At 46.1% G+C, this 487,587-nt stretch overlaps 1 protein-coding gene across 3 annotated transcripts; it reads right to left on the bottom strand.

The window, feature by feature from the left end:
• Nucleotides 1-1,715: 1,715 nt before the first annotated feature.
• On the bottom strand, nucleotides 1,716-389,644 carry KMO (kynurenine 3-monooxygenase). 3 transcript variants are annotated; one of them, XM_069607647.1, is made up of 15 exons: nucleotides 389,489-389,643; nucleotides 341,160-341,229; nucleotides 336,221-336,318; nucleotides 282,916-283,005; nucleotides 221,475-221,523; nucleotides 161,326-161,413; nucleotides 158,431-158,596; nucleotides 143,520-143,591; nucleotides 94,326-94,447; nucleotides 72,822-72,969; nucleotides 58,369-58,426; nucleotides 33,239-33,321; nucleotides 23,206-23,307; nucleotides 20,402-20,461; nucleotides 1,716-3,142 (listed from the first exon to the last, which is right to left on the bottom strand). In XM_069607647.1, the coding sequence occupies exons 1-15, from the start codon at nucleotides 389,540-389,542 to the stop codon at nucleotides 2,972-2,974; spliced, it is 1,431 nt and encodes a 476-aa protein (XP_069463748.1). In that variant the 5' UTR covers nucleotides 389,543-389,643; the 3' UTR covers nucleotides 1,716-2,971. The 3 variants fall into 3 exon arrangements, with proteins under 3 accessions (XP_069463748.1, XP_069463749.1, XP_069463750.1); XM_069607648.1 differs by lacking the exon at nucleotides 20,402-20,461 and having other exon boundaries at nucleotides 389,489-389,644; XM_069607649.1 differs by lacking the exons at nucleotides 336,221-336,318; nucleotides 341,160-341,229; nucleotides 389,489-389,643 and adding an exon at nucleotides 326,050-326,214.
• Nucleotides 389,645-487,587: the final 97,943 nt, after the last annotated feature.

Below are 487,587 nucleotides of genomic sequence, written 5' to 3'. Positions count from 1 at the left end.
AGATCTAAAGTCTGCATTTTATTTCTGTCCCTTGTTTTATTATTTGTTTTCGCCCCTTTTTAGTGATTGGTGATTTGCATAGTATCGGCTCTGGGATCGCCATCAAGGTTGTAGCCCAGGCCAGTGGATCCACCCTCACAATTTCCTGCTCCAACTCAGAGTCCCTTTGTTGTGGAGCCATTACAGGCTCCTTGCCAGCCCTTTCCCAAGGTGCACTTAAGGTAGGGTTAGCATCCATTTTCGGGCCATGAGGGGGAGCATCACCCATCAATGGCTTCCTACCCAGGCATTTGTTCATGTTAACCAATTGAATCAATATAGTACGTAAACATTTGGTATGTTCCCGTAATTCTCCACATAGGGCTTCCTGTGCCGACAAGCTAACTACTGACTTGTTCCCCTCATCCAGGTCCCCCAAAGGGGTCTGTGCAGACGTCAGGGAGGAATCCAACCCTTCTCCCTGTGTAGGTGGGTACTCGGACAGTGCCAGCAGTGACATTTCTCCTGCAGCAAAGATCAGTGGGGTGTCCAGGACGGACAAGTCTGCTGAATTGGTTGAGGCCACCATTTGGTCAAAAGAGGCCTTCCCCACCACTACCTCTGGTAGAGCTGGAAAATCTGAGGAGTCCAACAGCCCCGGCGAGCTTTCCAAGTCCCCCACTGTATTATCTTCCACCCCCAGTCCATCCTCCCGCCCCCCCCCCTGCCCATCATCGCGGCCAAAAGCCTCAGCCGTATTTGCCGAGGAGGGGGGAGAGGGCGGGAGGGGAAGCGCAAGGGCTTGAGACATGCTGTCTCTTCTAGTGGAGATTACCAATGGTGCCGCCAGCATATCTTTTTTCTGAGACGCCAGTTACAATCCAAAACAAGAATGAAATAAGATGTATGAATGTCACGCTATAGTATGTTCTGAGGCTCAAAGGTTCACTACAGTCCATAATCCGGAGGTGAAGCAATAGTGTGTCGCTATTATATACCTTTCCAGTCCCAGTCCAAATATCTCTGTGGTGAGATCTGCTAAGGGGAAGGGAGCCAACACAGCTAACAGCACTCAGTGGCACTACGGGTGCGCACACACAGATGTGCGTGGCCCGTGCCTTTTCTGCTGGTTCCACTTTAAGGGGGCGGGGGCCAGTTACAATCTTTCCAGTCCCAGTTCAAATATCTCCATGACGACACCCGCTAAGAGGAAGGGCGCCAGCACAGCCAACAGCACTCAGCGATCAATTATACCTACAAACCTATGGAGAACAGACTGTTGGAAAAAATGATTCACAAAAATATATGTATTCAAAATCAGCAGAATGTAAGGATGCACAACATTTCTTGGCAGATAATTTTTTTGCTTACGCATCTTGTGCTACTGCTGCCCGCCGAATTAGTTTGGCAGCAATAAGGGCATCACTACCTGTAACACACATCTCTATCTTGGACTCAGACAGTGACAATAAACCTTGGTGACATGATGTAGCGTCTGGATTGTATCAGGTACATTAAGGTTAATAGCCTTGCAACTGGCAGATTACAGGTTGTGATGTAGGCAAAACTCTCCCTGTAAATCTATTCAGACCAGATTTAATAATTTGGAAGTAGTGGAGTGGAATCAGAATCCCATCGAATGTTAGGACATTGAGGGCAGGACCATTTTAGTGGTTGGAAACCATGTGCCCTTGATAACAATTTAAAAACAAACAACAAAGTAACATAAATCTTGCTGCAAAATATACTTTATTATCTTCTTTTATATAATCAACAACATGTGACAAACACCCAAACACAAAACATGGAACTAATCAGATAATAACAAAGAAATGTGCATGAAACATTGAATTAGGAGGCATGAATGTGCATGCTACCGCAGCCTCAGACTATACTCATGTGAGGGCAAGGCGGGCATGGTTTTTAGGTGGCCAATGCAAGGATGTCATGTGCTCTGGCAAATTGACGTTTTGGCGTACCCTCCATTGGAACAGGGCCAGGGCTCAAGTCGAGGGTACACGCGGGGGGGACAGAGTCCCCCCACTTTTTTCAGAGAGCATCTTGATAAGCTAATTTCTGGTGATGTCACATTCAATTGGTGTGTTATTGAGTCCCCCCACATTTATCTTTAGGACGTGACCCCTGAATAGGGCATGATTGGCTGTTAGCCCATTTAGGTGCACCCAATTGGCAGAGCTCCAGGCATCAGATTTAGCTTGGTATCACTTGGTATCATCTTTTCCCTTAAATGCAGTCAAATTTTAAACTGGCTACCCCAAAATGAATCACTAGCTTAGAGCAGCAGTCTGCAACCTTTGGCTCAAAAGATATGTTTGACTATGGGCCTCATTACACGGAAGGTGGTAAACCATGGTGCTATTAGCACCATGGTTGCCGCTGGTACCATACCGGTACCACCATGGAGAAAAGAGGAATTACCACCCCATTCCAAGGTTGGCGGGACGGTAATTCCCCCTTTCTCCATGGCCCTTCCCCATTCCCATTTTTGCCCCATAGGGCATAATGGGAATGGGGAAGGCAGTAATTACGGTAGCGCAAATTGCAGTACCTTAATTAGCACCAAGGTCCCTTTGCGGGTCCCAACTTTAACGGCTGGTCTACACCAGGCGTTAAGGTCGGGTCCCGCAAAGGGACCTCGTAGTAAGGCGGTAATGGTTAACGGTCACCGTTACCGTTACCAGTGATTGTTAACCCTTACCGCCTTCCTTGAAATGAGGCCCTATGACTCCCATGATCTCTCACCATTGACTATGCTGTTTGGCAGTTGTAGTCCAAAACATCTGGCGAGCCAAAGTTTGCAGACCCCGACTTACAGTAAGTTTTTCCCATAACTTAGTTTGCATGTTGACTTTGGAAAAATATTCTGGCAACAGGGTATACAAGGCCAACATGTTTTCAGATGTGCTTGAAGAGTCACGGCAGTAAGTATACTCCCTCCGCTTGCATCTACTAAAACGTTTCAACCCGTCTCTCAGCTGTGGTTTTTTAGCAATGAAGAGCTGCCCATATTCTTCAGATGGCTCGTCCAGGTCCACAGATTTTCCAAGAGCATGTTGGGCCGGTACGGTGCATATCTCACGAGCAGGTATGTGCTACCAAATAGCGTGGTTGTTGCCAAGACCAGAAGTCCCCTGTTGATAACCTGAGGGTAAAAATTAAGAGCGTTACTATTCTTTTTTACACTTTCCATATTGATTTGTTCTCATCAATTTTAGATGATAGCAAATCAAGAATCAAACATCTATTTTCCTAGATGGTAAAAGCAAAAAATCAATTGGAGGAATGGACTACTTAAATACATGGGTAATGTTCTTGTAGCTCAATGATAACAATAATAATAAAAGATATTTGAGCAGGACTACAGCCCTTGGATTTGTTAAATGAACCTCCAAATAAGTGAGGGCTCGTGCACGTAATAGCTTGTTTTGGTTATTGCTGGAAGCACTATAAATGCTTTAACAATTGCTGCAGAGTACCCTGAGGGAGTGGCCTGGGGACCTGTGAGATATTCTGTCTCTGCATTCAAGGCCTAGGTAACAAGACTACTCTCTTCGCACGACTTGTAAGAACTTCAGCATGAGTACTCTTGTGATCGGGAATTACTCTGCATGACAAACTGGTGGCATTGAATAAAGCCCAAACTATTGTTGTATGAGTTGAAGGAGATAGGATGCGAGAAGGGACACACACAGCCTGTGGGCGTTTTGGCTTTTTACCCACCCATTGACTACCTATCACCATGCTGATCTGTATGCCCATTTCTAGCCACTCCTGGCATGTGCTTGCCCACATCACACCCTCCTGGGATCTCTTTGAGAAACATCTATCATGCATTAACAACAGAGAATTAGCTTTTTAAAACTGCCATTGATATCTCTAAGCAGCCATGTGAATGGTAAAGGCATAACTGCAGCTATTAATCAGAGCAGAGAGTAGTAAAACAAAGTCTTAAACCAGTGTGCCTTCAGCCACTTGAGTTTTAAGCAATATGTGTGGCCTCACATCTGTTCCTTACTTTTAATTCCTTTTAAAGACGAGCAATAGCAAGGACAACAGTTTTGGGGCATTTGCAGTGCCTGGCAAATGCCTATCCCATGTCTACACAAAGGCCAACACGGTTCGCTTTGCCAATTCCTGCTCTGTTTTGCAACATTATGGAGGGATGAAAAGCAGCACCATCATACGAGCTACAATAACAATGACAAGAATACATGAATGAAACTTTTAATAAATAATAAGTTACTTTTAATCACTAATATAGGAAAACCTTGAATGGTATAATTCAATGTTTTTCACTTAAGATCTCAAATGTATTTGAAGAGTGTAACTCCCACAGTGAGCAAGTGGTATTGTATATGTCATAACTAGAACTGGCACCGGCACGAATTTCCCTTTAATCCTCAAAAGAGGATCACATCATTTGGATGCCCACAGTGGATCCTCAGAAAAGAGCCCAGCCCATCATGAGGCCATGTGGTCAGATTCTAATCAGTCTTCACACATGGTGGATAAAGGTGTCTTGCATCTTTGGTACCCTCAGCTCCCCTCCCATGTCACCTTAACTATTAAATGAGGTCTTCTTACCTCCCAATAGAAAGTTCTGAAAAGATCACTTTGCATAACTTATGCCCTCTCATCACTGTCTTCGCTAAATGAGTACATAGGATAGACAAAGCAGAGACAGACTAATAATTAGAAGATCACATTTGTGTCCCGTGCAACACCTTTATCAGAAGACATGAGGAACAAACATCCCATAATCTTTGATTCCAACACTGCTGAACCCATCACCATATCCTCTGAGCCAGGAATCTGCATCTTATAGTGCCTCAAAAAGGTTAGGGAGGCATGCCCTACTGATATCACTAATGCTGACCCCCATAACCTCTTTCCAGGTATCCACAACTCCCTTTGTCGTTATGCCCATGGCTATCGGAAGAAGGATAATACTCACCTTCTCATAAGCTTTAGTGATAAACAATCTGATCTAGCGGCTGAGAGTAAAGATAGTAGGCTTTCACCCCTTTTTGTTACTCCCAAAGGAAACAAAGAAGTTGTCAAAGAACCAAAAGGATTCTGTGCAGGCCAAATATAGAGCGTGTGACATTTCAAATGATGGCATTGAAGTAGTGGTGAAATATTATCTGCTCCAGGTTTAGCAGTGCAATGACCAGGGCCTTGGTGAAGATCCTGGGTGCAATTATCAGGCCAAAGAAGAACACTGCATATTGAAAAGGCGCTCCCCACCTCACAAACTGGAGAGATTTCTGGTGATGAGATAATACTGGCACATGATATGTGTCCTGAAGATAGAGAACTGCGAGAAACAGACCATGATGCAGTAGCAAGAGAATTTTCTTGAATATCTCAAAGGAGGTGTAGAATCCAGTAATTTATGGATTTCTCTTTCAGGACCAGGCAAAATCCTCCCAATCCATTCAGCACCAAGAAAACTCGAGATTAGAACCCCTGTCCCCTTTCTCTGGTGGTCATCGGAACAACTGATTTCTTCTGAAGTCTATCCTGAATCATTGCCCACAGAGCGAACTGTTTCTCGATGTCCTTCAGAACATGAGTCTGAATCATAACCGTCTAAGGAGGAGGCTCGAGAAGTCTGTGTTGGAGAGTGGATGAGGAGTGGTTTACTTTGGTGGCAGTATGTTTACCATTGCTGTTACTAGCAGGAGGAGCCTGCCATGAGCACAACAGAATCAGTGCTTAAAATTGCCTTCACTGTGCGTGGTACGGAGAGCAAACGAGGAGTGGTTAACTGTGGTGGCAGTCTGTTACCATTGCTGTTATTAGGAGGAGCTTGCCGTGAGCACAACAGAATCAGTACATAAAATTGCCTTCACTGCACGGAATGTGGGCGGAGAGTGGACGAGGAGTGGTATACTGTCGTGGCATTCTGTTTACCATTGCTGTTACTAGCAGGAGGAGCCTGCTGTGAGCACAAAATAATCAGTGCTTAAAATGGACTTCACCGCTTGTAGCGCGATGCAGAGAGTGGACGAGGAGTGGTTCACTGTGGTGGCAGTCTGTTTACCATTGCTGTTACTAGCAGGAGGAGCCTGCCAAGAGCACAAGTGCTTAAAATTGCCTTCACCGCACAGAGCGGTGCGTGGAGAGCAGACAAGGAGTGGTTTACTGTGGTTGGCCGAGGTGACAAGTGTCTTATTTTCCTTCACAAACGTTCGAAGAAGAGTCAAAACATTGTATTGTTTTTTGGCTTGTGTGAGACAGTCCTACGCAAGCAATGAAACCTAATTTGCGTAGTACCAGTTCACGTATGGGAAAACGAGACTGCAGCCCCCAGCAGGAGATATTAACACATGACCCGGTTTCGGAAGAGGTAAAAACAACCCCCAATGATTCCCTCCAGCTCAATAGATCAGTGAAAACTCCATACGTGGATGCAGTTGTTCTTTCAGAGCCCAACTTCAGAGCGGGTGAGAAGTCAACAAACTCCTGATTAGCGGAGGAAGAACTGGGACTGTCTCCCAGTATCGACAATAATCACTCATTGCTGAATCTATGTATGGATTTCAAAATAAATTCGCTGGGCAAAAGAAGAAATAAAATAGTCATCAACTCTTCTAAATGTCACTGTGGACTAATTTGTCCAACACTCCGAATTTACTAAAAATCCCGTCATATTCTAGCTCGAATGGAGCACTTTTCAGTCAAGTGGCAAAGGAGGATAGGGAGAGCAAAACCTCTTTGTCTGGCTTTTCTATGCCACGGAGTACCTTTAAAGAGGCAAACCCTCTTCCTCGACCCACACTTAATCCGGTTCTTTCATCATTGGAGGCACTTTTTTTTGCTCTGCTCCAACATGGCTGCAAAGCAGTTGGAGCTTAAGCACACTATGACAAAAGTTGTTGATGTGATAATGCCCAAACACGAAAATCAACACAGCTTGAGAGTAAGATCAGTAACAGAGTCTGTATTACCTTTTCAAAATACTGACCCAGCCCCTGGGATACAGCCGGCCTCTGTATCTATTTCCATAAACACTGACCCAGCCATTGGATCACCCAATTTACTTCCGGTCTTTGATCTTGTTAGACAGCCCATGCAACCGACTCTAGAGATGGCTACCCCTATGACTAACAATTGGTAGGCAAAAAAACGGCCTCAAACAGAAAAGGTTTGCTAAAAAGAAGTGCGGTTTGAGCGTAAAGAAATCCTTTTTGCAACATACTAACCTGAAGATGGCCTCCAACATTCCGACTGTGGCGGCTTCCAATATTCGATCAGAAGTGTTATACAGAAGCAGTGCTAATTCACAAAGTAACCTGGCCAACATCCACCAGAGTGTGGCAAAGGCTTAACACGAGAACTCTTGCCGCCCAAAAGGATGTTCTTCACATAGAAGACCAATCATGTGGTCCTTTGGATAGATGGCTCCAACCAGGTAGCCTGTTAAAAAAAAGATCCTTGTACATGATCCATTATAGCACCAAGTTTGAAAACTGAATATACGAGGATCAGTTCTAAACAAGAAGATGGCACAAGTAGAGAAGTGAATCTGCACGGTCCTCTTGATAAATGGTTGCAAATTAACAGTCCGGCTAAAACAACTACACTGGACCTACAACCATTTCGGTCGAATGGGCTTGCCAAATGTGCCACCCTCTCGGGTGCCACACTCTCGGGGGGCTTGTTGGCAACATCAGAAGCTAATGCTCCGGAATGAGTCTTGGAACTCTTGTGGTTTCAACTCGTTCTTGAGTAATCCGGTTGGCCTATCGTTACTCTTGGCAAGTGATGTTTTCCTCCTACAAGAAACTTGGTTATTGGATAGTTTTGTTGTTGATGGGTATGTTTTGTGTATGCCTGCCACGAGGGGCGTGACGGGCAGACCGCAGGAAGGTTTAGCTATCGGTGCAAAATCAGTGATTACATTAACCCCCTTTCTTACAGGTATCTTCTTATATTCAATCGACCAGTCCATATATACCGGGATGTTAGAACCTAAGATTACTCATTATAAATATATACGATCCTCGTGGGATGGAGATTACATATACAGTAAAATAAAATTGATAGCATCCTGTATTACTGGTTTGAACCCTGGTGGGCAAGTGATTGTGGCCGGGGACTTAAATTAAAGCATTGACTGTGAAACTCATCAAGGGGAACAGATTTCTCACACGTCACACATGGCCAGAGGAAGTAAAAAACAAAACGCATAGAGCAAGTGGTTGGGGTAATTACTTGGAAGCACATGACTTAACTTGTTTAAATACCAAGGGGAAGGTGGTGCTACCCTCATCCCGACCTGGTCAAACAGAAAAACCTCATCCTGTATAGATTATGTGTATGTAAGTGAATGCTTTTGGCACCATTGCAGTGCTATCACCCAGGTCTCAAATGCACCTAGTGAGCATAGTATCATGAGTTGGACTCATAACCTCAACATTGCTAAACTTCAAAAAACAATTGTATGTAGAGGAATTGGTGCCAATCATCAAGGTAGTAGACTGCAATGGCCCCACGTTAATGTGGACAAATTGGAGTCTCACATATTACTGGGTTATGAATGGATGGTAAACCTATTGACCTATTATGGTTGGGACATGAACAGTGTCATGACACTCTTGTTGGCCTCAGAGAAATTATGCAGTAGAACGATCTCTAGGAATCACCCTACAAGAGGCCCATTTGACGTAGTCATATTTGACAGGAAAAAACTGCTAATTAGAGACTGAGGTGCTGTAAAGAGAAATTTAAACCTGTCAAAGAGAGAACCGAGAGTTGCCCTGACACTGCTCATTACCAACTATACAAACTGGATTCGCCAGCACAAGAACTCCATTCAGAGTGCAGCTTGTTTAACTATGTTTAAATTACTGCACTCTAACGCCAGTGGTAAATTCTGGGCACACTATCGCCCAGGCATGGTGGACCAGGAAATGGTCACATTAAACCCCATTACGGAAAAGGTATGGCTTAGCTACATTAAGTTACTGTTTTATGATGACAACCTGCAGTCAGAGCCGCTGATCAAGCTGGCTGATGGACAATTGAAACTGACTTTCGACACCTTAGACATAAATATAATAATTAAGCGTATGCAGACTTCCACAGCGCTGGGATCCAATGGCGTCCCCAATAATGTTTATAAAACAAACCCAGATTATTTGGGCCCAGGTTCTGGAATGCGACTTCAGAGAAATAATACGCACTTGTACTCTCCCTAAAAGTTGGACAAAATCGGTCCTGGTTCCCATCCACAGAAAAGGAGACCAATCAAAACCCTTGAATATTTTAGACTTTTGGCAATGTTGGACTCCTGTAGAAAGATATTTGCCTCCCTATTATTGAGTAAGGTACAATTTTGAGCAGAAACAAACCATCTGCTAAATAAACACCAAACAGTATTAAGCACCTGCGTATTGCAATATTTTGCTATCGAGAAGACTTCCTCAAAGAGAAGCTTATATTCGTGCTATGTGGATTTCTCCAGAGCATTTGACACTATCTCTAGGCTGGGCCGGTGCTCTGGAAAAAACTCAGAAACTGGGGTCTCGACCGCGCTCTGCTATAGTTTACTATGGCATTATATCATGACACTAGCGTGTCAATGCGGCTAACTCAAGAGGGAGATACCTCTGCTGAATTAAGCAGGGTTGTAGATTAGCACCACTTTTATACAACCTTTATGTCTCTGAGCTAGACAAAGCCCTGAGAGCAACCCGCAATTTTCCTCCAAGAATTGGGACTATGCCTGCACCCTGGTTGATGTACGCGCATGACACAGTCCTTATGGACTGTACACAAATTGGGCTTAAACGCCTGATTGATACCCTCTGCAGCTACGCCACTTGTCATAAATGCAGACAAGACTAAAATAATGATCCTAAGGAAGAGCAATAGAAAGAAAGTGATTTTTCCATGGAAATTGGGTGATATAAGATTGGAACTGGTGGTGAAATATGTATCTTTGGGCTTTCTGATGTACACAACCCCTACTCAAATATATTAAAGGGATCATATTGGGGGGAAAGTCCTGAGAAAATGGGGTGCTATCCAAAGATACATAGCAATATACAGAGGGAATTACATTGAAGGGTCACTCACTGTTTATAATACCAGCTTAATACCGGGCCTACTGTATGGGCTGGAACTGCTTGCAGAACATCACATAGGCTGGTTGGAAAGACTAGAAGGCAAAATACTTAGAACAATACTTGGTGTCCCCAAATGTGTTCCAGTGGAGGCACTTCATCTGGATCTAGGAGTCCAGTCATTAAGAGCCAGTTGGTGTGTTAAACGTTGCAGCTTATATATAACTTTGAGCATGGCCTTAAATACAAACTCTACATTGGCTGGTTTATTTGTGGGAAGATTTCGGTCATCCGATCTTAATCCTTTTTTAGGAGCTCTTAAAAAACGGTACATGAACATTTTAACAACATAAACCTGGAGGTTGAAATGAGTGGAGATGCTTCCACGGGTAAAATTGGTCCTGCGGTATATAATAAATTAAAAGTAAAAACACAAGTTTGGGACAGAGCCAATTGGATAGCCCAACTTGGTACAAAAAAAAAAGAGATACTCTTTATAAAGCAGACAAGGTTTCTTAAATAAGAAACCTTGTACGTATATCACAAAGTCTTGTAATAAAGAGCTACGTAGATGTGTGAGCTATCTCTGCTTCAATATATTGGCCACATACGAACATACAGGGTCCCGGAGAGGAGTGTCCAGTGGTATGAGAGTGTGTAGATTCTGTAAGACACAGATGGAATCTGCCAGACATATCTTAACACAGTGCACCATACTCTCTGAGGAGTATCATAAGGGATATAATCTATTGGTACAAGACATCCAGAATATACAAGGTGACCAATTTTGGAGTTCGCTCATGGGAGCCAGTTCTTTGGTAATTTCCAATGCTTCTCTGTGTGTCTGAAAAAAAGCATAAATTAGGATAGATAATCGTCTCAAGGATTTAACTATATTTAAATGTCCATTTTAAAGATGAATTGTTATGGAAATCGGCAACTGTATGTGTATATCAAGAAATTGATGTATCACTATAATTGTTACATCATTTTGTTTTTTCGTATGCTGATTGTAACCTTTAAAGATTAATGGATTGATTAATCATTGTATTTTATGATATTTTATAATAGATTTGTATGTGTGTCTAAGGTTTTCTTATTAACCAAATGCACAATAAAACAATTAAAATGAAAAGAAAAGTCTATTGCTTTGCCAAATTGCATGCTTCTCATTGCTCAGGGATCCGGTATCGGTGCCCTGCAGGACTCATGCAGTACCCTTCTGGGATGGCCAACTGCCTACTGGAATTATTACTGCTTTATTGTTGCCTCTGATGTGGACGGTAGAAGTTTATTTCTCAATTCTGACAATTCTGAGCTCTAGGAACAAATCTTGGCCTTTCAACAAGTAATTGCAGTCTCGCCGGATCTTTCCTTTCCTGCGTCTTGTCCTGCAGGCTCTAAGAGTAAGTACAGTTCTCATGGATCTATCTAACCAAGTTGCCAAGTTCAAGTCAAAACAATAAATTCCACCAGAAGAGCATATGGAACAAGTTACTTACCTGTAACTATTGTTCTCCAGCATGGGTCTGGCATGGATTCACATGCTCATGAATATTCCCCGTCGTCAGGCTGGGAATCCTCGGTAAAGAAAAATCAGTATCAGTTTCGTTTCTGATCTGTCTTTCGTAGTAGTAACCAATCACTGATCTCTGCGTCATACTGACCACAGCCAATGACTGCCCTCTCCCTAAGCCCCGCCTCTGGCAGCCATCTTCAGATTTGGTAGCACGTGAAGTGGCAGTATGACCAAGTGAAGAGCTGCAGAGGGGTAGGCGGGAGGGTTCGCATGTGAATCCATGCCAGACCCATGCTGGAGAACAACAGTTACAGGTAAGTAACTTGTTCCTTCTCCAGCATGGGGTCTGGCATGGATTCACATGCTCATGAATAAAAGAATACATAGCAGTACACACATGCACAACCACGGGAGGTGGCAAAGGCTCAACATTAATCATTATATCCAAAACTCAACATTAAGCAATTCTTACCTCCTCACCAGGCTCACCTTAGGCGAACAGGTTGCGCAGCACTGCTTGGCCGACCCTGGACTCCTCCCTGGAATCCCGATCGACGCAGTAGAATTTCTTGAAGGTGTGCGTCGACCTCCACATAGCAGCCCTGCAGATGTCCAGCAAGGGCACACCAGATAGGAACGCCGTGGTAGCTGCGATCGCTCTGGTGGAATGGGCTCTCGGACGGCCAGGCAGCGGTCGGTTTGCCAACCGATGACAGTACATGATACAGCCGGAGAGCCATCTGGAAATGGAGGCCTTCGAGAGAGCCATCCCCTGATTGACAGGTCCAAAGTTCACAAAGAGTTGTGACGTCTTTCGAAAACACTTCGTGCGGTCCACATAGAACTTCAGCGCTCTAGCTACATCCAGCGAGTGCAAAGTCCTTTCAGCTGGCGACGAAGGCGACGGGAAGAAAACAGGCAACACCAAGGGTTCGTTGAGGTGGAAGTCCGACGGCACCTTGGGCATGAAGGAGGGGTGCGTCCTGAGCACTACCCTCGTGTCGTGAAAAGTCAAGTACGGGGGCTTGCAGGAAAGGGCCTGGATCTCTCCCACCGGTCATGCGGAGGTGTTGGCCACAAGAAACGCTGTTTTCCACGACAAGAACTTCAACGGAGCCGAGTGCAGAGGCTCGAACGGAGGTCCCATGAGCTTGGGCAGCACCACGTTGAGCTCCCACGCCAGAGCCTTCACCGGCGGGAACGATCTGAACAGTCCCTTCATGAATTCTTTCACCAGACGATGAGACCACAAAGACATCCGCCCCGTGGTTCTGGTGTATCGGGAGATCGCAGCAAGATGAATCTTGAAGGACGCGTGCGCCAGACCAGCCCTGGCCAGCGTCAGTAGGTACGGCAGTACCTGGGGAGCCCTAATCCGTAGAGGGTTCATCTTCTGTGTAGAGAACCTCTTCCATTTGTGTCCATAGCATTTAAGAGTTGAGGACGCCCTGGCCTTTGCAAGAACCTCTCTGCAGTCGGCCAGTAAGTCGTAGCCTCCAAACTCTAATGCTGCAGGAGCCAGGCCTGCAAGTTCAGCGACTTCGGGTCGTGATGGAGGATGGCGCCTCCTTCCCTGGAGAGAAGATCCGCGTCCACCGGCAGCTTGATTGACGGGGACGCTGACAAGTCCAGAAGGTCCGGGAACCATATCTGCCTCGGCCACGCAGGTGCGACGAGGATCATCCTGCACCGTGACCTCTTGAGCTGGTGGATGAGCCGGGTCAGCAGCGGCAATGGAGGGAACGCGTATAGAAACAGGCCCTCCCAGGGGAACGAGAAAGCATTGCCCATGCTCCTCGGCTGGGGAAACCTGCTGGCGAACCTCCGGCACATGGAGTTCGTCGCTGTCGCGAACAAATCGATCTGGGGTGTGCCCCACCGTCGGAAGAGGCGGTCCACTAGATCCTGTCGTAGTTCCCACTCGTGGCACGAGCGCAGCTCTCTGCTGAGCGAGTCGGCGATGGTGTTTTTTATTCCTGCCAGGTGAAACGGCACCAGAAACATCCCTTGGGCGACGGCCCAATGCCACAGATCCTGCGCCTCCTTGGATAGGGCTGGGGATCTCGTACCGCCCTGCTTCCTGATGTTGAACATGGTGGTGGTGTTGTCGGTGAAGATCCTCACCACCTTGCCCTTGAGGGACGGAAGAAAGGACCTGAGGGCCCAAAACGCTGCACGGAGCTCCAGGACGTTGATATGGAGGGACTTCTCCGTCGGAAGCCAAAGGCCTCTCGCGTGCAGATTTTCGGTGGGCGCTCCCCACCCTTCCAGGGAGGCATCCGTGGTCACTGTCTCCTGGTGGCCGGGGGTCTGGAAGTTCATGCCCGCCGTCAGATGCGCGCGGGTGCCCCACCACCGGATCGCTCGTCGGAAACTCTCATCGAGTTCGATCCTCTCCTCGAAGCTGCCCGTCGTCTGGGTCCAGCGTGCGTCCAGGAACTCCTGCAACGGGCGCATCCGGAGCCTGCACAGGCGGATGAGATAAATGCAAGAAGACATCATTCCGAGGAGGGACTTGATGGACCTCACCCTGGCCGCGTCCGCAACCAGCATCCGCTGCACCTTGCCCAAGATGGCCTTCGTCCTTTCCTCCGACGGAGAGGCCAGAAGTGACACTGTGTCGAGCTTCGCTCCCAGAAACAGCGCGTCTTGCCCGGGCACCAGGTGGGACTTGGCGTAGTTTATGGAGAATCCCAGGTCCATGAGTAGTTGGACGGTCCTTGCCGTGTGCTCCACGGCGAGCTCCTTCGTCTTCGCCCGGATGAGCCAGTCGTCCAGGTAGGGGTAGACGTGAATCCCCTCTAGGCGCGGCCGTGCCGCCACAGCTGCGAGGCGCTTGGTGAACACCCTGGGTGCCGACCTCAATCCGAAGGGAAGGGCTCTGAACTGGTAGTGACGCCCTTGGACCACGAATCTGAGAAACTTTCGGTGTCCCTTTAGGATGGGGATATGGAAGTAGGCATCCTCCAAATCCAACGACGACAGGAAATCGCCCTCCTCCAGTTGACCTAGGACGTGTTGGAGGGTGACCATCCTGAACTTCTGTGCCTTGATGAATTTGTTCAGTCGTCGTAGGTCCAGGATGGGACGCCATCCTCCCGTCTTCTTCTTCACGAGGAAGTATCTTGAGTAAACTCCGGAGCCCCGAAGCCTCTTTGGGACGAGCTCGATGGCGCCCTTCCTGAGCATCGCCCTTACCTCCAAGAGAAGTTGAGGGACGTGATGTTCCTTCCTGGCACAGGGGGGACGCGCGGGCACCTCTTTAGAAACTCGAGCACGTGACCCTGAGCCAGGGCGTCCAGCACCCAACGGTCGGTGGAGATGGACTCCCACACGCTGACGAGGCTCGCCAGCCGGCCTCCCACCGGGGTGCTTCGGTGGGGGCCCGACCCCACGGCCGGTTCAGTCCTGCTTCGACGAGGCTTTGCCGCCTTGTCCTCCTTGGCGATGACGGCGGGGTCCGCCCGACTTGCCTCGTCCCCTGTAGGCTTCCTGTGAGGATGAACGGGCCGCTTGACGATAGGTGGAAAATCCGCCGCTGGAACCTTTGGAGGCACCCTGTTTGCCTCCACCGCTCCGAAAGGGCGGCCGTCGTTGTTGGAGAACACCAAGAGCCCGGGCCGTCTCGGTGTCCGCCTTGATGGCCTGGAGGGAATCATCCACTGTTTTCCCAAACAGGTTGTTCCCGTCGAAGGGCATGTCCAAGACTCTGGTCTGCACGTCCTGACGGAAGTCAGTAGCCTTGAGCCATCCACGCCGCCTAAGGCACACGCCGTTGCCCAACTGGCGTAATCCAGTGTCCGCGATGTCCGTAGCTATCGTAATGGCGTGGTCCGACGCCACTTCTCCTTCCTGCAAGATCTCTAGGGCCTCTGCCCTCTTGTCGTCTGGTAGGAAGTCCAGCAGGGGGGCGAGTTTGTACCACAACTCCCTGTCGTAGCGGGCTACGATAGCCAAGGCGTTGGCAGCCTTAATCGTCGTCGCTGCCGATGAAATGACTCTGCGTCCCATCGTGTCCAATTTCTTTCCCTCGCCGTCCGGCGGGGAGGTTGATGTAGAGGCCGCGCCCCCCCCGCTTTCTTCCTGGCCACCGCGGAGACGACCGGAGTCCGGGGTCAGCTGTGCCCGAAGGCACAAGGGGGCCGCGTCCGGGACCCGGTACTTCTTCTCGTACCGACCCCTTCTAGCCGGCGTTGTGGATGGGTTCTTGAGGAGGGCGAGACCCTCATCCCAGATATCGTCCAGTAGAGGTACAGCGAGGACCGTCTTCCTCTTGGTCTCGCGCCGTTGATAAAGGAAACCTTCCTTCTTCTTCTCTTCCGGGCAGAGCTGGAAAAGCTCGGATGCCCTGGCGATCATGGCGTGAAACGATCCAATCTCGTCGGGCGGGGAAGCCTGGGTGGGAGGTGACGACGGGAGATCCTCGTCGTAAACCTCGTCGTCAGTACCCATCGCGGCCGTGTCAGTCCCCGTATCATCCCCACGTGTCGTGGACGGGGAGGAGGGCTGAGCAGGGCGCGAAGGTTGAAAAGGAGGTGGAGGATGAATCCTCCTTCTCTTAAGAGGAGGACTCCCAGAAGGGCCTGGCTCCGGGTCCCCCGTCGGGAGCGGTTCCTCCGTTGGTGGTAACGGCAGTCTCGTCCTTATCTCCGAGCATAAGGACTGTATAGCCAACAAAATGGCCGCCGAATTGTCTTGCGGCACTGGTTGAGGGGGTTCCGACAGGCGATCAGGGGCCCCATTGGCACCCTCGACTTTATCGTCGTCTCCCACGTCGGGGTCCCTCCCGACAGGGTGGCCTTCTTCCGCGCCAGCGCCGTGGCCTAAGACTTCGATCAGCTCCTCCTCAGAGGTTGAGGCCTAATCCACGACGACCTCCTGCCCCCCCTTTTTCTTCTCCGTCGGAGGTTTCACGGGGGTCCTGTCGATGGGCATGAAAGAGGACTCCCTCCGCGGTGGCAGGGAGATTCTGGGCCCCGAGGTCGCCACCACTGGTGTAGCCTCCACAGGCTGAGCCAGGGCCGCCGCGACAGTCCCGATAGAGGCCTTGGCCGGATGGATCAAGGCTTTCACCACCTTAGGTGCGCTCACCGCCTTCTCCTGGGGGGGAGGGTCACCACCTCGCTCCCCCTCCGATGGGGCCTTCGAGCACGACCAGGGTCTCTCCAGGAGCTTTGCCGGGTGCTCGGCCTTCCTCTTACCCGAGCCAGAGCGTTGGCTCGTGGTTGATGGCGAAGGGGAGGATGCGCCCTGCCTGGCGCCCGTAGTGCCCGACCGTTCGGCGCTCCCGGTGCCAGCGGACTCGCGGTACTTGGCCTTATGTTGGACCCCCGTCGCCGGGGCGCCCTCAAAGGTCTTAAAAGACCGCTCAGAATTCTTCTTCTTCTTCTCGCCTGACGGGCTCTTTCCTTCCAGCCAGTTGGCGAGACGCTGATGGTGGTCCTTCATGGTCCGCTCCGACATATTGCCGCAAAACGCACAGTCCTTCTCCACGTGCGTCTTGTCTTCATGCAGGCAGTAAAGGCAAAGGGAGTGTTTGTCCTCCTTGAAGACATTCTGAAGCTGGCATCCAGGGCAGACCCTGAGCAGGTTTCCGGGCGTCGAGCTTCCCTTCTCCTGGGCCATGTCCGAGATGGGCCTGAGAAACTTCTGGAGTCCTCCAAAAGCGTGGCTCGACGAAATCTTCACCCTTGAGGGGCGTAGAAGAATCCGACACGGGTCCCCGTTGATCAGATAAAGAAACGGTGGAGCTTGAGGCTCTTTTGACCGAAAAAGAGAAAATTTTCCTAAGAAAAAGCGCGAAAAAAGCACTAACGCTCGAGAGCAAAAGCACAAGGATCCCAACACTTGAACGTGCGGTAAAAATCTGAAGATGGCTGCCAGAGGCGGGGCTTAGGGAGAGGGCAGTCATTGGCTGTGGTCAGTATGACGCAGAGATCAGTGATTGGTTACTACTACGAAAGACAGATCAGAAACGAAACTGATACTGATTTTTCTTTACCGAGGATTCCCAGCCTGACGACGGGGAATATTCATGAGCATGTGAATCCATGCCAGACCCCATGCTGGAGAAGTACAACTATATTCTTTCCGCCTTCCATTCTTTAACATAGATGTTACAGTGAGCTGCCATATTGGAACAACCTGCCAATGCTACTGCTGAAATTAAAAACCATATTAATGGCTGTAGCTGATAAAAATGAGCTTCTGATTTAATATGAATGGGTTCTCTGTGGCAATCCATTGGACTGGCTGACCTTCTTCCTCACTGACCGCCCTCCCAGGTTATCCGGGGCTCCTTCTCCTCTACCACCTCTATTTCCACCTCTGGCATTCCCCAGGCCTCCAACCTTTCCTCCTGGCTCTTTAACTTATATCTCGCCCCGCTTGCTCACCTTATTTCCGCTTTCTCCCTTCACTTCCAGTGTTATGCAGATGACACCCAACTCTTCTTCAAACTCCTGTCTGATCCTCTCCCTAACTTCCTCTACCATTTCTGACTGCCTATCTGCTATCCAATCCAGGTGTGCCTCTAATGATCTCTGCCTCAATGCCAGCAAGACTGAGGTCCTACCTATTGGGACTCCTGCTCCCTCTTTCTTCCCCTCACTGTGGTCACCCTCTATGGGCTCTCCCCCTTCTCCCTGATCTGAAGCCACAAACCTTGGAGTCATCTTTGACTCCTCTCTCTCTTTCCTCCCTCAAATACTGGACCTTACCAAGAAGGCCCATTTTTAACTCCACCTCCTGGGAGATATTCTTCCTGTCCTTACTTTTCCCCAGAAGCTCAATGTCTCTAGAGCTCTGGTAATCTTTAGGCGGACTATTGCAACAGCCTCTTCCTTAATCTGCTCTCTTCATCTATGCCCCTTCCAACTTATCCAGAATAGGGCTGCAAGACTTATCCTTGGCCTCAAGCCCACGGACCGTATCTCTCCAGCCCTAAAATCTCCCGACTGGCTCTCGGGTTGCTGCAAGGATCAAATTCCCTCAGTTGCTCAGATTGGTGGTCTTGAGCCCTTATGTGTCCTTCTGGGTCCTGACCTTCTATCCAATCACCACAGCCTCCCCCCTCCCCTCAGCACTTGCCTTTGGGCACGAATTAGCCTGTGTTACCCAACAGGCCAGTATTTACTCATTGGCAGATGACCACCCACCAAGTGATCTCTACCAGGCACTTACCGTTGCTTGCAACTGACTCTCCAGCACTCCCGCCTCTGTGGAACCTCCAGTACTTACCCTGTTCCCTTCTCTCGCTCTATCTGCACTTGCATGATCTGAATGCTCACAAGACTATGTAGGAATGCTTCTGTCTTTGTTCAATAGTGCTATTTGCCTTTTCCCCTGTTCCCTCCCTTTTGCCCTGTGGGCGCTTTGAAACACAATTTCTTGATATATAAGTGCCTTACAAATGCACAATAAATAAATACCTGGGGAAATTTCTGTTCCCATGACTGATACTTACAAGGCACTATTAAATATTATGCCATGCAAAACTACACTCTACAGGAAACCTAATCCTATGCAGCAGTGCACTTCCTGCCATCCCATGGAGCTGCAAGACCCTTTCCCTGTGGCGCAGTTCGATTGCTTGGGTAACATCACATAACACAAGAGGTTCAAACCAAAATGCCATATGAGTCCAGGCCAATTACCTTAAAGCACATCTATCATAAAAATGGGAATCCGCCCTTCAAGAGTCAATAAGCATTGAGGGCTGGTCGTACATATTACGGCAAACCCAAAATGTTGCAGTCAACACACGATACAAACTAATACATTTCAACTTTATACATCAAACGTACTATACCCCCGTCAAGAAGCACCGACATCACCCAGAGGCGTCGGCTTGCTGTGAACGCTGTACAGCGAGGCGGGCTGATTTTTTCCACCTAGCCTGGACCTGCCCAGGAGTCCAACGATTCTGGGCCTCGGTGTTACGAATGATCGCTGACATAATAGGTGAACAGGTAGCCCCACTACCACTGGCACCCCTGCTGGGTCTCACCAAATACCTGCAACCTGCATCCCGTAAGCTGACAGGCCTCCTGCTGGTACTAGCATGTAGACGAATAGCCATGGCTTCGAGCTGCGGACCCCTGCCCAGATTCGAAGACTGGAAAAAGGACATAATGTACTGCCAAGATGTGGAGAGCGAGTTTATAAGAACTCTTCCATTACATGCACGTCCTCCTGACATTTGGGGGCCATACATCACATATCTGTTAAATGGTACAGTTTCGTCTGACACTGAAGTCACTTGAACTTGATGGGGGTAACTGAGGCAGAAAGTCGCTAGATACTCGGAACGCAAGGCTTTTTGGGCATTGATCAAGGAACACTCTAATGTCTGGAGACGTGGACGATGGGGCGGGGAAGTGAAGCAATGTAGTTGAACCTGTAAACGGGAAATGTTAAACTTTTTTCTGCTCTTTTCCACCTTTTCCTCACCCTCTCTTCAACTGGTCTTATCCCTTTCCTACCTCGGACTGCTGTTTTGTTGGTGCACCAGGTAGGAGCACCTGTTACTCGTTGTGTTGAAAACTTCAAAAATAAAGTTTTAAAAAAAAAAAAGCACATCTATCATACTGAAAGGTTTGACATCAATTTAACTGTCCCCACCCATATAATACATGATGCTGACCCCGACAGGCTCGAACAAGGTGTTCTCCCCTGACTATGGAGAAGGTCTTTTTGATTTATTTGTTTGTCTTTTGCCTGTCTTCTGTCACAATTAAGAAAGTGTCTACAATGTGATCAGTTTAAACAAACACTGATTAGAGTTGCAAAGATTGATTGTGTGACTAACCTTGTCCTGCCATTTCCATCGTTGTATCACTTCATGGTACCTGATCCTAGTGAAGGTTACCTAGAGGCAAAAAGTAAAAAGAAAGCATTTTGGAGGTTATGCCCTTGTTAATTACAATTGTCTTACTCGGATCGAGCTATCCTTTGCAAAGTGGACATACGTCAGTGTAATCGCACTACACCCGTCCTAATGCGTAACATTCACAATAGATTGAGAGTTTCTGATAATCGTTAAGCTAGTGTTGGATTATCCTCCAGGGAGCTCTGGAGATTTCCTGGTGGGCCTCTGCCCCATGGGCCTCCTTCGTGTAGGTACCCTGGGTTTCTGCTACTCTTGCCCTCCCTCCCAATCACCCCCACACCCTTCCTTCCTCTCTTCTTATTCCACACATTGCTATGAAGCAATAAAGCTTCTAGTGTAATGTTCCTCATTTGTAACAAATGTTTTGTGTCAATTATTGTTGTAATGTTTAACTACTTGTTGATCCCTGTATAGGAACAAATATGTTTTAAAAGTCACTGGGCCTCATTACAAGTTTGCCGGTCCGGGAACTACGGTGCCAGTCTGGGAACTACGGTACCGGTAAGCCTGCCGGTACCAAAGTTCCCAGACAGGCAATCTACGAGTTGTGCTTGTGTGGGTGCCTTTCGGCCCGCCAGGTCAGAAAGGCATATCGGATGCATCGGCACCATTCTGAATCCGGGCTCCCCAGCCCAATTAGGCTCAATGGCTCATTGGGAATGGGGAGCAATTTTTACCGGCACCCACAAATGAGTAATTACCTGGTCCGGCTGGGTCATAATGACCGAGTAATTGCCCATTTGCGAGTGCCGGTAAAAGAAGTATACCGGCGGCAGCCGTACCTGCATACCCATTTTCCCAGTTTTTTTTTGGGCAGAGACCCGGCTGAGCCCTTGCTTATGTTACTTCACTCTGAATGTTGGAACTTATAGGCGCATACTTTGAAATAACAATGGAAAACTACAAACCCTCACTGCAAGTAAAGCTGCCTAAAGCCACAATGCTGCCATCGTCCTTTCTCAGCGCATCTCAACTGTTATGTGTGGTGTACAAATAAATACGTTAAAGATTGGGGCTCATTACATTTCCCCCAGTCTGGGGAAACTACTGGTGCTGGTATTTGGGGAAATCCCCTTATGGAGTACTATGGGACTCCATGGAACGGGGAGTTACAGGCATTCCCGCCACCCGTAATATCCCGCTAATACTGGGTTAGCAGGCGGATGGGAATGCAAATTAGCGGCAGTATACCACCAAACTCGGAATGCCAGGCAAAGGCCGCTATTACGAGTTTGGAGGTAATTTCAGAGAAACAACTGCCAAACTTGATTATTGTTACTACCACTTGCTACTGGGCCAAATCAGCCTGATTACAAGTGGCAAAATGGCACTGTTAATCCCCATTTCCTGTCCATAGGAAACCAAAGGGCATTTGGAGGGATTACAGCGAGAGCCAATCCATTTGTGGTAATTCTTCTATTTTTTGGACGAAAACTGAGGTGATAACTACAACCAAATGCTTGAGATAATTCAATTTACCCTCAAATCTCATAATTTAGTGTTGCAAAAAAAAGGCAATGAATTCATCACCACCCATAAAGTGGCATTAGTGGATTAATGCCACCTTCTTACCATACAACCTTGCTGGCTCATAATAATGACCAAACAGGTGTAAAGTCTTCTTGATGTGATAATTAAACTCAATAAAGACTCACTAATATGTCCACAATATATGGAATGCTCTCATGTATTTAATGTATTGTTTGTCTTGAGTTATGCTTTACAAAATTCAAACCTATACATGCAGTTGTGTTTATAGAGATGATGTATGTTTAATCCAAATATGTATCATAGTCGCCGTGAGTTCCTAAACTCAGAAAGTGTATTCAACTGTGCAAATCACTAGAAAGTGCTAGCTGCCTCCAGTTAGAAGGGAGAATGCCCTTAGGTGAATAGCTGTGTTTATTTAGTAGGAAGCCTTTCTCCTTCACAGAGGGATTCCCCGAGATATAATGCAATGAGGAAGAAGTGATTAAGGATCCAGAGCTCTGAATTTAGGATCCAGGTTTGTGAATATAAATGCTCCATATCCTGATGAGAAAATAAAGGAATAGTTAGAGAGCACATTGTTCTGCTGAGTTCTCATGTTCTGTATTACTTCAACAGGCAGCGACACGTATCAGACAATTTTTTATTCCGACATGCTTCAGGGTTTTACACAACCCAAGAAGCCTGCATTTTGGTAGTAGGTTGCTACGCATTACACAAAGAGCTGGTTTAAAAAATCACGCTAATTTTACTAAAGGGATCCATTTTGGCAAATTATTAATATTACATTCAGAGGGCAACGAAATGTTGAAAGTAACATTATACTGGTGGAAGACACAGTCACAGTCGATACTTTAGTCTCTGTTGCAGATATAATAGGGGCGCAATGAGGGAATTTTTGGTTGACCGCAGGACGCGATTTATCAATGCTATATGTCTTAAGGGAGAGAGTGAATATTATTTCCACCAGCATTTGTGAAGGCATCAAGGGTCCAGTCCTTGTGGTGCCGCTCACAATGTAGCAGTACCGCCTTCTGACTCTGATGGGACTAATGTATCAGCCACACTACGTTTGGAACCTTCACCAAATCACCAGTATCCTTTTTTACAAAGTGTTTCAAGTGTCTCAATTCCGCACGTTTACCTAGAACTGATTCTGCGATAGTCGTCCACACAACAAATATAAAAAGTTACCAACAAATAAATAAATAAAAACATTTCAAAGTTGATCTCACCATTGTGTATAATGGAATAACTGAAGATGGGCAGAGGGCATGTAGAAAGGCGTCGACATATTTTCGGAAGAGGAACCACTTAGAATTGACATGGGCACGCATCTAAAATAAAAATAGCAATACGTCGCTTAGAGTTAATCTTTGATACCAAAGGATGGAAAGCATCATGTAATAATTGGTTGCACCAGTGCCAATATCCATTTACATCATGTCTGTGGTAAGCAATTTTTAAAGAACATACAGTGCAACCCTTGACATATACGCTCATGACTTATCACACCGAGGACCTCTCAGATTTCATTCACTCAAAGATATGCTGAATAAAAAACACTGTCACCGTATGGTGGCCTGACTAACAGGTACACGTTAGCCTAAAGTAGAAATTATAGAGATTTTTGCAAAATGTATATGTCATTTGTACATGTAGGTAGTATGAAAGTTGCGCATGTAGTATTAAAGCACCCCAGAGGAATCCAAGTTGGAAACACAATTGTGCTTAGATGCACCAAGAAGACTTATGGTCTGGTCTGAGCAAAGATCTGCTTACCCCAAAACGCTGGCATTGGCTTGAAGCCCCTAAGAATAAAAGGAAAACCTGGAAGGTTCTCAGGCATGTTTATACACTAAATATGCTCGCTCTTGCCACGGTTAAATTTCGAATTATGCAGAGAGCGGATGGATATTCAGTATCACTAAGAGTTTGAGAGTAGAATCCAACACTGAACCAAATAGATTCAACCAATACTCTCTCTGTTCGGTTGTATAATGCAATATTTGGCCTTCCTGTGGGATGCTTAAATGTAATGTATTTTTACAGAGCACGCATTTGCCAGAAGGCTTCATCATGCTAGAAAGTTTGAAAAGAAGGAAGAATAAAATACAGGGAAAGTAATAGTAAAGCATGAAATGCAACACCGTGGTGAGAAAGCCTGAGTGAAGACTAAATAGGGCCTGCTAAGAATCAGGTCCTTAATCAAGTGAGACCACAAATGAGCTTCTGAACGCAGTCAAGTGTGAGGGCTTGGCGGAGACCTGGGGGCTCCTGCAGAGGTAAAGTCCAGACACAGAACGGCACGATGAGGCCCACTATGATTCTGGCTGGAACAGGATGCAGAGTCACACTTGTCGGGTAATTGCAGTCCCTCCCACAGGATCCCGCAGCAGCCATATCACATGGCAGCTAGGAATGGCCCGACACAGCCACCTTCCATCATGGTACTTAATGTGTGGTAACTAACGCAGCGCTGGCTCTACAACGGAATGCCGGTGATGGTAGGAGCAAACCTACTGGCAACTCCTGGGATGGCAAATTTACCTCAGAGATAACAGCTGGCAAATGGACCCAAAGTAACCAGAGCCTAATGAAAGAGGAGGGTGTCGGCCATAATGTAATACGAGCAGGTGTACGTTCCTCCACTTTCCTTGCAGTACTGCATCTGCTTGCCCTGTGAATCAACTCCAGCTCGTAGAGGCTCCAATTCCAGTTTATGCTTTCCTGGCTCATTTCAACAGGGACTTCCTATCCTGTAGCAGCCAGTGAGCCAACGCTGCTGAAGAGTGAATGCCTCTGTCCTTTCTACCTCTTCACAGTGCTATGGAGGTAGCAGGTCCTTTTCCATATGGTGGCAGACATCTTTATTTTCTCAATTTTTCATCAGGAGATTGGCTGGGCTAGTAGCGCGCATCTCCTGATGTAAAATTGTGAAAGCCAATCGCACCCCGGACGAACCTTGTGATGTGAATGGCTTTCATGCCCTGCTAGTCAGGCAGACATGGCCTTTAACGGCCCACATCCCGAGCTGGCTGATGGGTCGTTAAAGGCCATGTCCGCCCGACTGGCAGGGCTTAAAGGCGCATTATGTGGAGGTGTTATGCCGAATACTGTTCAAAGGTCATGTAAGCCTGGGATGGAAAGTTACACAAAAGAAATCAGAATGAGGCAGGCACGTGGTATGCCGACACCACGAAAGAGGCTGGAAAATGGTAAAGAGAATATATGGAGATCGTAAGGAGCTCATGGTGGCAACAGTAAAGACATGCACAAGTGATCACAGTTCAAGGGTGTTTATTAAACTGTATGCATGTTGGAAAAACACCTAATCTAAACTTAAATCTAAGATGGGAGCAAGCGTCAACCATCGAAAGAAAATAAGGCAGTCCTTGTGGCGGCTTGTCAAAATAAATGGCCTATCCTAAGAAAGCCTATTGGCAAATCCTTACAACTAATTATAGAAAGAGTGTGGGATAGGGTTTTCAAAAGAAAGAAGTGTTCACAAAATAATTTGTCAGGATGTGATTGCCAGGGGTCTTCCTTCCCCATGTTTTGAGCCCGGGACAAGGTGAGCTCCTCAGCACAGCACACGCTTGAGCTTTCCCCAGCATGAGCCGACAGTTCGGTATCAGCTAGCGGGTTCTTCGAGGTTCAAGTCTCTTTCATTAAAAGTCTCTTGCCTTTGAGGGCCTGATGTACTTAACAAACAAAAACTTCTGTTCCACATGTACATTGGGTGATGGCTTCACCCATGGATCCCTCTCTTCCGGGCATAGACCCCTCAAACAGTTCTTATCGACATCAAAATCTTCAGTGGCTGAGTCTCCTGCTTCCGACTGCCTGATCATTTAAAAAAAAAAAGCGAAACAACAAACAAAAGTTACTTTCAGGTTGCATTTGAAGCCCGGATTCATCACCCCTCGGCTTCCCTCGTCTGGTAGTAGATCCTTCCTAAATCTCATCTTCCGCGGGGTTCACAATGGCTTATTCACACATTCTGGGTTGATGGTTTAACCCCTGGGTCCCCCTTTTTCCGGGCCTGTACCCCTTTTGAATATTTGTCTCGATTCTCAGCCTCCCTCTTCCGGGTTCACTATGGCTTTGCACAAAGACAGTTCACCTTTTGACTTTCAGCAGTCTTAATGTCTTTTCAAACAGTTCTCGTGGACACCCCTCTGCCGGGTTTACCTTTGTCAACACACTGTTTCATGGGACTTTAGATTTCGCCCCTCTTTATCAGCATCACTCCTCCAGGATCACTGTTGCCACTTTTCACTTTGGCGGGATTCACTCCCCTTTACGTTCTCAAAGGGTTTCTCTTTTGATGCAGGATTCACTTCCCTTGCTTCCTCTACAGTTTGCCGGTAAAAGACTTTTGATTGTACTGGGATTTTGCTAGGCCTCCTGTAGGACCACTTTGACCTTTCTTGGTGGCTCTCCTACGGCTTTCTGGTATCAGTAGTTTTTCAACATGGGAGCAACCAGAGTTTCTCGAGTCCCTACAGTCCCCCACCAGCACTTAACACCTGATGTCTGCACTTACCCTTGCACTTGCCACCAGCTGGCATACGTCTATTATTGTTTTTATTTATTCTATTTATCCCATGTACTGCACTGTCCCCACCCTCCTCCCATCCCGCACTTTTCCCCTGCACTTGCGCAATCCAAATGACACTTGGCCTAGTAGGATCGTTGCCTCTGTCTTCTCTCTGTCCCCCCACACCCCTTGCCGTGTCATGCCTTGAAACACTTGAGTATAAGCACATTATAAATGCCTTATCATATTATCCTTATCAGCTTCTCCACATGAATGTAGATGAGACAACGTAGCACATGTTGCTCCATGTTGATGCTTTTTGTATTCTGGCACTCCATAGCCTTTTCTATGCCATGGCTTCCACAGGGGTTTTATTGTTCTCAGCTGTCAGTTATTGGCTCCAGGTGTTGCTGGTTTATTTTTTCGTTATAACTTCGTTATCCTTTAGAGCTATGCCATACAAAGTCATATACAAAATGTGGGGGTGTTGACATGGCTTGAATTTCGGAGTGGCCATTTTGGATTTCTTCTCGTCATGCACACTTCATTTTTCAATACAACATAATCACTTTATAGCCTAATATTAAGCATGGTGCGATTTTGCCTCAGGAGGTAGTCTTTACTACGACCCTTTGGCTGGAATTCATATTTGGGGTGTAATTGGCGATTTTGATGATGTTTTGCAATTAATAATTGGTAAATACTGCACCCAAAATGTCCGAAAAGTATTTTCTTCGTGCATTTGCCTCTGAATACTGCAAATTTCAGGTTTTCGGTGAGAGTCACACGTAAACAGACAAATGTGGGCACTATTTCAATTTTGTTTTTCTAAAATACTACTGAAAGTTGACTTATTTAGCTTCATGTGAAGATTGCATAATCTTAGTTTTTGTTGTATTCGTTTTAAAATTATCCTCATACGCTGACCACTAATGTTATCTTTGGACAATTTCCCAGCCAAAAGTTATTTCGACCGGTCATAGGTTTTGAAAGCATTTTTCAAAAGTGCCGGCATCCTGAGAGAATCCTGCCACAACTAAGAAGCGAATCTAAGATTCAAACCAATAGTTGCATTGTATGGAAACAAGTAGTGGACCTATATGTTCCCTGCTTCTGGCCTGCACCCACTCCCTACAAACCCCATCACCGCGCCCCCTCCCACAAACAATACAATCCCCCAAAACACATGTGCCTCCTGGTTAAGGGAATGTTCAATGTAGTGCACTGAAAGTGCAAGTTTCAACTTCTTCCCACACTTTTATTTGAAAACAAAACCATTACAGAACGGTTTCTTTTCAAAATAAAAGTATAGGAACAGTAAATCTTAATTTAAAAAAGTACAGGAGCACCTCTCCCAACCGCTCCCGCTCACTTCGACCACTGATTCAAACCATTGAGGAAGTATTGATAGCAGCACTAAGAGGACTACCTCAAAATCCCTACAATTCCCAGGACAACAAAAGCATCATTTTTTGCTAAACTGGGATCCACACGAAAGTAGCACTAAGAAGCAACTTTAGGTCATGCTGAACACACTTAATATTGGAAGGATAATACCCTAACCCTAACTATATAGAAACTGAGACTTGCACCCATTGACTAGTAGTTGCCCAGACTAGGTTATATGTATATGTATGAAAATTGTATGCATATTAAGTAAGATACATGAAAACCTTGCAAATGTACTAAAATATATGGAAACCTATAATTTTGAACTTTGTTGAATGCATGTACTATGTGTTCAAATTAACAGGAATATGCTCATTGACTTACACACATAATACGATTACACACACTTTCAAACTATAACTGTGCCCTGAGAAAAATAGGGAAAGGGCGAAACAGTAGCACATGCCTCCAATGGCACCATCTTAACAATCGTATTTGTTTTTGGTAGAAAACCAATAAAGCTTTTTTTAATGAATTTCACGAGTAGGATTTTGTGTTTTAACAAAAAGGGTCAGGCGCAAGGAACCCAACATTCCCAAACCTTCCTTGTATACACTGACTGACTAGTGGATAACGGTCATGGTTGGGGTATGCAGCCGGACTAAACCATATACTGAGAGTTCCCCTGCTAAATATCCATGGGTAGGTACACTGGATATTACCCACTCCAACATAAACCATTTTTTTTCTTAGTCAGTCCACAATTGTGTGATCAGCCACCAACCTTTTAAACAGTTAGATCAGTAGGTAGAAAGTTTGTATAGCGCATTAGCTCACCTCCAAAGACACATCAAGGCGCTAGCCAAATCTCTGAACCATCCACCATAGGAGTTCCCCATTACCTAGGGAACAGCCAGGTCTTAAGATTTTGTATGAAAGTCCAGTGATCTACCAAGTGTAGAAGGGAGCGAATCCCAAAGCTTTGAGGCCTGGACAGCATATGTACATCCATCTCATTTCAATCTTTTACATTTCGGAATGGTGAAAAGCTGAGACCTGAGATTTCTCCTAGGAACATAGTGAGGAAAACAGTTCATAGTGAACACAGGGCCTGCTAATAGGCCTCATGAGCAACACACAAAGCTTTAAATTCAGCCGTTTTGGCTTCTGGCAGCCAATGAGAGTGGAGAAAATGGCCACAACGCTTAAATATTACCCTTTAATGCATTAAATATTACCCTTTAATGCTGCATTTTGAATATGTTGGAGTTCAGACACAGGTATATTTGGGGACCCCAAACAAATGGCATTACAATAGTCAAGGAACTGGATATAAAAGCATTCATTACCTGAATTTTGTCTGAAAATAAGAAATAAGTCAGAAAACTTGTAAAGGTTTTCAGTTGAAAAAAACAGCTAATGGTCACCTTACTGATTTGTCTATTTTGGGTCCATTCAGGATCTTGCCAACTACAAGAATACCCACTAAATCCGATGGCTTCGACAGGAGCCAAACATTGGTGGCCAGAATTCCCCTTCCCCTGCAGACTCCTGGACCAATTTGTTGACCTTGTTTGGTTTCCAAATAAGTATTTCCGTTTTTTGTTCATTTAGTTCGAGGTGGTAAGTCATCATCCAGATTTGTACTTGTTCTATGCAACCCTTTAACCGATCAATTGGATTTTCATTGGTGATCTCTAAGCGCAAGGTAAGCTGTGTATCGTCAGCATACATGTAACTAGTCGTGTTGAAACTGTGCACTAGATCTGGCAATGGGATCATATATAGGCTAAATAAGAGCGGGCTGACGGATGAACCCTGAGGCACCCCACAAGTAATAGTATTTTCAGCACTAATAGCTGAATACAAGTGGGGATGATGCACTGTTTGCTTTCGGTTGGTCAAAAAAGATTAGATCCATTCCTTTAGCTTCCCCTGCAACCCAAGCCCAGAGATATGGTTCAAAATGATGTCATGGTCAACTGTATTGAACACGGCCGATAGTTATAGAAGGGTGACCACGCCCGTTCCTCCAGCGACAATCCAATAATTACCTGGTTATTCCCCCTCCACCCAAAAGAAGAGATTCATGATCATGTCCCCTATAGTTAATTAATCTTTTGTAAAGTCCTTAATACCAGGTCCAGTCTTTAAGCATGAGACTGAGATTTGAACCTGTGTTGCTCTGCGTTGGCAGATTCCTGGCAAGCATTTTTCATGATGCCAATTGTTACTTTTGTAGTGACACCACTATTAGCACTTATATCCTTGCTACTGGTCTTACTGGCACTATTGGTACTTCTAGTTAACTGAACAGTGAAGGCCAAAAGGTTTTACATAGTATCAAAAATAGGAGAACCCTTGGGTTACTATGCTGGGACACAATCACCTTACTCGGATTCACCTTATCATGTAGTACAAATATGTGTGTCTCCCCCAATGGCTCCTTTGCAAATTAAGGCTCTCTCTTTATTCTCAAGAAAAACAAACAAGCTGACTACTCATTGGGTGCAAAAATATAAATTTGATCCAAAATTCTTCAATTCATCTATACATGTATTTAATCTGGTTCTCTATTCAAAAGAACTCCTTGCATCGCCTCCATTCAATTATAACACACACCATTCAATCCAGTCTGAATCACAGTCTAATCAATAGCCTCAACAGGTTGGCAGTGTACAGTTCTCAATACTTTTCCACGTACAACACACTATCTACGTGAGCATTGAGGTATTTAAATTCACATATGTAAAGTACAGAAAACACAAATCTAAATGTCATGCTCCTCTTCTTCCATATTTATTGTAGTGCATTCCTCAGGAGCATATTTAATATGAGTGAATGGTTGATCCTTTCAATTCCCTTTAATGGGAAAGATATTCCATAGCGATAAGCCTAATCTGCAAGTAGCAGAATAGAAAGAAAAACTGTTGTGGTGGGATTGCGAAAAAATATACCTTTGTCATAATTATTTTGTAATACCATCATTGTGGATTGATGAAAAGCAATGTTTACCATATTAATATATTACTTTGATCTTCCCTCTTCTGTTGTAGGAAGTTCAGAAATCGTCATTTCTATTTGTTATTCTTCATGCAGGCGAATCCTAGATAATATATGTATATATGTATATATATGCCCTAAAAAAGCGGAAAGAAAAGTCAAATGCGCATTTCATGCACATTCGGCTTGCACCAAGAAATCAGATCCCATAATGCCGAACATGGGGAGCAGGGGTTGTGGGGGTCTCCCGCACTTTCCATGTTTGGCATTATGAGCTTTGGGGGATGCATGGGTGTCCCCCACTCCTATGCCATTGGAATCTGGGGACAATAAAGAAACAATAAAAACAATTAAAAACCTGAAAAATTGACCCTGCGGCCGCAGGGATACAGGAATGTCGGCGGCACACTTCTGTGTGTGCCACCGAAAAGATACGTGGGGGGAGGGGTAAGGTATGCAGGATGTCGGCGAACATGATCGATGTGAACACTGCGCAGGGGGAGTTTGCGATTCAATATTTTCGGATTCGCAATTTCCTGCATCGCGGTAATCACATAGATCTGTAGAAATACACATCTCTCTGGTGGCTCTAACACAAACTTCAAATGCACTCCCGCAATAAACTTCCCACAGAGTTGTAGCTTACCAGCAAGGACTGTGCCGCCATGGGCCTCTATGTGGTATCCCTGTTACGTGCCATCACACTTTGTCTTTCTCAAAAAAATTCAAAACATTAATGGTTTCCCCTACTAGTGTATTATGAATTAGTGTAATGTACACACCATATCCTACTCCATAAAGCCCGGGTGTGTGTGTTCTTACACAAAACAGTGAACAGAATCTGTCAGATTTTTGCTGGCTGGAATGTGCATCCAAGGGCTGCCCTATGGCAGGGTGGACCCCATCATCAGAACCGCCGCATATATTCATTCTGCATCATCCAGTGCGGGCACATTATGCGTTACATTGAGTTCTGCCATTCATGCGTTGCACACCTCTCTACGAGGGAGAGGTTGGAATCTGATGCTCTCTCATTTCCGCGAGGCTAGTCCTGGGTACCATGTTGACATGGTGAAAGACGAGTGACATTTTGCCATGTGTACTGGCCATCCATTATACCTACCCTGTGTTTAAAGTTAAACTCTCCATTGAATGTTTTTGGACTAATAGGACAACCCTCTGTCTTTGTGTATGGTTTTACATACCAAATGGTTAGTCACGGTCCCACACATATATGCAACAGATTTATTGTTGAGTTCTAATTTTGTGTCATTCAACTTCTTCATTCAGTCCCTTTCTCCAGCTGTCAGTGAGATAAATCAGCTCTTGTTCCAGTTTAATAAAACTTCTCGTCAATATCTTTGTTCGAAGCCCCCTTGTTTGTTGTACAAATGTCCATTTAAAATCCTCAAAATGATGTTTGTCCACAAAATGTTTCACTAGAGTTGCATTCTCTACTTTTTATGCAATTCCTCTGTTAAAATATTCTCGTTTAGATCTTTAAGGTTTTTCCTAAGTTTCCACAGGGGCAAGTTATTTGATATGTGACATTATCTGAGTTGCAGTTAGTCAACCTTTTTTGGAACAAGGGTCTGTCCAAACCAATATCTATTGCCTTACTTCTCTGTGTGAATTTGTAAATCCTGCATGTGCCACAGGGATAGTGTCCAGTGATAGGTGTTAATGCCCAACTCTCTCTATGAGGCTCTTGGGTGTGTCTATTTCCACACCCATCTTGTTTTTATTACACATTTTCTGATGGATATGCACTTTTTGAAAGCGAAAATGGGTCTGTTCACTTGTCCACCTGTTATGTGGAATAATTTACAATGTTTGTGATGTTTTTAATTTTTAAACTTAAGTTTGAAACGGTGGTGAAACAAACCATCCTATTTTCTTTGTCCTTATCTCCTTTTTTCACAAGTAGGGCCTCTCTATGGTTACTGTAGGCTCTTTTGGCTGATGTTTTTTCAATTTCTTGGGGTAATCCCTGTTTGCTAGTTTCTGGCTAAACAAACTGGGCTTCTCCCTCATAGAACTCCTTTGTGATACTGTTCCGCTTCAGACGGAGGACTGTACAAAGTTGGTACAATAAATGAAATTGTTACATTCAAATGTAGCACAGACCAAAGAAACCGAAGGAAAAGAAAACAAAAGAACACAAATTTAGGAAGAAAATAGATATGATGGCCATTTAAATCAGTAAATCTTAAAAATACAAAAATCAATGCTGAGGCAGTTGCCACAGAATCACCTTTAATCTATACACAGTACAGCCTCATTGGACATCACTATGCGCCCATTTGTATATAGTTGGATGCACGTTTCCTTACTTCTTTATAATTGTACATGGCCAAGTCTGAGATTGCGTGGGCATCCGGCACCCGGATTCTCGAAAATTCAGGCAAGCAGATCTCTGGGAAAAAAAGTATTTCATTACAAAAATTTGATTTTGATATAATTGTTTGAAAAGCAATATTAACTTCCATGTGAATTTATTTTTAAAAAATCGATCGAAATATGCCTTGATAATGCAAGCGATTAAAAAATGGTGTGCACTAGTACTTTATCATAAGGCAGGCAATTCACAATGCTTGCAGCATCTGGGCAGGTTGCATTGTAGCAGGTCGTCAGCAGAATGATACTTTTATTAATATATTCAATTTCAATCAAAATCCATAACATGCATTTTGCAGTGTGGTAAACTTTCCAGAATCAATGTGTTACATAAACATGGGTTCAGTCAAGAGAATCGATAAAGACAACATTGTTACTGACAAGTGGTAAAAAGTGACTGATCATTGATAGGTTTGGTATTATTTGCACAAATGATACAGGCCTTGAGCAGGCAATCCATAGATTAACTGCATTTCTTTGATTCATCTTACTTTTGTGGTAAGAGAAATTATCTTCAGGGGGTTCCATGCCAGTAGATAAGGAATTGAAAGTTATTTTTCATAGGTTCTTTGGGCCTCATCACGACTTTGGCTGTAACCCTTAAATCCGGCGTTAGCGCTAATACCACCAGATTTAAGGGTCCGCCAAATCAGGGCTTTGGTGGATTTCGCCCCAGCTCTGAGCTGGGGGGAAATACGCTGAAAATTCGCGCTCATACCGCCAGCGGGAAATCCGCCGGCGGTATTAGCGCGAAATGTACCCATTGAGCCCAATGGGGAATAGGGCATTCCCGAATGGGCTCAATGGGGAATGGGGAATACCATTACCCCCGAACTCGTGATCCGGCGCTATTATCGCCCGGGGGTTCGGCGGTAGGGCAGATAGCGCCGGCGCTAATAGCGCCAGCGTTACCGCCCAAGTCGTGGTGAGGCCCTACTGATGGACCATTTAATAGCACCCAAAGAGTATTCATATCCCGGTGTCCGCAAGGCCTCATCGATCAGTATACAGTCCTTACACCACCTTTCCTGGGCCGTCTCTTAAAGGGACCGCCCATGAATCACGGCCTAGCTGGCCGCACTGGAACAGATGGAAAAGGCAAGGCCTGCTGCAGCCTAGAAGAGGGAGGACGGGGGAGCTGTTAAATGTACAGAGGTTCGGGGGAGATGGGATGATTAGGAGAGGGGTGTTTGCTTTGGGCAGGTTGGGTGGGGACTTTGGGCGTGATAGCCAGGACATACCGAGGGGTGGGGCAGGAAAACGGCACAAGGGGTGGTTCAAGGGATAAAACCCCTCGATGCAATGAAAATCCCACCCTTTGGAGGCAGTTCTGGAACAACCAAAAAAGGGCTGTATTTTGGAAGAGTAGCCTTTGTTGGGCGGGTTTATGGCATAGAACCTATTGCTCTTGCCCGTGTTAGCAACAGACAATTGGAGAGCACCAATAACACATCTGTGTCATAGTGTCCCATTGGAATCACCCCTCTTCATTATTGTTTTGGATACAGCTGTCTGATATGAAATGTTATTTATAACACGCTTAATACCCAGAGGATTCTAAGCGCTGACTCGGGGATCGAACCTGTGTTGCTCCATGTTGTCTTGCTTCCAAGGCGAGCCCCTGAGCTTTCCTCCCGAGGGAAGCTATCCTCCCAAGGAGATACCATTTGGCAAAAGAAAAGACGCAGCACTAGCTTTAGCTCTCGGAGGACAATGGTACGCAGTAAAAATAACTAAAAATGAAGAGATAAAAATAACTTACTGTCAATAACTATAGCAAAATTGAAGAACGGAAAAATATACAAACTTTCATAGAATTTGCTTCCCCTTTCTGTTCTTTTCATTGCAGAATTACTTATTTTTACTTTATCATTTGTATCGCTATTTTTACTTTATCATTTGTATCGTTTCATTTACTGTCCATTTACAGTCCAGGTTGTTATTCCAGGGACATAACATTGACCACGATAGAAAGGCAGTTACTCTACTTACTTATTTTATTTATTAATGCATCTGTTACATGCCCAGAACCTGAGGTATGATGGCGTCGTTACAGTCATCTTTATCATTGAATTGGAATATTCACTTACATAATTATAGATTGACACTGTTACAGAATAGACATTATGGCATAGACGGACTATTAACATACGTAAGAAAAGACAAAACAGACATCATAGGTATTTACAAAATCCGGCTCAGGCATCCAATAGGTGCACGTCTATTCTATACCAAGGGAAATAGACTAGACCTAAGGAGGCTGACCGCCAGTGACTTTTATATACATTTGCTAATAATGTTTAAACAACCAGGTTTTTAAGGCTTTTTTAAATACGAGGAAGGATTCCTCATTTTTGATGTTTAGTGGAAGGGAGTTCTTGGGGGGGGGGCAATACTTGGAAGCTACTACCTCCTGCTCTGGTACTACTGAAGCGAGGAACCACAAGGGCTGAGTTATCCTTGGATCTAAGCATTCTGCTAGATGTTTTTTTTCTTGATGGTGTTATTCAGATAGATGGGGGCTTTTTTAGCAAGGCATTTATGGGTGATTCATAAGGTTTTAAATATGATTCTGGTCTTAATGGGTAACCAGTGGGTCTCCCTTCTGATGTTGGAGATGTGGTCAGATTTTTTTATTCCTATTACAGCCTGTAGTGCTTTGTTCTGCATTAATTGTAATTTGCTTACGTTAGTTTTGGACGTCCCTAGTAATAGGGCATTACAATAGTCCAACTTCAATAGTATCAGAGCCCTAGCCAGGGTAATACAGTTGGTAGGTGTGAGGAACCAGCGGCTTAAGGCGATTAATTTAGATGTGTAGGATGTGGACAACGACAGTGCCGATATATGTTTGGCCATGTTGAGATTTGCATCTAGGTAAACTCATGTTTTTACTTGTTTGAGTACCGGAATTGGCGTGCCATCAATGTTAGTTGAAGAATAATCAGGGTGGAGGTTACCTATTTTGGTCAGGGAGCCCACGATGAGGATCTCTGTCTTCTCATCGTTAAGGCACAGGCTATTCAAGGCCATCCAATTTTGAATAATAGCACAGATTTTGTTGATGGTCAATGTGTCCTGGTCATAGCTCCCTGAGATTGGTATGAGGATCTGGGTGTCATCTGCGAAGTTGTGTAGATGACACCCATGTTGTCTAGTGCTGAGAATAGAAGCTTTGTTTATGCGTTATATAGCATTGGTGAGAGGCATGATCCTTGAATGGCGACTGATATAGGATCAGCAGTGTTTTTGCCTATGGAGACTCTGGACGTGCGATAGGCTAAAAAGGATTTCACCCAGAGGGTAGCATTTTTAGAGAAACTAAAATCGTTCGCTAGGGTGGTGCATAATTTGTCATGATCTACAAGGTCAAATGCTGCAGATATGTCCAATAGTAATAGTATAGTTTCCCAGAGTCTCTGATGGTGTCCATCTGGCTTTCAAGTCTATGAGTGCCATTTCCGTGCTATGGTTAGGTTTGAATCCAGATTGTCTAGCTCCCAGGGCCGGTTTTGTTCAAAATTGGTTTGGATTTGTGAGTATGCTATTTTGTCAATGATCTTAAGCAAGAAAGGTACTGTGGTTATTGGTTGGTAGTTCATAGGCACAGTTGGGTCCAGGGTAGGATTTTTTAGAAGTGGGGGGACCTAAGCTTCTTTGGTACTGGCTGGGACTATATTTGTATTGAAGGAGGCGTTGAAAAAATGAGTATTAATACATGATTTAACTAGATGGGAAGGGAAGTCATCCCCTTTGCAGTTAGAAGCTTTTAATTTGGTAATGGTATTAGTCACTAGTTCTTGGGTCACTGGGGTGAAGTGGAATAGTAGGGTGTCGTTTTCATTGGATTTCGTGGGAGTGTTATTTGGGATATTTTTATCAGCTAGCGTTTTTCTTTTAGTGACTATTTTCTTTTGCAGCAGCTCCAATTTGGAAGCTTGTGCATCTTGAATGGTGGTGGACCATTCTTTACTGGAATTGACTGGGGTGGTGGCTGGGATGGGGTTTTCCAACTCTCTGAGGATGAAGAACAGCTCTTATGAGTCTGAGGAGGCATTTGCTTTATGGGAAATAATCACTGCTTTATAAGTTTTGTTTGAAACATTGAACGCATTAGCAGAGTCTGGGGTGTGAGATTATGTATGGATATGTGCAAGCGATCGTTTGGATCTCCTTAGCGATATTAGTTCATCGTTAAACCAGAAGCATGTTTTTTTATCAGCACGTCGCATTTTGGTTGTTAGTGGTGCTAAAAAATCAATAGTGGAGGTGAGACTCTTGTGGTAGGTATCTGCCAAGAGGCATTGGTTATCACTAGCAACCAGGTTGGATAGTAAGACTTTGCTGAGAATGGGGTTTAAGTTCTCCGTTGTGAGCTTGCAAATGTTTTTAGTTTCAAAAGTTTCCAAAGTCTTGGTTTTAGGGGGGCATGTTTCATTACACATAAGGGTGAAGTTTACACTATGTTGGTCTGTCCAATCAAGGGGTGTGATTGACTCAATAGCTAGTGTAACATTGAGTGAGAGTATCCAGTCCAATGTTCTTCCCTTAATATGGGTAGGGGCATTCACAAGTTGTGCGAAGTTCATATCTTTAAGGGCAGTGTCAAGGGCTTTGGCTTTGTGGTCTTGACTGTCATTAAAGCCTAAATTGAAATCACCAATACATTTAGTATTAGGTTTCATAAATGGTGCTAATAGCAGCGCTATGTCTATGTCTGGCTGGGTATTGATATTGGGCAGTCTATAGATCACCACGGGATTGATGGTTGATTAATGGTTGATTTTGAATTTGGCTAAGAGGATTTCATAACCTTCTAGGTCTTCAATGGGACATGCTCTTAATTGTAGGTTGGTTTTAGCTATAATGGCTATGCCACCTCCATGGGTATTGGTTCTATCGGCCCTAAGGATAGTATAGACTGGTGGGATAGCGAGAGCTAGCTCAGGTCCAGATGTTTGGTGGAGCCAGGTTTCTGTGACCATTAGAAAGTCCAATTGTTGATCAACAATGAGATTGTGTATCTCAATTGCGTGGGCTCCTATTGATCGGGCATTAATGAGGGTACCTTTGAAATTGGCTGGTGGCTCGAGTTTGGGTACAGTGGGGGTGGTCAGGATCTGTGCAACTAGAAGACTGCCAGGCGGTTTGGTGGTCACTACTGCAGGTGTCTTGTTATCCTTTTTGCATAGATTGGGGATAGGCTTGGCCTGTATGGATGTAGCTATGACTGACTTGTGGTGGAGAGAGCTTACTTTAGTACATGATCTTAGACGATTAAGTCTACAATAGCCCTGAGTAGGGGTGGACTTGGTCTTAGACGATGGAGTCTAGAGCTACCCTGAATGGGATAGGAACGTGAATCGTCAGTGATCTTTGGTATGTAGTTGGAAGCGGTCCCATATAGGGGGGTGGTGGGCTCTGAGTTAATCAAACGTGTGGTGGCACTAGGGGTGTTGGTGTAGTCCTGGATGGCCAGGAATGGTGAGGTAGAGGGTAGGAATGGGGTAGAGCAGGGGATGGGATGATGTCGGTAGCAACCTAGTCTGGTGAGGCCATTTGTGTGGCTAATAAAGGGGCTCCCTGCACGAGGTAGACAATTCGGTACAACACAGAAAGGGAATATAATAACGAGAAGCCAACCTAACATGGTTGAAATCTCTAATGAGAATGTGACAGTAATAGTATAGCAACAAATATAACAACAGGAGTAACTCATAAACGTGACTTAGTTCATTTTAGGGAGTTCAGCAACGGACTGTTTATTGGTGGTCAGAGAGAAGGTGGTTGAGGTTCGGGCATTCGTGTCAGCGAACTATGGATGCCGACGGGCACTTCCAATGGGGATATAACTCAGTGACACGATTGGAGGAGGTGAAAGGGAAGCTGCAGGCTGCAGCCCGGCTGCTAACAGGATGTTAACGGGGCCTTTCTGCTGGACTTTCTCCTGGCCTTTCTCTGCAGACAGCTTCCGTCTGCTGGTGATGCGGATTGGCCCAAACAAAAACGTTCACGTGGAAGGACAACTCCATTTCAATATCTCAGTTGAGCTTGAGAGAGAGCAGGATTGAAGACCTTATCTCAACGGTTGGATTAGATATCAAAATATCCATCATGGCTCCCTTCTCCCTCACGCTGCATCTCTCCTCAGGAATTAAAATCTGGACGAGGCGGAGGAAAAGACATATCTGAAGGAATACAGTGTGGGGAGTTGGAGTGGCAGAACCTAATGCATGTCTCTTATGATAGCCATTGAGACTGGTTAACTTTGTTGTTGAGCAGGTGATATACCAGCACTAAAAGCGGCTTCTGTATGGTGTGTGACCATGATGTTCGTAGTGTCCAGGTCGGTATATATGCATTCCAGCAAGAACAGTCAATGTTCAGCATGCCAGGGAAGCGCTTCTCTATCAGTTTCCTGGTAACCGCTAACGATGTTACCAAGTAAGCTCTAATATTTTTACTGATAACTGCTTCCATTCCTAGCGACTGGTAAATTGCATACTGCTTCTTTTGTACACGCCTCTGGCAGCTAGTGAAGTGCTATATCACAATAGCAATTATCTGAAATGTTTTAACACGCATCATTTAGAAATCTCAGCTGTTCTGTCCTGCAATCTTCCCGTTAATATATCCAATACCTCTCTTCGTGAACTTGATAGGAAAAAAAAGATAGTCAGCACTGCATCTAAATCTAAGCTGTTCCCTAATTAATGTTCAATCGGCAGTGTATAATGCCCCGCTAAGCTATTAAATTATTCACAGGGATAGAACGGGGATAAAAGCCGGCGGCCTTGCCACTCGGTTTAAAGATTATGTAAAAATCCTCTCTTCCAAGTCCCGTCTCTTTACAGCCAATGAGACGCTGTGCTCTAGTTATTTATTTACTTATGTACAGGAAGGAACACTGCTATTTAGATCACAAAAGAACGTACAATAGATAAGAAGGGAGCGGATAATTTCGAACAGAGAGGCTGTGTTAACTTTGTTTTAACAGATCATCCCCTAAACAGTAACAATCTGTTCACCAAACAAATGAGTGACATATTGTTTAATTTAGCCACTTCAGTTAATAAATGTAAGAATATAGGGTTAATTTACATGCTGATAGTCCTGCAGACATCCATTCTGGTCCTATCATGTGGCAGCCAGATTGTGACAAATTAACTCTTGCCCTGCAGGAGTGCAAGGATGAGTAGAGGCTAAAGCACCAACTCAGCCCTCACACTTCTACAAACCAGGAGCCAACACAATCATAAAGGTAAAGGCACAGTTAAGAGATACACTTCCTTTGCCTTTTGTGGTAATGTGGGCCGTGGGAAAGCTATACTCTCAAGTGGGGGTATGAATGTGGTTCAGTAGCAACACAAACAGCAAAGTATAACAGTTCAAAAGAAAGGGCAGTCCAATCAAGGTTCTATAGAAAAATACACTTTAATCAAACACAGGATGTACAGTATTAACTAACTGGAAACAATTACAAAAACCAACCCCTGTAGAAAGAACACAGAATATGCAAAGCTAGCAGATGCAGCACTGCGTAATTAGAGAGAGGGGAAGAAAAGACAATTAAAAGACTGCAATGTTTAAAGGATATTTCTATTATTTTCAACTATTTTCTTTTATTTAACCAGTAACAAAAACATCAATTACAAAGCTTATAATCAATAACTAACAGCCAGGTTGAAAGGCAGAGGGGGACAACACAAATGCATCCATATAATTCATTAAAAGCATTCCGAATGTCTTCATATTCTTCCAACATGTCTTTCTTGTTGTAAGAAACGTTTTCCTTAGCAGAAAGCATCAGTCAACTATTAATCCAATCTTCATAGAAAGGCCTAGCCATATTCTTCCACAATCGAAATATTTGCTTTTTTGCCACAACGAGTGCTCTATAAACCCACCTTTATTTCGGAGTATTTAGCTCTGGGGTTCTCAAGATCAATCCTAACAAAAAAGACATTGGGGATCTTGGAACAAAGAACTCCAAAACCATATCTATCCTTTGTAACACTGCATCCCAATAAGTCGGAACCTTCTGACAATGCCAGAGCATAGGAATAGTTGTACCACTGACAGGTTTACACGACCAACACAAATCCATTGGTAACAATTTACAATGCCACATTTTCCATGAAGACCAGTACAAAGAATGATTTATCTTCTGTTGCGTATATCTTAAATCCAAGTCAATCTTCCACCTAGAAGGCCCCACACATATACAAGACCAAGCTTCATAAGAAATATTATGGCCTAAAATCAATTCCCACATAGCGTTTCCCTTAGAAAACATATCATTTGAATCAGCCACTTTAATAAAATGAGGTATATGAATGATACAGACCAATATGTAGATCTGGATAATCTATACAAGTCTGGAACATCATAAAGGCGCATACCCAAAGTCATCAACAAATTCCTAAACATTTCTACAAGTTACCTTCAATGACGGATAACTTTAGCTTTCAGCTTGTATTTAAACTTAAGAAACCCAAAGTCTCTCAATTTCGTTCCGTCCAGGACTTTACCCAAGGACCATATTCCAACCTTTCCCAGAAAGTGTGCGATAGTTCATGGTTAAGGCTGGGTTTATCCAGACCCATAAGTCTTTCGATAAGAGGTCTTTTGTAACATGAGAAATTGGTGGCAGTGTTTTTACTTTTTTCTTAAACAATACTTAAGCAATATTACCTGATAATGTTTAAGTTGTGAAACAACGTCTTCGCCGTTTCACAACTTAAAAAACAATTTTTTTTTAAAAAATGGTTGCCATGGATCAGGGAGAAGGGAACCCCACGTAGTCCCTTCTCTCTTTACATGGTGGCCTGTCGCGTGTCAGGGAAGCACCAGGAACACTACTGGCACAGCGCAGGCGAGGGAGAAGGAAGTGAAAGGTAAGTGGGGCAGGGGGAGGGGAGAAGGGACAAAATACATTGGAGGGATTGTGGTTGTCGGAAGCGGCCATTTTCTCTTTTGTTGCCGTTTTCCTATGGTGCGGCTTGACGCCACAAGACGCCTTACTCTAATCAAACTGAGGCAAGCTGGGGGTCGCCACATGCTGCTGAGAGCAGTGTGTTCAGTGTACAGAAAATAGCGGGCAGCGAGTGATTTGGGGAGAGTTTCTGCTGCTGCTGTGTGCCTTCACCCATGCCTTGCTCCATCTTGTGCCCATGGAGGACAGAGGACAGAGAGCAGCAGGCTGAGTTGAGCTGGCTGTGGTATGCCAGGCTGGGCTGTGGGTCCACTTGTGCTTGGAGTAGGTGAGTCTTCCTTCTCCCGAGGAAAAGTAGAGCTGTTGAGTCTGGAGAGTCAGAATCACGGTGACTCAAAACTTTCTCAACCTACTAAAACCTAATAAAATGAGTCAAGTAGCATAATTACAAACAGGAAATGCATTACAATATTAAAAAACATTGTAGAGTTACATAAAACCCACTAAAATGCCACATGCATGGTATATTACATAAAAAACACATATGCTTTCAAAATTCAATACATCCACACTTGGACAACCGGACAAATATATAAAACTTTGCTATTCCGAGTTGGATAGCCCTTGATGAATGTCCCAGTAACTGTCTGTGTAGGGACTGAAACATGTTGGGCTGATTATGTAACCACATAAATTGGACCATTATATATTTGTCTGATTGTCCAAGTTTGGATGTATTGAATTTTGAAAGTGTATGTTTTTTATGTACTGTACCATGCATGTGGCTTTTGTAGTGGGTTTTATGTAATTCTTTACTTTATTCACTTGTTTTGTGCTCCACAGGACCCAGAGCCTTAAGTGTGCAACATAAAAAACAAAACACAATGAATAAACAAGACATAGATGATCGATACTGAACCTCGATAATAAAACAACAGGTGATAGACCAGGGGGGAGTAGAGACAAGCGTCGTTATTTGAACAACAATGTTTTAATCTTCTTTCGAAAAACATCATGTGACAATGTTTTTGAATTTTGTAATACAATTCCTGTTTGGAATTATACCACTAGACTCATTTTGTTAGGTTTTGGTAGGTTGTGAGTTGTAATTACTGAGGGATAGTTCTTTATGTGTTTCTTTCCCTATTAATACGATTTGAGTTTGGAGAGTCTGCCGTAAATTCTCTCCTGCTATCAGGCATTGTTCCCCCTCTTTTTGTACCCCGTTGTCAATCATACTTGATCGGAGTATGACCATAGTATGAGCAGCTGGTTGTAGTCTGCTGCTGGGAGCTGTGCAGGGCTTTTCCCTCTGAATCACCCACTGAGCTACCTAGTCGATGCAAAATCAGGGGGTAGCAACCCTGAGGTAGCCCACGCCAGGAAAAAACCTATTGAGATGAGTGCCTTGTTACATGCAACGGTCCCTCCCATGTCCAAGTGTGCATATTCTCCAACTACTACATACGAAGGGACGGACATGAAGATGGAGAGCACTTACAGGAAGTTGGCCTGCCTCTGGATCCGGCACCAGTTCCTTTTATGATCAACACTTTAGTGACTACATCTACCGCGTCGCACTTGGAGGAAAGTGGAAAAACGGGTGGTCTTTGTCTCCTACACAAATTACAACCGAGGAATTCAACAACTCTAAAACTGATTTGTTACAGGAGATGGCCGGCCAGGGGGGCAAACCAATGTCTTCAGATCTGGAAGGGGCAGTGGGGGGGGGGTTTGTAAATGACCTGGATGTGGTCCTTGAATGGAAACAAATGTTGCCTTCTTGGATGCAAAAGTGGTGTTGCAAGCCACTTTTTTTGCGCAAGATGACACAATAAAGGCTATGGGTCAAACATCAAATATGAACAGGGGACAAAACATTGCCCCTTTGGCAGTTTTCGATACTGCTACTGGTCACAAAGCCCCCGAACGTCCTGTTTGCAGATCGGGGGGAGATCACCTAACTCTGACAAATGATGTAGATGATTGAACTAAGGCTCTAATCAGTCCGGGCATGGTGGCAGTCATGATCAACAATGGGAAGTGCAAAGAGGGAGAAAGTAGAAAGGGAGGAAAGGTAGGCAATTAAAAAAGACTAAAAATGAATTACCAGCGAAGTATAGAAATAGTAATTCATTAAAGAACTTCATAAATTAAATGTCACTAGCTGAGAAGCCAGTAGATTTAACTCAGGAAAATATGGACAATGGAGAAGAGGCTATGGAGACACGTGGGAAACAAAAACATTGTGGCCCGAGTGACTCACAGATTCCAAAAAGGGGTGCAAATGAGTTACTGCGATCAGGATAAAAAAAACCCTGCAAGCAAATATCACATCCTTTGTGAAACTCCAACCTTCCAAGGATAAAAACAAAGGCATCAAAATTACTTGGAGAACAACTCCCGAATCTGGAAACGGAAACATCAGGCAAAACGGGAGTTGCTATGAGCAGGGAAGAAACACCAAGTCTCATCAAAAGTGCACTGTGGAGCTGGTACGATCGAGCCTATAAATACTCAAACGTTGCTGCACAATTCGATCTTAGATACACTTCCTATACTTCTACTAGAGGCTACTCGTCTTCTTGGCCCTTTGATCACCCGTCTAGGATGGGTTTACATCCCAATTACCTATGGCGATATTATCTTAAATAGGGGTAAATTACTGGAGATATTTTCGAACATTCTTGCATTGAGATTGTTACACTTGGACGACACAGATCCGGTGGTCTATCGTGAAGAGGTGGTGGATAGATTGGACAGTAATCTCCATTCTAATTTAGTAGCTCGTTTAATCTGGGACCAGAGATATTGGTTAAGAAATTTGGATTATGATCTTTATGCATTAAACAATTCGACAGAGATTGAAGCATTTATGCAAGTCCTGAGGACAAGGACTCGGGTAGGAGAGGCAAGCGCTGTAAACAAACTTCTGTCAGAGGCAACCAGTGTATCGACGGCCCAACTATCCTCCCAAATTCAGGACTGGTCATGGTTGGAGGCAGCAATAGAAAAGTTTAAAAAATCAAGTGTACCGAAAAAGTGTCTTTGAACCAACAGCAAAGTGGTCTATTGTGTCAAGGAATGTTTGTGGTCTCAAGAACTTATTAATAGCAGCACACCGATACACTATTTTCCAGGACAAAAACATTCTTAGGCAGCAAGAAACCATGGCCATCACACGTGTGGACATTGATGGCTTTGTGAATTTTTCTAAAGAACTAGAGGACGCCCGAGTGTGAGTCTAGTTATATCTATAGACATGGCCTTTAGAGGACAGTGTTCCGAAATACACACGCCCTCAGATAATGTGGTGGCAGTATGTTTAGACGGGGCTCCAAAGGGGAGGTTGTTTTTGTTCATGAACGTTTACTGGAATTCGTTGTCCAACACAAAAGTAGATACTTTCAAAGTAGTGGAAGGTGTTATAGCTGACTGGTTGGAGGACTGTCTCCATCACAACATTGTAGCAGGGGGTGAATTTAACTCTGATTGTACCACAGCTCCCTACAGGAGACTTTTCTGGCTGCAGCAAGTTTTGGGGGGACACAGACCGCCACTATGGGTCATAGGTGGCATTTGCTTCTGTCAGACTGGGGCTTGAACATTTATCTTCCAGAAGTCCCACTGGAGGAGGGTTCTACTTACAATTGCCATTGTGGTGAAACACGGTCGTGGATAGACTATATCTAGGTTTCCAGAGAACTGGAAGGCTACTGTTCGCCCCTAGTTTTGACAGACTTGGGTATTAGCGGCCACTTAAGCTTGTATCATACTTGTAACCTTCGGTGGAAGCCCCTACGGTTGCTTTTCTAGACGTGAGTACAGCGGGGCCAACTATAAAATGGAACATCTAAAGCTGCTCTGCTTTTGTGAAGGCCCTTCTGGCTGCAACTGGTGGTGAGGAATTCTTGAAGAGGGCAGACACAATTGAGAAATTCAGTAAACTGATAAGAGGATATCTCAGGGTGGTGTCAGGTAGAACTAGGTTCTTTCCCGGGGGGTAAAATGTTGCATGTGCCGGATGTGGGGATTGCTATGGCTAAAGGGAAAAGAAGAAAACAGCTAAGAGATCTCAGAAATGGCTGCCTTATGAAAGATTTATATGTGGAAAGGAAAAAACAAATTCAGTATACTTATAAACAATATCTTAGGGCCACCAAGGTGAATCGTTTAAATAGGGATAATTGGCTTATGGTGGAGATACTAAAATCCCGAAACATGGCTCTATAACTATAAACTCTAAGACAGGTATTGATGTGCCGTAGGTGGTATCATGTATTCCTGAATAAACCTGGGTCAACCATTTCTTGCTGAAATACTCAGCTCCGGCTGAGTCTAGGAGATGGAATGCGGATAGGGTGGGGGACGAGATTCCCATTCACTACCCACGGAACAAGCAGGACATCATTTGGGCTATTAATAGATCTAAGGCCTCACATGTCCCAAGCCCTGGTGGCCTTGGCCCAGTTGTGTACAAAGCAGATCCTCAATTGTGGGCTGGTGTTTTGAGTCCCCTATTTGAGGCCATTTGGGGTTCTTTCACGATACCGGCCTCTTGGCAAAAAGAACTTATCAACCCTATTTTTAAAAAAGGTGATGTTGGAGACCCTAATAATTATTGACCCCTAGCTCTAATCAATGCCTCAGGTAAGATTTCTTGAACACTTTTATTGAGAGAACTGAACAGAGTCCTCTCAAGGCGTGGGGTACTCTCACGTTACCAGGTAGGTTTTCGAGCGGGGATGGGTACTTCTTTGAATGCAACAATCTTGGCCCACGTAAGGGCATATATAAAAAGGGGCCATGCAGGGAGGCTTATATAGTTTCTGTGGACACATGCTCTGCATTCAACAGGGTTTTGGAAGTGGCAAGTACCCTCCCACCTGATAAGATTGCTTCAGTGTCTACATAAAAATATATCTCTTAGAGTAAGGCTAACCAAGGAAGGGACCTATTTGAGGTCAGTAAAGTCCTATGTCGGAGTGAAAGAGGGGTTTCTGATGGCCCGCTCCTTTTTAACGCATATATTGCCGACAGTGACGAGCTGTGGGAGAATGAAACTACGGTTTTGGTCAGGACAGGCCACTGGCTTTTGCCATTGACGTGATCTTGTTTGACCAAACACCGATAGGTTTACTGCACAAGCTTGACTTGTTTTGTACCTAAACAGTCAAAAACAACCTTTTGGTGAATGGGGCAAAATCGAGGGTAGTGATCTTCTTAAATAAGCCTAGGCCCAAAACCATGTGCCGTGTGGTGGGCAAGCAACAACTAGAGAGGGTCTTCCTGACCCGCTACTTGGGGTACAGCCTAACCAGCTCCTCGTCCGTGACACAAATGGGTCTCTATTTGAACCGGAAAGCAAAGCCACTGACATCCTAATAAACCATCTCCGTGATACCCTACTCATCACGGACAGGGCACTGGCGTGGCTTATCTCTTTCCTCTCTAACAGACCGTCCCATGTTCAAATCTGTCCCATGTTCAAATGGGTCCTTTTCTCTCCTCCACCTCACTCTCTACCTGTGGTATCTCTCAGGGTTCTATCCTATCGACATGGCTCTTCAACATCTACCTGGACCCTCTGGTCCACCTGATCTCCAAGTACTCTCCTCACTTCCAGTGTTACGCAGATGACACACAGCTCTCTTTCTGGCTACCTTCCCCTACCACCTCCTCCTCCTCTTACTGCCTTATACCCGACTGCCTGACTGTGATTCAGGCCTGGTACTCTGCCAATGATCTCTGCCTTAACGCCAGCAAGCCAGTGATCTTTCCCATTGGGACGCCTGCTCATAGCTCCCCCCTCACTCTCTGGCCATACTCATGGGGTCCCCTCCCCTCACCCACTTGTGAGGCAAAAAATCTTGTGATCATCTTTGAATCCTCTCTCTCCTTCTCTCCCCACCTCACAAACCTTGCCAACTAGTCAAATTATCAGCTCCATCTCCTCAGGGGCTTTCTACTTTCCCCACCTTCCCCCAGAAGCTCAATGTCTCCAGAGCCCTTGTTCTCTCTAGGCTTGACTGCTACAACAAACTCTTCCTCAACCTTCCTCTTTCCTCCCTTCGCCCCCTTCAACTAATCTAGAATAGAACTGCAAGACTTATCCTTGGCCTCAGGGACAGCATCTCTCCAGCCTTAAAACCTCTCCACTGGCTCCCGATGACTGCAAGGATCAAATTAAATACCCTTTGCATCATCTACAAGGCTGTCTGCGGCCTGGGACCTCTCTACATCCAGCTTTCACTCCAGATATCCCACCCAGCCAAAATCCTTCTGTCTTCTGGTTCCAACTCTCTGCAGATCAAACGTTTCTCCAGGCAGACAGTGGGAGGTAGAACCCTCTCCTGGCGCCTCCTTCTCAAACAGCCTTCCCCCCACCCCTCAGACTTCAGCCCAATCTTCTTAAGTTCCGGAAACTTCTCAAGACCTTCCTTTTCTCCTCTTCCTTCCCTCTCCCCCTCCCATGCTACACTCTCCACCTGCCACTGCGACTGGGGCATGGTACCTTTAGAGTCATACACCCCTACCAGTCCCTCCCAGCATCCTTTGCCAGCACTTGCCCTCGGACTCCCTTTCTCGGACTATCCCAACCCTGTCCTCCTGTCCACTGCACTTTTCCTCCCCTTCCCACTCTTTCGCCAAGCACTTGCCGCCTTGGCCTGAACAGCACTTGCCCACCCCCACCCATGGGGTTCCCACCATGCTTGTACTTCTCCCTCTACCCCCCACCCCACTTTGCACTTATCACCTTGTCATGCACTTGCACGGTAGGATTGTCACAAGGCCAATATAACTGTTTCTTTGTACTTGTTGTTTTCTTATGATATTCCATGCTCCCCCCACTTCTTGTCTTCTGGCATCTGGAAACACGTTTATAGGGGCCATACAAATGTCCAATAAATAAATAAAAGAATCTATTCCAGTCTTTGGAATGTTTCTCTTGTGGTGTTAATTGACTTCTATTTGGCAAAGGTTAAGCCTATACTTTTGTATGGTCTGGACTTAGCACTGTCAAATATGAGACAAACCCATGATGTTTTACAAGGTGTAATATGGAAAAAGGCCTACAGATTGTCCTTGACTGTTCCAAACTCAATATTAATACACAAACTGGGGCTGACCTCACTAAGTTCCAGATATTTGTGGAAACAATTAAGTCTTTATGCCAAAAGGGTCCAACCTCCCCTGCAATCCTTGTATGAAAATCTGGGAACAATATGTCAGCAGGAATTGGTGCACTCATTGCTTTCTTGCAAAAACAACATGTCTAGACTCCTACAGGAAATTACTTCCTCGGAGCAGGAATTGGCTAATAGGCCGAGCAAGACTAAGTACAGATCGTTTGCTTATGATTGGGGTCAAACTGTTGACAAGTTGGGTTCCTTTACATCTCACAAGGAATATGCTAACTTTACAAGGAAACGAGGCGACTTACCAAGATATTTGATCTTATTTCCTTCGGTGGGGGTAAGACATACATACCTGCCGTCCAAGTTGAATATACTTCATACATTAGATTGGAAGAGTAATGGAGGGGGATCTAATAGCTGCCGTTTCTTAAAAATGGGTTTCCTCCAAAGAAACACTGAAACACCTCATTCTTTTTTGCACCAGTTTGAAGGATCTCGGGTGGATGTGTTTTGGGTTAGCATTATATGGGGGAAAATGTCTCCCTTATCCTGGCAGTTTGTAACTGAAAGTCATTTTAGAAAATTTGTAATATGTTTCTAGGGAAATTAATTGTATAAGAATGACAAAACAGAATTTGATATGTATATTAGTATGATCATTTTTATTTGTAGTTGTAAAGTTTGGGAAAGGCTTGTAATATTTGTGTGATTTTTGCAATGCCATAACAAAATAAAAAATAAAAAGTAGACAAGGGGTTTGGGGGATCAGGACATGGGAGCATGGAGATCACTTACCTTACACCCGGCGGGGGAAGATAGCGGCCTCTTGCTCTGAGGAGGCTTGGAGCCGGGGCTTTACTGTGTGGTAAAGCCCCCATTTTGAGCCTCCTCATTTGCTAGGAGGACTAAGCCACGCCCCGCCGGGCACTAATACTTGATAATTATTTTCAATATATACAGCTAAGGCCAAAGGGACCGGCAAAATACCTATTTTTTTCTATATTTACCCAGTTTGGAATCTCATGCGAGTCAGCATTTAACCTCACATGAAGTGAGCAAAGAGAATATGCTTGATGATATTCTTTTATCCTAGTATACCCAAAGCCTCCTTTGTCAACAGGACTTTGCAACACATCCATGGGAATCTTAGCTTTTTCCCTTCACCCTACTGAAAACCATTAAACACCTTATACATTTCTGAAAATACTCAGAAAGCGGAACAGGCAACATACTAAAAAGATGTAACAGTTTTGGCAAAAGTCATTTTTATCACACCTATTTTTCGCAAAATAGTTGATTTAAGTCTCTCCCACAAGCTTCACAAACATCGGATTTTCAGTCAATTCAGAGTGAACATTATATGTGTCTTATTAATATCTCTACTTATCCGGATTCCCACATCCATCAATATTTTAAAAGACGTTTAAGCATTAGAAACCAGAATTAGTAAATTATCTGCGTAAAGTAGAACTTTAGAGGTAATACCACCACAATATATTCCTTCAACCTATGTATTATTACGAACAAAAATGGCCAGAGGTTCAATAAACAATTCAAATAATAGTAAAGATAATGGGCAACCCTATCAGGTTCCCCCTTAATAGGAAAAGCAATGGATATGAAACCATTTACCAACTCCCGAACTTCTGACTTTTTGTATAATGCATCAAAAAGACATCGAAAATTAGGGCCACAACCAATTTTATACAATTCTTCTTAAGTAAGGCCAACTGACCCTGTCAAAAGCTTTCACTGAATCTATGTTCATGGCAACATATGCCACCAACGAAGATTTATGTAGGCTTAACACATCAACCAACTCTCTCAAATTGTCTGACCCGTAAAACCCTGAGATAAAACCTGTCTGATCCTTATGTATCACCTTAGGAAGGACAGCCCCAAATCTTCTGGCATACATTTCAGCTAACAACTTCACATCAGCATTCAGCAAAGAAATCGGCCTATAGTTTGCACATTCCGTTTCACTTTTCCTGGATTACTGTAATGGAAATATATACCTTTTTCAAAACTGGAGCAACTGTCTGACTAAACTTTCTGTATAATTCTGTCTCGGGAGGATAGCTCAAGGGCAGTGCTTGCTTTGGAAACAAGATGACACAGAGCAACATAGGTTCGATCCCTGTGTCCGTGCTTAGAAACCTCTGGGTATTAAGCGTGTTATAAATAACCTATCATATCATATAGGCAAACTATCCGTCCAGGGCTTTTCTCACTTTTTATGAGGGCCAGGGCTTCTAATATTTCTTCCAACGACACTTTCCTCACTAAATGCTCTAAAGTTTCTGTGACATCCTCCCTCATTGTGGGCACCTCTAATTATTCTAATAACTATGCAATCTCTCTAGCTTCTACAATTCTCTCTGGCGTATATAGTTGTTTATAGAAGGATCGAAACACTTCACACATTTCCTTATTTTTCCCCTGTACAATATTTCCTTTATTTAATATTGGCAACTTGCCTCTTATCATCCATACCCTTTAGATGATTTGCCAACAGTGAACCTGCTCTTTTGCCTTACTCCAGAAAATCCTGTCTTGTATAAAAACAGACTACTATTTTCTTTATGGGATAACTTACAATCTAAGGAATGTCTGACCAGCGTCATTTTCTCCTTATTCCCACTATCAGGATGAGCATTGTATATTTATTCTGCAATCCTAATGTCAGTTTCCAATTTTTTAAGTTCTTTGTCTGTCTTCCCATGTAAGAAGCATAATTAATTATCCCATAAAACTAATATATCTATAGCTGTCTGTCTGTTAATTAACAGATAATGACGTATCTCCTCATTAATATGTTCAACAAAAGCCACATCAGACAATAATGATGCATTCCATCTCTGACTTTTGCGACCATCCCCTCCAGTTGGTTTGTCAAGGTTAAGTTTTATAGCCGTATGCTCTGAGATTACAATACTATCAACATCAGATGAAAATTAGTTTGGAAAACACTTCTAGAGATGAGAAATACATCAATACGAGACTAAGTGCCATGAGGCAGAGAAAAAAGCTAAACTGCTTCTGGGCAGGATACAAGTCTCCATGCATCCACCAAATCCCAGGTATACTTATACTCCAACATTGCCTTTCTGGCATTCTCTTCTGAGTAAGATCTACCCCTTGCCAAGGTGTCTAAATCACTGTCCAAAGTTGCATTAAATCTCCTCCTAGTACGAATCCATTAGCCATTTTACCTGAGATTGTAGTACTCAATTTCTCAAAGAAAGTGTCCTGCGCTATGTTGGGGGCATAAGCATTTATCAATGTCAAGGGTCTATAACACAAGCAACTACAAAGTGACCTTCACTATCCTACTTTACACTAGTAATAGAAAATCTCAGATTCCTGTGAAACAAGATACACACCCCTTTAGGACTACCTTCATACCAGCTTGAGACTTCTTTATTATACGTTTTGTTTATTATGTACTCATTATCTCCATCTTTTAGATGAGTCTATTGTAAAAAGACTACATCAGACTTCCCTTTACTATTAAAAGTTCATACGTTTTTCATTCTCACTGGATTAGTCGTGCCATTTACATTACAACATAAAAATGTTGTGTTTAGCCATCCCAGTGTCTAAAGAAGACCGTCACAAAAAAAAAAAAATTTAGACCCTTGTGTAAATATAGCATCATTCTTAAATACTGACATTTTCTTATTTGGTATAAACATGCAGGGATATGTTGATAGCAGATATCTAATTTCCTAGAGCACAACTGAACTGGAAAAGGAAAGAGACAAAGCAAAATAAAAAGAAAGGGAAAATAATTACTTGCACACATAGTAAAGTCCTAACCAGGACTAACTCAAATTAAAAACTAATTGAAATAAAGCAATGTGGTCAATAATTAAGGATAGATCATCAATAACCACCACTACGTATAACTGATTTATAACCGATAAGCATACCAGCAACAAGCAACCTCCAACTATCAAACATATCACTGAACTCCCACTCTAAATTAACATCCTCAAATCTCTCTCCAACAATTTCAAAATAAAGAAATTCAGGAGTGATAGGGATAGTACAAACCTTAAGGTTGCAAAAGGGATTAAAAGGACCTATACAGTCTCGAAGGCCCTAAAATGGAGCAGGGGCAGATATCAGCCAATAAGACCTTTGGAGGTGACTTGGCGGTTCGACAGCATGAAGACAGGCTTCTTGATGCAGTTTGATAGCTAGATTAGGATCGAGGATGCGGCAGGCACAATGATCCAGCAGTGAGCAGGTGTCGAGTCGGGTCGAATAGGAAGTAGCTTTGGTTCCAAACATTACTCTAGTGGTTCTGATCGGTAGGTCAGCAGTACAGACCTGGCGGTCACCAGGTTCGGTGCAATGGTCGCAGTTCGACTGCGTTGAGCTGGTACCAGGATATGCAGGAGAGCGGGTTCGATTCTGAAGCTCAACTGTTCGAGTGACACCAGATTCGATCGACTTACAGTGGTGCCAGAAATAATAATAATAATAATAATAATAATTAGGCTTTTATATAGCGCTACAAACCCTCAGGTATCTGAGCGCTGCTTATTATTACCCACGGTGTGTGGTGCTCATTTATCGACCTCGGAAGGATGAAAGGCTGAGTTTGGCCCCGCCGGGATTCGAACCTGCGTTAACAGGCTCTGCACGGGTGTCAAAGCGGGCGCTCTACTCGCTGTGCCACTTGAAGCAGGTGGCCGTTCAAAATCGATGCGAGCCATGCAAAGGCACCAGTACTTCTTGCTTAGAGCCAAGGCAATGATGCGTTTCAGCTGGCACGGTGCAGCACGAAACATTTTGTAAATGGGTGAACTGCAGTTCAAAGAATGATGAATCCCAAAGGCCGCTACGGAGGCCGGTTCGAACAGTGTTGAACATGCTGTAATCATGGCATGAAGCAGTTGTACGACAAAAACTCATCCTTGCTGTTCCAGGTGCTGTGAAGCCAAATCTAGGGATTCAGGGACAGGATGTGTCCATGCTCCCAAACCCGGGCAGGGGCTGGCACACACGTGCAGGTGTCTTTCTGCATAGTGGAGCCCTGGGTACCACTGTGGCAAGATGAGAGGCAGGTCTTGTTCCAGCAGCAGGTCACACCCAATGCTTCCTGGGTATGGTTAGGGGTCAGAGCTCGCCCCTGCCTTGGAACACCTGTGTTCCCTGGAAGACTCTAGAAAGGACTGCTCTCCCAGCATGGTCTTACAAAATCTTTAAGCATTTATGTCGAAAAGAGGATTCAAAGAAGTGGTGTGAGACCCTGTCTTTTAAAGTTAAAAATCCACAGGTGATTGGAGTAAAGCTTGCCTCCTGTAGGGGTCCAATTCCTGTACTTGAAGGAAGTGGACTTTGCCCTTCTGACATCACACCCAAAGTGATTTGTGCTAGAGGATGTGGAGGGGACAGAAAGGAGAGGGAGAGGTAAAGAGAAACAAGATGGTGCAACCCTCCCTCAACTGTACAGAGCTCTACTTGTCCACACTAACCCTACTCCCTTGCCTTCTCAATAGGATCAAAGGCCCTTAGAAATGCAGCACCGTGGTGTGAGGCCAAGCCTTTTGTGAATGTGTGTTCCCTTTGATTAGGAACGGCCCTCGCTGGGAAAGGTTGCTACCTGCCATTAGAAACAAACAAACAGTGGCAATGCCCCCAGGCTACATTCCTGCCAGTAGGTCTTTCTAGGGAGAATGCACATTACCTTCCACAGCTGAGTTTTCTCACGTGAGATGACAGGTGTGATATCAAATTGGATGATGTGGGATGTGGCTACAATGCCTGCCAGTAGATCAGAGCCCCTACCAGCAGATTTGGAGTTGGCCAGTCCGGAAACGTGCCGGTATATGTTGTTACCGGCACCTTATTTCTGGACTGGCCAACTTGTAATGAGGGTCTCTTGGTTAAGTGGCAGTCAGGATTTACACTGGCCTGTTACTGAAATGGCACTGTTAGACATGTGGGAGAAGTTACTATGGAATCTGGACAGTCGCTCTGACTCACTCATTATGCTGGATTAATTGGCTGCCTTTGACACAGTTGACATTGTAGCAGTAAGCAAAGATTGTGTTCTGTTGCGTGGCTGTCTGAAAAGTCTTGACATGGTTTCGATCATTTCCAATTAACGAGTTTAACTGCATATGCCATGGTCTTTTTTCAGTGTTTTTTTTTTCGATGTTCTTTTGCACAATTTATTTTCTCGAAATGTGTGTTTTTGTGGGGCACCCCGCATCCCACGCCTCGCCTATTAATTTTACACTATTCCCGACCCCCACCTTTTATACACCCTTACCCACAACTGCCTATATTTTTCGATTTGTTTTTTCGGGAGAGAACATTTGGCAAAAACCCATCGAAAAAAACACTGTCGTTGAACATCGTACCATGGGAGTCAGCTGCTGGGCAGAGAGAGAGTGGATTCTGCTACATTATTGGATAGACACAGATATTTGAAATTGATTACTGGTCTGTGTGTGCTGAGGTCCACTCTCAAAAAATCTACCTGCAGTGCCTACTTTAGCCATACCCACCAGCCTAGTCTTGAAAGCTGTTTGGTCAATGGCCTAGATTCGGAAGACCCTAGACTTTTCATTGTGCCCAGATACGCGCATCTCCCGCTTACTGCCTGCCAAGCCACGCTTGACAAGATGGCCAGGTTATCTTGTAATTGTGATGGGGTGACTATAGAATTTCAGGGGCACCTGTTACCATTTCGACTTTTCACTAAAGTGTAGATCCTCTTTTTTAGACAGCCCCTTTTACAGTAGCTTGAAATGTTAGAGGGGTACGCATAATAATATTTTTGCTGATAACATATACATATTTATTTTTCTTATATCTGCCAAGGTTAGCATGAAACTGTGACGTGCGTTTCCGTGAGCCCCCACTTCAGGTGGGTGACAGATGACATAGAAGGATGGCGGTGCCCCTGGTTCTGGGTCCACTGCAGTCATTCTCATGTTTTTACTGGATACAATGGTAGAGTGTATAGACTGTCATATACTCTACCCTCTACTCACTCCTGCTGTTCAAATGATTCATGTTTGTATCAACCTAGCAACGTACTTTGCTCCTCTTCGTAGGATTATTGTAGTCCAGATTGCAAAGTGGCAGATTTCAGTGGTTTGATAATGGTTGTTTGTTGTGCCACTCTGATTTTGTACTACATACTAGTTTTACAGGCACGCCCAAACCAAATACTGTTTTGATTGAGACAGTTTAGCAGCTGTGTGATTAAATCAACATGAATAACTAAGAGCTGCTCCACCGCATCCTATCACCAAGAGAAGAATACTCAGAATACCAATGGCCTCATTTTGATTGAAGAGTTAAATGACACAGACAACTCTGTCAAACCAGCCTTCTACGTGTTATCCTCAACTGAAGCATTTTAGTTCTGCGTTGGGCAGGACACGGGCTGGTAAATGCTTTTCTTGGCTCTATGCCGGGAATCTCTGCATGCATCCCCCTTCATCAATTTTTCGATGTAGGTGGAGAGTTAGAGAACCCTGCAGACACAGCCGTGCTCTTTTGCAAGTGCAAAGGGAATACAGAATAAGTAGGGATCTGCAATAATGACATCCGCCATGTTTCTTCAAGGCGGTTACCAGTACCGACTTGCTCAAATTCACAGCATCAGCTGGTCAATGTCCAAATTCTGTACTGCAGAAGAGCTAGTGGTTGGGCTACCTTACCAGCATGACCTGGGCATCCTTTAGTGGATGAATGTCAAGTCAGTCCCATCTTTAACATTGGGACTTTAATTATTATTGGAATACCTTGAAACAGCAGGGCCATTATCTTTTTCAGCCAATAAAGAGCCAGGCTGTGACAGATTCAATGCCAGCATCATCATGGTACCATTAGAGGACGATTTGCCATTTGTTCAAGTAGCTCCTCTCCTAATCGCCGCAAAGATAGCGTATCACAGGTTTCACTGTATTTGATACCCTCTGTTCTTGGAAATAAACAGATAAACAGGTCTTCTCTTTCCAGGGGCAGATAAAGAGAGCACGGAGTTAGCATCACAAGGGGGTGTGCGGAGCAGCCCTCGTGTAGAGGGGGAGGAATTGACGCATGTATTCACTCCCAGCCTGCCCCAGTGCCCTACTGGAACAAGAGGTCTAATATGGGAAGGCGGGGGATATAAAAGAAACACCTTCATACATTTTGACTCTGTGAATCGGAGGATTGCTCTCATTTCCAAGTACTGCAATAAAATGGCACTCGGTTTTTCAACCTCTGAATTTTCAAATCTGTGAGTGCACAGTGTAGACAGATGCTTGAGGCAAGCACTTGTCACTATGGGCTGTCGTATCTTCAAGGTTTGGTTGGGGAATACATTCGACACAGCCCCCTCCCAAGTACCTCCGGCCATGTTAGCGGAAAGGAATCCAAGCCCTGCTCTGAGCTCCGTTCTGAGAAAATAAGACACTTACAGGCTGCACCAAAGAAACATTGATGTTTATCAACAAAACAAAACAAAACAGAAACGTGATTGTGGTGTAATTTAACATAAGACATTTCGAAATCAAATGTTCAAAATCCTTCAAAGTTGAGCACAGTGAAGCATCTGTGCATTTTTTGTGACAATACTGGCACTTCATCAGGCATGTAAGATTTAAGAGCAGGTTGGTCCAAGCAGAGGGTAGTTATAGACAAAGTAAGTTGTGTGGAAAGAAGAACCCTTATATTAGGTGCTGTGGGTAGAAGCACTTTATAGTACATCCCTGGAGCAGGGCTAGAGTGGAGCAAGTGTGCCACAGTGACGTCACCCATAGTGCAGCATTCCTCTTGGGTTCACTGTGACCAGATTAGGCATGACTCAGTAACATTGTTTAGACAGGACGCTTGATGTCATTTACATTGCCAGCCACAGTTGCATAACTGTAGATACCAGCAACTGTGGTCACATAATTGTAAGTTATTACTTTTCATTTTCAGACCTGCGGATAACATTGGATAAACATTCAAAGAGGGAGATAAGTGTCCTTACTGAAATCGTTCTGGTATTGATCCATTAACTCCGAAAATAGTAGACAGTCTTCAAATCCCTAGAAATACAATGGAGAGTAAAGTCAAAATAAAAGTGGGATGAACATAGAATGTTTTATGAAACAATGCTACACTTTGTAAAGCACTGTACTAAAGCAGTTTGCCTAATACTCTGTTGATGTCACCTTTTAACCATTTATAAACCCTTCAGAAATCCTATGTAAGAACCTGCTATGCAGTATGAAATGTGGATAAATAGGTGGCAGTGGTTACAGAAATGACAGAATCGATGAAGAGAATAACAGTTTGCACATTACAATTAGTAATATGAGTAAATTAAATTTGTGATGTCATCTTTGATGTCCTGGGTGTTAGTCTTAGAAGTGCATGCTGGTGGCGCGAGTTATGGTTGTTTAGCTTACCATAACTGTGGAATTTCAGGAGTTTTTTGATTTTACTTGTAACCATAACGTCCCTTTAACAAAGTTTTTTCACTGAATATACATATATATATATATATATATATATATATATATATATATATATATATATATATATATATATATATATATATAGCACTCCCCAGAGCAGCAGAGCGAGGGATAATTCCTCAATCTGCAATGAATAGTTCGCCACGGATTCCACAACAAAAATAGTTTATTGAATATTTTGTGGACAGAGAAAAACAAGCAATGACTCGTTTCGTGGTTAACAAACCGCTTGATCACATACAAAAGAAATAGGACTTTAGTACAGTTTTACATCTCTATGGTCTCAATGAAATAGATCGGTCTCTCTTAGGTTGGTGCACCTAATTATCGCTGTAATGTGTCAGACATCTTAGAATGTCTCTGCACATCTAGTTAACACAGCAATCCTCAATCAACAGTCTGAGAAGACAATTCTGTTTCATTATTAATACAATGCTAAGTGCAATTGAAAATTAATCAAATTTGCGCGAGCAATATGTTAATCACAAGATAAAGTGCAAAGTGCATAACTAATTCTTTAGCAACTGAATTGTCAATATATAATGCTCAACATGCCGATAATCTGGGGCATATGAAATATAAAATGCAGTGCTGATGAACAGATTGCTTGTCAGTGAACAGAAACCGTAATTGGCTCATGTGGAAGCTAGTATGTAAACATATATTATATAACAATAAAGTGCCTAGTGCAATTCAGTGCAGACATCTGTTTTACAATTAAAGTGCATAGTGTAAAATTGGGTTGTGCAATATCGCCATTAAATAAAGTGCATAGTGCATATGTAACATATTCTAGTCACAAAATGAAGACCTCTTGCTACAGTACAATTGCTTTAAAAATATAGTACAAAATTACAATTCAGTGTAGACAATATTTATCTCAGCAGCTTTCGTTATTCCCAATAGAAAATACTGATCATTTCTTAATTAAGATTAGCCACCCTATATCCAGCAAAATACCAAAAATATACTCATGGCTAATAAGACCCCTTACAAGTGAACCGTAAACTGCTGTTATTCTGTCTTGTAGGGATAGGTACAAATTCAATCCAATGCACAACCCCACAAAGAAAGTGCTATAGTGCAAAAATGTATCCTACTAGGTTAGCGGGATCATAAAGTGCTAAGTGCATCAGTGCACAATGATCAATACCACATGTATAATATATCATCTGGCACAAAGCCTTTCCTGTGCAAACTGACTAAACCTTTAAAACCTATGCTATGCATATTAATTATCCTTCCTCAGAGACCTCCTGTTCATATCAGAGTCAGTCCTCTACTTTCCTTCCAATATCCCAACCATTCCAATCCTAAATGCATACACCTTATACTGAGGAAAGAGGGAAGGACTCCTAAAGTCTGCACAAAGATAATAACAGATGGTATATCGGGTCACAGAACATAGAGACACAAGGCACTTAATAACATAATGTCATTGCTTGAATAACTGGAGACAGATAAAAAAATTCCTCGAAAAGCTATAATAGCAATATGGTATACTCAAAGTGTGGCTCTAAAATTCTAGAGATCCGGGAGACAAACCAATACATGAATTAAATACCAATGGATTCATCTCTCTGTGCCTTCAGTCTATGTTCCTGTCCCGAATACCACCATAATATCATAACATCATAATACCATCACAACATTGAAAATACTCAAAGGAGTATCCAAATACACAAGTTTCCCCTCATGACAAGAACAAACCCAAAACCATAATATATAAAAAGCATGATATATAAAAACCTATGTGGAAAGTACATTTACTGAGTACAGAAATTCAATGAATACAAATAGGAGGTTCTTGGACAGTGTGGATGCCAAAAAACATAAACCCATCCAGTTTACTTCCATTTTTAAAAAAACAAATGCAAGGCCATTGGGTATGTGGGATCTATATGTTGAATGGCACGTATATGTTGGAGAATCCTACATTTAAGTTTGCCAATAGTACTGCCCACATAGCATGTTTTACATGGACAAGAAAGAACATATACTACATACTCAGTGTTGCAAGTTATCTGAGACTTGATCTTAATATCTTTCGCTAAAATAGGATGGCGATAGCTCGATAAGTTGGTGGCATATTGACAGGCTTTGCATTTCATACATCTATGAAACCCAGAGGTACATTTACTGAGCCATGCATCCGCTGTAGTGTTGACCTTTGGACTCATATAACGACAACAAGCTGTCTTTAAGGGACACCGATTTCCGAAAAGTAATATTACTTTTCTCGCCAACAGTGCACCCCAAGTGTTCATCAAGTTTTAACACATGCCAATGTCTGTCCATGATTTGATGAATGTTAGTCGACTCCTCTCCATAGGTGAGAATCAAGCATATTGCTTTGTCATCATCGCCCATGTTTTGAGTTGAGTTTGATACCAATAGTGAGTCTCGATCTCGCTCACGTGTTTTGATGAATGCCCTTTCAAGCACCTTCTTGGGATATCCGCGGATGTGAAATCTTTGCACCATCATAGCGCATTCTCTATCGAAGGTTTCAATTATGGTGCAATTCCTCCGAACTCGTATGATCTCACCATAAAGTATACTCCATTTTAATGATGATGAATGGTTGCTGTCAGCGTGTAAAGGTGTATTGGAACTTGTAGGTTTTCTGTACAGTTCTGAAATGAGTACGCCTTGATCTACTTTGACAAGAATTTCCAGAAAGACAATTGATGTCTGGCTATGACTCTCTGTAAACTTTAAATTGAGCATGTTGACATTAAGAATTTTCACAAAAGTCAGCCATTCATCAGCAGTTCCTTACCACATGATAGTTTAGGTAAGTCGGACTGCCATAGGAAACATGATCAAATAAATTGTTAATAACTTTTGGCTCATGCAACGGATTTGGTTGAAATTCTGAAGACAACAAGGTACGATGGGCCCCCCAGACTAGTTAAAAAATAAAAATGTTATGAAGAAAACAAAACAAAAACACAGATTCGGCCTACTCCCCATTAATTTTCCCATGAATAAAAAAGGTACATCTTTGCCAAACTACACAGCCCAAACTGCTGAACGGATTTTGACTCGCAATACTTTTGTGGTTTGAGGTTATTCCGTCCAGTAGTTTACTAAATATGTGATGGACATGGGGGAGCACCTTCTCCAAAATACATAGTTATATCTTGGCAAGAAACCGGATGTTTATAAATGAAACAGCCGCCATCTTTTTTTTCTCAATGCGAGAGATAGTCGCTGTTATAGCCAAGGGTATCAGAAAAATTAAATGCATTTTTGCATTTGGTACTAATTTAGGCAATGGCCAAACGCCATGGTTGGTGATCAGGTATTAATTTAAAAAATATATATGGAGTATGGCCAGAGGCCGTGCCCACAGGCGATGCAGGTCTAGTGGTCTGGTAGTGTTTTATAATGGACAGTGGGCGTAGCTGAAGGCCAGGCTAGTGGTCTTGTAGTGTTCTAAAATGGACAGTGGGCATGCACCAAGGCCAAAGGCCATGGCTACTGGTCTGGTAATGACTTAAAAATACAGTAGGCATGGCCGGAGGCCATTCCCACTGGCCATGGCCAAAAGCCATGACTAGTAGTTTGGTAGTGATTTAAAAATGCAGTGGGCATGCCCAAAGGCCATGTCTGGTAGTGTTCTAAAATGGACGGTGGGCTTGGCTGTGTCCGAAAGCCATGGCTAGTAGCCTGGTAGTGTTCTAAAATGAACAGTTGGCATGATCGAAGGGCTTGCCCACTGGCCATGGCCAAAACACATGGCTAGTGGCCTGGTAGTGTTCTAAAATGGAGTGGGTGCGGCCGAAGGCCATGGCCAGTTGTCTGGTAGTGTATCAAATGGACAATGGGAAGGCCGGACCCACTGGCGATGGCCAAAGACCATGCCTATGGATCAAGTAGTGATTTAAAATGTACAGTGGCTATGACCAAAGGCCATGGCTAGTGGTCTGGTAGTGTTCTAAAGTGGACAGTAGTAAACAAAAAAAGAGTGGTGTCTCATGGTGTCTCATAAAGGCAAAGTAAATATAACAAATAACAAAACAGTCACAGTAGTGTATCAAATCGAGCTGGTGGCACACAATTCAGAGAACACTCAAATAGTTCACAATGAGTTTATGTAATACATAAGGATAAATGGTTGGTAGGGAAAACCCCCTAAATCACAAAATAGTTTGAATGTAATGAGGAACAATACATAAGATAAGAAGATTATGGAACTCAAGGGAACTTCAAAAATAACACCTCGAAACCTATAAACAATACACAAAAGCACACAAGAAGTCGAAATTGCAAAGATACTTCAAACCTAGTGGTCCCATATTGCATATAACAATGAACGTGTAGAACCATACACTACAATTATGGTCTAATGTCATACCATTAGTAGTGGCCAGTGGTCTCGGACGAAGGCCATAGCTGGTGGTCTGGTAGTGATTTAAAAAATAAAGTGAACATGGCCAAAGACCATGGCTAGTGGTCTGTTAGTGTTCTAAAATGGACAATGAGCAGTGTGCTTACATTTCTCCTCTCCCACCTCTATCTCCACTTATGGCGTTCCCCAGGGCTCTAATCTTTCATCCTGGCTCTTTAACTTTTATCTCGCCCGCTTGCTCACCTTATCTCCACTTTCTCTCTGCACTTGCAGTGTTATGCAGATAACACCCAACTCTTCTTCAAACTTCCCTCTGAACCTCTTCTTACTTCCTCTTCCATTCCTGACTGCCGATCTGCTATCCAATCCTGGTGTGCCTCTAATGATCTCTGTCTCAATGCCAGCATGACTGCTATCCTTCCTATTGTGACTCCTGCTCCCTCTTTCCTCAATTCACTCTGCCCACCATCTATGGGCTTTCCCCCCTCTCCTTCATCTCGAGCCAGAAACCTTGGCATCATCTACGACTCCTCTCTCTCTTTCCTTCCTCACATCCTGGACCTTGCCAAGAAGGCCCATTCCCAACTCCACCTCCTCACAGGTATCCTCCCTTTCCTCACTTTTCCCCAGAAGCTTAATTTCTCTAGAGCTCTGGAACGCTCTAGGCTGGACTACTGCAACAGCCTCTTCTTTAATCTACCCTTGTCCTCTCTCCGCCCCCTCCAGCTAATCCAGAATAGGGTTGTGAGGCTTATCCTTGGTCTCAAGCCCAGGCACCATATCCCTCCAGCCCTAAAATCTCTCCTTTGGGTCCCAGTAGTTGCAACGATCAAATTCAAATCATACATAAGGCTGTCTGGGTCCGGGGACCACGGTATCTACAACTTGCTCTCACCAGATTCTAACCCCCGAGATCTCTCCAATCTTCCGGCTCCAACTCTTTGCATGTCAAGTGTTTCACTAAGCAGCAGGCGGGCAGCCAAATCCTGTCCTCAGCTGGCTCCCTCATCTTGAACCACCTTCCCCTTCCTCTCCGTCTTGAGCCAGATCTCCTCAGATTCTGCAAGCTCCTCAAGACTTTCCTCTTCACCTCCTCCTTCCGCCTTTGCCTCCCGTGCTAAACCCCACAGTCGTTCAGATTGGTGGCCTGGGCCCTTATGTGTCCTTCTGGGTCCTGGCCTTCCGTCCAATCTCCTTCAGCCTCCGCCCTCTCCATGCACTTGCCTTTGGGCTCCCACTGGCCTGTGCTGTACCACAGGCCTGCACTTAGTGCATTGGCAGGTGACACTCTTTACCAGGTAGTCGCTGCAAGGCACTTACCTGTTACCTTATAACAGACTCTCTAGCACTTACCCCCCATTCTCTAGTCCCTTCTCTCTCTGCACTTGTACCTTTCAAATGTTCACAAGGCCTAGTAGGACCGCCTCTGTCTTTTTTCATCATTGTTATTTTATTTCCCTTGTTCCCTCCCCTTTGCCCTGTGGGCACTTTGAAACACAATTTCATGATATATAGGCCTTAAAAATGCACAATAAATAAAAACAAATAAATAAAATAGTGTTCTAAAATGGACAGTGGGCACAGCTGAAGGCCATGGCAAGTGGTCTGGTAGTGATTTAAAAAATACAGTGGGCACGGCCAAATGCTGTGCCCTCTGGCCATGACTAGTGGTCTGGTCGTGTTCTGAAATGGACAGAGAGCACGGGCGAGACCATGGCTAGTGGTCTGGTATGGTACTAAAATATACAATGGGCACGGCCGAAGGCCGAATCCACTGGCCATGGCTGAGGACCCTGGCCAGTGGCACAGAAAAATCTATGGAATAACAAAACCATTCAAATTCAAATTAAGAAACTTTACTTGCAGGTATGTTATGGAGAGCAATACATTGTAAAAAAAATAACTTTGACATTCAAGGAAAAAAATTTAGTTGAAGGGATGTTAAGTTGAGAACTTAATGCAAAAGAAACTGAAATTCATCTAAAGCCACCATAACTTTGTGACCCCTGTAGCGCAGCCTTTGACCACAATGATCACAAAAGGCATGCAAATGCCATCAGGCCAGAGGTGGGGGGAGGCAAGAAGATGCCAAGTGAAATTTGGGAGTCGGTGGGGGTCTAGGGACTGAGTTTGCAACACAAAGCCTTTCTGTAACCTCAGCTATCGGACAGATTAGCTGTGAAACGCCAACATTTCATAGCAAACCTGCGGCACAGAAAACGTGAGTGTTGTGGGGGGAATCGGAGAGGGCCGAGGAGGCCTTCAGGGGAGTGGGGGGTGCTGGAATAGATGAGGGGGGCACTTGGTGGGGGCCAGGGAAGCATTTTTTATTTTCACAGTTTTTCCCAATAACTGCAGGCGCAAGAACTACAAAATAATAACCGAGGGCCATGGCCAGTGGTGTGGAAAACATCTTTAGAATAAAATAAACTTTGAAATTCAAGGAGAAAACTTTAGTTGCAGGGACGTTAAGGTGAGAACGTAATGCGCCAAAACCCCTGAAATTCAGCTAAAGCCACCTTAACTTCACACCCCCTGTTGTGCAGCCTACGACCATAATGATGACATCCTTGATGACATCAATGTTGACATCACTGATGACACCATTGGTGACACCACTGTTTACATCATGTATTACACCACTGGTTACATCTGTGATGGCATCAGACATAATATTTATGAACTAGCTACAATATTACAATTTACATTAGGCACGGACGAAGGCTGAGACCACTGCCTTTGGCCGAAGGCCATGGTTAGCGGCCGGTGAGTGTTGTAAAAATATGCAGTGTGCACGGCCAAAGGTTGTGGCTATTTGCCATGGCCAAAGGCTGTGGCTGGCTGAAGGCCATGGCTAGGGGTCCGTTACGGTTTGAAAATATACAGTAAGCATGGCAGAAGTCCGTGGACACTAGCCATGGCTGAAAGCCATGGCTACTGCCCCTTAATGTGAATATACAGGAGGTGATGGCCAAAGGGCGTGGTCACTGGCCATGGATGAAGGCCATGGCGAGTGGCCCCTTAAGGTGGTAAAATACACAGTGGGCATGGCCGAAGGCCTTGGCTAGTGGGCAGTTACTGTTGTAAAATAAACAGTGGGCACAGCCAAAAGCTTGCCCACTGGCCATGGCAGAAGGCCATTGCTAATGGCCCCTTAATGTGTTTAACTATACAGTGGGCATGGCCAAAAGCCACGGGCACTTGCCATAGCTGGTTAGTGCTTTAATCTAATCAGGGATTCCTTCAGTGATGTCATAAATGATGTAATTAGTGATGTCACCAGTGATGCTATCAATGATGTCATCTGTGATAAAAAAATAAAGAAGATAGAGGCAATTCTGAGAGGTTAGGAAAAGAGCACTGAAAGGGGGACTACTTCCAATAGTTTAAAACCAATTTAATCATAACACATTTAAACATTAATCATTATGCATACCGTTTTTTAAGATCACATAAAACACCAAAGTCTAGATAAGTGACTTATTGGTTAGATAACGTATTAGTTAAACATTTTGCCAAACACTGCCACCTCTGTGGCCAGGGTATTGTGTCAACCAAGGATTGTATACTTTTGTTAGTTCCTAGTTTTTCTCAATCCAAGAAAATACATGATTTTTGCATAAACCATTTTGATTCATTGCATCAATTTTTTCTCACTGTATTAACATTATACAGTATAATTTTATCAATATGTTTCAGTTCTTGCGGGTTAAAATTCAAAACATTCATCAGGTGTACAACCCTGTTTTATTTGTGCAGGCGTTTAGACTACGCTACAGTCCCAAGGGCGGATTTCTTAGTTTCCTTCCCCTGTACTGGTGTATGTAGAGGGCAAAGCCAATCTTAATTGATGGAGGTAGGTGCAGAATGCGTCCTTCCTAGTCCCTCTATCGGGTGGAAGGCTCTGCCCCGACGTAGTTGAGGTGAAGCGGAGAGAAGTCCTGCCTGAGGTGTCAGGAGCTGTGCTGGATTGGTGGTGCCATATAGCATGAGGTATCTCTGCCGTGTCCATGCAGAACGGCACTGTAATCATGTGTTTACAATTAGTGTGGCCGGCTGTTTGTGAATTCCCCTTCGTAACTCATGTAGAGTCGTCAGGGCAGCACTCGTTCTCGAGTAGCAGCGCGGCCGTGACAGCCTCAATCTGTCCGCGGCACTCAATGTTAGCATCTGTGATGTCATCATTGTGGTCATAGGCTGCACAACATAGGACATGAATTTAAGGTGGCTTTAGCTGAATTTCAGGGGTTTTGTTGTATTAAGTTCTCACCTTAACATCCCTGCAACTAAAGTTTTAGGACATTGTGTACTCCTGGCCGTCACATTCCAATAAAATATGACAGCGCAGACTGTGCCTTTAGGCTGTGTCCACCCAGAGTACACAGGTCTATGTGTTTGTCATGGTGTGAGCATAGGAACATGTGTCTGGATTAGTCCAACACATTTTTCTTAGGTTGGTCTACCCTCATTCCTTTTTATTAAACATTTTAAAAACCTCAGGCGAGCGCACACCCACCATGCAGATGGTTGAATTTCTCACAGGAACAGCAGGGAATTTTACAGAAGCGCAGCAAAGATGAATGAAGAGCAGGAGGAGTTGCTGGTCGAGGAGGAAATGGAAAGCCATGAGGAGGTGGAACGGCAGGAGAGGGGTGGGACGTTTAGGTACAGGAGAGGGTGAAGCTGCAGGTGGGATTGGAAAGTGGAAGGAGCCGGCAGAACTGAAGTTGGAGGTACAGAAAAAGGGGAGACAATATGAAAAGTCAGGAGTGAGACAGGAGAGCAGTGAGAAGTTCCTAGCTGGTACACAGACAGTTCCAGACACAGAGAGAGAGAGAGAGAGAACACTTCTGTTGTCTGAAAGAAGTGGGAGGAGAATAAATCATGTGCCGAACACTGAGGACACATAGCCATCTCGAGGGCCAGAGTCAAGTGTGAGGGTCAGAAATGTCAGGTGGACAACTTGGTAAAGGGATGTCACAGGGTACCATTTTATTAATTCACTTAAAAAGGTTTGATAAACACTGCACCATCCCTAGCCTAACAAGGATTTCCCTGCCTATCAAAATAAACTAAAGGAAACCCTCTAACAAAAGGAATCTGTCCCTCACACTTACACATACATCAAACTCACAAAGGAAATATATTGCAATTCAAATGTAACAGAAATAACAGTTAAGTTCAACACAGACCCAATACCTGTATATCCTTGTAACCTGGGTCGGTTCCACTTCACCAAATTCAAAGCAGGATTTGTCACTCAACAGTTAAAATAAACAAGTTCCTTTTGTATCTGAGTTTGAATCATAAACGTTCTTACTCTAAAAGTTCTCCACTTGGACTTTCACCAATAGTTTAATTAGACAAGTCTCTTGTTTTCCACATATAGCAAAAGTTCAACACAACTTCTTCTTGAAAAATTAAACACGTCAACAATGTATTCTTTATCAACATCAAGTTTGTCAGAATGATTCCACAACAGTTCACTTTAGTGACTTTGTTAATAAAACACTTCTCCAATTTCTTCTGTATCAACAACAAAGTTTGTTGGGATGATTCCACAGGAGTTCATAAAACACTTTAGTAAGTTTGTCACTTCTTCTTCTTGACAAAAACCTTCTACTACAATATAGTACTTCAATGACTTCTTCTTGATCCACTAACCTGCTACTGCAATGACTTCTTCTTGATCCACTAACCTGCCAGGACTACTACTCAAAAGGTCCCTATCCTGGTATACTTGCCTGCAAGAACAAAAAGCTCCTAAGACTAGTACAAGTACTCTGTGGTGAGGTCAACTTCAAATCATTAGGAAAGTCTCCAACTTTCTACCACATTGGCAATCACAACTTCTTTTAGGAAAACAGGTTACACATTGGTGCGGTTTGTTCCACTGCGGTTTGTCTTGGGAGGATAGCTCAGCTGTAATGTGCTCGCCTTGGAAGCAAGACGACACTGAGCAGCACAGGTTCGATCCCCGTGTCCGCGCTTAGAAACCTCTGGGTATTAAGTGCGCTATAAATAACCTATCATATCATATCATTCTTAGTTTTGCCAAAGGCAATGCAGGTTTGGTTCCTCTCCTCCTGAATACCCTATTTCAGGAGGGCTCTTTTCCTGCCACTTCTGTTTTCCTACTTTCACATCAATAAACTACTGACAAGGTTTCTTTCTCACACTTGCTTTTGTTTGGCTTAGCAAGATGACAAGCATTGCCTAAGCCATGCCGCAATGCCGCTTTCCGCAGCACGAACTCTGGAAGTCAGGTTTTCCACCTTGGAGACCCTCTCAGGACGACCCCCACTTGCCAATTAGTGGCCGCTCCAGCTGCTCCCTTCTGCTTCCATGACAACTGCAACCCTGGGGTCTGCAACTCCACCCTGCTGTTCTAATGGCCTGCACCTTCTGGGGCCTTATTCAAAAGTATTGCTCAGGTGGGGGGCATTAGAGCCACAAGAATGCCCATGCAATGTACCCATCCGTTCTACCCGATTGCTGGAGAGGATGCAAGGATAGAGGTGACTGGTCCTATATCTGGTGGGATTGCCCAGTTCTACGACCATTTTGGATTGGGGTGAAGTCACAGATGAAAGGGATATTCCAAGGGGCAGATAACAAAGATGTAAAGGTATGGCTATGCGGTCTATGTGACCCAGAGCTCAAAATGTACACCAAGAGGCAAATGGGAGGCTATATGACCCTCCCTATAGCAGCATGGCTGGTGGTAGCACGAAAATGGAAACAAAGACAGCCACCGACAGACCTTGAGTGGCTCAGAGGGTGTGAAACTTTGCGTCATTTAATTGGGCAACATATATGATCCAAGGAGTACGGGCAATGTTTAAGCGAGACTGGGGAAGTGTGCTAACATATCTTCAAAGTGTCGACATGTTGCAATGGGGCCCACACAGACTGAGAATTCTGGATATACTGTGAGGTGGAAAAGAATGTATAAGAGCTATTGCATTGCTGGAGGGGTCTCTTGGGCGGGGAGGGGAGAAAGGAGTGCTAGTAGGGATGAAAGGTTTGTCATGTTTACAGTTATGAAAATCAATAAAAATTAAATTAAATTTTAAAAAAAAGAACCACAAGACTGCCTCCTTCAGTTTAGTGCCTCTGATGCCCTTTTCCTCCTCCCACTACTTAGGGCATTGTGGGATTTTTTTTGATTGGTTATTTATAACGTGCTTAATACCGAAGAGGTTTCTAAGCGCGGACCCGGGATTCGAACCTGTGCTGCTCTGCGTCGTCTTGCTTCCAAGACGAGCACGTTGCCACTTAGCAATACAACCCTCGACTTGAAGTCCCCAATGTTTCTATTGCCACTTCTTACACATTTATAAACTTCAGCTTTGGTGGGTTTATATGGCTTAGCAGCTACATTCTTAGATACAGGTTTTAGCTGATGTAATGATTGATTCAGATTTAAGGAAGAACTATATTAACCAGAAGTCATCGTGTTAATGTCCTGATTCCCAGATATTATATATCCTTTACCTGGTTATTGCAAGAATTTTCCCTACTCTCAACAGGAGTATCTAGAACAAGGGAAGTTTGACTCTGACAACAAGCTATTAAATATTCTGGTATCACAGAAATCTCCCTTCCTGAAGATGAGAAATGCTGCGTCTCTCCTAACGGAATCCTCTTGCTCCCTGAGGGGGGATTTCTCCCTCAGGTGATCCACCTGGCTAATACCACCCCCAGGGTAAAGACCAAAAAGCGTCTGCCTTTCCCCTGGCCACCTGAGAGGAGATTTTAGGGAGGGACTTTGTGAGGATTCCGTAGGATTCATCACACAAGGTTTGGTGACAGGCCCGTAAGCATAAGTGTGTAGCGACTCAGTGAGGAGGAGAGCAAAAGGCGCGTGAGAGGTCTACATGCTCAGGACCCTAGGAAGGGAACCACATCCCTACAGAGCACCTAACACCCTGCAGACATGCCCCACATCTGGGATCCTTGTGGGACTGATTCAGTAGAATATCTTGCTGCAAATGCAAATCAAATACTTGAGGCATCTTTGCAACACTCTCACTCCAATAACCACCTGAAGAATGTCACTTGCCCATCACAACACAAATCCATGAAGCGTCTTGGTACAAGAGACTCAGTGACACCAGGGAGAGACCCAGAGAGATTTTTGGAGAACCATTTTGGTTCAAGTAAAGGTTTGCCCTTTTTTGATTTGCCCAGTACTGCACATCATCCAGAATAAACTGTGGAATGGTTTCATAAACTGCACCATTTGTGGAGTTCACTTGGCTTTAGGACAGATCTAGACCAAAAAGCAACAGAGTGCATAGCACAGAGGGCATACACGTTAAGCTTAAGAGGACGGTATGCAATGAGAAATCTAACATTTGCAATATACTAAAGCAGAATTTCAGTTCTCAATTACCATGCAAATTATGATTCTCTATATTAGGTGCATGAACTTGCCATTGCCCCTCCATTGTGACCGACAATGGAATTCATAAAAAATTTTCAACTCCTTATGTGTCCACAAGCCATTGAAATGTAACAAGCTGCCCAGGGCAGAAGACAACCATTCTGTAAGTTGGAGGACTGCGTACACTGGGTTTTCAAAAAGCAATTGCTGCATTTGGATTTTCCAATGGGGCAATCAACTACCTACACCTGCAAAGTTACTTTTGCTGTGCAGTATTGGACAGCAGTAAAAATGCAAGCTGTGCTCTTAATGCAATGTTGGTATGGAAGACTTCTGTCCATTGCAGGCCGCCATCTGTACCTTTGCTGTTGCTATGTACGGTGAGGCACACTCTCAAAAGCCAAAGCTTAAATAGTATTGAGGCAGTCCATGTGCACCTAATTTCCCATAGCCCCTTATTATATCAGACTCACTGTGAAAGTCCTGGACCTAGTTTTAGTGCAACACTGCAAAAACAGTCTCCCAATAAGACACCGCCAGTTAACACACCAACCCTTTCGGCCTCATCACGAGTTTGGCGGTAACCCTTAAATGCGTTGGTAACGCTATTACCGCCACATTTAAGGGTCCACCAAATCACGGGTTTGGCAGGATTTACCCCAAGCTCACAGTTGCGGGTAAATCCGCTGCGATTTTGCTGATTTTCAGCACTAATAACGCACGTTAATATAGCCGACAGTAGCAGCACTGAAAATTCCCCATTGGGCCCAATCGGGAATGGAGAATTCCCGAATGGGCCCAATAGGGAATTACCGGTCTGCCAAACCTGTGATCCGGTGCGAATGGCACTGGGGGGTTTGGGGGTAATACTAATAGCCCCTGCAGTATCCCGGGGGTATTAGCGCCGGGATAACTCCCAACTCGTGGTGAGGCCCAAATCTTTTAGTTCTTATGTTATCACTTAAAATATTTGCAATGCATTATTAGGTCACCTCAAAAGTAATATGGATTGCCTCATTGCATTGACAAGCATTTAGTAAGGTTTATCTTCTTGTAACTTATCTTCAAACTGTATTTGTCAAATATGGACCAGTGTGGGCACAAGAACAGAAGAAGCAGCTCAATATCACTTCTCAGGTATATCTTGCAGAATATCCAGCTTTAACTTTCACAGCTATGGTTTCACATTTCTATATTTCATAATAAAAGTGACTCACAGCATTCATGCCTTGACCATAGAAGGGCACCATGGCGTGTGCTGCGTCTCCCATTATAACGCACTTGGGTCCGAAGTAAAACGGCGAACATTTGACTGAAATCAGGGCCTGAGGTGGCAGCAGGAAGTAATCACGCTTGAGGGCGTGCCTAGAAGAAAATTTTTAAAAAAACTGTTTATTTGGTTGAATTTAAACATGTGATTAGCATAGCTGATTATGTTTAAAGTAACAGACCTCGGCTCACTATATCGCATGGCAAAAGTGAAGTTATCGTGTGGTGATAATGTGACTTCAAATGGAGCAGTGCTCTAAAGTCCCAGGTATTGTGGGCCGGCTGTGGGCACACGGCCGGACTCACAGATGCTGGGGGGCACAGAACACTTTTGGGTTTGCCGGGGTCACTCAGACTTACAGTGGTTACAGGGCAGAACTCTGCCAGGCCATAGAGATACGGCCTGGGTGCCGGGGCACCATGGATGCCTGTAGCATCCTAGATGGAGGGTGCCTGGGCTGGAACCAGGGCACCATGATGATCTATGGGGCCCAGACCAGCAGGGACCTACAGGACTGTGATCACACGGTGTGGGCCTGCAGGCCAGGGCTGCAGGAATGTGATGACACGGTGTATGCCAACAGGCCCAAAGTGAGAGTCAGAGACAACAGATCCATTCTTGCAGTCGTTCTGAAACACATTCATGCAGTTGCTCCTTTTAATCGTAAAAGGGCAATAAACTTGGGAGGGACACACCATCTTAAAAGGGCAACACACTTGGGAGGGTCACACATAACACTCCTCCTTTTTCATAACGAACAAAGACACATTACTAAAACATATATGATGCCCCCGACCCCCATTACAGAGCGACAATACTTATACCACTTGGGAATTGTAGGGTAGACAAATAGTAGGATAGACCAATGATATACACATAGGGACTCAGGTAGTTGCAGACATATGCCACTTATCAAACACGCTACACATATTCAGAGGGTGACAGTTGTGGTTGGTGAACTGCTGGTGGTATGTTGGCATTTCTGCCACATTTTACAAGACCTTTATTAACGGTATTACCCAAATTGACCTTTTTACAATTGACCTTTTGCAAAATTGACCTAATTATAGTGGTTCTATTTGACTTTCTGCACAATTGACCTTTATATTATTTTAGTTATTTTACATATGTATTGGGTTGGTTTTGGATTATAAATATTATAAGGGGATTGGGTGGGGGATGCAGGGGGTTTTGGATTGGGTGGGGGATTCCAGGGGTTAGGGGGGGATCCCCCGCATATATGTCCTAATTGAGCTTCTAAATTAGGTCAATTCTCCCAAGGTCAATTGTGAAAAGGTCAATTAGTATACAACCTTATTAACCTGGGGTAAGTGGAACTTCAACCACTGAATGATGCCCTTGTTAACTGCAGGCACCATTTAGAGCATGCCTACAAACTACGGGATCACAGCTTCTCCCCCATTACCTGGGACCACTTTAAGAATATAATTTACATGCAGGCTCACAGCATCTAAACACATGTTTACTGAGTCTTCTCCGAACACTTGCAGGACTGCAGGAGACCAGTTCACTTTGCATCAGTGTCCGTTAAGGATAGTCACTACCATAGGTCAAGGTCCATTGATGGCACAATTCAAAGGCCAGAAAAGTCGTACGTGGGAACACCATGGGCAACATCAGCGTAGTCCCTTGATGTTGGGACAGGCAGCGAGACGCGTGTAGCAGGGCATCTGGGCTGTGCCACGTTCAGGCTCAGTCAGTCCCTTGATTTTGGGACAGGCAGCAAGACGCGGGTAGCAGGGCGCCTAGGCTGTGCCACATTCAGGCTCAGTCAGTCCTGTGATGTTGGGGCAGGCAGTGAGACGTGGGTAGTAGGGCATCTAGGCTGCACCACGTTCAGGTTCTGCCAGGCAGGAATTCCTCTGGGTGTTGACAGGGCAGGGGGTGGAAGCATGTTACTCAGCCTCCTTTCTCGGCAGAAGAATTAGACAGGTGATGCCCCAGTTCAGGGGCTGGCAGCAACCCGCACCCAGGGTGCATTGGCCTTGTCCATGGATGTTAGGGCAGGCAGGGCGACACTAGTGGCAGGATGCTGGGACCACTTGTTTCTCACCTCCCCACGTTTTCTTCTATGGTTGTTTCCACTTTCACGGCTGTTGGGCCGGGGTCTGCTAATGGTCGGTCATATGCCTTTGCCTGCACATGCTTCCACATTGATCACTTCACCATTGGCACCGCCTTTTCGGCCCAGGGTCTTTTGATGATCATGTGCATTCTATCACGCACACTCCACCGTGGAGCACTTCATAAGTCACCACCTCTTGGCCCGGGATTTTACTGGGGCTTTCACTCACAGCTCCAACACCGGAGCATTGTCCCAACTTCGCTCCGACATGGAGCTGCTGCTTTCTTCCCACTGCCAGCTGCCTAGGATCATGAAAGGGGCCATGCTCCTTCATTGCGCAGACATGCAGCGCATTCTCTGTTCACAGCTGAGTGACCCATGTGGACTTGGTCTGCAACATGCAGGCTTGCAGGGTGGGGGCCGGGCACTCACCTCCTGCTCCGACACAGAGTGTATTTGAAATTCACGGCTGATGGACCCAGGGATCTACAGGGGGCCCATACATTTTATTTTCATAGTGCCAAAGCGCATTGCTTCATTCTTTTCGCTTACCGCCAGCTGGGCCCGATATTCTTCTGGGGCTTCTTGCCATCTTTGCTCCGGCAAGGAGCACTGCATTTTCTTTCTCTTCGGATGTCTGCTATTAGAATCCCTCATTTCTTTCCCGCAGCTCTGATGTCAGGAGCACATAGCATTGATCTTGCTGTCACCCCAGGGACATACAGGCAGCGCCAGCATGGAGCGCTTTGCTTTTTTTCTTTTTCCTTTTTTCTTTTCTCCAACACAGAGCACCTTTATGTTCACGACAGCTGGCCCAGGGATAATCTCTCCCCAAAGTTCCTGAGCTCCGACACAGGAGCATTATTCATCTTCCACCACAGGGAGGTCCGGGGATGCTTCGGGGCCTCGGCAACCACCACCATATCGTGGCAGAGGCCCATTGGCTCTCCGCACCGCGCTCTCCTTCTTCAAGCACAATTCCTCTCTCTGGCGGTAGATTTCTTTATTCATTGTGGCACTCTCCCTCCATACCATGGCAGAGGCCACTTGGAGTCATCACTCTTCTTGGGGCACACATCTTCTCCCCGGCGGCGGATGCCGTAGGCCTGTGAGCGCCTCAGGCTGACCCTCACCATGGCCACACAAGCACGCTCTTAAGAGAGGGCCGCGGGCGGCCAGGGAGGGATCCGCCAGCAGGGAGCTGGGCCTCCCCTCTTCTTTCGGGAAAAATCCTGACAGCGGCCGAGCCCGCCTTTCCACTCCTTCCTTCTTCCTCTTTTTCATGAAAATGAGGGACAGCAGGGATGGGGCACAATGCGGAGGTTCCACGACCTCGTCTCCATTATTGTTTCGCCGGCTGTGGGCACACGGCCGGCCTCACAGGTGCTGGGGGGCCAAGCACCCGTTGGGTTTGCCGTGGTCACCCAGACTTACAGTAGTTACAGGGCGGAACCCTGTCAGGCATAGGGATACGACGGCCTGGGTGACAGGGGCACCATGGATGCCGGTAGCATCCTAGATGGAGGGTGCCTGGGCTGGACCCAGGGTGACAGGCTGATCTAGGGGGCCCAGACCAGCAGGGACCTGCAGGACTGTGATCACACAGTGTGGGCCTGCAGAACCATTATCACACAGTGTAGGCCTGCAGGCTAGGGCTGCAGGACTGTGATCACACAGTGCAGGCCAGGGCTGCAGGACCGTGATCACACAGTGTAGGCCTGCAGGCTAGGGCTGCAGGACTGTGATCACACAGTGCAGGCCAGGGCTGCAGGACCGTGATCACACAGTGTAGGCTTGCAGGCCCAAAGTGAGAGACGGAGACAACAGATCCATTCTTGCAGTTTGCAGCCGTTCTGATACACGTGCCTGCAGTTGCTCCTTTTATTAGTTCGGGCTGTGACACAGTCACGGCCCATCATAAAAGGGGAATACACACCGTCTTAAAAGGGCAACACACTTGGGAGGGTCACACATAACATCTGTGAACCTCTTCAGAGTGACAGGAAGTTGTTGCTAACGCCAAAGAATCTCTACGAGAGTGGATTGAATGAGACAGGATCTCCAATAGGGGAGTCCACAGCTCCTGGATTTACCTACCCAGGGCCTGATTCACAGAAACGTTTTATAGTGACGCAACCCCATAGGAAAATACTCTGTGGCCCTACGGGTGTTAAGGGAATTTGTCTGCCTCTTCAGCACTGTCCTTAATTGAAATGTCTTTAGAAAATCTGAGTCACCACCACTTGTGATTTCTTTTGAAACGTTTTGGTGCCATCTCCTCCCAGCAGGAGTGCAGTACTTTAAATAGGTCAGTACCATTATTTATCTGCAGGGCATATGTGTCCATTAACTCCTTCTGTTTCTGGTCATTAGTGGTTAGACCCTCACAAGGCAGCGATCTGAGGTCCTGCTGCAATACTCTGCTGCCATACTTTATAAAACCATGAAGAAGCTCTACTGTTTACTGTGTCAGCTATGAAAGCCCACCTACCCATAACGCTGCCTGTTTTATATTTCTGTCGAGGAGACAGGGTCCCATTGATGCCTGGATTCTTATGGGCCTCTAGTACGATTTCTCTTTCTGAAAATATTCTTTCTTTTTAATTTTTTTATTTTTATTGTATATGGTTTACAAAAGAAACCTTTACAAAAAACATACATTATAACTAAATTTCATTTGTACAGACATTTTAAAACAATACATTAGAAAACAGAGATCCCATTTCCAAGATTAAGACTCATAGCACAGAAAAACACATTTTAAAAGATTCAGTGCAATTAAAATTCAGCAAAGTAGTTTAAAATTAAAAGAGCATCTTCAAATTACTTATAGGCAGATTTTAGCAAAGATATCACAAAAGAATGAGATTTTATATATACCTACAGAGAGAAATAGCATAAGATAAAATTCATCATGCAAATTGATCAGAGAAGAGGGGCATACAAATCTAGAGCTTTAATAAAACCCGCCACAGCAAGCCCATCCTTAGTATTAGTTATGGCAAGACACTGTGACCAAATAAAATGTACTGCCCCACAATTGGCCTAACGTGTTAAATCTAGTTAAGTATTTGTCCCTTAAACCTTTTAGAGCAGCACATTCTAGAAAGAGATGACGAGAAGACTAAATTACCACCGAAGTGTTGCAAAAACGGCATGTAGGGTCCAAATCAGTAAACTCCTTCCTCCTATGTAGAACTTCCCTAGTGGGAAGGAGATTCCATCTAAGTTTGAGTAGTGCACGGTAATAGCGATTTGGGAATTAAGTCAAGATAAAAGACAGTGAGCCTCTCTTCTTATGATCAAATTGCAAGTCACTAAGAGAAGAATAAGTATGCAGTTTTTCCAGCATATTACTGCAATCATGACTAAATAGACACTCCTTAACCTTATTGGGATTCGTTAACAAAGTATCCCTATCAGTAGTAAGATCAGATAAGGTCTTATCACAGAGATCACTGAATTTAGTAAGATATAAGTTTCGATCCATAGGTCCCTGTGAGAAGATCGTTTGTCCCACATCAACATAGAGGGTATCAGATTTGGGGGAGAGCAAGGCTGAGAAAAGTGTAGGAACTCTCCAGAGAATCCTAGCTCGCAGTGAAACTAACCCAAGTTCGTATCTTATGGCCACTATTGGAACACAGTTCGGCAGTTTCAAAAATGTTCTCCAATAGATACCCTCAAGAGAGTCCCAAAATGTCAGGAGTGCCAAGTAATGGAGTTCCATTCCATATAGTAGCTTTGGGGTGACCTTTCCCTTGAAAAAATCTACAACAGGTTTAAGGGAAAACATGCAATATTTATTGTCTAACCTTATGGATTGGGAAATGAGCGGGAGCAGTTTGTGTCTAAAACATCATCTTAATTCAATCGCCGATGGTTGGGCCAGAATAAGAAATCCCAAATAGAAAATTTTGTGTGTTCTGATGATATTTTCACCACCTATTTTCCACACCTTGCTATTCCCTTTTCTTCCCCTAGAGAAGACCATTGTACGGGTTTTGCTCGGGTTGATCTTCAACCCATTAAGAATGGAATATTCTTCAAATTTGCAGATGAGCTTCTGCACACCGACTTTAGTATGATCGAAAAGAAGAAAGTCATCGGCATATGCCAACCATGAGAGCCTGTGATCCCCCAATTTTGCCCTCACCATGCCTGTGTTTCCCAAAAATTCACCTACATCTGCCATATAAAGGATAAAAAGGCAGGGAGCTAAAGAGCAACCCCAATACGGGTCCTTATCCTTCTAGATAATGTTCCTGCCAGATCGATCCTAATATGGACCCCCGAGTTCTCGTACATTGCCATGATGAGAGAGAGAAGACTAGCCGGGATCCCCAATTTAGATAACTTTTCCCAAAGTCTTGACCTGATTACCAAATCGAAGGCATTTGACAAGTCGATTGAGGCAACATAGAGAGAGCCATCATATTTACCCCAAACAGTGCTTTGTAGGGCAGTTAAAATGATGCTGTTAAGATTAGTTGAGTGGCCAGCCCTAAAACCTGTTTGTTGCTTTGGGAGAATATGATTTTCCTTAATCCAAACGTTAAGGTGGGAAAGAAGCATAGATGCAAAGAGCTTGCAGTCCGCATCAATAAGAGAGATTGGTCTATAATTTTTGACCAAAGTTCGTAAACCTCTCTTATAAATAGGAACATTATGTGCGGTCTGCCAGGTAGTTGGTACGTTGCCAGAATTAAGAACATCTTGAAATAACAGGAGAAGGAGCTTGGCCCAAAGTTCTGGTTCAACTTTTAATGTGTTATTAGTTAAGCCATTAGGCCCAGGGGCCCTTGATTTCTTAATTTTAGAAATGAGACCAAATATTGTCTCATAATCAATTACAGGCTTCCAGGAATCATTTCATGCATTCTTACCCTCTCCCCCTGTATCAAACAAATCAATGTAGTGCTCTACCCATTGAACCTCTGGGATAGCATTCAGCTGATCAGCCTCCGGCACATCATCTTGACTAGATAGAATAACCCAAAATGCCCTCAAATCTCTTTTCATTAAAACTTCAAGCATGTGCTCCGCATCATTTTGTAGCATAATAGATTGTCTTGATTTGCAGTAATTTTTATATTTTTGGTGGATAGCTTTAATTTTTATTTTTTTATTATCCTACTCAGTGTCTAGAGCTTGTGCCTCTCTAATAAGTTTCCGAGTGTGAGCCTTTTCTTTAGCTAGTTCTAAATCAAACCTATGTGGATGGGATTTTTTAGAGATACCCTTCCTAAGTAGACCAGAGATACTGCCATGGAGAGCATTAAGAAAGCTGTCAAAATGGACAGTATTAAAAACTGCTAATTTCCGAGAAAAGGAGGTATGATTAAAAGAAGAGATCAATTTGCAGTTAAGTAGATTGATGTTTGTAGGTGGCCAACGTACCCCTGTCCCTTGTCCCACGGTTTTAAGGTGGCATGGCCCCCCAGCGGGCAGAAACCTAATGGGAAAAGGGCAGAGAAATGAAACCAGCAATATTCCATGGTCACTCCATGGTTTAAAGAAAACCTCAACTTCAGATGAAAGAGAAGACAGAGAGTGATCTACATAGACATAGTCAATAGTGGATGTTGACACATTTCTACGCCATGTAGGAGAAGGTGCGGAAGTAGCATCATAATAACCATTAACACATATTAGACCAACCGAAACCAAAGCAAGGTTCCAAAGTCTACCCCATGCAAATTTCTGACCATGGCGGATGTCATCCTCCATAGCCAAACCCAAATCGTCATTATTGGTTTCAGAAGAAATAGAGCAATCAGAGTTAAAATCACCAGCCAAAATCACTTTCCCCTTAGGATGTAGAGATCTCCAGGAGAGTAGGATATCCGTTAGCCTTTCCAGAAACGGCTCAAGTGCAGCAATGCCTTTGTGCCAATATACATTAATCAGAAGGAGATTAACCATTTGATCAAGAGAAATAGCCTCCAATGCCAAGATACCAAAGGGCATATCTGGGAGAACCTTATTCCTAAAACCAAAAGAGGTTCTAATTCCTATAAGGAGGCCCCCAGAGGCCCTCCCTCGCAGGCTAGATTTAGCATTTTGAGAGTAGATATCAAAACCGTCTAAGACGGGAATTGAGAGCATCCAGGTTTCCTGTAGAAAAAAGCAGTGTGACGCCCTGATCATACTTACAGTATCCGAGTTTGTAAAGAGATGAGAATTTCCCCTGGAGTTCCAGGAGAGAAAGGCGAAACTATTTGCAGGGAGAACCTTAGTAGGCACTTCAGAGTAATTAGAAGAGTACTCATGTCCACAGACCTGAGGTAACTTGGGCCCAGTTTCTTGCATTTCCATTGAATCTGGGCGTGAATTTCCTCCGTTGGTACTGTGGAGCTCTTTCCGGATGGTAAACCATGGTAAGGTTTCCCCTATATTCTTCACACCCTCCAATATTGCCAGGGAACTGATTAGATTCTAATCGGTTTACTTCAAAACCAAGCTGCTTTATACATTCCCTTTGCCCCATTATCAATTCTGATACCACTCTTGATTTGAGAGAAATATTACTCACATCTACCCGACCCTGAATAGGAAAGAGAACACTTTCCATATCATAACTAGAGATAAGAGAAAGCGAGGGTAGTTGATGGAGAATTTTTAAAATATTACCACGATTGAGACAAATTGGCATATCTTGACCCCAGAGGCTAGTAATCTGCAAAGTATCAAGAAGATCTTTAGCCTCCGCTAAATGAGGTAGTGAATCAGTAATTTATTTGGTAAACTGACTTAAAGAGTCAGCCTCCAGATCAGTGCCCCTTGCGCCCCTAAGTATAGTCCTATTTTGGATTGCCTTTGGTCCCACAGGATATCTTTCAGACAATGTGGAAGAATTCCTGTTTTGGGCAGATTCAGGCCCAGAAGGAGCACCTTCATGGGTAGTAAAAGGGCCAGTATTTGACATAGTTGGATGAACTAAATTAAGGGAATTAGGGGCATAGAGACCCCCCACTGGTCTAAATCCCATACCGCACTCCCCCATTAAAAGATCGAAATTGGAATACTGACCAACAGGAGGGGAAGAAGGGTGGGGAACCATAGAAGAAGAAGAAATAATGGGAGCCCTGTCCTGCGATGGACTTTTGTTAAGATTCGACACCACTTCATTAGCAGATTTAGGACCAAGAAACTCCTGGGATAGATGTTTTACCATATCGATATTAACCAAATTAGCCGAAATCGGAGTGGGAGTAATCTCTGGATGAAAAAGATCTACCCCAGATGTAGAGTTACATGGTATAATTAAGGATTCTGCGGCCGAAGAGGATTCCGGCGGCTTAATACCAGTATCGATATTCGGTTCAGTTGAAGCGTTGGTATTAATCGGCTCTGGTGGAGTTGGAGCTATTTCCGGAAGGCAAGAGACAGAAGTGTCCTGAACCCCTACAATATTGCCCGCTGCTAAAAAAGGGACTGTATTATTGATCATAGTACTGTCTACCGGAACATCAGCTGGACCGGTTACAGCTGAAATAATAGGTTGTGAAATAAGTACACCCGGAATGGCCACCGTATTAGAAATAGGGATCACAGAGACCGCTAATTCCCCAGGATTCTCACTCCCCTTAGAAACATCGGAATGAGTTACAGAGGCCAAAGCATTTGCCGAGAATACATTTTTTTTAAATTGATTAGTAAAAGAAGTAATTTTTTTCATATTCTTTTGATTTTTAGTTTTCTTTATTTGCTGATTAAGTTTTTCTTTCCCTATACAAGCAAAACCTTTTTGGTGTGTCATTTCTTTAGTAAGGTCGATAAGATCAGATAACTTCTCTGAATTAAAATCGGATTTAGAATCCACAGACGATAGCTGCAGAGGATAGCCCCTGAGGAATAGAATTGGGAAGATAACCAGTAGACCCCTCTTGGACTTTCTCCCCTGATGATTCAATGATGACGTTTGTATTAGGAATAGGGAGTTTTGCCTCCATAGCAAAGACCTCTTGAGAACCCTCAGAGGTCATAAAAGGAGTCATGGATGGATGATCACAATTAACCTTATCCGAGCAACAAGGCACAATGATACCTAAGCCCATATCTAATGCTTCCCCTTGTAGAGTAGGTATTTCCACACTAGAGACTTTTTTGCCAAATGGGCTTCCACATGCAGTTGTTTAGAGAAAATAGGATCAGAGCACTGTGTTGCCATTATGTGATTGTCTTCCTTAATAACTTTAACTAGCTTTTCAAATCTATCTAGTCCCTCTAACCTAAATTAAATTAATAGTAGCTCCATAAAACAGCGTAGACCAGAGGGAGCACTCAGTCTCAGGGTAGGGAACGCCCGACAGCTTGAGGAGCTGCCAGAGTCCGACTCTCCACCCCTTACCCTGAAGACTGGTAATAATAGGGCAGAGGAAGTGACGGCTTAAAACCCCCGTCTAGATTACTCACAGGGTCACTGCACATGCACAGGTCACAGCCAAACAGCACAACAGCGGCTCCAGCCCTTACTGCCTCCAGGGCTTAACGCTGCAAGGGTGGTTATGCCTCGCTTAAATGCTGTGGAGATAGTCAAGTGATAAGTAACGTGGTCGCGACTGTGCCCGCCTCCTCCAGGAAACGTTACGAAGATGCAGCAAGAGCCCACACGGCTCGCAGTGCTGCTGAAATAGCTGCCGGCAAATCAGACGTTCCTCAAGCAGAGCAGTCCTTCAATAATAAGCAGAGCACCACGCACGGGCGGTTATGCCTCGCTTAAATGCCGTGGAGATAGTCACATGATAAGTCACGTGGTCGCGACTGTGCCCGCCTCCTCCAGGAAGCGTTACGAAGATGCAGCAAGAGCCCACAAAGCTTGCAGTGCTGCTGAAATAGCTGCCGGCAAAACAGACGTTCCTCAAGCAAAGCAGTCCTTCAATAATAAGCAGAGCAGCACGCACGGGCGGTTATGACTCGCTTAAATGCCGTGGAGATAGTCACGTGATAAGTCACGTGGTCGCGACTATGCCCGCCTCCTCCAGGAAGCATTACAAAGATGCAGCAAGAGCCCACACGGCTCGCAGTGCTGCTGAAATAGCTGGCGGCAAATCAGACGTTCCTCAAGCAAAGCAGTCCTTCAATAATAAGCAGAGCACCCCACACGGGCGGTTATGCCTTGCTTAAATGCCGTGGAGATAGTCATGTGATAAGTCACGTGGTCGCGACTGTGCCCGCCTCCTCCAGGAAGCGTTACGAAGATGCAGCAAGAGCTCACACGGCTCGCAGTGCTGCTGAAATAGCTGCCGGCAAATCAGACGTTCCTCAAGCAAAGCAGTCCTTCAATAATAAGCAAAGCACCCCGCACGGGCGGTTATGCCTCGCTTAAATGCCGTGGAGAAAATCACGTGATAAGTCACGTGGTCATGACTGTGCCCGTCTTCTCCAGGAAGCGTTACGAAGATGCAGCAAGAGCCCACACGGCTCGCAGTGCTGCTGAAATAGCTGCCGGCAAATCAGACGTTCCTCAAGCAAAGCAGTCCTTCAATAATTCTTTCTGCATTTCTTGATGCCGGGCACAAAGGGCTTCCTTGCGAGTATGGTGCTAGCGGTCACAAATGCCAGCTACAAAATTACTGACATTTCTTCCCCTTACCCCAAACTCCAAGGTTGGGGGTGAATTAGAGGCAATCGGAGCTATTTATTTTATTTATTTATTTTTTGTATTTATAAAGCGCACTACAGCCCAAGGGCATCGAGGCATTATGAGGCAAACGTAAGCAGGCTTGATTCAGGGTTACAAGAATGCGGCCCAACAGAAATTACTTAGTACAGTATGCTTAGTTACAATTTCGTGGAAACATTCAGGGAAAAATAAAGCAGCAGCTGGATTGTCAAACAAAGAGCCTAGTTTAGACAGCTTTCCTGAAGGCTGCATGGGAGTCAATCAACCTTAGCTGAGGGGGAAGGGAGTTCCGAGAATGTGACAGCCATATTTGGGAAGCTAGTACCACCCGCACGCACTCGGCGGGTAATTGGTACAGTAGCATAAACATTGAGGAATTCCCTCCAGCGTATTTGGCATCAGATTTACTGCTGGAGGTTATTCCCTGAGAACCCAGTGGAATACAATGAGTCTCCATAATAGAGAATAATATGACCTCTGCCCAAACCAAATTTGGGAGATTTACTGCTAAATCATACAGCGATAACGGCAAACTAATTTAGGATATACCACATTTAAAGCCACACAACTCAGAATGAGGCCCGAAGTATGTTCAAGTTCAAGGATGCTTTAAGTTACTTTCCTGTAACTATTGTTCTCCAGCATGGGTCTGGCATGGATTCACATGCTCAATTCCCTGTCGTCAGGCTTGGAATCCTCGGTTCACTTTCACTTTCAAACTGTATTTCTCCTCTAAACCAATCGCTGTCCTCTGGGTCATACTGCCCCCATCAAATGACAGTCCTCTCCCTAAGCTCCACCCCTAATGGCCATTTTCAGATTTTTACTGCATGCTTCAGTGTTGGGAGTCCTCAAGTTGCTCTCCGAGCTATTTTCGTGCTGCTTTGAATTTTTGTCCTATAATAGATTAATTTTTTGACCAATTTTTGCTATTGTCTTCGACAAGGGACAGAGACCGGCAGCGGGGATACACTATCGGCAAAGAACTTCAACAGCGTTGGATTGTCATCAAAGTTTCGAGAAGGCAGGGCCTACTTTGTGCTTTTGAGCCATGACTGAGAAGAAGGAAAGTTGAAGCTTCTTCAAAGTCTGTGCGAAGTGTGGATTAAGCAGGGTTTTCAAGGAAGATCGGCTTAATAAATGATTATATTGCCTCCATCCGGACCATGATCAAGTCTGCTGTGGTTTCTCGAAGAAAATCAAAAAAGACTGCTACAGAAGCCTGCCAGGGTGGCTCAAGACGAGAAAGGGGACCGACTCCGACTCGGGGCAGGGTCAAGCCTCATCTAGGATCAGCCAGTCCGAGGAGCGAACATCCTGCGGGAGGGGGTTGAGATCCTCTAAGGATGCAGGTCCCGAGTCGGGCAAAAGGCAATCGCCATCACCTTCGGCTTCCACAGTGAGCCTACCAACAAAAGGGGCCTCTTCTTGCCAGCTTATATAGCAAAGAAACTGGCATATGATCTCACTCCATTTCTCACCACATTTGTTAATAACTACAGGAAGGGATCATTCCAGAGAGTTTGAAACTCTCAATTGTCTCACCCCTACTGAAAAAGCCTTCATTAGATGTTGAAGTGTTGCAAAATTATCGTCCTATTGCAGGCTTACCATGGCCAGCTAAGATCCTCGAAAAGGTTGTAACCAACCAGCTCCAGAAATTTGTCGAACATGAATTATTGTTGGACAAATTTCAGTCTGGTTTTCGTCCAAAATATTCAACTGAGACTGCCCTGCTAGTAGTACAGGATGAATTGCTAAAGGCTGCGGACCAAGGGGAGTTTACCCTCCTGGTTATGTTAGACTTGTCCGCAGCCTTTGATACAGTAAATCATCAAATCCTCCTGGAACGACTACAGGGGGTAGGAAGAGTATCTTATTTAGCATTTAAATGGTTTAGGTCCTTTCTGACCAACCGTCAACAGCGGGTGAGAATGGGGGAGTTCCTATCAGACCTTATTTGCTTGAACTGTGGGGTTCCACAGGGATCCTCCCTGTCCCCACTGTTGTTCAATTTGTATATTCGGCCATTACTTGAAATTCTGAGATGCTATGGGCTGACTGTTCATTCATATGCCGATGACACCCAGATCTTCATACGAATCGGCAAATTTCAGGAGGCGTTTAACAAACTAGGGCTTTGCCTGGAAGAAATAGGCAAGCTGGATGTCCAAGAATTATTTGCAACGTAATGCTGCTAAAACTGAATTCATTCTATTTGGACCTAAAAACCAGTTGTCAGCAGCCAAGAAGCTGCCTATTACATTACTCTTGGGCAAGAGTCTTAAATTTGTATCCAAAGTAAAAAATCTGGGTTGTATGTGGCAAGAAGACCTGGGCTGTGAAGCTCAGGTGGGAGCCAAGACTAAAGCAGTACATTTTGTCCTCCGAATGCTACGTCAAGCACTCCCCTATATACCAACCAAAGATCATGCATCTGTGGTAGGAGCTTTAACTAGTGCCCACTTAGACTATTGCAACAGTCAATTGTTGGGTATTCCTACCAAACAGCTTCAGAGGGCACAAAATGCGGCCAACAGACTAATATTTAGGTTGAGGAAAACTGATCATGTTTCACCTTTTCGCAGGAAGCTGCATTGCAGTCGATGATCGTATCAAATTCAAGACAGCTTGTATTGTCTATAAATGCGTTAATGGTATTGCTCCGCTGTATTTAGAAGAGCTAATACAGCCATATCAACCTATGAGACAACTGCGATCTTGTGACAGACATCTCCTTACTATCCCTCACTCGATTTTTACAACCAGAGGTGACAGAAGATTCTCAGTCTTTGGTCCGAGGTTGTGGAATTTTCTGCCGCTATCATTAAGAAACATGAGCTCACTGCTTCAATTTCACCAGGCACTGAAGACTTTCCTTTTTAGGTAGATGGTCCTATTTCATCTGGGATCTTTCTCTATTTTTTTATCTACCTTTAGTTGTGTCATCTGCGCCGATATACGGTTCATTTTGTTTGGTGTGCTTTATAAATGTAAAAAATCAAATCGAATAAAATCTTCAAAGAGAAGGTCCCTAGCCCTGTCCAACCTCTGTGTGTCTGCGGATAAACCGACAACGGACAAGTCCGGAGAAGCTATCTAAGACCTTGCAGCATGCCAGGTCAACTGAGTCAACGAGAGCATTGTCGACGAAAGCAGCAACGTGCACATCATTGATGAAGTCGCCAACATCCACTTCTGTGTAGGTACCCTGATTTTATTTCTCCTTTTCTCCCTCTTTCCAATCCACAATGACCCCCTTCCTTCCATCTCTCCTCCTCCTCCCCACACTCATTGAAAGTAAAAGATGTATTCCATGGCTTCCAGTATGCTAATCCTAACTCTTAACAAACTTACATGCTAGTTTTGTGTTATATTTAACTACACTTCAATCTTTATAAAGCGACACATGTCCTTTAAAATTCAACATTTGTACCAATGTTTTCCACATTTTCTTTGAAGAATACCCCAAACCTATACTTAAAGGAGTTGGTCTTGCTTGATACGTTTGGTCGCACATTCTAATATGGGACCAGTTTGCTAAACTTTTCGTGGGCCACCATTGGTTCCCAGTCCACCCCTGGTTGTAACTATCTTACACATGAATACAAATAATTAAACAGGTCTTGCAAATTTGTAAAAATCGCACTAGTCCTGCAGGGCGCATTCCTTCGTTTACATCCTCGATTTAAGAAAAATGCACGTGCCCCATGGTGTCAGGGGACAAAATATTTACCAGTCTTAGGGCCTCATCACAAGTTGGGCTGTATTCCCGGCTGTAATACCGCTGACTGTGATAGCCGTTACCACTGCATTTAAGGGCTACAGCCCAACTCGTGATGAGGCCCTGTAAAACGCAGCATGTCACCATAAGCTCACTTCATATTTGGTGCAAGCCATTTGCACCCCGGCTGAACCCTGGGGTGCAAATGGCTTTCATGCCTGACCAGGAGAGCGGACATGGCCGGTAACGGCCTACAGCCCAAGCTGAGGCCCTCGCTTAGCTCGAGCCTGGCTTAGTTTGGGCTGGCCATGTCCACCTTCCTGAGCAGGCATGGAAGCCACATTCAAAGACATCTTCAGGTGGTTCTCACATTACACAGTGGCCATAAACGCTACATGCCAGTCTATGCCAGGAAAGGAGTACATCTAGTGGGTCCAATAAAAAGAAGTATCCAAAGCCTCTGGTAATTCATGGTGATTTCCATCACAAATCACTGTTGACTTTACATACGGAAAAGGGCCACATCGAAAAATGTGACTTTGTTATTCTACAGTCAAGCATCATGTCTATGTTTTATTCCACAAAATGCGGTGAAGTGAGCTGTCCTGCAGGAGGCGTTTCAATAAGAAGTTGGCAATCCTGGCACCAGCACATGAGCAGGAAAGGGAGTCTTGCATGTTCCATCCTAGTTAGGGTAAAGATGGTTTCAGAAGGGTTCGAAATGTTCTCAATCTTACTAGAGTCAAATCCTATATGCAAAAACCTTACTTCATATCCACCTGCTGCAGATTATAACTTTGTTTGGCATAGTAGGGGGGAACTTTCTGGCTTCTTTGGGTCTGCGGAATTAGCATCTACATGTCCTTGTGAGTACGACCTCTTCATTGTCTGTTGTGGTTGTGGGCTGCACCACAGACATGGTAGCGGGCATATGCAAATGAGAGGAAGACCTCATGTCTCAAACCAGCTCAAGGAGCAGGTGTGTGGATAGTGGGAAATTGCAAGACTGGATGCTGGAGCAGAGGCAGCTGACAGAGTCTTTGTAGTCTGTGTCAGATACAGGGCCCTTGCTTGAGGAGAAGGTGGCCTAATTCATGATCAGCTGAGTAAGAGACGGAAGACGGGTTGGCTCCCACAATAAACAGGTTCCTCGTGCCGATCCCTGTATCCATCAAGCCAGCCTTTGAGGCTTAAATCCACCCAGAAAGAACAAACCAGGAGATCCACCCGAGGGAAGGGCCTGAGCAGCGAAGAGATCCTGCCAGCTGAAGCCTGGAGGGGGAGTCACAAGACTTCTGGCAAGACAGGAGCAGCTTTTGTATGGAGCAGACAGGCGAGGGTAAGCTCAGGAAATCCAGAAATCCAGAGTGGAGATGATGGAAGTGTAGAAAAAGCACCTGGCAAAGAACCCAGAGAGCAAGAGAACTTGTTCAGTGGACAAGCACACACATCAGGAAGAAACACATAGCGGGAAGTTCCAAGGAGTGGCACACCTTGGAGAACCAGGGGTTGACAGATACCATGATAAAGAGAAATCAGAAGGTAACCAGGAGAGAGTAGTGCGTAATGCTGGGAGGAAGACTCCAACTCCAGTGACCCCTCTGACCACAATAAGCTCAACTGCCCTGGCTAGGAGTGGGAGAGTTCAGAGGGTGAGAGAAAGAGCAATATGCTGCAGGATCAACCTTCGAGGAAACAATAGACTGTGCTAGAGATATAGGGTGTTCTGTGAGTGCAGGAAAGCAGGGCACTTCTTCCTGCAATACAGAAGCAAATTCACATGCATCAGCCAAGGCAATGTGAGGAACAGTGATAAACTGAACCCTGATATAGCGGAGCCCATGTTGGAGACTACAAAAGTAATCTTCAACAAAGAGGCCAATCCCTAGGTGTCAGGAGAGGAAGAAGGAGTCAATCATGTTGCCCTGAATATTGGTGGAGGAAAAGAGCCCCTTGAAACGGAGCTGGAGCGTGAAACGCTGCACTCTGGGATGCGGAGGCAAATTCTTGAAGCAGCAGAACATTGATAGAGGCATGTGAAGTTACAGAGTCCAGTGAGAAAGAGATTAGAATGCCACATGCTGGAAGACAGAACAATGCCTATGCACACAGAAACCCAAGACAGAAATGTGCATTACATATACTCCAGTAGAGACACAGTACTGAAAAAGAAAGAAAGAAACAGACAAACCTCAAAAAGGAGGTAAAGGAAGTGTCCCAAAGTGGGAATAAGAGGGGTTAATATTGGTTTATATTCTTGTTTCTAAGGGAAATTAACCCTTGACAAAAATGAATCTTGATGAATGCTGTGTAGTAATATGGTGTGTTAGCTGAACCCGAATAATACATTGCACAATATCCTTATTAATATCATGGGCATCATTATGAGTTTGGTGGCAGATGAAAAAACAGACAGTAACAGAATTAGCTGCATTATTTTAGTCCTACGAATTATAGGTTGCAAACCCAACTCAAAGTGATATCTGCAGCCTAGGGACAGATATTTTACATGCAAAATAACATTGGAGCATTGGTGTTTCAAAGGGACATTGAATGCAGTGCATGGATATTAATGGCCATGGCCTGGTCTGAGCCAATGCTTTGCCTAGAATGCAGTCAAAAGTCTCTGATATTGACTGATAACACTTGTATTGCTAAAAAAAACTATGTTATCCCCTCAATTCCCCTTCCTTAACGAATGGCCCTCTACTTTGCCTCAAGCCCTAACATGGGAGGTGGGCAATATTTTATGATAATGATCCCTTGCTTGGTCTGAGGCTTAAGTGGTATTGGTTGTACAGGTGCAACCCCTATCTGTGGGTAGAATAGCATGTGAGATCTGTAACCTGTTATCAAAGAAGCGAGTTACAAAAGCATGGGACGGAAGAATGTGTTTCTGAAGTGCTTGTAGTAACGAAGATATCTGAACAAAACTCTATCATTGTTATGTCTTTCGACCTTGATCATGTGCCTCATTTTTTTCTTACACCTGTCTGCTTTAGAGTTTGGTGGCAGATTTTGAATGAACACAGCACACATTGGTCACATTTGGATTTCCTCCAAATCTTCCTATGCATTTGCACCCCGGTCTGGAGAGCGTTGACAAAGTATTACTCCTGCGGTGGAATAAAATGACGGACATATTGAGGTAAGTCTTTTCTGTTGTGATTATATTACCCTGACCGCAGTCTCATCCTCCAATGCTACAATTTACATGAGGTGTAGGATAAAAATGTATATTGGCATACTACTAGCCAGGCATAAAAGGCACTTGCACCCTGGCACAAATGCCAGCTCTCAACATGCACACAACATACCATTTCTTCCGCGTATAATTTGCAATGACTAGTTACAGCTGCACATTTTATGGCCTGCTGGGGTCTTGCGCGTACATTAGTATATACCTACAGCTGGCACCAATGCTCCAGAGAGTGAGGCAGATGGACGAGGGGTGTCCAGAAGCAATGCAAGAAGCACCCTCGATTTTCCTTCTCTGGATTTTTTAACCACTTTTTCTGCGATCAAAAGGAAACACACTGTGCCCGAGTTAGCCACCTCAGAGTGTGTGAGTTGATGGCTAGCGCCCTGTAAGGAGGTTTTTATTTGGAGATCGGGTGACCGTTCTGTGGATTTGGGTGTCTAGCACAACCATATGAACAAGATGGGGAGAACTTTAGTTGGGGCGTGTTTAGCACAGGAGGGTGGCTAAGAGATTGTAGATGTTTTTCAGGTGAAGCGAGAGAAATGAGGCTTGAGGGGGTGAAGGCTGAGACTTAGGCTAATCATTACAACACTAAAAACCTGTGAAGATGGATTGTTGAAAGCCCTTGTCCTGAACCCTTTGTTTGGTAACATTTGACACTCTCTGCTCAGCTTCACAAACAAGCATGTCATCCTCCAGTGATGTCAGAATAAGTGTGGCATTGCGGATTGCAGCCTTCATGTATATTGGACAATTGTATCCACAACGTTTTCTCCTTTCAACAACTAAGGATCCACCCTTCCAATATCGAGCGACAAACCCAACCAAATACTTTATGCATAGGAACCTACTAACAGGAAATATTCAACTAATCCTCCTGCGAATCCACTTTAGCCATAGTGGGGAAACACGTGTTGAGGCTGTTATAAAGAGGTTGTCATAAACAGAAGATTATTCTGACACAAGAAGTCTTTGTATACATAACTCGATCCCAAAATAGGGACACCTGAGCTTAAAAGGATTCCAAACTATTGAAAACCATCTGAGGCTGTTATAAAGAGGTTGTTACAAACAGAAGATTTTATCGGTCACAAAAGTCTTTGGGCCTTCATCACGAGTTGGGCGGTAACGCCGGCGCTATTAGCACCGGCGTTACTAGCCCTACCACCAAACCCCCCGGCGCTAATAGTGCCGGATCACGGGTTTGGCGGAACGGGTATTGCCCATTCCCCACTGAGCCCATTCGGGAATTCCCCATTCCTCATTGGGCTCAATGGGGAATGTTCACGCTCTTACTGCCGGCGGTATGAGCGTGAAATTTTGGCGGATTTCCCCCCAGCTTAGAGCTGGGGGGAAATCTGCCAAACCCGTGATTTGGCGGTCCCTTAAATGCGGCGGTAATAGCGCTACCGCTGCATTTAAGGGTTACCGCCAAACTCGTGATGAGGCCATTTGTATACAAAGACTGTATCCCATAATAGGGACACCTGAGTTTAAAAGGATTCCAAACTATTGAAAACCACCTCGGGGAGATAAAGATTACTCCAACACAATTTTGAGAAAACATCAAATTTGTATCCAATTATTCTTTAGAACACAGAAGGTGTTTTTCCTGAAAACAAAACAAGATAAAGAATCTTTCTAGCACAATTTTGAGAAAACATCAAATGGCTTTATGAAACCAAAGCAGTCTTTGACTATCGAATCAACTTTTTGATTTTTCAAGACCAGTTTAGATTAAATCATCTTTTGAACACTCTTCAAGTTTGTATGAGCGTCATTTAAAATATCTGTAGTTGATTCAATTTGCATGACCCCTAAATCTAACACATAATTGTGGCATTGTCCCTGCTGTCAGCGTAGTTCCCTGTTTTATTTCCCTCAGTGCCAAGGCTTTGCTTCTATTTGGCACTCTTGCTCAGAGGAGAATTGACGAGTATTTTGGTGCTGGACTGTCCTTGTGGGAGGGACGAGACTGATATGCAAATGGATATTTCTTCTCTGGTACGGCACAGTGTGTGCTAAAACGTAATAGTAGACCCTCCTGCCTAGGTACCTTCCCCTACATAGAACAGCCTATTTTTGGTTAGGCATTTTATCCCCCAGTGACGTCAGAATACATGTGGTACTGGTACATCTGTGACACTGCCTCTGCTGATTCCTTACCAATTTCTTTATTTCCCTGAGTGTCAACACTTTGGGCCTCGTTACGACCCTGGCGTTAACCATGGCGCTATTAGCCATGTTTATTTGTAAACATGGCTATTAGCGCCATGGTTAACGCCGGTAACTTACCGAATCTGCCATGGTGAATTGGGGAATTACCACCCCATTCCAAGGTTGGCGGGGCAGTAATTCCCCATTTACCATTGGCCCTTCCCCATTCCCATTTTTGCCCCATAGGGCTCAATGGGAATGGGGAAGGTGGTAATTACGGTACCGCAAATTGCGGTACCGTAATTACCTTCAAGGTCCTTTGCGTGTCCCTACCTTAACGGCTGGTACAGACCAGCCGTTAAGTACGGGAGCCGCAAAGGGACCTCGTAATAAGCCTTTAAGGGGTAAACCGAGCCGCAACCTTTAAAGGCGTCGTTAACCCCTTAACGCCTGGGTCGTAATGAGGACCCTTGTCTCTAAGGGTTTTTTTCTATTTATTTTGCTTCTTACACCTAGTGCACAATACAATGGAAATTGCATTCACAGGGCCACGAAGACGCAAATATAAGCAGCCATTGTCCTCTGCAGGCAATGCACACAGACCTAAAAATGAGAGCGATTGTTTTCGTTAAAATATAAGAAAACACAACTTACTCGCCAATTAGTGGAATCGAGTCTGGGAAGTACGTTTTGAAGAAATCCATCACATCTTCGCCTGTGGTGAGCTGTTCGAAGATTTCGAATGGCATGAAGAGAGTGCATGTGAACGATTTATCCTGTAGGATTAAAAACAACTTGAATTTCACTGTATATGAACAAGAGGAGCTCAGTTTATTCCCAGAAAATGAATGCTGATATGGCATTGGGACAGTTTGATTTTCAGCTGAGAGAAGTCACAATCCATCACACGTATGATCAGACAATTGACAACAGTCTGCAAAACTCGCTCAGGTGTGTTTGATCTATTAATGCTGTACCAGCTCATTAAGGTCATTGATCTCCTCTCAGCTAGTCAGAAAGTTCAGAGTTCAGCCAATAACTAAAGGTATTGACTGCATTCCGAATACTACACCTTATGTTCAAATACAACTTTATTCGGCTTTAAAACCATAAAAGCAAAATTACAACACATTCCGATAAAAAATATAGCAATACCAGGAATCCATAATCAGCGATCACATGCATCACACAACAATTCCTTTAAAAAAAATCAATCTAAAAAGCATCATCATTATATATTAAAATCCATTAAAATTACCATTACAACTTTCACCTGCTTATGTTACACTTTTAGCTCTTACCATCCAGGCTCTCTGAAGAAACTTTGACATAAAATAAACTGAATTCACATCCTAAGTATTTTTAGAAAATGATACAGCTGCTGTGGTTTATCTAATTTCCCTCTTCCAGAAAAGTGGCAGCAAATAACATTTCCTCAGGGAAGCATATTCTGGGGAAAATAACAATAAATAGCTTATTTTTTATGATTTAGTTTATTTGTAAACTTTTTCATTTGTTCTTAAATACTTTGATAGAATCTTAAGTGAAGTGTGCCTCAGGGGGTTCTCTTGCTGAGTTCCAAGATAGTGCTGAGAAATAAAGTGATTTTGTATGTGTATTTATTGTTTTGCCCGCTGAGTAGGGTTGCCCATCTTTCTTCAGTGTCCATTTGCTGTGCTGAAAGTTCAAAGAAGGCACCAAATTGTTTGCGTTGGCTTGAAAGTGTCAGGCATTCCATCACAAGGTGAAATAGGGTTTCAGGAGTTGTTTTGACCTTGCAGAAGCGGCAATAGTTGTTTGTAATGGAGATCTGTCTGGTTGTAGTGAGATGTGAGTTGGTGGGTAGGCCGTTCAGGCGTATTCTTAGAAATGTTATTCTGATGGTTGGATCTGGGAACACTTGGAGATATGGTGGTAGCTCATGGATTCTTCGGGTATCTACGGTGCACTGGTGGTTCTGTTGATAGGTGTTTTTGGTTTGGATCGTTTTTATCCAGTCATTTCGTTGAAGTTTGATTTTTGCATGTTGTGGGCGGAGAGTTAGTAGTTCTTCCGATATAGCCTTGTTTGCAATTTTCTTCATTAAGGTTTGTTTCCATTCTTGTAGTAACGTGTTGTTGAAGGTATTTGTGTGTGCTCTCAGAATTTGTATGGCCGGGGTTTTCTGGTCAGACAGGATTTTCCAAAATATATCTAGTCTCTTCCAGAGTACGATGGATGCAATTGATTGGGTTGCCATTTCGTGTCTTATTCTTGGCATTGGGTATGACAGCGGGAGATGGAGGATTTTGCAGCAGAAGATTGCTTCATATTTCATCCAGTTTACTGTGCCTGCATTCATCATTGCTTCAGTGCCATAAGTAATAATGGGAATGTATTTTTGTCTGTAGTAGGCAATGATTGGTCTGAAGAAGAATTTCCCATATTTCCGATGAAGAAGGCATCCTTGTCGTGCCAGGGTTTGTGATGTTTGTTCTATTTTGTCCAGCCATTGTTCTTCCGATTTCACTGATTTATTGGTATGCCGAGATATTTGAAGATTGTCATGGTTTCCAGTTAATTTCCATCGATGTTGAAGGTGGGTTGTTTTACTTTTTTGGATGGTGGTTTGGTTAATGTCATTGTCTTGGTTTTTGCGATGTTGATCGCTAGTTCATTTGTGTTCATGTATCTGCTTAATGCTGTCAGGGCTGCTTGTAATCCAGAGGTTGTTTTATTGAGGAGGATGATGTCGTCAGCATATGCCATAGCGGGAACTGGTATTGAGTTTATTTTAGGAGGATTGGTTCGGTTGCTGGTTAGATGTTCCTCGATGTCAGCTGTAAAGAGGTTGTATAGGGTTACCGCAAGGGTGCATCCTTGTTTTAATCCGTTTACCGTAGTGATGGCGTTGGTAGTGGTACCTTGTTTGGATAGTCTCACCTTGATTGATGTTTCCGAGTATAATAATTTTATTGGCTCCCGGATGTTTGATGGGCACTTCCATGCTTTGAGTTTGGACCAAGGTTTTTCTCTTGATATGGCATCAAAGGTGTAACGCTCACCTGATTCTCGCAGAGGCGCCGGTCTTGACTGGGCGACTACCGTATCTTCAAAGGTGATGTGTAGCACCCGGTTGGCTCTTTGGGCTGGACCTCTGTGCACTGTATGCCTGACGTGTAGAGTAAGATGTCTTAGGTAAGTGAATGCCGAGCTCTCCATCTGCCTCAGGGCAGGGTGCTGTAACCAGTTTCTTCACTGGATAGGTAGCGCAGGCCTCTTGACTTCAGAGGACTGCTGTCCGTCGTTTACTGCACGAACGGTAAGTTTCGAGTCATTCAAATGTCTTTAAAGTCTTTAGTAATGATGTCTCTTGTTTTGCAGGGTTCCGGCGATGGCGGATGACGGGCTGAAGTGAGTTGAAGATGGAGCCCGTGTGATGAATAGAAGCGCCTGGAAGCACGTAAGTAAGCGCTTGTTGCCTGCTTCACTATGCGCTCTAACTGTCTTTTTATTTTGCAGGTACGAGTTCGGAGCGGCTGAAGGGTGCCGGAATACCCACTGGATTAGATGTGGAAAGGAGTAATGGCACGTGAGTATTAAAGTTCCCCAATGTCTTTAAACGCACCTTGTTTTGTCTTTCAGATGCGGGATGCAGCGCCGAAGACCTCCGGAGCGCACGAAGAGTAGGTAAGCCTTTGCCTTTCAGATGCCGGAATGCTAACCTGTTCTTTCTTGTCTTTATAGGTGTTGCTGAAGACTGGATTCAGGATGGTAAGCCTTTGCCTTTCAGATGCCGGAATGCTAACCTGTTCTTTCTTGTCTTTATAGGTGTTGCTGAAGACTGGATTCAGGATGGTAAGCCTTTTTCCTTAGGCCCAGGACCGGATGCAGAAGACACGATGAGCGTTCTGCTGCAGAGGTTGCAGAATAACGCAAAGCAAGATTCATCCACCGGGTGTGGTTTAAATAGCCTCCTGTAGTGCTTAGGTGTCTCCTTCCACAGCCACGCTCAAGTAAGAAAAGAGTTCCTGGTAAGAAAAGAGTTCCTGCCTTCCAGAAGAGTTCCAGTGTTCTGAATCTAGGGAGTGGCTCCAGCCCCACCCAACAGGAAAAGTAGTTCCAAACAGAAGAGGATCAGAGGCTCAACTGGCAGGCAAGTAAGCAGCATGGTCTGCTGAAGGTAAGTCCACCCAAGCATTATGAGCCCGGCGCTTCCAGCGCTGGGACTGGGCATATTTATGAGCCTGGTGCCACTGGCGCCAGGACTGGGTCCAAAAGGTCCCAATTGGGACTGGTTGGCACTCGGAACCTGGGTTATGGATCTGCTTCCAAGGGAGTTGGGAAAACCCTGACCTTTTGGAAGCAGAGATCATGACAGTACCCCCCCTCAAGGCCCCTCCCAAACCGGGCTTCTCCGGGGGTTTTGGCTTGTCAGGAAATGTTCGGTGAAATCTTTTGATTAGGCGAGGAGCGTGGACATATTCAGCAGGTTCCCAGGATCTCTCTTGGGGGCCGTAGCCTTTCCAGTCAATTAGGTAGAATAGTTTAGATTTGGAGATCTTGGAGTCCAGAATGCTTTTGACTTCAAACTCGAGTTCTCCATCCACTAGGATAGGTTTTGGAGATTTGGTTAGTCGGGTTTGAGGTTGCACGGGTTTTAATAGAGAGACGTGGAAGACCGGATGTATCTTCATGTGCGGGGGCAAGTCCAACTTGACCGCTACTGGGTTTACTATGGTAGTGATGGAATAGGGACCAAGGTATCTTGGGTTGAATGTGCGTGGCCCTTTTAGAGATAGATATTTGGTGGATAACCAGACTTGATCCCCTACTTGATAGTGAGGGGCTTCCTTCCGATGTTGATCTGCTCCTTTCTTGTATTGTTCTTTAGCCCTTTGAAGGTGAGAAACAGCTTCCTTAAAGGCTTGGGTGATTGTAGAATGCAGGTAGTCTACTGCTGGTGTTTCAAGATCTTGGAGGGGATCCAACTCCGAGGTTCGAGGGTGACTGTCGTACAAAAGAAAAAACGGGGTTTTCCCAGTTCCCGAATGGACAGAGTTATTGTAGGCATACTCGGCTATCCAAAGGATATCTTTCCAAGTTTTTTCAGTTTGTTGCAGCATGCAGCGTAAATACTGTTCCAGAGTTTGATTGGTCCTCTCGGTTTGTCCGTCGGTCTGAGGGTGGTGACTGGTCGATAGTCTCACATCAATTTGAGCTGACCGACAGCAACTTCGCCAAAAATGAGAAATAAATTGACTACCTCGATCCGAAATCAGAACCGAAGGAAAACCGTGCAGTCGGACGATGTTTTCGAGAAATTCTCGGGCCAGAGTTGCTGCTGTTGGCAAGCCTTTGAGCGGAATGAAATGCGCCATCTTGGAGAATAAGTCCACGATTACTAGAATCGTATTGTATCCGGAGCATGGAGGTAGATCGGTGATGAAGTCCATAGAAAGCGTATGCCAAGGGCGAGGTGGGATGTCAATAGGGCGTAAGAGGCCTGCTGGTCTTTCCTTTTGACTCTTGTTTTGGGCGCATACTCCACAGGACATTATAAAGTCTCTGATATCTTTTTTCCAAGACGGCCACCAGAAGTAGCGCTTGATCTTTTCTGAGGTCTTGGCTATACCGGGATGACCTTCCATTAAAGAGTCGTGATAACAAGAGATTACTTTTTTCTGTAAATCTGTGCTGGGTAGGTATAATCGTTCTTGGAAATACAATAAGTTGTCCTTTACTGCAAAGTCCTTTCCCTGCAGATGCCAATTCTGTATGTCTGCTGGAGTTACAAGTTGCCTGGCTTTATCCTTAACTTCCTCTATGGATTCTGTGGCGATTACACCCAGAATTCTTTGTTCGGGAATGATTGGTACAGGTTTAGGGTTGACCAAGTGTTCTTCCACTCCCATCCGAGAAAGGGCATCGGCTTTACCGTTCTTTGTACCAGGTCGATAGGTAATTATGAAGTCAAACTCGGCAAAGAATAATGCCCAACGGAGTTGTCTAGAGGATTGGGCTTTTGCGGTCTTCAAATATTGCAGGTTTCGGTGATCCGTAATCACAGTAACGGTGTGTCGGGCCCCCAGCAGATAATGCCGCCAAGCCTTAAAGGCAGACTTGATAGCCAGAAGTTCCTTGTCAGTAATCGTGTAATTGATTTCAGGAGGCGAGAATTTGCGGGACCAAAATGCCACGGGATGCAACTGATTGGTTACCGGGTCCTTTTGTGATAGAACTGCCCCCATGGCAAGGCTTGAAGCATCAGTTTCCACGATGTAGGGGAGTTCGGGGCGAGGGTGTTTTAAGATTGGTGCAGAGATAAATTTAGTCTTCAAATCCTGGAAAGCTTGTTCCGCCTCGGTAGACCATTCAAAACGTTTGTTTTTCTTTAACAAGGCAGTGATGGGCTGGACTATTCGAGAGAATTCGGGGATAAACCTGCGGTAAAAATTAGCGAAGCCTAACATGCTTTGCACACCTTTTACGGAGGATGGGGATGGCCATTTGAGAACTGCATCGACCTTCTTTGAATCCATACGCACTCCGCCAGGTGATAATATGAATCCCAAGAATTCAACTTCAGTCACGTTGAAAACACATTTTTCCAACTTAGCGAAAAGTTTGTGTTGACGCAATCTTTCGAGGACCATTTTCACATGTTTCCGATGTTCAGATTCCGATGAAGAATAAACGAGGATGTCGTCAATGTAAACAACAACACATACATCTATGAGCTCTCTGAGGACATCGTTCATAAAATATTGAAAGGCGGCCGGGGCATTGCAAAGTCCGAAGGGCATGACCTGATATTCAAATAGCCCATACTTGGTGCGGAAGGCCGTCTTCCATTCATCGCCCTCTTTTACTCGTACCAAGTGGTAAGCTCCTCTAAGATCCAGCTTTGTATATATGCATGCTTTTCTGACTTGGTCCAGGAGTTCAGGGATCAAAGGTAACGGATATCTATTCTTAACGGTGATCTGGTTCAGGGAGCGATAATCGATACAAGTTCTAAGGTCTCCTTCCTTTTTTGGAACGAAGAACAAAGCTGAAGAAGCAGGGGACTTGGAAGGACGAATAAACCCATTTGCCAGGTATTGATCCAGGTATTGTCGAAGGTGAAGGTTCTCAGGCTCGGTGAGGGCATAAATTCTACTACAAGGAGGAGTAGATCCAGGTATCAGGTCTATCTGGCAGTCATAAGACCTATGAGGAGGTAGAGAGTTAGCCTGATCCTTCCGGAAAACATCTTGGTATTCTAGGTATTCGGGAGGTAACTGGGGAGTCTCTGAAGAAATTGCTGCCAGTGCAACACCAGGTGGAGGGTGACAAGTAGAGACACATTCTGGAAACTGGACCGTTCTTGCTCGCCAATCGATCAGAGGATTGTGTTTCTCTAACCAAGGTATTCCTAGAATAATCTGAAACTGAGGGGCCTTGATCACATCGAACACGATCTTCTCATGGTGTCCATCTTGACTTACTAGCGTCACCTCTTGAGTGGTATGCGTTACTGGCCCGGAGGCTATCTCCGTACCATCCACCGTAGTAATGACGTCCTTTACAGCCTTGGGACAAAGAGGTAGATTTATCCTCAAAACCATTTCATGATCCACATAATTGCCGATGGCACCGCTGTCGACGTAAGCTTCAATTGCATGTAATCGATCCGGATTATCAGGGCTAATGAGGACCATAGGTATCACGAAATGCGAGGTCACGGAACTGGTTTTCACGCTCGGCAAGAGGACCTCTATTCTTGTCGGGCGAGGTCGTTTCCCTGCTCAGAGTTTGTAACTTTGGTAACTGCAGCTCCTACTGCCTTCTTGGCAGGTTTCACCGGACAGTCTCGAAGAAAGTGCCCTGAGTTTCCGCAATATAGGCATAATTGCAACTGTTTCCTCCTTTCCCACTCCCTTTGTGTTAGAGGACCTTTCAGACCCCCTATTTGCATGGGTTCCCCGGAGTCTACTCCTTTGGAAGGAGTTGGCGGTTTGGAAAATACTCGAGCACCAAACTTGGAACGATCGGCCTTCCTGTTCTGCAGCCTGTGATCTATTTGAACGACCAAGTCTATATAATCCGAACAGTCTTGTGGGGGATTCACTACTTGGGCTAAAACGTCTTTGAGCTCTCCACGTAGACCTCTATAAAACAGCGTAATCCTTTTGTCCTCAGGCCATTGAGTTTCCACTATTAGTCTATTGAAAGATGCAATATAAGCCAAAAGGTCTTGATTACCCTGTCGCAACGAAAGAAGCTCATTGTCCAAGGCCTGCCCCTGTGAATGTCTTGTGAACAGTTTTTTCATACTAAGCTGAAAGGCTTGAAAATCATGGAGAACCGGATCATCTTGATTAACTAGAGGGATCGACCAGTCTGCCGCATTGCCACTAAGGTACGAAAGTACAAAAGCTACTTTTGCTTGATCAGTTGGAAAGGCTGCTGGCCGGCATAAGAAGTGCAACCGGCACTGATTGATAAATACTGCAAACCTCTTTGGGTCACCAGAAAATCGTTCGGGCGGAGCCAGAGGTACATTCCCAGGTAGGTTGATCTGCACTGGATTCATAGAGGATGTTGAAGGAAGATTTGCCCCTGATGCGGGTAACGGGGTCTGTCCGGCTTGTGACTGTAGCACTTGTCTAGCAAGATTGTCTGTTCTCTCCTTGGAAATAATTAGTTCCCTTCTTAGAGCATTCGTTTCCTGACGAGCTGCATGCACTTCTGCCCTTAGTTCCCCAAGTAACCGGGCTAGGGGGTCAGTATCCGAGGTTTCCATAGCGCCTGGGCGAGAGTTTTGCGGTAGGCTTTGCGTTCTGTAACGCTCACCTGATTCTCGCAGAGGAGCCGGTCTTGACTGGGCGACTACCGTATCTTCAAAGGTGATGTGTAGCACCCGGTTGGCTCTTTGGGCTGGACCTCTGTGCACTGTATGCCTGACGTGTAGAGTAAGATGTCTTAGGTAAGTGAATGCCGAGCTCTCCATCTGCCTCAGGGCAGGGTGCTGTAACCAGTTTCTTCACTGGATAGGTAGCGCAGGCCTCTTGACTTCAGAGGACTGCTGTCCGTCGTTTACTGCACGAACGGTAAGTTTCGAGTCATTCAAATGTCTTTAAAGTCTTTAGTAATGATGTCTCTTGTTTTGCAGGGTTCCGGCGATGGCGGATGACGGGCTGAAGTGAGTTGAAGATGGAGCCCGTGTGATGAATAGAAGCGCCTGGAAGCACGTAAGTAAGCGCTTGTTGCCTGCTTCACTATGCGCTCTAACTGTCTTTTTATTTTGCAGGTACGAGTTCGGAGCGGCTGAAGGGTGCCGGAATACCCACTGGATTAGATGTGGAAAGGAGTAATGGCACGTGAGTATTAAAGTTCCCCAATGTCTTTAAACGCACCTTGTTTTGTCTTTCAGATGCGGGATGCAGCGCCGAAGACCTCCGGAGCGCACGAAGAGTAGGTAAGCCTTTGCCTTTCAGATGCCGGAATGCTAACCTGTTCTTTCTTGTCTTTATAGGTGTTGCTGAAGGCTGGATTCAGGATGGTAAGCCTTTGCCTTTCAGATGCCGGAATGCTAACCTGTTCTTTCTTGTCTTTATAGATGTTGCTGAAGACTGGATTCAGGATGGTAAGCCTTTTTCCTTAGGCCCAGGACCGGATGCAGAAGACACGATGAGCGTTCTGCTGCAGAGGTTGCAGAATAACGCAAAGCAAGATTCATCCACCGGGTGTGGTTTAAATAGCCTCCTGTAGTGCTTAGGTGTCTCCTTCCACAGCCACGCCCAAGTAAGAAAAGAGTTCCTGGTAAGAAAAGAGTTCCTGCCTTCCAGAAGAGTTCCAGTGTTCTGAATCTAGGGAGTGGCTCCAGCCCCACCCAACAGGAAAAGTAGTTCCAAACAGAAGAGGATCAGAGGCTCAACTGGCAGGCAAGTAAGCAGCATGGTCTGCTGAAGGTAAGTCCACCCAAGCATTATGAGCCCGGCGCTTCCAGCGCTGGGACTGGGCATATTTATGAGCCTGGTGCCACTGGCGCCAGGACTGGGTCCAAAAGGTCCCAATTGGGACTGGTTGGCACTCGGAACCTGGGTTATGGATCTGCTTCCAAGGGAGTTGGGAAAACCCTGACCTTTTGGAAGCAGAGATCATGACAAAAGGCCATCTTGAGGTCTATGAAGGCGGCATGTACAGCGGTGTGGTTTTTGATGGCTTTGTGCTTTATTAGGTGGAGTAGTATCAAATTGATGTTTGTTCCCACATTGGGGGTGAAGCAGGTTTGTCTAGCCGAGAACCTGCCATTGTCTGTTGCCCAGGTGGTTATTTGCTTTAGTAGTGTTGCCGCAAAACGTTTTCCAAGGGGGTCAAGTAGTGCGATTGGGCGAAAAAATTCGGTGGATCGTCACAAGAGCCTTGCTTATAGATGGGGACGATTGTAGCAGTCCTCCAAGAATGTGGAATTTGGTTGAGTGTGTCTATCAGGGCTACGATCTGGCACATGAAATTCGCACAGGCCGGCGGATCTTGTTTGATGACAGCGTTGGAAGTGCCGTCGGGACCAGGTGCTCTTGAGGTGTTTAGATTTTTGATCATGCGGATAAATTTGTCGTATTCTACCTTTACTTGCCAGTTTGATTTTTTCGGGGTCGTTTTGTAGGGGTGTTGAGTTGGTTGGGCACCATAGATGTTGGAGAAGTGTGAGATCCATTTTTCTTTTGAGACGTTAGCTGTAAATTTATTTTTTTTTGCGAATTGTCGTTAAGCAGGTTCCAGAGTTCTCTCGTGTTGTGTAACTTGTACGTTTTCATTATGTTTTCTGCGTCAACTTGTTGGGAGGCTTTTTTATTGGGATTTTCTCCAGTTGGAGTATGCTTGTTTCAGGTTTTTTATCCGTGCTATGTTTTCTGCGGATTTTGTTTTCTTCAGGTGACGTATAGATTTTGAAAGACACGTTTTCTTGTCAGCTGTTTCTTAGTTGTATGTATGTTGATGAGTTTTCTGTGGTTGATTCTTGGCTGTTTGTTGGAAAGGTATTAGTATCCATTCGTATTTCAATTTATCAGCATCTTTCAGGGTGGAAGATTGGAGAATATTTGGTAGATGTGCCATTGCTGGTTGTGGGATGTGTAGTCTGGTTGAGGAGCCATCCAGTTCTAGTAGGCATGGTGGTTAGGTTTTTATCTGTTCCAGTCGTCCGCGATGCAGTTTGTGTGATAGAAATATATAATCGATGATTGAAGTTGAAGTTCCTCTGGACCATGTTGGCATATAATTTGTAGAGTTATTCATTGCATGATCGAGGAGGATGAGGTTGCGAGTGGTAATTTCTTTCATCCATCTTCTGGCTTGTGGTGATAGTTGTGTTTGGCTTTGGAGGGTGCCATCCTGCGAGTATAGGTTGATGTTGAAGTCTCCACATATTATTGTTTCAACTGATTGGTGATTCGCGGAAATTCTGTCAATTGATATGAAGACTCCGTCAATGAAAGATTCAGTTGTTATTGCTGTGGGATTCCAGTATAAATTCAGTATTGCAATTGTTAGTTTGTGTTATTTTTTTATTGGATGTTGCTCTGTGCTTGTTATTGTTGTAATTTGGTTCCAAGAGTTGATGTTTTCAGTACTCGATACTGTCCATTGTGGGTTAGTCTTGATCAGGGTGAGGAGGCCCGACTCTGGTCTACCTTGCTTTTTGACTATTGCAGGATTGAGAAAAGTTAGGAAACTGTCACAGGCTGGCGGTTCGCTGAGCCAGGTTTCTTGCAGGCATATGATTTGGTAGTTTTCGAGTTCCTGTGAGGGGTTGTTGAAAAGATGCGAGTTTCCTCTGGTATTCCACGAGCAGAGTGACCACGTGGTTTCTGGATTTGTTAATTGTTATGATCTAGAGGGTGTTGAGTTTCCTGGAGATACGGTTTCTGTGTATGAATTTTCCAAGTCGTCGTTTCTTTTGAAAGGTCATTCTGATCTGCTGGATTGTTTTGAATGTCGCAGTTGGCTCTGGTTCCTGACTGATCTTGGTTGGTGTCTGTTGTCGTTGTCTGTTTGTGTTCTAGGTTGGTGTTGCGAGTGGGAATCTTTAACTTTGCTTTGGCTTGGGTTGTGTACGTTGGTTGTTCTTGTTTCTGTGGTGGCCCAGCATGTGAATCTGAGCTTTTTGAGTTGGGAGCGCCTAGATAGTATCAACTCTAGGTCGGTGGGATCACGTAGCTCCACGTTGATTTTGTCTAGATGTAGATCATCTTTGAATGTTATCAAGTTGATGTCTCTTGTAGTTATTTTGTCCAGCTGTGGTATTGCCCGGAAAAGCCGTAGAATGTTTGTTCTGTTGAGGATTAGTGGCTCAGGTCTGGTGATTTCATTTTCAATGCTGATTGCATAAATTTGTTTTTGTTGTAGGGGGTTTATGAATGAGAGGAGTGTACAACTGTCCTTAGTGCGGTTGTGTGATCGTGATCTGAATGAATCAGCTGAAATTTGCTCATACGATGCTGCCATTGTTAGGTCGCTTTTGATATTTTCCAAGAATACGTCTGAGATTTCTTCAGAATTGTCTACTGTCGCTGTTTGGGGTTCAGAGGAGTATTCATCTATTATTATGAAGCTTGAGGCAGTTGTGGGTTGTACAGGTGGTGGTGTATCTTCCAATGTTTGGTCCCCATGGGTGGTTAGATTGAGAAAATCTTCGTCGATCTGTGTGTTGTCCTGAGATGTTTGTAGTGCCGGAATCTGTGGCTGGGTTGCGGTTCTGTGTTTTTCTTGACTTGGATTGATGGGCGAAGTAGATAGGGTTTGTGTCTTTCCTTTCGGGGTGTGTTAGGTAGGTCAGTGGCTTTCACTGTTCGTAGGAACGCTCTTGATCCTGTTTGCTTTATTTTTGCTGTTTTTCGATTGTATTGGTTTATGGTCAGGCATTTTCTTCCCTTTTGAGAAGATCTGGTAAGGATCTGTGGGGTTCTTGCTCAGCGGGATTGGTTGTTGAATTATCGGCTGTAGGGGGGGACGTTTCCAGTTGTTTCTTTTTGGGGGCATTGATCGGTAGTCAGAGCTGCAGGATTCGATTGTTGCAGTAGATGCAGGATCAGAGGGGTTGGTGTCGGTTGGTCGATTAGTTGGTTTGAGTGAGGAGCTGTTTGTTGTTGGTGATGTGCTTTCAACAAGGATAGTACCTCAGATGTTAGCTTGGCTTTTTCTTGTTGATTGCCTCTTGCTGTTTCAGATAGTCTTTGTTGCCAGCGGTTTGATTGTTCTGCTTCTATGTTGAGACGGGTTTCAATGGTGGAGATGAAATTTTCGGTGTAAGTTTGTTTAACGTGTATCATGGCTAGGAGAGTTGCTTGGTCTCTGATATTGTCTTTCATGGTTTCATGCAGTTTGAGAAAGGGAATCATTGATTGGGATAGTACTGTGATGAGCATGTTTTGCAAATCGAGCATGGTAGTGGGAATCCTTGGGTTGTTGTGTTCATCAGGATCAGAATCTTTCGGTGTTGTGTTAATATTTTTGTTCTGTGAAACTTTACAATGGGGTGGAGGTTGTTGGTTTTTGGTCATTGGATTCGGAGTGTAGGAGGAGTCTTCTGAGTCGTAGTTGAAATGATTTGGTGGTAGTTGTTTATCAGCAGTAATATTTCAAGTTCTGTTTTAACGTGCAGTTGTGAGGGCAGTTGGTGGGTTGCTTGCATCATGCACGGTTTTGAGGTTAAATGCAAATGTGGATTGCTGGGTAAGGTGCCAAATATTTCTCTCCTTTTATCTATGTTTGTCATGATGGATTTGATTTCGGTGATGTCCATTGATAGTCTTGCTGCCTTGGTTGCATCTTTGTTAAGAGTGCTTTCTAGTGGTTGTGCAAGTTTAAGGGAGTTGTGTGTTTGTAGCCAGGATAGTTTAGCTAGTCTTGCCTTTTCTTTCTTTGTTGGTAAGGTTTCTGGGCTTGGTAGCTCGTGAACGTTTTTATTGGATCTAGGTTCGTTTGGTTGGTGTCTTGAGGCACTAGGGCATGGGGGTTCTTTTCCCAGTGCCTGGTTAATGAGATACTTTGCTGTGGGGGTGGAGCCTTCATGACTTTCCTCAATGAGTGTGGGGGCTGCTGGGTTTTCTGGTTCTACAGTGGTTTGTAGACTGGTCTTTGGGGTTTGTGCATTGGCACAGGGCTGATTAATGGTATCACTTGGCTGGTCGATAATGATCTCCAACGTTTTTCTATTTTTTGGTAGAATTTGGGTTGTTCGTGGTTGTAGGTCATCTTGGTTGGCAGTTGTGGAGATTGGTGGGTTTTATGGTTCCGCAGTGGTTTGTAAGCTTGTCTTTGGGGTTTGTGCATTGGCACGGGCATGATTGATGATGTCACTCGGATGTTCAATAGTAGTCTCTGCCGTTTTTCCATTTTTTGGCAGATTTTGAGTTATTCGTGGTTGGAGGTCATCTTGATGGGTCTGGTTGCAGGAGATGTGAATTTGTGCTTGTGTGTTAATTAGCTTGATGTTTTTTTTCTTCAGGTTGTGGGTAGTCTGTCACAAAGGAGGTTGTTTGTTCAGGCTCTGTTTGAAGGGTTTCTTGAGATATCGTGTTGGTGTTGAGTCTGCTGTGCTGTTGGCATCTTGGCGAATTGGGTGGGCCGGATCAAGCTTCTGTGGTGGGTGTTTTGCAGCCTCTTTTGGGTTAGTTGCTCTGAGAAGTGATTGTTCCATGGTTAGTTGTGAGGAGTCTAACTCAGAGGTAGCAGCAATACTTAGTTTGGTTCGTAGTCTTGTTTTCGGACCTCCAAGGGTTGGCTGTTTGGTGGTGTGGTCTGTAGACATTCTTTCTGGATTGTTATAAAGGTTAGTTGCTTTGCTCTCAGTTTGGGCTGTCGTAGTGCAGAGTTTTACTGATGTTCTAACAATCCTTCTGGTTGCCTCTGATGTTTTGTAGGGGCGAGGTCCCAGAGGGGTAGTGCGTGCGAGGTGAGCCAAGGCACTTTTCTCCTGGGTGTTTTGTTGAGTTGTGCACTGTAGGGGAGTGTTTCTCGTTGGTCCGGACGTAGCGGGTTTAGGAGTGGGTGTTAAATGCTCTCTGGGTTCACTTTGCATTGGCAGGGTTATGTTTGCTGTTTAGGATTCACTTTGATCCAAAGGGACGGTCTTTCGGTTTTGTGCCGGTCCTTTCGGTGTGTTTTTGTCTGTTGGGTCACTGGTCTTCTTTTTCACCCCGAGGGTGTAGGGCTGTGTCTGTTGGACTATTCTCGGCTGTGTCCAGGGGGGCAGCCCTTTCAGTCGCCTGCCAGTTCTTTCAAGACGTGTTGGGTGGTTTGGTGTAATGTCCAGAGAAGTGCCGGGGGTGTGGGTAGGATCCAAGGATCAGGCCCTTTCGGTCATCTGGCCGGAGGTGCAGTGTTCACAGAGTTGAGTTAGTAGTGTCAGGATCCAAGGGACGAGCCCTTTTGGTCTCCTGGCAGTTCTTTCAGGTCTCTTGTCCTTTCGGTCTCCTGGCCATAAATAGAGTGTCGATACAGGTGAGTTCTTGGTGTGAGGATCCAAGGGACAAGCCCTTTCGGTCTCCTCGGAGTTCTTTCAGTATGAGGTTTGTGGTCAGGATTAGACAGGAGGTTTCTGGTAGAATCTAAGGGACGAGCCCTTTTGGTCTCCTGCCCAGCAGTTCAGGTTGTCTCGAGTAAGTTGATGTTGACAGGATCAGTTCTGGCGGTTTTAAAACAGGTTGATGCTAAGAGCACACGGTTTGCCAGAGAGGGGGTATTCCCAGTCTTGTTAGAGTGCTATATTGCTGTGTCTGGTATAGCAGGCAGCAAGGTTTAACGGGACAGGGCCCCTCGGTGTCCCTGTGGATTGCCCCTCTGGTGCACAGTCCGTAACCCCTGTGTTGTTGCGGGGACGGGGCCACATTGCGGTGGAAGCTATCCGTAACAGAGAGAGAGTCCCTGTGCCAGTGGTGGTCCGCAAGGATGTGCTGGTGCGACGGAGAGGCCGGACAGCAGCAGCAGTGGGCCGGCTGTGGACACCTCGAGCCCGGACGCACTGGTTGTGCCTGCTCAACTGTTGAATCAGCAGTTGTGCAGGGCGGTGAGTTCTACGTTTTTGATGTTTCTGATGTTGAGGGTCACAGCTTCCAGCTTCGACAATGATTTTTTGGAGGCAGGGGGAGGGTGGGCGGGTTGAAGCAAACTGGTGGGGGGGCGATGTTGGGTAGCAACGAAGGTCAGAAGCGAGCAAGTGCTGGTGAGGGGGCACTAAGCCCTACGTTGGGGGTGCTCTGGGGAAGTAGATGCTCAGGCACGCAGTGTCGGTAAAGTCTTCCAGGGGGCCGGCGGCGGCAGCGCAGAGCCTGCAGAGCCCAAAGACCAAAGATTCTGCAGCCGACTCCGCGGCCCGCTCCGCTGTGTTCTGGGTGTTTTGATCAAAATGCTGGTAGCAATAAAAAGAGGACTCAGCCAGTCCACAATGAATGGAGTCTGCAGCGAGGGCAAAAGAGAACCTTCTCTGTCGCAGACCAAAAGACTCTGCAGCCGACTCGGCTTATTGTTTCCTCTTGGTTACAGCAGACTTGACATTGAGTATCCGCTCCACCTGACCACTTTGCTGTATAAGTAGCTGTAGTGTCCTTGCAAGGACACAGTTAACAGAGCCTGAGAGCTCTGCCGGCTGAGCCAATCAGTATGAGCGAGGCTCGCTCATGTGAGGTGAGGAGCCTGGGAAGGAATTCAGTTTGCAGCAGAGATTGAATAAATATAGTTCAACCTGCCGCCAGCTCCTGGTCTTATTACAGGCTGGGGCCTGTTGAATGAGAATGTGAGCGGCCTTTCCCTACTGCATGCTGGTTTTCCTTAAGGGATAAATTACAAGAACCCCCTGGCAATCCTACAATGGAGATGAGGATGGGATTTCTCTGCTAAAATTAAAAGAAGACAGGAACATTTGTTGCAACATGCCCTGCAGATGAGGTGGTGACTTGGCGCTGAAGTTCTGCTAACTGCCGGGATGTCAGAAAATGCAGAATCAGGTAGTGCCGCAGATTTTCGCCAGCCTGGACCATTCGATATGGGTGATCAACAAGCGTTGGCGCCTCGATGGGAAAGATGGATTCAGAGATTTGAAAATTACCTCCATGCCCACGATGAGACTGCGCCTGACAAATTTGCAAGGCACCTGCTGGTGAACCTGGTAGGAGATGAGGTGGAGGACCTCATTCTCACTTTCCCACCTGAAGCTGTTGGAACGTACAATGGTCTCAAAAAAGGGGCGAGCAACTACTTTGACCCCCAGCAAAATATTGACCATGAGAGGCACACCTTCAACGTAGCTTGCCAGATGACGGCCGAGTCCATGGATGCCTTGGCCACCCGCCTTCGAAAACTAGTGGTGCATTGTGAATTTCACAAGTTCACAAATGACAAGGCCATCAGAATGAGGATTATAGGAGGATGCCTGTCCTCATCATTCAGGAAGAAGTTACTACGGGAAGCGCTTCCGCTGGAAACAATATTACAGATGGCTCAGACGGAGTCACAAGCAGACACGCAAGCTTCGCAAATCGACAATGGTAAGACTTCGGACCAAGAACAGGCCTACCAGATAGCTTCAACGGCGCCGGCTCGAGCAAAGTCTAACAGCAACACTGCGCCCAGAGGATCTCTCTCACCCGGAAGATTCTACAGGTGTGGCCTCCAATTTCCTCACGAGGAAGGTGTGAAATGTCCTGCCTTTCGGACCAGTTTGTGCCAAGTGTGGTCAGCAGAACCACCTATCCATTGTCTGCAACTTCCCACCAGAACGTTCCCAGGGTTAGGGCTCCACGACATATTGGTCGGAGTCCAGTGCATGCAGCGGCACAGGGAGAAGAGGTGCAGTCGCAAGGAGGGACCTCGTGAGGCACGGGAATATGTATATGTGATGAACTGAGTGACCTCAACTTCAGAAAGTGATATCACCTTACTGGTGGGTGATCACCAGGCAAACTTCCTCATTGACACTGGCTCAACCCTCAACATAATGAGCATATCGGAATATCGAAAAATGGGGTCTCCAACCCAGCTAAGGTCATCGGATCTTAGAGTCTTCCAACGGGCAGCGAGAGGTTCTGTACAGAACCATGGGAATATTCACTACAAAGGAAAATGTGCGGAAGCCGAATTTCATGTCTTACAAGGGGAAGTACCCAGAAGTAATCTACTAGGGTGCCCTACTGCCCTTCAGATGGAAATTACAGCTGTGTCATACACCAGGCAACACGGGCTATCAGTCACACAAGATTTCCTGGAGCTGTTCGAAGGCATTGGTTGCCTCAACAGAGACCCTGTGACACTTATTTTATTTATTTTATTTTTTACATTTATAAAGCACACAAAGCAGCCCTTGGGCATAATGGTGTTGTTCAGGCAGGACTTGCTTGGTTACAGGCAGAATGTGAATACAGGAAGGAACAAAAAAGACAAAAAGACAGGAAGCCCGCATGTCTGTGGTTCTCGGTTACAGTGAACCCATATTCCAGACAGTTGGCAGTTAAAAAGGTGAGATATACAAAGGGGGGAGGGTGAGAATTGGCTTGTGGCTGGGTGGGCTCAATTGAAGAGCATAGTTTTAAGGGCTTTCATGAAGGATAGGTGAGAGAATCCGGTCTTGAGGCTGTTTGGGAGGGCATTCCATTGTTTGGGAGCAGGTAGGGGAAGCTGGTGCTGCCTGCTTTGATCCTTTTGATGGTGAGGATGTTCAGTTGATTGGAATAGTGAGATCGCTTGGGTCTGGAAGAGGTGGTTCTTACAATCACATCGACAAGTCCATAACGCCCTTCATTGAGGAAGAGATACAGTGGTTGCTAAATGAAGAAATAATTGAACCGGCTGATGGTCAAACCTCCTGGGTGTCTCCCATAGTGGCTGTACCTGAAGTAGGATCATCTGACAAAATACGCTTCTGCGTGGACATGAGACAGGCAAACAAGGCCATTGGGTGCTAAAAGCATCCAGGAATGCACCTAGATGACATAATTAGCCTACTGAACGTGGCCAGAGTGTTCTCTAAACTCTATTTGAACAAAGGCTACCACCAGATCATGATAGACCAACAGTCTCGCTACATCACTACATTCGCTATGCCGGTCGAACTTTTCAGATACATGAGACCCAGTTTCAGCATCTACTCAGCAGCGGAAATATTTCAGGAGAGGGTATAAAGAGTGATTAAACATATTGGTAACCGTTTCAAATACAGTGATGATGTCCTGGTATTTTGGAGCCACCCTCACTCAACACGACCAGGTACTTAACCAAGTATGCATGGGCTAAGAGAAGCTGGCCTGACACTGAACAAGGACAAATGGGTGTTTCCTAAATCTCGCCACAAATTCTATGAACACATTTTCTCACATGAAGGCATGTGCCCGGATCCAGGGAAAGTGACGGCCATATCTCAGATCTCAGCCCCCAGGATGTCAGCAAGGTGAGGTCTTTTCTGGTCATGGCCAGCTCCTGCCACCAATATCTTCAAGACTTTTGCAACCATAAGTGCCCCGCTCAGGGAGCTTATCAAGCAGGGCAGGGCATTCCGATGGTCTAGGAAATGTGAGGGGTTCTTCATGCAAATAAAGAGAACATTGCTTCGGCGGAACGCATGGCCTACTTCAATCCAAACCTATGCACAGAAGTGGCTGTCGATGCCAGTCCAGTTGGCCTGGGGGCGATCCTAGCACAAACTAGTCTGGGGTGAGAATCGCCCAGAATGGTGATTGCATATGCCAGTAAGAGCCTGTTGGAGGTGGAAACACAATATTGACAACCAGAAAAGGAGGGCCTGGCCGTCGAGTGGGCTTGTGAGCATTTTCAGATGTTTATCCTCGGCAAGTCCGTCACAATTGTGACGGATCATAAAGCCCTGATGACCATCTATGACAGCTCCAAATGCAAGAAGCCACCATGAATTGAGAGGTGGGGCCTGTGACTGCAGGATTTTGACTTCACAACTGTCCACAAACCGGGGAAGGAGTACAACACGGCAGACTTCATGTCACGTCATCCCCTCAGAGAGGTGTTAACCACCAAATCGATAGCCGAAGAGTATGTAAATTTCCTCACCCACCATGGGTCACCAAGGGCCATCACACCAGAAGTGATCCGGGAACACATGGAACAGGCCACTATGATGTTGCAAATACAAAGTCTCATTAGGTCTGAAAGGTGGAGAAATGCTGACTTCCCAACCAGTGAAATGGGCAGTGACAGTACTGCAAGCCTCAAACATAGATGAGAAGAACTATCAGTAGCAGGACATGAAGGCCTATGCTGACAGCAGGGGGTGAGCCAAGAGCTCCATCCTACAAGTGGGAGACAAGGTGATCGGTTGCAGAAGGCAGGAGAGGAAACCAGATTCGAGATATGATCCAGAATATCTAACAGTATCCTGTGTCAAGGGAACAATGGTGACTGCAAGATCTCCTAATAAGGTGATCACTTCAAATGTCTACCAATTTAAACGGCATAAAGAAGAGGACCAAGAACAAGGTGAAAGAGACACCTTAGTGACATCAGGAAGGGAGCTAGTGAGAGAAGCAGGGGCGTTGCTAGGGGGGCTAAGGGGGCTATAGCCCCTGATCTTTTGGTTGTAGCCCCGGATAGAATTTTAGGAGCTACAGCCAAAAGGCTAGCTAGCCCCCAGTCCCAACAATTCCGACATCAGCTTAGCCCCGGGTCTTTTCCAGACCTAGCAACTCCCCTGGAGAGAAGAGATGGAGGAAGAGCCAGAAGAACTTTGAGTGAGACCAGCCAGGTGCATTCGGAGGCTGGTGCATCTAATTGAAGAAATATAAACACAGAATTGTAATTGACTGATTTGTTTTGTTCAGCAGGGGGATATGTAGTGTTCTGGCAAGGACACAGTTAACAGTGCCAGGAAGCTCTGCCGCCATTGAGTATCCACGTGGCTCGGGCATGCGAGGTGAGGAACCTGGGTAGGAATTCACTTTGCAGCAGAGATTGAATAAAGATTGTTCAACCTGCCGCGGGCTCCTGATCTTATTGTAGGCCTGGGCCGTTGAATGAGAGTGTGAGCTGCCTTTCTTTACTGCATGCTGGTTTCCATCAAGGGAGGGATACATTAAAAGAACCCCCTGGCAATCCTACAGTAGCCACCTTGCGAGTGTTAGTTTTCAGCTGAAATAATAGGGCTCTGGCATATTCTGGGGTCACACAATCCAAATAGGGCTCGAAGCCCTCTATCGCTTTCAGCATTATGTATGGGGCACCTGACTTCAACACATCAGAAGTCCTTTTTATTTTTCTAGTGACGGCCTTGTGACACATCGTTTTAACCATTGCTTTTAACCTTAATGGTAACCCCTCATGATTAGACCAGAGGGGAACCAAGGCCAAGACCTCAAACCGCTTATGGATAAACCTGAGCCATGCGAGGGAACATGAGCCAGGTTCTTGCTGTAAGCTAATATATTCATTTAATTTGTTTTTTATAACGTGCCTAATACCATACCTGAGTTTGGTTTCCACACGCGGATCTGGGATTTGAACCTCTGTTGCTCTGCGTAGTCTTGCTTCCAAGACCAGCGTGTTGCCCCTATGCTATCCTCTGTTATTGTTTCCCTGTACTTTGCAAGTTCTTGGTATGTTAAGATGGATTTCTGAACTCTGGCCAGGAGGGGCAGTGGTTCAAAAGGCCAGCCTAGTTTTTTGGAACAGGGTAACCTCTGGTCAAGCCAGACCAATCAGGGTAGCTATGGCAGGCGGTCAAGACTAAGTCTCAGGAGGGGTGAGGGTGACTGAAGGACCTCAATGAGCACACAAAGCAAGGACACTTACAAATTACTCCAGACAGGTGTTATATCAAAAATAAAGACACATTTATTACAAGGCCTTTGTAACATAGACCATAGCAAAAGAATCACAGTACCACTCAGTAAACCAACACAACACTATCAATACAATATATATATATATATATATATATATATATATATATATATATATATATATACATATACAAGACAAATGGGGTCCAAAGCGGTAGATGCACGAAATATGTCGACAACCTAAATGGGAAGGAAACAGGCGGCACAGGTAGTCCTTGGGCTCCTTTGACATTAGCAACGCACCTAACTAAGAGGCAGTCCAAGCCCTAAGAAGAGGGTAGCCTTGTGCTCAACAGTACATGCAATGCAAGCGCACGCGGTTGTTCCAATGGGTAAGATGGGGTCTCTTCCGGGGTCTCTAGCAGCTCAGGAAAGTGGATGAGGCGATGAAGTATAGGTTTCCACTATTCAAAAAGGACCTCCACTTGAAGGCAGAGGCAGTTTTAGAGGTCGGGATGGAGTCGCTATTTCGCAGTGGCAGTGGAAAGGAGAGGAGTCTTCAGGGGCCTCTCATGCGTAAAAAAGCGACGTTGTGCTAGGGGCCACTTGTTGGGGTATTGAGTACTCACCGGTCCCCGACGCAACTGGACCCAAACTTCGGCAGGTCAGTCCACTTCGCTTGCAGGTTCGAATGCGGCAGAAAGGACGTCTCAGCACCTTTTAGTCCTGTGATACAGCGATGATTCCCAAATGGGACAGTGGCGATTTCTCCGCTACGGGTGGATGAATCGACCCAGTTTCACTGCAGCAGGCTTCAGGTGCAAGAGGGTCACAACTGCATCGGACTTTCAAAGGACGTTGCCGCGGCAGAGCAACACAGCAACCGTGTTTACTCTGGTTCTGGCGCACTCGTCTCACTTCAGACCAGGGAACGCCAGGTGTACGAAATTCGGTATGAGGGTGCCGTGGACAAAGAGCTAGCAGTATACCTAGTTTCAAGGGTCTCCTCGAAACGACGGCGGAGACAGAGCAAAGGTCCTGTGTAAGCTGGTCAGCCCTCTGGTTGGCCCCGGGACACTTCCGAGAAAGCTTACGTGCAGGGTTTGGTGAAGGTGCCGAGAATAGTTGGTCCCACAATTCCAATGGGTTGAAGCGTCTTCGCAGACCTTCTAGGACGATCAGATGCAAAGGGGTCCCACGGGACAACAGCGGGTTCAGGGTGCCAAACCTTCCAGCGGGTCACCAGTGGTTCCTCGACTCAGCTTCGTAGTTGCAGGATACTTGGATCCTATCCTTTGTTCAGTGAGAACTCAGGAGATCGACATGATATGGGTGTTTTGGCCTCCTCTTATCCAAAGTTCCCTTCGCGTCAAAACAAAGGCGACCCAATGGGAGATCTGCTCACAAACACTCACTCCATATGTGGACCAATAATGGACCACGGTGGTCCCAGTCATTCATGGCACTCCAGACTCTGGCACTCAGGATGTGTATTGGAATAAGACGTTCCAGCCCACATCCTGGAGGCACACACACATGGCATGCAGAAGCCTGCGAAAGCATTGAGTTTTGCGGGAAACTGCATGACCAAATAAGGACTGGACAAAGAACCTCGTGGCATGGCCATTTTGGAGCCAGGCCACCTATTCGTGCCAAACGCGGTTAATGCGGTTAACATGGTAGGAAAGGGTTAAAAATAATGCGAAACGATACCCGCCACCAGTCCTGTCCGTGACACATCTGCACAGTTCATAAAAAGTCCAGCGAGAGTATCTCAGGCCTTTGGGAATGACTATAGACCCAAGTGTGCTGTATGGTAACATACATGGCACACTTGTTACATGTTGCACAAAAGTTGCAACATGAGGAAAAGACTAAGGGAAACAAAGTCTCCCAGTACTGACTGTCTTAAGGGCATGTCAGTTTCCCCATAAAAAGGTGAGCGAAAGCCCAGAGGAGTGCAGCTGAACGCTGTGCTCCTCTGGCAAAGTCAGTCAATGGTGTTTAAACAGCAGCAAAAAGATTGGGGGGTTGACATATGGAGGGAAAATTACATACAATTATGAAATCTTTCCTAACAGGGTACACCATAGTCTAACCCAGTATAACAATGGCCTGGTTGCTAATACATCGCTAATGGGCTTAAGTTCACATTCCCAATGCAAACAAGCCATTGGGGCACCCATTGGTTACATAAGTAGGGACTGCAGTAAAATGTCTACTACATTCAACTGGGCCGATGTGCAATGACCCCACAATTCAGCTCCATACATGGCTGCCGCCCAACCCTGGGTTCTATATAGTTTTAGCGCTGAGGAGATGGCACCCCTACTGTTCTTATTGAAAAAGCAACAGACAAAAACACTGTATTTTTCCCAGGATGCCACCGCTTTGGTTTGGTGTGCTGTCCATGTAAGATCTTCTGAGGACCTAATCCCTAAAAAGTCGTTATCGCACACCTGCTCTAAAACATAAGCATCAACTGCAATCCTCAGCTTAATTTTCTTACAGCTTTTAATGGCAAACATGGTCGGACTGGGACAAGACATAGGCCAGGTCACCCAAAAAAAAGTGGCCCACCTCTCGCCTCAAAAAAGTGTCCCACCCCCTTGCCTCACATCCCTTGACCTCTGATGACATCACCGGAAGTGATGTCCTTTGACCCCACCCCAAAGTGACATCCCGTGAAGCGATGAAACATGACCTTTCACCCCTTAACGAAACATGAAGTGGAATCAAACAGCATTGTTCCTAAGTAAACTAAATTACTGTGAATCCAAGCAGACGTCCAAGGCCAAATGATAATGATAATATGCTATTGTATAGCACTTAACGCTTAAGCTCTTTTTTATAGAACAAATATGCATACAATATCAACCAACCTGTATTGGTACTCATTTATTGACCTAAAAAAGGATGAAAGGCTTTTTGAAAAGAAAACAAAATATGAAAAAAAAACATTTTTTTTTCTTCCTAACCGGCCCAGGCATGGCCAGAAACCGGCCCTGACTCTCCAGGGACGATTTCGGCCAGGCCACACGCTGAAAGACCGAGGGGCTAATCCGACACTGATGGCAAATACCATTACCATGGGCATCATTACAAGTATGCTGGTCCGGAAATAGCCATGCAGGTCGCACCGTACCAGCACCTTTTTCCGGTCCAGCATACTCTGAGTTTCGATGTCGCTAAAACCGTCCCTGCAAGTGACCTACCTTATCCAGCAACACCATGACCGGAATCTGTGGCAAGACGCACCGGCCGTGCCTGAGACACCGGCATGGCGTTAGTACATGCACATTCCAAGTTCCATGCACACGGAAACACCAACATCGACATGCCAGTAGCACTGTGAATTCTGCGCCAGAATCACCAGTAACGCGGACCAGGCATTAAGTAGAGCCAGGTGTGCAGAAACAGCCCACATATGCCCAAAAGCACCCCAAGTGGCCCCAATTAGGACTGCAAAAGCACAAACGCACCACTCCCAAACCCCACTCCCCTTCCAACACTACCATTCTTGCAATAGCAGTACTGTAGCTGGAGGCTCTGCATGCAGGCCTACTACTTGAGGAGGCAGAGGAGGTGCTTGAAGAGAAGGAGGGCCATCATGGCCCTGCAAAACAACAATTGCCAGCAGATTGCAGCCCGCAGGCAGCCACCTATACCGTGCATAAGGGCCACACTCTTCAACCTGAGCCAAACCAAGATCCACACCCTGTACCAGCTCGACAGGGAGACCATCACATCCATAGTGGACCTGATCCTGGTCAGCCTCATACATATCCGTACAGCCATCCCCTCCTTGCTTGAGGCAGAATTTCCTGTTCCGCAGATCACAAACTGTAGGTGAACTGCGTGGGTTATTGCAACCATGTTTCTCGCGTGTCCTGTTTCATGTCATTGATGCACTCCTGCGTCACGTTGGAGATCACATCGGCCTACCCAGAACAGCCGACTAGGTAAAATCGCTTTTCATATTCTTGGAGGTACGCCAAATGTTATAGGTGCATTGGACTGCACACATGTGGAGCTGGTGGCCAGGCATGCCATTGAGGCAGTGTACTGGAACAGAAAACTCTACCACTCACTCAATGTGCAGATGGTGTGTGATGCCCGCCACCTCATCACACACTGCTGTGCCATATTCCCCTGGTTCAACCCACAACTCCATGGTGCTGCGGAACTCCACACTCCCAGGGTACATGGCACGTCACAGCGGAGAGAATACCTGCCTATTGGGTGAGTGTATCTACCTAAGCATGTGCACTGTTGAATGGGGCAAGAGGGCAGAAAACACCATAGCGTACCTGGCCGTTGGGTGAGTGTATCTACCAAAGCATGTGCCCTGTTCAATGGGGTATGTTCAACACCTATCAGCAGTGCATGTGTGCTATGCAATGTGCAACTCAGTAATAGCATTCCTGAGTACAAGGCCTTGACTGGCATGTCTCAATTGACCAAACTGATCATGTGCATACATAACATCAAATCTGTACAGCAACATCAAAAGCACAGCATGTACCAGAATGCATCACATCAATGTCCCACAACCCAGCACAAACATAATCAGCACAACCCACACCACCTGATGCACAGACTGATAATTTTTATGCATTAGAACACCACTCCTCCATACCACTAGTGTCCCTAACACCAAGTAGCCAGGTCCCCTCCCAGGTTAAAGCGCACATACACACATGCATGTGACCTGAAGCGTAAAACTTTAGCCACACATATCTATGATTGTGTGACATGCCCATCATAGGAATATTGAATTTGAACACAATAAGAACACAAACCAGTCTCATTTGTGTGTGTTGTAGTGAAAGGGTCAGAGGTCATTGGGGGTGTGAATGGGCCTTGTCAAAGCGACAGCACACCACACACCCACCACGCATATTGACAAGGCGTATTGGCTTCTTGCCCATCCATCTAATTCCTCGTATGGTATCTCTCTGTGAATATGTCCACATCCATCATTTTGGCATAATCACTGATGCTGTTCAACCACTCTGATGCAGCACGTCATGTACCTCAATGCAAGTACACCTGCAGGCATGTACTAAGTCTAATAAATATTCAGAATCTCATCTCAACACAGATTAACATCCTTACCTGTGTCAGCCATGCCTACCAGGTCTGCAGCCCCCGGCAGGGTCTGCCGTGTCGGGCACACCGGCTATGTCAGGCGAAGACTATTTTGTAGGCCGGTAAATCTGGTGATGGCACCCGCACACTTACACCCGGACAAGCCACAATTGCATTTAGCCCTTGTCATTACATTGACATTGATGACTGCAGACATATATCCCTAACATCACCCTGATCCACTGTGAAATGGTCCATACAATGCATGGATATCCATTCACACTGACAATGCGCATTTGAAAATGCCAAACTATGACATATGCTAAGTCATTGTACTGGTGGATGGTGGATGGGAGTTCCGTCAGACGTCGATCTAGGAAGGCCTGGAGGAACATAGACATTGTCTCAGCTATAGATGACATTACACTGTTGCCCTCCCGTACTCTCCTGTACATCTGTAATATGACTCGTGTACAATGGCCAAGTGCACTGCATTACAACACCCACTAGTCTGGGCACTCTCATGAATCAGCAGCACCTCCTGGAGGTGCTGATGCACCACGGATGTCAAGGCATCCTGGCGTTTTTCCATGCCGCTGAGTCTGCCATCAATTTCCCTCACACTGGGTAAGGGTTGGCATTATGGGCTAATTGGGCCCATGGGGCTGAATAGCAAAGGCTCATCAGTGCTGTGTTCGGTGTTCTCCCCTGTGTCTACTCCACCGTCATATGCTATGCCCTCTACACTGGACACATGTGCATGCGGCTGCAGTGGTGGTGGTGGTGGCACTGCTGCAGCTGGGGCTGCCTGGTTGGGTGAAGCTTGTGCGACTGCTGGTGGCTCAATGGCTTGAACTTGTGGGACCGGTGGTGGCTCATTGGCTGAGGCTTGTGCAACAGGTGGTGGCTCAGTGGCTTGAACTTGTGGGACCAGTGGTGGCTCAATGGCTGGGGCTTGTGCAACAGGTGGTGGCTCAATGGCTTGAGCAGTGGTGGCTCAATGGCTTGAGCTTGTGTGACTCAATGGCTGGGGCTTGTGCGACCGGTGGTGGCTCAATGGCTGGGGCTTGTGCGATCGGTGGTGGCTCAATGGCTTGAGTTTGTGTGCCCAGTGGTGGCTCAATGGCTTCAGCTTGTGTGACCGGTGGTGGCTCAATGGCTGGAGCTCGTGCGACTGGTGGTGGCTTGACGGGTGCAGCTGGGGTGGCAGTGGCAATTGTGCCTGTGGAGTCCTGGGTGGAGGTGGTGGTCTGTTGGGTCTGGCGGCGTCTAGGGCTGGTGCCCTTTGAGGTGCTTGGATGGGCCTCTTCATTGTGAGATGATATGATGCGCCTGAGTGAGTCAGAAAGGCAGGTTTGTCAGTGAACAGTGTGGATTATGAGGCAGAGATTCATGCATTATCTTGTTTGTGCCTGTGCTGTGCCAGGGACCTAGCGGGGGACATTTCACGGTGCACATATGCTTGTGTCATGTGTACTGTGTGGGTGGATGTGTGATGTCGGTACATGTTAGGGTGGTGTGCCAGAGATACTGTCATGGTGTACTGAAAATTGCTGGGTACGGTGATAGGGGTGTGGCCTTCATGCTGTGGGATGTTGGGTTGGAGAGAGGTGTGCCATGGATGGGGTCGCCATGTGCCTTCTGCCTGTAGCACTTACAGGGATAGGTGACAATTTCTGCTCATGGGTCAGGCTGGCTGGGACTAAGGAGTCAAATGTTTCCTTTGTGTGTGATGCTGCTCATTTGTGGGTGGAGAAGGGGCTTACCACTGATGTGACTTTGTGCCAGGGGAAGTACGGCGAGCACACGTGCATTAAGCTGTGTGTGGCAGGGGGATGTGTGTCGGAGTGTAAGAAGAAGCATGTTCTGTAGGCAATACAGGGTGCCTGTGCTGTGTTCTAGGTGTATTAGTGGTATGAGTGATGTTTTGGGGGAGGGTGTATGTCGGTGTGTGCACCCAGGTTGCTGTTTTCTTGGGGGGGCGGCATGCAGGGCTGTATTGGTGTTGTGGACGATGCACTTGATATTCATGTCATATGTTGCTACAGTAGTATGTGCAGGGTGGACAGGGTGGTTGACATTACATTGGGGTTATGTGCACTCACCAGCCTCTTCAGGTGTCGTCGCTCCGGCCTGCGCAGCACCAACCCCTTTGATGGCTTTGAGGTGCCGCAAACTGCTGCACGTCTCCTCCTAAGGCAGCAGACATATTGGGGATGCACTCCCACCACCTGTGGTCATGCCCTGTCTGCGCTGGGCCGACAGGAGGTTGCGCACCCTCAAGTACAGGTCACCCCATCTCGTGTGGCAGTCTTGCACTGTGTGGGGGGTTGTGCTGACTGCAGAGACTTTCTGGGCATCCTCCTCCCAGAAGCTCTTCTTGCGCAGCTGGGCCTGCCTGCGCTGGTCGTTTGCGCAGAGCTCTGCAACATGCTGAACTATGGTGTCCGATAACATGTTAAGCTCCGCCTCACTCAAGCGTGGCTTATGTCTCCAGGTCTCACAGACTCTTGAAGACATGGTAAAGCTGGAGTTTCTGTGGTCAGGAGTGGTGGATTTCGCCTGTGCTTTCAGACTTGCAATGGATTGTGTTTTAGTAATGGCCGCCAGCCGATTTCCTGTTCCGCAGATCACTGTTTCCGGTCACGGTATTTGCGGGACCATTGTTACTGATGCCAGTGGCTCCGAGACCATATTGCCGGATTCGGAGTCACTGACACCGAGGACCACAGTGTTGTCATTTTTGTGGGGTTTTGATAGTGTTTCCGGCATGCCGGTACCGTGGTTTCCAGCATGCCTAGATGCGCGTGCCCATCAAAACGAAATCGGCCAGAGATTCCGGCATCACAGGTTGCCAGACACTGTGGCACTGGCATGTCCGAAAGTAGGATTTCTTACCGGCAGACTTGCAATGAGGCCCCATGTTGTTTTCTAAATTAACAGCCATTGTGATTTCTTGACATTCCTTGGCAAATTTTGTTTCAGGCCAATTGGTGTGGTAGATAGTAACACTGCATCATCAGCATAGAAAAGTGCTGGAAATATATTTGTGCCGAGCTTAGGAGGGTGAAGCCCAAGGACCACCAACTCCTCTATTATTGCATTAATATCCAGGAAAAATAAAAGGGGGGCCAGCACACATCCCTGACTGACCGCCCTCTACACTCTGAAAGAATCAGTGGTCTCCCCGTCCAACCCCCATCTCACTGACACCTTGTTATTAGTGTAAAGGGGTTGAATGTTAGCCAAGAGAGGACATGGAAAACACTTTTTTGTCAGCTCTAACCACAGTTTGGAAAGTGACACGCTATTGAACGCTGTGCGAAGATCAACAAATATTGCATGCACCATAACTTGCTGTATGGTCACATATTTAGCCAAGATTGCGCTCAGCCTGAAACACTGGTCCACTGTGCTTATGCCGGGCTGAAACCCGGCTTGCAGATGCTGCAGACGAGTTAGCAAAACCTTGGCACATATCTTCCCCAGAGTGTCCAAAAGTGAAATGTGTCTATAATTTCCTGGAATCTTGTTATATCCCTTCTTAAATAATGGGATAATAATAGCTTCATGCCAAGATTGCAGAGCAGCCCCATGTCTCGGCAACAAAGTCCAACATATGTTTCAATAGAGATGCCCTGATTCGGGGCTCGTCCTTAAACAGATCGATGGGGACTCCATCATGCCCTGGGGTCTTCCTGCAGCCTAGTCCTGTGATGGCATCTTCCACCTCAGTGATTGAAAATATAATGGGGGCCTCTCCGCCTTGCCCAGTGTTCTTTTACTGGGGGCGGATCCTGCATCCCATCCTGCCCTTTTGTGTAAAGCTTACTAAAGTAAAGTTACATTCAGTCGGGGGTATGTGATTGGAGACAGGACCTACTGCTCTAAGCTCGTTACCTCCAACAAGCCCCCAGAAAATAATGTGGTCACGTTCCCACAAGGCAACAGTTCTTCCCATTTGTTCTTGGTGTATTGTTGTTAAACGGGATATCATATCGTGCCTCCTTTATTGTATATATTGGCCTAAGCCCATTCACTCTGCGAAGAAATCCACGTTGCAAAGTTCTGATCTTAGATCGATTTAGCTGCCATTTTAGGTTCATCCGCCATTTTGATTCTCACTCCAAAGTCACCCTGTGTTATAAAATGGTGGACAGTGTTCTTCTGTTTGTAACTTGGCTGTCCTGACCTCTACATGCAAGTTAATGTCTAAACTGCCCGTAAGCCAAATGTTAGGGTCATGTAATGAGACCTTGTCCTTCCTTGACCTGTAGATCAAGGATTACCTGTGCCAACAAAACTGACCCGCATGCATATATTAAATACAATGTTGTTTAAATACTGAACGTGAACACTTGTTGAACTACATTGTATAAAACATGTACTAAGGCTTAATGTTAAAGCCAAAGATACACTGTTGCCATTGTTCCCTATTGGAGTATATACTAGGAATAGTCCATATGCATATAGATGAATACATTAGAAGTGAACTTGGCACAAACCCCTAGCCCGAGGAATGATTAACCTGTAGATGGGCTGGACATTATGTTACAAATTGTATAAAAGAGCAAATGTTCCGATGTACAGTCCCACTCACTTCTCACACCGAAAGGGCCGGTATTCGCTGTGATGTACTGAGGGCCAAATAGCTATCTGATACTTTGTTCCTTTGAAAAATGTTCAGTTACAGAATAAAGATCTGTGTATCTTTGTAATCCTGTGTTCGGTGTATTTCCTTTTGGGGTACTCAGCCTCGATATTCTATTTTGCTTTTACAGATGGCACCCGAATAGGGACCCTGAAGATTGATGCCAGCTCGTTGAAGGTTGACACGGCTATCGGACTGGGATTGGATGGTGTAAAAGGGGGCCCCTTTTTTGGATGAGACGCGACACCTCAGCAGCGCTGCATGACCCGATCCCTGGACGGTGAGCGCGCAGTCCGAGTCGGCATCTTGACGAGGGTCCATATATCGGGGCGGGCAGATTTGCCGAAATCACCAACCACGAGGAAATCTTTGTTAGAAAATTTGTAATCTGATCTGACCTCCTTAGGATTTGATCAGGTGAGTCGTGACCCGATTCTTAACTATCCTGATAATTTGTTTTGGCGCATTGCACTCGCAAGTACAATTATTGACCAGGTAACACCAGTATTCTGATATGCCTGGGAAATTGTCTGCCTGCTTCAGGGCATTATCCCGCAAGGACAGACAATCTTTGGAATTTGGCCGTCCGGCGACAATGGAGGGGTCGCCGGCGTGTACTATGTACTGTAAGCACGGCATTGGTAGTATAGTGTTTAATGATATTTTGCACAGACAAACTAGACATGCTTCCGAACTTCAGTGGCCAATCGATGGTAGTTTTGAAATCCCTCATATTGAATACTTAGAATCTATATTATTGAAGAAAAAGGCTAGACCTGCAGCATTTGATGGATTACAGAATTGGAAGAAAGAAGCTTTGCAGCAGCTTAAGAGTAGAGAAAAGCATACACGCCGTCATATGACGAATGCCGAAAAAGCATTGTTGTATAACCACAATAAACAGTCTGAGTCAGTTAGGAATATGGATAGGGCTTTTTCATTTGGTATCCATAAAATGTATCCTTCTAAAGACTTTCATGTTTCTGATGAACTTATCGATAAACTATTAAATGAACGAAGGACTGGTGCCACTGCGCCACCTCCGTATGTTCCTCTTCTTGCTGCTTTGCCCCTTCCTGCTGTTATTCCTCCTCCCATAGTTCCTCCTGCTCCTCCTATTGTTCCTCCTGCTGTTCCTCTTCCTCTAGTCGGTGTTCCTCCTCTTGTCGTTGTTCCTCCACCCGTTCCTCCACCTTTGCCTGCTGTTATGGGTCCGGTGGGCTTACCTGGCGCGCCGGTGATAGTAGCTCTGTATCCGGATGTTCAAAATGTGCCTACTCTCCCTCTTCCAAGTGGTTCTACACCGCTTGTAGTAGATCAGGGAGTGGGATCGAGGGTTGTAACTCGTAGTACTGCATCTTCAGAGAAAAAGCGTGAGTTAACTGCGTGGGCTAAGCATTGCATGGAGAGGGGTGAACAAGTTGCAGTTTTTGCCACACTTTCTAATATAGACAATTTTCCTGAGAAAAACGTTTTTTATTGAAGGATTAGGAATTCATTTATGTGTAATGTGGAACAGGCTAAATGATATAGATCTCCCACAAGGGTTGAGGAATCTGAATACTTTAGCGTTTTCTAGAGATACTGCGGAGAAAGTACATGAGCACGTCGAGAGGGTTTTTGAGTATAGAAGGGAGTTGGAAAGGCTACGGAATGAAGATGTAGATGGTGATAGTTTGGATGTTAAGTTCGTACAGAAACGGTTTCTTCCTTGTCAAAAATCGATAAATGAGGAAACTCGAATTTGTACGAAGGATGCGATTAGGTGGATCTCAGACACATCGATAATTCCCGTAGAGGTATATGACACATATAGTCAGTATACGCCAGAAATGCAGAGGAAAGTGATACAGGTAATGGTAGAGTACCTACAGTATGAGTGTGTAAAAAGAAAGATTTGTTGTCCCACAGAGTTATTGAGTATTTATAAGAGGGCTTTTTCGTTTGACACTTCTTCGGCTGCTTTAGCGCTTGATTTGGCTCTGTTGCTTAGTAAGCGTTCGGAGTTGCCTACTTCTCAGTTGCCTATGAGAGAGGTCCCTCTGACATTTGTCCCAAAAGTCGAGGTTCCAGCGGATGCCAGAACAGGTGCACATGCCCGTTCTCGAGACAGGAAGTGAACACCATTAAACAATCTATTCCCGACATTAGGAAGAGTTCTACAAAGAAATAGAGTCTGTCTTCCAATCATCAGTATTCACTCTAAGTGATATTGATTTGTTATTTCCTGTACTCCTGCCTGTTGATTTGTGGAAACAGATTAGAACTGTAGATGATGTACCAGGGTTAGGAGATACATCGACTAACATGGTTAGACTTGATGGAGAAAGGCCAGCTGGCGAAAGACCGGCTCAGGTAATACTAACTTTGCCTGACAGAATAGTTACAAAATTGAAAACTATAATTCCTGAAAAGAGAATTTTTTGGGACAAGCTTACTGCCTTTGTCCAAGGGAAGTCTGAGGGTGCTACCGAGTACTTTAATCGGTTCGAACAGGTATTTTCAGATTTCTGTGGACAAGACTCAGGCACAGAGTCTGGGAAAACATTATTTGTGGACAAATTTGTGCGTGGATTGCTGCCTGACATCCAGTCGCAAATTATGTCCTCCCAGAGCGCTTGGCAAGCAAAGTCTCAGTCAGAAGTATTGCACATGGCTCAGTACTACCAGAATCATGTTAATAATGAAAAGGAAAGAGTTGAAAATGAAAAGGTGACTTAAAAACAAAAGTATTATTGCAGCAAATTGTTAGAGGCCCATGAGGGGGTAACTCGCAATTCAGGAGTCAGTGTGCCATTGGGTCCTGTAAACATAAACCAGTGTGCTTATTGTAGACAAGAGGGTCATTGGCATGCACAATGCCCGATCCTCCAGCAGAGGCCGAATAACGCATTTGGGAATATGGGTAGACGATCCAGAGGGCGCCCAGGTGTAGAGGTCAGTTTTCACAGGATTCACAGAAACCTTTTTCGCAGGACAATCAGACATCAAGTATGGATAATAGAAACATTTTTTATCATCCTTCTGCTGCTTACCTCTCTGAAGAACTTCCTTTTGACGACATTCTGTTTCGCTAGGATTGCCCGAAGCAGGGTTTGGAACCAACGCCTATTCCCGTTAATCAGAAAGGTCCCTACGTTGAGATGTTAGTGGGAAATGGGAAACATCTATTCTTGATAGATACAGGGGCACAGAAGTGTTCCATTGATCATTCACAGGTTCCAAACATTCCACTGCCAGGGCAAACTAATGTTTTTGTAGGGTTTTCTGGCACACCAGTTGTCTGTCCGGTTTCTTCGCCGGTACCTATTTCTTTGGGTTCCTTTACGGACCATTGTCCATTCCTTTTGACTACGAATTGTGGGGAGAATTTGTTGGGGTTGAATCTGTTGAAGGAATTAAATGCAGTGATTCACTGTTCTTCTGATGGAGTGCGTTTTACGATTTCACCACAGCAACTTTCTGTCTCTCAATTCTTGACCAGACCTTTGCTGCCGGAATTTAGTGATGTTCCGGAGTGTTTGTGGGCTATTGACGATAATGACGTTGGTGTTTTGCAAATTGAACCTGTTAAGATTATCTTGAAACATGGAGTGAAGTTGCCACGTATTCCCGAGTATAAGATTTCGGTCGATGGTGAGCAAGCTTTGAAATGCATCTTCTCCGATTTTGTGCATCGAGGGGTGATTGAGGAAATTGCAGGTAGTTTGTGCAATAGTCCGATTTTGCCCGTCTACAAGAAAGGCGATAATGCAATTCCTTTTCGTTTCATAATTGATCTACGTGCCATCAATAAAATCGTTGCTCCACAATTTCCAATTGTGCCTGATGTGACGACAATATTAACCATGATCCCGGCTTCAGCTAGTAATTTTAGTGTCGTGGATCTAAAGAACGCTTTCTTTAGTATTCCTATGCACAAAGACAGTAGATACCTGTTCGCGTTCACCTTAGGGGGGATACTTGTTTACTTTTACCCGTGCAGCGCAAGGTTACAAGGAAAGTCCTAGCATCTATAGTAGGGTTTTGAAAGAGCAGCTCGATACCCTTGAGTTGCCCTCTACTTGTACAATGCTTCAATATGTCGACCACCTGCTTTTAGCTGCTGACTCAGAGAGCGCTTGTAAGGAGGGCACCGTGTTGTTGCTTATTCACTTGGCTAAACATGGACAGAAAGCTTCGCTTAAAAAATGTCAATATTGTTGTCAGGAGGTCGCCTATCGAGGCTATCTCCTGTTAAAGGAGGGAAGAAGGTTGACGCCTGAACGGATAAAACTCATTTCTAGCATGCCTGTCCCAAATACGCAGAAAGAAGTTAAAGCCTTGATAGGAATGGCTTCTTACTGTAGGCAGTGGATCCCCAATTTCTCACTAGTGATTAAACCAATGTTGGCCTTGACGAAGAAGGGCATTTCTTCGCCATTACTGTGGAACTTGGAACACCAGCAAGCATTTGATCTGCTCAAGACTGCATTGTGCTTGGCACCAGTTTTGGGCACACCAAACTATGAAAAGGCCTTTGTGTTGTATGTGCATGAATGTGATGGATGTGCTTTGGCTGTGTTAACGCAGGAACATGGAGGGAAAAATAGGCTGTGCGGCTACTTTTCTTCTGCCCTTGCTCCTGTAGCATGCGCTTTGCCAAGATGTTTGCGAGCTGTCGCTGCTGCTGCTGCGTCCATAAAACAGAGCGGGGGAATGGTCCTAGGCCATGCTTTTACCCTGATGGTACCTCACTCTGTAGATGTTCTACTGAACAGAACACAAACGTAACATCTCACCTCCGCACGATTAACGAGATACAAATTGATCTTGTTCGCACCGCACATCAAAATTCAGAGGTGTTGTGTTCTTAATCCGGCTGAACTTTTACCTTTCCCGCAAGGTACTGCTTGTAGTGACGAAGAGTCACATGACTGCCTTTACACTACCGAACAAGAGACTAAAGGTAGAATCGATATGAAAGATACTCCTTTGAACAATCCACAAGGGGAGCTGTTTTGCGATGGCTCCTGCTTCAAACTCCCGGATGGTACATCCACAGCTGCTTATGCAATCACTACATTGAGCACGGTTGTGGAAACCAAGAGAATCAAGCATAACTCTTTACAGGCCGCTGAGATTATAGCATTGGCCTGAGCTTGTGAACTTTCCGAATGGCTTACAGTAAACATATATACTGACAGTCAGTATGCCTTTGGGGTGGTTCACAACTTCGGTAGACTTTGGTCAGAAAGAGGTTTCTTGACTTCACATGGTACAAAAATTCAACATGGCTCCTTGATAGTGCGGTTACTCTCAGTGCTTGCACTCCCTACTCAGCTAGCGGTCATAAAATGCGGAGCGCATCAAAAGATTGTAGATAATGTAGGAAAAGGGAACGCTTTTGCTGACCTGATAGCCAAACAGACTGCCACTGATCTTTCTTCAGAAATGTATATTTCAAGGGAAGCCACAAATGCCTGTACTTTGGATGAGGGTATTGACTCTGTAAGGGATATCCAAGCCGATGCCACATTAGAAGAATCTAAGAAATGGGCTGAGGGTTTGGGAAAATTGGATGATGATGGGTGTTGGGTGGACAAAGTTGAAGGGAAGTGGTTACTGCCTGACGCATATATTATGATGATGGTTGTTATGGCTCATGGTCCCACCCATATATGTGCTTGTAAAATCACTGAAATGTTGCAAAATGTATGGATAAATGACAAAATCCCTAAGGTAGCTTAACGCTTCGTTCAGGGGTGCATGATTTGTTTGCAGCATAATATGGGAAAGGGCACATCAACTCCTAGGGGTAGTGTTGGTCCACCTTCTGTCCCCTTTGAGGTTATTCATTTTGATTTTATTGAGATGGAGCATTGCAACAATTTCAAGTATGTATTAGTCGTCATCTGAAATTTTAGCAAATGGGTCGAAGCTTTTCCCGTCAAAGATGCCATAGCTATGAACACGGCAAAGACTATGTTAAAGGAATATTTTCCAAGGTTTGGGTTGCCGAGAGTCATCTGGTCGGACAATGGTGACACTTTATCGCTGCTGTAATTCTGCAGATATGCGCAGGATTACAGATCGATAAACGGTTGCATTCGGCTAGACAAGCTGAGAGTGCTGGATTAGTAGAAAGACACAACGGCATCATCAAGAACAAGCTCACTAAGACGTGTGCCGGCACCAAACTAAAATGGCCGGACGCCTTACCGATCGTGTTGTTATCTATGAGAACGACCCCTCAAACTAAGACTGGGCTCTCTCCCTTTGAGGTGGTTATGGGTAGGCCAGCTAATATTTGGAATGTTCCGAAGTCTCGTTATTTACGAGAAGTCCAAAATGTACTTCTCTCCGACTATTGTGGCCAGTTAACTAAAAACCTGTATTTGATTTATCACCAGGTGCGAGAGGCTTTACCTGTATGGTACGAGGGCCTCGATCACAGCATACGACCGGGAGATTGTATCCTCACGAAATTGTTTCAGCGATCTTCTTGCCTTGCACCTCGTTGGCGGGGCCCCTTCCAAGTTTTGCTTGTCACACAGACTGCAGTGCAGGTAGCAGGCCGGAAGCATTGGATACACGTCTCGCACACCAAGAGGATTCCACACCCAGTGCCACACGATACATAAGATACACAACCCCTCACCAATGCTGTAACCAACACTCACAAAGCAGCAACCAGCATCGAGAGGGCATCGGAGACTCTCCCTGAGACCGTGAGGTCTGGCGAAACAGCCATTTCATCTCCACACTCTCCAACCGTTTTGTTTCCGGAAGTTGTTCCGAATCTTGTTTCTGATCTTGCTTCTGCTCATTCGTCACTTCAGGTGGGAAGTGACGACACGTTGTTCACAGATCACTCAGTACCAGGGATCACAAGGTACGGTCTGCGTCCGAAGAAGTAGACTTACTGCACGGTTCGGCTGTGCCATCAAGGAAAATCATCAAAGGACTTGTCTTTTTGGCCCGATCATTTGTACATAAGGGGATTCTGTTGGCTAGGTTTTGTGGAAGGACTAAGAAAACGCTCGGCCTGGAGGTCGCCAGCAAATAACATTGGTGCTCTCATTTGAAGAATACAAAGCCTGCAACCGCTCCCGCTTGTACAGAACAGATAAGAGAATGTGTGACCAGCTGCGAAAATGGGCAATCCAATGTGTGTGCCCCAAAAACGTATTGCTGTCTTGTGATAATGTTAATTGGTTTTACGATAGTCATTGTCTTAGGTTTATGGTATCTAGAAGAAGTACATCCGTTTGAGAATTTGTTACCTACCGAAAATGTACCTAATGTTTCTACTCCTTTCGTGCATCTTCATACTCTATCTCCTGGAGCCTCTCAGCACAGACAGAGTTATCATAACACACTATTACTCATCATGAAATCTACACATGCCATTTTTAACAGGTCTAATTGTTGGGTCTGTTCACATTTACCGCAACACGCGGATAAGAGGCTAGGTTGGAATATGCATCCTTTACCTTTGACAACTGCATGTTATGCTTCTCTTAGAGCACTATTCTTTGGCCGATGGAACGATAGCATCTCGGGGAATTTCAATGGGACTAACTTGAACGAGTTTGAAAAACGTATTCTGACGCCCCTGGGATGCTCGCTCTTTGCAAATAGGAGTAAGCTTAATGTTGCTTCTATTAGGTCTTCTGATAGACTGTCCCGTCCTTTTCAATTTTTGATCTCTATCAAGATGGCTCCTCTAGGCAATAAGGATGCCACGCCTCCTTCCTATACTATTAACCACAGCCCCGATTCAGTTTCTTTCTGCATACAAAGGAATGGTACTCAGTAAATGGGTGATTTTAAAGGTTGCGCCAATGTTGCAAATTTGACTGGCGAGGACAGACCTTTGTATGTAGGCGAACCTGTCTACTTTGTTTGCGGTAATGTAGCATTTCCATGGTTACCCAGGGATTGGCAGGGAACTTGTTATTTAGGGATTCTATTACCCGGGGTATTCATTACTAGTACCTTAGAAATCTCAAAGGCTCGTCCTCGACGAGACAAGAATGGTGACACTTCAGCACAAGTTCTAGGTGATGTAGCTAAATCCTTTGTGCCATTTTGGGGGCAAATAATGAACTCTGAAGATATCAGGAGACTAGCGACAGTACTGGAGAGGACCTTCAACCGGACCACTGACATACTCTATAATATGACTCTAGAACAGAAAGCAATAAGGTTAATAGCACTTCAGAACCGGATGGCATTAGATGCCATCCTGGCTGAACGTGGTGGGGTATATAAATTAGTGGGGTCCGCTTGCTGTGTTTTCGTGCCAGATTCCTCCCCAACTATCTTTAAGGCAATACAGAATCTGCATGTCCTTAGAAGACTATTGCTCATACATGCGAAATCCCACAATTTTTTGTGTAAACTCTGCCATTTCTTCAATGAGACAATACTCATAGAGGTTATATCGTAGAGAAAAAAATCTCTCAGACACAATTATTTTATATATTGGAACTGTGTGAGTGGTATACATAAAAGCACAATTCCAGGGAGAAAACAGACATCAAAATGGTTTCTTGGACCACAACAGAACAAACAAGAATATGTTTTCAACACACTGTATCAAGGCGTTTTTCAGGCAAAAATAAAGACAGGGGGCCTCATTACGACCCAGGCGGTCCGGAAATAACGGTGGCAGTAAACCCGGCGCCACCGTTGTTTCTGGACCGCCTGAGTCCGACCCCTGCAGGCAGGAGGTGATGTTCCCGCCAGGTCTGACCTGGTGGGTTTAACACCTCCCGCATGCAGGCGGACGAGGAAAGAGAAATTTGCATGTGTGGACAGCAATATATGTGCTGTAGTCAGTGACGCACTATTTCCCTGAAACTACAGTACATATATTGCTGTCCACACATGCAAATTTCTCTTTTGTGTCCTTGCAAATGTTTTATGTTGTTTTAAGAACCTTGTTTTGTAACTTCACACCATTGAATTGTGCATTTTTGACAAACCCCCACACAGATTGGGTTTGTTATACACACACTGTCTTTATTTTTGCCTGAAAAACGCCTTGATACAGTGTGTTGAAAACCTATTCTTGTTTGTTCTGTTGTGGTCCAAGAAACCATTTTGATGTCTGTCTGATGATCTTGGGGATGGAAACTACTTTCGGTCTTGCTGATTATTTTAGGTATTCTGTTGTTTCTTTGTTGTTGTATACAATGTCTTCCTGGTATGTGTTCGATGCTAGGGGGATGCTGCGCACAAGCGATAGGTACATTAGGACACAAAGTATACACCCCAGAAAAGATCTCCAATGAATATGAGCTGAAAGAAATTAGTATCTGATCTTATGGCAATTGATGTTTCCGATAGTGATTCAGGATGTATGGACATTGAGACGTGGAGTTACTCGTAAAGTGACTAGAAGTAGTTTAGCGCTTGGCTTAGGCCAAAATGATGGTTTGTTAAACGGGATATCATATCGTGCCTCCTTTATTGAATATATTGGCCTAAGCCCAGTCGCTCTGCAAAGAAATCCGTGTTGCAAAGTTCCGATCTTAGATCGATTAAGCCGCCATTTTAGGTTCATCCGCCATTTTGATTCTCACTCCAAAGTCACCCTGTGTTCTAAAATGGTGGACAGTGTCTTTCTGTTTGTAACTTGGCCGTCCTGATCTCTACATGCAAGTTAATGTTTAAACTGGCCGTCGGCCAAATGTTAGGGTCATGTAATCCGCGAGCATATATTAAATACAATGTTGTTTAAATACTGAACGTGAACACTTGTTGAACTACATTGTATAAAACATGTACTAAGGCTTAATGTTAAATCCAAAGATACACTGTTGCCATTGTAACCTATTGGAGTATATACTAGGAATAATCCATATGCATATAGATGAATAAATTAGAAGTGAACTCGGCACGAACCCCTAGCCCGAGGAATGATTAACCTGTAGATGGGCTGGACATTATGTTACAAATTATACAACAGAGCGAAATGTTCCAATGTACAGTCCCACTCACTTCTCACACCAAAAGGGCTGGTATTCGCTGTGATGTACTGAGGGCCAGATAGCTATCTGATACTTTGTTCCTTAGAAAACTGCTCAGTTATAGAATAAAGATCTGTGTATCTTTGTAATCCCATGTTTGGTGCATTTCCTTTTGGGGTACTCGGCCTCGATATTCTCTTTTGCTTTTACATTGTGATTTCTTAGAGGCAATCACTGCCTTACATTTATCCTGGAGATTCCTTAAATAGGACTTGTCAATTGAAGTTGTTTTTTTAATGTAAGAAACTAGAGCATGCTTAGCCAATTGGCAATCTTCATCAAACCAGCCCTGTGACCCAAAGTGTACCTTCTAATTTTTCCTGCTGGTTTAATAAAGAAATAAGACGGGGACTTCATCATATCAGTATACAGATCTCCCACCCTACTAAGCTCACGGCCACACATACAAATACCCGCTATGCTAGATTTGATACTGGGATAAATGCCTGATACTGTAAGCAGACTCCCACCCTTCTGATAACTGGGCCTAATGCCCACCCACCCACCCCACCCAGGGCTCATCACACAGCTTAGTGGATAGTGGTCACTATCACTATGTTTGATTACCTCCATACTGGCTCCTAAGTCCCAGATGGCCAAGCTAATCAAAACATAGTATTTTCGTGAGCTGCCTTGATGCCCTAAACATATGACACCTGCCGGTTTATCCGGAGAAACCCTTCCATTACATGAGCGCAAACCTGCCTCATACAATAACCTGGCCACCTTGGTAGCACCAGGGTGAAGCCTATTAGGCTTGAGTGACTCCAAGGGGGGATCCCAAACGCTACATCTTGGTCATCCCAAAGACCGAATAACACAATGAGGAGGGCGTTGGCAGACAAATCCCAGCGTCTGCGCGCCAACTAACATGTATAATGTTTGTAGATAAAGCGCCATGTCTCGGGCAAGGTGACACAGTGAGGGCAACCTGCGCCTGTTCAACTACAGTATGATGTACTAGACTGCTAGTGTGGTTAACAGATAATGACATCCAGGGGACTGGCCTTCCAGGTAGGCTAGGTCAGAGTGGTAGCTTTCAAAAGGGTGACAGAGAAGGTGCTAACTGTCCCTACCTGTAGGGAACGTTTTCCCTGGGCCGAGCTGGTGGGTTGACTATCTAAAAGTGGATAGAAAAAGAGAACAACACACGTTTTTTTAACTCAATTCTTACTAAAATGTGCACTTTCATGTATCGCTGGCCCAGACCCTTATGCGTGTATGTCTGTCAGCGTAGTGAACATAGCAGGAGAGGTTAATCCCACAACCATTGCTTCAAAATAATTTAAAATGTAGTGTACAATTCAAATACCAACCAATATTAGTGCAAATTAATTACTTTAATGGCCGTTACTGGAGGTAAGTAAACCCTGATTAAAATGGTGTTGACTTGGTTTGCAAGACTAAAGTGTAATTCTCTTTTTGAAGACTATTATTGGCAAGTAAGTGCTACGCTTTCTCACACAACCCTTCAGATAGGAGTGGTGTACGGCAGCAAATGTCAGGATTCTCACATCGCCAAGCTATTCTTGCCTGTTACTGTCACGATCCATGTCCCTGACACCCTCAGATATAAGAGCCCCCTGGTAGCAGTGGGGCTAAAGCCCTTCACACTGGCCCCAAGGGCCTTAAAACTCCATCAGAAACATACATGGAGTCAGTCCTGCCGCCTTTGGCGCCAGGCTCATTATCAGGAATAAAGCAATACCAGTTTTGGACCTTAATCCAACATGGAGGCCTATTACACAGCTCAGTTCTTTAGAACCAAGCCATGCGGTCTAGTGTTTTGGGTGTGGCGGGGCCTAGAACTACTTGGCCTGGAACTACTTTACCTGGGCTATTTAAACCACACCCAAACAGCAGAACACGCTTTGAGTTATTCTGCACTCCTGCAGCGTAACGCTCACCGTGTCCAGCTCCTGATCCTGCTCATCTGCTTCTCCGGCGACCCGATCCAGAAGCCCTAGATCCGGATTCCATTAATAACCTGGAAGAACAAGAACAGCATTAGCAAGCAAGAACACTTACCTGTGAAGTACCGGGCATTGAATCCATCTTGCACTTCGCTTACCTCGGCCATCTCCAGAGTTCGCCGCAACCTGCAAAGGTAAAGAAACAAGGACAGCATTAATAACAATTCTTACCTGGGCAAGCAGCGAGCCCTGGCAGCACCCTGCGCTTCTCTTACCTCGCCCATCTCCGGGTTTCACCGCAACCTGCAAGGGAGAAGGAACAAGGTCAGCATTAACAAAGCACATACCTGGGCAAGCAGTGCTTCGATCGCTCATCACTCCGGAACATCACCGCAACCTGTACAAAGAAGAGAAGAGAACACAGGTTAGCAATTAACACCAAAAAACAGCGCAACGCTCCACGCATCAATAACTCACCGTGGTCTTCGCCATCACAACCAGCCCTGTGAAAACAAAAAGAGACATTGTTAGGGAACAGCGTAGTGGAGCAAGACGCCGAGAAGACAGAGAAAATGGAGGGAAAGAAAGAGACAGAATAACAATGGAAAAGACATTATAACTCACCTGGAAGATAGCAAGCAGAGTCGGAGTCACAGTCGGTCTGGACCTGACATAAGGGCACACGGACCAATGAAGCAACTAGGACCACGGAACGCCCGCACAAACCACGCGCCCCTGCACAGAGACACAGGACAGAGAGTTCAACACACAAAAACCTAAGGTGAGCAATAACCCCAAGGGAGGGGATTTGGACCAGAGGGAGGTGGGAGCCCACCCATCACAGAACCACTATCTTAACCCTACATTCTCCTGTTATAGGTGCTACCCAACGTCTGGCACATAACCAAGCAGAGAGGGGTCCGGGAAAGCGCTTAGACCTCCATCCAGTATCGTGTGGCGCCCCCGTGGATACCAGGTGAGCGTAACAGTTACGGAGGTATCCATGACAACCGCATATACAAACACTACAGCAACCCTTGCAGGGCTAGCACTGAGAACACATTAAGTCGGTGGAAGACGAACGCTCGCGGTAATGAAACTTCCACTGTGAATTATTTCTATCAGTAGATGTCAGTATTTCCCAGTGGACACGATTCGGTGACCGCCGGGACCCACTGGGACGGGCTGACACACACATTTACTCATGTTTCTAGTCCGTTGGATCTCAGGTTGCCTTTCCAAGTGCCACGGCTCAGACACACAGATTTAACGAGCACCATCTATTCAGTTATGCAAACTTGTCTGTTTTGTGCACCCTGTGGGGTGCCTATTTTATGTTGACCTGAGAGGTGGGCAAGCGCTGCTTGTTCTTGGGGATTACAGCTTGGGCTAGCATAGCATGCTACATAATACAGCACATTCAGGATGGTCCCCACACGGCCACACTTGCTATGACCCAGGTGCCATAGCATGTGTTTTTTCACCGCACACTGTGTCTGGCGCTTTTGAGGTTTCATAACTCTGGGTCCTTACACCAGTCTTTGTTCCTTGTTTCCTTCATCGAACAGTGAGGTGACTGCAGAGTCCAATTTGAGTAGACTGGGACCAGATAAGCTCATGTTCCATACACTGCCAAAAGTGCAGATTCCACATACTGTATTCAGTCAAGCACAGTAAGTTCCCAGTTTGGGGTTGTTTTTGAAGCAATGTTTGAGCCTCACAGCTCTTTTTAAATGACTGTCCCAGTTACATACCACCACTCAGTACATATTATTTGTTGTTGTAGATCACCACCACAGGGTACTCTTGAAAGAGCCTACACCACAATTCCCTGTCCTGATGAAGGCTGATACATTTAAAGCCATCCACCTTCGTTGAAAGGCCGAAACACAGTTGTGTTGACTTTTTATCACCAAAGACAGATAAAGAATTGCGCGTGCACTCCTCATTTGGGTAGCAAAGCTCTTTTAACAAAGTTAAATGTGAGTATTTTCAATTTTTACAGTGCAGGGAAGGAAGAATGGCCCTGGCACAGAACCACCATTACAAACATAAACAGAGAAAAAAGGATCCAAAGTTGGAACCCTTCCATCCCCTGCACACTGTCAAATCATGTCATAAAACGGTTAAGTAATCAATTCTGAAGATATCAAGCATTTACATATATAGCCTATTCAAAAGAGAGATTTTATAGTTTTTGTTTAGACTTTTTATCACCACACAATGCTAGTGTTGAATAATGTTCACTAAGTCTATGAGTTTGACCGAGGTCAATATAATACCCTATGTAATGTGTAAGGGGTTGTATTGTTAGGATGTCTCCTTTATGTATTAAATGAGTGAAAGGCCTAAATGAAAAACATCACGTTTAAACGAAAATGTGCTAGTGGTGCTTACATTGAAAATAATGCAACAACTAATGGCAGCACTGAAATCCACTATCAATCTATCAAGTGAAATAATTGTCTGTAAAATGACACAGCAGTAAACAGCGAACATGGAAAAACCACCAAAGGAACTGGGCAACACCATTTTTGGAAAACCATCCTTCTGTAAGGCAAGGGACAGCCAAATGCTGGGGCGCAGGGTAGGGAGGTCCGTCATCCTCACTGAGGCTCCTGTTATATAGAAAAGGGCACAGCCCCCCAAACTCTACGTCAAGCTGTACAATTGTATAAGGACCCCTTCACCCCCTCTGGCACTATCAAAGCCACTTACATGTTAGATTTGAAATGGTTAGATTCTCAGGGGTGCATTCCACTCTGCGCCGTAGGGCAAGATATTCAAGGCACTGATGAAATATTAGAAATATGATTGAAAATGCTGTAGTAAGCAACTACATCTTCGGTCAGTGCCAATGGTGTTGAGTCACTTGTGATAGGAAGCCCAACTCACTGGTAATATAAAGTTATTCTTCCATGAGAATCCAGCCACCAAACTGAAAGTCAACAACATCAATGAGCAACACATAAACTGGTCTTAGTTGTCTTTTCTGTGGATGTGTTTTTCTTGCTCCTGAGCATTCCTTTTAAAAGGAACTGGGCACTGCCAGGATTTTTCTCCCAGGCTCTAAGGTAGAGATTGGGTACTGTCTCAAACCTTGGCAAACAGGGCTGCTTCAGCTGTCCTGGCTCACCTATTGGTCGTGGTGGGCAATGATTGAGTGAGGAGGGAAGGTGGGTGGAACAAGAGACCAGCAACGCATCATCGTAGTGAACAAAAGGAAGTGTGCCGACAACAGTGGGTTTTAAGTACTTTAGTTAAGTTAGCAGCACTGAGAATGAATATGAACAAGGTCGAGTATTAGGAAGCAGTGTAAATCCTAAGACTCTATATTGGGGTGCTCATAAATCACTAATATTTAATGCTAGAGTCAACCACAATCACACTGGTTCTGTGGCCCACTCCAAGCCTTAGGTCATAGCACGCATCTCAGGTGGTAAGAGGTTATGGCGAGCAGCCAACGTTGCTGAGGGAATAGTCTAGATGCTCAGAACAGGTGGAGCCAGATCTCTGGTGATGATAGGACAATGCACTGTGATAATGACCATGTAATGCGGGTGAGGCAAGGACACCACACATTTTAATATACAGGTGAATAAACTCAGTATCCAACTCAAGAAGCGAGGTTACCCCTGTAAACTGGTGAAAAGAGCATACAAATGAGCATGTAACATGCTAAGGGAAGTAACATTACAAACATGCACTCAGACAAACAATGATAATACATTTATGTGTGCATTGTCTGGCGATTAGCCAATAAGGTCAAAGAGTGATTCAGAACCCGCACAGACAGCCTTTACAAGAGAAAACTCTGAATGGCCCATAAACTAACACAGAACAACATTGTCCCTGTGCAGACCACCTTATGGCATATGGAGTGTCCTTCTGCCCACTGTCCCTGAGGCAGTTGCTCTGCCTGCCCCTATACCGCACACACAGAGGAAATGGATTTAGGCAATTTATTGAACTTTGTCTACTTGATAAGCTGCCCCTGCTGTCTGTGTAACATGGGTTTGACCATCAGGGTAGTGAAGGTGCGCATTAGCAAGCACAGGTCCTGCATAAATAACAAAAAGCAGGAGTCCCATTGATAAAACACAACTCTCAAACAGGTCATTGTCCCAACAAGACAGAACATCAAAATACCACCAGGTGGGAGTAATGCCGAACTGACACTGTTGTTGAGGGAACATCAGTGGGTTTTCCTTCTGAGAACTTCAATGCTTGGCCATGATGAGGCTATTGAGTGGAGTTGATTAGAAGTGGGTACAAATTAATATTTCCAGGAGTGTGTGGCAGATGAATAGTGTTTACACGCAACTGCAGGAAAGGCACTTTCTCCTTCATAATGTATTCACCAATTGAACATTTTGACTTCCAGCTTAATACAAACATAGATCTGCTTGATTTCATGTAGAACTCTGGCCCATAGATTGTGAGCATTGTTTATTGAGAAACATCAGAGTTCCTTGACAGGCGCTTTAGAGGGAACCACTTATATGTGTTGCCTCTAATCTATCATAAACAATAACTTCAGGATATTTAATGAGACTATGATTTTACCTTTGATTGGGTCCTCCTAATGCATAGTACACTGATTGGGTCCTCCTGCGGGAAGCAATTCACTCACCTGCATTGTGTGTCCTGGACAGGACTGCTAGCGTTCTGCCGCCGCTCCACGTTGGTTAGCCACACAACCCCCCCACATGGCCCACCCATCAGCCGTCTGACTGTTATCATCACGTCCGGGGTGAAGACGGGGCAAAGTCGGGACGCTGCTGTCTGCAGCTGTCCGCTGATGGCCGCTTATACCTATACATTGTTTATTTTTGCTATTATGCCTGTTATACTTTTTCCTCGCCATCATTGCCTTGACCAACAGTCTTTATCTTTCCCGGCTTCCCCATATGCTGCACTGCCAAATGTGTCACTCACTGGGTTTTTGTCTTTCAACATCTCTGCACCTGTTATCTTGTTGCTCCTTCCATTTTACAATTTTTCAGCTACTTTGTTGTCTGATATGATCTTACCTATTCCCTCTTTTTGTTCTCTTCATCCTCCATCCTCATTTTTCTACTTGTAATCTTTCTAATGTTGTTAATCCTTCTTGTTCCTCTCTGCCACCTCCTATTATTCTCACTCTGTGGAATGCACATTGTGTTTGCAAGAAATCTCATTTTGTGCTTGATACTTTCTTACATCTTAATCTTATTTTTGCATGCATTACTGAAACTTGGATTTCCCCTTCTAATATTGCTATCCCGTGTTGCTTACCACTTCTGATACTTCCTTTGTACCCCCTTGCCCCTCCGCCCTTGTGGTCGGGATGTTTGACTGGCATTCTAGATCGCTCTATCTTTACTTCTGTCTCCGCTCCCCGTTCCCTCCCATGGTTCTTATCTTTTGTGTATTCATTCATGACATTTGTGAAACCTTATCCTCTTGCCTTTTTGTTGATCTATCGTCTTCCTGGCCCAATGAGTTCTTTTTGTGATGATCTTCATGCTTTGCGGTCTGCTGTTTTGTCTTCTTGCACCCCATTTATTCTCTTGGGCCACCTTTCTTCTATTCATGCATCGCTTCCCTTCCTTTCTATTCTTGACTCTTATCTTACTCCCATTTCTTCTCCTCCCTAGAAGAGGCATAACAACCCCACACATCGTTGTACGCGGAGTGGTGCCTAATTGATCCTCAACTAGTAGCTGTTAATGCTGCTTGTATACTTGATATCTGAACCATGTACATTTTTATAAATCAACTAATCCCTATTTGGCTTGGGGTGAGGTTTGTAGGGGATTTCAGTAGGGAAGATTCATTGGAATTTGTTAATTGTTATTTCAAGGTTTTTGTGTTGAACGTTGATCTGTGACATCTTAGCATATTCTATTTATGCCCCAGTGGTGAGGAATACCATTGTGCCATAACTTTCTGTTTTTGATACATAAAATTCAATTAAAACGTTTTTGACCACAAAATATTTGATATCAACTATTAAGATGTATCATCATTTTGTTTTTCATAGTTACAAACCAGCACACACTGTAAGCCTGAAAAGGCGAGCAGTCACAGTATATTCTTGTCCATTTGAAGTGATCGACATAAGCAAAGTGAATTTTCTGCACCCTCTCACATTGTTCAATACTTTACAGCTCTTTGTTGCTTTACATCACTAAATACTTTAAATGTTTTAGATAAAATGCAGAGCGTCCCCACTATACTGAAGCTTACAATTTCCCTGCCACTTCCTCCAACTGATAGATACCACAACTTAGAGGTGCCACCCGGCCGCTAGCCCCTGGCAACCATCAACGCCAGGGTCTGTCTAATTGGCCGAGGTTGTGCCTTATGAATTAAGTACATTGACATCTGTAGCTAAAGAATAGAAGAGAAGAGAATGGGCACCTTACCAGGTTAGGGAGGGCAATCATCATGAAAGTGGTCCTGGGCCAAATGTGGAGATAGTTCGGTTTCATTGCAAACTGATGAAAGGAAGAAAACAAGAACAAATACATTATCAGTGTGCAATTAAATATATTAATGACTTAATAAATAACCTAATAAACTTCTGCTAACAAATGTGTGGTAAACGTCCAAAAAGCCTTTGCTAAAATGTTATGGTTTTACGAGGAAAACGGCAAACCGGATGTAAATATTTCCATAAATGTTTGCTGCCATTCATATCCCAGTCAAAGATGGCTGCCACAACGGTGCATGTCAGAGAAAGTGAGTAAAATCCAATACAATGCAATCTGAGTACATTTGTGTTTTATTTTGGCAATGCACACTAACACATTTTGAGTTATATTTGACTTTTTTTGACTTGTGTAAGCTTGTATTCGGCTATTAAGCCATAATAGAACATCATCACATTACATCAATACAATACATTCAATAAAAACAAAAAAAAAGAGATTCATATATTAAAACAGTCGATATCTTTCGATTCTTCTAGATTTTAAGACAGGTCACCTACTAAAATCTAATAAAACCATATTTTAAGGGGGGAGAGATTCAATTTGAACATTGTGTACTTACATAAGGCGCTATATAAACAAAATAAATACAATACAATACAATACATCTCGCAGCCCCCCAATAAAACAAATGAAGTTCATCAATATGCCTTGGGGAGGTCGTTTGAAAAAAAAACCTCAAGTTTCAGCTTTAGCAAATAATACTGATCAAACCCTGCAACCCCCCTCCCCCCCAGAATAAATAAAAAGAATTCCTCACATCAATATACCTAGTAAAATCAAAAGGAACATCTCATATTATGGGCCTCAGCACGAATTCCTAAAATAGCCAAGCCCTTGGAGGGTGAGGGGGGAGAATCTGGCTTCATGTTAAACGTTTCAGAAACTCGCAGTCCCCCAGAGGAAAACTCATAAGGAGTACTCACATTTCCAACCTCATGATCCATGCCCGGTGTATACATTTTGATACTTTAAAAACAGTTCCTGGCTCATCAGTTGTCTTACATAATTCCAATGCTTCAATCACTGTGCTTATCCCAGCTTGTCTCATTAGGGTTTTAAGACACACATTTCTCAGTCCCTGTGAACCGGGGCAGAAGTACATAAAATGTGTAATTGCTTCCTTGCTTGCATTACACAGGGGGCATTCACCCGTATTCCCTGGCCTCCATGAGGCAGTACATTTTGCCACCCTCAGTGTAGTGTACCCCGATCTAAAATTTATAAAAAGAACGCAGGCATACGGGGCTAATCCAGTCCAAATATTTTTCGAACCCAAAGTCTCACTTAACCTGTATATAATCAGATGGGGATTTTAGGTTCACACAGGCTTCTGCCATGCATCCTCTGTATGATTCTTCGTGGATCTTTGCCTTGATGCGCTTGGACTTTGGTTTATCAATTACTTGGGGTTGTGACCATGCCTCATGCTCATTTAAATCATAGAGGCTTTTCCTAACATGCACCAGCCAAGGCTGTTTCCTAGCTCCTTCTATGCTCATCAAGTGAAACATGTCTGTGCTATAGGAGTCAAGTTCAGGCGTCCCCCAAAAACAGTACAGGATTGGTTTTGCTGCAGCTATTGCATCAATATTTATTTGACACTGAAGGTCTTCTGACGTATTCACCACGCCCACCTTACTGACTAAACATGTCCTGTTGTGAACTCCAGTGTGGTGATTAGAGAAAGGTGCTTATATAGAATTTTGAAATGAAAGAAACAATTTATTTGCTCTTTACAACTTATAGTCGCCACATGGGGAGTAGCAGTGCTGCTGGTCACTCCTTTTTAATCGATCTTGCGCTCTCTGACTACCTGCACACAGGCCCAGCATCTGAGCCGTGTATCTTTTTCGATAGACTTGAATCACCACATTTTGGATCTCCCTCAGTGGTCTGAAAAAGAGTAATAGCTTTTTTAAGTGATCATTTAGTTGCTCAGCTCCACCTCAGGATTCCTGTCTTTGCTCCGCTATGCAGAGGCCAATCACCTGTGTTATGATCTGCAGCTATTCACCCCCTCCTTCCATTACTTTATCTAGAATGTTGCTACAGAACGAAGTCACAAGTTGGGGCTGACGGTATGCACATATTCACCAAGGAAGCACCAGTCTTCACAAACTAAAGGCTGTGTCACTCTAAAGGTGTATTTGCTGACCTCTTTAAAAGGTGTTATTATTTCAGGTCTTAGTTGTGGGGCAGTGAATATACTTGAACATGAAAGCAGTCGATGGTGCAAAGGCAGACTGGTGTTGGTACAGGTGCTTTTGGAAAATATAGATAGCTGTCTAATTAACACTTACGCCCCTAACCATGACATAGCTGCCTTTTTTCAAACACTTTATCCACGCCTCTGGCCATACAGAGAGGGCAACTTCATATGGGGGGGGGGGGGGTGATTTTAATTGTGTCATAAACCCACAATTATATAGGTCAGATACCAAGTTCCACAGACCCGCCCCACCAGTTCGGTCCCTGATAACACTTCTATCATCCTTTGAACTAGTTGAAACATGGAGAACTCTCCACCCGAATTCTAGACAGTATTCGCACTTTTTCGGCACTACATGCCATCCACACCAGACTTGATCACTGCCTGGTGGGTAAAGACCCAGTCCCTGAATTCGTAGCCACTGAATATAAGGGTTTGGTTCTATCTGACCATGCCCCCCTCTTGCTGAAATGGAAATATGCTCCTCCTAGACCCGCCATTCCTCCTTGGAGACTTAGGACCGAAGCACCACAGGACCCCTATTTCGGGACCATATCTGGAATAGTATTACAGAATACTTCACACATAATTACCGGTGCTACCACCTTTTGGGAGGCTCTAAAATTGGTCATCAGAGGGGCAGCCATTGCCAAGTCAGACGGCATACAAACCTCGTTAAGTAAAGAACTCACCTCCATAGAGGAGGCACTACAAAATCTTGCACAGGCAAAACAGCGCCAACAGGAAGAGGATACTAAAGCGACTGCATTTCACCAAATGTGTGAAGAATGCTGAGAGAGATTAGTCAAATATAGCTAATCCAAAAGTATTGAGGGACAACATGCAGAGGGCGATAAATCTGGCCGGCTGCTAGCCTGGCTATATAAGAAGGAAGAACAACGTGTGCCCATTTACTCAAGACACACACAGCGAGGGGCCAAATGCTCCACTCAGGAAGGGATTACTGCAGTCTTCATGGAACACTACCGCAACCTCTATCACGAAAGAACCTATGGCCCAATGCAATGATACACAGGAAGTGTTAAATGAGATACAACTCCCCGACATTGTTGTTGCGGCAGACGATAGCCTGGGCACTCATCACAGTGGAAGAACTAATAGGTACAATTAGGTCACTGCCATCAGGAAAGACTCCAGGCTCCGATGACTATAAAGAATTTGCAGCTGATCTTGCGCCCCACCACCTGATCACACTAACAGAGGCATATGAAATAGGTATCCTTCCTCCTAGCCTAAATAAATCGATAATCATACCTTCCTCAAGCCACACAAGTCACCATTAGAAATAGAGACCACTATCCATGCTAAACCCAGACAGCAAAATCCTGATGGCATTGCTAGCGAATAGATTGAAAAAGGTGATCCATACTCTTGTACACCCCAACCAAACGGGATACGTCCCAGGTAGACATATGTCCTGGAACCTTAGATGTTTGCACCACATAATCGACAGCAACTCGACATGGGACATCCCCTGCGCGATAGCTTCGTTAGATGCCGTAAAAGCATTCAACTCCGTTAAATGGGATTGGCTGTATGCAACGTTGAGTCGGTTTGGCTTTGGGCAGACGTTCATTAATTGGGTTAGGCTTATATACATCAAACCAATGGCAAGAGTTAGGACAGGTAAACACTTTTCGCAGTCCTGGGTGCTACAGAGGGGCACTAGACAAGGCTGCTGCTTTCACCACTGCTCTACATTTTGGCAATACAACCGATAGAGGCATACCTAAGGGCAGAATATATAGACGCAGGCATACTCATTAATGGAACTCACCATCTAATATCACTGTATGCAGACGAAACATTGATGTATATACAAAACCCTGAAGACAACCTGGAACTTATAATAGAGGCCCTAGGACTTTTTACACAATATTCGGGTATTACAATTAGTAGAGATAAGTCATGCCTATTTCCACTAGGAAGCCTATCCAAGATGAGGTGTGGTAGACTTCCTGTCCTGACATTGCAATGGAGCACCGACACATTCAGATACTTAGGTATCTATATCTATCATGACCCTGTGCAAGAAGATGCTAATAATACTCAAAGAGCTTTAGACAGTATAAAAAACTCAATGACATTTGCGACTAGACTTCACCTCTCACTAATGGGCAGAGTAGCACTACTAAAGATGGTAGCACTCCCCAGGCTCCTACATCACTTCACATTTTTCGATGTTTATAAAAGGTTGCTTGAAAAGTACACAAACCATAGTAAGGTACGCCCACAAATGCATAAATGTAAGCATACCGTACTGTTTGTGCACTTTTCAAGTCAAGCCCATAATGCAAGCATGCCCCCAAATGAGCCCCTACCCCCACAATTTCTTATCCCAATGAAAGCCCTAATTACCATAACCCGTAACAAGATCTACCTTTGCGGTAGGAGTATCCCTAGCGCTGCCCCAAACTAACACCACCTTGGCGGTACACGGACCCAGCTGAAACTAAGGCTAACAGTTTAATAAATCAACAACCCACCCCTGAACAAACAAAATCTTTAGTGCAGCAAGCGTCTAAAGTGTGCACTTAGGGCAAGTTTGACAGAAGCTGATGCCACAGGCCGAAATATATTTATAGCCGGCAAGCTAGATATCCGTTTCATTACACTAATTTGGCTCAACTACAATTACGGTCCAGCAAAACAACTATTTGTGCAGACTGCCTTTTAAAACAGGCAGTAATGTAGCCCTAGTGCACACGTTCATATTACAAACTCCATCTTATAAACTTGAACTGCTATTGGATATCATGTATTTTGTCTCAGGAAGGATAGCTCAGTGGTAACGGGCTAGTCTTGGAAGCAAGGCGGCACGGAGCAACACAGGTTCGATCCCCAGGTCTGCGCGTAGAAACCTCTGGGTATTCAGGGTGTTATAAATAACATATCATATCATAGCCTCAGGTGTGGCTGATGATACCTCATGCATCTTCTTACTCCCCAAACTGAACAAAATGATTTCTCCACGGGATGAAGAAAAACACGTTTTACATTGTTAACACACTGTCAAGTTCTAGGGGATTCTGACATTTGGGTAGACCAGCCCAGTGACCTCTTTATTCATTAGGGAGGCGCTAGGAGTTCAACATATGAACACTGGATCTAAGCACAGACACGAGATTGGCTACCAGGCCCCTTAGCCTCACGCCAATAGTTCTCCCCATACTCTGGACTGGAGAGGACACTTAGCGATAACGTTGACATATCCCAAGATACAAACTATGAATTTCAGTGAGTGCAGAAGCACAAAATCCTGAAAAGTGAAACTGCTGAAAATAAAAAAAACTGTAATCCCACCTGGCATATCCTAATAATCTCACACCACCAGCAGGCAAATAAAAGGCGCCACACTCCCAGATCAATGACACACCTGCTCCTTTATAAATAACGAAACACTACCTCAAGACTGGTACACCCAGGTTTCAGAATCCTATCGACCAGTTTGAGGAAAACACACAAAAAATAGTGCAAATTGGACATCCCTGAAAAAAAAAGAACTCTAGCAACGAACCGGAAACCTTATCAAACAGCCATCACTATGTCAAAGATTTTTTGACCCAAATCCCATCTAAATGGTCCCTAACTTCACACAACAGATTTCTGAACCTTAGAGGATCTAGAGACCAAACGGTCCATTGCGCTACATTCTAACCAGGCAATCCTAGGGGCCTTGAATATCAAAACTTCCACCACCTGTGAAAATGTTGCTGCCCTCAACAGCTCTCAAGATGTGATGCCTGAAGTTGAGTCCTTATTTCCTCAAATCTTATCCTCTGTTCCAGCCCATAGAGAACAGTTCCACTTTCAGCAACATGATCATGGAAGACATAAGATGCCCAATTAGGAAAATTAATATTATATCCTGTCCGCAGCCAATCCCTGTCAACCCCTCTGATGAAGCAATGCATAAAAATACTACCTTTAATAAGCTCTGTGAAATACTCACTCTGAAAACTAGGTTAAAATGTATTATATCCTTACCGAAAATTTAAATAAAGTCTCCAGGCCCAGATATCCCATCCAAATACAGACCAGTTCTTACTGCACCCTTCCCGGCCAAGATCCGACAGGGCGCAATCACAAAACACTTCTAAAACTATGCAGAAGATCACCTGGAGACGGACAATCTGGCTCCCACCCAGCCAGGAGATAGAGATGGACTGGTGAGTATGGAAGAGGTTTTACTCTGGCATGAAGAAGACCACACGACATACTTCTGAACATGGTGCAAATGGCTGATGCATGTGAGATGTTGGACCACCACATTATCAACATACTAAGGCTGATGGTCAGGGTGTCAAGAGCAGCTGTGAGAAGATGCGCCTCTGTCCAAGCTAACTGGACACGCGACTTGCAGGCTCCCTCAAGGATCAGCTCTCTCTTAGTTTTTAATACCTACACAAAACTGTATTTGCATAATTGATCTAAAAACATTTGACCTTAAACATTTGATCAATTATTTTGACATTTTTTTCGGTCAAATGTAATTAAATCTATATATAGGAGTGGGTAAGGGTATAGATTAGGTTGAGGGGACGTGGGGGGCTTGGGGAGGCCCTGGGGGGGTACCCCCCTGTTTTTTAGACCAAAACAATATCAAATAAATGTAATCAAATGTGATTAGGTCAAATGTTTTAGGTCAAATAGACCCAAACCCACTACACAATATGATGATGGTTGCCTAGTTAGTCACCTATAGGCTGACGGTGTAAATAGCCCCAGATCGGGGACCCTCCACTGCCCTTATGATTAGCTGATATTGTGCAGCAGCCCATGGTCATTTGTATCTTGGCTGACTTCTGCGTATCGTGCGGACAGGCAAAATAGCCTCTACACGGAACCGGCCCTGAAAATGCTGGACTGGACTGCTGCACTTTTGCATTACCAGAGCGGGAACCGAAGAGCTGTGTGTGGAGGCTTGCAAGGTGGTGGGGAAGTATGAGGGACCCTGGACACGACATGGTGGGCAATTGAGGCTTGCTTGCCTCATAGACCTCATAGAGATTGGGAGCGTGAATCTGAATTGCCTCCGGGCTTTTAGTGGGGAAGATGAGAAGGCCTGGAAAGGGCCCCTGCATTCATAGGTTTATTTTGATATACATATTATTTAATATAACATTCTCAACTGTTATACACATTCCTAAAAGTCTTAAAATATCATTTGGTTTGCAATCTATAAGAAAACCTCCGCGTTACATTCTAAATGCATAAATAACAAAGATACAAACTAACGTAAAACACGTAAAAAGCTCGGAATGTTTCGACCTAATGGAAAAAGCAACAGCAAGAAATCAAAAATTCAGTGTCCAAACAGAAGAAATGTCCCATGCTACAATACGGAACAAGAGAGCCTGTCTTGCCTGCCTAGCGCCCACATTTTGATAAGACTGGAATGAGTTCTTGCTCTTATCCTTTTATACATCGGGCAGAAAAAGATGAAATGCGTAGGAGACCCAGTTACCTCAAAATGGCTCCAATTATTTGGATTGAGCCAAACAAGGTGGGCGTATGCTTGGAGACATCGCTCGGGGCGGCGGATTGTAACGTCTGGTTGGGTCTGTGAAGAGTGTGAGCAATGTGCACCACTTGGCCGCCTGCACTATACGTGGGTTCGCCCCCATTGCTGAAGAATACTCACCCTTGATGCAGTGACATTTTGTGTTGGGCGCTCATATATCCTTGCAGTTCACTTCTAGACATGCCAGTGGGTGTTGGGGACCACCTATACTAGTCGAGGATGTATATTGTGCATGATGTCGGAGCAGTGCAAAGCGGTGCCACCCGGGGTTGAATTGGTGACTGCATGTGAGGATATGCATGAGTTGTGATTGAAGAGGTTCTGGGACCTGCCTCCACTGCCATTAGCCTGGGACACTGGACTATTGCAGCATCATTTACTCAACCCTGAACATAGGGAACGGACGCGAGCAGTAAAGTCATGATTCTAAAGCAACAAACTTGGGCACGCCACGCCTGCAATAATACTTTGCATTCACACGTTGAAGACATAGGGCTCTATTACGAGTTGGGCGGTATTCTGGTGGTAAATCAGCCAGGAAACAGCCAAGGCAATTAGCGTTACCACAACTTGGTCGCGTGTTATTAGCGCCAGCTCACAAGTTGAAGTGGTGAGGTAGGTCCCCCTTTTTCTGAGTCCATGGGACGCCATGGGCCATTTTCGGCACAATTAATGTGGTGGTAATTGCGCTGTGGAAATTGTGCCAAAAATGGGTGGAAGGAAAGTTCACGCAATGGGCCATTTTCGGCACAATTAATGTGGTGGTAATTGCGCTGCCGAAATTGCGCCAAAAATGGGCAGAAGGAAAGTTCGGAGCTGGAGGTGAATGCTCTGAGTTTCCCCCAAACTCGGGATTGGACAGAGAAGTAATGCGTCTGTAATAGCATTACCCCTACACTTTTACCGCTCCGCTCAACTCCTGATGAGGCCCATAGAGGGGAGATGTCTCTGAAAATACGTTTGCATCCTAGGGCTTCCACTGGGGTTGGATGAATCAGATGTTAATAACTATGTTGAAAACCTTTTCATGCAGTAAATTGGAGTATGCCACCTTTCGGAAGGATTCATTGTGAAGTGGGCACTTCAAGTATTAATGAGGAAGTCTTCCCCAGCGAAACCCCACCATACCATTATCGTACCGAACATGAACATCGAGGAGTAGGAGCTTAATCTCTTACTGACCACGTAGAGAGGTTCACTCCACAGAAGTAACTACAGTCTCCTAATTCTCCCTAACTATATCCACCTCATGCAGCCGACAACTTTCCTTTGAGTCAATGAAGAGTAGACTGCAACTCTCTGAGATCCATTACATGGGCGCTCTCCTGGGGAACCTCAAGTTTATACACAATGGGACATCATTATTCTGGGACTCCCTTGAGGAAGAAGAGACTTCACATTGGTCCAGTGGTTGAGAGACACAGTGCTGTAGCAAATGGAGGAGAATTTATTGGCAGCAGAAAGGTAAACAGCCGGGAGAAATGGGACAGGCCAACAGTGTGTTTGGGGAATGCTGTGTGTAGATGATGGGTAACACAGGGATGCATAGCACTACCGTTTATTTCTGGTGAACCCTGAGAGGAGGGGAGGTCAGGGAAGTGGAGGGGAGGTTTAATCTCCTGTGTGGATGGGGTGCATATGGGTTGGATGTAGCCAACTCTGTCTGAACATTCCAGGAGTAGGTCTCTGCAGCGGAGGATATCGGACCATAGACATGCAAGTGTGATGCTTAAGTTACCCTTGTTTCTTTTACGCAGGGAAGGATTGGGATATTAGATATGGGAGGTTGTCTTGTCTGTTTGGATTTTGGCTATTTGTTTTGGATGGTGGGGTTTTGGAGGACTTTAATGTGTGGGTTGGGAAGAAGGGAAGGAGTCTACACTTCCCAACCAACTCAGGGGCGATGCATTCAGGACCATATATGCAGGCAGTGGTTCACCAGTGGATAGTTCCGCTGGATGTGTCAGAAACTATGGAAATGCACCCAATCTTGTTTCTGCATGGGGAAATCTATTAATGTGATCATGTGGAATGTCAGGATTTTGAATAAATGTGTGAAGCGTCATAGGCTGTAGGAGTACCTGAGGAGACATCTCATGCACGTTGCCATGTTACTGAAATCAGGTCTTGCAGAAGAGGAACCTGGGTAGCATAGCATTGACATTCAAGAGAATGGTATTACGTTCATCTCATTCCACACACACCTCCAGAGAACAGGAAGAGGGTGAGTGGAGGGTACACATTTCTTTAGATAAAGATGGTGGGGTGGAGGTGGTGGTGGCAATTGGATTTCTTAATAGAATTGGAATTTGTCAAGTTAACTTATACATGCCAAATGGTGGCACGCCACACTTTTTACATGGAGTGGTGGAATAATGTGATCCCTACAGTGACACTGTGTTTACTGGGGGGCGGGGGGATTTAACTGCACTATAGAGCCAACACTAGATAGGTCAACGACTCTCCAAGGCAGCGAATGGCGGTTTGAGGAAAAGCATGATTGACTTGGGGCTCACCGTATTTGCAGAGCACACAATAGTATGGGAAGAGTGAATTCACATTACTCCACTATTCATGTGTACTAAATAGGATAGATAATATGCTCAAGGGGAAGGAATGCATCCAAAAGTGTACAGCAAGTGCACATGTGGGCAGAATACTCTTGGACCCTTTCTTTATTTTGTGTGTTCTGTTCCGGGGGGCCATGCACAAGGATTTCCACTGGTGCGTTAACAGCAGAGGGCAGGGCCCCACCTTTAGAGACATAGGGGGAGGTCACTAATCATTGTTTCTGGGTCAACAAAGTCTTGGTGGGATGTGTTGGCACCCTCTGACAGGTCTACAAGTTCGTCATCAGGAGCATGTGAATTTTATGCTCAAATGGAGTTCAGAATACATTACAAAGGACGTTACCGCCGGCCGAAAGGGTTATTTAAGTGTTGGAGAACAGTCTGTGGCACGTGGATGGCATAGCACAGGCTCTGCTGCATGTCAGGAACAGTCACAGGAAAGCTTTGGAGACCAGGGGCACATTTGATTACAGGGCATATGTGGTGAGGATCTACGGAGAAAAAGATAAAGCTGGTTTTTATTGGCTTGTATACTCAAATCTTGGAGGTGTCCTCAATTCAAATCACACCGATATACTAAAGCAAGCCTCTCTGCCTCAGCTGTCCTTGGAAGAGAGGGGGGGGCATCAAATCATTCCATTCTGATTTATAAATTAAAATGATCACTGATACCTTAAATTCAGCGGAGATACCTGGAATGGATGACCTATTGGCTGAATTTTGCAACACATATTTGAAACAGCCTATTCTTTGGCTACTTACATTTTATGATGCTTTGGAGATTGGGATAGGTTCGGCCTCCCCGAGAGAAGCGCTGTAGGTTTCTCTTGACCCACCATATTGTTCCCCATAACGTCCACCCTAAATTTGAATGTAACAATTTTAAGAAAGCTGTTGACCTACCATCCTAGAATCACAGAAATCTTTCGAAAATTGGTACCCGCTGAGTGAACTGCTCAGACTGCACCATATCAATGAGGAGGTTAGAGTGATCCAGCAGGAGATAGCATCCTGAGATGCTGAAAAGGCCTTTGATTCAGTTACATGGAAGCTATTATGTAGGCCTCTGGATTTAGGACCATGTAGGACTTTTTTTTATTTATGTGCTTTTGTCTTAAAATAGCATTTTGCCCTTCACAAGATAATCCAAAAAAACATACTTGAGCAAAACACAATTAAAACATGTATCTACATATGCCTTAAAAATGACTTACAAAACAAAACCATTCAAGAACTACATTTTAAGTGGCCCAGTCAAAGACAGGTTTTTTTTTCAGTTAGTTGTGTGAGACGCCTGACTGACTAGTCCCCTGGGATCTGTCATCCAGGTTACCAGGACATGGCCATCACTACTGGATCCAGTTTGTGGGGGTGGACCAGTGCGGGAGGATCATCTTGATGAGGGGTCCTCGAAGAGTGGAAGTGGGGCACCGACGGGTGAGATGCGGTACCCCCTTCCTTATAACACCTTTTCCCCCTCCTACCCTGTAAGTTATTCAGAAACTCTACCCCCACCCTTATTCAATACAAACACTTTCGTACACCAGGAAAGACAACAGACTATAACCAAGGCTGTTTACCTGACATGTCCCAACAAGAGGGCCAGGCAGAGTCAGACAATGGACAATAACTAAACACACCTGACAGTCCTTTCCCTTTCCCACCGGGATAAAAGGTGGAGCACGAGAGCATGCTGCGAGCAAGGCAAAACGCATGAGGAGGCAGCTGTTCCAGGACAGCAATTCAAAAGGAGGAGAAAAGCGGCAAAACCTGAAAGAGCGACAAGGAGGGAAGTGCCCTTGCCCCCTTTGAACCAAGCCTGCAAACCTCTGTGAAAGGAATCTTAAGACCGGGAACGACAGCTAGTGTGTGGTGCAACAGATGTCAACGGTGCACGATGGTCTCCCATCCTGATAACCAAGATGGAGAGAGGCGCTTACCTGCGTGGTACCGTCCTTGACTTCTGAGACAGGAAACGACAGGGAGTTCAACTCAGCCGGTAAGTCGCAGGGAGAGCCGATAGCAGACCGGGCTGCATTAAGTGAAGGTTGCAAATGGCAACATGATATGAATTGAAGGAGCTTGTGAACAAAGAACCTGTGTGTGTTAATGAACTTTGTTGAACCAGGGAAAGACTAGCTGCAGAGTAGTCCAGTGCCACAGGGGAGCTTATGCGAAAGACTCTGGTTGGTCCCCTTTCATTGAACTACAGATACCAGGTGGCCCTGGGAAAGCCTGACGTAAGAGGTCAAAGTGGTCATACAAGGGTCGAGTAAAATCCCTTGTACAATCAAAAGTCTTGACCAGTAACCCCAAGAATAAATAAGACCTGTGACTTTTGTGAGGACAAGCATGAACCCGACTAAGGGATGTCCGCAGTGAGCTGATGGTCTGAGCCCGATCAAGGGAGACTATTGCAAAGAAACACGAGTGAAAGGGAAACCCAAATATAAAGCAACTACAAGTCCCAAGGGGCAACTTTATGAGTTGGGAAGATCCTCCACCCACCACCGGTAATTGTATGAGTACGAAGTATCCAACATCAATAACTGGATTCCGGAAAAGGGGAATCTAGTGTCAATGCAAAGGGTGACATGCTGATGTAGGACAAATCAGATATTTCCAAAGAACTTTGGGTAACTTCTTGGAACACTGCAGCTGTATAGTAAGTGAAAAGGTGTGTTACTGATAGTGTAGATAATCTAGTTTAGGCTATGAAAGAATTAAGTTACTGTTAACAGTAACTTGCGCTAAGGATGTTTGCATCCCTGGGATTACCCCAGCTATTATACGGTTAGGTTATGCCAAAAATTACCTCTATAACGCAACAACAAAATATTTGTTCAAATGGGATGTGGGCAAAGACCTGTGTTTCTTTCTACAATGGTTTAATAACCCAGATCTCACCGTGGAGATTGTATTTTTGGATAAATGTCTCGGATGAAGGTTCTTCAGTTTTCAAATAGGTATTTAAAAACAAAGACGTGATAAAAAGTATAATTCCTCAAAACCACCTTTATTCCCTGTTATAGAGTTTGCTTTTTAGTGGCCAAAGAGAACATAAGTTGAAGGCTACTCTTTTAAGGGCCCTTGCCATACCCAACTTTTAATTTCCTTTAGGAACCGTAATGCACGTGTTTGGTTAGATGTACGATGGGGAAGCCAATATCGACTTGTATAATTTTGCGAAGTATACTGCAATAGTGTCTAAAGTTCTGTGTCTCGAAACGTTTAGTGAATGTGTGTTTGTTAATTAAATGGGGTTCTTTTTGTTAGCCCCTTGAAACTAAGTTGACAAGTGATGTTCTGCTAATTACATTTTGGTTTCCACACGGACATCCTCCAAGCAGCGGATTAGTCCAACGTAGCCATCCACATTCTCCACTTTCTATTTGAGTCTAATCAGGCAATCGTTTGAGGTACTGGTGAATAGAATTTCAATGTGCACGCGTCTTGCTATAGTGACAGGGAAAATGTTATTAAAGATTAAGAGGTACGGTGCACACCCCAGTCTTCCAATCCTGGAGAGTTACTTCTCATCACCACAAGGCTGTGTTATATAAATAGACGGTCAGAAAGAGAGACTTGGACAACACGGGAGACAGAGAGAGTGGGCAGGGGAGACAAATAGTCAGGAAGAGAGACATTGACAACAGGGGAGACAGTGAGAGAGAGAGACAGAGTGAACAGGAGACACAGAGATTGAGCACAGGAGACAGAGGGAGAGCAGAAGTGACAGGGAGAGACAGCTAGTCAGAAAGAGACACATTGACTACAGGGGAGACGGAAAGAGAGAAAGACACAAACACAGAAAGAGTGAGAAAGAGAAACAGAGAGAGAGAGCGAGAGTAGGAGCGAGAGAGAAATGGAGAGGCAGAGACAGGATTGGCAGGGAGAGTGAACTGTAGAAGCAGAGAGAGCGAGCAGGGTAGACAGAGAGAGAGAGAGCACAGGAGACAGATAGACAGTCAGAAAGAGGCACATGGACTACAGGGGAGACAGAGAGAGAGAGAGAGAGAGAGAGAGAGAGAGAGAGAGAGCGAGGCACAGACACAAAGAGTGATCTCTGTGTTCCTTGTTCTCCTATTGTATTGAATGCTGCTTCATTAACTGATGGTATTAGTATTATACTTAAAGTCATCCTCATCATTTTCTTTGTTTAGTCAAGATCACCAGTTAGTTCAAACTTTTCTGTAGATCAAATTCACCAAAGAGATCAGCGCACGGGCGATTGTTTGCTGTTCGTCGCTCAGCTGCATTGCTAGCAGCATATATCTGAGACAGTTCGGAATTATCTTTGTTGTGTTTTTTTTTATTCTCCAAAGGTTGCTTGTGAAGGCACTATATCCATGTTATTTCTGCATAATGAATTACTCTTGATCTTAAACAAAATCTATTGGTGATTGCTGACCACAATACACTAGTAAGAAAATGTGCGTTTTTCAGTAGATCCACATTTAAGTTGGTCCTCAGTTGGACATCGACGACAGTAAGGGTTCTCGAGCGGAGACAACTTACGTCACTGTTCTTGGGCGGGATCGTCAGTTCCTTGTACCCATGAGGGATGTACTCTTGGCTGTAATTAAATAGGGGTTGCCTCATGAACTGCTTTCTTACAGATGAGAAGGCGCCGTCACATCCAACGATGAGGTCACAGGTCAACTCTAAAGGCTCTTTAGAAGGTCTGGAGACAAAGAAGAGCCAATTAAACAAAGCTTATGAATTTCAAATGACTTTGTTTTATATCTGTAAGCAGGAAGAGAGAAACAAGGCAAACAATTCAAAAGTGGAAGGGAGTACAAAGAGCCAAATTGCATGTGTGCAACAACTGTTAATTGGCTAATCTTCCATATAGCGACATATATTGCATTGAACTTTAGACTTTTTTTAAAGGAATATAAAGATGAGGAGATGTTGGCCTCTCCTTGTTTACCAGTTGTGTCAGTGGTGTGGTGCCTTGGCATTGCCGGGACTAAGAACCATGTATGACTCGTACGACCTCGCTTTTAGGGACTAAACATGTGGGGTACTGCCAGAGGAATCTCGCAGTGAAGTAGTCCTGGAATTCTATAGGACTTCAGCTGTGGGCACCAGCTGTTGCTGTGTGGTAAAGAGTATCTTTATTGAAAGACTAGGCCAAAGGGGTTTTCGCACTGGTGCATTTCTCATGAGAGCATTTGCACTTTTTACAAGTTCCTAATGTGTAGGAAAAGTTGCCAATGGCAAGCAAGGAGTAATTCAGTACAAATGTGCCTCCCACAGTAGGTTTCCCACAATGTGAGGTACTATTGCACCGACTCATTCAGTGATCCTGCAGCTGGATGATCTTTCCACGATTTTACAGAATTCTGGCCTGAAGCTCTTTGAAATCCCGCAAAATCTGATGCTCACCATCTACATGCGTAGAGTGCACAGCTGAAGCTTGGTGCCCTAATTTTTTTAACAGAAGTCTTATCTATGCCACTCCATCCCTCTCTGTCTCCCTCTCTCCTACTCTCGCTGTCTCTGTTTCTCTTCCTCACTCTCTCCATCACTCTTTCTGCGTTTCTCTCTCTCTCTCTCCCGCTTTCTCTTTCTCCCCTGTAGTCCATGTGTCTTTTTCTGACTGTCTATCTGGCTCTCCCTGTCTCTTCTGCTCTCTCTCTGTCTACCCTGCTCGCTCTCTCTGTCTCTCCTGTTCACTAGCCCTGCCACTTCTGTCTCTGCCTCTCCATCTCTCTCTCACTCCTACTCTCGCTCTCTCTCGGTTTCTCTTTCTCACTCTCTTTGTCGCTCTTTCTATGTTTCTCTCTCTTTCTGTCTCCCCTGTAGTCCATGTGTCTCTTTCTGACTGTCTCTCCCTGCCACTTCTGCTCTCTAACCGTGCTCAAACTCTGCCCCTCCTGTTCACTCTCCGTCAATGTGTCTCTGTCTCCCTCTCTCTATGTCTCCCCTGTTGTCCATGTCTCTCTTTCTGTCTATTTGTCTCCCTTGCCCACTCTCTGTCTCTCCTGTTCATTCTCTGTCACTCTTTCTGTGTCTCTGTCTCTCTCTCTCTTTCCCCAGTTGTCCATGTCTCTCTTTCTGACTGTCTGGCTCCCCTGCTCACTCTCTCTGTCTCTCCTGTTCAATCTCCCTGTCACTCTTTCTGTGTTTGTCTCTCTCTCTCTCCCCTGTAGTCCATGTGTCTCTTTCTAACTTCTGATCTCTCTCTGTCTCCCCTGCTCACTCTCTCTGTCTCCCCTGCTCACTCGCTCTGTTCACTCCCTGTCACTCTTTCTGTGTCTCTGTCTCTCTCTCCCTCCATGTCTCCCCTGTTGTCCATGTCTCTTTTTCTGGCCGTCTATTTGTCTCCCCTGCCCACTCTCTGCCTCTCCTGTTCAATCTCCCTGTCACTCTTTCTTTGTTTGTCTCTTTCTCTCTCCCCTGCAGTCCATGTGTCTCTTTCTAACTTCTGATCTCTCTCTGTCTCCCCTGCCCACTCTCTCTGTCTCTCTGTTCACTCCCTGCCACTCTTTCTGTGTCTGTCCCTCTCTCCTTCGGCCTGTAGTTCTCTCTTCCCGAGCCCACCTCTCCCACTCTAGGCAGGCGGCGAGTACAGCTCTGAGTCTGAAAGTGTAACGAATGTGCTGAAATAACGGAACTTCCGGCCCATCGCGAACATCCATTGAAAAGCATTCAGCTGGATCAATGTTTTCTGGGAGGCCACGGAAGGAAACTGTCCATTCTATAGCTACATGCAGGGTAAACCAAGAGCCAGACCCCACCCCCTCCCCCACCCCACGCGCCGGTTACTTAAGAGCAATGAGGCTCCCACTCAGTCTAATGCAACAAGGGAGGAGAGTGGCTGTGGCCTAACCTGTGCGTGCAGCTTCCTTCAGGGGGGGCTGGGCGGAAGATGAGGGGGAGACTTGTTAGCAGGACAGTATATATCATGTCTTTGCAAAGATCTGCAAAGTGCCCAGCGGTGGGACAGGTCAAGCCATTAATGTACCATGTATGCAGTGTTCCTTGGAAAAGCTCTTCATTTCAGTTCCAGTAAATGAATGTAAATAAAATACATATAAACATTGATCCATCAAGGAAAGACTAGTTATTCTTGGGGCCTGCAGAAAACGTTCCGTTCCAGGCCCTGGCCTGGGGATTTGCAATGAGGACATCTATGGTCATAAGACATAAGAGAAATGCCTCAATACCCATCATATTGAAAGTAATCAGCTTGTATGCAAAAGAAACATGAAAGCACTTTCTTCTGATTTTGTTTGCAAGGTAGTGGCTACTATTTCCAAAGCCAGCTCTTACTAGTTTGGCTATTTGGCGGCGCAAACAGTATTGACGGGACCTCAAGTTGACTTTGCCTACTCGCTATTCGAGGGTAATAATTGATCAAAGATAAATAACAAACATTCTGAAGGCCGCCCCGCCCCCGATTACCCATCAACGGCCATGGTGCCGCTTTGAGAATTGCAGTCCCGCAGCTTGTGCTCAAAGTGCAGCTTCACGTTGGGAAACTTCTCAGCGGCTGGAAAACAGAGAAAGAGACGTTACTGGCGTCAGGCACTGCGGCGTGCCCTCATGGAGCCCGCCCCTCATCACGTCAAGTGAATACATCACCGCAAATTCCGTAAGGGAGACCTTCGTGTTAAATACCCGTGGAATTATGCGGCTTCGAAACTGTATACAATACACATGACAGTTCTTTACATTGTATTTATTTGGGCATCATTTCTGTTGATTATGACTTTAGAATGAGGGTGGGCTACTGTAAACTTTAGGACAGCAAAGACCCATAACCATTGTCACAAGCCCTGCAGTTTTCATTCCAACGTTTGCACAAATTCTGACGGTTTCCTCTAGTCAACATTCCACCCTGACGATGCTCCGCTATAATGGTATTAAATCCCTCGTTGGGAGGGCTATTATTTAAGCAATATTACATTGGCTAGGGGACGTTATCGGGTCAGGTAATGCCCCAGGGCCTTAACGAAGCCCTGCGGCATTACCTGGCCCGCTAATGCCCCCCTGCATATGTTATATTGCCATTAATACCCCACCACGTTGTACCAGGGTACTAACAGTATTTTTTCTCGGATTCGGAAACGGCGTGGAAACCATTTCCCAACTCAAAAAAAAGAAAAATGCCCACCATGGATTGGGGATAAGGGAGAACACATTGTCCCTTCGCCTTTTCCATGGTGTCCATTAAAACGATTTTTAAAAAGTCAATAATGAAAATGGCCACCATGGAACTAAACACGTAGTCCGTTCTCGCTTTGCATGGTGGCCAGCAAGACAACACTAAGACACGTCATGGGATGCGGTGCACATCGGGAACAGGTAAGTCATTGTGGGGCTGGTAAGGACTCAGCGAGGGACAATGAGCGTGTGTGTTACAAGCCCATTGTCCCTTACCGGATACTAATAAACATAGACCCAGCCTGAGGCTGGGCATTATGGGCCCTGAAGACCAAATTAAAGGCCCAAACGTATCTGGTACTGTTAGAGGGGGGCGTTCTATAAAGCTAATGTTTGCGTTTTCGTGATTTAGCTGTTTGCTGATGGGGGGGAGAGAGAGAGAGGCGGGTCTTGATTTACTGTTCTGCGTTGCATTTACTGTGTGTGACCTGGCAAAGAAACAAAGTGTCAGCTGGAGAGTGGGTAGGGAGAGTGAAGGCGAGGCTGTACCTCCCAGGCTTGGCCCAGGGAAGAATTGTTGCGGCTTAGTGCGGAGTCATGGACCCAGGTCATGTATGCCAGGAGCAAACCTTGCTAAAGTTAAGTGGTGAGGAGGCTTGGGCAGAAAAGTGTGTGATCCAGGGCTACGACAGTCTGGAAAGGCCCGGCTGAGCAGTGCTCGTGCCATGGCTCACAGTGGCCCTCCATGTTAAGAGGAACGCTGCGTTAGGAGCTCTGCCGGCAGCGCAGAGCAGGGGTGTAACGCATCCTTCTCTCATTGGTCAATTTCCAGCCTACACACGACTTCCAATCTCTTGTACATGATGAATGAGGCAACACCTCGTCACGCCCCAGAATATAACAGTTGTAATCATCCTTATCCTCAGTCTGCACCCTCTGCTTCACCTAGGGCTAATTACACTTACCCTCCTGAATGTAACATTACACAGAAAAGGACAACCCCTGATCACCCCCAGCAGGAACCGCTTGTTTTCAGGAAATGGTCCCGAAGGCGGTACATTTAAACACTATTTATTCATGTATGGCTCTTACATCCAAGAACCCCAGCGCACACTGCTGAAATATCCAGCACGGAAGGTCCACTCTGGAGCTCTGGATCTGTACGCCAATACCTCAAAATGGGGGCCCATAATACTTACCGATACCAGTGCACCATGTGGGGATATGCATTTCTGAAGAGAAAACTTTAATATTCTATATGACAAAACAATGCTTGGCCAATAAAGACACCCATGCAAATGTGTCAGAATATAGATCAACTGGCATATGAAAGGCTCAATTTCTCTAGTGCGGATACCTTGCAATAACAGTCTCTGCAACGTATGTTTTGCCTTTGGTATGTCCACTTTTCATCTCTAATTCGCAAAACATTTCTGGACATCTGTATGATATGATAGTTTATTTATATCGTGCCAATACACAATTGTTGCAGGGCGCGACGAGGCAAGGGAAGGGTACAAGGGAGGAGAAAACTATTGAGAATGCGCAAGTGCAGGGGAGGTGGAGGGGGAAGTGCAAAGGGCAGGGGAGGAGTGCAAAGTGCTGAAACAGGAGTTAAAACAGCAACAGGTAGTGATGTCAGCAGGTGGCAAGTGTAGCATTTAAGCGCAGGCCACACGCCTCGGATTAGTGCAGGTAAGGGGACTGTAGGGTTGCAGATACAGACCCAGGTGCAAGTGTTGTCAAGAGGCAGTGCGGGTATGCAGAAGGGTGGGCAGGGATCTGGGCCCGAATACAGAGGGGAACCAGGAGCCCAGTTTAGAAACAGACAGATCAGCAGGGGAGAGGAAGCGAGAAGGCAGAAGCAAAGAGGAAGGCCTTGAGGTGCTTCCGGAACCGAAGGTGGTTCTCCTTGAGTTTCATAGAGGCAGGGAGGCTATTCCAGAGGGGGCCTCAGCCGGAGAAAGAGATCTACCACCAACTCATGACAAGCGACTGACCCTGAGGGAGTTGGATGTAGAGGAGCGAAGAGCTCAAGTAGGAAGGAATTTCCAAAGGGAGAGTTGAAGGTATTGCAGACCAAGGCCCCAGAAGGCCTTGTGGACAATGCAGAGGGTCTTCAATTTAATCCTTGCAGCCACTTGGAGTCAGTGAAGTGATTTCAGGGCAGGAGAGATACGATCCCTGGGCTTAAGGCTAAGGACAAGTCTTGCAGTCCTATTTTGGGTGAGTTGCAAAGGGCGGAGAGTAGATAAAGGCAGATTTAGAAAGAGGCTGTTGCAGTAGTCCAGCCTGAAGAGAACCAGAGCTCTAGAAACAGTGAGCTTCTGGGGGAAGGAGAGCAAAGGAAAAATACTTTTGAGGAGGTGCAATTGGCAGTTTGATTTCTTAGAGACGCCAAAGATGTTTGGAGAAAAAGAGAGCATGGAGACAAAGATGACCGCAAGGTTCTTGGCCTCACAGCTGGGAGCAGGAAGGGGGCTTAGGGAGGCTGCCAGAGAGGGACAGGAAAGGAAGTTGCAGGAGTGCCGATGAGAAGGATCTCTGTCTTACTGGCATTGAGGCAGAGGTCATTGGTGGCACACTACTCCTGGATTGCAGACAGACAATCAGAGATGAGGGAGGGAGAGGAGGTGGCCGAGGGGAGCCTGAAAACGTGTTGAGTGTCATCCGCATAGCACTGAAAGTTGAAACAGAGAGCAGCAATGCTGTGGGCGAGGGGTGCCAGGTATTGGTTGAAGAGCCAGGGAGAGAGGTTAGACTCCACAAGTGGAGAGTGAGATAGAGGAAAGGAAGGAACCAAGATGGACCTGGGAGGGTCGGTCAGAGAGGGAAGAGGTCAGCCAAGCCAGGGCCTGATCGGTGATACCCAGGTTATGCAATGAACATATGCAGAAGCACAGAAAAGGTGCAACTGCATGTCCATGGGTCTCAAAAATGCATTTGTGATACACAGATGCATTTTTGAGAATCAGTGCCATACAGCTGCAGGCACTGGTTTGAGAGAGGGTGCCACAGGCATGCTACAATGCACATCCCGTGTCTCCATGGGGTGTGTTTGAGGTGCAATCGTCATATCCCTGCACCTGTGATCCCGTGCCAGATTTCAGGTGCAGGGAGGTCTGCACAGAACCCGGACAGCCGTTTCCGGAAAAAGAATAGAAATGCTCCTGCTTTGCATTAAAAACACTGTAAATTCTGCTTGGGTCACGACGTCTGTGGAGGTATGATTCCAGCTCACCTTCAACGTGCAGGACCAATTAATTAATAAATGAATTGCTGATTGTCATGTGTCTGCCACTATGTTTTCAGCTTCGAAATGTTAGTGCCTTTAGGATTCCTTGCACTTCCCCTGCACAGGATTCTTAATAACCGGTCCCACGTGCCTGTTCTTAAAAAACATAGGTAGTTGCTCAGGTGCCGATTTCACAAAACGAAAACTGTCATCAAATTACAGCACTAATACTTGGGTGGTTTGTGCCCTTGTTGAATTGACATATACCAGAAATGATCCTAGAGGGCATGTGATGTACATATGAGACATACGGTTATTTACATATGACATTTGCGCTCAAAATAGCTACCAGCAAACCCATTCATAGGTGTTGAATTTTAAAAACTGTAGTGGTTCTTAGAGTTGGGCTTGACAACCAACCTAATGGTGAAATCCAGATAGGTTTAAAAAATGTGCTCAGAATATGCAAATGTTGATCAATAAAATGCATCATATGTATAATGTTCCTCACACATATTCATTGCATGGAGCTGAAAAATTGGACTGCATTTGATACTGATAGAGCCGAGAGGCCAGTCCTATCAATGTGATGCAGGTTGTGGCTATGGAGCCTTTTTAAGTGGGGTTAAATACATCTGACATTAACGGCCTTTATCCTTTAAAACCTTACAAATCCAATAGCTAATTCACGCCTCTGTAGATGAGATTCAGGAACACTTGACAGAGGCACACCCCGATTGCCCGAAATAGGGTCTTTGAGTATCCCAATATTACTGTATGCCTACATTCCTGTTCTACTGACCTGAATGCCGAACTTCCTGGCAAGCCTCCTAGAAACAGTGGAATGGCTGAATACTCCATGAACTAAAGCAGGATGAACCAATAAAAATCCACTGTGACTGCGTGAGAATCTTTGGACTTGGATTGCAGAAGAGAGCATTTTGTTCTTTGGAGAAAAATTGGAAAAACGGAGAAGTTTCACTGTACATACCTGAGGTCGACGGGAATCCCTTGGCAAAGGGAGAATGCGGTAGGATGATCTTGCAAGGAAAGGACACGGAGGCCCTCTGCAAGGAGAAGCACCCCCAACACTCACCATGACCACCACGTGGTAGACGCAGGTAGGGGTGAATTCATCATTGAGGAGATGAGCTATTGGGGTAAACCTGGAAATGCAAGTTAAAGGCGAATTAAAAAAAAAACAAAAGAAACATCTCCCTTGAAATTCTGTTGGCCAGAAAAGCCGGGCAGAGATCTGGTGTAGCAAACTGAACAGATGCAAGTGCATTCCTTGATAATGCTCAGCATTGGAGTCAGCCATTCACAAAGTCTTGGGAGATATTGGGTGAGCACAGGCTTTTCAGAATGGAGAGATTCGAAATTCTAGAAGCGCAGGAAAGCGAGGACGCATGAGATGAATCTGACATTGCCACGTGGCGGCATCGCTCATCTGGTACTCTTAAACTGGCACAAGGAATTCTGTAAAATACCCTCTGTTAGGGACTGTGGGGAAGTGGCGCCATACCTACACTGGGACCAAGATGCTCAGGTTGCAGGAAAAAAAACCTTTGGACTCCCCGACACAGCCAAACGAAGAGAGAGGAAATTGAAAGAACTGAATGAATGAGTCGGTAAAATCGAGAATCAGAGTCGTTCGAAGACAGACGTCTGTTAAGCTTACACCTGTTGAAGGTGATTACAGGTGAAATGACATATATAGAATCCAGAGCAAGCAGTGATATTCTTTTTTCAATTGGATTATGTTTTTAAGTGTATGCTGGGCTTATTTACCAGCAACCTTCATAGCGCCTAGTCCCCAAGATCGTGTTCTAAAGACATTCTTTTTTTTCTTTGACCACCTTCCGTCACACCACCAGCCAGGGCATTACTAACTGGACCAGCATGCCTATAATCCTCCTATTGCGATACAAAAGGAGTTGCATCGATGGTGTTCCTGGCGAGGGAGAGGCAGGTGAAAGGACTGTCACGAGGAAGTACAGGGCTAGGTGCAATGAAGATTATCAGCATGTAATCGGAGCATTACTGCCACATCCTCTCTTCCTCATCGCAGTCCTAACTAATGAGGAATATCAAATACCGCTGATTGACCCACAGAATCTCTGAAATCAGGACAGACCCGTATCATTTGCAGAACTCAGTGCATCTGTAATACTAAGCCAAGGAAACTGGGCCATCAGGGCCGAGCAGCCAGATGCACTGCATCTGCACGGCCAGAGAGATTCAGCCGATAATGATGCATAAATATACGACTGATAACCCAGGTGGCAGCCCAACATTGTCCATCAAGGAATCACTTCTGGCCCTACCCTAAGAAGTGGCCTTCCCCCTTGATGATCTCCCCAAGAGACCGAACAGTGGGAAGTGTCAGAGAAGGACTAAACCATGGAGGTGGTGTCCAGAAACAGATTAACACGACAGAGGGCCTGTAAGCCTTTTTGACCCCTCTCTAAGACACAAAGAGGTTGTTAGATGAATGGAAAATAGAGCTCCTCTCTCAGTAAGTCAGGATGACTGATCTTACGTCAAGAGAAGACAGCAGGGGACTGTTCTCTTGTGAGAGATCCAGAGGAAAAACTAGCAGAATGATCTCCAGAGAAAAATGAATGTGGAGACCACTACAGGCCGAAGATAGGATCACAGGGGAGGGTGACTGCTCCACGGGTGACCACCATGTGAGGAGCAGTGCAGAGAAGGACCCCCAGCTCCAAAATCCTTCTGACTGTGATAACAGCAACCAGTGAGATAGTCTTCGTGGTCAGGTGTTTGAGATACAGCAGAAGGAGAGGTTCAAAGGGAGGGCTCTGCAGGGCCCCGAGTACCAAAGCGAGGTCCAAAGGAGGAGAGAGGAAATTGATCCAAGTTCATACCCTCCTACAGAAATCTGGCGACATCTGGCATGATGCACGGAAGCACAGTGAGATTTTGTCTACCCTGCCACAATACTTAATCCCACCAGTGACTGGTGTAGGAGCAACGATTGGAAGGTTTTCTAGAGATCTGCACCACTACGGAGCTATGGACCCGGGAAGCCCCTTTCTTCTGAGGCTTTCCCTTTCAATGCCCATAGCTAGTCAAAGCCAGTTGTTGTACAGCATAAAGACGACACCGGGTGGCAGAAGTGGAGAGGTGGGCCTGAGAAGGAGAAGTTGCCAAGTGAAGGAGGAGGGGCAGCCACGTTTCTCACATCCACAACTGAGTAATCATGAGTACATTTGCTCAACTTCACCCAACCCTTCTCAAGACTCTGGGGATCCAGGACCAGGAAACAAGACTGAAACATCATTTGATGTTGGATGGAGATAGGATGTTCCCTCATGCCCCCATCTCGGGAAGTCGGGAGCAGAACAAGGGGAGCTTGGATTTATGTGAAGAGGTAACTTCTCTATTTCTGGGAGACCGCAGTTAATCGCAATCATTGGGAACACATCAGGGCTGATGGCCATCTCCTGAGATGTAGGAAAGATCCTGGGGAGGAAGCCTGCAGGTCTGGGGTTGAGACCCCCCGCCTTATGTGAGATGCATCCAGGGACAAGTTCTTCTCTGCTCAAGCACCCAATTGGAGAGCAAACTGACATGAATGCAGGACACACCAAAGTAACCCACACTAAAGCAACAGGTTATTGATTGATGAAGGTGTTGGGATATATATATATATATATACACACATACACACACGTACACACAAAAACACAAGGCTCAATTATACACATGAGCATTATTCCTACTCTAAAATTATAGATTTGGCATTATTAGTAATAATACTTACAGATAGTCTCGAAACGCAATGTGGTTCGCTCCTAGAGCTTGAAGGGTAGCTCATCATTCAGGGGAAAAGAATGGAGGTTGCAAAAGTTTTTTTGGAGCGATACATTCTCTAAATAAATGAATAGCAATACACATTATTGGATTATTTTATATGAATGGGGTTGCTTCCCAGGTCATATCTATAATTTTAGAGATGTAATAAAACTCATTTATATCTTTGAGCCTTGAGTGAATCGCCAACGCCAACATCAATCAATCATTTTCTGACGCTTTAGCACATAGTTTCTTTGGTGTTTTTGCCTCTTAAATTCAATGGACAATAGAGTTGATTGTCCTTAACTATAAGAAACCATGCTGTTTTTCAGCAGTCCGTTATCAGAAATTTAATGGACATAGTGCATTAGGCAAATATCACCAGAAGGTTTCTCTTACGAATTTGTAATGCAGAGCGGGATCCCACCTGCCATTATTGATTCTCATAAGCAATGGCAGAGGTGTGCTTGGTCAGGATCCAGACTGCTCTACTCTTGAACGAGAGGAAGAAGGGTAAAGGTGCCCAATAGGTGGCTTCCAACTCTTTCCAGTTCAGGAGACCATCACCCCTGTGTAGTCATGGTACCCATATGTGCACTCCAAGCCTTGGAGTTTATGTTGATGGTGATGACAGCTGAAAGAGACAGATTGACTGGAAATCCCTCAAAGAGATTGTAGAGGGTCAGTCACCACTGCAGTGATGATCTTTCATGGGCAGTGGCTGGATCTGAACTCTTGAAAAACACTGAGCTTGGGATCCAGTGATGAGAAAGGTGTGACAGGAGAGGGCACAGATGAAAATGAGCCCAGGGGGTGACAAAGACAGCTGCAGATCTCAGGCCATCTTCAGACCAGTGCTTCTTTTAGGTGACATATGGTTGATTTCCTGAATGATGGCCCTTTACCAGGGTACTGGGAGAAGGACCCACCCAGGCTTGGCAATGACACAGGTCCTGGTGAATTGAGGACCTTGTGTTGTGACAAGGGGTGAAGTCTTGCTGTTGAGAAGAAATGTGTAAGCTGTCAAGAAGCTGCCCTCCCTGCGCAAATCCTCCTCCACATGTTGCCGGGATGAACCCTGGTCCAGGCAATCATCTAAGAAAGGGAATACAATGATGCTCTCTTTGTGCAGCCTCCCCACCAAGCGTGCCAGGATCTTGGTAAACACCTGTGGCACTGATTGAAGTCAGAAGGGGGCATTGAAAAATGGAAATTCCGTGATTTATTTTCCTCCTCATTAAACTCAAAAGCAATGAATCAACCTCCAGCATGGTAGAAAGGGATTACGTTTCTCTGCCTTGGCATTTGATGGTGTACAGGCAGCACGCAGTATGGGGGTCCTCAGTCCTAACCAGATAGCATCTACATGTGAGGGATTGGCAGATAGATGCATCCCAAAGGCAGTCTCACTCCACCTTCCGTAACAAGGAACAATGCTGTTCAGGGAGAAACTAGAGGAGAAGCTGTACTGGGTTCACATGAAGAAGCACTAAGGCTATCTTCGTTCTAAGAGGGATCCCCAACCCCCAAGGCCAGACCCTCTTGCAACAGCTTCTCCAGAACCCATGCTTCAAGAATAAGGCTCACCCGCATTTCATCCATGGTTACGAGGGAAGCAAAGGGTTCCCTTCCATAAGAATAGAGCACCTACTCTACCGAAGTCATCTTGCTCTTGACTGGTCTACAATCCCAGTGTCGCCCTGGGAGGAAGGCTCCAGCAGTTGTAACATCAATGGTAACTTTCCACTGTGGACACTTCAGTTATGAAGATCATTACAATTTATGCCCTCTCACCACTGCAATGAGATGAATAATGTTGCCCAGAGAGTCCACGAAGAGAACCTCCCTTCCATAGTAGATTCAGATTTTCCTGAAGAATAATGCTATCTGTCTGGTTCTTCCAGATTCCAGATGGCAGGGTTGGTAATTCGCCACATTCCTGGTTTTCAATTCAGCTTGCAACTACAGGCTGTTTCTCAACCTCAAGAGAGGGAATATCCACATCTCAGTCTTCAAGTTTAAGATTGATACTCTCCAGTCAATCATTCTCCTCGTGTCAACCAGGGACTGGCTTGCGCCACTGGATCTCATCAATGTCTAACTGCATGTCCCCATCAGGTCTGCCCACCACACGTTTGAGGGTAGCGATAGGGAACAAATATTTACAATTTACTGTCACCCGCTAATTCAAAGGTCTTTCGCAGGAATACTCACAAAGATTCTAGCACTCTTGCTGGGTGGCATATATAAGGAAGGAGTGAGTCTCAACCCCTACTTGGACAATCTCTTTAAATAATGAATTCCTAGGCAAGCGTCAAGTTTGACAAAACAATGGGTTCATGACTGCTTAACTGATCATGGTTTTTCCTGAACATATAGAAACCATAACTGACATCAACACAAGATTTTCAGTTTATTGGGGCACGATTCAATTAACCTGCCAGAGGCCAGAAGCAAATGTATCATCGAGGAAGTCTTGCGCATTGGTCACCTGAAGCTCAAGAGGGGCGTGGCACAGAAATGATAAAGGATTCAAGGACTAATGGCAGCTGCAGTTTTTGTCATCCCATGATCCCGCCTCCATCTTAGCTATCTCGTGAATCACCTCCATCATCAGTGAATCCTGATGTCAGCCGGCTTTGAGTGTTCAGTGCCAGTTAAATCAGGTTCTCTCTTCAGGGGGGCTTGTGTCCAGCAAACCCCCTGAAGGAGTTCCCTCTCAACCCACCCCTTCAATCAGTAACACAACAAATCTGACTGCCAAAGCATGGGGGCATTCTTGGCAAGCACAACTACAAATGAATGGTGGTTCCATAGAAAAATGTCAAATCATCAAACTGGAGGGAATTGGAAGTCACTAGGATCAAGAGTGGTTTTAAACAGAACAAGCCGTGGCCTAGATCAATCATCGATGGGGCATGCAATTTCGCCCGCTGGCTCAGACTGGCTTCTCTGCAGGGTTGTGGACAGAGAAGGATTAATTATGTCTGGAAGCATTTAATATCAGGGATCAGGGCCACTACGGTAGACTCCCTCAGCAGGATGTTTGAAACATCTTAGGACATGACCATCGGCCCAGTAGTATTCCAGCGAACTGTGACTCTTGAAACCCCCAGAGATGGAACTGTTTCGCTCAACTTCCAATGCCAGGCTTCCTCTATTCTGTTCAAGGTGTCTTGAGACCAGAGCCTGGGGCCCCAATGCTCTTTTTACCCTTTTTATACATGTTCGTGTATACCTTACCTCCAATCTCCCTGGTCCCCAGGGTACTGAGCTGGATTAGCGACATAAAGGCCTGGGTGCCACTAATAACTCTTAATTGGATTAGGAGATCCTGGTTCCCCTCTTACTGCAGTTGGCAATGGTACCTGCGCTTCTTCCAACTGGGTCTCCTCCGTAAATTCTAGTCCCAGGGAACTTGAAGCTGATCAACAATTGGCTATGGACTGCTTGGATGTGGAAAGGAGGGAATTCCTGCAATAAATGTGGAAGAGTGCAGAAGGAGACCAGGTATTTTTTCCTCCATATTGTCTATGGTTGACTCATGACGCACCTCTCCACACTTCCCTTCTGGTCCCTGGAGATAGCTGAAGACTAGTAACAGAGCTATTCGGGATGGGTAGGGCGGTTAGAAGGGTTCACTTCCCAGAGGCATTGATTCCATCCAGGGGACAGTACTTCTAAGGAACCTAAGGCATCCTCCCATCTACTACCCTTGGGTCCTCTTCTCAGGAGGCCAGGGAAAGGCTTTTGGATCGTGAGACTGGGGATGGATATGCCAGGGAGGATCATCTGGCTGGAGGGACCATGGGGAGAGGGGAGAGGATGACTTTGGGTGAGGCATGGTATCCCCCTTTTCCTTGTCAGAATACATCCTACTCACCCCCTACCTTTGTAGTTTAATGTCAGTGTGCCCCTATTTCACACACACCAACTGTCCCACATTGGTATTCCTTTAAGACTAGGAAGAGGCAACTGGGAGTAATGCAAACTTTCATTGGTGCTGAACACTATGGTACTGAGAGGAGGAAGAGGATTGTGAAGCATCACTACAATAGTCAGGCAAGTCACACTAATGAGGCTAATTGTGGTCAGGCAAAGGACTTGCACCTGCAGCCAATTGAGTGGCTACAGGTGCATAAAAGGAGAGACAGACGGGAGGAAAGAGAAAACCCACCTGGGAATGAGGACGCAGCAATCCGATGTGGAGCAGGCTGGAGAGGGGCTTGTGAAAAGGACGCTGAGCACTGCAGATGAGCAAGAAAGACACTGAGGCCAGAGCAGGCCACAAGAGGGTTGAGAGCGCTGCACCGTGTGTCCACAGCCGCAGCTGTGGGGCACAGAAGACTCCAGGACGTAACAGACTGCAGCAGCAGTTTTCGGATTAAGTGAGTGCTGCTTGCCCAAGCTCCCGACAAGTGAAGGGGGCGTGAGAGAAAGCCAGAGATGGAAAACTCATGCTGGGGCGCTCCAGGGGCTGGATTTGGGTGAAGGGAGAGGCCGCTCAAATGAAACCTTGTAATGAATGGGTCTGGAGACCAAACAGAAGATTATGGAATACCGAACAAGCTGCCAAATACTTTATGAGTTATTGAATACCGCACTAAGAAAAAGATACGCAAAGTATATGCAAAATACTGCACAAGTAAAAATAAAGATGTGCATTTATGAACACAGTGAACAGAAAGTAATAAGCATTGATGGACAATGTGAAAGTATGAGCCAAGTGAGAGCCAGTAATGAGAGCTTGTGAAGCAAGTGATAAGCACTATTGGATAGTGTAAAAGCAAGGTAGTGACAAGGAATAAACACCACAAAGTGAACTGTGTGAAAGTCATGTCGTGGCAGAGTCAGGAGACTGCCCAGGAGAAATAGAGTTGAACGTGGGCTAATGCCACAGGTTCAGAGAGGCAGCCTTTGTTGGCAAGGAAGTCTGGAGGAGAACAAGTGAACATAACAGAGTGCCAAGGGTAATCGGTTACGTGAGCTGTAATGGGTGGACCGTGTGGTCCGACAACTGTGCCTAGACAGAGTGACCCTTACTTGGAGAGAACTAAAGGAAGTCAAGACACTGAAGCTGTTGTGCCTAACCAGTGTTAAAGTGATTAAAGAAAGGAGCAAACTATGTGAATTGTTGAAAAGCCTGAAAGGTTACATAGTGAATTTGGAATCATTATTGAAAGCTGAGAAAGATGAATTGACTGTGAATTGGAAGCTAGAAGAGCTGTCTTATTGGGGAACGGAACCCCAAGACTTTGAGAACTGTGTTGAACTTGGGGAAGGGGAAGCTGAAACACAAGCCAGGAGCTGGAAGAAGCTAAGAGCTTTATTTTGAACACTGTTTCTGTGGTTTCTAACATCCTTACACATTATATATCTTTAGTTGTGAGGGCAAGTATAGGTTATGGACACGGACTGACTTTTCAGTTGAACTTAATGATACAGACTATCCCGAGTTTCTTTAGGTAGGGAAATCCCACCTCAGCACAGGGCAAATTAGACCTTACTCCATCCTGACATTTGAGAAATAAACCATTTTATTTTTAGAAAAGTGAATCTGTTGTCTGTGTCTTACTTCACAATGCCTTCACAGATTGTAGTATTGGCAGACACAATGGTCAGTTGCCATGTAAGGTGATGCATCCACAGCCATATTTGTGCACAGCCGCAATAGCCACCTCTCCAAGATTTCCTGAGGACACAGTGTGTGTTTGGAGGCGAGAGAATTGGTTTAGTGGGGAATGTGAGAAGTGGCTGCCCTATCCATCTCTGGTGACAATGGGAGTTCTTTGATGATTTTGCATTCACTTTCAATGTAGCTTTAGAGGGTACCGCCCTCCCGCTATCGCCACATCCACTTTTAGAGACCAGGGAAAAAAGGGAGCATCTTCGGACTTGACCCCCAATTCTCTTTTAACCGTTTTATTTAGACCTAAGTGTGGCTGAACTTCTTTTTCCAGCCATGCTCGTCTTTGCCATACTGGTGTGAATTGTGTTAACAAACCTATTGTAATGGAACCCCGGTGCTGTTTTGACAAAAAAGCATGCCAGTGAGAAACAAAAGTATTGCTCTAATAGCAGATTGGAGAGACTGATTTATTGTTTTGTAATAAGTTCACACTATTTACATAGTGGTTGTATCTAAGGTGCTCTACATAGAACATAATTAGGTCATTAATGTCCCTGTCAGAGTTGTGATGAACCCTGAAGAATTTATCTTTTTAATGTGCGGCATCCACCTCATTTCTGATACATTTTAAAGTGCCTCCTACAGACAACGCACATCTGATTGAAAGGCATGTGCACAGGTGCACTCTTCCGTTTTCTTTCTTTTTTGGAAAGGCCAAATTAAGGTGGTTTCTGCAAGAAAGTGTGTTCCGACAAGACAACACACTTTCAACATATGCACTGGATCTATAATGTAGTGGTAGTGGTTAAACTTGAGCTAACGTCTTTCTCTGGTGAGAAAACAGAATTACTCACTGCCAACCATGTAGTGAATACATGTATAATCTTTCTGTGCACAGTCCAAAGACATAACAGGAACTAAGAGGTGAAATGGCAACCTTTCAGATACAAAGTTACATGCAGCAACAACTGCGCACATGAAACATTCTGTAGCAGCTTCTTCATTTTAATTTTCCTTTAAATACCCATTTGAACTAGGAAGATAGTCATTTATACAGATGTCTATTGGGCTCTGTGCCCTATATGGTATGGCTTAGCAATGACACATGTGACAGTAGAATTGCGTTTCTCAAAAGAACATTTGATTAACTATTCTGATAAGGAATATGTTGGACTGAATACCTATAGCAGAGGTCTGCAACCTTTGGCTTTCTGGATGTTTTGGACTACTGCTCACATTATCCCTCACTATAGACTATGTTGACTGGGGTTGATGGTAGTTGTAGTCCAAAAGATCTGGAGAGCCAAAGGTTGCAGACCTGTAACCTATAGAAACTTGGAAAGTATCTATAACTAATAATGATGTTTCTAAAGAAAACAGTGTCAGGAATGGGATTGCACAATGTGGGGCTTTTCTCAAGGTGTTCCGTACCTCAAAAGATAAATGTCCAAATAATGAAGTTCTTAGCCTAGCATTGGAATACTCATTCCAAAAAAATGACTAACAGAAAATTCCAAATCCTAATATTAACAAGTCCATAGCGTCCAGGCTTCCCTGAGCTATAACACAAATGTTCCGAGAAATGGGCAAGAAAAGAGTTCACAAAACCTAATCTCAAATGTACAACCTTAATATAATAGAAAAAAAAAAGAAAATTATCCTGGGAAGACTCACAGTCGGGACCCACCTTTTCCACAATGACTTGCAAGGCCTCTCTCAAGTTTCAGTCTTCGCTCTACTTAGGCTGCATCAAACCCTTGTAGCATTCGCACCACGTCTCTCCGAGGCTCTGGGTTCCTCAGCATTCAAATTAGGTCTCTCCCAGATCTTTGATTTCTCGGTGTTCGTTCAGTGGAATTCCCCCATCCCATACAGAGCCCTTTCCAGGCAGATGATAACCTCCTGATAGGGGTCTCTATTCAAGCAACGCTTTAGGAAGTCTTTCACTTTCAGGCTTACTTTGTGGTTCACGGCCTAGCTTGGGAACCTTCCTCTAGACCTGTTCCTGTATTCAGCATGCCATCTTGTGGATGCATCCTCTGTGTTAACTTCTTCCGTAGAAACTGTTGCATCATTGACAAAGCGTGCATTACTGGATCCCAGATAGTTTTTTCCTTTTGGATCCAAAGATCAATGTCAAGCTTACTGGCTTGTCGCCAATTAAAACCCTCCTCTCCTCTCATTCCACCCTTCATTTTAGTCCCTCAAGATGCTTTATTATTGTCTCAGCCCTCAGCATTGGCTTGATTGGTTCTGCGTCTTTTTAGGGTTTTGAATTCACCTAGAAATTGTGTTTTCTGCCAATTCATTTTCAAATCAATTAATTGGTGTGTCAGGGTCATGAACAGGAGCCTGTCGATTCAGCCATGGACCCTTTCCGACCTGGGGTAGGCAGCCTACCAGGGGAGCACCACAGCCAGACCTACCCCAGAGGTGGTATAAAAGGGGCTTAGTGGGACCACCATCCCTGGGTCTCATGCATGTATGGAGTCATATGTCAATATTGGTGCAACCTTCTCTATCCCAATACCCATCAGCCTCTGTTCTGACCAGGTTTCCTTCTCTTGTCTTTCAGGTGGCCACCGGGAGACTACAATTACCAGCATGCAACAGACTCCTCAGACCTCTGTGATGGATAATAGGTTTCCGATAGGCAGCACGATCCAAAAATCAACAAGTACCATAATGCACCTGGGCCCAATAGCTAGGCCCCTGCCCAAAACAAGAGGAACTAACTGGTTGCCCTAATGGAAATGGAATAGGCTTTCCCATGCAGGAGCCGAATGGGAGTCCAAACACACACTACCCACCTCCCAAGCATGCTACAGGGGAGTCAGGAAGCAGCACCAGTGGAGTTGGAACCAGTAGCGAACTACACAGCCCAGGAAAAGATCAAGGAACCTTTGCAAAGCATTGGTGGACATGAACTTATTTCACACATGAGAAAGCCAGAGAACTTGTGGTGACTTTATGGCTGAGAAAAATTGAGACGGAAAAAGAGGCAGGGCTATGGATCTTTCTGAAGACTTCCTTGGGAAATTCCAGCCCATAAAGGGCGAAGATGGGAGGAGCTGGGATAATCTTAGCTAGAGATCGGCGCAGGTAAGCGGGTGACTTGGTTACCCAGCGAGAGCAGAGTGAACCTTCTAATCAGGAAGTTGATGCTAAACAATCCAGCACATTAAGGGCCTCATTACGACCCTGGCGGAAAGTGACTGACCGGACCGCAACAGCGTAAATAGCGTTTCCGCCATTGCACGAAGGAGCAAAGTGCGGCTAATTACGACCCATCGGGCACGAGCATTACGCCATGGCGGAATCCGAAAGGCTGCGATGGCGGAAATGACCCCAAAACGGCCCTTACCGCCGCCGTACGCTGCACCAGGTGCAATACCGCCACCCATCTTAGCGGTCACCGTAATGAGCGGTCACCGTAACGAGCGGGCACCGCAAATTACGGGCACCGTAAATATACGGAAACGGAAGTAAAAGCATGTGGCCGGAACGGGAAACAGCACGCCGCACAACTATAAAATCCGAATCCCAACACAACCATTAAAAATCCGACCCTGACACACATCCCAACCCGTTAGCAACCCCAGTTAAAAAAATAAATATGGGAAAGGTAGCCAAGAAAGCGTGTGATCGCAAGCGGCAGGTACACTTCTCCCGAGAGGAACTGACCGTGCTCACCGAGACCCTCCAGGAAAATGCCGCCGTCGTCTTCTCCAGTCAAATGACCAGGACGGCCCTTGCCAACAAGAAGGCCATATGGGCCCTGGTGGCACAGCGCGTAAGTGCGGTGGGGACAACACCCCGCACGCCACAGCAATGTCGCAAGCGGTGGGACGACCTGCGGATCCGCGTACGCAGCATACTTTCTGCGAACAGGAACATCGCCACAGCTACCGGGGGGGGTTCAGAGTCGCCCATCAAGTTGACCCCCTGGGAGGATATCTGCGCCTCCACCATAGGAATGGAGAGCATAGAGGGAGTCGGAGGGATGGAGAAAGGAGTGCCGACATCCGGAGAATCAGGTAGGTTGGCCAAGAGAAACAATGCGAAATCCACAAAACACGAACATGTGCAGTACCATGTGACCCCATAGTGCAATACATACTTTGCCCTGACAGCGCCCTCTAAAAGTCAGAATGAATAAACAAATCAATCAAGATGCCATAAACAACCCCTACATGTGCAGCATGCACCCCCTAACTGCAGGCAGCCAAATGAATGCATCCTCAATCCACACGAAAATGAGACCACCTCCAAGGCCCAGTCCCAAATCAGCCTCATGTACCACCCCAATGCATTTGATACGTTGCCATTCCAAATCCGACAGACCCATAACTAACGCTCGCCCCTCTTTACTCCACCACAGGGTCCGATACCAACGACGAGCTGCAGGACACCCCTACCAGCACGCCTGCAAAGAGGGCCAGGACCAACGTCCCAAGAGCCTCCACCTCAGGTGCAAGGATCAAGACACGGCAGCAGCAGGAATCAAGTGGCAGCACACTGGAGGGGACTGCAACAGGCACCCCAGCAGCCAGCAAGTCCACAACCCCAGCACCACAGGTCCCCCCAAAGAACGTATCTGATGGCACTGCCTCTGGTGGTAGCAGCACCATAGGTGACACAGCTGTCATGCCAGCATGCTCCGACACGGAAAACAGTGCTGGCGACGTAGGTACCATCCATGACCTTTCCCAATCCCCCTGCATGTTCCATCCCCTACACCATGACGAAACCACGCAGGGGCACCCTGAAGACGACGACTGGCCAACCCCCACAAGTCCTGTGCCAAGGCAACATGTGTTGAGCAGCCCCCCTGTCACACCACCGCAAATGTCCATGGCCCAGCAGAGGCAACAGTCCCTCGACCTGCTGATCGAGCAACAGCAGGAAGTGTCCACGCTACTCAAGGACCATGCAAATGAATGCGGGGGTTCCAGGGCAGCCATGGAAACATCCACCGAGACACTCAGGGCACAAATAGAGAAAAGTAGTGAGAGCCTCAGGGGAGAAATGGAGAGAAGCACCGAGAGCCTGAGAGCACAAATGGAGAAAAGCACCGAGAGCCTGAGAGCACAAATGGAGAAAAGCACCGAGAGCCTGAGAGCACAAATGGAGAAAAGCACCGAGAGCCTGAGGGGGGAACTGCATGCGACGTCCAAAGACGTTTGTGCTGAACTTGCTGCTGTGCGCCGTGTGCTCTCGGAGCTCTCACAAACCCTCAGAGACATGCATGGACGCGAGCAGGCAGAGACATCATCCGTGACAAGTTCCGTCCAGGGCAGCCCCCAACGCAGATCTGGCAGGAACCTGCGCTCCACGGGCAGGGGTGCCCCTGATACCCGTAGAGGGGGCTTGCAATAGCGTCTACCCACGGACAGCATGCATATTTGGACACTGGTGTTGGGGGGGGAGGTAGTAGGGTGGAGGGGGTGTGTTGGGCTTCACTGGGTGGCGGGTCCATAGGGTGTATAAATCAAATCACATTAACAATACAGCACCTCATTATCATCCAATGACATGTGTGGACATTGATATTTGCGTACGAGGCCTTCATAGGCGTACAGTCCACAATGTGCCTGTACTACACACACACAGTGCCACAGGTCCCCTTTCCGTGTAATAGGCACCATGCGTGGTTGCTAGAAGCATGCATCTATGATGCTCTGTCGGATTGCACGTGCATCCTGTGCCTCATGGACTCCTTGAGGTGCCTCCACATCCCCACCCTCATCATCATCATCATCTTCAGGTGCATGCAGTACAGCGTCAGGGGGCATGGGCACATTCCTACGTATGCACATGTTGTGCAGCATGACACATGCCATGACCATCTTAGAAACCTTCTCATGGCTGTACATGAGTGCCCCGCCAGACCTGCTGAGGCTGCGGAAACGAGCCTTCAGTAGGCCGAATGCCTGTTCAATGACCACACGGGTACGTGAGTGGGCATGGTTGTAGTCCTCCTCATGCTCGTTCTGTGGGTTCCGGATTGGTGTAAGGAGCCATCTCTTCAGTGGATACCCGGCATCACCTGTATGAGACGAATAAAGGGTGTCAGTGGAATGATAGTGCTAAGTAGCCCCCCCCCCTCCTGCAAGGTCATTGACGCATCAAATGGGCCACGATGTCATGCATGGAATGAGACTCACCGAGTAGCCAGGATCTGTGCCCTGCGTGTCGCTCCATGTAGCGTGGTATTCTTGTGTTCCTCAGGACCATAGAATCATGGGTAGATCCTGGAAATCTGGCACAACAATGCGTAAAGATCTTGTTGGAGTCACACACCATTTGCACATTGATTGAATGAAATTGTTTCCGGTTGCGGTACTGGACCTCCATGGCATGTGGGACAACCAATTCAACATGGGTGCAGTCGATGGCACCAATGCAACCCGGGATGCCGCCAAGTGCATGGAATCCCACTTTTGCGTTGGTAATCTCCTGGTACGTGCGTGGTAGTGTGATGTGGTCGTCGGCGTGCTTCAGGAGGGCATCGTGCACTTGGAAGAGTGTCCGTGAGAACAGTGGCTGTGAAATGCCATGCAACTGTCCCACTGTGTGCTGGTAGGTGCCTGTGGCCAGGAAGTGGAGTACAGACACCACCTTCAGTAGGGGTGGGATGGCGGTTGGGCTATCTATCATGCTCACGAGGTCAGCATGTGTCATGTCCACAATGGCGATTATGGTGTCCCGGTCCAAACGGTAGAGGGTGTGGATCTGCTCAGCAGTGAGGTTGAACGGATCAGCTCGGAGGCGTGGGATTGCGGGCCGCCTGCGTGGTGGTAGTGGCAGTGCTTGTGGGCCTTGCTGACCCTGCCTTGCCCTCCTCCTCCTCCTTCTCCTCCGTCTCCCCTGTGCGCCCGGTTGTTGTACCTGTTGTTGTTCGTCGTCTTCTTGTAGTTGTAGCACTTGCAGTGCTATCTGGTCCCCCAGGCCCAACATCGCTAGTCCTGCCGGTAGCATTTTGGAGTGGGAGTGGTTGTGGGAGGGGTTTGGGTCTGCTATATATGTGCTGTCGGCCTGTATGGCCTCCACCTGTGCTGATTGAATGAATCTGTGGCAGATGCAATCCCTTCTGGCCGAGCACGTCCCGCACGTAAGGCTGCATTTGGCCGCATGGCATCTTGGGATTGGAATCATGTATCAAATCCCGATGGCAGTGTGATGTACTTTGACTGATTTTCATGCTATGCTCCCATTGTTACACATGCTATGATTGCAGCCGCTTACATACCTGTGAAGAGTCAGTGGTATGTAGGGCTCGATCGATGGCCGACCCTCATGCAGCACAGTAACGTACTTCACCGACGGGCGTGGCGTCCCATTTGTGATTGCAGCCAGTTAGCATTATGACACACAGCCGCACTACATTGATGTAATTGTGAATGCAAGCGTTCACAGAAGCCTTTTCGACGTAATGTTGCAAGTGAGGAATTCGAAGGCCAGCATTTTTGGTTTTGAAGTAGCGGCGAGGATACGCCCACAGGTCTGGCTGGAAATGTAACGTTCTATTGTAGAATGTCCTTGGGACATGGCCCATAACGAGCAAGCAATGAATGATATGAATTGAATGGGATGCGCAATAGCGTAGTGGACGATAAGGCAGGACGTTCCCAAATCCATCTTGCTTCACAACACTACAGATCCGGCCAGGAGCACAGTGGTTTTTGCAGACTGCATTACGCACAGACGCGATGGAAGTTTCACATATTATGTGAGTGAATATTCATGCGTTTTCATTGCGGGATGAGGGAATGATGAATGGATGCATGGACAGATGATTCCGTTTAGGGTCTGCCATGTACATGGGTTTTTTGAATCACTCCCCTTCCCCTGCGCTATGTGATGCAAGGCTGCCATAGTGGGACTTACGTCTATCTGCCCTTGTCGGATCCTCCCTGTCTCGACGCGCCTTCATACACTTGTGTCTAGGCACGTTACTAATCCCATGTCATGGGTTCTATCTTGACGGACGCATGCACAGTAACCGACGTTGCCAATGGTGTATTTACCTCGATTGATTTCGTTATGAATCGATACTGATTTAGGGGTCTGTATATTCCTTTGGAGTGGGCTAGCATGCATATGGGTGTGGATTTGGTGTGTTGAATGAAGATTGTAATGCATCATGAGTCCCGTAATGCAATCGGTTAATTTGTGTTTCATTTGGGTGACAGGTATCTCCTGCCCTATTGCAGATGCCATCTCTACGCCACTCCTCCAGATGGGTTTTACTCTCGACACCTGCAGCTTCGGGTGAATCAGTGGAGCACCATTTCGATCTTATGGGACGATCGCCAATGGGCCACATGCCCTTACGCTGTACTGGTGGCTAGGTGCAACATTTCGGCCTTTCAGCTCGACTAGTGCCTGCCTCATGGGACGGACCTGCGGTTCTTGCCGCTTCCATGTTGCCTTTTGGAACGTTGATGTAGGCCCTGTGTGCCATGATGGTACAGGGCGTCACACAAGTGGAAGCTGGTCAATTATTGCAGATGCAGCCCTCGGTGATGATGGATGTTTTGGTGTTATTTTGCAAATTGCTGTGGGGCCTTTGTCATTTGGATGTGCATTTAAATTGTATTCCGATATTTGTCGTGTTGCGTTATTCTTTGCAGGTGATGTGGCGATTTTCGATTTGTGGCGGTATGTATTGCGAGATGATCTGCATTGTGTTCCGCCTTGTGAGTTGAGTTGTGTGGTACAGTACTGGCCGCGTTTGCCTACGTAGCACAGTATGGTCACGGATAGGGGCTGCCATTGTGACTGTTTACATGATGTGCTGTTCAGGGGCGGGGGATTGGCTTTTGGCCGACTGGTGCCTGTCAGCCAGGTCGATTGGTGGAATGATGGGATGTTCAGAATGTGGCTGGTCACAGGTGCCTGTGTTTGCGTGCGTTTGTTGGAGGGGGACTGGGGTCATGTCCATTGGAATAGCTTCTGTATTCATGCCATCTGTGCCCTGCAGCTCCCATCGGCCCCTCTTGGGATGAGCCTGGCTGCTCAGTCACTCTGCCAACTTGTGTGGTACATGCTTCTGCTGATGGTTGGTTTGTTTACTGGCAAGAGTACAGGGCTGGTGCAATCCCCCTCAGGATGCTGTTTTGGATGTTGCCTTGCGCTGGTGGCAAGCGATGGGGGACTACTGTTGTTTTGTGTCATGTGTTCTTGATTTTCATTTTGATGTATTGTACCTTCACATGCCTGTGCTGCATCAGTACGGCTATGGTGACATGCCGTACATGGATGCCCACTCACGGGGCGCTTTGAGCCCCTGCATGCATTTCTACGTTGGCATGCATGGGTGAATTGTAGATTTCACTGGTTGCATAGTGTGAGTACATTGCGCCTGCCAGGAGTTGTGCAATGTGGCCAGGGAGTGGAGTACAGGCACTCAGTGGGCCATTTACGGTTGGTTCACGATGCCGTATTTCTCGCCATGGCGGAATGGTACTTTACGACGTGCTTGATGGCGTTCAGTACATGTCCGCTAGGGTCAGAATTCGCGTACCGTTGCGCCATGGCGGTGATTCCGGTTTTGCAAGGCGCGCGTGCGCGTACTTGGTGCAGTTAGCGTTGCCGTTCACTGCGGTGTCGCTAATGGCATCGTACTTTACGGTGACGGGTCATAATCGCAACGAGCGGTGTTCGATGGCGGTATTGCATTTCCGCCATCATTTTTCCATTTCCGCCAGGGTCGTAATGAGGCCCTAAGTCTCCAGTCAGAACTGTTTGGGTGAGATCAGAGGAGGAGCAGGAGGGTCAAAAGACCAGAGGAATGTGCAGTAGGTGGAAAAGGACTTGGCGTATTTGGAGAGAGTAAAGATAAGGTGTTGGGATTGGGAAGTGGTGACACTTTTAGTTGTATGTGTGAGGAACCTGAGGGCGTCCTCAATTTCTTTTCCCAAGTGGCCAGAGAAAGGCTATCGCGTTTAGATACAGACTCTGGGGGTGGATATGCGAGGGAGGATCACCTATGTGGAGGGGATTTGGGGAGAGGACAACCTTGGGTGAGACATAGGATGCCCCATTCCCTTTTTATGATAAGCCTTCGACCTTTGTAGGTTATAGTCATCCCTTCCTCTCTTCTTCCCTTCCAAATGACCCTAGGAAATTGCAACAGTATACTGGCACTAGGAAGAGGTTAAATAGGAGGATACTTCCTTAATCGAGGAGGGGATACACATATCACACCCGTAGTATTATTTCAGAGAAATATCAGGCCAAAATAGGCAAGAAGCAATCAGGAGTTGTGCTTACTTCCACTCAGTCACACCACTCGAGTACTGGGATGAGTTCTTCCCTTCCAATGACCTTAGGAAATCCCATCAGCATATTGGCACTAGGAAGAGGTTAAATAGGAGGATATTTCCTTGTTCAAGGAGCGTAAACACATATCATACCCCTAAGGTAAAGGTGGAGCCGCCAGCAGGAGGAGAGAACCCGACAGAGGATGAGATGGGTAGAATCCTGCCCAGGAAGGAGCTGCCGAGGGGGGTCCTGCCTGGAGGACACTGGCTACTGCAGAGGAGAGAATGTGATGCCAGGGCCTGGGTGGGCCATGAGAGGGTCAAGACCACTGGAGTCTCATTTGCCTTGTTGCCACAGCCAAAGCTGTGGGGCACGGAAGTCTCCCAGGTACTGCAAGCTACTGGTAGCATCCACGAGTGACAAGCGGAGCTACCAGCAATGAAAAGAAAGGTCAGATGAGCCTATAAGTGAACTTAAAACAAGTGTGAAAAATAAGTATTTAACATTTATAAAGTAAACGTTTTTGAAGCGTGTGAAAAAGCAAGTGAAGAATACTTAAAGGCAAATGATGAATCATTATGAATAAAGTGAAAAGTAAGTGATGAGCACTTATGAATACTATGAAAGCAAGGTGGTGGAAAAGAGTGAGCACCACCAAGTGAGGTGTGTGGAAGAACACATTGTGGTGAAGCCAATAGACTGCCAAGGAGAACCAAAAGTTGAACTTAGTGATTCTGACTGTCCTTAGTTTCTTTAGGTAGCGTCATCACATTTTAGCATAGGGCAAGTTAGGTCTTACAAGATCCTGACATTTAAGTAAATAAAAGTATTTTATTTAGAACATTGAATCTGTTGTCTGTGTCTTGCTTCATGGTGCCTTCATAAATGCTTGAGGCTAAGTGAGAGAGTGTTTGAGGATACATAAGGAAGGAGATCAGGAGAGAGAAGGGGGAGTTGAGAGTGGTTAAGAAAGAGAGAGGGATAGAGCGAGAGGGAGAGTGAAAGAAAAACACAAAGGCTAAATTGGAGATAGGGTTAGGAGGGTTCAGAAGAAGAGTGGTTGGAGAGTGAGGGGAGATATGTGATCAGGGGAGAGGTGAAGACAGGGGAAGTAAGAGAAGCACTAAGACAAGTAGAAGGATGGTAGAAAGGTAAGGTAAGGCAGAGAGAGAGGGAAGGGTGGATTGGATAAGAGATGCTAACCAGAATGCCCCTGATTAGATCAATTAGAAAGTTCGAGAGGGAGGTAGGTAGATAACACTATGGCCTTTAGGTCACACCATAGCAGCGCCAGCATAGACGGTAGGGTTACCGTGGCTTAGGCAAGCAGTATTCATTAAGAGCTTTTTGAGAGTAGCAATACCTGGGATAGGGAGGTGACAGTCCCCTTCAAGGATGAGAGAAAATATATTTTTTGGAGCAACTGATTTTTGCAGAATTGTTGTTCCCAAACACACATTAAAGGGAACATCCTAGATTGGGTAATTAGTCCTCATGATTTTGAGTTGGAAGTTGACTGCACTAAAGTGGATTGGTCAGCCAATTTATTGATGATCTTATCCATAACTATACAACAAATCTCGTCTCAAGGTCAAGAGAAGAAAACAGTTATTTTAAAACAAGAGTTTATTTTAATTAATCAGACATCACAGGCACCAATTTCTGAGAGAATCACCATTTTAAATGACGATCACTGTTCAGTGGACTATGTGTTTGTTGAATTCAACGATGATATGAAAAAAAGGTTATAGGTTTTTTTGTACCTCTACACACCCTCTTAGTTTTCTGAAAGACTAAATGTTCAAAGACAATTGCGTTCATTGGGCGTCATTACACGGTAGGCGGTAAGGGATTACCGGCACCGGTAAGGGCACCAGTAATGCCTTACTGCCCTGCTACGAGGTCCCTTAGCGGGTCCCTCCTCTAACGCCTGGTTTTACCAGGCATTATCGAAGGGACCCGCTAAGGGACTTCAGAGCTAATAACGGTACCACAAATTGCGGTACCGTTATTAGCTCCTTCCCCATTCCTATTGAGCCCTATGGGGGCTCAATGGGGAATGGTTCCCGGAATGGGGACTTACCGGGTCCTCCAGGGTCGGAATGACCCGGTAAGTCCCTATTCCGGGAACACGGACCCGGAATGCGGTAAGGGGGTAGCCATGGCGCTAATAGCGCCATGGCTACCGCCTACCGTGTAATGAGGCCCATTGTATTGAATGTAAGTGCCACTCCTCCCTTTCAGCCAATAATCTGAATTCCTGTCACGGCTCGCTCCCTTCGCTCCCGTTCCCGTCACTTGGGGCCATGTTTTGGGGTTTATTCCCTACTGGACATTTCCTCCGAACCTTATGCTACAGTGCTGTGATGAATTGGGAGCGCTAAAACCTTATTTTCCAAGTTACTTCCCTTCCGGATCCATTCCAGGTTTTTGGCAGCCAGCATGCTACTTTAATCTAATGACTATGCTTCCCAGAATGCCTGGCTCACTGCTTCACCTCCTCCCTTGCAGGACAAGGTTGGGTGGAGGATAGGCAACACCTGTGGCTGCAGGTGCAGCAGGCGGCACACCTGAGGGGTGTGCTCGTTAAGCAGCTTTATAAGCCTCAGTTTGCTTCAGTCCAGCGCTGGTCATTGTTGCAGTGTTCCTGTTGTGACTGGTCCCTTGTTCCTTGCTCCTAGCTTTTGTGCCTAGTTCCTAGTTCCTGTTTCTTGTTCCTCTGACCTGGATTTCGGATTTATGTGCTTAATTGATTTCTGCTTCCTGGATTTCCCTTTCTGTCTTCCTCTGTCTGCAGGCAGCCTTTCTCTGTGCTTTACCCTTTGATGCTGCCCAATTTGCCTGTGTTCTCTGTTTCCTTGATGCTGTCCTTTGCTACTGAAAAACTTGATGCATTAGTCTTTCCCTTTATAGATTTAGCTTCCTGCCTTTTCTCCTTGGATGGGTGGGAAAAGTTACCTTTTGTGATATCATTTTCCCTGCTCCTGATCCTTACTTTCTATTGGGATCCATTCCATGTTTTCCATTGCACTTCTGCATTTATTTCCCATTGATTATTAGGTGTGGGGTGCTGTTGTAACTAGTCCCTGTGTGAATGCCTTTTGTTTTCCTCACTATTCTATAATCACAATTCCTACTTGCCCCTTGACTTGGGTCTTATGTATTTAGTTATCCTCCACCCATTGCTGTTATAGCCTTCTGGGTCCCTGTTTGATCAACTGGGTTTGTGGCCTTACTGACATTCAAGTGGTCTTTCCGGTCCTCGTGAGTACTGTTTCTAAGTTCCTTATTCAGTATCATCCAGAGTGTCAGCTCACAGATCCTGTCCTTGCTTGCCCTCTACGTGGGTTTAGCGCTGTCAGTATCTGTAATAGCATAGTGGGTAAGGAGTTTGCCGACTTTCCTTTCAGTCATAAGGAGGTTCTAAGTGCTTACCCCACATCCCTTTTCATATATTGGTATTATTGTTTCACTCTATTTGCACTCATGGGTTTTAGTATACACGAGTCTTGGGTATTGTATGCACGTTGTTAGATTCAAAGTTGTTCACTGTGCGATTCCGTGCACATTTCCCTTGCCATATTCATTCCCTTCTTCCTTTCTTAACAATTCCCTAAAACAGGAGTGCCTTGATTATGCAACTATGACGTCAGAGGCAAAAAAAGCTGTATTATAATTCTTCGATTGAAGGTATGCCCAATCAATCAAAAGCCCTATTTTCTTTGCTGCACGTAATGAGGAGCACTCTTATCTAACAGCCTCCTTCCTCATATGAGAAAAGTATAGAATTTGCTTTATTTTTCTCTAATAAAACAGCTGCTATTCCAGATTTTGTATTTTTTTGGACATAGATATGTTTATTCACACATCTTATATAAGACTTAATATATTTGAGTATCTTCTTTCACAATGTTTTTTTAATTGTTTGTTCATATTTCTTGTGAGAGAAATTAATGTTCAGATTTTACTTGGTTATTAATTTATTATGAACGGACTCCGATATCAATCCTGTGTTAGTTTGAAAATATCCATCGTTAATGTATGAGAAACCCAAATCACCAAGCCAAACTAACCTAAGTAAATCAAACACTGGCACATTCCCTTGCTTAAATTGCCAACACTGCTCCAGTGTTATAAAAGGAGACCACATCCGGCACGCCAACACTGGGAAGGAAATTCCATTAAAACATTATGCGACTTGTGATTCAAAAAATGTCATCTATGCATTACGCTGTCCGTGTGGAAAATACTATGTGGGAAAAAACAGCCAGGAAAGAAAAAGAAAGATGGACTGAACATCAGTCTAATATCAGGACCAAAAATATCAAGTCACCTGTATACAGACATTTCAGAGACCATCACCACAATATCTCACAAATGAGAGTGGTGGTGCTAGAAGTGGTACATCCACTTCCAAAAGGGGGTGATTTACAAAAAATTCGATCCCAGAGAGAACTTTACTGGATTCATCGTCTAGACTCACTCAACCCACTAGGGATCAATGAAGATTTTTACCTTGGACCCTTTTTGTAAATCAAATAAGAACCCTTCTTACACTAGCCTTCTTCGATTGAAATAATCATATTGGTAGGACCTCTGCAGTTCCTAGTAGACAAACATCACTTACTATTACCCTCTAGGTTTGTAAATCGCACTCTGTGAATCTTTGGTGTATCATGATGTCATAGTATAAAGTAGAATGGGAATCCCATTTGGAACAGTATGTTGTGTCTAGGGATATCCTTATGAGTCACTGCATTTTTTTATTATTACCCATTATTTACTTTCGCTCCAACCATGGTTACATAAACGCTTGATTGTACAATGGAGGGTTCAGGCAAAACCTTTTTACAGCATTTACTGTTAAGAATATGCCTTCTTTCTTTCAACCATTACAAGTAGCAACACACATTTGCAATTCAAATGTGTGGCAAAGGTAATGATAAAAAAAGATTGTACACCCCTTGAGGGGCAGATGGATGAAATCATTGAGGGATTTCAGAACCCAGTGCTTTTTAAGATATATATATACTTAAGATATATGTACTTTAGGCATTCGAGAACTATATTCTGTGCAAACTACAGTTACCTCTTACACATAGGCTAATATGTCTATTCTCCGTCATTCATTTTAAGGATTCCTAAACTCCTTTTCAGCAATCACTTTAACTAAACCAAGAATGAGATGTTCACGTTATCCAAGCAACTGCACTTATTTATTTGCATATCATTATGCTTAGATTATTGTGTAACCGATTTAGGCTAATTATAAGGAAATACATCAACAAATTACCTTTGGCACATCTGTGTGACAATAGACATCACGCATGCGCATAGTGATGTCATGGATTTATATATCTTTTTCCATGATTACGGCTCTGCTCCCTGTAGTTAAGAGTTTCCACATTTAGCCTTTACTCATATTACCATATGGCTATAGATTAAATGTAGCAATCTTTTGAATATGATTCTCTTTCTTTTGCTCAAGCAATGGATCGAAACTGTGTCATGCCATTCGCACATGCGCGGCATGATGTCATCGCCTTGACGCTGCTGGACATGCGCGTAATGATGTCATCATAGTGATGTTGTCACACATCGGGGTCTGAATGACCCGCGCGCCTCCTCATCATCATGCCAGGTGAAATCGTGCGCATCCTCATTACGCCAGGTGAAACAGACCACTTTCAAGGTACCTACCAAAGTCGTGACGCTTCGCCACAGTATCCGACGTTTCTCAGCCCCTTACTTCTCTCGGTGGCGGTTACCCTGGAGATTGGGCTCAACAACATCAAAGGTATCGACAACCCAGCATTTGCCTACAACTCCCAGGAAACCTACTGTTTGCGTGTAGTTCCGACTATTCGGAACATGAGCTCTGACGAGCTTGCGGCGCTCCGCTCTCCTGGGTATGTTTGGCACTGCAGCGGGAAGGACGCTGCTTCTGATTAAAGTTGCAACCGGCATCCGAAGTTTCGTCTTCTGTGCGTTCCCAATCATTGTCTTCCCGTGTACCAATTCATGTTTTTTCCAATTACGGACTGCCTTGAGACTTCCCAATTCTTTTGACTTCCTGTGTACCGGACCTTTGCCTGCTCTACGGTTTGCTTGCTTCCTGATTCTGTACCGTCCTTAGCCCGCCTGTGTACCAGATCTCGCTACCTGTTTACTGGATTGCCTTCCTTCTGTCCTGATTTACCTACCATCGCCTTCAACAGGTTTTCCTCACCTTCCCAGCTGACTCCAAGTACTGGGTACTGTTTCCTCCTTCAATTCCAGTGTTCTTTTGTGGATTCCGACTCCATCCCGTTGTTTTGGATTTGCTCCCTCAAGTGTACGCAAGGACGCTTTGCTGATTATACACAAAGACTCATTTCTGAAAGTGAACACAGGGGCGCCTTGCTGAGAAGTGTGCACCTACCCGTATCTAGTGCGCCCCTCGGGTATAGCATCCCTACTAACCTTCCTGTTTATTGTTTTGTACCTCCGTTGTTCTAACCTGGATTGTTTAGGTTGTTTCAAATTCCCGTTCTGGTAAGACTTCCTTAACTTTCTTAATTAATTCCTAGAAGTTAATTTCTTTTCTGTACTTACAGGGGAAATTCCATTTCTGTTCCTTTTTGATTACAAGGGGAGTGGGTGACCCAGGTACTTTCTGCTTTTGAGAGGCTTTGTTCTTGTGATGATCTTTGCTCTTCCCAAATATTTACCAATTGTCTTTTCCTTTTAGCTGGGTCCGTGGCGGTATGTTCTCCCCGCTCTTTTGGGTGATCGGTCTCTCAGTCTGTAATTTAGTGCAGCTGAGAGTCATATAATCAAAAAGAGCTTATTCCCTCAACAGAGAGGAGGCTCAGATGGAGGCTCCATCTCGAGCTCTTCAAGCAACATCCAGTACAACCTTCCTGGTCGCTTGCCCGAACCACTCGCCGGCCGGTGAGTAACAAACTCAGAAGCCATGGATGAGACAGAACCTCTGAACGCTTTGGTTCGCTTGGTGTCCGAACTCCGTATGGATATGACGGCAGCGCATGATGCATTGCATCACAGGATTGACAGTCTGCAGAGATTTCCAACTCCTCAGACTCTGGGCATAGATTCCTCTGGTGCTACGGCTTCAGGTTCTGGCGCCCCTACGGCTGCCGCCTCTGGGTTTTCCGCAAACCCTGTGCTCATGGCTACACAGTTCCCGTTGGCCCCCCCGGAGCGTTTCACAGGTGATCCAAAACAATACCGTACTTTCATTAATCAGTGTAAACTACACTTTCTTTGCTGCCCAACTGCTTTCCCCAATTCCACAACAAAAGCGACTTTCATTCTTTCTCATCTGGGGGGGACGGCAGCTGCTTGGGCTAATCCTTTACTTGAATCTAACAGTTACATTCTATACGACTGTGACGCTCTTATCACAGCCATGAACAGGGTCATTGATACCCGCTACAAATCACAGGCCACAGACCTGGAATTTTTGAACCTACGCCAGGGCACTTCCTCTCTGTTTACCTACCTTACTCGTTTCAACCAATTGGCGGCTGAAACAGATTGGCCTGAGGAGAAGAAGTCGGCAGTATTCTATAAAGGGCTGACTGAGGAATTAAAAGACACCCTAGCTACTGTCCTCATGGTTCCTACTGTTTTTGGGGAACTTTTGGATTTATTCTTGCAGATAGACGCCAGAAGGTCAGAAAGGAAGGGGGAGCGTAAGCCACAAGCAAACTTAACTCCCACCTTTGACCCTGTGTCTACACAATCTTCTGCTCCAGAGCCAATGCAAGTGGGGGCAGTGCGGGGCCCTCTAACCCCTGCACAACGGGAGTATCGACGTTCTCACAATCTATATATGTACTGCGGCTCGGCCGATCACCCACTGAAAGACTGTCCAAAGAAACCCAACAAGAAGGCGGGAAACGCCAAATCCCGGCGATAGACAGAGTCCCTACGCCGGGAATCTTATCATTGGACTCTCATGGTACTGCCTCCGCTCCTGTCACTTTGCCAGTAGTATTTACTGCAACTGCTGACACTTCTTTTTCTTCTCTGGCTATCATCGATTCTGGGGCAACAGGGAATTATATGGACTATGATTACGCCATCAATCACAAGGTTCCTGTATTAGATAAGGCCCAACCAGAGACGGTTCACGCAGTGGACGGCACTTCTCTGGTTTCTGGGTTTGTAACCCAAAACACGTCTCTCGTCCGTATGCAAACAGAAGACAGACATGTGGAGACTATCTCCTTTGATTTGATAAAAGCACCCCAGTTTCGGGTCATCCTGGGAGGTCCATGGTTACGCTATGACAACCCGGCCATTGATTGGGCTGAAAAAACGGTCCAATTTCCTTCCTTGGTCTGCAATGAAAAATGTTTTCAGGACTCGAATGTGTGTCCGGTGTCTTCTTGTCAGTCATTGGCAGCCTCCAATGCATTTATCGGTGCTATTACTACTGCCAAGGAAGTTCATGTTCCCTCAGAATACAGTGATTTCCGGGATGTCTTTGACAAAGGGGGTGCAGATGTTCTGCCCCCTCACAGACCATACGACTGCCCTATTGATTTAGTGCCAGGAGCTAAGATACCAGCAGGAAGGGTTTATTCGCTTACACTACCCGAAGACAAAGTACTTAAGGAATACATCGACAAGGCCTTGATCACCGGGTTCATCAGACCATCTAAGTCTCCTGCGGCATCTCCCCTCTTTTTCGTCCCTAAGAAAGAAGGCGATCTTCGCCCTTGCATTGATTACAGGGCCTTGAACGCTATAACTGTAAAGAATCAATACCCTCTTCCGCTGATATCTGTTCTTTTGGATCAGCTTGGTTCTTCGGCAGTTTTCACTAAACTGGACCTTCGAGGAGCATATAACCTTGTTCGAATACGAGAGGGGGATGAGTGGAAAACAGCCTTCAAGACCCGGTATGGACTGTTTGAGTACCTGGTGATGCCCTTTGGGCTGTGTAATGCGCCTGCTACCTTCCAGGCATTCATGAATGATATTTTTCATGACTGTCTGGATCAATTCGTCATTGTCTACTTAGACGACATTTTGATATACTCTTCTTCAATGAAGGAACACATCAACCATGTTCGTTTCGTGCTTCAGAGACTACGAGACAATCATTTATTTGTTAAAGCTGAAAAATGCGTATTCAATTCTACTGAAGTAGAGTTCTTAGGGTACGATCTTACTAATCACGGCATTAGAATGAGCCGTTCTAAAGTCAGAGCTGTTCTTGAATGGCCTGTACCTACTACTACCAAGGCCTTACAATCCTTTTTGGGTTTTTCAAACTTTTACAGACGATTCATTCACTCGTTTTCATCCATCTCAGCTCCTTTGACAGCGTTGACCAGCTCTAAATGGGCATTTCAATGGAGTCCGGAGGCACAACAGTTCTTTGAAGCTCTGAAAGCCGCCTTCTCGACTGCTCCAGTACTGCAACATCCAAATCCGCTCTTACCATATCTAGTGGAGGCCGATGCCTCAGGTTCCGCCATTGGAGCAGTACTATCCCAGCGTTGTCCCGATTCAGGTGAAATCCATCCTGCTGCTTTTCATTCACAGAAGTTGACTCAATATGAACAGAACTACCATATCACGGAAAGAGAGTTGTTGGCCATCAAGGACGCTTTTTCTGAATGGAGACATCATTTGCTGGGTGCGCGTCATCCTGTCACAGTCTTTTCAGATCATCAGTCTCTTCTTGCGTTCAAGTCCATGAAATGTCTTACCGCTAGGCAGGCTCGCTGGCATCTCTTTTTTTCACAATTTAACTTCACCATTACTTATCGGCCAGCCCGATTCAATACCTGTGCTGACGCTTTGTCACGTTTGTCTTCCAATTCCGGTGGTAAAACTAACGACCACTCTCTCTTGCTACCTTGTAGAGTGGTCTGTGGGTGCACTCCTCAACCTCCACTACGCTCCCTGATCTCTGAGTGGGTTTCCTCACATGCAAGGGAGTGTGAGGCTCTCAACCTCGATATAGTGCAGGGTTTGCCCTACATCCAGGGCAGATTGTTTCTACCTCCTGGTGATGCGCGTTTACGTGCACTTGCTTGGTCTCATGATTAGCTTATGGCGGCTCATCCGGGACAACAAAAGACTCTGACTCTTTGCGCCGTTGGGCTTGGTGGCCTTCTATGTCCAGCGACATAATTGATTATTTGGCCTCCTGTTCAGTATGTTCTCAGTCTAATATCTCTAGATCTAAACCTGTGGGTTTGTTGCAGCCTCTTCCAGTGCCACATAAACCATGTTATATGGTCTCTATGGATTTTATAGTCGATCTGCCTTCTGTGGATGGCTTTGATACTATTTGGGTTGTCATCGACTATTTCACTAAAATGGCACTGTTCATTCCGTGTTCCGGGCTGCCTTCTGCACCTATATTGGCCTCCATGTTTCTAAAGCATGTTTTCCGATTCTTTGGGCTCCCTTCCATTGGGGTTTCGGACCGCGGCCCTCAGTTTACGTCCCGCTTCTGGAGGGCGTTGACATTGTCTCTTGGTGTTGATGACCGGTTCAGTTCTGCTTATCCTCCGCAGATGGATGGACAAACCGAAAGGCTCAATGCAACTCTTGAACAATACCTGCGTTGTCTCTGTCTTCATTTCCAGTCATCCTGGTTGGCGATGTTGCCACCCGCCGAATTCGCCTATAACAACTCGCGACATTCGGCTTCTGGTGTTTCTCCTTTCTTTGCTTTGTATGGCTACTATCCTCGGTCTTTGCCCCTGGATCCTACACTTCCTATTGACAACCCGATTGCACAAGGTTGTATTCGGGATCTCAAATCTGTTCGTAAATCTGTTCTGGGACATCTCCTCCATGCTCAGGTTAAGGCAAAAAAATATGCGGATCAGCATAGGATTCCTGCTCCCAGTTATAAAGTGAGTGCAAAAGTTTGGTTGTCTACTCGCAACTTGAAGATCCCTGGAAAACGCTTGCTCCTTCCCAAGTACGTGGGTCCGTATGCCATCACTGAGGTGATTAGTCCGGTTGCAGTGCGGCTTTCTTTGCCTTCTTCTAGGAAAGTGCATCCGGTTTTTCATGTTTCCTTGGTCAAGCCTTGGCCGACTTCTACTCATTTGCCTGCTCGTCCTCCCCCGATCAGGGTGGATGGCGATGTCGAATACGAGGTGGCGGATGTCCTGGATTTCCAGCTGCGCAGGGGTCGTCCATACTACCTTGTTGATTGGAAGGGATACGGCCCGGAGGATAGATCTTGGGAACCATTGGAGAACATCCGTGCTCCTGTGCTTCTGCGCTGCTTTCATGCCCGCAAGGGGTTGGCCCTGCCTTTGGGGGTGGATGCTGTCACACATCGGGGTCTAAATGACCCGCGCACCTCCTCATCACGCCAGGTGAAACAGACCACTTTCAAGGTACCTACCAAAGTCGTGACGCTTCGGCACAGTATCCGACGTTTCTCAGCCCCTTACTTCTCTCGGTGGCGGTTACCCTGGAGATTGGGCTCAACAACATCAAAGGTATCGACAACCCAGCATTTGCCTACAACTCCCAGGAAACCTACTGTTTGCGTGTAGTTCCGACTATTCGGAACGTGAGCTCTGACGGGCTTACGGCGCTCCGCCTCCTGGGTATATTAGGCACTGCAGGGGGAAGGACGCTGCTTCTGATTAAAGTTGCAACCGGCATCCGAAGTTTCGTCTTCTGTGCCTTCCCAATCATTGTCTTCCTGTGTACCAATTCCTGTTTTTTCCAATTACGGACTGCCTTGGGACTTCTCAATTCTTTTGACTTCCTGTGTACCGGACCTTTGGCTGCTCTACGGTTTGCTTGCTTTCTGATTCTGTACTGTCTTCTGCCTACCTGTGTACCGGACTTTTTGCCTGTCCTACGGATTGCTTACTTCCTGATTCTGTACCATCCTTAGTCCGCCTGTGTACCAGATCTCGCTGCCTGTTTACTGGATTGCCTTCCTTCTATCCTGATTTACCTACCTTCAACTGGTTTTCCTCACCTTCCCAGCTGACTCCAAGTACTGGGTACTGTTTCCTTCTTCAATTCCAGTTTTCTTTTGCGGATTCCGACTCCATCCCGTTGTTTTGGATTTGCTCCCTCAAGTGTACTCAAGGACGCTTTGCTGATTATACACAAAGACTCATTTCTGAAAGTGCACACAGGGACGCCTTGCTGAGAAGTGTGCACCTACCTGTATCTAGTGCGCCCCTCGTGCCGCCCGGGTATAGCATCCCTACTAACCTTCCTGTTTATTGCTTTGTACCTCAGTTGTTCTAACCTGGATTGTTTAGGATATTTCAAATTCCCGTTCTGGTAAGACTTCCTTAACTTTCTTAATTAATTCCTATCTGAATCCTCAAAATAGAAGTTAATTTCTTTTCTGTACTTACAGGGGAAATTCCATTTCTGTTCCTTTTCGATTAAAAGGGAAGTGGGTGACCCAGGTACTTTCTGCTTTTGAGAGGCTTTTTTCTTGTGATGATCTTTGCTCTTCCCAAATATTTACCAATTTTCTTTTCCTTTTAGCTGGGTCCGTGGCGGTGTGTTCTCCCCGCTCTTTTGGGTGATCGGTCTCTCAGTCTGTAATTTAGTGCAGCTGAGAGTCATATCATCAAAAAGAGCTTATTCCCTCAACAGAGAGGAGGCTCAGGTGGAGGCTCCATCTCGAGCTCTTCAAGCAACATCCAGTACAACCTTCCTGGTCGCTTGCCCGAACCACTCGCCGACCGGTGAGTAACAGATGTTATATAAACACAAACACAGCGTCAATAGTATCTCCTCCTCCCGGGGCTGAGGGAGCCACCGAGAGATGTACCTTTTCTTCCATCCGGAATGCTTCAGATCTTTCTAGTAAGTTATCTTATGGTAATCTCTAGCTTGGCCTCTTTTTTTGGGTTGTGGTTCTTGAAATACTTTAGACTTATTTCCAGCTTGATGGGGATACCCCTTTATTCCACAGGCTTTTGACAACCTCAGAGACTTTTCCTTGATATATTCTCACCTTACCTTACTGAAGGAACCCCAGATAGTCCTTTGATAGTCGTTGCTGACCTGAACACCATACCCTTCTCTGACGTGTTCTAGCTTCCCGGAGGGTGAGTGATGCCATCTTTAATCTACACTCTTCATACAATTTAAAATATCCTTCTATATTTAACTATTACTCTGTACTATATCTTTCAGAAAATCGAAAAAGTTGTCTGACAAACATTTTGCGCACAGTATTGGGAATCGGTTACTCACGCAATTACAAGATTCCAGACCACTATAAAAACACAAGGTCAGCAGTTCCATTCATTAAAGATCTATATAGCTTTGTTTTCATGTCTGCTAAACCTGCCACTAATGAATTTGTTTCAATTTGGTGCACATCCTGTAATGAGTAGAAGACACTATACTATGCATTAGGTTACTGAAAGTTAAATGAAGATCCACTGAGTTTGTATATACTTCAAGTTTTTTTTCAACAAGATGAATTACTCTAAAGGTACAGACTGAGTGATAATTGCTTTAGGTACCAGACATATATTAATGATAAATTGTGACAAGATAGCATACTAAAATGTATGTATTTTCATTTTTTAGAATCTAAGAAATGTTATTTTGCCCCTGATTAAGTGTGAATTCTCGAAACGCGTTGGGTCTACAAACAGAATAAAACTACAATTTCTTGTGACAAATTTGATGACCATTATTTTGAAATCAACTGTTTGCTACCCTTAAAATTTCATGTTATTATTTACATGTTTAATTATCAATTTCAAATTGATATAGAACTTACCTAACAGAAGTGTGGTATGTATTAGCTACATTACCTTGCTAACACACACCATCTCTATAAATTATTGATCTGACTTTTCAGATATTAGATAGTGTGCAGGGGACGGGAGTTCCCTACATTGGGAGCATCTTTCTTTTTCACATTATTTCCAACCTAGATGCCAAGGTTGAGATTATCTCTCCCGCACCTTGAATTTTCTACAATTTGCATTACAGAAGAATACTCTAACACATACTAACATTGATGAACATACAACAAGCAATAGGTGTGCAAAGTGTTTTTCACCTGTTCTAGCATTTTATTTCTGTCACAAGAAATATGAACAAACCATAAGAAAATGTTTCTGAAAGAAGATACTCAAATACGTTAATTCTTATATAAGGTGTGTTAATAAACATATCAATGTCCAGAAAAGTACAAATGTGTGAATAAAAACACCTTCAAACAAAAAATTGGTTTGCAGCATGAAGCGCAAAATCTGATTTTCTTTTTTTATTTGAAAATAAATACCTCCATCCTTTGTCAACCTACTTCAGTTAGGAGGTAAAACCAGCGTATGCTGGCATGCTTTAATTCTTCCCCATGATGACAAAGTTGATGCATTAATGGCAAGGAATAAAGCCACTTTCTTTTATGATGATCCTGCCCAGCAGTAAAGGTAAAGGAACATTTTTCTATTTGTGTTCCCCTTTACAGGCAAGTGTCACAAGTATCTCCCCTTCTCACCTGTTTCTCCTTACTTGCGACCTTCTTGGAAGTGGCTTCCTTCTTTCGTATTGTCCGAGACTTGTATAGGCCTGGGTGCGGGTCTTTGGATTCCAGCGTGAGTTCTTGGTTGCCTTTCGCTAGGAAGCGTTCAGTATCCAGGACGTGGAACCAGGAGGGAGATAGAGTCCAGGCTCAGAGGGAACCGAAGCGCCATAAGACCGAGCACAAGATTAATCTAGGAATGAACCACAGAAGGAGGAAAGGAAGGGAACGAACGTGTACCAGCAATAGGAAGGAGGAAAACAAAGGAATCAAAAAAGAGCACGGAGCGGACTCCGACAACATACATCTAATTACTCCAAGCAGTAGCGTTGAGACTTGTGGCGCCGCGGGGGCATGGCTATTTTCGTGGTGCCGCGGGGGCATGGCTATTTTCTAGGAAGTCGAATGTAACGCGCAAGGGCTGGTGTGCAGTGTTTCAAAACTGTCGACCATGTTGGAAGGATCACGGAGTTCATACCGCGGTGCATCATGGACCATGAATTCCAGAATGGACGAATTCGGCAATTCATGACAGCAACCAGTTCACCTCGAGTCTCGTTGATTCCCTGACTTTTGAAAAACTGAGCATGTTTCACCTTTGCTGAAAATAAATAACTTGGACATGAAGGATTTGGCTAACATTAGATCTACCTTATTCTTTAGGGCACATGTATTAAGAGAACAGATTCAGACCAACTGAACAGGTGGATATATGATCAAAATCTATTGGCACTTTTTCAGTCTGGGTTCTGTACTGGGTGTATCACAGAAACAGCTACATTGCATATTCATGAGGATGCACATAGGATTTTGGACGATGGCGGATCTTATCTAGTAATTTATTTTTTTTACTTCTCCGCAGCATTCAATACTATTAACCACAAGATTCTGATGGACACTAACACATCGGATGGGCATTAGAGGTCAAGTTACTAAATAGTTTTGGTCATTTTTGTCAGGTGGCAGTTGGATTTGATGGGTTAGAATCACTCATATTTGTTTTTGACACCATATGGTGTCCCTCAAGGATCGATTGCCTCACTGCTACCTTTTATTGTATACGTGCTGATTCTTGCAAATTGGTAGCTAAACATTATATTGAAATGCCCCAATACACTGACAACACTCAATTATACCTAAGAATATAATCTGAAAAAGAAATGTTTCTTGTACGAGATTGTCTAGCTGAGATTGAAACTTGGCTCTCCGAACACTTTTTAAAGCTGATTAAAGGGATGGTCTAGTAAAAATTTTTATTTAAAAAATAGATAGGCAACATAAAAAAAAAATACTAGCATTCTCTTTTTTAAAACTTCCTATGTAAAATTTTGAGCTATTCAAGCTCAAAATTCGCAAAAGCAAGCACATGGGCGCATCCATTTTGTGAAATGGAGGCCCTCCTGTGCTGGCTTTTGCGGCACTAATGAAGGAAAAGCCAGCCAGCTGTAGTAAACAAAAGCTACCGCTGGGTGGCTTTCCCTTCATTAGTGCTGTAGGCGGAGGACGGGGACCGGAGACCAGAGCAGGAAAGCTGCAGCTGAATCTCGGTAAGTGCTATTTATTTATTTTTAAAAAAATAAGCACTAGCTGCGTTTTTTTTTCTAAGTTTTCCGGGCTGGAGGAGCCCGGAAAACTTAGAAATAAAACCGCAGCTTTAAAAACATTGTATTTATGTTTGCGGTCGCGTTTGAAGCGACCGCAAACATAAATACAACGTTATTGTGTTCGAAAACGCTGCGGTTTTTCTTTCCAAGTTTCTCAGGCTCCTCCGGCTCGGAGGAGCCGAGAAACTTGGAAAGAAAAACCGCAGCGTTTTCCAACACAACCGTGTGTGTTTCTGCCTGCTGTGGCTATCACTTGGGGTCTCCGGTGCTCCACCGGAGACCCAAAGTGAAAGCCACAGCAGGCAGAAACACAACACGGTTATGTTTACATGCCGCGTAGTGTTTCTACCTACAGCTGATTTCCCATTGGGAGCCCGAGAGACCCAAATGGGAAATGCTGCGTTGTGTCTGCCTAAATCTGCATTCCCATTTGGGGCTCTCGGGCTCCCCGTGGGGAGCCCGAGAGCCCCAAATGGGAAAGCAGATTCAGGCAGAAACAACGCTGTTGTTTTCCGCAATGCCGCGTTGTTTCTGCCTGAATCTGCTTTCCCATTTGGGGCTCTCGGGCTCCCTGTGGGGAGCCCGAGAGCCCCAAATGGGAAAGCAGATTCAGGCAGAAAAACTGCAGCGTTTTCCAACACAACCGCGTTGTTTCTGCCTGAATCTGCTTTCCCATTTGGGGCTTCCCAAATGGGAAAGCAGATTCAGGCAGAAACAACGCGGCATTGCGGAAAACAACAGCATTGTTTCTGCCTGAATCTGCTTTCCCATTTGGGGCTCTCGGGCTCTCGGGCTCCGAGCCGGAGGAGCCTGAGAAACTTGGAAAGAAAAACCGCAGCGTTTTCCAACACAATAACGTTGTTTCTGCCTGAATCTGCTTTCGCATTTGGGGTTCAAAAGCGACCGCAAACATAAATACGTTTTTAAAGCTGCGGTTTTATTTCTAAGTTTTCCGGGCTCCTCCAGCCCGGAAAACTTAGAAAAAAAACCGCAGCTAGTGCTTATTTTAAAAAAAAAAAAAAAAATAGCACTTACCGAGATTCAGCTGCGGCTTTCCTGCTCTGGTCTCCGGTCCCCGTCCTCTGCCTACAGCACTAATGAAGGGAAAGCCACCCAGCGGTAGCTTTTGTTTACTACAGCTGGCTGGCTTTTCCTTCATTAGTGCCGCAAAAGCAAAAGCCAGCACAGGAGGGCCTCCATTTCAAAAAATGGATGCGCCCATGTGCTTGCTTTTGCGAATTTTGAGCTTGAATAGCTCAAAATTTTACATAGGAAGTTTTAAAAAAGAGAATGCTAGTATTTCTTTTTTTATGTTGCCTATCTATTTTTTAAATAAAATTTTTTACTAGACCATCCCTTTAAGTCTGAAACTGAATTTATTTTACTGTCCCCTTCTGCTAATCAACTCGTTTTATTAAACTGGTTTTTAAAAATGCAAAAAAAACGGGCTCTTAGACAGACTTTTTCACTCTGCTAAAACCTTGGGTTATACGACGCACCCAAGATTAACTCTGGTATCTCACATTAGGAACAAGTTCCTTACCTGTAACTGTTGTTCTCCAGCTGGCATGGCATGGATTCACATGCTCATGAATATTCCCCGTCGTCAGGCTGGGAATCCTCGGTAAAGAAAAAAAATCAGTATCAGTTTAGTTTCTGATCTGTCTTTCTTTCTTAGTAATAACCAATCACTGATCTCTGGGTCATACTGCCCCCAGCCAATGACTGCCCTCTCCCTAAGCCCCGCCTCTGGCAGCCATCCTCAGATTTGGTAGCACGCCAAGTGGCAGTATGACCAAGTGAAGAGCCGCAGAGGGGTAGGTGGGAGGGTTCGCATGTGAATCCATGCCAGACCCATGCTGGAGAACAACAGTTACAGGTAAGTAACTTGTTCCTTCTCCAGCATGGGGTCTGGCATGGATTCACATGGTCATGAATAAAAGAATACATAGCAGTATACACATGCACAACCACGGGAGGTGGCAACAGGCTCAACATTAAGCAATACAACAACTCAACATTAAGCATCTCTTACCTCCTCACCAGGCTCACCTTAAGCGAACAGGTTGCGCAGCACTGCTTGGCCGACCCTGGACTCCTCCCTGGAGTCCCGATCGATGCAGTAGAATCTTGTGAAGGTGTGCGTGGACCTCCACGTAGCAGCCCTGCAGATGTCCAGTAGGGGCACACCAGACAGGAACGCCGTGGTAGCAGCGATCGCTCTGGTCGAATGGGCTCTCGGACGGCGGGCAGCGGTCGGTTTGCCAACCGGTGGCAATGCATGATGCAGCCAGAGAGCCATCTGGAAATGGAAGTCTTCGAGAGAGCCTTCCCTTGATTCACAGACCCAAAGTTCACAAATAGTTGTGAGGTCTTCCGAAAACTCTTCGTGCGGTCCACGTAGAACTTCAGCGCTCTAGCTACATCCAGCGAGTTCAAAGTCCTCTCGGCCGGCGTCGAAGGCGACGGGAAGAAAACTGGTAACACCAAGGGCTCGTTGAGGTGGAAGTCTGACGGCACCTTGGGCATGATGGAGGGGTGCGTCCTCAGCACCACCCTTGTGTCATGAAAAGTCAAGTATGGAGGCTTGCAAGATAGGGCCTGAATCTCTCCCACTCGTCGTGCAGAGGTGATGGCCACGAGGAACGCTGTCTTTCATGACAGGAACTTCAAAAGGCGCCGAATGCATAGGCTCGGATGGGGCTCCCATGAGCCTGGTCAGGACCACATTAAGCTCCCACGCCGGGGCAGGGGCCTTCACCAGCGGGAATGATCGGAATAGTCCCTTCATAAATTCCTTTATCAGGCGATGAGACCACAAGGACGCTCGTCCCGTAGTCCTGGTATATCGGGAGATGGCAGCCAGATATATTTTTATGGAGGCATGAGCCAGTCCAGCTTTGGCCAGCAACAGTAGGTACGGCAGCACTTGAGGGGCTGTAATCGCAGAGGGTTAATCTTCTGTGCACGGCACCAGACAGAGAACCTCTTCCATTTATGACCATAACACTTGAGAGATGAGGACGCCCTGGCCTTTGCAAGAACCTCTCTGCAATCAGCCGGGATATCGTACCCTCCAAACTCTAGTGCTGCAGGAGCCAGGCCTGCAAGTTCAGAGACTGTGGGTCGTGGTGTAGAATGGCGCCTCCTTCTCTGGAGAGAAGATCCGCGTCCGCCGGCAGCCTGACTGGCGGGGACGTTGACAAGTCCAGAAGGTCTGGGAACCAGACCTGCCTCGGCCACGACGGTGCGACGAGGATCATCCTGCACCTGGACTTCTTGAGCTGGCTGATTAGGCGGAGCAGCAACGGCAATGGAGGGAACGCGTATAGAAACAGGCCGTCCCAAGGGAACGAGAAAGCATCGCCCATGCTCCTCGGCTGTGGGAACCTGCTGGCGAACCTCTGGCACTTGGAGTTCGTCGCCGTCGCGAACAGGTCGATCTGGGGATTGCCCCATCGTTGGAAGAGTCGATCCACTTGATCCTGGCGTAGATCCCACTCGTGGCACGAGCGCAGCTCCCTGCTGAGTGAGTCGGCAATGGTGTTTTTTATTCCTGCCAGGTGGAAGGGAACCAGAAACATCCCCTGGGCGACGACCCAGTGCCACAGATCCTGGGCCTCCTTGGATAGGGCTGGGGATCTGGTGCTCCCCTGCTTCCATATGTAGAACATCGTGGTGGTGTTGTCGGTGAAGACCCTCACCACTTTGTCCTTGAGGGACGGGAGGAACGACTTGAGTGCCCAGAACACTGCACGGAGCTCCAAGATGTTGATGTGAAGAGACCTCTCCTCCGGGAGCCAAAGGCCTCTTGCGTGGAGATCTCCTGTGTGGGCGTCCCAACCCTCCAGAGAGGCGTCCGTAGTCACAGTCTCCTGAAACACCGGGGTTTGAAAGTCCGTGCCCATCGTGAGGTGAGCCCGGGTGCCCCACCATAGGATCGCCCGACGGAACTCCTCGTCGAGGGGGATCCTGTCCTCGAAGCAGCCCCTCGCCTGAAACCAGCGGGCGTCGAGGAACTCCTGTAGCGGACGCATCCCAAGTCTGCAAAGGGGTACAAGGTAGATGCATGAGGACATCATCCCGAGAAGGGACTTGATGGACCTCACCCTGGCCACGTCCGTGGCTAACAGGCGCCGTACCTTGCCCAGGATGGTCTTGGTCCTATCCTCTGAAAGGGAGGCCTATTGCTCCACTGTATCGAGCTTCGCCCCCAAAAACAGTGCTACTTGCGATAGAACCAGGTGGGATTTGGGGTAGTTGATGGAGAACCCCAGCCCCGTGAGCAACCGGACGGTCCTCGCCGTATGATCGACGGCGAGTTCCCTTGAACTTGCCCGGATTAGCCAGTAGTCCAGGTAGGGGTAGACGTGGATCCCCTGCAGGCGCAGCCACACCGCCACTGGTGCCAGGCACTTGGTGAAAACCCTGGGTGCCGACTTCAATCCGAACGGTAGGGCTCTGAATTGGTAGTGGCGTCCTTGAACCACGAACCTGAGGAACTTCCTGTGCCTTTTTAGAATGGGGATGTGGAAGTAAGCATCCTCCAGGTCCAACGACGATAGGCAGTCGCCTTCCTCCAGCTGTACCAGCACGTGCTGGAGGGTGACCATCCTGAATTTCTGCGCCTTGATGTATTTGTTTAACCGGCGCAGGTCTAGGATGGGGCGCCAACCGCCTGTCTTCTTTCGGACGAGGAAGTACCTTGAGTATACTCCAGAGCCCTGGAGCCTCCTGGGGACGAGCTCGATGGCACCTTTCTTGAGCATCGCCTTTACTTCCAACAGCAGTTGAGGGACGTGATTCTCCTTCCTGGCCACGGGAGGAATGCGAGGGCACTTCTTTAGGAATTCCAGCGAGTGCCCGTTGGCCAGGGTGTCCAACACCCAACGATCGGTGGAGATGGACTCCCACACCCTGACAAACTTCGTCAGCCGGCCTCCCACTGGGGTGCTTTAGTGGGGGCCCAACAACCCGGCCGGGTCAGTCTTGCTTGGAAGCGGCCTTGCCGCCTTGGCCTCCTTGGCGACGATGGCGGGAACCCCCTTGCTTGCCGCAACCTCTGTAGGCCTCCTGGGAAGAGTAGCGGGCCGCCTGGCGGTAGGTGGAGGAGCCACCGCTGGATCCTTTGGAGGCACCCTGTCTGCCTCCAGGGCTCCGAAAGGACCGTCGCTGCTGAAGCACCCCAAGGGCATGGGCCGTCTCCGAGTCGGTCTTGATGGCCTGTAGAGACTCATCCACCGCCTTACCAAAGAGGTTGTTGCCGTCGAACGGCATGTCCAACACTCTGGTCTGGACGTCCTGGCGAAAGTCTGTCGCCTTGAGCCATCCTCGTCGTCGGAGGCAAACTCCATTGCCCAGTTGGCGAAAGCCGGTATCGGCAATGTCCGTTGCCACCGTGATGGCGTGATCCGACGTCACCTCGCCCTCCTGCAGAATTTCTAGGGCCTCCGCCCTTTTGTCATCAGGCAGGAAATCTAGCAGGGGAGCTATCTTGAACCAGAGCTCTCTGTCGTAGCGGGCCACGATCGCTAAGGCATTGGCCGCCTTAATCGTCGTTGCCGCCGACGAGATGACTCGTCGTCCCATAGAGTCCAACTTCTTACCCTCGCTGTCCGGCGGGGAAGTGGAAGTTGAAGCCGCCGCGCCCGCTGCCTTCTTCTTAACCGCTGCCGAGATGACCGAGTCCGGCGTGGGCTGGGCCCTGAGGCACAAGGGGGCGGCATCGGGGACTTGGTACTTCTTCTCGTACCTGTCCCTCTTGGCGGGTCTCGTGGCAGGGTTCTTGAGGACAGGAAGCCCCTCGTCCCAGATGTCGTCGAGTAAAGGCACCGCGAGAACCGTCTTCCTCTTAGCCTCTCGTCGTTGGTACAGAAACCCCTCCTTTTTCTGTTCTTCAGGGCAGAGCTGGAAGAGCTTGGATGCCCTGGTTATCATGGCGTGGAAAGAGCCAACCTCGTCGGTTGGGGACGCCCGCGGGGGGGTGACGATGGGATGTCTGCTGTGTCATTGCCGCCGTCATCGTCCGTGTCGCCGTATCCACTCCCGGCGAGGGGGATGAGGGGTCCACCGGTCTCGCAGGCACGAAGGGCGGTGCGGGGTGGACTCTCATCCGCTTGTTCGGAGGGCTTCCCGATGGGCCTGGTTCTGGCTCCTCCGTCGGGGTGCGTGGTAATCTCGTCCTTATCTCGGTACATAAGGATTGGATTGCCAACTAAATGGCCGCCGTGCTATCCTGGGGCTCGGGCAATGGCTGCGACGGACGGGATGGCCGCTCCACTGGGCCCTGTTCGTCGTCGTCGTCGCTATCTTCGATCACATCAGCAGGGACCTTCCCCTGGGTTCGAACCTTCTCGAACCTCTCGTTGAGGTTTATGAACCTCTCGTTGAGGTTTATGGACCTCTCGTTGAGGCCTATGGACCTTTCGTTGAGGCCCTTCTCGGTCTCCACCAGTTCCTCCTCAGAGGCTGATTCCGAGTCTGTAACGGCCACCGCCCCCCCTCATTTTCAGCCGGGGGCTTCATGAGGGTCTTAGCGATGAGCTGGAAAGAGGATTTCCTCCGCGGCGGCAGGGATACTCTGGGCCCAGAGGCCGTTTCCATAGGCCTACTCTCAGCCGGCTCCACCAGGGTCGCAGCGACCACTTCGGTAGAGGCCTTAGCCGGGTGGATCAAGGCCCTCACCACCTTAGGTGCGTCCTGGGCCTTCGCCTTGGGGGGAGGGTCAACGCCTCGCTCCCCCTTCGAGATCGACCGGGTCCGCTCCAGCGGCCTACCTGGGTTCTCTGACTTCCTCTTCCCCGAACCAGAGCGCTGGCTCATGGTCGAGCGTGCCAGGGAAGTAGCGCCCTGCTTGGCAACCGTAGAGCCCGACCTTTCGGCGCTCCCGGAGCCTGTGGACACGCGGTGCTTGGCCTTCTGTTGGGCCCCCGTCGCTGGGGCACCCTCAAAGGACTTAGAAGCCCGCTCAGGCTTCTTCTTCGCCTTCTCACTTGCTATGCCCTTCTCCAGCTAGGTGGCGAGGCGGGAACGACGATCTTGTTTGGTCCGTTCCGAAAGGTTCTTGCAGAACGCACAGTCCTTCTCCACGTGCGTCTTGTCCCCATGGAGGCAGTAGAGACATCGCAAATGCTCGTCCTCCTTGAAAACGTTATATAATCCGCACCCAGGGCAGTTCCTGAACAGCTTGGATCCGGGCGTCGAGCTCCCTTTGTCCTGGGCCATGTCCGTTGAGGTAGGCCGCAGATCTTCCGGAATCCTCCAAGAAGTGTAAACTCTATGAAAACTTCACCCTTGGGGGGCGTAGAAGAATTCCGAAACAGGTCCCCGTTATCGGAAGTAAAAACGGTGGAGCTTGAGGCTCGATTAAACCGAAAAAATGAGAAATTCTCCTGGAAAAACGTGAAAACGCAGTAAAAAGAAAAACTTGAGAGTTAAACACGAGGACTCCCAACACTTGAGCGTGCGGTAAAAATCTGAGGATGGCTGCCAGAGGCGGGGCTTAGGGAGAGGGCAGTCATTGGCTGGGGCAGTATGACCCAGAGATCAGTGATTGGTTACTACGAAGAAAGACAGATCAGAAACGAAACTGATACTGATTTTTTCAGTACCGAGGAATCCCAGCCTGACGACGGGGAATATTCATGATCATGTGAATCCATGCCAGACCCCATGCTGGAGAAATACCTTTGCAGCAGCTAGTGCCCTTCATTAATTGTGCCTACCTATGCCAAACTTACTTTGAATAACGTGGCTAGTGCCTCCTATGATTGTCTGCCTGCCATTGCCTGCTACCGTCCCAAGTTGCTTTACCGAAATTGGCTAGCACCATTTACTGACCACAGACCTATGACTGACTGCCAGCCTAGCTTTAGCATCGCGGATTTACGCTAACTTTCGCTAATGTAACTTACACATATACTATAGCGACGCCTCCACCCGCACCTTTAGAACTTGGCACCACTTACCTCCATCACAAATTCGTTAGAATTGCATTGCCATCATTTACTAGCATGCCCCCCTCAGCCTCTCTCCAGACTGTTTACTCCATAGCCTTTATACTCAGCATCACAATCGACATTATGTCAGTCCACCCACTCTCCCTGATGCCTTCCACCAACCTGAATAACACTACCACTACTAGACTATTGGTAGACATGAATAATGCTAATGTCACATTACCCAGCAATCCCTGCCCAACTACGGCTAGGAACCTACACCTTAGAGCTAGACTAGCCAAAATGTATGAACCTCCCATCAGTTCTATCCCTACCACAATAGGATTAAGGACTCCGTTAACTCGGCCTAGCCAAACAAACATAAGCACGAACCTAGCTCGCAACTCTGACCCTAGGCCAATAAATGGCTTAACCAAGCATAGCAAACCCAAACGGCCGCAAGACCACCATTTGACAACCACAATTGCTATGAATCCTCAGATCAAGGGAGCTCTAATTAACTCCAGATCTTTAGTAGCACATGCTACGGAAATTGCCGACCTGATCCAAAGTGAGGACTTAGATATCCTCGCCATCTCCGAAACCCGGCTACACCCGGCAGCAGGCCCTATGCTCATGTTAGCAGTCCCGGATGGCTACTCTATTCTGAGGCAGGACAGACAAAAATCTAGAGGCGGTGGTTTTGCTATCATTTACAAATGTAGCATTTCCATGCGTTTAATCACCCCTATTGACGTCCACTCACGTGAACTCTTATCTGTTAAAGTACCACTCACTAATGCCCAAACCCTTAATATCCACCTGATTTACCGCCCCATGGGCCCGCCGGTACATTTGAGGATGATATTAACACCATCCTGTCCAGCAATCGCAAAAGCTCCACAAAAGTTCTTGTACTTGGGGACCTTAATATGGGATTTAACGACCCGTCAGACCAACTTGCCTCTACCACAGCTAATATCCTCTCAGAACTTGGCTTTACCCAAAGAAGCAATTTACCTACCCACAATAAAGGTAGAACACTCGACTGGGTGGCAGACCACAATTGACAAGCCAATATCCCCTCCATCTCACCACTAGCCTGGACTGACCACCACCTTGTGTCATTCATGCTCTCTACTGATAGACCTCCTCCCCCACCTGTCATCAGGGCTCCACCCACACTAACCAGAAACAAAAAGAGTATTACCGCGGACAGGCTTATCCCAACTATACTTCCCACCCTCAACCAGCTCCCAGACAATACGGATCCTGAGATCCTGGTCAAGGAATACAACAAAATTATGACCACCTCCTTGGACCTTATCGCCCCCCCTCAAACTTAAACCAAGCAAGCCCAAAACTCACCTGAACAAATGGTTTACACCCTTCCTAAAAAACTTAAGGCAACAAAAAAGAAACTTTGAGGATGCTTGGAAAAAGTCAGCTTCAGATGCTAACAAACTTAAACTCACCAAACTTTCCTCCCTCTATAAAAAAGAAATGTGTCTAGCTAAACGGTTATCCTTCGACACACGCATATCCCAAACGAAATCCAATATGAAGGAAGTATTCACCATTCTCAAAGAAATAGAGTCTCCTATAGCATTACCTGACACATGCTCCAAAGATAAAAAATGATGCTTAGAGATCCAAAACGCTCTAGCTGACAAAATATCCACCCTACAGAACAAAATTGCCAGTAAAAGAGCATCCCTAAATGATCCGCCCACAACAAAAATTACGGGAAACACCACTGTTAATGAATCCACCTAATTCAACTTCACTAAAGTCTGTACTCCTGAAGTGGAAAGAATTATCCTATCTCTTAAACCTAATTGTCAGGGGGATCTCTGCCCCGCGCAGCTTATCAAGGATGCAGCCTGTGACCCATCCCCATTCATGACAAAGCTTATCAATGCTTCCTTCTCGACTGGTACCATCCCCACCAACCCCAAACAATCTTGGGTACTCCCTCTCCTAAAAAAACCTACCCTTGAACCATCCACGCCCACCAACTACAGGCCTATCACGACAGTGCGTTTCCTCTTAAAAATCCCGGATAAGGTAGCATATGTACAAATCCATAAACACCTGGAAGTACACCACCTACAAGGAGCCAGACAATCAGGCTTCCGTCCCCAACACGGAACAGAGACAGCCCTCATCGATCTTAAGTCCGAAGTCGATGAACTTAGAGATAACGGCAAATCAACCTTACTCCTCCTCCTAGATCTCTCAGCTGCGTTTGACTTGGTTGATCATACCATCCTATGCAACCACCTTAACACAGCAGCACACTTCTCTGACAACACTGTCACCTGGATCAAATCCTCCCTAAATGGCAGAACCATGAGGGTCTTCACGCCCATAGCAGCTGCCGACCCTATACCTATAACTTGCGGTGTGCCTTAGGGATCCTGTGTCTCACCCACACTGTACAACATCTTTACTAAGCCCCTTTTTGATGATTTGGATCATCTCGGTATCACCTACACTAACTATGCAGATGATACCCACATCCTCCTCCTGCTTTCAGGGGATTATGAAAAGGATTTGGCCTTGGTGAATAGAGTGTACATCATCATCCAGGCATGGATGGCCACGCATGGACTATGACTGAATGATGATAAAACTGAACTCATCATCCTGGGCACCCCTTCCAGTCTAAAGAAACTACGATCTGATTATTTTTCTTTCACAATTGATGGCAACAGTATCAAGGTGGAACGCGAGGTAAAAACACTTGGCTTTTACCTTGACGCTAATTTGTCATTTGCCAAACGAGTCAACTCTTTGGCGTCTACCACGGCCTACACATGTAAACTCATCCGCACAGGCAAGCCATTCCTATCTGACATGAGTTGCACCACCCTGGCCAGAGCCCTTATCCTGTCTCGCCTGGAATACTGCAATGCCCTCTATCTATGGTCGACTAAAGCCACTATCAGAAAAATCCAAACGTTACAAAAAAATGCCCTCAGAGCGGCATCAGGCATCTCCAGAAGAGACCACATCTCGGAGAGCAGCTGACAGAATAATTGGCTCCCAACCAATGACAAAATTCTCTTAAAAACTTTGTCACTCACCCACAAATCTCTCAACAATGCCGCCCCCATATACCTGGCTGACAGATTCCATAAACAGATTTCCCTAAGACCACCCAGAACTGCGTACAGAGACCGCCTTACCATTGACAGCTTCAAACGTTGCACAATTGGAGGTAACAGCTTCCCTGTGAAAGCAGCTAAATTGTGGAACTCCCTACCCCCCACACTGAAAATCGACCAATCCTACCAAAACTTCAGGACAAACACCATCACGTGGCTGAAATCAAATGACCATTAAACTACAACTCCCACAAAAAGCCAGTACATATTGCTGCTGGTATCTACGACTACTAATCTCATACTGACTGTATACCTGTACTCTACAAACACCTATACCACTGACTCTGCTGTTGTTAGATCTCTGTTTCACTTGTACACTTGCTCCGGTACCATTCACTGTAAATAGGTACCATCTGTATATACCCTATGTAATTAACACCTGTATGTACATTTTCACCCTTGTTGCTGTAACCAAGCTTCGCATATACGTGTAAATGCTGCGCCCTGTTACCCTAGGGTATGTTGCGCATTATAAATAATAAACAAACAAACACACCTTAGTGAAATCTGTCAACTACCATGCCCCAGCAGGGTCCTAGCACCATGTACATGGAATTTTATGCAGGGATAAACATTAAATAATATTGTACAAAAGGAAAAAGGATGTGATCTGATTTGAAACAAAGTTATAGTGTAATGAGCTTTAACAGTAATACTTTTACTACATATGGCCTGCACTGATTGGCCCTAAATATGAAAGGGGTAAATGCTGAGAAAGCAGCCCCTTGTTCTTAAGTGATATATGACGTCTCAGGCTAACACACGGAAGCCATTTTTGATCCCAAGTGACAGTTTCACCCTTCCGTAGCATGTGAAAGAGGGACCTCTTAAGGCTGGGCTGAACCCAAAGCAGACTCCCAGAGTCTGTTGAGCACGGGGTGATCTGGGCATGGGAAAATGACTACAAGTAAAGGCTTATGTTCTTAGGGAGATAGTAAATGGGCTCAATGCACAACCTGGACTAACAAGCTCAATTTAAATGGGGTAGAGCGGAAAATCGGAGCATAAAAGCGAATTGTACTGTTTTTACGCCTTGCTTTACCTCTCAACCACATTTCTGAGCAGTGACAAGCCAGTGGAATGGGATGGAGCAGAGAAGAGATCTCCTTAGTCTTGATATTATGTTCTGTTTTTACGCCTGCATAACATTTTTATTCAGGTGTAAAACAAATGGGTTCCTGTGCAATCCACCTCGCATTAGTAGCTGCAAAGGAGCAGGCAGATTCCATTGGAACCCATTGGTAGATGCCGCCTGCAAAAAGTGATTTGCACACAGCATGTAGATATCCATGAGACAGAGAGGAAAATATATAAAAGCGAGTGTGCCTCCGCTTTACGCTTTCCTTTTCGATTCTGCCTCCTGAACTTTTAAAATTGAAAGCAGGAGACTAAGGACCTCATTACAAATACGGTGGTGCAGGAAAAAACTGTGGTAATGCATTACCACTGCATTACCGCTGCATTACTCTATTGCCATACTACAACCTTGGTGAGGAAGAGGAAAAACCTCCAGCAAAAGGCTGGAGGTAATTCTGCTGCCTTACCGCCAACAACTTGCCAAAGCATCGGAATTACTGAAGGCGGTAATTCAGCCAAAATCCTCATGTGGTCTATAAATAGGGACTAACATAGCCATACCACTACTTACTAAGAGTCATTCCATTTGATGGTAATCCGGTGGATTTACCACTGAAATACCGCAAAACTTGTAATGAGGCCCTAAGTGAAAACTGTGATGAGGGGCTGTTTCCTATAGGAGAAACTTTATGGTGTAAACTCAGAATAAACCCTTGTGACATAAAAGCAACCATTTTTAAACAGAGATGAAGTAAACAGATTAATGGAGGTGCACCTTTTATGACATGAAGTGCGTACCTATATGTTTTAGTTTTTCTAAAATTCCAATGGTGCTACCCCAGGCTTCCTCTTTATATGTTTGGACATGGATATTGGGCAGAGAGCATTTGCTTGTAGGGTGTCTGCTTCCTGGATTTCATTAAAGCCACACAGCTTCTTCCTCCCTCAGTCCTTTCAAAGATGCTCTGCTTCCTAACATTCTACATTGCATTACGATATGACTATGCTAGAACGGGGAAATCACTCTGCCTTATATCTCTGGACCCACCAGATAACTCACCATCGTTTGTGTTGATGAAGGGAATGAAGCATCTCCAAGGACCTATCTAGAGAAAGTAAACAATTCCATTGTCTTTCCCAATACATGCATTATTATGAATATAAAAATATCCTCTTGTTTGATTACATCTGCTTGGGTAATAAGACATGTTGTCACATCATATATTAGATGGCCCCTGACAGGTTCATTTAGTGGAAAGAGACAATCCAGATTACCTCTATCCATCCCTGCGTCATCAACAACAAACAATATTAGAAGAAATTCAAATATTACCCTTTTGTTTATTGATTTCTCATTAGCACCCTGATGGGGGCGAGCCAGAGAATCAGGTGGGTAGGAATGCGGGCTGAAACCGGCAATCTCAGCCCACGTTCCAAGCCGCCTGATGGCCGCCTCCCGCACCTGCCATCTTCCCCCCATCCCTTGACTCCTTTTAAAAACATCCCTCCCTCCCCACTTACCTCATTGTGGCGGAACTCGCAGCCGCTGCAACATCCTTCTTCCTGTTCTTTTGCGTGAGGCCACCATGAAAACGGAAGAGGGGCTCCGTACGGAGCCCTGCCTTCCCTTCCTATGGTGGCCATCTTTGAACAGCCTTTTCATTCCATGAACGGGATGCCGCAAAGCGCCTCATTCACAGTATGAAAATACTTTCAATGAGCTCCTTCCCAGCCCATGGGCCAGGTGCTAATGGCGTTAAGCACCCGTTCCAAGAGCTGGAATGGGTGGTAACGGCCCGGGCCCTCAGTAAAAGACCTCGCTTCGCTCAGGCCTTTAACCTGGGCCGCTGGGACATCACCCAGTTCCAGCCCTAGCAACGGGTGCTTAATGCCACATTATCTTTTGATGCCTAGCGTGACATCATTTAGGGGACAGCATCGTTAAAAAGGGCATCTGGGCTATGTTTAGCTATCCATGCTTCATCAGCAATCACAAACAATAGGAATTCCCGAATGTACCTTTGTTCGATAATGTCTGATAAAGTTTTAAGACCTACTGTGAGATCATTCGCTGCATAGTCCCATTGAAGGCAATTTGTATTCAGAAGGAACAGCTCAAATGATCTTTGTTTCATATATGTATGAGTTATTGATCTGGTTTGAGTCTGTATACAAACCATGCAAACAATGCATGCACAGTGAATACAGAACCACAACTTGATCATTATTCTATGAGATAAAGCAACAACAACAATCCCATCCTAGACAAAACTACATACTCCAAAAAAGCAGGAAATCATCAATATGTCATTTTCCTTTGCAACGCCCCCCACACATGTACTACAGATAAGGTAATTCCATTATCTGGAGTGGCCTTTAACCTTTCCATTGCAGTTCTACCTGCACAGATTTTATATTTCCTTAGTCAATCATCAATTTAACCGTCCACTAAGTCCCTAAATTTTGTATAACTCTACAGCACACGTCCGATTATTTTCACTTCCATTTCACATAGCCCAAAGGAGCAATCATTCTGAGGAACTTTCTTTCTTGCCACCTATATTTTCCTTAGTATTCCATTGATTCCATTGATTCAGTCAAAACATAGATTTCCTCCTGATCTCTAGATCCTCCATATTTATTAAGAAATGGGAGCCAATCCTGGTTCCATATTCCCTCTCTACACACCACCCCAGAACCTTGCACCCCCTCATCCACTCCAAGCATCACCTACTAGTCTGCTCCAAAATCTTTCGCCACATCCCACCCTCTCATTGAAGGGCCATTAAAATAGTACAGGGACTAGCTCCCCTTACTGTTTCCTTTCAGCCATCTTGAGAAATTAGTGCATACTGTATGCATGCAGCAGATTTCACCAAAAAAAGCCTAGTAGTGCTCCAGATATTTGCATGTGGTGCTGATATAAATAATCTGAGGGTTCAGCGGAGGTAGCAGTCCTGAGCACTCGCAAGACCCTTGCTCTGATCAGACCTGCCAGGTTCTGCCTGGTTGGTTGTTATCCTATGTGTCTGCCAACATACACAGGAATTAACACAATATGAAATACCTCTATACAGGTGACCGGTGGTTGATAGGTTATAATATCTTCAGCCTTATAACTGGGTGTAAAGGGGAAACAAATACTTGCTGGTAAGGTCATTCCAGAAACAGGGAAGAAAAAATGCTTGTTGGTGAGCACTTCTCACGATCAACAGGTTTGGTGACAAGCTCAATACCCCTCTCACTAGCCCACTCCTCACCTGAGATCTCTGAAAGGTCTTCCCTGTATTCTTCAGATGAAATGTACTTTCTTCTCTCTCTCCAGGCTCTGACAGTGTTCTTCTTTCCTTTCGGCTTGAAGAGATAAGGTCGGGCTCCCCCGGAGGCCACCTTGCCTAGTAAGCAGTCTGCCCGGCAGCAGGGACACCGTGGAGCCCACCCCAGACCAGGGAAAAGCGGATGCTGAAAAACCCTAGTGATAAAACTTGTGTAGGTTGAGACTGAAGACAATCTTTTTTAGGATTCCAAAATACTTGGGTAGGTGAGGACTGATGTGACTCCAGTGAGTACTCCTTGAGTGTTATTAATCTCCTGAACATACACTAGGAGATCCAGCATGCACCAGGAAGAAGTTGGTTCTTGGTATGGAAGCGGTAACAGCTGGGGTACTGAGTATGACCTCAGAACATGAAAGCAGAGCACACTGCGGGAAGTATGCTCACCAGGAGGGGAGCCAGTTCCACACAACCAAGCAGAATCAATGAAGTATCCGCGTGGGACGTGGAGAGGACAGGAAGCAAGGTAGGGAGCAGGGAAGAGGGAAAAAACATGCACAAAAGAAGGCAACGAGGACTGCACGGAACAGAACACTGTTCAGCACAACAACGTTGGTCAACACGCTAGAGAGTTGCAACGCGCCAAACTGGAACACAGGTGGAAGGAAATAGCAATCGGCGGCAGCCATGATGGTAAACTAGACCGCTACCTCCTGTAACGTGAAAGGCATGATGGAACTGCTAGAACGACCCCCAACAATCCCATACCCTCCAGGGTCGGATAGTGACAGCACTGGGGACATCAGAAGGCTGTACGATGGCCCTAGAGAAACCAACAAGAATGTTGGGACTTTGAGTAAGCCAAAAAGCGACATGGGCGCTATATTCCTATAACTTTCAGTTCCCTATAACTTTCAGTACTAGAATATATAACCTGGTGTAGGACATTATGTTCTTCAGAGTATGCCTGTTCTCTTGTTTGGTCTGTGAACCTAGCATTTTCTGTATAGTTGACTGCTTTGGATTGAGATGTAATTAATATCCCCAGGATCTGTTAGGCATTAAACCCATCCTGAACCTTATAAGGGACTGAACCTAGACAACTCTGTTGTGATTAGAGGAAGGAGGCACCCCAGAAAGCTAGTAATATTCACAATCTTCTTTTGTTTAATTCAGACTTGCAAACACACTTATGATTTAAAAGACCAGAGGCGTCATTAACTGGTGTTTTTGGATCTTAAATCCTAACAAAATTACCTTTTACCTTTAACTCTGGCCAATAATGTTGTTACATCCACCTTGATCAAGCATTCTGTTAATATCACATCTCCAAAGGAGATTACCAATACCACATAGATATTTTTGTGTTTTCCATTTTAAAACTTGTTATAGGCAAGTGTTCTTAAAGCATGATGGGAGTAAAATAAAACTGCATGGTTGACGAAACGATCCCTATCCATAATTTCTCTCATTGCCGTCAGCCACTAAAAGAGCAGGGCTATCCCTTTTTCCCCTTACACAGGTTATGCAGTTGACTCATTCATTTTATTTTCAAGATTTACCTGTCTTGCATAATCTTTCTTACATGTTCTATTAAGATTATCAATGATCTTGACACTTTTCTGAAGAAAAGCTATGTGCTCGGGCTCGGTCAATCTTGGCCAAACTGAGCAGCTTGGCTCCTTGCAAAGGTTAATGCTAACCTTACACAAGACCAAGCTGTGTGCCTGGGTCTGTCTAGATGAGATTATTGGGTCAGAGGTCTCTCATCCTTAGATGGTTAGAATAATCATCAGGAATCTGATCAGAGCCATTAATAATATTAATAAGTGTTATTATTAATATTATAAGGTTTTCATATAGTGCTTTATACCAATTCCTCCCACTGTTAAGCACTGTAATTAAAGCAGTTTGTCTTACATATTTTAATGGTGCTCATTAGCTTGCTCTACTACACCCAGCACAACATTTGATTAAGTTTTGGCACATGTAAGGGCGATGAATCAAATACACTGCAGCCCAGGAGGAGAGGGAAAACCATCTTTGGAGATTATCCCCTTTACCTCTGGTAAAACAGCACCTATCATGACAGCATAGGTCCTATGGGTTCAAGCGTTATGTATTTGGAATTGCTAAGGATGTGGGATTCCTCAATGACAAATCTTTCACACTAGCACACCCAATTCCCTGCTGTCTGAACATTCTTCCTTTGGAAACACCCCAAAAGTTATATGGACCATTTGGCCGAATTCGGCCAGTACTAAATAATTCGAAGCCCAAAATACTGAACATGAGGAGTGACGGATGCGGGTGTATCTCCGCTCCCCATGTTCGGTATTATGGTTTTCGTGGGTTATACGGGTGTCCCTTGCTTTCTTGACATTGGAAGCGGGACACCTAATAAAAAAAATGATCAAAAAAGAAAAATGGACCCTGCAGCGTCAGATCCGACCCTCGTTAGAGGGACAGAACTGACGCCACAAGGGTACAGGAGAAGCAGTGGCAGCCAGTGAACAGGTAAGTGGAGGGCAGAGGCGGTTGTTCTAAGGCCAAAGGTTTTTTTTGCCAAAGTAAAAACTGATTTGCACCGAAATCGACCATGGTCAATTCAGCCGCCATCGTTTCTACTTCGGTAAAACAACCCAAATCCCTTCCTTCATGTACAAACCTGGCAAACATCTTCCAATTCTGGGTTTCCCTCACTCCATTTCTGCCATCTCAGTCTTGTTTAGAATCAACTACTGGAACAGATTCTACCTGGTCCTTTCTGAATCCCTTATAGCTCACGCCAAGGGGGTACAAAATGTAATAACCCTTGTTCTTACTAAAACAGCTAAACATAAACAAATCTTTCCAATCTATCATCTCTTTCAATTCTCAGTAATCACAGTCTTCAAACTCCATGTCATCTGTTCTATCTTCCTAATCTCCATTTTCTCTCGTTATCATTGCTGCCGACCCCTTGTGTCCACTGACATCCGTTTCCTCGTGCGCCGCAGAGTGCACAAAGCCCCAAAAAGTAGCAGATACGTCTTCCAAGCAACAAAGCTCTGCAACCCTCTACCCTCTTTTACCAGAGCATTTAGGTCCCACCTCTGTGAAGAAAAAAAACGCACACAATCTGGCTATTTGGATAATAACCCAACGTGCCTTCCCACCCATCAACCAGTGTATTTCAGACCGGTCGCCAAAAAGTAATCTTATTAGCATGTGTATACTATAAAATATTGCCGTCCATTCATACAGTCATCTTACACTTTGGGTAATTAAATCTATCTGAGAATAATTAACATTTCCATGAAAAAATGGACCATATAATATTAGTACCCAGGGAGGGTCAGCCAGAATGTAACAAACATTCTGATTGGCCCTCGCCCGTTTCATAGCTCGCCCAGAATCCCTCGAAGATTTAGCTTCATTGACGTCCCTGGCGGGGTGGTGTGGCAGTCCCTCAGCCAATGAGGAGGCTCGGAACAGGGTAATCCCTGCTCCGAGCCTGTCTCAAGCGCGATCGCTCCCGATGGCCGCCATGGAAAGGGAAAATGGACTCGGTTTTCCCTTTCCCGGTGGCCATTCTCTTTTTTCTCTTTTTTCCTCTGTTTCGAAACGCTGCAGCGTTTCGGAACAGAAAAAGATTACTATTAGTACCCCAGTCTTGGTATGGGCCCTGGGGTATTACCTGACTTGGTAATGGCCCAGCGGCTTGGGGCATATTGCTTAATTACGGTCTAGTGCTTTGTTTGGGATTTGCAGAGCAGTTAGTGGGGTGCCACTGAACCTTAACCACCAGGGAGACTGTCCCCCATGTTGTACCCATGACTGATGGGGTGCCAAGTGGCCATTAAGTGTTGATAATATTGTGAAGTGGGCCCTAGCATGATGTGTTGGATTCCAGGGTGTTGGTGGCAGTGGCATTTGTGGCCATGGGCTGCTTGAGGTGCCTCGTAGCAGAGCCTTTTTACTGCTGCCCCCCGCCCAGTTTCCTATAAAATGTCAGATCAGATCTTTTTCGTATATCCTCAGAAGATGGTGGTTGTAAAGGGTTATAAAATGTGTTCCCAGGCCAAGACAGTTGCTAACTGCTTCTTGGTAATGGAAACCACAATACTTTAGTCACACAGGTATAAAATGATCCACTAGGCCCTGCCTTTGGATCTCAATGAGGCTAATGGGTACTACTGTGTGTTGGTTATACTGTTTGTCTATATTTCAGTGCGATTTATAATACTAGAGCCATGTTGTCATCCCTTTGATATTCACTGCTCTATTAACGTTAATAGCTTGATTTAGCTTGACATATTTTGATTACTAGACTTTTTTCTTAAAAGCTAATGCCCGCTACGACAATCAATTCCGAGTGTTATGGGCCTGGAAGCCCAACTTCTCAGCCCGAGCAAATATGAAGGGCACATGTACACACACGTCTATTTCTGCTTGCTGCCAAGGACTCTACAAATATTAGCACGCTGGCTCTGGGTGCAGGAGTCATAGTTGTCATATTGTTTAATGTTCACACGCAAAACCCAAACAGATCAACCTTTGAACAAGAAAAGAAGACCAAACCTGGAGTACAACCACATTAATGAATGGCCACATAGAACACAACACAAGGCATTTGTTGGCAGAGCAGTCCCCTTTTGATGATTTCGACTGGTTGGAGGGCTTGCGACCAACAGAAGGAGACCTTGGATACATGAGCAGCATCAGAATTGAGGTTTTAGACAACTGTCGCAGACTGCACTTTTGTCTTTTCTTGCGGCTTAAGAAGGTACACAGAGGCATTTGGCAAAGGAAGTCAACCCCCTTCAAACTGTGACTTGATATTGATGTACGCAAAACTCGGAATTCTATTCTTTTCACAGAAAATCAGTTACAAAAAAACTGTTTCAAGAATGAAAAAAAAGTCTGACTACTCACCAGTTAGGAGTTCCTTGTTTAAATTTGCTCTATCAACAGAAAGAATATGCTGCAAAAAATTAAAGCAGAGAATAATTAAACAAGATGCATATTCCACAACCTCGTTAAACATCTCACATGTGTTCCTATTGTCCTGTTATGTTAGGGCCAACACAAGAGATATACTAACATTTTTGTACATGATATTTTTCAACAAAACAGGTGCCTTATAAAAAGGTAATGGGATTCTGGAACTGTCAGCTTCAGAGATGGCTGCCTGAAGGCAGAGCTCCTGCACCTGAACTGGTTCCCTACTCTACACTACTATGGCTGAACCAGTCTCACCTGATACAAAACAACCTACAAAGAGACAGAAGGGGGATGGTGAGAAAACTTCATATGAGAGAGAGGATACAATTCTAGACATGCTTACTAAACTGACTCTGGATGTGCATGAGATCAAAGACAAGATGTCTAGGGCAGAGGAAAGATACTTTGAACTAACTTCACACTTTAACAGAGTTGAGACCCATTTGAATGGTATGGATAACACAGTGGGAAGGATGGAAAGCCAGAATAAAGACCTGCAATCAAGAAATGATAGATTGTTTTTGAAACTCTCTGAGCAGGAAAATGTTTCAAGGCGGAACAATGTGAGGGTGGCTGGCCTTCCTCAAGACATGGAGAGAGGCAAACCCATGGAATTTATTGAAAAAGTACTGGTCTCTGTACTCAAGCTGGACCCCAAGATACATCTGGAGTTGGAGAGGGCACATCGAAGTTTGGGGCCAAAACCAGCTCAGGGCCAGTGATCCAGACACTTTGTGGTTAAGTTCCTTTGCTTTCCAATTAAAGAAATGGTGCTGAGAAAAGCTCGAGAACTACATGATTTGTCCTGGAATGGTCACAAGGTGATGATATTTGGGGACCTCAGCCAGGATGTTCTTGATAAGAGGAGAGAGATCAAAGCTGCTAAAAACAAGGCAAAGTTGAAGAACCTCAGATACTATATGGTATATCCAGCTATCTTCCATGTGGTTAAGGATGGCAGACTATTTCCCTTCAGTGATAGTAAGGGGGCTGAGGCCTTTTTGAGTGATCTGGAAAGTGCTGATGACAGTAGTGACCTGGAGCAACATATGGAGGCTACTGCATCTACTTCTCAAAGGGTGTTGCCATCTAAGAAGAAAAGATAGTCGTGCTTGTCAGTGGACAATTGGATATGCACTGCAGTTTTTGTGTTTTTTTTCGGATTTCTACAAGTTAAAATGGTCGGATACATTTTGTTTTATTTTATTTTACTTTAATATTAATCCCAATTGAAATGTATAAAATATAATATATAATATAACGTTTATTTCAATTGTCATCCATTTGGAGGTAACGACGTTGGAATCCGTTGCTGCGGCTGTTTATATTCAATGTTGTGGACACAAGCCATTAGAGGAAAGGCCGTGGTGTTTTTCACTTTGCCTCACGTTGCTTCACGTCATGGAGGACGTGATTAATGGATGTTGGGCGCTCGCAAGGAGGGAGAACCCCGCGTTTTATTACGGAGCGCACTTCAGGATGGGTGAAATCAGGCAGTATGTGCTGCTGATGGGGCGCCTCTTGCTAGTATCATGCTCTGACCAGCTTTCAATGAATTCTGTTGTGCTTTGTCGGTATGCAGGGAACCAGTGATCTCCTCTGCCTCCCTCCACCTCTCTTGCCTCCGGGGGTATTCACGTACTGCCTACTAATGGAACCTGCATCTCCTTTTTGCTCACGCACTGTTTCGGGTTGCGGCCGCTCGCCTCCCTGCTCTCTACTTTCGCGGCATTGGCATTGGGGAATCTCTGTGGCCACATAACTCCCTCCATTTACTGAGCACGTACGAGGACAGTGAAGAGATTTAGTACTTCATGCGTGTTAATACTTTTATGTGACTGGCTCACTGGAACAGCTTGACGATTTCTCACATGGCTCACTCCAGACTCTGGCAATGATGCGCACAGAAATGGCAGGCCAGCCATTTACAGATTAACTGGTGATTCGCTGTCCCTTCCTCTCACCAGCCTTCTCTCCCCCTCCCATTGCCTTCCTTCATGTTGCTGGACCAGTTCCTATGGTTGTCTGCGCATGAGACAGGATTGATCTGTGTGGTTATGGAGGGGAAGGACAGAATCCGGGCACAGGGATGTGCCCAAAAAACATGGGTGACTTAAATACTGTTTGATGGGTTCAGGGGAGCACTGAGGGTCACGTGAGTGCTTACCATGCTTTCAGAGACTCGTAATTCGACCTGTGGCTGTGGGCTGCTGGACAGTGACAAGAGCGTTCTGGAGACCAGCAAACATTGATTCCAGATGCACATCCTCGCAAATGCGATTTTTGATGCATTCCTATTTGGGACTGTGTGTTTATATGTATTTCGAACCAATGGGTATTCTGGCCTAAGTGCTGATTGGGGGTGGGGAAGATGTGAGTCATACTCTTATTGTGAGTGGGCTCTGCGGTATGAGGGAGTGTGGTTGGGGAGGGGGTTGCTGGTGCCTACTGATGCTTCCTGTAGATTTTAGTTCTCTATAGGCCACGTAGTAATCTGGTGTGATAATGAACTCCAATTGATGGGTCTAGGTGGAAACTGAGCTTATGGCCATTATTTTAGAAGTCTGATGTTCAGTAGTCTACCTTGCCATCCATCTCTCACTGGTCTATAGTAGTGGGTGCGGGCGGTTGTGTTGCAGATGAGTTGAAGTCTTCGTGCCATGGAGGGCTGCTTTGAATGCATGCCTTTGCAGATTGTAGGGAGGCTGGGGATGGGGTGTTATTATCAGAATTGCTTGGATGTGGGATAGGGTATATGTGTTTTCACACTGTATATATTTTTGGGATTTGAATGGGATTTTTGGGTTGGTTAAATCGCAATGACAGACTACTGTTGGGTCTATGGTATTATAAGTTGTCGGGTTTGGGAGGTGGATACTAGGTCACGCACCTTTTAGCTTCACTAATGCTGGCTTTGAAATGGTATTGGGCTTCGAATGGAGAAATGGGGGGTTACTCATGGTCTTCATACTGATTTGGAGTTCTTTGTAGATATTGTTAAGGGTAATATCGGAAAGGTTATTGTTATTTGTTATCACTGAATAAGAATTGGGTGTGGGTTCTGGGGCAATTGCAGTTCAAGACGTTGGTGTTTTTGTAAATAAATGCACTCACTATCACCTTACAGTTTTGCAGGGTGTGCTGTTGAGTTTATTATATGTTTGTTCATGGGTTCGGTGTGTTTGTGTTTGTTGTGTGTTGTCCTGTAGTGTCTACACAACTCAGTCTATTCGGTTCCCTCTTTCATCCTTTGAATTGAATATGTTCAATGGAACAGTATGGATGGTTTCGGGTTGTATAGTGCATGTCGATGGGTGGTCTGACAGTATGTTCCTGGAATGTTAAAGGCCTTAACATTCCAAGGAAAAGGAAAGAGGTACTGAATAGGCTGAAGAGGGAAAAGATAGATATTGCCCTTATTCAAGAAACTCATTTGTTGGATGATTCAGTACACCTGCTCAAAAATATATAGTATACTAAAACCTTTCAAAATTGCCACAGTTCTAAATCAAGGGGAGTGGGTGTACAACTGTGCAAAGGTCTGCGGCTTCAGGTGGAAAAGGTAGTGATGGATGAGGAAGGAAGGGTACTTCTTATTGATGTTACATACGAAGATAAGATAATTATGATAGGTTCTATATGTGGTCCGTGTAGTAGTGGTAGTCCTTTCTTTGGGAAACTGTCCTTACTTTTGAGAGAGATGGGTGGGGAATGTATGATTTTAGGGGGTGATTTCAATTGCGTGATTGATGGGAAAATGGACCGTTCGGCACAATGTAGATATACTGCTGAGAGCGCAAGTAGGACCTTTAAAGAGTTGATGGATAGCCTGGATTTAATTGATGCTTGGAGGCTTGTTCACCCAGAGGAGAGGAAATTCTCCTTTTACTCGCCGGTGCATGACTCTCACTCAAGGATTGATTATTTTCTTATTTCTGATAGGTTAGCTGGCAAATTACAGGATGTGACTATTAAGTAAAGGAGTATTTCGGACCACTCTCTGATGACGATGCAGTTGAGTATAGGGCAGGAGAGGTCGGGGTTTTCTATGGGGCGACTTAAAAAACATATATTACAAGAACAGGGGGTAGCTGACTCTCTGGAGGGTTTCATGAACGATTACTTTAAAATGAATGTTGGCTCGGCTTCTGATGTCATGGTCTGAGAAAGCTATAAGCCGACTGTGCGGGGGGAACTGATGAATATTACATCCCGGGTTAGGAAAAAGAGCTTGACTGAGCTTCAGAAATTGGAAAGGAAATTGGAGGAAGCACAGAAAAATGATGCAGTATCTAAGAGTGTTGGGGATAGGATAGTGGTGGGAAGACTCAAAGAACTACTCAAGCAAAAAATGGATGTCCAATTTGAAAAGGGCATGTTCTTTATGAAGCAAAAGTTCTGGGAACAAGGTGACAAAAATGGGAAACTGCTGGCAAATAGGTTGCAGGGTCTAACGGATACCTCCTTTGTTCAAAAATTGGTGGATGACAATGGTGAACATATTATTAAAAAGAGTGAGATATGCAAGGGTTTTAGGAAATGTTATGATACTTTATATCGGGAGGATCAATTCCCGACTCCAGTTGATATTGACTCCTTTTTTGATAAGATTGTCATGCCAAATTTGAGTGAGGATCAGTCTGTGATGGTGGATAGCCCTATTACGGAGGAGGAATTATTGGTGGCAATTGGTCAGCTCAATAAGGGTAAGTCACCGGGGATAGACGGTCTCCCGGTAGAGTTTTACCAGATACTGAGCCTCATCACGACCTCGGCGCTAGCGGTGATGCTATTAGCGCGGGGGCTATTAGCGCGACCGCCATAGCCCCCGGCGCTAATAGCACGGGATCACGAGTTGGGCGGACCTGGAAGTCCCCATTCCCCATTGAGCCCATTCGGGAATGCCCCATTCCCCATTGGGCTCAATGGGGAAATTTCACGCTCATGCCGCCGGCGGATTTCCCGCCGGCAGTATTAGCGCGAATTCTCAGCGGATTTCACACCAGCTCAGAGCTGGTTTGAAATCCGCCGAAGCCCTGATTCGCGGGACCCTTAAATCCGGCGGTAATAGCGCTACCGCCGGATTTAAGGGTTACCGCCGAGGTCGTGTTGAGGCCCACTGAGTGGTGTGCTGGTACCGTTCCTGTGCACCCTGTATAATGGCTTTATGAGGAACGGGATAATTTGTCCCACCATGAAAGAGGCTTGTGTTATCGTTCTTCCGAAACCGGGTAAGAGATGGTAGAATATGTGAGAAATATAGGCCGGTCTCACTTCTGAATGTGGACCTCAAAATGTGTACTAGAATATTGACTAATAGACTGGAATGTGTGGATTGGTAAGTTGATTGGTAGTTTACAGGTGGGATTTATGAGAGGTAGATATGGTTAGGATCATATTAGGACGTTGATCGACATTATGGGTCTACCGAAGACAAAAACTCGGGATACCTTGTTGCTTTTTATTGATGCGGAAAAGGCCTTTGACAGGGTCAATTGGTCTTTTCTTTATCACACTCTTTTTTTTATATCATATTTTATTAATTTTATAACATACAACCACTGGTCCTTACCGGGCCAGATCACAATAACAACAACAATAACGTTCGATGGAATACGCGCTCATACAGATCACATACAATACATATTTTATAGTAGGTTCTCCACTGCAATGTTCATATCCTACATTCTACGGTGTTATGCTATTAAAGATTCATAAGTTCACATCGTATCTTCCCATCGTTGCCAAATCTTGTCCGCTTTCTCGGGACATTCCCCTGGCTCTATATCCTCTCCTTTCTATGGCGATGCAAATTTGTACATCAGTGATACGCTGGCCTACTTGCGACGATTCCGCAGCTCCCCATAGCTGCGCTATATTTCTTTTTATTATCGCTGTTGCAGTCATGAAGCAGAGCTTTTCGTATCTTGACAGCTCTATCTCGCTGTCTGCTCCTAGTAGCAGTAGCTTGGGGTCTCTGGGGATCGTCTGTTTCAGGACTCTTGTAAGGATGTCGCAGCATTGCTGCCAGTAATGGCTAATATTTGGGCATTCCCATAGTATGTGAAAGAAGGTTCCTTCCTCTCTACCGCAGCGTAAGCAATTAGGTTCTGCTATTTTACCCCAGCGATACAGGGCTACCCTCGGACAATAGATCCTTTGTAATATCTTCAGTTGGACTAGTCGTAACCTGGTTGATATGGCAACTTCTCGGGGGTACATTAGGATCTGAACCCAGTCTTCGGACATGATCTCCTCGACTTCAGTTTCCCATTTTGTTTTAAGACGTACCAGTTCTGGTGTGGCAAAGGAGGTGATTACACTGTACATCACTGTGGTGACTTTTGCCTGGATGGTGTCTGTAATTATGTTTAGTTCCAGTGGAGTACAATCTGGCATGTCAGAGAGGGTTGGGAGGTGTGGTTGTAGTGCATGCGGCAGCTGTGTGTAATGGTACCTTTCCGCTTCCGGGAGGTTAAAAGACAGAATCAGTTCATCGTAGGGTCTAGTAGTACCATCTACTATAATGTCTTCCACTTTTTCTGTACCACATCTCACCCACACTGGCCATTTCGGCAATTTAGCTACCTCAAGGGGATTCCTATTGTTCCATAGAGGTTGTATTGGCGTGACTTTGTCCCCCCAACCTATAAAAGCATGTGATTCTGTCCAGATACGAGACGTCTGTGATGCCATATTTCGGGGGTTTATTCTGGGTGTTGCAGCATATAGCTCCAAGGGAGGTGATGCTCGTACATGTGGTATTGTGGCTTCTGCATGCAGTGCATCATTTATTACCGACATCTGGCTGGCCCAGTAATAAGTCTGTAGCGTTGTCAGGCCAATGCCACCCTCCCATATCGATCTTTGCAGTGTTTGGAGGGCTATTCTCGGGCGTCCGCCTCCCCATAGGAGTTTTCTGAGTGTGCAGTCTATTTTTTGGAACGTCTTCACATGTGTATGTAGTGGGTTATAAGTAGCTAGGAAGTGTCAGCATTTTAAACAGTGCAGCTCGACCCAGCAGGGTCAAGGGTAGAGACATCCAATGCTGCACATCCCCTGCAAATCTCTCTGTGATTGGTTGTAAGTTATTGAGTGTGTAATCATTGAGATTTCTTGTGATCCTGATACCCAGGTATTGGAAGTGGTCGGGGGCAATTCTATATGGACAGGGCTTGGTGGCCTCCATACCTAATTGATTTAGTGCAAATAGTGTGGATTTGGATCAATTCACTTTAAGGCCACTAAAGGTCCCGTATTTTTGGAGTAACTGTGTCACTACTGGGCATGTCGCCTTGGGGTCTCGCATATATATTAAGTCATCTGCGTCCAGTGAGACTTTGTCCTCCCATTCTGGCCCGCCCGGGATGCCTCTCCATGTACATGTATCTCTCAGTAGCTGAGCCAATGGTTCCATGGCCAGTGCAAAGAGGAGGGCTGATAGGGGCAGCCTTGCCGCGTCCCTTTTCCCAAGGCAAAGGATTGTGATGTCCAGCCATTCACTCTGACTTCGGCCATTGGTGCGTTGTACAGCAGTTGGAGCCAGGATAGGAATTGCTCTCTGAACCCCATTTTGCGCATGATCCCCCAGAGTGCCTCCCAGTGGATTGAATCTAACGCCTTTTCGAAGTCTATTGCGAGTACTCCTAAGGGAATATTCAGGGTCTGGGCACGTTCAATGACTAAGTGTATTCTCCGTATGTTCATTCTTGTGGCTCTACCGGGCATGAAGCCACATTGGTCTTGGTGAATCAGGGATGTTATGACCTGTTGTAGGCATGTCGCTAGCAATTTGGCCAATATCTTCGCCTCGCTGTTAATGAGGGAAATCGGCCTATATGAGCTACAATTATCTGGGGGTTTGTAAGCTTTAGGTATTACAATTATTGTTGCCTTTCTTAGGTCCACTGGCAGGCGTCCTGTTGTTCGGGCCTGCTGGTACATTTTGAGTAGGTGGGGGGCCAGTTCATTACCACCTATCTTTTTCCAGGTTTCTATGGGAAAGCCATTTGGTCCGGGTGTCTTTCCGGATTGGAGCTGCATCATGGCCGCTGTAATCTCTTCTTCTGTGATTTCCATTTCTAGGTTAGCAATTTGTTCGGTACTTAGGAGGGGAGGGTGATCTCTTCCAGTATGGAGGCCTCAGGGGGAGCCGCAGGTGCCTTATATAGCTCCTCGTAGTATCTTGCAAACTCTTCAGCTATATCCGCATCCGTCAGACGCGGTTCCGCAATTTTGGGGTGTGATTGCTCTTACTTGATTGTGTCCCTCATCTCTCCGCTCGAGCCAGGCTAGCATCTTTCCCCGCCTTGTCACCTGTTTCATAAATTCTGGCTCTCATTGCTCCATGTGCCTGTTTTGCGTTATCCAATGCAATGTTTTGTAGTTTTATTTAGCCAGAACCAAAGCTCTGTTTGTGTCAGGACAGTCCTGGGTTAGGTGGGTCTCCTCTGCTTGTTTTACGTTTTCCTCTGCCTCCCTCAGTGATTCCAGGTGTACTTTCCTTTGTGCTGCAGTCCAGGAGATGATTTCCCCCCGTATCACTGGTTTATAGGCTTCCCACAGTGTAATAGGAAAGTCCACTGATCCTTCATTTAGTTCAAAGTATGTCGTGCTGACATTTTGTAGGCGTTCTATCAGTTCAGGGCAACCTAACTGTTCATTCTCCATACCGGTGGGGGGGTTGGTTTGCATGTCGTGATTGACATGATTAGGGGGAGTGATACGAAATGCCTCTTTGGAGGTATTCTGCTTGTGTTGCTGTATGTATTATTTCTGCCAGTAGAAAGAAGTAGTCTAAACGTTAAAATGATGCATGTACCCCAGAGTCATAGGAGTATTCCTTTTCTTCAGGATGTAGGTCTTGCCATACGTCTCTGATACCAAATGCTTCCACAAATGTGGCCAGGTTGGTTCGGCGGTTGGGGTCTCTACTTCGTAGGTGTGTGTGATCCTGTATATTATTTATGACATCATTGAAGTCACCTCCTTGGACCAAAATATCAGAGGTATCACTGGTCAGCAAAAGCTTGTAGTGTGGGCGGGGCATAGATCGCCAACAGGGATATTGTTTTATTCCAGAGCATACCCGTGACGTGCATAAATCTGCCCCCAGTGTCTTGCGTTGTTTTCGTGAGGGTAAACGGCAGTCTTCTATGTATTAATATCAGTACTCCTCTGGCTCTCATCGTGAAGTCTGCCTGTATTGCTGTGCGATAGTTGGAACGCTTGAATAGTGCATTGGATGTACCTGCTAGGTGAGTCTCTGTTAGGAAGGCTATGTCTGGGCCATGTCTATTCAGGAACTGTCGTACTAGTCGTCTTTTCAGGCTGTTTCCTAGGCCATTCACATTCCAGATAAGAAGCTTTAAGACTGAAGTCTTATTGTCTTGCGGGGTTACGTAAGCACTCATGGTTACGGATGACAGTGAAGCCTCCCGGAGTGGAGGCGTTGCTTCCGCTTGTCTTTTGGCAGGGAACAGTGGCCAGTGTTCGACTATCACCTGGTTTTTGTAGGTTTCGGTGTTCCATTGAGCTTTTCCATCTTCTGAACATACATCCAACTCCCCCCTCCCCATACTTCGCCCCCAACTGAAGCATCTGTCGCCCCTCTATAACTCAAACACAGATTAAACAAAAACTATGCACTCGCAATATTCATGCAATGATTTGCTTCTGTTGCACTCCTCCTACCTATTACTGGAACGGAGTATGTCGACAGGGGTTTGTGGTTGGGGGTATCGCAGGGCTGCCAGCCTCCTTATTCAGCACGTATTATAACTTTTGATTGCTATGTCCACGGGGGTAAGCGCACCGTAAATCTTGTTATCTGCATGGCCGGCATCTGCTCCTATTCGTCGCTTCTGGGGGCATTTCCTCTTCTTGTTGCTGCTGTGGTGGCTCGTCTGGTGGCCTATCTGGTTGAGGTCTGTTCCTTCGGTTTTCCTGCCTTCTCCTTGGATTCCAGTCCCCTCCCAGGTTGCATTCTGCCCAATTCCATGCCTCCCTTGGGTCCGTAAAATGCACTGTCGTACCATTGTGGTATATTTTCATTTGTGCCGGAAATAGTAGGCCATATTTCACATTCAGCTTCTGGAGGCATTTCTTCAGAGGGTCAAACGATTGTCTCGCTTTCTGTACTTCTTTAGTGAAGTCGGGGAAGAATGCTATTTTGGAACCGTTGTATGTTATCACGCCTTCCGTTCTGGCCATTTGGAGCACCGCATCACGGTCTCCATAGTTCAGGAGTCTAGCAATCACTGTTCGTGGTGGCGCCCCAGGAATTGGTCTGCCTGTTGGGATTCCATGGACGCGTACAATGGAAAAGAATTTGGACAAGGATTTTGGGGCTAATAGGTCAGCAAGCCACTGTTCCAGAAAAAGCTCCATGCTTGCTCCCTCTGTTTTTTCGGGCAGGCTGAGGATCCGGATGTTGTTCCTTCTCGATCGACCCTCTCCTTCCTCCACCTGCTCCTCCAGTGCGTTGATACGTTCCATTGCACTGCTCATTTGTTGACTGATGCCTCGTAACTAGTCTTCTCCCACTGATATGCGATTCTCAGCTTCTCCCGTCCGGGATGACAGTTTCTGGAGGTCATGGCGTAGCAGAGACACCTCGGTACTGATGCTGTCCATTTTTACCTCCATAGATGTTCGCGAGCTGGAGATAGCATTCATCACATCTTTAAGTGATATGTTTTCTGAGGATTCTTGCGGGTTATCAGATCTGTTTTGGTCTGCTAGGGAGGTTAGGGCCGGTGTTGTGTATTGCTCCATAGTGCTCTGGGTTCCTGCTTTCTTTGCTTTCTCCTTGCCCATCTCTGAAACTACTTTCCGGGTCCTTTATCCCTCTTGTTCTTGGTAGTTGATGGACCGGATTTGGCTTCACTGCTGGATCACACCCAGTCCTATGGTGCAAACAGTCCAGATGGTGATTCCGTGGTTGTTTTGTGGCTTATACCCGTACCGTAGCCTGGTCATCTATTTCCGGTGGTTTGGCCACTTCTGCCGCCTATATATGCTGTGTATATGCAGGTTATCCGACTTACAAATATCTTGCGGATTCAATGCCACCTCACCGTTGCCCTGCGCTGTTCAACACCTATTGCATGGAGGCCCTGGGGCACAGGTTATTTATTTCATTGTTATATATGGCACAACAGCTTCGATAATACAAAAGAGACAGTGATTGTTCCACCATTGGATGCGCTGCTAGCTCACACAAATTGCACATATGGTTAATTAGTAATTTTAAACGTCGCCATTGATGCAAGTCCATATACAAAAGTGCTTCTCAAAGGAGACTCAGATAGATTTTTGCATTATTTAATTCTATTCATTTTCCGTGTTCAAATGTCAGAGTTGTATGCCAACACGTGTTTCGACCTCCACAGGTCTTTTTGAAGGCAAAGGTCCAATATGAAGTCTCTCTGATTGATATCAGCTAGTGAGTAAATGCAAGTGTTGCAGCAGTCGTGATTCTGACGTCCTGCACAGCTTAAATGCTGATCTGTCGCGGACTTGGTTGTGTTTGGAAAGACTTGCGCAGACGGCAGTATATTTGGGTCTTGTCATTAAGGGCTGGCTGTGCTTCATTGATCTAGATCGCCAAAAATAAAGTGTCAGTGAGGCCTGGTCCACAAGGGTTCCGCCACGCTAGTTTCCTCCCACTATGGGCCGCGGTGGCTCTGCCAGTAATTTCCCGCCTCATCCTCTCCTTACTGCCGTTTTGGGTCCCTGGGAAGCAGTGCAGGGCTACAGATTACTCGCCAACACAATGGGGTGCAGCAGGCGCTCTACGTTACACAGAGCGCCCGCGACCTCCACGTAGTCCACCTTTGTTTCGGAGCTCTGGGTAGTACGACTCCGGCCCTGCTATGGCAGTACTCCCTTCCGAGGGGGGCGACATCTCCCTCTTCTTTCAGTACGAGGCAGCAGAGGAAGCTGCAGGGCGTCTTTTACAGTGTTTACAGGAGGGATCTCGTCTTCTGCTTCCCTTCAGCTAGCTAGGTGTGACTTCAGAATCAAAACTGTCTAGGATCATGTGGTTTGCTGCCATATATGAAAGCAGCCGTGTTAGCGGTTTTGATGTGACCGCACGGAAGCAGGCGAAGCCTCCGCTCTGCTTTGTTTCTGCTGGCTGGACTTAGTAACAGTTCTTATTGTGTATTGCTGCAGGGGTCGCAGGGCTTGGACATCCGGTCCCACGCTGGCAATGATCCACGCGATCACAGCGAACACAGGGGTTCACTGTGCATTCACTTCCAGCGGCCTCCGGGGGCTGCATCCGCGCACAGCTCTCCGTTCTTCGGTTCAGTGAGGTTCCAAGACAGGGGTTGGTGCCTGGACTGGCGGGGATCTTCGCCTCCTCCTGTCCCACAGTCCGCAGTCCTCCGTGCCTCTATTAACGCAGGCTTGGGTGCAGGGTAAGCAGCTCTCCTGCCTTCCGCTCGATCACCGCGGGGTGTTCTTTGTGGAAACACCTCCACTGCGGTGTATGCCCACCTCTTAGTTTCCAGCTCCGATTGGCCATCTTGGATTCAGTGTTGGGTTCCAAGAGGTCTAGCTTTCAGCAACGTTTTCGGTGTATATCGATCTCCGATTCCAGTTGGTTTTGCAGCGATTCATTCCCTGGGAATTCCGCTGCCCATGGCTGTAGTTTCTGTCAGGATGTGTTGATATTTTGCAGGATATCAGACAGAATTTAGCTGGCGGCCTGGGAGCGACGAGAGAGCACATCTACATTGCTCGGCTGCAGGCCACGGCCCCTCTTTATCACACTCTTAAGAGGATGGGATTTGGTGACACATTCATTAGGACTATAAGTGCATTGAACTCCGATATTAGTGCGAAGGTATGGATAAATGTGGTTATGTCCTCCTCATTCTTGGGGGACTAGACAGGGTTGCCCATTGTCTCCATACCTTTTTAATCTGGCATTGGAACCCCTCATTTTATACTTGAAACATGAACAGGGCCTTCATGGCCTTCGATTTGGAAATGAGAAAAAAGTTCTGTGCAACGCTGATGACATGACTTACCTTGTCTAATCCGGTGGAGGGATGTGTGAAACTTAGATGTTTGAAGAGGTAGGTCATTTGTCAGGCCACAAGATAAATTGGGGGAAAACAGTGGCCTTCCCTCTGGATGTTAGTATCCCACGTGATGTTTGGGTTCTTGGAACTGCCACTGGGAAATAGGGACAATGAAGTATCTGGGTATTCACTTGGTCCGAGATTTGAAAAGAATGGCTGCTTTCAATGTATCACGAATATTGGAGGCAATTAAAAGGGACATATTCAAGTGGGGCCAGTTGAAGATGGGGATATGGGCCAAAATGAATGCCATTAAAATGGTACTTTTACCAAAGATTCTCTACATCATACAGTCCATCCCCCTAAAATTCACGAAAAAAGTAATTGCTCCTGTTGACAAAGCATTCCAAGAATTTCTTTGGGGGTAAGGTAAAAGGCCTAAAGTTCCTAAATTTATTTTAACATGTCCTGTGAAGGATGGGGGATTTGGATACCCGATCTTGATGAATTATTGCACTGGCTTTCTCTTGAAGAAATCAACCTCATATTTCTCTGATATTAACGAATATGTTCCCAATTGGCATATTATTGAGAGTACCCAATTTTCACCTTATGCTCTTAGAGATATATACTCTATGTCAAAAGTACCGTCTTCAGTGAAGAAGCTGCCTACAATGTGCACTACTAGGGAGGCGTTATTGCGCTTTATGGAAATTGATAATGGGAATGCTTGCATGCATTATGATGCATCTTTGTGGCATAATGCGTGTTTGGAGTTAGCGAATAGGCCCTTATGCTGGAAGAGTTGGATCAGTAGGGGCATACTTAGAATTCGTGATATGTGGCTAAACGATCACATGATCCCCTTTGACCAATTGAGAACTTCTTTTGGGATTGGAGCTAGGGAAAGAGGTCGTTATGATGCCTTGAATGCTCTCTTGACTGAAAGGACAGGGATGTTGGACGGGGTCATGAAAGAGAGACCTTCATTGTGTGAAATTCTCCGCTCTACCTCGTGTGTGGTTTCCACGTATATGAGGTTAATGCCGATGGAAGGAACGGATGTGGGGGCTTGGGACAAACTGCGCCAGGCCTGGATGAATGACGTTGGTGTGGATGTCCCTATTCAGGAATGGGTCTATTTACTTCATGTAGGGGTGCAAGCAAAGATGGATTTACAGCTGTGATACATTAGACAAAGGGTCCTCTACAGATTATATTGGACACCGTCCAAGATGGCTATGTTGGGACTTTCGGACTCTGATTCTTGTTTGGGTTGTTGATGTAGCGGGGGTTCTTTGATGCATATGTTATCGATGTGCTCAAGAGTGTCTGATTTTTGGTCCGGTGTATTGGATAGGTTAGACCTTGTAATGGAAGAGAAACTTCCTCGCACTTTCCATTCGACCATATTGTTATCCAACAGGGGGAGAGGGGACAGGGCTAGGGATTGTGCAGATTGGATTAATAGAGTTTTGGTTTTGGCGATGAAACAGATATTGCGAGTTTGGAAGTCTAGAAAGAAACCTGGTGTGGACGAGTGGCTATTGGATATGCAAGTCTTGTCGATTATGTTATGCTATTTGGACAAGGAAGGGAGGGACATTATTCTCGGCTTTGGGGACCTTTTAATGACCTACATGGTTGAGAGTACAGTTTCCATTGTTTGAGGGTCTGTCCCTTGAGTGGAGGATGTTTTTATGGTGGTGGGGGACTGTTAGTTGTGCGTTTTTCTGTTGTTTTGTCTTTTTGGTTGTGTGTCATGGATCTTTTATAAGGTTGAAAAATGTTATTCTACATGAGTTATGGATGTCCATATTGTTATGTATTTGATTAGTCTATTTTAGTTCTAATGTTATTATAAGTTTTGCAATTGGGCATAATGCTGTGAATATGGAGATTGTTGTACCAAGTTTTGATTGTTGTTTAAAATGTTAAAAAAAGTATTTAATAAAAAGGTAATGGAACCTTTGTTAGCTTCACTAACACACCAATGAAAAGAGAGTGTACGTTGTTATACTGCCCCGTGAAAGCATATATTGTTTCCTCATCCAAGTTAGGAATTTCCTGTGAAAGGCATTTTAAAAATGGTGCTATTTTTTCATATCTATGAGGAGTTTGTCCAGAAAATAATTCGTTTTTATACTTAAGCTTTAATCAAAACTGAGCTAATAAAGAATGAAACAGGGACTTCTGAATATCATGATAGCATTCAACAAGCTGAGAAAGACCAAGGAACCAGCTGTTTTAAATGATTTTAAATGTATTCGAGAAATATGGTTCACAGCATCTGACATGCTGTAGGTAGAGTGAAGTGAGTAGGCCAAGGCTTGGCAATTTCTCTATACATTTTCATAATAGATCAGTTCCTGGCTCCTTCACCCATTGGACTAGAATTGTTAAATATCAGTTTTTAATGGTAGGCCGAAATCGGCATTACTTTTATTTATTTTTTTATTTACATTTATGATCTTTTCTTTTATTTTGTATTTATTGTGTTTTAGCCAAAAGACAAAACAGAATTATGACTTTTAACATATCAAATACATCAAAAGCTCTTTAAATGAGATATGTGTAAAACAGGATAGGTTGCACAATCCTAAAAATGTCAGGTTCAAATCGGCATTACTTTTAAACAGCTATTTCTGATAAGTCAACATTAAGGATCCTGCTTTAAGCAGTGGCAGAGGCAGCTTTTGGAACCAGGGAGTGAAAAACATTTAATCGGACGCCATATCATTCTTGTGTGGTATTCCAAAATAAATACTTAGAAAAGTCTTATTGTGACCTGTCATTTTCTGGATTATTCCTTTGTTTTCAAGGTGATATTTTGTAAAATAGGAATGCGAACAGTCAATTCAGTCCAAGTAAACACAGATCTTCCACATATAATCTGAGAACAGGCTTGCTGTTTTGCTCATTAGATTATCACCTTCATTGATATGTCAGAATGGTCTATTTCATCAACTTTATCAACTTCTTAAATGCAGTACTTGGTTGGCTCAGGGGAGAATCCAGAATTCCAAAAGTGTGTGGGAGGGGGGCGAGCCACAAAAAAAGTCCTGCTACTTCCCCCCCAAATACACCTTGGGAAATTGATGCTAAGCTGATGTTCCAGCCCCCCATATGATGACTTGACTCCATAACCTCTCCCTGCAACATTCGGACAAGAGTGGGACATGGAGCTGTATGCATCTGGTTCTGCACCTTAGTGGGCCTGCAGTGCAGTCAACGGCCTGGAGCGGGACACAGAGCATGCTCTTGCTATGGCCCTTAAGGGGCATGGATGGCGCAGAGCAGGAGCATATGGCCACAATGCTGTCTGTGTCCTGCTCCAGACCGCTGTTCTACAGGCAGCCAGGCCAAGCAGGAGCACACAGCAACACTGCTATCCAGGACAGGATGCCCAGAATAAATGTCACACCACAGTAAGACAGGGCTAAACTGTCTGCACCAAAATGCCAGTCTAGCCAAGTAATAACACATACCATACTTGGTTGATCATAGATGCCCGGAAAAAAACGTCATGCCACAGTGAAAAAGGGCTAAACGGGCTGTCCTAAAATGCAAGTCTATCCAAGTAATAACGCATACCATACTTCCCATGAAGTTCTTTTCTGGGCATCTAGATCACTGTTTGTGGTAGTGGTCTGTCTCCTCTCCTGCTGAATCAAGTTGGCGAGGTGTTAGCATGCAAGTGCTGCTCACTTCAAAATGGGAAGGGAGCTTCAATAATGGACCAACAGACCCTTGATTAGAGGCTGTGGGCATGCCACAGCAGGGTGAACCAGGGGATCCCTCAGCAGAATGCTGCAAACTAAACTCATCAGGTTAGGTGACTGTTGATGTGATGTCATATGTTTAGGCATTCCTGTAAATCATATGGCTTATTTCCTATTCCTGCTGTAAAATGTGTTGTTTCGACCAGGGGAAGGGTACAGTTCCCTTGTGTCACTCAGTGTGGGAATCTCTACCCCTGTAGCAAAAATAAAAAATGCCACCCATTAAGATATGCAGAGTAAGTGACGTTATCTTAAAGTATAAGATAAAAATGTATTTTAATTGACATTTCCCTCTAGAACAGTGGTCTTCAACTGTCCATAGTACACCCCACACTGTTTAAAAAGGGATTAAGATGACTGTTTTAATATAAAATCTGGGCAGATTTTCTACTGCTCATATTTTCTATTATAATCAGTTACCTTAAACCTGACCCCTCCCCAGACATAATTTGGTTCCCTGGGGAGGCCAACCCCTCGGTGGGGGAGGGCAGAAATAATATCTTTAATCAAGGGGGGCTTAGTATGAACATGTTTGAATACCACTGCCTTAGAAGAAAATGAACTAGACAAAGGAGCATTTGCCTTTCAAAAAAACTATTCAACCTGGAAAAATAATCAGAGAGAGGAGAATTTTCAATAACTTTGCTGGCAAAGTATAAAAGGTGCAACCAACCATTTATGAGGATATACTCCATGGAAAACAAAATCCAAATATGAGACGTGTTCTTAAATGACACTTGCTTGTGGTCTTGCGGGTAAGCGTCTGCACTGGAAAGATGATGACCTGGGGTGAAATCCTAGTAGCCAAAAACTTCAGCAAGCAAAACAATGTTTTAATGCCGGCATAAAAAATCTCCCAACAGTGGTTGCGTCTGCCCTCTGAAAAAAGTGCACAGATGATGTCCACCCACATGTTTCCTTTGCTTGTTCCCCGAAATCAACACAGGACCAGAACCAGGGATAATAACCCCTCCAGTCTCCAGGATTGGAACCTCTCTTGCCACACCCTGGGCAAATATTCATCACTCACTGGCCCTCTCATTATTTTCACTTCTCACCCCCATGTTTGGCTTTCAAACATACTCTGTTTTATAAAGAGGTCTTAAAAAGCTACACAAATCTATAACTTCAAAAAGGCAAAAAGTGTACAATGATGGCATTATTCCCCCAACCTTAAATGGAAGACTACAAATACCAGAATGTAATTCAATAGAATACAAAAAAATGCCCTGTGGATTTTGAAAATGTACTTTCAAGACTTAAAAGACTCGTAAGAAAAGGGAATGTGTGAAAAGGTTACTGGTTTGTGTTTCAATGTTTGACAAAGACATTCTTCATATATAATGTGATAACATTTTACATTTTACCTATAAAAGGTGCTGTCCGATGTGTAAAACATGAACATGTGAAAATAAGGCAGATAAATAAATAAATATATCATGCAAAACAGTTTGACAGGTCTGGCTCTTCATTGAGCGACTGGGTGGGTAAGCTGTGCCCACTGAACTCCCGCTCGGTCGCCACTTACTTGCCCGGTATTACAAAAATTACAAAAGTCAATGACAACATGAAACGTGCCCCGAGCCGCAATATGATGCCTTGAATCTTGGCGGGGCACCTCCAACACATTTGTTCTTCCAGTCATTGACATATGTTAAACAATAGAATCTCTCCATAGTGTGGCACTAGGTGCAAACCACAATGCTCTGGGGCACTCAATACCATCCTCAAGATGGTGCTCGGTGCAAAGTGATGCACCAACTTGTGTGTAAGCTTATAAACACTTGTTAAGATCATCAAGTAGTGACAAAAAAAAAATTGGTAAGAAAAGCCAGGAGGTTATACGTCAAAACCAGTGCACCAGCTGACCTAGTCCTGTATAATAAAGCTAGAAACAACTACAGGAACTGGATTAAGCAACATAAACATCAAATAATGCAACAAGACAGTGAGAAGATGCTTCATCTACTATCTACCAAAAACATCACTGGTATTTGGAAATTGATTAATGAAATAAACATCCCTTCTGATTCAAAAATGTTGAACCCCATAGCCTCAGAAGTTTGGGAAACTCACTTTCGGAACCTTTATTCTATGGGGAAAATCTGTGTTCCCGCCTCATTTTTACCATCGAATGAGTCTTGGAACTTCAAATTTGTAAAACAAGATATCCTAGACCTCATTAAACACTCCAATTCTTCAAGGGCCGCAGGACCAGATGGTCTTACTAACGACATCCTTAAAAGGGACCCGGAAAAATGGGCTTCATTTATGTTGGTTTTGTTCAACGACATAACAAGATTAAAAAAGTGACCTAAATCTTGGACGACGTCCATAATTGTGCCGATTTTTAAGAAGGGAGACAGGTCCGCGCCCACGAACTACAGACCGATCGCCCTCTTGGATGTCGTCGGCAAAATATTTGCAGCAATAATCTTGAAACATCTGAATGATTGGAGTCGGTTGGCAGAACATTGGGACCCTTGGCAATCAGGCTTTCGAAAGGGCATTGGAACATCCCTAAATGTGCTAATCATAAATATAATTAAATGTATGGTTAAGGACAAGAAATACAAAAACATCTACATCGCGTCAATAGACTTGGAACAGGCGTTCGATTCTGCTGACCGCGGAATTCTATGGCAAAAACTGAGGAAATGGGGTTGTCCGAACAACCTGAGAGAACCTCTGGAAGCACTGCACACTGGGACAACCCTCAAAGTGAGGTTGGACAGACAGGGCAACCTTTCAAACAATGTGGAGGCCTTGAATGGTCTGAAACAGGGCTGTCGGTTGACTCCTGCTGTTTTTTGTCTTTTCATATCCGATATGCAGGAAGCTTTCGAAGCAGTGAGATGTTTCCCCCAAAAAATCACGGAGACCACCGTGGGAAGGCCGTTTGCGGGCGACCTCCTGTTGCTAGACCAGACGGCTGTTGGATTACAGAGGCAACTAAAGGAACTCGAGTTATACATACAAGGAAACGGCCTCCGTATAAATCCGAAAAAATCAAAGATCTTGAGGCTAGGACCTATCATTGGTATGAAAAATCTAAGGTGGTTCCTATCGGCGGAAGAGGTACCAGTGGTCTCGACCATGGTATACCTTGGAGTAACCTTAAACAACAGCATCCAAGATGGTCCGGGTATCGTCAGGCTTAGAAGTAAAGTTACAAACTTAGCTTCACAAGCATTGTTAATTAAGCGACGATACTGTTCCTTCTCCCTTCGTCCTCTGATAGATTTTTACAAACGGAAATTGTGCCTATTCTCACTTACGCGGCAGAGGCAAATTTCTTCATTAATTCAGAGGTTTGGAAACTGTTGGAGGGTCTATTCTGGAAAAGAGTATTGGGTTTACCGACATCAATTCCAATGGAAAGTAAGCGCTAAGAACTGGGCCTCTCCTCCCTTTACATATCCATGGTCTGGAAATCCTTGACACTTCTTGGCAAATGTCTGCACCCACAGGAAAGAAGCGGATTTGTGGCAATTAATGAAGCAATCAAAAGAAAACTGATTCCGGTTCTAACCAAGTGGCAATTAACCTGCTCAGAAATTCTGAATACCATAGCATTAAAACTAGACAATCTTATGTTAAACCTGCTCATGGTAAAGAGGAAACTCTTGGATTGGGATTGGACAGTTACTCTGGACAGGCTTAGTGTTTTGCCATCAATAACCCAAGGTATGGATGAGCACTACTGCAGAGGTACCATTCACCCGTACTTGGATAAATTTCCCTCAAATACGGAAAGGCAGCGGTTTCTTAAATTTAGATTAAACCTTTTCCACACAAGAGAAGTCCTAGGGAGAAGAAAGAAAAAAGAGGAAAAACCCAGTTTGCTGTGTCGAGGCTGTGGGCAGGAGGCTGAAACCTTACAGCATCTGGTGATGAACTGCGTTACCTTATCTAAGCCCAGAGAGAAATGGTTGGGGGTCGCACCTTTTAAACTTAAGTACTTTAACCTTGCAGGATAGGTGGTTAATCCAGAGAAGGGGAGAAAAAGTATCTATGACTTTGGCTTTGTTGAATTTCGTGAGAGAAATCTCTTCAATTCTGGATATTTAGTTATTCTTCCTTAGTTATACTGTTTTCTCCCCTATATATAATTGATGTAATTGTGTTTTTTTAATTCTTTTTCTTTACCTCCATTATGCATTTAAAGTTTCCTTTGGTAACTAATTGATGCAATAAAATAAAATAAATAAATAAATAAATAAACACTTGTTAGCCAACCAGAATATTGGTAATATATTGGTAATATAGAGGATTGGGCACTCAGCTTTGAAAGCAAGCACGGATAGACATATAATACAAATCAAGTCTCAACGATCTTGACCGATGTGAGTGACCATTTCAGCAAGAACCCACGCTTCTCGGACAAATTAACAAACACAACAAGCTGCACTTAAAACCCTTGAGGGTGAACACGATTTCCTGATTAAGCCCGCAGACAAAGGGGGCGCCATTGTTCTCTGGTACCGTGGACTTTACGAAACAGAAATCGAGAAACACCTACATAATAACCTTTTCTATAAGAAAATTGATGTCAATCCTATAAACAGATTATCCATCAAAATAGACAGTTTGATGTCCCATGCCCATAATGAGGGATGGATCCATTCCTAACCAAAAGACATCCTACAAGGCTGGTGTTCTATTAACTACCAAAAATCCATAAGGACGCAATTACACCACCTGGTAGACCCATCGTCTCAGGCATCAATTCAATTTTTGAGCCTTTATCCATATATGTAGATTTCTTTCTTCGCCCTTTGGTTAGTAAAATGCAATCTTTCATTCAAGATATTACATCAATGATCAAAATCCTGAACAATGTCTCCATTGAACAGAACGATATACTTGTCACATTAGATGTAGAATCACTGTACACCAGCATTCCTCAAAATGAATGCCTAGACATTCTTAAGATCTATCTCGACAAAAGAACATCGACTCGAGTCCCTACCGATTTCTCACTTGAAGGTTAGCACTAACTGAAAACTTCTTCATATATAAAGACACCTATTTTAAACAATGTCATGGAACAAGTATGGGCGCGACTTTCGCACCTGACATTGCTGACCTGTACATGGATCACTTTGAGGAGACAAACATCTACAGTGCTAATAACCACTTCCACAACAACATTGTGGGTTGGCAATGTTATAATCGACGATTTTCCTAATTTGGAGACGTTCTGAAAATCTTCTAAAATAATTTTTGAAATGGCTTAATTTATGTAACACTTCCATCAAGTTCACTATCCATTTCGACAAAACTCATATACCTTTCTTACACCTGGAAATCTATAGAACAGAAGACAATACTCTTGGTACCACGCTGTACTGTAAACCAACATCTAAAACACTTTGCTATCTTTTTCAAGTTTCCATCCAGCGAGCCTCAAAGAAAATCTGCCATACGGGCAATTTCTCGGCTCAGCGCAATTGCTCGACATTGCCAGACTTCGACCTTAAGAGCAAGAATCTAACTACTCGTCTGAAAGATCGTGGTTACGCACCGCACATCATCCGGAGAGCACAAAAAAGAGCGAGACATACTAACAGAGATGAATGCCTCACTCCGAGACCAAGGGAAGAAAAGACTGATAAAATGACATGCGTCACCACCTTCACACCAATAAGTAACCAACTGAGAAAACTGTGCTAAAACATTGGAAAATCTTACACACCGATTCATTCAGACCAGAGAAACCTTGTTTTGCCTTTAAAAGATCGAGGAATTTAAAAGACCGCCAAGTCAATACATATGAGGAACCCAAGGCCACTCTAAACTTACAAACTACTTTGTGGCACCTGCCCCCAGTTACCAGACATTTCAAAAGCCGGATCCTGTTCTGTATGTTCTCTCACAAAAGACCTAAAAAACATCGACCTATATGGCACTAATTGGCAGTACCGCACTTTTTCAAATTGCAAAACTAAGTGGTCAGTATATGGCAACAAATGTCCCTGCAGGCTTATTTACATTTGCAAATGCAAACGAAAAATTCACCAGCGCATCTGCGAGCACCGCTCCTGCCTTTAAAAATGCAATCAAAGATAAACCAATGGTAGCACACTTCAAAGCCCTTAAACATAAACACACCGACTTTCTTTGGTTTGTGATACCAATAGCAAAAAATCCCTTTTGTGGTGGCAACCATGATCTACTACTTAAGAAACTTGAACAAAAATGGATACACTGGGCCTCATTACAAGTACATCGGTCCGGACTTAACGCAGCCGGTATAACCATACTGGCACCGTTTCCTCGTCCGCCCAATCATGACCTGCGGCCCTGGAAATAGCACCACCCCCAACCACCACGGCGGAGTTAAAGGTTCCGTAAAGTCTGCCTGCACGGAACCCCTCCGTTACCGGCTATACGAAACACCGCGAGCATCACAACTATTGCGGACATGGAAACACCGCCTGAAAAATGACGTTAAAACCGTGATCACAGTGGCGGTACTGCTGCCACCGCGAACATGACGTTAAACAGTGCCCGCTGAACTGAATCAGGGCACAGGTGCACCAAAACAGACCAGCTGGACCCAGCAGCCCACTGGGAGCCTACAAAAGGGCCACACCCAGCCCAACACAATACAGAACCATGCAGGCAGCAGCTCTAGTAGCATTGGGACTGGGCCTACTCAACCAACAGGCAGCACTGCACATGATGGCAGTAATGGTGCAGAGGAGGAGGCGGAGGCGTAGGCATAGGAGGCACAGGCGGCAACCAGCCAACCCTGCACCTATGGCAAACCCCATTGTCCAGGCTCAACCCATGACTCAATGGTACTGCAGAATTCCACGTTGCCACGGTACATGGAACGCTATGCCGGACAAAGCACATGGCTATTGGTGAGTACAGCTGCCAATGCACCGACCATGTTGAAGTGGAGTGTGTGTGTCCAGGCCAATAAGCAATGTGAGTGTGCTGCTGTGACTGCACATGCATCACCACTCCCCGGCCATCAACTGAATAGACAGCAGATCCTAAACATCACAAAGCAACACATGACAGGTCACCACAGTGTGCCCGTACACACCCTGCCACATGACAGTCGATACTATCACTGTCCCATACACCTTGTGCCACTGCAAACACCCACCCACAATATGGAACACTGCCCTCCCAATGCACATGATGCCTGTACATGAGACGTCCTGCATCGACTACTTCATCACAGTGGAGTGACTCTGCCATGTGTGCACATCACTACACAATGCCATACTCACAATCAAATGTCACCCGCAGGGCAGAGTACACATGCACACCAATGCGTTGGTCAATGTCCAGTTGCCAACGTCCTCTGTGATGAACAAAGAACACAACAAACCACTGCATGGCACACATGCATGAATGAACAATGACACAAGATAGCACAGCATCAGATGAAAACATGATACCACAAACACTGACATGTCCCCCCATCTACATCCCATGTAGGTGATGCTGGATATGCACTCACGCCATGGATGATGACACCTGTACGGAGGCCAAGGAACAGGCATGAAGAGGCGTACAATAGGGCACATGTCTGCACACGTGCAATAATTGAGAGGACATTCGGACTGCTGAAGGCCCGGTTCCGCTGTTTGAGCAGATCTGGCGGATCACTGCTGTACAGCCCAGTGAAGACGGGTAAAATCACGCTCGTATGTGCCATGTTGCACAATCTCTGCCTGCGCAGGAACATCCCAATGCCCCCAGATGAAGAAGATGGGGATGGAGATGGGGATGGAGATGGGGATGGGATGGCACCACCTCCTCCTGGGGGTCCACTAGATGGACAAAGAGCACGGGATGAACTGATTCGCATTTACTTTTGAGACACAGCACATTCACAGCAATGCATGGATATGGTGATGCCAATAAATGAATTGTTGTACTGCAAATTAAATGATAGATGTCCACGCTTGTATTTTTTTTTTAAATGATGATATATTGATGAATTAACAACAACAGGGAAGGAGGTGCAATGGTTAGGGAAGCTGTACACCGGTGCCCACCCACCACCCAAACGTACCCACCCCCAACCAGGCCCCAATGTTCAAATCTGTCATGTCTTCGGGTAGTTCCTACGGCCATGTCCCGACACCCAGTCCAGTGACCTGCCCCTCTCATTCACCTGTCTCCCGGGGCTCACGCAGGCAACCCAGTTTGGCTCGCGCGCTAGCCAAACAAACGCCATACACCCTACAGTCACGATTGCGGCCGTTTCTCCATTGGCAGTTGCCATGGAGATTAGGCCACCGCACGAGCAGTAACACACTCTCTCGTACCGTTGTGGCCCGATCACGTGACCCGAGGAAACGGTCACGTGCCCCGGGTTCGCAGTCACGTGACTCCGTTTAACATCATGTGACCAGGAAGTGGACGATATTTAAGCAGTGCAGTGCCGGTATCCTACGCTTCACAGCTGGTTTACCAGGATAGCTCTGTTTGGCTTTCTTACCTTTGTTGCTTACCTGGCTTCCTTGGACTTGGCTTTCGTTTTCTGGACTTCCTGTGGATCACGCTTGGATTTGGCTGCTTCGGCTTTTCTGCTCATCACGGCTCCTGACCCCGGACTGAACTACGGACTTCCTCTGGATCACGTTTTTTTGTTTTTCCCTTTGGTTCGGACGGCTCTTCCTGGCTTCAGACCTTCTTCTGCAACGGATCTCTTTTGGGCCTCCCTGATTGCACCTCTGCACGGGTAATCTCACTCTCCAGTTGGTGGCTGCCATCTGATTACCTGGGGCCCATCTACAATACACTCTCCAGGTGGAGACTGGCGATGAACATCTAGATCTATCCCGCAGGGTGGGTCCTACGTGAGTCCCGGAACCATCCTCCCGTTCAGGTTCACCATCCCTTTCATCAGATCCCCGGTAAGACTCTGATTGTCTTCGGATTATTGTATGTAGTATCCTGTCTGCTTGGTATCTAACCATTGCCTTTTTTCACAGCTGCCTTGGGGTTCCTAGTACTTTGGTTCCGGCTTCGGATTATCTCCACCTGCGGCCTCAAAGGTTGCACAGGGAGTGATTTAGTGATTCTCCCTGTGCGACACTTGGGGACGGAGGTCTTCTATATCTTCACGACTCTCAACACAAGACAAAACCCCCCAAACGACCTCCCCCACCACCCAAACGTACCCACCCCCAACCAGGCCCCAATGTACAAACCCCCCAAACAACCTCCCCCACCACCCAAACGTACCTACCCCTCACACCCTTTAAGTCCACATGTGTCCTGCAGTGCCCGACACACATGCCATCACTTCCGTGTGCGCTTCTGTGCTTGTGCATCCTTGCCCGAGAGCCCCGTTAGCCGACTCGAGCGCCTCCTTGGACTGACAGTGGTGGAGCTGGATGGGGTGGTGGTATTGGATGGCACAGAATCAGGAATATATGGCATATGTGCAATATTTGCCTGTTGGCCAATCAACATGGACTCTATGGGCCTGATCATGACTTTGGCGGTAACGCCGGCGGTATTAGCCCTACCGCCGAACTCCCCGGCGCTAATAGCGCCGGATCACGAGTTCGGCGGTAATGTTAATCCCCATTCCCCATTGAGCCCATTCGGGAATGCCCCATTCCCCATTGGGCTCAATGGGGAATTTTCGCGCTCTTACCGCCGGCAGATTTCCCGCCGGCGGTAATAGCGTGAATTTTCGGCAGATTTCCCCCCAGCTCAGAGCTGGGTCGAAATCCGCCGTAGTCCTGATTTGGCGGACCCTTAAATCCGGCGGTAATAGCGCTACTGCCGGATTTAAGGGTTACCGCCAAAGTCGTGATCAGGCCCTATGAGCCTGGAAGTGTTGTCATTGCCCTCCCGCACATGGCGTGCCAGGGTGACTATAGTGCTGGCAAAGCGTCCAATGGACCTTGAGAGGCGACGTACTGACGTGCTGTAGCACTCCCTCTGCAGCCTAGATTCCTCGAGCTGCCTCTCCACCAGCTGGGTGAGGGTAGCCTGCTGCTCCTCCATCCGCTGCATGCAGGAATTTAGCTCTGCCATTGATGGGGTGGGTGACCTCATGGGACTTCGGAGTGATGTGGGGCTGAACTCCAGCTGATGGAAGGATTCAAAGTCATCCAATGTGTGCATCTCTCCATGTGGCCCAGTATCAGACTGCACTGCCGGGGCACTGTTGTCACTACATGCCGCCTCCTCTGCATTGCAGCTGCTTTCTGTGGTGGGTTGGGTGGGCATGATGGGTGCCCATGGCACCTGTGTTGCGTCAGGGAGCGTGGAGACGGTGGGGATGTCAGTGATGGTGCCCGGCACATGTGTTGCAGTTGCTACTAGGGGCAGAGATGCCGAACTGCTGGCAGCATCCGCCTGTGCAGGGGCGCTGGCTTGGACACGTGTCGGTACTGATTGCCTGGGCTGTTGTGCAGTATCACTGTCACTTGATACGGCTGTGGGGACACAGAGGGCATGCAATTAGTTGTGTGGTTGTGCCGGATGGGTGCATCACATGCATCATACAGGTTGATGATTTAATAGTGGCAGTTACATGCATCTGCTTGTTGGGGGTATGCATTGTAGTGATATTGGTTGCCATATGGATCATGATGGATCCTTTGGCCCAGTCATGCACTGCCTGGGGGATGGGGGGGGTTGTTAATGGGTTATTTGGCCCAGTCATGCACTGCCTGGGGTGAGGGGTGGGGGTGTTAATGGGTTCTTTGGCCCAGTCATGCACTGCCGGGGGAGGGGTGGGTGGCGGTTGTTAATGGGTTCTTTGGCCCAGTCATGCACTGCCGGGGGAGGGGTGGGTGGCGGTTGTTAATGGGTTCTTTGGCCCAGTCATGCACTGCCTGGGGGGGGGGGTTGTTAATGGGTTCTTTGGCCCAGTCATGCACTGCCTGGGGGGGTGGGGGGGTTGTTAATGGGTTCTTTGGCCCAGTCATGCACTGACGGGGGGGTTGTTAATGGGTTATTTGGCCCAGTCATGCACTGCCTGGGGGGGTTGTTATGGGTTCTTTGGCCCAGTCATACACTACCTGGGGGTGGAGGGGGTTGTTAATTGGTTCTTTGGCCCAATCATGCACTGCCTGGGGGATGGGGGGGTTGTTAATGGGTTCTTTGGCCCAGTCATGCACTGCCAGGGGGGGGGGGGGGTTGTTAATGGGTTCTTTGGCCCAGTCATACACTACCTGGGGGGGGGGGGTTGTTAATGGGTTCTTTGGCCCAGTCATGCACTGCCTGGGAGAGGGTAGGGGGGGGGATTGTTAATGGGTTCTTTGGCCCAGTCATGCACTGCCTAGGCGGGGGGGTTGTTAATGGGTCCTTTGGCTCAGTCATGCACTGCCTGGAGGGGGGGGGGGGGGTTGTTAATGGGTCCTTTGGCCCAATCATGCCATCAACATATACTCATATGGCATTCATGTTTGACCACTTACCAGCATCTGCAGGTGGGCTCACTCCTGCCTCAGCCTCCCCGATCCCATGGATGCCCTCAAGGTGGAGGACACTGCTGCAACCCTCCTCCCATGCTTGCAGCCTCAGTGGGGAAGGGGGTCCTCCACCTGTCCCACTGCTGTGTTGGCGGTGTGTGGAGATCAGGTTCTGAACCCTCAGCCTGAGCTCGTCCCACCGCTTGTGGCAGTCCTTTACACTCCTCACAGTCACGCCCACAGCGGTGCACTTGCATGCTGCTTCCGCTCACACTTCCTTCCTCCGCTGCTGTGTGGCACGCCGTTGATTGGCACTGAACAGCATCTCTGCATGCTCCACTATGTGCTCCACCAGAACGGTTAGCTCCACCTCACTAAAGCGCTGTTTGCGCTGCCTCTGGGCTGGAATCCTGGCAGACATGCTGGTGGTCCCTTTTGGCTCTTCACAGTGTGGATTCTGCTTGTGCTGACTCTGGATGGCAATGGATTGTGCTTTATATGATGGCCGCCTCTCTGTTACCTGTTTTGGCGATCATGGTATTTCCGGTTCCGTGTCCGTGGCGACAGTGTCGGACACGGGTTTTGCGCTACTTGTGGCAGCGCTATGTCCATTTCCGTGGCTTTTTCCGTGATGGCGGTAACAACGTGTCCACGTCCGTGTGGTGCGCGCAACCGACAGCACGTAATCGGACGGTCTTTCCGCAACCTTGCGGACGCGGAAACTTTGTTACCGCCGTCACGGAATCACCGCGGTCCAGACCTGAAAGGTTGTAATGAGGCCCACTGTCTTGACTCTGTCAAGAAAGGGCTGAATGTCACCATCAAATGGAGCCTGTTTTTCCATGAACCGTGATTAGACAATTTTTTTACATCAGTTCATACGTCCTACTGTCAATCACTCAATCAGTATGAGCCCAGTGAGCCTAGCCTGTTCCTCTCAGTAATTCTAAACAATGGTAGTCATTTACTGCTTGTGTATTACCTGTGTCCGTTTTGCTTTGTGAATGTCTGTTAAGCCTGACTGTCCATCTTGGTCATATTGTTGTACTGAGTATCAAACGTTGGGATTTGATTTGTATTATATGTCTACCCGTGCCTCTCTGTCACACTGCCCGATTCAAGCTGCGCTATGGAACTAATGTAATCATTTATAGACATGAGTTGTTTTCTATCTTTTTGCTGGTTTAGCTTTCCCACATTAACTTTAGCCCCAACCAAGACTGACAAGCGTCACTCATTTCATGACTTGATAAATTGCTAAATATATTTGACAAATGACCTGACAAACTACCTAACGAGACTGACAACTAATATCAGTGTCACCCTTATTCATTGCACATTACCTGCGAACATAACACTGGAGAAACTACTTTCTATTTAGCGACCAGTGTTTTAAGTCTTATTACGAAGTATTAGAGTTTTTCCACTAGTGATATTCATTGCCGCCACGTACGTTTCAACTTGGCAGATTCTGACCAAGTTAATTTTTAGACCTGCCATGCGTGGTTAACATTGTCCATTTAGAGTTGGTTCCTTCCACACCACAGCGAGTGAAACCACGGGTTGCCATTGACAACGCCCTCTCCGTTTTTTGCCTAATACGTGCCCCTTCTGCCACTCATCTCCCCTAGCTACTCGATGCTTTTGGAGACACGTAACACCTTTGGGAGGCTTTACCACGCATGCGCGTATCGAGAAACACAGTTACAGTAGAAACACTTCCACAGTTACAGTAAGACTTCGCCCCCAATTAATTTCTTTGCGGGTAGCTTTTTCCTGCCATTTTCTTATCTCGGCGCACCTTGAGACATTTCGCAATAACAGCGACATCCGTTTCAATGACACAGTGCCGCTTGACACATAGACTGATCAGTTTCTCGTGCTATACAGCTTCTTCTTGCTCCAGCACGTATATACACTTGTATGACTTCCATAGTCACCATTTCTTTTGGAATCATTTTTCAAGACTTCCCTTGGCTTTGCCATAGTAAATATATAAATATTAGACAAGATTTGTCTTTGCTCACTTCCAATAAGCATTCATATTGTTTTTCAATCAGGATTTGAGTGCCCCATGTTCAGAGACGGCTGACTTTTTGCATCACTTCACTCCATGATCTGCATATCAGACTGCCTACAATTGAGACGCAGCACTTTTTGGTAAGCTTACACACGTTATATCTACAGTGCAACACCTTGCCTTACTCTGGTCAGAGTATTTACACCATGTATTTTGATCTGAACGAAAGAAAGAAGTGGAGTTCCTATTGAAAATAGGAACTCCCGTCCCCTGCACAACGTTAGGTATTGGAAAATATCCAAACAATCAGTTAATTGATTTTTCTGACAAGATTCTAAGTTTCAGTGTCTATGCACTCTACTTTTTAGTACTGTTTATGTTTAAATTTCCAACATCCCAATCAAGAATGGAGGAAATTATAGATTTTAGAAGAACAATTCAGTCAAAAAGGATTTTTCATTTTCGAAATTTTATGTATAATTAGAATTTGGAAACAAAAAACGATTTTTTTTCAAAACACAAAAATCAAACAAATTAACCAAGTTCAATCAATATCCAAGAGCTCTACGCGTTTCGAGAGTTTAACTCTCTTCTTCAGGAGCAGTAATTTGTGAATATACAATTCAAAACAATATTTTTCTTATAACACCGTTTCATAGACAACAATAATTTCAAGCAAGAGTTTTCCAGAAACAATAATAATTTTCAAACAATCATTCTTAGTGTCTTGTGTCAAGCTTTCCGTTGTGGAATTAAGGAAACGTCATCCTATGGCATGTTTGTTCTTGTTCTGATGCTCTGTGAATAATATTAATATATGTATTCTACCTCCGGCTTTCAATCAGTTAAAGGTCCCACTGAAGTACGTTGAAAAATTTCCAGAGAAAGAACTCAGGAAAACTTTTATGCGTGCACGACTGAACATCCTCCACACAAGGGAAATTCTGGCTATTCATGCTTGTTCAACGGGATCAAATTGCCGACTGTGTGGAGTCACAGATCAGGTCGAAACTATTCGCCATCTCCTTTTATCCTGTCCAGCTCTAACAGCCGAAAGACACTCGTACTTAGCACCACTAACTTCAGACTTTTCTGTTTTAGAAGAAGAGACTGTTTGGTCCCGCCTGATGGCAGGCGATTCCGCGAAATGGTCCCGGATGGTAGCTAAATTTTTAACTGTGGCTTTAAAAAGAGCTAATTCGCAGCACTTCACCGAACTCTGAGGAGTAAGTCTCCAGCCCTTAGGTTCTAGCCCAATGACCCTACCTTGATCAATAGTGGTGTCCTAAAGTACCAAAACGGCAAAATTGCGAAATTTTTTCTTCTACAAAGTGTGGACCTACAATTTTTTTTTTTTTTGTAAAAATCAATTTGGTTAAATACAAATAAAAAAAAAAAATATATATATATATATATATGTATTAGTGAGGTTTTATTTAATTAAGGCGATTTATTTATACAATTCTAGTATTAGCCAGTTTTCTACCTGTTCACTGACATGTAATCTTCCCAGAATGTACTGGCTTCACAAAGCTTGGAAACTCAAGTCTGTAGATCCCTACAAAGGTAAGTATAGTTCTGTAGTGATCTGATTCTTGGCCGATGACCTCACACCTCGTGCGGAACCTTACTTGATTCATATTCCAGTCTCAACCCACGAACATCTTGACAGGTACAAAGCCCTCTCTCAAATTACTGTATTAACTCTCCTTTTTATTTATTAAACAACATACTTATATAAGTTATTATCACCTGATTTTGCAGGTTTTGAAATTGTATCGTTCTGAACACACGTCTATTTTTCCAGATTGTCGCGCATGGCCCGAAGGCTCTCACCACTTATTAGTGTATGTTGACACTTCTTTTGTTCCTTTGCACCTAGTTTTAGGCTCACCTTAAGGCACACACATTAACCCACTGTTTTTCACATTGTTTTTTGATGACGGTTTGACTTGTGACTTACCCGCCCACACTACTCTACTTCTGTGCCTACAAGGATTATGAGTCCTGATGAAAGTTTGGAATTGTTCTATGAACTATGATATGTGATGTCTCTACTTTAGAACTAAACTCCCTGAACTAGAAACACTGAATACAGTGTCGACATCTCTGATATGTGCTATGTATTAATCCATGGTTCATCAATTTTTCATGCAGTAAGCATTGTGAAAAATCTTTTGGAATCTAAACAGATCATGCACACACAGTTGTTAATTGTTGATATGTACTATGTATTGGTCGATAGTCCATTAAGACTATCTGTATTGAACACTGTGGAAACACTTTGAATGTATACAGATTATCACATTTTGTTTTCTGTTTTTATGTTACTGTCTTGTAAACTTTTTAGAATAAACTTTGTTTTAACCAGATGTATGCCCCACTAGCGTGACCTAATCATGGCACACTAGCTTGAAGAGTTGTGTCAACTACTAGCTAGCGCCAAAGGGAGAGGTAGCCTTGACTTACTTTGCTTTCTTAGTTCTGCTATACCCTCATGTGTCAGGCCCCCTGTAACCAAAAAAGAGGGTCAACCAGCCTTTTACTTTTTACGACCGTCCTTCCTACAAGCCAGGGGTCTGATAATAAATGGGAACGTGATTGGGAGGGAGCTGTTACGTGGCACAGGGGAGCTAATTCATCTTACATGTATTGTATGTTTGCAAGTGCATATGTGTTACATAAATGTGCCTCATTTAATGTTGAGAAGACAGACCTGAGCGACCATTATGTGCTAATAGTGGAGATTAGACTAAATATTGAATGGATCTATGATATTTCCCTGCAGGCTGATTTAGGTGAAAGCAGCCTGTTGAGGAAATAATTACGATGAAAGCGGCATGAGCAATATTGAACCAATATCACTTGTGGCCCAATTGAATTAATACTGTATGCAAACGGCACTAGATTGATTGTGAACTCATGAAATAGTTTTAAGTTTAATGAACTGAAAGGTATCACTTATAACAACCTTGAAGACGTTGAAAGAATGTTTACTTTTTCTCCCCACATCGTCTAATGTTTTCCTGAGAGGCAAACTAAGTAATCTTAATGTAAGCGGGAACCTTAACCCTTGGGTGCATTCAAATATTTATGATGACAAGATCTCTGCTCGTTAACATGAAATGAGATACTAGTTTCATTTCAATGACCTCTGAGTGTGTCACCAACAAATTAAAGCTGTTGTAAAAAATACAAACTCCAGTTGCTGCAACATAAACATTGAATGATACAGCGAGACGGTGAAACCATGTTGTAAGAGCTCGGGTCTAAACAAGATTCCAATTCTTGGTATCTAATTAATAACTTGGAAGTCCAACAACTGGGCGTGACAAATCTAAAAAAAAAAAGAAAAACATTAGGTTGGAACACTTTAGTCTTCTTTATGCCCTCCCAACTCCTCAGTATCCTGTTAATACTACTGAATTACTTTCCACACATGCACTTGGCTTCAACATTGACGATATTCTGTCACTTATTAAGAATGCCAGTACCTGAAGGGGCTTTGGCTTTTATGGTCTGACTAATCATATACTTGAAGAAGCCCCGATCGCAGAACAGCCATTCTATTTACCCTTTTCAAAAATAAAATCTAGCAGAGAATAAAACTTGATTCCTAGTAACTTTTGTATGTGGTTCCTAGCTATAAAAAAGAGAATAGACTTGTGCTTGATAATTATAAACCTATTACGCTCATTGACACAGACAGCAAGTTGTTTGTGTCCCTCGTCTTGAACGAGCTGGAAACCTAGGCCATCTAAATAAATATCAATCTGGGTTTAGTAGGAGTATAGGCACTGCTCTAAATCGCATGATCACTGATTACTCCATTTAAAGGCCAAAGGGTGAGCGGCTACTCCAATCTAATTGGGTTTTGTTGACTTTTCTTCTACTTTTGACCTTGTGAATCATAGCCACCTTTGATTGAAGCTATCTAACCGGGGGATCCCCTAGAGCTTACTAAATATCTTGATCTATCTGCACACAAACATGAGCATTCAAGTGAGGCTGAACCTCCATTGTAGCATGATGTGAAAAATCACCATCCACCAGGAACACCGTCAAGGGGGCATCCTGGCCCCTTGCTTGTTCAACATTTACTTTTCGGATTTGGGAGCTTTTTTGAAAGGTGTGTCTTTCATGCTTCCTCGCCTATGGGCTTGTCCACTCCATTGATTGGCATATGCTGATGATATCTTGTTACTCGATCATACACAAATAGGCTTGCAGCGACTTCTAACATCCCTCCAGGAATATGCATATCAAAGTTGAAAGGAAAACAATGAGGCGCTCAAATTCTAAGGTAAAAATTGGCTTTAGATGGGTGATCGAGAATACTGCCTTGTAGTTTTTCGAATAATTTTACCTATTTTGGTTTTCTAGTTTTCCGTAGCTATAACAAATCTGTATTGAAAGATTTACTACATATTAAAGCTGATAATTTGATAACCAAAATGTGAAAGCTAAATTCCAAACATGGAATATGTTCTATTCTTCGTTTAATTAAGTACTACACATCAATTTATGGTCTCAAAAACTGAGGTTAGTGGAAGCCAGAATTTGGTGGAATGTTCCGTGACTACCTAGCTGTCTCCCTCTAGTTGTATTATCATTCAAATTAGGTTTATAATCCCTGAAAATGTTTCTGCTTTTATCTACCAAGTGTTTTGCATACTTTACTAATTTATCTTCTGGTATGTTTCATTGTATCTCCGGTGAGGGGAGTTAGTTTGAGGAGCAAAGCCTGTCTCAGATGACAGCTACTGCCAGGTGTATGTTGTCCAGAACTGCCTTTTTCATATCAACCCAATGATGAGCCTCAACAGAGAGGTTATTCAACCAATATTGAACAGCCAGAGTGGTAAACGTCATGTGGCAATCTCTCAGTGTTGGGAAGCCAAAGTCTCTCGGTGGAGCTAGTAATTTAGGTTTTATAATTTTTACCATCTATGAAAATGTTACACAGAGTTCTTATTTTGAAAGCACACAGGGACCACCTCGAATGTGCCAAGTACAGACTCACATACTTGCAGTGTGCAGCTTCAGCAGGAAGACACAGAATGCAGGCATGACAGCAGGTACACATTGTAGAAGTACTTTATATTTCAGGGTATAGATTATAAAAAGAGGGAGAGCATAGGGAACATCCTCCTCTCAGTTGTGTCTCCCATCTTGAATGACTAACTGTTATCCATGGAACTCTAGGGGGACCCAGGGTCCCGCCACTAGCCAACATTTCATGGCTTGCATTGCATATGGCAATGCAAGCCCCACACTACACATCCTTATAAGACTACACAGAAGGGGTCAACACACACATCACCACACCGGTCAGGATCCCGTGCACAGCATCACACAACCAACCTCACTGTAACCAAATATCAAGACTATCAGGCTGATCAGTAATATTTGCAGATTTGTCAGTAATATCTTCTTCACTTAAATAATGGAGATCTCCTGATTCCCCCTCCTCCTCACCTGAGGTGGTTGAATAGTCCAACTTCTTCCTTCTGGCGTGTCAAGCGGTGGGCTTCTTTTTCTTGAGCAGATAGGGTCTGCCTCGAAAGGAAGCCATCGTGACTCTAGGTCCAGGAATCTACTGTGGCTCCCCTCCGTGACAGCCAATAATGTAGCAAGGGGAAAAAGCCTTTGGGCATAAAAAAACCCTCGATGTTTGATGGAACAGAAGAAGGCTGGACTAGCTGAAGATGACTTGGCTGAGGATGCAGGAGTCAATTCCAACAGGCAGAAGTAGGTGGTCTGACGATGAAAAAACGCCAGGTAAACAGGATTCCCCACAGAATGAAAAAGGCACTGAATAAAGTCTCCCCAGGAGACAGTAAGCGGAGGGAAAGCGTAAGTGATCCCAATGAGGAAAGGCAGCGGGAGCGAAACCAGGAGGAAGGGTAAACGGGAGCAGGGAAGGGTGTATAAGGGCACTGACAGCAGCGAGAGGAGGCTGAAGCGAAGCAAAAGAGGAGGCGAAGCCAAGAGGCAGGGGGGAAGAGAGAAAAACAGTTTCAACGCGCAGAATGCCGAGCGTGAAATGGTAAATACACTCGGCGGCGGCCATGTTGGGGGAAAAACTAGACCGTTAACCACGTTGACAGAAAACGTGGTGGCACAGTCTAATGGCATCTGCGTTTCCATCTCCTCCACACACGCCAGTTGCCCACGGTTGTGACACCAAAACAACACCCCCATTTTACCACCAAACGGACCTCACGCTCGGATCCTGTCACAGACCGAAGTTCTAAATCTGCCAACAACAGATTTTGTCTCTATCACACCACTCCCACAGACCACACACAAAACCAATGAAAAGAGAAAAGTCACAAACATGACAAAGAGCACACAAGCACACAGCTGCCTGCAAAAGGAACAGTGAGTCTAAAGATACACACGCGTATATGGGTTAATTACTCCCACACATGTGTGCAATATAACTAGATAATAGCTATAACAATAATAGCATGCCATTTGTAGGCCAAACCTTTAATGTGCACCAAAAGACCTTAAAAATGATATCTTCACATAACCTAACTTTATCATGCTCGGATGCTCTAAAACACCCGTTGCATACTACAACATGTTGAATTACAACTGTATAATGCTCAGATGCTCTAAGACATCCACTGCATACTGCATCACATAAATACAGTGACTGTATAGTGCTAAGATGCTCTACAAAATGCAATGCTCGGATGCTCCAAGACACGCATTGCATGACATCCATACATACATATATATCATATATTTCAATGGCAGCCAACATTCAAATCAGCACTTACATTAATGCATTAATCTCTAAATTCACCTTTCACAATACATGGATACGTGCATGCGGGGTGAGGACAGAGCAAACTGACCTATCACAAAACAACAAATGCTCCCTGTCTGCAGTTCTCAGGTTTGGGGGGTTCTATGTTAAGGTCAATGCCCAGATAATCCTCCTCCTCTTCCTCCTCACCTGTCTCTTGATCTTCAGAGGAGCTCTCTGTAGAAATCGTCGTTCTGTTCCTCCAAGATTCCTCACTGTCTCTCTTTGCAGGATTTGGGACGGACTCGTCTGGAGGCCACCTTGCCAGTTAGCAGACCCCCAGGGAGTCCGCCCCTAATTCCAGGGAAAAAGGCGTAGGCTAGAAAAAACCCTGGCGAAATGGTTGACGGTTGCAGGATGGAGTGCAGGAGAGCGAAGACTACGATTCCCAGAAGTCTCTTTCAATCCAAGCAAAGCGGAATCCAGGCACGGCAGGGCGGAAGGGGGAAGAGAATGGACTGTAGCGGGTGGAAGTGGAGTCGCACAAGAAGAGTAGCGGGAACGGAGGAATGCTGGATGCAAGGTAAGCAGAAGGCAAAGCGGGAGGCAAACAGCGGAGGAAAGCAGGAAACAGAGCCAAAAACGGGGAGCAGCAGAAGGGCAGAGTATACTCACGCGGAGAGCGCGAAGGAGAAACACAGCGTGAAGACCCAAAGCGGAAAAAGAGGGTTGCAACGCACCGGCGTAACTGTCCGGTGCGTAGATAACGTTGTGCCTAAGGGGGCGTGGCACGACAGGAAAAACACTAGACTGCAGCAGATGGTTCCGTTAGTGTTTCTTCTATCTAGTCCACAACTTCCATGGCGGACGCGTCATGACAGCAGTGTTGATCAGGCACTGCTCGCAGAGAGACAACAAAAATAATCTGAGACCCACAATGATGTCAAATACTTAAAAGTAAATTTTTCCAGACTTTAAATACTTAAAAATTCAGATGTTGAATATTTTGGCTTCAAATAATAATATACTCACATTCACACGACAAACCACTGATCCACACACCAACAGCAAACCTCACTAAATTTCATCAATTGCATATTCCCACTATCGCATTTAAAGTTCTTCTGAACACAAGCATGTGTACTTCTTCTAGTTAGCATGTTCCTTTAGCACAAGTATCGTATTATTGTCCCAAACACGAACACAACTGAATATTTGCAGTTATGAATAATAACGTGTTATACATGTGTTGCACATAATGAAGCACACTGCACATAAAACATCCCACGAAAACGTGCCACAAAGAAAATAAACAATTGCATTATTTTCCTCCTTAGTACATCCCTTCTATATGTAGAGAGGATTCAATAACTTTGCATTCAGACATAGATGATATAATTCTGAAAATCCATAAAGTTTGCTGTCTGTCAACCTTGTTAGAATCGTCACTTATGTCGGATAAGAATTCTCCTTCCTCACCTGACTTGTTGGAACTGGTGTTAAACTCCTTCTTCCTTCCTTTCTTCTTGCTGGTAGCCGCCTTCTTTTGGTTGAAATAAGGCCTACCTCTGAGGGAAGCCACTATGCCTGCCTTTTGGGCTGGTGGGCTAGTGACCCCTTCCCCGAAGTAACCACATAGGGGAAAAAGCCTGGAGAGGCAGAAAAAATCCCTGGATGATGACGTGGTCTAGAGTAGACTTGAGGCAGCTTGTGAATGTTCGAAAGAACAAGGGTATTCTGATGGAACACAAGGCTATGGTTCCATAGAAGAGTGGCAAACCAGGAATTCCAAATACAGTGGTAGAGAAGGGCAGAGTACTGGTGGATCCAAGCAACGAGGAGAGAGAGAGAGGAAGAACCTAGCGGGAAGGGTGAGCAAGAGAAACCAGGTAATGAGAGAGAGGCAGCAAGGAGAAGGCAGCCAGGGAGACCGGAACGTGAACCGGAGCAGATTGGAAAGCTGCGAGGAAGGGAGAGCGGCAGAAGGAGCTCTGAACTAATGTGTACTGCGGGTGACTGAATAGCAAAGGGAGTAAGAGAAAACAGGACTCGGCGAGGAGCCGAGAGAATGCAAAGCACAGCGGGAGCAAGGACGAAAACCCGGATAGTGAAAAGTAATGGGTTGCAATGCAACGACCGTCAGGCTTGTGCTGAATATGTACAAACTGGAGGAAGACTAGACCGGCATCTCACGTTGCAGTGTAACTTGGTGTGCTGTGTCAATGGACGCAAAGCTTCCATCTGTTCCACAAGCGCCACGTCCGAGTGCATGTGACAGTATGCCCGCTTCCAGCTCTGGGGTTCCCTGGGCTTCCCTGGGTTTGCCTGGTGGAATTTATGCACTCTTCGGGGAGCATGGACACAAGAACTGGGTTCCCATGAGTTTTCAGAACTGGGATACCCCTTCCATTACACCAGGAATTCCAGTCTTCCTCTCTTGTAATGTGAGTCACAAATCTGTGATACCTCATACTACTTGGGCAAACAGACTTTGGGGATCCGCTGTTTGGGTGGTGAGCGAACATAAGGGTCAGTGGAAAAGGTTAGTAAAAGAGAAATGAAAGACAGGATGGAGGTGACTCACGGTCTTTGGCAGCTTTAGTTTGAAAGAAACAGGATTGATTCTTGCTGTAATCTTGTAGGGTCCCATATAGCGAGCGGATGGGTGCACCCATCTTGGCAAGTACTTGGTCGAAAGCCAGACCTTGGATCCTACTTCCCAATCAGGAACACCTCTCTGATGGCGATCTGACTCGGTTTAGTTCCTCTTCTTGCTGTCTTTTAGATTTTGTTGAGTGGTCTTATGAGTTTCAGTGATGACTGAGAGTATTGCTTCTATAGATGGTAGATTGGACGATGGAGCAATTGTGGGGAGAAGACTGCGGGGGTGCTGGCTGTATGTGCAAAAGAAGGGGCTGAGTCCTGTAGCGGAATGGATGGTGTTGTGATATGAGAATTTAGCTTTGGGTAGAAGAGCCACCCAATCGTCCTGCTGGTTGCTGATAAAACAACTGGTTGTTGATAAAGCAACATAAGCATTGCTCCAGAGTTCCATTTAATGGTTCTGTCTGAACGTTTGTCTGCGGGTGGTACTCAGAAGATAAGGCCCTCTCGATGCCTAGATGATGACACAAAACTCTCCAGAACTTAGATGTGTATTGGTATCCACAGTCCGATACTATGGTTTCTGGTAAACCATGTAACCTGAATTTGTCCCTGGCAAAGACCCTGGCCATTTCAGAGGCCATAGGTAGACTTGGGAGAAGGGAGAAATTAGCCATTTTGGAAAAGGAATCCACCATAACCATAATGCACGTGCACTCCTGGGACAATGAAGTTGGTCGAAAGATGGCCCCAGGGCCTGGTGGGGACTGGGCGTTGTTCTAAGAGACCGATCGGTTTCTGAGTACTGTACTTGCTTTGTGCACAGAGTGGGCAGGCCTTAGTGTAGGTTTTAACATCGGTTCTCATGCCGATCCACCAGAAGCTGCGCAGGATGAGATCTAAGGTGTTAGGCTCTCCTCTATGCCCCGCTATTTTACTGTCCTGACACCAGGATAACACATGCCGGCACATCTCCTTTTGGGGAATGAACAGATGGCGGTTGACAAAGAATATTCTGCCATCCTTTTCGACGTTGTCCTTTTTGGAGACCTTGAAATAGGACATACTCTTGACTAATGCTTCTTTCACTTCCTGCATAAAAGTGGACACTTGGTAGGCAATCTTGTTTCTTGGGTATAGATATTCTGGACCGTGGTCTGAGAAACGATCAGAAGCATAGCCTCGGGATAGGGCATCTGCCAAGACGTTTTGGCTTCTGGGTATGTACGAGGCTGTGAAGTCATACCAGACAAAGAAATGCGCCCACCGGGCTTGGTGAGAGTTGACGCACTCCATTTGTTGAAGAACCTTTAGATTTTTGTGATCAGTGTGAATGACAAATGGGTGAATACCTCCTTGCAACAGATGGCGCCACTCTTCACATGCGATTTTCATGGCCAGCAGTTCCTTTTCTATAACAGAATAATTAATCTGACTGGGAGAAAGGGTCTTTGACAAGTATGCCCGCTGGGTGCTCAATTCTGTCGATGAGGCGTCTGCTTCCACAAGGAAGGGGCAAGACTAGTCAGGTTGATGTAAAACTGGAGCTGCACAGAACAATGCCTTGAGGTGTTTAAATGCTGCATCGGCAGCATCATTCCATCGAAACGTAGTGATGTTTTTCTTTAACAGACTGTTAATGAGGAGAACCGCCTTAGAAAAATCAAGGATAAATATCCGGTAGAAGTTGGCCAGTCCCAGGAACCTCTATCAACTTTACTGTACTTGGAACTGGCCAACCAAGAACGGCAGATACCTTGTAGGGAACCATCTTTATTCTGTTTCCCGACAACAAATACCCCAAGTAGGGAACACTAGCAACTCTGAAAAGGCATTTCTCTGTTTTAACTAAGAACTGTTTTTTCTGCAGACGATGCAGTGCTTCCTGGAGATGTTCCTGATGTTTCTGTTGAGATGGGGAGAATACCAAGATATCATCCTGGAAGACCGCAGGAGCGTTCACCAAGCCAAAGGGCATAACCCTATACTCAAAGTGACCTAACAGGGATTGGAAGGCAGTTTTCCATTTGTCGCCTGATTGTATCCTGAGAAGATGGTATGTGCGGCGTAGGTCAAGTTTGGAAAATACCTCCGCTCCTTGCACGGCTTCAAGGATGTCTTTGATAAGGGGCATGGGATATCGATTGCGGATAGTGACCCTGTTCAATTCCCAATAGTCAATGCAAGGCCTGAGTTCTTTTGAGTGTCGCTTAGGGATAAAGAAAAAAGGCCCCTGCGGGCAAACGGGGTGGTTGAATCAAACCTATGGAGTCGCTCCTCTTCCTTACCATGATGAGGATGAGGATAGAAAGAAGGGAGAACCACTTTCTGACTCAAATGAAATTCAGACACTACCTTAGGTAGAAAGGAAGGATGTACGCGTAGTACAACCGTGTCCTTGTGGAACACAGTAAAGGGCGGCTTAGATGAAAGTGCCTGCAATTCACTCACTCTGCGAGCGGAAGTAACTGCAACTAGGTACACTGTCTTGAAGGACAACAATCTCAAAGGACAAGAGTGCAAAGGTTCAAACGGAGCACCCATGAGGAATTTCAAAACCAAATTCAAATCCCAAACCGGCACCTGGACAGGGGACGGTGGGAATACATTAGTCAGTCTTTTCAGAAATCAAAGGAACCTTAAAGTAAGAACATTCTTCATACGAGCACTTAAATATAGACAGCACCGCCAGGTAACCTTTAATGGTACCTACACGAAGGCCCCTGTGGGCCAAAGAAAGTAAGAAAGACAAAACCATAGGAATGGAACACTGAAAAGGATCAACATTTTGTCCTCTGTACCAGTCACAAAACTTATGCCAACGGTGCAGGGCTTTTGTTGCTGGCCTTCCGGCCGAAAGCAACACCTCCATCACATCATCCGGGAGGTACCAATCCTTATAACTCAACCTTTCAGATACCAAGCGTGAAGGTTGAGAGTCCTGACCTCTGGATGGAGAACCTGACCCCCCTCTTGCGAAAGCAGATCCTCTCGGTAGGGAAGACGGCGTGGAGGGCAGAAGGACATTTTGAGAAGGTCCGGGTACCACGCTCTCCTGGCCCAATCTGGAGCAATGAGGATCTTTTGGGACCCGAACCTCCGTAACACTTGAGGAATGACAGGGACTGGAGGAAATGCATACAGCAGTGGGAATGACCAATCCACTATGAACGTGTCTCCTAAGGCTCCTCTCGGAGGAAATTCCCTTGAGCAGAATCTCTTGCACTTCCGGTTGGCACTGGTGGCAAAGAGATCTACTTGCGGGTTTCCCCAAAGGGCGAAGATCTCCTGAAGTACTTCCTGAGCCAACTCCCACTTGTGAGAGACCGTGCTCTGCCTGCTCAGAGCGTCCACCGCCTCATTTCCGTCTCCCGCCAGATGAACTTCTGAGATCGAAATTCTCTGCTGGATGGCCCAGAACCAGAGCTGCATTGCCTCACTGCACAACAGGAGTGACCCTACCCCTCCTTTTTTGTTGAGGTAATGCATGGCCACTGTGTTGTGCGTCACAATCAGGACACTCTTCCCCCGCAAAGATGGCAGAAAAGCCTTCAGGGCTAGTCTGAAGGCCCTCAGCTCTAACAGGTTGATGTGGAGTTTGAACTCCGACGGAGACCAACGACCACTGGCGGTCTAGGTATTGGCATGAGCGCCCCATCCTGTGAGGGATGCATACGTCACTACAGTCACCTCCGGCCATGGTTGCCAAAACGGCACCCCCTTCATCAGGTTCCCTTTGTTGGCCCACCACAGAAGAAGAGACCAAGAGAGGAATCTGAACGGGATCTGACATCTTGCCTGAGAACTGCGACCACTGCATCTTGAGGACCCATTGCAGGGCTCACATCCTCAGACTGGCCTCTGGCACCAGAAAAATGCAGGATGCCATGAGGCCGATCAACCTGAATTCGAAAGCCAGGATACTGTGGGCATGTTGAATCTGCACAATGTGATGAGCCCTCACCTTGAAAGGCGAGCACTTATCCCAAGGACGTGTCCAACACAGCCCCTATGTACTGGATCTGTTAGGAAGGTTTCAAATGCGACTTCTTGAAATTGAGGGAGAAGCCCAGCCTGTGCAGGAAGCAGCAGGTGGGACCGAGGTGAGCCAATGCTTGCACGGATCAGCCTCTCGTCCAGGTAGGGGTAGACGTGAATCCCCCCTCACCTGAGATACGCTGCCAACACCAGCATTAGCTTGGTGAAGACCCTCGGGCAGAGATCAATCCGAATGGCAGGACCCGAAACTGAAAGTGCGAGTCGCCAGCCACAAATCTCAGGTACTTTCTGTGCTTGGGATTAATCGGCACATGAAAGTAAGCATCCTCTAGGTCCAGTGACACCAACCAATCCTGAAGTTGAAGGGCCTGGAGGACTTGAGAAAGAGTAACCATCATTAACTTGTCCTTCCTGAGAAGTTTGTTCAACCAACGCAAGTCCAGGATGGGTCTCAATCTCCAGTCTTTCTTTGGGATCAAAAATAAGGGGAATACCAACCCTTGGTCCTCTCTGCTACAGGCACCAGTTCTATAGTGGCTTTCTCCAGCAAGGTCAAGATTTCCTGCACAAGGAGCAGATCTGGAAGCTTCAGAGAGTGTTTCCCCGGTGGATTGTCGTGAGGCCGCTTTAGGAAGGGAAGGCAGTAGCCGTCGGCTATTGTATCCAGAACCCACACAGCCAAAGAAATGGCTCGCCACTCTTCGAGATGCTGAGACAGTCTGCCCCCATCCGGTGAACCATGGGACATGGCCTCATGACTGTTTTGGGACGGCTGCGGCAGTGCCTGAAGGCAAAGAGGCAGCTGCCTGAGCAGCTTTGTCACCTCTATTTCTCCGATGACCATGGGTACTTATTCACTGACCACCTTGACTGGCGCCCCTCTCGTTCTACCAAAGGAGGAGTAGTAACGAAAATAACATGCCCTCCACTGCTGTGCCCTAGGACGAAAAGGCGGAGGTTGATGCACAGCTGCGCTTAAAGATTTTGCCGCAGCTTTCGAGGTCTGCAACCACTCAAGGCTCTCGTTAGCCTTGTTGCCAAACAAATGTGCAACATCAAAGGGCATGTTCAAAAGACGGGCTTGCACATCCGGGGCAAAACCCGACTCCGCAACCATCCAAACCTGTGTATAACGGTGCTCCCAGCCATGGAGCAGCTAACACTGTCGGCCGTATCCAAACCCGACTGAAGGGATTGGATACGTGACATCCTTGCCATCTTGCACGAGAGCAAGGAACCCATCCCTTTCTTCCCCCTCGGGAATATGCTCAGCCGCTAAAGAAACACAGTTTCACAGAATGTGTGAAAACCTTGCTAAGGCACAAGTGAAGTTAGCTGATTTCAATGCCATACTCCCCGCAGAAAATACCTTGCGAGCCCAACCGTTGAAGCGTTTGTCGTCCCTATCAGGAGGGATGGTAGGGTACACTGCCTGCCTCGAGTTGGCCGTAGCCACCTGAACCACCAAGCTCTCGGGAATGGGGTGAATGGATAAGTAGCTGGGGTCGCTAACAGAAGGGCAGTACTTCTTTGTCAATGATTTGTTAACAGCCGGAAGAGATTGCAGAGACTGCCAAGCAGCCGCCACCCTTTTCTGTAAAGTAAGATGAAAAGGTAACACCGGGTCAGAGGACGGACCTTGGTCTAAGATGTCCCTAAGATCATCTTGTACAAAATCTTCAGGAGGACTGGACCAGCCCAGATACTCTGTGACCCTAGCAATGAGCCGCCTGTATGATGAATCAGTATGAGCCCCAGGCTCAGGCTTGCCAAATTCCACTTCCGGAGAAGTGTCCAACCCAGTGGCATCATGGAGGGTTTGCCTTAACTCCCTCCAATTGACTGTCTCCAGAAAAGACAGGAGCCACATCAAGCTCAACAGGGTCCTCAAAGTCAGACCTTTCTTCCTACTCATATATGTCATCAAGAGGGAGGTGAAAACCTGGCCTGGGGACAGAAGAGGGCCTGGAGCCCATCACTGGCCTCACAGACTTAGCAGTAGCCTTTCTTGGAGATCCACCAGATCAGGGACCTCCAACGGTAAATTTCGGGCAAAAATCCCCAAAGGCGTCGAGGGCGCCGAAGGCTTTAACGCCGAGATTGTTGACAGCGCCAAAGGCTTCGGCATCGACGACGGTGCCGAAGGCTGATAAGAAGGCAAAACCTCGACGTCCGAGTCAGACGGACACAGCGCCGACCGAGTCGACGCAGGCTTCGAGCCCTTAGCAGGTTGCAGCGATCTCACTGGGGATGGGGACCGAGACCTGAAAGAACATCTCTTACGACTATCCGAAGCCTTGTCCGAACGGGACCTCAACAGTTCCCGATGCGAGTCGCCTCGTGGACACCGAGCCCAAAGGCATACAAGCCGCAGTACGAGACCGTTCCCTGCCGGCTTCATCAGAAGGCACGACCGGAACTGTGCCCTGCGATTGAAAAATCGGCAACATCTGCTCCTTAAAGGCAGCCCATTCCTCCGGAGTCGAGGACTTCATCGGCATGCCACTTTCCGCACGGCTCCATCCTCCGAGGAGGACGGGGAAGGCGACCGGTTATGGCACTTCTGAGAATGCAGTGACTAGGAAGAAGAATGGCGGGAACCACTCCGGGACCGAGAACCCCGGGCCTCCTCCCGGCACAGAGAGTAGACCCTCGAGTCTTCGGTGGACACCCCTTTGGATTTCGATGTCGATTTCCAGGACTTAATGGGCTTAGAACCCCACCCTACCTGAAGCTTCCCCTTACGCTCCCGCAAGGCCTTGGTTGTCAGCGACTGGCATTTTGAACAGTTGTCGGTGTCGTGATTCTCACCCAAGCACAACAAATAAATGCGATGCGGGTCGGTGATCGACATTTTAGACTTGCAGTCCCAGCAAGTCTTGAAGCCAGACCTCGGAGTCGGAGGGGTCGAAGAAGAAGACATCTCTACAATGAAACACACGAGGCACGCTGAGTTCTCGAATCAAACTCGTTTGTGGAAAAAATGGAACTGAGGCTACAGGCGCCATGCGTCCTATTTATAACATCCGGTGACGTCGCCCTCGATGGAGGCTTTCGAGGGACATCGACCTGACGCCATTGACGTACGACACCCTCTGCCGAAAAAGTTTCCGAAGTGCACAGCAGTGGACATTACATGTCAAATATGTTGAATACGTTGGAGTACACAATCCATTCAAAAAGGCCTACCTCGGAGTGGAGCCATTATGCCTGCCTATTGGGCTGGCGGGCTAGTGGCCCCTTCCCCGAAGTAGTCACATAGGGGGAAAAGCCTGGAGAGGCAGAAAAAAACCCTGGGTGATGACGTGGTCTTGAGTAGACTTGAGGCAGCTGGTGAATGTTCGAAAGAACAAGGGTATTCTGATGGAACACAAGGCTATGGTTCCATAGAACAGTGGCAAACCAGGAATTCCAAATACAGTGGTAGAGGAGAGCTACTGGAGGATCCAAGCAACGAGGAGAGAGAGGAAGAACACAACGGGAAGGGTGAGCAAGAGAAACCAGGTAATGAGAGAGAGAGGCAGCAAGGAGAAGGCAGCCAGGGAGATCAGAGTGGGATCCGGAGCAGATTGAAAAGCTGCGAGTTAGGGAGAGCGACAGAAGGAGCTTTACAGCAGCCTATACTACGAGTGACTGAATGGCAAAGCCGCCGCGCAGAGCGAGGGAGAATGAGAGAGAAAACAGGACTCGTCGAGGAGCCGAGAGAAAGCAAAGCACAGCGGGAGCAAGGGCGAAAACTCATGTGAAGCGTTTCACCCAGATGGCACGATACATAGTGTGTCCTTTCTACTAACCAAACCACCTTCCTCCTCTCTGAACATTCCACAACCATAGCAGTGCGCCTCACCTCTAACGTTCTTGTTTGAGGTTTGCCACCCATTGTGAGGGAACGAGTTCCTCCCATGGCTCGTGCATGTCTGTGACCATGTGATTTAAAGAATAAAAGGGACGAGCCATTTACTGCTCGTCTGTCCAAGTAAACTACGCCTGTCTGCTGTGTGTCTTTGGCTGGAGCGTAATTCTAACGCTGCGTAGTAGGCAGAGGTCTGCTGCTGCAGGACCATCCACCCGGGCGGTGCCCCTGATGGGCAACGCTATCCCTGATGGCAACCCCCCATGCTGGCATAGCCCCTGCTGGGCAACTCTGCATTTACATGTCCGCTGAGTCCCTGCTGGACAACTCAGCATTGAGGTACCGGTGCCCCTGATGGGCAACTCTGGCGCAGTCTTTGGTGATGGCCTGGGTGCCCCCAGGCCATTGAAGCGCCTGTGTGATTACAGGCTGCTCCCTGTCACTGGATGTCGGCTGGGTTTCCCCAGCATCAGGCAAGGACATAACAAAGTTGTAGCGCACACGCAGCACAAAGAGCTCTCCTGGCAAAGAACATTAATAATTATTTTTTTTTTAGCACTATGCTCCTCACGGTTGGTGCAGCATTCAGCCCTCCACACGGCCAGCACATCCAATTTACAACAAGTTCAGAGAGCACTCTGCATTTTTCTCCTTTTTTCCATTATTTTACTCAATGTATTTCACCTCCAGAAGGGGTGCTGCAAAGAATGTTTCTCCTTATAAAAAACAACCATAGCGCTGTGCTGGTGGCACCCCCCGAGCATAAGGAATGCTCTGAGCAGGGCCAGAATATGGTCTCTACATGTCCAAGAATACAGTGCTTTAGCTGCGGCAACAGCATTTTGGCTGTGCACCGAGGATACGCCATGAAAACAGTACAAGTACTAACTGTCCAAGTGTCTCTGGGACTTTTGTGCCCCTCTTAGGATCATTTAGAGCATTGTCAGAATCACCACCAGAGAGGGCCATCTTCTTCTTGCAGCATCAGCAGATGGGCAACATCTCAGCACAGAAGTGGCTCCACCTTTCATTCTGCTCCGTATTTTAGCCTGGGAAGACCAACTCCTCGCCATTTTGTAGTGTGCAGCTCCAGGAGGAAGACACAGGATACTGGTATGACACAGAAGCCAGTAGGTACAACATGTAGAAGAACTTTATGTTTCAAAGGTATAGATTATAAGAAGAGGGAGAGCATAGGGAACATCCTCCTCTCAGTCATTCAGGATGTGAGATACAACTAACTGTCACCCATGGAACCCTGAGGGAACCCAGGGTTCCACCACTAGCCAAGGTTCCATTGCTTGCTTTGCATATCGCAATGCAAGCCCCGCACTACAATACTTGATTAAGAACAATGCTAAACTGCTCACAAGAATCTGGGCTTAGACTCAACAAAATGATTTGGTAGATTATAGACAAACAATAGGCAGGCTTTAGAAGGTATCACAAAGGTTCACACATCAGTCAAGTCCCTGATATTATACAATTGTTCGAGAAGCACCATGAGCACCATTCATTGGTCAGCGTAAATGTGGAGAGGGCCTTTTATCAGATCATATAAGAAGTCTCCTCAAAACTATCAGATAAATAAACCTAGTGACTACTTCTGCGACCTCCAGTCTTGATTAAAACACTGAATTAACGGGGGGCACTCGAGAGCACAAGCAAATTGGCCACCAGGTGGCAGAGCTCTAGAGCAGACAAGCATGCCCGCTCGTTTTATGGCTGCATAAGCTCGCCCTCGAGGGATTTTGATCACAGACCCGGAATACGGCTGCCGTTGTGCAGTGATGGTCCTGGTTTGAACAAAATCTGACCCTCTGTGGCTGCGTTTGGGAGAGCTGTGGAATGAAGTGGCTTGTGGTGCTGCTGACGTGCCGGTTCTGAGGAAAGAGCCCTCTAGCCAAAACAGTGGGACATCCCTGTTATGAGATAAGCCTTGCAGCTGGGAGTCAGCCCGGGAAACAAGGGCTATTTGCAACCTTGTGGGAGGCCGCCGAGAGTATGCTGAATAACCGCTATCAAGGGAAAGTTGGCAGAGGCTCTGGGACCTAAAAACAAAGCATGAGAGAATTCAATGCTGTCCGCTGGTCGCCTACTGGATGTGCCAGGCTCATGCAGTGAGACATATCGGACGGAAAACCCTCACCTTCTTGCAAAGGGCTACAGCTGATTAGCTTCTGGCATGGCCCAATAGTTGATATACGACCACCAAGATATTCATGGGGCAAATGTGGTGTATGAGGAACATTATGAAAGAGCTGGATAGGTGAGATGGGACTGTGCATATGGCCCATCAGCTCGCAAATCGACACACATGCATGGCGGGAAGAAGGCACCATCTTCTGCTAATATACTTCATTGGAAACCTATGAGATAGTCACGTTAACTCCAGAAGTTTACAAGATGACGTTTGAAGAGAGGGCAACGGTCTACTAAACCACTGATGCCTCTCCAAGAATGGCTCAGGTCCCATAGTAATTCTGCAGGCCTAATGGGCAAAGTCTTCTTTGACAAGCGCATTGCCTATGGGTCGCTGGTCCTACACATACAAAAGGTATTATCCCCAGGATACCAGACAACAAGACCAGGGGTGTTGCTAGGTCTGGAAAAGATCCGGGGCTATGCTAATTTTGGGACCGTCGGGACTGGGGGCTAGCTAGCCTTTTCGGTTGTAGCCCCTGAGCTTCTATCTAGGGCTACAACCAAAAGACCCAGGGCTATAGCCCCCTCAGCCGCCCCTTAGCAACGCCTATGAACAAGACAATAAATCCAAAATTCCTCTGCTGCAGGATTCATTGAGAGCCAGAATCTTTACAGGGTTTGGACTCCGCTTCGTCTCTAGCAATGAACCCAATATAAATGTTGAGGGCGCATCTCAAAGGATATTAAAAGCTGATTCCTAAACCAATGAACACAGCAGATCTCATCAATGAAATCTACACGCCTCGGTCTCTACAGCGTTTGGTGTCAAGTTCTTACACAACGCATTTGCTGCAAAACATTTGCCCAGGCTAAAAAGGTCCTACCATTCATATTGGAAAGAAATGGGACAGTGAGGAATTTGATTTGTAGGTATTTCATGTGTCTTTTATTTAATAAATCCTCTACTTAGGTTTCACTTGCCTCTAAGATTAATTATATAAAACACATATGTGCTCCTGTTTTATTCCCAGTTTGGATATTGTTTTTTGGGGAGATGCAGATGGTAATTTCGAACAGCGCACAGCACTGAAATGTATCCTGGCTTGTGGCAGGCCAGGCGGAGTCTGCAGGTGTGAGGCTCTTTTGATGCACCAAGTGCCTTAGATGGGTGGCATGAATACTATTACAAATCCAGCAATTGGGGAAGGGAGGGCTCGAGGCTTGCTCCTAGCTCATCCGTCAGCAGTAAGGCGTGAACCAGGGGCGCAGCTTCAGCTCACCATTGGGGAAAATGTGGTCAGCAGAGGTTCAGATTGTTTCTTGATACAGCAAGGGATGCCTTTCCAACGGCATTCACAAGCTACTACAAGTATGTGGTACAGCAAGGAATACATCAAGACAATAAATCATGAATGTGTAACACGAAATGCTGAACGCATTCACTGAAACTCCCGGATTATTTTCACGCATGCATAAAAAGAACATTGGATTACATAACCCATACAAAATAAAAGACACGGCATTCATTAGAACAATCAATCAAACGTTTATTTCGGATTTCTCCTTTAACAACAAGATCAAATATACAATTCATAATCATAAACAAACAATAGCACAATAAAACCCAACATGAAATCGTCCACCTCCTCCCAGATTTAATATAATTAGAACAAACAAGAAAATTGTCTTCAGGATCAAAAAAGGGCAAAAGGGCAGCAGTGAATGGTCTATATTGTGCAAAGTATACAGTCTCTATTTTGCATTTCTTCTAATAAATTCTGCTAAGTTATATAAAAATTGAAAATCCTCAGAATTCAGAATAAAAAACAGCTTCCTTAAGAGACCTAATATGATTGCTTTTGAAGTATGGTTTCAACCATTCCTCCCTCTCAATATGATATAGCGGGCAAATCAAAAGATAATTAGCCAGGTCCTCGTCCATCCCCATTTTGCAGTGACTAATACATGACACCTTCATCCTGCTCAAACTTTTAAACAAAGGGAGTACATTCAGACGGGCCAAGATTAACAACCTCCTTCCTGGCGGAGAGTTTAACCGAATAGGAACTGGACCCAACTTAAAGTTCTTCAGTTAAGTGTACAGGCCAAAGAGAGTAAATATGTATATATCGCTACATCAGACTCCAGGGCCTTTTTCTTAGTCCAGGTATGGATACTTGCCTTTGCTTGCTCCAATGTGCCCATCACCGGATTATTCCCAGACGTTGACAGTTCACAAGCTAAACTCAGACCTGAACCATTCATATTTGGTCATAGGGGGTCATTACAATGTGGGCAGTAAGGGATACCGGGCACCGGTAAGGAGACCGGTGCTGGTAATCCCTTACCGCCCTATTCCAAGGTCCCTTGGCGGGGACCGTAAGGAACGTGTGGTCTGACCACACGTCCCTTACGGGTCCCGCTAAGGGACCAGGGTGCTAATAACGGGCTTGCAAATCGCAAGCCCGTTATTAGCGCCCTCTCCATTCCCATTTGAGCCCTATTGGGGCTCAAATGGGAATGGGGAATGGTCTGTTCAATGGGGACTTACCAGTCCCGCCAGGGTCGGACTACACTGGTAAGTCCCCATTGAACGAGACCGGACACGGGCACGGTATGGGAGGCAACCATGGAGCTAATAGCTCCATGGCTACCAGCCCATCTCGTAATGAGGCCCATAGCCTCTGATGCCTCCATCTCTAAAAACCCTGTAACCACATTAGGGTTATCAGCAAAACTCAATTTAACTTTTTCCCAAAAGGATAGGAATCTGGACTGAGCTATTAAATGAACAATCTGAAGTCCAAGTTCAATCCTTAGAGCACTGCTTGGGCAGCCAGGCAGAAGCCCAAGAAGTTGTCTCAGGAACCTATTCTGAACTACCTCCAGAGATTTACAATCCGGATTACTGTGAACTGATTGAAAAAAAATCGACCTACTGGAGAATTGATCGCATTTATTTTGTTCAATTTTTTAAAATATAATGTGGGGGAGACCACCCCCCCAGACCTTGCCCACTTCCCCCTACAATAACCTATTCCCTTACCCAACCCCACATCTATATTTAATAACAATGAACCAAAATACCTAACAAATTCGACAAAACAAATTCGGTCAATTCTGAGTAGGTCAATTTGGTATTCAATCAATTTGAGTAATACCGTACAATCCTGGCATCCCCATGCTATACTAATGTAGAGCATTAGTGACGCTACTTTCAACTTGTAAACATCCAAACACTTGTCCAACTTACGTGCCCCATACAGATGATTAAATCTCAGTGGCCCTTTTAGCCTAAGGGCTGCCCGATCCGCTTGATATTTTATATGAGTAGCCACCCACCGTATATAGAGAAAGATAGGCCCTAATACTGGTAGGAATCAACTTCCTTTAGTGGTACTCATTTTATACTCCAAATACAGGGTTTTGAATGATTACCAAAAATCATGATCTTAGTTTTATTTTTGTTCAAGTTTAGTTTATTCTTTTCAAGGAAATTATTGGCATGTAATAAACCCACCTTATAGGGGCCCAGGGGTGAGTCCCAGGATCACAGTGTCGTCTGCGTACAGTAGCGCACTATACTCCAACTTTGCTAACTTGGGGAGGAGGAGTTTGCTGTCCGCCCTGCCCGGATCGAAGTCTGACATGATGTCAACTCTAGGCGTTCCGCACTTACCCAAATCCCACTCCTCCTCACCTGAATCTTCAGATGATGACTTCTTCTTTTGGCCCTTCAGTATGGTCGTCCTCGGGTGGAAGCCACCCTGGCACCCTCGGAGGACAGTGTAACAGGGGACGCCCTCCCGAGAAAGCCAGTGAGAGGAAAAAAGCGGAAGCTCAAAAAAAACTCTTGTTGCTTGTTAAGAAGGTAGAAAGAAGGCTCCAATCATGAAGTCTGTTCAGGGCACTGGCACACAGAGTCCCTTGTTCAACACAGAAGATGATACGGGCAGAGTCTTAAGGTAAGGTCTTTGATATCTGTAGTCCTCTTGACGATACGGAGTAGATTTCCGTGGAGGGAAGAAATCCAGAGCGGAACCTCTGAGCAAGGCTCCAGAGGATACACAGGTAAGAGGGGGCAGAGAATACAGACAGAGCGGGAGCAAAAGGTAAGGACAAAAGAAGAAAAAAGTATCAGCTGAAAAGGTGGGAAGCGCAGGAAGATCCCGAGGGAAAGCAGAGGGTACAGAAAACTAAAAGTAAGAAAAGAAACCAGGACAGTACGGAAAAAACAGAATACGAGGTAGGAGGAGTAAGCAAGGGAAAGGCGGAGTAGAAATATACCGGTACCCGTAAAGGAAGAAACGGGCGGCGGAAAAGAAATAGCCAGGAAACGCAAAACAAGAATGGAAACTGGGGGCAGAATGGCCGGGACGAGACCCTGAGAAAAGATGATCCAATAACGGCCCCAAACAGGAAGAGCGCAAGCACCCGGAGCGAAAAGCGAAGGGTTGCAATGCACCGGAGAGAAAGGGAGGCGTGGTTAAAAGCGGAAGCAAAACAATAGAGACAGAAAGACTAGACCAAAAAAACAAGGAAGTAGACAAACAGAATGGCACAGTTTAATGGCAGAGAAGTCGCCATCTACTACACAAACACCATGGTGGAAGGCGCGAAGGGCGAGTGACAGTATGCCCCCTCTTAAGGGTAAACTCCCCAGGTTTGCTGGGTTGGGCGTGATGCAATCTTTGAACCAACCTAAGTGCATGTATTTGGGATACAGGTTCCCAAGAGTCGTCTGCTTGTGACTACCCCTTCCAATGCACCAGGTACTCCAATAGACCTCTTCTGTACCTTGAGTCTCTGATGTTGGCAACTCCGAATTCCTCAGGTGTGTTGTCTTTTGTCGTAGGCAAACAGGGTAGGATGCGTCGATAGGGGTGCTCCTGATATTCCTTCAACTGGGATGAATGAAAGACTGGATGTATGCGTCTCATATGTTTGGGTAGCTGGAAATGGTAGGAAACAGGGTTGAGTCGGTCGAGGATGACATATGGACCAAGATACCTCGGGGTGAGTTTTGAAGGGTGCAACCAGCGAGGTAGGTACCTAGTAGATAACCATACTTTAGTCACTGAGTTCCATCTGGGAGAAGGAAGACGTTGAGGATTTATTTGCTGGCTGTTTCGTAGTTGACTTGTCCGTAGACTATCAGAGGCAATCTTATGGGCTTCGGAAATGTTGGACAAAATAGCATCGACTGAGGGCATGACAGAAGGTGGTAGGTTCAAGTCAGGAATGAAACTGGGGTGATAACCATAAGAACAAAAGAACGGACTGAGGCTTGTAGCACTATGTTTAGAGTTGTTGTAAGCAAACTCTGCAGTAGATAGTAAAGAAACCCAGTTGTCCTGTTGGGTGTTAACAAAACACTTTAGATACTGTTCTAAGGAAGCGTTTGTTTGTTCATTCTGACCATTGGTCTATGGATGGAAACCAGATGACAGAGCCCTCTCAATACCCAAACTTTCACACAGTACCTTCCAAAAGCGTGAGGCGTACTGTGATCCCCGGTCGGAGAGGATCTTCTTGGGTAATCCATGTAGGTGAAAGATGTCTTTAGTGAAAACGGAAGCCATCTCAGCGGCCGTAGGAAGGCCCGACAAAGGGGAATAGTGGGCCATTTTAGTGAAGCAATCTACTGTTACCATAATGCAGAAACATCCCTCAGAAGGGGGTAAGTCGACAACAAAGTCAGTAGATATGACACTCCATGGTCTGTCGGGTGGGGTTTCTTGTTGAAGATAGCCCACAGGCTCCTGTGTGTTGTACTTAGCCCTACAACAGATTGGACAAGACATGACATACTTGGCAGCCTCCTTCACCATACCAGGCCACCAGAACTGCCTCTTTAGGGGATCGGAAGTGTTAGCTGTTCACCTGTGTCCCGCCACTGGGTCGTCATGACACCATCTTAAGGCTCTCAGACGGGTCTTCTGATCAGGTAAATACGAACGGTTGTTGACGAAATAAAGCCTGCGGTCTTGTGAAGTGTATTAGGAGGCTTGATCGAAGGCAGTGAGGGTTGCACCATGGAGGCCTTCCATACTTCTTCCATAAAAGCGGATACAGTGCCTATAAACCTCTTTTGAGGCAAGATCAGATTAGGGCAGTGTTCATGAGAAATCTCGGGAGAGAGTATTCTGGAGAGAGCGTCGGCCAGCACATTCTCAGAACCAGGTAAATAGGTTAGAACGAAATCATACTGAGGGAAGAAATGGGCCCAGTGGGCCTTTTGTGAATTGATGTATTCCATTTGTTGGATAACTTTCAGATTCTTGTGATTGGTCCTTAATTCAAAAGGGTAGGAAGCCCCTTGTAAAAGGTGTCACCACTCTTCACGTGCTACCTTAATGGCTAGCAATTCGTTCTCGATCACAGAGTTTGACTGGCTGTTAACGTCTTGGAAACGTAAGCTACAGGGTATTCGGTCCCACCATGGTCTTGAAGCAAGGCAGCGCCTCTTGCTGGAGCAGAGGCATCAGCTTCGACAATGAACAGTCTTCCTTGGACCGGCTGGTGTAGTACTGGAGCAGAACAAATTGCCTTCTTCAACCGTTGAAGTCTTGTTGGCTTCAGCAGACCACTGAAAAGAGGACAACGTCTTCTTTAGTAACCTAGTAATGGGTAGAACCACCTCAGAAAATCCAGAAATTAACTTGCGGTAAAAGTTAGCCAACCCCAGAAATCTCTGGATGTCTTTTACAGAACCGGGGACCAGCCACTCGAGTACTGAATCAACCTTCCGAAGATCCATCATTATGCCTTCTGCTGACAAAATGAACCCCAAGTAGGGCACGCTGGTACCCTGAAACACACACTTCTCTGGGTTGACCAATAAATGATTATCTTTCAGCCGCTGTAGGACCTTTCGGAGATGTTCAATATGTTGTTGCTTGGTGGTAGAGTAAACCAATATGTCGTCCAAATAGATTATGGTGCACTGGAATTGAAGATCCGAGAAAAGGCGATCCATAAACTTCTGAAAGACAGATGGTGAATTCACCATTCCAAAGGGCATTACTCGGTACTCAAAATGGGCGAATGGAGTCAGGAATGCCGTCTTCCATTCGTCCCCAGCGTGTATGCGTAGGAGGTGGTAGGCTCATCGTAAGTCCAGTTTGGAGTAAATTACAGCCCCTTGGACAGCTTCCAAGACGTCCTTTATGAGGGGCATGGGGTACCGGTCTGTGATGGTGATCTGGTTCAAACCCCTGTAATCGATGCAGGGTCGTAATGCACTTGTGTCTTTCTTTGGGACGAAAAATAATGAGGCCCCAACTGGTGAACGTGACGGTTGAATTAACCCATTCTGGAGATTGGTGTGAAGATATTCCCTTAGGACCTCCTTCTCTTTAAGAGATAAGGAAAACATTCACCCAAAAGGAACAATGGCGTCTGGGAATATGTCTATGGCGCAATCCTCTGGTTGATGTGGTGGCAGTTCTTGAGGAACCTTGTCAAGAAATACTTTGTTGTACAGGCAAAGTTCAGTGGGTATGGTATGCACTCCCACAGTAGTAGATGGCTGAGAGAGCTCCTTAACTGCTTGTATCATGGCATACTCGGATTCAGACATATACGCACTAAGACAGTAGTTGGAGGAAAAGGCCTTCTGATTCTTTTCCCAATCAATAGCGGGATTGTGTTTACGAAGCCATGATATTCCGAGGATGATCGGAAAACGAGCTGCTCTTATAAGATCAAATTTTATGGTCTCTGTGTGTTGTAGTATCTTCATGGTCAATGGTGGAGAGGTGTGTGTAATGAGGCCGGAACTGAGAGGCTTACCATCAACCCCTTCTACCTTTTGTGAAGTCAGTAGCTGCCGGAAGATTCCGACCCTTACGCCGCTCTGACCGTCTCTCTGACAGACGGAAGTCCAACTGTAATACTGTTGACCATAGATCGGTCAGAGTGGCAGGTCTGGGTAAACGGGCAAGTTCGTCTTTCAGCTCTTCCCAGAGTCCACGCCGATATATGGTGTACTGTGCGGTATCCGACCATCCGGTCTCTGCTGCAATTCGTTTGAATGCTGAAATATAGGACAGTAGGTCACTACTGCCTTAATGAATATCCAGTAATTGTTCACTGACCACTTGAGCAGTCTCCTTTCTTTGGAAAGCCTCTTTAAACTTAGCTGTAAACCCGCTGTAATCTTGCAACAGGGGGCTGGCACTAGTGACCAGTGGCGTGGCCCAAGCCAAGGCGTTACCTGTTAGATTAGATATTAGGAACCCTATTCTGGTCTCATCAGAGGAGAATGTCTGAGGTCTAAAGGTAAAGTGGATGATAAAAGCTTCCATAAACTCCTAAATCTTGCGGGGTGATCCGTCATATTTGCCAGAAGTTAACGGTAGGGAAGGTAATTCATTTTGCATTCTTTCGTGGTTGTCTACTCTCTGCCTGAAAGCAGCATTTTCAAACTTGAGATTCTGGAGTTCTTGGGAAAGCCCTTGCACAGCCGTGAGTAATTCCTGGACCTGTTCTGCAGATGCCATATCTGAGGTTTTTTGGCGTTGCAATCTGCCAACTCTAGGCGTCCCACACTTATCCAAATCCCACTCCTCCTCACCTGAATCTTCAATTGATGACTTCTTCTTTTGGCACTTCTTCTTTTGCAGCTTTTTTTGTGAGAAGAGGTATGGTCGTCCTCGGGTGGAAGCCACCCTGGCACCCTCGGAGGACAGGGTAACAGGGGACCCCCTCCTGAGAAAGCCAGTGAGAGGAAAAAAGCGGAAGCTCAAAAAAAACCTCTCTTGTTGCTTGTTAAGAAGGTAGAAAGAAGGCTCCAATCATGAAGTCTGTTGAGGGCGCTGGCACACAGAGTCCCTTGTTCAACACAGAAGATGATACGGGCAGAGTCTTAAGGTAAGGTCATTGATGTCTGTAGTATAGAAAAAACAGAATACGAGGTAAGAGGAGTAAGTAAGGGAAAGGCGGAGTAGAAATATACCAGTACCCGTAAAGGAGGAAAACGGGCGGCGGAAAAGAAATAGCCAGGAAACGCAAAGCAAGAACGGAAACAGGGGGCAGAAAGGCTGGGACGAGACCCGGAGAAAAGATGATCAAATAACAGCACCAAAGAGGAAGAGCGCAAGCACCCGCAGCAAAAAGCAAAGGGTTGAAACGCGCCGGAGAGAAAGGGAGGCGTGGTTAAAAGTGGAAGCAAAACAATACGGACAGAAAGACTAGACCAAAAAAACAAAGAAGTAGAAAAACAGAATGGCACAGTTTAATGGCAGAGAAGTCGCCATCTACTCCACAAACGCCATGATGGAAGGCGCGAACGGCAAGTGACACATAAACAGTATGAACAACAATGGGGCAAGGGGACAGGCCTGCATTACGCCTTTACTGGTGTTAAAATAAGTGGTTGTGCCTCCTGAACCCATGCACCAAACTGCTGCTTTAAATTTGGATCACTTTCATCAATCCTGATGGGACTCCCCCTTGCTTCTAACTTATACCGCAATGTGGATCTATCGAATGAATCAAATGCCTCTCAAAATCAAGGAAAGCAGCATACAAGGTGCCCCCGCTCACCTTGCAATATTTATTGATGATAAAGCTCTAAGTGAAACAATGATTGATAGTTGAGATGCCGTGTCTGCAGACCACCTGAGAAGATTGCAGAATGTTATTCCCATTAGCCCATTCCTCCAACCGAGATAAAATGTATTTAGAAACATTTTTGGAAGGTACATCCAACAAGGAAATGGGTATGTAACGGTGTGGATCCTCTGGGGCCCCCCTTTTTAAATATTGGTATAACTATACCTCTCCTCCAAAAGAGAGGTACATCAGCAACCTCTCCTACAGTTGAGAACAATCAATAACACATAAAGACAACAAAATATGGTACACGCAATAATGTTCGCAGTACAGTATTTCTTTTTTGTTGGAGTATTTACTGAATGCATACACTGGACAAATAAGCAGAGAATACATTAAAATTATAATTATTAATACATAATAAAATCATGTATGCTCAGCAGTGCCCACAGAACAGTATTTCTTTTTTTCCGTCCAACCATAATGTTTCTCATAAAAACAAGAAATTAACACTTTAAAAAGATGTCTTTATATATATATATATATGACACCTGAGTTGTCGCGTACATGATAATTTACTGAAGGCTTTCACTGTGCTAATAAGAAGGTAATACATGAAAATAATAAATCGTAGAGTCCACTATACCTGACAAAATAACATTGGTGGAGCGGATCGAAACTTTGTCCCAGCAGACTGAGGTTTTGAAGCATTTACCGAGTTATTCAGAAGGCTTGAGCTCTTATCACCAATCTTGTAATGGCAGACCAGGTGGCACCTGCACTGCATATCCATATATGTTACAGGCAACCACATGGGCGTAATTTAAGGGGGGGACCGGGGTGTTTGTCCCCCCCCCAACTTTCATGGCACACCATTTTGTCCCCATTCATTTGGCTGGGGGACCTTTTTCTACAGATGTCATGTCCTCCCCCCCAACATTCTCAGCAAAGTTACTCCACTGGGGAACCACAATCACTGTGCTTGAAAGGATGCCTATGTCACACTCTACTGCTGTTGACAGTGCGTTTATGGCCAGGGCCACCAGCTCATGCTTGTACAGGTGCTTTGAAAAACCATTGAATGGCAAGGAACCGGCTGGTGGTGAAATCATAAACAGCATCTAGAAGGATGTGTCTGGCATATATTGGAGATAAGCGGTGCCCAAAAGATTGATGAAATGGGAGACAGCTGATTCGACCGATAAAAAAAAGAGTGATACGTACAAATGTTGCTCTCAAGTAAAGTACCAGAGCTCCAGAAATGTAGAGACCAGAGAGGATGGTTTTGCAAAGGTTCCTGGTAATAAAACAAATACTTGTTCTTCACTAATTATTTGTGTTAATTCTTTGTTGAGTGAAGTCAACGTCATTTATTTACTGCGATGTGGCTATTTCATTTACACATTATAGCCCTAGACATCATCAGTACAGGCACTCGGGTTGCTATCATTTTAGTAAGAATACGGAAGAGAGGAAGCATGAACCCTTTTCACACAGTATGGTGCATTTCCTACATTTTTGTGGATGCCTCCAGGAGGACAGATGCCCTGGTGCGACAGGAATCGGCCAATTAGTTAGTGATAGTCACTGGTACTAATATGTCAATAGGCCTATCCTAAATACTTTCTGGTGTATTGTGTCACTGCTCCTCATTTATCTGCTAGTTCAGCCCTTTTACTAAATTTGACAGAGTAACTTGCAGTATGTCCTGTGTGTGCATTTTTAATGACTTAAGGTTTAATGATGTAACAATAGTTTGCAAAAGTTTTGGCAATTGCTGTGATCCTCGCATTTACATGTTACTAAGCTGTACTGCAAAAATTCCATTGATCTAAATCTCAGTTTTATATTCAAGAAATTAAAAAAATATTTTCATGCACACAAGAGCCCAAGACGTTTTGGAGATCGGAGTGGTTATCAAGCTTTTTCAGTAACATTTTGTTTAACTCATCTTCAGTTAGAGATATACCAACTGAATGATTCTAGATTAAAAACATATATATATTCTGTACTATTTTCTTGAACTTCTTTAAAATATTGTTTGTGTGCCGAGTGTACTATACCTGTCTTAAGCAGAATAAAATATGTAGTTGTATAAGGTAATACTTGGTAAATAAACATAGAGCCGCAATGTACAGAATATGCAGATCTCATGGTTTTATTTCGTATAGAAAAAAATAATTTGTTGAATTGGTTTAGATATAATTACCTGGTTATTCTTTCCGTAGGGAATTGCACACTGCTTACCGGATAATGAGTGGATCATTCTTGCACGCATTGGTATACCCTTGGAAACAATCTACAATTAAACAGATAAATGTTATACTTTCACCACAACTGTAATGGATCCATTTAGGAGATTATTTTCAACACAGGTAGACTATTTAATCAAGAATTATTTTTCCTACATTGGCACAAGACAGACCATTGGAAAAAACTTATTTCTGGAATCTAACATTGTTAGCACCATTTTGGTGATCTTACAATGGGGGTCATTACAAGTACGGCAGTAACTGGTTGCCGTCAGACTGTAACACCCTTTCCGCCGCCTGAGATCCTGCTGCCACCGGGACATTACAAGTCCCAGCGGCCAGGGATATCAGCGGGTGGAAAATATTAGTCCCCATTTCCATGGAGTTCCATAGGACTCCATGGGAATGGGGACTCAGAAGCACCGGCACCGTTAACAACGGTGCCGGTGCTTCCATGACAACTGTGCCTACCGGTGTCAATGTGCTCGGCAGGTCAGACCTGCCACACACAAGGGCACTGGCAGGCACAGTTGTATTATGACAGTACAGCGGTCCGCAAAGGGTGCCGGTACGTTGCTACTGGCATACCTATTTCCAGACTACCGTACTTGTAATGACACCCAATATCTTCCAATTTCCACCAAGATTCAAATGTTATCTTGTCCCTCTTCTACTCTATTATCTTATATTAGAGGAGTTAATTACCTATCTTAAGCTTTATATCAGCTCCTGGAGGCAGGGACTGAACAACCAATCAGTTCAATCGGAACGCGGGCAGACTCCAACAATATACGTTTGTGTTCTGTGATGAAGTCCCCTGCTAGACCTAACTTGTAAATAGTTGGGTCGCCAAATGGGCGAGGTGCCATGACAAACCAGATGATGCAGGGCCCAGGGGAGGCATGAGGAGGATCCCTTGGCTACACCTGCAATGTCATTTGTGGGAGGCATGGTCTCGTCACACTGCCATTTTAGAGGTTCCACCCTTTTAAGGAAACCAATAATGGTGGGAGTCCCTGCAGAGCCGGTAGTACCTGCACATGCACACCCGCCTCACCTCACACAGGAGCAAAAATCACATCCAAAATGCGGGATGAGATTTAATCTGCTCACAACACAGGTGGATACAGAAGGACCCTAACTAAAATAGAAAACGTAAGAAGTTAACCAATCATCTTACTAGATTATCCACACTCATACATGTAAGGTTTCTCAGGCTAAAAGGGTCCTTCCTGAGGGTTGGCCAGTGTGGGGCAAGCAGAGAGACGACCACCCCTAGAAAGGCATTAATCAATCGCAAGAGCTACATTAAAACCTTAAGCCATCCCTAGGGGCAGGACCCATCAGCCAATATCTATTTCATCTGTATATATAGACACACCTCAGTTTCCTTAGGCGAGGGCAAAGCCACAAGGCAAGGTCTGGGCCATATAAAAGCAAGGGGTTGTGGAAGATGGATGTCGGTAATATAGAGAAGGAGCTCATTTGAGAACAGCTGAAAAAAGTGCAGAAGCAGCTCAAGACAGTTATATAGGTTATTGAGACGTCTAAGGAGGAGGTGGTTGTAAAGAGAGGTTAAAGACGTGGTGATGAGAGGATACAAGGAGGGGTGGTGAGAGGAGCCAAAGAGGAGGTGTTCTATGTATTAGAACAGTATATGAACCGCTCACACTCTCAAGCTAAAATGTCATGTTGTAGTTTATGTCAGTACTTATATTTGAAAAGAACACATGTCCCCAAATAATGAAAAACATAATGCATTTTCTTGGATAATCTCCATTATAAGAATACATATGGAGCTTAAATTGGATTTTTAACCATTTTGTAAAGTCAAGTGCATATGGAAAACGTAACTAGTAAAATGTTAAATTATTGGTTAACTTTTCCAACTCACAAAACACAGTCCTCTCATTTTAATATATATCACTAGAATTTAAACATATGAATCAAGCATCTAGCTTGCTAAGTCTGGATATGGGAGGGAGCCATTTCATTGTTTACTAAATTCTCCATTTCAAGTGTATAAGATGATCAGCTGGTTTGCCAAGTTGTTTGTGGTAGGGCGCCCAGATTATAGGCCATGACATCAAAGTGTCACTTCCTTTCATAACAACAAATTCCAAAGCATAGGAAGTAGAAGCACGCTTGTCTTAACACACAATGCCAATGCAAGACATGGATTGGCTGGCAGGTGACCCATCGTTTTAAGATAAACCAAAGCCAATCTTATAGGCGAGCTCTAAAGGGAAGAAGTTACATAAAGCTTCCTGAAACTTCAGGCAAGAAGATTTTATGTGGTATGACAGAGCTGGAATACAGTGAAGAGAGTAGATGGTACCAAAAGCTTTGCAGATATATTTTCCAACTGCACACTGTGTCTATCATATTATAATTTTGACAATGTTTCCCAATTCTAATTTTATACTTGAAATCTATATTTTGAAACTTTGAATTGGATTTTAAATACCACTTTTACACCAAATGTTCTTTCCCATGGTCTTTGAAATCCAAGAGTGGCTATGGTGTATTTTTGATTGGTTAGCTACTGTCACCTGGGGTGTGGAGCAACACGGATACAGGTCAGATCAAAGTACAATTTATAAAATCTGCCTAGCCAGCCAGGATTGTTGGATCCACATGTGCACGAGCAGGGAAGAAGGGAGGATGCCAAAAGTTGTACTTGTATTTCTAATCCTTGACTGTAGATTGTTTTTCGGGCATTACCACGGGCATTTGTTAAAGTATTTTAGTCCTTTCCATTTAATGGTTTTACACTACAACAGCACGATGATTAAGGCACTTGACTTGATTGCCCCTACCAAAATACGCAAAAGCAAACAACTTTGTCACCTAAACAACTGGTTCACACCACACTTGAAAGACCTCAGAATTCAAAAAAGAAAGCTGCAGTCAATTTGGCAACACTCACCCACTGAGGAGAACAAAATTAAATTAACCACTCTCGCCAAACAGTATAAAAAGGAAATCATAAGCACTAAAAGAAACACCTTTAATGATAGAATATCTAAGGCTAAATCAGATACCAAGGAGCTATTCTCCATCCTCCGTGAAATGGAATCACCCATACCCGACTGATAACATTCCTAAAAATAAGCTTTGGTGCACTAATATACAAAATGCCCTGGCGGGTAAAATTAGCTTGCTCCAAACCAAAATTGCCAATAAAAAAGCTTCCCTGCTCCTGCCAACAGAGCCTACACCTCAGCCACAGCTTCCTCCAAACCAGCCTAACACCCCTCACCCATTTAGGTTCAGACAAATATCTATAATAGAGACAGAAAAAATTATACTATCTCTAAATCCATCCAACTGCAAAGGGGATAATTGCCCTTCCCAAATGATAAAAGATGCAGCTAGAGACCTAGCCCCCTTCATCTCTAAACTCATCAATGCATCCTTTAAATCTAACCTAGTGCCCAATAACCTAAAACAATCTTGGGTGCTTCCCTTGCTAAAAAAACAAACACTTGACCCCGCAATACCGACAAATTACAGACCCATCACCACCGTCCCATTTCTGCTTAAAATTATTGACAGGGTAGCTTACCTGCAAATTCAGGACTACTTAGAAACTAACAATTTACTAGGTTCACGTCATTCTGGCTTCCGTCCCCTTCATGGTAATGAAACAGCACTGATTGACCTTAAGACCCAAATTGACGAGTTGAAGGATAATGGCAAATCAGCTATGCTACTCCTCCTTGACCTATCGGCGGCCTTCAACTTGGTAGATCACGCAGTCTTATGCAATCACCTCAGTTCCGCTGCTCATTTTTCAAGTGATGCCATAACCTGGGTACAATCCTTCCTTGCTAACCGGACAATGAGAGTCTTCTCCCCCCTAGCAGCCGCTGATCCCACACAAGTTTCATGCGGTGTCCCTCAAGGATCATGTGTATCTCCGACGATGTATAACATCTTTACTAAGCCTCTGTTTGACAAGTTGGACAGACTGGGTGTCATCTACACTAATTACGCAGATGACACTCAGATCCTTATCCCCCTTTCCAGCAACTTCTTGGAAGACACAGCCTTAGTAAGTAAGATATATCTCCTCATTCAGGCATGGATGGCATCTCACGGCCTCTGCCTGAATGACGACAAAACTGAGTTACTGATCCTCGGCTCAGAGTTGGCCATCAAAAAACTTGACCCAAACTATGCCTCATTCAACATCGACAATAATGTCATCAAAGTGATGCCTGCAGTCAAAACCCTTGGGGTCTATCTCGACTCAGCGCTCACATTCAAGAAACAAACTAACTCACTAGCATTCTCCACTGCATATACTTGTAAATTGATCCGAGCATGTAGACCATTTCTAACTGAGATTAGCTGCATTACACTAGCTAATGCACTCATCATATCCAAGTTGGATTACTGCAATGCTCTATATGCAGGATATAACAAGTATATCCTTGATAAACTCCAAACTCTCCAAAATAACGCTATTAGAGTAGCTTTAAATACTCCTAACAGAGCTCATATCTCCACCTCTAGGAAAAATATCCACTGGCTAAAAATCAAAGACAGAATTGCCCTCAAAACCCTCTCCCTTACCTCTAAATGTCTTAACAACATAGCTCCCCCCTACCTGGTATACAGAGTCAACAAGAGAATCTCAAACCGTTCCACTAGATCAACTAATGCCTATACTTTAGTGGTGCCCAGATACAAAAAGAGCACAGCTGGCGGCTCCAGTTTTCCAGTCATAGTTGCGCAAACTTGGAACAGACTCCCTCTGGACCTCAGAATGGACCAACCCTACCCTAGCTTCAGACGGAAAGTCCTCACCTGGTTACGATCCAATGACACTTAGCTCGACCTCTCCCATTGCCACCTGCTCTAGAGACCCTTTGATGATTGTAACTAGATTAATTGGTTTCTGGTCAACTAGCCTTAACTGTATTTCCGCATTTGCTTGTACATGCACCTTTGTTATTAATGTTAACTGTATAACTGTATTGTTCTGTAACCAAGTTCTCAAGTATTCTTGTATTGTCTGCGCCCAGCTACCCTTTGGGTTTGGTTTTGCGCTATACCAAATAAACAAACAAACAAACAAACAAACAGTGGCTGGTGTAACATCATAGGGCTACTAGAACACCGAGTCAGACAGCAGAACAGAAAGTATACCTTTAATTGTATTGTGCATATTTCAGGAGGCCATACACAGTGTTTGGCCACAGGCTTAGGATTCCTGCTAGTGAATAGGATCAGAGTAAGATGCTAGGACTGTATTCAACAATATTATTTGCTTATATTGGGGTTGCTTTTTTTAAATTCTACTATTTGTAAGGCTCATATATTATCTCCACAACATAATAAACATACACATATGCCAAATAAAAAAGAGCTTTAATTATGTGTTTCTATTTATAATTAGTACTCGGCGAGAGGGGGTGTTGCAGCCTCTCAGCCAATGAGGAGGCTTGGAACAGGGTCCTTACCACACAGGGAAAGACCCCGCTCTAAGCCTCCTCGGAGCGGGAGGGCGCTATCTTCCTTCTCCGGGAACTAAGGTAAGTGCGTTTCTACACGTGGCCTGTCCCTTCACCCCACCCCCCCTTTCCACATTTCCAATCCCTTTCCTACCCATACCCCACTAACTTGCGCTCCTCTGTCCCTCGCTTGCGCCGGGAACATCCCGCCATTAGCCACCATTTGTTTGCTTTTTTCCATTCATTTTTATGGCCGCCATCAAAAGGGAGAAGAGACTATGTGGAGTCCTTTCTCCCCGATCCGTGGCGGGCATTTTCTTTTTTTTTTTTTTGAGTCGAGAAACGGTTTCACTGCCGTTTTTCAACTGGAGAAAAATTGCTATTAGTGCCCCGGTACGACATGCCGGGCTACTAATAGCACTAGAACCCTCAAATGGGGGCATTACTGGTAGGGTAATGCCCCCTCCTCAGGCTCTATTTCTTATATTGCAAGTGTAAATCCGTGTTACCTTAGTAAAAAAACTGTGTAGGAAAGGTTGTTGATGACATATCATTTTAATCATTTACACAGGGGCAATACGAATTAGTTCTGGGGTAAGTGCACAACAATGTTGCTATCCAATATTAAACCTGTGAGGTGTTCAGGGCTAGAAGTGTCTCTTGTGCAACTTTCTCCAGAGCCCCGTGTGGGATATTGCACTATTCTCCAACGCAAAACCTTTGACAGCTTTGTTTGAGAATGTTGACTACCTCTGGGGTGGAGGTTAGGCTCTGGCAAGTGGGCTAAGATGAAAATCATTGCCTAAAGACGAGGTGCCTAAAGAGAAGCCGGTGGACAGTGAGGAGACGATAGAAGAAAAGGGTGGAGAGGTGAAGCAAATAACCACTAGGGCAGGAGAGATGAGGAGGCAAGTAAGATTAGGGGGAAAATACTGGAGCAGGAGAAAGAGAAGGTGACAGAAAAGATGCAAGGTCAAGCTCAAGAAAAGTGGAGGAATAAGTCTGAGGCAAAGTGTTGAGGAGGTGCAGGAGAAGCGCACAAGGATGGAGAAAAAGAGGAAGGAACAAGAAAAGGTCTGCCAGGAATGAGCTTGAGGAGACATTGAAGAGGAGAGCGTGTTTGGGTTCAAGCATTGTAGAAGCAAGACACTGATCGAGATAGAGAGTGAGGGGCTGAGGTAGGTAGTGAGGGGCCATGACAGTACGATGGCCTCCTGTTTTTCTGGGACTTCAGGCCATAGGTCAAGGCCAGCTCCAGCATCACATCAACTACAGAACAGACCATCAGACTCCAGTGCAGGCTCCCCACTGTATGCTAATGGCAGAATAACATTTCCAAGGAGACTATAAATACCATGAACCTTGCGTGTGGACTTTATGGTTTACTTGGTTTACTTGTGACACTTAGCACATAGTGCACATTTGGTTTTGTCATGTTAAGCCACCAGGATTCAACAGGTCCCGACCTTGATTTGCTGCACAACCATGCTGACCACAGCTGTTTTACTGTAGCATTCTTTGTCCTCTAGAAAGTGCTTTAAATTGCTAGAACTCCTTGTTTATGATGTCCTTTAAGGTCACCTAGATTATTGGCTTGTTGTGAAAAAAAGAACTCTTTACACTCCACTCAAGAACCCCCCGCCCCCGCCCCTGAAAAAATACCCATTTGCACCCCTGGAAGTTATTACAGAATGCAAATGGCAATAATGGCAGGAGCTGAGGGCCATACAGGAGGTAACATCTCAGTGCCCTTGTTTAGGGCCTTTACTTTCCTCACGTCTATCAACTTAGCTTGTGTGCTATTTAGACTGAACAGACACATTACTTTCTACTCAATCTGTTTTAGACATTCATTAGACAAACTGTATTACAAAATGTTAATTAAGAGTTGGAATGATCAGCTATCCCATTCGAGAAAAACTATGAATAACATTCAAAAAGTCAAGCAAGCTAGTCTGTCTTCTCAGAAAATTGTTTAGCTGCTAAATCTGAAAAGATCATGAGTTTACAGACCCATTCCTATTTAAGAAAGGAGTATATACAGAATGTGTCCTCACACATATATTACTCAATTCATATAATAATGACATTTCCAAACATCTACTACAGGTGGTCATATGATGACCTTTATTCTAGATCTGCATGGCCATGGATGACATATTGCAAAATGAAAAATGTAGGGTAAACCAGTAAAGAAATTGTTAAGTCTCTTTTGATAGCAGGTATGCAAGTCTTACTAATAAACCTTCACTAACTGGTCATCAATGTAAGGTACTCAACACAATAGCGTATGGCACTGCCATTTTGATCTGCCCATTACAAATAAATACTCGAAGCAACTGTTTCTGGGATCTTTTGTCCACTTTTAATTGATGTTAAAAGAAGAATTGTGGTGGGGGATTATGGAAATTAATAATTTTGCTGCATTGAAACAGTTTTTGTGTGTGAATTATATACAATACAAAAAAACCTCCATAGCTGCTAGTACATGTAGAAATTCAGGTTAGAAGAATTATTATATTCGAAACGTATTACCAACGGGACGCCTAACTCTTTTTTCCTTTGGTGTTTACGAAATGACACTTACAGAGAACTATTTTATGTTTCTGGAAAAGCTTTACCGCCAAATACACAGTACCGCAAGGGGAACCACAGTGGCCTCCCAGTAACCTGTATGTAGAAATGCTGGAGGAACCCAAAATGTAATCAGACACTAACCCATTCAAGAACAAGATTAGCGTCTGGAAACAAAGCATCAACAATGTTTTACCGATTTGGAGGCCGATTCATGGAATTAATGTGCGCTGAAATTTTCAGCGCAAGCGTGCGAATCGCAGTGCCAGTGCGAAAATCGCAGCGAAACCCGCGCACAGCGATTCATGGAAGTCCGTGCGCGTGTAAATTCCAGGATGTGTGCCAAAATTCTGTGTGGCGCACGCTGGCGCACACTTCTCCAAACAGTGTGCGCTACGCGTACAGCGAAATCGCACATAGCACGGCGCACACAACAAAAGTAGGAGGAACAGGGGGCGTGACACGTGGAATGGGGAACAACTCCTGAAAATGTGGGCGTCACAGGGGAAGTACAGGAGGCAAGTGCACGCAACGCCCACACGCATGTTCAAAACACGTATTCATGGAATTGAACGTGGTGCGCCAAAAAAGACGCGCTAATCAGGAAACACGTACGCCAGCAGGAAGTAGGCGTATGTGGACCCGCGCAGCATAAAAGTGCGCGCAAACAACAAACAAGCACAGATGCCAGGATGAATATACTGTTCCTAGCAGCAGTGGTCGTGGGATACCGCAGGAGGAGGAGGAGGATAGTCAGGCACAGAATTTTTACACCCAGAACCAGCCTTTTTGGGATGCCTGATGACCAGGTGTATGGGAGGTACAGGTTTCCACCTCACACAATACTCGACCTGGTGAGTGAGTGGGAGGATGACCTCACATCACCCACCCTGTGCTCCCAAGCACTCAGCCCCCTGCATAAGGTCCTCAATTTACTGCACTTCTTGGCCACTGGATCATTTCAGTGGACAAGTGCCATAGTGGGGGCGGGGGGTGTCACAGGCCACGCAATCACGCTGCCTATACCAGGTCTTGGCCATCATGACTGCATGCCCATCAGTCCGCAGGCACATATACCTGCCCAGAACACCTGCAGAAAGGCAGGCTGTCGTCCAGGATTTTTAGGGTGTGGCACACTTCCCCAAAGTGCTAGGTGCCATTGACTGCACCCATGTGGCTCTACATCCTCCCAGGGCATCTGAGCACATCTATAGAAACCGCAAGCACTGGCATTCCATCATCGTCCAGGTAGTATGTGACGACGCCAAGGGAATCATCACCTCAGTGTATGCCAACTATCCAAATTCCACCCACGACAGTTTTATTTACAGAATGTCAACCCTAAACCGGGACCTAGAAGCTGGGCCGCATGGCGATACATGGCTGCTCGATGAGTATAAATGCCACAGCACATGCATGCATGTCACATACTGAGTAATGTCACAACCCCACTAATGATACCCATCACCACCTCCCCAGGGGACAGTGCCTACCCTCCGAGCACCCACATGATGACGCCAATTTGGAACCCCACCACGCCACCCGAGGTAAGATACAACACAGTCCACATTGCAACCCGGGGCATAGTGGAGCGCACATTCGGAGGGCTCAAGTCACGCTTTTGCTCCCTTGACCGTTCTGGCGGGCAGCTGTTATACGCTCCCCCAGTAGTGTGCAGGATTATAGTGGCAGCATGTGTCCTGCACAAGGTTGCAACACGCCGGGGTCTGCCGGTGGACATGGTGGTGCACCTACATCCCCAACCACATGCACGGCCGCTGCGCATGGGAGGGGAAAGGGCACGGGGTGAGGCAGCCCGTACGCAGCTGGTGGCTAATTACTTTACCTAAAATCACACCCCTGTGGAGTGCACACAGCCCTGGCACATACCAGCTGACAATCAATGATGATGACATAAGGGACAGTCAACTGTCACAACCATACCAGCCTGAGATTGGTCACCTGGAAGTGTTACATTGTGTGCATCCCTACCTACACAAACACCACCAATGCTGTGTCATCAAAAGACACACTTCTATGCTGCTAGAATCATTACCCCCTTGCAAAATACAACATGACAACAGTGACATGTCACCCAACCCCTCCCCAGCACCGCCACCCAACACACCATGGCATGTCATGCTATGTGAGAGCAAACAAAGCAATCCCCAAAACATGACACAAGTGTCAAAGTACAGTGTCCCTAATGGAAACTGCCCACACACAATATGCTCCCAGTAATGGCGAACTAACAACACACATGACCAAATACATAGCATAAACATGACAGTACTAAGTTAAAGTAGTGGTAGTCTTACAGCCTGATTATGCCAGCACATCGACCACTTCCAACTGTACAGTGCTGCTGCCACGCAAATGTCTAAGTGCACTGCTTACAACATGAACTCCATCTCCAAAATAGACGGCCTTGTGAAGACATGAGGATTTAACCTGCAAATTAGGAGAAAGACATGGATGCACAAGCACATATCAATACACCATGCAGTGTACAATTCAACAACAATATCCACTAGGAATGTATACACAATATTGACTACAGACTGCCCACACAGCTCATGGGATTCCTACGTCACTGTGTAAGTCACTATCACTTGGGCACACCCTTTGCAAGCCCATGGAAACGGGAAGCAGGAGGGGTGTGTGTCTCACGAATCCAAGCATCTAACCCAAACTCAGGACAAGCCTGCATGTGCCCAGCCGGAATACAGTGGATGGCCACGGAAGCCACACAAGGCAACACACTGTAAAAAAAAAAGGCCACCCAGGAGGTCCGGGGACAGGGTGCGCACCAACAGCCACCTGTGTGGATGTTGGGGAAAAGAAACACCTCCATGGGCTCATGGCCTGCACGGCTATGCCATTGTGGGAGAACTGCTGCTGTGGCTCTCATCACCCTCTGCTGCTGCCACAGGAGGTGGTGCTGCCACAGGAGGAGGTGGTGCTATGGGAGGCAGCCCACGCAAAGCCCTGGTATGGTCCTCCATGGCAGCAAGCATGCGGGTGTGGAAGGTCTCGTTCTGTAGGATTATAGTGCGGAGATCCCCATGCAGCACCTGACGTGAGGCCCGGTTCTCCTCTCGAGTTGTCTGCATCTCAGCTGAGAGCGAACGTGTGAACAGCTCCAGCTGCTGTTCTGTCCTCAAGTTAGTGGAAGCCTCAAGGGCAACAAGAGTCTCCCTGAGGTGATGAGTTCTACCCTCAGGGCTTCCCTGTGGCCCTGGGACTCTATTGATATCGATTGGCGTAGAGTCTCCAATGCCACCCGTCTGTCCCTGTTGGACGCCAACATGTCCTCCCTGTGTGATTGGCAAATGGAGTCTGTTGCCTGCTGTAGTTGCTCCATCTGCCTTTCAGGGGGGACAATGGAAGTGGCCACCCTCTCCATTGCTTGAGCCATCATCTCAACTGATGCTGCCTGTTGGCTTGCCATACCGTACATGGATTGTTCCCATACGGTATTGCCTGGTGGCGTACAGCCACCGCGTCGGCGGGCACCACACCTGTTTGGGGCAAGGCGATCTGCGCCTTGCTGTGCCAGCACTGCCTGAGGCTGCAGGACTGCATTCCCCCTCTGATCTGCTGGCCCAGGAACAGGATCAGATGTTGTGGAGTGTGACCCTGCATCCGTAACCACCAAAGGCGGACTTACCAACACTGACATCCCCATAGAGGGTTCTACCCCTGGTGCAGGTGGGTTGGACAGAACAGAATCCCTGCCAGAAACAATTACCTGCGACGGCACATAGGTCTCATCATCCGAATCAGCACCTGAATAGAGGTATGGGGAGGTGCACCCAGAGGCACCCCTCGACAGAATGGTCTGCAGTAAGACTGGTTTCTCACCCACCACCACACCACGTCCCCCACTGGTGCCTGGTCGAGCCTGAGATTCCTCCTGGGTCTGCACCATCTCCTCAACCTCAACAGCATCAAGTGCGTCATCCCCTGTAAAAACATGAAAGACAAAAAATGGAAACAGGCATTAGCACCATAGCACACAAATAGGCCTGACAAGCTACAGAACCAGTACATGATTTACACATGTCTCACATGACTATAACCCTCCCATGCATGCACTGTCACAGAGTTGGAAGGGGAGGCAAAAGGCAGACAGTGATGACACCAAGATGGAAGAGCAACACATTTGCTGCATGCTGGGTAGCACTGCCATCACACATTGGCCTGTGAGTGGCATGTCCAATACACATACATGATACATGCCATCACACAGATGGCATGTACCATAGCCATGGTACATTCCACAAGTACATCCATATGTCAGTGAATGAATACTGTCAGCCATCCATGTGAGATGGACATGATGAGATGAAAAATGCTACATATTGTGACAAAATAGGCATGTGCCACACACTGCAACACATCCAGTGTACAAAATATACAGTGATTGCAGGCCGATGTACACATCAATGGTTGTGCACTTCAACATGACAGGAAAGAACTATCATGTTACACATTCAAACAAGCCCCAAAAATTCCTGTGAGCAGGCCAATACTTATTTAGCCTGAATGGTCAAATCATTCACCTAACAGGGTAACACATGTGGGCCAATGTGGGGCTCTTCAATGACAGAAGCATGTCACAAATGTAACAATAGGGCTGAGGAATGCGTAGCAAAAGTGGGAGAATTGAAACAATCAGCCTGAACGAACACTGAAAAATACAAACAATGCTGTTGCAAGATGCCACTTCAAGGGCAACTGCCGTAATGTTGCGCTAAATTACTAATGTGGGCAGAAGGGATCCTGTCACACCCAAATCCAAGGCTGCTGAATGTTTTGGATGAAGCACATGGGTGACCCATACCACTCAGGCACACACACCCTCACCTGGCACTCAATCAGAACCCGTCACCCAAACAACATACACATGCATTACACACACATGCATGGGCACTCACCGGACAATGCATCATAATCAGGTAGTTCTCCCACACCTTGGATCTGTTCCTCTGTGACGAAGGCCCCAGCAACAGACTCATGTTCAGTGAGTTTGTTGTCCTCTTGTGGAGACCCACCGCCAGTCACCAGAGTAGCGGCATGATTTGAGGCCAGCTTGTTCTTTGCTCTGCGTTTCAGGTCATTCCACCGCTTGTAGCAATCATCAGCTGTGCGCCTCACAAATCCAAGGGCACTTATGCGGTCGGCGATGGTCTGCCAGTGTGCCTTACGTTGACCAGGTGTGGTCTTGCACCCTGCAGTCACCAGCATTTCGTGGCTATGTGCCGACACATAGCCCACAAGTGCATCAAGTTCCGGATCATTGAAGCAAGGCTTCCTTGAGGTACCGGAGTGTGTAGCCGTGTCTGGGGTCTCAGCCTGTCGTGCCAGAGCACCCTTCTTCCTCTTCTTTAAAGGTGGAGCAGAGCCAGAGTGGCTTACGCCACTTTGGTCAGTAGGGGCAGAATCACTGGTGGACTGGGTAGTAGGAGTGTGGGAATGCACAATGACCATAGGTCTTGATGCAGGCATTGGTTGCAGGGTAATGTTGGCAGGGGGAACGTCAGTTTGATGGACCGGGACTAACACTGTCCTGGCTGGGAGGGTCAGAGCTGGGGCGGATGGAGCTGCCCCTGCAGCCTCCCCACCCTGCATACTTGGGGCAGCAGATGACATAGCTGCCACAGATCCACGTGGATTGGTGACAACAACTTGCACCGCCACACGTGGCCTAGACTTGCTGACCTGGAAGTCAGCCAGGGAGTCATCCTGTGCCAGGTCAGGTGCCACAAAGGGCTGGTCCAACAGGGGCTGAGCCTGGATGGTGTCAGCCACGTTTCCCTCAACCATGGGGGGGGGCATGGGTGTCCCTGATTTTTCCTCCACACATGGGGGCATAGGGGCACCCTGCAAATCCCGGCCACGTCTCCTACCATGCCCACCACGCCCACAACTTGAGGGTCGGCCACCTTTAACTCCCTTAGCGCTTGGTCGCCTCCCAACCATGGCACAGATGTTGTTGTGCGTATGGGAGTTGCAGTAAACTATTGTCCTGGGCAATTGGGTGTCAAAGGGGTAGGATACCAGATGGAATTCGTACCCTAGTGCTCCAACAAGGCTGTCTGTGACCCCTGAGGGAAGATGACAGGTCACGCAATGCACAGGCAGCCCAAAATCAAAAATAAACGTGCACACAACCCCATGTAGACCATGTGCGTGAAAAAATGAACCCGCACTACGCTGTGGCACCCAGAAACACAAAATAAGCGTATGCGTAATACACGCAGCCTACAATGACCTCTGAAGGGGAACGCGACACACGGGGCAAGCACAGTTGCTAAGTACGTGCGGAACTCACTGTCTGCCTGGAAAAAGAACGTGAAAAATACGCGCGTTGGCAACACCCCTGCCAAAATAAGAATTGTACGCTGTCTGAGGAGACAGGACAAAATGAGAAGTGAACTCTGTTTGAGGAAACAGGCCCAAGAAAAAATCCGAAAAGAGCTGTCAGAGGTAACAGGGAGTACGAACTAGAAACGCTGTGAAGTAATCGCGTGTGAACCGACAAGAAGTACAGGTTTCACCCACTCGCTCTCCACGAAAAGCACATACAAGGAAATGGCGTCCTACACGTAGCTTTTAAATCGGCCCACACGTACACATCAGAGATGCATGTACGCGGGCGCTTTCCTCCAATTACACAAGATGACACTCGGACGTGCAGTTTTTCCACGTGTGCTCTGTCATCACGTGCTATGAGGGAAACGCCCACGCGCGTAATGTAACTTACGCACTTACGCGCTAAGGCCCTTTCCTCGAATTACATGCCGACGTGCAAGATTTTCACGTGCCAAATCACTCCGTATCAAGCTGGCCACGCGAAAACACACGGAAGACCACGCTCCTGCCCAGAAGGCGGAATTACTGCCCCCCAGAGCCCCGAGCATGCTCCCACCTGCCATCTGCTGCTGCCAGCAGGCCCCCACTCATGTCCCACTCATGTCCTCCTAAACCCCCACCTCCCAGCAGGGCACCTGCCAGCAGGCCCCCACTCATGTCCCCCTTGCACCCGCAACCCCCAGCAGTGCAGGGCACCTGCCAGCAGACCCCCACTCATGTCCCCTTGCACCCCCACCCCCCAGCAGTGAAATGCTGATCTCATGACACAAACCAAAAGTCAACTATGTACATCAACACATGTCCGTCACACACATACACTGGTTGGCATTGCTTGTGTAAACCCACATTTTCACATGCATCAACCCAATGAGCGAATCCCACACATGGAACTAAATTCAAAAATGAAATGAAAGCATATCAAAATTTGAAACATAAAATGAAAAGCATGTGAAAATGATGATTGAATGAAAATGATAACCAATCCATATAAAAATCCATTGCTTCATGTTCATAAAAAAAAAGAGAGAAAAATCAACCCATAGTCCAACTATTTACAATCCTTTGTCCGGGAAAAAAAAAATTCCATTGCTCCATGTCCATAATGCAAAAAAATAAAAAAAATGAAAACATGATTAAACTATATACAATCCATTGTCCAAGGATGTAAAGGGTCCATGATCCCAACCAAACAAATGAAACCTACCTACCTAACTACCTAAAAATATAACTATATACAAATTTGGATGGCATTGTCCATTGGCCACAAATAAAAGGAAAACATAAAGGAAACCTAACTCTAAAAACTATTTACAAGGGCAGCGGGCTAGTCCGACGGCTCACTTTTGGATGTCCCGGGCCAGGGCATCTTCGAACTCCTGCTCAATGTCCTGGAGGCGGTCCTCTTCCATGGCCCCAAGGGTTCGCAGGGACGACGACATGTTCTCCTCCAACTACCTACGAATTGCCTCGAGGCACTCGGCCCGCCTCAGGGCCCTCCCCATGGAGTTCTCCGCCCTGACCATCGTGAGCCGTGCCTCTTCTGCCCGCTGCCACTCCGCATCTATAGCATGGCCTAACCGCTGCCACACGGAAAACACTTCCAGTCCTGGGTCCTCCTGCCCTCTGGCCGATGCCTGCCCCTCCGATGTCGAAGGCCCCGAGCCATCATTGCTCCCACCTAGAGCCTGCTCCTGCTGCTGCTGTCCATGTGCCGTGTCTGATGGTGCCTGCACATCCTCCATCAGCTGGTCTCCAGTTGTGGTGTCCACCCCTGCTGGGCCACCGACTCCCGGCTGTGGCAGGGATGTGAGCTCCACCAAGCTGGCTGTGTTGGTCGGGCCAGGTCTACAGGGGGCCCTGGTGGAATCTGGGCCGGAAGATGGTGTGGAGAACGACTGGTGCATAGTCTCCACAGAGGAGGAGAGGTCCGCCAGAGTACGCGACACATGTAGGAACCCACCAACCAGGACGGAGCCCATACGTTCATGGGACCCCTCGTCCGCAAGTAGAGGCAGATGACATGGCACTCTCCCCTACCTGCGGACGGGCCTGGGACGGGGCCTCCCTGCTGGTGCATGGTGGTGCAGTCACACGGTCAGGGACAGCGACATGCACAGGCCCCTCTGCGGTGACCTGTGCTGCCTCCTGACCCTGGCCCTGGACTGCACCACTTGTACCAGTGGTACTTACCTCACCAGGCCCCTTGTGCGGCTCAGGCCCCATGTGCGGCTCAGTAGCGGGCTCCTCCTCCTCTGTGGAGACCACCAACCTGGATGTCTCCACACCATCTTCCGCCATTGGAAGCCCCTGTGGGGGCTCACCCGGCCCTTCCGCCACAGCCGTTGTGGCAGACGCAGCACCAGCCCCCTCGGTCCCGGATGATGGTAATTGCTGGGAGGTTGGCTGGGCCTTGCGTCGCCGCCCAGTGGAGGCATCCCCACCGCTTGGCTCCACAGCACCGTCTCCGCCCTCTTCTTCACTTGACGCTGCGTAGATGGAGACATAGAACACAAGCATCAGGGTACAGTACAAAATACCCCAGACAGGAAGCAATAACACATGAGTGGCACTGTCAAATGTCACTTCCATCCTGTCATTCCACAACACATGGGTGAATGCACACAACACACATGTAGAAATAGTCCTGGTGCCTGCAATCAACATCAACATCCATGTAAAAGGGCCCCTGTAAACCAAGATGTTGCCTTCAAAGTCACATGCAGCCATGGCGTTTCAAAGTCACACACACACTTCTCTGGCACACACACACACACCCACACGTGCACCATACAAGTACATGACATCAGCACCCATTCCTCACCCCCCTTCATGTCCAGGAACAGAGACAGCCATGCTTTCATGTGTGCATTCCGCATAGAGCTCCCCATGTTGCATTAAAACACATGCACCAACCATGTGGTTCACATATAACTGGTCTCACATGCATGACCATGATGTCCCTGCACACACACATCCATACATGGCCTATGTCACACATACAGGCAAGCATCAGACTAGCAGCACACTGCAACATGCCCTGTCTCACACAGCAATGCTTGGCCACTTACCGCTCAACTCCGGACGGGGCTACCTCCGAAGGATCTGGGCGTGGAGCGCTGGGCCTATGCGTTCAAGGACCGTCATCTGGATGTTACTCATGCGTGCCCGGCCCCCCTCCGCGAGGCGCCGGGCCTTGTGGAGGGTCCTGGACCTGAAGTCCTCCCAGCACTTCTTTACGTGCTTGATGTCGCGGGTTGCCACCCCCTCCGCGTTGATGGCAACCACTACGTCGTCCCAGATCCTCTCCCATCCTTCCTTGTTGGCGCGTGATGTTCTGAAGAGGGCATCATAATGCCCCAGGACATGCTCCACCAGGACACCAACTTCGGTGGAAGTGAAGCTGGTGGCCCTCTGCCTCTCTGGCTGGGGGTTGCCAGTGGTGCCAGATGGAGATGTGCCCGACATGGCAACCCCAGAGGCAGGAGTGGGTGGGCAACTTGGTCCTGGGGCTGGACTGTGGAGCGATGGTATCCCAGTCGGGAGTCTTCTGTTCCAGCAGGGGTGGACACAGCAACTGGACCCCTGCAGATGGCTGATGTGCAGGCACCAAATAGCAGGGCACGTGGGCAGCAGACAGTCAGGCAGCAGCAGATGGCAGGTGGGAGCGTGCTCAGGGCTCTGGGGGGCAGGAAAATGGCCTTCAGGGCAGGAGCGTGGTCTTCCGTGTGTGTATGCGTGGCCAGCTTGATACGGAGTGATTTGGCACATGAAAAATGTGCACGTCAGCGTGTGATTCGAGGAAAGGCCCTTAGCGCGTAAGCGGGTCAGCCCACGTACGCGATTTCATTGGACCAAAGGCCCTTAGCGCGTACGTGCGTCTGTGATGTATCGCGCAGGGGCGTTGCCCTTTCGCGTGTAAAACTTCACGCGAACCCCAGGAATACATGTACCCCACTCGCACAGTTCCCTTTCGTGTGTAAAACTTCACGCGAACCCCAGTTATACACGTACCCCACTCGCGCAGGCCCTTTCGCGTGTGATACTTCCCGCGCACCCCCGAAATACACGTACCCGGATCCAATCATGTGTGTGACTTCCCGCAAACCCCCTTAATACATGTACCCTGCTGAAATCGCATGTGAAACTTCCTGCGAACCCCAGTTATACACATACCCCATTCGCACACGCCCTTTCGCGTGTGAAACTTCCTGCGCACACCCGAAATACACGTATCCGGATCCAATCGCGTGTGTGACTTCCCGCGAACCCCAGTTATACACGTACCCCACTTGCACAGGCCCTTTCACGTGTGAAACTTCACGCGAACCCCAGTAATACACGTTCCCCGCTTGGCTTTGCTGTTTGGCAGCCCTGTAAAGTGGTCCAGGGTTAGCGCAGCCCTTTGCGCTGGATTGGGGATTTTGATGGCTTTTCCTTGCGCGAGGGCGTTCTTGGGGGCGTAACTGGCGCTGCTGCAGGGTCGCTGCGCCACTCTGCGCCACGGCTGGTTTTGGAGGCTAAAATCCATGAATACGCTGTGCGCGGAAATTGATTTTAGCGCACGCGGCTGGCGCAGACATTCGCACGCGCACCCTGTGCGCCAGCCGCGTGCGCCACTTTTGTGCGAAATTCTATGAATTACCCTGTTGGTCGGGGGAACAATGATGAAAAAATTAAGGACTTTGTTACATGGTTGAACAACCAAGTTCTGTAAGGAAGGCATGGTATACAACAGTAAAGACAGACACAAGTGATCAAAGTACAAGTGTGTTTATTGATATTCATTGGGTTGTTTGAACGCCTAGCTAACCCTAAATCTAAGGGAGGAAGCAAGCTATGACCATCAAATAGTAATAACGCAGTCCTAGTGGAGTCTCTGTCAAAATAATAGGACCTATACTAATAAACCTATTGCCAATCCTTACTTATAAATACAAATTTTGTGGGACAAGAATGTATGCAAAAAGAAAAGTGTTCAAGAAATGATAAATCAGGATAGTTGACCAGTTGGGTTCCTTTCCCCATGTTTTCAGCACGGGACAAGGCGTCAGGCTTAAGCTTCAAACACACTCTGGTTTCTCTGCCACAAGGATACAGTTCACAGCCTAGGTATCAGGGCCTTCTGCCAAAGTCTCTCTCCCAATACCAGTCTCTAATTGCAGAGGGCCTGACGTAACAAAGAAGCACCAAAGTTCCTTTCTTATCAAGATTTTCACATTCACAAGTTCTCTGGTCCCTTGTTCACCATGCGTCTCCTTCCTTCAGGCTCTTACCATCTTTTAACACAATGTTCACAATTGGTCTCCCTCGATTGAGCTCGGACCACGGATCTCCCTTGTTCGGGCTCGGACCCCTTAAGCACAATGTTTACAATTGGTCTCCCTCGTTCGGGCTCGTACCATGTAATCTCACTTTCTAAGCTTTCCTCTTTGTATCAAAAATCAAAGACTTTTGATTGTGCGATGGATTTTGCTTAAACCGTCGCAGGGCCACTTCGATTCACTTAATTTCTCATTCTCATTTTTACTTTCGCTTCTACCACTTCTTGGTTGGATACCTCACAGAGACCATCGATTGAGCACACTTGTGGTTCAGGAGCACTCTGTCACCAGTATTGTATCATTCTCTGTTAAAGTTCAAACATCCATCAGCAATTCAGCTTTCCACACATCTTTCATCACACGCATTTACAAGCTTCATTCTTGCGCTCTTTATACAATGTTGCTGCTTGCAACCTTGACTTCAACACAGACCGGTCTTGCATCAGTCTTCCCAACTCACCGGCTGTGTTGATCTCTCTGGTGCTGCTTTGATCCTGAAGCCAAGTACGGTACCACAGCGGCTGCTGTTCCTCCCCGACTCGGTCAGCCATGCAGGAGGACCCCAGGTATCTCTGACACACAATGCAGGATTCTTCAGTCTGGTTTCCTGGCCTTATGCTTTTTAATCTGAAGGATTCTGAAAATTAACGGTTTCTAGCCGGAAAGGTCAAGGATATCGCCCTCCTTGTGCACCCTTCTTGGTTTGCTGTCTTTCTTCCCTCATTCCGCTGCTGTCTGGAAAATACTGTTCCTTTGTGTGCTTTGCCTCGCTCAGAGTGTGCTCTTGTGCTCCGCCTTGTATCCTTCAGGGGAAGCTTAATGAAAGTCGGGTGTGAGTGGATACCTGTAATTGCCTGACTTTGCCTGACCATAGTAGTGGGACATGTCAGGTACATTGCTCGGGTGTGAATCTATTTTCACCCAGAGCGGGCTGTCCGTGTGAAAGTGTTTGTGAAGGGAAAGTCAGTGGGTAAAGTTCCCAAATATCCTATTGGGTAGGATGGTGTAAAGTTTGTTATAGGGAGGGGGATACTGCATCTCGCCAGCAGGTGTCCAATTCCCACTGGCTGAAGACCCCTCAGTCAGGTGATCCTCCTACATTGGTCAGCCCCCATGGTCTGGATCCAAAGGCGAAGCCCTGGCTACCTGAGAGAGAGGTCACTGGGTACTAACGGTGGAGACACCTTCTGGTTTCTCACAGTTCCTGCAAGTTACTACATCATGTGACAGTTTACAGATTCACGTCCTCGATATAACAATCTAGGCAGTAGTTGATACTAACCTACTGGCAGTGAGACCCTATCATAAAAAGACTGATAACAAATCTTTGCTTAAATTTGATAGTTTTCATCCACGACACACAAAGAATAACTTTCCATTCAGGCAATTCCTACACCCCAGGTGGAAAATCTCTACGAAAACAGATTTTGAACCTGAGGCTGTGTCATTGAAAAACACATTTTCTGGAAGGGGCTATCCAAGACACCTAATAAAGAAATCATGTAAAAGAGCCAACAACAACAATAGAGCTGCCATATTAGAATATGCTGGCAAAAAGAAGAATAAACCAGATTAGCTGGCGTTAGTTAGTACTTAATCAGACTGTTGTAATGAGATCGCCAAAACCATTACTAAGAATTGGAAAATCTTACAAGGTGGCAAATCTCTGTTGGCTCCAACAATCATGGCATTTAAAAGAAGTATGAACCTCAGAGATCGAGTCATGAGAAATGGCATACGTCCCACGATACATAAACAAATGAATTTTCCTGAATTGTGGGGTATGGACATGTTGAAAGGTCATGTACCATGCAGCAAGTGCAAATGCTGCTTTTCTACCTGGGCGACATATGAGGTCTACATTGGCCTTCCAAGTGGCGCCAGATGCTGTTCACCAATTACAATACCAAAATGGTTGACTATGCGGTCTGTTCCCATGCCGCTTATGTACATTGGTAAAACTATAAGGACAATTAAAACAAGAATCAGTGAACATAAGAGCTTCATACAAAATAAGATTGTGGAGGCACTAATGGTACAGCATTTTATTGCGAAAAACCAAAAATGTGATTAACTGATCTGAAATGGACTGTATTGTTGAAATTGAGGAAAGGAAAAGATAACAATGCAGACAAAGATCGATTGATAAGGAAAGAGCAAGAACGGATTCTTCTCACTAAATGCGACCAGAGTGGTCTCAATTAAAGTATTGAGCGGCATAAGATTAAAGGCTGTCTTGAATATCACATCATCTGATGCACATTGTTCTCACTTTGTTCTGAGGCAGCATGCCATTTACATGTACATCCTATATATGTTCCCTGTACAGCTACTTCTAGATTAGATGGGAGTGCCATGGAATACGGTGCCAGCACGTTTAGTAAACTTCTTTGAACTATAGGGTCTTAAATGCCCATGTATGCTCTGGTAGTAAATGGTACAGAAATCCCCAAAAGATAGATATGTTTAGTCTTGCAATGTCCTTTAAAGAGTACACTTTTTTCACTGCATGGCTTTACCATCCATGCATATTGTCATTTGTCTGTCACCTCCTCCAACATGGCGCTGGAGAGAGCTTAGGTGCAGCATAGTAAAAACTGCAGTCTAATGCCCACCCTCTTGATGTAGCAACATGCCCACATGATCGGGACGTTTCTAATATGTCGCGCTTTTGAGTGCCGGCAAGCTTTAACATAATGCTATGCCAGGGAGGCGTGTGAGTGCAGTAACGGGAACCGTGCCCGGAAAATTACATCAAGCGTTTTGGATTTTCACATGTTGCTACCACCACAATAAGTTGTGATTATGTGGGAAATGGGATACATTATCAATTTGCACTAGAGAAATGCATTAACAGCTATGGCAACCAGAGTAATGACTTTTATTCTGGCTATTTGCAGTGTCAGCATAAAGTTAAACTAAAATGCATGAACATGCAGGACAAGTACACAACAGTGTCTTGTGAAGTGTTGAATTAAGGGAATAAAGAACTTGGTGATTCTACAATACGCTTATTATTAAGTAAGTATTAAAACCAAGACAACTGGCAGGAACCTTCGCTCCTCTACTGCTATAGTACTTGTTTCTCCCAGATTTAAGCTTGCTAAATTTGGAGGTACCAATCTTCATTCTCAGGGTCCTCTGCTCTGGAACTTACTCCGGGCTGCTATACGCCAAAGACAGAATTGTCGTCTTTTTAAAAAGGCTATAAAGACTTTAACACAGAGTAAATCATTGACTTCCCTTTATCTGGCCAGTCTTTTATGTATTGTTTGTCTTGTTCCCGTTCTATTGTGCGCCCTGAGGCCCATGGGCATGTGGCGCATACCAAGAATTAAAATAAATAAGCAGTAAAGCACTGTAGAGTACAACTATGGCATGTCTGCATAACCAAGCGATGATATAAAATGTGTTTAAGAGAAGAAGCGCTAGGTTCAATATACACATCTGATTTATTATAGATTCAACAAGCTACATGAGCAGAATATATTCTGAATTTGAAGGAATAGACCCGGAAGTGGTCAATGATATGGTATGATATGATAGGTTATTTATAACACACTTGATACCCAGAGGTTTCTAAGCGCGGACCGGGGAATCGAACCTGTGTTGTGCCGTGTCATCTTGCTTCCAAGGCAAGCACGTTGCCCCTGAGCTATCCTCCTGCCACTCAGTGAAGAAGTAAGCATGTGCATTTATTAGAAGAGATCTGATGTAGCATTTGTCTGATCTGGGTTTGCTAGTTTCTATCCACAGTGGGCATGTTGGTCGCTACAAGCAAGTGGCTGAATGACAAAATGGAATTGTGGTCCAATAAGAGGGCCTGTTCTGTCAAGCTGTTGTGATAACCTAGCTGGCAGACATTGCAGTAGTTAAGATATACCCAAATTGATGAGTACCAGATTGTGACACTTAAACAAGTGCATAGGTTTTAAAACAATCTTTGAAGGTTTTATGAATTCTGGCTTGAATATATGCCACTAGAGTATCTTTTGACATACCAGAAATTTAAATGGAGCCCCTGAATTACTTCCAAGATTGATTCTGAGGCAAAACAATGAAACATGTAGGACGTTCATAGTGGGGAATTTTGTTTTTACTAATTCGTTTTTGTTTGGTGCTAAAGTACTTCACTGGAGGCATATGTGTTTACAGTTCATGTTTACAAGCACAGGAACACTTTTTATTAGCACTTTGCATATTATGGTCTCTGTAAATTATATTTTAAAATTGATGCATTTATGTGTAATGTTTGATGTGTGTGTGATATGTATGTTGTATGTAGACCTGATATCTCTGGCAAATGTCCCTGTTGATAATGGATATAATCAAATATGTTATAAAAATAAAGTTGATTGTTGAGTACTATGAAACTGTTGCAACATAACGTGAATTTCTACATGTACTAGCAGCTAAAGAGTTTCTTTTGCATGTGTATGTTACTTTACCAGGGGCAACCTACCTGCTGCTTAACCAAATACCCTGGTGTCTCTCATCTGTTTTCTGTGTGTGATGTGAATAATCCTATGGATCCCTCAGTGAAACCCTGCCTAAAGTCTCCTCCTGGGGGGCCTGGGAAAGGCACAGGCACCCTGATCCTGAACTTGGGGGGTGAGGGGGTGTACTTTGGGAGGATCACCTTGGAGGAGACAGGGCCCAAGGTGGTGAGGAGATCCCGTGGGATTAGACGCAGAATTTGTCCTCTGAAAGGAAGTGTCTTTCTGGGTTGCCAAAACAGGTGATGGCATATTGCCATTATAGTGTCCCTGATTCACATGTCAGATCTGTAACCCGGAGTACAAGCTCTGCCAAATCTGAGGAAACCTTGTTAATGAAAAGATCTTTTAAGAATACATACCTTCCTTACACCCTAAGGTATAACATAAAAGGATTCAAATGCCTTAAATCAGATGTCTTCCTCTGTAATAACCAATCCAAACAGTCTGTCTTTTGATGGGTTTAAGAGAAATACGCTTATCCTTAAAAATAGCTGCACAGTGGAAGACCTGCGAGAGAGCAGTCTTTCGCCATGTGAGCTTAATTGCTATGGTTGCCAAGCTTTGAACGTGCAGGAGACCGAGCCAAGAAGCAATTATGAAGCCATGGGTATTGGGAGCGAGTGGGGCTCCCTGAACGTGTGGCCGGACCAGAGATGCCGTAATTGAAGAATGGTGTGGGTCCCCAGCGAACCAGAAGAAGTTGTGACAGAAGTCGTGAAAGCAGTGCAACCCACAGAACAAGTGTTTAAGAAGCCAGTGAGTAAAGCACAGCATTCCATCACATTGCACAAGCATTTCTGGCAACAGTATCCACCTCCTTGTTAACTTGCGTATGACTGTAAGCGAACTGAAGTTGTTTGTTGCATCTAAAATTACCTGAACAATGGAGATATAGCACTCGCGTATAACGCAAAAGGCGTTTTACTCAGTGAGAAATTAACGTTGCTCAAACCTATTGTTCAATTGTTAAAAAGACTGTTACTGCTTGAAGGAGTGGTTGTGCGTCCCTAATTAAGGAGAAGGAATGCTACTGAGACCATTACCGAATAGCTAACTTTGACAATACATGTGTTACAATCTCTAACTTGTGAAAATTACATCAAAGAGTGGTTGTGTCTGCCCAATTGTGATTTCCAAAAGAGGACTGAACTCTATCCTTCACTTTCACATGGAAACACAATCAAATATCAATCTTTAAACCTAAAAACTATGCCAAGAGCTGGTTGTGTGTGCCTAATTGTGATTTCTAAAGAAAGACTGACTTCTAGTCTTAATTCTAACATGGCATATCTTTATTTGGAGAAGTTTAAAGTGTATAACAATTGAAGAAGAGAACAAGCATTGCCAGAGCCAAGAGTCTCTCCATATTAACACTGAAACCAGCCTTTCTCAGAATGAATCAAAACGTCATGTAACTGTACTATGAAGTTAATAACTGTTAATACAAGTATGCAAGTGTGAAGCAGAGAGAGTGGCACCAAGGCTTCTGGGTAATTAATTGGGCCGATAACTGGCACAAAGGTGAAAGTAAAGTTGGGGAAGGGGAACTTGCTGCTTGTAAAGACTATTTTGAAGTTGACACAACCTATAGTGCAAAGACTGTGGAAGACAGAGAAGTGAGTCTCGGAGGCAACCCCAGGTTATTATTGTGGCAGCCAGACAGAGGCTGGTCGTTTTGGAGAGAGTTGTTCAGAGGAAGAGTGCCTTGCCTACTTGAAGTTGTTGAAGTACTTTAGAGTGTATCTTGTCTAAGCTCGTCTAGAAGTACAAATCACTGTAGATGGGGTACTAGTCCAAAGTACTGAATATGTGGTGGTATACTTGGTTGTCAGTGGATGCAATGTTGTAGTAGTCCAAACCAAGAGGAGTACTGTGAGACAAAGGTGACTGTTGTCATAGTAAATGAAGTAAAAGTGAAGTTGTTCAAAATGAAGCAGTAGCACTAAGACGTCATCCTGACCAATCCTGACATTGTGAAGCCTAAAACTGTAATGAAGACAATAATAACTGTTAACCAAGATCCGTGGATATTGCATTTCGTTTGAACTGTGGCATGTCTTCTTGAGGAGGTGACAAAACATTGTGGCCAGGATTAACATTGGGACTACTGGGAGGAAGTGAAAAGTGGATATTTCACCCAGGAGAAGAGATTTGCTATCATTGGAACTTAGGTTAACAAACTTTTACATTGAAATATCAAGAACTGGTTTGAAACATTTGTTTCTTTGGTTGAACACGAACAGACCTGGCCTTGAATCCTGGGGAAGGCAAATTGCCAGGACATTATACAGTTATTTGGAGACTGTGAATGTTGTTCATATGATGTTGTACTGCTTTAAATGTTCTTTGTGTATTTGTTGCTTAGTGTGAGAGCCAATTAGTCTGTATTAGAGTGTTTACTCTGAGCTTTGGTTAGACAGGGACATTCTCAGCAGCCTAGGGACAGTAAGGTATTTCTGCATATATTTACTTTAAGAATAAAATGGCATATGTCGAACATATCCTCAAACAGCTGTCTGCCTCGCATTACTGACCCCTCACAGTGAATTCTAACCTCTAAGGAAGAAATGACTTCCAGATACTTCCAGAGAAGTGAAATTAGATGTTCTGAAATTAGGCAATACAGAGCATCAAGCTAGGTTTACATACATGAAATGACTTCTAAGTGGGTTTGGTTTGTAAAGAAATGAGCTTGAGATAAGGAATCTCTAAGTAAGAGTTAAGCAATTGGCAGATATAGCTGTGGGACCTGGATTATGGTGCAGCATGACTGTAAAGTAAGGAGTAGCATTTTAGACAGCTTGTACAGGGAGGAAAATTACAACCATGTTACATATCAATCTGGGATCTACTAGGCGCGACTGTAGTGAATTCATTCGTATCACGTTTTCAATCATATCAATCTGCTAGCTGATGGATTGTGTCTGTGTCAAATAAATGTATTACGAAGTTCAGTGTTATGCTAGTTTGTGTAGTGTATAGAAAAATGCAGAAGGGAGTTGGATGCCTACTCTTTAGACAACATGAAACATGCAGAGTGACATGTATCATAGCACTTTGTTATTGTACCAATAAAATGATAATCCATTTTACAGTATGTATATCTGAAAGTGGTGGTGATTGTTAGAAAAGGCCAAAATGTGAAGCAATGGTGGCAAATATAGGGTGCAGGCTTTGAAATACACTTGGAAAATGTAGACCCTACTCCCAGAATAAGCTGTGTTATGCAATTTGAATAGAAAAACCAATGAGATGGGGCAGAACTTGTGACAATTCATGGCCTTTTCAAACCAAACTTCGATTCCAATAGTTAATGCTTGCGCTCTGAGTTCTGGGTCTTATGGTAGCACTTTAGTATCACCTTGTGGCCAAAACATGCTAATAGTGGAGAGAGAGGAGAGGAGAATGAAAAGAGTAGTATTGCTGGGGAGCAGGATATGTGAAAGGCATGACAACTAATAATGGTTGTGGCATGCATCAGCTTCATCACAGAATATTGTTCTTTGTGTATTTCCCCATGGTAGCCAATGAGGGATTGTTTCATTCAATTATTGTCAATTAGGAGGCAGGATGTAGAAGTGATCTCTGCTCCTTCCTTCTTCTGCTAGCATGTCTCAACGCAAGCATGAGTAAACAAAAGAAACTGCAGAGTTTGCTTCCTGATACACCCCCTCTACCTGCAGTGCTCCACAAAAGAGGGTGCCCAAAGGGCAATAGTTTAGAAGGCATCCACTGTTGAGCCCAGGCCCCCCTCCATTCACATTGGTTAGTCATGGCAGAGTGCAAAACCCCACGCTTGCCTCTAACGTAAAGAGTCTGAGTCATAGGGCCAATCTAATAAACGAAAGGATGGTGAAGCATTTAGCTCTCTTCTGAGTCTCACACACATTCATAACATTACAGACCATATTCCTCTTCATATGCAACAATCAGACTTTGAAACATGTTTTCCATTCATTTAAACAAAACATATAGTGTCCTTGTGTAAAGGCTTTTAAACAACTACAGCATGTTTTGAGACAAGAGTTCCTTTCTCAAGTGATCTATAAAGAGAACACAAAACATAACCTTACCTACTAATCACCCCAAACTAAACACTAATATGCATCAAACCCACTGCATTTCAACGTTACAGAGAACATTGCCATAACAAGTGATGTGCCACATTTGTACGCATGTCTTAAATCAGCCTCCCACCACAGTGTTGTAGTGCTATGCAGGAAAACTTTCAAGTGCACCATTTCCCTGTGCTTTAAATCTCCCAAACTGCTCCAGTTCAGCATATGCCAAACAGACCAAAACAGAGACAACAGACTAGTGCTCTAGGCATGCTGTTAGATGTATCTCTTTATTTCAATCCCACATATGCTGGTTTAGAATAATCTGTCAATAATCACCAAGTCCTCTAATATGACAGTTACGAACAGATGCGTCAATAAGGAATTTAAGTCAAATCTTTCAGATTTTGACTTTGCAAATACCAAAACCTGAATGTTGCACTTGTTTTAGGTGACACTGTTGGTTGCCCCAGAATGGATTCCATGGGATAATCAACACTCTACAATTCATGCCATTGATTTTAAAGATTTGCGCATAATGCCAGATGTAGGTAGAATTATGCATTCACCCAATGATCTCATGTTCTTATCAACGGAAAAAAGGGTACGAGATTATTGAATGAAACACACCACGTAAGTACATAAACAAATTGCTTAATGATTCCAATACGCTGGTTTGGAACGTGCAAATCAGGAACGCCTCATGATATTAATCAAAGTGGTCAAACACCCTTGGACATCCTCAACTTTGAGTCTCAAGCATTGTCATAACCACCAATGTTACTCAAATTTAACATTAGTGCCCCTAATTCCAGAGTTCATCACTAGAGGCCACGCCCACTGATAATCATTCCATGCCACTTTACAACATTGAAAAAGTTGATGCTCAAAAGGAGGATTCAGATAATGCTTTGGGCCTGCGTAGCAATCCCATAAGCTACATCATGGAAATGCCTAGGACAACTAACATTACATGTGCTACTTGTACTCAGAGTGAGTGCCATCATCATTACTAATATTTCAAATCAGTATGAATATGTGCCTTGGGAGCATGCGCCTTGAGTGGTGCTTCATAATAAGAATCTTGCATAGTTGAGAGAAGAATTATGCGCTTTAACATCTTATGGAAATATTTAATGTTATTTGAATTTGACTCTTTACTTAGGCTGCATTGCGATAGACTGTGGGTAAAGCAATTTACCCAATTTCCTTCGTAAACATTGCTCTTTACACTAGGGGTGTACCGAATAGTAGATTTAAGTATTCGGCTGAATGCAGAATAGTTGGACAAGTATTTAGCTGGAGTTGAATATGGAGCAGAATAGTTGCCTTTTTAAGAAAGTTTTGTAGACAAGAAAAACACAGTAATTTAAAAACACACTTCAAAATATCTACATCCATTCTTTACAGCATTTCTTGTTGTCTATGGAAGATGCTTGTGTAAACCATGAAAGAAATAAAATACCAGAAAATAATCTATTCAATAACAGCACAGTTTGTATTTGTGTGCATTCATAGGTGTCGTTTTTAGGTAGGGCCCAAGTAACTAAGAATACCCCTAAAGTATAGTATGCATGTATGCAATCACTATGACGGGAGACTGGGAAGTGTCTACTCATACTTGCAAATGTTACTTTTGGGCCTGCCCATCTTTAGCCTTCTGGCTCCAGCAAGGCACTGAAACACAAAAGGAGTAATTACACCAATCAGCACCCTGCTGACTGCTGAAATGCTACTGAATAGAAACCTTCGGGATACTAAAGCCATGCTTTCTACCCGTGGTACTGAGTGGGGATGAGACATTTGAAAAATGTGTTTTCATTCTTTTTTTGTCATGTCACGTGCATGTTTATTTTGCTCATTTGTTTCACTTGTGCATTCATTTGGTCAAAGGTTTCTAAATTGTAAACTTGTGTCGCCTCATCTTTATTGCACAAATAGCCCTCTTTTTTGACTCTCTAATGTTGGAAGGAATATTTCTGCAGACACAGACAGGGGTATTTTGGTTAAAAAAATAGCAATATTCTTTAGTAACAACTGTCACTTTTTAACTCAATTCAAAGGGACTCAATTTGGCAACATGTGAAAATTGGAGGTCAGGAATGATAACATATGTTTCAATATTACAGGCACATCTCTGCCACAGGCAGAAGTCACGTTGTCGAAGGTCTCCGAATGAAATCCTCATTAACTTGTTGAAAAAATAAGTATACTTTGCATCAGAGTGGTTGCATGCGTGAGAGGCACGTTATCGAAGTCTCTGAGTGCAGGGCACATTACAAAGGCAACTTTCACAAGCTTCTAAAAAGAAAACTAAATGAATGACACTGTCTTTAATTGTAACAAAGGTCTTCGGGTGCTGGGCGCATTATAAAAGCACAATACAGAGACCTATCATACCAAAATGAAATACATTAAATATTTTCTAATTAATACGAACATCTCTGAGTGCTGAGCACGAAATTCAAAGTATTATACAGTGAAACATAAAATCAGTGTGAACTCAATGAAGATCTTTAACACCTATGAAATTCAGACATAAATAAATACAGTAGCAAACTACTTTTTGTGAATGCAACTTCCAAATGAACTTTACAAGCACAATTTCTATTTGAATTTACAAGGGAACTTTCAAAAGAAGTTTAACAGTCACAAGGGAATTTAATACAAGTGAACCAATAATACTTTGTGCTCCAGAGTGAATAGAACTTTGGAGATGAACTCTAATAAATGTTTGAACTACAACTTTCTGCCCAATGATATTGTTATACCAAGACCAACCGCATCCAGAGGGCGCAAGTGTGGCGTGGACCTTTAAGAAAACTGGAAAATATCTTTTTGTATTGGAAGCAAATCTTTGGGAAGGGAACCCTGAGGTTTAATGTGCTTTTGTGGTTGGAACTGTGCTTTAGAACTTGGGGAAGGGAACCCCAAGTATTGGTTACCTTTATATCAGAACTCAAGGCAATCCTGAGACAGTTATTTGAACTGCTTTATACTTGGGGAAGGGATCCCCTGATTATTGGTTAACTTTATATCAGAACTCAAGGCAATCCTGAGACATTTATTTGAACTGCTTTATACTTGGGGAAGGGAGCTGATAAAAAGCTGTGAGCAGTGCAGACCTCCAATCTTTGTGTTGAACACTGTTTTGTTGGTTGCTGGCATTCGTACACATTGTATAGATTAGTTGTGAGGGCAAGTATAAGTTTTGGCACAGACAGATTCCTAAGTTGAATTTTTGGACTTTGACTTTCCTCAGTTTTGGTTTGGTAGGGAAATCCCAGCATAGAATAAGGAAAGATAGGCGTTTTTTTTCCATCCTGACTTTGAAGTTAATAAACTTGTATTGTTCATTCAAAATCTGTTGTCTGTGTCTTACTCCAAGATGCCTTCACAATTGCCAATTGGAGTATTTAATAAGCAAGTAAAAATGTAATATTTTCACAATAAACACTTCTTTGCACCTAGTTTTTTATACACATGAACAGGTACAATTTTGTACCACTTGGATTGGCAGTATTAATAGTAGTTTCTTCCTCTTGCAGTAGTCCAAAAATATCTACGGCGCTGCGAGAAAGAAAACAGGGAGACAAGCTCCTATGTGCCTATTTCCCATTTTTGTTGGGAGTATTTTTAATCCCCATTTTTATTTTTTGGGAGCATTTGCCTATTTTTAGGGAGTTAAAGTGGCTTATCTGTAGGGCTGCTTGTTATAGTTCCCACCTGGCTGATGTGAGCCACCTACTATCCTGTTTTTTAATGATCATTATTTTCACAAGGCAATTTGCTACATATAGTTTTGCATGCTTTTTTATTTTTATGGTCTTAATGTCCCTAACTCCTTGTTTTCTTGATGTTTTGTGTGGGTGCTTCACACTTAGATCCCTTTGGATTACTGAGAAAAGGTCGAAAATAGAAAAACAAATGAGAGAAATTAGCGAATTTTGCCCGTGAAAAAGGACCAAATATGCGAACATTTCGATCATTTCTCCCATTACAAAAACAACTTTTGAGTATTTTATGGATATATGACAAAAAATGAAAAGTTTAAAGTAGCATTATTTTTCCAAAACGTGCACCCAATGGTTATTGAAATGATGTGATGTTAACGATTTTTAAATTATGTTTAATAAGGTAAAAAAAGTATAAAACTTACCTGTCTGCACTTTTCCTGTGAGTATAATGTTTCAGTAATTGTCAAAAAAGTGGTGTACGTTTCTTTTTTTAACAAGAATATTTTGAGCAATAGGTCTAAAATGTAATCCAGATGTTCCTATGGACGCAATCAGGTTCTTCATAGGCACATTGGAATCCACATCAGGGGTTGGTAGGTGGCAACATCGCTTAATAATCAATATTGTTCAGGGTGACTATTGCACCACAGTTATCAGCCTTTTTACATTAATGGCCATCTCCTTACTCAATGGAATAACAGTGAGTCTGTTTTGGGAATTTGACGCTTACTACTTTTTAACATCTCATTATTAATGGGCTGAAAACCAGCATCCTGGGCAGGCAAAATCAACTGGTATCTGGTTGTAGAGTTGGTCCTCAAAAGTGTGCTGGCAATTATGTGGGCACCAGAGTTCTAACAATGGGCTCATTATGAGTTTGGCGGTGTCGCCAAACTCATAACACTGTTCCGCCGCCTGATATCCCGGTGCCACCGGCACATCACAAGTCCCGACGGCCCGGGATGTCAGGCGGCAGAAAGTGTAAGTCCCCATTCCCGTGGAGTCCAATAGGACTCCACGGGAATGGGGACACGGAAGCACCGGCACCGTTGCTATCAGTCCTGGTGCTTCTGTGAAAACCATGCCTGTAGGGGTCGGTGCCCCCAGCAGGTCCGACCAGCTGGGAGTAACAGCCCCTGCAGACATACTTGTAGTCTGGCGGTTCGAAAAAGGGTGCCGGTGCTACTGACACCCTTATTTCCAGACTGCCAGGCTTGTAATGAGGCCCAAGGTTTCTTGGAAAGCCCAAGTTGAGAAAATATTTTCTAGACTTAAGCAGTCAGCTGAAGAGATTCTTAGTTTTAGCCTCCAATTAAGAAGGCATAACATTTATCCATCATTGGAGGGTCACCGTTCGAATGCATTGGCATGAGATGGGAATGCAGGTGAACTCTGGTGGTTTGTTCAGCGTTTAACTCTCCAGATGGCTGAAAACGTCTTTGGAACGTTCCGAGCAAAGATCCCCCTGGGAGCTTTCTCTCCACTCATCTATGAGGAATTAGGCCTAAACTTAGTTGCGAGTTGTCATTAAAAGCTTTATTCTTCTGAATAAGTGTCTGTTCTTCCAGGAGACCCTCAATTTACAAGATCCACTTCAGTATTATGAGTTTCCATTATGGATATGAAACCTTGGTTTGGTTCAGGTTAATTAGGCAGGACTTAATTGAACCAGACCAAAGCCATTCATGAGATTTTTCTGACCTCATCATAGATCTTGATTTGCGGTAGCTTAAAGAAAGATTCTTGGAGTTGACGGACCAAGCTATGCGAGACGGCTACCCAGAATAGCAGAAACTCTGAATATTTTGAGTTAAAATGTTTAAGGGAAGGGAATCCTATCTCTAAAAGATGGTTAATCCAAATATAAGTGCCTTCTACGTGATGTTTCAAACAAGCTGACCTCGTCTTCTTGGTGCAGTGGCAGGGGGGTTGAAAGGCTCAGGCCCCCTCTGAATGACTCTGTGCCTGTCAGACCTACTTGTCAACTAGCACTTATTTTCAGTTTTAATGGTCCAATTATGTTGACCTTAGGTCTAAATGGTTTGAACATCTGCTTGTAGATGTCGGATCCATGATTTGATTTTAAGATATTTTTTTTATTTAGTGATAACGTTTTTTTATTTTGTTACTTTTACATTATTAATTCTGATGTTTGTAGACTAAGATTTTGTTGGTTTAACCTTAACTGTTTTGTAACCACTTCTTTTCAAATAATTTCAACTTCTTTTTTTACAGTTGATTATTGATTCTGAGTGGTTGTTGGAATACTAGCGTGTGCTGTAATACCATGCATTACATGTGTGTGGCATGAGAGCATGTTGCATAACAGCATGCAGCATGAGTGTATGTATTTTAAGTGCGTGTGTTGTAGGTTTTTTGTTGTAAGAGAGTGTGTCGTAAGATTGTGTGTTGTGTGTTTTATGGGAGCATGTGCTGTGGGAGTGTGTTTTGTAGGAGCAAGTGTGTGTGTATCGTTGGAGGGTTTATGATAGGAGTATCTGTCATAGAAGTGTGCACCTTAAAGGTGTGGGTTGTTAGACTCTGTGGTATAAGGCGTATGAGTACTTGGTGTATAAGTGTTGGGCATGTGAGTGTATGGCTTATAAGTAGTGCATGAGGGTTTGTTATCAAGTCATAAAATGCACATGTCCTATATGGCTTTTATATGTATGAAAACGTACACTTAAATCAGATTTGACTTTCATGAGGTTTTTATACGTGATGTGTCCAGCACATTTACAGTTTGTACATATACGAAATGTACATTTCCTAACAACCGACATCATAGTTAGTTCTGAATGTTATGAAATGTTTTAAGTAGTATGTTAGTGTACATTTACCAATTGTTCATTTACCAGACGTACATGTAGAATTTATATATAAAATGTACATTTCTTCTCATAATGCATTGTATGCCTTCTATACATATGAAAGTTCACATTAAAGTCAACTTTAACTTTAATATGCATTTTTAATATGGCTTATATGACTTCTCCAATCAGCACTTGTACGTTTTCGGGACGAGTGGTGCCTGCACACCCACTAAGTGCTGCTGACCACAGCACATGCTGGTGTGACTGTGTCGTGTCAGACAAGGTGAGTGAGAGGACACTAAAGGGATTATCAGTTGCATTTAGAATCTGCAGCCTTTGGATGATGCCGGAAATACATCCAACACATGCATCAGGAGGCTGAAGAAAGAAAAGCAAGATGGTAGTGGAGGATTATATAATTTGCTGTGTACCTAAAACCACTGAGAGGAAAAGGGGTGGACAATGCAAAAAGTATGACAAAAGTTACAAATGACTTCAAAATCTGGGAAAAGAGAAAATAGATAACCTATCCCAAGGCAGGGCTGAAATGGGAGGGATCAGACTCATATAAACAGCATTACAAACTCAGAGAGTCACCATGCAAGTTGGAACCTTGACCCCGGAAGGTTATGTTATTGGGAATTATATTGTGCACCACTGCTGTGTGTCTGGTCTCCAGGTGCTCTGCAGCAGGGAGAGAGAGCATTTGAACCATTCAAGGTGCAGGGCACACTAAGAACACTTGTAACAGCAAGAGCTTGAATCTGAGAGATGTTGAGAACTCTGTGAGCACTTGTTCCTGAGAGGTGCAAAAAAACCTGAGAGCACTTCAAACTGAGGGTTCCCGAGAACCCTGAGATCAAAAACGTGAGAGCTGCTAAAAACTTTGAGAGTACTTGAACCCGAGAGGGGCTGAAACCTTGAGACAGCTTGAGCGGTGCTGAGAACCTCAAGAACACTTGAAGATAGGATGCTCTGAAAATTATGAGCACTGTTAAACTTGTGAAGTTCAAGAAAGTACCATGAGGGAAGAGTCAGTAGCCTTGTTTTGGCAACTCTGGGACAAAAAAAGTTACATAAATAACACAGAATTATAAAGCAAAGCAAGTGGTTCTGGAGTATGAGAAAATCTCAATGGTATCAGAACGGGCGGTGACGAGAAAAGAGGAATTTTCGGATTAAAGCTTCCCTGGGAAGGCACTGATATGATGAAGACTGAGATGAAGTGGGGTAAGTGAAGATCACTAATATAACGATTAAGGGCCCGATTCACCGAGCATTTTCCTATGGGATTGCGCCATTCTAAAACGCTTCTGTGAATCAGGCCTTAAGTATCTTCCGACATACTGGAACATAGTGACAATTAAAGTTGCATAAATGTAAGTGATCTTAGAATTCCACAGCCCTTTCTTATTTTAACTGCCATAGTTTTGCCCCCCAGTGCCAAGGCCTTTTTTGGTGATTTTGGTATTTCGCCATTCAATGCCTTCTAATGTTTTCTGTTTCATTAACCCCTTAAGTGCCAAGGACGAGATATCGCGTCCTTGGCAACAGGGAGGTAATTCCAAGGACGAGATACCTCGCCCTTGGCACTTAAGGGGTTAATTCTGCAGCTTCATGGATGTGCAGGCAAGTACTTGATTACCTATACACAGAGGTTATAATAAGGATGTGTTGAGCAGGAGCTAAAAGCAGCCCCTCAGCATATCCGGCAAAACACCCAGTAAGTCAGAACTACCTCTGGAGAAAGAGGGGCGAGTTGCAAGTCTAACTTCCACATGAGAGGCAAGCTGCCCGTTTATGGCCATTATATATGACCTATCACAGTACAGTTTAAATGCTTTTAAGATGCCTCCTAATCCTCCTTCCTTAAGACATCATGTAGGTATGTTTCTATGGTGCCAGTTGGCCTGCGCATACATAGGAACAAGAAGCATGTGTATGTCCCATATGACTGCTCGACACTGTATATGGGACTGTACAAATGGGCAGGAGGGTCTGGATCTGAACTGATTTTAGGGAGAAAAGGGTACCAGTGGTTAGGTAAATCAGAGAATAGGAGGACCGGCAATCAGGAGCTCATAGTAGAGGCGTGTGTAACTGAGCAAGGAGGGGGCAGGGACTTTCAAGACTTCCTGGTGCTTAGTTGGCACTAGAAGACTAACTTGAGGGCAACCCAACATGATTCAATGAAATTGAAAGATGGGTGTCGAGGCACATCTATTCCTTGGAATTTTAAAATGGCAGGACTTGAGATACTAAGAACAATCCTGCAAAATACTTGGAGGGATCTTGTTCATCAAAGAAGGGGCCACACGTAAAGCAGCATCTGCAGAGAAACAGGTCAAATGCTCCGTCAAACAAAGCAAAATGTTAAACAATAGATTAAGATATATTTCATGTGGCACACTACAGGATTGAAGAAGGAATACATAGAGAGCCATTTAAGTACAACAGAGACATTCAAGAACAATAGAGACAAGGGGACTCATTACAAGTTTGGTGGTAATTCAGTGGTAAATCCACTAAATTACTGCCAAACTCTATTATCATTGATGCCACTTGGTCCCATGGATATACCAAAGGATTAGTAGTGGTGGGAGGGTGGTGTTAATCCCCATCAGACTCCATGGGATTTCAGTGGAATTACCACTGCTGGTAATTCTGGCTGCAGTACTTTTGCCAATTTTTTGTGGTAAAATGGAGGATTTACCTCTAGTTTTTGCTGGGGCAAATCCTTCACCTTATCACCAAACTTGCTTTACGGTGGTGCGGTAGTGCAACTGTAACAAAATTACTGCCACATTGCCACAGTTTTTACCTACACCGCAGTACTTGTAATGAGGCCCAATATTGTCCTCTGGAAGCTTTGTCCCTGCATGCAAACCCTGCCACCTTGGAATTAGAAGGTCCGGCAATCAAGTGGGGCATGGATGCCTTAAATCTTTTTTTAGCAGGGCATGAATTCATCCTAGCTACTGACCATGCACCTCTTTTTTGGTTGGCCAGGAATAATGAATGTCACACCTGGGTTATGAGTTGGTCCCTAGCCCTATAACCTTGACTTAAATCCTTAAGTATACATTGACTCCATTTTGAGCAGCGGCTAGTAATGGTCCCCTCCAATCTAATCTGATATCACAATCAGCCAGGCTGTTCCTGAAGGAAGAAATTGAACACTTTTCGGAACTGGATGTCTGCCGCTCAGCAGCCAGGTCCGGTAACCACTCAAGGGAGTGGGACCAAAGTCAATAAAAAACCCTACCAGCTTAAATACGAAGAACTTTCGCCATGACTACAGCATTCACAGGAATCACAAAATGCCTCTGCTCTGAACTAACAGGATCGACACTAGATGTTGTGTTGCTGGGCAGAAAAACTACTGACTACCATATAACGTATAAACTGGAAGAGAAAAAAGAAAAACGCCTTTTGAATTGTACATTGGATTCACTTCATTGCTTACAACTTTGGATCTAAAGGTCGTGAAAATGTAATTTTAGCTGTTCAGCTTAAAAAGCCCCACTAGATGGTCTTAAAATTAACATTTTATGATTTATCTTCATTATGTAAATTAGGCAAATCTGGATAGATTGATTTTCTCTTTCTTCTTTCAAGCACTGCTGAGAGCACGACATCATCTGCCTGCCCACACTCCCCCCTTGATGGAGCATGATTTTTTTGGGTCCACCAGGCCACTCCAAGAGGGCCGTTCTGTGCAGCCTACAGCACCAGCTGATCCTTGCAGGCCCAGTGACCTGTGGAGGAGCTCTGATTGGACGGGGTCCATTACTTCCACAGGACCTCTGCCAGTGAGGCTGCCTGTCTGATCCTGTCTGAGCCTGGGAGGGCCTTGGCTGCCTCACTTTGTCTGGTGTCCATCATCCAGCCTCTTTCAAGTGGATCATTCAAGTGGTTGTTTCTTGTGCATTATACATCTTCAATGCACTTTCAAAGGTAAAAGTGCTGTGTTGGCCTGCTTGCTACCATGATGCATACTAACTATCTGTACTCTCAGCTCAGCACTACTCTCAGTATGTCCCCCCAGTCCATGCACCCCGCTCCTTTCCATTGTGGCTTTCACACTTGCACGCCCCAATTCATCTTACAGGCTGCCTCCATGCCCTCCAACATTCCATGGTAGCCTATTCCTCTCTGGCTACATCACTGTATCCTCATGAACTGCAACGCATATCTGCTCATTCCGCACGGATGCTCTAACAGTCCCCTGCCCAGTATGACTATCGTAATGATGCCTTACATCCCTGCACCCTCTATCATGTGTTACATGTGTATGCCTTCCTGGACCTTCAATTCACGGTGTTTAACATCCCTGCACCCTCCATCATGTGTTACAATTGTATGCCTTCTTGGACTTTAGAATCACAGTGTTTTGACATCGCCTTTGTGTGCTTAGTTTGCCTACACCTGCCAGCCCTCTCCCCCTCCTCTCCTACTTCATATCTCTGCACTTTCACCAGCTAAAACGCTGCCTGGCACTTACGGCTGTATCTTTCTCTGTGCGTCCTACCCTACCCTTCCCAGTCCCCTCTCTCCTTTCTTTATGTATAGCTCTTGCATTTTTTAAACAACTGCCAGGCACATACAATAATCATGTCATATGTTGTAAATAGTTTGTATTTTCTCCTTGTTCTACGTTCTACCTCTGAACGTACAGCACTTGCCCATTCTAAATTTCCAATGCCTATTAAAATGTCAACATGTTTTGCTTAACTACCTTCCCTCCCTAAGTTGGAGCGCTTTGAAATGCTTGTTTAAGTGTATAGGCACTATATAAGTGACCAATAAATACAATAAATGTGCGCGGGTGCGGCACACAACAGTGATTTATACATTCTAGCATCACTGCTGAAAAAAAACATCTGTAATTCATCCCCATATGTCGTGTCGAGATGAAAATGTGCATCATTTAATTAATCTAGATGAGAGCAATCTGATGAATTGAATAGTACCATGATCCCCTGCTTTTTTAAAAAGTTATAATTGTTCAATTCAATATATTTAAGATGGCAATGCATCAAATGGGAAGGACAGTGGGGTTGGAAGTCACTCCCATCAGACTGCCCTCCTCATTGCTATGCCCAATGACTATGGAGAGATTGGATTAGTGTGATGTCAGTTTTGGAACACTATCCAATCACATATAATGACCAATTAGATTAGAGAAATTATGCACACCTTTAAAGAGGTGTGGTTTCTGGTCAATAAAATTAAAACTCATAGATACCAGGTACAGACACCCACTCACTCAATGGTGATTCACTGTTCACCCCGGGTCACCTTCTGCTGGGCTCAGACCCACTTTAACACAAAGCCTTCATTTGGTCTCCCTCCGCTGGGCTCAGACCAAATGTATCTAATTTTCCAAACTTTCATTATTATATCAAAATCGAAGACTTTCGACTGTGTGCAGGATTTTGCTTGACCCGTCGCAGGACCACTTAGATTCACAATTATTTGTTCTCTTCTTAATACAACCCTTTACCTTTCACTTCTGCCACTTCTCAGCTGGATACCTTACAAAGACCTTCGATTGAGCACCCACGTGCTGCCAGAACACTCTGTCAAAGGTATCATATCTTGCTTCTCAATGTTCGAACACTCATCAGCAGCTCAACTTTACTTGCGTCTTTTTATCACACACGTTTTAACAATGTTCATTCCAGTGCTCGCCATACAATGTTGCTGCTTGCAACCTTGGCTTCAGCACAGACGGGTCTTGTATCGGTCTCCCCAACTCACCGGCTATGTGGATTTCACTGATGCTGCTTTGTTCTCTGAGCCAAGGACGGTACCACGGTGGCTGCTGCTTCTCCCTGCCTTGATTAGTGACGCAGGAGGGCCCTGGGTATCTCTGACACACAATACAGGATTCTTCAGCCGGGTTTCCTGGTCTTACGCTTTCTAATCTCGAGGGCTCTTGGAAGTAATGGTTTTGTGTTGGAAAGGTCAGGGGAATTTCCCTCCTTGCGATCCCCTCCTCTTTGCTCTCTTTCTTCTCTCATTCAGCTGCCGTCTTGAAACTGCTGTTTCCTTGTGTGCTTTGTCTCGCTCAGAGTGTGCTCTCGTGCTCTACTTTTTATCCGTGTGGGAATGTTTAATGGAAGTCAGGTGTGAGTAATTGTCAGTAATTGCCTGACCAATGCACAATGGGACATGTCAGGTATACTGCTTGAGTGTTAGTCTATTTTCTCCCATAGAGGGCCGTCTGTGTGAAAATATTCATGTTGGAAGGGGGGGTAGTGTTTCTACATATCCTATCTGATAGGTTGGGGTAAAGGTGTTACAGGGAAAGGGATACCACGTCTCTCCATCCGGCATCCCACTCACGCTCCCCGAAGACCCCTCACCCAGGTGATCCTCCCGCACTGGACCACCGCCAGGGACTGGATCCAAAAGCGATGGCTGTGTCCTGGCCACCTGGATGACAGATCCCCAGGGACAAGCGGGTGAGACACCTTCTGGTTTCTCACATAAGCCATTATAAAAGGGGAAACATCATATGCAAATCAGCCTTGGTCCCACCTCAAAAGGAGCAGTCCCGCCCAAACTGCTGGGACACACTCCTTATGGACCTGCACCTTGAACAAGCAACTGAGATTTTTGGGCTATGTCAAAGAGCCAATATGCTCTAAAATGCACAATTTAATGGTTATTTGAAACTAGTTCTGACAAATATTCCCCATAGGGAGAAAGGGGAGCGCCACCACACAACAGTGCCCCTACCCCACAAAGTCTAGGATAGCACCTACTCCATCAATTGAAGTGTTAGCCCCAGCCTCCCTCACCCTTAAAACTTAAGATCTAGTTGCACTACAATAACTGATAAAAAAAAAATATATACGGGCGAACATTTTGTAAAAGTGCAAGATGCATGCCTGGATCCCCATTGTTAGCACTTACATGCTGCTGGTGGCACTTCTTGCAATTTCTATCTTTTACAAAATAGCATGGAAAATGAAAGAGTAAAAATAGGTGAAATTGCCTTCATTCTTCAACTTACTCTATGTTTTGTAAAAATGTAAAAGCCACCTGTGGATTATGCTTCGCAGACAGCATTTACAATGGATTCATATGGAGTCTGACTGCTTTTAGCTGGTGCTAAATCTTTCCATAGGAATCCATTTATTTTGCACCTGCCTGAATATCTACCTCATGCAGGCCGAAAAAAAGGGACTCATTTTATAGTACCTTGGATCAAAAAAGCAGAGTCTAAAATACTGGCATAAGGCATTTACGCCTTCCTTTTATGACCAAAGTGGTTTTAATGCCATTTGAAGTTAGGTGGGGGAATGGAACGGGATAAACGTTTCTGCGGTTCTCTTCCACTCTGCCTTCAAAAAGGCACCATGGTTTTCTGCCAGCATGTATTTTCATGATATCGGAAAAACCAAAGGTTTCCTATGGAATCCCCCTGCCTTTTCCACCTCCTAAAAACAAGTGCATTCCATAAGAATCCATTTTAAATGCCACCTGCAGGGCATTATTTTCAGGTGCAGTTACACTTTTTCCCAAAACGGATTGGAAGAGTAAAGGCAATTGGCTTATGTTTTCCTCTTCGCATTTCCACTCCATTTTGGAAATTAACAAAGTTGCACGGGGGGGGGCGGGGGGGCTTGTCACCCAGGTACAAACAGACACAGTCCTGTCCAGTGCAATTTAGGTGGTTGACTGGTTGTCTATCAAATGGCCCCCACGGAGGCCTTTGGAGGAGGAATGCGCAGAGGGACTACTAACAGCCTCATTTAAATGGGACTGAGTAGTAAATCAAGGCATAAAAGCAAGGTGTAATGCCTTTACCCCATGATTTACTGCTCTGCCCCATTTTGATACAGTGACTGCAGCAGAGGAGGTGCATGTAGCAAAGATAAGATCTCTGCTGGGATTCCTCCCCCCTTCTTGTCCGTTCATTTCGCTTCACTCGTGCATGACATTTTCGTGCATGCGTGAGACTAAGGTTTCCTATGGAATCAACCTTGGTTTTGCATGCGGTCAACACCAGGCCGATTCCATAGAAACGCATCCGTAAATGCAGCCTGCAAAGTGTATTTTCATTCCGTGTTTTTCTTTTTTGCAAGACGTAGGGAAATGGGAAACAGTTAAACCCGAGTTTGCCTCCCTTTTACGCTTTTTTTTCCCTCCTTCGTTCAAATATTTTGAATTGCATGCAGGGGACCTAACAGCACGCAAGTGCAAACGCAGGCAATTAACATTTAATTTAAAATTACCCCATAAATATGTTTCGTGCCCCTACTCCTTCTTCAAACAGTGATGGATTGGCCCACTAGGGACTTTCCCCGGTAGGCCTCGGGGCATTGGGCCTCTTTTCTTGCTCAGGGGTCTTGGGGAGGATACAATTATTCTGAACACGAATTCAACGAAATATCCCGGCCAGTCTGGGTAGTTCGCTAATCCCTGACTGCTTCCTGTTGTATTTCTTTGCTGCCCGGGTCACGCCTGCGCATGTGCCCTGTTGTGCTAGCATGATAGCACCACACATTGCGCAGGTGCAGCGCCGCCCGGACCACCCGTCCCGACATTGCACTGCTGACTCTGCTGCTGGCTGAGTGCTCGCATCTTCGACTGAGGCTGAGCTCCGGTCTTGCCATTGCAGATGCGTGCCGCGCCCGCGGCGATTGAGGAATCGATTAGATTAGAATGAAATATGTTTTTTATTTTGAATAAGCAATCTTTATTCAGAACTGTAGTATGCGATGAAAGTGTGCCTCCCTGCCCGTCTCGATCGATGTTACACTAAAAGAATGGGGTGACAGCGCACTCTAAACTAGACTAACCAGGCAGGGCATTGATATTACTAGTAAGTAAGGATTAGAATAGCAGCATCACGATCAAAGACTTTAAAAACAGGGTTGGTTAAAAAGGCAAAGGAGACTGGCCACCCTCCACGAGTCATTCAAAGCAGAAGGGGAGAGACACAAACTGTCTTAACATGCATGCAGACTTTCACAGCTGTAAGCAAGGGGCCCACAAACATCATTTTGAAAATGGCCCACATATCTATGGATGGCCCTGCATCAATGAATTGAAAACATTCACCAGAATGCTTAATTGCTGTCAAAGGGTTAAGAATCTGGCAAGATATCTTGATGAGATAATGCAACTGCCACATAACTGTGTGTGCACTGTGATCTGCGAAACATACAGGTCATATAATCCAGACGAGCCCAGCAAAACGTCCCTCTCCCATCCATGGACCATTCTAACCCGAAATACTGATACCTGCAACCAGCAGGTTGAACTGCGCCGTGCAGACTGCCTGACGTCTATGTACTCAAGCGGGAGGAGGGCTGGACAGCCCTCTCCTTTTGTTTCTGAGTAAATAGTCATCACCTAGCATAAAGCCCCTTTCATGCTGGGTGATGACAATTTACTCGGAAACAAAAGGAGAGCTGGGCAGTCTTGTTTCAGAATACGAAGACATCAGCAGCTGGAACCCTTTCATACAAGGAGCCCGTGGTTAAACCGTTGCCTACCACACGGCTCCTTGAATAAAGAGGGCTGTTGTCGTAATGTGCACGGGCTCGTGCAGGGACACTCGTGGAATGTTATGATTGTTCGGAGGAGAACATTCCACGGTGGCCGTTGGCTGGAGGTGGCTGAGCAGCAGGCTTGTGGGGTCTCGTAAATAAATACGTTATAATCTACTTACATGTGTACGGTGGAATTACATCAGTGGCGACGAGGATTTTACGTGACCCCGTTCCACGTGTGTATCGGCCGGCTGTTGGTGCTGCTGCCTGCCCGTCCTGGCGTTGCAGCTGACGACGCGGATTAAGGCCGGAATTCATTGGAGCCGCCTGCCGCCTACCCCTGTGTCGTTAGGGGCGGAAGTGGCCACAGGTGGGCTCCGTTGGTGGGCGTGTGGTTCCCCGTGGCGATTGGCGGCCAGGAGCTCACCAGGCGCATCGCAAGCTGATTCTGGAGGCGGCTACTGGCCCTCCTGTGTCCCGAAGGGGAAGAAGCCGGGGCAGCAGGGCGACATCGTTGTGCTGGCAAGTCGCCAACAAGGATCGCTGTTGGGGATCCGGTTGGTGTCTCGGAGGAGGAGCACTCGTCTAGCGGTACGTTGTACGGAGGTCTGGATCCCTGTGTTGTGTTCGGCGTAAGAGACGGTACGTCGGCTGACAGCTCCGCCCCGGCAGCGCATGTGCATCGCGCAGATCACCGCTGCCTGCTTGAGGGAGGAAGGAGGGGCTGCGGTGGCGCTGCGCGGTGTATATTAAGTATCAGCTGACTGCTGCTGTTCAGTTCGCAGGAGGCAGGAGCCTCATACAAACGCTGTACACGGGCACCTGGAGCTTGAGTTCTTCTACGTGCCACCAGACAGGATATTGGTGGTAAGGTCGGGCATATGACTGCTGTGGAGCACTGACAAGTGAAGTGCATACGGTTTGGGCTGTGATCTGGAAGTTGGAGTTTAAATCTCTTGATTGGTTGTGACTCACCCGGTGCCTATTGACGGTTGTACTGCAATTACGTGTGGGTGCACGTGCACAAGGTGCCACTGAGGGATCATCTCAAGGGAACAAGAAGTCTGGAGGTTCTCACAAGGGTGGGGGAAAGGTTCTTGTTGGGGGTTTAAGGAACAAGGATTTCCGCCAGCAATGTTACATACGGCTGCAAGGCCTCCGCCAGCTTTTCTGCCAAATCCTGGAGAGCCTGTTGCTCCTTGGGAGCAGTGGGTGGATGCCTTCAAAGTATATTTGAGGGCTGCTGGTGGGGCAAAGTTCAACGACGATGAAAAGGAGGCTGCATTGCTGAATTGCATTGGGACTGAGGGCTTGAGAGTTTTTCGGCACCTGCCAGGGGAGAACGTAATGGTTCAAGGGGGAGGTGAGGGAGAAATGGTTATTAGTGCATATGAGACAGCTTTGAAGAAGTTACAAATGCGTTTTGGTAAAAGAGTTAACGTGGTTTTAGAGCGGTATAAGTTTTTCTCTAGGGCGCAAGGCTCTACGGAAAGTATAGATACTTATGTTACGGCACTACGTGCACTCATGGCTACATGTGGGTTTCCTGGCAATGGTGAGGAACACATAAGGGATCAGGTTATGATGAAGACATCTAATCAGAAAATAAGAGAAAGGTTATGGATAGAGAGTGATACTTCACTTGAGAAGGTGTTGGAGATTGCCAGAGCAATTGAAGCTTCTAAGACCAGTGTACAAATTCTTACTGAGAGGGATATGAATAGGGAGATGGTGCATGCTGTAGTAGCAAGGAACAAGAAAGGTTTGGATAGGGCTGGGGTGCAAGGGACTAGAGCACCTAAGAGTAAGGAGGGGTGCAAGAATTGTGGCTGGTCAAGTCACACAGCTGAGTCTAAATCTTGTCCTGCCTGCAATGTTGAATGCAGGAAGTGTAAGCGTTTGGGCCATTTTGCACGTATGTGTAAGGGGCAGTTGGTTTCTATTGTGGCATTAGAAGACTCTACCATGTTATTAGAAGGGACATCAGGAGGGGGATCTAATCAAAGCGTCATATTACATGTGGAGGGAAGTGGGCGGAAGGGTCCATGGGTGTCGGTGTTGGTGGATCAGCACCCTGTGGATATGCTGGTGGATTCGGGGTCACCGTATACACTGGTGGCCCCGGATGTGTATCAAGAAGTGTTGGGTAAAGATATTTCTACTTTATTGGCTGCAGATATCAAACCATGTGCATATGGGCAGAGTCCCATCGACCTACTGGGCTACAATTGGTCGAAATTTTCTTTCAAAGGGAGGCAAACCTTGGGTAAGTTGTATGTGGCCTCAAAGGGCACAAATGTGTTGGGTTGGGATGAGCAGGCTGCACTTAAAATACAGATTCACCCGGGTGAGAAGGAACCGGTTCTCAGTGTCATGGAGGGAGCAGGACAGAATGATAAAATGGTTACTTCTACGGTGCTTATGAGTGAATTTCCCGAGGTATTTTCAGACACTCTGGGTAGGCTCAGAGGTTTTACACATCGCATTGTTTTGAAGAAGGGTGCGGTTCCCAAAGTACATAAAGTGAGGGGAGTGCCAGTAGCGGCGAGGGAGGCATTCAAGGAGGAATTGGCTAAATTGCAGTCAGCAGGGATAATTGAGCCCATTGAGTCCTCAGAGTGGTTGTTTCCCATGGTTTTGGTTAAAAAGGGGGATGGGAGCATCAGAATGTGTGTAGATCTCCGGGAGCTGAATTCAAGCATATGGGTGGATCGCCACCCATCGCCGAATATTAATGAGTTGTTGTTGACATTAGGAGATGCCAAGTATTTTTCAACTTTTGATCTGTCAACAGCGTACCATCAAATTGACCTGCATGTTGACTCTAGACCACTTACTTCGTTTGTGACTCCGTTTGGGGCATACAGATTCTGTCGCATGCCATTTGGCCTTGCTTCGGCTTCGGCAGTCTTCCAGAGGTTGATGCAACAGATGTTTGGAGGGGTGGTGGGAGTCAGTTATTTTCAAGATGACATTCTAATCTGGGGCAGTACCAGGGAGGAACATGATGCCAGGGTAAGGAGGGTCATGCAGATTCTTAAGGACAAAGGTCTGACTGTAAAGTTAATCAAGTGTCAGGTAGGTGTGGAGGAGGTCACATATTTGGGACATGTATTGAGTTCACGAGGTGTGAGTCCCAAAAGGGAGTTGGTGCAGGTGTTGAGGGATACACCAGCTCCGGTCAATAAGGATCAGCTAAGGGCTTTTTTGGGCCTTGCGGAGTACTATGTTAAGTTTATACCCAATTATGCGGAAAAAACAGTGGCCATGAGAGCGCTCATGAGGAAGTGTGTAAGATTTGCATGGTCTCAGGAGTGTGCAGTGGAATTTGGGTTGGTTAAGAGGGATGTAGAAAATGCTCCTTGCCTGAAATCGTTTGACCCGAAAAATAAAACGGCCCTGACTGTGGATGCAAGTGAAGTGGGTTTGGGGGCAGTGCTGGAGCAGTGGATAAGTGGTGAATGGATGCCAGTGGCTTTTGCCTCGAGGACTTTGAGAGATGTTGAAACTAGATACTCGGTAATTGAGAGAGATACTTTGGCAGTGTTATGGGCTTCAAAACACTTTAGGACGTTTTTGTGGGGCATTCCTTATATTGTCAGAACGGATCATAAACCGTTGGTGCAAGTGTTCTCTACCAAGGGAGTTATGGCAGTATCCCCGAGGATTGCGAAATGGTCAGAACAACTACAGGATTACAATTTTTCATTGCAGTATTTTCCGGGGAAGTTTAATGTTGTGGCAGACTGCCTGTCCCGTTTGCCTATGGTGGAAGAGGGCAATCAGACAGTTTTAATGAAAGATGAAGACTGGCAGGAATGTCAGGTTGCTTATGTGACGTCTGCGGTGGAGAAATCGTTGTGGGATCAGGAGTCTGAGGCCGATCTTGAGTTAAAGTGGATTAAGGAAGGTCTAGTGAAAGGGTGGCACACGGTTAAGGACAGGCCTGAAGGGAAAGGTTATGCCCAAGTTTTACATGAATTAGCCGAAGGTCCATGGGGTGTGTCTAGGGGAAGTAGGTTGATACCCCCTGTGAGTTTGAGAGGGAGAATAGTCACGTTAGCACATGTTGGTCATTTGGGTCGATCTTTGACTAAGAGGAGACTCAGGGAGGAGTACTGGTGGCCGGCTATGGACAAGGATGTCGAACAGGTGGTGAAAGACTGTCAGGCATGCTCTGTTAGCGATAAAAGCAAGGTACTCCATACACAACCTATACATCCTGTAGAGGTTCCAGAACAAGTGTGGTCGAAATTGGCTTTAGATATCATGGGTCCGTTTGAGTGTTTAGAGCCTGAGTGCAGATATATGTTGGTGTTGGTGGACTATACATCCAGGTGGATTGAGGTGGCGGCGTGTTCTTGCGTCACAACTGATTCTGTCATGGATTTCTTAAGGAAAATTTTTGATCGTGAGGGATTACCTGCAACTTTAGTCACAGATAATGGGGTGCAGTTCACTTCTAGAGCGATGAGAGAGTTTTTGGAACAACATGCTATTTCCCATTTTAGAACAGCTTTGTACAATCCTTCTGCAAATGGATTAGTGGAGAGGGCCAATGGTACTATTAAGTCAGCTATAGAGTTAGCTTTGGCTAATGGTTTGGATTGGCAGGAAGTGGTGACACAATATCTGGCTGCATATCGCAGAACGCCAGCCACAATTACGGGTAGATCTCCATTTGAGCTTATGAGGGGCAGGAAAGCAGGTACTATGTTGAGAACCCTGGCTATGGGTGGTGGTGGGCCATGTGATATGGATTTACAAGCTATTCATCGCAGTATTTTGGCGCGACAGGAGGCCATGGGGTCTTCACAAAAGTTTAGAAAGGAGTTGAATGTTGAGCTTGGGGATGAGGTGTACATACGAAATCCCAGGATGGTTCATAAAGGTTACAGCAAGTTTTTGCCCTCAAGGAGAGTTGTTAAGGTTGGAAAAGGCCATGTGAGATTGGAGGATGGTTCTGTTTGGAGTAAGAAACGGGTGGTGGTGGATGGTTGCAAACATGGGGAGAGGGCAGGTGTGGAGTCTGATCGGGAGTGTCACGGGACTGGGCTGGATTATGATCCTGTGAGTTCACAAGGGATCAGCCTTGAACAGGAAGAGGTTGTTCCACTTCCACGTCCTGTGGGTGCCGAAAGGAATGTGGAGGGTCAAAATGCTTCTGATCAACAACCTGATGTAGGACAAGAAGGGGGTCGTCTTGCCAGGAGGTGTGGCCCCCTTATAAGGTTTAGAGATTATATTTGTTAAACATGAAATTTACATGTTATGGTGCAATGCATCTTTGTGGTCAATATTTCTTTATCCATGAATGCAATTGGTATTAATGATGAATTATATATATAGTTATGTTCATGTTCCCATTGTTCAAAATGTTCGCGATGTATGTGTCACAGGTTATTAACAATTGTGTTATGCAAGGGAAGAGGATATGTCGTAATGTGCACGGGCTCGTGCAGGGACACTCGTGGAATGTTATGATTGTTCGGAGGAGAACATTCCACGGTGGCCGTTGGCTGGAGGTGGCTGGGCAGCAGGCTTGTGGGGTCTCGTAAATAAATACGTTATAATCTACTTACATGTGTACGGTGGAATTACATCAGCTGTCTGCTGCGTACGAGCTGGGGCACACTGGTGTCACACCTTTGGTGCGCCCCAACCCCTTTGTTTGTTTAAAAGGAGGGGCTGGGCGCAACAAAGAAAAAAATGCCAGTGCCCCCAGCTCCACTCCTTTTACCAGCCCAGCCACCCCTTAGGCGAGGGGAAGGGTGCTCTCGTTAGGGGGCGTGGTCTAAGTACACAACCCCACTCCTCGATTTCTAATCCCACTTAAGGGACTGGCGTTTGAAATGAGCAGCTGCGCATAATGTGTCCACAGAGTTGGCCAATTCCCTGCGTTTAGTTGCAGCATCGGGCGCCAGTGCTCCATGAGGTGACCTACATGAAACTCCATTCAGGTGAACATGTGAACCTAATGAGATGTGTGACCTACTTAAGAAGCGCAACAATGCCTTGCAGAGAGTCGGGATATCCGATGTATTCAATTTAAAAAAAGAAAAATGAGGTAATTTATCATTGTACCCCCACCACCCAAGTGTATGGTGTGGGTCATTAGCACCCAGAACCTGTTCCATATTTGGTATCCGCGCAGGCCCCGAGGAACGTTTCCCAAGGAGACGTGGAGAGCACCGCCTTACCGCTGCCCTCTGAGAGACACAAACCTCAGAGATAATGCATATTTCTGTGTCTCTAAAGAGAGGACTGCCATAGTCCATATAAAACCTTCATAACAGAATTTATTTAAGTCACATAGTGAAGTGGCACTGCTTAAACCCCTCGGTCCCCGCAGCAGGTGGGTGGGTTTGGACACTGTGAGACAGGCATGGTATCAAGAGAGACACAGACTCAAAAGCAACAGTTTGAAAACCTTTATTATCAAACTTTGTGTGGTTGGTGTAATGCCTGTAATGCACCCTCTTTTTCTCATCGTGCTCTCTTGCACCCTTTGTGTTTCCTGTGGGTTGCTTGCACCCTTTTCTCATGTTCGGGTTACTTTCACCCTCTCTTCAATGGTCATTTTTCTTCTCGCTGTCTTTGTTGTCTCTCTCATTTTGGGTCGCTTGTGCCCCTCTCCTTATTTTCAGGTCACTCTCACCCCCTCTTAGCCACTTTTGCACCACCAGCACACTTGCTCTGACTTTCTTTACTTGCGTGCCTCTAGCACACTTTTCCCGACATTCTGCTTTCTTTCTCCTGCCGCTTTCCAGCATTCGCCTGCTTCGCATTGCCTTTACATTTCTTTTCTTCTGCTGCTCATTGTGCTATTCCCTTTACAGTGCTCCTTCTCCCACTCCGGCCACCCTCACGCTACTGAGTTTCTACCTGTTTCACAAAAACTCATCAACAGTAGCGCAGCGCCGGCGAGCAGGTCTAAACAGTTAAAATGGGTTTGTGTCAAGTACCCAGGGGAACTAGCACTGGCCTAAACAACGCTGATAGACTGCCTTCCATCCTACTCTGGTTCCCTGGAGACACAGCTTCCTCTCCACGCTGCAGCCGTTCACAAACAAACTGGGCCAGCGTCTCGGCGTCCCACACTCCACCAGTTCTTCTGGGTTCCTCTCCTTGAAGCCTTCTGCTCCTTGGCCTCCTGATTCCATCCAGCAACCCCAGCTTGCTCGATGACCCTGGCAGAATCACTTTTTATACACTGCAGGTTAGACTGCATTGGAGTCAAATGCCCGACTCGATTAGTGTGACAATTCAAAGGAGTTATATGGTAGGCCTCACTTTGTATCTCTATGTTGTTGCTATGTGTAATCTTCATTATTCTCAGTCATCTTTTAATCGGCCCAGTAGTTGTTGGAAATGGGGAGGGAGAGATGTGGTGTGATTGAAAATACCCCATTAGGGCTGAGGAAGAGTGGGTTGGTGTATACATGGAAAAGGCCTTGTCTCGCCCTTGGGTATTCTCCTCCCAATTCCCTGTGACCTTCCAATCAGGTGATCCTCCCTCACTTGTCCACACCCAGCGTCGGGATCCAAAAGCGATGGCCCTTCCCTGGCCACCTGAAAGGAAGATCCCGGGGCAATATGTGGGAGAATACCATCAGGTTTCTCACAACACAAACACTATGTCAGGCTAGGCTGACAGCCATGCTGCTATTTTCAACTTTTGGCTATTAGGATGCGCAAAAGCTAAAGTACCACCTCTAAGCAAAAATGATTGCAATGAACTACACTGCAAAGCGCGGTGGGTTGTGGGGAGGAACACAAAGACTGTGGGTGTTGTTTGGTTATTTACCCACCCTGTCACTGTCCATGCTAATACTGATAGCAATTTCCACCCACTACCTGTCCCCCCACCTCAAAAAATTGCTGGAACCTCTTGTCACACAGAAACATCAAACTTTGTACTGTACATGGAGTGTCTGTTATTTCTGAGCAGGCTTGCTGAAAGTGAATGGCTTATTTGCAGCTATAAATAAGCACCTGATATAATTAAAATGCATTAAGCAAGTGTACTTTCAGATACTTGATTTAAACGCAATATGTGCCCCCTCACTTCTTTTCCATGCACTGAAGTCCTTTTAAAAACAAGTATTGGCAATGCCAAAAGGTGTTCCCCTGTTATGGCCAGGTAGTACCCTTATGGCAGTGCCTGGCAAGTATCTATCCCATGTCCCCACAAAAGCCCAAACTATAGGCTTTGCCAAAGAATATTGGAGTTTTTCAGTTTGTACCAGTTAGTCACAATTTAAGTTTAGTAGTCAGCTTTGAAGACCATACAGATTTAGGCTATCCAAATGACCCAGTGTCACGGATGCTCCACCTATGATCTCTTTTCTTGAAGCTGGTAAACACTTAAGAAACTCGTTTTAAACATGCTTTAAATGCACAAAATGTTACTAATGTTATTCAACATTTTCGTGGGGGCTACTCCCAATCCCCTCATGGAAGGGTTGTGCTCACGCACTGTGCTCCCTCCTTTGGTGAAATATGGGGCCACTTGAAAAACATTTTCCAGGGCCACTTTTGGTTCCCAGTGCTGCTCTGTCTTCAAATGCATTATAAATCCACTGGAGCGTAAAAATAACTTGTAAACTGCTTGCTGCTTGCCTTTACACCTTACTGTAGCACTTCAACCCTTATAAAATTATCCCTACAGTGGCTGATAGCAACACACACACAGAGGAGATTAGAACAGGGGCGAGAACAGCGAGGTTACTATGTTAATTCAAGAAACAGGGTTTTGGATATGAGCCCTGTAGATAGGCACCCTCCAGATAGACATTTCTATATGTCTTGGATTTCTATTCTAGTCAAGGCAGACTGCATTTCCCTAAAGCTGCCCTCTTATTTTTCCCCACCGTTGACAAAATACTGATAGGCTTCCAAACAGTACCTGATCCTCCATACCAACAGCTTGTAAGGCTTGAAGTCCCCTGTGGGAAAGGGCCAGGTTGATACTTCGACCGCTGACAATTTTGGCTTTTCTGATATCTACAACATGAATAAGCAAATCAGTTTCATAAGTTGTTGAGAGACAGCCATATATATATTAAACAAAAGTAGGGATATACAGTAAGTGCCTCGACCAATAGTAATTCAAAAGACCTACACAGAGATGGACGTTAACCAAAAATATACTGTTAAAAATTTAAAATCAATTTTATTGTACATATTACACACATATAATACTGTCTAAAACACTAAAACTAATGTCTAAAACTCCACCGCAATACATATATACAATGAATGGTCAATACTGGAGAAAATCTCTGTATCTAAATCGCACACAGATTATAGTCGCTGGTAAACAATTTAATTACCAACAAGACCCAACTTGACAGTCATTACATCATTGAATAGCATAAATGAAATGTGCAAATATGCTTGTCACAGATTTTGATTTGGTGAAAACAGGTTGTTTAAATGATTATAATACATTTGAAACCCACAATATCTTTCTATATACATAAGTACATAGTAGACCTGTTACAGTCGAATTATGAAATAACCACCCACCTGTAATAAGAATAGGGCATCGTTTATCAACAGTAATATTATATTTCCATCTGGAGTTTGGCCTTAAACCAATCAGATAGCTTGGATTACTGGATTTACATACTGGCACATGCCCACGTTCCCAGCAGCCTGATTGGATGATCCAGCAATCGCAGCTTGCACAACCTTCCTCTGCCTTTGGTGACCAAACTGGCCCCTCGTGCAGTTGGCAAATACAGTACTAACCTGCCTCCGGAACTATGCCCAAGCCACCTTCCTCTCTTCCTCTGACTTACTAACCTCAATAGAAATGGGGAGGTCAGGATAGGTGACTTAAGGGAAATTCTACCCCAAGGACTTCTCGCAATCAAACCCACCTTTTCCCCCATCAGTCAAACAGTGAAATGTGAAATTGTCGAACTGATGAGCAGCTGTCACACCAAAGAAAGGATGAGCATAAAACAACCAATAGGCAGAAAACATTACGCCACACTAACAGCTAACACCATTAAACAAGATTCCTGCCAATCCCAAACAATCCAAAACCTCATCTATTTTAAGATCCATCTACCTCTCATTCCCAGGATCATGGCACAGTTTGAACAATCTTGAGAAGCCTTGAGATTTACTAACCTGACATCACCATGCTCAGGAGTGGCTATTCTTAAATATGCCAATCATATCATATCTAATAAATGTGATTAAGTCTAATCATCCCGAAGGCCATTGCTACCCTGACAATGAACTCCGTTTTGGGCATATTTGTTAAGTCCAAAGTTCTGTTTGCATGTTAAGAACTTTCTGGTTGATCAACTCTCCTTGTCATGTGGAGATTTTAATCTGGTTTTGGAACGCGTCTGAATAGAACCCCACAGAAAAGAGTCACTTTTATGAAAACTAGTAGAGCTGTACTGTTCAGAATGAGAAGCGATGCGCAGGTGGTTGACTCGTGGGAATCAAACATCCTTGCTTGTAACATTATACTATTGTTCAACGTCACATAATAGATGGAGATAGTTCAGGATCAATATTCCGTAAACTGAATAATCAGGGGATTGATATATGATATGATATATGATACCATCAACGAATGGCACAACCACGTATTGGGTAGCTGAGCACACAAACCACTATACAATAAACAAGATATTTTCTTTGCTTTTTATGTAACAAATAGAAACTGATGTACAGTGAGATTGAATTGTGATATAGAAGTTATTTTTATTCTTTATTTTCGGTTATATGATTGTATGTATCTAATTTAACAAGAATGTTTTAAGTTATTTTGTAAAGGTTTAAACAAACCAAAACAATAAATAAATAAAAAAGCTCTGAGCCGGCTATACATTACTAAATAAATATATTTTACACTTTTTGCTAAATTGAAAGCGATCTGCTTTTTCACAGATGTCATCAGGTAAACTATTCAACAATGTTGCCGCCAATACAAAGCGTGATCTTCCAAAAGCCCTGCTTTTGTGGAACCCAAGGATAGTCACTGTATGTCTAATAATTGCACGTTGAGGTCTTAGGGATGGGTACAACAAAAACGATGCTTCAGATAAATGGGAGCTCAGCCATTGAGGGCTGCGTAAGATAAAATGAGAAAAGTAAGATTTATTCTGGATTTCAATGCAGCAGACTGATTGCTAATTATATGTGGTCTCGTTTAGTGGTGTTGAACACAATGCGAAATGCTGCATTTAGGGGAACTTTTAGGCATTGTATAATGTATTCACTAGACCACGGATACAAGACGCTGCAATAGTCGATTTTAGCTCCAATAGTGGCTCAAGCACTGACACCACTACAAGCCTCTGACAACAGAGGCCTCAGCTGGCTCAATATTTTTAAGGCAGTAGTTGAGCTCAGTTTCCCCTCACTGAGGAAGCCCAACAAGGCCGAAACACGTGTCGGTGGTTGCTGATGGTACTTTTGTTCAGAAGAGAATTGGCAAGCATTTCGTTGCTGGACTACCCTTGTGGGTGGGACCAGACGGATGCGCAAATGAATATTTCTCCTCTGTAAAGGGTGCACCGAGCTAAAACGTGATTGTATGCTCTACTGAGCGGAAGAAATTCCATAGAGCAGGGTATTTGACCCATGTTCGTTCTCAGTAGAGGTGCTCCCACACTCCTTTGTAATGTTCCATTGTTAACATAATGGGCCTCTAGGATGTACTTTCTAATGTGCGGTTAAAAAGTGATTATGTTCTTATAGCTACTCTCAATGGTACAGCATTGGCTGTGCCTGAGTAACACGGCCATGTCCCCACAGAGTAAAGAAGCAAAGCCGGTAAGGGTATCAGCCTGGGCATGGACTTAGTAAGGAAGCTAATACTTCCCATGTTTTTGAGCAGTGGCTTAGATGTCTTGAGAAGTATCCATAGAGCTCCGAACCAAAGCAGTTTGCAGCGCACTAACCCAACTGCTTGACTGACCAGGCTGTGACAACATTTAGTAGATCTCGCAGAGCTTAATACACATATGTATTTAAGATGCGGGAAAAGTGAGAGGAGAGGGGTGGGGCGCTCATGGCAGTTGGCACAGCAAATAATGAATCTTCCTGAATTTGATAACAATACACTTCTGCAACTAGGTCAAATGAGTGCTCTCATTGAGCTATGAAGAGCCTGCCTGTGGGCCTTAACAGGCACAAACATGCAAGAACAGACTTTGCGTCACTGCCTCACAATCATTTTGTTTTCACTCTTATACGATAAATGGATAACATGGGAGGTGCACCCATTTAAGATAATTGTTTCTGTTTTACGTGATTTTGATTGATTTATAGTTAAGAAAAGGTTGGGGCAATTGAGACCAGGGCTGGACTGGGAACTAAAAGAGGCCCTGGAAATAATTACTGCGGACCAAAAGAGGCCCTGGAAATAAAGTTCAAAGTGGCCCTATATGACACATTTTCAGCAAGCCCAATGCTTTTCCTATGAGAAAATTTGGAAATACCACAGAAAAGAGGCCCAGGGTGCAGAGGCCCACCGGGAAATCTCCAGAGTTCCCTAAAGGCCAGTCCACCCCTGATTGAGACCCGACTAAAGGCAGAAATTTGTATTTTTGTTTTTAGAAATACAGAACATTTGCCCAAGCTACATCTTCCCGGCTAATTTTTTTTTTATCAACTAAGCAGACGTATATAAAAACCATAAAAATAATGGAAAATAAACATTGTACTGCAAAAAGAATGCTTAACCTTTTAAATGTGTTATTCATTTTGTTAGAAGGTAAAACAAACATGTTCATAATATCTACAAAATGGCTTAAAAGAGCTCATGCCATCATGATCACCATGTTAAGGCACACACAGTTTCCATGCTTTTTTCATAATGAGGTTTTGAGAGCAACAATACAAAAAGAGGAAAGAATACATAGGTATTGCATGACAGCGTGATACAGATTTTCTTTTTAGAAAATAAAGTATACCATTTTTTGTTCCCATCCCTGTGCACAATCTGACACCGGACAATGGATGACTGCAAAGTCTTAGAAATTGCATGTGATATGTCTATTCCAAAATAATAATTAAAAAAAAACAGCATACGAGACCTTTGGAATGGATTGGCATCAAGTCAAACCAGGGTCAATAAAGCGTTGATATTAACTTAACGCTGTGAAATCGTTCTTTCTTTAGAGCACACATTGCGAAAGAGCGTGTTCACAGGTCCAGAAGGAACAATGTTTCCATATTTGTGTGTATTGATCCCTTGTGACACTATTGGATATTTTCGTGTAACTCAAATTCATCGATGTTTCAAATTGGTTTTAAAGAATGAAGCTGTAAAAGCAATTGCGAAATTAGTATGCATTTAAACTACAACAGCAATATCAATAAAATGTATAAGAATTCGCCTTTGAAGTAAAAATAAAAATGCAAAAAAGAAAGTGAAAGCTCCGATGTTGTATGTACACCAGTGAATTATTGTATGGTATTAGCAGGCATTTCCTTTCCAGCCCATCCACCCCAAATGAATATAACACTTTATAAAAATAGTAACCCCGACTCCTGTGCCATGCCTGCCCCCAGCCACACACTCATATCTCAGACTATGGACCTTTATAGCAATGGGGAAGGGATAGTCAATACATACAATACATTGATGAATGACCAACTTGTTAATTCACATTGTGATCCTGCAAAACTAGTCAGGCATGTCTTTCAGGAATATTTTTAACTGTAATCAAATTAGGCATGAGTGTTTGAACTTTAAAATTGAATTCTTATACATGTTTTGCATGAACTGACACTATGGCAGGGTTGGTGCGGGGGAAGGGGGGCAGGTGACAAACAAACATAAGCTTCTGTAGCCCTTCATTCACTCTTACCTTCTCTTGCTTCAAAGAGATCCACAGTGAAGCCCTTCTTTGCGAAGAAACAAGCATTTAAAGCACCCACCTGCAACAACAGCAAACATGTCCATAAGTGTTTCTGAATTGGAATGCATTTACCACTGACTTGGGTACATCTTTATTAAGAACATTTGAAAAAGATGTTGTTAGAGGATGGGGGATGATTTTGCTGGGAGCTACATTTATTGCCAGACATCACACATAGTTATAAGTCTATATACACATATATATATGTATATTCAGTGAAATAACTTTGGTTAAGGTGATCAGATTTAATCCAACAAAACCCTTGAAATTCTGCAGCTGTGCGAAGTGATGACCATCTTAACTCAGCGTCCCTCACTGATGTCCCAATTGATGTCATTTTGTGCCCAATTGTGAATCCCTTATGTGATATCAGTCAGTCAATTTTGCTTATTGCGGAGTAAATATCCCATAATCCAATACAATGCATAGAGCAGGTTATACATTTAATTACAAAAAAACTGGAATACAAAGCAAGCATCCCATGAAATCAGACACAGAAACACAGTACGAAATAGGTTAGAGACCAACAAGAAGCAATTAAAAATTGTTATAATGCAAAATGATCATTTCTTATTTTAAAAGCCTGTCTAGGGTTTGAAACTGTTGCCCAAGCAATGCGAGGTGAATTAGCTGTTAATAGGTAACATAGGGCTGGACGACACTGTACAAATCCAGCCCGTTTAAGGACCAATGGACGGCAGAACAATATAAAATGCAACAGGTCTTCGTTTTCTTCAGAACACAGTGGACAACTAGTATCATCACACTGCCCTAGTCATATTGCAGTTATGGCTTTCAATGGTATGCAATTAATAGGTGCACTATGCTGGAGGTAAATCCTCCCACTTTCCGCCACCCAAAATCGTCCATGCAGTTCCATAGACTGCAAATTAATGGGTGCTAACACCACCACCATGACTTGCAATCCAGCTGTAAATCTGCATACCAAGTGGCAGTAACAGTAATTCTGTTGGGTTTTATCCCAGCAGATTTACCACCGGAATACCGCCCAACTCGTAATGAGGCCCAATATGTCTAAGATTAAAAGTTTAAAACTCTCTAGACTCTCGATCTCCGAACAAAACAAATTGAGCATGCTTTAAGGTCTTGCCTTGTGTACAGGATACAGGTTGGAGTCAACAGTGATTGTGCATTGATATTTATTCAACATTTTCGAATGTATTGCAGCAAGGGCATCCTACTGGAACCGTTCTTGGTTATAATCTCTTTCATAATAAGTTGGCTTAGTGTTGCCATTGGATTCGACCAAATTTGCAGCCAAAGCTGGTTCAGAGATAGGCAATCCTCGAGGTAACTCAGACCTAGCTCAGTGTGGGTTGCTAAATTTGAAGTTGAACTGGAGAGACACAATAGCTTCTTTAAAAGATGTTACAAATCAGGCTGTCACTCCTTATTGGTCGATCTTGGTGGCATACTGGCCACATAGCTGCCATCTCCATTACCGTCAACCACCTGCTCTTAATGTTATGTTATGTTATGTTACTTGCCATTTATATAGCGCCTTATGTATCATTGGTATGATCTCAAAGCGCTGGTAGGTTGCTTCTTAGCGGTAGGTGTGGTGGTGGGGCGGTCAGTTGTATGTGTTCATTCTGGAGGGAGGACACCCAGACAGATTTCTGGCTGCGTTAGACCCGAGGAGACGCTTAAGCTAGCAGTGTGTGCTCAGCTAGCTGTGTTTAATTAGGATGATGGGGAGTATGTGGCGGGTGTTAGTATGAGAACAGCTATACAGAATGTGTCATAGTATCGCTGTGTTCTAGTTGAGTGGTGGTTTATAGGAGAGAGTAAGCAGGGTAGTGTCATATGGTGGTTATCAGTAAAGCGCTTGAGATTAAGCATTTCATCTGTACCATCTATTCTATCTGTTTTATTTACCCTGTCGGTTCATTCCACTTCGTCTGTTCATCCATTTCGTCTGTTACATCCATTTAATCTACTAGTCCTTCTATACATTCCATCCACTTGACCCTTCATCCACATGATCTACTCCATCCTTTCTGTAGACCCATTTCATCCTTCCCATCTGTTTAATGTGTTCAATCCGTTCCATCCTTCCTATTCATTCGATCCACTCCGTGTCTTCCGCCAATCCATCTATTCCATCCACTCAGTCCTTTCCATCCGCTCTATCCATTGCATCCACTCCATCTGTTCCACCACCACAGGGTGGGAATACACAACCGAGAGGACAGTTTGTCCCATAAATAGGGCCTGTTAATATGAACCAATGTGCTTATTGTAAGCAAGAGGGCCACTGGGGGGCACAGTGTCCGATCTTCCTGCAGAGAGCGAATTGTACGCTCAGTAGAAGACCCAGAGGCAACAATGGCGTGCAGGGACCGAATAGGAATCAGTTTGCTTAAAACCAACAACATGATAATAATACAGGTAATCAGGGGGGGCAACAACAGAGCACTGGGAATACAAACAGTTTTGACACCACTACACATATTTCTATTTCACTAGGACTGCTCGAAGCAGGGTCAGGAACCTACTTATATCCCTGTAGATCAGAAAGTATCCCTGTAGATCAGAAAGGACCCTACGTAGAGATGAAAGTCGGGAATAGAGAGCATCATTTTTTGGTGAACCCAGGAGCTCAGAAGTGATCCATTGACCATCTGCGGGTTCCAGATATTCCCCTGTCAGGGCAGAACAATGTATCAGTAGGGTTTTCTGGTACTCCAGTAGTGAGTTTGGTTTCTCGACCGATGCCAATAGCTTTGGGGCCATTCACTGACTCATGTCCATTTATATTGACTACAAATTGCAGTGAAAATCTGCTGGGGTTAAATTTGTTGAAGAAATTGCACATAGTAATCTACTGCTCGCCAGATGGCGTGTACTTGACTATTTCTCCCCAGCTGAATTCCACCTCACAATATATGGCTTTGCCTTTACCGAGTGAATTGCACCAGGCGCTTACGCATTTATGGGCAGTAAACGACAACAATGTGGGGATACTAAATGTCAAACCAGTGCGCATACTGTTAAAATCCGGTATTACGTTACCATGCATTACACAATACAAAGTTTCTGTTGAGGGCAAACAAGCACTTAAAAGTATTGTTTCTGATTTAATGCATCAAGGTGCTATTTAAGAGATTTATGTTAGAATATGTAATAGTCCTGTCTTGCCTGTTTATAAGAAAGGTGACAATGCCTATCATTTTGTTATTGATCTTCGCGCGATTAATAAGGTAGTAGCACCACAGTTTCCCATTGTCCCTGACATCACTACCATTTTGACTGTGATTCCTGCTACGGCTATGCATTTTTCTGTCATCGATTTGAAGAATGCATTTTTCAGCATACCCATTCACCCAGACAGTAGATATTTGTTTGCATTTTCCCTTGGAGTACACTCTTTCACACAAATACTGCAAGGTTACACTGAGAGTCCTAGCATTTACAGCAGGGTCCTCAAGGAACAACTTGAAATGCTTGATTTGCCTTCTACTTGCACACTGATACAGTACATTCTTGACCTGCTTATTGCTGCAGATTCAGAGAGCGCTTGCAAAGAGGGCACTATTTTATTGTTGAAGCATCTAGCTAACCATGGCCATAAGGCATCTTTGAAAAAGTTCCAATATTGTCAACAGGAGGTAGCCTACTACTTAGGTTATCTCCTGTCGAAGATGGGTAGGCGCCTTGCGCCTGAAAGGATACAAAGCATCTCTGGCATGACTGTACCAAATACGCAGAAAGTGGTTAGGGCTTTTTTCAGAATGGCTTTGTATTTTAGACAATGGATTCCGAATATTTCACTTTGAATTAAGCCAATGTTGGCATTGACAAGGGAAGGATGTAGTTTTACTGCTGACTTAGGATACGGATTGTCAGGACGCTTTTGATCTGCTCAAAACGGCATTATGTTCCGCGCCATTATTGGGCACACCAAATTATAATAAGGAGTTTGTCCTATTTGTGCATGAAAGAAACGGATGCGCTTTAGCTGTTTTGACACCGGAACATGGAGGAAGAAACAGACCATGCGGCTATTTTTCATCCACTTTAGACCCTGTTGCATGCGCTTTGCCAAAATGTCTTAGAGCTGCATCTGCTGCTGCCGCCGCCTCAGTGAAACAAAGTGAAGGTATGGTTTTGGGTCACTCCTCAACTGTGATGGTACCTCACTCAGTAGATATTCTATTAAATAGAACACAAACTCAGCATCTCACATTGTCCGACTCACGAGGTAAGAGTTGATCCTATTTGCACCTGACAACAAACTTAAGAGATGCTGTTCTTTGATTCCGGCTGAACTTTTGCCACCTCTGAACGATTACGGCATGAATGATGCATCCCATGATTGCCTATATGTTACTGAGCATGACACCAAAGGCAGAATTTATTTGAATGATACACCATTGACATCCCCTGATGGAGAGCTATTTTGTGATGGTTCTTGTTTCAAACTGCCTGATCGCACTTCTATTGCTGCCTATGCAATCACCACCTTAGACACCATTATCGAAAGCAGGAGAATTCCTCACAACTCTGCCCAGGCCACAGAGAGGATTCTTGACATCTGATGGTACGAAGATTGAACATGATCCCTTAATAGTGCAATTGTTATCCGCACTGCCTCTTCCTAAACAACTAGCAATAATGAAATGCACAGCACACCAGAGGGTGACTGACGGCATGGGAAAGGAAATGCATTTGCAGACAAAATAGCAAAACAAACTACCACTGACCCACAATCTAAAAATGTATGTGTTGTATTCTGCTAGCTGGGTTGCTGAAACGTGGATGATGGAGGAGGGTGTTAGCACTGTGAAGGACATTCAGGCTGAAGCCATAAAAGAGGAGATTCAACTTTGGGGTTATGGACTTGCATGGGTGGATAATGAGGATTGTTGGGTTGACCACGAGAAAGAGAGGTGGATGTTGCCCAATGCATATGTAACAGCTGTAGTTACTATGACACATGGGCCAGCCCACATCAGTGTGAATAGTATTTGTAAATATTTAGACCCAATGGAATAATGACAACATTCCCAAAGACGCAGAATGAATAGTTCAGAACTGTACGATTTGTTTACGTCACAACATTGGTAAGGGGACACCAGCACCTAAGGGACATTTTGGACCTCCCTCCATGCCGTATGAAGTGATTCCCTTTGACTTCATTGAGATGGAGCGATGCCAAAACTACAAATATGTGTTAGTAGTAACATGTGCATTCAGTAAATGGGTGGCTTTCCCTTTGAAGGATAACACTGTCATATCCACTGCAAAAGTCATGCTGCAAGATTACCCAGAGTAGTGGTGACTTTGTGCTGATCAAGGACTTTCAGAGGAAATCGAGTCTTGCAGTTCGCTGGAAGGGTCCCTATCAGGTGCTGCTGGCTACTCAGACGGATGTTCGAGTCAAAGGAAAGAAACATTGGATACATGCGGCGCACCTGAAACAAGTGCCCTTGCCTTTGCCCTACAAGAGGTGGGTTAAGGAGGGGGTTGATGATCTTGAAACCAAGTGGGTGCCTTTCAGTGAGGGCACCCATTCTGCTCCTGAGCATAATTTTTAGCCCAAACAAGTTGAGAATTCATCACCTTCTTCAGATATTTATCCTTCGGTCACGTACCACTCTGTTACCTGGAGCAACAAGGTACAATCTTCGAGCACGGAAATAGCTACTGTATGACATTTTTGTGAACAGGAAAGTGTAGTATGATTACTGCACCCACAAGAAACCAACGACCTTCCCTCCAATCCCCCTAAAGACGCTTCAAGGAGTTGCAGAGGGGGGCAGGGTTAGAAGACTGCATGCAAGATCGGCCATGTGGTCAAGTGCTACCCACGGATGAACTTATAGAGCCTGTTTCAGTGAGGCTTCTTAATGGACACTGAAAACTATGCCTATATTTGGGGCAAATAGAAAAGAGGACATGGAAAGCATTACCACTGGAGAGCCCGTATCTAAAGGGCTATGGTCCACAAGGGACAGGTTTATAATAATGGCAATTACAGTATGTGTAGTAATCACATTGAAACCTGTGTTATAGTATTTGGAGAGTTCACATCTACTTAGTATATTACTGCCTACCATCAGTACGGTCACTTTGTCTCCTTTCCATGTACACTCGCATACTATTCGTCCTCTTGATCTCGAAAACAGAGAAGGATATCATAACAACACACTCACACAGATCATGAATGCCACTCATGCGAGTCTGAACAAAACTAACTGTTGGGTATGTTCTCATCTACCACAACACAGTGAGAAAGGATTAGGTTGGTACATATATCCACTTCCGCTCTCAACTTCTCACTATGCATCGTTTAGACCTCTATTCTTTGGGAAATGGAACGATAGTGTCAGTGGGAATGTTCGATGGGACAAACATTAATGAATTTGACCGACTAGTCTTGTTACCCCTAGGACGTTCTGTCTTTGCAAATAAAAGCACACCAATACTGCCTCCACCAAAAATACCGATAAGAGTTCTAGACCCTATCAATCTATGATCTAATTTCGAATGTCACCAGTAGGAAATAGGGAAGTGAATCCACCATCCTAAACCATTAATCATGATCCTGACACAGTACCATTCTGTTTACATAAAGAAGGTTCCCGATATATGGGCATGTTTGACAAATGTGTGAACGCTGCTGTTTTGATAAACAAGAATAGGCCCTTATACATTGGGCGATCCATTTGCTTTGTCTGTGGCAAGGAAGCTTATCCATGGTTACCTAAAGATTGGAAAGGAACTTGTTATCTGAGGATACTATTGCAGGGTTTGTCACGTCAACTGCAGAAATACTGAAACCTCGCCCTAGGAGGGGGATCGATGATGACACACCTCTTCAGGTACTATGGGACATAGCAAAATCCAAGGTTCCTTTTTGGGGTCAATTACTAAACTCTAGAGATATTAGAAGATTGGCTAGAGTGTTAGATAACACTATCAATGAAACAACTGACATACTGTTTAACATGACATTAGAACAAAGAGCCGTTAGGTTAGTTGCTCTTAAGAATAGGTTGGTTTTAGACATATTGTTAGCTGAGCGTGGTGGTGAATGCAAAATGGTCGGGTCCGCGTGTTGCGTTTCCGTACCCGACACCTCCCCTACTGTGTTTCCAGCTATCAAAAAGTTACATACGTTGAGCTGTGTAGTTCACGTCCCTAAAGGATATTGGCACATTGGAACATGGGCTTGGACCAGACTTAGAACTTGGGGTTGGAAAATATTCTCAGCCCTCGCTATTATCATTGGGGCCATCCTGTTCTGCTGTTGCTGTATACAATGCTTGCCTGTTCTCGGTTCTCTGCTAGGTAATTGCTGTTCTAGATCTTTGATTAAATCGAAACCTGGTCCACATCCTCCTGTTAATATGACTAATGCCTTGATCATGCAGAATGTGGCGATCAAACAGTTTATGGCTAGCAATATATATGTCTCTGATGATTATGATGATGATGTATGACCTCAATGTGTTGGCTTAGGCCAATAGTAGGGTTTGTAAAAGTACATCCATTCTGTATTATGTTGTGTTGGCCTAAGCGCACACATTGAATTGCATCATCCAAACTTCATCTGGAGCATTTTGCTCACTTTTCAGGTTTTCACTACACATACAGTTAAAGTTCACAGCTTGGAAAGCTCTTAACAGGTCTTTGCACAGAAATGCGAGAAATGCTGAGCACATTGTTGGTCTTTAACTTAGGGCATTGAAGAGCTGGCACGAACGTAGATAATCAGTATAGTTTACGTGGCTTCCTGACTCCTGACTTTCTGAGGCTAATTCTGCGACTAGATGATTAGCTCCATCCTGGCCAATAGAACCATGAGGGTTTTTTCTCCTACTGCCTCAGCTGAACCAGCTCCTGTACCATGCGGAGTCCCACAAGATTCTTGTGCATCTCTCACATTGTATAATAAGTTCACTAAGCTGCTCTTTGACGTGCTTGACAATCTGGGTGTCTCTTACACTAACTATGCTGACGACACCCGGATACTCATCCCTATCAAAGGCGACTATGCAACAGACTCTAAAGTACTTAATACAATTTACACTGTCATCCAGGCCTGGATGGCGCATCATGGTTTCTGCCTTAATGATGAAAAGACTGATCTTCTTGTCCTAGGCTCCCCTTCCAAACTCACTAAACTTGACTCAGCCTACAAATCGTTCACGATTGACGGAAATAGTGTCTAATGATACTAAAACACTTGGCATTTACCTAGACTCAACACTATCTCTCAACAGACAAACTAATGCTGTAGTTTCGGCCTCTGCCTATACCTGCAAACTCATCACTGCCTGCAGACCCTTTCTGACAACTGGCAACTGCATTATACTCGCCAGAACGCTTATCTTGTCCAAAATCGATTACTGTAACGCCCTATATTTAGGGACTAGCCAAAGAAACATGGATAAGTTACAGGTCACTCAAAATAATGCCATCAGGGCAGCCCTCAACGTTCCGAGGATATTTCATATCTCCGACACAAGATGCAATCTACACTGGCTCCCTGTTGCACATCGCATATCACTCTAAACCCTTGCATTAACACACAAGGCTCTGAACAACTTGGCACCTGCATACTTGACCAATCGGTTCACGTGACACACAGCAATCAGACTGCTGAGATCTGCCCATGTACACACTCTGACTATACCTAGTTACAAGCTTCAGCCAGCCGGGGGATCTAGCTTCCCAGTCCTCGCGTCCAAACTCTGGAACACCCTACCCACCACTCTCCGAACAGAGCCATCTGCCCACTCCTTGAAGAGCAAAACCAAATTTTGGCTTCACAGACTTGACGCCTCGGCCTCTTCTTCCTAAACCTAATGGGAATGCTTGACCTTCACACCACTATCCTTCACACCAAAATGCATTGCACATATAGCCTCTTCTGTTGGTAAATGCTTTAGTATATCAAATACGCCAAGGAATCTCTTGTAACCTCACTATTGGTTGGTTCTCTGTATACTCTGCTTATCTATTTAGCTCCGTAAACTGCTTTTGTATTACCATGTTTGGTCCTTTCCTCACAGAAGGCTGTTTTGATTGTATGTAACCATTACCTTCTATTATGCGCCCAGATGCCCCAGGGCAAGGTGCGTAATACAAATAAAATAAATACAAATACAAATTATTAAAAGGAGCACAATTCTTGCCATGTGTATTTCTGAAAGCCTGAACTACCAAGTCGAAATGCAGACTGACCTTTTAGTTAGAAGCAACATATAGATAATGGAGTGTGAGGAATGTTACCTTGTGCTAGGAACAAGATATAATCCTACACCCTACTCTGCTCTGTTCCCAGACAGTAAATTGTCTGAGGGATGATGCAGAGTACTGCAGAACATGTTGCCATAGCAAAATGCCCACGTTTCACAGGTCATGAACTGTGAGCACACAGTGAACTGGAACGAATTTGGACTTTTCTGTCGTAAATCTCCCCCCGTCTCACCTGGGATCGCTTCTTGCTTTGTTCCGCGGGAGGATTCTTCTTGTGGACGGATCGGGTCTTGTATAGGCTCGCTCGAGTCTCGTCCGGCTGCAGAGCACGTTCAGAGTTCCGGAAAGGCCGCTGTTCCAGGATGTCCAGGAAAAAAGGTAGTGGTCGCTAAGAATGGGGATTCCAGGAGCAGATTAGAGGGAAGGGGTGAAGGAAGGAAGAAGGAACCAGGCTCTAGGAATAGTGGATTCGCCGAACAGCACACACACGTCAAGTCACTACCTAATGATAGCGGGGGCCTAGCCAATTTATTTTAACGCGCCGTGTGCGACGTGAAAGCTGGTGCGAGGCAAGTCGATTGATGCGGCCATGTTGGGAGTAACAAAGAATACAAGCCCCGGCGCGATAAGGACCAGGAAGTCCAGAAGGGGCAAGTTTTATGGGTCATGACAGCATGCCTCCTCCGAAGACCTGTTCCACCAGGTTTGCCCGGGTGTATGAGATGGAATCTTCTAAGCAGTCGAGGGGTATTTAAGTTAGAAACTGGTTCCCAGGTTCTCTCGCTAGGAGAGTATCCTTTCCATTCAACCATGTATTGAAATCGACCCCGTTTATACCTGGAATCGCATATTCTGGACACTTCATATTCCATCTGATCGTCCGCAACAACAGGACTGGGTCTGCAGGATTTTCAGGAGGATTGGATGTAAGGTTTCAATAGGGAAGTTTGAAAGACTGGGTGTATTTTCTTCCAGGAATCTGGTAGCTTGATTCAGAATGAGACAGAATTGATGACTTCCTTTATGGAAAATGGTCCATAGTACCGAGGGGCCAATTTGTTTGGCCGTAGATGTCGCGGTAATAGTTTCGAGGACAACCAGACTTGATAACCAACAGAATAAGAGGGCGCTGATCTTCTCTTGGAATCCGCATAGAGCTTAGTGCGTGTTTGAGCCTCTTTCAATTGTTCCTGGGCTTCCTTGTGTATGTTGATGAGAGTCTGTATCCATGAGTCGAGAGTAGGTACTGGAGTGGGATGTGGTAGAACAGAAGGTAAAACGGACGGGTGAAAACCTTGACTGCAATAGAAAGGGCTGACCTTGAGTGCTGAGTGATCGAATTGTTGTAGGCAAACTCGGGCAGGGGTATGAGGAGAGACCAGTCATCCTGAACCTTGGTGGCAAAACAACGAAGATATTGCTCCAGAGTTTGATTTACACGTTCCGTGGCTCCGTTGGTTTGTGGGTGATGAGAGAGCGCGTTGGATCCCTAGAATACGACACAAATGTTTCTAGAATTGTGAGACGTATTGAGGTCCTTGGTCCGATATGACCTTGGAAGGAAGTCCATGAAGACGGAAAATATGTTCCAGGAAGATTACAGCAAGTTCTGAGGAGGATGGTAGTTTATACAAAGGTGTAAAAAGAGCCATATGGGTGAACAAGTCTATGGTTACCATGATGGTCGTGTACCCTCGGGAAGGTGGGAATTCCACAATGAAGTCGGTAGCAATAAACTCCTATGGTCTTGTTGGCCGCGACGGTTGCAGTAGAAGACCCGCCGGTCTCTTGTTATCATATTTGTTTTGACTGCAGACAGTACAAGCCTTGACGTACTGTTGTACGTCGGTCTTCATTCGAGGCCACCAAAACTGTCTTTGTATAAGACGGAGGGTGTTAGTTATACCACGATGACCGGAGTGAAGGGTATCATGGCAAAGGTTTATTACCCTGTGTTGTAATTTCTGCGTAGGAATGACCAGTGCATTGTCCTTGAATAGCTATTCTTCCTTGACTCTTAGATTCCATGGATTCTTCCTTGAAATATCCTTCCAGAGGTCAGAGGACTGGGTTTGCACTCGGATTTCTTCCAGGAGGTTGATTGCTTGAGCTACAAATATAGTTTGGGGAAACATCTTAGGATAGGCCTTGTCCTCAGTGGCTGCGTAGTCAGGACGTCGAGATAATGCGTCAGCAATCATGTTTTGTGATCCGGGAACATGAGTGATTTGAAACTGGTACTGGGCAAAGAAGTAGGCCCAACGGGCCTGACGACTGTTCCTGCACTCTAACAACTGTAGGATTTGGAGATTCCGATGGTCTGTGCGGACCTGAACTGGATATCTAGCACCCAGAAGTAGGTGTCGCCATTCAGTGAAGGCTTGGCGGATGGCCAACAGTTCCTTCTCCAGGACGGAATAGTGTGTCTCGCTGGGAGTCAGGGTTCGTGAAAGGTAAGCAATGGGGTGTTCCAGTCCATCCTCAAGTTCCTGTTTCAAGTCTGCCCCTATGGCTTAGTTAGAGGCATCTGTTTCCACTAGGAATGGGCGATTTATGTCGGGCTGGGTCAGGATGGGGGCTTTAGTGAACTCTTTTAATCGTTGGAATGCTTTATCTTGCGGCGTAGACCAGATAAAAGGGGTGTCTTTCTTCAATAGAGCAACGATCGGCTGAATGATCTTGGAAAAGGTAGAAATAAACTTCCGGCAGAAGTTGGCGAGCCCCAGGAAGGATTGAACTTGTTTCACAGATGTGGGAGCGGGCCAAGCCAGTATGGCCTTTACCTTTGAAGAGTCCATACCAATTCCTTCTGGGCTAAGGATGAAACCTAGGTAGTGAACAAAAGTAACGTGAAACAAGCATTTTTCGGGTTTGGCTAACAGTTTGTGTTCACAAAGTCGTTGTAGTACTGCCTTTTCATGTTCTTCATGTTTTAGAGGATCCTTGGAATAAATCAATGTGTCATCCAGATAGACAATGACGAAGAGGAACAACATATCAGAGAACACCCTATCCATACAACGCTGAAAGACTGCGGGAGCATTGGCTAGTCCAAAAGGCATGACTAGGTACTCATAGTGACCAAAGGGTGTTCTAAAGGCTGTTTTCCATTCGTCCCCTTCCCGGACACAGATTAAGTGGTAGGCACCCCAGAGATCCAACTTTGTGAATATTACGGCTCCTCTCGCAGCTTCCAGGATATCTGAGATCAGGGGCAGTGGGTACCGATCTTTGAGGGTTCATTGGTTTAAGCCTCGATAGTCAAGGCAAGGTCTGAGTTCCTTGGTATCCTTCTTGGGAACGAAGAACAACAAAGCACCCACTGGAGATCTCGAGGGTCTTATCGTGCCGTTTTCAAGATTGGTGTCTAGGTATTCCCGAAGGGCCTTTTTCTCAGGTTCGGAAAGAATGAACATTCGGCCGAAGGGCATTACAGCTGAGGGATCTGTATCTATGGCACAGTCTTCGGGCCTGTGAGGGGGTAAGGCTTGGACTATGGCAGTAGAAAATACATCAGCATATCCTTGATAGGCCTCTGGAACTTTTATGATATTGGAAACCATGAGTGGTGTTTCTTGGTCTCTTGGTGGTTCTTTAGGAGTTATCGAGGAGGGGTCCAGGGATAGACAGTGGGACATACAGAACTCTGGGCCCAGAAATAATGATCCTGCTGTCCAATTGATATACGGATTGTGCTTTTGTACCAGGGCATACCCAAAACCATGGGGTAATGGGCTGACTTAATGATGTCGAATGTAATCCGCTCTTGATGATGGTTTATGGAAAGTTGGATCTGTTTAGTCTGCAGGCTTATGGGTCCTGAAGAGAGGGGTCTTCCGTCAATTGCTTCCACCGGCTGCATAGTGTTTCGTGTCTTGTACGGGATATGATGACTAACAACCCAGTCTTGATCAATAAAAAAACCCATAGCTCCGCAGTCCACCAAGGCCAGAATGGTATAGGTCTTGTCTTTGGAGGGCGACAGGAAGGCCTGTAGTATCACCAAACTGTTTTGTCCAGGAGAGTTCAAGGATGGAATTGATGTGGAGCAAACATCTCTCTCCCGACACCTCGCTCCATCTAGGATCGGGAGCTGGCATTTCCCGAACGCTGTGGAGGGGCTAGAGGGCATTCTCTAACAAGGTGTTTATCCGAGGCACAATACATGCACAGGCCTGTGTGGATCCTTCTCATCCTTTCTTGAGGGGAAATAGGCCCACGGAAGGCTCCGATTTGCATGGGTTCCGGATCCATGTCAGGGGTTGGGGCAGAATCGGTTTTAGAGGTCTCAAGGGAATTCTTTTGAAAGGGTGTCTTGGTTTTTCTTCTTTCAGCCTTTCTTTCCTGAATTCGGAAGTCTGTTTGCATGGCTAGATCCATAAGAGCCTGGAATGAACTAGGACGAGCCTCACGGGCTAATTCATCCTTAATGTCCTTGTTTAGACCCCTGCGAAATGGAGTGAAACTTGCTTCTGAGGACCAATCTGCTTCCTTGGCCAGTTGTTTGAATCTAGTAACGTACGTTAGCATATCCTGAGTACCCTGTCGGAAATCAAGTAAGCGTTCCTGAGCACTAAAAACCTGTTCTGGGGGCGGTCGAACATAGTCTTGAGTGCCTGAATGAATCCATCATAATCATCCAGGAGGGCATCCCCTGAGTTGACTAAGGGAGTGGCCCTGGTCAACGCATTCCCTGTGAGGTGCGAGATTATGAAGCCCACCTTCGCCCTAGAAGTTGAAAAATAATAGGGCTTAAAAGTAAAATGCACCAAGCAGGAATGCAGGAATCCACGTAAGGATTTTGCCGATCTATCATATTTGTATACCACTCCATCCAGTAACACACTGTCCTTGTTAGCGGGGTCGCGAGACAAAACAAGCTGCCTTAACACAGCATTCTCAGCCTTTAAGTTCTGTACTTCAGTTGTGAGCTCTTGCATGCCACGCATAAGGTCCTGGACTGCTTTCTCCATAGCTGTATCAGTGTCGGTCGTTGGGCGTCTCAAACTGTTGTAAATCTCCCCCCGTCTCACCTGGGATCGCTTCTTGCTCTGTTCTGCGGGAGGATTCCTCTTGTGGACAGATTGGGTCTTGTATAGGCTCGCTCGACTCTCGTCCGGCTGCAGAGCGCGTTCAGAGTTCCGGGAAGGCTGCTGTTCCAGGATGTCCAGGAAAAAAGGTAGCGGTCGCTAAGAATGGGGATTCCAGGAGCAGATTAGAGGGAAGGGGTGAAAGAAGGAAGAAGGAACCAGGATCTAGGAATAGTGGATTCGCCGAACAGCACACACACGTCAAGTCACTACCTAATGATAGCGTTGAGACGCGTGGGGGCACGGGGGTGTGGCCAATTTATAGAACGCGGCGTGTGCGACGTGAAAGCTGGTGCGAGGCAAGTCACTTGATGCGGCCATGTTGGGAGTAACAAAGAATACAAGCCCCGGCGCAATAAGGACCAGGAAGTCCAGAAGGGGTAAGTTCTATGGGTCATGACATTTTCTGAAAATGTTTAAAACATGCCTGCTCCCCCATGCCTTTGCTCATCTTCTCTATGGCTGTACACAGACATGGATGAATCTGGATCCGCTTAAGTGGTAATAAACTGTTGTTATATATTTGTTTCATGACTGGTAAGTCTTCATTTAATCGCAATAGCTCAGATTTGGGACTAGCAGTTCATAACAACTATCTTGCCACCTTTATCTGCAGATTTAGTGACTATGTTGTTGTTGTTTTTCAGTTCTTTGATAGCCTTTCTCTCGGCATGTGTGAAATTGCGTTTTAGATGTTCATTAGTTCAGTTGATATACATCTTTCTGAAATCTTCTATGACTACCTTGTTGAATATGTCTATGGCATTGTTTGATGGTAATTGCGGTATGAATTAGAATTTTGGTTTTAGTTCATGGTCTTCTGTTTAGAAAATGTCTATGTCTTGTTCTGCAAATAAATCTTCAATCATAAATTCTTTGTCGATACCCTCAAGATTCATTAGGTGTACGCTCAGTCACTCACCTGGTATCCACAGGGACGCCACCCAGCCGGGTTACTCGCTGGTATGCTTATCAGCTTTGCCCTGATGTGGTCTGCGGGGAAGGTTCTGCCTTGTGGTAGAATTAGGCATGCTCTCAGTCCTGCCTTCTTTGCAGGGGCGCGTTGTCTTTCATAGGCGAGTGCGGTCCAGTTACTTCACTGACGCCGGCCCGTTTGATATTGTTCAGGTAGGTCTTATTGCTGTTCTTTAGTTTTATTGCTATCCTGCATGCCTTTCTTTGTTTAAAATGTCTCTCTTTTCTCCCTTAGGTATGCAGAGCATTAGCACGGCGAACTGGCTTGGTTGAGCCCTGCTGGTAAATGATGGTGCATTAAGAGTGCTATGATGCGGTAAGTAAGTGCTATGCGCAGCGTTGTAAAGTCTTGCCTTTGCTAACCTGTGTTTTCCTTCCTTGTAGGTCGCGGTGTTCTTCAGCGCGAGTGGAATGTCCGGAGTGGTGCCAGCCGACAGGCGACCAGCCAGGTAAGCCTTTTGAGCAGTTCCTAATTTGTAAATGTCTCTACTGCTTTCTTTAATGTTGCCTCTATCTTCCTCTTTCAGGTCGTTCTGTCCGGGAGGCGTGCAGATTCGAGGAAGCTGTTCTCAGTAGCTGCGAGTGTTTAAAGATGAAGACTGCAGGTAAGATGTTGCTGCTAATGATGTTCCTTTTGTCTCCTTGCAGGTTCTGCTTCTTCGAGGTTCGAGGGAATAGCTGGACACAGTGAGCGTCACGTTGCAAGCTGCAAAGTAACGCAAAGCATGTTGTCTTGGTTGGCTGTGGTTTAAATAGCCCCAACAAAATAGTCCAGGTAAAGTAGTCCCTAGGCTGCCACACCCAAAACACTAGACCGCATAGCTTGGTTCCTAAGAACATGGATGCCTCCATGTTGGCTGACAATACAATAAAGTAGATCCCAAGCACATTGTTTTTCATAGTGTATGAGCCTGGCGCCATAGGCGCCAGGACTGGCCCCATGAGGGCTTTTGAAGAGGATGCCAGGCTCTAGAGGCCCGAGTCCTGACTCCACCTGGCCAACGGGTTTGCCAGAGGGGGTTTTGGGTGAGGGTCATGACATTAGGGTAATAGTATCTTGTGTTTGGTGATAGTTTTGACTTTGTTGTTTTTTGCTCCTTGGCAGTCTCCCAGATGGTTTGGGTCTCAAAAATGTTTTGAGTTTTAAAGACACCTACAAAAAGTGTATAGGTCAACATTAATCACAAAATAGTCGTAGGTGTTTGTAGGGCTAGGAGTCATCCCTTTGTTAAGGGCTGAACCTAAATCTTTGGATGGATTTAAGTATGAAAGATTAACTACTAGATATACTTTTTGATCAATTTTATTTTGCGTGACCTTGGGCCTCATTACAAGTGAGGCGGTAAGGGGTTAACGGTGCCGGTAAAGGTGCCGGTGCCGTTAACCCCATTCCACCTCATTACGAGGTTCCCTCGCGGGACCCGCTCTGGACGTCTGGTCAGACCTGTCATTAACGGGCCTGTTGTTAGCATGCTCCCCATTCCCATTGAGCCCTATGGGGGTTCAAATGGGGATGGTCTGGGTCCGGGTTCCCCGAATGGGGAAATACCGGGCCCTCCAAAGTCGGAATGGCCAGGTATTTCTTCATTCAGGGACCACGGACCCGGACCCAAGTTTGGAGGCAGCCATGCCCTTAAAAGGGCATGGCTGCCGCCAAACTCGTAATGAGGCCCCTTGTTGCGTGACCTTGTTGTAACTCCAACTTGGTCTTCTAATAGATTTGTTCTCTGTCCTGAGGGTGGTAGATCTTATAGCCCTGGCCCCCAGTGCTCGAGATACATTTTTGAGTTTATCATTAGATGCTCATTGTGTTTTAGATAGGATGTCCTGGGAATATCCGAGTGTGCTGATGTCCGCAGATGGGTTTGGCCCAAACTTCTCTAAGTACGTAATGGCAAATTTCAGATCCCCTCAACGAGGGTTAAGGTAAATGTTCAAGGGTCATCTCCAATTTATCTTGAGAAGGGCACCAGGCAAGGATGGCCTTTGTCCCTCCTGGTGTTCGCCTTGGCCATTAAGCCTCTAGCCAAGAGGATTCGCCTGCACCCCCCGATCAAGAGTTTGGGAGCATTAATCACAAAGTGGCACTATATGCTAACGATGTCCTTTGTTTCCTTATGGACCAACTGTTGTCCTTGCATGAACTAATGGTGTTGGTAGGAGAGTTTAGCTCAATTTCAGGATTCTATATAAATCACAAGAAATCGATTGGATTAAATATAACTAAAGTGCCTCAAATAATAGACTCCCTCGAAGCTCAATTTCCCTTCCCCTGGGCTGATCAGGAAATATCTTACCTCTGTGTTCGCATCACACCTAGATATGAATCTGTCATGCTGCAGTCTTGGAAGGTATGGCATCGATGGACTTTAGCGCATCGTAGGTAACCAGGTATCTGAATACTTCGTAAAAGCACTAGATGCAGTCTAGTCTTCTACCAAGATGGCCGTCTGTGACGACGTTGCTATAACAACGCTCCCAGCCTTCTATCCGGAGTGTTGTATCTCTCTTCTTGGTGCTCGCTTGGCATTCTGCCTCTCGATTGGTTGCTTCCTAATTTGCGCTTCTTGACTCCTTGCCGGTGCCCTTGTCAGCCCCCTCCTTTGCGGGCAGCTGTGATTCTACCGGCTTATTTCTGCATTCTACGGTCTCTCCATTCCTCTTCCCGAGTCGGTCACCCGGCCTTGCTCGTTCTCTCGCTCTTTGCCTTTCCTCTCGCTGCGGTGTAAGCCTTCCTCTTCGACCGCGGCACTTCGCTCGGGGTACTCCCGAGTTCCCGAGTTTTCCCCCTTTACTGTTCTGCTGCACACTCTGCCACCATTCTGGCTCTTCACAACATTTCCTTTATCTGTACTTTCACTTACCTTTTCTCCTTCTATTCCTTACCTTTTACCTTCATTCAGTCTCCTGGACCATCCTGCTGAACTAGCAGTGCCTTAGTTCTACTTACCCAGCCTCAGTCATCCTCACAGTGGACGTGCAGTTTCATCATTGGAACCACCTGATACAGCAGCAGATCATCAGACCACAACAGGGTTTTTTGGTGCTAAGAAGCTTTTTCCCTGTATTCGAGGCAGGATTTCTGGGGTTCCCTTTGGTCAGGAAACTACATCCTGCCAAGGTAGCCTGCAGTGGAGCCCGTCCTTACCTACACGATAAGAGGGTCAAGATTAAGAAGAACCCCAAGGAAAAGAAGACTCGGAGGAAAGAGATTTCGGAAACAAGGAACAGTTCACCTGAAGATATAGGTGAGGAGGGGTCACGGGAAAGTACACCTGACTTTACCAGTTATGACAGAATCCCTGAAGGCAGCTAATGTTCCCCCACTATGGATCAACACTCTCAACATATAATTTCGCTTCACTTGGAGCCCCCATGGTAGTGCCCGCAAATTGATGAAAAAACGGGCGTATAAACTCAATATCATTTTGCCTGAGTGCAGTTTCTACACACCACAATACAAAAGAGTTAGGGACCGGGTCTCCATCCGTCCTACTCAAAAGAACCTCTTCAACTACCACCAACGTGGCTTGTTGGGGGATCTTTGTGTACAACGACACAATATCTAGCCCAATCAATAGCTTTTCATGGGGATTTGAAGTCTAGATTTTCTAAAATGCTAATAGCATGGCCTGTGTCTTTGATATACAAATCCATTTCTTTGACTAATGAATTGAGGTAGTGATCAACAAACTTTGAGAGGTGTTCTAATAATGAATCTATGCCGGATACAATCGGTTGGCCCGGTGAATGTTGCACATTTTTAGGAATTTTAGGAAGACAGTAGAAGTAAGGTATACTTGGATGCTCATTAATTAGAAAATCTGCTTCATGTTTCATGATCCTCTTTTTTTCCTACCACCTTCTGTATTTTAATTTGGATCATGTGCTTTAAATACTCTGTCAAGTCCATTTCCAATTGTTTATAGCTATTATTGTCCGATAATTGCCATTGGAATTCCTCAACACAGTCATCAAAATGGTGTATGACTATCGCCCCTCCTTTGTCTTCCCTCCTTATGATGATCTGCACATTTTTAGATAATCCTTCCAAAGCCAATTTCTCTTCTCAACTGAGATTATAAAAGGATTATTGTTGAATTTGTTCCAATTTACTCACCTCTGCTAGCATTTTCTTCTAAGAAATGAGAGATTCAGGTGAAAAATGTGAAAGCAGGACAAATGTAGAGGGTATCTATAGTCCCGTGGGATTCTCAGACTGGTAGGATCTTCATCAGCGATGAACACCTTAATATGGATTTTATGCATGAATTCTTTCAATTGAATCCTAAATTCGAAAGAGTCATGATATTAGTGAGGGCATATCCCAGACCCTTGTTGAGGGTTCTTTATTCTATGTTGGTAAGTGTGAGATATGAGTGATTACACTCCGAGTCATTCTCGGTTCGAACTCCCACTCACCTCGATTCTGGCCTTTCTGTTAAAAAACCTGTATCCTCGTCCTCAATTTGTGGAGCCACAACCTCTGTTAGTGTATGTTCCACTAGTTGAAGGGGCCTTCTGCCATTTCCTCTGACTCACGTCGATCTTTGCTCCTACTGTAGGGCGTATTACAAGACCTGAGCTTTTTGTTTTTTATTTGTCCCATCATCTGTTCTCCAAAATCCCTTTGGTAACCTTCCTTTAGCCATGCATTGCTTGTGGTACCCTACACAGCTCCACCAATATAAAGTCATGTCTAAATGAATTAACATTAGTTTTAATATGTCCAGAGAACATGGGCATAATATACGTTGCAGAGTTTCGTGTAGAGTTTCAGTCTGCAGCAGTGTCTACGGTGAGAGGAGCTGCAGCTACACTGTACGTTCTCTGTTTCTTTTATTCTTCCTATGGATTGTGGAGTGTGCCTTTAAGGAAGAAAAGGCCAACTCCCTTTAAAAAGACCCTGAAAGCACGGAGCGCGCGCAGAGTTTCGTGCAGAGTTTAAGTCTGCAGCAGTCCGCGGCAGGGAGCCAGGGGCCATGGGCCAGGTAAGACATACTGCTCATGGACACAGGCCCACTCACTCGTTTAAAAGTAAAACAAGCGTTATCAGGCTCCGTGAGCGGCATGACTGCTAATTTAGTGGATCTGGATGCGGATAAAAGTTGTATCAGTCCACTGAGAGATGAGTCAATGCTGGCGCATAATGCATGTGAGCGGGGAGCAAGGAGGGAGAGCGGGCGGTCGAGCCGCGACCGTGTGGGGTCGATGGCGTCTGTTTCCCCGGCCCGGGAATCGCCCGCGCCCTCCTCCTTCCCTTCTCGGCCGCCTCCACCGTCATCTGTATTACTAAGAGATAATCCCACGACTGAGATTGCTCACCTAGCTGCTGGGACTCGTACAAAGGCTCAAGAGCATCTCACAGTGGGGGGCTCTGATTTGGCTGGAGTATTGTCAGCTGTGTGTTTCGGGGACGAAACGGACCGGGCACCGGCAGGGACAGAGTCATCAATTGAGCAAACACGATCGACCCTGCTGATAGCGACCAAAATAGTGGCTAATTTGGATCCCATTGCCATCATAAATGAGAGCAAGGTTGTGGTGAACTGTAACGACAATGAGGAAAATGGGCGTAAATGGGAGGCACGCACTGTCGAGATTAGTGAAGTGAACGTTGCAGGGGAATACGAACACAAAATGAATAAACAACAAAATGCTGGCAAACAAGTGGATGATGGACTCGGGCAGTCCGCTGCCATGATAAATACAAAACCAATATCTATTGTCTCACAATCATGTGATCTAGAGGATGGGAAACATGAGGCAGGCGATGGCCCATTTAATTCCCCATTCGATGTGACAGACGCCGAGCTTTTATATTTGGAAATTTCACGCACACAAATAAATACCAAATTGCTCAAATTCAATTTCCAGCGACAGGACATAGGCTGCATTAATGTTCCGCTGGAAGAAAAAAGCATGGAAGGGGCGAGTCAACCCATCATAAAACAGCAGGGGGGGACACAATGAAATACGCAGACAGTCACCAGTTAAATCTGGAAGTGAAAAACAGTGACAAACCTGAACTAAACAAGTTGGAAAGTGAGTGAGTTGCTGCAATCCAACTAAAATCGCTGGTGAGCCCGAGTTACAATGGCATTGATTTACCAGGACATGAGGCAAGACTTACATTGAGACTGCAAGCTGACTTTGAAAACATGAAAGCAAAGCTATCTGAAAGCTACTCTAGGGAAAAAAAAGGAGTTAGTCCCGGCAGTAGCATTTCAGCATTCATAGACCCAACTATCGATCTGGAAGTGAGAAATGTAAACTCACCAAGAAAAACGAAATGTTGGGAGAAAAAAGAAAGCTCAGTAGAAAGCGTTCCAAGATGGGAGTGAGAGGCGTACGGACCTCAGCGGTTCCCTGAAACTGGAGAAGGGTCAGTGGGGTCAGTACAATCCCTGGGTGAAAAACTCCTCCAAACGAAGACAACGTCAACCATAAGAGAAAAAAGGGCACCAAACTGTTCAACCCCCATGAACGTAGGTGCAAGTGAAACACCGGAGGCACGGCGAGAAAACCAACAGTTGCAACCACACCGTGATCATTGACCCAAAATTCCCTTTCAGGGAAAAAACAGCAAGTTCAGTGGAAAAAGATACAGAAGCAAAATCAAATCTATCTGTCGCAGCGGCAATTCTGATACACAATAATGTATTAGCTGCCACCTCCTTGGCGCTAATTCCTTTAATAAAACTATATGAAAATGTGAATGAAGCCACACAAAACAACGGAGCGATAGTGGGCAATTTAGCCGGAAAAATACTGAAGATGGAATACTATTTCCAAACTCAGCAACATCAAAAACAAAATGAATATACTGAGATGGAAGTTGGTTTTAAAAAGATATACGAGTTAATTGAAAAGAACACAAATGAAGTAAGGATACAAATGGAGGAGCTGCTAGACTTTATGAAAAAGCCTTTTTCGAACTTAAGCTCGCTCACGACAACAATGGCGAATGCAGGAGAATGTAGTAAACATGTCAACAACTCCACAGGGCTAAACCCAATAGGGGTTGGAATGTCAGTCTAGAAAAATAGATACCTCTCACGACCAATGGCAATGTATCATATTGGCCGACGACCAACCGCCTCATGCACTAAACGTCAGAAATACAGACTCATAAGTTTGACCAATATGCGGCCATTTTGATGTAGCTAGAATCGCCATTTTGTTCACTAACGTTTGCTCATTGCTTTTTATTCAAAACTGCTTAGCCGAAAGCTTATTCTGCTTATTCTGCTTATTCTGCTTCACTGATTACTTTGTTGTTCAAAGCGAAAGAGCAAGGCCGTGAAGCCGGGAGTTATTCGTTGAAACATAACGTAGGCAGCCCCAGAGAGGAATGCCCAATCCCCTCCCGCATATAGCCTTGGAGGAGAGCAACAAGGCATTTAATCATTTCACTGATGCCAGCCAGTCTCGTTAATATGGTAGAAATGCTAGAAAGAAACAGCTAAAGGCTTGAATTATGTTTTTCTTACGGCCCGCCTTTCCTAAACCCAGCAGAGCGTGCTGACTCCCAGGACACGAATAGCAAATAGGAGATAGCAAGGCCTGGAATGCGACTCTTCCTCCGTACGCAGCTTGCCTGCAAGAACAGAAGCACTGTGCTCTGTTCAACAACGAAATATGTCTCTAGACTCGCAATGTTGCATATTGTTGCTAAAATAGATGTTTGAAGGTGTCATATTCGTCGAAATTGTCAAACATCAGACCCAGTTCAAAGAAACTGTACAATGGGCGTAATGAACATGTCATGACTGATTGCAGGATGTCCATTTTGTATATATGTAACTGATGTACGTTATTTGCTCTCTTGCGTCCCTCGAAGTCTGGAGACACACTGTAACGCTCACCTGATTCTCGCAGAGGCGCCGGTCTTGACTGGGCGACTACCGTATCTTCAAAGGTGATGTGCAGCACCCGATTGGCTCTTTGGGCTGGACCTCTGTGCCCTGTATGCCTGACGTGCAGAGTAAGATGTCTGCAGATAGAAAATACGGGGTTAATGAACTGGGGTTATTGGGGTGTCCCTTTCTCTTTCCTCTTCTCCTCTCCTGTAGACCCCCACAGGTTAACGCTCTCACCTTAGGTAAGTGAATGACGAGCTCTCCATCTGCCTCGGGGCAGGGTGCTGTAGCCAGGTTCTTCACTGGATAGGTAGCGCAGGCCTCTTGACTTCAGAGAGCTGCTGTCCGTCGTTTACTGCACGAACGGTAGTTTCGAGTAACTCAAATGTCTTTAAAGTCTTTAATAATGATGTCTCTTGTTTTGCAGGGTTCCGGCGATGGCGGATGACGGGCTGAAGTGAGTTGAAGATGGAGCCCGTGTGATGAATAGAAGCGCCTGGAAGCACGTAAGTAAGCGCTTGTTGCCAGCTTCACAAAGCGCTCTAACTGTCTTTTTATTTTGCAGGTACAAGTTCGGAGCGGCTGCAGGGTGCCGGGATACCCACTGGGTTAGATGTGGAAAGGAGTAATGGCACGTGAGTATTAAAGTTCCCCAATGTCTTTAAACGCACCTTGTTTTTGCCTTTCAGGTGCGAGATGCAGCGCCGACGGCCTCCGGAGCGTGCGAAGAGTTGGTAAGCTTTTGTCTTTCAGATGCCGGAATGCAGTGTGAAGACATCCGGAGCGCACGAAGAGTAGGTAAGCCTTTGCCTTTCAGATGCCGGAATGCTAACCTGTTCTTTCTTGTCTTTATAGGTGTTGCTGAAGACTGGATTCAGGATGGTAAGCCTTTTTCCTTAGGCCCAGGACCGGATGCAGAAGACACGATGAGCGTTCTGCTGCAGAGGGTGCAGAATAACGCAAAGCAAGATTCATCCACCGGGTGTGGTTTAAATAGCCTCCTGTAGTGCTTAGGTGTCTCCTTCCACAGCCACGCCTAAGTAAGAAAAGAGTTCCTGGTAAAAAAGAGTTCCTGCCTTCCAGAAGAGTTCCAGTGTTCTGAATCTAGGGAGTGGCTCCAGCCCCACCCAACAGGAAAAGTAGTTCCAAACAGAAGAGGATCAGAGGCTCAACTGGCAGGCAAGTAAGCAGCATGGTCTGCTGCAGGTAAGCCACCCAAGCATTATGAGCCTGGCGCTTCCAGCGCTGGGACTGGGCATATTTATGAGCCTGGTGCCACTGGCGCCAGGACTGGGTCCAAAAGGTCCCAATTGGGACTGGTTAGCACTCGGAACCTGGGTTATGGATCTGCTTCCAAGGGAGTTGGGAAAACCCTGACCTTTTGGAAGCAGAGATCATGACACACACGTTGCGGGGTGTGAGACTGAGTTGGCCAACTGAGACTATTTGCTTTGCAATGAACCCTAGCTTTTGGGAATACAACCTTGTGTCTAGCATGTCAGTTCGTGTGTGGTGATTTGCCTTGTTTCCACTACGCGAGGGTCCCCTAGGGGCCCCTTCAGGAATACCAAGTGAAAACGATGCACCGGGCATAACATCTCATCTGGCAGTTCCCCACGAGAGCGCAAAAAGCGCAACAAGTACTATGGAAGAAAATGAAATGAATACCGGAAAAAACGAGGAAGCTCAAATTCTGGCATCTGAAACGGGCATTGGGAGGCGGGCACACGATGAAAGTAAAGGGCCAGAGACCATGAGTGCTTTGGTGAATCCACCGGCTGAACCGAGCTGCTCTACAACCAAAGCATCATTTGGCATTTTCCATAGTACTGCAAAAAATCTCCAAATTGGGAATAATCTCGACTCAAACGAAGTGGGATGAGGAGCTGTAACAACAAATACCACACAAAAAAAGAAAAGAAAAAAAACGTATCAGTTACAATTCATACAACTAATTCGAGGAAATGTATCAGAAATGTAACAACACCTCCCAAATTAAAGATATTTGTACGAGAAAAACCTTCGGGGAAAATCACAAACAATTCATCAACAGTCTGCGATAAGGAACTAGTAAAAGTGAATGAAATAGAAAAAGTAAAGCAAAAAAATAACGACATGAATTCGAAAGAAAAAGTGGTTAGAAAGTTGTTAAAGCTTGCAAAATTGAACCCAAATAAACGAATGAGAGTTGATTCTGAAACAAGTTGTGTATCGATAGTGGACGGAATTGAAGAGATATGCAATCTGTCCACTTATTTGAATGATGCAGGAGAAGAATGTACCCAAGACTCCAAAGAAACGTCATCAATTGGCAGTCCGAGCCTTTTCCCAGCACATACTCAGATTTTCCATGACAGACAGAAAGCAATACAGACTCAATCGCAACCTCCCTTAAAAAAAATGGAAGAAAATAGCGCAAAAGCTGCAGAGGTGTCTGAGAAAAATATGACCGGAAAACAATCAGATGGACAAAGGGAAGCTAGTTACAGCTCTGAACCCAAAGCGAACATCAGCACAGAACCAAAAAATAGGAACATCAACGACAAAGCCTTCCAAAGGTGAGCCTATGGGCTCTTCAGGAAAAATAAAAATAGCAAATGTGCTGGTAGATGATAATGAGGTAAATCTGAATCGAGGCAATGTAATGTGCCTGTTGCACTCGGTGCCTGTACTGAGGGCTATCAAGTCAGAAGACATCCGGATCGTTGAATGTATATCGGAAGAACGGGTTGATTGTGTATTATTACACATCAACTCCCAAGCAGTCAGGAGGTTGATGATGGCTGCAAAGGACGACATATTATGTCTAGGCTTTGAGAACTCTGAACACCTGGAACCGACAAGACAGAGGCAGCCAACGTAATGGAAAGGAGCGAGTCAGAGATCTCATTAACTCAACGGCGAGAAATGATCCAGATGCATCTGAATACTAATTCAACCTCTGCGACGAATAACAGGCATGATCAGCTATCATCAAGAAAATACTAACTAGACACCGCTGGAGAGGATGCGGATGTCACCTTGATCTCCTGGAATACCAGAGGCTTCAGCCACTTATATAACAACTTCCCAGTGGACCTGTCAAACAACTTTCCAATATGTCTGCAGGAAACTTGGTTGCGACTACCACCAGTAAAAGATGGATATCAAATATTGATAAACCCGCAGACAGAAACATAAGAGGTCGTCCATTCTCTGGTCTTTTAACGCTGATAAAAATAGGAACAAGTTGGAAAGTGGTAGAAGCAATTAATCCTAACGGACACGTTCAAGCGACTTTGCTTGAAATAACAAATGGTGGAAAAGGTAAAGAGCAAAATCTATTGCTGATCAACGTCTATTGGAATCCAGCAAAGATCCCAGCTGGTGTATTCATCTCATAAATAACAACGATAATTAACAAAAACCAGAGGAGCCATCAAAATATTTGGATCATTGTGTTTGGAGATCTACATATATCATGGTTCAATGGAAACAAACAGCTAATCAAAGCCTGATGGCTTGAAGTACCAAGGGATTGCTCTAGAAGAGCAAGCTGGAATGACGCAATGGAATCCCGGGACTTTACAATGGTTAACGGAAACGTGAATGGTGATATATCCCCATAATCGACGTGGCAAAATATGGGATTACATCTGGGCTTCAACAATGTGACAAACAAAATCACTAATCTGTCAATAATAACAACGAACAATAGCGACCATTCTCTATTGTTAATGTCCTGGCAACCAAGGTGCAAGCCACTGAGAGGTATGGTTTGCACGCAACTGGAAGTGAATTCTGGGCGTAACAGACTCAGGTTAAATGCCAAACAGATTCAGCAATTGACATCACTTTTCCATTGAGAAAATAAAGAAAGTCTGGACCTCAAACTATCCAGCAATCCTTCCTTACTTGACCGCGCAAATCTCCAGAAATCACCATCTTGAAAATAACCACTTGCACACGTGGAGCAATAGCGTGAAAAAGGAAAAGATGAAATTGAGAAAAGACATACGAGAGTTAAGATCAAGACCAGGCAGGAACATCGCTGGCATGATAAAACAACGTAAACAAATTTACCGAAATTGGCTAAAAGCATTTGCATATCAGCGTGATCAAGAACGTGGAGAGGAGAAGCTCTCACTAATTAAAACGAATAACACCAGAGACATATGGAACATCTTGAACCAAGGACACACAAACCAGGCAGCCACAATGGCAAACGGTGTTCCCGAAGCGGCCTGGGTGAGTTACTTCCAGAAAGTGTTCACATAACATTCTAGACCATTGAAAGTGGAAATTGTTTCAGATGAAACTTTCTGGGACACAACAGCGACTGAGGACGATATAGCACTTGCCATAGCAAAGTTAAAGAACTCAAGAGCAGCTGGACCGGACGGCATCACAAATGTGATGCTGAAACAACACAAACTTGAATGGTCCGTTTTCATAGCTGAGTTATTTATGGCGATTGCGAAATCAAGGAAAATTCCATCATCCTGGTCCGAGGCAATAATTGTACCAATACATAAGAAGGGCAGTAGGGAAGAGCCTGCGAACTACCGCCCAATCACCTTATTGGATACAATTGGGAAGGCGTTCGCTACCTTCTTACAACAAAAAATATCAGCATGGGCTATGAGGTCTGAATTGTATGATGAAAGGCAAACTGGCTTTACTAAGGGAGTTGGCACAGAGAACAATTTGGCCATAGTGAACATTTTGAAGCTTGAAGCCCTGCGAAAAAAGGAAAAGCTGTTTTTTGACTTTATGGATATGCAACAAGCATTCGATACTATAAATCAGGAGAAGCTATGGGAAAAGCTGACGAAATGGAATTGTCCAGACAGCCTGCTAAACACTATAAAAGCTCTACATGAAACAACCTCGATTAGAATAAGGCTAAATGAAAATGGTGACCTCTCTGAATCGATTGCAACAAATAAAGGAGTGAAGCAGGGCTGTTCATTAGCCGCGGTTCTATTTAAACTGTACATTGCTGATGTGTCAGATGCCTTAGCCAGAACTCATTGCTTCCCCCCAAAAGTTAATGGACATCACATAAGATGTCTGATTTATGCAGACAACTTGGTACTGGTTGATAGTAATCGTTGTAAGCCAATTTGCGTTCTAAGTACGTTGGACACATACATGGTGGACAACGAATTGAAGATAAATGTGAAAAAGACAAAAATAATGAAGCTTGGACACGTAGTGGGATCTAGAAACAAGAACTTTAAGTGGATCATCAATAAGGATTTGATCGATGAAGTCGGTGAGATTCGATACTCGGGCATATCAATCAATACTTCAATAAGAGAATGGAGTTGGGTGAATGAGCTTGACAAACGAATTAGAACTCTAGCTCTACAAGGAGCAAGAATCCAAACGTTATATGGAAAATTTACACTAATCCCAGGACAAACCTTTTACTTACAAAAGGTGATACCAGCAATAACCTTTGGATCGGAGGCAGGCTGGAATATTGACTTTAAGATCTGAGTAAAATTTGAAGGTTTACTCTGCGACATGTGCTAAGACTGCCTAAATACTTATCAGTGATAATAATACGCCACAAATTAGCTTTGGAGCCCATGTATGGAGTAGTAATATGGAAGTCGATGGCATTGCTAAGAAAGATGCTAATCAAGAATCCAGAACCTGCATTCAAACTCTTCATACCGCAGGAAAATTTGAATCAGGAAAACCTGCTTGTAGTATGGTCTGAGAAAATAAAATTAAATATGCAAGCAGCAAACATTACAATGGAGATGCTTCTGGAATGGCCCCAAATTGCAAGGAAAAAATTGAGACAGTGACTATGGATACAAAACTTAGGAAAATATGAAGAGCTAGTGACTGCCTTGGACCTGGGGTTGATAATGAATAAACTGGACCAACTGCCGAAGTATCTCTGTAAATTTCCATCTCAACACCATAGAGACAGTTTTTTCCGTTTACGAACAAACGTATATAAGTCGAGGCAAATGTCATTTGTGAGACATATTGACAATGTAAAAGATGATCTCTGTAGGTTTTGTGAACTCCACCCTGAAACGGTAAAGCATATACTAGTCGAGTGCCAATTGCTCAAAGAGATCAGAACACTACATATGAACAAGTTCGCACCAATATCCGACAATATGGACGATTTATGGGTGCGAGTTCTTAGTGGGAACTCTGTACACCTAACCTGTGCAGTTATACATTTTCTGGACAAAACATTAAATTGATGGGGATTATGAACAGTGAATAGATCAGAGTTGTGTTATCAGAGAGAATGAATTGGGAAAGAATTGAAGTAAATTGTAATAAAAGTTTGTAAGAAACTAGAAATTACAAATACAAAAATAAAAATATATACGTTGAAATAGTTTCTTCGCCTGTCAAAGACCAAATGGCAGGTAGGTACTAGTATCCTTGTAGCACCTTTTCTGTCTTGCTCTGGATGGAAGGTTAACTGTGTGGCCTAAAGTATGATGCTGTGGAGTCAGTGTTCCATTAGAGTGTTCCAAGTCTGTCTGTGTGGGCAGTTACATCTGATCATCTGGGTGTCGGATGACCATATTTTGGTTCCTAAAGTGCGCAACTGTCTTCCCTACCTCAACTCCTAAACTTGTTATCATAGTCTGGAATAAAGCCTACATTTATCTTCAAGTTTGCCTCAAAGTCTCACCTGCCTCACAGACTTCCATGTAACACTGGCGATGAGCCGGCTAAAGAACCCAGCATGCCGTCTGCCGTCTGCTACTACAACTGAACTTCACCTAAATAGGGAGAAGACAAACTGTGAAAGGGAACAGCTGCCAGAATGAGCTCAGGGCCGAGCAGGGAGAGAGGGTCAACCAAGCGGGGGCAGGACTGCAGTCTTAAAAAAAAACCCATTCTCCGACACCGCTAAAAGACTTTTGGCAAAGAAATATCGAGCACCAGCCAGTGTGTCCACTCAAGGGCACACCTGCCTTTCAACAGACTGCCAGACCAGTCACTTCAACCAAACAGTCAAGGAGCAGCACGCAAACCTTCCATGACCAAACAGTCAAGGAGCAGCACGCAATGTTCCATGCCGCAGGTATTGCCTTCAAGTGCATCAACAAAGTGAGGGGATTCTCCACTGCCCTCCACCCACCGAAATTTGTCAGCAGGCAGCATAGTGAAGCGACTTTCCTGGAAGAAGACATTAAAAGCAACAAATGGTGAATCGTTTGCTAGACACTTGTCAATCTAAGATAAACGCCACAGCTCTGCATAAGGAGCCCACCACCCAGCCACCGACCTGCATTCCTGCGCAGCAGGCCTCCCTCAAACTGAGCGCAATGCTCCTTGCCCAAAATTGACCTCTTACCAGCTGCCCCTCTATCGTTGTGTAATTCGGCACTCTGCCAATTACAGCACTTCGTTACAGCGTTTTCATGGCCCCTGGCAACACACTCCTTGCAAAAGTCCTCCTGCGAGCTTAGGTCAGGGGTCCTCAAGCAAAATTCAAATTCAGAAGGTCCTTGCCACTAGTGCAGGCCTTATGATCCTTCAGGTTACAGAGGTTTGGAGGTTCACAAACTGTGACATCCACATTAACTATTTTTTTCTCTTTTTACTCGAAATGGTGGATCAGTTGCAGCCGCTCCTAGTTCTATTGAAATTAACTGAAGGAAGTTTGTTTACTTTCAGTTTTCGTTAGGACAGTAGATCCTGGCAGCTCCCTAACATTATGTTCTAAGTTTCGGCATTTACCGTTGGACGTATGTTCACTGAAAATTCAAAATTATCCAACTAACTGTGCGACGTTTTGGGTAAACGATTTATTTTGACTGTGATTTATGATCTGTGGGTTGTTGTTAACTGTTCCTCTTGCCTTGTAACGCACTATGGTCATCATTAAATAATTTACACCAACGTAATTATGAGTTTGATTAATTTTGTCATGTTAGACACACACACACACACACACACCTCTTTCCCCCTCCCCTGCTACCACCTCCCCCCATGGAAATCTGCCACACACACCACAGTAGACACTCAAATTCTGGCACAAACACTAGACTACTGCCATTGTGCAACACTCTAATCCTGGCACACACAACAGAACATGTATTTGAGAACTGTTGAATCCTCGTACACACACCACATTATTTCTATGCACACATAAAAAAACAGGCCCATAATACAGCGCCACTGAACTTGGGAGCCGAGTTAAGGCATTATCCATCCAGTCCTTTTCGAAAAGGTGGCCCCGTTCTCACCCTCTCTGATTTGGGGGTCCCTGTTGTAATTCACTGTTTCCAGGCCTATAGGATCTGATTTACATAGACTTTGCCAGCTAGTAGAAAAACTGTAGCAGACATATTGGGATGTAGTAGGTATAAAATAGGGGAAATGCATCCCACCGTCACCAGAACTACTCCAGTGCCTCCCACCGTCAGAACCGGAAGTGCCTATGCATCATCCCACCTGGCTAGCACACAATGGCAGAAAATATCACACTAAGGGCCGCATCACGAGTTGGGCGGTACGGTACCCGAGTGATAAATCCTCCGAGATACCACCCAACTCAACTAGCATTACTGCAACTTGGTCCGGCGCTATTAGCGCCGGATCCCAAGTTGTGGTACCATGGTAAAAAATACCCATTTATTTTAAGTTCATAGGACTCAATGGGGCATTTTCGGCACAATTGTGCGGCAGTAATTGCGCCAAAAATGGGCGGAAAGTCGGCACATTCACCCCCACCTCAAATGTGCAGGTGAATGCTCCGAGGTTGGACCAAACTCTGGATTGAGCGGAGCGGTAATACGATGGTAATACTGTTACCGCCACATATTTACCGCTCCGCCCAACCCCTGATGAGGCCCTAATAGTTCCCCCAACACAAACTAAGATGTTCTAACAGTTGACGATACAGTAGCAGCTCCATGCCCTTGGAATTACCCAAGCCCAGGCTTTCGGGGGGAACTAGTAAAATCATCCCATGGGCACCTAGTCACGTCCCTCTGCCACTCGCGCCTGCCCCCATCTGCCAGGTCATCAGAAAACTCCATCAGCAACCACCAACAGCCGCTTCCCCGCCTCACACTGCTATGATCACTGTGCACATACAAACCATTTCCACTCCCAGCGCCCCCAAATGCTGTATGCATTGTCATGAGCAGATCTATTGCTTTGTGAAGTGAGGAGAAAGGCTCGTGTACAGGCCCGTCATAAATGCCGTACATCATATCATATAAAATCATGGACATTGACAGTATCCAAGCATAAAAGAAAATAAATACAGGAGTGGCAATGTCTGTGTGTGAAAGGTCACTCGCTAATGTAATATATTATGGCTTTTAATCATGTGAAGTGTTCCACTTAAATACATTTCCCACACAATGGTTTAGTCTTGCGAAATACATTTACCACAAAAAGGTTGATTTGAAAATTACATTGAGTGTATCCGAAGTGAACGCAAAGTGATTTTATTTGTTATAAAACATTTTTTATTGATTGTAATACGCTTGATTATTTAAAAGGGCGAACGCAAGCCATATAGGTTATAGTGGCATGTGTGAAAAGTATGACATGACTAGCTTAGAAAAGCATGTGCCCCAGAGTGGCACAGGTGCACTGGGCCCGAACACCACCCCCCCCCACTCCACCCCACACCACCAGGCCCCTCAGGAAAACCAATCTCTAACAGTGTTAATAATGCTACTGCCCTAAAATCTGGGCGGCGGCACCCTCTGGAAAATACAAAAATTGGCTCCCCTGCTGTGAAAGGTTACCAATACTAATATTCAAAAGACAAACAAGAGATGCCTGCAGGTGCATCTTGCCAATACAATCCTCCATTCCACAGCCCATTCTTCCGATTTCTTGCGACGAGTAACATGGCTACTGTGTAGTCAATCTTTCCAGGGATGCCTGCAGGTGCATCTTGCCAATACAACCCTCCATTTCACAGCCCATTCTTCCGATTTCTTGCGACGAGTAACATGGCTACTGTGTAGTCAATCTTTCCAGGGATGCCTGCAGGTTCATCTTGCCAATACAATCCTCCATGTTGTGACATTCTTCAGATTTCTTGCGATGAGTAACATGGCTACTGTGTAGTCAATCTTTCCAGGGATGCCTGCAGGTTCATCTTGCCAATACAATCCTCCATGTTGTGACATTCTTCCGATTTCTTGCGATGAGTAACATGGCTACTGTGTAGTCAATCTCTCGAGGGATGCCTGCAGGTTCATCTTGCCAATACAATCCTCCATTTCACAGTCTATTCTTCCGATTTCTTGTGGTGAGTAACATGGCTACTGTGTAGTCAATCTTTCCAGGGATGCCTGCAGGTTCATCTTGCCAATATAATCCTCCATGTTGTGACATTCTTCCGATTTATTGCGATGAGTAACATGGCTACTGTGTAGTCAATCTTTCCAGGGATGCCTGCAGGTTCATCTTGCCAATACAATCCCCCATGTTGTGACATTCTTCCGATTTCTTGCGATGAGTAACATGGCTACTGTGTAGTCAATCTCTCGAGGGATGCCTGCAGGTTCATCTTGCCAATACAATCCTCCATTTCACAGTCTATTCTTCCGATTTCTTGTGGTGAGTAACATGGCTACTGTGTAGTCAATCTTTCCAGGGATGCCTGCAGGTTCATCTTGCCAATACAATCCTCCATTTCACAGTCTATTCTTCCGATTTCTTGTGGTGAGTAACATGGCTACTGTGTAGTCAATCTCTCGAGGGATGCCTGCAGGTTCATCTTGCCAATACAATCCTCCATTTCACAGTCTATTCTTCCGATTTCTTGCGATGAGTAACATGGCTACTGTGTAGTCAATCTTTCCAGGGATGCCTGCAGGTTCATCTTGCCAATACAATCCTCCATGTTGTGACATTCTTCCGATTTCTTGTGGTGAGTAACATGGCTACTGTGTAGTCAATCTCTCCAGGGATCCCTGAAGGGGCATCCTGCCAATACAATCCTCCATTTCACAGCCTTCTCTTCCGATTTCTTGCAGTGAGTAACTACCGTCTAGCGTTCTCCTGTACAGTCAACGTTTTAGTACAAAGGTACACAAGTTGCACTAACGTCACTTGGGACCTCATTAAGAGTTTGTCAGTGAGGTAAAAAAGTGGCGGTAATGGAAATACCAACACTCTTGCCACAGTGCCAATTTCAAACTTCACAACCCCTTGTGACTACCCTCTTTTGCGTGGACGAAATTCCTCCACACAAAATGATTAGCAGATGTGTTCTTACCCGCCGCATGTGCTTATATCATGTGGCAGTAATACGGCGTTTCTTCATGGACTCCTGTGTGACCCCAACATGGGCCATACCGAAGGGTTTAATTGGCCCCGAGTCATGCAGACCCTTCCCATTACCACATGTGGTAACAGTAAAAGAGTGATTACCAATGATAGCTAAACCAAAAAGGTAAACATGACGCGTTCAATGAAAAAAAATAATTACTCAGTGCACTATTACATTTTAATGGTTGAGTGCTTCAAATTAACTCCATACCAACCGTACCATCTACCTAATCCATGGGTTCTAGTTGGTCCCTAGGCGACATAAATACACTGAACATGACAAATGCTGCGTCTGGCTCTACACAAAAGTGCCCCACTAGTGTTTCGCACTAGATTTTACCCAGGTTAGGGAAACGTTAACAGGTGTTTCTTCGGGTCCTTAATTATCAGCCTGATTCATAAATTGTTCTGACAATGTGCAATTCTTAAGTAGCTAGTTAAAATAAGTGTCAACTACATAGCACAGCTATCAAACCATGCAGGAGAGAAAAGGGAACCTGAATATATTGGCCTACTACCAAGATAGGAGGGTACAGCTGGTGCAGCAAGCCCACTAGAACCAGGACAGCATAGTCGGGCCATCTTAAGGGATTTTGGAGCCCTCAGCATGGACATCTTTGTGCCAACCCTCCACCGAACCAACATAATTAAGGGATCCAGAATATCTGGTTGCGCCCCCTTTGTCACAATCATAATCCATAGCTTGATATGCTGTCTCGCAGTAATCAAAATAAGCATTGTTACTCCCTTTCAGTCTCCTTACGCTCTTCATTCATGATGTACTCAGAATGATAAACAAGTAACATTTCAAGACCAACAGTAGCAGTCCAGGACAAGGCTGCTTGTGTTCTAGCATAGGTGCAAGAAACGTCATTTAGAGCAGCCACAAGGAGGCTATATCGGCCATAGTATAAATGCAGGACATGGATCATATGAATACGATGCACATAATACAGAAGAGACAGATGACTCCAACTAGGTACCTCACAGAATGCAAAAGGGCTCAAGCATGGATACAGGAGACCATTTGGAAGCAAGGAGTAAGCTACCTATACCATAGCAGAGATGATGGTTGACGTTTGGAAGATACCAGGAAGGTGCCCGTATTCAGCAGGCTAAGATTATAATAAGGACATCGTTTTCAAATAGTAATGCCATTAAAGGGCAAGAAAACAAGTGGCTGTAGTGTGCAGTATATCAATGCTATTATTAATGGGGAAGCAACACTACATCCAGTGAAACCATGAGTGGGGATATTTGGCAGATCATTGCCTGAGAACGAAGTCACTGTGATGGACAATCATTTTGAAAGGTTGTTGGACTGGCAATTCTGACACATGGGTTAAGAGGTGAAGCTGGGATGTGCACCCACCCACTCTGCAATTTCCACACTTTACCATTTTCTTTTTCCAGATTTTACCATTAAATTAAATAATCTCATTTTGTAGAACTGACCTGGAAAGTACACAAATCACCTAACATTTGACATTTTTTATAAACAAATAGTTAAAGAAGTGCACCATGCAAAATGGGAGTGATTCTTGCATCATTGGCTCCATCATCAAGGGAAGCATATAAGTTCCAGCGAACATGGGCCGGTAGGGTAGCACATGGGCAAAGCCTTTGTCTTGAAAGCCAGACAACGCAGAGCCGCGCTTAGAGACTGGTCTACAGTAATTAGCGCATTAAAGATTAATTATTAAACTAACTGATGTGATCTTAAAAGATTTGGTCTGGGTTTCCCTTTTGTATTTTAAAGCATTAAAACACTCACAACACAGGCTTGGGAAATTGGTATTTATAAACATGCAGAAAAACCATTGAATTATACAAAAAAAGCAAAATGCTTTTTGTGTGAAGAGAGCACATTTTAAAATATGATTGCCAGAGGCATGTAATATCTTGTCGGGTTTTGTCTGTATAGAACCCTTTCCACTCAAATGGACTACATAAAAAGAAAGATCCGGAAATGGGCTAAGCAATGCCACCAGCATGTGAGAAGGCAAACCTTGTCACAGAAGACAGCACGATAATGTCAGTGATATATATTGAATCGTCCAGGATCACTGTATTGTGATTGCAAGTGGCTGCCTAGGAGTTACAACGGCCCATCAGACAAAACATTTTCTAGACCTTCACCAAACGGAGAATGGTAGACTCTGAGGGAGAACTCTGCACGCGTGGCAGGGGTGTGTTTTTTGAACCAGGACAGAGTAAATCTTGTGGACACACGCACTAAGGATCCACAAATACGAAGGAGAGACCCGTTTGGAGGAACACAATGAATGGGCCCAACACCTTATGTAGTCAGTAACCATGCTGTATTAACAATAGCGGCAGGGTGACTCCATTTTCAAAGAAACAGGCTACTGCCAGAAGACGGAAACAAATTGTCCAGAGGGCAGTCTCGGCAGGCATTGCCAGCCAACACAGATACATCACATGAAGTACATCTAATAGAGAACGCCTTTTGCCCCTAGTGTGCTCAGGCTCCTTCCAGCCACTCTCCCTTTTGGAGGCCTCCACAGAAACACAGGTTGTCCGACAGAAGTGTGAAACTCTGTCTGAAAATGGAAAAGAAGTCATATCTTGAACATCTAGATGACACACATTACATATCAAATGGAACTATGCTAATATGAACTTTTATTTGGTATTCTAACAATGTATATGTCCTGATGAGGTGCACCAGATAGAAATATCACATATCTATTGTGGTGCCTGAAACTCGAGTAGACAACAACATAGAGCCCACTTTGCTAAATTGAGTTTCTGTAAAAGATATAGGCAATTTATAACATGTTCATGAGTAAGGTTGTTTGAACATTTATCCTGTTTAACTTGTGAAAGGAAAAAGTTAGTGTCGAATAAGTGTTTTCAATTATATAACAACATTGGAGTCCTAATAGATGGGTGTTCTACTTTTAGAACAGAGTGATTAAAATTGCGTTTTTTTGCACAGTACGAATGGTGGATGGTATGAATGTGGTTGAAAGTGGATGCGAGTAAGAATGGGTGAAATGTGATCACTGTTTTTGATATGATATGTGTTTTTTTCTAGATGTGATATGTATATCCTTAAAATTGGTTTTTAATATATGAAATGTCACTGTGTTATGTGTGGTTTTTCTATAAATGGATGTTTTACAATGCATTTTGAACAATAAATGTAAGAAATGAACTCTAAACATACTTACTGTGATTTGTCTATAATACATGCCCTTTTCAGTAGGGCGATCCTTTTGGAAAGGATGTTTGTCAGCGTCTTTACGCATGAACTATTTCAAAAATGAATGGAGGGGATGCACTTATTTATTGTTAATTGCAATTTTTGTACGGCTAGCTTTTTACAGCGAACACTATCTTCTGCAGGTACATTGCTGATAATAGCACCTTTTGAGCTACAAAACAAAGTACTATACATCCAGTTTATCAGCTTTGAACATAGGAAAGGCTGAGTCAGCCTTTTTGGAATTTGGTAATCTTGCATATGAACATAGATCTCTTCAATCAGTGTTTAACGCGCTGAGCGGTCTTCTGAACCATTGTGGTACTGAGATGTATCAATATGCATTTCAACTTTGGCTATTGCACACAATCAATATCACCCCCGCAGATAGGTGAGGATGATGCAGGAGTTGTGCCGTAGTGAGTGCACAAACTACATCTACCACAGGGAACACAGAAAGCATTACAGGATGACTTGATTAGAGCAGAATCACATTTTTTTGGGGCTGTTAGAAAATTATATATATGGGATGTGGGTGTTTGGGAATAGATAAAAACTGAAAGGGAATGGGGGTTGGTGGGGGAACCGCCACCCAAAATATATTTTTAAAAATTTGATGGGTTTTTTCATTAAAACATTTGCGGTTAAAAAAGAAAAAACATCCCGCGATGAAATGACATGGAACCATTTAAATTTGGTGAAAAATGGAAACAGACTTCTTTAGATTAGGTAACCTTGTGGGGCACTGCTCCAAGGTGGGGACCGGGACCAGTGCCCCTTTTGCCCTCCTATAAAGATATCTCTGAGCCTAGTGCACTATGTGCAACCAAAAGCATTCCAAAAAAAACCTTGATGACTATGTGATGACATATATCATAATCTGCTTTAGCATTATAAATTATGAGACACATTTTCATATCAGGCCCACAAATAAGGTCCAGAAGAAGCTTGTGCTAAGGGTTCCCTGATTTGGGGAAATCTGGCACGAAACACGTGTTGGGCACTTTTTATTGGTAGCACCACATGTAATATTGTACATGTTTATGGCCTGATTCATGGAAGTATTTTATAATGGCGCAATGCCATAGGAAACCGTTCTGTGAATCAGGCCCTTCGTTTATAAATGAAAGCGTGGGACTAAACAGATCCCAGGGATTAGGGAGATGTACGGTTGGAAAGGAATTTATTTGAAACACTAAACCATTTAAATGTAACAGTTGTGTTAGTACATGAGTCCATTGATTAATTTCATTTTTGGATTCAACGAGCTAGGTTTATCCATTTGGTTCAGATTTAATCTAAGCATAGGGAGAATACGGGCAGGATCCTTAGGTAAAGTTTGACCGTTGCAACACTCACAATAAATGTAACAACAAACACACATCTAGGATGGCGATGAATATCCACACCTAACCTCAGTGAGGTGCTGGAATCGCTGGCTCAGTGGAGGGCCCACTGTCCAGGGCTCAAAGTGAGCGGCAGCTATCTGGAACGGAGCACCACTACTTTTATTTTTTACTGTTAACAGTTCCACTACTTTTTACAACCATTTCTGCCATTCGGGAACTGTTCTTTGTGAAGTTAAAATATACCTCTTTATTTTAAACACCCTATGGAAGTTACAGCTATCCTGAAATCTGTTTCACAATCTCTTATGACCCCGCACTTGCACGATCTGAATGACACAAGGCCTAGTAAGATCGTTGTTTTGTCCTCCTTCTGTCCTCCCATCCTTGTCTAGCCGCGCCTAGAAACACTTGTGAACACGCGCGTTATACATGACTAATATCATATAATTTATAAAGCCTGAAAGCGATCTCATCCTGGATGACCCCTATCTGGCTTCATCTTAACTAGCGGAAGCTGGAGGGGGGCCTACTAACATTAAGTAATTATCTCTCGCAACACCCCATCCACCCCTGATTTTTTGTCAAGTTGGTGTATTAGGGTAAATGCTTAAATGTTATCGTTCATAAAAGGTCCAGGACACTTCCACAGGAGTTTATTTTCACATTAGGGGTTTACATGGGATTTGCTCCTAAATGCCACTGGACAAATGTGCAGCTGTAGTAAGAGCCTTAGGGCCTGATTTACAACAATGCTATGTTCTAACATGGGACAGTCCCATTGAAAACACTTTTGTAAATCAGGCCCTTGGTGTCAAATCACTTGGACTACTGCAGTGCCCTTCTTCGTGATACTCCAGGACCACAGACTATTCGTCCCTGGGACTGTGTCAGACCAGAGGAGAAAAAAGGTGTTCAGTCGTGGGATCAGGCCTTTTTAATGAATGACAACATTCGATTTCTGACAGCACAGATTTGTCTGGTGGCGTGCACCTGTCGAAGCAGCGGCTGCTCAGGAAGGTGTTAAGTATGCGTTAGGGCAGAGTTAAGATCTTTGAGTAAAGGCGATTTATTTCACAAAAGCCATTTATAAATGTTCCATCTGACTGAGAGAAATTAAAAAGCATTGGAAATGCCAACAGTTTGGGCTTTTGTGTAGGCATGGTGAAGGCTCTGCCATAGTGGTATTAGTTAGCTGTTGATGGTACCAGGTGCAAAATGGTGCGAGTACCTGCGCATCTAATAGCAGTGCCTGGCAAATGCCTAATAGTATACACAAGCCAAAACTGTTGGCTTTGGCAATGCTTGTTTTTAACAGGACTTCTGTGAAGGACACGCAGACTGCTTATAAATCAAGTGGCTGAAGGCAGACCAAGTTAAAATATTTAGATTACACCAGTAGCTGGTTTACAACTTAAATTAAGTCATTAACTCGCACTAGACTGCTTTGAAAAAACATTGGTAGGCACTTTTAGCGCAAAATTTGATGGTAAATCTTGATTAGAGTGTTCTCAAATAGATCCCATGAGTAGGTGTTTTGGGTGGTGTGGGGCAGGAACTCGGTGGCAATGTCCATAGGAATTAGCAAATAACCAAACAACACCTACAAGATGAGTGTGTCCCCTCCTCGTATACCATTTCTCCTTAGATGTACTCTAATGAAATAGTTTTGTCTTCGTGTTTCGCAAGCGACATGGCGACACCTATTAGCCCAAACTAAAAAACAACAAAGCACACCTTTCTTTTGTCTATTCCACCCACTTGTCTGTCAACCTGGCCATTGCGCAACCTCCTGAAAAGTGTGCTCCACCTCGCTCCCTCCTGTCTACCACGTCCCCTGCCAGAGTCACAGTTCTACTTTGGCTGGTTTGGTTGGGTTTGACCAAATCGTTTTTGATTGCGGCAAACTGACCGTAATTTATCTGCTTGGAGTCCAATTTAAACGCACATGCATTTTTTTTTGCCTCAGCCTCCAATTTTAAGCCAGGGGGGACACCCCTGTACCCTCAAAATTGTTAAATACCAAACATGGGGAGCAGGGGACACCCCTGCAAACCCTGCTCCCTAGGGTTGGTATTTTACAATATATGCGACCAAACTGCCCCGTAGTCCAAATCATCCATGCAAAATTCGATCAAATTGGTCATTGTTGCAAAGTAACCTCCCTGGGAGCATGGCAGCTCCCAAGATGTTGTCATGGGTCACGTGGCAGTAGCCACGGGACCAACATATTAAAAGAAGAGAGCCGCTTCCGGCTCGCCAGTCACTCAATCCTGAGGCTCCGGTGTCGTTCTTTGGTGAGCACCATGCTGGTGCTGCACCGTGTTCGCTGGGCCCAAGGACAGGGTCCAGCTCAAGGACGGTGCCCCAGCCGGGCAACGCCATCCAGGGGTGATCCCCCTGCCATGTGACCATGGCCAGTGAGATGGCCCCGACCTCGGTGCCCCCAGAGTCGGGGCCGCTGTGCGCCTGGTGCCCCCAGCCACGTGAGGAGCTCCGGTGATCCGGAGCGGGTGAGGTGACCCCCACCCATGAGTCCGCGGCATGAGCACCGCACCAGTGTGTCCCGTCGGGTGTCCCCCGACCTGAGTATGGGGCTGCCCGGTGATCCGGAGCAGCCCCCAACAATGGCGACGAGGAAACGGGCCATGCGTGCCCCGAGGAAGGGATGGTAAGGCAGGCCCAACTCCAGCTGGGCCCGCGAGGACAACATGGTGGGTGAGCTGCCTGCCCGTCCCCTGAGGGAGATGATGAAGTCAGTGGCATCGGCCGCGTGGGTGGCTGCAAGAGGAGGAGGGTCTGTCCCCCACCATCATCCGCAGGAGCGGGGATGCCGTTTTTCCCTTCCCCGTGGGGAAGAGAGTGCCCACGGCGTCGGCCGCATGGAGGAGGCGCTGCCCCTCCCCAACCCGCAAGCCGCGGAGGGGAGGAGTGGCAAACAAACAAAGGATGGTGGGCCCAACTCCAACGTGGCCCGGGAAGGAGTGACAGTTGGCAGCCGCTGCCCCCAACCATGTGGGAGAGGTGATCTGCGGCCGCAGGAGAACGTACATGCGGGTGGCATTCACCTGAGGAGGAGTGGTTGCCATCCCCGTACGAGGGGGGGACCTGCGACGTCGGCCGCGTGCGTGGCTGCTCCCCCCTCTAAGATCTGAGGAGGAGGAGGAGTGTGTGTGTGCCCCCGCGACGAGGAGAAATGCTTGCGGCTGCGGCCGCTACCGAGGAATGGCGGTGTCGGCTGCAACGAAACGCACAACGCCTCCCCACCAGGGCCGCAGCAAGGTGAGCCTGGGCCCCCCTGAGTGAAGGCGGGCCCACCCCCATCGGGGCCTGCGTGCCGGGAGGAAGCCCGCGGCAGCCCCCAAGTGCCCAGGGCATGCCGCGGCAGAACAAAAAAAATGAAGATTCAGGCCCGAACCCAACGGGGCCTGTAAAAAGGAACAAAGGGAGAGAACTGCCAGCCCCCTCCCCCGCCGAACTTCCCCACTGAAGGAAGGAAGATGCTGCCCCCCTGCCTGCCAACAAGGAAACCCTGCTCAGCCCGCAAGCCGCAGAACGGAAAGTGGCGATGTGCGCCGCAAAGGAGAGAATGAATGGGGCGGGCCCACCTTCAACTGACCCCGCAACAACAAGAGGCAAGGTGAAGCCGGGACCGCCTAACAACTGACACGGCCTCGAGTGTGGACTGCATCCTGCGGGGGGGCAGTGAGGAGGTGCCACTGCCCCCCCTGAGAAGGAGAATTAGCAGCTGTGGCCGCAATGAAGGGGTGGGCTGCCTGCCCCTCCCCCACCCGCAGGTCCCAGAGCAGAAAGGCGGGCCCAACTCCAGCTGGGCCTGCGAAGAGGAGGTGCAACAAGGGGCATGCCGCCAAGGTGCCCTGAAGCCACCACAGGAGCACCTAGACTATGGACTTGGCTGATGAGGCCCCTGGGCCTCCTAAGGCGCGGCTTTGCCGGCCCTCGTTTTGACTTGTGATGGTGTCCAAGGGGAACATTAGGGAATACCCCAACTTCTTCTGCAGCTCCACCAGTGCAGAAGAGGAGCTTCCAAGAAAAGAGAGGTTGCCATTCTGTTAGGCCGAGACTTACCCTTAACTAACATAACCATCAAGAGGGACCTGGAGGGTTGGTGTCTCCTGCTAAAAGGCCTCTTAGTAGAGCTTCCCATCACCATTGCTGCCATATACTGCCCAAATACAGCGCAGAGCACATTCCTCCGAAACCTCCTACCCATTCTTGTCACCTTCACTGGAGGTCACTTACTCATAGGGGGTGATTTTAACTTGATTCTAGACCCAAACCTGGACAAAGCGCTCCCTCCATCTAAGGAGGACTTCAGCAAGGCCCTCGCCATGGCAGAATTCCTGAGGGAAACCGACACCATAGATGCATGGAGATGGGCCAACATGGGAACAAGGGACTACACTTTTTTCTCTCATGTTCATCTGGGGCACTCAAGAATCGACCTTCTGCTACTCTCCAGCGCTCTCATTCCCTGCTTCGAATCCATCCAAATTGGGCACAGGGCCCTTTCGGATCATGCACCAGTCATACTGAACCTGAGGGTAGGGAGCTTCCCCGAGCCGCCTCAGTGGCAATGGAAGCTTCAAGACCAGATCTTAACGGACATTGCAACCAGAACAGAAATGGCAGAAGCCCTCAAGAACTACTTCAGGAAAAACACTACCAAAGACACATCAGTGGCCACGATCTGGGACGCTATGAAGCCCGTCATTAGGGGCACGGCAAACGACTGCACAGCCCGACTTAGACGACTGCGCAAGCTGCAACAAGACGCACTTGAGGCGGAAGTGACAGAAGCGGAATGCATCCTTAAACAAGGCCAGAATAGGAAAGCGAGTCACGTGCTCCAAAGGGCGAAGCGATCCCTAGAAATGCATCTAGCTGACAAAGCGGCCAGAGCACTAACATCCACCAAACAGTTTTACTATGTGCACAGTAACAAAGCAAATCGGCTCCTGGTCCACAAACTGAAAAAGCTGCAATCGAGAAACTCCATCCATAGCCTCATGGACGCACAAGGGACTCTTCGCTACACTACCACGGAGAAATTGGAAATCATGACAGCACATCACAGGGGTATCATGTCGGGTGCCCACACAGCCGCATCAGCACAAGTCAAATATCTAGCAGGAGGACAGCCGGTCGATCCACATCCTCAACTCATGGCCCTAGAAGTCCCTATCTCGACAGAAGAAGTGAGCGAGGTCATAGCAAAAATGAAAAACTCCCGGCCCAGATGGGCTTACAGCGCAATTCTATAAGAAGTTTTCATACATTCTCTCGCCCCATCTGGCATCCCTCTTCAACTTGTTCCTATCAACAGGAACGACCACCCCCTCCATGGAAGAGTCACTAACTGTGTTGCTACTGAAACCTGGAAGGGACCAGAGGCATTGCACCTCCTACAGACCTATCACCCTCCTGAACTACGACAAAAGATCTTCACCAAAACCCTTGCGAACAGGCTGGCTCCCTTGCTTCCAGCCATCATCCATCCAGACCAGACCGGATTCATCCCTGGCCGCAGCACTCATGATAATATAAGGAGAACCATAAACGTCATCGAATCTGCCAACAGTAAGGGGCGGGCACTGATGGTACTATCCCTCGATGCGCATAAAGCGTTTGACATGCTCGATTGGGGCTACATCCAAAAAACACTATGGCACTTCGGCTTTGGCCCAAATTTCATAAAATTGACATTAGCGAACTATCAGCAGCCTTCCACCAGATTAAGGATCAATGGGGCCAGGTCCGAAATAATCAAAATTTCAAGAGGCACCAGGCAGGGTTGTCCCCTGTCCCCCCTGGTATTCGCCCTCTCCATGGAGCCATTCGCGAACAGGGTACGTCAAAATGCAGAGGTCCAAGGCCTGACAATCAAGGCCCAAACATATAAAGCCGCCCTGTACGCCGACGACGTCCTCCTTATGCTGATCAAACCAAGGGAATCCATGAAGGCCCTATGGAGGGAACTGCTCGAATTTGGGGAAGCATCAGGATTTAAGGTCAACCTATCCAAATCAACAGCGCTGAGCATTAACCTGCCTCGTCCTCTAATGTTGGATCTGGAAAAAGAATATCACATACCCTGGGCAAAAAAGAATCTGCCATACTTAGGGGTCCAGCTTCCATGCGCACCCAGCAGACTATACACAGCCAACTTTCCGGCGCTTCTTAAAGAATTCAAGAATGACCTGATACGCTGCCAAAAACAGGAGATCTCCTGGTTTGAGAGAATCATGGCCCTGAAGATGAACCTCATCCCTAGACTACTTTACCAGTGTGCAGCCTTACAAACCACAATTCCGAAGCAGGCTATCCAGAAGCTGCAAAAGAACATCATGAGTTATATTTGGGGAGGAAAACGGCCGCGAATCCCAAGGAAACTCATGCTCCGAGGACGGGCGCTGGGTGGACTGGGAGCATCCGATGTGGCCAGATATATCCTGGCGGCTCAGCTCTCATACGCATTCGCTTGGCTTCCCTCCACCCCAAAACCCCGCTGTCTGGAGCTGGAAGAGGACTGGAGCACAAACCCAATAAACTCTCTACCACACTTGAAACGACCCAGCGCAGGCGAGGGCATGGGACCCCTGACGGCAACCGAAAACACGGTGGTGAGCTGGAGGAAGGCGGCGCGCCTGTGGAAACTCAACAGCACTACGGGTCCACTCACCCCAGTCTGGAGGAATCTGGAATTTACCCCGGGCTATAACCCCAAGAACTTCACGAGTTGGAAAAATGGAGGGCTGGAAAGGGTGCAAGACTTTTATGAGGAGGGAAACCCCCTTGATTTCGAGGCCTGCAAGGCGAAATTCAATGTGCCGGAGAGCGAGAGATTCAGATATACCCAGCTTCGTCATTGGCTCTCGAGTAGGGATATGATGCACCTCGGAAGCAGAGACCATACAGCCCTGGAACTCACTCTCGCAGCATCCCTACCAAAGGGCAGAATATCAACTCTCTACAGGCTCCTGGATAGAACATACCCAACCCACAAAGAGCCGTACATGCTTAAATGGGAGAAGGACATTGGGAGGCCCATCGAACTGGAGGAGTGGGACCACATCTGGGCGAGGGCAAACAGAAGTTTGAAATGTGTTTCCAACACGGAGGGGGCATTCAAGGTATGCTTCAGGTGGTACCGGACCCCAGAAACACTCAATAAATGCAACCCGACAATTCCACCAGTGTGCTGGAGAGGATGCCCAGATAAAGGCACACTCTACCATTTGTTCTGGACATGCCCCAAAGCCACCCAATTCTGGAAATCCGTGCTGGATCACATCAACAGGATCACAGGCTTGACTATCCCATGGGATCCGGGCATTGTCTTACTGGGAGCAGGCGGGGAGGGTCAATTCCCCCTTTCAGGGCATAGAGCAGAGCTGTGCTCTCACCTGCTGACAGCTGCTAAGATCTCTGTGGCTAGGCTATGGAAAAATCCAGAGGGCCCGGCAGTACAAATGTGGTGGACGAAATGCTGGGATATAATTGCAGCGGAAAAAAAACTGCCCTCCTGGTTCGGGAATAGAGATAAATTCCCGAAGACGTGGGCCCCCTTCCTGGACTATACCCAGAAATACCGGGGCCTGGCCCGACAACCACCCTCCTTACGATGGATGGACAAAGCAGACTGATAAATAAGGGGGGCAGTGCACAGCAGAGGAACCGATCGGGGGAGCTCCCCTCCTGCTTTCAAGTCCAGGAACGAAACATTGAAGGCCCAGGATACTGGTCTTCCCCCTTTTTCCGCCTATTGCCCTGATCCCGAAGCATGTACAATTCCCCTTGTCTGCCTTGACTCAACTAATAGCGATTATCTTGACACACCTCCCCTCTTGGCTCCCCCCACGAACATTTCTCTGACCTGTCGTTGACGTTTATGTTCTTTTTGTTTATTACATGCACCTCTAAGCTCGATTACGCTGCTTGCAGCGCTCTTCAAGTATATGCCACATGTGATACAGTGTATGTACAAAATCAATAAAAATAGGAGGAGCGTCATTATCGACGGCCCCGTGAAGTCCGAGAACCAGCCGCCACTACCGTGCATGGAATGGCCCAGCGGGTGGACAATGTTGTGTGGTGTACCTATGTACACAAAGAATGCTTCATGTGGTGCCAGTGGCTCGCACTGGTGATTTGTGTGTTAGTTGAACCACTCACCCAGGTTAATAAAGTGGTGAACAATTATTAGAGTGGTTGTAGGAGCAGTAGTGTGTAGTGGCAGAAGTTGTGTTTTGTTGTTTATTAAAAAATGGAGTGGTGTTGCAAAGTAACCTCCCTGGGAGCATGGCAGATCCCAGGATGTTGTCATGGGTCACGTGGCAGTAGCCACGTGACCAACATAATAAAAGAAGCAAGCCGCTTCCGGCTCGCCAGTCACTCCATCCTGAGGCTCCAGTGTCGTTCTTTGAGGGGCACCATGCTGGTGCTGCACCGTGTTCGTTGGGCCCAAGGACGGGGTCCAGCTCGAGGACGGTGCCCCTGCTGGGCAACGCCGTCCGGATGGCACCCCTGCCGGGCAATGCCATCCAGGAGTGATCCCCCTGCCATGTGACCATGGCCAGTGAGATGGCCCCGACCTGGGTGCCCCCAGAGCCCGGGCCGCTGTGCGCCGGGTGCCCTCGCCACGTGAGGAGCTCCGGAGCAGCCCCCAACAGTCATTAGGTCAATTGTTTTAGGTCCAATAGGCTAATACCACTTTGGCTCATTTCTAACAATGCCAATGTTATATGTGTGCTAGTCACATGTATGTGAACACTTCCGGTCACAGGCTCCTAGCCTGGCAAGGTCTCGCAACTTTTCAACCGTGAGGTTGCTAAAGTGAAGACAATTGTGTTGCTATGACACTCCATTACCCAGTGGCATTAAAGTTGCTCTTGCAACGCACATTTGGCACATTTTTACTGTAGTCACTTATAACATTGACCCCTTCCCCCTGAGTCCATAGCAATACTTCAAAGGACTACTGTGGTACAAAAGTCACTCGCAGTTATTACTGACAAATAAACAAATAAATAAGGCAAACACGCGATACATTCTATTTACTACTGTCTGTTTTCCCTTTGCCTAGAAAAACTTTCAACACTGTAGAGTAAGCAAAGTTACTTTCAAAAAGGCAATTTTGGAGCTCACCTGAAAAAAAGAGTCATTGGTCGGGTCACAGATCACACCTGAGCGTAAAGAAAAAGAATAGACAGAAACTTTTTTTTTTTTTTAAACCTCGCCATCCTACCAAGCCTCCGCCAACAACTGCAACGCGCTGCCTCCGAGTGTCTGCAGGATCCATGGCAGCGACTCCCTGGAAGGCTGTGCCCTTTTCACTCTGCTGTCGGAAAGTTGGCTCTGTACTGCAGACGCTGCGCTTGCACGAGTGTGAGGGGAGAGGGAGTGAGAGAGACACAGAGACATGTCAGAAAGGGGGCGGTGACACGCGGCATGAGGGAGGTAAGGGGCGGCGCAATCCTGCAGGTTTGTAAACATGACCTCTATGGCGCGTGCAATGCTGCACTGCAGACAACACCCAGTCCCGGCGCTGCTCTTTTCTTTAAATCGGCTTCTAATAATCATTTTGAACCTGAGCTCAAGTCGACGGTATACGTCCACCCACTTTTTTCAGACGGTGGGCCCAGACCCCCCTCCCCCAGCAAAAATGAGAAACAATGTGTGTCTTCTTTGAATTTATGAATTAACACCAACCTCGGGGCTCGTGTCGAACCACGGTCTTTAGGTTCGCAGGGCGGACACCACCGCACTATATAACCTGATGAAAAATAACGAACAACTAAAGGTTATACGTCCCATTTCGGTACTGCATGTTCCATAGAAAACGTTGTTTTTGGTTCTTGGAGTTTAAAACAGGCACACCTTTAAACGTTTTCAAAAACACTATTAGAAGAAAATATCCTCTCTTATGAAAGACAAATGCCATTTGTCCCGTGCAATGTGGGTGGTTATGCAAAGTCAATTCAATGAATTGTGCATATTTCACCTTGATATGCTAATTGCTGGCGACGACACCTCCAATTGCATTTGTTAATGAGTCCCCGCACTTTTTTTTTAGCACTTGACCCTTCTTTTCAACGATTTTTACTATCACTGGCAGCAATTATATCTTATCAAACCCTACATTTACTATGAAATCTAGGGACAAAAAAATATACGCGAATGCCTTATGGGTTCCTTCGAGGCGCGCTATCGGCGAAAAAAGGACTCTCCTTTTCCTGAGTCAATCCTTACCAGCGTCCTCTCTAGGCCTCTCTTTCCCATTCTTTGCTGCGAGTAAGCAACAACGATGAATGCACTTTAAGATAAGACCTGAGACCTGCTCCACATTTCACCTGTTTTAGGACGTTTTCTTGCTGGGCAACAACTGTAACTGAAGTGTTTTTCTGGCGCCAGGTTTTATAGGCTTTGACCCTCATTATGAATCTGGCAGTAACAGCAAAATTCAGGTGGTGGTTCAAATGCTAGCTGTTTTTTTAATGTTTTTTTTTTTTTAACCACGGCCTGTTTAGGATTGAAGCAGGGATTGTGCAGTTTTTCAAAAACATGCTGCATATTTACGATGTCAAATAACTCCACCAAAACTCAAATGTTTACTTCCTTCAAACGTATAAAACGTGTTTGTCCTTAATTTAAAGGGGTACATTTAGTTCATCTCAACAAGCAAAGGGGCGAATAGTTGCGGTGCATCTCAGATGACGACCTTTGCAATTTACAGTAATGCACAGAAGGATACATATGACCCTCAAGATTATTTCACATGGTGGAGTAGTTGTAGGTTCCACTCCTGTACCCAATACAGTTCCAGCCTCGAAGCATGGATGGACATGGTCTTTAAAAAAAAATGCATAAGAGCATGCAAGGTTTCAGATAGGATGAAAATCTGCACACTTTACCTCCGTTATGGCGGTAATGGAATTAACAAATGCGGTAACCGCGGCCTAAATCCGCTAAAGTCACAATGAACCCATTTGTGCTTTATTCCTTAATTATGAAGTACAACTTTAGTAGTGTTGTCAATATACGGCCAAACACTCCTTGGCCCTACTTACTCTCTGCCACCTTAGGCCCTTGAATAAGATACACGGTTTTGAACTTTTTAAGTCTGGACCACCTCAACACCTGGAAGGACTGGTCTGATTGTAATGAATCCATCATCATGCTTCTTAATCTACTAGCCTGCCACTCACTGAAATCTCACACATCATCCAGTTCCCATAGAGATGGCCACTGCTTAGGTGTGTGTGATCTCTTCTAGAAATTTCAATTTAACTCTCTCTTCCACACTTTCTCTCTCCTGGAATGGACTTCGTAAGATTCTTCACAATTATTTTGTTTACCTCGGGTCGATAGCCATCGCTGTGTAACGGCACCATCTCAGATATGATATGATATTTATAACGCGCTTAATACATAATTCTAAGCGCGGATCCGGGATCGAACCTGTGGTGCTCTCTGATGTTTTGCTTCCAAGGCGAGCACGTTGCCCCTGAGCTATCCTCCTGAGACCAGTGGAGACACTGTATTCCCTAGCCTACCAAATTGCGAGGAAGGTCTTGCTTCTACACCGTTTTTCCATCAATGCCATTTCTCTATTAGATCAGTTGTTGGAACCTTTGCTCCTTTGTCCTCTGCCCGAAAGAAAAAGATATCCAATCCCTGGTACTCCCCAAATGTACGATTATTAAAAAATAATCTACCGCAAGAAAGAAACAGTGGCGGAAAACCAGAATGTCGTCCCATCCGAGCGAAGCACACATAGCACACATAGCCCATAAAAAACTATTATAACAGCTAAAACTGTTTGGGCCTCATTACTACCCAGGCGGTAAGTTACCGCATGGGTCGTACCTTTACCACCATGGCGTAAACTACGTTTACGCCATGGTGGTTGGCGGACTTACCGCCCCATTCCGAGGTCGGCGGGGCGGTAAGCCCCCAATCCCCATTTACACTTCCCCATTCCCATTTTTGCCCCATAGGGCATAATGGGAGTGGGGAAGGCGTTAATTACGCCACCGTAAATTACGGTGGCGTAATTAACAACATGGTCCCTTAGAGCCATGGATTTTAACACCTGCTAAAAGCAGGTGTTAAATCCGCCATGGCGCTAAGGGACCTCGGAATCAGGCGGTAAGGGTCGGCGCTGTTTACGCCGCCGTAAACCCCTTACCGCCTGAGTCGTAATGAGGCCCTTTATCTTCATGACAGGCCCAACAGCCATTAATAAACCTTAGGAGCTCTTCTCAACTGTGCACACATTTCGAAATCCTCCCATTTCTTCCCAAATGCTGCCACCCACAGTCTCTCTTGTTCATGCATTCAACAAACGTTTTATTTAAAAGCTCCACACAATCTACTCAAACTTTAATTCCACCATGAACACATCTTTTCCTTCTCAAATGTCTCCCTCAATCGTTCCCCAACTTTCCATCACTTTTAGAAATGCTTCACAAGACACCGTGGGGGTCATTACGAGTGGGGGCGGTATTCCGGTGGTAAATCTACCAGAATACTGCCCAGCAGATTTACTGTTACCGCCACTTGGTCCGGCGGAATTACCACCAGATTACAAGCGGCAATGGCGGAGTAAATCACTGGACTCAATGTTTATTTTGGGTGTAATTACTGCAGCAGTAATTCCATTGTGGTAATTCCAACAAAAATGGCCGAAAGTGGGCAGATTTTTCTCCATCTCATAGCTGGAGGTGTCCACCTAACTCATAGTTGTAGTAATGCAGCGGTGTATGTGTTAATAACGCCACATGTAACCTGCACCGGCCAACTCGTAATGAGCAAACATCTGCTCTTTGGGGGATGTTCTTCCATCCTGTTGAACAAACTCATGAGATTTTGGCCAAACATGTGACACACTTTGTCAACCTTTGCCTCACAAAAGGAAATGCCCCCCTTAATCTGAAAATGTCTATCATTGCACCGTTACTCAAGAAACCCTCCCTTGATCCAACATTATGGAGAACAATGGAAGCATAGCTGGCTTACCGTGGATGGCCAAGAATTTGGAATACAGGTGTTTCTGCAATGGATGGATTTTGTTGATATCAACCATATTTTGGACCATTTTCAATCTGATTTTTGACCCAGTCATGTCACAGGGACAGTTCTTATCTCCATCTGGCATGATTTGCTTAACTATTCCGACCAAGGGCATGTATCTCTTTTGGCCATGTTAGATTAATCCGCCGCCTTTGATCGGGTGGATCATTCCATCCTTCTTCTTAGGACTCACAGATGTTGCAGATATTACCAGTGCCACCTTAGACTGGGTCCAAAGTTTTCTCTCTGACCAAACTCAGATTGTCAAACTGAGGCCATTTACGTCTACCCCCTCTCCTGTCACCTATGTAGTGGCTCAGGGCTTCTCCCTACCCCGTTGCCTTTTAACATTTATATTTTACCTTTAATGTCCCTTTTTAAAAAAAAAAAAATATTACAATTGTATATTAAGCATTAAGATTTTTACAATCAGAAGAAGTAGCTTAATTCCGTAAAAAGACTAAAATTTCAAAACGAGATGAAATTTAAAGAGTGCTATCAACGTGCAGGTAGAATCAAATGCTCAGTCTCTCAGTCTGTTAGTAGCGGGAAGGTTTTTATGATATCTCGTAGAATGTTGTAAGTTGCCAATGTCCAAGCGTTTTTTTCTCCCGTCATCAAACTTGACCAACAAAGATCTTTGTCTTGTAGCACAAAGTCTGAAAATAAGTGCTTCAGGTGGAGTGATCTGATTTTTAAGTGTCGAAGAGACTCGACGACACCAATCAATCCACAAAGTCTACAACCATTAGTTGTTGTAAGCCCTCGTATGAAGAGGATTTCGTTAGTCGGCAGAAGATTCAGTCTTGCTCGCAGAAACAGACTTTGTACTTTAGTTGATGGAAGTAGTTTAACAAATGGTTGAATCTCGTACAGTTTATTGTAGTTCCAAGGTAGATGGGACATCAATTTATTTGCCTAGGTTTCTCCCCAGTCCTAATCCAGTCAATCTCTTTGATCTTTTTCAAGATCTTCGCTGGGTTGTTCCTGAGGTACTCCTCATCCAAGGCCACATCCTGGAGAATTTCTTGGTTTCTCTGGGCCCATCTAGTTAGCATCTTGCAACTGCGATCTTTTATTTTTTGTGCGATCAAGTTGTAAAAAGAAGGTTTATCTGCAAGCAAACATTTACGGTAGAGCATCAGAGAGTTACAGTTCACTACTGCCGCCAACAAAAGTAAACTGAGTTCCTTTCTAATACAGGCCATCGAAACACATTTCGGCAGGCCCAAGATTTTTCTCCAAAAGCTTGCCTCTAAGACAAGCCAAAAAGTTGATGGAATATTTGGCATCGCCTCGGCTCCGTAGATTAATGTAGGGACTATCTTTGCTTTATAAAAATTGATCACAGGAATCAAGGAGAAACAGCCACATTTCTTATCTATTGCACGCCCTTTCGCCGTCAATTTTCCTGTTCCCTTATTTGGAAATTTGACATCTCCTATCTGTGAGAAACCAAACAGTGTCTCACCTTCTAGTTCCATGGGATCTCTCTCTCAGGTGGCCAGGGCACAGCCACTGCCTTTGAATCCAGACCCTGGTGGTGGACCAGTGTGGGAGGATCACCAGGGTGAGGGGTCTTCAGGGAGTGGGGGTGAAGCAACCAATGATGAGATGCAGTATTCCCCCCTTTCCCGTACCCATGTCCAATCCTATTTTATAGGATTCTCCAATGTCCCAACACCACCCCCCTTTCTGCATAAACACTGGATCGAGGAAGAGGGTGACTGAGAGTAAAAAGGCTAACCCTTACATGTCTCATTGGACATGTCCCGCTAATCAGGTCAGGTAAAGTCAGGCACTTCACTTTAATCGCATACATCTGATACCCATTAGCTCTCCCCACACGGATAAAAGGCGCAACATAGAGACACACTCTGAGCAAGGTGGAATGCGTGAAGGAGCAGATCTTCCAAGGCAAAGCTGAACCCACTGGAGCAGAACGACTTGATCGAGGGACGAGAGAAAAGGGTATGGAAACCCAAGAGTTCCCTGCAGGAGGCTGTTCCCTCCGAAGAGCCGTGAAAGATACGCTTAGAAGGCCGAATTCTAGACAAGAAGACTGCATTGTGTATCCAGGACACCAGCGACCCTCCCGGGTGAATGACAGAGTTGGGGAGGCGAGGCCAAGCCTGTGGTATTAACCTTGACTCTTGAATTAAAGCTTTAAAGACAAGAAAGGAATGCACACAGCAGGTGAGTTAGCAAACAACATGAAAGGCTGGTGTGTGTTAAAGAAAGATTGAAGTTGCAACAGTGTATCTCACGATTGAAGGCTGTGCATGTGCTGATGAGACGCAAAGGAAGGCACACCTGTGGTGAACTTTAGATTACCGATAACTGTAAAGCTAGTGATACAAGTAGTGGAGTGGTCCGGCGATAGGTAATAGCCCACTCGAAAGTCTCAGCGAAATATGTGATATCTTGTTATAAAGCAGCAAAGTGAACAAACTACTTTAAGAGAAAGATTTCTATGAACATTTGTGCTTATGGTACTGAACTACCAAGACCAAGAGACACTGGGGCAAATAACACCAGAGTGGGAGCTGAAGAGAAAGTCGAAGTAGTCCTGCGGAGGTCTATGGTAAAAGCCATGCACATTCGAAAGTCTTCGACATCAGTGAAAGGTCAGAGCCCGACTGAGGGAGACTGGAAGTGTGATAAGTTAGGGGGAGGGAACCCTTAACATATGTGAATAAAGCTTGGGGAAGGGAACACCTGCAAGTGCTGTGATTGCGAGGTCCGAGCCAGGCTGAGGGAGATCTACACTGAATCAGATACTTTGTTTTTTAAAGGTTCAAGCCCGACCGAGGGAGACCTACGTGAACATTTTGCTTTGAGAGGTCCGAGCTCGACTGAGGGAGACCTGTGTGAACTTTGTTTGACTGAAAGAACTGTAACGCTCACCTGATTCTCGCAGAGGCGCCGGTCTTGACTGGGCGACTACCGTATCTTCAAAGGTGATGTGTAGCACCCGGTTGGCTCTTTGGGCTGGACCTCTGTGCACTGTATGCCTGACTTCAAGAGTAAGATGTCTGCAGACAGAAAATATGGGATTAATGAACTGGGGTTATTGGGGTGTCCCTATCTCTTCCCTTTTTTGCTCTCCTGTAGACCCCCAAAGGTTAACGCTCTCACCTTAGGTAAGTGAATGCCAAGCTCTCCATCTGCCTCGGGGCAGGGTGCTGTAACCAGTTTCTTCACTGGATCGGTAGCGCAGGCCTCTTGACTTCAGAGGACTGCTGTCCGTCGTTTACTGCACGAACGGTAAGTTTCGAGTAATTCTATTGTCTTTAAAGTCTTTAGCAATGATGTCTCTTGTTTTGCAGGTTCCGGCGATGGCGGATGACGGGCTGAAGTGAGTTGAAGATGGAGTCCGTATGATGAATAGAAGCGCTTGGAAGCATGTAAGTAAGCGCTTGTTGCCTGCTTCACGATGCGCTCTAACTGTCTTTTATTTTGCAGGTACGAGTTCGGAGCGGCTGCAGGGTGCCGGAATAAGCACTGGGGTTGATGTGGAAAGGAGTAATGGCACGTGAGTATCAAAGTTCCCCAATGTCTTTAAACGCACCTTGTTTTGTCTTTCAGATGCAGGATGCAGCGCCGAAGGCCTCCGGAGCGTGCGAAGAGTCGGTAAGCTTTTGTCTTTCAGATGCCGGAATGCAGTGTGAAGACCTCCGGAGCGCACGAAGAGTAGGTAAGCCTTTGTCTTTCAGATGCCGGAATGCTAACCTGTTCTTTCTTGTCTTTATAGGTGTTGCTGAAGACTGGATTCAGGATGGTAAGCCTTTTTCCTTAGGCCCAGGATCCGATGCAGAAGACACGATGAGCGTTCTGCTGCAGAGGATGCAGAATAACGCAAAGCAAGATTCATCCACCGGGTGTGGTTTAAATAGCCTCCTGTAGTGCTTAGGTGTCTCCTTCCACAGCCACGCCTAGGTAAGAAAAGAGTTCCTGCTTTCCAGAAGAGTTCCAGTGTTCTGAATCTAGGGAGTGGCTCCTGCCCCACCCAACAGGAAAAGTAGTTCCAAACAGAAGAGGATCAGAGGCTCAGCTGGCAGGCAAGTAAGCAGCATGGTCTGCTGCAGGTAAGTCCACCCAAGCATCATGAGCCCGGCGCTTCCAGCGCTGGGACTGGGCACATTTATGAGCCTGGTGCCACTGGCGCCAGGACTGGGTCCAAAAGGTCCCAATTGGGACTGGTTGGCCCTCGGAACCTGGGTTATGGATCTGCTTCCAAGGGAGTTGGGAAAACCCTGACCTTTTGGAAGCAGAGATCATGACAGTACCTCCCCTCAAGGCCCCTCCCAAACCGGGCTTCTCCGGGGGTTTTGGCTTGTCAGGAAATGTTCGGTGAAATCTTTTGATTAGGCGAGGAGCGTGGACATATTCAGCAGGTTCCCAGGATCTCTCTTGGGGGCCGTAGCCTTTCCAGTCAATTAGGTAAAATAGTTTAGATTTGGAGATCTTGGAGTCCAGAATGCTTTTGACTTCAAACTCGAGTTCTCCATCAACTAGGATGGGTTTTGGAGATTTAGTTAGTCGGGTTTGAGGTTGCACGGGTTTTGATAGAGAGACGTGGAAGACCGGATGTATCTTCATGTGAGGGGGCAAGTCCAACTTGACCGCTACTGGGTTTATTATGGTAGTGATGGAATAGGGACCAAGGTATCTTGGGTTGAATGTGCGTGGCCCTTTTAGAGGTAGATATTTGGTGGATAACCAGACTTGGTCCACTACTTGATATGGAGGGGCTTCCTTCCGATGTTGATCTGCTCCTTTCTTGTATTGTTCTTTAGCCCTTTGAAGGTGAGAAACAGCTTCCTTAAAGGCTTGGGTAATTGTAGAATGCAGGTAGTCTACTGCTGGTGTTTCAAGATCTTGGAGGGGATCCAACTCCGAGGTTCGAGGGTGACTGCCGTACAAAAGAAAAAACGGTGTTTTCCCAGTTCCCGAATGGACAGAGTTATTGTAGGCATATTCGGCTATCCAAAGGATGTCTTTCCAAGTTTTTCTTTCAGTTTGTTGCAGCATGCAGCGTAAATACTGTTCCAGAGTTTGATTGGTCCTCTCGGTTTGTCCGTCGGTCTGAGGGTGGTGACTGGTCGATAGTCTCACATCAATTTGAGCCGACCGACAGCAACTTCGCCAAAAATGAGAAATAAATTGACTACCTCGATCCGAAATTAGAACCGAAGGAAAACCGTGTAGTCGGACGATGTTTTCGAGAAATTCTCGGGCCAGAGTTGCTGCTGTTGGCAAGCCTTTGAGCGGAATGAAATGCGCCATCTTGGAGAATAAGTCCACGATTACTAGAATCGTATTGTATCCGGAGCATGGAGGTAGATTGGTGATGAAGTCCATAGAAAGCGTATGCCAAGGGCGAGGTGGGATGTCAATAGGGCGTAAGAGGCCTGCTGGTCTTTCCTTTTGACTCTTGTTTTGGGCGCATACTCCACAAGACATTATAAAGTCTCTAATATCTTTTTTCCAAGACGGCCACCAGAAGTAGCGCTTGATCTTTTCTGAGGTCTTGGCCATACCGGGATGTCCTTCCATTAAAGAATCGTGATAACAGGAGATTACTTTTTTCTGTAAATCTGTGCTGGGTAGGTATAATCGTTCTTGGAAATACAATAAGTTGTCCTTTACTGCAAAGTCCTTTCCCTGCAGATGCCAATTCTGTATGTCTGCTGGAGTTACAAGTTGCCTGGCTTTATCCTTAACTTCCTCTATGGATTCTGTGGCGATTACACCCAGAATTCTTTGTTCAGGAATGATTGGTACAGGTTTAGGGTTGATCAAGTGTTCTTCCACTCCCATCCGAGAAAGGGCATCAGCTTTACCGTTCTTTGTACCAGGTCGATAGGTAATTATGAAGTCAAACTCGGCAAAGAATAATGCCCAACGGAGTTGTCTAGAGGATTGGGCTTTTGCGGTTTTCAAATATTGCAGGTTTCGGTGATCCGTAATCACAGTAACGGTGTGTCGGGCCCCCAGCAGATAATGCCGCCAAGCCTTAAAGGCAGACTTGATAGCCAGAAGTTCCTTGTCAGTAATCGTGTAATTGATTTCAGGAGGCGAGAATTTGCGGGACCAAAATGCCACGGGATGCAACTGATTGGTTACCGGGTCCTTTTGTGATAGAACTGCCCCCATGGCAAGGCTTGAAGCATCAGTTTCCACGATGTAGGGGAGTTCGGGGCAAGGGTGTTTTAAGATTGGTGCAGAGATAAATTTAGTCTTCAAATCCTGGAAAGCTTGTTCCGCCTCGGTAGACCATTCAAAACGTTTGTTTTTCTTTAACAAGGCAGTGATGGGCTGGACTATTCGAGAGAATTCGGGGATAAACCTGCGGTAAAAGTTAGCGAAGCCTAACATGCTTTGCACATCTTTTACGGAGGATGGTGATGGCCATTTGAGAACTGCATCAACCTTCTTTGAATCGATACGTACTCCGCCAGGTGATAATATGAATCCCAAGAATTCAACTTCAGTCACGTTGAAAACACATTTTTCCAACTTAGCGAAAAGTTTGTGTTGACGCAATCTTTCGAGGACCATTTTCACGTGTTTCCGATGTTCAGATTCCGATGAAGAATAAACGAGGATATCGTCAATGTAAACAACAACACACACATCTATGAGCTCTCTGAGGACATCGTTCATAAAATATTGAAAGGCGGCCGGGGCATTGCAAAGTCCGAAGGGCATGACCTGATATTCAAATAGCCCATACTTGGTGCGGAAGGCAGTCTTCCATTCATCGCCCTCTTTTACTCGTACCAAGTGGTAAGCTCCTCTAAGATCCAGCTTTGTATATATGCATGCTTTTCTGACTTGGTCCAAGAGTTCAGGTATCAAAGGTAACGGATATCTATTCTTAACGGTGATCTGGTTCAGGGAGCGATAATCGATACAAGTTCTAAGGTCTCCTTCCTTTTTTGGAACGAAGAACAAAGCTGAAGAAGCAGGGGACTTGGAAGGACGAATAAACCCATTTGCCAGGTATTGATCCAGGTATTGTCGAAGGTGAAGGTTCTCAGGCTCGGTGAGGGCATACATTCTACTACAAGGAGGAGTAGATCCAGGTATCAGGTCTATCTGGCAGTCATAAGACCTATGAGGAGGTAGAGTGTTAGCCTGATCCTTCCGGAAAACATCTTGGTATTCAAGGTATTCGGGAGGTAACTGGGGAGTCTCTGAAGAAATTGCTGCCAGTGCAACACCAGGTGGAGGGTGACAAGTAGAGACACATTCTGGAAACTGGACCGTTCTTGCTCGCCAATCGATCAGAGGATTGTGTTTCTCTAACCAAGGTATTCCTAGAATAATCTGAAACTGAGGGGCCTTGATCACATCGAACACGATCTTCTCATGGTGTCCATCTTGACTTACTAGCGTCACCTCTTGAGTGGTATGCGTTACTGGCCCGGAGGCTATCTCCGTACCATCCACTGTAGTAATGACGTCCTTTACAGCCTTGGGACAAAGAGTTAGATTCATCCTCAAAACCATTTCATGATCCACATAATTGCCGATGGCACCGCTGTCGACGTAAGCTTCAATTGCATGTAATCGATCCGGATTATCAGGGCTAATGAGGACCATAGGTATCACGAAATGCGAGGTCACGGAACTGGTTTTCACGCTCGGCAAGAGGACCTCTATTCTTGTCGGGCGAGGTTGTTTCCCTGCTCAGAGTTTGTAACTTTGGTAACTGCAGCTCCTACTGCCTTCTTGGCAGGTTTCACCGGACAGTCTCGAAGAAAGTGCCCTGAGTTTCCGCAATATAGGCATAATTGCAACTGTTTTCTCCTTTTCCGCTCCTTTTGTTTTAGAGGACCTTTCAGACCCCCGATTTGCATGGGTTCCCCGGAGTCTACTCCTTTGGAAGGAGTTGGCGGTTTGGAAAATACTCGAGCATCAAACTTGGAACGGTCGGCCTTCCTGTTCTGCAGTCTATGATCTATTTGAACGACCAAGTCTATATAATCCGAACAGTCTTGTGGGAGATTCACTACTTGGGCTAAAACGTCTTTGAGCTCTCCACGTAGACCTCTGTAAAACAGCGTAATCCTTTTGTCCTCAGGCCATTGAGTTTCCACTATTAGTCTATTGAAAGATGCAATATAAGCCAAAAGGTCTTGATTACCCTGTCGCAACGAAAGAAGCTCATTGTCCAAGGCCTGCCCCTGTGAATGTCTTGCGAACAGTTTTTCCATACTAAGCTGAAAGGCTTGAAAATCATGGAGAACCGGATCATCTTGATTAACTAGAGGGATCGACCAGTCTGCCGCATTGCCACTAAGGTACGAAAGTACAAAAGCTACTTTAGCTTGATCAGTTGGAAAGGCTGCTGGCCGGCATAAGAAGTGCAACAGGCGCTGATTGATAAATACTGCAAACCTCTTTGGGTCACCAGAAAATCGTTCGGGCGGAGCCAGAGGTACATTCCCAGGTAGGTTGATCTGCACTGGATTCATAGAGGATGTTGAAGGAAGATTTGCCCCTGATGCGGGTAACGGGGTTTGTCCGGCTTGTGACTGTAGCAATTGTCTAGCAAGACCGTCTGTTCTCTCCTTGGAAATAATTAGTTCCCTTCTTAGAGCATTCGTTTCCTGACGAGCTGCATGCACTTCTGCCCTTAGTTCCCCAAGTAACCGGGCTCGATGGTCAGTATCCGAGGTTTCCATAGCGCCTGGGCGAGAGTTTTGCGGTAGGCTTTGCGTTCTGTAACGCTCACCTGATTCTCGCAGAGGCGCCGGTCTTGACTGGGCGACTACCGTATCTTCAAAGGTGATGTGTAGCACCCGGTTGGCTCTTTGGGCTGGACCTCTGTGCACTGTCTGCCTGACTTCAAGAGTAAGATGTCTGCAGACAGAAAATATGGGATTAATGAACTGGGGTTATTGGGGTGTCCCTATCTCTTCCCTTTTTTGCTCTCCTGTAGACCCCCAAAGGTTAACGCTCTCACCTTAGGTAAGTGAATGCCGAGCTCTCCATCTGCCTCGGGGCAGGATGCTGTAACCAGTTTCTTCACTGGATCGGTAGCGCAGGCCTCTTGACTTCAGAGGACTGCTGTCCGTCGTTTACTGCACGAACGGTAAGTTTCGAGTAATTCTATTGTCTTTAAAGTCTTTAGCAATGATGTCTCTTGTTTTGCAGGTTCCGGCGATGGCGGATGACGGGCTGAAGTGAGTTGAAGATGGAGTCCGTATGATGAATAGAAGCGCTTGGAAGCACGTAAGTAAGCGCTTGTTGCCTGCTTCACGATGCGCTCTAACTGTCTTTTATTTTGCAGGTACGAGTTCGGAGCGGCTGCAGGGTGCCGGAATACCCACTGGGGTTGATGTGGAAAGGAGTAATGGCACGTGAGTATCAAAGTTCCCCAATGTCTTTAAACGCACCTTGTTTTGTCTTTCAGATGCAGGATGCAGCGCCGAAGGCCTCCGGAGCGTGCGAAGAGTCGGTAAGCTTTTGTCTTTCAGATGCCGGAATGCAGTGTGAAGACCTCCGGAGCGCACGAAGAGTAGGTAAGCCTTTGTCTTTCAGATGCCGGAATGCTAACCTGTTCTTTCTTGTCTTTATAGGTGTTGCTGAAGACTGGATTCAGGTTGGTAAGCCTTTTTCCTTAGGCCCAGGATCCGATGCAGAAGACACGATGAGCGTTCTGCTGCAGAGGATGCAGAATAACGCAAAGCAAGATTCATCCACCGGGTGTGGTTTAAATAGCCTCCTGTAGTGCTTAGGTGTCTCCTTCCACAGCCACGCCTAGGTAAGAAAAGAGTTCCTGCTTTCCAGAAGAGTTCCAGTGTTCTGAATCTAGGGAGTGGCTCCTGCCCCACCCAACAGGAAAAGTAGTTCCAAACAGAAGAGGATCAGAGGCTCAGCTGGCAGGCAAGTAAGCAGCATGGTCTGCTGCAGGTAAGTCCACCCAAGCATCATGAGCCCGGCGCTTCCAGCGCTGGGACTGGGCACATTTATGAGCCTGGTGCCACTGGCGCCAGGACTGGGTCCAAAAGGTCCCAATTGGGACTGGTTGGCCCTCGGAACCTGGGTTATGGATCTGCTTCCAAGGGAATTGGGAAAACCCTGACCTTTTGGAAGCAGAGATCATGACAAGAACTTTTGAAAGCTGGAATAAGTGACTTTAATGTGGAAGGCCAAGCGGGCTCCGATCCACGTTTTGAACTGCCTTGGTTTTGAGAACCTGAGCCAGAGTGTGCCATCCTGTTTACAGGGGCCGCCTTACTCTGTGCGGTCCACCATGGGAAGGAGAGCCGACTCAGCCACATTGATTCTTTATGTTATTATAACACTGACTTTCCGTTGTATACATATCCCCCTTTACATACTTTTTGTATAAGAGATAGGGCAGGAAATAGGTTTTGTTAGTATAGGCCATTTTGATTTGGCATTAAACTGACTAGGACTGTATTTTCTTTATTATTTGATGGGGTAGAGATTACTCCCATCTTAGCTATAGGGCAGAATATGAGTTTCTCCAAACCCCAAAAAGATAATAAAGTTTTGAAACGGGTAACTCTTGTGTCAGTGTCATACTCGTGATACCATGCTTCCCTTACATATCACTCATACACTTATGATACCCAGCTTCTTCTTAAGGTATCTGGCCCTCCAAACATGTTTCAACAGCTCCAGCTCTGCCACAAGGAAATTAAACTATGGCTGACCAACAACAGTCTCCAACTTAATGCATCAACAATTGAAATCATGCTCTTGGGCTCTAAACACTTTTGAAATGAACATGCCCACCACCCCTCTCGTCCTCACGTTTTTGGCCTTCCTCAATTCTTTTCCACAAAGGTAAACATTCTGGGAACCACCTGAGACCCACTGATGCACTTCAAAAGGAAGAATGGAAAGCCGGGGAACCATGGCCATACAGCACAGGTCGCTGCCCCTGCCCAGCCACTACAGGTCCCCCACGTAGAACAGGGAGACAAATCCTACAAGCCTGCACAAGACATCCCAGCCGAAGAACTAGCTGTGCCACATTTCATGTGCCTGTGGATGATGGCCAAGATGTACTTCAGCATACTCCTCCCTCTAAACTGATTACGGTGCATACAGGTGATGACATCACAGGGGATGAAATAGCCACCTCAATGGGCACACCTACTGATGCAGAATTAGATACCAGTGATGGAGGCATATGAGTGTGGTCCCCAGATTCTCAGCCCCAAATGACATCCGTACTAACACAAGTGAGACAGCAGGCAGAGGGGCACATGGAACCACATGGTACATCTTGTGGGGGTGTGGGGACAAGCATACTAGATGTCCACAGAGAGGGCTGTAAGAAAGGCATGATATCAAACAATGAAAACAGACACAAGTGATCACCGTTCAAGGGTGTTTATTGAACTACAAATGGGTTGTTTTAACGCCTATCTAAACCTAAAGCTAAGGATGGGAGCAAGCTACGACCATCAAATAATAATAACGCAGTCCTAGTCAATTCTCTGTCAAATAAAAGAGCCTACACTAATAAACCTATTGCCAATCCTTACTTCTAAATGCAAATGGTGTGGGATAAGAAATAGTAAAAAGGAAAGTGTTCAAGAAATAGTATGTCAGGACGGTTGAGCAGTTGGCTTCCCTTCCCCATGTTTTCAGTACGGGCCAAGGTGGCACGTTCGAGCTTTGCATACACTCTGGCTTTCCGGCCACGAGGATACAGTTTAAAACACAGACGTCAGGGCCTTCTGCCAAAGCCTCTCCAATAACAGTCTCTTACAGCAGAGGGTCTGTCGTAACAAATGTTCCATTCCTATCAGGATTTTAACATGCACAAGTTCTCACTTTCAATGTTCATCATCGGTCTCCCTCTTCAGGATGGGACCCCTTTTGTCACAATATTCATACTTGGTTTCCCTCATTCGGGCTCAGACCATGGATCTCCCTCATTTGGCCTCTGATCCTCTTGATATGGGTCTCCCTCATTCGGGCTTGGATTCTCTTGATATGGGTCTCCCTTGTTCAGGCTTGAATCCTCTTAATATCAAAATTGAAGACTCTGTTTTACCCCAGAGTGGGCTGGCCATGTGAAAGTGCTGGAGAAGGGAAAGGGGGGGAGGTAAGGGTCCTATGTATCCTACCTGGTAGGATGGGGTAAAGGTGTTGTAGGGGGAGGGATACTGTTTCTCGCCGTCTGGTGTCCCACTCCCACTCCCCGAAGACCCTTCACCCAGGTGATTCTCCCGCACTAGTCCACCCCCAGGAACTGGATCCAAAAGCGATGGCCGTGTCCTGGCCACCTGGATGACAGATCCACAGGGACTTGCGGGTGAGACACCTTCTGGTTTCTCACTGGGCCAAAGCCTGTACATAATAACTTGTCTCAGCGAGGCCTAGCCAATCATCAATTGCAAGTGGTTCAGGAAATCCGTCGTGCCCTCATAGGGCATACATTAAATGTTGAGCATCATTTGACATGGCTTTGTGGGCTATTTGGCACACCGGTGGGTTCATTTACACCTCAGAGCTAGAGAATGAAGAAAGCTACAAACATCACTTTCCAGGGCTTCCAACTCATGGTTGCCATATTGAAGAGAATGGAGTGCTATCCGGTCCTCATGCAGCCCATGTTCTCTGCCAATCCAACACACTCCACCTAATTGAACATGATTTATGAGTCTGTCATTGGCAGTCCTTATTGACACTCAAGAAGACTCTCTCATCCTCCTTCCTTTAGCCAACCAAGCAAAGACAAGAGACAACGCTGTCACTGATGATTTGACATTAATTTAGCCACACCACACAGTAGTTCTGGTGTGTGTTAATGGGTGTTTGGGGTGTGTAAGAGGGCGGAGGGGTGTGTAAAGGGTGTTGGGGGAGGTGTAGGGTGTTGAGGGGGAAATTGAAAAGGGGTCATGGGGTTCAGGGGTTTGTTAAAGGGTTTTTTTGGAAGAGAAGGAAGCAGGACAAAGCCATGAGTGGAAGTGGCCACCTCCTTATTGGTTTCAGCTATGGACAGTATTGTGGGACTACAATATGTCGCAGGTCATTTGTACGTACACTGCATGGCATGCCATGCTGGCACTGGCTACCTCACATTCGTATGTGACACGTAAGAGTCAATGATGTCAGTGCTTTGTCCTCATTTGTGTTGTCCCTGTCATCAAGTTGGCATTCGGCCACAAGATAAGTGCAACAGACATGTTCCAGCAGTCATTGCTCATGCACCTAGGCGGTAGCATTCTTAAGGTATCTCTCATGGGACTTCATGTGCAATTCATCTATGCAGAGAGGTCTCGGATACAGGTGCAGAACTGTGCAGACACAACCCATTCTCCCATGAGTTTCCTCACATGTGCAATGTGGCCATACCATTGTGACCACACATACAATATGCAACAAACACATCTGTGCTATCCCAGATGAGTGTGACTCTGGGTCAATTTGTAAATATATTACCACAGTGTCCAGGTAGTTTTGGGGCACATCACGCCCACAGTCAGAATTATGTGTTCACCAAATGCTACTGCGTGATTCTGCCTTTCCGCACATCCCATAGGGGATTCATAGGTGTGTTTTCCTCCTTTTCATCATCATTGTGCAAAGGCATTGTTTCATTTTGGCTCATGACACATTGTACCTTAGGCAGAGATTGAAAACCATGATGCACACAATGATGATGTGAACAACCATCAGAGGTGCATAAAAGGAGGCTCCTCCGGTGCGCTGGAGGCAGCGGAACCTGGCTTTCAGCAGTCCAAATGCACTCTGAATGGTGTTGCCTGTCCTTATATATGTGCCACATTGTAACATTACTCATCTTGGGTCTGTGGGTTTCAGAATGGGTTCAGGAGCCATGGCACGAGGAGATATCTGGCATCACGTGTTAGGATAGGAGTAGGAGGTGTGCAAGTGATGTGTGCTTCTTTAGTGAACGTTCATAATGTTAGGAGATAGGTTGCATTTATGCTTGTGTAATGTTCTAGGTAGCATACTAGATTGTTTAGGGTCATGTGTTGACTCTCTACGCCCCGTCTCAAGCACCCCCACTAAGCCCCCTCCCACTCTCCCAGGCACTGCATCTTATTCCCCCTCTCCCAAGTACCCCCTCACATCACCCCCTTCCCTGGCCCTCCTTACTAACCCCACTACCCCCCAGGCGCTCCCTCTTAAGACCCCTCTAGGAACGCCTTAATTCACCTTTCACCAACAATTCTCCACTTGATGAAACTCCAGTCACATGATGTGGCCACAGGATCCCCTGGGAGCAAATCAGAGTGCTTTAGATGGCTTCCAAATTCCCAGGCAGAACTCAGGCAAGGTCCAAGGTGTTACAGGGTCAGGGAGCTTCTTTTCTGTTGCACAACCCTCAGATGGTGTGCTGGATCCTCTGGCAATGCATGATGTCACAAAAATGACTTCATTCAGTGATGGGAATGGGTGTTGAATGGCAAACGTCTGTAGTAATGCTGAGCAGAGAGGAAAGGCGAGCGAGAGGTTAAGAAACGGGGCAGGAAGGAGGAGAAGGTGAAGGTGGGCATCACCCATCCTAGAGTCTGTCCACTCACCTGCCAATCCCCTTGCCTGTCCATAGAGGTCAATTGAGCTCTCAACTGCATTAACAACATTCTTTTGTTTCAAGGGTTCACAGGTATGTGAGAGTGAGGGGGGGGACAAACTGAAAGTTTGGAAATGTGAGGGGTTAGAAATGTGAGGCAAATAAACAACTTAACGGCTTTTCACAAGAAGCCATTTTATTAACTCAAAAGGGTTTGATAAACTCCTCACTATCCCTAACCAAACATGGATTTTCCCTGCCTATCAAATAGACTAAAGGAAAACACTAACAAAAGGACTCTCTCCCTCACACTTATACATACATCAAACTCATAAAGGAAATATATAGCAATTCAAATGTAACAGGAATAACAGTTAAGTCAAACATGTATCTATTAAATGTATCTCCTTTTAACCTGGATCAGCTCCACTTCCGCAGATTCAAAGCAGGATTTTCACTCAAAAGTTCAAATGAACAAATTCCTCTTTGAAGCCAAGTTTGTGTCATAAAGTTTTTCTTGCTCCAAAAGTCTTTCACTTGGACGTTAACCAACAGTTCAGTTAAATGACAAGTCTTTACCTCTCCACTTATAGCAAAAGTTCAACAAAATATCTTCTTCTTGAAAAACAAAAACACTTTTACAATTCTTCTGTATCAACAACAAAGTTTTGTCAGGATGATTCCAGAGCAATTCAGGAAACACTTTAGTGACCTTGCCACTGCTCCACAACCATCACCCACAATATAGTACTTCAATCATTTCTTCCTGGTCCACCAACCTTCCAGGACTACAACTAAACGGTCCCTGCCTTGGTATACTCGCCTGCCAGGACTAAAATCTCCTATCACTACTAAAAGTACTCTGTGGTGGGTTTTAAACCTTTTAGAAAACAGTTTCTAACTTTCAAGAACATCAAAATTTAGAACTTCTCCTGGGAAGACATGAGACACATTGGTGCCATTTATTACAGGAGGGCCCCTGTCTCCGTCCACTCTAATTTTCCCACTTTTACACCAAACTGCTGACAATGCATCTTTAACACACTTGCCCATCTTTGGCTTTGGCAATGCTTGTTGATGTCTTATTCAACTATTGCCTCTTCCACACTCTGGCAACAATGGTTTACTCCCCATGTGACAATGCTATCTTGTTGTTGTTTAGCCAATATGGTCTACTTGCTGTTGGAAGTATTGTCCCCTCTTTACTTTGGCAATGGTGGTTGTAATGGGCTGGCTTCATTATTGCCCCTCCTTTACTTTCGCAATGTGGTTTTTATTCAGCCTGCTTAAGTATCGCCCGCTCTTTGTCTTTGCAATTACACTTTCTTAGACAGCAATGATTATAACCTTGCCTTGCTTGTCTATTTAACTAGTTCTGCTCATGCCAATGTGACTTCCTTATATTAATTCGGTATTCAAAAATGCTTTCAGTGGCCAGCGGTCGAGCATGGAGCGTACTGGGATTACCTTTCAATGGTAAACTCACTGGTGTCTCCAAACGGATCTGCTCGATCCGCCACCACGCTTCGGTCTGCTTCTTCTTCTGCCTTTCAAATGGCAGACTGCTAAAGAATTCCCACAGCCCGCACCAATGAGGAAAGGAGCCTGCCTTGCTCCCTGCGCACTTCAGTGCTTGCCAGCTACAGAATGCAATTATTAGAGCCTCTCTCTCCAGGGGGGAAAGCTTGCTACAACACCACTTCACACTGCGCAGCCTCTGCATTCAAGGCCCTCAGCTTTGGAGACCCTCTCAGAACCGACATCCACATTGCCAACAGGGCAGCTCTGGTGTCTCCCTTCATCCTTTTCTGCAACTGCTGCTGGCAATTTCTACAACTCCTCCTGGTGTCTCCCTTCATCCTTTTCTGCAACCGCTGCTGGCAATTTCTACAACTCCTCCTTGCTGTTCTAATGGCCTGCACCTGAGGGGACCTTATATATTCAAACGTCCCAGTCAGGCGTATCTTGCAGTTTGAGCCTCTGAGTCCCTCTTCCTCGTTCCAGTACTTAGGCCACAGTGGGACTCAAAGTCAACATTGTTTTGATTACCTTTTGCTTTATGAATGCAAATTTTGCCTTTACTGGATTTACTTTGGGTATTGAATGGACCGCTAAAGAAGGGGTTTAGAGGGGTCAAGGGTTGGCCCTCATTAAATGGAGAGTTATGTTCATCAGAAGTCTGAATACGTTCTGATTTCGACATATATTGTTGTCTTGTTGCATCCAAGGGCTTTCCATACAATCAATAGGGGTAACTGTATGAATGGGAATCTTACTTTGGCAACAAGGCATTAAATATTCAGGCACTGTAGAAATCTCTCTCTCTGAAGAAGATAAATACATCGTAGCTCCCAACGGAATCCTCCTGTTCCTTTGGGGGCCTTCTCCGAGGTGATCCACCCGGCTAACACCACCCCCCAGGATTAGGATCAGGTAGCGGCTGCCTTCCCCTGGCCACTTGGGAGGAGACTTTAGGCATGGATTTTGTGAGGATTTCCCGCAGCATTCATCACAGAATGGAGAGTGAAAACACCTGGGGCCCGATTCTGAACCAGGTGTTAATTGCCGAAAAAGTCATTTTGAGGCTTAACTACACTATGAGTAACTAACACCTATTCTCATGTTGTTGGATTTTTCCAAAAGCGCCACTTTCAGACCCTGTCCGCAAGTTGCTAGGACTGGCAGGAATCCAGCCTGGCAACCGACAATTCCAGAAAACGCAATTTAGCAGGGTTATTCTGGTGTCACTCCTCCACATTAGCGACATTGTAAAATCTCGTAGAAATACGGCACCTCCTTGGTGGCGGTCTACTTTCTACAGTTTTGCCACTGTGGAGGAGTGACATCAGAAGGGCACAGTCATTTTCAAAATGTAGTGCTGTGGGTGCCAAATGGCACTGAACTAGTGCAGGACAAAGTAGAGATATGTGCTGCTGTATGTGCACCCAACCTGTGCCTGGTGACGTAAAGCATTTCATTGTTAGCAGCTGCATTCATTGTTAGGCAATTGAAATGCGGATGTGGGTTTGGTACTTGCATGCCAGGGGAATGATTGGAACGGTACGGGAACAGGCATTCTCACAGCAGTCAGGTGGTTTCCAGACTTGAAGGAGAGAGCTAACTGATTCCAGCAAGTGTTCTCGGCAGCACCTTCGTTAAACTACAATCTTCATGCTATTTAACGAAAATGCTGCAGAGACTTGCAATCTGCCCCTTTTCTCTGAAAACATGCTATTTAGTGCGCGCACTGCGCCTTGATGAGAATCTTGCCCCCAGTGTTTGGGACAGTAAGTGGAGGATGTGCGACAGAGAAATATTTGAGAAGAGAGTGGAAAGACCTGTGGAGGGAAATGACAATAAGCAGAGGAGTTGGAAAGTGGAAAGATCTGAAGTGGGGTACAAACCAGAGGAGGCGAGAAGTTGAAACACTAGGGATGAATATTAACTTGTGATTTATATAACGTTTTTATCCAAAGCACTTTACATAGAATATATTTACATACAATATTACCCAATCGAAATTGGTACTCACTTTAAGGATGAACGGCTGATTCAAACATGCCGGCATTTGAGCCTGCGACCTGCAGATCAAACACAAATAACAGTACCAAGATCTCAACCCACTGAGCTATCTTGCCAGCTGAGAGTGGAACGTCCTAGAGAGAGGTACAGTAAGTGCAGGAGGTGGAAAATTGAAAGATCTGAGAAAAGGGCAGGAGGAGGAAGAGGATAGGGGAGTGGAAGCCAGAGTGCAGAAAATAACAGACCCAGAGATGGAGGTGGGAAAATACAGAGTGTTTAAGGAAGGAGCAAACTGTGACAAAAAAGCAAAATGGGAGGAGAAACGAAACAAGGAACAATTGGAGAAGCTGAGGAGGGCAAACAATCCAATGCCCTAGAAGAGGCAAGAAGATAAGTGCGGAAGGAAAGCTAAGATTGAAGGTGAAGAGGGCCCAATCATTGTGGGGTGCAAGTAGCAGAGTCAAGCGTGAGGAACCCCAGGGTTCACACCAGAAGCTGCCAGGGCTCTGGGATATCTGGAAAAGTCCTCCCAATGCATGGCAGCGTGTGACAGAGTCCTGGGTCCCTGTAGCCTGGGAGGTAGAAGAGACCACTTAGAAACCTAGCATCCAGAGCTTGACCAAGACAGAGAAAAGCATTGAAAACACAAATAAATAAGTGCAGATGACACTAAAACGCCACAAGCTGTGAATGCCTTTCATTTGACTGCCAGGAGGTGTACCTCAAGGAAAGTGGGTTCAGACAAGACTGGCTATGGATCCTAAGCAAGCTGGAATTGGTCTTCTTTGAATTCTTTGAGAACTCCTGATTAATGTACACAGTTCCCCTTGAGTCTTAGCTTATTTGTGTTGTAAAACTATTCTTTGTACCCAGTGTACGAGTTTTGAGTTATACATTAATCCTTGGCAGTGACAATGGACAGACTCATCATCCATACTGGGACCTGCCACACGAACAATTAGAATGGCCTGTGTCGCATTTGGCTCAGAGACATGTTTTATTTGATGGTTTCTCAGGGCCAAGGGCTGCCTCTTCCTCTCTCATCTACAAAGCACCAAGCCTCCCTATCCCTGGTGTCCCTACTCCCCAGGTTAGTGTATATAGAATATTGACCCCTACTGTCCTGGCTTATGCTAGAGATAAAAACCTAAACGCGAAATGCCTTATCTATCTAACCTTCCCCAGGAACTTCCTAGACTGACCCTAGACTATTCTGTCATTAGTTGACACTCTGCCTGATGCAGCCTTTTCCTACCATGCCCACTTGAAAGGAAAAGGAAAGAGGCTCCTCTATCTTTCACTTTCTGACATTTCCCTATTACTGCTCTCTTCCTATTCTCTTTGTCTTCCTCCCCATCCCTCTGTTGTCTGACTCCTTTCAAGCCTTACTCCACCCTTCAATGTTGGTACTCCCTCCACTATTCCCTCCTCCACACTACTACTCCCTCTTCCACACATCTACTTTCTCCTTCACACTACTACTTTCTTCTCCACACTACTACTCCTTCCTTCAAATAACTTCTCCCTCCTGCACGCTACTGCTCCTTCCTCCACACTACTACTCCAACCTACCTTCTACCGAGGCACCCTCCTTTCACTCACACAAGCACCTACACTGCCTCTCTTAATCACACTTGCTAGCCTTTCACACATACTCACAACACAGTACCACTTACACTCACTAACCAAAGCCTAACCTACCTGCTCCAAAAAATGTTGAAACAGTCAACTCCATCATCCTTCCTCCTTTTGGCCTTTTGGTCTGCCGTCTCCTCCTGTTTCAATATAGTGCTTTAAGCCCTGCCCCATTTATCTGCATGAACCACTGTGGCATAAAATTAGCAGTTCATATTGTACAGTGTCCAAGTTCATGTTAGGGGGTCTGGCCTAGCCACGATAAGGTAAGTCTAGGCTCTGTTTGGTTGGATTTTGTTTCATGTCTGTGACGTCCCAGTAGTGTGCAGCGCATGCGCGAGCCTCGATCCCGGCCGCGCATGCGCAGGAGAATAAACGGCACCCGTGCGGCAGTTCCCGCCGGGACGCGGACGAAGCAACACCGCGTCCCGCGTCTTCCTTGCATGTTTACTGAGTGTGCGTGTGTGCATGCGGGAGTGAGTGCGGGCGCCTCACCCGACCATCTGGGGGTGAGAACATAACAACTGGCGACGAGGAGGAGCGCCACGACAACGCTCGCCCCGACGCATAATGAACGTCGGATCAGCGGCGCTGCGTATCATGGCATGACACGGACCCGGCGCGAATGCTACAATCAAGGTGTGTCGCAGCAGTAGCGGCCTGCAAAGGTGCTCGTGCGCTGCTGCACTTATACCCCATAACAATTTTTGGAACTTTGGTCGTTCCCACCCATCTGGGGACGACCCTTTACTTCTAATACGGAAAGGAAAGACCAAGACAGGTCGTTGGTGATCCATATATATCAGGTTTGCGGCCTCTGTTACACCAAGAGGTGCCTGTGTGACCTGCAACAATGGCAGAAAGTGATGGGGAAGCTGAGACCGCACGTGGCACAAGGGGGCCACAACAAGGATCTCTATTGCCTATGCAGGAGTTTGATATATCGGGACCCCCATCCAAATTGGGGCCAAGATGGTTGCTCTGGATTAAAAAACTCGAAATGTACTTCACAGCGACCGGCATCACTGATGATGACGCGAAAAGGGCGACTTTGCTGTACTCTGCGGGGTTGGACGTCATACGCATTTTTGAAGCATGCAATCTGCAGGTGGTCAGATATGCTACAGTCAAGACGGCATTGGAAAACCACTTCATATCACAGTCGAATATGGACTATGAGAGATTCCTGCTCTGTGGTGAGAAGCAGAAAGAAGAAGAACCCTTCGATCAGTTTTGTGCCAGGCTGAGAATGATGGCCACCGCATGCCGCTGGGACAATGAAGAGTCAATGATACGGAACCAGGTAATACAGGGTTGTAGCTCGAGCAAGCTAAGGAGACAAGTGTTGCAAGAGCCTGGATGGACACTAACACAAATCCTGGACAGTGGCAGAACGTTTGAGCTGGCGGAATCGAGAGGCGCAAAGATGGATGCAGCTAGGCGCCCAGGTATGGCGGATGAGGCGTTTGCCATTAGCAGACGTGGGGATGCAAAAGAAAAGTGGGGCCAGAAAAGACTAGAGACTCGCCATCCTCCAGGATATTGTCAATATGTCAATACTGCGGATATGACCTGCCACATTCAAAGGAATGCCCGGCAAAACCAAGATCGTGTGGCCGGTGCAATGGACCAGGACACTATGCCCGAATGTGCCGTGCCCCAGCCCCGATATCTGTACAGAGAGGCCCAGCAAGAAGTCGCGATGGCGGGTCCAGAAGACTACGGAGCATTGCTGCTCTCGAACAGGAAATACAAAGGCTACAGCTAGCTGGGGAAGAGGAGGAGGATGGTGAAGAAGTGTTCTTCATATCTAACCTAGCGTCGGGAGCCGGGAAGAAGAGGCAACCCAAATGCATGGTGGACATACAAGGTGTGCCGACACAGGTTCTAATTGACACTGGGGCCTCTGTATGTGTATTGGCTGAAGAACAATACCAAAAACTTCCGGGACCTCCCGCGCTAGACAGCACTGTGGCTAAAATATTCACGTTTGGAGGGGACACCCCGTTACCCATCAAGGGTGTGTTTGTCACGCCGGTCACCAAGGGTGACAAGGCAATCAAGGCACGTTTTTTTGTCACGGACGTGAGTCTCCATTCATTACTCAGCTGTGCAGCATCAGAGGCCCTTGGTTTGGTGCATTTTGCACTGGAAGTACATCAAGTAGACATTGAGTGCCTGCTGGACAAATATGCAGGAGTAGGGAAACTGAAGGCGCCCCCGATAAGGCTGCACATCGACGACACCATCAGACCGACCGCTCTGAAACACAGACGAATACCTTTCCATCTCAGGGAAAAAGTAGAAGAAGAGCTGCGGTCGCTTGTTAACATGGACATCATTGAGAGGGTGGAAGGGCCCACACCCTGGGTTTCACCAATAGTAGTCGCTCCCAAACCAAAGCAGCCAGGAGCAGTAAGGATCTGCATAGATATGTGCCTCCCCAATGCTGCAATTAAGAGGAAGAGACATCTAACGCCGACCCTCGACTACATCGTAGGTGAACTTCAAGGAGCACGTGTGTTCTCCAAGCTGGATCTACGAGCGGGATATCACCAACTGGAGCTCCACCCCGACTCGAGATTCATTACAACTTTCACAACACATGAGGGCCTATATCAATTCAAACGTTTTAGTTTTGACATATCATCTGCGGTGGAAGTATTCGAGAACACAATTATGGGAGCATTGGCTGGGCTGACAGGTGTACTAAACATGAGTGATGACATTTTGGTATTTGCAAACTCAGAAGCAGAGCACCTGAAACGTCTAGAAAGCACTCTAAAGAGATTGAAAGACCTGGGGCTCACGTTACATCGCCAAAAGTGCAAATTCTTCAAGGACCGGATAGGGTTTTTCGGCTTCATCTTCCAGGCCGCAGGAATATCACCGGACCCGGAAAAGATCAGAGACATTCAAGAAGCGGCGGCATCACAATCCCCTACGGAAGTAAGGAGCTTCTTAAGGATGGTGACATACTGCGGGCGCTTTATAAAGGGACTGGCGTCGATGGCGGAGCCTCTCAGGGCACTAACAAGAAATGATGCAGTGTGGAAATGGGAGTCACGAGAACAAGAGGCATTTCAGGCCCTCAAAAATGCCTTGTCGGATGGGGACACCATGGCGTATTTCAACCCAGCTGTGGAGTCAGAGGTAGTAGTGGATGCGAGCCCAGTCAGTGTGGGAGCAGTGCTGTTGCAACCCGATGAGCGTGGAGACATGAGACTGATTGCTTACGCTAGCAAAGCACTCTCCAGCACAGAGATGAGATACTCCCAGATAGAAAGGGAAGCCCTGGCCATCCTATGGGGCTGTCGCCACTTTCGCCTGTACATATTGGGCAAACCTGTAGTGGTGGTCACAGACCACAACCCGCTGCTGCCTATACTAGCGGGAGCATCGTTAAAACCCCCACCCCGCATTGAGAGGTGGATGCTGGCCTTAATGGAGTACGGGATGAAGCTGGTATACAGACCTGGGACCAATAACCCCGCGGACTATTTGTCAAGGCATCCCAACAAGGAAAGTGCAGAAGTGGACTGCAGTGAAGTGGAATGCAATGGTCTGGTCCGTCAGATAGTGGAAGGTGCGCTCCCCAGGGCACTGTCGAGACTAGCGATCGCCACAGAGTCATTCAAGGATGAGGTCTTCAACATCATCAAGGCCGCGGTGAGAAGGGGAGACTGGAGGGAAGTCCTGCGTAATAACTCGTGGCGCCAGGAGGAAGCCCAGAAAGACCTACGGGCACTCTGAAGGGTGAGAGATGAGTTATCGATCTCTGATGATGGGCTGTTACTCAGGGGACGACAGATCGTCATACCGCGAGAGCTCGGGCTGCGGATACTGGAGTTGGCGCACATTGGACACCAGGGCGTCGTGAAGACAAAGGCAAGGCTAAGGCCAAAAGTATGGTTTCCAGTATGGGTGGAGGGCTTTGTAAAGAGATGTCTGGTCTGCCAAGCTGCCACGCCGGGGGACAAAGCACCACCAATCACATCGATGGAACGCAGCACAAAGCCGTGGGGTACTGTACACTTGGACTTTGGCTCGACGGGTCGGGGGATGTATTTTCTGGTAGCTGTGGATCAATGGTCAAGGTAACCGGAGGTGGAGGTGGTCGAGTCGACGGCTACCGAGTACACCATGGCGGCGTTGGACAGAATGTTCGCAACGCACGGGTTTCCCGACACCGTGTGCTCAGACAACGGACCACCTTTTACCGGCCGCCAATTTGCCCAGTACCTGAGTGAGAGGGGGATACAACATCGGAGAGTCTCCCCGTTATGGCCGCGAGCAAATGGTGAGGCCGAAAGAATGATGCGAACGCTCAATAAAGTGATGCGAATTCCAGCCAGTCATGGTGAACCTCTCGCAAAAACAATTGTGGAATTCCTTCGAGTGTATCGCACAACCCCTCACCAGTCCACCGGGGTTGCCCCAGCCGAAGCACTATTCGGGCGCTGCCCGAGGGGGATGATACCCGAAATGGATGACCGGAGACCCGGGGTCATAGACAACGAAAGGGTCCGAGAGGAACGGGCGGAACGCAACCAGAAGGAGAGCGAACGGAGAGGGCTGCAAGAAAAGGAGGTGCAAGTCGGAGACTCAGTGCTCGTCAAGAACCGGCACCCGGAAGGGAAATTATCCTTGCCATTTGAACCACGTCCCTGGAAGGTGACCCATGTGAAAGGCACGATGGTGACTGCGGCCAGTGAACGCGGCACCGTCACCCGCAATCGATCGTTCTTCAAGAAAGTGGACGTCGTGCCTGAAGCTCGGACATCAGGGGAGTTCTCAATTCAGGGAGCAAGCCCTGAGGCCCAGGAGAGCGAGCCGGCAAGAGGTCCGGGCCCTACCCATGGCGCGGACTGCCTTGTGCCCACGGTCACACCAAGATATCCAGTTCGAGGGGGAAGGAGACTTCCGGCCCATTTCAAAGATTACGTCATGGACTCTGATGACTGAACTAGGTAGTCCAGAAGCTTACACTCAATGTGTGCAATGTTTGTATTACAGTTATGGTGATCACGTGAGTACAAGTTACCCGTAATACACTACTGTTTGTTGTTATAAAAAAAAAGGGATGTGACGTCCCAGTAGTGTGCAGCGCATGCGCGAGCCTCGTTCCCGGCCACGCATGCGCATCAGAATAAATGGCGCCCGTGCGGCAGTTCCCGCCGGGACGCGGACAATGCAACACCGCGTCCCGCGTCTTCCTTGCATGTTTACTGAGTGTGCGTGTGTGCATGCGGGAGTGAGTGGGGACGCCTCACCCGACCATCCGGGGGTGAGAACATAACAATGTCCCTCGTGGTCTAGGGAAGCCGCATCGTTCTCATTACCAGGTGGCTGAGGCTGGGATATGGAGCGCAGCATCGGCAGCAGCCGTGTATGAGGTCCAGCTCCTTCTATTGCTTTCCTTCACCCGGCATTGTCTGTATGCCACATTGGTAGGGTTCCAGACAGGTGAACAGAGCCTCTGTCTCTCTTCCCACTAAAGCTCTCTTTACGGCTGGGTTTTCGATGGATTTGCGTGGGCCTCTTATGGTTTTCTGCTTTGTGTGTGAGCTTCCATCTCTGTTGTTTCTTTGGAAATAAAAGAAAAAAACCTGGCCAGCACTTGAGTTCCAAGGCATGGGCTGATGCAAATTGTTACTGCACAATATATAGATTGGCTCATGGGGAGGGGACAGGAAATTCGGCCCTCCCAACTGCCACCGGCCCCTTCTGGGGTACCCTCTTTGGTAAGCCTCCCACCCTATGTTGAGAGGGGTTCCCATCCTCGCTTGACAAGGTCAGGGCACTGATCTTGTCACACACCTACACCCTTTCCTCTAAGTCCTCTTTCTCTCCCTTTCCACTAGCTGACTGAGGATACTGGGAAAGGTAATTCACATTTGACTGTTCGGCCCCGGCCCGATGTTCTACTTTGAATGAGTATGGGCCAAGAATCATGTTAGGATTTGGGGATGTATATTCTTAATTCTTGCCACCCAGACTGGTGGTCTGCGATCTTTCACCAATTCAAACTAACGGCCAGTGAGATAGTACTGCAGGCTAAATATGGCGCATTTGATGGCTAACCATTTTAGTTCAACTACTGGGCAGTTCATATCCCTGGGAAATAGTTTCCGGCTGTTCTACATAATAGGTTCCTCCCCCTCCTTCTGTATTTGAGACAATACTTCCCAGGTCATTAGTGGAATGTTTGGTCTGAATAATAAATCCTTTGATAAGTCTAGCATGGTAAATATTGGACTTTTCGACAAAGCTTCCTTGAGCTGGTCAAAGGCAGCTTTGGTAGCGTTGTCACACTGGATGATATTTGAGTGTCAGTATGAATCGTCAATAGTATTCGACCAGGCTCAGGAAAGCTTTTATATATTTTTTGTGATCATCCTGGGAGCTTCTGGTCTGCTTTTATCTTGTCCTTTTGAGATAAGACATGTCTGTTATCAACTTGGAACCTGAGGTATTTTACACTGGATTGGGCCAGGTGACACCTTTCCGGATTAGTTGTTAGGTGGGCTTTCTGCAGTTGGTCGCAGACAGTTGTCCAATGATTAAGATATTCTTTCCAGGTAGAAATGTGGATGACGATATCATCTAGTAGACCCCGGCGAAGGCGCGTCATGGGGCCAGGTCTCAGTCCATCACTCCCTGAAATGTTGCTCGGGCTCCATGGAGACCAAAGGGAAAGTCCATGAACTGAAGCAGACCTTTGGAAGTGGAGAAGGTGGTTTTGGGCTTGGCTTTTTCATCCTGAGGTTCCTATCAGTATCCCACATACAAGTCTAGTGTGTAAAATAATCTTTCCTTGCATAACATCTTAACCAAGTGGTCTATCTTTGGCATTGGATAAGCATCAAACAAGGAGATTTCATTGAGACACCAGAAGTCATTACAAAACTGCCAGATGTTGCCATGCTTTGGGACTAGGACGACGGGTGAGGACCATTTTTGGTATGCCTTTTCAATAACAAGGTCAAACCTTTATTTCAGCTCCTCACAACATTTTTTCTGTTGAGCCTCCAGTTCTCTATTATGCTGGAGCCGTACTACTGTTCCATGATGTGTTTGTATTTTATGGACTACTCCCTATACACATCTGGGCTTCAGGAAGAACACATCTGCATGCCCTTCATTCAATTAGTCTAACTCATTGTTTTGGGCTATGGATAGCAGCTCCAACAACATGGATACCTCATTGAGTTAGATTGGCAAAGGTGCATCTCTCGTGTTGTTGGTGTACACCAGTAGTAGCTGAGGTTTGCTGTTTTCCTTTCAGCTTTTTACTTTATTTATATGATGCAGCTGTGAGGGCTTCTGTCGGTCGGCTTGTTGAACCTTCTAGTTTAGGGGGGGACCTCTACTATAATGATATAGAGGCTGTGCCACCTACCCACTAGTTTGTTCTGTGAGTTGGGATTAAGACCATCATGTTGTCTTCCACATGAAAAGTGCATAAACTGGCTTCTTTATTGTATGCTTTTTTCTTGCCTGGTCTGAGCTTCTTGGGGTATGGCCAGTTGGCACATCTTATCCATATACTCTTGGCAGTTTCTTACCATGGGATGGCCGTTAGTCTGCTAGCTGTCAGATCCCTTCCATTCTTCCCGCATAATGTCTAGCACATTACAGGGGTACCTGCCATAGACCAACTTGAACAGTGAGAGTATTGTGGATTATTGCAGTGTTTTCTGGACTGCAAACACAGCCCTCAGGATTAGGTTGTCCTAATTCCATCCATCTTCAGCAACCAGCTTCCTACGTATGTGTTTCAGAGTTTATTAAACCACTCATCCAGGCGGTCAGTCTGGGAGAGGTAAAAGGAGGTCTGGCGTGTTTTGATGTTCATCAGTGTCTTCATGTCACCCATTATATTTTACATGAAATTACGTGCCTTGTCTGTTAGGATTTTGACACAAAAGCCCACTTGAGTTAAGAAGGCTATGATGCCCTTCAAGATGGCTTTAAGAGTGCTTCTTCCATCAGCTCCCGGCGGCCGCGACAACATATCCTTAAAAAAAAGCCTGTAATCGCTTGAAAACGCCCGACCTCGGGCAACACAGAGGCAGCGCACCTATCCAGGCGGCGAACCCTGCAATCCGGGTTAGAATCGGACCCGGGAACATGAGAAACGCCCTGGAGTCCGTCGGCGTCATTCCTGCCTCCATTGCCGGACGGACGTGAGCGGCTGCTCCGCCCCTCCCCCCTCGAGCGGCCGCGGCCTTGGCCCTCCGGGGAGCGAACCACCACCGGATCACGATCGGCGAGGGCACGCCTGCGGACTGCCGTCGGGATCCGAGGTGGCGACCAGAAGCGGCACCGGATTACACGACAGCGGCTGGCGCCCCGCGCCTGCGGCCATCGCAACCTGATCCCCTGGCGGCTGGGAGCTGGCAGCTGGCAGCACGGAGCAGCCCCTCGGAGGCACCAGAACAGGCTCCCCCCACCCCTGAGACAAATGAGGCTGGAAGCAGCGGGGAAGGAGTGAAGCCTGGGGACACCACAAGGTACGCGCAGCCCCCCCCGCCAACCCCGTGAACAACTGGACAGTGTCCCGCGCCTCTCCAGTGTCCCCCGGCGGCGCGGCAGACACGCCCGCGGAGGAGCTGGCATACGGGGGCTGAGCGCGCTCCCCGTTGCCGGAGGGGTAAAAACACTTCCTGGACTGGGCCACACAAATTCCCCCCCCCCATCAACGAGGCGGAGGCACCTGGGGTGGAGTGACGGCGCAGGCAACGCACGGCCGCGCTCCCCCCAGCAGCAACACCAGGATACGGGCAACCTCTCCCCCCCCGAATCCGGCGAATTGCGGGACAGGGACCCGCATGAGGGTGACGGCACACTCCAGAACAACAACAGCGAGGAGCAGCGGGGACTGAGGGCACACCCCCTCCCCAATAGGCATCTACCCCCCAAAAGCCTAGCGGACTGACCATCCTCGAGGCGTGACTGCGGAGGGCGCAAAGGTCCATACCGCCCCATTGGCATAAACCACTGGTCGTACACCCCACATAGGGGGAATAACTCCTGGAGGGATCACGCACGGTGAACTACAGACAACCCCCCCCAGTAAACTCCAGACCCTCCATCGAGCACGCCAGAACAGGGGGCCGGCTCTCGGCAACCTACATAATATCACCAGGACTCAGGATCAAGGACAGAGGGGCAATAGATCGACGCCCGACAAGCCCACCCCAACTTGGCCTCCACGATAATCCCTGAGGGACATCCATGCGATCCACCCGGGCCTAAATTCACACACAAACTACTGCCCTGGACATGGGTAAAGACAAGGCCAAGCGGCAGACCCTGCAGAGTAAAATGGACCTCTACACTGTGGAGGCCCCCTCCCGACAGGAGACACATAGCCTGGTGGAACCAGGCAACAGGGAAGAAACTCAGGACCCCCAACTCTCCCTGAATGATGTAATGAAGGCAATTGGGGACTCGAGAACGTCGCTGGAACTCAAAATAGGCGGGGTCTCCACGGAAGTATCTCTCCTACGCCAAGATCTCCGTAACTTATCGTCCAGGGTCGGAGAAGCGGAACAAAGAGTGTCGGACACAGAAGATAACGTCCGCCAGTTGGAGCAACAACTTGCCATAATTGCCCAAAAAGTCAACCAACTTGAATACCGAGCCGAAGACAGTGAGGGCCGGGCACGTCGCAATAACCTCAGGATCCTTGGGATCCCGGAAAAAGAGGAAGGCCCCAGTGTCAAACTTTTCCTAGAAGACTGGCTGACCCACATCTTCGCCCCCAGGAAACTGTCGAAATTCTTCTCTATCGAAAGTGCACACAGGGTACCCACCGGGCAACCTGCCCCAGGAGCCCCGCCCAGAACAATAATTGCACGTCTCCTCAACTATCGGGACCGAGACGCTATCCTGCAGATGGCACGGGCCTCCGGTCCGATCACATACAATGGCTACAAAGTGGGGTTCTACCCGGACTATACTAAAGAGGTCCAAAAGGCCCGCCAATCGTTTGACTCTGTCAAGAAGAAACTCCACTCCTTATCAATCAAGTTCGCTCTCTTCTTCCCAGCGATGCTCAAGGTCCACCATGAGGGCACAACCCACCTATTTCACAACCCCAAAGAAGCATGGGACTGGCTTGAAACGCAAATCCTCAACGGGCCTGCGGCCCGACGCCCGCCCTCTGGACCGCCTGTTCGCAAACCCGGACCTGGGCAGAACTCGCCACCCCACACTCAGACAGTCTCGGAAACCGAATCGCCACAGCGCTCCCCCAAAAATACCACAGGGAACGGATGAGGCCTGGGCACCATAGAACTGAACTCGCCACGGGATACCACGGCAACTACATTATTGCGGCCGCCACCGTCTAGGCACCGCATTCCCAAGCGCAGTCCAGGTGATCCTGCAGTGGTTACCACCCGAGTTCGGATCTTCCCGAGGAAGTTGCAGTTCACCAAGTTATAAGTTTAAAGTTTAATGTTTGGGCTACAGGTGCTCCCAGTTGGGGGGGAAGTACAGGGTGGGGGGAGTTTTGGGGACCTAAGGAAACGTATTCACGAGACAAAAAGGCTGGAAGCAGACGAATGTAGGCAGGGTAAACATGCACTCTCCTTGGTCGGGACCGTGGACGCGATGGTCTGCCGGTCATCAAGCATTTCAGTACAGAAAGGCCCCTGGAGGTCTCCCCTAAGAAGATACCGACACACGCCCCCAAAAAAGTGCAAATGCCACTCATCCTGCCAGACGCCCCACCAGAAGGTCTCACGCAGATAAGATGCACCCCAACAAGGTAACCATACTGTCCTGGAACGTCAACGGCCTCGGCTCCAGCATAAAGCGCAGGCTGGTACTCCAGTACCTGAACCGACATTCGCCGGACATTGCCCTCTTAAACGAAACACACTTGATAGGCACGAACACCAACTTCTTCAAAAGATCCAACTACTCGCACACTTACCATGCCGGATTCACGAAAGGTGCCAGGGGCACAATGATACTCATCCACAAGCGTGTCCCTCTCCAGGTTAGGAAGGCCAGGATAGACCCCCGGGGCCGCTATGTGGTGTTGCTAGCGGACATCTGGGGTGAGAAATGGGGCCTGGCAGCAGTTTATGCCCCCCCCACGCTGACGAAAGAACTGCTCTCCGAACTACAGTGTTTGCTCCTGGCAGAAGAAGCCGATACGTGGGTGATTGGAGGGGACTTTAATGAAGTTATGGACATCGCAGCCGATAGAACCCATAGGAGATCTGGAACACACCCCACCTCCACACCGCTCGCTGCATTCGCCGAGGCCATGGGACTAACGGACACATGGCGCTCACTCCATGGAGACGAGACAGGCTTTTCCTTCTATTCGGGTGTCCATAAATCGTTCTCCAGGATTGATTATGCTTTCGTCCCCCGCAACATAGACCACAGGCTTCTCGACGCTGAATTCCTCGCAAGGGGAATTTCAGACCACTCTCCGCTCCTTCTAACCATCAAAAACTCCTGCCGCCACCCAGATCGTAATTGGCGCCTAAACACATATCATCTGCGTCTCCCGGAAATTGCTGAGGAGCTGGAAAAAAAGACTGTGGAATACTTTGAACTCAACGAGGGCTCTGTGGACTGCCCGATCTCGATCTGGGAGGCGTACAAGACAGTCCTTCGGGGGGAGGCTATCTCAGCGATCTCCGCCTACCAACAACGCCAAGTCCGGGAGGTCAGAAAAGCAGAAGCACGCGTCTTGGAGTGTGAACGACAAATCCTAATTCAAAGCACCCAAGAAGCAAAGGAAGCGATGCTCACGGCACAAGACGCCCTCAGTAATCTATCACTAGATAACGCACGGACTGCGCACCAATTAGTCCGGAGCCAAATATATGAACGGGGCGACAAAGCTAACAAGACTCTAGCCTGGTTGGAGAGACGCGAACAAAGCAGGGGATACGTAAGAGCCATCAGATCTCAAGATGGAACACTGTTGACAGAGGACTCTGAAATAGTGGAGACATTCGCCGCCTACTACAAACATCTCTACTCCCCACCCACCGAGAACCCGTCAATTGAACCCTCACGATACCTCGACCGAATCGAGATCCCGATGCTCCCCCAGCACCAGTCGGATCTCCTGAATGCGGACATCACTGATACCGAGGTGCAAGAGGCGCTGGCGCAGCTCCAACCCGGGAAAACCCCGGGCCCCAATGGGTTCCCGACGGAGACATGGAGATACCTTGGTGGCATGCTAACAACCCACATGCACCGCATGTTCCTACGCAGCAGGGAACTAGGAGCACTCCCCCCAGACCTCAGGAAGGCATGCATAGTAGTTATACACAAGCCTGGGAAGCCTCCGGACGAATGCGCCTCCTACCGCCCAATATCCCTGATTAACGGCGAAGCAAAGGTCCTCGCCAGAACACTTGCTAACAGACTACTGCAGGTTATTGAGACCGTTGTCCACCCAGACCAATGCGGCTTCATGCCCAATAAATCAACCCGAATGAACTTACGCAGAGTCCAGTTGGCACTGTCCAGGGCAAAGGAAATACCAGCCCCACTCGCCCTCCTGGCGGTGGACTTTGAGAAAGCGTTTGACTCTGTGGGATGGGATGCCCTGTGGGAGATCATGGCTAGGATGAACCTGGGGCAGACATTTATATCATGGGTTAAACTTCTATATGCATCCCCGGAGGCCACGGTGAGGGTCAACGGCAGATCCTCAAAATCGTTCCCCCTGGGCCGGGGTACGAGACAGGGATGCCCGCTATCTCCACTCCTCTTCCTCCTGGCCATCGAACCGCTAGCAATTGAACTTAGAGCTAGCACCAACTGGACCGGTTTTGCTTGGCCAGGAGGGGGAGAAGATCGCCTCTCGCTCTATGCGGATGACCTGCTCATATACCTCAGCAACCCGAGCATCTCGTGCCCTGCTGTCTCCCTTATCCTCAGAGAATATCAGTGCTTTGCGGGCCTAAAGGTCAATGATGCCAAAACCATCTTCTTCCCGATTCAGGGTGGCGAGCCAGCGATCCCGGAGACCTGTCCATACCACGTCTCTATTAGGGAACTTAAATACCTCGGTATACGGCTTGATCCGACACTCGAAAGGTACCTCCAACTTAACCTTCAACCAGTAATTGAGCGGTTTAATAGAGACACCCCCCACTGGCTATCACTCCCTCTGTCGCTAATGGGCCGCGCCGCACTATTCAAAATGATGACCCTCCCCAGACTGTTATATGTCCTCCAGAATGCCCCATTCCCCATCCCTCGAGAAACCTTCGCACTCATTGACAAGAACCTGCGCACACTGCTATGGGGTGGGAAACAATCCAGGATCGCCCTTGATACGCTCCAGAGATCAGTATGGGAGGGAGGCATCGGGTTACCCTGCATACGCACTTATTACCTGGCCACACAGATAGGGATGGTGAATGATTGGATGCATGCAGACCACACACTACCGCACACCCGCATTGAACTGGAGACCATGGCCCCATTAACACCGCTGCAAATCCTCTATGCCACCCACGATCAACTCCCAGCGCTGCCCAAAATGACCCACCACATCCGGCGCGCCTGGCGGGACGCGCACAAGCTAATCGGCTGGAAAGGACAGCCAACATTGACACAACCCATATGGCACAACGCGCTCCTCCCGGAAATAGTGAAAATGGGCTCCTTTGATCACTGGCAAGCGAAGGGAATACACACACTAGCACATGTGATACAAGGGGGGCACATCCTGGGCTTTGAAACTATGCGAGAACAATTCGACCTTGCACCCATGGACCGGTTTCGGCATGCGCAACTGACCCACGCCATCCGCACCCAATTCCCTAACATGACGATCATACCCCCCTGCTCTCCCATTGAGACCAATGTTCTCCCGCAGCGCATCTCCTCTAAGGTCATCTCCACCCTCTATCAGGCCCTTAACTCATTCGGGGCGGCACAGCTTGACGGGCTCAAAGCAAAGTGGGAAAGGGACGTAGGACCCCTGGAACCTGAAGATTGGGTGGAAGCACTAATGTTCCCCAGGGAAATTGGCATAGAATCCAAGCTCAGACTAATACAGTTGAGGATCCTCCATCGCTCATACCACTCACGCGCCGTAATGGCCAGATGGGGTGGAATAGAAGACGGGACTTGCATTCGATGCAAAAACGAACTCGCCACCTTCTACCATATGATATGGGACTGCCGGGTGATACAGGTCTTCTGGGTGGACTGTATTAACACAATCTCAGCCGCTCTGGCGACACCAATCCCTAGAGATCCCAAGATGATACTCTTGGGCATTGGGGGGGAAGTAGATCTATCTAAATATGAGAAACTGTTTCTGGCAATTGCGTTGGGGGCAAGCAAAAGACTTATCGCAGCCAATTGGGGATCCGCTGACCCACTGAGTCTAAACCGCTGGAGTAACGAACTGGACAGGTGCGCAGCCACAGAGCGCCGGATATATAACGCACGGGGCTGCCCCCGTAAATTTGAAAAAATATGGGGAAAATGGCTAGATCTCCACTGAGACCAGCGGGTGGGGGTACACTGGTAGTACTGTTGACACTGTTTGCCGGCCTCGACCTATTGACGTCCCGCGGCCCATGACCCGGGGGGCTCATGATAGTTGTTATTATTGCCATGCTGTCTTCATCCTATGCATACCGATGATTCATGTCTCATCCATGTTTGTTCCTTTAAGTTGTGTTGTTTAAACTCAATAAACAGAGTTATAAAAAAAAAAAAAAAGAGTGCTTCTTCCCTAAGGTAATGCTTCAGGATATCGGGTTGTATGGTCAACGATCTCCAGGATATATCCATTTCCTGATTTTGAGGTTTGCAAGGGACCGACTATGTCCACGCTGATCCTGAAGAAAGGGACCGCTGTCATTGGCAAAGTCTGTAGAGGTGCTCAGACTACATCATCTGTGGAGGTTCTTTAGCAGATTGGACAACAGGCACAAACCATTTGATCTCAGCATATACTCCAGGTCAGTATTATGCATGAAGAGATGCAAAATGGTTCTGCACATATATAGACTGGAACATGGGGAGGAGACAGGATATGTGGTCCTCTGAACTGCCAATGCCCTCTCTGGGTGGAACTGGCTCTGGATTGCTCCCTGGTAGGCCTCCCATCCCAGGTTGAGTGGGGTCCCCATCCCCTCTTGGCCGGGGCAGGGTACTGACCTTGTCACACCTGGTCCTGAGGCGATAAGAGATTATCCTTGATTGAGTATGCCTATTTCAAACTGACAGTTGAAGGAGTTTGTAGACTTCTAAAACAAGCAACAACCATTGGAAACTCGTTTGACTGGGACCCTCCTATGAAATAACACCTGGAATAACACCAAGACACAGCAAGCCAATTACCTGCATGGGGGGGTCATATCAAATCACTTATAAATACATGAATAAATACATAATTGTTCTACAAATTGATATTGTCAAGAGAACATGGCCTGTCAGCTCCCCAAAGTACAGGAGCTTTCTGACTCCCTGCCAGATGGTGTTGCCAATGACAATGACCCCTCTGACTCAGACACATTGGCGGAAAATGGGGTGCAGTGGAAAATTTGACAAGAAAGAATGTGTGTTTCCGAGACATAGTTGTGATCCGCAGATTTCTCCCAGGAATTATTGATGTTAAGGAACAAGCAATATTTGACCCAGAGAAGATATGCCATCCTATATCCACTGAACGGCAGCCAACACTCCAAATAGCTAAAGATGTAGAGTTCTGACTTTGTAAAAGCAAGCACTGAGAGGTAGAGAATTGCATCAGAGTCTTGTACCTTGCAGTGAGCAAAAGTGACTTTGAAGAAAACCAATGAAGTCCCCAGACAGATTGATTGATGTCATTGGACATTGTGAGACACCTGAAGGTGTCTCACTTACTAGTCCCCAGGAATCTGTCATCCAGGTGGCCAGGACACGGCCATCGCTATTAGATCGAGATCCTGGGGGTGGACCATTGAAAGAGGATCACCTGGATGAGGTGTCCTCAAAGAGTGGAAGTGGGATGCTGACGTGTGAGATGTGGTATCCCCCTACTTATAACAACTTTTCCCCATCCGACACGAACACTTGCACACACCACGAAAAACAATGGACTAACACCAGAGGCATTCACCTGACATGTCCCAACACAAGGGTCAGGCAAAGTCAGGCAATTGATCAGAATTACACACACCTGACAGCCCTTTCCCTTCCCCACAGAAATAAAAGGCAGAGCATGCGAGAACATTACGAGCAAGGCAGACCACGCAAGGAGACAGCTATCCAAGTACGGCAGTTCAAGAGGAAGAGAAAGGTGGTGAGAACAGAAAGGGTGACAAGGAGAAAAGGGACCTTGCCCTTTCCGATGCAGACCCGCAAGACCTCCCTGAAAGGAACTGTAAGACTGGGAACAATAGCAGCGTGTGTTGCAGCAGATGTCAACGGTACACAGAGCACGCCTGCACTGATAATCAGAACAGGGAGAAACAGTTGTTACCATGGTACCAGCCTTGACTCCAGAGACAAGAAAAGCCAAGCGGTTCATCACAGCCGGTGGGTGAGTCAAGGGGAGAGCCGATAAGAAACCGAACTGTGTTGAATGAAAGTCGCAAATGGCAAATTAAGGAGAGTTCAAAGAACTGTTAACATTAAGGGAAAACCGGCAGCAGAGGGATCGGGCACCACATGGGTGCTCATTCGAGAAACTCTGGTTGATCCCATGTTTGTTGAAACTACTGATACCAGAAGCCCCTAGGAGAGCCGGAAGGAAAGGTCAAAGTGGTCATACAGGGGTCTAGAAAAATAACCTGTACAGTTGAAAGTCTTTGACCTGCACGTAATTGAAAAGCTAGGGGAGGTGAATCCCGCATAGTGAGACAAGAGAAACAACTGTATGATTGACAAGAGTTGGCAAGAGTTAACCCGAAGGAGGGATAACTCTGGAAAGGGGTAAAGTGTGAATTCCCAATGAACAGCATGTTGAAAAGCGTAAACTAGACAGAGGGATGTCCACAGTGAACTGTTTAAAAAGACATAAAGACTTGTGAATGCCACAAGTGAAATTGTTTTGAGAAAAAGCCCTAGTGAACCTGACAGACGGAGGCTGCCATTCGAAAGGGGTCTGAGCCCAGAAGAGGGGGCTGAAGGCGGGAAAAGTCATCAACCAATGACACGTGAATGCCATAGTGAACCCGACGGAGGGAGGAAAACATTTGAGAAGGTTCTGAGCCCAGAAGAGGGGGATCCAGGGGTGAAAAACCAGCACCCCATCGACTAGTGAATGCAACAGAGAAATCTTTTTGATTACAAGCCAGTGTGAACCTGACAGAGGGAGGCTGATGTTCTAGAGGGGTCTGAGCAGGGGTGAAGAATCATCACCCAAGAGCAAGAAGAAAGAAACTTTTGTTTATTATTTTGAACCTATCAGGCCCTCGGAAGCAAGAAACATAACCACTGAAGGTCCTAATATCGCTAGGAACATTTGGGGATATGAGCCCGGAAGAGGGGATCCAGTGGTAAAAACTCATCACCCAATGTACAAGCGGAAAGGAACTTTTGTTTGTTATTTTGAACATATCAAGTCCTCGGAGGCAAGAGACTTTTTATAGAAAAGAGACTTAACCACTGAATGTCCTGACAGCTAAAAGCAGAACTGTTGTCTCGTGCTAGGAAAGCTGGAAAGTGTGTTGTGCTCAGGAGTCCCGCCTTGTCCCGTGCTCAAAATGGGGGGAAGGGAGACCCCCGGCTACCACATCCTGACTTATCATTTGTGAACAGTTCTTTCTTTCTTGTGAATGCTATGTCGCCCTCTTTTTTTGTTTTTGTAAGGATTGGCAAATTTTTTTTATTATAGGCCCCTTTTATTTGACAAGACGCCACTAAGACTGCCTTTCACGGTTTACACTGGTGATCTTTCCCGATTTGTGCGTTTTCCCTATTTTTTTCCTCCTACGGCATCTCCCTTCTACCAGCGTAGGGAGTTGTCAGGAGAACGTTCCATATTTACAGGCAGATCACGCATCTGCTGCAAGCAGCACCTCTCGCCATGGTCATGTGACGATATGCTACGCCTTGTGATACGGCTCTCGCCCTTTGCGTCACCATAAAACACTTACGCTTCCCCAAGCCCAGTGCTTCTGATTAAAGTCTACTACTAGCTCTTTGTCAGTGAACCTATCCGGGTTTCTTGACTTCTGCTTTCGTCCTCCGGACTGCCTCCTCTTCTGACATGCTTAATTATTGTCCACACCGTACACAAACCTCCCGCCTTTCATACGAACTGCCACTGCTTTGCAATTTCTGCTGTAAACTGCCTGCACGGTAAACGAACCTCCCACCTGCTATACGGATTGCCTCTGTCTTGCTGTTTTGTTAATTTTGCCTGCACATTGTAAAAATCCACTGCTTGCCTTACAGATTGCCTCACTCGCATTTCTTGACATTATTGTGGAACCTGTCATCAGCACAGAAACTGCTTTCACCTGGTAAGATTCCATTCACAGTACTACAAACCATCCGGAACTTTCCTAATACTAGTGCACTTGCCTTGCTGCAAACATCACATACACCATTCCGTTCCTAGTGCGACCCTTGTGCCACTCAGGTTGTAGTACCTTACTAACACCCCCACTCCATCTTGCTCTTAACCTGCATCTTGGCATTTCCACTGAGTAAGAGTTTTCATTCCATTCTCTAGGGCTTGTGTGTAATGGAATCCCTTCTCTCAGCAGCTAGATCCTCATTGGTATCAAGAGCAACCCGTTCAAAAACCATCGCCCGCATTATTAGGTTAGTTCCTCCACCCAGTGTTACATTTATCCTGGTTCTGAGACATTGCTGTAAATCTTTTCCCTTTTTGCAGCCGGAGCTACTGGCGGTGTTCTTGTGTTCTTTCCCGCTATTTCAACTGATTTGCTCCTCTGCTTGTGTGGTTTTCACAGAGTAAAGGGGTGTATCATTGGAAAGAACTACCTCAGTGAGGAGACCTGGGCCAGGACCGGTCCAGGTTACCCGACGCTGCAGTGTTCATTTCGTCATCTTCTTTTCCGCCTTATGTTGAGTTCTGACACTGCCTTTTTATTATTTGATGGTCGTAGCTTGCTCCCATCTTAGATTTAGGTTTAGATTAGGCATTATTCCAACCTGCATGTACAGTTTAATAAACACCCTTGAACTGTGATCACTTGTGTCTGTCTTTACTGTTGCCACCATGAGTTCCTTACATATGGTGTCAGAATGGGATATGATTCAACTGATACAAATTGAAACCCAGGCTAATAATTGTCGTACCACCGGAAGGAGAAAATAAAATAGCTGCTCTCCTAGATTCTGACCGCATATCCACACTGAAAGAGGTGTTGTCCTCTCAATTGCTTGTCCCACCTAGTCAACAGGATCTATTCCTTAAAACTCAAGTGTTGGTAGACACTTCCTCTCTCCCATTACAACATACAGCCTTGGGACCGAAAAATCCTCAAAGTCAAACCTGTATTTTATTTTATCAGACCTAGTGCTCTGAATCCCCCTCCCTCCGAGCCTTTTATTTCCATGGTACCCAGTCTTCATCCATTGCAGGACCATCAGGGTTAAAAAAACAACTTACCGCAGACCATTCCAAGGATTTTGAAACCTTACCTGAGGGAATCAAGAGTTGTTTATTTTCTGATTCAGACACCACAGAGGGAATCCTTACACCCCCGGAAGAAATGGCCGACATAGCCAATGTTATCACCCAATTAACGGCCCATCAGATACAAGCTGAAAATAGACTCCAAGAAAATTTTACAAAATGTATTGAATTACAAACAAGGCCCCTACTACCACAGGGTGTACTTCAACCATATCCTGAAGGTGAAGATTTAGGAATTATTTTTCTAAACTTCAAATGCCTGGCCGACCAAATGGGATGGGAAGAGAACCTGCAAAGATGCTATTTGGGTCCCTTATTCAAAGGCGAACTCCAGACTTCCTATCAATTACTTAACCTTGCACAGGGGGCCACCTTTCTATTCATCAAGGAAGGGTTGTTATAAAGAGTGGAGCAGGCCTGATATTCTTATAGGCAGAAATTATGAGCCATTAGGTTCAACCCGGGATAAACCCCTTTAGAACTGCATTAAAAACACTGTGTCCCTATGGATTAATAATAAACCCTTAGAAGAACTGACGGAGATGAGAACCTTAGAACAGTTTACGAATTTCTTACCCCCTTTTTTTGCAAAAATCTATTCTTCGGTTAAATTGACCTACTCTAGCCACGGCCATTGAGACTGCACAAAACCACTCGGATGCAGCTAAATACTTCCATTTGGCCTATCGATGGATGGAATGGAAGGATCATAAGCTACCTACTGAATTCAACCTCAGGGAGTAGATAAACAAGGGGGGCTACATAGGATCAAGGAAGGAATACCCTGGGAGAGAGAGTAGAAATCAGAAAAATTGATCCAAAGGCTTAGGATGAAAGTAGAAAGTAGGAGTTGAAAGGAGTAGACCACCTCCTCTGATCTGTTTTTCCTGTAGAGAAACATTGAATCTAGCTAGACACTGTCCAAAGAATATAAAAGACGAACCTATGGAAAGAGGCTGTTTGAAGGGCGAAGAATGGGAAGAACCTCAGGAAGAGCTAGAGACCTTTAGCATTTTGTTAGTTCCAAACTCCTACCGAGTTTACATATGAAAAGGCTTGGGCGAATGGGAGGCAAGTCGTGGCCATGAGCGACTCAAGTAGTAAACAAACTATATATGGGCTGATTTAGTTACAAAAAAAGATCTGGATAACGCAGCCCTACTTAGAGTGACATGTGTACAGAAGACAGTGAAGTATACCCTAAAATCCCAGTACACATTGAGATCTGAGGCAAATCCTGCAAAATATCATCAGCCGTAATTCCCAGGCTCCCTGAAAATGTTTTTCTGGGGAGGGGCTTCCCCAGCTTCTCTACTTTCTTACAGGAGTCTCAACCCACCTCTATCTACAATCGATCAGAAACAATCATTGGAATATGCGGGAGCTCCTGGATATCTCTCCTCCCTGTTCTCTTCCAGGTTTTTTAACAGGGAACCTGGTCTAAGTACAGACATATCTACCTCGCCGCGGGGAAGAGTATGTGAGAAACCTGAAGGTGTCAAACTTACTAGTCGCCAGGATCAGTCATCCAGGTTGCCAGGACACGGCTGCCGCTATTTGATCCATTTCCTGGGGGGTGAACCAATGAGGGAGGATCACCTGGATCAGGGGTCCTCGGGGAGTGGAAGAGGGACGCTGATGGGTGAGATGCAGTATCCCCCTTCATATAACACATTTCCCCATCCTACCATGTAGGATACTCAGACACTCTAACCCCTGCCCCCTTTTCCGACACGAATGCTTTTGCACATGATGAAAAACAATGGACTACCACTAGACCGTTTACCTGACATGTCCCAACACAAGGGTCAGGCAAAGTCAGGCAATTGGCCAGTATCACCCACACCTGATGGCCCTTTCCTTTTCCCACGGGGAAAAAAGGCAGAGCACAAGAGCACATTAGGAGCAAGGCAGACTGCACAAGGAAACAGCTATCCACGCACAGCAGCTCAAGAGGAGGGGAAAGGCAGCAAGAACCGAAAGAGTGACAAGGAGAGAAACGACCTTGCCCTTTCCGACCCAGACCCGCAAGACCTCCCTGAAAGGAATCGTAAGACTGCGAACAATAGCAGCGTGTGTTGCAGCAGATGTCAACGCTATAAAGAACATGCCTACACTGATAATCAGAACAGGGAGAGTCGGTTGCTACTGTGGTTCCAGCCTTGACTCCAGAGACAAGAAAAGCCAAGCGGTTCAACACAGCCGGTGAGTCGAGGGGAGAGCCGATAAGAAACAGAACTGGGTTGAATGAAAGTCGCAAAGGGCAAATTAAGGATAGTTCAAAGAAGTGTTAACATTAAGGGAAAACCAGTTCCAGAGGGATCGGGCACCATTTGGGTGCTCTTTCGAGAAACTCTGATTAATCCCACGTTTGTTGAAACAACCGATACCAGGAGGCCCTAGGAGAGCTGGAAGGAAAAGGTCAAAGTGGTCATACAGGGGTCTAGCAAAACCCCCTGTACAGTCGAAAGTCTTTGACCTGCACTTAATTGAAAAGCTAAGGAAGGTTAATTCCGCATAGTGAGAAAAAAGAAAGAACTGTATGGTTGGCAAGAGTCAACCTGATGCAGGGATGCCAATGGAAAGGGGCGAAGTCTGAGGTCCCACTGAACAGCGTGTTGACAAGAGTGAACCCGACAGAGAGATGTCCACAGTGAACTGTTTAAAAAGACATCAAGACTTGTGAATGCCACAGGTGAAATTATTTTTAGAAAAAGCCGTAGTGAACCCGACAGAGGGAGGCTGCCATTCGAAAGGGGTCTGAGCCCGGAAGAGGGGGATACAGTGGTGAAAAGTCATCACCCAATGACACATGAATGCCGTTGTGAACCTGACGGAGAAAGGCAAACATTCGAGAAGGGTCTGAGCCTGGGAGAGGGGATCCAGGGGTGAAAAGCCAGCACCCCATCGACAAGTGAATGCAACAGAGAAAACCTTTTGAATACAGGCCAGAGTGAACCCAACAGAGGGAGGCTGATATTCAAGAGGGGTCTGATCCCGAAAGAGGGGGACCCAGTGGTGAAGAATCATCACGTAAGAGCAAGCAGAAAGGAACATTTGTTTATTATTTTGAACCTATCAGGCCCTCGGAAGCAAGAAACATAACCACTGATGGTCCTGATATCGCTAGGAACGTTTGGGGATCCGAGCCCGTAAGAGGGGATCCAGGGGTGAAAAATCATCACCCAATGTACATGCGGAAAGGAACTTTTTGTTTGTTATTTTGAACATATCAAGTCCTCTGAGGCAAGAGACTTTTTATAGAAAAGAGACCTAACCACCGAAGGTCCTGACAGCTGAAAACAGAACTGTTGTCTCATGCTTGGAAAGCTGGAGAGTGTGTTGTTCCCTGTGCTCAAAACGCGGGAAAAATCGACCCCTGGCTACCACATCCTGATTTATCCTTTGTGAACAATTCTTTCTTTCTTGTCAACACTATCCCACCCTCTTTTTTTAGTTGTAAGGATTGGCAATCATGTTTTTAGTATAGGCCCCTTTTATTTGACAAGACGCCACTAGGACTGCCCTATTATTATTTGAGGGTCGTAGCTTGCTCCCATCTTAGATTTAGGTTTAGATTAGGCATTTTTCTCACCCACCTATACAGTTTGATAAACACCCTTGAACAGTGATCACTTGTGGCTGTCTTTACTGCTTCCACCATGAGTTATTTACAGTGTGCATGTAAGGAGTTGTCTGAATGTAGAAGACTGCGCAGGTGAATGAGAGAGTGCATATGTTGTTTGTATGCTTGTGAATGTGAGCATGTGTGCTGTGAGAGTATGCGCCTAAAAGTGCGAAGGGGGATGTGCCAAATCTGAGGATGTCGTCCCTTCTTCCCTAGGGGGTAACCTTTCCCATGAGGTGAGGCTAGTGCATCCAGCGTACAATAGTTCCATGGGGTGGTGCACTGAGGAAGGAATTCCCCCTATGATATTGGGGACAACCATCACCAGAGAACGCAGTATCTACCCGCTCTATTACCTCCAACCCCTCTTCCTCCTTTAATCCTGCTTCCCCCTTCTTAGATAAGGCTGATATATTTTATAGTCAAGACAGTCCACCTATTCTGGATGACAACACTAAAAAACTTGACTAATGCAAACTGTCCTGAATATAGCTCTGAAACGAACACTGTGATGAAGAAGATGCCCACGAGTACCATGATCACTTGCAAGAAGCATAACAAGCGGTCTAGTTTTCAAAGGCCAGTGATTGGCCCTTACCAGTACATCAGACCGACGTGGGAACTGGAGGGCAGTTCAAGCTCAAGCTCGATCCAAACAGCAGGTGAGATGCGAGAAGGAGATTGTTGTACACTGAAGAAAAATGGCGGGAGCCGTGCACGGAAGCAGTTCTTGCAACGCGTAGGACCCGGAGAAGCACAGTGGAGTCAGTGCATGCCGCTTGAGGGAAGCTTCAGCCTGCAAAGCCGCTGCAGTTCCCGCTGGACGCACGAATGCTGCCGGAGCATCCAGAAGGGATACAGCTTCCCACGAACCAGCGGTACGATCGAGAAGGAGGCAAACATGTATGCGAGTTGCCTGGGAGCTGTGAGAGGTGCGGGGAAGTAACAGGATGAGCTCAGGAACCAAAGACAAAGGGTCTGGGACCCTAAAGTGAATTAGAGAAAGTTGTATACTTGGAAAGAGAGTGAACCAAGTGTGTACAACAGAACGGTGCGAGTCTGGTTCCTGCACCCAAAAGAGAGAATCTGGGACCCTAAAGTTAATGAGAGACAGTTGTATACTGGGAAAGAGAGTGGACCAATCAGATACAACAGAACTGTGCAAGTCTGGGGACTACACCCAAAAGAGACGGTCTGAGACACTAAAGTGAATGAGAGACAGTTGTTTCCTTGGCATGAGAGTAAACCAAGCAGATACAATGCAATAGTGCAAGTCTGGGACCCGCACCCACATGGGAAGCCAGAGTTTAAAGTAAAGCAGGTCTGGGACCTTATAAGAAGAAAAGAGGCAGCACAAGACTGAATACTTGCTTAGCAGGAGAGTGACCAAGCCACATAAAGTATTGCGAGTCTGGGACCTGTGCTCATGTGAGAGACTGAGAATTTGAGGGTCAAGAACCTGGATGCTAATGAAAGAAGTTTTATGCATGGTAGCTGAGCAAGCCAAGCTCACAGGACATATGAACTGTGAAGGTGAGAAAAAGTTCCTTGTGAGTTATCCAAGACCTTGGGATAAGAAGAAGTGTAGGGGAAAAGAGCACAACCCCAACTTCGAAACCTTGTACTTTGGAACATTATTTTAGTGTTAGGGACAGAAGTAGATTTTGGGACACGACAGGGACAGACTTTTTCTTAGTTTTGGACTATCTGACAATTTCACTAATTTTTTCTTTGAGGCAGTGAAACCCATTTTAACTTAAGGGATAGAGAGGCCTTTTTCCAATCTTTTCTAGTTTAATAAAAGTCTTTAATAAAAAATATTCCACCATTGTGTCAGGCTATTAGCCTTTCATTTTAGGGGGTGCTAGTGGCAGCGTGGCATTTTTAAGTGGGTATAAAGGGAAAAGCAAACGGGATAAGTGATTTTATGTGGCTAGTCTGACCTACATTGGTGGTACCAGTCTGGCCATATATCCTTACTGCCGCATGGCATTTTGTACTGGCCATCAAGGGTATATCATGGCTAGACTGGCCTACATTCATACCACAAGTCTGGATATACTTTCTAACAGTGCCAGGACATTTCTTAGTAGACATCAAGGGTAAAGCAAACATGATAAGTGTTATTACATGGCTGTACTGGCCTACATTGGTGCAGTGAGGCGGCATATGCGTTCAAGTGGCCAGCCATTTGTCATTGGATAATCAAAGGTAAAACACACATGATAAGTGTTATAACATGGCTGGAGGGCGATCATTGAGGCGCCAGTCTGGCTCTATATTCGTAATGTGGTATGGTATTTTACACTTAGCGTTAACTATAAAGCAAACATGATAAATGTTATTACACCAGCTGGTACAGCCAGTCTTGATATACTGTCTTACTGTGGCATGTTTCTTTTTTTACTGGGCATCTAGTTTAAAGCAAACATAAGTGTCCTGATGTGGCTAGACTGACCAACAATTTCTGGAAATATTTCCTTGCCGTGGCATGAACTTTGTTTTACTAGCAAAGGTAACAGGAGACATTGTATCTGGCAATACTGGCATATACTGGTACAGCCTTCATGAACATGTATGGGCAGAGCCAGCAGGATTTTGTTTTCTTTTTTATTGGAATATATTGTGGGCATCATAAAAATGCATTGGAAAATGCTTCTCTGCTCTGCTGGTGAGTTGCATCTATTGTATTTTTTCACATGCAACCATATAAAACTGATTTCACACTGTGTGGCTTTTTACCCACTTTTTCATGGAAAGTGTGCTGTAACACGCACCTTTTTAACCCATTATTTAAAAATGATTCTTGTGGGAAGAGTACACCCCCCCCACCCCGCCCCCTTCAATTCTCCTTGGATGGTTCGGGCTCCCTCGCTGTGTTCAGTCACTTCCGCATGTTCGGGGCAAACATGTATGTCCCTGCAACTCAAGAATTCACCAGCAGCCACTGGCCCTATGTGGAACATGACATGGAAGTCACATCATGCAGGGCCCTCTAATGTTCAAACACGTCCTCAAGATAAGTTGAATAAAATAGCAATTATTTACACTTCGTCCTTACTAATAACACTTCCTTGCCATGTGTGCATCAGACAGCGGTGGCCCCTGCTTTATTTTTCAGTGGCCCTGTTGCAAGTGGTCGACTGCCCTCGATGCATTTGGTGACATGCACTCTTTGACATTATGAACTCCAAAAGAAAGTTGATTTTGGATTTTGGCAGCATTTTGGAACTTGTTCTTGGTGGGTAATAATGTCAAATCGTTTCACCAGTATAATATACCGTGCATTTTTCAGCTACACGTAGAGTAATGCTAAAAAAAACATTTGCAGCGACTGTATCTTGTAAAATAAATAAACGTGTTTATTTTCTTTTGTCCTACCGATATATGCCTAGTGTTTATGTTCGTTTTATCTTATTTTTGCTTTTAAGGGTTGTGTTAACCAAACAGTATAACACAATAAAAACATATAAAATAAAGGACTGGCGAAAAATATGATAAAACGTAACTGTTTTGCTGGAATTACCACTGAGGATGTTGTCTTTCTTAGAAACAGGCATCGTCCATTAGCTAAATTAGTTTACGGGTGCCCTTCAGAAGTTCGGCTTTCCTGTAAAAAAGCGGGCACGGCCTATTTGGTGATGAGTAAAGTGTTGTGCATAGTTTACAAACTTGCAGGGCGGCCTGGGTTCTTATCTTATCCAAAGGCCGACTGCGCAAACATGACCTGGTCCAGTGCTGATTGCGCAGCTTGTTTGCTCCTTTGTCATTGGCTCTCCCGTTGCGCAAGTCCCCCTCACACTAGACCAGTGGTCTTCAAACTGTGGGGAGTGCATACACCCTAGTAGTACCGGCGCCACTGCCCGTCTGCAAGCCGGTGGGCTGTTCTGTGTTCAGGATTCATTGAGTTTGAAAGCGTCCGGTCCAGCGAGTCGCACAAACAATGTATCTCATGTAGAGGACCTAAAGTACAGTTCAAATGCAACCGACAGCGTTAGTTTGTGATACATTAATTATGATATGTGTTTATTTGAACAGTAACACTTAAACCCACTTCTCCTCCCAACACTACTCAAGTGTAGCGCCTGGACAGCCACTTTCAAGAGTTAGTCCTACTTTTATGTCAGTTGCAATGTCCCGGTTTTTTAATTTTTTTTTAATCTGGTCACCATACGCCAGCGGTCAAGCTGTTTGGCTAGTCTTGACCCAGGTGGCGCACGCTGTATATTCCTGCTTCCATTTGAACATGTTACCAGTTTTTTTTTACACAACAATGGACTTTCTGGGTAGCGGCATCTTCATCAGGATCCTGGTGGGATTGGTCAGCTTTAAGGAAGGACCCTTCTGCATTCATCTGTGAGGAGTCATTTCTAGACCCCACCACCATTAACATCTCATTAAATGTGAGGCATAAGCAATATATTTTAATTTTTTTAAAAAAACGTCAACATGGTTTTCCATAGTGGAAGGCTAGTTGCGTCTTGGAAATGTGGTCTTTTGTAAATGCCTGGGGTGCCTCGCATTAAAACAGTGGTCTTCAAACTTTTTTGGCCGGGGGCCCCCTGAGTAAAATTTGGGCAGGGCGGCACCCCCCTGAAATGCCAAATGGACAGTATATATTATGCGTTGTCACCTGCTCCCATCACAGTCGCTGGGCTCCCTCATCCCACTCCTACCCAGTCCCTGGTCTCTCCCCACCTCATCACACACCCTGGGCTCTCCCCACTCTGCTCCCACCACTATCCCATGGTTCCCACCCATTTTGCTCCCACCATAGTCCCTGGGTTCCCCCATTCCGTTCCCAACACAGTCTGAGGTCCATTTGCGGCTGGTGATTTTTTTAATTGGAGGGGCATAACTATTTCCCCCAAAAATGCCATAGCGAGCGATCATAGTGAGGGAGCCTGAACCAATAACGGCAGGTTTGGGGCAGGGGCGGGGGTTCCGTCTGTGAATTTTTTAAAATAATGGGTCAATATGTTGCATTGTAGAGCATACTTTTAACAAAAAAATGGGTAAATAGCCAAACAGTTTGCAATTGGTGCTGGGGGGCAAATGGGGAAGGCATGACATTTTTTACTGGACATTTATGATAGATGTCCAGTAAAAAGATACCATCCCTGTCCCATCCCTGTCCCCTGTCCCCCACTGGGCCTAACACAATCAACATGATTATGTGTGTATGCAAGGCGCTGCACATTCATACAGAAATCCTCTATCATTCACACGAGCATCCATCACCATACACTCACTCATAACATAAGCATACACGCATCCATACAGATGTTTAAATAAAAACAATGAACATAAACGTACCTTCTGCATTGGCCTGTGTGTGGGTGCTGAAACGCCCTGCTCCAGGCTGCTCTGTCCATATGTGGGAGGAGGCGCAGGAGCTCCCCCTCGGACATACTGACATGCAGTGCCCCAGCCAGCATTTCCAATGAGCTATGCAATGCTGGCAAATCAAAACGCCCCAGCAATTGCATGGCTCAGTGAGCATGTGCGGCTGGGGAACTAAACTGAACTGTCAAAGGGAAACAGTGTTCAGCCAGCCCAGGAGCACTGGATCAGCTGGAAAAAAGCAGCTGAGGGAGTGCTCACTGTTTCATTGGGCTGGCTCCTTAGCTCCTCCATAATGGGTGAGGGGCCACTGGGTGGGCGCCCCCTCGCCATTATGGATGAGCCGCCAGGCTCGGACTGGCCTATAGGGCAATGCCTGTACCAAAAATTTAAAATGCTAGTCTGGGCTAGTCAAAATGAGCAACCATTTTGGCCAATGTGGACCAGTTTGATGAGTTACTTAACTATGCAGTTAGTCATTTTGACCATTGTTGCTGAATATATCACAATTTACTTACATTTTAACACATTTTTGATTGTTGCCTGAGATAGTTTCATGCTTCAGCCCGACCATGTGAGCCACCCCAGCCCATTTTATCCAATCTAAAAAAAAAATAATAATTTTTTTAATCTTTCATGCTGAGCTATCAGGCCCCCGCCAGGGATGCACCTGCGGGCCCCTGTAGGGCCGCGCCCCACAGTTTGAATACTGCTGCATTAAGACCATGCTCATAGGTGCTACGTTTCATTTCTGCTGCCAGGCTGCATGCTCACGAAGTCCAGTCCAAAGCAAAGCGAGATGCCACAGCTGCATTTATTTCCTCACAAGTGCGCCACCCAGCGGTTCAGGCTCACACCAACCTCAACCAATAAGCCAATGCCACATTTGCCTTATTTTCCCCAGTCTGACACAGGCCCATCGTTTGAACCCTTCTGCACCCCGCTTTGCTGAAGCTTCACTTGCTTGCCCCTTCTCAAGATGCTGTTCCATCTTTACCCTTTGTAGCTGATCCCCTTGACCCCTTCTGCCGCTCTTTATTGGGGATGCCTTTTGCCCCCTTGATTGCTGCTGCCCCTCCCCCGTATGCCCTTCTGCACCACAGGATGGCGTTTGCCCCTTGTCTCCCTCTGCCCCCTTAAATGCTGATGTCACACCTTCACCCACAGCCCCCCTTGATTGGTGCTGCACTCTTTGCCCTTTGTGCCCCCCTTGGCTGCTGCTAACCTAGTGCCTAGATGCCTCCAGGCCATAGTGAGCACTACAAGTATCCATACAATACAATACAATACAATGCAATACAATACAATACAGACTCCTGCCCGCTTGTTTGCTGCTGTCCATCTTGCCCCTTCTGCACCCTTGGCTCCTTCTGCCCCCCTTGATAGCTGCTGCCTCATTTACCCCCTGTTGGTCGCATTTTATTGCTGCTTTCCCCATGCACCCATCAGCCCCTTTTGATTGTTGCTACACTACTGCTGGCTGCTGGCAAAACAAGAGGTGATGGCTGGAAGGTTTAGAATGAATTCTAACCTCTGGCATTGCTCTGGGCAACCCTCCATACCATCGTTCTTCGCCTGCCAAGCCATTACAAAAGGGGAAAGACCATATGCAAATCAGGCTTGGTCCCACCCCAAAAGGGACAGTCTAGCCCCAACTGCCGGTCACATCCCTTCTGCACAAGACCACAAGCATCCCCAGACATGTTTAGGCCTCGTTGGTGCTCATCAGTGAGGAGTAGATTGGATCTCTAGGCCCAGCAGGCACAGGACCCACTTCTGCACCTACCCGTCCCACTCGGGGTGACAAAGCAAAACAAAAGAGGTGATAGCTCTAAGGTTTAGAATTAATCCTAACCTCTGGCATTGCTACGTGACCCTTCTGCCCCCCTCGACTGCTGTACCCCCTCTGACCCCTTTGATTTCTGTTGACCCATTCCCCCTTATGCCCACCTAGATTGCTGCTAACCCCGGACCAATCTGACCTACTTGATTGCTGCTGCCCCCCTTGCTCATATATTGAGTGCTACTGCCCCCATTTCTTTTTTCTGCACCCCTTGTCCTTTCACATCAACCCACTCCTGCTCCCGACCCTCTGCGCCATGAGCCAAAACCAGCTGCCACCACGCTCCTCCGCCAGCCCCCGGATCACCCCATACTCATCCTCATTCCTGTGCTCCAGGGTCCACATCCAGTACCGGCCTCACTCCCTGGCAAGAGTAACTCTTTCTTTGCCCGCAACACGGGGCACCCACCAGGGGTGGACTGGGAGCCAAAAGAAGCCCTGGAAATCATTTTCAAAGTGGCCCCATATTACACATTTTCAGCAAACGCAACCCTTTTCCTAAGGGAAGATTTGGAAATAACACGCAAAAGAAGCCCTGGGTGCAGAGGCCTACTGGGAAATCTCCAGAGTTCCCTACAGACCAGCCCACCCCTGTCACCCACAAGAACCACGTCACAGAGGTCTCAAGGCCCAAGTGGTGGGTGTTTTCATGGAGGCAACTCTTCTCTTACACAGGGAGTAACACAGGATCCCTTTCCCGTCAGGGCAACACAATCTGGAAGCACGTCCTGCAGAACGCCCATGCGGTGGAAACAACACCACACCTTGCAGGGTGGTCCAGATTCAGAAGCAATGGCAGAATCATTCGACACATTAATGTGCGCCCTTGTGCTAGCAGCAAAGATCACGTGACGGACAGTGGTCGAAGTTTATGAAAAGAAGTAGTGGAACTATGTTCCCTGCTGGCCTGCCCCTGCTCCCCACAAACCCCATTGCAACAACCCTTCCCACACTCAATACACCCCCCACCAAACACTTGTGCCTGCTGTTTAAGGGAATTTTCAGTGCAGTGCACTGAAAGTGAAGGTTTCAACTTCTTCCTACACCTTTATTTTAAAACAAAACCATTCTGGAACAGTTTTTAAAAAAAAAGTATAGGAGCTGTAAAAGGTAATTTAAAAAAGTATAGGAGCACCGCTCCCGCTCACTTCGACCACTGGTGACCGATAACTCGTGTATGATCACTCGAGATAGGTTCCTCCTCTGCTTCTGCACTTGGTCGTGTCCACATACTTTCAACCGCCCCTGCAAATGTGCAGATGATGACACCATGGCTGCGAACAGGTCAATTGGCACAACCGACCCCACTTCTATTTAAAACAAGTGCCCTGGTGTATCAGGGACGTACAGCGTTGTCAGTGCCAGGATAATCACTGTAGTCCAAAGAAACCACTCTCCAACCCCCCCATAGAGTTTGCCCAGTGGCATGGTGTCATCACCTGACTCTACTTCATCTGCGAGTGTGTGTGTGTGTGTCTAATTCCACCAACATGGTGGCTGGTGGATATCTTCAGTGGAGAGGCACTAAGTGAGCTTAGCAAGGGAGTTTTATATAATATAGATGGGCTCAAGGGAGTTTCTCTCAACAAGAATTTTTTTAAACAATGGTTTGAAATTGTGCATTTTGCAGGAAAAATGAGGCAAAAAACATACAATTTACAATCGGTTCTCTGGGGTGACACAAGAAAAGATCAAGTAGATATTACGTCACCACCAGTATTCAGATGCATTTCATAAAACGTTTTTCTTTCCATTTTTTATTTATTGTGCCGATATTCCATAATTAAATCTAGGAGAGTGAATGAAATAAAATTATTGTTAAGTGCAGATAGTTTCCAGGATAACTGAGGACCCAGCAATATGTTATAACATACCTCCTCTTCTTAAAGAATTCTGAACTCCTTGAGGAGTCCTACAAAGAAATGATGGTGCAAAATAGTTAATTCTTGGCATTCCATTATTAAATGGAATTATTAAACGCTACCCTTATTACAGAATCGACAGGTTCTAAACTGATGTGCCACTTTTGTTCGTAAGCCCAATATTTCATCGGGACTTGCGTTGAATCGGTGCTGGTCCATCACGTCACTGCGAGCCGATGAATGCCTTGCGCAAGACTCCAAGGGAAGGGCTGGCCAAGCCTGCGCCGTCACCTAAAAAGGGGGCAAAACACGTGGAATGAGGACGAACAAGCGAAAATGTGGGCATTACGAGGAAAGTTCCACTGTCAAATAATCGCACAGCCATACATGCAAAAAACAAAAGTATTCATGTAATTGAATTGGGAATTCCAGCGTGCAAAAAACCACGTGCAAATTCAGAAACTCCTACGCCACGCTATATCAGGCATAAACATCAATGCGCACACTAACACATACATAAAAAGCATGCATGATCAACAAGCACATGGATACAGCTACGATGAATGCACCATTTGTTGCAGCAGTCATCCAGGGACACCGCAGGAGGAGGAGGATGGCCAGGGTCCATATATTCCACCCAAGGACCAGCCTTTTTGGGATGCTTGATGACCAGGTCTGTGGCAGGTATAGGTTCCCTGAAGATTGGAATGGCTGTTCAAAGAATTACCCACCTTTGCTTACCAAAGGAGTCAGAACCTCAAAGACAAGTTAGTGAAAACTAGAAGTCTGAATACCAAGAAAGATACAAAAAAGACTGGCACATACCCCTGTTTAAGCTACAGCAATTGTGGATATGTACTCAAAGGGAACATTGTATATCACCCACACACAGTAGAAAAAATAAGACTTTGCAACGTGTGCAACAAGCAACATAATTTATTCCATCAAATGCCCCTGTGGACTGTACTATGTGGGCCAATCCAAATGAACAGCCAAAGTAAGATGGAATGAGCATCGGTCTTGTATACGAAATCACAACATGAATTCTGCGGCAGCACGCCATTGGCATGACAAGAAACACAATTTGTCGCAAATTAAGTTTCAAATTTTGGAAGTGATAAGGAAGAGAACCACATGCAAATAGCCAAAGGAGACTAGACCAAAGGGAGTCCTTTTGGATAGACAAATTGGGAATATTAGCCCCCAAAGGGCCAAACGAAGAGAATAACTTTGCTTGTTTTCTGTGAAAAATAGCCAGAAGATATTTGTAACAGTGTGAATATGCTATATGTTATAAGTTGGTCTCTGTACATATATATTTCAGTCCCATTATCCAGTAGCAATTGTGGTTAGATAACAAAAACGAGTAATTTGCAACAGAATGCAATTGTGTGTTTAGAGGCATGACAATCAGTCTTGTGAATTTTGATTAATGCTAACAAACTTGGAGGTAGACATCTCAACACACACCTGCCCCCTGTTTTAGTTAATGCATAATGGTCGAGCTACATAACTTGTATTAGTCGAATATGAGCAATTATTTTACATTAGACTATTTACATAATATAGTTTGGTTTTTACACCGCTCCTAGATGCTTAAATTGGAGACACCTAAACTTTGTGTTAAGAAGTTAGACAAGGAGGTTTTAGTGTTTGGTATTCGCTGCCTTTCATTTGGACATTTCATTATACTGTTGTTGTTGTGAATTGGAAATTGAGGTTATCACGGGGTATAGAATCTTGGAACATGTGCACATAGATCCAGAGACACAATCCCTCTTGTTGCGTTAAGGTTGAAGGCCAACACTTGTGGTTACGTTAAGCTTAAGGATCACAGCATGAATATGCCCAGTACACTTGAAGAGGCAGATTAGACTAACTATATTGGCGTTGTCGACCGTTACACACCGCGGGATGATTTGCTGTGATTGTAGACAAGACGGAGAAGTCCCCCCCTTTTTTGGGATTGACCATTATGTATACATGTACAGATCAAAACTAATTAACATCACCCATTTACAAGTACACAGCTTCTAACAACAAGCGTGCAATGATTAACTACACTCATGTTTATACACGGTTAAACAAATCCGGCACTGCTTTGAGTGCATGTTACTTTGGCAACCACACATCCCGCCTACCCGTTTCTATGGGGAAGCGGGACGCGAGGCGCATCCGTGATGGCCATATCTGGCCGACGGGCGACGCTTGAAAGGTCACCATGGTAACCCTTAAAAACATTGAAACCCCGCACGTTTGCGAGCAGAGGCTTGAGATACTCGGGTTGGAGAAGGCAGATGTAAAAGGTAAGCATTGAGAGATTGCACAATTAGTAAAAGCCAATGATAGCTTGACGAGCATACTGAGCAGTATGCACATATGTTACAGGCAGAACTCCGACATCCATATCAAGGAGATAAGATACATGCACATACAGAATATTAACCCTAAGGTAAATTCAACCGCATTAATTGGGGAACCACAGGGTGAACTTCAATTAAACTCACTGGATGGTGGAACTTAGTGTAATTCTCCTTTTGTTTTCTTTATGAACCGGATCACCAATAATAACCAATTTGGAAATGCAATTGTGGTATGTATGCTTTATGTTGATATATTTTGTGATTCATTTGATTAACTTGACAATTGCTATACATTAATGTTGTGAATCATGAACATACAGCCCTGAAGATGGTGCAAGACACCGAAATGCATTGGCAATAGCATGTTCATAACAGACCGAGTCTTTTTTTTTGCCTTAATGAATCGTGTGAATAAAACACATTTTTTACATTAATTCAGAAGATTTGGACATTTATTTTCAACAAGCATTTGTGAAGAAACAACAATTTCAGAAAAATAGAAACAAATTAAAATTTACTCAACCTTTAAATAAGCATAACAAAGACTTATTCGAAGCAAATAAAGGAATTTAGCTCTAAAAAGAGCAAGGTGTGAGCACTAGAACTCATTGGGTGGTTTCCACCCGATTTTTTTCGTTTTGAGGTATAGGTTCCCCCCATATCATTCTCGATCTGGTCACGGAGTGGGAAGATGACCTCACATCACCCACCATGTGCTCCCAAGCACTGAGCCCCTTGCAAAAGGTGCTCACTGTTCTGCATTTTTTGGCCACTGACTCATTCCATGTTACACATGGGCACCGAGCGGCTTTGCTCGGTTCACGACGCATCCGATTTCAAAGAGGTCCGGTGTCTTTTCTCACTTCCCCATTCTGGAGACGCTGGCGGTTGTCAGGGAAACCACGCCGCAGGAACAAGCGGCGTCTCCTAATCAGCTGACTCTGACGCTCCTTCGGCCAAATAAAAACACACGTCACGCAAGGCATGGCGCTTCTAATTAGCGTTGCTATTTTCGCCATTGTTCGTGTGTACTCTCTTGGATTATTCCTGTACCTGACCCCGGACTTGTTATCAGAATTGCATCTCGCGTGCCCCTTGTCTGCCTTTGGAATTGCCAGCTGTTGACTCGACTTCGGAATGCCCCTGGACCTGCCTTGTGTTATCCTTGACCGCCAGTTTTTCTCCTTCTTGCAAGTTTACCTGAAGCCCGACCTCGGAACGCTTTCTGACCTGCCTGTTGTCTGGACCTTATTTGACTACGTCTCTCCTTCCCGCTGGTTGTGTATTACGTTACACTTGTTGATCCGGTTCTTCTGTTTAGAATTCAAGCATTGGCCGGATTACCGCTTCCTCTGTTTCCTGATTACAGTTCTTACTCATTACGGTAAGATATTGTCAGCCATTGTGACTTGTCTTCTTAACATACTGCAGTATTCTGTGAATAGACTTTGTGGATACCTCATTGTGCAGGCTGGACGCTCTGCTGATTCCTTGCACCATCCCGAATCTAGTTGAGACCCTCGTGCCGTTCGGGAAGCTACCCTCTATTAACCTTCCCTGTTTATTATTTTATACCTCTGTTGTGTTCTCTTTGGACCTCCTTTCATTCATAAGGGGGTAAGACCTTCTCCTTACTTTCCTATCCATATTAACCACCTAACTAGAACTTCCAATTTGAGCCTTTTCTTTTCTTTCTTTTCTTTAGAATTCCTCCTTAACTAATAGATGCCAATCCTCTTTTCAGGTACTCGCTCACATCCTAGATTTCCATCATTCCCTTATGTTCTGATTTATTGCCTATAATCTGTATCTTGTGTTTTTTGCAGTTTGGTGTGGCGGTGTGGTTTCTCCCCGCTCTTTTGGGTAATACACCAACCTGCCTGTTCTATTATTACACAGTCAAGAGAGTCCATTATCTTAAAGAGCCGCCTCAAGAGAGGCAGTCCGGTCTGAGGAGTCCTTTTCTGGACTATACTCAGCAGTGACAGAAGGTTCCGGTCCATTTGGTGTTCCTTCCTCTCAACGCCCCGGCCAGTCCTACAGGCGGTGAGTAACATTCCAGCATACCACCACCATAGAAGGTGGCATCTCCCAGGCCACGCAGTCACGCTGCTTACACCAGGTGTTGGCAATCATAACTGCACATTCTTCTGTCCGCCAGCATATCTATATGCCCAGAACACCGGCAGAAAGGCAAGAAGTGGTCCAGGATTTTTATGGGGCGGCACACTTCCCAAAAGTGCTAGGTGCCATTGATTGCACACATGTTGCTCTACGTCCACCTTGAGCAACAGAGCACATCTACTGCAACTGGAAACATTGGCGCTCCATCAATGTTCAGGTTGTGTGCAATGCCAAGGACATCAATATTGAAGTGTATGCCAACTATCCTGGCGATACACATGAAACTTACATCTTTAGGATGTCCCCGCTACACCGGGCCCTGGAATCTGGGAAGCATCGCAACACATGGCTCATTGGTTTGTATGAATGGCCATTCACATGCATACATGTTGCACACAGACCAATAGACTCTGTCAACAAATGACAATGACAACCATTCTCACCTCTACAGGGGACATTGCCTACCCTCTGAGCAACCGCGAAACACCTTCCGAGGTAAGGTACAACACTGCCCATATTGCAACTCGGGGTATAGTGGAGCGCACATTCAGAGTGCTCAAGTCACGTTTCCGCTTCCTTGGCCACTCTGGTGGTGTGCTGCTATATGCACCCCTAATAGTCTGCAGGATCATTGTGGCAGCATGTGTCCTGCACAATGTTGCAACATAGTGTGGCATAATGGTGGACATGGTGGTGGCACCCCATCCACACCCACAGGCCCACCGCTTGCGTATGGCTGGGCAAAGGGCACGTGGAGAGGCTGCATATACCCAGCTTGTGCAATCTTATTTCACCTAAAATCCCTCCCCTGTGGAGTGCACACGATCCTGCAAAATCCCAGGTGCCATTCAATGATAACAATGGGCCAATCCACTGTGCCCACAAAACCACCTTGAGAAAGTGCCCTTGGAAGTGCACATTTGTTTGCATCCCTTAGAACTAATGGACATTTCATTTTGTGTTTCCAAAAGAAACACATCGAAGAGGGAGAACACTGTTATCCCCATGCCAACCATTTAATTAAATCACCTCTTTGGCACCAAACCATCCCATATGTAATGTTAAAGGTTATTTATAATTCACACTATCCCCACCGTAGTGTTCCCCTGGCACTCCAGCAGATCTGACTAACATACATGTGAAATGTGTAAGCAGCGATAAATCCTGAAAGAGCTGCAAGCCATAAATGGCATCAACATTAGGAGTGGTGGCCCGGTACCTAATACGCTCTACTGTTTGTTTGCTCTAATTGTGGTAACTTGTGCTTGCCGCTCACTTCCTGTCTGCGTGCTCTCGTTTCATCTGTCTCCCCCCCCCCCTCCTACTCCATGGTGTTCTCTGTCTCGCCTATCTTCTCTAACTGCTTCTCCATTGACTATCCTGCTCTCCTCACTAAATCTGGTAGGAAAAAGTTTAAAAAGGACATCCTGGTCTCCAACCCAGGCCTCCCTATCGCTGACACCTACACTAGTGCCTGCTCTAAGGAAACTCTCACTGACATCCTCTTTTTCGTGCCTTCGCCTGACCTATGGACCCTTCATATGGTCTCTGTGCTCTCTCCTTTCTCCTCCTCTCCCATTAATGGTGGCACCCGTTGGGATGTCCTCTTGGCCCCCTTCCGCTCCTCTAAGGCCATCATTAATGTCTACGCTAATGGGACCATCTTGGTCCAAGGCCCTCAGGCCAACCTTCTCCTCTTTGATAGACGCTTCCCACATCTCATCAACTTCCTCTCCTCTCCTGCTGTCCCCCCTCCTCTATCCTTGGCTACCTTGCCTCTACCCTCCCTCCCTGCCCCCTCTCGTGCTCCTTCTTCACCTCCTTCTTCAACACCTCCGCAGGGCGTACCTCTGATCTGTACCCCTCCCCGGAAGCTCTTCAAGGAGGGCAACCTTCTCCACATTGCCACTCTAAATTCTCGCTCTGCCATCAAACACTCCTCTGATATCTGTCACCTTCTTGAGGAACTGGACCTCGACGACCTCTGTCTCACTGAGACATGGTTCACAGCCAGCTCTGCCACCAGCTTTGACACACTCCTACCTGACGGTTACAAGATCCTCTCCATGCCCAGGCCTAACCGTGCAGGGGGTGGTGTTGCCCTTATCTTCCCTGAGTGGATTCCTGCCACTGTCACTCCTACGCAGACCTACTCCTCTTTTGAATGTCTTGTCTGCCGACTCTCTCTCTCTCTCTCTCCTAGCCATTCCCTTACCGTGGCTACTATCTATCGGCCACCTGGTCAAATTTCCTCCTTCCTCTCTGAGTGGGCTGACCTCTCCTCCTCACTCCTGTCCTCAACCACTCAACTCCTCTTTCTTGGCGACTTCAACATCCACCTTGATGCCTCCAGTCCCTCCACTGCTCTCTTTCGTGACCTCTGCGACTCTCTCTCACTCTCTATTCTCCCGTCTGGGCCTACTCACTCTGCTGGGCACACTCTTGATGCTCTGATCTCTTCTGACCTTCCCCTCTCCGTCTCTCTCTCCACTCCTCTCTCCTGGAGTGATCACTTTCTCCTATCCTCCCACCTCACCCTCCCTACCCCACAGGCAAAGCCACCCTCTTCACTGCCACCCACCTTCTCGGTCATCCGACCCATGAAGCGTGTGTCAGTTGAGGCTTTCGCTGCTACCTTCTCGCCCCCCCGCCCCTTCGGCTGACTCCCACCCTGACACAGCCCTCTCCATGCTCCACTCTGCTATATCTGCTACTCTTGATATCCTTGCCCCCGTCATGAGAATCCGCCTGAAGCCCAAAGCCAAATGTAACTCCTGGTATGACTCCGATCTCGCCACCCTAAAACGCAAGTGCCGGGTTGCAGAGAGGAAATGGCGTGCTTCATGTTCATCCTCTGACAAACTGGCCTGCCGCCTGCTCCAAAGGCAGTATCGGCTCTCCGTTCTCACCAAGAAGAGAGCCCTTATCCAAGCCCGCATCTCTGCGGCATCTAACAACTCCGCCGAACTCTTTAAAATCTGCAAGGAGCTGGCCAACCCTGTTGCAGTCTCTACCTCTCCTGTCCCCTCCCAGGCCCTCTGCACTGCATTGGCCTCTCACTTCATCTCTAAAACTCAGGACATCCTGTCCTCGCTCTCCTCCTTTCACCTCCCTCACTCCCTTCCCGGCTCTTCCTCTGGCCCTTCTGCAGTCACCCCTCCTCCCTCTTTCTCTGCCTTTCCACTTTTCTCTGTTGACGAGGTTTCCAGACAAGTCCGATCTATGAAAGTCTCGTCTAAACAGGTTCACCCCTGTTCCTCCAAAACTATCAAGGACCACATCGACTCCCTGGCTCCTGCCCTGGCTGACTTTTGCAACCACTCCTTCGCCTCTGGAGTCTTCCCTTCCCCCCTCAAGCACTCCCTTGTGCACCCTCTTCTCAAGAAACCCTCTTCCGACCCCTCCTGCCCGGCTAACTATCGCCCTATCTCCATCACTCCCTTCCTGGGCAAGCTCCTGGAGAAACTGGCCATCTCCCAGCTAAACCTCCATGCTGAATCTGTTGGTAGTCTTCATGACCATCAATCTGGTTTCAGAGCTGCCAGAAGCACGGAAACTGCTCTCCTGAACATCCGTGAAGACCTGCTCTTGAACCTCGATTCCAACACTCCGTGTGTTCTCATTCTGCTCGATCTCTCCTCTGCCTTTGACACTGTCAACCATGCCATCCTGCTCAACCGTCTCCGTGAAAACCTGGGTATCACTGGTCAGGCTCTGGCGTGGCTGACCTCTTTCCTTTCAAATCGACCCTCCCAGGTCCAACTGGGGTCCTTCCTCTCCGACATCTTTTTCTCCACCTGTGGTGTCCCCCAGGGATCAAATCTCTCTCCCTGGCTGTTCAACCAGTATATGGCACTCCTTGCCCACCGCATCGCCGCTCTCTGCCCTAATTTCCAGTGCTATGCGGACGATACCCAGCTCATTTTCAGGCTACCCTCAGCCTCCCCCTCTCCTTCCCTCATCTCTGACTGTCTGTCTGCTATCCAGGAATGGTGTGCCGCAAATGACCTCTGCCTTAATGCCAGTAAGACTGAGATCCTACTCATCGGTACACCCACTCCCTCCTTCCCTGCAGCTCTCTGGCCTGCCTCCCTTGGCCCCCTCCCTGCTCCTACCTGCAATGCAAAAAACCTTGGGGTCATCTTCGACTCCACACTCTCCTTCTCTCCTCATATTTCTGACGTCGCTAAGAAGTCACACTACCAGCTGCACCTCCTCAGAGGTATTCTTCCCTTCCTCTCCTCGGTACACCCACTCCCTCCTTCCCTGCAGCTCTCTGGCCTGCCTCCCTTGGCCCCCTCCCTGCTCCTACCTGCAATGCAAAAAACCTTGGGGTCATCTTCGACTCCACACTCTCCTTCTCTCCTCATATTTCTGACGTCGCTAAGAAGTCACACTACCAGCTGCACCTCCTCAGAGGTATTCTTCCCTTCCTCTCCTTCCCCCAGAAGCTCACTGTCTCCCGAGCCCTGGTTCTCTCGAAGCTGGATTACTGTAACAGCCTCTACCTTAATCTGCCTGCCTCCACTCTCCGCCCTCTGCAACTCATACAGAACAGAACTGCGAGACTTGTCCTTGGCCTCAAGCCCAGGGACCGTATCTCTCCAGGACTGAAATCTCTACACTGGCTCCCAGTGGCTGCGAGGATAAAGTTCAAAACCCTCTGCATTGTCCACAAGGCCTTCTGGGGCCTTGGTCCTATATACCTTCAACTCTCTCTTCCCAAATATCTTCCTTCCCGAGCCCTTCGCTCATCCGCCTCCAACTCCCTCAGGGTCAGCCGCTTCTCGAAGCAACGAGCTGGGGGTAGATCTCTCTCCGCGGCAGGGGCCTCCCTCTGGAACAGCCTTCCTGCCTCCCTGAAACTTGAGGAGAACCATCTCCGGTTCCGGAAGCACCTCAAAACCTTCCTCTTTGCCTCTGCTTTCTCTCTCCCTCTCCCCTGCTGAACAGCCAATTATTCCTCACTGATACTGCACTGATTCTGCAACTGGACCACTCTTAACGGCCTCGGTCCTGGGCCCAGCCACTCTCCACTTGCACTGATGCCCTGGAACCCCTCTGCACTGCGGGACTGTCTCTGTATCCCTACAGCCCCCCCCTTTTCCAGCACTTGTTCTGCACTTACCTTGCACTTGCCACCAGTTGGCCCTATTTATTTATTACTTTACGCCACTTACCTTTACTGCACTTCCCCCCCCCTCCCCTTCCCCTTGCACTTTTCCCCCTCCCCCACCCTTGCACTTGCGCGATCTGAATGACACCTGGCCTAGTAGGATCGTTGTCTGTTTCCCCTTGTTTCCTCCCCTCCCTGCCTCGTCGCGCCTTGAAACACCTGTGTATAGGCGCGTTACAAATGCCATATCATATCATATCATAACAACTTACATGTACACAAAATACTACAAGCACAAATGCACATAGCTGCACATATGTCCTAGAATATGCATGCTGCACACACGCATGTCCCTATTGTGGGGTGTAGAAAAGCAGTAGAAAAGCAGTACAGTATCAACCCACATGTTACTCAACATGGCAACATGACTACAATAAACCCCATCCCCAAAAAAACTATTAACAAGAGGTAATGGACAATTGTGACAAAGAGTGCGAACCACCAGAATTACCACATCCAGACATGCAGCAACTAAAGTAGCCATTAAATAATGATCAAGATAAATGAATATCTTGCATGTCCCCTTGGCATGCAGTTAACAGTCATATTTCAACCCATGAATTAGCCATCATTCCCTGACGGAAGGATCTGCAGACAATGAACAAAATGAAACAGAGTGCAGCTAACACATCCATGAACCCATAAATTCAACACCCACGGGCCCCCTCAGTGACATACAACACATGCAAACAACAGCTCACAAGACAACCATCAACATGTATCCCAGCACACATGCAGCAACGCCTGCACACTGCAGGCAAATCAAACATACACACTGACAAACAACATCCCCCACACTGCCTGTCCCCCTCAATGATATGCAGAAAACGTGTATGTCACATATTCTCATTAACTAGACGATGTCACATACACAACGCACTCATCAGTCAACATGTTGCATGAAAATGAGAAGACATCACATATGCAGATAATTGAGCCCACAAAAAAGAAGGGACATTCCTGGAAGACTAGCAATGACATGACAAAGCATGTCAACACCTGTTTAGCATTGGGACAGTGAACTGAACACAGTCATGGGAGCACATTTATGCATTCATGTATTTATTGATGCCTTATTGGGTGCTTATACAATTAGCAAAACTGTTTCAAAGCGCCAACAGGGCAACAGGGTGTGGACACGGAAAGGTAGACAATAAATTACAACAGAGATAAATAATATAATTAATAGTACAAACAAATCATGAGAATAACTGGGAGGGGAGACAAAACTCCTATGCCTTTTGAGTGTTCAGAAAATGCACGTGTAGAGGGGAGGGGGGTAAGGGAAAAGGTGCTGAGGTGCTCATGGAGAAGTGCTTGGGGTGCAATGCTAAGAAAAGAAAAGAAAAACGTAAGAGCAACCTCCTGTATGATTAGCAGGGAAGAGAGGAGGAGAAAGAAGAGGAGAGGAGAAAGGTCTTGAGGCTATTTGGGAATTTAAGGAGGTCCTGCTCAAGATGCAGAGGGTGAGGGAGGCTATTACACAGAAGGGAGCCCGCTGAGGAAACTAATCGGCCATCAGCTCTCTGTCTAGCAAACCGCTACACATGCAGGGAGTTGGTGCCAGAGGAGCACAGGAATCTAGAAGGGGAGTATTTGGTCAGCAAGCGTTCAAGATAGAGTGGTCCCCGGGCCCAGATAGCCTTGTGGATGATACAGAGAGATTTGAATGTAATCCGTGCTGAGACCGTGAGCCAGTGAAGGTTTGTAGGGCAGGAGAGATGCGGTCCCTGGGCCTCAGGCTAAGGATAAGTCTTGCTGCTCTACTCTGTGTAAACTGGAGGGGTTGCAGGATAGACGAAGGAAGATCAAGGAGGAGGTTGTTGCAGTAGTCTAGCCTGGAGAGAACCAGAGCGGGGTAACATTGAGTCTCTGCGGGAAGGTGTGGAAGGGTATAGTTACTTTGAGAAGGAAGAGCTGAAAGTGAGACTTCTTGACAATGTCCTGAATATGAGGGATGAAGGAAAGGGAGAAGTCAAAGATGACTCCAAGATTCCTGGCGTCAGAGAAGGGGCAATGGGTAGTCCATGGAGGAAGGCCAGAGTGAAGGGAAGAAGTAGGGTGCAGGGGATCCAATAGGGAGGCTCTCTGTTTTGCTGGCGTAGAAGCAGAGGTCATCAGCAGTGTACCAGGCCTGGATGGCAGAGAGGCAATCGGGGATGAAGGAAGGTGCAAGTGTGTCAGTAGGAAGTTTGAAGAAGAGTTGTGTGTCATCCGCATAGCAAACGAAGTTGGGAAGAAGGAGGCAATGCCCCGTTCCAGCAGGAAAATGTATACGTTAAAGAGGCAGGGCGAAAGAATGGAGCCCTCGGGGACGCCACAGGTGGAGGAGGAAGTAGGGGAGGAGAAAAGGCCCAGAATGGTTTTGGAGAAATGGTTGGTTAGGAATGAGCTAAGCCAATCCAGTGCCTGCTCCGGGATACCAAGGGTATCACAGAGCCTTTTTATGAGGATGGAACAGTTCCCTGTGTCAAATGCAGAAGAGAGATCAAGGAGGACAAGGACAGCAGGGGATTTGGAATTGAGGGATGCAAGCAGTTCTTCACGGTGTTCAGGAGAGCAGTGTCCGTGGCTCTGGAAGCTTGGAATCCACACTGGTGGTCACGTAGACCGCCAACAAGTTTGGTATGGGCATTGAGTTGGGGGAGGGCCAACTTCTGGAGCAGTTTTCCCAGGAAGCGGGTAATGGAAATGTGGGGGCAGTTGGCTGGGCAGGAAGGGTCTGCAGATGGTATTGTAAGGATGGGCGCACAAGGGAGTGCTTCAGGGAGTATGGAAAAGAACCAGTAGCAAAGGAGTGGTTGCTTAGGTCAACAAGAGCAGGTGCGAGAGAGGAGATGTTGCCCTTGATGGTTCTTGAGGAGCATGGGCCAACCTGTTTGGAAGAGACCTTCATGGAGTTGACAACTCTGGTGACTTCTTCAGGGAGACAGGAGCGAAGGAGGAAGGAGGAGGGTGAGTGGTAGGGCGAGCAGATGGGGGAAGGTTGTGATGGAAGAGTGTGTAACAAGGATGTTCATTATGTCCAGGATTTTTGGAAAGAAGTGAAAGGCGAGTGCATTACAAAGGACCTGGGAAGGAGTAGGGGCAGAAGATACTACGGATGGGTTGGCAAGTTCCCTGCAGAATTTGTAGAGTTCAGCTGTGATGCAAAGCACAAGAATGCAAGTACACAAATACTCACCTTTTGCACTCCAGGCAGTCTCATGCTTGGCACATCAATTCTCAGATTGGAAGGCTGGCCACCAAGGCAACTGCCATGGAACACATGAGCATACAACACAAAGCAATTTGAAACTGCAAGCAAGGATAAATGAATGCTAAATGTAGGATGCAAACAAAAAGCGCATGGTCAATGCAGACTTCATTGTGACAGCATACAATTGGTCAAATACTGAATGCTGAAGTACCATGCACCCAGCTGTGGTCAACTTGAAGCTGCAAACACCATGGTGCATCATGCATGGGACATACATGTGAAGACACCAACACCGCTAAACGTAATGTGCTGGTACACAGCATAGCATCCCAAAAATGTGCATCAATGTTCCCATGGTTGTGGCTTGTAACTGGTGCTGCACACCATAATTGGTAAACCCTAAGCAAGAGGCCAAACGTGCCATCGTACCATATCCCCACAAACATTGCAAGGGATGTGAAGTGTCATTCAGTACAAATAGTCAAAGTGCAATGAGACACACACCAGCACAACCAGCAACACCTGTCACACGCCACAAACAGCCAGCCCTGCAACCCACTCCCAAACACCAAAGAAAGGCACGCACAGTTTGAACTCCCACAATGTTGAATATGAAACATGTGGCCCTACCAATCCATACAAACAACACCATGCCCAGTCCTATCACCAGAACCACGCCCTGTGAAACATGCACCCATGAAGAATTACTGGCGCCCCACAAGACAAGTCAAGCCCAAGTGATCACACACAGTGAAAGACTCGCACTGAAACACCACACAAGCTTTTCCAAATGCCCTTCACTTACCTGCACAGGGTCTCCACCTGCCATACGATGCACCCCATCGGGAGGCAAATCCCATTAATGCAATTACATGCATAGTAACAATAGAAAGAACATGCACATCCATGACAACACATGAATTGATCCAGAAAATGTGCAGAGAGCACCCACTGCAGAAGCACTACTTGGTGCAAGAGGGTGACAGGGTATAGATTGTGATCTGCCCATGAGTGCAGTGAGCCACAACAGGGGGGGGGGGGAGAGAGTGACACTGAGAGGGAAGGCCAAGTAAAAGCCACATCAAGGAGTACACTGCCTGGATTGGAGATGGCCAATGACATGCACTACACCACAGTAGGTGCAGCCATAGATGAATTGACCGAGGGAGGTAACACAGTGACATGTGTGCCACTTAAATAATCATCCCCGCATGGTAGCATGCAAATCACATATAAGTTAAGTTACACATGCAGCAAACATGTGAACATGCAAGACAGTGCTCATGCTTACCTGCTGACCCTACAGCATGGTGTGAATACTGCATCACCTTCACGCAGAACTGTGTATCGAAAATAGGGACATGGGGGACAGTGCCTGGTGGAGGGCATGGGGAGCATGACGTCAAAGTGTGCACGACCCTCTGCAAGCAGGGATGCCTGCAGACGCTGCAGATCTGCTCTTCGGCCCCTGTTGTTGGCCACCATGCTCCACCTGTGGGAGCGGCATGTGGACCGCATGACCTGCAGCTGTTACTCCACCTGTGTTGCTGTGGGGATCATGGAACTGGCTACCCTATCCATGCCTTCAGCCAAACTCTCACTGGCAGCACCCTGTCGGTGTGCGGAACACAGCATCTGCTGCTCCTACACTGTCTGCCCAGCCTGCACACGTCCCCACGTGTGCGGGGCCCATGCCTGCCTTGCATGGCTCTTGCTGTGATGCCACTGTCTTTGGCTGCAGGACTGCACCCCTGCCTCCAGGACCAGAAACCAATACATGGGAGTGTGGCCTTGCAGCCATAACCGCCACAGACGGGTGTAACACCACTGACTGGCCTTGTGAAGGCACCTGATGCCTGCAGACTCACAGGCCCCAACTGCTCCACCCATTGGTGCACTCACCTCCACCAGTATTGAGGACTGCACATCCAGTTCAGCATCAGAGCTACTGTTGTCCAAAGTGTCAGAATTGTCTGCAGCAAGTCTCAGGATGGTCTGTAGCACCAGTGGATTCCCACTGCATGCCACCCCACGTCCTCCACAGGTGGTCTGAAGCATCACAGACTCTTCTTCCTCCTCTTCCTTCTCCTCTGCATCTGGTGCCTCCTCACCTGCACAAGGACAGAGAAAGACATGTGGAGTCATGTGCAACGTGTATACAGTAAACATGTGTATCACATTGCTGTCATGCAACAAAATGGAGGGCATGTCACCATAAGAAAAATGCTATGTACAAGAAACTATCTGATCATGGCATATGCAGACTGACAACAAAATTCCCTGCTCAGGGCCATGCTGCCAGTGGACACATTGCCAACAAACAGGGTTAACAATCACATTATGGCCCATGGCACAGCTAACTGTTGACTAATACCAGTGAAATGGGCATGGCCATGTGGCTCTGTGACGTGCAATTACATGACATGGAAACAGGCATACACACATATCGACATCCAAGTCCGCATCCATCACAGGCCACACCAGTGTTGACCTGGTACAGGGACTGTACACAATGGGAACATGCCTTAAGTGTGTGAAAAAGGAAACAGTCCCAGTTGATGCATGGCTGTAAGAGTACCACATAGCCAAGGTCTGTGAAGTGGAGAGCGTAAGTCAATGGAGTTGTAGATATGAACAAGGTACAGGGGCCCACAAGAGGGAGAGGGGCATGGACCCGTGGGGTGTGTTCTGAGTGTGGGAGGATAATAAGGAGCAGGCCTCACAATGATTTGCCTCAGGAGTCATTGCCATTGGGGCAGCGGGGATGTGCACAGTCTAGACATATGCACACTCACTGAGGGCATGCCGTAAAGCATGTTGGTTGTCGTCTTGGATGTTCTATGTAGCATGGAAGCACCTACGTACATGTGTCAAAAAAGAATACATACCCTGCAGGGCATGAAGTGTAACTCGTATTTCGGACACAAGTTCATGTCTAACAGAGCAGAGTCACTGACATCAAGGATGCAGCGAACAAGATATGTTGGGGGTATGCTAGTGGGGGATGAGTACTGTCACACAGCCATGTTCAACTGATGTACAACACCTGGGTTGTATCCACTCTTGTGTACCCTGGAAAGGAGTCAGAACACCACGGCATGGTTCAAGTGGGGCAGTCATTCAAATCCCGCCAGTTGTGCACCACAATTATACATCTTGGTGATGCTTCACTACAGGTACTCAGGATGCACAATCCTTGTGTCAAGACTAACAACTTCCCCTTTCTTTATGCCCAACTCCTCCTCACCTGAATCTCCAGTGGATCCCGTAGAAGTCGACCAATCCTGTCTTCTTCGATACCTTTTCGATTCCGTCTTCTCCTTGGTCTTCTTTTGACGTAAATAAGGACGTGGCTCCTCGGAGGCCACCCTGACCGGATGGGAACCAAGTCCGGTGATGCCCCAGGAGGCAGTACCAAAACTTCAGGGAAAAAGCCGTTTGGCAAAAAACCCTGTGTAGCAGGTCTTCTCTCCTGTCAGAAGGAGTATCCGATCTATTATTTGTGAATTCCGCTGTGGCGAAAAGGTCTTTAAAGGTGGATATCAAAGGACAAGACCAGATATGTAGTATGGAGAAACTACAAGTTCCAGCAGGCACCATAGGAGACAGGCAACCCTTTGAAGAGTACTGATACCCAGAAGACGCCGTAGAAGGTAGACGTTGTCTGGGAAAACCGCAAGATCCTAACGGCACCGCAGAAGGTAGAAGATGCGTAGGACCAGTGGCTCCGTGGAGGCTGCGGTAACCGGTGCTTCGGCAAGAACAATAATTATAGCGGTGAAAGAGAGCAGTGGAAAAAAAGGAACTGGAAGCAGACAGAGTATCGCACAGGCGAGAAGGGAGCAGAAAAATGTTAAGGTAGGAACAGACAACCGAAGAAAAAATAGAAAAGAAACTCCTGTGAACTTACCAGAGTAAACCGCTGTTGAGTATACACCTGAGAGGGGTAACACCACGAGTGAAAGCAGAAGGGTAGAAAAAGGCTAAGGCAAGGATAAGGAGGTAAGATCCTTCTGTAAAACAGAGTAGTACGAGCAAGGAGCAATGAACAAAGTTAGAATTCAACGATGATACAACGCACCGTTGTTATTGTGCGTGATACGTATATACGCTCCGGCCGCCATCTTGGTGGGAGGCTAGACCGTTACGTAGACATAGAAGGCAACCATGCTAGGTGTATCTCCACCTATACCATAACTTCCATGGCTGGTGCATAACAGTATGCCCCCTTTTATGCCGGAACCCTCCCGGCTTACCGGGAAACAATCTGTGGAACTTCTTGAGTAGTTCTGGGGCATGTAGATGCGATCTAGGTTCCCAAGTTCTTTCAGAATTTGGGTAACCCTTCCAATGGACCAGATATTGCAGTATTCCCTGTTTGTAACGTGAATCCATCAATCTGGCTACCTCATACTCTTCAGGAATCAGAGACGTCTTGATATCCTTCTTCCTAGTTCTTCTGTGAAAAGGATCCTCAATATGTTCTTTCAACAAGGAAGTGTGGAATACTGGGTGTATTCTACTGAAACGAGCAGGTAGCTTTAGTTTGTATGCCACAGGATTGATCTTAGTCTCTATCCGAAAAGGACCTATATATCTTGGGGTGAATTTGCCTAGCCTCGCCCACCTGGGTAAGTACCTGGTGGATAGCCAGACTAACGACCCTGGACCCCATTGAGGAACTGGTCTTCTCTTCTTGTCCGCGTACCTCTTGGAGTTTTTTCTGCTCTCTTCCAAGGTATGTAGAGCAGAGGTATGTATTTGTTGGATCTCAGCCAAGGCTTTATCCACAGACGGTGCCTTGGTATCGATAAATCCGATCTTGGGGAAGGAGTGAGGGTGATAGCCGTAGGTACACAAAAACGGACTCATACCGATAGAGGTGTGATAAGTATTGTTGTAAACAAACTCTGCCATGGGGATCAAGGAATTCCAATCGTCCTGTTCCTTATTACAGAAACAACGTAGGTACTCTTCAAGAGTGGCATTGATTCTCTTCGTCTGTCCATTTGACTGCGGGTGATAACCCAACGACATAGCTCTATGAATTCCTAGCTCCTTACAAAGTATGGACCAAAACTTTGAAGTGAACTGTACGCCCCTGTCGGAAATGATCACTCGAGGGAGTCCATGTAGTCTTACTATATCTCTAAGAAACACTGAGGCAGTTTCTGCTGCCGAGGGTACTCCTTTCAGAGAAGAGAAATGGGCTTGTTTGGAAAACGAATCAATCGTTACCATTACTGCTGTTCTTCCCTGAGAAGGAGGTAGGTCCACAATAAAATCCATAGAGATGTTTTCCCAGGGGCGAGTGGGAAGCTCGGGTTGTTGTAGTAAACCGATGGGTTTCTGCCTAGATACCTTTGCACTGGCACAAACTGAACAAGACCGGACATATGACTTGACGTCAGAATTCACCGAAGGCCACCAAAAACATCGAGTAAGTAGCTCATGTGTGGCTTTTTGACCTCTATGTCCAGCCAGAGGAAGATCATGACATAAACTGAGTGCTTGTTGTTGAAGCTCTGGAGAAGGTAGAAAAAGGGCTGACTTGTAGAACCATAACCCTTTTATCTCTTGTAGATCCTTGGAAGTGGGTGTCTGTTTAGTGCATGTTTTATAACCCTCCTGTACCTTTTGGAGATAAAGATTGATCATGGCTATGAATTGTTGTTTGGGTAACAACCTCTCTACATTGGCCAACGCCGTCCTTTCCTGTCCGGATTCAGGCCAGCTTCTGGAAAGAGCATCAGCCACTCCTTTCAATGAACCTGGTATGTAAGTAATCTGGAAATCAAAAGTTGAAAAGTAATAGGCCCAGCGAGCATGACGTGAGTTATGACATTCCATTTGCTGGAGAACTTTTAGATTTCTATGGTCGGTACGTATGAGGAATGGATTGGTTGCTCCTTGTAAGAGGTGTCTCCATTCTTCACAAGCCATTCTCATGGCCAACAACTCTCGCTCGAGCACAGAATAATTTCGCTCACTGGTGGTAAGCGTTCGTGAATAGTAGGTGATAGGGTGTTCCTGTCCTTCCTTGTCTTCCTGTAAGAGTACCGCTCCCAGAGCGCCACCAGAGGCATCAGTCTCAACTATGAAAGGCTTCGACTGGTCGGGTTGTATTAGAACAGGTGCTGTGGTAAACAGTTCCTTTAGTGTGGCAAATGCCTTCTGGACAGCTGAATTCCAGGAAAAAAGAACACCCTTCTTAAGGAGTGAGGTAAGGGGTAACACTATCTCAGAGAAATGTGGTATAAAGCGGCGATAGAAATTCGCCAGACCGAGAAAGCGTTGAACCTCCTTGACAGATGATAGATCGGGCCATCTGAGAATGGCCTTAACCTTATCTGGATCCATCCGTATACCTGTAGCTGAGATTATGAATCCAAGATAAGGTATCTCTGTAACTTCAAATGAACACTTCTCAGGTTTGGCGAACAGATCGTTCTCTCTTAGCCTGCGAAGAACCTCTTTAACCTGGTTACGGTGTTCATGTAGTGAGCTGGAGAATACCAGGATATCATCCAGATAAACTACAACAGATATGTTCAGCATGTCTGAAAATACCCGATCCATGAATCTCTGGAACACCGCTGGGGCATTAACAAGACCAAAAGGCATTACGCAATACTCAAACAACCCCAACGGTGTTCGAAAGGCGGTCTTCCATTCATCGCCATGACGTATCCTTAGCAAATGATAGGCTCCTCGTAAGTCAATCTTCGTGAAGATTTGGGAGTCTTTAACAGCCTCTAGGATATCCCTGATGAGGGGCATAGGGTATCTGTCCCGAACAGTAATACCGTTCAATCCACGATAATCGATACAGGGACGGAGCTCTTTGGTACCCTTCTTAGCTACAAAAAACAAAGATGCACCGCCTGAAGACTTTGACCGTCTTATCAATCCGTTGCTGAGGTTGGATTCGAGATATTCCTTAAGTGCAGTCCGTTCCAGTTGGGACAATGGATACATTCTTCCAAAGGGCAAGGGTACGTCTTCTTTCAGTTCGATGCTGCAGTCCTCAGGGCGATGAGGTGGGAGGAGTTTAGGCAGGACGTCTTCAAATACATCCTCGTATTCCTTGTATTGCATCGGAATAGCTGATATCGTCAACTGAGGTTGAATTACCAGGCTGGCGGATTGTACCTCTGGGTACGGAACCTTGATACAGTCTTTGCTGCAGAATTCGGAATCGAAACTCAGTCGGTTGGTACTCCAGTTGATGCATGGGTTATGAAGTCTCAACCAAGATATTCCCAGTATGAGAGGAAAGTGTGCTGCTCTAATCACATCGAAAGTAATCTCTTCGTGATGGTTACCCATAGAGACTCGCATGGGTAGCGTTTCCATGGTGATAGGTCCAGAGGATAAAGGACAGCCATCAACTCCCTCTACTGGTATTGCCTTCTTCTTGGGTTGGAGGATGATCATATTGTTCTCAGCCCAGGTTATGTCAATAAAGTTGCCTGCTGCTCCGCAGTCCAACATGGCTAGAACCGAAATACAACTTCCAGTTGTTGTGGTTAGTGATACTTGGAAAATCATGAAACTGTTGTTCTCTACTCCCTTCCCAGATCCTGTGGGGTTGCAAGGACTTGTGCTACTCTCCCCGTTACCTCCCTTGCAGAGGGACGAGGCTGAGCGTTTCCCGAACGTCGGGAAGGAGTCTCGGTACAATCCTTCAATTGATGTTTGGGAGAACCACAGTACATACATAAGTTCAGTTCTCGCCTGCGTCTTCTTTCGTCTGATGTCAAAGGTCCACGAGTAGCACCTATCTGCATTGGTTCCTCGGTGGAGGATCTTTCCCTTGAAATTGTAGGAGGGTTGTAGTTCGGCTGGCCTCCTTGTGCTCTCTTCCTCTCATGGCGTCTCTCATTAATTCTGTATTCGATCCGTAGAACCAAGGTTACTAGTTCCGCAAAAGTCTCTGGTCTGGCTACTCGAGCTAATTCATCCTTTATCTCATCTTGGAGACCTCTACGGAATAATGTCTGCTGAGCCGTTTCCGGCCATCCAGCCAAGGTAGCCAACCCTTGGAATTGAGATACGTAGGATTGTACATCTTGATTTCCTTGTCTTATATCCAACAGTGCCTCATACGTTGAGTACTGGACCTCTGGTCTCTCAAAACGTGTCTGTAAATTGCGAACAAATAAGGCATAGTCGTTCACTGACGGATCGTCAGCCGTCACCAAAGGTGTTGCCCATCTTAAGGCATTGCCTGTCAGGTTGGAAATCAAGAACCCTACCCGGGCTCTTCCGGACTCGAAGGTTCTTCTTCTAAAAGAAAAGTACACAAAGCAAGAATCCAGGAAATCCTTTAAGCCCTTTGGGTTTCCGTCGTACTTAGGCATGGAAAAAGGCATTGCCGGTAATTCACCTCTTCCTTCATCCCTGATTGCGGCTTGGTTACGCAATGTTTGGTTTTCAGCCTGGAGTGCTTGCATATCGACTCGTAGGTTTTGGATGGCATTACACATCTCCTGTATCTGTTCTGGAGTAGCCATCTGGGTACTTTCTGGGCGTTGTATACTGTCAAGACTAACAACTTCCCCTTTCTTTATGCCCAACTCCTCCTCACCTGAATCTCCAGTGGATCCCGTAGAAGTCGACCAATCCTGTCTTCTTCGATACCTTTTCGATTCCGTCTTCTCCTTGGTCTTCTTTTGACGTAAATAAGGACGTGGCTCCTCGGAGGCCACCCTGACCGGATGGGAACCAAGTCCGGTGATCCCCCAGGAGCCAGTCCCAAAACTTCAGGGAAAAAGCCGTTTGGCAAAAAACCCTGTGTAGCAGGTCTTCTCTCCTGTCAGAAGGAGTATCCGATCTATTATTTGTGAATTCCGCTGTGGCGAAAAGGTCTTTAAAGGTGGATATCAAAGGACAAGACCAGATATGTAGTATGGAGAAACTACAAGTTCCAGCAGGCACCACAGGAGACAGGCAACCCTTTGAAGAGTACTGATACCCAGAAGACGCCGTAGAAGGTAGACGTTGTCTGGGAAAACCGCAAGATCCTAACGGCACCGCAGAAGGTAGAAGATGCGTAGGACCAGCGGCTCCGTGGAGGCTGCGGAAACCGGGGCTTCGGCAAGAACAATAATTATAGCGGTGAAAGAGAGCAGCGGAAAAAAAGGAACTGGAAGCAGACAGAGTATCGCACAGGCGAGAAGGGAGCAGAAAAATGTAAAGGTAGGAACAGACAACCGAAGAAAAAATAGAAAAGAAACTCCTGTGAACTTACCAGAGTAAACCGCTGTTGAGTATACACCTGAGAGGGGTAACACCACGAGTGAAAGCAGAAGGGTAGAAAAAGGCTAAGGCAAGGATAAGGAGGTAAGATCCTTCTGTAAAACAGAGTAGTACGAGCAAGGAGCAATGAACAAAGTTAGAATTCAACGATGATACAACGCACCGTTGTTATTGTGCGTGATACGTATATACGCTCCGGCCGCCATCTTGGTGGGAGGCTAGACCGTTACGTAGACATAGAAGGCAACCATGCTAGGTGTATCTCCACCTATACCATAACTTCCATGGCTGGTGCATAACACCTCGTCAGTCACCGGACATGTCCTCGTAATTGTACACGCCTCTCACGCCTTACACCAGCTCCAGTAAAATTAATTTACTCATAGCCTCTTCATGCTCGGTCAGCTCCTCCTCCTCTGGTGACCCCCGTCCAGTTGCCAGAGCAGAGGTGAGGTTGGCACCCAGCTTGGACTTGGCGCAATGGGTGAGGTCATTCCAGTGCTTCACTACCTGTGCATCAGTGCACTTCTCAAACCCTTATGTGTTGATCTCATGATTGACATGCTGCCAATGCACCATATTATGAGCAGGTATATGTGTGCTCCCCAGTTGCTGGAACATGTCACGGTGGTTCACGGTCACGTAGTCCACGAGGATCTGGAGTTCTTCATCATGGAAGTTCCTCTTCCTCAACGTTCCAGTGTCCTGTGCCGTGCAGTGGGGTTGGGCCTGTTCCTGCTGTGCAGGCTTTGCCTTCTTGCCATGAGGTGTTGGTGTTTCCCCTGTGTGGCTGGGACCACTCTGGGGTGCAGATTCCAGACCACTAGTGGCCTGGGGCATGGCATTACCCCCTGGGGCTGGGGCATCTGCTTCAGCTGCACGTCCCTTACCGTTTTGGGCTGGGACAGCTGCTTCCGCTGCACATCCCTTACCCATTCAGGCTGGGGCGGCTGCTTCTGCAGCCGGTCCCGGAACCCCTGGGGCTGGGACAGCTGCTTCCGCTGCAAGTCCCTTACCCTTTCGGGCTGGTGCGGCTTCTTCTGCAGGATGTCCCTGGACCCTTTGGACTGGGACAGCTGCTTCTGCAGGACGTCCCTGACCCCCCTTTCCCTCGTGGGGACTTTACACTCATGTTCCAGGTGTAAGTGAAAAATGGAAGCCACACCAAGCAATTGTCCTAGGCAATTAGAGTGAGGGGGCACTGTATGTGATGCAAGACATAGTTCTGTGGTCCAGCAAGGCTCAAAGGTGTGAAAAATACAGAATTCCTAATGCATAGGCACCCCAAAAAAATAAATGGATGCATACGCGAGACCAGGATAGCTTCCATTAAAAGAAAAAAGCAGTACATGATATGCAGTCGCACCCACCAACACAAAAAATGCACACGCCACCCCAGACAACGACCCAAAAGGTAAGAATAGAGGTACGTGATACACAGGGGCACCCAGAGTTGGGAAAATGCATATGCGACTCACTGTTAGCCTTGCAAAAATCAAAAGGTAGATTGCGCGAATGTGCACAGGCAAAACCCTATCAAAATAAAAGGTTTGTACGGTCCCTGAAGTGAACGGATTGCGTGGCACCCCAAAATACAGAGTACTCCACTCATCTGTCTCCTCCCCTTCGCACGCACATTCGGAGTTGCATCTACCCGTACTAATGTATCTCCGAATATGGCGTGCTCAACGCCTGCGCACAGCGTGTGTCACATAAATTACATGGTGAGGGCCTATCCTCGGATTTCACGTGCCCACGCTTTCTGCATTTTTTACACGCAGTCACTCTGTTCACGTCTGCCAGCATCGATATACATGGAAGACCCACGCTCCTCTCTCTGTGCCATTTTACCTGCCTCCACCTGTGCTGTGCTGCCCCAACATTTCCACCTGCTGCTCCCTGTCCAGCGTGTGTGCCGGCTGCCCACCTGCAATGTCCAGCCATTGCCTATGCTCCTGTCTTTGGCCCTGTGACCACCTCAGCTGCTACATTTGATTCCAACCGTGCCATTCCACCACCACCGCTCCACAGCCCAACTCCGGGACCACCATGCCCACCTGCCTCGTGGGTTGCCATGTCTGAAACATCATCAGACCAGAGCGCCAACCCATTGGCAGTGAGGCAGAGGGCTGTCAACCTCAGCACCAGGGAAGTTGACATTATGCTGGCGAAGGTCCTGGAGCGTTATGATGCCCTCTTCGACCCTGTGATGCAATGATCTGGGACGGGATCACGGATGCCATCAACGTGCAGCGGGTGGCAGGCCGCTCCTTCAAGACCGTGAACAAGCGCTGGAAGGATCTTAAATCTACGGCAAGGCACTGCGATTCATCCAGGCTTGTGCTACCACACAGGTGCAGCGTGCGCGCAAGTGCCGGATGTTGGGGAACAACATGCGGATCCTGGAGAGGTTTTGCGCTGAGCTGCACACCCAGGTCTGCGAATTACAGGAACGTCTGGAGTTGACTGATGAGTAGCCATGCAGTGTACTGCTATACGGTGCATGTGTGTTATGCAGTGACCCCCTTAGGCTTGCAGCAAGTATGCTTCTGAGATGGATGCCTGCATGGATGCCCCCAACATCGATCTCCATGTGTGCATTGAGACATGTCTTGAATTCAAATATGCTCCTACTTGCACGTGTGTTGAAGTGCTGTTTTGCAAGCCGTGCACATGCATTGTTACTTATGTCTGCAATGTTCCAGGATGGCAAGTGTGCCAGTTGAGGTAGTGTTGCCCACATCATGTGCATGCATGATGCTCATGTGTATGTACAATTGATGCATGTGTGTATGGCATACGCAATCGATTGGTTGTGACAGTGACATGTAGTTTGATGTGATCGTGTGGAGTGATGGCCAGGCAGGTGTCTGCATGGATGTGGATTGCATGTCCTTTTGGGTGGGTGTGGAGGTTTATGGTTGTTCCCTTGGCAAGTCATGTTCCTGTGAATGTTGATGATGCCACGCTGGCTTTGGTGCAGTACACCCATGTTGCTGTTCTGTTTCTCCTTTTCCATAGTTGCATCTGATGAAGAGGGCAGAAGCAGTGCTGTGGGGCAGGGATTCCTCCACCAGGCAGAGGCACAGACCACAGCCACGCATCCGTGACATCTCTTCTTCGGGGAGCAATGTGGCTGGGCAAGCGTCAGTGACATCGGACATGGGGGTAAGTCAAAGAAGGAGGAGTGGACTCCTCAGCAGCGATGGGGCCAGGTGATGCAACACAGGGGCCATCCATGTTGGAAGAGGCCCTGGAGTCATCCAGTTTGGCAGAGGGGGAGGTGGAGGAGGTGGCCGTTGAAGCACAGCCAATGGGGTCAGGTGGGGGTGTTAATGTGGGCTTGCGTACTGCAGTCCAGGCCCAGGGGAATGAGACTCTGCAGGCGACTGTGGAGGTGCCTGTGCAAAATGCAGCCCCTAGGCCATCAACTACAGCAATGTGCGTCTGCCGGGATGCCTCCACCCAGACCCATGACCCGTTGTCAGCTGCTATGTCCACCCAGACCGACACATCATTACCATGTGATGTGTAAATCTGAGATTATGTACTACCCCTGCTGGCCGGACTGACGAGGCGGACAGGTGTCATTCATGTTGATCTGCAGGCTACTCTAGTCTACTTGCACATCATTACAGTGAGCTATACTGCCTCGTGTCGGGCTCTCAAAATGTCTGTTCCTGTGCTCTACTCCGTGGGATTTTCCCTGATGCGACCACCTCCTCAACTTCCTCCTCTGCGTGCCAGTCGTCCTCCAGGGTGCCTTCCGGCCCAGGTACCAGCAGGGCCCCATATACACCAGTTCCACCACCAATGCCCCGTCTGGTGGAGAGCACATCCCTGCCCATGTTGGGAGTCCAAGGAACAGCAGCTCAGGTGGCTAGTGTGCCTACGCTTGCACCGACAGGGGCCCAGGCAATGGAGGGACAGCAGACATCCATGAGCAGTGCAGGTGCCATAAGCCCCCGGGTATCATCATCAGCTCAGTGGGCGTACCTACGTAGCAGACACCGGGCACTGGAGCAGCAGTGAGAAATAAGGAGGAGGTGATTTTTCACAGGGCAGACCACCCAAAGGAGGCAGGTGGCAAGAGTGAGGAAGGGGCCACAGATTGTTTTCCATGTTCATCATTATGACAGGCAGATTGTGACAGAGAGGCAGATGGAACAGGAAGCAGGAGTGGTGATAGCCAGGGCTGGGATAGTGCAGCGTCATGCAAGGAGGCGAGCTGCTATCCAGGAGGCAACTTGCAAGGAGGCGGAGGAGATAGAGGCACGGATGCTGGACGACCTGCAAGCCCTCCAGGCAAGAACAGAGGCCCGCTTGAGGGGTAGTCATGGCCACAGTACAAGGGCCACTATCTTTATCATCTAAAGGGTCCAAATGGACCCAGGCGCCAGGCTCATGAGAAAGTGTGCTCTGTACACTTTGTGTCAGGGGCACCTGCATCCAGGCCACGCATGGCCATTAGGAAACATTGGGGAGCATGTGCAGCCGTCTCTGGGAGTGGCAAGGTGGAGCCACAAGGCGGGGCCAAAGGGGAGTGGGCTGGGACCAGGCTATTTAAGCCAGCCCCACCCTCATGCAAGCACTTCACGTTAGTCTGCTTTCAGCAGCGTAACGCTTACCACCGCCTGAAGCGCTCTTACCTGTTTCCAGCTCATCATCTCAATGCGCATCTCACCAGGTTCCAGTACACCATCTTCAGCGCGCACTTTACCTGACTCCAGTCACACCACCGCTTGAAGCGCAGCTTACCTGACTCCAACACTTCATCTTAGCGTGCATCTTACCTGTCTCCTGCAATCCTATCGCCGGCAGCGCATCGCATCTTACCTGATTCCCATTGTCATCGGAGTCGGAGCGCATCCTCACCTGTCCCAGACGTTTAGCTATGAGGGAGCTCTTCTTCTCGCCCAGCATCCTCACGGATCCATCCATCCAGTAATCGCTGGCAGGTCTTCGGATAGCCGCTTCCCATCTGACGCCGCCAGGCCATCCCTGCAAGAGAAAAGGGCACACAAGGTTGGAGACTGCATAAATAGCTTACACTTGGCCGCGCAACACAAGCCTTGAGTTCAACCTTGAAAACCAACTTACCTTCTAATTGGGAGCTCCGCAATTCGCTCTGGAACCATTTGGACTTGCTCCCAACACTGCGACTCTGCGTGGCCATCTTCACACCTATTGAGGATAGAAAAGACATTACAATGGTTACGGACAATAATCACGGGAAAAAGACATTGCAAAAGGATACGGTCAATAATCATTGTTAAGAACACTTACATTCAAAGGGGTACGGTCACAGCCGGTCTGGGCCGCCACACACACGGACCAGTGAAGCACCTAGGTCCATCAGAGGCGCCCCTGCTAATGATAAGCAGGATGGAGACCTCATCCTCACAAGAAAACAGGTGAGACTATATTGGTAAACGCATGCTCACCTCATTCTGGAACTAAGGGTTCGAGGGAAATCACAAGCCAACCACGGCATTCTCACTGCCTCTCGTATTCTCTCAGGGGCAGTGCCAGCAACCAGAGCAGCCCACACTACAGCAGCTGGGGAAGGAGTCCGATCCAGGGGAGCGAAGTCCACGGAGGGCTCCAACCGTGCCCCAACGTCCCCGCAGAGACCATGTGAGCGTAACAGAACGTGAAGCCTCTCTGAATCTCTGCCTGGGCGTTATGGACACCTCGGAAAGTGACCAGTTGGCCCAATTGCTGGGGGAACTGCGGGCTGAAGTACGTGCCTCCAGACAAGAGACCAATTCCTTGAGAAGAGACCTTATTGTAGTCTGTGAAAGGACGGTTTATCTGGCGAGACAGATGCTTCAGGGACACGCAGGGCAGGTTCCGTTACCCGGAATTGCACCCCAACTCCTTTGCTGCAACCATCACCACCAGTTCAACTGGTGCTCCCGGGGGCTGTGCCAGTGGCCCCGCCAGAACGTTTCATTGGCGATCCTAACAAATATGCCATATTCATGAACCAATGTCGTCTTCACTTTTTGTGTCGTCCTTAGGCCTTCCCTAATGATAGTGCAAGAGTTGCCTAGGAGGCAGCGCAGCGGACTGGTCCATACCATTAGTAAATCAGGATGATCCACTACTTCAAAATTTTTGAGAATTCCAACGGGAATTGGAAAAATTGTTTGCTAGGCACACCCAAGGACAAGCCCTAGATAACAAACTATTGTCCCTCATACAGGGAAGCCACGATCTGCTGACTTATATTGGCACCTTTAATCGCCTCATAGCACAGACCAATTGGCCCGAAGAAAAAAGAACCACACCGTTTTATCGTGGATTGCGTGGTGAACTAAAGGATGTGCTGGCTCAAGTCGTCAACTCCCCTGAGTGTTGTGCGGAGTACATCAATCTGACCGTACAACTGGACCATAGGTTACAGGACCGAAAAATGGACCGCACAAGAAGTGAAGGCAGGTCGGTTTATATGCAACCGCGGAACAACCAAGTCAAAGCTCATGAGCCAACCGAGCTCATGCAGATTGGGGGATTACGGGCCCCTATCTCCAAAGCTGAGAGAGAAAAAAGGAGACAACAACAACTCTGTTTATACTGCGGAAAAGCAGGACATTTAAAACCCCCCAAGAAAATAGTAGGTGCAACGGATAACTGCAACGAAGAGAAAGAACAAAACCCGGAAAACTCCAACGCCCAACAAGCGTAAGGGTCCTCTTGTCGAGGGAAATGAAGAAAGTTGTACAGACCTAACACCTGGTCATCCCGGTACTCTTGGTCCACCATCAACAACCATCAAAGGTACATGCCTTAGAAGCATATATTGATAGTGGAGCAGTGGGAAATTATATCGATCAGGATCTGGCCGCACGGATAGGCCTTCCCCTTCAGCAGAAGCTACAATCAGAAAACGTCACTGCAGTGGATGGCTCTCAGTTGTCATCCGGCCCAGTGACGCAACATACTGACAAAGTGATGCTGATGTGTCAGGATGGTCATCGGGAAGACATTTCTTTTGATCTTATTGAGGACCCCCAGTTCCAGATGATCCTAGGAATGCCATGTCTAGAAACATTGGGAAATACTTCAAAATGATCCAACACGTCACACATTATTCTCTAAAGCGCCAATGATGGCATTCAAGAGAGGCCGCAAGTTGCGGGACAAACTCGTCAGGGTAGAAAGACCACCTAAAGAGAAACAACTATATTTGCCAACAAAGAAAAAGGGCACATTCCTGTGTCTAAACTGTTCACACTGTAACAACGTGGTGAAAGGGGACTTTATCAACCATCCCCAGACCGGGATAAAAATCAAATTGAAAGACTATGCAACATGTTTTACACCTGGAGTAGTTTACTCCATCAAATGTCCGTGTGGACTGTTATATGTAGGTCAAACAACTAGACCTGTCAAGGAAAGGTGGATTGAACACAAATCAACCATCCGATGCAAAAACACTAAATCACTGTTAGCAAGACACTTCTTGGAAAACCATCACTCCATAGCACAACTAAAATTTCAAATTCTGGAAGTGGTGAAACGCCCCCATAGAGGAAGTGATTATCAATCAATCTTATCAAGACGAGAAAAGTACTGGATCCACTGCTTGGACACACTTAATCCAAAAGGTGTGAACAAAGAGTTTTCACTAAGATGCTTCATTTGATTCACGTTGAAATCCCACTTGTTTCCACACAGATGTCCTATGTCGACCTGATGGATATTACAATACTTATGAACACGTTTTGCCCATAAACATTCTACTATCTCCTTTTCCACATTATCAACTAGGTTTCTAAAACTAGAGTGCTCCCCTGCAGATGATGACATTGCCTAGCGGGTCATTTACAGAGTGAACATCGCACACCATCGTCAAGCACGGTGGTCTGGATTAAGATCAGATTGTTACTATGTTAAAAAAAGCTTTCATGAACGACTAGCAGTAACCCATGACAGGGTCTTTCCTGTGATGCATTTGTACAGTTGGGAACTTCAAACATATTGATATATGGTTATTAACTGTTCACTAACTGTGTTGTACTTGCTATAATTTCATTCTAAAGAAACTAATTGGGACCCATACTGTCAGAGCATCATTGCTGGATATTGTATTTGAATATGAAACATATGATACTACGATGTTAGTCAATGTAAAAGGGCACCGGCTCCACACCAATCTATAGCATTAGTCCAACATGTGTAATAACATGACAAATCCTTCTTTTTCGAGAAATCCTCCTCTTCTTTTTTTCCAACTCATTTATTCTTGTAATATGGGACACTGTTCCTACAGCGTCCCCCAATTTGTTTGCCCCTGGGAGGGTGATTGGGGGAAGATAACACGCTGAGAATATTTATTTTGAACAATATGGTTCACAAGTTTAGGATGGAACAAGTTACTTACCTGTAACTGTTGTTCTCCAGCATGGGTCTGGCATGGATTCACATGCTCATGAATATTCCCCGTCGTCAGGCTGGGAATCCTCGGTAAAGAAAAAACCAGTATCAGTTTCGTTTCTGATCTGTCTTTCGTAGTAATAACCAATCACTGGTCTCTGCGTCATACTGACCACAGCCAATGACTGCCCTCTACCTAAGCACCGCCTCTGGCAGCCATCTTCAGATTTGGAAGCACGTGAAGTGGCAGTATGACCAAGTGAAGAGCCGCAGGGGGGTAGGCGGGAGGGTTCGCATGTGAATCCATGCCAGACCCATGCTGGAGAACAACAGTTACAGGTAAGTAACTTGTTCCTTCTCCAGCATGGGGTCTGGCATGGATTCACATGCTCATGAATAAAGAATACATAGCAGTACACACATGCACAACCACGGGAGGTGGCAAAGGCTCAACATTAAGCATCACATCAACTCAACATTAAGCATCTTACCTCCTCACCAGGCTCACCTCAGGCGAACAGGTTGCGCAGCACTGCTTGGCCGACCCTGGACTCCTCCCTGGAATCCCGGTCGACGCAGTAGAATTTCGTGAAGGTGTGCGTCGACCTCCACGTAGCAGCCCTGCATATGTCCAGCAGGGGCACACCAGATAGGAACACCGTGGTAGCTGCGATCGCTCTGGTGGAATGGGCTCTCGGACGGCCAGGCAGCGGTCGATTTGCCAACCGGTGACAGCACATGATACAGCCGGAGAGCCATCTGGAGATGGAAGCTTTCGAGAGAGCCTTCCCCTGATTGACAGGTCCAAAGTTCACAAAGAGTTGTGACGTCTTCCGAAAACCCATCGTGCGGTCCACGTAGAACTTCAGCGCTCTAGCTACATCCAGCGAGTGCAAAGTCCTCTCAGCCGGCGACGAAGGCGACGGGAAGAACACAGGTAACACCAAGGGTTCGTTGAGATGGAAGTCCGACGGTACCTTGGGCATGAAGGAGGGGTGCGTCCTGAGCACTACCCTCGTGTCGTGGAAAGTCAAGTACGGGGCCTTGCAGGAAAGGGCCTGGATCTCTCCCACTCGTCGTGCGGAGGTGATGGCCACAAGAAAAGCTGTTTTCCACGATAGAAACTTCAACGGGGCCGAGTGCAGAGGCTCGAACGGAGGTCCCATGAGCTTGGTCAGCACCACGTTGAGCTCCCACGCCGGGGCCGGAGCCTTCACCGGCGGGAACGATCTGAACAGTCCCTTCATGAACTCTTTCACCAGACGATGAGACCACAAGGCCGTCCGCCCCGTGGTTCTGGTGTATCGGGAGATCGCAGCAAGATGAATCTTGATGGACGCATGTGCCAGACCAGCTTTGGCCAGCGTCAGCAGGTACGGCAGTACTTGGGGAGCCGTAATCCGTAGAGGGTTAATCTTCTGTGCGCGGCACCAGACAGAGAACCTCTTCCATTTGTGTCCGTAGCATTTAAGAGTCGAGGACGCCCTGGCCTTTGCAAGAACCTCTCTGCAATCGGCCGGTATGTCGTATCCTCCAAACTCTAGCGCTGCAGGAGCCAGGCCTGCAAGTTCAGCGACTTCGGGTCGTGGTGGAGGATGGCGCCTCCTTCCCTGGAGAGTAGATCCGCGTCCGCCGGCAGCTTGATCGGCGGGGACGCTGACAAGTCCAGCAAGTCCGGGAACCATATCTGCCTCGGCCACGCAGGTGCGACGAGGATCATCCTGCACCGTGACCTCTTGAGCTGGTTGACGAGCCGGATTAGCAGAGGCAAGGGAGGGAACGCGTAGAGGAACAGGCCCTCCCAGAGGAACGAGAAAGCATCGCCCATGCTCCTCGTCTGGGGAAAACCTGCTGGCGAACCTCCGGCACTTGGTGTTCGTCGCCGTCGCGAACAGGTCGATCTGGGGTGTGCCCCACCGTCGGAAGAGGCGATCCACCAGATCCTGCCGTAGTTCCCACTCGTGGCACGAGCGCAGCTCCCTGCTGAGTGAGTCGGCGATGGTGTTTTTTATCCCTGCCAGATGAAACGGCACCAGAAAAATCCCTTGGGCGACGGCCCAATGCCACAGGTCCTGCGCCTCCTTGGACAGCGCTGGGGACCTGGTTCCGCCCTGTTTCCTGATGTAAAACATGGTGGTGGTGTTGTCGGTGAAGATCCTCACCACCTCGCCCTTGAGGGACGGAAGGAAGGACCTGAGGGCCCAAAACACTGCACGGAGCTCCAGGACGTTGATATGCAGGGACTTCTCCGTCGGGAGCCAGAGTCCCCTTGCGTGCAGATTTTCGGTGTGCGCTCCGCACCCTTCCAGGGAGGCATCCGTGGTCACAGTCTCCTGGTGGGCTGGGGTCTGGAAGTCCATGCCCGCCGTCAGATGCGCGCGGGTGCCCCACCACCGTATCGCTCGTCGGAAGCTCTCGTCGAGCTTGATCCTTTCCTCGAAGCTGCCCGTCGTCTGGATCCAGCGCGCATCCAGGAATTCTTGCAACGGGCGCATCCGGAGCCTGCACATGGGAATGAGGTAGATGCAGGAAGACATCATCCCGAGGAGGGACTTGATGGACCTCACTTTGGCCGCGTCGGCCACCAACATCCGTTGCACCTTGCCCAAGATGGTCCTGGTCCTCTCCTCCGACGGGGAGGCCAGAAGGGACACTGTGTCGAGCCTCGCTCCCAGAAACAGTGCGACTTGCGCGGGCACCAGGTGGGATTTGGCGTAGTTCACGGAGAATCCCAGGTCCGTGAGGAGTTGGACGGTCCTTGCCGTGTGGACCACGGCGAGCTCCCTCGTCTTGGCGCGGATGAGCCAGTCGTCCAGGTAGGGGTAGACGTGAATCCCCTCGCGGCGCAGCTGCGCCGCCACCGGTGCGAGGCACTTGGTGAATACCCTGGGTGCCGACCGTAGTCCGAAGGGAAGGGCTTTGAACTGGTAATGACGCCCTTGGACCACGAACCTGAGGAATTTTCGGTGCCCCCTTAGGATGGGAATGTGGAAGTAGGCATCCTCCAAATCTAACGACGATAGGAAGTCTCCTTCCTCCATCTGACCCAGGACGTGCTGGAGGGTGACCATCCGGAACTTCTGCGCCTTGATGAACTTGTTCAGACGTCGCAGGTCTAGGATGGGGCGCCATCCTCCCGCCTTCTTCTTCACGAGGAAGTATCTCGAGTAGACTCCGGAGCCCCGAAGCCTCTTTGGGACGAGTTCGATGGCGCCCTTCCTGAGCATCGCCTTTACCTCCAGGAGAAGTTGAGGGACGTGAAGTTCTTTCCTGGCCACGGGGGGGACGCGCGGGCACCTCCTTTGAAACTCGAGCGCGTGGCCTCGGGCCAGGGCGTCCAGCACCCAACGGTCGGTGGAGATGGACTCCCACACGCTGACGAAGCCCGCCAGCCGGCCTCCCACCGGGGTGCTTCGGTGGGGGCCCGACCCCACGGCCGGTTCAATCCTGCTTGGACGCGGCCTTGCCGCCTTGACCTCCTTGGCGACGACGGCGGGGTCCGCTAGACTTGCCTCGTCCTCTGTAGGCCTCTTGCGACGACGAGCGGGCCGCTTGACGGTAGGAAGCGAAACCGCCGCCGGAACCTTTGGAGGCGCCCTTGCCTCCGCTGCTCCGAAAGGGCGTCCGTCGTTGCTGCAGAACTCCAAGGGCCCGGGCCGTCTCAGTATCCGCCTTGATGGCCTGAAGGGAATCGTCCACTGTCTTCCCAAACAGGTTGTTCCCGTCGAAGGGCATGTCCAGGACTCTGGTCTGGACGTCCTGCCGGAAGTCCGTAGCTTTGAGCCATCCACGACGTCGAAGGCAAACGCCGTTGCCCAGCTGGCGGAACCCAGTGTCGGCGATGTCCGTCGCCACGGTGATGGCGTGGTCCGAGGCCACCTCACCTTCCTGCAGGATCTCCAGGGCCTCCGCCCTCTTGTCGTCCGGCAGAAAATCCAGCAGGGGAGCTATCTTGTACCAGAGCTCCCTGTCGTAGCGAGCCACGATAGCCAAGGCGTTGGCCGCTTTAATCGTCGTCGCTGCCGACGAGATGACTCTACGTCCCATGGCATCCAATTTCTTTCCCTCGCCGTCCGGCGGGGAAGTCGATGTGGAGGCCGCGCCCCCCCCGCTTTCTTCCTGGCTGCCGCGGAGACGACGGAATCCGGGGTAGGCTGCGCCTGGAGGCACAGGGGGGCCGTGTCCAGGACCCGGTACTTTTTCTCGTACCGGTCTCTTCTAGCTGGCGTCGTGGAAGGGTTCTTGAGGAGGGAAAGGCCCTCATCCCAAATGTCGTCCAACAGAGGCACTGCGAGGACCGTCTTCCTCTTGGCCTCGCGCCGCTGATAAAGGAAGCCTTCCTTTTTCTTCTCCTCAGGGCAGAGTTGGAAAAGCTCGGAAGCCCTGGAGATCATGGAGTGGAAAGATCCGATCTCGTCGGGCGGAGAAGCCCTGGCAGGAGGCGACGACGGAATATCCTCGTCGTATGCCTCGTCGTCTGTACCCGTCGCTGCCGTGTCAGTCCCCGTATCATCCCCTCTGGTGGACGGGGAGGAGGGCTGGACGGGGCGCGACGGTTGAAAAGGAGGTGGTGGATGGATCCTTCTTTTCTTGGTAGGGGGAACACCAGAAGGTCCCGGTTCTGGATCCCCCGACGGGAGAGGTTCCTCCGTCGGTAACGGTAGCCTCGTCCTTATCTCGGAGCATAAGGACTGTATGGCCAACAAAATGGCCGCCGAGTTGTCTTGCGGCGCTGGCAGAGGGGAATCCGACGGGCGAGCAGAGGCCCCGTCGGTATCCTCGACGATGTCGTCGTCGTCACCTGCGTCAGGGTCCATTCCGACAGGCTGGCCTTCTTCCACGCCTAGGCCGTGGCTTAAGACCTCGACCAGCTCCTCTTCTGAGGTTGAGGCCGAATCTACGACGACGCCCTGCCCCCACTTCTTCTTCCCCACGGAGGGTTTCACGGGGGTCCTATCGATGGGCACAAAAGAAGACTCCCTCCGAGGAGGCAGGGAGATTCTGGGCCCCGAGGTCGCCACCACTGGTGCAGCCTCCACAGGCTCAGCCAGGGCCGCCGCGACCGTTTCGATAGAGGGCTTGGTCGGATGGATCAAGGCCTTCGCCACCTTAGGTGCGCTCACCGCCTTATCCTTGAGGGAGGGGGCACTGCCACGCTCCTCCTCTGCCTTAGAGCTCGACCGGGGCCTCTCCAGGAGCTTCGCCGGGTGCTCGGCCTTCCTCTTACCCGACCCAGAGCGTTGGCTCGTGGTTGATGGTGCCGGGGAGGGTGCGCCCTGCCTGGCGCCCGTAGAGCCCGACCGTTCGGCGCTCCCGGTGGCAGCGGACTCGCGGTGCTTAGCCTTATGTTGGGCCCCCGTCGCCGGGGCGCCCTCAAAGGTCTTAGAAGACCGCTCAGATTTCTTTTTCTTCTCGCCAGACGGGCTCTTACCCTCCAGCCAGTTGGCGAGACGTTGATGGCGGTCCTTCATGGTCCGTTCCGACATGTTGCCGCAAAACGCACAGTCCTTCTCCACGTGCGTCTTGTCCTCATGAAGGCAGTAAAGGCAGAAAGAGTGTTCGTCCTCCTTAAAGACGTTCTGCAGCTGGCATCCAGGGCAGACCCTGAACAGCTTTCCGGGCGTCGAGCTTCCCTTCTCCTGGGCCATCTCCGAGACCGGGCCTGAGAAGCTTCTGGAGTCCTCCGAAGTGTAGCTCGACGAATCTTCACCCTTGAGGGGCGCAGACGAATCCGACACGGGTCCCCGTTGATCGGATGTAGGATCGGTGGAGCTTGAGGCTCTTTTGACCGAAAGAATAGAAGTTTTTTGTGAAAAAAAGCACGAAAAAATAGCACTAACGCTCGAGAGCAATAGCACGAGGATCCCAACACATGAACGTGCGGTAAAAATCTGAAGATGGCTGCCAGAGGCGGTGCTTAGGTAGAGGGCAGTCATTGGCTGTGGTCAGTATGACGCAGAGACCAGTGATTGGTTATTACTACGAAAGACAGATCAGAAACGAAACTGATACTGGTTTTTTCTTTACCGAGGATTCCCAGCCTGACGACGGGGAATATTCATGAGCATGTGAATCCATGCCAGACCCCATGCTGGAGAAGAGTCAGACTACTTTGTTTCATACCGCATGTTTCCTTATACATGCATATCTTGATTTGTTTAATGTTCCGCTTTGAAGTCTACTCTATAGTACACACTTCAATATGGAACTCATGTTAGAACCTCGTAGCACAGAGTCCCTTTTCGGTCTTCATGACCTATCCAGCAATTAATTTCACCGATCCAATATGGCGGCTACCTACACAAGGTCTGCAGACTTCCATTACCGTGGCAACCACCACGCATCCTGGAGTGCAGCTTCGCGAGACACAGCGGACCCTGTGCACAGACAGGTAAATCCTTGATCAGCACGTACTGATTAGAGAAATTTGTCTCGCGGACCTAACAGTTATCATTCTTTTCTCTTGATCACTACAGATACTGGCTAAGAGATACTGAACACTAGTGATATACTTCTGTGAACAGTAGCGACCCGTACTACAGCTAATGACTGCCGTTTCCAGAGACTATCACCATAGTAACCATCACGCGCCATGCCAATGCGCTCGCTGCGTACGTACTTGCTTAAAACAGGTATTCTAATTCAGAGATACAAGCCACTTAATAAGAATTTCCTGTCAGACTTATAGGAATGTCTTGTGTTACATAGCGTATATTTGCTCTCTCCAATTTAGAGCATGCATAGAGCTACATACTGGCATGAAAGAAAAGAAGTTTTTGGACACGCTGTAACGTATTTCCAACCACAAGTTTTTATGCATTTGTGTGACTTCCTAAGTGCTACACGAGTGAGTTTGCCCGATTTCCTTAGTTATTTCATCTTTTAGACACAATGTGCTAAACAGTTATTCCGATTCTACTCGTTAGGTGACACATAATCCCCTTTCTTTTAACCCACAGATAAGGCTAGCTTTATCGAATCCATTAGAATACAATAGTATTGTATTTCCTGGAATTAAGGATTTATTTATTTAACGCCAAGAGAAAAACACCTCTGTTCATTCTTTCCTGAATGTGAGTAATCATATTTACCATTTATCCCGCTGTTTTTCGCCTGATTAGCCATTATCTCTTTTTGCATAAATTGTCAGGCCCTTGATGCCGTATAATCACCCAGACTCCATGAATATCACAATACTAGTCACTTATCAGCCCTACACACAATGGGTCATTATTGTGCTACATTGACAACCTAGTCTACTTATGCTTGGAAAATTGGTGCTCACCGGTTGCCCTTGAGACACTGAGTGTCTAAAACCAGTAGGATACTGGTCACTGGAATTACCGCCCAGAAAATGTATAGTATGTTATATTACGATTATCTAAGCTCTCTGTAGTTTCTACATTTAACCCTTACCGCTAGGTATTAGGTCTTATCATCTGCTTTGTATTCTTTATTATACATAACTATGAAAAACATTCTCATGGGAACTATTTTTTTCCCTTTCTTTTTTTCCCCTGACCTCCCACCCCCCTTTTTTTCCCCATATTCTCCATTTCTCTACAATTGTCTTTAATGTGCCCTAGTTCAATTAGGCTCAAGAAGAAGAGGAAACAACCTCGAAACGCGTCAGCCAAGTAGATTGAACTCATGGACGTCACAAATTATTCTCTAAAGCGCCAATGATGGCATTCAAGAGAGGCCGCAAGTTGCGGGACAAACTCGTCAGGGTGGAAAGACCACCTAAAGAGAAACAACTATATTTGCCAACAAAGAAAAAGGGCACATTCCTGTGTCTAAACTGTTCACACTGTAACAACGTGGTGAAAGGGGACTTTATCAACCATCCCCAGACCGGGAAAAAAATCAAATTGAAAGACTATGCAACATGTTTTACACCTGGAGTAGTTTACTCCATCAAATGTCCGTGTGGACTGTTATATGTAGGTCAAACAACTAGACCTGTCAAGGAAAGGTGGATTGAACACAAATCAACCATCCGATGCAAAAACACTAAATCACTGTTAGCAAGACACTTCTTGGAAAACCATCACTCCATAGCACAACTAAAATTTCAAATTCTGGAAGTGGTGAAACGCCCCCATAGAGGAAGTGATTATCAATCAATCTTATCAAGACGAGAAAAGTACTGGATCCACTGCTTGGACACACTTAATCCAAAAGGTGTGAACAAAGAGTTTTCACTAAGATGCTTCATTTGATTCACGTTGAAATCCCACTTGTTTCCACACAGATGTCCTATGTCGACCTGATGGATATTACAATACTTATGAACACGTTTTGCCCATAAACATTCTAATATCTCCTTTTCCACATTATCAACTAGGTTTCTAAAACTAGAGTGCTCCCCTGCAGATGATGACATTGCCTAGCGGGTCATTTACAGAGTGAACATCGCACACCATCGTCAAGCACGGTGGTCTGGATTAAGATCAGATTGTTACTATGTTAAAAAAAGCTTTCATGAACGACTAGCAGTAACCCATGACAGGGTCTTTCCTGTGATGCATTTGTACAGTTGGGAACTTCAAACATATTGATATATGGTTATTAACTGTTCACTAACTGTGTTGTACTTGCTATAATTTCATTCTAAAGAAACTAATTGGGACCCATACTGTCAGAGCATCATTGCTGGATATTGTATTTGAATATGAAACATATGATACTACGATGTTAGTCAATGTAAAAGGGCACCCGCTCCACACCAATCTATAGCATTAGTCCAACATGTGTAATAACATGACAAATCCTTCTTTTTCGAGAAATCCTCCTCTTCTTTTTTTCCAACTCATTTATTCTTGTAATATGGGACACTGTTCCTACAGCGTCCCCCAATGTGTTTGCCCCTAGGAGGGTGATTGGGGGCAGATAACACGCTGAGAATATTTATTTTGAACAATATGGTTCACAAGTTTAGGATGAGTCAGACTACTTTGTTTCATACCGCATGTTTCTTTATACATGCATATCTTGATTTGTTTAATGTTCCGCTTTGAAGTCTACTCTATAGTACACACTTCAATATGGAACTCATGTTAGAACCTCGTAGCACAGAGTCCCTTTTCGGTCTTCATGACCTATCCAGCAATTAATTTCACCGATCCAATATGGCGGCTACCTACACAAGGTCTGCAGACTTCCATTACCGTGGCAACCACCACGCATCCTGGAGTGCAGCTTTGCGAGACACAGCGGACCCTGTGCACAGACAGGTAAATCCTTGATCAGCACGTACTGATTAGAGAAATTTGTCTCGCGGACCTAACAGTTATCATTCTTTTCTCTTGATCACTACAGATACTGGCTAAGAGATACTGAACACTAGTGATATACTTCTGTGAACAGTAGCGACCCATACTACAGCTAATGACTGCCGTTTCCAGAGACTATCACCATAGTAACCATCACGCGCCATGCCAATGCTCTCGCTGCGTACGTACTTGCTTAAAACAGGTATTCTAATTCAGAGATACAAGCCACTTAATAAGAATTTCCTGTCAGACTTATAGGAATGTCTTGTGTTACATAGCGTATATTTGCTCTCTCCAATTTAGAGCATGCATAGAGCTACATACTGGCATGAAAGAAAAGAAGGTTTTGGACACGCTGTAACGTATTTCCAACCACAAGTTTTTATGCATTTGTGTGACTTCCTAAGTGCTACACGAGTGAGTTTGCCCGATTTCCTTAGTTATTTCATCTTTTAGACACAATGTGCTAAACAGTTATTCCGATTCTACTCGTTAGGTGACACATAATCCCCTTTCTTTTAACCCACAGATAAGGCTAGCTTTATCGAATCCATTAGAATACAATAGTATTATATTTCCTGGAATTAAGGATTTATTTATTTAACGCCAAGAGAAAGACACCTCTGTTCATTCTTTCCTGAATGTGAGTAATCATATTTACCATTTATCCCGCTGTTTTTCGCCTGATTAGCCATTATCTCTTTTTGCATAAATTGTCAGGCCCTTGATGTCGTATAATCACCCAGACTCCATGAATATCACGATACTAGTCACTTATCAGCCCTACACACAATGGGTCATTATTGTGCTACATTGACAACCTAGTCTACTTATGCTTGGAAAATTGGTGCTCACCGGGTGCTCTGAGACACTGAGTGTCTAAAACCAGTAGGATACTGGTCACTGGAATTACCGCCCAGAAAATGTATAGTATGTTATATTACGATTATCTAAGCTCTCTGTAGTTTCTACATTTAACCCTTACCGCTAGGCATTAGGTCTTATCATCTGCTTTGTATTCTTTATTATACATAACTATGAAAAACATTCTCATGGGAACTATTTTTTTCCCTTTCTTATTTTCCCCTCCCCTCCCACCCCCCTTTTTTCCCCATATTCTCCATTTCTCTACAATTGTCTTTAATGTGCACTAGTTCAATTAGGCTCAAGAAGAAGAGGAAACAACCTCGAAACGCGTCAGCCAAGTAGATTGAACTCATGGACGTTCTCCTTTGCATTGAATATCAATATACTTACAACTGAAAAAATCTTTTTGTTTGATTAAATGTTTCTAATTTCTTAAACTGAAATCATTATTGAATTCAATTGAACGTGTTTTGCATGTTGAATTTTGTTTGAACCATTGAATGTCTTTTGACAGCATAACATAGTGTGCAGGGGACGGGAGGGCTCCCAATTTGGATCCTCTGACTCTTCTCATTTTATGTAATACTGGTCTTGTGCCAAGACCATTTTTTCTCCCCTGCATCTTAAATTCTAGAATGTTGATATCCATACATGAAAAATGTACTCTAAACCATTAGTGTGCACCGATAACTCCAAGTTATTTTAGAAACCCATAACCCCAGAATTGACTGGCGAACAAGAGTGCTGACCTTTCCTCAAGAATGTGCCAAAAGTTGCTACCACAAAGATGTGAAGAGCCTGAAACTCAAAACGAAACCTATCCTGGGACTCTCTGATTCCCTACCCCCTGAATATTTGGACAATCTGGATGTGTTCCAAAAGGAGCAAGCAAACACCCTGCCTCCACGTAGACCTTACGACTGCCAAATTGATCTGGTCCCCGGAGCACACATTGTTTGCAGTCGAATTTACGCTTTAACTGAGCAAGAAAATCAGCATCTGAGGACTTACCTAGATCAGTACATAGCTAACGGATTAATCCGCCCGTCTAAGTCTCCTGCCTCCTCAGCTCTCTTCTTCGTACCCAAGAAGGAGGGCAACCTCAGAACTTGTATAGATTATAGGGCATTGAACTAAATCACAGTTAAGAACTGATATCCTCTGGAGGGGGGCGCTGTTGAGCAGCCCAAGATGGCTGCTTAGTTCCTGAGCTCCGTGGGGCTCCGGCCGAAATCCGCCATCAACTGCGGCAATATCCCATTTTGCAGCCCAACGCCATGTGGATCTGCTGCCAGGCTTCTTCTACCTGCCCTGCCGCAGTCCCGGCCCGGATCGGCCCTGGGAAGCCTGTGAACGGGGCTTCGCGGCCTGCTGCCTGTCGGCCGCTGGGGCCTTTGCCCGTGTCGGGCTCCTGCTTCGCCCTCCCTCCCTGCTGGGTCCCATCGTGGCGAGCGGTAGCAGCTGAGCAGGGTGCCCGCACGCCTGACCCCCATCTGGAGGCTCCCTGCAATCAGCCTCCGTGGACCCCCCCCGGTGTGGGTCTCCAAAGAGTGGACGTGGCCACCCCTTCTCTGAGAGCGCTTCCGCGCGGGCGGCCGCAGCGGGGGCCTGCGCTGGAGCATGCTCCTGCCTTTCTCC

This window comes from Ambystoma mexicanum, chromosome 4q, assembly GCF_040938575.1.
Source record: "Ambystoma mexicanum isolate Mex_15411 chromosome 4q, UKY_AmexF1_1, whole genome shotgun sequence".
NCBI lineage: Eukaryota > Metazoa > Chordata > Amphibia > Caudata > Ambystomatidae > Ambystoma > Ambystoma mexicanum.
Note: the sequence above shows the minus strand (reverse complement) of the source record. Positions and strands in the feature narration are given on the sequence as shown.

Excerpts from the sequence above, each read along its gene's own strand:
- KMO (XM_069607647.1), bottom strand. The coding sequence starts at position 389,542 with ATGGATCCTGCAGACACTCGGAGGCAGCGCGTTGCAGTTGTTGGCGGA. Across the intron at positions 158,597-161,325 it reads GGCACCATGGCCGTTGATGG|ACCTTCTAAAGAGCCTTTAG; the intron begins GTAATCGGGGGC and ends CTTTGTCTCCAG. Across the intron at positions 20,462-23,205 it reads TTATTCCATTATACACAATG|GTAACCTTCACTAGGATCAG; the intron begins GTGAGATCAACT and ends TTTTGCCTCTAG.